General features: G+C 33.5%; 13 protein-coding genes and 3 long non-coding RNA genes across 24 annotated transcripts; 10 read left to right on the top strand and 6 right to left on the bottom strand.

Annotated features, from left to right (window-relative positions):
* The first annotated feature begins 17,882 nt into the window (after positions 1 to 17,882).
* Positions 17,883 to 62,432, top strand: LOC140047550 (kinesin-like protein KIF14). The gene is made up of 27 exons (XM_072092591.1): positions 17,883 to 18,163; positions 18,602 to 18,856; positions 20,976 to 21,063; positions 23,672 to 23,764; positions 26,431 to 26,483; positions 27,263 to 27,401; positions 27,721 to 27,837; positions 28,331 to 28,452; positions 31,468 to 31,640; positions 32,042 to 32,250; positions 32,412 to 32,596; positions 33,284 to 33,386; positions 33,908 to 34,053; positions 34,713 to 34,752; positions 35,492 to 35,566; positions 35,946 to 36,002; positions 36,365 to 36,560; positions 37,120 to 37,208; positions 37,485 to 37,631; positions 45,737 to 45,825; positions 46,090 to 46,172; positions 47,542 to 47,748; positions 51,566 to 51,759; positions 55,523 to 55,681; positions 56,340 to 56,471; positions 59,465 to 59,693; positions 59,957 to 62,432. The coding sequence occupies exons 1-27, from the start codon at positions 17,883 to 17,885 to the stop codon at positions 60,244 to 60,246; spliced, it is 3,951 nt and encodes a 1,316-aa protein (XP_071948692.1). The 3' UTR covers positions 60,247 to 62,432.
* A 1,411-nt stretch (positions 62,433 to 63,843) lies between these two features.
* LOC140048006 (N-lysine methyltransferase setd6-like) lies at positions 63,844 to 65,561 on the bottom strand. Its single transcript, XM_072093019.1, has one exon. The coding sequence runs from the start codon at positions 65,480 to 65,482 to the stop codon at positions 64,160 to 64,162; it is 1,323 nt and encodes a 440-aa protein (XP_071949120.1). The 5' UTR covers positions 65,483 to 65,561; the 3' UTR covers positions 63,844 to 64,159.
* A 405-nt stretch (positions 65,562 to 65,966) lies between these two features.
* LOC140046632 (folylpolyglutamate synthase, mitochondrial-like) lies at positions 65,967 to 103,977 on the top strand. Its single transcript, XM_072091326.1, has 12 exons — positions 65,967 to 66,098; positions 82,921 to 83,055; positions 83,520 to 83,638; positions 83,832 to 84,024; positions 85,019 to 85,080; positions 86,042 to 86,144; positions 87,575 to 87,652; positions 91,613 to 91,775; positions 92,378 to 92,500; positions 92,690 to 92,916; positions 101,394 to 101,463; positions 101,668 to 103,977. Exons 1-12 carry the CDS (start codon positions 66,000 to 66,002, stop codon positions 102,165 to 102,167), a joined length of 1,872 nt encoding a protein of 623 aa, XP_071947427.1. The 5' UTR covers positions 65,967 to 65,999; the 3' UTR covers positions 102,168 to 103,977.
* LOC140047982 (uncharacterized) lies at positions 71,292 to 71,799 on the top strand. Its single transcript, XR_011845010.1, has 3 exons — positions 71,292 to 71,308; positions 71,447 to 71,533; positions 71,753 to 71,799. It is a non-coding gene; the product is annotated as an uncharacterized lncRNA (long non-coding RNA).
* Positions 103,978 to 109,761: 5,784 nt separating the features above from the next.
* LOC140048005 (uncharacterized) lies at positions 109,762 to 111,384 on the top strand. Its single transcript, XR_011845027.1, has 3 exons — positions 109,762 to 109,861; positions 110,486 to 111,067; positions 111,229 to 111,384. It is a non-coding gene; the product is annotated as an uncharacterized lncRNA (long non-coding RNA).
* Positions 111,385 to 116,800: 5,416 nt separating this feature from the next.
* On the top strand, positions 116,801 to 131,681 carry LOC140046643 (RNA-binding protein RO60-like). 4 transcript variants are annotated; one of them, XM_072091343.1, is made up of 6 exons: positions 116,801 to 116,837; positions 124,078 to 124,701; positions 124,937 to 125,154; positions 127,564 to 127,848; positions 129,092 to 129,334; positions 129,545 to 131,681. In XM_072091343.1, the coding sequence occupies exons 2-6, from the start codon at positions 124,122 to 124,124 to the stop codon at positions 129,878 to 129,880; spliced, it is 1,662 nt and encodes a 553-aa protein (XP_071947444.1). In that variant the 5' UTR covers positions 116,801 to 116,837; positions 124,078 to 124,121; the 3' UTR covers positions 129,881 to 131,681. The 4 variants fall into 4 exon arrangements, with proteins under 4 accessions (XP_071947444.1, XP_071947440.1, XP_071947441.1 ...); XM_072091339.1 differs by lacking the exon at positions 116,801 to 116,837 and adding an exon at positions 116,855 to 116,965; XM_072091340.1 differs by lacking the exon at positions 116,801 to 116,837 and adding an exon at positions 116,873 to 116,978.
* Positions 131,682 to 131,814: 133 nt separating this feature from the next.
* LOC140046650 (serine/threonine-protein phosphatase 6 catalytic subunit) lies at positions 131,815 to 151,648 on the bottom strand. Its single transcript, XM_072091353.1, has 8 exons — positions 151,502 to 151,648; positions 140,853 to 140,948; positions 140,350 to 140,415; positions 139,793 to 139,934; positions 139,211 to 139,290; positions 136,054 to 136,171; positions 135,745 to 135,836; positions 131,815 to 134,638 (listed from the first exon to the last, which is right to left on the bottom strand). The coding sequence occupies exons 1-8, from the start codon at positions 151,577 to 151,579 to the stop codon at positions 134,390 to 134,392; spliced, it is 921 nt and encodes a 306-aa protein (XP_071947454.1). The 5' UTR covers positions 151,580 to 151,648; the 3' UTR covers positions 131,815 to 134,389.
* Positions 151,649 to 155,612: 3,964 nt separating this feature from the next.
* Positions 155,613 to 161,384, top strand: LOC140048004 (uncharacterized). Its single transcript, XR_011845026.1, has 3 exons — positions 155,613 to 155,821; positions 156,336 to 156,472; positions 160,560 to 161,384. It is a non-coding gene; the product is annotated as an uncharacterized lncRNA (long non-coding RNA).
* Positions 161,385 to 166,157: 4,773 nt separating this feature from the next.
* LOC140046639 (uncharacterized) lies at positions 166,158 to 173,704 on the top strand. The gene is made up of 4 exons (XM_072091333.1): positions 166,158 to 166,345; positions 168,430 to 169,977; positions 170,286 to 170,410; positions 170,525 to 173,704. Exons 2-4 carry the CDS (start codon positions 168,443 to 168,445, stop codon positions 172,687 to 172,689), a joined length of 3,825 nt encoding a protein of 1,274 aa, XP_071947434.1. The 5' UTR covers positions 166,158 to 166,345; positions 168,430 to 168,442; the 3' UTR covers positions 172,690 to 173,704.
* A 352-nt stretch (positions 173,705 to 174,056) lies between these two features.
* On the bottom strand, positions 174,057 to 234,167 carry LOC140046641 (transforming growth factor beta receptor type 3-like). 3 transcript variants are annotated; one of them, XM_072091336.1, is made up of 13 exons: positions 234,011 to 234,167; positions 228,380 to 228,715; positions 222,931 to 223,274; positions 205,834 to 206,002; positions 204,322 to 204,635; positions 192,183 to 192,354; positions 191,634 to 191,926; positions 188,343 to 188,537; positions 187,148 to 187,447; positions 185,988 to 186,120; positions 185,551 to 185,601; positions 178,670 to 178,774; positions 174,057 to 176,882 (listed from the first exon to the last, which is right to left on the bottom strand). In XM_072091336.1, exons 2-13 carry the CDS (start codon positions 228,450 to 228,452, stop codon positions 176,656 to 176,658), a joined length of 2,376 nt encoding a protein of 791 aa, XP_071947437.1. In that variant the 5' UTR covers positions 228,453 to 228,715; positions 234,011 to 234,167; the 3' UTR covers positions 174,057 to 176,655. The 3 variants fall into 3 exon arrangements, with proteins under 3 accessions (XP_071947437.1, XP_071947438.1, XP_071947439.1); XM_072091338.1 differs by lacking the exon at positions 174,057 to 176,882 and adding an exon at positions 176,896 to 177,436; XM_072091337.1 differs by lacking the exon at positions 185,551 to 185,601.
* A 21,649-nt stretch (positions 234,168 to 255,816) lies between these two features.
* Positions 255,817 to 285,601, bottom strand: LOC140046649 (proteasome subunit beta type-7-like). Its single transcript, XM_072091352.1, has 6 exons — positions 285,440 to 285,601; positions 277,302 to 277,383; positions 266,850 to 267,088; positions 264,211 to 264,385; positions 258,367 to 258,518; positions 255,817 to 257,125 (listed from the first exon to the last, which is right to left on the bottom strand). Exons 1-6 carry the CDS (start codon positions 285,502 to 285,504, stop codon positions 257,017 to 257,019), a joined length of 822 nt encoding a protein of 273 aa, XP_071947453.1. The 5' UTR covers positions 285,505 to 285,601; the 3' UTR covers positions 255,817 to 257,016.
* Positions 285,602 to 285,614: 13 nt separating this feature from the next.
* Positions 285,615 to 364,887, top strand: LOC140046640 (DENN domain-containing protein 1B-like). Of its 2 annotated transcripts, XM_072091334.1 has the most exons (20): positions 285,615 to 285,874; positions 302,261 to 302,325; positions 303,702 to 303,792; positions 304,638 to 304,751; positions 320,785 to 320,854; positions 321,235 to 321,330; positions 325,087 to 325,143; positions 330,481 to 330,542; positions 331,756 to 331,804; positions 332,754 to 332,900; positions 333,314 to 333,415; positions 333,498 to 333,620; positions 342,138 to 342,339; positions 344,116 to 344,192; positions 350,321 to 350,353; positions 353,134 to 353,202; positions 358,039 to 358,146; positions 359,509 to 359,609; positions 360,089 to 360,236; positions 360,553 to 364,887. In XM_072091334.1, the coding sequence occupies exons 1-20, from the start codon at positions 285,858 to 285,860 to the stop codon at positions 361,429 to 361,431; spliced, it is 2,610 nt and encodes an 869-aa protein (XP_071947435.1). In that variant the 5' UTR covers positions 285,615 to 285,857; the 3' UTR covers positions 361,432 to 364,887. The 2 variants fall into 2 exon arrangements, with proteins under 2 accessions (XP_071947435.1, XP_071947436.1); XM_072091335.1 differs by lacking the exon at positions 350,321 to 350,353.
* A 16,625-nt stretch (positions 364,888 to 381,512) lies between these two features.
* Positions 381,513 to 441,013, top strand: LOC140046624 (uncharacterized). Of its 3 annotated transcripts, none has more exons than XM_072091319.1 (11): positions 381,513 to 381,608; positions 425,339 to 426,014; positions 426,390 to 426,461; positions 428,298 to 428,431; positions 429,216 to 429,384; positions 432,665 to 432,775; positions 433,220 to 433,321; positions 433,859 to 434,525; positions 435,792 to 435,913; positions 439,806 to 439,881; positions 440,549 to 441,006. In XM_072091319.1, the coding sequence occupies exons 2-10, from the start codon at positions 425,364 to 425,366 to the stop codon at positions 439,863 to 439,865; spliced, it is 2,088 nt and encodes a 695-aa protein (XP_071947420.1). In that variant the 5' UTR covers positions 381,513 to 381,608; positions 425,339 to 425,363; the 3' UTR covers positions 439,866 to 439,881; positions 440,549 to 441,006. The 3 variants fall into 3 exon arrangements, with proteins under 3 accessions (XP_071947420.1, XP_071947419.1, XP_071947418.1); XM_072091317.1 differs by lacking the exon at positions 381,513 to 381,608 and adding an exon at positions 416,288 to 416,759 and having other exon boundaries at positions 440,549 to 441,013; XM_072091318.1 differs by lacking the exons at positions 381,513 to 381,608; positions 439,806 to 439,881; positions 440,549 to 441,006 and adding exons at positions 416,264 to 416,759; positions 436,455 to 437,072.
* A 12,132-nt stretch (positions 441,014 to 453,145) lies between these two features.
* Positions 453,146 to 457,298, bottom strand: LOC140047549 (uncharacterized). The gene is made up of 5 exons (XM_072092590.1): positions 457,198 to 457,298; positions 456,603 to 456,668; positions 454,289 to 455,016; positions 453,732 to 453,943; positions 453,146 to 453,599 (listed from the first exon to the last, which is right to left on the bottom strand). The coding sequence occupies exons 1-5, from the start codon at positions 457,296 to 457,298 to the stop codon at positions 453,429 to 453,431; spliced, it is 1,278 nt and encodes a 425-aa protein (XP_071948691.1). The 3' UTR covers positions 453,146 to 453,428.
* An 8,126-nt stretch (positions 457,299 to 465,424) lies between these two features.
* On the bottom strand, positions 465,425 to 509,523 carry LOC140046648 (queuine tRNA-ribosyltransferase catalytic subunit 1-like). Its single transcript, XM_072091351.1, has 8 exons — positions 509,269 to 509,523; positions 483,862 to 483,930; positions 482,868 to 483,085; positions 481,998 to 482,113; positions 477,324 to 477,462; positions 476,557 to 476,632; positions 467,112 to 467,306; positions 465,425 to 466,955 (listed from the first exon to the last, which is right to left on the bottom strand). Exons 1-8 carry the CDS (start codon positions 509,521 to 509,523, stop codon positions 466,806 to 466,808), a joined length of 1,218 nt encoding a protein of 405 aa, XP_071947452.1. The 3' UTR covers positions 465,425 to 466,805.
* Positions 509,524 to 511,186: 1,663 nt separating this feature from the next.
* Positions 511,187 to 511,654, top strand: LOC140047548 (uncharacterized). The gene has a single exon (XM_072092589.1). The coding sequence runs from the start codon at positions 511,187 to 511,189 to the stop codon at positions 511,652 to 511,654; it is 468 nt and encodes a 155-aa protein (XP_071948690.1).
* Positions 511,655 to 526,418: the final 14,764 nt, after the last annotated feature.

The raw sequence follows: 526,418 nt of genomic DNA, 5'->3' as shown, positions 1-526,418 counted from the left end.
CAGTCAACAAATAATAGCAAAATAATAAAACAGTACGAATAAACAAATTTGTTTGAACTCTAACTTTATTTTATAAACTCAAAAACACTTCATCCTCCCCCACTCCCGCTTTAATGTCATTTTGGCAATAGGCCTACGTTTTTTGTGACGCTATTAACTCCATGGATTACTATTACAGTAGAGGGTTATTAGTAGTATAGATTGACTAAGGTGGGTTACTATTAGAAGGGGGGTTACTATTCTCTAAATTAGAGTGTGGGTTAATATTAGAAGATTTACGGTAATTTCTTGGTAATCTAGCATTTTTTGTATACGATGATCATAGAATGCGCGTTTATACTCCAATGAACTGCGATAATGGGGTTTGCGATCTAGCCTTCCGATATAAAATTTGTGATTGTTCTAAGGCCAAAACATGTCCGCATGGTTTATGCAAACGTGTTTTGAGACACTTTCCTTTGGCGTTAAAATGAGTAGTCTTCTTTTCCACCTGCTTAAAGAGTGTTATATTAGCCTTCCCATCATAGTTTTCATTTTTCGTTGAAAGTGCCTTCGTTTTTCACGCTGTTGCTTTAGCCAGCTACATCATCCCCAGAGGACTACTCATTCAGAAGCTATATCAAGCAGCAAGTTATAGTTCTAGAGGCTGACGTTTTTGATAATTTGTAAACTAGAACGGGTCATGCTCAAATTACAAACCTCAAAGCACGTCTGGGGGAGAAGAAAGTCTATGAAAACATTTGCTGATAATCAGTATTATTGAGATGCATGTAGACGGTAATCTGTAAAATCTTGTTCAACTAAATAATGACTTTGTTCTTGCTGTCAATCTAGGCCAGTATTATAATAATTCACTGTCGACTATGACAGTGACATTTAAAAAAAAAAAGTATTTTTAAATCACAACGTCTTACATGTGTTTAGTGATATATTATTTGTAAAACATGACGATTATGAATTAATATTTCGTTACTGAATGGATAAAGAATATATTTAAAAATTGTTCCTCTTTGCACCCATCCTCTTCCCCATCCCTCAACCCTAATGTTACATACAAAACACAAATTGGGTTTGTTTAAATTTGACTTAAATAACTGGTGTCTGATTTTGTGACAAGTTTCTCTTTCGGAAGTAATTCCAAGGGTGCTAATTTTAGTTGACTACATAAATCTATTTAGGCCTATTCGTTCCTGTAAACTACATGTTTTATTTTCCTGCGTACGTTTGAATTCGCCAGTTTTTTTTACGCTGAAATTACTATGTATTCATGAACCATCTGAAGCCACGACCTATGGCTACTTATAACAAATTTATTGAAGCACAATTTTGTATTTTATTACATTTTTTATGATTACAGGTATCTATTCAATCACCTCATGAAATAAGAAATCCTTTGTGATTAAGGATCAAATGACCAATCATATACCGTAATGTACTATAAAACAAAATAAAACTAACATTTAACCAAATTGAATGTTTTCTCATACTGTTAATTATACGCAATGTAAACGAGCACATACGTCATTTAATCAGTTGACATAAGGTTAATTTCATCCTTTGACGTAAGGTCAGAGGTCAACATTTTAATATGCGTATTAGGTAGTTACCAAATAGATGCAAAGTTGTCCAATCTATGAGATTGATGGTTTTACAAGTAGGGCCCTAATCAAAATATTTGATCTGTAAAGTTTGTTATTTCATTATAATTTTTTTTTATTAATATAATTATAATACTGTAATTAATCAAATCGTACTTAAAATATTACGCTGACCATAAATAAAATAAATGGTTAAAGCAAAACTCAAAATTCATTTTGCAAAGATTAGTCAGAACATAGTTGTTGAGGCCTGCAATATTCATTTTGAGACAATAAACTATCTGATTTGATCTGCTTTATGTTCGCAATATTTGGTTGCGTCTTGTTTCGATATTCAAAACTGATAAAAAAAAACAACTCGTGAACTCAGATTGACTTGAATAGTGGATTTATTGTGTCCCAACTGGTTATCTCAAGTAGCCTTGTTCGAACTACGTATATATTAGAACATTTAACTTAGTACCGGTAACAAATGTATAATCTAAGCTATTGATAATTAAAATTAAAGTTCAGCTTATGATCAAAGTGTATACTTAAACTTACACTTTTCGACATCCAAAACTCAACTCAAATTAACATCGAAATGTTAAATATCACCTAAAAAAACACAAGAACGTTTATACATGTTAAATCATTCTAATATAACTAATACTTTTATAATCACGTTTAATACAATAAAATAGATTAACTAACCGATCGTTTCTTAAAATACTCTTAAACAACGGCATTAATTTGCTCAATTATTTCTCTTAATGTTTTCACGTTTTCTCAGAAAGGTATGCAGTCTTCTCACGTGTATTACTGCAAAATCACAACTTTGCAGAGGGCGTTAGTTCCTTTCTCTAACGAAACACGTCTAACAAATTTTACTATATTATTGGTTATAACTTTTTTCATCTCCATTGAAATCAGAACAGAGTGTGGGCCACTTCGATCTGCCTATGCCTCAGTGGATGAACTGCTATTCTCTGATTCTGATGAATAGTAGTGTATTACCCAAAAATGAATATTGTAGCTCTAATAAATTAAAATGCAACTATGTTGTGACATATCAAGGTCAGCGTAACATTTTAACATCATATATTTTAACAGTCATAATTTGTTATTTTACAGTATTATAATACATTACATTACATTTAAAATAATGCACACTAGAAAAAAAGAGAAATACCATAACTCCACTTATTGATCAAATAACGTGATTTACATTTATGACCATCGATCTCATAGTTTGGATAACTTTGCATTATTTAGTATATCACTTGTTAAAATTTTGACCTTTGACCTATGTCAACTGGTGTAATGATGAACCTGCTCTTTTGATTGTGTATGATTGATTGATGTCTTAACAGAATGATAAAACATCACATTTTGTCTTAAATTTTTAGTTTTTATTTGGTTTTATAGGCAAATGTTGTTATAATGATCAAGGTTTTTTTTTTCATGAGGTGATTGAATAGATACCATAAAAATAAAATACCATAATCATAAAAATGTACCAAATACCAAATTGTGCTTCAATAAATTTATTATAATACATATACTGTATATAATAATTATTATATAATATGTCAATTTTTAACTTTGACCCCTTATATCTCGAAACGCTTTCTGTCATGATCAATTACCTTCCATATTTGTAATCTACTGAAAATTCTGTTTTGAACAATTTAAGGTCAAATAAATGTCTCATGACCAGTAGTTATGGAGATAGAAGGTCAGGTCAAAGATCAATAAAATAATTCTTTTCACTTTAGTACAAACAAGTTCATAGGATCAAATATAAAGCAATTTGCATTTATTTGATTGTCTCCAAGATTATTAGTTACAGATAAGAAGACAAGATCAAAGGTCAAAATTCCAGAAATGGTAGTTGCAGCCATTTTTTTGACAAAATGTTGTGTTAGAGTGAATATATGTTGTGAATTTTAAAAAAAACACAAAAATGAACTAAACCTATAACACCAGCCATTACGAAGAAATAAGATATTTTTAATATAATATACTTCTTGTAAAAGCATATAAAGACCCTAATAATGGTTTAACTACGTTGTAACTGTGTAAATGAATAGTTGTCATATTGGCTGATAAGTATGATTTATCATACTGCGGTCCACCAGCCTTCTTTCTTCACTCACTATCCCAACAGCCACAATCAACAAACCTTAACTCCTCCCCTGGACAGTTCAAATGTAGTAACTTTTCCTAGTACAATTCCAATCATATAGGCTACTTTATTACGCCAGTATTTTCGCTCCTCCTCCTCCCCCTCCAATCCCAGTTACTGGGTGATGTGTTTAAGACGGTTACAGTACAAATTATGTTAGCAGCCAGGGGCGGACGCAGGGGTGTTGCCCCAGTTGCTTGGGCAACACCCTTAATTTCATACTAAATGGTTTTTTTCTGCAACTAAGTTTAGATCCCATTTTATTATATATATTAACCATTAACGTTATAGAAGTCTAAGGTTGGAAGAGTCTATAATATGTAAATTGACTGGCTGCAGCGTAAAATTAACCTTGCACAATTTTTTTGCTTAACATGCTCAGAATGAATTTCTGAATGTTTGGATTGCTTGTGTGCGTCATGAGAATATACAGTACGTGGAAAACCCCGTCATATGAGTCGTTGATTTGTCCGTAATTATTGCATTTTGCCGGGGATTCCCCATCATTTAAGTATTTCCGTAGTTACCCTATTTATCTTCATTTCCTATACGTCTGTAATATTGGGCCGAATTTCTGAAGTAATTACGGATGTTCCAAACTTTGAAATAACAGTGTTTAATTGCTTCTTTCTGCAAATTTCGATCATATTATTTTCTTTTCTGGAGTGTGGATTAAGCAACACTGCTGTACCGGTACAGTATACAGTAGTATAGTGGATAAATGAAAATGAATTTTGGAAATTGTTGTTTTACTGACTTATTTAGCATTTATTTAAAAATAATACAATTCAACGTTTTGCTCAATATTTATAGCAGCAGCTTCACATTTTTTGTCTAATCTAAAAATTATTAATTTGATAATAGGTTTAGTAATAAATGTGTATTAATTGATTACATTACCGGCATTACATTCGTCGGGGACTTTCTCTGACGTTCGCATTGAACGCAAAAAAGGTTATCCTTAGTCGCGTATGCGGGATAACTGCTGTTTACTATACTGTAGCCCGATAGAGAGTGTCATTTCCGGCCACCTAGAGGTGTTATTCACAAATTTCGCTACTCCAAACCCATAAGTCCTCAGTGGGCAGTTTAAAACATTCCCAAGTTTCTCCCAGCCCCTTCCCAGGGGGATAAAATTAAAATACTTTAACATTTTCCAACCACAATTCTGGTCAATTTGATAGCCCACTACCCCTAGCCTAAGAAAAATCCCCACTATCCCCTGAACCCGAACTCTCACACTCTATCTGTAGAGTCGGGAAAAAACGAGGAGGAGGAGTATGTTTTTATATAAATAAAGCATAGTGTAGTAACTGGAGGATACGTGAACAACTCTGTACGCTGGATATAGAATTACTGACCATAAGTGCAAGACCCTTCTATCTACCACGAGAATTTTCTCAAATTTTCCTTACCGTGTGCTACATACACCCAAATGCAAATATTGATAATGCGAGTGAGCTCCACAAATAATTCTAGGAGACTTCAACAAATGCACTTTGAAGGATATGCTACCTACTTATGAACAAGCAATCTCTGTAGAAACAAGAGGCAGTGCTACACTGGACTTATGCTACTGCAATGTGAAAAATGCATACACAAGCAAAATCTGTTCAAAACTTGGAAATTCTGATCATAACAATACATATTATGCCAAAAAAAATTAAAACAGTCAAAACCAGTAGTTATACAACAGCATTTGTGGAGTACAGAGGTGGTTGAAAAGTTGCGTGGCTGTCTAGCATGTACTGATTGGGATATTATGCTCGATGATGATGATACTCTTGATGTAAGTGTATCTACAATCTCAGCATACATATCCTTTTGTGTTGATATGGTTATACCCAAAGTAACAAAAAAGATGTATGCAAATGAAAAACCATGGATCTCTAACCAACTAAGGAAACTGTTACAAGATAAGCGTATAGCGCATAGAGGAAAAGATACTCCTAAAGTCAAAGAAATTCAAAAGGAAATAAACAAGTGTATAAACAAGGCCAACAGCCATTAAGTCGCGTGCTACAATGCATAGTGATACCGGACCGACAGACAGACCGACAGACCGACAGACAGACAGACAGACAGAGAGACCGACCGACCGACATAGTGAACTATACTGACCGAAATTACTGAACATGTTTAAAAATGTTGAAATGTTTAAAAACATTTATTTTTTTTTAATTTACACGTGCGTAGCCTGTCACTTTCGACGTGCTCGTATAACGTAATTTCGAGTTGAAAAGTAAGTCAAGAAAACAGAAATCGGGCAAAAAGAGTGCGCAATAACATTTAACGCGCAGTGCGCGCGCAAAAATATGCGCACTCATGGCAATTTTGTAAACGCTTAAAATTGCCTGAAATGTACTCTTATTTCATCGAAAATAAATTTTGAAAATGTTAAGCGCGCGTACGCATGCGTTACATGCGCTACGCACGTAATTGTATTGCCATATGATGATTTATGCCCTGAAATTTATGAGTACCAAATTTTATTTAATTGTGATTTATGGTTGTGAAGATATGATTACAAACGTGATTTCGTTAAATCGTGCGTAGACCGCGTCATTTTTTATTGCGCACCGTGAAAACATAACCACATTGATTCCTGGCCATAAGGAATATACTGTGAAAAATTGACCTAGCTAGATTAAACTGATATCAAGATAAGGTCAGAAAGCGATAAAACGCATAGTGATACCGGACCGACAGACAGACAGACAGACCGACAGACAGACCGACAGACAGACAGACAGACAGACCGACCGACCGACATAGTGAACTATAGAGTCGCTTCTACGCGACTAAAAATAGCAAACTGAAATACAAAAAAACACTAGAAAATAAATTTAAAGACAAAAATCCTAAAGCAGCATGGAAAGCAAATAAAACACTAACCGGCTACAAAGAAACCATATTGCGTGTACATGGAAGTGAGAACTTCGCTAATGACTTAAACAACTTTTTCTGTCGTTTTGAATCCAAGATATTAGTTACCAAAAATGAAAATGAAGACACAGTAATCCGCGAAAATGAGACTTCCTTAGTAAACAATGCAGTCATAAATGTAGTTGATGTGCGTAATGTATTCGCCAAAGTAAAGCCTGGTAAAAGTACTGGCTCTGATGGTGGAATTGGAAATCGTGTTATTAAATAATGCAACCAAGAGTTGGCACCGATATATACCAAACTTTTTAATGAGAGTTTAGCAAGTGGTACAGTGCCCAATCAATGGAAAACGGCCTGTATCTCACCAATTCCTAAGATAAAAAATCCCAAGGAACTTAATGACTAAAGGCCAATAGCTATCACATCCAATGTTGGTAAGTGCCTAGAAAAGATTGTACTCAGGCAGTTGCTTGATCAGACCAAATTTTTTCTCGATCCTCTCCAATTTGCCTATCAGAGTAATAGAAGTGTTGAAGATGCTGTGCTCTTCCACTTACACACAATATTTACCAACATTTAGATGTGCCTAAAGCATATGTAAGATGTTTGTATATAGATTTTTCTAGTGCTTTTAATACCGTTGAACCTGGTTCATTAGTACGCAAACTTAAAGAAATGAACGTAAACGACACATTGACTTCATGGATATATAATTTCTTAACAAAAAGGTTCCAGTATGTTAAACTAAACGGTATTTTATCTGATAAAAGAACTGTTAGCATTGGCACGCCACAAGGGTCTGTTATCTCCCCAATGTTGTTTTCACTGTTCACCAGCAGTTTCAGAGCCAATTCAAATGAATGTTGTATAGTAAAACATGCAGATGACACAGTCATCACTGGATACATTACTGGCAATGATGAAACAAGCTATAGACAACTAGGATGTGATTTTTATCACTGGTGCTGCAATAACAACCTGAAACTAAACATAAAGAAAACAAAAGAAATGCAAATTGATTTTAGGAAAATTAAAGAACCCTTAGAACTTCTGATTATAAATGAAAATGAGATTGAAGTAGTAAATGAGTACAAATATCTGGGTTGTATAATTGACAATAAGCTAAATTGGATAAATAATGTAAATAAAGCCACATGCAAAGCCAACCAAAGGATGTTTATATTAAGAAAAATGAAGTACCAAAAAATTGACAAAACTATACTTAAATTGTTTTATAACTCTGTAATTCTCAGTGTAATACTTTTTTGTAATGTTTGTTTTTATGGTAATACAATGCAAAAAGATAAAATTAAACTTAATCGAATAGGAAATAGAGCAATTAGACTAGGAGAGCACTTACCTGATGTTGAATCCTTGTATAAAGAAAATGTGTTAAAAAAAGTAAAAAGTATCATTGATGATGAAACACATCCTCTTCACAAACAATTTGCCCTCATGAATTCTGGCATAATTAGGCTATACGTGCACTTAATACCAAAACAAAACGGTTTAGGTGCTCGTTTGTACCTAAACTTTAATAATAAATTAAAGGATAATGTTAATGACACTAAAACATTATGGAAAACCATGAAAGACTTTTTACCCAATAAAAAGAAACAAACTAAAACAACTCTCAATGTAAACGGTAATGAAATAAACAATCCAACTGATATTGCTAATCATTTTAATAAATATTTTTGTTCAATTTCTAATGAACTTGCATCCCATTTTAATGACAACCAAAACGATATTACCGTTGAATCGTTATCACAATTTCAACAACGTTTCAACTTTAAAGATATTAATGGAAATGAAATTGAAGCTTTGTTGGAAAAGTTAGAAATTGGAAAAGCTACTGGAATTGATGGGATTTCCGCTAGGTTACTTAAAATTGCATCTTCACAAATTTCTCAAAGTCTTGCCTTTTTGTTTAACTGGTCATTAAGATCTGGTGTTATTCCAAGTGAATGGAAATGTGCTAAGGTTACTCCGCTTTATAAAGGAGGATGTAAACATGAACTTAACAACTACCGTCCAATATCTGTTATACCTATTGTTATGAAAGTTTTTGAAAGATGCATCCATAATCAAGTTATGAATCATATAAATGAGTTTAATTTATTATGTAAAAATCAATCTGGTTTTAGGTCGTTACATTCAACTTCTACTACACTGATAGATGTATGCAATTATATATATAAAAATATTGATAATGGCTTGGTAACTGGAGCAATTTTTCTTGACCTAAAAAAGGCGTTTGATACGGTAGACCACGATATTTTATTACGTAAATTATGCACCTTTGGAATGATAAACACTGAGCTTGCATGGTTCAGTAATTATTTAAAAAATCGCAAACAATTTGTTAATTTTAATGGAAAAAAATCTGAAATTTTAAATGTCAACTATGGGGTACCACAAGGCTCAATTCTTGGCCCTTTGTTGTTTATTTTATACATAAATGACTTACATGATAGTGTTGATGGGATTTGTAAAACAGTCCTCTATGCAGACGACACTGCGCTTTTTTATGCATGTAAATCAAATGAAGAGCTTACAACAGTTTTAACTGAACAGTTGGAAAATGTAAAACAATGGTTAGATAAACATAAATTAACTCTAAACATTGATAAAACCAAATACATGCTTTTTGGTACTCATGCACGTGTTAATAAAACAACAGATGAAACAGTAATTTTTGATAACATTCCGATTGAGAAAGTTGAAACGTTTAAATATTTGGGACTTACATTTGATGAACAACTCTCATGGAAAGTACATATTGATTCTATATGTGCAAAACTATCAAAAATTCTACATCTATTTTATAGATTGAAAAGTTTTACATCTCCTAAAATTATTAAAAGATTATACAATGCTCTATTTTTATCACATATTGACTATTGTTCAACAGTCTGGGGTACTGGTTCAAACGCCCATATTTTAAAATTGCAAAGGGTACAAAATAGAGCTGCACGATTAATACTAGGTGCTGATATTCGAACTCCTGTTAGACAAATGCATTATGATTTAGGTTGGCTAACAATTAAGACAAGAATTGAATATCATACAATTTGTACAATATTTAGATGTTTACAAGAATCTGTACCTTCATACTTATGTGATGTTTTGCAATATATTAGTAGTGTACACAATATTCAAACCAGAAACTATGAAAATAATCTGTTGTATTTGCCCAGATGTAACCTCGAAATATACAAACGTAGTTTTGTTTATTATGGAAGTTCACTCTGGAATGGCCTACCTTATGAATTAAGAAAACAAAACAATTATAACCGTTTTAAATCACTTGTTAAGATTCATTTATTGTTGCCGGTGGTCTAGGATGGTTCCAGTGAAATATATTTAAATATGGTATAAAAGTATAATAATAATGAGAACATGCATTGAAGTTTAGTTTTAGTTTAAGTTTTAGTTTAAGTTTAGTTTAAGTTGTTTTCAAATTTTGTTTAAATGTGCCGTAGGGCCCCTCGGAAGAGCAGTTTTATTTTATTACTGAGAGGGCTACCCTACTAAAAGAAAACGAAATAAATAAATAAATAAATAAATGCTATACACTTATATAACTCCAGAGTACAAAGATAAAGCGTAACCGCTTTTGTTTATTTTTATAGCTCACGCATGTATTTTTAATGCTTTTATATAAACTTTAAATCATCGTTAATGTGCAATATAATAATAAATCATATAATATAATTAAATAATAATAATATTTATCTAATTTTAACAATTTTTAGCCTCTTAACTTTTTGTGTGTGTTTTGTAAATTGTATGGGAGGGGGTGGGGGGGAGGGGGTAGTTCAAATTACACAGTAAAATCTCTATTCGTTTTGTACACAAATTTTGTAAATAGAGAGGCATTTTAAAAAGCTATGAAAACTAAACGGTGTGGTAAAAAATATTATCAGATGACTAAGTATATGTAATATAACTTGAATTTTACATTTCTGGTATTTTTATTCAACTTCATATTTTTATTTTCATGCTATAGCAAAAATTATCCACCATATATCCACCATCTTTTTTCACCTTCTAGGGAGTCATCAGATATGTTATTACATTAGGTTAACTACCTAACTACTGAAAAGGGGTCTTCCTGGTTTTTATGGCAGAATATTGCCAATTCAATTCAATTCAAGGAACATTTATTCACGTCCAAAAGACAAAAACAAAATGGCAAGTGATAAAACAAGAAAATGGACGAAGGCAAATCCCAAAAAGATTACAATCTTGTGACGGGATTGCCTTTACATATTTAAATTAACAGAAGAAAAAAATATAAATAAAGAAAATAAATTAATTAAACAATAAAGAAATACAAAATATATATAAAACCAGTAGATAAAAGTTGGAATAAAAAATAAAAAAAGAACAGAAAAAAGTACAGCTGCATGGCATATAGCGAATATGATGACAAATGAATAATAAAGATAGCAAGTCACGGAACATGGAAACAACGACCATATCAAACAGATCGATCAGTAATGAGACAAAGGGTAATTTTTAATGTTATTATTGAATGAATAGCGGTTAGCAGCACAGGAAATTGAGGGGGGTAAATTGTTAAACAATAGAGGTCCAGAATATCTAATGCTATGTTGAAAATAATTGGTGTTATGGTTAGGGATATATATGTTATTTCTTGTTCTAGTGTAATATTTATGAACGGTATTATTAGGAGCGAAAAGGTCGTTAAGATGGCAAGGGAGAAGTGAGTGAGTGGCCAAAAAAACAAAGACACCTTAATTTTGAACTAAATTAGAAAAGTAGGGCGCCCTCTCCGAGTCGAAATTTGACACAATTTGTCGACTGGCTGTCCCACTGTCTAGCCTTCGGCTTTACTATATTAGTTTGTGATCAAAGATCCTTACAGCTTAGAAAGTACTTTTGTTGTGATGCATTGAGAATAACAGCTAAATATACATTTATCAGCTAAATATACATTTATCAGGGTTCAGAGACGATTCGGCCCTGAGACGATTCGGCCCGGGACGATTCGGGCCACTTTTGGGCCGAAACGTCTCACTTTAGACCAAATTCATATTCATTTTTTTGGGTATTTATCAAGTTTTTAAAGGTGTTTAACAATCCGTATTTTATTGATATTGACAATTTTGATATAATATATATAATAAATTACTAAAAAAACGTAATTTTATATTCAATTTATTACTTCGAAAACCTTGTTTATTTCGTGCATTCGCCAAGCGGCCAACAGAGGGCGTAACTTGTTTACATCGTTCGCTTGACTAAAAATTGATCATTTTCGACAATTTTTTCAAAATGTTTGTTTTATTGCATCTTTATCCCTAGTAGTACTACCCCATATAGTCTCTCTGGAAATAACGTTTGGGGAAAAAGCTTATTTTGTGCTAATAAAATGCATATCAAAGCCGATAAATTTAAGTGTGCCGAATCGTCTCAGGGCCGAATCGTCCCGGGCCGAATAGTCCCGGGCCGAATCGTCCCAGGGCCGAATCGTCCCGGGCCGAATCGTCTCAGGGCCGAATCGTCTCGTTACCCATATCATAACGAGTTAGATGTTTGGGAAATATTCTGTACCAGAAACAATGACGAAAAAATGTTATATGTTCTGGGGACGGATACACGTCTTCCCCTCAGTAATAAATGTTCTATTATAATTATATTGTGTCTTGACAAATTTTAAAGTATACCTATATAACAAGGTCATGAAAAATATAAAACAAATCTTATACAAAACAATCTTATACAACTCGCAGATACTAGCATGTAATGTAATGTTCTGTTGCGGACAGTTTTTTTTATACTGACATCTTTTTATTTTGAGTTTTTAATATTTCTATTCTTAAATTTTGGTACAATATTTTTCAGTTATTTAATAACCATGGAGTAATTATACTCTATGGTTTTTACTGTACTCTACTTAAATTCTTTTCTTTTTAATTCATTGTATATTGCATATAGTGTGACGCATATAAGTAACGTACGACACGACAGCGATCGAGTCGGCGGTTGACTTGTATCTGTTTATTTTGATTTATTTGTATCTGTTGAATGTCTATCTGTATATAGAATAGAACGCCGTGTATGTGTAGTTTCGATAAAATTATTATTATTACTGTAAATTGAATACAGCGTTGCCAGCGATAAAATTTAAATTATGCCGTATCCTGTCTCAAATAATGCCAGATTGGGAAAAATAATGCCAGATCCCCAAAATGTGGCCCTAAACAGCGCCACCAACGGTTTTATGTCTAATAAACGTTTGTAAAACCCCAACTGACACAAAATAGGGCCTAAAATTGTATCCCCATGTCGTACAAAATTTATATTTTTAGTTTTGTGAGTAATAACTAATAATTCTAAATATCTGGGGTGCGAAAATGGTAATTGCAAATGACACCAACACCAACCCCCACCCCCCTCCCCCACCCAAAAAAAAAAAAACCTGTTACACAGCCATGGAAATTTATAATTTTTGAACTGAAATATGAGACCTGCTCGATGGCCGGGATCTTTGCACTTAATTTCAAATATGAAAGGATCTTAGCCCACCATAATTAGAAAATAGCAATTATAATTTAAAATAGGAAATAAAAAAAATTATTTTGAGTGTCTCCAGGACCTCAGCCCCACCATGGTTGATAAGAAAATTTGGAAAAAAATACCTACTCGATGGCCGGAAATGGCACTTAATTTAAAATATGAAATAAAAATATATTTATTAGAGTCTCCATGATCTTATCCCACCATAGTTCGAAAATGGCAATTATAATTTAAAATAGGAAATCAAAATATATATTAATTGTGTCTCCAAGACCTCAACCCCACCATGGTTGGGGCTGAGGTAAGAAAATATGAAAAAAATAGAGCTGCTCAATGGTCGGAAATGGCACTTAATTTCAAATATAAAATAAAAATATATTTATTAGTACCTCCAGGATCTTAGCCCATGATAGTTTTGAAAGTGTCAATTATAATTTAAAATAGGAAATAAAAATATATATTAAGTGTTTCCAGGACCTCAGCCCCACCATGGTTGGGGCTGAGGTAAAACAAATTGGAAAAATAGAGCTGCTAGATGGCCGGAAATATAATGGCACTTAATTTAAAATATGAAATCAAAATATATTTATTAGTGTCTCCATGATCTTAGCCCACCATAGTTCGAAAATGGCAATTATAATTTAAAATAGGAAATCAAAATATATATTAATTGTGTCTCCAGGACCTCAACCCCACCATGGTTGGGGCTGAGGTAAGAAAATATGAAAAAAATAGAGCTGCTCACTCAATGGCCGGAAATGGCACTTAATTTCAAATGTGAAATAAAAATATATTTATTAGTACCTCCAGGATCTTAGCCCATGATAGTTTTGAAAGTGCCAATTATAATTTAAAATAGGAAATAAAAATATATATTAAGTGTTTCCAGGACCTCAGCCCCACCATGGTTGGGGCTGAGGTAAAACAAATTGGAAAAATAGAGCTGCTAGATGGCCGGAAATTGCACTTAATTTTAAATAAAAATGTATAAGAATCCCTAGGACCTCGCCCCATCATGGTCACTGAGAGGTGAAGAACATTTTGAAATATAGGGTTGCTACGACGATGCAAATGGAACATAATTTGAAATATGGAAAACAAATTCTCTAGAAGAAATTCTTTTTAAAATTAGAGCTTCTAGTTACCGGAAATTGCCATTTTAAGGGTTGTGGTAGGGGTGTGGCCACTTATAATTATGAACTGAAAAAACAAAACCCCTTTCATAATGTTTTCGTTCAATTGTCTCTATATCTGGGGATCCAATAACCCGCATGGTCTCTGAAATAGAGCAACAATAATTGGCCAATAGCTAGATTTGTTGTGCTGCCTATATCGCACACACGGTAGTTTTCGAGCAGCCTTCCTATCCGAAGAGTCGATGAAGTCCGAAACGAAAGGATGGAAGAACTATTGTACGGAAAACCCGAACAGATCTGTTTTTTTACGATATGATATTGTGTAAGGTGATATGTATTAACAAAATATTTTATTTTTGTTCTGTGGTATATTATTTTTTTGGTTGTTCAAAAAACACAAAATTATGCCAGATTATGCTAAAAACGGCTAAATAATGCCGCGGCATTATGCCAGATGCCGTGGGCCTCCAAATAATGCCAAAAAGCATAATAATGCCAGAAATGGCAACTATGATTGAATATAGATTGCTCTGAGAGAGACACATGCGCACAACAACAAGGAGCGCCCGCACGCCGCACCGGCTATTTCAAAAATTCAATTGACACACGTCCACAGTACAAACACACAACAACAACAACACATACACAGCGGTCGTTTTTTTTCATCTCTCTCACGAATAGCCTAGGCAGGTGTGAGAGAAGCAGGTCTGTAAATTCATCAATTTAAAGGATTTATTTGTTACCTTTTCTGTGATTCGTAAAAGTACGTATTAGGCCTAATTCTAAGCTGTGGTATTCACGATATAGGCTAGGCCTAGCTCCCGCCTAGCCTAGCTAGCCTAGGCCTAGACCTAGTTACAAATTTGGAGTCGAAATAAATTTTAAAAGACAGGTGCGAAACGGGCGTAGGCCTAGCTTACATCCAGGCTAGGTCTACAGTAGACGTAGGGTAGGTCTAACAAGCTAAAGCTAAGACTATCATACAGAGAGTAGACCATGCACGAAATCGTACAAACTTTACTCAACATTTAGGCTACTTACAGAATCGTCCATTATGTTATTTATACGCCGTGGTTAGGATTCCGGCACCGGAACTCAACTGCCCACTGTTAGGGAATCCGACACGCTATTGCGCATGCCCAGAGCTCTGGGAAGTGAATTATAGCTTGCACTTTTTAGTGCCACACACGTCGTACCACCGAGAGTCGGAGTGTTAAATAGGGATTTACTGTAGCCCTAGATAGTCGTTGCGCGGGGGGAGCGAGCGATGGATGAAACTTGGCCTATGCCATACATGAATTAATAATTAAAATACGACTACGCCACGCGTTAAAATAATTATAATGATATTAATATGAATCAGTATCTATCTAAGAATCGTAATGCTGTTTTTAGCGTTGCGACCCTGACTTCCCGAACAGTTTTTTGACATCCACGCGGTGGCTGCCGTCAACAAATCAACTTGTGATTGCATGTTGTTATGTACAGTAAAATGCGTTATGAAAAATCATAAAACTAGTCATGTAATTATATAATTCATAATGATATGAAGTTTATATATGAATGAAGCAACCACTTTTTAATTACAAAATAAATAGGCCCACTGGTCACGTCTAACTGGTAGCCCTAGCCTAGATTAGTGGATCCCTTATTATAGTATTAGTAGGCACCTAGGCTAGTGTTCGCCGTGTGGCGCAGCTATGAAATGATCCATCATCGCTGTTGGCAAGTATAGAGTCGCCGATTACCTCGCTCTGGGCATGCGCAATAGCGTGTCGGATTCCCTAACGCTGGGCAGTTGAGTTCCGGTGCCGGAATCCTAACCACGGCGTTATTTATATTATTAATAATTATTATTATTAATAATTATTATTATAACTCGACTACTGTCTGTAGTTTTACTGAATAGATTTTATTGTGAATCGTTATCATGAGCTTGATCCAGTAACGAACACATGTAGGCAGCCTAGGCCTACTCATTACATTAATTGTGAATACATTTATCATGATCAATTGAATTATAGATTTTTAAAAGAATAAGATAATAATTATACAAAACATTTTATTATTTAATGCTCGTACAGTAGTTTAAGAAAGAATATTGATAATACTGTATTAGGGACAAGTAGTTGACGTACAATTGTACAATTTTGAGTTGTATTTTGTGCACACTACCATACACATTTTTGGAACTATACCCCATAAATGCTGCTCCTCATATGAAAATATTTGAGGGTTTCCTTCCCAATATACATTCTGAATGTGTCATTGTTGTCAACAAAAAAATTTACACGTGTAATAATCTCAGGTCACAATATATCGATCGGCAACACTCCCATCAGATAGGAAGCCCAGACGGTCACTTACGATGATATCGGTCGCGAGGTAATATTATTATAGTATTACATATAATTTAATCTTGGTCGAGATAAAATGATGTTATGATCTAGAATAATTTTTTCTTTGGTCAATGAATATTTATTATTGATAATTTTAATTGTTTTTATTTGGTATAATAATTTGTTTTTTCGTGCCGCGGCTTTATCAAGCTAATATTCCCAGAGGACATCTTATTCAGAAGCTATATCAAGCGGAAGCTATAGTTCTAGAGGCTGATAGTTTTGGAATATTGTAAATTCGGACGGGTCAAGCTTTAATTACAAACCCAAAAGCACATATGGGAGAAGAGAGTCTATGAAAACATTGGCTGATAATACAGTATTGAGATGCATGTAGACGGTAATCTGTAAAATCTTGTTCAATAATTAATGACTTTGTTCTTGTTGTCAACCTAGGCTGGTATTACTATTTTTGTCTTGTGTGGGTTCGTCCCACTTTTATTATAGTTCTCTGTTATAAATATAATAATATATGCACATTTATGTATTTCTCTTATTTATAAGGTACATTGCTAAAAAAATGCATATCTTTTGAACAGTATATACATAGGCTAAGATTATTTTGATGTTAAAAAGAAACCACATTTACATTTATTTAAAAAAATACAATTAGTTAAAATATGTCGATGGCAATAAAATGACGATAAAAATTGATTTAAAAAAAAACGTATTATGAAAAAGTGATTATTGTTGTTTTATTCTGTTCGTGTCCGTGTCTGGGTAGAGAGGCTAGGCTGGTATTACTGTACAATAATTCACTGTGTCAAATAAACCATACTGATGACTTCTATTTGACTGTCAATCTAGTCCGATATTATAATAATTCGCCCTCATATAATCATTAAATTACGATCAAAACAGTCCGTAGTAAAGTTTTTGTTTGTAAATAGGATACAATTTGTTCACACTTGAATGTCCCTTTATAGCACCTTTCGGTGTCACTGTCCATTTATCACTTGTTGACATCTAGGCTTGATGAAGTATATAATTATAGATTTATTGAAAGTAATTTACTAAAATGCGCATTTTCTTCAGAAGGTAGGAACATAATGGTCAAGCAAAGTATAAAATCTATTCACAAAAAAATATAAATAAAAAAATTTGAACAGTTGTTTTTTATTACCACACTGATTAATTTCAGGGTGTAATGGCTTCCAGTTTATCGCAGTCAAGAACTTCTAAGAGAGTGCTTCCACGCACACCTAGCAATGCCAAGGATAACGTATATCCATTTAACAGTCATTTCAGCACACCTGTTTCTACAAAATCTAAGAATAACCCTCAAGCACTCTTTGGTACACCTGAATGCTATAATTCTGTCACATTTGGCACACCTTTAAAACGAGAAGTCACATCAAACTCCAAACATACGGAAGAGGATGGCTTTAGTGTGACTGTAGCAGTAAGAGTTCGTCCGTTTAGCGAAAGGTAAATTAGTTATTAAAAAAAATAATATAATGTACATTACTGTCTGGTTAATAACTAATACGATAATAATAATATGCAATGATTTCCTTGTAACAAATGTGTGCTGTAAGATTTTTTTTTATTGAATTTGTTATGGACAAAAAACGATGTTCAATGGAAGAAGTGAAAGAGAAATGACCAACTCAAATTTTAAATGTCCAGAGTATGTTCTAGTGTTCTCCCCAGCAGGATTGAGCACAATGATCAAAATTTTGCAACAAACAACTTCTCCACTTTATGTGGTAATTAATAAAATAAGTTACAAAAACTCACTTTGAATTAACATTATCCATTATTCTCTTAGGGTTAATGGCAGTTTTCCAAATATGCAGAGCACTACTACTGTAGACTACCAAATATTGGTTTGTGTAATTATTACTCATTGTTATTATTTTACAGAGAAATTAAGAGTAGTACATCAACATGTGTTGTTTCTATGCAAGGAAATGAAACATTTGTTAAAACTAAATCAGCAAATGCTAGTAGGTTTTGCTATGATCATTGCTTTTGGTCATTTGACAAGAAAAATGGTGATTTTGCTGACCAGACACTAGTTTACAATAAACTTGGAAAGCCCCTTCTCATTAGTGCATTTGAAGGCTATAACACATGTCTTTTTGCTTATGGGCAAACAGGATCAGGAAAATCATACAGGTATGAGTTTTGTTCAATTCAATTCTGGTTTATTAAAACTATAAGGGGTATTGCAGAAAAATCTTAATTGTGCCAAATTTACATTATGATATAAAAAGTATAACAAAATATCAAATTCTATTTAAAAGTTCATTCAAATATAAAATATGTACAAATCTAAAAATAACAAATTTACATACAAACTAAAGATTACATTTACAGTAGAATATCACAAAAACAAAATTTGATTCCAGGCAAACATATTTAAAATAAAATAAAAAAGGTGAGACGATTATTAAAATCTAATTTGGTGGGTTTGCAGATTTAGTTCCTTAATAATACTTGGTACAGACAATTTTACAAAACGTTCAGTTTTGAAATGATACTGAGTGAGTTTAGCGTTCTTATTATTTCTATTGAGTTTAAAAGATGACGTAAGGTTTGCAAAGCATTTTGCAAAATCTAGTTAGTAATCACCCACGTTGTTGTTCAAGGCTTTCTAGTCTAAATATATCTAATGCAGAAATTGTACTGTTGGCCCAAAATGATCTTACATGCTTGCTTTTGAGTTCAATTTAAAGATGGATGCCAAACTGGAGAGGCATATCCAAGAATAGACTGATTCACAAGTTTAGGTTTGGGAAGGCCAAATTTAGAAAGATGAATAAGTATAAAAAGCGCACGGGAGGCCTTTGTGATCATAGCTTTAACGTGGGATGACCATTCGTTTAAGATCATCTTGTAAAAATTCACTATTACCGGTATCTAATATTATTATCAATAGAAACCGGTTCATGTTTGTATTGCATTGTTTTATTAGAAACTTCAGAAATTGTCATATCATCAACAAATTCCATCTTTATTCAGTATCTATAAGAGAATCATTAACCATAATTTTGAACGTCTACCTTCATGAAGTTGATTTCCATTCAGAAAGCAAATTTTGTTTAATTACCCTTTGGCGCGCCGTCTATTAGTGAGAAAATCACACACCCATGGGATAATCTTTTCTTATTCGTATAATTATCATCTTTTGTACAATAATAGTATGATCAATAAGGTCAAAATACCAGGTTTATCTAGATTAGAATACCAATGATGAGTAATTAGGTTATATGCATATCATGCATAAAACCTTATTAATTTTGTCAGAATCTTTATTTATTCTTCCTTAGCATTATTTTATCCGTCAATTAATTTCATCTAGCTAAACAGCTATTTGTTGATTTTTGTATATTCCTTATGGCCAAGAATCGATGTGATTATCTTTTCATGATACGCAAGCGGCAAAAATTATCCCACTTTTTTGTGGCACGGGGCCCACCAGCCAAAACCATTACGAAGATATAAGCTATTTGAATATTTTGGCCACCATCTTGTAAAGGCCCATAAAAGTCCCCCACAGGGTTACAGATTGGGCAACAACGTTTTACTCACTCATAGACTACCAACACCACTATTGGTTTGTGTAATTTAATATATGGAGTTATCCATGGTCTGTCACAACTACCTACTGTATCTTCAAATGCTTAGTGGGAAAATATTTAACATATCCATTACAGTATTTAAAATTTCTAACTTATCTACAAACAATATCAGGAGCATCATAAATAACAGATCAATGGATTGATGTTTAGCTATTTCCCATTTCCTTAAATAAGTCTCATAGTGGTCTTTTTTTTAATACACACAAAGAAGGACACAGTAGGTCAAAGGTCATAATGAACCAAAAATTATTTTTTAAATAAAGTAATAAATTTGTTTAAATCAAGCAAGATTTTAACTAGATTATCAACCATGAAAACACCACATTTTAATTTTATGTACAGTAGTAAAATTAAGCCTAATTTATTATTAATTTTAAAATAAAGGTTCGGAGGAAATTTTTATATTGGTTGGACTATAACACAATAAAAGCAATTGGTTAATACTAAAAAAAAAAGTGTAGGCCAGATATTTTAAAGATTGACTTTGTTTTGTGGTAATACAGATTAGATAAAGATATTTTTGCTTGAATAGTACCTACCAAACAAGTACGTACATATATCTCTACAAATCAAATAAAGTAAAGAATAATTTTTAACACCACCTTATATTATTTTTAGTGAATGTTATTTTTAAGTTTGTACATCTTTTTTAGTATTATGGGATATGGAAAAGAAAGGGGAATTGTTCCACAATTTACCGAAGATCTGTATGCTAGAATAGAGAATCCAGAAGAAGAACATGTAATGTACATTTTAAACTTCTACAAGCTTCTATAAAAAAATAATTAGTTTTATGTATTGTTTCATTGTAACTTAATTATACAATCTATTTAAAATATAAAAGTCAAGAAACATCTAGTCATTATGTATAACTTGTTTATGCAAATATCATCATAAATAAATTAATTATTAATTTATTATTTTTAAAAATAATACCAAATGATGGTGTTCCTCTAGAACAGCCTACATGCTAAACACTTTGACTGCCAAACACGAAGATCTTCGTGTTTGGAAACACAACGCTTGACTGCCAAACACGAAGATCTTTGTATTTCGCGTTTTTTTACGAAATCCGGGTAGATAGGTTAATTATTGGTATATACTATAAATATGGACACTATATTCGGTCTGGACCGTGAATATTTTACTATTTGAAAGTAACTAATCTGATTACGAACGACTGTCAAAATGATACCTGTCGAAATAACATACACCATTGCGCATCACAGTAGCGCGTAGATCGATGGCTTGGCGCATTGTGTATCGGTCGCGCTAGCTATGCCGCCGAACCATTACAAAGGTTTTTGTGGATTGTCATGTTTGTTTGTTATCTGAATAAAAAATAATGGAGTCATTTTCAATATGAAGTCTTTAATTTTATTATTGTATGTACGGCATATCCTAATTGTTTTGGTGTTTCAGTGTAAGTGACCGAGTTTCACGCAACAAACTTGTTTAGAAATGGTATGGATATTATCATCAGTTTACTAGCTAGGCTAGTAGTACTAGGCTAGCCTAGGCCTAGTCGTAAAACGGTTCTGGACCAACTTTAGGCCTGGTTAACTAGCCCTCGTGTCTTTACTATGTGGATTTTGGCGAAACATTGATATATTTATGATTTATAAAATGTAGTACATTTTTCGATAGTGATAACTTGTTTTTATAGACCTATCGGTGCCGTGTAAGTAACTTTTGCGTTGTTTGTTGATCTCACCGGGCGGTATTTTCATATTTTGATGTCTTGCACAAAATTGTGATTTATCTCGACTTTCTTGCGCGAAACTATGAAAAACTAAAAAAGTGGGTTCCTTTTATTTTACTATTACGATTTACATATTGCGATTTGAAAATCGTTCTTGGTACCATTGTAAAGCTAAAATCTTTATGATTATTTTAGTCTAAATTACATAAATCAGATCACATACATAGTTTCAATCAGCTTTAATAAAAACATCGAATTGGGCTAAAAACGCTGGCGGTGGCAGTTTCTAACTGGAAAAACCTCTGGCAGTCAAAGTGTTAAACTGTTCATTTAATTAATGGACAGTTGGTTTGTTCTCATTTTGAACTCTATCAAATCAGATCTTACCCAAATTAATACACCCATATCTGGTAAGTAGCCTAACTACTACCATTAGTATCTAGGTAATCCCCCTAGGTTGTCTCTCTCCCCGGTAGTCGTCGTCTTTGCACAAGAGTGTGTAACTAATAAATGGCTATGTAGTCTGTTTATGAGTTTACGCTCTAGCAAACACAGAATATCCATCACACTAACCGTGCTGTTTCACGCCCTGTTTCTTAAATTGATTCAACATAGGAGGAATAACCTTGACTTTTTATATTTTCACATTTAATATTATAGAATATTACATAGCCTATGTAAATACGCCAACGTGATTGGTTGAAACTGCATCACATGACTACCGCTGCGAGGATCGTAAATCGTATATATCCTCGAGAACGATGATATTGACTGAGTAATTTTTGCGTAATTATCGTGTCCCTGTCATTAATCATATAAATTCTCGAGTACGATGATATTGACTGTGTAATTTTCATGTGGCAACACTCGCGTTTGCCGATAAATAAACAAAAGTCATCTACTGGGTCTTGAACTCGCGATGAAATTGTCACTCCATCACAAGACAACGCTTCATGCGCTGCGCCACAGAACTTGCTGAAAGAAATGAATAACTAAACTATTTAAACTATGCATACATAGCGCCCTCATTTGTTATTAGTCCACCCTAGATGTGATGAAAGACCGTTTGTGATTGGTTAATACTCACAGTAGTAACCAGTACGCGCGCGAAGCACTGAACATCCGGTGATTCGGCTCGATCGAAGAAGACGAATTATTATTTATTTGGCCGACCTGATAATAATATTATTATTATTAATGTAGGCTTATTGATGGAAATTCTTCTGTTATTATTTAAACGACCTAGGCTAGTGAATATTTTATTGCCAAGGAATCATTAATTAGTAATTATCTGTATATTATTCTTCGAAAGGTAAGGTGTCTGGGCAGCTTGTTTACATACAATACAAAAAGGAGGCCTGGCCCTAGCCTTAAGCTACCCGACCCAGCAGATATTCTACTTGTTGTTGGCTATGTAATATAACAGATATCGCCTTTTATATCGGTAAAATATAAGATTAGACATCCCCTCGGGAATGATATTAAGTTCTTGGGAATTATATATTTCCTCGAACATAATATTATTCCCTTGGGGATGTCAAATCTTATATTTAACCTCTAAGCAGTCAATATCTGTATAATATAATTTTGAAATTTTAGTTCAAAATAGAAAAATGTCACTGAAATTACATTTCTGTATTTTTCCAGGTAAGCTATAATATTGAGATCAGTTTCTTTGAAATCTATAATGAAAAAATTCATGATCTTCTTGCCACTGCTTCAGACAAAGGTAGAAAATCTGTAAGTACACTTTACAAGTAGTTCATGTTTTCTCAATATTTGATGGGTCACAAATTGATTTCCGTTTTGCTGAATGTTTTATCACGTATAAACTCATTAGCCTGGTTCAAAGAGGTATTCTGAGTGCAATTTGTGATGAAAGTTGGCAACTTGTCTAAATATCTTTAGTGGGTCAAAATAAACCAGAAAAACGTTGTTGCCCAATTTGTCTTTTATGGGCCTTTCCAAGATTGCGGCTGAAATATTCAAATAGTGTATCTTTGTAATGGCTGGTGTTACAGGGTCATTTTGGTGTCAAATTATTCACAATATAATATTTATATTCAATCTAATACAACATTTTGTCCAAAAATGGCTGCAAATACTATTCCTGGCATTGTGACCTTTAACCTTGTCCTATCTCTGTAACTAATAATCTTGGAGACAAAAAATTAAATGCCTTAAGGCCTATATATTTGATATATTATAATGAACTTTTTTTGTCCAAAAGTGAAAAAAATGAAATATTTTTATTGACCTTTGACCCTGACCTTATATCTCATAACAACTAGTCAAAGAGACATGTATTTGATCTTAAATTATTCAGAACATATAATGACAAGTTCAGAGGTCAAATGGCAGAAATGGTATTTGCAGCCATTTTTGAACAAAATGTTGTATTAGTATATAAATATATATGTTGTGAATTATTTGACACTACATTGAAACCTGTAAAACCAGCCAAAACCATTACGAAGATATAAGCTATTTGAATATTGTGGCCACCATCTTGTAAAGGCCCATTATGACATCTTTTAACATGACTAGATCTATAAAACTGATTTTACATTTACAGTTTCTGCCCTCTGTGATGCACAATGGGAAACAGCTGTCCAATCATGTGTCATGTGTTTGGGTACATGTTGGTCACAATTGCCTTATTCAATAGTCTTTTTAAAAAATATTTATGGAAATGACTGAACTATTTTTCTTAAAGGACACCACTAGATGGCCTGAAAATGTTACTCTGACACGTAGAATTCATGATAAATGGCACCTCTAGTTCGCTGGAAATGACACTCCATTGCGCGCTAGCAAACAGCAAAACGATCATGGCTTATTTTTCCTGCCGGTAAACACGCACGACTAACAACAGATAGCTTTTTTTTTCGTTCAATGCGAACGTCAGACGAAGTCCCCGATGAAGGTACTTCCAATATGGTCAACATAAACGCTAATAAGGCCCAACAAAATTGTTGCCCTCCATGCTGGAGAATTGTTATGGGTGGAACAAAGTTTTTTTTTCCGTGTATCTTTTGCTATTTTTTAATTTGATTTATTAAAGATTCACGTTATTGTTATTCAATAGAGCGTCAAGAGGGTAACAATTTTAATTTGCGGGAAAATTCTATATCTAGAGACATATTGCAAAAACAAGCTGGACATACATACAAACATAAATTGCATGTTGTGTTGACCTCCTCACATCACATAGTGACAATATGCCTATTAAAGAATAATTGAGAGGATCCTTTAATTGTGTTTGCTTGAAAAAAAAATATTGAATAGCGTGCAATATAGACTAGCTTCTAAGTCTGCAAAAAATGCTGATAAGTGGTACGTACGGCATACATCCTCGTAGCAAGGCTAAGCGTAGGGTCGAAATTCATGTATTTAAACTTTGAAACTGTCACACAGGTATCGCAAAGCATAATTCCCATTCATGGGTTTTAATTCAACATAGTCAAAGCTTATAAAGATTCACAATTACAATGAAGAACAATGTTCTCCCATATGTTTATAATTACGTTTATTGTCCAGCACAATGTCCACAATCGCAATGGTTTCTTCGCTGTTTACCACAATCGCAATGGGTTCTTTGCCGTTTACCATAATCGCGATGAGTTTTTTGTCATTTACTACAATCACAATGAGTTCTTGGCCGTTTACTACAACCACGTGAAACCTCCCACACAGTTTTTTTTATATAATAATATTAATAATGAGCATCACTTCCGACAGCCCAGATAATAATCATGAGTCATGATCATCACCTAGGCTGTCGGAGCTACTAATCATTATTAATATTAAAGATCATTATCTGAGTCATCTAGCTGATAATCATTATTAAATCATTATGTAAAAACTAGTCACAGTATCTATACAATGTTTTGCTTGTTGTGCAAAATCTTTTTGTTTACGTTTTTTCCCCATCTCCTTAGAAGGCACGCATCTTGAGAAGCAATGTCGAAAATAGCACGCAAAAAGTTTGACATGCACCCTCTGTAGTAGTATGTGAAATGATCTATTTTTAGAAGTTTACTAGTGATATCACCTCATACTGCTCCTGATCGGCTTCCGGAAATTCTAATTATATCCGAAAGAACCACTACGCAATGACTCGCACTGTGTATACTACTCTGTGTAAACCTACACACAGATATGTCACATGATCAAAACTTCTGAAAAAGGGCACCTTTAAAGTTTAGGGGACGGGGTCTGGACCCCATGCAAATGAAACATTTTATGTTTTATATTATATTTATTGTAATGTTCAAGATGGGATGTACAACATACATCCTTTTTAAAAATAGTATCATGGGATATTACAACTAATAACACTGTATTAGAATTGCAAAATGTTTCTTTGATAAATTAAACATATTTTATTATTGCATGGTGTCAAGTTACGTGTTCGTGAGCATCCTACACTTGGTCCATATGTGGAGGGATTGTCAATGTAAGTATTTACATTATGATAAATGAAAATGAATAAATATAAACTACAACTAAAATACCACTCCAGCTGAAATCTTTCAGCTTTATTTGAATGCTATTTTATGTAATATTTTGAGACCTAACCTATCCTCATTTTTAGCTTTTCTGATGTTTTTTTCAACCTTTATCGTAGTCCGGCAGCGGTTTAACCTTGCAATATTTTCTATATTTTTTATGAATTTTGAAGAATGAAGAATTTTCATGCACACATGCTATACTTTAAATTATTCACAATGTATATGTTTATATTAGTTCTAATAGAAAAAAAATGTCTTTAATTGTTAGCAATTTTGACCTTTGACCTATTTTTGCCATATCTAATGGCAGGTTGGAGAGAATTAAAACTAGGTGCAAATTGTTCCCAAGATATATATTTAAAGATTTCATCATAGTTAAAAAATTATAATTCATTGAGGTATGTAATAATCTATCTGCACCAAAGTGGTTACTGCATAGTAAATACTTGGAGGAATCTTTCTTCAACATTTAGTCAGTTGTGTATGGCTCGGTGGTCTGTGCTCGTGTCTATAGCATTCAAGGTACCGAGATCGAGCCTCACCCTCGGAAACAAAACGAAACGAACGGAAGCATAGTGTTGCTTAGACTATTTCTAATATTTTCATTTACTATTTCAACTTTGCAAACATAGAATTGCACTGCAAATAGTTTTTGATTCTTTTTCCAATCTTGTGACAATACAAAAGTTGTTTGCAATACAGTATTATCTTCTAAACAATGTAGATATGTTGCTAAATCATTTGCTGATATTTGCGGTTGGATTGAACTTGGTAATAAACAGAGGGCAACAGCAAGTACAGGAATGAATGATAAGTCAAGCAGATCACATTCAGTGTTTACAATAATCATGACTAAAACTAAAGTAAGTTTTACCCTCGCTGACATTCAAATAAACTAAAAAATACAATACCTATTGCATGACTTGGTTGATTATGTCAGCAAAAAGAACATGTTCATTTTTTGGTTCACATTTTCCATATTTTTGTTGATATTAAAATAACAGTTTTTCTCATCCATAAGGATAGACAGATTAATCAACAATAAGTAAATGCTTTTAAAATGGCTTCTGGTGCTCTAAAATTAATTCTATGGCTAGTCAGCAGGGGATCCAGTCCAGTGTTTGATGTTTAGGGTCAGGATAAAATAAAATTAAAGGTGAAATAAATTTTTAAAATTTATAGATTGAAAACCTAGAAGGTGACGACCTGGTTCATCGTGTTACGAGTCGCATCAACTTGATTGATCTTGCTGGTAGTGAACGCTGCTCTTCAGCTGTTACAACAGGAGACAGACTTAAGGTAGTATTTGAAACATTCAATAACACTTCAACTTAAGCTAGTATATTCATTTTATGAATAAACATTGTATTTTTTTAATTTTTTACTACAGTAGAACCAGTAATTGGTCAGATGTTTGGCCAATGACGTAATTTTGTACTTTATACTAAGTATATTGAGAATTACCTGACTTGTGGTCTACATCATTTCCCCTTAGTAGTGTTAAAACATATATTGCCCCTCGTTTCATGTTAAGTGGTGTCTAAAAAGATACTGTACTAACCATTTGACTTAAAATATTTATGCCAACACATCAATTAAATTTACAAGCTAAATGCAACTACATTGATATTATTATTTATATTATTATTAGTATTAAAGAACCGAAACCTTTATTGACAAGTTAGTTGAGTATAATTACCCTCATTCAAACTTGTGTTTTACTTTTTCTATTTTAAACGATTTCAGTACTCGTAATATCACAATTTAAATTTGTTTTGTTCCAATTTTGTAGGAAGGAGCTAGCATTAACAAGTCCCTCTTGACCTTAGGAAAGGTCATAACAAATCTATGTGACAAATCTATGAACAAGAAGATGAAGACTTTTGTACCATACAGAGAAAGTGTTTTGACATGGTGAATACTCTTCATTCACATTATTGGCCAACCTCCAAGCAGAGCATGATTAGTGAAATATGATCATGTGCTTCAGCATTTGGATGTAGTGTTTAATTTTATAGTGGTGTTATCTGTCACGACTGCACACAAACTAATCAATAATTAATCAAGACTAGAATTTAATTCGTCACTTTGACGAATTATAGGTGATCATTTTTATCAGTTTACTGAAATTGATTTTTTGTTTTTTACATGCACGTACGTTAACATACGATCAGAAAATGTTGATTTATGCTATCCTATTATACGCTTATAGTGTTGAGTTGTGCCTATTATATGCCATATACAATATGTACAGTATATAATGTATATCTATATACAGTGTAGCATAGGTGAATTACGGGACGGGACATGTTCTAATTTTTTGGTATGATGGAATTATCAAAATAAACTTGAAGATGACAATTTCGAAAGATAATGAATTGAGCAAATAAATATAAGAATTGGAAGAGAATTTGGCACGTAGAAGCGCTATGCGCGCCCTTTGAAATTTTTATAAATTTGATGAAAAAACTACTTTTTAAATTCAACTGGCCATATCATAACGTCACAACATCCGAAAAGCTTAGTTTTCATAATCAATTATAATCAACAAGGTCACCTTCAATTCTGAAGAGCTGTAAGATATTCAAATTTTACGGCGAAGGTGAAATTACACGACCTACGTTATTCAAGTTTTTACGCGTTAGACGTCATCAAAATAAAAATAGTGGCAAGTCATGAGAAAGTCAATTAATTTAGCAAGCACATACTAAAATCTTTGCGAAAATCGGGCTCAAATAACAGAGATGCCCTCTATTGAATTTAATAACCTACAAAAAAAGATGAAAAATCCTAATTTTTAAATTGAAGTGGCCATTTGATGACGTCACAACATTTTGTCCGCCAAATGTGTGAATGAATTCATATCTACAATTCAATGGCTTCCAGAGTAAGTTAAAAAATTTTGGTGATTATTGACATTTAACTTTTTGAGATAATTGACACACAAAATCTGTACAGAAAGAAATAAATAATATTAAAGATTTCATACAATAACAATAGGTGATCATTTTATTCTAAATGATCACCTAATTAAAAACAAAGATTAGGACTTGTTCATCATTATTGTTTTAATTGCAAGAAATTGTGAATCTCTTTACAATATAATTTCATCTGGTTTCAAAATAATATTGAAAAGAAATTTAACTTTCAATAGACCAATTATCAAGTACTAACTTGCTACGTTTCGGATATTTTCAGTAGCCTTGGTCACATCAGGCGAGTGATGGCTCGAGCACCACACCGAGCCATGTTGAATGACAGAAGGTCATCACAAAGTAATTTGCCTGACCAAGGCTACTGAAAATAGATGAAACGTAGCAAGTGAGTACTTGATAATTGGTCTATTGAAAGTTAAATTTCTTATACAATGATCAAAATTTGTAAGGCTTTAGACATGCTGGAGTATTTATGTCACCCTGCATACACAAATTAGTAAAACTTGCTGGTATGCCAAATCAAATGTTTATGTATAGGACTAGTTCACATCTGCAACTTGTAACAAATTGTAACCAGGTTTGATCTCCAAACCTTGTGAAATCTCAGGAGAAAGCATAGTTGCACGTTATTTGATTACAATGATTGGTCAGTTTAATACCAGGGCTATACACACGTGCACAGTAACAATACAACTTGGGACATCTTGGAACAAAAACAGGCCTCAGAATGTTTCCACAAAATTGTATTCACACTATACAGGGGCAGATGCAGGGTGTTCACAGGGCAACACCCTTAATTTCATACTACAGTAGAACCTTCATTTTTATGTACGGTATGGAACCAAAAGGCATACATAAAACATAGGATTCGTAAAATCAAGGTTGACCTTAAATTGACCCCAAATAAGTAGATCATACTATAGCTAAAAGGCTGTCATGTTTACCTACTTTACTCGCAAAGTGATCACTAGCTTAGACTTATCTAGGCCAGGCAATCAGTATATTAATTTGGTTTAACACAAGTAGGTAAATTTATGAGTCCCTGCGGATAAACTTAAAACTGTCAATACAGTATTGCAATACTTTGACAATACTGTAAATATGTATTAACCATTTTTGGTCGCCATTTGACTCGCAAATTTCTTACTGCGAGTGTGGATACTGTTTGATATATAAACACATATACAAATAAACTTTATTACTGAGTGTGGGTAGCCACTACTGTTAGATATATAAATACATACAAATAAACTTGATTAATGACAGTTGCTATCAATGTTTGTATTAATAATTACCAATAATATAAACGTCATAGTGGTGTATCGTTACAAGTACTTTACTATTTCAATCGACTATAACAGGGACAGTTTTAACAAAGTATTAAATCGCAAATGTTTTACTGTATTTAGTGGTATATTATTTAAAGGCCTATAAAACATGAAAAACATATTTCGTTACTGTGTCGATAAAGAATATATTTAAAAATTGTTCCTCTTTGTACCTATCCTATTCCCCATCCCTCAACCCTAATGTTATATACAAAATACAAATTGGGTTTGTTTAAATGAGTCCAAATCAAAAATTTTGACTCATTTTGTGACAAGTTTATCTTTCAGAAGTAATTCCCAGGGTGCTAATTTTAGTTGACTACATAAATCATTGTGTCTATTTATTTGGGTCTGTAAACGACATAAATGTTTTATAGTCATGCAGTACATGCATTTTTTTTACGCTAAAATGACTGTGTATTCTAGATCCATCTGTGGGCACGTACCATCTAGTATTATACAACTTGTATAACATTGGTGAATTTGTGTTGTTTTCAAAACTACTGAAACTTGTTTTAAGATGTTGAACTTCATACAATCATAAAGAATCTCATTAGACATACTAGAAACGACTAGAATTTTTAAAATTAATATTTCTATTTATGTTTGGCAGGTAAATGACAAAAATTAAAAAAATTATAAATTTGTTTATATTTGTATACAAGGATGCTTAAAGATAGTTTGGGAGGCAATGCTAAAACAGCAATGATTGCAACAATCAGTCCTTCCAGTATTCACATTGAGGAAACTTTAAGCACACTACGATATGCCAAGCAAGCTAGATCTATTATAAATGCAGCAAAGGTGAATGAGGATCCAAATGCAAGGTTAATAAGAGGTATAGAAAAAATATATTTTTTTTTATTGGAGTATTTTAGTTTGGAGCATTAATATTATTTATTTCAACATCAGGCAAACAAAAAGAGTTTCATTTCAACTGTTGTTTCACTATGATGTTCAATACTTTTAGTAGCACATTTTCAATTATTATACCAATGTTCACTCTTCCCTGATTATACGGCTACATTATCATAATTTTTGTAAATAATAGGCCTACATAGTGAAAGCGCCTTTTCAAAACACACTAGCGTCTAGCACGTTACTCATCTAATATGAATCGGTTTACAAGGGCAATATAATTATGAAAGTTTATCCATCCTGTAAGTGGCGATTTTGATGTGTATGAAAACAAATTATCGTTTCTGCTGTTTGGACTTTATATTTTGAATTTTATTTTAGAGTTGCGTGCAGAAGTGGATAATCTTCGTAGATGTAGAAAGGGTTGTACAACATCAGATTCTGCCTACCACCAAAGTTTGGAGGAGATCAAGTTTTTAAAGGAGCAACTAAATGAGAGTGAACAACGAATGACAGATGCCACAAGAGCTTGGGAAACAAAATTACAGCAGAGTGAAAAAAGTAGGGAAAAGCAATCAAGAGGCCTAGAGGTATTATTACAACTTTATTTTTTTTTTTTTTTTGCTGTTCTTCTCTTTTACGAGAGTTAGCTAAATAAATTAAAATATAATTAAACACAAATTATTTTCCAAAATACTTTACATACTGTAATTCTGTTGCTGGAACTAGTTATTTCTTAATTTTTTGTCAGAAATCTGGAATATCTTTAAAAGTGGATAACAAACTACCGAATCTTGTAAATTTAAATGAAGACCCTCAGCTTTCAGAGGTCCTTCTCTACCTTTTAAAGGAAGGTCAAAGTACAGTTGGTCAGCATAGAAAGTCATCAACAAGTGATATACAACTTCAGGGGGCATTAGTAGCCTCAATGCACTGGTAAATATAATATATACTTTTCATGTACTACCAATATTATGAAACCACATAGCAGTTCTGAGTTCGTATTAGATTGCGCATAAAGCATAGGGCTTTTATGAGACAGGTGGCTATGTGCCCATCGACTAAAATGATTGGCACATAGCCACGTGGTGTGTTGTGAAAACAAAACATTGAGACACGATTTATTTGGCGATCTGGAATAGGAGCAGGTATGAAAGGTTGTTTAAGCTGTTGCAAATTTTTGAAAGAGCTAAGAGAACCTGAAAATGGGCTTCACTAAGGTGCAGGTCATTTACAAAATTTTAGACATTGTCTGTATAATAGGAGAATAAATTGAATTGTGAATTTTTATTTATGTATTTCGATATATAATCAGTGGCACACTTATATAATATAATAAAGTGTGTCATTTACTATTGACATGTCTAGAGACAGACTAAGCTTATGAGCAGTTGAAAATAATCATATGTGTCATGATTTAATAGTACTGTAGTATTCATTATATATACTGTACTACAGTACCCTACTATATTTTAGCACCAGCTAGCATATTATTAAACAGAGTAAATTCAGTCATCATTTCAACTGGTGTATATAAGTACCTCTTTTATTTTCATTTTTTTCCAAATATATAAAAAAAAATATATTTGTAAGTGTAATCAGTGCTTTTGTTTTTTTCTATAGCATATTTAATAACGTTGACAATATTGTAAGTGTTAGTTCAATGGCAGATGCTGATACATACCTAAATGGATCGTTAGTCACTTCACCTACTGTACTTCATCATGTAAGAACAATTTTTACTTAAAGATGTATTGTCTCCACAAACTTCAAGTTTATTAACTTCTGTAGATAAAAAAAACAAAAACCCATTTGCTTTAACAGGGTTTTTCTAATAACCCTTTTTTGTTCGATTACATTTTTGGTCAAAGTGAATATTACTATTAAATCTTTTAAAATTGCATTAAAAAAAAATTATTTTTTTATAGGGACATTATATCTTTAAATTATCCTCTTATTTTAGCTGTGTACATCAAAACACAATTTTTTGTAAATTTAATTTTTAAAATTGCTTTGCATTACATTATTTTAGTATAAATTATATTGTACTCGCAATAACGTGTGCTTCAATTTTATTGGCCTTTGGTATGACTTTTCAATACTCTTTTCAATAGTTTTAAGATGGTATTTTAATTGTTCTTTCTAAATTTGAACTTTTAGACGTATGTTTACAATGTTAGTAACAAATAAGAGAAAACAATTTTTTTTTAAACACATCTACTGTACACATGTTTTTCTAAATTGCAGGGTGATCGCATTGTAATTGGTGACCATTACTTCCGATTTAACCACCCTTTTGAGGTTACTAATTGCAGACAAAAGAATCGTAAATCATCAAAACAAAATGATTTTGAGTTTGCCCGGAATGAGTTAATTACAAAACAAGCTTCAAGGTATGACTGAATTGGTAAAACACAGGTTATTTTCATTCCTATTTTATGTTAATACAAATATGGACCTGTATTTTGAACAATGTTTATATTTTGCTCTATATGAAGATTATAAACCCTAATATCTCCTATTAAGGTTGCAAGAACCACATATACTGGACAACCATTAGTATTTGGATTATTATCAGTTGGATGGTGAGAATACTTCATGAGTTGAAGTGTCAAAGTTGAAAATAGAGCTGTCAATTTGTCATTGAATGAAATATTCTCTCCATTCAACGAATACAAAACATTAATTTTTTGTTTTACATACTTTTATTCAATTTATCATTGATATATACTAGGCCAGGAAGCTGGAAAAAAAAGGCATTGCTTCAACTTTATATGCGGGGTAGAACAGTTAATAGAGGCACGTACAACAAGTTGATACTCGAACTCGGATTAGTCAACAACGTTGCATGGCAAAAATTCTCAAATGTTTACAAAAAGCTGAAGATGCATTAATTATCACCATTAGATATCACTTTTCCGTTAGGTAGAGCTAATGCTGAATGACATGTGATGCAAAATTAACCAATTAAATTGGAAGGATACAATCAAGTGTGTTATAATATATTAATGTTGTGCATTGTGATATATGATAAATTTCTATTTGTTGTCAGATTAGAGAGCCAACAAGAAGCAAAGTTAAAAGAACATAAGGTATAGATATTCTGTAAATTTGGTTATGTTGTTGAATTTATTACTTTGCAAAATAGAATTTTGCTAAGTTATCGTCCTGAATGTTAACATGCTATGCTACAGGAAAATTGATCTATTGGTCACATCACAAAAGCTTCTTGTATTAAAATCTGACTTACCTGTATCCTCCATGCGATATATTAAATAGCATACCCTTTGTATTCTTTTAATATGGACCGGAATATCAAGTAGTGAGCCCTCTCTCTCCGAATATAGTTTTCTGATTTGTTTTTATTTAAATTTTGCCATTTGCCAAGAGCTATTAATATTTTTACAATTACCAAGCCTTGTTTATGAGGGGGACTCCAAAAACACCAGTTGTGACTAAATGAGTTTTGTATGCTGACTTATGATTAGGAAATTGATTAAAGGGTAACTTTGGGTTTAAAATTTCTTTTATTTATATTATCTTTTTTAGAAGCTTCAGAACAATCAATTTTACATAAGAAAATGACATTTTTAATACAAATATCAGGTCATTGAAAATCAATTAACAGTTTGTAGCATTCTTTCTGTTTTACCGCTGTCCAACAATTTGTGATATTTTTTTTATATTAATGATGACCGTATAAAAATCACACAACCTTGATGCTTGTCAACATCACTAAAATATTGTTTCTTTTGAATGCTATACAGTTATGTTATGTGTTTATAAAAATGTCATTGTACTGTATTCAACTCATTTATTTTTTTTAAATAGCAAGCTGCACAAAAAGAACTTGTGGAACAAAAAAAATATTATGAAGCCAGGTTGATTGCCTTATCTGCTGAATTGGTATAGTATTCATGTTTTTGTAAAATAAACTATTCCTTTAATTTGATTAGAATATTGTGTTTTCACACTCAATTTCACTATAGCAATACAATTATAGTCTCAGTGTACTTTGATGATAAAAAAACCCCCATCAAACGATCTTATGCAACAACCAACTAAGAGAACATAAAGTATGTATATAGTGATTCATCTCAATGGAAACATTGCACAAATTGCTAATGTATAAGAATTGCAAAATATGGCCAAAATGGCACTTGCGTTTCATAATTAATATTTATTGATAATATTATATTTAATTGTTATTCAAAAATCTCAATTGATAATAATACTGTATATATGAAAATAAACTTGTTTTAATGGTTGTCTTTTGTGGTATTAGGAAAAGCAAACCATGGATGCTAAAGATGAGATTACAAAGTTACAGAATCAAAAGAGTGTAAGTACGGAACAAATGTACAATAACTATAGTAACATCTACAGTACATACTGTGTTTTATAACACTGTATCTATTTTTATCGTATCCCATGTATTCAATTATGATTTGACAAAATAAAAGATAATCTTAGGTATGAAAGTACATTATTAGTGTCAAAATTTCCAACAAATGTTACTTGGCTTTCTTTTAGATTAAAATGAACGACTCAGCTAGATTCAAAGCTACCTGTAAATAAATACCTGCATTTTTTTATTCTCAGTTTTCTAGTCACAGCTACAACAGTGACTGTAGTTCCTTTTTTTGATAATGTATTGTACTCTAAACCAGTCAGTCTGAACACATCTTTTTGTATTGACAATAGGTTCTGGAAACTGAAATCTTAACCGATGGCAAGAGACTTATTCAGATGGAGCCAATCTCGAGAGAAAAACTAAGTCATTCACATGTAATAATGGAACTACAACAGGAAAAACTCAGAATGGAAAAAAGTATCCAGAGACTGCATAATTTAAAGCTACATCATAATGAAAAGAAGAAATCTATCGCTATATCATTAGGTAAATTTTAGTTAAAGATGTATTGTCCCCCTTAAAAAATAATTCTTAACGAAACATTTTTTGAATATGCCATTTTAATGTAACAGAATAATTATCCACTTTGACCAAAAATTGGATTGAAAAAAAATGTAATTATCTGAAAAAAATGGTCAAATTTGCTGCCAGCCAGTTGGTTTTTGGTTGAATTTAACCATTTATTTTGTCATTTTATAAGTGAAAACATTATTTGTTTTTTTTTTCTACGGAAGTGATTAACTTTATTAAAACTACAACATTTTTTACTAATTAGGGCGCAATTATAGAAAGATATTGGCATCTATAATAGTAATCATGGGTATTTGCATACCAGAGGCGGGAATGTTGTATTTAACTGGAAAATATCATAAAATATGTTTATCCAAATTATCGGGAGAAATGTACATACGATACCATACATACTGTATACCATAATTCAGTAATGCTTCTTGCTCTGTATGTATGTTTTACCAAAATAGCATTATTACATACTTTATAATCTTTTAATTCATTAATTGCAATTTGATTTTTTAATTCTTCATAGATCCTTATAATAGCAGACTGGATTTATTGCGTTTGTCTATTCATCTGCAGGAAGCAAATAAGATTAGCAAAACACTAAATAAACATACAGTAAGTAATAAAAATAGTACTGATGAGCAACATTGATAGTGTCCTTCCAGATTCTAGGCAGTAAAGTCACCAACCAGAAGTACCACAATTATACATACATGCCATTTCCAATAATGTCAAAAGCAGCACTGAAAATTATTATATTTTAGGCCATGAGTTTTTTTTATGTTGAAAACGATGATGATATAACCCTGAATCACCTAACATCAGAGGTACCTTATCCACAAGTCTCCAGTTCTTGTTTCTTTTACAGCAAGCATTTTTTTTCTATTGAAGGTTTTAAGTCGGCAGGATATCTGTGGCAATGACCTGAAACAACAAATGGTTAGGATACGTGTGAACAACACCAGACTGGGAATAGTCACTTACTGGAATCTGGATAAATTTGAAGAAAAACTTTTACAAATGAGAGAGCTTTTTCAGGTAATTTAGAAGAAAATCCTATCTTAAAAACCTGCTTCCAGTTTTAGTTTCAGAATGCACTCATCTAACTTGGCCAAAATAATCTGATCCAGCAAAATCTTGCCGGTTGATAGTAAGTGTATATTTAATTCATGCTGAACTTGTTATACGGCCATACAGCATTGAAACACCGGTTCTCGTCAGATCTCCGAAGTTAAGCAATGTAGGGCCAGGTTGTATTCTGGATAGGAGATTGTCTGGAATCACGGCGTCTGCTGTATACACTCTATTGAGTGGCGCTGTGCATCGGCGATGCTATGCTTTTTCAATCGCTCCTGTTTTAACTTCGTTTTTTAACCGTTTCGTGACTTTTTCATTGTTTGAATTAATAAATTATGTTTGGATTGGTGTTCCTGTAAGTATGGATGGCAGTTTTTATAGTTATGAGGGAGTTTTCGCAATCTTACGAAAACGGATACGTCACGCACACATATTCGTTTTTCGTAAGCCAGTAAAAATCTGTTTCGCATGGCAACGAAATATTGAGGGCGCCGTCCAAAATATGACTGCGGTAAATTTGAGCGAAGCGCAGGTACATGTTGCTTGGTACTTGGCTGCCTAGACCTAGCGTAACATCAAAGCGAGTGAGGACTTTAAAAACTGCTATTTATCAAAATTGACCTGGCATTTTAGTAAATTACTTTCAATAAAAGTATAATTATATTATAATCATGAATCATTCCTGATTCAAATGCAAAATGTGCAAAATAGATCAAAAACTATACTCGTTTTGTAGTTACGAATATGACTGGTGATATTCGTCAACATGAATACGCTTTACGAATATGAAATGGGGATCAGCTCAAAAGTTTCACAAATGTGCGACGTATCCATTTTCGTTATCGTATTCGTAAGGTTGCGAAATCTCCCTATTTCTGCCGTTTTAACCATCACGAAATCAACGAGTACGCCAAGCTACGACAGCAAATGGTTTCACCATGCAAATATTATTATAATAACAAATAATGAAAGATTTGTCCTGAGTAACCCACAAACCAATTATATTGATATTTAAGAGTGCTTGTAACCAAAAATCAGACATATTCGTAATTTAGTGGCAAGGGTCAAAATTTTGAATTGGCTCATATTTTGCACATTGGTAGACCTTGATTTAAGTAAACCTGATGTGTAGTTTGTTTGGTAAAATATCGCTTAGTTTTCGAGAAAATCGAATTTTGTTAATTTTTGGTGTATAATTTACATTAAGTTTAACAGCCTCTGGAAGCCAAACGTAGCTACCTAGCGTTTTAATATTTTACACTTATGTTAACTAGCATCTTGACAATAATTCAGTAAAGTTTCAAAAAATTTGATGAAATTCTAAGATTTTTACTAATTAATTACTAATTAGCATATATAAAACTCTTAAAAAGTAGGGTAAACACATACGCGTTTTTTTCATTTGCGACGAATTTTTTTTTAATAAAAAAATCATCAATCTAAAGTTTAGATACTAATATTTATGAATCAAGTAAAAAAAATGTGGGGAAACTATTTTGCGCTCCGCGCCAGAGCCACAAAGTTGTAAGAAATTCAAAGATTTTATCTGTCGGCAAGATCAATCAGATGTACCTATTGTTTTCTATTTACAGATTTAAGGTAAATTTTACTACGAGAAACAAACTTTAAAGGTAAACTGAAAGGTCCTGAATAATTTGGAATTACGTTTTCATATAAACACAAACTAAAAATAAATTTCTAGTAAAATTTAAACGACTAACCCATGATGAAATTAAGCAATTACTATCTAAGCTCAACATTATAACTCGCTTAGCTTCATCAAGCCTGTTATGTTTTCCACAAGGTGAATTTATTCGCGCGAATTGAAAATTGTTTGCATTATACGTGCGCATGCGCAGTTTAAACAAGTGTTCCATTGGGCGTGCGCGTATACGCGAAAATGTTTGATTTGTGCGAATAATTTCGCCTAATGGAAAACAGGCTTTACAACATAATGTTCATAATCTTCTCATATAGGGAGTTTTCGCACGAGCACGTTAACGCTATTTTCCAAGCTCCGCCCACTTTGTAAACAACTTGATCTGTGCGTGCGCAAGCATTACGAAAAACTTTAGTTACGTGCGTCGAGAACCTTATTTCTGAAAAATAAAATAGCGTCAATGAAAAACGTTGACCAAAACATGATTAAACATGCCTGGCTAGGCTTAGTCTCTAAACCCAAGGTATTCCATGATTTATTTTAATACTTGTACCGTATGTTGCATGCGCTACACATGTGTTGCGTTCTACACTTCCCGTCGAAGCGCAAAATCAAAACGAGCAAGTACGTTAACGCAAATGTTCGCTGAACTCTGTTGTTATGCAAATGAGTAGAATGGTGACAACCGTTAACGTTCATGTGCTCGTGCGAAATTTCCTAATAATTCGTAGCCTAAACAATAAATTATTGTTTTACCATAGTTTCACCCCTTCGCTTTATTACAAATTTACAGAACGCGACTTAAAATACTAACAATTTAGACAACAGAATCGTCCCACATATTAAATTGTTATTTTAAAGAATTCTCACAGACACAGTTTTACCTTCGTTGCTACCTTAATCAATCGAGCAACTGCACGTGGAAACCAGCTTTCCCAACAAATCAATGTATGACTTCTTGCGCTTTATGGTTATATCTGTGGTATCAAGTTCAAGAGAAGTACACATTTCTTGCAACATTGGAGAATCTGGAGAGTTTTTCTTGAGCTTTCAGTTCACAAATATTATGCCTTTCAAACATTATTGGATGCTGCAAGCCTATTGTGTCCAGTACGGTCTGCGACAAAAGTTGAATTTCTCTTTCTTTTTCCGTTTTTGAATCGTCTCCATTTTCATCATCTTTGTCATCATCATTATCATGAACGGCTGCATCTGTCCTCATTTTTTTAGCTAAGCGTGAGAAAAAACTTCAGCAATCTGCTGTGCTGTTAAAAATTCACTCTTGCTAAATAGATGTGAACCATCGCTGTGCCTGGCCGATCTCATCTCTTGTGGATCAGCTTTCTGTCCTGTCTGCTCTCCAGCGTCAAAAACATCAATAAGGTAGGTTTTCTGTGGAACAGAAAATCGGGTTTTTTTTGCAGAGGACTTTAGCGCCCAGCCCATTTGCAGGTCGGGGCCAATGTCAAACCGTGGCAAATTGTTGGTTCTTGTTGGTTCTGGATTTTTAGAAGTATCCTCTTCTAGTTGTGTTGCGTATAATTTCATTGCCCTGTCATATAGTGTTTCATGTTCTAGTGCGTTCTTGTGATTTTCATAATCTAAGTGTTTCTCTAGGGAAGAGTACCTCTGATATGACCTAATGCAACCTTGTTCGCGACAAAAGAACAGTTTGCTGGGGTGCCAGGACTTTCTTCACTTTCTATTTGGTCGTCGTCATTTATATCAGCTTGTTCTTCATGAGATGTCTTGGCTTGTATTCTTGCTTTTACTGTAATAAATGATACTTGATTTTGATCAGACGTTGTATCTTTGTTATGAATTAAATTGGGTAGTTTCGAAGGCACACAGAATTTACTCAAAAGTAGATTTTATCCTGCACCAATACCATACGCCATCCACACCTTCATGGACCTGCTTCCGTACTCTATGTTGTTGATGTGACTCACTGTTACATGCAAGGCACAAACAGAAGATAGGCAATACAAAGGATAAGTTATATAATCTAATCTACATTTTATTCTTCAAACAGAAAAGCAAAAGATAACAAAATCAATTAAAATGATTATAAAGATAAAGATTAATTAATAATATAAAATAATTATCAAAGTATAAGATGGTGGTAACACACAATCAAAATACATAAAGCAATTCAAGACTTACAAATATAGCTGAGCCCAAGGCTAATATAACGCTTTACTTCAGTTGTTCAAAACAGTCAAACAGACTTCTAGATACTTCAATAGACTTTAACAGCATTTAGTTTAGCTATGTCAGTATTCGTATTAGGACTGATTAAATATGGTTAATGTACCACTATTTATATTCTTATACAGGATGTATGGGGTGATTATAATGATCTCATCAAATAACTTAAAGATGATGAAATTGGTTTTAAGATGAAATTCAAATGACATCATCTTCTTAGTATGAAGTTGTTGTAACAATTTCCTTATATGGAACATCAAACTAGTGTCTCTGACAACTTGAGTTATGAGCAATCTCCTAGGTACAATTACTAACAACCTGGTTACTGAACTTTGGTCTAGTCTACAACCAATATAATATATACAGTACAATACTATGGTAAAGTGATAATAATATAATAGTATAAATGTATCTCCTAACACTCACGCCTTTCCATTTCCCTGCTGCACAAATAGTACCAGTAGGTAAAGCACAAACTATGACATTCACTCCAGGAATGCCTCCAAAGGACTCAATTGCTGCCTTCATCTGCTCTGGATTTTCAATATCTTTTCCTGAATTAAGATATTTATTCATGTGATTTTTTATATGGGCTGCCTTGCGGTCACATGCGCCCTTCCCTCCTTGAGGGTCCGAAAAATCAATACGTCGGATTTTGATCTTCGTTTCTTTCGCTATCTTTGGTAACGAGAGTAATGTTAGGGCAGAGTGGTAGCATCCTGCATTATCTTGATGCAGATACACAGAGTGTATATCGGGTGCAATAGATGGCAGCTGCCTCACCACATCGTCGGATGATTGTCACAACAGTAGTACTATCCTGACTGCAAGATTTAAAAATATGCACAAACGTAAGCATCTGTACCTCTCTATCTTTATTCTTTTTCGTCAAGACCGTTATGTGCCACGGAAGTCCATGCTTTCCAAACCAGTCTCTTTGACTTTGGCGGTATTTACGTGGTACAAACTTCATCGCCCAGTCTAAAACAATTAGGGCACAACCAGGATTCAAATCTAAAATAAAATATCATGTCGTGCAGCGTCTTGGTTAATGGATCTTAAGATATGCGCCTTCCACGTCTCGATGTCTTGGACTGACCGTGTAATTACGTACTCCAGGTCATCTTTTTCTTCAGAAGAGCAGCGCACTTCGTTTAAAGCTTCATGAATTTCAGACAAAGCTTCTGGAAATATACGACATCTGTCACATCTTGCATTGTGGTCATGATCACAGACAGTCTGGTAATAATTGTCTTCGCAAGAACTAAGAGCATACGCCCTACAATGATCGGCAACTTCAGAATGGTTAGAAATGTGAATCTGCAATAATATATAAAAGGAATTGGATAAAAAATGTAATTAGTCTTGAATGTTTCTTACATGCTTTACTGAGTAACATACAACGCGCTACTTTGCGTTTTTTTTATTATATTGTTTTTCTATTTATACTGTAGCAGTTATCAAGATATTTAAACAAGATTGTTATTATCTTTAAGTTTTTGGTTTTTTTGTTTGGCCCAAGTCAAACCCATTTCATAGCAATCTCCCAGCTTATCAACGATGTCATCGAAGGCTTTTCCACCATTGGCAGAGATATAATCAAGGATTTGCGTACAGAAGCAGAACAAACGCTGAGAACTCTACGCAATGTACTGTGGCTCATAGGTTGAAAATTCTTCTCTTGACAGTAACTCTCGTACTGAAGAATACATTGTTCTGGGATAAGATTACGCACAACATTTGGGATTTTTATAACTCTGTCTGTAGAAAGTTTTAGAGTTTTTTCTCCAAATGGCAAGTCTTGTATAACTTGAGAACTTGTTATAAAGGTAACAAAGTGGTCAATTTTCCCTGGCTGTACGCATACTCTAGTGTTCTTTAGAGGTTGAATTACAGAACCTCTACCATGTAACAATAAATGGTGTTTGGCCACGTTAAAACGGTATCTAGTCAAGTTAGGTATCCATTTCTGCAGTTCCTTGAAGTTAACCTTATCAACCATGATGGATAAAATCTAACGTCTTGTACTCCAGTGGTTAGTATGAAGATAGCATTCTGATAGAGCATCTAATAGAGAAGAATCGGTTCTTTCGTCAGCTTCTGTGGTTTTATCACTTCATAAGCCTTCAAGTAGAGTAGTCGACTGACCAGGTGCGATTTCTTCCAGGCACATAGAGACAACTTGACGAGCCTTGCGCATGTGGAAACGTTTAGTACGGTCTGAAACTTGCTCCAGCGGTGCAGATAAAGGATATCTAATTGGACTGACGTCCCTTGAATTGAGAAATGCATTTAATTTTTCTCTTGGTGTAGATTGAATTGATTCATCTTCTGAGGTAGTTGAAGCAAAAGTTGGATCACAAGATTGATATAGGCTCATTTGAGTATCCATAACATCACATGCCGGTGTTTGACAAGTTGGAGTGGCTAATGGCATGTAAAACAGGTAACAATGACTTCAGCATCTTACGGCAAGTTGAACAGATACCTGATAAAAAGCGTAAAAACATTTACTTACAGGTTTTTGTTTAACTTTTAAATTACATAAAATATATAAAAATTAAATTATATTTACCTGAACCAACTTGCAGGAAAGTTCCTGTTTTCTTTAATATTAGTTGCGAATCTTCTTTGCTAATACCCGTATCGCACTTGGGTCCCTTTCCCTTGCTTTGGATGTGATTAGAGAGATCAGGCGGCACTCTACATCTGTTGTTATTTCCTCGAGACCAACCTAAGCCAAGTTCCAATCGATGCAAGGGACAAACAGTCCAACTATGTATATCAGCGGGCAAGATAAACATGGCTGCTCGACTAAGAAGTAGGTCTACCTCACTATCGATGCCCGTAAACCTAAACATGTATCTGTGTGCAGCGATTTCCTTCTGGCATGCTTGTAAAGGTAGGACTTCAGTGCTCTGTTTGCGGTCTTTTCTATCAAATCCACAAGCTCCGCCAACAACCGATTTAAAAGAACATGAAATCTCCATCTTGTTTGAACTTAAAGCCATCAGACAATAATTATATATAAAAATTATTTTCAACACGTCTTTACATTGTAAGACATAAACTAAAATGGATAACAAATCAGTTCCGTTGTCAACGCCAATGAAGATATAGTTGTCTATCGAATATATGCAGTAAAGTGTTTTGTCTACTGTGGTTAATGTTTTGAAACATTCTCGTTGAGTAAGTTCGACAAACTAAAAAACGATAACAAGTTAAAACAAATGTGTTTTTCAGTTTTATCCTATAAACTATGAGAGGATGGAATAATTTATAATAATATGGTTTGACAAAGCATAAGCGAGTGATTTTTGGTTAGTAATTGAAATTTTACCAGAAACGTATTTTTAGTTTGTGTTTAAATTGCAACTTAATTCAAAAATATTCCAGGAACTTTCAGTTTATCTTTCAAGTTTGTTTCGCGTGATAAAAGTTTGGCTCAAAGCGACTTAGATTGCTAAATAGATAACAATAGGTACATCTGATTGATCTTGCCGACAGATAAAATCTTTGAATTTCTTACAACTTTGTTGCTCTGGCACGGAGCGCAAAATAGTTTCCCCGAATTTTTTTTACTTGATTCATAAATATTAGTATCTAAACTTTAGATTAATGATTTTTTTATTTAAAAAAAATTCGTCTTTAAGAGTTTTATATATGCTAATTAGTAATTAATTAGTAAAAATCTTAAAATTTCATCAAATTTTTTGAAACTTTACTAAAATATTGTCAAGTTAACGTAAGTGTAAAATATTAAAACGCTAGATTGCTACGTTTGGCTTCCAAAGGCTGTTAAACTTAATGTAAATTATACACCAAAAATTAACAAAATTGGCCGAAAATCGTTATTTTTTTATTTTCTCGAAAACTAAGCGATATTTTACCAAACAAACTACACATCAGGTTTACTTACATCAAGGTCTACCAATGTGCAAAATATGAGCCAATTCGAAATGTTGACCCTTGCCACCTAATGTTTGATTTTTAGTGACCGGCTCTCTTAAGAATACTAAATTCTAAATTCTTAGTAAATACTAAGACTAAATCTTTATTGATCTCAAGAAGTGTCTTCTAGGCATATATACAGCATGCTACTACCAGCAATCACCAACACTTCTAAACAAACCATATAATCTATTTTTATGAACTAATCCTGTTTTATTTAATCTTAATTGTAATGTGTTTGTTTCAGAGTGAAGATTCTAAAGAAGACATATTTTATGACCCAAATGATTGCTGGCAAAAGGACTGTATGTGTCTTAGTAACTCAATGTTACCAAGGTAAATATAACTAAAATAATTATCGCTAATTTTGATTGTGACAAAATTAATTGACATTATTAATCAAAACGGTTCCATCTTTCAAAGATATATTGATCTTAGTTTTCTAGATCTTACCATTGTAAATGTGAACTTTGACCAGTTGTATTTACAGCCTTTATGTAATAATAAGAAATCTTATTTCGAAGGGAATACATTAGTATTGAAAGTTGACATCAAACAAATCTTCATTATAGTGATATCCTTGATGTATTATTTTTCTAGTGAGACCAGCATATCATCTAATAATTCAATACCTAAATCAAGCCAGAGTACATTGTCATGTTCATCAATACCACTGATTTCAGGTAAAAATGTCTTGATCTTTAGGATTAGATTTATATAATGCGCTTTATACAGTACAATCTCAAACTTTTCATCTCTCCAGAGAGTCTGTTATTAGAGAGCTTTTGATTTGCGACAACTGATAATCACTAAGCTACGTCGCAATGTGTTAAAATAACTAAACTTAAAGCTGCTCACAAAAGCTATTATGCATCCCTGACTAAACACATGTAGAATCTACACAGTGTATGACCTACAGTACATTATTAAACCTGTATCAGAAATTCTTAGCATTTTAGCAACGACAAACCCACAACACTGACACTGGGTTATTTAAAGTGCATGTATACACTGGACACGCTCAATACTAACTCTCATTTTAAGATGTTAAAATATTTATTAAACCATTTTCTAGAGTTGGAATTTTGATCAACATTTACGTAAAATAAAGAATCTTTCTTAAGCCTGTTTTCCAGTTGACATGAGGTTTTGGCAAGTTTTCAAATCGTTAAAGTTGAGAATAAGTAATGGTAATCGGGTAATGATGATGTGTAGTGTTGCAAAACTATCCTAGCTACACACAGCCGGGCCCGCAAGAAACAGTTTTGGGTTCTTGATGCTGCAACTAACCTAGGGAATATATTGCTGATATCTTAATATATACTTAAATTAAAGTCCCATTTTCTACGTTTTTTAGATCTAATTTAAGGTCACAAACTACATTTAATGTAAAAATAAATACTATATGGTCCTTATTGAGATAAATTTTTTGTCTTTAAATGGTTCAAATGTGGCAATTCTAATAATTTTAGCGACTCGCTATAAACTTCAACATACATTGCACGCGGATTGATATTTTTGTTTTTCTTCTGTAATTCACCCACTTTTCGATCAATCGTGAGGCCAAAACAAATAGAAGACTAATTTGTATCAACAGAGTCTGGCAAAAACAGAAAGATAATTAATGCAGTAACTATACAATGTCAGGCTAGGCCTATAGCTAGCATACGATGTTTATATGGTACCGATGTTGGCCATCTAGGCCTACAAAACTAAGCCTAGCTATGCTAGGCCTAAAGACGGCCAACGAGAGGACATTCACCTTAAGCTACTTAGGTAGTGCATTGTTTCTCTCTTTTTCCATAAAACGTACATTTAAGACAAAGAATTACCTGGTTTAATGTTTTTTAATTGTAGGGAATTAATATTTCAGTCATCTGTCTGATTTACCCTTCTTGTGAAATCCTTGAATCAGGTTAACCATAGAGATATTATAAGGAACTATAATATCTCTATGGGTTAACTCAACGCAATTCATTGCAACTCCACATAGACTGGAAAACGGGCTTTAGGTGTGATATAGTTCAGTCACTATCTTTTTTATTATATTAGAATCACATGATGGAACTCTAAATTCTTCATCTCTTACTTATTTGTGCCGTGGTGCTCTTGGGAAAATTTTACATAAACTAGACAACTTCCAGATAAATGATTACAGTATTGCAGATGAGTTGCTACTGCAAATGCAAACCATCTTAACAGCCATCAATTGTGTTGAGATTTTTCAGAGAAAGAAGAATGATGCTTTTATTTTTTCAAGTAAGTTGAGTAACTATTTATATACATTTTACACCACTTTACTTATCCACAAATGGTTTAAATGTATCCTTTAATTTGAGTGGGACATGGCACGTGGTAGTGGAGTCTCGGGCGGATTGTAATATAAAGACCTAGGCTTAGACTAAAGACTAGGTTTAATGTAAGACCTCGAGAAAGTCTCAGTTAAGCTTACGCATTAAGCCTACTGCAAGTATTAACTGAGACTTTAATAGTTAAGAATTTCCAACAATCAAACTAGCCTATAGTTACTAACAATAGTGTCATACAAAAAATGAGATTATAAAGGGAAGTATTAGTGTGACGTGCGTAAATATGGGCCTCTAACTTTTACTGAAACTGAAAAAATTTAGTTAATTGAGGGATTTTCCCACAATAAAGATACTGTCAACAGCAAATTTTTTTAATCCACTGGTGGAGGTCCCCAATTTCAAATACCCACCTTCATTAATTATAGATATGCTAGGTGACTCCAGTGCATTTACTGGATTGGCGACCGAAGTTGAAAGAGCCATAGGTATGCATAATGAATTAATTTGTTTGAATATGCCTAGAGTTTAGTTATGATTAATTATTAATAGATCTTATCCTATACCCCTTTCACACCAAAAGCAAAACTCTGGAGACACTCCGGAGTTGACGCCCTGGTGTTTTGGTGTGAAAGGTAAAATCAAGCAACTCCGGAGTTTAAAACTGCGGGGTTAAACATTCTCCGGAGAGCGAACTGCGGGGACACTGGTGTTTTGGTGTGAAAGGTACCAACATCAAACTCCGGAGTTTTCAGATCAAAAGGTCATCCTCACACGATCACTCATTGCTAATAGTATTACTTCAAAATACTTTAAATATTTGCAAAAATACATAGCGGGTCTAGAAAATAATAAGTAGTATCAATAAAACATTAAATGAATTCTGAGACTTTTAAAAATATTATCAATTAAAATCATTCTAATGATCGTCGCTATGTAAACAAACAAAATAGAGGGCAACATTTACAATTTTATTTTATAAACCCCGGTGTTGCTAGAATGGTGTGAAAGGGGTATCTCTGGAGTTTCTCGATGTTTTGAATGGTCGTAAACCCCGGGGTGTCTCCGGAGATCCCTCCAGAGTTTTGGTGTGAAAGGGGTATTATAGTCTAGGCCTATTATGCTTACGGTAAATTTATATTATACAGTACCTATTTTTTTTCTCCAAAAGGCCTATATTGGTCTACGAACGTGATGCTCATAATTAGTTGGAATATTAATCGATCGATTTTCACAATTAATTGACAGTTCAACAGAATCTGAAAAAAATTTGTTGCTGAGGAGCAAACAATTAAACTGGAAAATACGCTCCTCACAACAAGTATGACATTGAATGTAAAACAATAATTTGTGATAATTTGTAGTTGAAATTATTATTTATTATGATTATGCTATTGTATATATAACAAATTTAATAATAATAATTAAAAATAATAACAACACTGTTAAACACTGACAAAAACGCCAATTAATAGTACTGTATTTCTAAACTCCAAGTATTTATTTGCATGTATTTCAAACAGGCCTGAATAGTAAATAATTTAATTAAGGCTATTTAACGTATACAGTATAAAATTTATTCCAAATATATATTGAACTTAAAAAAAGAAATCTATTAGGCAATTGCTCATTTTTTTCTGGGTCATTTTGGTCCCCAGGGTACTGAGCAACATCATTATCTGGGAGATGGAGATACATTATGCAAAACGATGGTTGCAGCCACCACAGAGCATGCTCGATTTAGTTGCATGTGATTTTCTTAATGCATATAATGAAAGCGTCTGCAAACCCTAATCATGAATAAATTATGTTTTGTAACATCAACCCTCTGTAGAACAACGCAGAAAATAACTTAGGAAAACCATAAACCATAAACATGTCCTCCAAGGACAACAAAATAAAACTGAAGTACTTCGAACAGTGAACAGTACACATATTTAAACCCCACTAAAACATGAGAATCAATTAGGGAGGGTTATATTTTGTCCTAAATCTTTGTGGGTGGGAATTGCTTCTCACCTCGAGAGGAGTCGTATCATCATGATTATACTTCCGTACCCTTGCATAGTCATTAGTTATACATCACCCTCTCTCGGCTCGAATCAATTGGCGGCTTTGAAGCTCCTCCAGTCACTGAAGAAGCGGTAGATGGGTTATGATAAAACCGGCTAAACATTGAAGAAGAGGCCCATCCTGCTGCCTCTAAAATATTATTCAATGAAACTCCCATCTTGTGGGAGTAGGAAGCTTCTCCTCGAGCGAGTTGAAGAAGCCCTAAATTGTTCAGTATTAACACCGGTCAAACCCAGAATTTCAACCATCCAACTACTTATTGTAGCTAACAAACATTTGTGTTTCCGACCCCCTGATTGTACTGGTGTGATTCACATAGAAATAGCTTGCACCGGACAAATACATGCATCCTTTAATCTCGAAGTCTTCATCAACTTTCTGTGCCCATTCATTGCCAAAAATGCAACGACCAGATTGAATTGTCAGTTTTCCATGTTTCAAATTTCTTTGTTATTAATGTCAATCTAATTAGTTTTGGCATATCGGCTGACTTAAAAAATGATCTACAGTAGGTTTTAATTTTTCCAAAATGTCACTTTTTTTTTTATTGGTCTAGGATGGGTTCTTTGTTCTCCCCAACATAACAGAATATCTTTGTTTTATGATGTATTTTTAGCCTCTTCATGTGGGTTAATTAACATTACAGAACCTCTTCGGGTTAAATTTCCTAATATCAAGGTCATTATCTATCAGAGTATTTCACCGATAAGGCATCCTCACTTTTTTGCTGGTATGACCCAGTTGGTGAATAGTCACTTAGAGATCCGACTACGTCTTCGTTGGCTAAAAAAGGTATCCTCCGACGAAGGGCTTCCCAAACGCTGTCTCTTACGAGGCATCTTAATTCTGTCTTTTGATCGACACTCAGATTCCGACCTAAGATCATATTATCTTGCAACATAGATTTTTAAAAATCCATTTCTTGCTGTTGCATAGCATTTAAGATTTCCAGTTGATTTGGTGAGAAATCAACTGTTGCTGAAGATTTAGGTCTAGAAGTTGTACATTGAAACTTCTCTTCTACTTTGAGCTATTTTTAATTTGTTCATTGTTGTCGGCTGACCATGACCCATATCAAGGTGGTGAGCCCTGACTGTGTACATGGTGACAGTGGAATCAGACACCCTCAAAGCTCTTTCGTAACCATGATGGTCTACTACATGGCGATCTTGGTTAGTGTTTATTGTGGCCTTGCTTGGATCATGTGATAGTCCTAAGCCTGCCTAGAGGAGGATTACAATGTAAGACCACAGCACTGATAGGCTTAGGCTTATATTTCATATTGCAATGGTCTTAACTCTAAGACCATCATTGCCAAGGGTTTCATCTTGGTCTTAAGTCTAAGACTTAAGACATTTATTGCAATCCGCCCCTGGGGTTGGTTGTTATCCTAAAATAATTATCTGGAATTTGTCCGCTTATATACAGTTGTGGGAATTGGCACACCTAAAGCTGTGTAATAGTAACGTGTGTAGTTGACCTAAAGATTACTACATCAGTACATGGTATCACCAAATCCACAGAATAATCTACTTTTTTGCTGCATTTATAACTACAATACAATCTTGCACATGAATGTCCATTGTAACATGACCACAGTGCTGATTTTGCTTGTTAAATGAGTTGATTAATTTAGATTAGGTAATTTTTTTATACATTACATGCCCATGTTAAATTCAAATTTTATTACAATATAGACGATGTTTCATGTTATGGAGATGTTGATACAAGTGTTATGCAAGCAACCCAAAGTTTTCAGTACCTGGGCACTTACGCCTTACAGTGGACAAAACAATTGGCTAGCCTTCAAGTAATTCTTGTGAGAGATTTATCAGACCAGTTAGTAGACTGTATTAAAAAGATGGTTAACGACTTCAGCAAGATGTTACAAGTTAGTTTTTTTTGTTTAAAATTTATTATTATTAAATATGATATTGACTAATAATAACGAGAAGCAAGCCATGATTCAATGTTTCAATCTTTATTTTGATCATCAAAGGCACACAATTATAACTACAGTACTATGCACAAGTATGTAAATGACATAATAATTAAAGAAATCAAAGCAAAGGTGACAGACATAAAGTAAAAGTCAGAAAACAATATTAGCTCTTTTGTTGTCCTCATCAAACCACAATTTAAAAGATTTGATTGGTTGACAGTATACTTTCCTTGAATGAATGAGCTGTTTAGTCCTGGATAGCTGAGAAGTGCATTTTAATACAGAAACTGGAAAATATCTTAATTTATGACCTAGGGGACAGATTTATCAAAGCCAAAAAAAGTGTAACTTAATTTTTGTTGGATTTATTGATAATACTAAGCAAATATATTTGCTTAAATGCATAACAACCAGAATGCACCCTCTCCTAGTATGGAGTGAAAATAAAAGATGAAGTGTTAGTGTGCCCACATAAGCAAAGATGCTGCCTTCTAGTGTTCAATTTTGTGCATGTGCCAAGAACATTTTTCTACCAAGACATTGCCAAGACATATTGATAAAGATTTATATAGCGCCATTCCAACAGTCATTACTCATGGCGCTGCAAAAAATATCAAAAAATGTAAGTTTTGAGAAGTGAGTTAAAAGTGCTCAATAATGATGTTTGTTTAATGTTCAAAGGTAGGTGGTTCCTGGGCCCAGCAATTTACTGAAAGTTCGATCTCCCCAACTCTCCCTATGTTTGCTCCTTGGAATATCCAGTAGCACTTATTTAAAGATGTATTGTCCCTTGAAACACAAAAAATGAAGGTCAAAATATTCTAAATTTAAATTGGCGATATCAAAGTAATATTAAAGTTTTTTACTTTAAGTCGAAAATTCGAGCCAAAAACAACAATTTTACGTAATTAACAGCTAAATTAATTTGATTACATTTCGTCTGGAAAATCGTCGCGAGCGAAAGTAAACAAAGATTTCAAACCATGAGTATACATTATGCATGATGTTAATTAGGATTGTTTACAACTCCTCACGGTTGAGAAGGTGTTTTCACACAGATCGCGAGGAAGTTTTATGATTATGCGTACAGAGTAGCCAAATAAGCGCGTTGCATTATGAGATATGTTTTGATCGAAAACTTTGACTGGAAGTCAAAGTTATTTTTTGAACAAAAAAAAACGTCTCTATTTCAGTTAAATGATTTTTTTTCTCGACTAATTTTTTGTGAAAGTTAATAACTATTATAATGCTTCAAAATGACCCACTTTTTTTCGAAATCTTTTTATTTTTATTTTTTTGGAATTTGACAAAGGGACAATACATCTTTAAGGGTTTTTGAAAGGATACTTGTTTTTACAAATATTTACAAAATTATCCAGCAAATAGACCCACCTGTGATACAAATAAGTTTAAAATAAATTAAATTGGTTTCCTGTGGTATAGTGTCTATATTCGTAAAGTAATATAAGTCTGTTAAATTGACAAAGGAAATCAAACCCATACAATATCACTGAGGTCATATGTACACATTGCCATAGGTCATATGTACACATTGCCATAGGTCATATGTACACATTGCCATAGGTCATATGTACACATTGCCATAGGTCATATGTACACATTGCCATAGGTCATATGTACACATTGCCATAGGTCATATGTACACATTGCCATAGGTCATATGTACACATTGCCATAGGTCATATGTACACATTGCCATAGGTCATATGTACACATTGCCATAGGTCATATGTACACATTGCCATAGGTCATATGTACACATTGCCATAGGTCATATGTACACATTGCCATAGGTCATATGTACACATTGCCATAGGTCATATGTACACATTGCCATAGGTCATATGTACACATTGCCATAGGTCATATGTACACATTGCCATAGGTCATATGTACACATTGCCATAGGTCATATGTACACATTGCCATAGGTCATATGTACACATTGCCATAGGTCATATGTACACATTGCCATAGGTCATATGTACACATTGCCATAGGTCTGCTGTTACTAGATGTATCACTGAGGTCATATGTACACATTGCCATAGGTCTGATGTACACATTGCCATAGGTCTGATGTACACATTGCCATAGGTCTGATGTTACTAGATGTTCACAGTTTTATCTATTTTGTGTATTTGAGAAATGCTATTTTTCACATAACAAATTCTATGGGATCTTTTAACATAAAGCAAATTTAGTAACTAGATGGTTCGCTCGCATACCATCTAGGGGTCCCCTCAGATGGTTCTCGAATACAATAGAACCCACAGGGTAGTGAGTGAGTGGCCGAGCGGTTAAGACAGTGGAACCGTCACGTAGCCATAACATCGGCAGGGGTTCGAGGCTCACTTACTCCATGGTTCTGGTGGTAGAACGAGTCTTCTCGGATAAGGACTATAAACCGTAGGTCCAGTGTACACAACTTGCTCGTGTGCACTTTAAAGAACCTAGTACGTCTTTCGAGACGAGTAGGGGGTTACCCGGTGTATTAGTACATCACAGCCACTGATCACCAACTGGGCCCTCTGGGAGATCAGTCTTTGACTGATGAGGTCACCCAGTATAAAGATAAAAAAAAACAAACAAAACAAAACAAACAAACAAACGGGGGAATTTTTGGGACACTAAACAAAAATGGAAGTGTCCCCTTAATTGGGGTATTCAGAAAGTCGATATAAAGTTTGCGGTACACCACGTGTATTAGTTCTGAAAAGAACTGTTGAGTTTCTCGACGTTTTGATCAATATACTTTGCTCGTCCTCAGGAGTGAGAATCCAGAAAATGCCAAGAAGGAACGGTAGCAATTAGTTCAGCATCTAGTATTCAGAAATAAAGATAAAAACGAATACTGGATACCATAAAGAACAAGTAATTGATGTAGACTCAGGAAATCAAGGAGAAATGGAAATTTAACTACAGGGATTGGGCAGCACGGGGTGGTGGTGATGGAACCTACGATAATCAGTTCAATGAATTTTCATTTATCGGTCATGGATCTAAAATTATCCGAAAGCCGCTCTTAGTGTTGATTAACACCCTACACTATTTCTAATCTAAGCATTTGTCGAAAATATTGCGCCCTCTATTTACTCAGGAATTTGAAGCAAATACAGATTGGAACGTTCCATTCATCGCAAATCAATACATTTGTATAAACGTATATTAAATCTATCAAAATAGTATTTTTTAAAGAAAATCAGCCTGTCTTCAACATTATGATGCTGTACTCGAGCTGTTCAACCGGTTTTCAGCTATTAAAAACCATTATCGTAGGAGGAGATAGGAAAATGCAAAGCATCTTCGTATTATTGTGTGCGGGTATTTTTAAAGATGGACATCCATTAGACAGTGAATACCACGATCAGAAAACACCCCTCCGGGGCAAATTGTTGAATCTAAAGTCGTTTTAATTGTCAATAACTAATTATCTAACTCAATTTAATTAGTAAACAAGGTTACATCAGGTGGATAAAATCAGTACCGAAAGTATGAACCAACTTTATATACCATCGAGTAAAAATTCTAGAAGTAAGGAGTGATTTTACCGAATTACCTTACATAAATTTATATATAGATAATATGCCAAAATGCAATATTGCATTGTAAAAACAGTACATACGTGTTAAATTAGAGAAAGTTAAAGCCTTAATAATACATTTTGCATTATTTTTGTTTGTATTGGCAGGGATGTGAGGGTGACATTGCTAGCATGATTACAGAATCCCATCAAGTGATATGTAAAGCTTTAAAGTTTACAGCCAGGATAATAGGAGAATTGGCTATTGCAACAGATACAGAATTGATAACACTTCATCCAAATAAAGAGATTACACAAAATCCAAAGGTAGGTTGTAGTAAACAGACCATGTGATAAGACTTACGTTTGAGAAATTTGTTTACAGTACTTGATGCAGTGCTCAATGTTTCAGGCATCAAAGGTTTTCAGCAAGCTAGCTTGTGTGCCGCGATTGTGGACCTAAAGCCCTGTTTGAGTCCCATTGAAATCTGTTTTTTTTTTTATAGTTGAGAGAGATTATTTAGAGGGTTAGATTCAATTTAGGAAAAATGTCACCTCCCGGCCAAGTTTCTTTTTACTAATTAACTTGCCATTATTTTTTCCATTTGAACAATGAGTGAGGGAGTGGAACCGTAATACCTTGGTTCTGGTGGGGTCTTTCATGTGCACTTTAAAGAACCTAGTACATCTTTTGAGATGAGTAGGGGTTACCCCGGTGTACTAGTATACACACAGCCACTGTCACACATCAAGAGGGCCTCTTGATTGTCAGCATACGCTGTTTCGGGTCACCCTCTATAAATAAGGTGTAATAAAAATAAATAAAACATAAAAATATATTGCGTGATGGGAAACCCACATAGATTGTGCAGTCTATAACTGGTTTGCTCTTAGGGTTATATCTTCAATTTGGACCGCTTTGTTAAATAGAACAGTCAATCTTTCAACTCAAGAAATATTAACCTGTATTTGATTGTTATATTAGATTGATTATACCCTTAAACAAGGTATCTTGGATGGAGCTGATGCCCTTGCAGACCGTACAATACAAGAGGGAATACAACTGGTTACCAACTGTGAACAGAATCTACAAACAGCAATGCAAAACACAAAAAAGGTAAGCTGATTTTATAAAGTTGGCATCTTTTGCAGGTAGAGGCAGTTCTGTCACTTATTTATAAAGAAAAACACAGTACTTTACATTTAATTGGCAGGATATCATGGTATCTTTTATTTCGAACATATAAAATTTGCAGCCATAGGCTAAATTGCTGCATCTTATTACAATAACATTACGATATTACATATAAAAATGACATCAATTATTATCAAAAACAGCAGTTTTACATTTTCTTATCATAAACATTTTTTGGTTTGCTCTCTTACAAGATCGATTATATGAGCATCCCATTTCAAGTTTTGTTTAATTTTAAACTAGAACGGGACTTCGAGAGTGCATACCTCCGCCTACTGTAAAATTCTCCTACATAAGATTTCACTTTGAGAAAAAAAATCTTTTTTTTTAATTGTTGTGTCTTAATGCTGTGTGTGATTATCCATCTTTTAAATCCAACTATTAACATGATGACGTCATCAAATTGACATATAAAAATAACTATTTTAAAAGATAATTATCTACATAATTACATTTAATGAAAATTTCAATTTCACATCTAGGGAGGACTAAAAATAAATGAGGGCGCTATGTATGCATAGTTTAGATGATTAATTTCTTCAAGCAAGTTCCGTGGCGCAGCGCATGAAGCGTTGTCTTGTGATGGAGTGACAATTTCATCACGAGTTCAAGACCCAGTAGATGACTTTTGTTTATTTATCGGCAAACGCGAGTGTTGCCACACGAAATTTACAGTCAATATCATCGTACTCTAGAATTTATATGATTAATGACAGGGACACGATAATTACGCGAAAAATACTCAGTCAATATCATCGTTCTCGAGGATATATACGATTTACGATCCTCGCAGCGGTAGTCATGTGATGCAGTTTCAACCAATCACGTTCGCGTATTTACATAGGCTATGTAATATAACAGATTAAAATATACTGTATATACTGCAAATTTTACATGAATTGGTATCTACAACTCATCAGCTTCCATAATAAAATTTTTTAAATAGTGGTAACCTGCCAGAAGAGCTATAACTGATTAAAAATAGGTATATTTTTTTAACAAATTTGCATTATATTACCTATTCTTTAGCATACAAAGTTTAATGTGTACATGCGTTGTTAATTTGCAATAAAAGTTTATCAAAATAATGTATGAAAAACAAAAATTAATTGCAAAAATCATTTTTCTATGCTTTCGTGCGCAAAACAATTTAGAAAACGTTGAAATGCTCAAAATAACCTGAAATGTACGCGAAATTCCCGTAATTTTTAGCTTAGCACGCCATATTTATCTTGTCAAAAGTTGCTCCATCTTATGAAATACACTTTCGTATAGTTTCATTGAAATATTAATTTATGTACAGAATTTATGAGCAACCATAAAATATCATAAAATCGCGCGTAACTTGCGCTGTGCGTGACTCTAATGTCATATAACAAAGTTTCTTGCATATCTACAGCTACAGGTCAATCTTATGACAAAGTTATACAATCTGATGTTGACGAGAATTAGAGATACGCTTGTAAGATGGTTGTTAGGTTTGTACAATTTAGGGTCGGGTTTAAGAATGATGCAATTATGCTCACTACGCCCTAATGGAGCCTTAATGGTTGGACTAATCAATTGATTTTACAAATTTGTTATAATTAAATCTAATGTTGTTTCACCTTTAGTAGGAGTTAATTCAACTTGTTTAACATTGTTACCAAGTAAAATAGTTCTTAAGTCATTTCTGTTGAAATCCCCTAACACAACAATTCCATCTTGCGGTTTGGTAGTCCGAATAAAGTCTAACAATGAAGCCAAATGATCAGTCAATAATGAACAATGTTCCGAATTTGGGGGTATGTATACTGCACATACAATAATATAAGGTGCACATCTAGGTAGTTGGTTGTGGTTGATAAGTAGCCATTGAACTTCTAGATTCTCTGGAACAATGATGTCGATGTGTTTCTTCACAATGATGTTTTCTTTCACATAGTAATTATACCACCGCCTTTTTTATGTTTTTATTAAAGTTATTGAAACCGTCAATATTAAACTTCGCAGGATTAGAATTTTTGGTGATCCAAGTTTCAGTCACTATAGCAATATCGGCCTACTCGGTCTTGATTGTTCCAGATAATTCGTCCATTTTGTTTAGCATCGAATATGGTTAGGTAAGAAACAAAATTGGTAAAAGAAGGCTTTTGAATGCTGTTTGGGTCTATAAGGCTGTGCATGAATTATAATGTACCTAGGCCTAGTCCTCGGTTTATATTTGCGCACAGTACCAGTGTTATGCCTATTCCTAGGCCTACAACTATTGTTGCTTACCTCAAGTTGGGTGTAACAGATAGTTGGAATAAGACATTTTTTGTTCTTGCCTGTGCAACAGCCTCTCCCTTTCAGAACTTCAATCGATTTAAAATCAATCCAAACATCGTCCAGTAGCCTTAAATTCTCCTTAGCAATAACTTTTCGGTGAGTCGCTCTCTCATAAATTTTGCGTTGTATGATAGAAAACACATTCTTCCTCCACCCTATTGTTTCAAAAATGCCTGGCTGGAATGCTAATACAAGGGTGACAGTCTTTGACCAATGCCTGCGTGTAGATGGTTTGGAATCAAACGGTAAACACAATAAATAAATACAGCACAGTACGTTAAAACTAGTATCACAAATCAACTTACAATAATAAAGTACATCAAAAGGTTTAGGAAAATCACAATATAAAACAGCAAAATTACAACTGAAGTGCTTAAACAAACAAATGTAATTAACAGAGCTCAACAAAATTCCGTGCTGCCTGCTTGGTGGCTGGCGCAATAATTGAAAAACCTGAAAGAATTAGAGATAGACACAAGTTTGTTTTTGCTTGGGTAAATGAGAATTGTTTTCTTTCTGTTGATAATTACTACACTCGCTCTGCTGCTTAGATAATTTACTATACAAAGCAGTCTTAAATATCTATAATTAACATTATTTTCTAGGTGGATTTGGTAAAATGCTGTTTACAGGTTCTTAAATCAGTACAACTTCTCTTCCTGAAAGTTCAAGATAGTCAATTTGAACTAGCATCTACCGTAGACATGGATGAATCAGCCCCAGATCAGTTCTACTGGAAAAGTTGCCATAGGGATCAGAATGTGGCAAAGTTTAGTGGTGCTCTATCAGGCTACATCAAAGACGTCTCAAAAATGACAATACAAACCCTCAATGGTAAATTGTTTAAAAAAAAATCATTGTTAAATTAAGTAGAGGTATACAGTAAGATATTAAATATAGTACCAAATAGAATATGAATGAAAAGAGAATAATGTTGATCTCAGTTTAATAGTAAATTAAATTTAATAATGAATTATACTAAACAATACACAGATTTTTAGTTTTTACATATTTGTATTAACAAAACATCCTGGTTGTATTGTTGAGTTTTAGTTACTTTTGTATTACTAAATATGGTTTTGAATTGTTATTTACAGGACAACACTATGACTTACAACAGCTGTGGATGATTGTTGATTGTGTACCAAAAGTATCACAACAATTAACGGAATCATCTGGCATGTTAGATCTGCTTCCGTCACAATCCATGATATCTATAAATATATCTTTACAATCCAATGTATCTCAACAATCTATGGCCTCTATAAAACCAACAAAGCCTCATGATCTGGTACTCATAGCCAATCAACAAGTTAAATCTGCATCCCTAGAAATGATGTCAGGTCTTGCAACAAGAATTGAATGTGACAGAGAAGAAAGTATATAAGTAAACCTACATCACAAACAGCACTCCAGAGATATTGCAGGGTTAATATGTCAACAACCAGATTCTTTACACTTATAGCCAAATCTTTGCAACCAAACAAAAATGTATAATTTATCTGAAAATACTACAATGTTAATTTTGGTCTAAATATGATCACAACTTAATGAAAAAAACATTTAAAATAAATTTGTTTTAAATGCTCTTTGAATTGTGAATTCTGACGACGTACTTGCCTATAACTTTTAGCTTCAAATCTATAGTGTAAATAAGTACATTTTGTAAACAAATGGCTTAGAGTTTAAAATAGATCAATGGCAGGTATTTAAGTTATGATCAATTGGATTGAACTTTATAAAATAAATTTTAATATATAAATATTATTGGCATACCGTAAATACCACATCTCTTTCTCATTCTTAGTAGGTTCTTAGCGCGAAAAAACATGCACTTTTTGATCCTATCCTGTCTTATGACATGAAATTTTTTTTTAAGTAACCCCAACCAAATTGTTATTATAAGTGGGTTTTGCTACTGTATATTTCAAAATGGCCACCATATTTTTTCTAATATCAGGTTATAGTACATTTTAAAGTACTTGGGATTTGTAATATTTTAGGGCTGTAGAATAATTGATATTATAGTAATAAGATAGGATATACTAAAATAAGTATTTATTGATTGTAGAGTATACCATTATCAGTTGGTATTTTAGCCAAGGGGCCTAACATTGCTACATGTTGCAATGTGGCCTGTAGTTTTTTTTTATCTTTCTGAAATTTGATTTGAAGCCCATCAGAATATGGATGTTAGTATAAACAAAATAGCCACTATTAAAAATATTAACATGCTGTATCGTTGTAATTAGTGGATATATAGATATAGATTTAATTTTGGTGTTAAATTGTTTACAATGTATATGTTTCTATTTGCTTTAATGCACCATTTTGTTTACTTTTTACCATATCTACATAACGAATGGTTGTGGTGAAGTGAAATTATGCACAATTTAATTCTATTCTTAACATGTATATTTATATTCTAACTAATTAAATATCTTGTTTGAAAATGACCAAAAGTAAAATTAATATTTTGTACCTTTTATTAGTTAATGTATCAGGGGAAAAATTTTACTCATGCAGTCCAATTTCTAAACCTTGCTTTAACGATTGACATTGCATTACTATTCTATTGACAATAACAACATATTGCATTGACAGGGATATTCTTTTTAGGCCTGACATTTTGAACGTATAAGTGCAATTTATACAGACATTTAGCTCATTTTTCTTCTTTCTCATATCAAGTTTGCCATTATTTCTATCATTAGCGTTTTTCGAGATGGCAACACTGTAATTTGCTTTATATAAATAATTTGCACATTCATTTTAGGCAAAAAATAAATCTCTACAGATATTTTAGTCACAATGGGAAATAGGGTCAAGGGTCAAATGTTTACATCTTTAGCATTCGTGAATGATTATATTTATATAGATACGGCTCTGAAAAAATCAACAACTGTAAATTCACCCCTTATTGTACTTGTACTACTAATTTGCATACTTTTGGAGGTGTGTGACAAAGGTGTGATTTTAGGAATTACAAAGTGGTCCTACGCTGGCTATTTGAATCTGTATCTGAGTCTTTGAGGTCAAAACAAAGTCTCAACAGACATTTTAGTCACTTTATGTATGCAAACATTGAGAAATGGGGTTGAGGGTTAAATGTTGTACTTCCGGTCTTCCGGTAAATTGTTTCATTAAAGCAAATATAAATATATACATTCTGAATAAATCTCTACAGATATTTTAGTCACAATGGGAAATAGGGTCAAGGGTCAAATGTTTACATCTTTAGCATTCGTGAATTATTATATTTATATAGATACGGCTCTGAAAAAATCAACAACTGTAAATTCACCCCTTATTTTATTTAACTTGTACTACTAATTTGCATACTTTTGGAGGTGTGTGACAAAGGTGTGATTTTAGGAATTACAAAGTGGTCCTACGCTGGCTATTTGAATCTGTATCTGAGTCTTTGAGGTCAAAACAAAGTCTCAACAGACATTTTAGTCACTTTATGTATGCAAACATTGAGAAATGGGGTTGAGGGTTAAATGTTGTACTTCCGGTCTTCCGGTAAATTGTTTCATTAAAGCAAATATAAATATATACATTCTGAATAAATCAGTGACAAAATCAACTCTCTCTGACAAGTAGTAGTTTTTGGGATAGTAACCCTGTAATTTTACCCTAATTTGCATATTTAAGCTAATTTGCATTATTGGAATGAGTGACAGAAGTGTGATGCTCAAATTTTGATCTCATCATGTGACCATTTAAAAAAAGAAAATGCATATGCAAAGCCGATAAATATAAGTGTGCCGAATTGTCTCAGGGCCGAATCGTCACGCTACCATATGATCCTACACCTATCTGTAATTCCCTCTTCCTAAATAACATCCAACCATGGAGGTTTATGGAACTTTTACTATTCAGCCCTTTACCATATGGTGAAAGAGCCATTTTAAACAGCTCTTTTATACCATTTTATACAGCGCTACCATTACATTCGGCACTTTTACCATTTGGCTCTTTAACCATTTTATACAGCTCTTTTACCAGTACGTTCGACACTTTTACCGAAAAGTTATTATAATAATTAATATAAGTGTAATAAATTATAGGTTACATCTTAAGGGCAGTTTTAATGTCAAGCACAGAAGAGGAAGACACGTTAAGATGAAAAGATTGAGCGAGTGAGAGTGAGTGAGGTACAGTAGAGTGAAGAAAACAAGTAGAACAACAAATAAATATGCCTAAAATTAAAAGATATTTCATTTTTATTGGTACACATTTTCCCCCAGACATGTAAAATAAAAAAAAATAATTTAAACTGGTTGGTTTGGGTATGGGTTGACCAGCACCTCCCACAACTGTAACCATCTGACATCGGGTCAAAGGAAAAAAATTAAAGCCAAGTCGAACTTGCCCATGCGACACATCAAGTCCGAGCCAGATTGTTGTTTTCACCAATAGGTGTTTTCAGCAATCAAAACTTGAGATTTTTCGATTCGGGTGAATATATTCGCCTTCAACGAAAGAGAGAAAATGTGTAAAATATAGAATATATTTGCCTGAATCGAAAAATCATCATTTTTGATTGGTTGCACAATATTTTTGACCCAACAAATTTGCCTAGTGGAAACAAACCTGCCTCGAACTCATGTACTTGCATGTACTTTTGTTGGGCAAGTTTCGACTATGCTCCATGTAATTTTTTTCATTTGACCCGATGTCATCGGTCATATTTGTTGAGACGTAAAAAGGCCGAAAGGTAAAAGCACCGAATGATGAAAGCACTGAACGTAATGGTAAAAGGGCCAAATAGCACTGAACGATGAAAGAGCCATATAAAATGGTAAAAGTGCCGAACGTAATGGTAAAAGTGCCGTATAAATTGGTGAAAGAGCCGAAGAAGGCGTTCCATAGAGGTTCCTCAAAGAAACATCAATTGGATTTACCTAGGTCGTCGGTTCTTGGTCTTGAAAGCTCCATATTAATAATTGAAGTTTAGACAAAATTGAACATTTGGCAATAACATTTTGATATTCCATTTATTTTACACATCAACATTAAATTTTTTTCTTTGAACATGATATGGATGCTAAAACATTGCATTTATAAGGAACCTAAATCTTGGTTTCCACCAGGAAGCAACGGAAGTGCAATGTGGTAATTTTGCCATTCACATGATCATCAAGATTTAAGCTCCCTTTCAGACATCTCCAGTAACATGATCATTTTTGTTTCATTCTAGATTAAATACAAATATACCTTACAATTCTACGATTGGTTTTTTTTTATAATTGATATACAGTACACTTATCTAGAACAATCTTACACAGAACAAATTATATTCCTATATTGAGAGAACTTAGCAAACTTTGCAACAATTTAATCTGTCCTTCTTTCACATAACCAACATAAACAAAACAGATTTTATTGTTTTGAAATTCAGCATCTTCATTTTGGATATTATGGTATCTTGCTAAACACTCTTTAGCTACAGAAGCTAAAAGGATTTTCCATAAGTTTGGTAGTTCCTTTAAGTGGTCAAAATCAAAATTGATATCCTCATCATCATCAGACATCCAACCATTGTTTCTTTTATAATTCTTAAATTCCTCTGCTGGCATAAAGAGAACTTTAAGGTTCAAGTTAATTTCATCTTCTGTTAATATGCCTTCATTTCCCACAACAAATGTTTCCTCTTTCCCAAGAAGCAACATCTTTTCATCTAATAGCTCTATTTTAACTTCTTTCATCAATTTAGCTTGATCAAACAAGTCGTCGGATGTGAACTCAACAACATCAAAGACATTATCGGATGGTTTTTCTGCAAAGCCATACATGTGGAGAAGCTGTGAATTGGAAAGCTCCCCATATGTGTTATACACTTCCTCTCCTGCATTGATTTTACAAGTTGTTACCATTCTAAGACAGTCTTGATCAAATTCTAAGCAAGCATTGTGTTTTGATACATGGTTTAATATGTCAGCCATTGGTACCATCATTGGGGGTGTTGGTGGTCTATCAACATCATTTGGTGGTTCTGTGAAGCTATATGACATAACAAATGCCACCATTTTCTTGTACAGTTCAAATGTATGTACATCCGTATTGAACATTGTTGAATGTTCTTTAAGAAATGGAAGAACAATTGTATCGAACTCGGTTGCAATATTTTCAAGATCACGATTAACTTCCTCATTGATACCTGTGCCTTTTAATTGTCCAAGTTGTTCAAACGACCAAAACATGGGCAAGTTATACACATGGTGATCAACACAGAGGTCTAAATATGATCGCCAAGAAGATTCTGAAAAAGTATATTCAAACATCAGTGTAATTAACAAGGGTACCCAACCGCTTTCACCTTTTAGCTTATCTTTATTTATTTCAATTGTTTCCGATATATGTGATGTTTTTGGATGAATAAGTAACTTTCTTGGTATCCTGAACAATTCTTCACCCTTGTCTAAGTCTGCAATAGCCATCATTCCCAATTCAGCCACTACATTCTCAGACCATGGAGTAACTTCATCTTCCGACCTTGCTGCTGCTTTCACACTAACTTTGCGATTCAGATTGAATCCATTTGTTTCACACCAGCTTATAAACGTTTCAAGACACGAATCTGCAGACATGCGTTGTTTTTTAGGATATGAAGCCATTTATAACACACCTCTTCTTTACGCAGCAAGACCAAATTTTTGTTGGAAACATGTGTTTTTTTAAAATTTACAGTGCCCCCCTCAACGTCGGATGCTGCAACATGTCGTATGTAAACCAATGATAATTGCCGGAAGGCAAACTACAATGTTATTGCAGTTCAAAAAGTGATTCTCCATGGAGAGGGAACCAACAAGATGGCGGCTGCAATCGACCAATCAGATGCCCTACGCAGTACGCACTGCACGCCTGAGCTGTTTTGAGCCTAACTGCCTGAGAACGATACGCAACGCGCAGCGCATGTTAAGCGTATAAACACATTTAAACGCATTTTGGAATCATTTTTCAGTCTGGAGTACGCCCTCTAGCCTTCGGCTTATTACATCTCTTTGATGACACATGTGGGCCGGGGGAACGCGAAAATAAAACAAAAAGGCAGTGAACCGAAGCAACAATAACTCTTCCCACCTACTCAGTACCAGTATTTATTACTTACTACGTTTTGAGATAAATTTTGTCATGCATGGACGAGGTTTTTGTCTGAAAAAGTGTCATAAGATTTTACAACGCCTATCTCGTAACAATAAAATGCTTTCAACGGAGCCGAATTCATATCAGGTTTGTGCTGCCTGTCTGTATCCCTGTGTGCCTACTCTACTAGCTAGCTAGGCCTATAGGGCCTGTAACGCCAAATGAAGTGACATTGCCAAATGAGGTTCGCGTGGCCTGTATCGCACAAGGCTAGGTCACTTAATTTGGCAGCAGGTTTCTGGCGAGCTAATCGTGTTATAAATATTGATATTACTTATTTCCAAATAAACACAAACTGAAAATTATTAACCGGACCATTTCTAACCTAATAACCTTTACTCATTGTATGAAATTAAACCATTGTAACTGAAACATACGACGAAAATTTACTATTTTAGTGTAAAACGTTAGGCACTGTTCATCGAAAAATCTAGAAAACTCGAAATGCATGATGGGAAGCCTACCGACCCCTTTCTAAGCAGCTGGAAAAGAAGACTACTCGTTTTAGCGCCAAAGGAAAGTGTCTGAAGTCACGTCTGCATGTTAATATGCGGACATGGTCTGGGACAATTTGCCTTTGGCGCTAAAGCGTTTAGTGTTTGAGTTATGGGACGCTATTGCTGCATTATTTTCTAGTAATATTTTGATTTGACGTTCCTTTCGTCGATACATTATTCCCGTTATTATTTTGTTCGGTTTTATGAATTTCTATGTTTATGTTTTCAAATTAAAATGATTATTCGTTGAATATGAATGTATCCTGTTATTCTACTGATTATTATATATATTTTTTTGTTTAACATTGCTTATACTATTTAATCAATTCCGTTTTTTTAATGTATATGACCAATGTTATTTAGGCCTATGTTTTTTATTTATAAGTTCTTTAGAAATATTAGTTACATGATCACATTTTTGTCACTTATTATACCTACAGTATAACACTATATTTCCTTTGATGTCTGAAACATTAAAACATAAATTCGCAATACTATGGCGAACCTAAGTCGCAAATTGTTAGTTGGATATTCGTTATAATTTCATCATCTCATTTGTTACACATGTGTGTGTGACCTATAATAAATAAATAAGGGATGGTAGGCCTAAAGGTCGGAAACATTTAGATAATGGAACCAAATTTTGCAATAAAGATGAGATATTGCCTTGTTCTCTCTTGTTATCAATCTTTTCATGTCACGTACCGTAATAGAATGTAACAGTTGAACATGCATATCACAAATAAATAATGGTACCTAATTAGTTCAGCATTTTCATCAAGTTTTAACAATATTTGATGTCGGAAACATTCCCAATAATAGAGACTAATTTTGCAATATGTTAGATATTTTATTCAGCTGGTACTTTTACATTTGAACATAAATTCGCAATAATGGATCATAATTGTGCAATGAAGTTGTCATCTCATTTGTTCATATTGATGTGAGAAACAGTTTGGATGGGAATGTGGTGAGCGAAATTCTAATCAAGCTAAATACTGTACATGATACAGTTATTTTAAGGTTGGGAACACAACGTGAATTCGCAAATAATTGAACGTAATTTTGCAATAAAGTCGTCATCTCGTTTGTTCATATTACGATGTGGGAAACAAGTTTGGATAAGAATGGGGTGGTGAGCGAAATTCTAAGTAAGTATTACTTCGAAGTCAGAAACAACCTTAAATTCGCAATAATGCAATGGAACCTAATTTTGCAATGAAGTCGGTCACCTTGTTTGTTCATACGATGTTGAAAACATGTTCGGAGGGGTGGACGAAATTCTAGGAAGCTAATACAGTTACCGTAGTTATAACACTAATTATTTTGAGGTCGGGAATATTAGAATTTATACTTAAATGGAACCTAATTTTGCAATGGAGATTGCATGCGTTATTTTCATCTCGATTGTTCGTTCCATCAATTCATACGTCGTACATAATATGGAACATGCATACACTTTTATACTTTGTGGGGTGATGAGAGTGGGATGCTCTGTAAGTTAATATTTTTTATTTATTGACATACAGTAATTTAATTAGTTATATCGATGAAATAGTAGATTAGGCCTATATTTACACATTTGCAGCCTTCACTATTTATAGAATAAATCAGCATTAAATAAGCCAGTGGGTAAATCTTTATGGAATTCTTTCAAAAGGAAAGCAATATGCTTAACATTGAATGTGAAAGATATAACAATAAAGAAACAAGTATAGAAAAATGGGTACCTGTAGCTTTAAGAAATACTATTATGTTAATATAAATTCTAATTTGCTCGTTTATCAGAAAAGGAATTCACTGTGATACGAGTTACAGGTGCTGCTGATCTGATTTAATTCGTTTATCTTGTAATAAATACATTGTATAATCCGGGTTGTAAAATTAAAACAAATAATTGAAAATCTCACAAATTCTTTATGTGTAAAATATTTTAAAACGAAGAACATTAATGAAAATAGGAGACAATACGGAATTCATAAATGTAAAAATGTTACTGATGAATTGTAACGACATTGGGAATTAACAAAGGTGTTAAATAATATGATTTTATGTAATGACATGAGATAATATATGAATGTGGATAAAAGTGGTGTTTGCGCCACAAAAGAGAAAAAAAAGCTATCGATGGAATGGTGGGTACGAAATCCATGATAATTTAGTTACTTATCTAAAATAAATTCAACGGGAACCTGATTTTACAAGAGGACCTCTTATATGAGTTTGCGAGGACTCCGTTTATAGAGGACATCTTAATATCTGTTCTAAAGACTCCTTAATATCAGTTCTAGAATTAACCTTAATTCAATTCAAATTGATCAGTTCTTTTCTAATGAAGAATCTGGGCAATTTACAATCAAGCAACAACACCACATAATTCTACGTGAATTCTGCTGTACGTGAGCTAGCCTTAATAATACCGCCTGATTACGGTATATAGGCCTACAGTATTAGCTTCAGAATAAATGACGATGCATTCTACAGATATTAAAACAAAATGAAAATATTAAATTGGCTTCGTCGAAATGTGGTACCTTGATAGACAGACCCCCAAGCAGACAGCCCACATTACTGTACAGACAATCTGCACTGCAGCACAATCTATTGGTTTTAACTATACACGCGGTGATTCATCTAAAAGCAGTAAAAACATTTTGGCACACAAGGCGTATCATATAATTTGCGGACCATGACCGAAGCACTTCCGCTTTGATCTATTCGACGAAAATCAAAAAAGGATAACTATTTTCTGCTTTATATTTAATTTAATGAAATATCTTGAATCTAATAACAGGCGTAACAACACAGAATACATATTGTAGTTTAATACTGGCTTAAATATGTTTGTTTTATATAAACTGTATTTTACAAAATTACAACAGAACTTCATTTTGCAATAGTACCAAATTTGGCACCTTAGACACCAAATTAAGTGCGGTACCTCATTTGGCAGTGGTACCTCATTTGGCGTGACAGGGCCGCCTAGCTAGTAGGATAGGCCTATATTATATAGCTAGGCCTAGGCTATGTATGTATGGCTAGGCCAACTAAATTACTATATTAACTAGGCCTATATAAGTATAGGTTACTTACTTACTATATATAAAAACTAAACCCTACAGTATAATCAAAATTAAAACATATTAATTAAATACTACTATACTATACTAGCCTATGTTATGCCTAGGCCTATCTGGATTTAAACACATTAAATTTTAGTACAATCGTATTCAAAATTAGAAAATCCTAAATACTACAATACAATCGGAATTAAAACATTTTAAACTACAATACAACTAAACTAAATACTACAGTAAAATCGAAATCAAAACATATTAAAAACTACGCCGTGGTTAGGATTCCGGCACCGGAACTCAACTGCCCAGCGTTATTCCCACGCTAGTTCGCATGCCCAGAGCGAGGTAATCGGCGACTCTATAGTTATCAACAGCGATGGATCATTTCATAGCCTGCGCCACGGCGAACTAGCCTAGATGCCTACTAATACGGGATCCACTAATAGTAAATACTAGGCTAGGGCTACCAGTTAGACGTGACCAGTGGACCTATTTATTTTGTAATTAAAAAGTAGTTGCTTCATTCATATATAAACTTCATATAATTATGAATTATATAATTATATGACTAGTTTTATGATTTTGGTATCAAATGAAAGCCCATAAAATATTCTATCCATTGCTACCCAACTTGTATTAAAAATCTGTAATTATGATGCTAATTTTGTTAAAAATGTGCATATTTCATTTGATACCATACAGTTTGTCCATTGGCATTTTAAAGAATAATTTAACCCGAAAATGTGTTTTTTTGTCATTTTTGGGTCAAAGGTCAGTGAAAGCATTTCCGGTCATTTTTTCGCTAAAAGTTGTGTTAGACCGAACCCGATTTTGGGAATGTTCGTCCCGGATAGCGAATTTGGTACACATTCCATTTTGTTCGTTGGGGTCAAATTATCCTATAACAGTTGAGATAAATGTATACAAATCTGACCCAGGTCCTAGACTAAAAGCGGCTTTGACAGTACCCGTCGAAATAGTTCGGTGTATGCGGAGATAACAGAAAAACTTACAGAAATGGGTTTTAAATTTACGTCAAAGCAGGTGATTAACAAATGCAAAAACCTACGGCGCCAATACACATCGGCTAAAGACGAAAACAACAAGTCTGGGAATCCACCTACCGACTGGGTTTTTTTCCCAGAAATGGATGATATTTTTGGAGATAGGCCAGTCAGTCAGTAAGCCTAAAGAAATCCGCTACACGATGGACGAACTGACTTTCATCGACCTGACATAACAGCTGGCAGTGAAGCATCAGCAGCAGGTATGCATTTATTCAGTCATGTTATATTTTATATTATATAAGCTAGAGTTTTCAAAAAGAGGTGTCCTAACAAAAACATATATATTTAATATTAGTAATATTTAATAGTCTGTCAAAAATAGATTAGATACTTAAAAAGTAGTTCATAAATTAATTTTAGGGATGCCAATTTTAACTGTCAATCTATTCATTTTATACGGACCTACGAAATTAGGAATGAATAACAGCAGGGAGATCATATTCAGAATCATATGCAAGCTCTTGGGATATTCAGCGATCATTCAAATGATAATTGTTTTTGTATTATTAAAAAACACAGGTCAAATATATACTAATCCTTTAATGCTCTAAATTTAGATTTTGAAGACATTGAAGAAAATGACAGCCTATTAGACTTTCTACAGGATGAGCAAAATAAACTACAACTTAACGTGGCCACGGAGGAATTTTTAGAAGGTAAGAGTAAAACATTTATATATGTTATAATGTTATGAATGATTATACTATTGATAATTAGTTGCATTTCTTCAACTTAACATGCAAAGCTTATATGAAAAATTAAAGGATTGGGTAAATCAATTGTTTTTTTTTAAGGTACTGCTGGTGCTTCAGGTGGTAATAAAAAGAGAAAGATGCCCAACACAACTGAGGCAAAGAGGCAGTCGCAAACTGTTGTGAAAAGTATGTACAGTATTATTTTTGTTAAAATATGGTTTCAAGTTTTATGTGAAGCAATAAAAAGAGTGCACGATTGCTATTATATAAAAAAAATGTTGGATTGTTGAGATTAAATTAGTTCTTGTTCTTTACTGACAAAAAACATATAAATATAAAAACAACCACAAAGTGGCGGGAATCATGAAGATATGAAAATATATCTAAAAATGTGTTTTTTTATAGGTAGAAAGAAAGCAAAAACAGAAGAAGTAGTGGCAGGGTTCTCCAATTCGTTGACGAAAATCAGTAAAGAATTTGGAGAGATCAATCACGCCAACCAGTTGCAACTACAACAGAACATGTTCACATATGAAGACAGAAAACAAAAAGAAGAGGATAAGGAAAAGCGGCGAGATGAGGAGAGAGCACATGAAAGGCAGATGCAAATGCTATCAATGTTTGACCAAATGTTTGCTGGAAGACAGCAGCCAGCACAGCCTCTGCATCCTGCACAACATCCTAAAGCTGGCCATTCAGGTTTCAGCCAACAAGACTGCAAGACTTGGTTACTCTGGTTGACGACGTACCCTCTCTTCACATCGACAGCTACTGTACACATCCACCCTCACCTCAAGAACATCAGCAGGGCACATTCCCCAATGCCTCCATCCATAAGCCTTGGTTGTAATCATCATACACTGCTATTTACTTTCATTATTATGCTGTGGATTGTTGTTTTGTTTTGTGCATGTATTTATGTTATATTGATTTTTTCACATTTACTTTTAGTTTCACATACAACATTATTTCTATGCAAAATTCATTCCAGAGCTGTATATAGTTTTCAGCTAAATCACATTTAATTTACCGTACAGTATATTTAATTGTGTTGAATATTGGATGCATGTTCAAAACTGACTTGAACCTGTTATTGTGTACTACTGTATTTATATACAAACAGAAAATCAATAAACTAGATAGATTGTTATGCAAACATAGTTTTTACTAAATCACCTTTAATTTACATATTTACAGTATTTGTTATTGTGTTGAATATTGGATGCATGTTCAAAACTAACTTGAACCTGTTATAGTGTACTACTGTATTTATATACAAACATAAAATCAATAAACTAGATAGACTATTATGCAAACATTTGTACCAATGCCGCTCTTATGTCATCTGCTGAAACTCCGCCTTGTGGATTGACTTCTTCATGTGGTTCAGGTTGTGGAAGGTCCTCGGGAATCTCCCATTCTGGGTTATAAATTTCTCCCTCGTCGATACACAAATTGTGTAAAATGCAGCAAGCCATCACCATGCATCCCACATTTTTAAGCGCACTGTCATTAATATTCTCCATCTCCCCTTCTACATGCCAAACGCCCTTTCAACTACCATCCTAGCTTTTGATAGTCTGTAATTAAAACTGTCTGTTCCCTTGTTATATTTTCGGTCACAGGCAAACCTTTCATTAACAATTTCATCAGAGGATATGCAGGGTCACCAAGAATCAATATCGGCACATACTTCATTTATGACTACTGTTCTCTATAATGAAGAAAAGCATAGACTTATTTAAATCAAATGCAAATTGTCTGATCTACCTTAAATCACATTCAACTGCTCTACATTATTAGTAAAAAACACATATTGTATAGTCAATCATTCAATATTATTAATTATTATTAAGTACTGTACTAACCCTCGGAAACAGTTGGCCGTCTACTCCTTTTTCGTACAATCCAGAATACGTAGAATACGAGCATCATGAACTTTACCGGGCCAACCAACATAGAGGTCTGTAAATCTGAAGAAAAAAGAAAAGCAATCTAATAACAAATTGAAGTTTCAGTTTTTCTTTGTTAACCTATTAATTTTAAAGGTAAGAATAATTTTTAAATAGTGTTATCGTTGATGGTTTCTGTTAGGCGCTGATCTGTTGGCCACACATGCACTACACCTTGCTACACCAAACAAATTTGCAATTGTTCGTAAATCACAACATGTTGCAAGTCTATATATGGTAATCGTCACACATTTTTTGTAGACATATTACGCCCAAACTTATTTGGTTTTCTACGAATTATTAGATCTAGGCGGTCACATAGGTAATTAAAAGTTGGTTTTGTCATTCTGAAATGTTCTCTCCATTGATTATTAACATCAATATGCCACCTACAGTCACTTCTAAAGACGTGCCCCAATCGGCAAAATCTTGGTGCTTCGACATACTCCTCTATTATCAAACGAAATTTTATTAACACGTTCACTGCCACGGCGTATTTATACGTCAAAAATTGCGTGTCGCTACTTGCCAAGACGTAATACTACGTCAAAATCGTAGCACTTTTGTATTGTATGTAGAATCGCTGGCAGTGGTGATTGGAACAGGAATTATCGCATGGCAGTTTATGAATGATGTACGTAAACGATAATCTAAAAATAAATGTCATATGTTTGTTTGTGTTTATTCCCTCATGCATTGAATATGGTTGATACGATGGCGCCCTCACACTCAATATAATCATCTCAAACATGTCATAAATTGCGCTAATAGTAAATAAAAATAATAAAGGATGAAATGATTCAGTGTGGTTTACTGTTTTTATCTCTCGATGATAGGTTTGACCGATTTTAGCGCGGAAAATCCCCGACGTATATTTACGTTCCTGGCAAAGTCAATAAAATTGTTGGACCATTGCCAGTGACGTATTTATACGTCTCAACGGTTTTTCCCGCCATCGTATTTTGAATGACATCATGATAGTCTGTGACCAGATGTTACACTTTCAAACTGTAATTTAATATGTAAACGGGACTTGGCACTGGGACAGAAATTACGGAAAATGCCTTGGCAGTCAATGTGTTAAAGCCATATACATCAGTTGTTGATGTGCTACCACAATGTCATCATTTAGGCCAGCAATCATCCTCCTACCACGTCTTACGCCTAGCCGGGTGGGGCCACCTCGTAGTAGTAGGCCTCTATCGTTTCCTACTCCAAACAGAATAAAAAATAACAGTGCAAAAATGGCATCTTCTTCCATAGTGTATAGATGAAACAATGAAACCCTTAAAATAACTTTTATTAATTTAAATGAACCAAGAACAAAATAAACAACAATGCAAACGTCAACGAATACAATAATGAAAATGGGAAAAACCGCGCGAATACATCGGACAGCGAGGTGACAATCATTGTTGACAACCCAGCCAATTCAAGCAAACGATTTGACCTTTTATCCTAGCATGCACTGCGTGTTGATGAAACTTCCGGTACAACAAGCTATCGTGATTTCTTGTCATAGTTGCCATTTCTGGCATTATTATGCTTTTTGGCATTATTTGGAGGCCCACGGCATCTGGCATAATGCCGCGGCATTATTTAGCCGTTTTTAGCATAATCTGGCATAATTTTGTGTTTTTTGAACAACCAAAAAAATAATATACCACAGAACAAAAATAAAATATTTTGTTAATACATATCACCTTACACAATATCATATATCGTACAAAACAGATCTGTTCGGGTTTTCCGTACAATAGTTCTTCCATCCTTTCGTTTCGGACTTAATCGACTCTTCGGATAGGAAGGCTGCTCGAAAACTACCGTGTGTGCGATATAGGCAGCACAACAAATCCGAAGAGGCTACCTATTGGCCAATTATGTTGCTCTATTTCAGAGACCATGCAGGTTATTGGATCCCCAGATATAGAGACAATTGAACGAAAACACATTATGAAAGGGGTTTTGTTTTTTCAGTTCATAAATAAGCAGCCAACCACACCCCTACCCCAACCCTTAAAATGGCAATTTCCGGTAACTAGAAGCTGTAATTTTAAAAAGAATTTCTTCTAGAGAATTTGTTTTCCATATTTCAAATTATGTTCCATTTGCATCGTCGTAGCAACCCTATATTTCCAAATGTTCTTCACCTCTCAGGGACCATGATGGGGCGAGGTCCTAGGGACTCTTATACATTTTTATTTAAAATTAAGTGCAATTTCCGGCCATCTAGCAGCTCTATTATTCCAATTTGTTTTACCTCAGCCCCAACCATGGTGGGGCTGAGGTCCTGGAAACACTTAATATATATTTTTATTTCCTATTTTAAATTATAATTGGCACTTTCAAAACTATCATGGGCTAAGATCCTGGAGGTACTAATAAATTTTATTTATTTTATATTTGAAATTAAGTGCCATTTCCGGCCATTGAGCAGCTCTATTTTTTCAAATTTTCTTACCTCAGCCCCAACCATGAGGTCCTGGAGACACAATTAATATATATTTTGATTTCTTATTTTAGATTATAATTGCCATTTTCGAACTATGGTGGGCTAAGATCATGGAGACACTAATAAATATATTTTTATTTCATATTTTAAATTAAGTGCCATTTCCGGCCATCGAGTAGCTGTATTTTTCCAAATTTTCTTATCAACCATGGTGGGGCTGAGGTCCTAGAGACACTCAAAATATTTTTTTTTATTTCCTATTTTAAATTATAATTTACATTTTCTAATTATGGTGGCTATAAGATCCTTTTATTTTTTAAATTAAGTGCAAAGATCCCGGCCATCGAGCAGCTCTCATATTTCAGCTCAAAAATTATAAATTTCCGTGGCTGTAACAGGTTTTTTTTTTTTTTAGGGTGGGGGTGGGGGTTGGTGTTGGTGTCATTTGCAATTACCATTTTCGCACCCCAGATATTTAGAATTATTAGTATACTCACAAAACTAAAAATATAAATTTTGTACGACATGGGGATACAATTTTAGGCCCTATTTTGTGTCAGTTGGGGTTTTACAAACGTTTATTAGACATACAACCGTTGGTGGCGCTGTTTAGGGCCACATTTTGGGGATCTGGCATTATTTTTCCCAATCTGGCATTATTTGAGACAGGATACGGCATAATTTAAATTTTATCGCTGGCAACGCTGTTTCTTGTATAACAGCAAACATTAAGGTGGGTTGACCTTGAACAACAAGCTAAAAATTAAAGCCGTGTTTAAATTTAGGGTGTTGTATAAACACGACCTTGTTCAATGAATAACGACTTTGTTCTTGCTGTCAACCTAGGCCGGTATTATAATAATTCACTGTCAAATAATCAAAACTTTATTTTGGCTATAATATAGGCTGGTACCGTCACAGTGCATATCGGCCGCCAGTCATTTCGGCCGCCGGTTATGGAACGCCTAAAATCATGAAACGGCAAAAAGGACAAAATATGTATTGTTCATTTCGGCCGCCACAATCGTCAATATTGTTAATAACGTATGGCACGCCTTAATTATAAAAAATGGTGTATACATGTGCCTATCGCCTGAATAGACGTGCTTCAAACAGCAAGCAGCAATCAACAAAAACGATCATACTTTTTGATTTGTATAGAGTTGCGCTATTTTACTATCATTCGCCGGCTTCTTCCTGAGCCCACAACCCCTCTAAATGTTTAAATATCAGTACCTCTTTGAGAATCGTGTCCACCTTTATTATCCATACATTATTCTCACATCTATCATCATTGTACATCATAGACCTATACTGTAGGGCTGGTAGATTGATTTATAACGGAATATTATCTATATATTTTATTATTATCCTAAACCATGCTCACGTCAGAGTGGCGGATATCGAATGCAAAAATCATCATCATGCATCAAATTCCTTTATTGCATAAACCTCATTGAGCTGGTATCCACTTGCAGGTTATAGAACGAGTTTCGTAATTAACTGTGATTAAAAAATACGCAATAGGCGCGTCTACTTGTTTAACTATTAAATTATTATTTATTTTCAAAACCTTAAACAACGGCATGCTAAAAGAACACATTACAATTCATTAAAACCTGTAAGATAAAATGGAAACACAAATTATTTATAAATAATGAGATAAATATTTATATTTACTGTACTTAAAAAATAACGATCGAGGTTTAAAAAAATGTCAAACAGTATTATTAGAAATTCCAATATTCAAAATTAACTAAAAACATAATGAACGTTTTCATTAAAAATGTATCTAATGCGCCATATACAAATTAGCGCGACCAAAATAAAACGCGACCGATATCAAACGTAACTAATAGGATAAAAAGCGTATCTAGCGGCGCTCCATACAATCAAATCAGTCTCCTGAATTATCACTATTTAATTTATTTACTGCCTATATCAGCTAAGTATAACTTATATTTTCTTCTCTGCATTGTTTTTAGTTGAACTTCCCGCTAAGGGTGCGGTTACTAGGCATGCACAGCTGGTTAGGCAAATAGTGATAGAGTTATTTGAGAGTGATACACTAACTAGCATAGTTGAAAACTGCTTCTCAAAGATGCTTAATTCTACTAAAATACAAGATTCTCTCAATAAATCGATTACGAGTATCATTGATGACAAACTTAGTCAGGTTGTTAATCAAACTACTGTAATACGTAGGATGGTGATTACGGCTCGGAGGAAGCTAAAGGGATCTGCCCTATCCATACAGGAAGACTTAACCCGTAAACGCATCGATCTGTTACGCAAAACAAGTGAGCATAGTAGGATATGGTCAGCATGGTCGGTAGATGGAAGAGTGTTTGCATTGATCCAAGTTAAAGGCCGTGATGTTGTGAAGCCAATTCGTTCTTTTGCTGATCTTGAAAACATTTAACTCTTATTTTACACATACATGGAACTGTTTTAGATCCATTTAATTTTTTCAAGAACATATTTTGTTTGCATAAACTCTTACTTTAAACTTTATTTACCTTACATTTAAAGTGTTTCCTCAACTTGTTTATTCATAATTTCTTTTTCTGAATTTCCTAATTCATTATTGAAATAATTGTTCTCGTTTATATTTCTACAACATTAATAAGACATTTTTTATATTTTTTTTTCAAGAAACAAAAAAAATAAAAAATGCGTAGGCACTTTTATCTCTATGGAGACTGATCTCTGGTATTTCCACTTGGTACATTTATTTTTCTCATTAACCTGTCCCCAGTTTATCTGGTTTTGTTTTTGTGTGTGTTGATTTGTACTTGTATATATGTCATTTTCTTCCCAAATGAACCCCTGTACCGAAACATTTCCTAACCAAGATCGATTAAATAATTTAATCTTCAACCCAGTTTTGATATTTAGTCTTTTCGGTACCCTGAAACTTAAAGTCTTCATTACTGTTTTTGTCCTGTTTCCGGTTCCCGTGTTGTCCTGTTTTTTGGGGGTTTTTTTTAGTTTCTATGGGCTGCCTTATACAAGCTTTGCTTTTTAGGAATGTTGCCCCTCTTATTTTAATAATTTTTACTGTTAATTTTTATTTTCTATGAAAGACAAGAGAAATAAATGTTACTTTGATTGATTGATTGATTCAAGCGTTTTATTTTGCACAGATTAAAAATACAAACAAGTACGCAGTACTTATGTTATGCCACCGAATTATTATGTTATGCCATGTTTCTTATTTTGTGAATATTATATATGTTAAAAGTGCCAGTAAAATGAGATCGATTTACTGTAGAATGAAGTAAAAATAAAGTAGACAAACGAAAATATAAACTGTTTTTTATTTATTATTATTATTATTTTACTCTAAAACACTGAATACATTAACACTAAAGAAAGACAAACAAATACGTACGGCACAAAGACAACAACCACGCGCGCAGCGGCAGGGGACTTCCCCTGCTAACTGCTATACAACTTACCGCACAGTTGTGAAACAACAAATCCGGAATTCGCGAATACGCAAAAAAACTCTCGTGCAAAAGAACACAAACATATTAAATCGAGCAACAAGTAGTAAGGTCTAGGCTAATAATTTATCTACAGTATTTGATTAGGGGTTAGGCCTAAATAAGGAAGCGCCTGTTTTTGTGGAATTCAGATTTTGGGGAATCTATCTAAGCCTTAGATAGGCCTAGTGTCCACAAGGCTAGGCCTGACGCAATCTATTGCTATTCATTTTGTAAGTGTTTTTTTGTTTTCACGAATAATAACGGCGACTCCCCGGTGGTACAAGGTTAGGCCTAGACCTGACGCAATTTGTTGTTATTTATTTTCATAATTCTTTATTTTTCGCTAAAATAACGACAAACCCCAGGGGTATACCCCGGGGGTTACACCCCCCCCCCCCCCCTCGGGAAATTTGCCGACCGGTACTCCAAAAAGCTAGTGACATCCCTGTCTACATTTCTAGAATTTGCTCCAAAAAAAAATTCATGGTTTACTTTAGAAAATATGACTGTTTTAAAAAAGACATAATTTTAACGAATTTTTTAACTTTTAACTACTTGTAAAACATGCCATTTTTAATCCATAGAAAGTTTGCCCATGATATGAGTTTAATTTCATCAAGTGTCAATACAAAATGACTTTTGGTTTATATGATCAATCATTGAATTTCATAAAATCGCACGTAAGTCACGTTGCGCAACTCTGACGTCTTTCAAAAATAGGTGCACAATTTCAGGTAAATGTCCATATGATGACAAAGTTATGTTCACAAGCAATAGGGGATATGTAGTCTGGGTTCCAGACGGAGTTTTGTCTTAATATTAGTAAAAAGATAAATATTTTGGCACATATGGCGTTTCATACGTATACTACTTGATTTTGGATACTCCGTCTGGGGAAACACGCACAAGTCACGTGGTTTGACACCAAGAATTCTTGGTGCATACGATTATCCGGTTGACTAGTTTCAGCTGCATGCGATACACTGTTTTAATATTCATATTTCAGAATTTCAAAGACTCAACAACTAAAATGATGCATATGCGTTATGTTACATTTAGACAATGTGTACTTGGGTACATTTATGAAAGTTTCTGAAGGCTAGAAATTATTTTATATGCCTAGTAGTCTGGTAAACATTTGATGGGATTTTTCCCAAGAACATGAAAACTCGTCTTGATAATGATAGGCTAGCTTCTCCGCAAATCAAACATTGAATGGATCATTTATTACGCGGAGATAATTTTGATTTAATTCCCACCCAGACCCTGTCCTGTTCTGTATGGTGGTGTAGCCCTGTTGTTGTGTGCCGCCGGTGGTGGTATGTTGGCCTACTTTATTGGCGTTTTATTTGGCAGGTCATACGTGCGAATTGAGTAGGACCTACGAAAGAGGCCTAGGCCAAGGACTAAACAATTAATAAACAAAACAACTTGGTATTACGATTTTATATTTCAACAGTCTCGATCGTACATTCAGCACTGTACGTACTCGATCTTTTTCATTTTGAAACAAAATGATCATTGGTTGATTCGAAATCCATATTTACATACCTCCCGCCCCATATAGCCAAATACGGTATGATAAACTACGTTATTCTTATCGGACGTTTGCGGTCTGCAAATCGATTTCTATACGTGTTTCACAAGTCTGTATTTTCAGACAAAAATCGCGGTCGAAATAAAAACAAATAAATAAATAAAAAAGATAATACAGACTTGGGGCAAGTCTAGGGGATATGCTGCGCACAAAAATCCTGGAAAGAAAGAAGAATAAAGATGAAAAAAAAAAGATATTTACAATAACAAGGGATAACCAACAAGTAAAATGATTTCTGTAAATGGTCAAATGCAAATAAAAATTACATAATGTATTGTTATGTTGCCTAAAAAAATGTTGTGTTCCCAAAGAAGATCTTGTAGCAGTACTGGCTACATCAGATCCACCTTTAAAATGCAGCCCAAGTATGGCATTCAGGAATAACTAATGTGCAGAGTTTATTCTATTGAAAAAATATAAAAGCGAACCCCTGCAAGTGTGAGGTCATGCAAATTTTCACATTTATAATTTTTTTCTACCGATTGTTAGCCATTTTAAATTAGTAGGTGCCGTGTATAATGATGACCTTAAATGGGACTGCTACGTTGACCAAATGATATAAAAAGCAAATAAAAAAATGTTTATGCTAAGAAAATTAAAAGAATTTAGTTTTAACAATGATTATTAAGTGTTTACTTGGGCTATATTCGCCCTATTTTAGAATATGCGGTTGGCTTTCTGTAAAACTTGATGTTTCGCTTGAAAGGGTGCAGAAACGTATCTGTAGGTTTATTCTTGCCAAAAACTATGATAACTACCAACAGGCACATTAAATTTATAGACCCTTTCTCAACGCAGGAGAAACCTGTGCATACGTTTTGCAAAAAAAATAAGCAAAAATAAATGTTTTAATCACTGGCTACCAAAATCAACAAATGTTTCATTAATGGAATAAAAGGAAAAATGAAATTCCTGTGGCAAAAACTGATCTACTTAATGAAATTATTAGAAAATAGTATTAAGTAAACAACTAAATATTGGGGCTCACCAATTGGAACCTATTTGTTTATTGACATATATTTTTATACATTTTTCCTTTGATAATTTGAATTGTCACTGTAATTTTTTATTCTCTTTTTTGTGTATAAAATATGTCAATTTACCATTTGTGCTGCATTTTTATATGTCATTGTTTTTTGTAATTTTTTAAATAAAGATACCGAGATATATAACCATAACCTTTGCTCAGATGTTAAAACATCTGAGCAAAGAATTAAATGTGTCAACAATTTTCCTACAAGAAATAACACAGCTCACAAGATGGTCCTTGAGACAGTGTGCAAGGACTACTTTCAGAAACTTAAAGACCCTTCCCATAGACTATCACCATCTTTTGCCAAAAGCACCTAAATCTAGATACAATTTAAGGCAAGTTAAAGAATGTTGCATTCCAACAGTAAAAATGGAAAGGATAAAAAAATGTCATTGTAAACTTCTTTTTCATAAGTGGTAGGCATAAGTATCCTTGCACAGTAGTATTTTTCCCTGACTTTTGTTTTGTTTGTTCTTTGATGTAAAGTTTTCCGTTTTGTTTAACACAATATTTTTTATATTTTCTTTTAATTATAATAATATATTTATTGTATAATTTAACAAATCCAAAATTTGCAATAAAAGTATTTTATCAGTACCTTAGAAATCTGTTAGAATCATTAGCCAAAAACAGCAGTCGTTATTCAAATAGTGCAATCCCATACTACCAGAATTTTAAATAACATAATTAATAGTCTGTACCTTGTGAACAGCAAACAACAACTTTTTTATAATTATTTGTTATATTTCATATGTTTTTAATAAGGTTTTTCTATATTTTTAATAAGGTTTTTCTATATTTTAAATTTGCAATAACTTGGTATAAAGTAGTAATGAAAATTCATGTTCAGTGATTTAGTAAACATTATATTTATTGTTATTTTATGTTTTCAACATTTTTTAGTGCATATTGATATACCTCTGCAAACATGAGGAAAACATTAAATGTAACCTACGATAGTGTTTGTATTCAAAATCTTGTTGGTTGGTATGGAATGTTTTATATTTGGTGAAATTGTAATCTAATTTTGTTTTGTACTATCCTGTAGGAAGCTGTATCTGCATTGAATACATTGCAGACAAATTCACAAGTTCTTGATAAAATACGTAAAGACAAGCAACCAGGTAGTCCCACCAACAACCTGCCAACTGTTGTCAATTTTCTTCAAAGGGCAGAAATGAGTGTAAGTGTACACAGGAAGATGCATGCCTAGACATTATCATATATTCTGTATTGGCTCAAACATTTACCATTTAGCAAATATAATTTGCCTTATTAGTATTACTCAAAACAGTTTTGGAGGCACTTCTGGCCATAGTTTTAACCAGAAAAAAAATTCTCAATGGGAAAGTATATTTGTATGAGTATTATTATAAAAAATGTTTTAAATAATTAGACTATTAATGATCCTTCTCCAAATTTGTCTCCACTTGTTTTGCTTTTGCTAAATGTAAAACCATTTGCCATTCTGTTATTATTTCAGTATTTTGTGAACATCTACCATACATACAATACAAATCTAAAAGAAATGCTCATCAATCTGTTTTGGAAAATGGCCATTTTTTATTATTCATATTATGATATTTGTTTACTATAATTATTCAAGTTATTGTACTGTTATGTAGTTTTATATGTTGTTTTGTACAGTTAGATGATCTAGACAAACTGAAGATAATTCATGTGAGCGGTACTAAAGGAAAAGGCTCTGTGTGTGCATTATGTGAAAGCATCCTACGTTCTTGTGGCTTTAAGACTGGCTTCTACAGGTGATTCATCACTATTATAGTCATTGATTTAGTTATGCTAAAAAGGTCAAGTTACCCAACCAAAAATGTGACACACCTTAAAGTTTTTTTAAATTTTTTTTGTAATTTGTATGTTTTCATAACTTTGTGAATACATATTATTTGTATGGTTAAATATTGAATCAATGAAAAGAATTTTACAATTGTCTTATAGTTCACCTCATTTAGTTGAAGTACGTGAAAGAATACGAATTAACGGTCAGCCAATATCTAAGCAGTCATTTGCAGACACTTTATTTACTGTTTATAATCGTCTGGTTGCAACCAAGGATCAGTGCAATGGTGAAATGCCTGCATATTTTCGATTTCTTACAATAATGGCATTTCATCTATTCTTACAAGAAAAGGTAATGTCATTGGAAAAAATTTATTCATACATATTACTGCGTTTTATTTTTTTTCCATCTGCCCCTTTGCATTGTTTAAGAAAAAATATTTAAAAAACAACATAATTTAGTGTTATAAGCGTCTTTTAATGTTGCTGAAAATGTGTGTAACTTGTTTCGGCCAAAATAAATGTAATTTAAAATCCTGTGTGTACTTTGAAGACATTAAATGGGCCCCAGGCTACGCTGATTCTTTTCCGGTGAATCAGCAGAATCTTTACCCTCCAAAATACAATGCAATTTCCAGGGAACTACAGGACTATGTTCCTAAAAATGTTCTAACCTCGGCTCCAACCAATGGTGTATGTGTGGCTAAAGTTTAAATTTTTTTAGCGGTCATAAGTGTGTGCATATGCGAGTAAATTTGTATTTATTACCTCTGCCAGAATGTGTGTGTTTGTTTGTTTCTTTGTTAGTTAGCAGAAGTATTCAAAAATGATTGCCTGATTTTCATAAGATTTTAATGGATGTTTTCATAGCTCTGCATGTCATAAAATGTTCAATATCAAGTTGACCACAGCATTACACGAAATGGAAGACATCTTTGATCAATGACACACAATGCTGTGCAGAGAAGCGTAACCAACAGAAATAACATAGCTAGATTTAAACAATACAAAATATATATTCGGTGGGAAATCTTAAATAGGAGAATTTATATAATAGTTGGGGAGCCAGAAAGGGTCCACCTGCACCCACTAGAAAACTATGTTTATGTTTTTTTGCTTAATATAATAATTATGTAACATTAAAATGGCATATTCAACGAAAAAAAAATGACATTATATCTTTAAAGCACTTCATTATCATTCTTGTCATATTGTATTTGTTTTAAATCTTGGAATGAAATATTGATGAATGAATGAATGACTTTGGTATTTTAATTAAGGTTAAATACCAAACATCTGAAAAAAGACCAGTGGAAAAATTGTTCTGTCCATGTTTGGCTTTATAGGTTGATGTTGCTATCATTGAAGTAGGATTGGGAGGAGCTTATGATTGCACTAATATTATTAAGTAAGTTTGCAATTCCACAACAGTGGCATGGCTTTACAATACATGTGACATGTATTGTAAAGCCAGGCCACATTGTTGACATTATTTGCCTAAAAAGTAATGAAATCTAGGGAATATAGAATTTATTTTAATGAATATGAATATTTTGGCAATGGACTGCAATGGTAAGTTTTGGTCTCATGCTTTAATAAATTGGTTGGTGTACAGTAGTGTTGCAGCTTACATTTTCATGGCGTTTACAATTGTGCAACATGACTTACCCGCGATTTTATGACTTTCACGTTTTTAACGTAGGGCGAAAACGAAATAACATTTTAAATTGAAACTTAGCAAAAATGTAATTTATATCATACGCTAACTTTCTGATGAAAACAAATGGCAAGTTCCACAGAAAGTTATGCGTGCATGAAATTTAAAATGCAAAAAATCAATTTCTAATCAACTTTCATGTCAAATTTGTACGTGCACAGTGTACACATAGCGTTAATTATATTTTCCAGCCTTTTTTAGTAGTGTTCACAAAAGAGCGCGCATTCATATTATACGTATCCAAATTTCTTAAAGATTCACAATCTGCTTAGATAATTCCCTTAAAAATTGCTGTCTTTGTGTTTTATTTTGTTGATGTCATCATGTTAAAAATTGGAATAAAATGCGGGTCCCGTTATTTTCACCTATGCTACACTGTATATATACTTAGACACAAAATAGAGAGCACACTAACAACATGTATGACGTGCACATGGCATTTGTCGTGTGGATAACCTAACTCGTCTATAGTGACAAGTTTAAATCTAGTTCATTTTATCTTTATAGAAGATGTTTGAATTCATCTGCTTTGCAGGTAAACAAATGCTGTATGCTGAAGAAAGTTGTTGATTCTCTGCAGTGCCCAATTAGCAGTATCACCATACACTTCACTTTTTGAAATTATTCAAAGATTATATATTTTTTTGTGTAGAAATCCTGTAGTTGTGGGAATAACAAGTCTAGGTTTGGATCATATCCGTGTTTTAGGAGATACCATTGGTAAAATTGCCTGGCAGAAGGCTGGCATTTGTAAGGTGAGTAAAGACATATAATAGTTGGGAAGCCAGAAAGGGTTCACCTGCACCCTCTAGCAAACTAAGTTAACAATGTTTTTTTGCTTATATCAATTTTTGCTGTTGGCCGAAAAAATGCTTGGTCAGTACAGGGGCCAAAAGGTCAATATGGTCAAAATTAAAACTTTGCGTAACTTGGTAAATACTAGGTGTAGTGAAATTACTTAAATTACTGTGAAACTTTATTGTTAACCATTGGTCAAGAAAATGGCCATATCAATATCTCAGCAACCACTAGTTAGAAAGTTATAATTTTAGTCTCAAATTACTCGGAATATATATACAGTATTTATATTTGCTCTAATACAACAGAAATAAAAAAAACATCTTATTTTGACATTTAACCTATAGCTGGTACAAACCTTTTTGTGCGTGGAGCACACTTACATTTTTAATAACTAGCGAATATTGTTTTGCTTAATATCAAAATATCTGTGACAGTCCTATTAGTAGATACATAACTCTATTCATTCTAATGAATAACATCACAGTTAAATCTCTCATCACCAATATCATTATTAATATTTAGTATTATAATTACAATCTAAACTAATTATATTATATTATTTATTTGTCCTCCTTTTTGTTTGAATCAATAACTTATAATAATTTATAGCTAATACAAATTAAGAAGATTACCATGACCTAAACATCATACTACTCAGTATATGTGATTTTAATTAAAACTAAAATTAAATATTAATAAGTTAACAATTCTAAAGAACTTAGGTTTGTTTTGGTCAGATGTTCCAGTGTTTCCTCCATTACAATAATGTTTGATGTTTGATAATATGTAAATTAGTTGCATAGTAATCTTTATTCACAAACCTATATTTAGGATACTAGTTTTAATTGAAATCACATGCGCACTGATATAGTATGATGGTTTACTATGCAATTTTCATTCATTTATTTGCTTTTTAAATTATTAGTAAATCCAAGAAAAAGGAGGAAATATTGTCCTTTCGGGTTATTATAACATAGTCATACTAGTAATGGTTTACTTTGATTTGTCTTTAGATTTTCATAATTTTAAACACAAGCAAGAAAGAAACTGACCTATGTGTATAATTCAAATATCTTTTTAAGGTTTTATACAATTGACTCCAAGTTGGAACTTTGATACGACTTTTACATAACTTAATTTCTGGCCAACTATAGGTCCATATTTTCAAGCAAAAGCAAAAAAACATTGCTAACTTAGTTTGCTAGAGGGTGCAAGTAATCCTTTTCTGGCTCTTAAACTATAAGTTATTATTTTAACCTGTTTAGTACTGAATGCCATTTTACATATAGCTAAAATATTAAAGCTAAACCTACAATTAATTTATAACACTTGGCATATTATTACAATAAAGAAATATAATCAATAGCAATTTTTTTTTCCAAAGCCAAATCATCCTGCCTTCACAGTGCCTCAACCTCAAGATGGAATGAATGTAATTTTCCAAAGGGCAAATGAACTTAAGGTTTGACTTAGTTTTTACATTTTAAAAACAGCATAATACTTTATAGCAAGTGGTGGATCATAAAACATTAAGGAAGACAATTAGGAAAAACAAAATAAATTTCATATTTTACTTGTTCTATTACTATTGCAAACATTTAACACACACAAACACGAAACGTTGGGAATTAATGTGTGTTGATACCAATACTAGTACAGTCAACTCTCCCAATACCGGACACCTTTGGGCCGGCCAAATAAGTCTGGTTTTCCGGAAAGTCTGGTATTCGGAATGTGTTTTTAATGGTAAATATAAATTGGGGACCTTTTGGTTCTCAAAAAATGTCTGGTATTGGGAGAGTTTATGGTTTTCAGAGAGTCCGGTATTGGGAGAGTTGACTGTATAATACTGTATGTTGAAGTTCGCCTGAGTTGTAAAACAAAGGTAAAGAAAGATGGGTACAAAAGGGGTATACAATCTGAACGTTACAGATTGACATTTCATAAGAATTTTCAATTAATATAAGTTTAAAAAATAAGTTTTTAAAATACATGCTAAAATGTCTGTCCGTAACATAAAAAATGTAATTAAGTTTTTACATGATCCTGTAAAACAGTATAAAATCACACACAATATATAGGCATTTTTTATGTCCATCCGTAGCAAAAGAAAATTTAATTAGGTCAACAAAAATAATAGGAGCTTCTACAAAAAAAAGTATATTTTCCTGTAAAAGTGTAACTACCAATGCTAATGAGATAATCATAATGTCATTTTAAAACTTTACACTTACAGGATCATATAACAACTTTTTACTATGTTGATGAATAGGCATTTTACCATGTTTTTTGTAGTTATATTTTTTTGTTATTATATTAAACCTAAATACAGTACAAGCAAACTCATTGTGTTATAGCACTCTGTATTAATATACAAATAATGAATGTTTATGAGTGTAATGGTACAAATAATGGCACGAGGTGAATGATGAAAGGTTATATCAACGAGGCAACGCCGAGTTGATATAACCTTTCATCATTCACCAAGTGCCATTATTTGTACCATTACACGAATACAAAACATTCATTATTTGTTTTATATAACATCTAAATAAATTCTAGTTATTTGAATCAAATAAAAGGTAGCCCTAGCCAAAGCTTACTACATTTCATTCACACACATTGATTAAAAACAGTAACATTTGGTTTTTAATAATTTTATATTAAATGCTATATTTATATGGATTTCGTAAAAACACCTACTTTTGTGTTAATTATGTCAACAAACGACCAAACAATCCTAGGCCTATCAAGGCTAAAACGCCTAGGCTAGGCCTAGCCTAATACTAGCATGACCTAGGCTAGACCTAGTAGCCTAGTACTAGCTTGGCTGAAAGGCAAAACTTCGACAGACAATTGGAACTTATCTAAGCTAATTATGGTTTTTCCAACAATTCCACGTCTTGTAGGGATGTCCCCATTAATTAATCAAAATCCTAAAAACGATCTAAAGCTAATTTAAATGCCTTTTTGAATGAAATTAGTACATAATGTCCAAATCGTACACAAATATCTGCTGCTGTTGCATATCTCGCGGTGGTGTTTACAAATGAAACTGAGACCAGACGACAGGTGGTGCTGTTGTATTTCACAGTACAGAGCCATATCATAGGATAATTTGTGTACTAGATTTTTTTTCATCCGCGAGACGTTTTTTTTTTCGTACACAAAAATGTTTCAAAAAGTACTATTAAACGATCGTTTAATAGTGCGTACTATTGCACGCCATGTGACCCACAATCGTCCAATCAAATGACAGGAATTTATTTAGGTGTTATATAATACTTTATATATTATTTTATATTATATAACACCTAAATAAATTCCTGTCATTTGATGGGACGATTGTGGGTCACATGGCGTGCAATAGTACGCACTATTAAAAAATGTTTAATAGTACTTTTTTGTATACGAAAAAAAAAATCTATTCTATATTTGGAGAAATGTACTAATTTAAATCAAAAGGGTATTTAAATTAACTTTAGATCATTTTTAGGATTTTTATTAATTAATGGGAGCATCTCTACAAGACGTGGAATCTTTCAAAAAATATAATTAGCCTAAGACCCCATTTACACTTTTGTTTGGGTCCAGGGCCGGTCCTGGGCCGGTTGCAAATATTTACCTTTTAGGCTGGCCCAGAGGGTTTACACTAGCGACGCAGATTACTGGTCGTAAATAATTTTATCGGAAGTACCATTGCATACTGGGATACGAAGTACAGTTTGTTTACATTTTTCTCTCTCGATCTCAACTTTCCGCACGAACCGACCGTCAAGCGGAGGAATACTTTATTGAAAAGAGTCACAGATGAGGATAATGAAGAGGAGGTTCTTTTTACAAAATATCTAACAACAACCTCATAAAAAGGTCAAACGTTGTTCACGGTTCACTGCGTAAGTTGGCCCAAAACTTAAAAGCCGCTCCTGAACCTACCTGGAGAGGTGGCCCAGATCTGCGTCCGGCCCAGGGCCGGCCTAACTTTTTGGAGTATTTACACTTATCAATTGCCGACCCAGGGCCGGCCTAAATCGTAAGTGTAAATGGGGTCTAGATGAGTTCCAGTTGCCTGTCGAAGTTTTCATTATATGGTAACATTTATTATAATCAAATAGAGTCGTATAATAATTGTGTTATAAAATATAATACAATATTGTGTGTATAAATGTATGTGGATGGGCGTTTATTAAATGATTGGGTGGAAGGGGGGCGGCGTTTATTAGATGTTTTGGAAGGGGGAGGAACGTCGATTATTAATCTAAGTGATGTTTTATTGGGTTTATTCAAATAAATAACATCCTAATTGGTATAATTGATACATTATTTAGTTTACACGTCTTTTGAAACTAACTTTTGCGACACAGTGGGCCGTTTCGGCCTAAGAAGGAAGACGCTTGAGACGGCTTGCAACATAACGGGACACAGATAGCCCACAGTTATTCCTGCCAGCCCATTCAACAACTCGGCTATCTGGGTTTCACTTAATTTCATACAAATGTCTTATCAGTTTTCCCGATGTAATTTTATATACTATTCCCCACAAGTATACTCCTATGCTTTATGAATATATTTCATTTGATCTTTATTATTTTGCAGTAAAATGTTTATTTTGCTAGATAATGTACGTTCACACACACGCTCCAAAAACCAAAAAAATTAATAAAATGACTATCGCCACCAAGTTGCAAGGCCATGACCCACCAAGTTGCAAGGCCATGACCCACCATGAACCCGGTAATTACTTCTACAGCGTTGGGATGAAAATCTACCGATGAAAACAGAAATTTTGTACATATTGTAAAATACGTGTACCTATTGATTGCCATGATTTCTTTCTGTTACTGCCAGACATATGCTGTAACAATTGTTTAAACAATATATTTACAGAAGAAAATACATATTCGGCAATTTATATTATGAAAGTGCACCAAATATGTTTTTGGAGCAAAAGTGTCTGTCCTTAATACACAACAGTGTGCATCTGTAACAATATAATTTTTGAATTATTTTAAAAACTAAAAAATTTTATTTTTTAATATTTGCTCGTATTTTACAACGACATGAGTAAATTTACTTTACCAATAACAATTTAAGGCCTTGCTTTCCTAGATAGAAATTGTACTGAAATCGTCTTGTCCGTCCGTACCGTTCATATTTTCGCTGTTTTATTTTTAGAAATTTTTTTTTTTGGAAATAGGGTATGTGCATACAAAACGTACAAAGAATTTAAACCTCCTATTAGAACATTTGTATCAACTGATAAATCAAATGTTTTGGAAAAGTGTCCGTACATCTGTAACATTGGATCTGTTATATCCAAATGCCTGCAGTCACATTTTCGTGCAAAAAAATCTAAATAGATACAATAATTACAATTTTATAACTTGCCTCATTTGTTATGTTTGGATTTGTTTTCTTTTAGGCTAATATTCATTGTTGCCCTAAAATAAGTGATTATGATTTCAAAGGAAGACCTTTGAAGTTAGGGCTGGCAGGCAAACATCAGCATGTTAATGCTTCACTGGCATTGCAGTTATGTAGAACATGGGTACAGGAAACACATCCAGACTTGATCAAATTTGAAGGTAATCAGTATTTTCTGTTTAAATGTAAATATTATTATTATTTGTGGCCTTTTAAATCACTTTATGTTTGTATGTTTTGTATACAAATGTAAACATACAGTTCAAATTAGGCATATACTGCAACTAATATCATTTTGTATTGGCACTATGGGAACATTTTATGAGTTAATAGTGCTTTAACATTTTAAATGAATATGAAAGTGTTTTAAGCAATATCATTTTATTGGCTCAACATGTAGATCAATCAGTTTTAAGCTTGCCATAGTCATTCTAAATGTTTTGGATGGACAACCCCGTCAAAACACCCTGGGGACAGTGTGAACATCTTAAAATGTTTATATAGTAGTTGCATCTACTGCAAGGAATATCATTTTAATCGCATTCTCACTCCTGGATGATCAATGTATATTAATCAAAACGCAACAGTTCTTTTAAGAAGTACACATATGGTGTACCACAAACTTATATTCCAACACATTTATTTTGCCATGCAAACCTTCAAACAATATATCATATCAGATGTTTCTTTACTTTGTTTGTAAAGTCTTGTAGTACAACATCTGTAATACATACACCACAACTACATATTATTTTATTTTTAGATGTAGAATTTGAACCAGAATGCAAGCGAACATGTGTGGACTCTGAAGACACTAGTGACACACCTAGGTCTTGGGGTATGCCTGTCATTCAGCCATTTGTTGTGCCACAAGTTTTCATGCAAGGTATGCGTGATAGTATGCATGTATTTTGTATGTATACTAAAACATTAATAATGAAATTGATAAGTGTTCTTCTATCTCTCTAGTACAATGCATCTTTTAAAAAAAAATTTAAAATTTATAGAGTAACTGACAAAAACAAAATTCTGATACAGAGTATCATTTACATTCTATTCATACTGGTTTTAATAGGTTTACAGGATTGTTATTGGGCTGGTCGTACTCAGACATTCAAGCGGGAAAATGCAACTTATTACCTTGATGGTGCACACACACCACGTAGCATCCAGGCATGTATTGATTGGTTCACAGAAGTGGCTGAAGATGAGGCTAATAACATTGATGGTTTAGTAGCTAAAGCACTTGTGTTTAATTCAACTGGAGATAGAAAAGACAGTGCATTAATTTCACCCTTGATGGTATTTTAACCTTTATTATTATTAATCTAATTGTGATTCACCAATACTTTATTAAGTAACCTGACAAAGCAAAGATAATTGTATTTCAGCAAGAATTACAATTACTGTGCACAATTACTATGGCAGAGGTCCTGTTAATTGAGAGAACAGGAATATAGTTTTTTATAAACTTCACACCATAGGTTATGGTACACACACAAAATATTTGTTTCCTAAAATCAGAGCAAATTTCAGACCATTTTGAGCATTTCATTTTCCCATTCCCATTACATATTTTGTGTTAACAGGCATTGTACTTCATTTTCAACTGAAGATTACTTCAAAATTTTCATTATTTTACAAAACTTTTACAGTAGCTTATAAATAAAACCCGGTCACTTAAGCTACATCATATATTTAGTTAAAGACCCATTCCCTACAATTTTTGACATTTTATAAAAATAATGCATATATATTATACATTAAAACCAGGTCATTCCTTGTCTTAAATTTACGTTTTATAGTAAATTTAAGATAAAAAGAGAGGAACAATGCACTAGTAGCTCGCGGTGAATGTCATCATGGATTGTCTTTAGTTTTGTAGGCTTAGCTGCTAGTAAACAGCAGTAACGTACGAATATTGCACACTAGCTAAGGCCTAGTCTGACGTTTTCTAGTTACTGCATTAATTGTCTTTCGGTTTTTGCCAGAATCTGTTAATACAAATTGCGGGAGTTAGGAGTCTTCCATTTGTTTTGGAATCATGATCGACCAAAAATTGGGTGAATTATTAAAGGAAAATGTAAAAATTTATCTGCATGCAATGCCTGTTGGGATTTATAGCGAGCCACTTAAATTATTAGAAATGACTTATTTTTCACATTTTTAACTGTTTAAAGAGGAGAAAAGTTATCGCAATATGACCATATCGTATTTACTGTTACATTAAATTTAGTGACAGGCTGAACATGAATGCGCTGATTCCCAAATCTATCTACAATATCTCGGCAGGTTGATCACCTTTCTGTATGACAAAGTGCTTGTCCCTCCCAGGTGTTGTTAGGAATGTCACAGGCTTTCATCCTTGTATCTCTTGTATAGAAGAGTGCCTTTGATATTTATTTATCCTCCATATGTATAAGGTGACCAGACAAGCGCAGTTGAGCCCTGATAAAGAAAGCTTTCACTCCCTCGATCTGACAGCGCTCTAGCACACCTGTTTTGGATACCCTATCATTCTGGAGGTGCCACAGACTTTTCGAAGCCACCGAAGGTGGAATTGGTCTAGCTTCTTTACATATCGCCAGTACCAAGTCCAACACAAAGATGGCAATCTTTGTGTTGAGTCGTATTCCATGGTCTGATGCAGTCTTCCAAAGGCAGCACTTGCTTTTCTAACCTGTGATTTTGTCTATACTGTGAAAGGAATCCACCCAAGTAGCAAAACTTCTACACAACTTTCAGTTGATCGTCACCTATCTTTATGACCGGTTCATGAGGTATGCTTCCTGGTTTTGGTTGGAACATATATATTTTTATACTGATGGCCATAACATTGGGCTGCTCTTGCAAAGTCATTCACAATGCTCTGTAGGTCATCCTCTGTGTATGATATTAGTGCACAATCATCTGCAAATAATAATTTACGCAGAAGTAGTGATGACACCTTAGAGCGGGCCTTTAGACGTCGACGGTTGAATATTATACCACCATCCATCATGAATCTGATCAGAACACCTTTGTTGCAGTTCTTGAAAGCATCAGGAAGCATTGCAGAAAAGATGACACTAAACAAAGTAGGGCCATGACACATCCTTGTTTGTTACCATTTGTCACAGGAATGAGTCTGACGGACTCCCACCGTATTCATGCCTTCATGGAATGAGCGGATGATTTTGGTCACTCATGGTGGGCATCCAATCATCAAGAGAAGTTTCCAAAGCCCATCACAGCTAACTGAAACGAAAGCTTTGATGAGATCAGCAAACACCATATACAGATCTAAGTTTTGTTCTCTGCATTTTTCTTTTATTTACCTAGCTGCAAACAACATGATAGCCTCTATCTGGCCTAAAACCACACTGAATTTCTGGGAGGGTATTATAAAGGTGAGTGGTAAAGGCAATTGATCACTCTGGCAAAAATCTTGCTGCCAATGGCTGAAGTTCTTTTTTCCTCATAGATGCATCAATCTCATCAAACCAGTCCTGGTTCCTTTTAGCAAAATTAATTGAGTCAGCTGAGGCCTGGAAGATCTTCCTAATGACTGGCTGGGTTTGCATAATCAGGGTTTTCTACATCCTGGAGGGCAGCTGAAATGTTATTTCTGAGAGTAGCTTGTTCCTCAGTTCCATCTACTGTAACTATTTATCATGCTTTTTGCTTGGCAATAATGTTGTTTTAAATTGAAGCAGATGGTGAACATGGTAAGAATGGCAAGTTGATGCTCTGGCACCACTTATAAACTTGAATGTTTAAAGATGTATTGTCCCTTTGACTAATACCAAAAAAAAAAAAAAAAAAAAAAAAAAAAAATAATAATAATATGGCCAATTTATATTTAGAATATTTTGACCTTTATTTTTTGTGTTTCAGGATCTTTAAGGGGGGCTTTGGACTGTACTGACTAAAATATGTTTCTACATAATTCTGGTGACGTATCTGAAGTTACTGAAACTGTTTGTGGTTATATAGAGTTTTGTAAAAATATGATTAGCCCACCCACGTTTGTTAAATCGTATGCCAATAGTAAACAGAAGAGAACAGCATTTAATAATTAACGTGTCATTCTTAAAGGTGAATTAGCCTACAAAAGAAAAATTGAACAAATTTATGAATAATGATTTCAGGTTTGGAATGGCATGCGATTGATGAGTGGGTTTGCTAATAGTAAAATAGATACACGCAACTTCTCTGAGGAGAAGGATGCGATCACACGGATGCTTAATGCTGGGGTCAGCTAGATAGTGTAACAACAAATGAGATCAAACTCATGTAAGGGTGCTGGTCCTGATAAATTGTGCTGACCAACTAAGTTACGTATTTATGAATATCTTTAATATTTCTTTTACTCAAACTATTTCCAACATATGGAAAACCTCTTGTATAGTTCCTATTCCAAAGAAATCAGTCATGAAATGCATGAATGACCTAAGGCCTATTGCGCTTATGCCATGAAAGTGTGTGAGAAAATTTTAATAAACCGGCTCTTGTTAAGGATTTTTTACCCAGTTAATCGTGGATCCTAAACATGCTAGTATCGAATCCCTTCTTGTAGAAATTCATGTGGCTTCAGTTGCAACACGGGCATCAGTTGTCTACAGACCCCCAAACTCGCCTGCGATATATTTTACTCATCTTGAGAGTTTCCTGGAAGACTATTGTGATTCCAAGGATTTTATCATGCTAGGCGATCTTAATGTGGATATGCTGAAACCACACACGAATAGAAACAGTCTCATGCATATCATGGACTTATTCAATCTGACACAGATTTTCCCGAATGCAACGCGTACGACCAGAGACTCTCAAACGTTAATTGATGTTATACTCACAACCAACAAGGAATTACACAACAACAATGCAACGTTGTCGTCGGACATAAGTGATCATGACTTTATTTTTACATCAATACGTATCAAACCCCCTAAGAATGAACATGATCAGCGGACCTTCAGGGACTTCCGAAATTTCAATGAGGATAACTTCATTAATGACCTGAAAAAACTACCTTGGAACATAATTCCTCAACTTGATGACGTGAACGTCTGTTTAAAAGTTCTTCACAATTTCCTTGGTGGAGTAATTAATGTCCATGCTCCAGAAAAAAACGAAACGTTTAAAAAAAAGTTTGCCCTTGTGGTTAAAAGGTCGTGATGACATATTGATTCTGATGTACGAACGTGATAGATTAAAGTCAAAGGCAAAACCAAACGGTCAAGCTGAATTATGGTTAAAAATTAAAAAATTAAGAAATCAGATTAATAAAATGTGTAGAAAGTCAAAAGTTAATTATTATAGGAACTTTTTAATTGAATCTGCAAATGACACCAGCAAGATGTGGAAAGGAATGAAACATTTGATCTCATCAAAGTCTAACTGGTTGCCATCTTCTGTTAGGATCAATGGTCATGCTTCTTGTAATGAAAATGAAATTAGTACTGCATATAATGATTAATTTGTAAATATAGCTACTCATCTTGACAATGCACTTATAATGTTGATCCATGTTCTTACTTACCTTTATTTGATTCTCAATTTGATTTTCAGAGGGTATCTTGTGAGTCTGTTCTGGAACAGCTTAGTCGATTGGACTGTGGAACGTCGCTTGGAGTAAATTGTTACCCTATCAAATTGCTCAAGTTGGCAGCCCCTGTTATTGCGCCTTCTGTGATATATCTGTAATCTTTCACTTTTATCTGGTATTTTTCCAAAGTTCCCATATACAAAAGTGGGGCCAAGGACGAACTCAACAATTATCGACCTATATCCGTTTTACCAATCCTCTCTAAAATCATCGAACGCGCTGCTCATATCCAACTCTATGACTATCTTACAGCACAGAACATTCTCTCAGATAACCAATCAGGCTTTAGGAAACACTTCTCTACCACTACAGCACTTACTAACACTTGTGACAACTGGCTCGATGCTATGAATGAGGGTCTCCTCACCGGGTCAGTTTTCATAGATTTAAGAAAAGCTTTTGACACGGTCAACCACAAGATCATGCTTAGAAAACTGACTCGGTGTGGTGTATCCTCATCTGGCATCGAGTGGTTCACATCATATCTAACTAACCGCACTCAAACAGTTAAATTCAAAAATACTTATTCTAATTTTGTAACCATAACACACGGTATACCTCAGGGGTCCATTCTTGGACCCTTGTTATTCACAATTTACATCAATGATTTTGCCACTGTTCTAGAACATGGCACTCTTGATCTTTATGCTGATGATTCCACCCTCTAATATTCGCACTCTAACATACATATCATTAACAGAAACATCAACTCTGACCTCTCACTAATTAACACATGGCTCACCTCTAACCGATTATCATTACACACTGACAAAACTGAGGCGATGTTAATTGGCGTCCCTCAGCGGCTCAAACACAAAACAATAGATGTATCGACTGCTGGACAACCGATCAAAGTAGTAACTAACCACAAACACTTAGGTGTGCACATTGACAATCAACTTAACTAGCATACCCATGTCAGTAAGTTGAGCTCTACACTTTCTTTCAAAATCCACACACTTGCACGAATTAGAAAATATCTTGACAAACGTACAGCACATTTATTTTACAACACATTAATTTTACCACACATTGACTACGGTGCTCTTCTCTGGAGCACCGGAAGTAAAACAAACATTAACAAGATTCAAAAACTTCAAAATCGTTGTTCTTCAAGCTCCGCCTCGCACCAGCACTCACATTCTTCTAACATCTCTACACATCATGAATGTGTCACAGAGGGTGCAGTACCAGGTAGGCTGCCTAGCTTTCAAAGCTATGAACAATATTGCCCCTCGATACATCACCCAACTATTATCCACTGTTCTGATACGCTCTATGAGGACTAGGGCTGCTTCCAGGGGCGACTTACTGGTACCCAAAGTAAAATTGAAATGTTTCCGGCGCTCTTTTATTTATTCTGCTTGTATTTTATATAATTTATTACCTTCTGTTTTAAAAGAATGTACCAATATTAACTCGTTTAAATTTAATTTTTAAAAACACATTAAATCGTAATTGTCTAATTGAACATTTTTTAGATAATTATTTTTTTAGATAATTATTTTTTTAGATAATTGTTTTAAATTTAAATGTATATAGTAGATTCGTATTAGTTAAGTATAGTTTTATATATTTTGTCATTTTTAAGAGGGCCCCTGGATATCAGCTGGAAGGGTTACCCTCTATAAATAAAGTTGAAATAAAATAAATAAAAAAGGTTTGCTAATGATACTGCATTGCTTGGGCAATCCTTACTATGTTCTACCAATCCATTATTTGTGGTGTATGGGCTTATTGTATTACAGCGGGGGGTAGTAACGCGTTGAAAGAAAGTAGGTAATTTAACTGGCTCTAGTCTGTGTTGAGTCTGTTCACACACATGTGGTGAGATTGTTTATGTGTATCCTAGATGATAATAGTCATCCACTTCATGATAGGCTGGTCTATTATTACCTAGAAGTGCTAGGATGCGACTGCCATACTCCCGCACCAATCGTTATCTTTATTCATTTGTCCCAATGAGCATCAAGTTTTTCAATATGAATCATATGAGATAATGCACAGTAATACATTGAAATAAGAAATGAAATGAAATAATAATAATAACGACGACGAAAATGATAAGATAATATAGCCCATTGTTATTGTTAAAAAAATTCATTTTTTCTGCTCATATTTTGTTCCTCACAGATCTCGAAAACGGCAATAGCAGTTATGTTGTAACTTGGCCAGCAGATGCACGTATATATGTAGTTGTGCAACATACTTTGGTTTAATGAAAATATGGTCGCGTAGTTAGGTTTTTTTAAATTCTTAGATTGACTATAAATTAGAAACCAATAGATATTTTTAAATACAACTTGACACACATATTCTTTATGTTGGTCATCTTCCTGTATCATCAGCATAATTTTGAACCTTGGTATTTTCGCGCGTATGCACGCTTTGAAATGCTCAAAATCAATTTCTAATCACGTTTCAGGACATTTTAAGCATTTCACATTTTTAAAAAAACTTTGCTTTGCACGCGCGCTTTGCGTACATGGCTCGTACGCAGCTTAGAAAGACCGTTTTTGCACTTGATTGTTGTTCTGTATACCTTTTGTGATAAGTTCCTTTAATTTTTGATGAATTATGAATGTAAAATTATGACACACATGCGCGTCAAACTTTAACAATCGTGCGCCTGAAAATGGGTAATTTTATGCAAATTTGTGTAAAAATATGCCTATTTTGAATCGATTATAGCTCTCCGGGATGGATGGTGACCCTCTATTTTTGTAACTTACATGTATTATAAGAGTAATGAGTTGTAGATATGAATTCAGGTAAAAATTTAGACCGTAAATATGTTATGTCATCATATGGCTATCTGAATTTTAAAAATTGGATTGTCTCTTTTGACACAATTCGTCTCATTCAATAGAGCGTATATCGCGTAAACTTTATCAATTTTCTTCCAATTTTCAGTTATGTTATTACTCAAAACATTCTCCTTCAGACATATGAACTTTATTTTTAATTTGAAAAGGTCATCATATTCAAACAATTAAATAAACGTAAGCGATGTAAAATAAAAATGCCAATACCAAAACAGCATACTGAACGATTGCATGCTGATTGTACAATTGTTGTAGTGCAGCCTATTGTAGACTATAAATACCATGTGCATGTTACAATGCGCAACGCGGTAGCCTAACTCGTCACCGTGACGAGTTCAAATCTAGTTGTATTTATGAGTGTTAGTATTGGGGTTTGTTTTTAAATGTATTTATTTGTACATATCTTCTCTTTATATGTATTGTTTTATAGTACTTTTTATAATAATCATTTCTATGTAAAGCTTCTGATATTGATATTTTTAAATATATACATATTTTAATTAACTCTGAGCAAATTAATTTCTCCTTTGGAGAATAATGTTTATTCAAATAAATACGGTACAGTATTTCATCACCTAAGTATATTTTTATATAGTTTATGTTTTGTGATATTTTTTTTTCTATAACTATTTTTATTGATGTTTGTATCACCTGTTTATATAAGTTCCCCTTGCTTGTCAGCATAATGTTGTTTAGGGTCACCAATGCTGTCTACCGTTTCGTTAATGTAGCTTTGGTGTGTTATAAATAGAAATTATATATTCAGCCAGTTTTGTATAGTTATACATTTAAAGATGTATTTTCCCTTGAAACACAAAAAAAAATGAATGTCAAAATATTCTAAATTTAAATTGGCCATATCAAAGTAATATTAAAATTATTCACTTTAAGTCGAAAATTTGAGCCAAAAACAACAAGTTTACGTAATTAACAGGTAAATTAGTTTGATTACATTTCATCTGGAAAATCGTCGCGAGCAAAAGTAAACAAAGATTTCAAACCACGAGTACGCATTATGCATGATGCTAATTAGGATTGTTTACAACTCGTCACGGTTGAGAAGGTGTTTTCACACAGATCGTTAGGAAGTTTTATGATTATGCATACAGATTAGCCAAACAAGCGCGTTGCATTATGAGATATGTTTTGATCAAAAACTTTGACTGGAAGTCAAAGTTATTTTTTGAACAAAAAACGTCTGTATTTCAGTTAAACAATTTTTTTTCGACTAATTTTTTGTGAAAGTTTATAACTATTATGATACTTCAAAATGACCTACTTTTTTTCGAAATCTTTTTTTAAATTTTTTTTTGGAATTAGTCAAAGGGACAATAGATCTTTAACTAAATATTTTTCTTTAATTTTAGACATGTAAATTTGATGCTGTTGCATTCTGTCCTAATATTGTCACTTCAGATACCTCAGGAAATTCAGCAGGTAATCCTTCATGTTTTGTGAAATCAATTATAAGTCAAAATATCTTGTTCAGGGATTCAAATTCAAACAACATTTAAATTAACCTGACAGTTTTAGTGCTTTCATCTTGTCGTTGTTGTCCACACACAAGATCTGAATGTTCCATATTTATTATGTAATTTGTTTTACTTTTTTTGTAAAACAGGGTAATTTTTCTTTTTACAGATCAAACAAATTATAATACTACCTTAAGCAAACAACTTTCCAGATGTCATGGTAACAATGCTATTTATGAGTCCTTGTTAAAAACAACAGATACAGTTTCACACTGTATTGGCAATTCAGGGGAGAAAAGGAGCAATGGGAATTCATTTCAACCACTAGATACACAGTTCCATGAAAAACACATTGATGTTACAAACACAGAGGTTGTAAAGAAACAACATGTAATGGACAGTAAAGAAGCATTTGTAAAAAATAATGCTGTGTTTCAATGTATTTCTAGTGCAATGTGGTGGTTAGTTGGCATTAAGGACAGTAAGTTGAAGCCATTACAAGATAGTCCTGCTGTTCCTATTAAGCTTGAGAATGCTGTACATGTCCAAGTACTTGTCACAGGGAGTTTACATCTTGTTGGGGGAGCTGTGAAGCTACTTGATCCAAATTTAACAACAATGCAAAATTTGGAAATAGCAAATGGCAATTCAGAACTTCAAAGAATTTGAACTAACTGAATTAATCAGCATATTTTATTGTGTATATTGTAATATATATACTGTACAATAATGATAATTTTTTTTTTATTTTCATTAAAATATGTGCACAGAAATTGGGTGTATAATATAACTTGATTGGCAATCCATCTTCAATGGGCTAAGTTTGTCTGATCTTGTTACAGAACAACACCAACAAAATCACTTTCAAAGTGGGTATCCGCATTAGTTATGCAACACAAAGGGGAACAAAGCCATATAGATGGCTGCAGTCGCGTGCTCATTAGTGTTTACCGACCGACCGACCAACCTACCAACTGACCGAAATTACTGAACATGTTTAAAAATGTTGAAATGTTTTAAAACATTTATATTTTTTTAATTTACACGTGCGTAGCCTGTCACTTTTGACGTGCTCGTATAACGTAATTTCGAGTTGAAAAGTAAGTCAAGAAAACAGAAATCGGGCAAAATGAGTGCGTAACAACATTTAACGCGCAGTGCGCGCGAAAAAATCTGCGCACTCATGGCAATTTTGTAAACGCTTAAAATTGCCTGAAACGTACTCTTATTTCATCGAAAATAAATTTTGAAAATTTTAAGCACGCGTACGAATGCGTTACATGCGCTACGCACGTAATTGTATTGCCATATGATGATTTATGGCCTGAAATTTATGAGTACCAAATTTTATTTAATTGTGATTCATGGTTGTGAAGATATGATTACAAACATGATTTCATTAAATCGTGCGTAGACCGCGTAATTTTTTATTGCTCACCGTGAAAACATAACCACATCGATTCCTGGCCATAAGGAATATACTGTGAAAAATTGGCTTAGCTAGATTAAACTGATATCAAGATAAGGCCAGAAAGCGATAAAACGCATAGTGATACCGGACCGACCGACAGAGTGAATTTTTAGTCGCGTCCACGCGACTAAAAATGATCTTAATCTTTGTGTTTTTAATAACACTTGATAGTTTGTTCCATGCACTTGTGGCAGTAGCGTAGAGGTACGGTCAATTGTTGTTGTGTCGTTGATCACAAATTTATTAAACATTTAAGTATGGTGTAGCAGTCAATCTTTAAATTAATAACTCTATCTTCAGCATTAAATAGATTTAATTTTCAAGCTCTTTTTGTCCTACATGATACTTTGACTTTTGATTTAGTATTATACAAAACCTTATTATTTTGCAAGATTTCTAATTTGCTTTTACATTTCTTTGCAGAATACCATATGAACATGCGTAGTCAAAATTATGTTGAATATAAGAGCAGAGCATAACAGTTTTCTAGCGTATTCATTAAGAAATTATGCTTTTATCCTACAAAATTTACAAATTTATTATTACATTATGTAAAAAAATATTTCATCCAATGTTTTCATTCCAGCTGTAACAATAAGTGAGATAACAAAGACAATTGCTGTTGATGTGTTTTAATGCATGGACCTATAATATAAGTCCTTGATTAAAGTATAAAGTTTAGTAACTAAAATACATTGCCTCATAAAATCATAAATGAAAGGTTATGTAAAGCCAGATCTGGATCAAAATACCTTGATTCAAATATATATTTATAAATACTTATGAATATGTAAAATATTTATATTTTAATTATTCAGTATATTACCTGGTGGTTTAGAATTTCTTCCAATGCCTATATACATAAATTTCTAAAGAGCATTGTAATTGTGTCATCTTTGAGTTGGGTTAGATTATGTTATGTTTATATCAATATTTCAATTTAATACATGTTTTTATTTATAAATCGCATATTTATTATTTTTATCCTTTTTATCATTTGATAATACCATTTCACTGGCTTTTTTAAAACCATATACAACTACAAAATATATTTTATTAAATAAAATATGTATTTTCAAAATGTTGCAATCATGAGAATGTTTGTGTTCAAATTTTTCTATCTTAGATTATTCTACCTATTGTGTTACAATAATATATGCATCCCCATACTGTCATTTTTATTTGATTATGGATGACATGGCGTGCGTCCATAGTACGCACTATTAAACGATATTCGTTAAATACTACTAATTTTTTTCCAATAAAATTAGAGTTAAGTGCAATGCATAACTTCATTGCAAATAAAATGTATTGCACTGAAGTGCAATGAATTCAACTTACGTTTAGGTAAATCATCATGGTAAAACAGCTTGCCATACGGCCACTTCCCTTAACGGCCGCACTTTCAAAAGCCTGTTTGTTCTTCTTATCTAGTTAGTGCATTTGGTGCCTACAGTGTATTCCGTTAATACTGTTAGGCTACAGTAAATCTTCTAATTGTAACCCTGGCTTATTATTCTTTGATTGTTTTTTAGGGTGGGTTACTATTAGAGTAGCGGGTTACTATTACTAATCTTAAATTAGGCACCTGAATATAGTAACCCACCCTAACTTTTTAGGTCAGCAACTCATAGCAAAATAATAAAACAGTACGAATAAACACATTTGTTTATTTTATAAACTCAAAAACACTCAATCCTCCCCCACTCCCGAGATCAACATGCATTATCTCCTTATTTTCAAAATACTGCTTCATCATAAACGTCTTCATAATGCCATTTTGTCAATAGTTTTTGTGACTCTAATAGGGTTACTATTAGAGTTATTATTATAGATAGACTTATAAGGTGGGTTACTATTAGAAGGGGGTTACTATTAGAAGATTTAAGGTGCGGCTTTATGACACAAAATAGGTACAATTCAGCACTGTACACATATTTAATTCATGTCATATGATGGCATAATAATTGTCGGCGGTCATATTTTAATGTATGTGCATGTTGCATTTGCGCGGATAACCCGAACTCGTCAGTAACGAGTTCAAATCTTTCTATCTTGTTCTTCTTTCGAATTTTGTGTCACGTATATCTTGTAACATCGTATAACTTTGTCAGAAGATTGACCTTAAACTGTAGATGTGCAGGAAACTTTGAATTTATATACAAAAAATTAGAATAACGGGACTTTCATCCCTATACAGTATATTTTAATATGAATTCAAAATAAAATTCTAAAATTTGTCTGAAAATAAATAATACTAATCCACCTGATCATAAACAATAAAATACAATTAGCTGGAGAATTTAGAGGTCCATTATTGCGTTAAGAACGCCGAAAAATATCATGCGTAGCGGTCACCTCCCGTAAGCGGCCACTTTTCCCGGTCCCCGTCAACTGTATCTTTACAAGATCGTAGTGGGTATTGCTCTGTTGCAATGCTAATGTTGTACTAACATAATACGAAGAGTTTAAAAACAGACAAAAGAACATTATCCACCATGTTGCTTAATCTAAAAATTCGATCTTTGATTCACTGCACTGTGTAGGTGAATTTAATTAACTTGGGTGCGTAAGAGTTAAGACCATGAATAAAATAAGTATTTTTAAGTGAAATACAATTGCACTGAAGTGAAATACAATTGCACTGAAGTCGAATTGACCACCGTAATGACACTTCATTTACGCTTCAGTGCAATTAAATTAATTAAAATTTGCATTTAAAGTCTAATTGCAATTCAGTGCAAATCATTTAAACTTAAGTCGAATGTATTGCACTTGAAGTTGAATGTGTTGTTAATTTAGAGGTAAATGATAAATCGGCTTGCTATACGACCGTGGGAGTAATTAGGCCTCATCAGGGGGCTTCCTCTCTGATGTTGCTGAGGTAATGCGACCTGGGCGACTTGACTAGCCTCCACTCAGATCCCCTTTAGCCAAGGTCTAAGAATGTTCGTTTGTTGACATAATTAACAATACAATAGGTGTGTTCGCCTAGGCCTACTTTTTATTTTTTTATTCAATCTGATTAAAAAAATAATGTCATTTGGTGAATTATGAAAGGTTGAAATATAACCTTTCATCATAAAGCAATACAAAATCTATAGCTTCCATGCTATCATTATTCACGTAATGGTATTATTACCATTCCACATAAACATTCGTTATTTGTATACCATTTTACTGTAGGCCTAATCGATTAAAAATCATGTTAAATATTGTAACACAGTACTGAATTGTGCACGACAGAATTAATGAACTATGTTTTTATGTACTTTTTATTAATTAACTTGGAAATACCTAGTCCCTTAATGGCAGATAATGGGTGGAGTTTAATTTACATCATTGCCTCTTTCCAATTTTCTGCGTCATAATGCCTACTTTCCTCTACACAAAATAAAAACGCACGGTTACTAGGCCTAATTGATTTAAAAGAAAAATATATTATTTCCAACTGCTGTTTATGACCACCGGCGCAGATATATATATTTTTAGTGAAGGATTGTCCCCCTCGCTTTTCGACAGCAAAATCATTAAATTGTTGAAATGAATAGAAGTAAGACTTCTATGATACGCATGACGTACCGTCGTATGTAGACCTAATTTCAGAAAATACAGTATCTAAAGAATAGATTTTGCGTGAATATAACCAGTGGCTTCCAGGGTTCGCCGCTTGGACCCCGACCGGGCGCCCTTGCTTCCCCTGGCCCCCAGCCTAATATTGCTCGCTTTGCATTTGCATTATTTAATTTTTATACGTCCCCCACTATTCAAAACGAATCTGCGCCGTTGTTTATGACACTTGTTTCCCCCAATAATCAGAATCTGACAATAATAAGTCTGAGACAAGTAGGTTTTTTCGTGATTTTCGGAAGGAAAGAAAATATCGTTTGTGAAATAAAACGCAGTCAACAGCAACTGAATCGGTTAATTTAATTAAACACTCCCATAATGAAAAAATGAAATATAAAATGTTACATTACGATCAAAGGATCATATTATTAAAATTGGATAAACCCAAAAGCAGGTGCGTGGGGTTGGCTGGGGTGCGAGAGTGGTGCGGCCGCAACCACTTCCCACCTCCCGACCCCAAACGGGCAAAAAGGTCTTTTTTAGGCCTAGGCCTAACATTTTAGGTATAAAGTGCAATTTATAAGCAGTGTTACAACCGTTAATGTAGAAAACGCCAGCTAATGTCGAAACAACCGTTAATGTAGAACAACCAACCGCTTATGTAGTAAAACCTCCAGCTTATGTAGAAACACCAACAGCTTATGTAGTAAATAAAAATCAACACCAGCTAATGTAGAAACAGTCAACAGCTTATGTAGTAACAAAAATTGCCTCCCAGCTTATGTAGTTACTATCGCCAGCTAATGTAGAAAATGTTATATATTTTACAAAAATGTCTCATTCATGTGCAAATGCATCGATCTTTACTTAGCTATCAGTCTTTCCACCTCTCGTAAGCAACCAACTTTCTAAAACGACCACACATCGTAAGCAACCATCTCTGTTAAGGGACCGCTTCTCATAATCGACCACGTCTCGTAAGGGATCACCTCCTCTCATAAGGGACCACTTCTCATAATCGACCACCTCTCGTAAACGACCACCTTTCTTAAGGACCACACCTCTCATAAGTGACCACCTCTTTTATGGGACCACGACCTCTTTCTCTCTATTAAAGGACCGCTTCTCATAATTGTCAGTGACGACTCTTTTAAAGGACCACCTCTCTTAACGACCCCACCTCTCGTAAATGACGACCTATTTTAAAGGACCACCACCTCTATTAAGGGACTGCTTCTCATAATCGACCATCTCCCATCACAATGACCTCTCGAAAGTGACCACCTCTATTGAACGACCACTGTCTCTGTTAAGGGACCGCTTCTCATCATTGAAGATTTAATAGAGATAAAGAGGTCGTGGTCCCTTAAAAGAAGTGGTCACTTACGAGAGGTGTGGTCGTTAAAAGAGGTGGTCGCTTACGAGAGGTGGTCGATTATGAAAAGCGGTTCCTTATGAGAGGCGGTGATCACTTACGAGAGGTGGTCGATTATAAGAAGCGGTCCCTTAATAGAAACGGTGGACGTTCAATAGAGGTGGTCACTTACCAGAGGTCGTTGTGACGGGAGATAGTCGATTATGAGAAGCGGTCCGTTAATGGTGAGACCATTTCGGAAGTTAAAACTTACAAATATTTAGGGGTTGAAATTGATAATGAACTTAAATTTGATGCAAATAGTAGGTGCATATACAATAAATTACAAAAACGTCTCTTCTTTCTACGCAAATTAAACTCTTTTAAGATTGACCGTACTATTTTACAACTTTTTTATACTTCTATCTTAAACAGTGTACTTAGTTTTTGCCTAATATGTTATTATGGTAATTCACGTTTTAAAGATAGACTTTTACTTAATAAAATAGTTAAACAAGGCAGTAGAATAGTAGGCTCTGAACAAATTCAACCTGAAGTTTTATATAAGGAATTAGTAATTAAAAAATTGAAAATTATTTTAAAAGACCACGCTCATCCTCTGCACTATAAATTTAACAAAAGTCAACGTTGTGACAGACTCCTTCAAAGAAAAATTAAAACAAATAGATATGGCAATTCATTCGTCCCTGCTGCTATACGATTATATAATGAATGATAATATCATTCATTATATAATCGTATAATCGTATTTTATGCGCTAGTTTTATTTTTTGTAGTATTTTAATCGACTTTTTAGGATTTTATATGTATATTTTGTATGGCTTTTTTTATCGTATTTTATATTTTATGTACTGTATCCATTTTATATTTGTATGTACTGTATTTTTGAAAAGGCCAACAGAGTTTCCCCATGGGGATAATAAAGTTTTAATTGAATTGAATTGAATTGAATAGGGAGAAAGAGGTCGTGGTCCCTTAAAAGAGGTGGTCATTTACGAGAGGTGTGGTCGCTTACGAAAGGTGGTCGATTATGAGAAGCGGTCCCTTATGAGAGGAGGTGATCCCTTACGAGACGTGGTCGATTATGAGAAGCGGTCCCTTAACAGAGATGGTAGCTTATTACGATGTGTGGTCATTTTAGAAAGTTGGTTGCTTACGAGAGGTGGAAAGACTGATAGCTAAGTAAAGATCGATGCATTTGCACATGAATTAGACATTTTTGTAAAATATATAACATTTTCTACATTAGCTGGCGATAGTAACTACATAAGCTGGGAGGCAATTTTCGTTACTAAATAAGCTGTTGACTGTTTCTACATTAGCTGGTGTTGATTTTTATTTACTACATAAGCTGTTGGTGTTTCTACATAAGCTGGAGGTTTTACTACATAAGCGGTGGATTGTTCTACATTAACGGTTGTTTCGACATTAGCTGGCGTTTTCTACATTAGCGGTTGTAACAAGCAGCTCTATTTTTCATTTTCTATTGCTATTGTTATTATTTTTATTAATTTTTTAGCTGTTATAATGATAATAATTCCTTCTTTTTATAAAGCGCTGATCGTTCTCACAACGCTTTATATGTCCATATCAGACAGCAACATTCAATGTTAACATAACGGATAGGTCTACATTTCACTGATGTAATCTCGAAATCATCTTTTGGATGTGTTGTAGATAAAAGTAGTAAGGAGAGAAAAATAAGAAATATAAGGTTTTTATCACTACAAATAGAAGTTGTACTTATACACAGGCTGCATAGTTGTCTTGCTGCAGAGGCGGAAGTTAATTTCCTTTATGTATTCCTATTTGATTACAGGTGCTAGTATTGGAAAGTGGTATTTTATTTCTCAGTTGACTTCAACAAACATGGTGTGGAGTAAAACTATAATAGGGATTTTATTAATTGCAATAATGACGATAGGTAATGCAGCACCATATAAACAGGTAGGCTCTTTAATTCTTCTTAGCTTATTTGACTTCCTGTGATTATTTATTGTAGCTACAAAGTACAAATGTTTTGTCCTAATTTATAAAAGAACCACAGAGGCTTGTGTATTTATTGTGCATAATGAGTAAAATGACCATGCGGAAGGGAGGGCGTCGTTACCGTAAACAAAGAGCCAACAATATCGGCATGAGTTCAAGACCAAACTGTAGGTCTAAGGTCTCGTGTACACAGCCCGTATGCACTTTAAAGAACACAGTTCAGATAAAGAGTTAAACAGCAGCGATGGACAGTTCAATTTACTATTGGCAATTCTTGGCCAAGTGGCTGAACATTTTTAAAAAGATTATTATGAATGCCTATTTCATCTCATCCCGCCAGCGGTAAATAATTATATATGAATCAATTCAGTTATGATTAATTCTATCAAATTAACCAAACGAACAGGCATTCATTTGTTATCCAAATGTTAATGCACAGTGCGAAATTAATCTTTTGAGTTTATTACTTCTCCACTGGGAGAAACATCTCACAAGATCTGTCCATTTCATTATAGGTTTTTGTACAATAAATACAACCAAGAATCAATGCATACTTACTACTACTAATTTTTTACAACTTAGGTTTTCAGAGATGTTTCGTTAAAGAAGGATAAGATATTACTGAAAGCCCTATTAAAAGCACGATCATCAAAACAGTCACATGCAGTTTCCCATGATAAGTTAGAAGACAGACGAGCAAAAGAATTACTTTCCATAAACACGTCACTACCTCAAGATGAATTAATTTCCGCAATGAAAATGAACGACCAGCAGATTTTGAGCGAAAAACTCACAAAAAAGAATTTACTCAAATTGAAATTGTCCAGTTTTGGCTGGTCCAGTTTTGACTGGTCCAGCTTTGACTGGTCCAGTTTTGACTGGTCCAGTTTTGACTGGTCCAGTTTGGATTGGTTCAGTTTTGACCGGTCCAGTTTTGACTGGTTCGACTTCGACTGGTCTCATGAAATAAATTGGTCTAGTTTCGACTGGTCCATTTCAGAATGGTCATTTGGTTGGTCTAGTAGTGACTCCCGTAGTGACCGGACGTTCAACCAGCCTGATTTCTCAGTTGACGATTCATCGACTATGAGCAAGTCGAGTTCGTTTGAACGGAATATACATCATGCAAAACAGCAGTAACAAAACAAAGTTTCAATTATCAAGGTAAATTGTTTACTTCGTAACGGTATCAAAAAGTGGGATGCCGGTGAGGCAAACCGATTGTCTATCAAGTAATTATGTTGTCAAGTCTTGTTCCTTATCGTATAATTTGTTTTATGCGTTATAACAAAACAAAGTAAAGTATTATTTTAATTGTTTTGCAGCAGGTGGCAAATTCGTGACAGCATACAGAGGTTGCATTAGTCTCCACCATAACGTGTTATGTGCATATCATCACGAGAAAATCCAACATTTAGCTGAAATTTCATATAGTGAAAATAAGGACAATTATATCATTCGAAATGATTCTGTAAATTTGTGTGTGACCTATTACATTAGGCCTATGCCTATCATAATATTGGTTATCATTGCCTTAAAACATTATACTTAAATAAATGCTGTTCGAAAATTGTATTAGATTTTTTAGGATAAATAAGGTTATCACGTGTAAGGCCCATTTACGTACACATAAACATGAAAATGAAATGAAAATAATTTCCACACGTCCAGTCAAATGACGACATAATCATAATTAGTAAGATCATTAGCGACTTTTAGATTTTCACATCGACTGATGTCGACTGCTACTCTGTTACGTCATTTTATGATATGCGCATGCGCTAGGCGACTGGCACGTCGACTGGCAAGTGTTAGTGGCATTTTGGCGTTCGGTCTAGACATGAGTACCAGTGAACGTATGACGTCCTAACACTGCAAAAGACTGTGTAGGCCTATAGGCCCACTAGCCTATGTAGCCTAAATACTGAAAATATTTACTCCAATTAAACATTGGACAAAAAATGACCGGAACCGCCATTTTTTACCCCTGACCTTGATATGCTATATTGGATGACGACTGACCGTAGAAATACAATTAATGGCTCGCAATATATATAAATTCATATTTTAGTATGATGAGTTGTGACAAAAGTGGAGGCCCTATTGAACTTGTATACAAAGCAATTCAGTGTCGCGACATTTATGTGTAGATGAAAGTTATACGGTGTTTGTATAAATACTGAAAATGTAGGCCTATATTATTATTATTGGCAAGTAGTCTTTTCTTATTCTTTTTTGGCATATTTCATATATTTTTTAAAATACAAAAAGCAAACAAAGTTGGAAACAATACACACAAAAAAAAAGCATAAAAAAATTTTCTTGAATCTTTCCAAAATTAATTTTAGATTGTAACAATGCGGTAACGTAGTTAGCAAGTATAAATAAATATTTGGACAACAAATAATAGAATTTAGCAAAGCGATATCGCCAAATCTAATAGTTCCATTTATAATTGGTTAATCGAATTTACTTGAGACCCATAAGGGGACTCACACATTGCAGGAGGAAAGTTTCGTTTTTTAAAATACATAATTTAATATGTGTGAGGTTTAAAGTACAAACACACAGGAACAGAGGATGAATGTTGCTGTAAGTGAGATGTGGCTGTAGCCCGGGCTGTAGATTTGCTTCTGATGAAGTGTCGGTAAGGTGTGTACTCCAAAAAGTGGATGTGAGGTGTGTCTGGCTCTTATGAAATTTGTATGGCACGCCAGGACGGGACATAACTATCTCAAGTTGACCTCGCTCGTGTTATGTAGACATCGCTCGTGTTGAGCCATATATGACGCCATTGACCATTCTATTTAATTATATTAAATTTGTAAATTTGGGATGGGACGTACCATCGAAAGAGATGAGTCCCCCAGTAAAATCCGGAATAAATTGAATTGAATATTCCCCTTGGAAAACTACCTCTCTCAACAACCAACACACAATGAACAACTAGAGTAACTAATCTCATGACACCTACATTTTAGTCTTTTCATTTAATTTCATTTATTTTGCTTTTTTAAATAATAATAAATTACATTTGACATGTAAGATACCGTTTAGAAATCTAGGAACACAGTTTACCAAGTTGCACCAGTCATCGAAAATCATATAAACATTTATTTTAACAGCCCCTTACTATCGATACAATTTGCCTGATTTTGTTCATTCTTTTTCTTTTCCATAGGAGCTTATGTCATGCTGTTTAATGACATTATGCATTTACTGCAAGTCCAGTAAATATATTGGTTTGACAGTTACCTACCCAGGGGTAGTTGTCCTAGGAAGTAACCTAGTTTCCCTATGAGTACGGGTAGTTGTTCTAGGAGGTAGTTGTTCTAGAAGGTAATTGTCCTATAGGGTAATTGTCCTAGGGGTAGTTGTCCTAGGGGTTAGTTGTCCTAGAGGGTAGTTGTCCTAGAAGGTAGTTGTCCTAGGGGGTAGTCCTAGAAAGTAGTTGTCCTAGGGGGTAATTGTCCTACGAGGGTAGTTGTCCGGGTGGTAGTTGTCCTAGACCCATCATATTTTATATATGGCTCTGATTGCCGCCATAAGTCAGGATGTATACAACGTTTTGTGACGCTCATACTAATCTAAGCATGGATCACCGGTAGTGTTCATGATAAATAAAATGTTATTAACTACATGCCTCCATTAAGTTAAATGTTGTTTGGATGTTTAATTGTTCGTTTCATGCAATTTTTTTTGTAAAAAAACGAATAACCAGCCGAATATGGGTAAAGCATGCATTCGCTCACCACCAGAATCATTCATCAACAACAGTCATCCTTCAAGCACAGGAACATAACACAAAAGTATGTGCAACATCAAAACAGTTCAAGACATGTACCAGTAGGCCTACATTAAAATCTCTTTACCATGCCTTCAACAAACACTACATTTAGCCAAAGTAATTGTACCTGGTCATTTTTGCGAGCACCTTCAACTTTTAATTATTGTGCGGCACAACATCTAACATCTAACGTACATGTAGCCCACTTCTTCAGACGCAACATGTCATCTATCTCTAGTTCCGAAAAACTCTTTGTTGTTGCTGTTCGGCCTTTCTTTGTGAACTAATTTAGCATGGTGGTAATAATTCTGTAGAAGTGAATGTACACTAGTTTGTTATTAACTATGTTTTATAAGATGTTTTATAATTGCAAAATATACTATACAATAATGGGACAATGGGCAGGATGGGACATGGCTGTATTTCGAAGGCAACAGAGTAGAGGAGGTTATGTCTACATACTTTATTACAGTCTTCATAATATACGTGTTGAGAAAATTTCAGCGAGAAAAAGCAAGTAATTCTTTAGTTTTTTAACAATAACTGATTTAGCGAACTACACAATTTTGGTCAGGTAAGTTTTAACCACCAACTGAAAGTCTTTAACTGGTCATTATATTCATTCAAAATTAATGTTTTTTTAGAAAGGCCCCCCCCCCCCGTCGGGGAAAGCTGGCCCCCCCGTCGGGGAGTATTGGCCATATTTGTCGGGGAGAAAAATATGATCATCAAGTGTACTACTATATATTTTAAGTAACTGCGGCATTCCATTTTTGACGTACGTACGATATACTGACAGCGAAGTAAACAGTATGATGTGGTACGCATTTGTCTGGCGGTGTCTCTTTGTACGAATCTTTCATGGCTCACTGCGGTATACGCGTCGACATATCTGGGCTGTATCATATTACATCCAGGGACCAAAATGTGTATTTTTCAGATTCCAGGCGAAAATTGAAAATTCATTTACAACTACGCATCGACGTACGTTCATACAGGGATAAAGGTACGAGTTATGTTTTCACGGTTGAGTTTACGAATTGTTTCAATTTACCAATAACCCTTGGTGTACCGCGTATATGTTCGCTGTCGATTAAAGGGGTTTGGGTGGGGGTTCGATTGGGAAAAGGAAGCGGTTGGCCCGAACCATAAAACAGGGTCTGGTCACGTTTCTTTTCGCGCATAAATCTCGATCTAGGGTAGGTGGGTGAATAGGGTGGCTAGCCACCTCCCTTAATTCTAAAGGGAAAAAAAAGATGCACCAAACCCGTGACCGTCGCTAGACGCGGATTCGACGCACTTGACTCTTTTAATTAAGAAGAGTAGGCTAGAGCTATAGTTGTGTAAATAGGCCTACATAGTGAGAGAACTATTTATGAATTCAAGAGTTTAAAAAGAAAACGCAATTTAAAATCTTCGGAAAATACCCACAACTGAGTTATTTTCAAAACACATGCACTCCCACTACCAGCATCACGTTGTCTTAGCTCGCTCCTCGTGTGAATGCTGACGTCATCACTCTCCAAAAATACACCATTTTCCGCCCTGGTCCGTGTGCAAGCGTTAGCGTGGACCTGTATATTTACACACCTGTACAGAGTAGAGTGTAATATTGTGAACTTTTTTCTCGCGTATGAATGTTTTTTATATAATGGTATGCAGTATAAACGATAAAAAAAACGATAAACATGATGTTCTTTTATTATTATTTCATAGGCATAACATAAACATGAAATGTCTTGTTCTATGTACACGGCCGAAAAAACGGCATTTTATTGATTTGTGTTATAGACACGGCGATTACGGCAATCATCATTGTATACGGTACTAAATTACATTGAGTTATTCACCCGGCTAGAGGGTATATATCTGAGGTTAACAGACCACAAAAGCACAGTCGTACACTAATCACATGCACTATCGAGGCATTTTCGGATCAAAGTTTATTATTAGTTCGTCGAAAAAGATCCGTATTAGAGTATTTAGGAAAGATTTATTTAGATTTACATTATTATGTGACATTGTTATTATATGTAATGGAAACAGTTGCTCTAGCCTATTAAACAGTGTGTAAGCATCTATTTTTCGCGCGTACGGCCCCTGTGGGGGAATTCGGCCCCCCCCGTCGGGGAATTCGGCCCCCTCGTCGGGGAAATCCTGGCGCCACCACTGGCTACAATGGAAATAAATAATTTCTGAAATAAAGAAATTGGAGACATGTTGGTACTCGCTCATGAGACAGATGATAAGAGGAGGATATAAATGTAAAGAAGCGAAGGTTACAGGGCACCAAGAGCAATCTACGGAAGATGGAATTTTCAGTCTCCTGTTTCAAATAAAGATGTTGAAAATATTGTCGGTGCAACTCCACTAAAAGACTATATACATGTTTACTACCTGAAGTAGCCTACATAGCCCATATCTGCCGAGAACCAAATAACTCATTAACAAAACGAATGCTCTTTGCACAAGCCCGAAAACCATACTATCGTGACCTTTGGATTAAATTAGGCAATCTCCTTTAGTGCGATCCTAGTCAAGTTATGAACCTATCCCAGTTAGGGAAGCCCTTCAACAGTCGGACCCAGCATATATTTGGATGCTAGAGAAGACTGCCTCTTGGATGCGACTGGCATCAGTGGGAGGAACGAAACTGTACTGTACTGGTGCAACTATAATCAGGGTACCTTGCGATCTCTCCAGGTATGTTACAATAATGGTTTAAGAATGTTGCCACAAAGGCCTCGACATTGCAGTGCCAGCCTTATGTTTACGGAATGTATAATTCCTTCTTTTTATGAATTCTTAAGAAAATCAATATAGGCCTATGGCCTGATGGGTAGACTAAATGCAAGCGAAAATGTTTTAGTCTCAACGATTATAAGCAACGTCTTATAGTTAAGTCAAGATGCTCTCCAGGTGGAATGCCATCCTGAGATGAGTAGTAGTAATTAGTCTTGTTTATTTTATTTCATGTAATTTTTACTTTCTATGGACCAGAGATTCCGAAATAAAAGATTGAATGAATGAATGAATAATATCTATTATCAAGTCTTCTTTAGTCTGTATACATCCGCCTTATGAGGGCGGGCATCAATCTCTGTTACAGATTTCTAATGTCAAAAATCGCGGATTACTCAATTACTGGTACGTACGTCGTATATAAAGGCCGCATAGTTATAATCTTCCCCCCACCCCCGACAAAATTAAAAGCACCATAAACACAACCAAAACCAACGGCTGCTGCTGGTGTACCGTTTGTAAATGCCTTCGAAGTAAGTAAAGAAAGTAAGAAATTAGGCTTTCGATTTTTTCTGATCATCCATTATTTCAATCGTAACTTGTAAGTCATGTGTGCTTAACTTAAACCGAGTTAGGTTAGGCCTCTGGAATGACAGATGATCGGGCTTATTCCAAGACGATCGGGTACAAACGCGTGTGGACATTCGGGCCCAACATAATTAGACGATCGGGTCCACGAAAACGAATTGGATTTATAATTGTTTTTTCTATGATCTGAGTTCGTGATACAAATGTAATAAACTATGTACTATGTAAAGAGTGTTCATGGTCTATACATACAAATATTAATGTTATTTTTAGGCCGCTGGAAATACATTAGGCCTAGCCTAGGCTAGCCAGCTGCCATGGAGGTATAAATAAATTTATTAAATATTTTATACCTCCATGGCCTAGCTAGGCCTACATCGTTCTCGTCAGAGGGATTTTTGTCAACGTTCATCTTTCACCACAGTATTTTAATTAAGTGAAATAAACCTTGAATGCAATAATGCTGTAGGCAGACAGGTAGCTATGCACGATCGATCGCGAAATATACGAGAGCAGCAGACCAAAAAACCTGCGGTAGACCTCGTTCTGATGCAAGGTGGATATCACGTGTGGATATGAACGAATTCGATCCAACTCGGCCCTAAACCGTCTCGGCCAAAGTCAAGTCGGCCCTAATTCAACTCGGCCCCACGTCAACTCGGCTTTACGCATAGAGATATTATAGTTCACTATAATATCTCTATGCTTTACGTCAACTCGGCCTCTAAAAACTATGGAACGCAAAAAGTGCTAATATAGTAGTTAATATTATAATGGCAGGATAAACGTCACAGAGTACGGTTGGACTAGGGCCTACATAATAGACAAAATAAAACGGAAAATTCAATATAAATTATAACACACTGGGCCTGATCGTTTTTCGTTTAATTGATAGGTAGTATTTATTTATATTGTTTGAAATAAATAAATATTTCTTCACATTTTGTATACAGGAATAACTGTCGAAGAAGACATTTTAATGAATAATATTTAAACAATATAATACTTCGGTCTACAACTGTATATATACATCAATATAAATACAATATGTATAACATTAAAATCATAACAAATCAAAGGGCAAGAATACAAATTGCATAAGCATTATGGGTATAGGTTACATGCACACACACCCAGACATTTTCAAATTGGCCTTACGGTTTTTTTGTATGACATTTTTATTTTCATTTCGTTTCTACTTCATAATTATTCAGTACACCATGGGAAGAGAGAAATTTGCTTCCATGGGGATGTGATTGTGATTTTATTGTATTAAATTATGGATTCATGGAATTTGTCATGGTGTGTGTTGTTACTATCATCGGGAATCTTGTGTCCCGTTTTGTAATATTATCTTTAATTAAACTGACAAGATGACCATATTGGTGAAGTGTCATTCTAAAAAGAATAATTTCTTCCTCACTATCATCCGATGACCATCCAGAAACGGCTGTCATTTTATTGTTTGCCCGTTGTCAAGGAATACGTCACAAAACGGAACAGGTGTGAATGTTTAAAACAGAACGGTGAACTGGCGCACGTCACGTTGAAAAAACAGAGCCGTCTTCCGTTCCACGAAACGGAACAGGTACGGACCGTGGGAATGCCCCTTTAGGTGATCAATTTTATTGAACAATACAGGGCGCGGTGGGTGTTAAAAAACAGATGAAAATGCTAAGGCTATATTATGTTGTTTAGGTTTTGCTTGACAAAATAAAAATACGCCATTTTTTCATGATGATTTCTTCAGTGTGTTTTAGATTAATTTTCCATACATAAAATGTATTCATTGGATTCTCCATTATTATCAAATCACAAAAGTAATAAAAACAATTTGAATAGCGCACAATTGCAATAGAACTTTAACATGACAGAACATTCCGAATTTGTTAACATAATCTCTTCGGTAGTTTGATTGACATCGTTATTGTACCCCGAAAAAATTAATTTGTGAAAGATTTTGTTACTGTAATATACCATTTTAATGTCACATATAGTTATTCACTTTGACCGTAACATATTGCTAATAATTTGAGAGAGAATATATACACAAAAAAAAAACAGTTTTATTTTACTGTATTAATCTAATAATATCTATATAATATATAGGCCTTCTAAGAATATTTCGATTATTTCTGGGAACATCCACGTTGTATCAAAAAATAGATCTAACAAACACATTACTGAGGGTTCTTACTGAGACTAACCAACCAACAATATAAATAAATACTAGGCGAAAAACGATCAGGCCCAGTGTGTTATAATTTACATTGAAATTTCCGTTTTATTTCGTCTATTATGTAGGCCTAACCGTACTATATCCTGCCATTGTAATAAATGAACTACTATATTAGCACTTTTTGCGTTCCATACTTTTTAGAGGCCGAGTTGACGGATGAGTTTTTGGCCGAGTTGACTTGAGGCCGAGTTGACGTAAGGCCGAGTTGACTTGGGGCCGACTTGACTTTGGCCGAGTTGACCTGCACCCGACTTAAACACACGCTCACCACCTGGACTAGAATACTTGGTTTCAGAATGAGGCTCAAAATACGGATTGATGGCGGTTCGCGACGATTAAGATACACACTTTATGTTGCGAAATCGTGCGATCACATACACAATGGTTTGTGCGTTCACGATCGACGGGAGGTGAGTCGGATTTTCATGAAAACAAAATTTGTACTTTTCTTATATTTACCCCTGTTTTTTCTTAACAATACACAAAGATGAACTTTTTGGGTGCGGGGCCAAAAATCGCGAGCGGGCGCTGATGAGAACCATGTAATGTATTTCTAGCGGCCTTAGTGAAGACCACAAGTTGATGGGCTGAGTTTGTTCAAATTCATGTAATGTAGAGCTAAAGCGTGCACATACAGATATAATCTCTTCTTTGGGACACCCTTATTCAATTCAGGGGACACTTTCCCATGGAACAAGTGGATATATTAAGAGACAGGGACACATTTAGGTGTTATTCAATGTTAAGACTATTGGTCGGGCCCAACGATTAAGACTATCGAGACCAATGCCTAAGACGGTTCAGCCCATCATAGAAATGATCGGGCCCATTTCTTTATGGGCATGATCGTCTTGTATGTTTGGCCCAATCATCCATAGCCCTGATCGTCGGTTTACCTGCTATTTCACTTTCGCACCTCAATATCTCATATTACGTAATTTCAGTTATATTGTCCATCTGAAAAAATAATTTTTTTAAATATTTTGTTGAATTCATTTTGACCAAAAATTTGATTGGAAAAAAAATTATTTACATGAGAAAATCATAATTTAAAGTAAAAATTAATGCTGTGGCTTTACGATAGGGATACTGAGAGTTGACTCCATTTTCATTACCACAAATAAATAGCACGCAAGATACTATGCAAGCAGTGCCATTGGCGCTGTGTTTTTATACATTGGTAAAGAGTTTTTTTTAGATCATTATTCTGAAAATAAATTAATTAAGAAAATATTTATTGGAGTGAATATTTATTTAACTATTCTATAGTATAAGATCAAGTATTTTTTATTCCATTTCAGTCAACCAAAAACGTGAATAATGTGGTTAAAAGATCATTATCGTCTGGTGTATATAGCTTTTGTTTACTACAAAAATCCTTGAATGAATGGCTCAATAACCTACCACTTTCAACCTAATTTTTGTAGTTGAGCCTCTTATGACCTCAAAATGTTTTTTATTCCTACACCAAGATAATATAGTTCCACATACCATGTGCTTGTTACTAAGAAAAATATTAATTTTAAGTGCTAAAAAAGAGTTTTATCATCCCGATATGAGTGTAATGTATTTGTGCTAATACATTGCACGCTTGTTTAATAAACTTTAGAACCCGTCAAGTTCTAAATCGGGACAGCCAAATCCCAAACTGTAATACTTTACATTCAAACCTCAGTGGGCGTCACGCGAACACAGACAGCAAAGAGTACACATAAACACTACAATGAGGCCTTTACGTTTAGAATATTTCATAGTAACAACCCATATACAGTACCCTGAAAAATATCCATTTTGTACATTTTTATATAATTTTTTTTAATTCTGAGGGGCTCATCATCGTAAGCTATTCAGACCTCTGTTTTTGACCGATCCCCTTGACTCGCGATTGAATAATTTAGGATTCTCGCCCTTTCATTAGTTGACGCGAATCAAATACACTGCAGAAGAATTTTCTTGCGTGTGTTTAACGTTGTCTCTCAGGACTGTCCAATTTACACAGGAAAATAATCTATTGAAATTCTTGAGATTAAATAAACACTACTTTTTAATTAATAAACATGTAATAATATTATATTTTATTGAATTTTATGTTGATATACAAAATATATTACTAAAAACCATAATTTTATGTAATTATTATATCGATAAATGACGTAGTTCATACAATTGCCGACTGATGGTGCAACTTGTTTACGCCGTTCATAGCTAAAAACTAATAATAAATTTTTTGGCTAAAAATTATAAATAATTTTCAACGATGTTTTAGACCATATATTTCAAAAACTACATACAAGTCAGATTTTCATATTTCTTTAATATAATTTTAATATTTCTATATCTTAAGGTGATATTATTGAATGAGTTGACTCTTTTAAATATCTTAGGGGTGATTTGAATTTGATCCGCAATTAAACTGGAATGATCATATAAACAAGGTATGCTCAAATGTTTAAAAACGTATTAGTTAAAATGACTACGACGCAGGTGGCATTCTCATTCATTAATGCTTGATAGCACTTTGCTAAGATATGTCATATTTTATGTAGAGATCTATAACAGTTTTAACTGCAACATCTAGAATGATATTTCCATGAAATTCTGGTCGGTGTCCATCATCATCAATTTGAAAGTCTTCTCACATATCTACTTCTTCGTTTAGGAAGGGTAAAGTTATTTCAGTCCGTTTCTCCATTTGTCACCTATATTCTCGGCAGCCTTTGCTCTTATTACTCAACCCTTCCTCTTATACTCTCTTTCAGTTTTTAAATACTTCTTTTGCTCCCTGATTCAGATTTGTTATTCTTTCTCTTTTCGTTTGATCTCTCGCTCTTTCACCTGATCACATTTTCCTTCCTCCTTCAAGAGTTGTCGATAATGCGCCATCTTTTCCTTAGGTGTTGATAGCATACAGTAATGTATAATTACTTAGCATAACTAGATAAATTCTGACATTCAGGTGAAAAGTGGGCAAATGTTACTGACTAATTAATAATCACCTATAAACAGTCACATGATGTATTAGATCAATAAGAATTAGTGTTGTTGTATTATTATTCAAATCACTATTATTTCCCTTATTGTTTTTTAAGGCGTCGCCAAAATCTACCATTCCCAGGAAGCTTGTCTTTTGTTATATATTTTGATTATTAATTATAAAGCATATTGAAATAAACTTTACTGTGAAAATGCTGGTTATAGCTTATTATACTGTATTAACATTGTCAAGAAGGTGCATGTTTCTTAAATTAAAAAAAAAATGTTGTATTTTGGAACAAAATCTCAAAGAATTTATTTATAGTTCTTTAATTCTAAAAAGAAATGACATATAAATTGGAATTCAGATGTCTGTTAGGATTTAAGTAAACCCCATATTGTTTCATTTTTTAAGTTTTATAAATATCATTATTTTAAATGGAAATATGTCTGTATATATCTCAACATTTTCACTTAAATATCCTGAAAGTACATAATATAACATTAGCTTTAGTTTGATATTAAACAGGTTAAGATTGCTAACAAGTTGAACATTGTAAAAATTTAAAAAAAATCTTGAAATGTTCATATTTTGCGTCATAGTTCATCACATTTTAAAAAGTGCACATCTATATTCTACATATAGTTAAAACTTTGTCTAATTGGAATCTGCCAAAAGTAGTTTTTAGCATCAAGCACAGTAAAAACCTTACAGTGTTCTATTGTACGCATGGAGTGGTGTGGCTGTTTTAAGGCTTTATTTAGATCATGGGGATCGATACATAATCTTATGTCATCAGTGTTTTTCTTTTTGGTTGCAACCATTGAAGAAACCCAATCGGTGGCTTCTTCTACTGGTGTTATGACACCAAGATCTGTCATTCTCTTAAACTTAGTTTTTACTTTTTCTTCTATGGGTTTGGTATTGGTATTTTAAAGGCAGTTTTCCTAATTTGCCATCAAACACTTCTGGAAACTTTGTAATCTTAGGAGCCTCAGAATTGGCTAGCTCATGTACAAAATCATCGTTGAGGTTCAGTTTCAGTGAGTCGTCAAGTCCTAGAAGGGGTAAGCAGTTTTCTTTCACTATGTAGAAACACTATTGTGTTTTATGTTTCACTAGCGACAGTTATTGGTAGGTTTATTTGTCCCATTGTATGAATAATTGTACCACCGAAAGCTCTTTGCAGCTTATTGTCCAATACCTTGTATCATGAGATATGGTAAGACAATACACTTTGCACCTGTGTCTAATTTTAAATTTACCTTATTGAGTGGGTCGATTTAAATTACTTGGTTAATTTGTTCCATTTCATAATCACACTCGTCAATTTCAGGCAATTGGCTGATTTATTGAACGTTTTTCTAACGCGAGTAGCTTGGACTGCCGATTTGCTGTTCTCCTTTGACATAGTAGATGACCAAATTTGACAAAATGACCATTCCTGTCACATTTTCTGCACCTGGCACCAAATGCCGTTTTTACTATAGATAGCCTTTTAGGCTTTCATTTAATTTGTGTTTAGTATATTGGTTTATAATTTAATATTATACACCTTTTTTACGAAACGAAAGACATTTTTGATTGATATCAAACAATGACAGTGTTTTAGGGGATTTCAGGATACCATGTTAAAGATATATTGTCCCCCAAAAATGATTTAGTTCTGTTGGTTATGTTTCCCTGCACTGCATTGTACAAGTACTGTAAAACCATGTTAATAAGCTGATATTGATAATGATACTATAACATACTGTAACACTTCTTATCACTTTATAGATTGTTATAAATATAAGCTACTTTAATGCACATGAATATTTGATTCAAACAATTTGCTTTTTCAGGTGTTTATTTCGTCATTCAAATCAATTAATTAGAGTATTGTGAAATGACGCAAGAGAGTGTGGAGCAAACACAAAAGTTGCACGATTCTCAAGTACAGAATTCGGCAGAAAGCTATGTATGGAATGTTAAAGATATTGACCGTCTTAGAAGATTTCTCTGTCTTGGATCTTCTCAAGGAACTTATTACGTACAAGAAGAAACACTTGGGGAAGAAAGTGTTACAGCTGTTGCTGATCTTGTAGCGTCTGGTAAAGGTTTGAATGTTGTTAAAGAAGTTGTGAAATACAGCGATGAGGGCAGAGTTTCAAAGCAAAACCCACTGTTAATTGTACTCGCATTATGTGCACGTTGTTCAGACTTAAAAACGAAAACTGCTGCTTATAAAGCTCTCTCAAAAGTATGTCGTATACCAACACATCTATTTAAATTTATTGACTATTGTGAACGTGTAAGTGGAGAGTCGAGCGGCTGGGGAAGAGCCCATCGACGTGCTGTTAAAGCCTGGTACCTAGACAAAGACCCTCGGAGGTTAGCTTACCTTGTAACAAAGTATAAAAAGCGAGATGGCTGGTCTCATAAAGATGTTCTTCGACTTTGTCATGTAAATCCTTCAGCCCAACAAGGTACAGTAACACCAACTTTAGTATTCCAGTAGATAGAGAGGTTTAGGGTCCTGTCTTGGGTATTAAAAGTGCTTGGCCTCAATCCGGTTGGTTCTTTCCAACTGTTCATCAAGTTGTGTTGATCACATTCTCAAACCTACTGTATGCATTGTTCTATTAATAGTAATTGTTACTCATTACTATAATATGCAGTATTTATAATAATAAACGTTAAATATTCAATTGTTTCTTTCAGGTGTTGATGCTGTATTTAAATACATATTCAAAGGAATTGCTGAAGTGAAAAAGCTTTACAATGATTGTGAGATCTCAGAAGTCAAGAAAGTTGTTGAGTTTTTAGAGGCAGTTGAGTGTGTTAGAAAATCTGAAGATGAGACACAAGTGGCAGTTCTTATTGAAGAAAACAAGCTGGTTCGAGAGCATATACCCACACAACTCCTAAAATCTGTACAGGTATAATAATAATTTGTCTTTAAATAATAGATGTGAAGTTATGTTGATCAATAAGATGAAAAGAAAAAAATTATTTCCAATTAAAAATAAATAATAAAATACTTGAAAGTGTAACGGAAAGTCACAATGTTTTCAGATTTCAAGTGGAATAAACACACTTCTCAAACTACAAGCAAATGTAATAAAATTGTTGGATTCATTATGAGACTGTATTTCCTAAATTAATTTAACTAGCCCGTACTCTGACAAATTATTTATAAAAAAAAAATTGTCAAGAATAAAACTATTTACGTCCATTGATTTTGAAGTATTACTTCCCTTGAAAGTATGCAAATTAGTAATACAACAGGTAAAGGTTGCCATATCTCTATCGGTCATTAGCGTACCTATTTTTTTTTGGTAGGGATCGATGACTCTTGCCTACTTTACCATTTGCATCTACGTCCTCTATGGCGAATAAGTAACTAGCTTTACGAATGTTGTAAAACTTGACCTACTCTATATCCATCAGATTTAATCTGTACAGATGCGTTTTACACGATTTTGCTTACCATGTTACTTTTGTATGGCTTATGACATGTGGTCATCTTACAAACATAGGTTACATACATTAAAATTACCCCCATTTTCAATAGATTTATTTTTATTAAATTTGTAGATTTTCTTATTGATGGTGGTTTGTTATCTACACCTGTTGCATGTAGAAGTGTTCAGATGACAAGTCCCATATAAATGCTTTTAATATTTCATTCCATTTTTATTTCATTTCTATGAGATGCTTCTCTATAATGATTGTAAATTTTTTCCAAATTTTCTTCTAAGTTTTTTTAAAACTATCCAAATATGTGTGCTGGGAAACTAGGCCATTAAAAAAATGTGCTCCAACTTTAGACGCAGAGTAAAACAGTTGATTTAGGAACACGATCAGTCAACGTCGCATGGAAAAAAGTTTTGAAATGTTTACAGAAATCTGCACCATTATTTAATTGTCATATCATTATCATAAATAAGCGCAGCATACAATTGTGGTACTTACCTGATTAAATGTTGAATACTGATTATCGCACATCTCTTTCTTGCTGGCGTGGGCTCATTCACTTGTTGTTTGCATGATTTTTGTTTTTAAAAAATGTAACGACACAAAATAAAATATCTTTACATGAAACTACATATAATACACATGTAACCAGTACTAATATTGTACACAATTTATAAGATGACGTCATTTGATTGGATTTTTAACAATACTATTTTTATAAAAGACAGCATACATGATTATTTTAGTTCTAGAATGAAAACTTTTCTAATTTCTTTTGTTATGTAAGAAAAATTTATGTTTATCTGTAGATAAACATAAATGTTATCGTCCTACCAACTGTAGTGTGTAGTAACCTTTAATTTACAGTAGTACTGCCCAAAACTGTATAAGCTAAAATATTAGATTAGATTGAATTTATATAAAAATAATAGCCTCTGTTTCAATTAAAGATTATTTTATGTTACATAGCCATAGTAAATACGTGAACGTGATTGGTTGAAATTGCATCACATGACTACCGCTGTGAGGATCGTAAATCATATATATCCTCACGTACGATGATATTGACTGAGTAATTTTCAAGTAATTATCGTGTCCCTGTCATTAAACAAATTCCAGCCAGTTCTCGAGTACGATGATATTGACTGTGTAATTTTCGTGTGGCAACACTCACGTTTGTCGATAAATAAACAAAAGTCATCTACTGGGACTTGAACTTCAACTTGAACACTCCATCACAAGACAACGCTTCATCCGCTACGCCACGGAACTTGCTTGAAGAAGTTAATCAATTAAACTATGCATACATAGCACCCTCATTTGTTATTAGTCCTCTCTAGATGGGATAAAAGACCGTTTGTGATTGATTAATAATAACAGTAGTAACTTGGTCTGCGCACAATGCACCGAACATCCGGTGATTCGGCCTACCTGATAATAATATTATTATTATTAATGTAGGCTTATTGGTGATCATTATTTAAACGACCTAGGCTAGTTAATATTTTATTGCCAAGGAATCATTAATTAGTAATTATCTGTATATTATTCTTCGCAAGGTAAGGTGTCTAGGCAGGCTTGTTTACATACAATACAAAAAGGAGGCCTATCCTAGCTACCCGACCCAGCAGATATTTTACTTGTTGTTGGCTATGTAATATAATCGCCTTTTATATCAGTAAAATATAAGATTTGACATCCCTCAGGAATTATATTATGTTCTCGGGGAATTATATATACAGTATATTCCCTCAAACATAATGTCATTCCCTCAGGGATGTCAAATCTTATATTTAACCTCTAAGCAGTCAGTATCTGTATTATATCGAAATGCTCAAGTTACTTTAATTAAAATGTATATTATGTATAAGGTATGGACAGCATTATTAAAGGACATGCCTATGACAGCAATGATACGTAATCTGGGAAGAATGACGGCTATTGGCATGTTTTCAGCCAATTCTGAAGAGGCATTAATTGTAATTGAGAAACTGAGGAATTTGGAATTGTTAAAAGAATCCAGACTCCATCCATTCATGGCGCTACTTGCCCTTAAAACATACAAAAGTGGAAAAGGTGAAAAGGGCAAGTTAACATGGCTACCAAATTCAAGGATTTTGGACGAATTGGAAACAGCCTTTTATCTTTCTTTTAAGGTAATCTAAAAACCTACTACAATTTAGCTGTTTTTTACAATACTGTTTGTATTTGTAACTATTTGTTTTTGAAAAATACCAAATAACATTCATTAGGCACCAGTCTATTAATATAGTATTTGTATTCAAATGTAACTTGTTTAGTATTTTTGTTACTGACAAAAATGACGTATTATTGTTAAATATTTTATAATGAAAAGTAGTGAACTAAAATAATTTTAAATTTGTAGAGTAATACTGTTAATAATTAGGCTAAAAAAATAGTTATGTTGGCATAATGCCAACAGACCCAAAAATCTAGTTTAGGTAAGCAGCCACTCAATTTTTTAATATGTTAAATCGTCTTGATTTTGGATAAAAATCTTTACTCCATGGGAAAACCAAGCCAATTCTTGATTATTTTTTTTCTTTAAAATAAATTTAAATGTCTAGGATAGAGTGTATTTTAAAGGTTGGTCGCATTACATTAACATAAGGTAGTTTTTTGCCTTACTGGGTCTAATACCTGTAAATAGCTGAAAAATGACTTGGGTATTGAAATTTGTTTACTGTTTTGTTCAAAATCTGCTTAGAGCTTTATGTTAAGAAGAATGTGACACTATATAAATAAATAGACTGACAATTACTTTTAAATCAATGGCAGTACACTATAATAGTGGTGCCGTCAAACTTGCAAACTTGCACTAAAATTAAAACATACAATTTAACAGAGATAGAACACACAGAGTAAATACAACAATGTAAAATTACATGGTAATGAAAAATAAGCACTTTATTTCACTATACAATCTGCTTATTGCAAACATCTTTCAACTTTGACCAATGACATTTCTTGAATCTTGAAAAGTATGTTTAATGTTATTTCATTAATGTGGAAATATTGCCTCACCTCAACACAGGTTTGGTGGTTTCTAGATTTAGCCGACAACACATTCAGTCACATCACTTAAAATGTACAGTACATTTTATTTTGTATAATATAAATAAGTTCAAAAGTGTTTTTGAATTTTCATACCAATTCAGCTCCCATAATTAATCTGACTTTGAATATAATCAATAATCATTGCTTCGGTTTTATGGAAATTTAGTGAAATGCATTTTGTATTGAATGAGAGTAGAGTAGTTTAATTTTCTGTAAATTTCTGGGGGTTAGATATTCGAGAATGTTTATACATGAGTGGTATATTACATCATTGATGCTCTCGTTCATTGATATTTGTACTATTTTTGTACAATTATTTAGGCAGTTGAACCCACTAAGAAGAGGTACATGCTTTCAATCGATGTCAGTGATTCAATGTCTTTTAGCGGTATCAATGGTTCAGCTAACATGACTGCTATTGAAGCTGCAGCTGCAATGATGATGGTAACAATGAAAACAGAGTTGAATTATGAAGTAATGGCATTCTCAAATGAGTTTATAGACATCAAAGATCAAGTACGATCTCATTCAAGATTAGATGAAGTCATTAAAACAATGAAGTCGGTAAGTATTTAACATTTCCCTAACTATCGGGAATCGCTACACTACTAAGTGCAAGTCACATACAGTAGGTGTAGTAGTTTCATTTCATTTCATTTATTTTGTCTTGAATATAAAAAAAACAAATAATAGAGAGTGACAGGATTTCCAAAAGTGAACTGAATCAAACTATCAAGTTTAGTTTAGTGTTCACATCTCATTGTTCTCTTAAAGATTGGTATGGGAAGCACGGATTGTGCACAACCGATGGAGTATGCGATGCTACACAACATTCCTGTAGATGTTTTCATCATTTATACAGACAGTGAAACATGTGTTGGTAATGTACATCCTTGCCAGGCTCTTCAAAACTACCGACACAAATTGTGTATGTTTAAGAATGACCCAACCCTGTTGAAAGCCAAGCTAATTGTGGTCGCAATGACATCCAATGGTTTCACGATCGCTGACCCTACTGACCCTGGGATGCTGGACATCGTCGGGTTCGATTCAAATGCTCCCACAATTATGAACGAGTTTGCTCTTGGTAATATATGCGGTGAAGATTAAAGTTTAGATACTGTTGTGTACATTTTAAATTTCTACAATGCAGTTTTATCCAGCATTTCAATTATGGCTGCAAAACAGTCTGAAGACATTTTTGTTTACAAGTATAGAATTTAGGCTAGTGCTAAAAAAGCAATATAGAAATACAAATTGACTACTATTATTGCAGATAATTCTGTACATTGTCAAACATTCTAGGAGAAGGCTAAGCTAATGCAATTTTATCAAGTTTATTACTTACATAGGTTCAATGATGTAGCCAATCAGACATGCACTCTGTGTGTAAATCGTATTGCAGAATAACGATCGCGCTAGTCTCGCTGCCCCAATTAAAAAAAAAAACACACACACGACTTGTGTATCTTGCTACACACATGTTTTGCTAAGCCTAGACTAGGCGGTAATTTGGTTGCCGAGAAGTGGTGCTTGCCGTGTTTTGCTGGCTTCTTTCTAGGCTAGGCCTAGGTGTATTCATCCAAAAAGGTAGGTGAAAATAGTTAGACCAATGCAAAAACAAATAATGCACAATTCTAAATTCGTACTCTCAATATAGTTGAACATGCACTCGGCTAGGCCTCATTTTAAATACCCTCTAGTGCACTCTGACTTGTGCATTATTTGTATATTAATACTGTAGTGCATTGTGAATGACATTTTGAAGCGAGTCTGTGATGTCAAATAAAATAAATTTTCGTATTTGGCCTGTTTAAAGCACTCTCAAATACTGTACATGTTATAAGACTCGCATTTTGTGTGCTATTGTGTGTTGTGAATGAATTTAATTTCTAAATACTGAATTACATTTAAATGACATTGTATTATAAAATGTAAAATGTACAGACTAATTGTATTTTACAAAGTTTCATGCCATCTAATTGTTTTTGTAACTGCACTATTTCAAAAATTTTCAAACTATTTCTTGCTGGCTGTTGTAGTGTTTACTGTGATGCTATTTATCATGAATTTTATGAGAATGTCATTTACCTAAATTTCGCTTCACCACAACCATGTGGCAGCAGTGGCTCGAATTTTTCATGTAAATCCAGTATGTTTATGGGGACTTATAATAATATAATGGCCTATGTAAACTAAGGGATCTCCAGGCTAATGAAAGACTGTAGTTTACAGTACAGTATATCAATAGATTAGAACATTTTTATTTTGCCAAATAATGTTACGGTGCTTTAATTTGTAATTAAATAACAATTTATGATGATGTATTTTCTTTCTATAGGTAAAGCTTGATTAGATGCAACACAAGGACATAAGCAGCAATGCAAGCAAATTGGTCAATCAAAAGCGATTGATTTAAACTGTCGCTTGTGGTTGGTAAATTTGTTTGCATTGCAGTTTACTTTATGTTTGGTCCTTGTGGTGACCAAGCTTAACAGTTGTATTGGAAATCTTGGTTTTAACATGTAGTATTTCAATAAAGATTACTTTAATGGAAAGATTATTATAATTATTGGGATATGTACATTATTTCTTAATGAACCTAGAATAACCTTATTCCACCTACATTTATAAAGAAAAACATATTTTAAATAAACACAAAGTTGTTTAGTACGCTACGGCCCTAAAATAAGTTCAAACATTGATGATAAAAAGGGATTGAAATGGCATATCTTTGGTTAATTATGAATCTCAATCAAATAAAGTTTGCATGGTGAAGAAAGTAAAATGCTTTTGATAATAGCATATCGTAATGAAACCTGTATTAAAAATACTGTAATAATACTTTAAAAATTTTTGTTAGGATTATTAATATTTTTCATTAACAATTATTAACTACTGTATAATTATTAGGAATGTTAGATGTTGCTTAGTAAAAGACATTTGTAAATATGAATAAATAAATAAATAAGTAAAAAATGTGGTTTTGGTTTTTAATATTTTTATGAAATATTTGTGTAAAGGAAAGTAGTAAAGCATTACATGACATCATGTGTTCTGGAATAGACAGTTTGGTTGTTATGCTACAACTAGTATCTTCTGGAATAATGATGTTTCTATCTTGAAAAGAAGCCTAGTTGGCTTGTATTATGTATATCTTTAATGTTAGCCATAACATTATCTAGTCTCAAATTCTTTTTTACCATCGAAACCCATTTGGAATATCAACATTTCTGTAAAACCTTATTAGACCAGCATAAGGATGCAGCCACACAAGCAGGAAATGGCCAAGCAATTTAGGCAGGGACACCATAGTTTCATTAGCTGACTACATCGTTCTGGTGGTAAAACAAGTCTTTTAGGATAAGGAGGTGGGTTGTCATGTTGTGCTAGTTCACAAGAGCGTGTGATAGAAGTCTGAATAATCAATAGCGCAAGGATTGGGTGGGGAGAGGAATTATTTATTGTAACTTTATTTCACACATCCCACTTATTAATTTTTATTTGAAAATATGGTGGCACTTTGTAAATATACATTTTACAGTATAAATAACACAGTTTATATCTTTCAATGCAAGCATATCTTATATATTTACATTTATGATAGACAAAATGTAAACAAATTGCTATCATACAATACAATAGTTTACTGTAACACTGGTACTGTATACATAAAATAACTAGTAATTTTGTTAAAGAAACTAGACCTGCAAATATATAACTCTATAAAAACATTAAACCAGGTCATTTCTTTTCTTCAATGTGTGTTCTAAGGTTAATTATGATAACAAGAGAAAAACGATGCACTACCTAAGTAGGTCGCGTCAAAAGTTATCTCATAGACGTTTCTACTAACATATGAAAATTGTATGCTAGTTATAGGCCAAGCCTGACATTTTCTAGTTGCTGAATTAATTCTCTTTCCTTTTTTGGAAGAATCCGTTTAATACTAATTGAGGAACACCTGGTATTTTCGCTGAAAAGTTACAGTTCTTTTGTTTGGAAATCCCAACACACGATGTATGTTGGGATTTCCGCTAAAATTATTAGTCAATTTATTTTTCACAATTTTAATGTAGTGGGTGACCTTTAATTAGGTAAAAAAACATAGGTCTAGTGTCTTTATTTCTTCTTTATTTTGACTGGATCAAAATATTATGATTGTCCTCCATGCTAATGATATCACCAAATCAAATCTTACTCAAATTATACAAATGACATAAATAAACCTATGTCTTTAGGCTCTAAAAAAAACACAGAAAATTATGTTGATAAAAAAATAAATACAAAATTGTTATTACTATGCGCTCAGTAGTAATGAGTGAATATTATGATCATTGCAAAAGGGTCAGTTACTAAATTCATTTGAGGCTACACTCGCATGGATTATTGGAATAACATTCATGACAAATGAACATACAGTAATATCTTAAATGTTGTATTTGCTTTACATAGAAATTAAATAAAATCATTTTAAGACACAAACTGCTTTCATAGAACAAATCATACACTAAATATGAATTAACATGCTTATTTACAATAGTAATACAATGGATTATTTTATATCAGTTAATAAATTGTAATAATAACAGTATAAATAAATAAATTACAGTATAAACTGCTTTCACATCACACCCGGAATCGCTCCAGTGTCCTGAGTAAATATCACAAGATTTGAGCGTGCTTTCACATCAGGCACGAATTCAGTTATTTGGTGTCAAGCAAGGTCATTCATGCTCACTGTTTACTGGTCAAAAGAAAAAAATCGTACAATTTTTAATGGCCTCTTGATCTATCTTTCTGAATTATGGATTAAAATCTATGATGTGAAAGCAGTTTTAATATCTGCCATGCTTGTTTGAGATTTTTAAATCAATTAAAGGATTCATAGAACAAGATAATTGAATGAATTGAAATAACATTGTCTATGTTTATTTTACAGTTGCTAAAAGAAAAATGATTGCAATAATGATAATTTCATGTTAAAGACACTTTCCCTGCGATTGTTGACATTTTGTAAAACTAATGCATATATTATGGTTAATTATGCCCAGCCTAGCTGGTAAACAACAAAGAAACATTATATGCTAGCTACAGACCTAGCCCGCCATTGTCTAGTTGCTAGCTACAGACCTAGCCCGCCATTGTCTAGTTGCTGAATTACTGTAATTGTCTTACTTTTTTGGCAGAATCTAATGACTCGATCGAAAGTGGATGAATCACAGAAACAAAACGAAAATATCAATCCGCATGCTGGTATTTATAGCCGGCTGTTCAAATTTCTAAACAATTATTGCAATAGGCACATATAGAAAGCAGTTTGTAAATTGGATTGCAAAAGTGTCCTTAAATCTGATGTTGGTTTCCATAAATTCTGTTGCATTTTGCAAATATTTTGATAGCCTTTTGATATTTGAGTAAACGGCTTAATTGAATGAAAGTTACTTTAGAACATTAAGTTTGCTATAGAACAATTTTGTATTCATTCGTTGAAAGCCTGACAATGAATATAAATAAGTTGTATACAGTACCAAACACAGAACGTGTTCCATTTATACAAGCCTGATTTTCACTTAACCTATCCCATAATACCTTTATCATAATTGCTTTTAAAAACTATTACAAAAAATAAGGAGTTGTGGTTCTTGTTGGTATAACCCTTTCATTGTCCGGTACAGCACGAAATAGTTTTGGTTCTTTACTATTGGTATCACGAAAGGCCATTATCGATGCTATATTGCCACATCGATAACAATAGTTGGGGGCGCTCCAAACTGTCACAAGCTTCTCGTCAAACATGTATTTGTAACCTTCATGAACAAGCTGATGTGCTCTACAGATTAACTTTAGATTGTTGATGTGGACAAACTAAAAAAAATTAAAAAAAGAAATCCACAAAGTAAAACATTTACATTATTTGTGTCTAAAAAGTTTAATTACTCAAGTACTCAAGTACCAAGTTTAATTACTCAATGTGCCAATCAAGTATATAATACATATTCTATAAGTAAAGCCTGTTTTCCAGTCGATATTGTGTTGAATAAATAACAATGATGATCATCGAGCCAAAAAGCTAATATTTACATATTTATATATTTGCTGTTTCTATCGAGCATTATTGGGACATGCATGCGCAGTCAGCTCCGTGGGAAAATTGCAAACATTTGGGTTCTTGATACTGCACTCTAGTCTGAGACATGTTTATGTTTATTAATAAAGACAAAAATTAAATTAAATTGCATTGGTATTCAAATTTAGTTTTACTTACACTTGTTATTTTGAAATATCTTAACTTAAAAGTATGCAAAGAAGGTGAAAAACATCATTGAATTGGAAGAATTATCAGCGCGTACACAAACTATAACATACTTTGTAAAACCATTTGATTGGTCAGTTTTAACAATCATATTGTGAAAGTTAAACTCTCTTCAACTTCAATGGTTGAAATTGACATAACTTAACATCCACTGGAAAAAATGCTTATAACATACCATCCTGATTTAAAATGATGACAAATATGTGCATAAAATTCAACATTACATTAAAGATATATTGTCCCTCTAAAAAAAATTTTGTTTAAATTTTTTTGTTGAATATGTTATTTTAATGTCACATAATAGTTATTCACTCTCACAAAAAATTGGGTCTGAAAAATTTTTATTTACCTGAGAAAAATGTAATTTAAAGCAAAAAATGGTCAAATTGTCTGGAAGACAATGAGTTTTTGAGTAATTTAACTGTTTATTTTGTCTTTTTATAGGTGAAATAATTTTTTTCCCCCATTTTTTTTCTTATGGAAGTGAACAACTTCATTAAAACTGCAAAATGGCCTATTCAAAGTCCGATTTTCAAAATCTTTATTTTTCATGATTTTGGGGGACAATACATCTTTAAGGTTACTTTGAAAGGCAAAGAAGAGAATACTAGATAATAAGAAAATAATGATGATGTGGTAGAGTGTTTATGTAACTGACCTCATTTGTGACCTTCGCCCCAAACAGCCATCCAGCTCCACGTGGACTAATTGCCCAGGTATCAACATCCTCAGGATCTGACCAAACAAGATGTAATTTTTATAAGTTAAAGAAAAATTAACTTGTGTGGTCTATTGTTTTTTTGTTATCAAAATACAACTTGGTCAAAAAGAGACAAAAGAACTATATGCTCAATCAAGTTTAATTATACTACAAAGTGAGGAAAAAATGCAAATTTTGATTTCAGATGTAAAATATTCTTTCTTAAACATTTTAACATAAAGAGTTGGTAACAATAACAAAGGATATCACAAAAAGCCCCTTTATGAGGAATTTCTTGAGCACGCTCTATGGTTCGTATTTGATCCAAAGTTTTTACATCAGGTGATAGTCCGCCATGAACACACAAAATCTGTTCATCGATAATCTGAAATGACAAATTAGAGTTTGAATAGTTTTCACTTTTTGTGATATCGCAACGTTAAATTGCAAAATGTTAACAATTTACAAGAAAAAGTACATTTCAATTACTGACAATGAACAAGTTGTATCATTGACAATCACACGAGTAAAATCCAGTTCAACTCTAGTGATATCGTTACAAAAAAAAAAGAAAAAACTTTTATTTTTGTTTGCATTGGTCAAATAGGCCTAACCTAGACTATTAATGTTCCAGAAATAGGCCTTGTATTATGTAAGGACGTCTAGACTAGGCCTACCATATATTTCAGTGTATAAGTCTAACTTTCGACAATTAAGGGTGCGCCTCGCTCATTGTTGGCTAGGGCTAAGGCTTTTAGGTAAGGCCTAGAAACGGCAACCTGTTCCTGCCTAGTTTTCAAGGCATTTTTGCATTAATGTTATACTATTTATGAGAAGATTTGTCAACGACTGATATTATTTCATTTATAAACGTAACGATTGGAATGGTATTATACACAAAGATTGCTGGCCCCCCGTGTGGTGGGTATAGGCCTATTGTTATTTTTGCAAAGTAGGCGCAATAATACTATAGTATTCTAAATTTATGTAGGCCGCCTACATTATAAAAATGATTTTAAGTGCAATTCTAATGTTAATTCCTGCATGATCTCTTTTCTTCTTCTTTCCAGCACGGTATAGGCAATATTTAAAAAAAGACTAAAGGATTAATTGTCTCGTTCTTTATTATTAGGTAAAGCCATGGTTGGGCATGTGCCTTTTATCCATTTGCATACAATAGGCAATGAATTTTTATGTATGTTTATGTTTTTTGTTGTGAATGGAAATAAAGAAACAAACAAACAAAATCCAACCAAAACCCTTTTACTATTTTTTTGCTTTAAATTACAGTTTTTCAGGTAAATAATTTTTTTTCAGATCCAATTTTTGGTAAAAGTAAATAACTATTATGCGACGTTAAAATGGCATATTCAACAACAAAATTGTAAAAAATTATTTTTCAGAGGGAAATACATCTTTTTTTTTAAATTTCATTTATTTATTTTCAAGTTTTCAAACTTACTAATACAAGATTATTATTATTAACAAAACAGATTTTTTTAAAATAGATAAATTAGGAAATGTAGTCGTTAATTATTGATTTCTTTTATAAGTGATTTTGAAGCTGGCTACTGATTTCTTTGATTTTAGATGAATTGGTACTTAAGATATAATAATAGAGTTTCTGGTAATTTGTGAGGGACGAAATTTTGAGTGAAAATTAGATGATGAAAAACGCATCAAGTGATAAAATGGATGGTTTGCTAAATAGGGAAGTGATATGAGTTGGAAGAGAGTTTTGGGATTGAAACATAAAGATAGTAGTTTGTATTTGATATCAAAAATATTTAGGACCTTTAGGTTATAAAATAACGCCTTAAGTGTGGTTCCCACTAGCGACGCAACGCAAGGACATAATGCAACGCAAGTGAATTGACCAATCACAAGCGATGGCTTATTCGCTTGTGATTGCTAACTGTCTATAACTTCGCTTGTCATTGGTTAAAACGCTTGCGTTGCGTTTACATCCTTGCGTTACGTTCTAGTGGGAACCAACTTTTAGAATGAGAGTTAAGACTAACCCTTAAACAGATGCAAATTACACTTTTTTGTAATTTAAATAAACCGTAAATATGAGTGGTTTCGAAGCTTGTCCAGGGGCATAAGTTTCCAAACTTTTTTAGTGAACCGGACCAGGCAATATTACAGTAAGAAATGTAGAAAGTACTAATGCATTGTAGAAAGTACTAATGCATTGTAGAAAGTACTAATGCATTGTATAAAATAAAGAGTATATTAATAGGAAGATAATGTTTCAATTACACCAATATTTCTTGACATTACATATATTATTAATGTGTGATTTCCATGACAATGTGGAGTCTATGGTTACTCCTAAAAATTTAGTTTCTTGAACTCGTGTAATTTCAGTGCGTCAACAACAATTTTGTGTTTTGAATGAGTTGATTTAGTATTTTTGCGTAAGAAGATTATGAAGTTGGTTTCGGAAATATTTAATGACAGTTTGTTGGGTTTAAACCAATTTGATACCGGTTTGAGTTCCAAATTTATTTGTTCAAAAAGAACATTAATATTTTGATGGGAATGAAGGATGTTCGAATCGCCGGCAAAGAGAATAAAATAAAGGCGTTTAGAAGAGTTTGGCAAATCAAACACATAGACAAACAAGAGGAGAGGGCCTAAGAGCACAACACAAATAATATTTGAATAGGTAGAGTCAAAAGAGGAGAATGTTGTGAATTGTTGACCTTTAAAAGTAACTTTTGATCAATTGTAGCGGAAGGCCATGGAGACACAATACTTACTCAGATCAAGGAAGACGCCAACTGTAAACTCATTTTTGCTTATGGAACTAAATACTCTGTCACAAAGGTCAACTAGTGCCAAATTAGTTTTTCTAAATCCATATTGGATTATGTTTGCCAAAATAAATAGTAAGTCTGTTAAAGAACTCTAGATAAATAACGATATTTTATTTTTTTTAGGGATGTGTCTTTAAACCCCTTTCAAAACTGTGGAGATACTCCGGAGTTGTTTTGGTGTAAAAGGTAAAATCACACAACTCTGGTGTTTAAAACAGCGGGGTTGAACAGCTGAACGTTCTCCAGAGGGTGAACTGTGGGAACACACCACTGTTTTGGTGTGAAAGGTACCAACATCAAACTCCATCCAAGTTTTATAAGTACTAGCCCAGGGTTCCTTTTTAGATTCCACACTTGTGATGGGCATCTTTTGTGTTTTTTTGTGGCAGGATTTTTTTTCTACTGGGAATCAAAACTAATCAAACTAAATTCCATTGACTGGAATACTGCTGATATAGGTTGATGTGATGCATTTTTCAAATCTCATTCTTCACATTGTATATCAAAAGTCAGGGTTGCGACTCAGCACTGCTTTTGACATGGCACATATTGTGGGAAACTCTAGTATACAAGATTGTGTACTGTAGAACTACAACACTTACTGCAGCTACTGTAAGAAGATCAAAAACTTTGGTGCAGTATCTCCATGCATTTGCATTTCCATATTTTGTCTGACATTCATCTACAAAATTAAAGTAATAAAGTACAATTAATTATTTTTATAATGGTACTATACAGTAAGTAAAGCCTCAGTGATATGATCAACAAACTTCTTTTTCTTCGATAAACCACCACCATACTATATTGTTGAAATTGGCCTAGTTTTTTTAAGGTTCCCCAGTAGAAAATTTATTTTGCTATTGAATACATAACACAACAGAAACTAAACGATTAAAAACATTGTATTTAACCTAAAAATTGTCCCAAGAATATTTAATACAATACAATTAAATTGTATTGTATTAAATATTCTTGGGACAATTTTATGTTTCTTCAAGTAATCAATAGTTGAAATTAACTCTTTTCACACACTTACAAAGAAAATCATAGTGTTGTCTATCATCTTGGTTATGTTGTTGTTGTTGTTTATTGTGGTTACAAATCCAACAAGCAGCCTACAAATGTAACTACCTATTATGTACTGTTTTGTAATATTCAAGAAATAAATTATATACAAAACTTACCATAAAAACCATAAACTTGTGTTATTTGACGACTTTCATGGTTACCCCTTAGAAGTGTGATTCTGTCAGGCCATTTGGCTTTGATTGTCAATAAACGAGTTAATGTTTCTAAACTGTAATATCCACGATCTACAAAGTCACCCTGAGAATACAGATACACAATTATTGAGACTTGAGATACAATAGATAATTTTTGAAAATTGATATTTATACACCTGGGTGGAGAGAGGCAAACGTAAGTAAAGTATCTTGCCTAAAAGGATACAAAAAATGCGGCGAGAGTTGGGTTCGAACCTCGATCTCACGATCAGTAGTCCAACACCCTGCGCCACACTGGTTTTCCACTTACCGTTACCACTCGTCTGTGTAAATTGGCCTTTGTAGAGTATTAGCTTACGACATTACTCTCAAGGTCAAATTATATTATAATCCGCAGAGAAAAAACTGATGTGTTCAAATACAGAGCAACTCCACTGATTTTTCATGGATAAAATTAACATACTCAAAAGTAAAGTTGTGTGTAAACCTATGTTTTTTAAACAGAATGTCAGACCTACCATGAATACATAATTAGTATCAGGAACCTGGCCACCTGTTCTGAATAATTCTTCTAAATCATAAAACTGAAAGTAAACATTGATCAAATTTGATATTTGTAAATTTTGTGTCTTTTAACGAATAATCTGCCACTTAAACAATCAGCGCACTTTGATCGATGATGCTGAAGAAGTGGAATTTCCCTGAGGTGAGAGACTAGATCGTGGAGTCACTGTACATTTTCGCTCGTTGGCAATTTATATTAATCTAATGATTCTATTACGTATGGAAAAAACAATATATAAAGCTCAGCTTCGTCATCTGGCGAATTATGCCTACTTTTGTTTTCGCCAAATGAGACTTTCAGGCGCCATTTGTGACTTTGAGAACGGCTAGCGTGCGTAGATACAGGTCAAACATCCTCTAGCAAAGGTTAACTGAACAAGCAAGCTACAGTACTACAATTGTTAGAGAACTTCAATAATGAGTGAGTGAGTATTTTGTGTAAAACAGACTTTTATACCTGTCCATGAATGTCACCACAAACTGTAACTGGTGTGCTAACTGGCTGCACATTGGACTCTTCCAGAAGCAGCTCACATACATGTTCACATAATTTCTACGAAAATAAAAAAAAAATCAGAATAAAATTGGGAATTTCTCAGGCATGTCTAAAGTCAATGGGTAACCAAATTGGCAAATAAATTTAAATAAAAACTTTAAAATATTTGTTTAAAAACTGTGAGTCTATGTGTTACTGTTTTTTTCTTTAGGTGTATTTTTTATTTCCATACATAAGCCATTATCTCTTTACATAGTTTTCTCTAAAAAACATTTTCATTTCGGTACACTTTGCATATTATTCTATTAACAGAGTAGAATATCGCTATTGTTATGTTGTTAATATTACATACTACTATAGGGCGTGCATGTCATTCATTTACTAAACTGTATTACATTTTTAAAACTATAAAAAGTGTTAAATATTGTTCATTATCAAAATTGAAAAAAAAACCTTTGCTTTGGCTTTCATAGCTGAAAATGAGTTAAAAAAAAACTCATGTTTTTATAAATATGAAACATTTTTTAACTCAAATGTATTTTATAATTATATAAAAATTTATTGCACAAAAAAAAAGTTGTTTTTGATATTGCCACAGAATATATATTATTATATCGATCAACCGATTCGAACAAAGGAACACAGCCAGACAAGTGTGTACTGGTGTAAAGATATAACAGTACACACTGTTTAAACATGAGAGCATAGTCAATAGATTGACTAGGGCCCTGTTTCTGCTGCCAACTAAATACCGTATATTATACGGTATTTTTTGAATACCGTATATATACGGTATATTTTTGGCAGCAGAAACTGCGCTCATAAAAAATATACCGTATTTTGTATACCGTATTTTCCCCACAAAATTTGTGGATAAAATACGGTATTTACAAATTTATACCGTATTTTTTGTACCCGTTTCTGCTGCCAATAAAAAATACCGTATTTTTTTTTTACATGACAAAAGGTTAACATTTGTGTTTTTATTTTCTGTCGCTGTCAGCTGCTTTACACACGTGTATAGATATATTCGGCGAAAATGTGGAGCGAAGACGTCACAGTTTTACTAAATAAATGTGTGTGGGGAAGCTAAAATGTCTGGCCAACTAAAAGGTAATAAAAGGGACAACCACATTTATAAAGACATTTCTAAAAAAATAAAGCAGGAGTATGGAATAGACTTGTCTCCAAAGCAAGTAAACTCAAAGCTGAAGAGCCTGCGAAAGTAGTACAACATTGTAAAATACAATAACTCGGGGAGGGAACGAATTAATTGTCCCCATTACGATGTTTTCTGTGCTCTCACAACATCTCTATCACTAGGGCTAGGCTGTTGAAAGTGAGACGTAAAATTTCCTTTATTGCGACTTTTAATTATCGATCAAATAAATGAATGGCAATTTGGGTAAAAAAGATGAAATTTAACACGACCACCCAAGAAGTATTGTTAGCAGAAACGGGGTACTAAAAAATACGGTATAAAAAATACCGTATTTTATACCGTATTTTTATACCGTATTTTGAGCAGTTGCAGCAGAAACAGGCCCTAGGATGACCATAACAACATGGTCCCTGTTACATGATAAGAATGCGAGTTGTTCTGTTTCAGGTTGTGTGTATCCAGGTAGGCCTTTAGAGCGGCACGCGCGTTTGCATTTTTTTGCCTCGCTGAACGTTGTGTATTAGCCTACACCGAAGAGGGGCCGCATGTTTTTTCGGTTCAATTTTCCCCTCGACCTGGTCGATAACTTTGACTCTAATAATATTTATAATGTTGATAAGTAAGGTGGTAGCCTGGTTGGTACATTGTAAGGTGGTAGCCTGGTTGGTACATTGTAAGGTGGTAGCCTGGTTGGTACATTGTAAGGTGGTAGCCTGGTTGGTACATTGTAAGGTGGTAGCCTGGTTGGTACATTGTAAGGTGGTAGCCTGGTTGGTACATTGTAAGGTGGTAGCCTGGTTGGTACATTGTAAGGTGGTAGCCTGGTTGGTACATTGTAAGGTGGTAGCCTGGTTGGTACATTGTAAGGTGGTAGCCTGGTTGGTACATTGTAAGGTGGTAGCCTGGTTGGTACATTGTAAGGTGGTAGCCTGGTTGGTACATTGTAAGGTGGTAGCCTGGTTGGTACATTGTAAGGTGGTAGCCTGGTTGCTACTTTGTAAGGTGGTAGCCTGGTTGCTACATTGTAAGGTGGTAGTCTGGTTGCTACATTGTAAGATGGTAGCCTGGTTGCTACATTGTAAGGTGGTAGCCTGGTTGCTACATTGTAAGGTGGTAGCCTGGTTGCTACATTGTAAGGTGGTAGCCTGGTTGGTACAGTAGGATACAGTAATTATTATTAATAATTTTATGTCTAGTACCAGGCTGGTCAGCGATATATTTCTTAACTTGAACTTCATTAAGTTGAAGTCAGAGAAATCGATTATTTAAAATAAATATTTTGTTTGTTTGTTGATAAGAACATCATCAAAATCGTAAATCAGTTCAGTTAAAATATAAGTAACTAGTAAGTATATTCATATTCATAATCATGTCTGATGCGATAAATATAGCTTTACGTCGCTAGCAGGATCTGCCAAACACACAATACGTCACAATGCTTTCAGGGGGAACTCCGCTGGTTTATTGAAATACTGTTCGCATCACTACACTAACCTAACGCTGTAGAAACGTATGTAAATCAGCTTGCATAAATAGAGCATTGTTGATCAACACGATTAACAAAGTTGAAACATTTGGGCACGCTCCCTTATTAAAGATAATTTTCACATTTACAAATCTTTGGCACAATATCAATAATAAACTAGATTTAATTCGTCACTATGACGAATTATAGTTATATGCATTGATTTTTACAAGAACCATTTTCAGGAATCTTTAATTATTTATAATTTATGAAAGATAGGATCTAGCAAATACAATAGCCGGTATCACAATCTGATCAAAGATCTCTCTGGGTATAATGTCATAAACCCCCTTTGTTATATAATAATAAAGATATAAGTTACATTTGTCCTAGATTTCATTATAAATCATGCGTATAATCTATACACTAAGAAATAAAATTGACAATACGGATATTCAAAAACTTATTTCCTTTTGTTTCCCAAGGTGAGACTCGATTTCGGTACCTTGAATGCTATAGACGCGAGCACAGACCACCAAGCCATACACAACTGACTAAAAGTTGAATAAGAAGTATTGTTTTTGCATTTAATTCTGAAAAGCTATAATAAACATAGGCATGTATTACAAAATTGGCTCTAAAGTTTTTAAGTTTGACATGTAGTGATTTCTCTTTCAGAGTTTATGAATATCGTCGTTTTTTGGCAACTTCAACGGACGATAACTTTTGAATTGATAATCCGATTTCTATCATTTAAATTGCAAATGTTTATTTTCTTTAAGTTCCTTTTGATTAACTGAAAGAAAAAGTACCATCATTAATTTGAATTTTTACATTGGGATACCTATTTCTAGGTTATAATGCGAAAAGGTTAACTTTTTGAGATACAATAACCTTGTTTGTTTTTTGTTTGTAATATTTATTGCAATCCATAATATACACAATACAACTAACTGCTGACTGAAGAATTTAAGAACCGATTTATGATCTATGATACCGACAACATTGACCTCCACAACGCAGACCAGACACTAGCCGAATTGACCAATGACTACGACAAGGAAATGACATTTCCAAGACCGACTTGAACTTAGACTGGGACGTGTGGAAGACCAACTGAAAGACACAAAGGACAAAAACAAACACTGCACCAACAGGTATCTGACATTATGGCAACACTTCAACAACAAACTACCATCAGACAACAGCAGCCATAAGCAGCACAAAACCAATAACCACCATTGAACAATGACCCCAATCAAATTCCACAGGACTTACACTTACAGCGACGACTACACAACTTTACCAACGACCGACTAAATATGGCATGACTATTGACAAAATACTACTTCACCAAGGAAGAAAGACGCAATTACAACACGTCAGAACGAAATGGCGCTGCTCGACTCAACACGACCAGAATTGACTTAATCGTCAAGACCGAAGTAACTTAGCTACTGTCCCTGTTGGAGAAATCGATCTCCGATTGAAGGAATGCCTTAAGTCTATTGATTCTGCACGCAGACAGATTAAATTTAAACAAAGACATCAACGAGAGTAGATTTGACTAATGTTTATAAAATTGTAAAATGTTTAAATTTTAACTATTTTTAAATATTTAATCTACGGTAAATGTTTATTTAATGTGCTTAACATAAAAATGTTTTAAATGTGCTTAAATTGTTTAATTTAACTTAATTAATAAATGTGATAAAATTCCAACTAAATGTTTATTTAACCTGTATTAATTTAAATTGAATTTTATATCACTCATTATTATATTTAGAAAAATATTTACAAAAAAGAAAAAAAAAGTTACAACTAGATTTGAACTCGTCACTTTGAGATGAAAATCTGACTTTTTTAATTCAACTGGCCATATGATGACGTCATGACATCAGATAGACAACATTTTTATAGAAATTCATACAATTCAACAGCTTCCATAATAAGTTTTAATCATGCGGGTCACTTTTCATTCTGAGGAGCTATAACACATTGAAATATACTGCATATGAAATTAAGTAGGTCACTTACAAATGTATACTTACAAAAAATAATATTTAATGAAAAGAAACAATACCCACACAGTTTTTTAACACAGTCACAATATATATTTTATGTTGTATTTCAGAAATACAACTATCTAACTGCCAATATAAATAATCGTACTAAAATACATATTACATTCTATGCAATGCAAAAAAAAGAAGTCAAATCTCACACTGGTTCAAAAGTTACAAATCATTTAAAGACGGGAACTTTTTGGGCATTTTTGAGACATTGGGACAAATTTTGGAGGGTGATAGCTAAAAAAAAAATGTCAAGGACTACCTTAAAAAAAATAGTCTTGTTCTTATTCTTATATTGCAAAATATAAAACATGAAAAACACGACATACAAAAAAAAAACAATAGAACCAACTGAGTGAGCTGGCATGGGACACAAAAGCGAACCTAATCACTATGACTTAAAGCCTGTGTTCCCCACTCACCCAGTTTCACAAGCAATGATTATACCATCTTAAAATATAATATATCAAGATTCCAAAGCTAAGTTTAAATCATTTAATAAATATAAAAAGTATTTTAAATTATATACATAGGCCTAATTATTATCGGAGAACAAATTTATTTTAAGTTTAGCAAGGAATGTAGGGAAATAATCCAATAGCAGGGAATCTTTCACTTCATCATGGATATCTTCCCACAGTCGCGGGAAGACATGGATAACTGAGCAATGCAAACAGTTTTACAATCAATAGAACCTATTAGTGTTTTACATACAAATGATGTTAAAAGATAGCTTCTTCGGCTCGATATACGGGGCCAATTGAGTTGTTTTAATCTAACATCATACTCCATATCTCCTCTTCTCTGTTTCAATGCTAGCCATGTGGCTCTACGTTGAACAGATTCGATCTTATCAATCAATTTTACTCTCTGGGGAAGCCATGCGGGAATCACATATTCGAGTATGGGAATGATAAGAGCTCGGTATCATGCAAATACAGCTGCTGACGAGGTGCCCCCAGCAATACTCGCAATATAACCAATCATCCTATTTGCCCTTGTTGCAGTAACATTTTGTACATGGTTATCCCAAGTCAAAGTATGATTAATGGTAACGCCAAGGTGAGAATGAGTATCCGATTGTATTGGGGAATCATTAAGGTAGTAATTTGGACGGTATGCCTTTTTAGATCTGGTGATGTATAGAATACAGGTTTTATTTGAATTTAATTGCATTTCTTTAAGTTGCACCATGTGGAGAGCGTATTTAGATCACGTTGAACTAATTAAAAGTTCATCATCAACACTGTGTACTGTATATCCCTATAAATGATCGTATCGTCGGCGAATAGGGCACAAGATGGTAGGTCATTGATAAATAAGTTAAATATTGTGGGTCCCAACACACTACCTTGGGGTATTCCAGATGTCACAGAGCGTGAGCTACTGAGAGATCCCTGGAATATAACCTTCTGAATTAGATTAGATAGAAAAGATTGGATCCATTTCCATATTTGACCTCTAATGTTAAACTGTGTAGCGAGTTTATTTAGGACAATTTGGTGGGGTAATTTATCAAAGGCTTTAGAGTAATCTAAAAATATAACATCAATTCTAGGTGGGCGTGGTTTGTCCAGCGACGATGCCCAATTATGGAGAAGGTTAGTTAGCTGCGTAACACATGAGCGGGATGGGAAAAACCCATGTTGGACGTCAGTGATAAGGCAATTTGAAGTAACATGTTCAAATATAGCAGACTGAATATATTTCTCAAGTATTTTACAACATATTGGTGTAAGTGATACTGGTCGATAATTTGAGATAGTTGCTTTGTTTCCAGTTTTGAAAACTGGAGTTACATGGGAAATACACCAGGAAGATGGTATTTTACCTTTCTTCAAAGTTAATTTAAATATATTATGAAGTGGCGGAGCTAACATATATGATGCCGTTTTAAGAATATACAGGTGTATGGCATCAGGACCAGGGGATTTATTAATATCAAGCTTATTTATTTTAAGCTGGATTAAATGTCATTGATATCGAAATCAACCGATGAAAGTTCAGGTATAGGGAAGGAACATATAGGAGGGTCTGTCGGAGAGGGTTTAGATACATGGAAGGAACATATAGGAGGGACTGTCGGAGAGGGTTTAGATACAGGGAAGGAACATATAGGAGGGTCTGTCGGAGAGGGTTTAGATACAGGGAAGGAACATATAGGAGGGTCTGTCGGAGAGGGTTTAGATACATTAAAAATAGATGCAAAGTGGTTATTAAAGCTATCTGCTATGACGGATGGAGTAGAACTAACGAATCCGTTAATGTCAAACGAGGTTGGGGCCGGTGAACGCTTGCGTTCACGGACAAAACACCAAAAGGCTTTCCGTGTTTTATCCCCCGTGAACAGTCGGTTCACATAATCATAATATGATTTATGGCATAATTGTTTTACATCATTACGGACTCGCTTAAACTCCTCCCATGCAAGTATAGTACCTTGGCGTTTAGCCTTCTGAAACAATGTACGTTTCTTTGCTATAACTTTCTTTATATCATCAGTAACCCAGGGGTGACGTTTCTTCATCTTCTTAGTACGACGTGGAACACAATCACGTATCACAGCATCATATATATCAAGAAACCCTTCCCATGAATCATCTACATTATTGTCAATGAAGATTCCCCATGGGGCTAGGTGAAAAAGTTGTAGAAGATGATCAACGTCAGTCTTAAGAAACTATTAATTAATTGTTTAGAATAAAATTTAGTTTTACAAATGTTTAAGGAAATAGCATGATGATCACTCTCAACTGGATTATCAATAATACAGAGCGATGATATTTGATCGGGCCTATTTGTAAATACCAAATCAATTGTGGTTTCAATTACATGGTTATTTGGGTTAGGCCTAGTGATACCATTAACTAATTGGATACAATCAAGTGAATCCATAGCATCATTGAATGATGGAGGGCTACAGTTTGGTTGATCCCAGTTTAAATTGAGATCACCAACAATAAATAAGCTATCAAACATTGGCAGCTCAGGTAGAAGTGAAACAAGAAAATCATTGCTAAAACTGTTCCAAAACGCTATAGGCACGTTTGGTGGACAATAACACGCAATGAATAACATTTTACAGTTATGAACAGTTACTGAAAAGCATATAACTTCGTATAGAATTGCAGAGTTGTAGTTCATTTGAACAGGAGCGAGATCGTCGCCACTAAAACGCCGCCTCCCTTCTTGTTAACTCTATCCTTCCGAATTATCTGGTACTGCGATGGAATGCCAAGTTGTGACAATAATATCAACCTCGTGGATGGCAAGATAGGCTGATAGTTTAATGGATTTATTGCGAATACTCCTACTGGCATTAAGTATTAGCGCTGATACCACCATTGCTATACAACACGTATCCACAATTCAATCAAATGGAATTCCAAGAATTCAGCAACCCAATGGTATATAAAATACCGATACAGTTAATGTTGAAATTGAAAATAGAAACATCAAAAAACGATTCATCTGATAAAATAACAGAAAAAGTTATCCACCAAAAGGCTTCGTCGGAAAATGTTAATCTGTGGTTGTTGTGGTTGTTGTGGTTGTGCCACAATTGCTATACAACACAAGCGTATCCACAATTCAATCAAATGGAATTCCAAGTATTCAGCAACCCATTGGTATATAAAATACCGATACAGTTAATGTTGAAATTGAAAAAAATTGAAACATCAATAAACGATTCACCCGATAAAATAACAGAAAAGTTATCCACCAAACTCGGTTGTATTTATGGGTTTGGCAAAAATAAGAACTTTCAAATTATTACCGTAGTTCCTCGGGTATAATCCCACCTCGGGTATAATCCCGCCCCCGACTTTACGATTACCTTCACACGCAAGCATATCCTCGGGCAAAGTCCCAGTGTATAATTTAACATTAGGCCAGAGGTGGGCCTAGGCCTACTGTAGCTAGCTAGGCCGACGTCAATTTCTCACCAAAAAAATAGAGTAATTTCTCTGAATTTGGCTGACTTAAAACTCATCAAACATTGTTAAGTTGAATACAACCTTAAGGCTAGCATGCCCCGATCGTCACGTTCTGTACATCCTTTCGCCGTCGTGTACATTCTTTCTTGTTGTTTACACTACTGTGCATGCTTGATTACCGTAAAAAAACACCGCCCTCTATATCGACCAGCTTGTGCAGATTAGAGTTTGTGTCACATGCAACAACATGCGATGGAGAACTCGTATGATCGAGTTCATGTCGATTTAGGAAGCTAGGCCTAGATCACATTTTAGGGTATTTTTTAAGTAGAAATCTCGGGGAAAATCTATACGGTAGGCATAGCACAGGTAAGAACAATTAGGCCGCCTAGGCCTAGATGGCCTGGCCGTCTAATTGCTAGGCCTACATCGGAATATAGCTTTTAGATAGCCTAAATCGTAGCTAGAAGAAATATCGTCATTTTCAGTTCATGCAGCGGGAAATCCCCGGGTATAGTCCCACCTCCCAAATTCGGGAAAATTTCACGTACAAGGGGGGTGGGATTATACCCGGGGAACTACGGTAATATAAAAGTTATAACCCTTCAAAAATGGTTCCATATATTTTTTGACCACTTTAACAGACCATAACTTTTTAATGAATAATCCGATTTCAATTGTTTAAATTGCAAAAGTTTATTTTCGCCAGTGTTGTGAAAGATATCAATTTTTTTTTTGCCAATTGACAACTCAAATGGCCATTTTTATGGAAAACGTGAATGGCTATGGTGTTTTTTTTCTGATGGACCAAAAAAACACCCAACCAATAATTTTCACCCAGTATAAAAACATCTTTTTATATTACATAGCCTATGTAAATACGTGAATGTGATTGGTTGAAACTGCATCACATGACTACCGCTGCGAGGATCGTAAATCGTATATATCCTCGAGTATGACGATATTGACTGTGTAATTTTCGTGTGGCAACACCAGCGTTTGGCGATAAATATACAAGAACATCTACTGGGACTTGAACTCGCAATGAATTGTCACTCCATCACAAAACACTTTATCCGATGTGCCACGCAACTTGCTTGAAGAAATTAATCCACTAAACTATTTAAACTATGCATACATAGCGCCCTCATTTGTTAATAGTCCTCCCTAGATGTGATGAAAGACCGTTTGTCACCTGTTACGCGCGGCGCAGCCTACCTGATATTAATATTATTATTATTATTAATGTAGGCTTATTGATGGAAATTCTTCTGTTAATTTAAACGACCTAGCCTAGGCCTAGGCCTAAGTGAATATTTTATTGCCAAGGTCAAGGAATCATTAATTAGTAATTATCTGTATATTATTCTTCGCAGGGTAAGGTGAATGCAATGCCCAACCAGGCTTATTACTAAAAGGAGGCCTAGCTACACCCGACCCTGCAGTTGTTGGTAATATAATATATTTATTATTATGTAATATAACAGATATCGCCTTTTAAATCGGTAAAATGTAAGATTTGACAACCCCTTGCTTGGGAATGATATATTGTTCAAGGGAATATTTCCTTTAACAAAATATCATTCCCTCAGCAGGGATGTCAAATCTTATATTTAACCTCTAATTAGTCTAAGCAGTCAATATCTGTATAATATTTTTCTTTTCAGAGAAACTATGGGGTAGTACATGTAGGGATAATAATATGAGGACGATGAGACATTTTATTAATATGTCTCATCATCCTCACAAATTGGGCCAGAATGACCACGTACAGCGGTTGGACTACTAAGCCGCTAGTATGGTTGTGGGACATGCATGAATTCAACACAAACACAGAACAAACAAGACGGGTGGCGGGGAGGCCTAGCATAATAAAAACAAGCTTCGACAGGAAGTAAGTAATTACACATCTGTTCGTGTATACTGTCTTCTTCAGCATATAAAATATACAAAATAACAAACTATTTACGTACTTTTAAATCATTTTCTGGAAGATATTTACATTCTTTTGCGAAAGTTATCCACCTCTCAACCGAACTCTGTTCAGCCATTTTTACCTAAAAAAAGATTACTACCGTTTATACGTACATATATACGTACACACACAAAGTACACCACCAAAGAATATATGAGTAATCTGCGATTTTTGCATTATAAATTTCTAACTGAGAGTGATGCCCGCCCTCATAAGGGCGGACGTATGATTTATTGTTTGAAGGTTTGCATGGTACGAAGCCCTAGAGGGGACATAATAATAATAATAATAATAAAATAAAATTAATATCACGTTCGTACATGTTATCTAATACGTACGTACGTTTTAATATTACGTACGTACGTAATATTAACACGTACGTAGGTACACTATTAGTACGTGTTATAGTAGGCCTACGTACTTACGTAATAATACGTACGTACGCATTATTAGTATTATTATGTAGCCTACGTAGGCCTACGTAATATTATTAAACACGTACGTACGTATTAAATAACACGTACGTACGTATTATATTATTATTATTATTATTATTATTAGTATTATTATTATTAGTATTATTATTATTATTATTATTATTATTATTATTATTATTATTATTATGTACGTAAGAGATAGGCCGCTATTAGTAGGCATGTTAAGGTGCATATTTTAGGCAAATCCTTCAAATTGTGATAACATTTTTAAACTTTGCACAGTTATTCATTAGGGTGTCAAAAATATGAAATGGAAGGGTTGCACAAAATTTGGTCAGGGGAAAGCCGCCATTTTGGATTTCGGTACATTTTCTGTAACAAATAACGTTCCATTATTATCTCAGTTGAATGAATGTTTGGTTTATATAGGCCTAAAACATTTTTAAAGTTTTAGGTTTTGAATCATTAAATAGCAGAGAAACATTAACATATCGAATATGTGATGCTTTTGCCAATGATTTTGGTCAAACCATGGATACATAGATTGCAGATATTCATCATAGTCAAAATGTAATGTTGTTCTATTTTATAATAATACAATCAAAAGATTGTCCCAAAGCACTGAACAGAAAGGAATTACAAAGAAAAAAGATGGGGTTTTAAGAGTGTTTTGAAAACTATGATAGAGGATGCATTTATAATAGGATCAGGAAGATTGTTTGTTTTTTGCTGTTGGCCGAATAAAAATTGGGATGCTTGGTCAGTACAGGTGTCCAAAGGTCAATATGTTCGAAGTTAAGACTTGGAAACTTTCTGATCACTGGTCAAAAAATTGGCCATTATGATTATCTCAGCAACCACTGGTCAGAAAGTGATAATTGTGATCTCAAATTACTCGCAAAGTACTGTATATGTTTATATTTGTTCTAATGTAATACAAATCATAAAACTGTCAATAAACCCCTAATTTTGACCTTTGACATATAGCCGGTACAAACATTTTTGGCTTAGAGCACACTTTTCATATCACAGAAATTGTTGGGCGGATATGGTCGTAGTTGGTGTCATAATATTCAGAAGATACATATTTATATTCACTTTAATGGACAACTTTTGCCAAAAATGACCGTGAAACTTTATTTTTTACCTGGTCAAGAAAATAGCCATATCAATATATCACCCAGTGGGCACAGAACATAATTTCAACGTTGAATCAACGTTGAAATATAGTTGATTTGTTGAAATCATGTTGTCAGCGTATTTCAAACGTTGAATCAACGTTGAAATAACATTTTTTCCCTAACTATTTTTTTTACGTTTAGTAATAAACATTGAATCAACGTTGAAATATCATTTTCTTTTTAACTAGTAATTTGTGTTAATTAATAAATGTTGATTTAACGTTGAATTAACATTGTTTTTCAAACAAATGTTTTACGTTAATTTATAAATGTTGATTCAACGTTGAAATAACATTGTATTTTTAACTAGAAATTTACGTTAATTTATCAATGTTGATCCAACGTTAAAATAACATTGTCCTTCTAACTAGTAATTTACGTTAATTTATCAATGTTTATTTAACGTTGAAATAACATTGTCTTTCTAACTAGTAATTTACGTTAATTTGTCAATGTTGATCCAACGTTGAAATAACATTGTATTTTTAACTAGAAATTTACGTTAATTTATCAATGTTGATCCAACGTTGAAATAATCTTGTATTTTTAACTAGAAATTTACGTTAATTTATAAATGTTGATTCAACGTTGAAATAACATTGTATTTTTAACTAGAAATTTACGTTAATTTATCAATGTTGATCCAACGTTAAAATAACATTGTCCTTCTAACTAGTAATTTACGTTAATTTATCAATGTTGATTTAACGTTGAAATAACATTGTCTTTCTAACTAGTAATTTACGTTAATTTGTCAATGTTGATCCAACGTTGAAATAACATTGTATTTTTAACTAGAAATTTACGTTAATTTATCAATGTTGATCCAACGTTGAAATAATCTTGTATTTTTAACTAGAAATTTACGTTAATTTATCGATGTTGATCCAACGTTGAAATAACATTGTATTTCTAACTAGAAATTTACGTTAATTTGTCAATGTTGATCCAACGTTGAAATAACATTGTATTTTTAACTAGAAATTTACGTTAATTTATCAATGTTGATCCAACGTTGAAATAATCTTGTATTTTTAACTAGAAATTTACGTTAATTTATCAATGTTGATCCAACGTTGAAATAACATTGTATTTCTAACTAGAAATTTACGTTTTATTATCAATGTTGATCCAACGTTCAAATAACATTGTCTTTCTAACTAGTAATTTACGTTAATTTATCAATGTTGATTTAACGTTGAAATAACATTGTCTTTCTAACTAGAAATTTACGTTAATTTATCAATGTTGATCCAACGTTGAAATAACATTGTATTTCTAACTAGAAATTTTCGTTTTATTATCAATGTTGATCCAACGTTGAAATAACATTGTATTTTTAACTAGAAATTTACGTTAATTTATTAATGTTAATCCAACGTTGAAATAACATTGTCTTTTTAACTAGTAATTTAAGTTAATTTATCATTGTTGATCCAACGTTGAAATAACATTGTCTTTCTAACTAGTAATTTACGTTAATTTATCAATTTTGATCCAACGTTAAAATCACATAGTATTTTTAACTAGAAATTTACGTTAATTTATCAATGTTGATCCAACGTTGAAATAACATTGTATTTTTAACTAGTAATTTACGTTAATTTATCAATGTTGATCCAACGTTGAAATAACATTGTATTTCTAACTAGTAATTTACGTTAATTTATCAATGTTGATCCAACGTTGAAATAACATTGTATTTTTAACTTGAAATTTACGTTAATTTATTAATGTTGATCCAACGTTGAAATAACATTGTCTTTCTAACTAGTAATTTACGTTAATTTATCAATGTTGATACAACGTTGAAATAACATTGTCTTTATATCTAGAAATTTACGTTAATTTATCAATGTTGATCCAACGTTGAAATAACATTGTATTTTTAACAAGAAATTTACATTAATTTATCAATGTTGATCCAACGTTGCAATAACATTGTATTTTTAACTAGAAATTTACGTTAATTTATCAATGTTGATCCAACGTTGAAATAACATTGTATTTTTAACAAGAAATTTACGTTAATTTATCAATGTTGCTCCAACGTTGAAATAACATTGTCTTTCTAACTAGTAATTGACGTTAATTTATCAATGTTGATCCAACGTTGAAATAACATTGTATTTCTAACTAATAATTTTTTTCAAACAATTATTATTTTTGTTTTTCAATGTTATTCCAACGTTATTTTAACGTTGAAATCCAGTTGCCATTTTCAAATGACATGTTTTCAACGTTGAAAAACTCTTGAAATTATGTTGTTTTTTCAAACAATTATTATTTTAAACGTTAAATTAAAGATAAATTCTATTTAATACTTAAATTTTGTAATACTAAGTGCGTTGCCATTGATGTTTCAACGTTAAATTAACATTAGATTTCAGTTGGCGGTTTATTTTATCATTCTTTATTGTAAAACAAATGATTATTGGTTATTTAGGAATTTTAGATTGGCAAATATTATTGTCTCTGTATAATACAAAAATGTTCTAGAAGTTGTGTTGAAAATTGAATGATCCTTTCATGCAAGATCAAATTTCATAAGATACGAGCTTGTCATTGGTTTAGTTTCGTTTTGATAAAATTTTTGAAACTGGTGTTAGTAATTTCAGTTACTTCGACGTAGGCTAGGCCTAAGTGGTGTGTAGAAAAAAAAGGCTCATCATTGAAATTGTCAAATAAGTATGTTTTGAGGTAGGAAAACAATCTTTTTTATTTGTAAGCTACTAATTTATAAGTTTTGAGCTTGACTATTTTACCCTTATCAATAGCTAGCCTCTAGTCTAGTAGGCCACACATGCATAGCTAGGCTATAGCCTGGTAGGCTAGGCCTAGAGGCTAGGCTAGTAGGCTAGGCAGGCTGCCAAACTGATGAACTGAATTCACTCACTAGGCCTAGTGGAAGCATTTATTATTATGCATGTCAAGGGCAAACATTTGCCTTGCCAAGGATAACTACAGTACTGTACTTATTATGGTTATAAAATGGTATGTATTAGGCCTTTAAGTTTTAGTTCAATACTTTCTTTATTTATCCAAAAGTATACATAAATATAACATTATAATAATATATAATTAGTTGGCCTAGCTAGCTTTCTGCTAGGCTGTCTACAGTAGCTGCTAATGCTATTATTAGTGTTAATATACAAACACATGCTGCTAGCCTAGGACGGCTATTTGTTAAACTTACTCGCTTTCTTTATTTCAGATTGTAGGCCTAGCTAAGGCCCTGGCCTATGCCTAGCTAGAGTACAAAATAATGAAGTACATGTAGGCCTATAATCTTTTCTATGTGAATCAAACGAGAAAAATCTAATGGATGATCAATATTTTTATATACAAAAGGTTGGTATTTATAGTTCTTAACTTTAATATTGAATTGAATAAATATTACGCCGTGGTTAGGATTCCGGCACCGCAACTCAACTTCCCATCGTTAGGGAATCCGACACGCTATTGCGCATGCCCAGAGCGAAGTAATTATAGCTTGCACTAGTGCCACAGACCGCGCACCACGTTACCCGAGAGTCGGAGTGTTAACTAGGGATGTACTGTGTAGCCAAAGATATCTTTGCTGTGGCCTAGTTAGTCGGCGCGCGGGGGAGAGAGCGATGGATGAAACTTGGTCTAGGCCATACATGAATTAATAATTACGCCACGCGTTAAAATAATTATTATGATATTGATAAGAATCAGCTTGCGTATTTCAAGAAATGTACGAAAATTAATAGCGTAGCGTTGCAACACCGACTTCTCCCGAACAGTTCTGTTTTTTTTTTTCACATCCGCACGGCGGCTGCTGTCAACAAATCAACTTGTATACTATTGCATGATGTTATGTACAGTATAAATGCGTTATATGAAATCTTTTATTTTGTACTTGAAAAATCATAAAAAATAAAACTAGTCATGCAATTATTATAATTCATAAATATATAAAGCTTATATATGAATGAAGCAAATTTAATTACGAAATAAATAGGCCCAATGGTCACATCTAGCTGGTAGGCCTACTAGTATTAGTAGGCATGTAGGCCGGCTAGTTTGCCGTGGCGCAGCTATTAAAATGATACATCGCTGTAAAGCTTGGTTCCCACTAGAACGTAACGCAAGGACGTAAACGCAACGCAAGCGTTTTAACCAATGACAAGCGAAGTTATAGACAGTTAGCAATCACAAGCGAATAAGCCATCGCTTGTGATTGGTCAATTTACTTGCGTTGCGTTACGTCCTTGTGTTGCGTCGCTAGTGGGAACCACGCTTTGGTCTGTTGTAGACAAAAATCGCCGATTACCTTGCTCTGGGCATGCGCAATAGGGTCATTCCATCTCAGTTCACCCAAAAAAAATGGAATTTTAAACCCTACCTCTTCCAATTTTGATGAAATTTGGTATATGGGTGATTCATAGCAATTAAAACCAAATTTTCAAATTTTAACCTTATCGGACCAACGGTTTTCGAGATATCGCAATTTCAATTTTCGGTTTTTACGCAAAAAAGCGCGCGGCCGCCACGTTTCAAAGAGCTGTATCTCGGGAACTATAGGTTCGATTTTAAAAACAAAGGTATTTTTGTAAAGGGGAGACCATAAGGAACCTAAATATACTAATTGTGTGTGTTTTATGTTAATTTTAAGTTGAATAAAACTTTGACATATATTTTGACCTTGAAATTGACCCCGTGGAACACGCCCAATTTGTTGGTGACTATCACGAAAAATGTAGCCCTACGTGTCAACTACAACATATAAAAAAATTGGAGGGGTTTTTTTCTTTGTTTCCATGAAATTACAATTTGAAGTTGACATACCTCTTCCTTTTAGTGTATTTTTGGTGTTGTTATACTTATACACAGTGTGAACACTAACTGTTAAGGTGTCTTATTGTTACGCTTTCTCATCAGGCCCACTTAAACAGTAGATATATTTTGATATGAGAAATACTGGGTAACTCACATACTTTTAAAATCAATTTTGACACATAGTTTAGTGTCCTTACTATGTTATTATGCACATTAACATATGCATAATAAGTGATTGCAGAGAACATACAACAGTTACTGTATATGCCTTTTTAAAGGTTGTCATCCCCTATAGAAAAACAAAACTACCAACCATGAAAAAAGTTCATTATTTCACAGATGGATGTGGCGGCCAATACAAAAACAAATATAACTTTATTAACCTTTGCCACCACCAGGAAGATTTTGGTTTAGACGCCGAGTGGAATTTTTTTGCTACATCACATGGCAAGACGTGCGTGTGATGGCATAGGTGGAACCGTTAAGAGGCTTGTCACTATGAGAAGCTTACAGCGTTTGACTGAATGTCATATTATCACATCTCTCAGTATGTTCGACTACTGTGTAATTTTTTATTTTTATTTTATGTCTTTAGGCAATGTGGCCAAGGATTACCAATAGTGAATTAATCACTGTCCTATCAGATAGGTGGTAATCCCCCTGATACAGGGGCTATTGTGTGAACCAGTTCACCGGGGTAACCCCCTACTCTTTTTCAAATAATGAACTGGGTTCTTTAAAGTACACACATGTTATAACTGTGTACACTGGACCTACGGTTTATAGTCCTTATCCGAGAAGACTTGTTCCACCACCAGAACTAGGAGCGAGTCGGCCTCGAACCCTTGCCGATGTTGTTGTTGGCTCTTTTAGGTACGGTAAACGGCGCCCCTGCCTTAACCGCTCGGCCATATGACTCGCTCATATGGACATTCCAGGCATCAACTTTTTTCATGAGGGAATAGATGAGGTATCTACTGTGGAAAAAGAAATAAAGCTGAGATTCAACCTCGCCCAGACCATCAAGGGTACATTACAATATCATCGCTTTGTTCCCGTTTCTCTGGCACAGATGCAGGTCTACAAACTTAGTACCCAGATAAACCCTCCGGATGTGGTAGTGATTCAAGAATCTTTCAGTGATGAAAATGAAATTGTTGCTGATACACAACCCACCATTATTAGACTTCAGAATTTTGTGTGCTGTAGTTATGATGGTGTCCCATGGATTGGTTTGGTGGTGGATGTCTCACTCTCAGAAGAGTTTGGGGATTTTCAAATTAAATTTATGCATCCTCATGGGTCAGCGAAAACCTTTTATTGGCCCTCCAAAGAAGACTGTTGTTGGATTCCTGAATCAAATGTACATTGTATTATAGCCTCTCCGTTTATAAAATCCTCTTCGACTAGGAATTACAGTATTTCCCAAAATGAGTAAAGGCCAGACATAGACAATTGTAACATTATAATAATATTTAGTTTGTAATAAAATTAATTTTGGAATACATCAAATTGACATTGAAGTAATGCATGGACAGACACCAAAAATACACTAAAAGGAAGAGGTATGTCAACTTCAAATTGTAATTTCATGGAAACAAAGAAAAAAACCCCTCCAATTTTTTTATATGTTGTAGTTGACACGTAGGGCTACATTTTTCATGATAGTCACCAACAAAACGGGCGTGTTCCACGGGGTCAATTTCAAGGTCAAAATATATGTCAAAGTTTTATTCAACTTAAAATTAACATAAAACACACACAATTAGTATATTTAGATTCCTTATGGTCTCCCCTTTACAAAAATACCTTTGCTTTTAAAATCGAACCTATAGTTCCCGAGATACAGCTCTTTGAAACGTGGCGGACGCGCCCTTTTTTGCGTAAAAACCGAAAATTGAAATTGCGATATCTTGAAAACCGTTGGTCCGATAAGGTTAAAATTTGAAATTTTGGCTTTAATTGCTATGAATCACCCATATACCAAATTTCATCAAAATTGGAAGAGGTAGGGTTTAACTCATTGGGTGATCTGAGATGGAATGACCCAATAGCGTGTCGGATTCCCTAACGCTGGGCAGTTGAGTTTCGGTGCCGGAATCCTAACCACGGCGTAAATATTAATACAGTGTTGCAATATTATTTGCATAAATTGAATTGATTGCATATGTTACGTGTAAGTGTGAAATGATGTTCTGAATTGAATTTTTGTTTATGTACAGTATGATTTTTTAACAATGTGTTAAAGATATAATTGAACTGAACAATTTTTTTAAAAATGTTTTGTTGAATATGCCGTCACTATAGAGTTGTTCACTTTGACCAAAAATTAGATTTTTAAAAATGCATTTGTACCTTAAAAGGGGGACAATTTAAACAAACAATTGGTTTTTGGTTAAATGTACTGTTTATTTTGTATTTTTGTTAAGTGAAATCTTTATTGTTTTTGTTTATTTTCTACGGCAAGTGAATATCTAAATTGTTAAAATTGCAAAATGGCAAGGTATTCAAAGTATGATTGTATTAATCTTCATTGTTCATGTTTTTTGGGGACAATAAATCTTTCAACAATTAATTTTTTACTGTATTATTTTTGTTTAAAACTACAGTAACTTGATTGAATTTGTTTCAGGTTTGGAAAAATAATATTGCCACACTTTTGGAAAGCATAGGACAATGTCAACACAGGAATCGAAGCAACTGTTTATTGACTAATCGGAACAATGCAATTACAGTATTGTGTTATTGCCATCATTTGGACTTCTGCAACATTAGCACAAGGCACCTGTGACGTGTGTTGTATTTATTGTATTTTACTGTAATCAGCCAATATTTATAGTTATTCAATCATGTTAGTTGGCAAACATATTAAAAACTGGTTATTTGTATATTTTTTATACTTAACATTGGTACCTGAGAACTGTCAGTGAGGATGTACATTATTTGATTGTTGCTTGGATTTTGCCTGATGATTTGATAACACCTGATTAAATGTTATTTTATGTTTTTATAGAAATTAAAGATTAGTAAGATATACAGTATTTATAAAATGTCTCTATTGATGGATTCTGCGACGTAACAGTACCTTTACTACTAACTACTTTAAAACCGTTGATTCAAATTGGATATAGTAATTCAACAAATCAAATTTCAACGTTAAATCTATGTTTAAATTTACGTTGATACAAATTTTCATTTTAACTTAATTATTACGTTGTTTCAACGTTAATAATTTCAACATTGAATCAACATTGATAATTTCAACGTAGACATTTTTACGTTGTTTCAACGTTGATAATCTATGTTGAATCAACGTTGACATTTTTGTTGAGGCAAACTTTCATTTTCAACCATTTTTTCAACGTTATTTCAACGTTACTTATTTTAACGTTGTTTCAACGTTGATAATTTCTATGTTGATTCAACGTTGACATTTACGTTGAGGCAAACTTTCATTTTCAACCATTTTTTCAACCTTATTTCAACGTTACCTATTTTAACGTTGTTTCAACGTTGATAATTTCTATGTTGATTCAACGTTGACATTTACGTTGAGGCAAACTTTCATTTTCAACCATTTTTTCAACGTTATTTCAACGTTACCTATTTTAACGTTGATTCAACGTTGATAATTTCTATGTTGATTCAACGTTGACATTTAAGTTGAGGCAAACTTTCATTTTCAACCATTTTTTCAACGTTATTTCAACGTTACTTATTTTAACGTTGTTTCAACGTTGATAATTTCTATGTTGATTCAACGTTGACATTTACGTTGAGGCAAACTTTCATTTTCAACCATTTTTTCAACGTTATTTCAACGTTACTTATTTTAACGTTGTTTCAACGTTGATAATTTCTATGTTGATTCAACGTTGACATTTACGTTGAGGCAAACTTTCATTTTCAACCACTTTTTCAACGTTATTTCAACGTTTGCAGATAACGTTGAATTAACGTTAATTCAACCAATTTTTGCCCACTGGGCAGCAACCACTAGACAGAAAGTTGTAATTTTAGTCTAAAATTACTCGCAAAATATATATTTATATTTGCTCTAATACAACAGAAATACACAAAATGTTAGAAAGACACCTTATTTTGAAATTAAACGTATAGCTGGTACAAACATTTTTGCGTGGAGCACACTTACATTTTTAATAACAGCGAATGTTGTCTTTGCTTAATATCCAAATACACTCATATTAATATCACCCTAATGAACAAGTGCCAAAAGACATATCATGACCACTGATCAAGAAAATGGCCATAGAAATATTTAGTAACCAGATCACAAAGTGATAGTTTTGGTGTCAAGATACTGTACTATGAATGAATAATATGTTTAACCGTTGCTCACGATACACCATACGGTAAGCTACTCCAGGCTCGTAAACTAGTTTTTTTATAGAGGGATTCGAATTTGATGAACCAACCAATTACCATTATCTATGTGTATTAAATTTCAAATACACCGCTCTGTCACGGATGATGGTTTTCAGTGGAAGAGGTGACGATTAGGAGGGATTCTCAACCTCAGTCCCCATCTTTGGGATTGAGTAAGGATATTTTGAAAATTGGACCTATAGTTGACCAGAAATTAAGTTATGCTTCAAACACATAGACTGCCCAAATCATTATGCTATAATACCAAATTTAAACTCTTGCAATATTTCACTTTAAAACTAGATTCCGTTTCTTGCTTCAAATCAAAGTGAACCGTTACTAGTATGACTATGTTATAATAATCCTATTTCAAAATTTTTGAATCACTCCTGGAAGGTGTTCAAGGAATGGAGAGGATGAGTCCAAGAGTATCAAAATAACCGAAATTGGAGGCCTACTGGAATGTCTTTAATTTCATTTAAAAACGGTCACAGAGGCTTTGTGGGTTGGGAGTAATGGGCCCATGTCAATATCCGGAATTTTTCTGGGATGGAAGGAGGTAAAACGCTCTGAGGTGAGTATTTCTTTCAGCACTGATAGAATGCCTACTGGCCATCTGGGTAACAGCAAACAATCGAATCACAACCACACATGCATGCTTTCGGTAACAACTTCATCTGGCTCTTTAGTTTACATACACATGTAACAAGTTCCAAACTGACAACTGGGTTAAGGGCTTCCAAACGACCCGATTTATTTAGGCCACATACTGATCTCTGCCTGATAGTTGGCCCGTATGTTCTGTGATGTCTGTATTCCCCATAGGTGAGTTTTTAAAATGTTAAGTGTTTCCCAATTTAAGGGAAATACAGTACTTAAATGTGTATTGAGTAAAGTGAAATACTTAATATTTAAGGGAAATATATCACTAGTGTTAATGGTATAGGGTCAATGAGTCTAGATGGAGGTAGCATTTCAAGACCCTCCAAAGAGTAATCTGTTTTTATACAGTTATCTGCTCAAGAGTACCATATATTTGGCAATTAAACTTTACTGTACACTGTACGTGCAAATTCTTAATCTTAATCAATTCCATTTACAAGGAGTGGATGTGTTACGAACGATTTCCAGTATGACTTCTTCCTATAACCAGCAAATATTGACGTGCTGCAACCTGTAAAGGCATGAAAGCTGATTAGATTATTCTTAATAGGTTTTCAACCACTTTATTGTTCACTATACCAGACATCGTCCATACTTTAGTACGGTTGCTATTGGAGTTACAAAGTACATATCATTATACATCAACCTTCATGTATAATTGCATAAGCATTTTTGTGATTGAATGAAAGAATGCCTGAAAACTTGTTTCTTCTCCAAACAGATGAATGTGACCTAAAACACATATGGTACAGATTAGTACATTGAAACTATCCTTTCAATCGTGTCACTGCTTTTAAACCCCCCCCCCCCCCCCCTTCGCGGGACGCGATTTTTTTTTTCGTACATAAGTTGGGGACCCCCTCATGAAACGTCACAAAATAAACATGAATAATTCATCAGTTAAATTTGTTGTTCCGTGTGCACCCAAGCGTATAGCAACAAGAAGTGATTACACAACTGCGATACGATACTTTCTACAGTAGGCCTAGGATTATAAGTCAATTCACGTGATTGCCTTCGCGCACTCTTCTTCACACAAAATGTGTCGAGTCGAGGCTAGTCAAGACAAAACCATGGAGGTATATATTTTTATACCTCCATGATTAAACTAAGTAGTAATTCATTGGACATAGCCCAAAGAAAGCTTAGAGCCACAAGAATAAAGAATGTGTATATAATTTGTGTACTGTATTTTTTTAATTCTGCTATTTTATTATCAAACAATATGCATGTACTCAAAGGAACTTTAAAAATTCCCGTATATGAACACATGAGATGGGAAGATTTGACCCACGAGAATAAAAAATGTATTTTTGTGTAATGTTTAATTTTGCTGACTTATTACTCGGATTGTGTCATACCAAAGATAACTATCTTTGGTCATAAACTTAACACACACACGTCACACACACCCCCACACAGCTACTACTAGAATAGACACACATGGGTTTAGAGACTAATAATTAGGCCTAATAGTATTAAAATAGAAACTATAATTTTAACACGTAATTCTTTAGTAATAAATTATATTAAAAACACCATAAACTAAAGGCTGATTATTTCGACAATCCACACAAAACGCCGCTATCTTCTATGAAATCGCACGCCGCAACAACAGCGGAGATAGGCCTAGAATCGTACCGCACTTGTGTGCTCACTTCTTGTTGCTATACGCTTGGGTGCACACGGAACAAGAAAATTTAACTGATGAATTATTCATGTTTATTTTGTGACGTTTCATGAGGGGGTCCCCAACTTATGTACGAAAAAAAAAATCGCCCCCGGGACAACCCCTTTCCAATGTATTGGTCAAATACAACAAAAATGACAAAATATCTAGGTAACGTGCATAAATACTTGCATAGTCACCAAATGTTTACAGCATCCTATAGTGCATGACCATTGTGTTTTGCATAGTCACCATGTTTACTGCATCCTATAGTGCATGACCATTGTGTTTTTAAAGTTTTCTTCTGGAACATCTCTGGGTAGGCCTATTTCAACGCCATCCATCAAGATAATTATGTCAAGTCAGATTTGGTTAAAGATATTAAAATTGGGCTATGATCATACACCAATGGTTGGTCAGCAGAATTTAATTTTTTTTGTTTTCATATACTTTATCGAAACCTATACTTTACATGCAATTAATGGAGACAAGTTCGACACTATTTGATCTGCATATCACGTGACTTTAATCCAAAGTTAAAATCAAAACCGGATCTTGAAAAGTTTTTATTTGATAAAACAAATTTTAATGGTGCCCGTCTTAAATTTCAAGCCCGTTTCAATACTCTACCTTTAAATTTTAAATTAACTTAATGGACCGTGGAGAATGATGGTCTCTGTTCATTATGTAACTCTGGAAATATAGAGGACATATCTCACTTTTTATTTAGTTGTGATGCATTACAATGTGTAAGAGAAGAACAGCTAAATATACTTAAACAAGACTTAATTTATCATAACGAGTTAGGTGTTTGGGAAACATTCTGCACCAGTAACAACGAAAAATGTTATATGTTCTGGGGGGAAGGATACACTTCCCCTCAGTAATAATGTTCTATTGTGTCTTGACAAATGTTTTAAAGTAGGCCTATACCTAACAAGATGGAAAATACGAAACAATCTTATACAACTCGTAGATAGCATGTAATGTTTTTGGTTTGTTGCGGTATAGACATCTTTTTATTTTGAGTTTTTAATATTACTATTTCTAAATTTTGGTACAATATTTTTCAGTTATTATTACTGTACTAGTTTAAAAAATCGTTTGTATTTCATTTCTTTTTAATTCATTGTATATTGTATAAGTGACGTAACGACTACGACAGCGATCGAGTCGGCGGTTGACTAGTTTTATTTTGTATCTGTTTGTTTTTATTATTTGTATCTGTTGAATGTCTATCTGTATAGAAACGCACCGTGTATGAACGGGTGCCACCACTGGTGCCACCGTTGTAAAGGTGTAGTTTCAATAAATTATTATTATTTCTCTTTATATATGGCTCTGTGGCTAGCAAACATGCAGCGCCACCTACCGCCGTGACGTCAACACCGCAAAACTCTATTTTTATCAACTTCCAAGAGTCATATTCTAATTATAGCCGGGTATTTCCGGATGATGAAAAAATATTCTTGTTGGAAATTTCGCACTAGCTTAGTTCGCTTATGCATCAATTCAACCATCAAGAATAATAACAGACAGTATTTCTATTTTGGTTAGTTTGTTTGTCAGTTAATGTTATTGTAATGACAATGAGGAAATTCAAATCATTCACGAGTTGTACCTCAAATTTCCAGTTACCAGATTTACCTGTCAACAAGGATTAAAGAAGGCATAGGCCTAGGCTATGAAATTGTTTATTCGTAAGTTTTTAAATGATTTTAGACTTCTGTGGAGCACAAATAAAATTGGTTAAATACTGTACAAAAACTGGTAGTAGATGCTGGCTGCTGTAAGCCATGGAGGGTCTAATCCGAATGTCGCAGTAACAGTTAAGCTTGAGGACCAGAATAAAATACCTTATTTTTAATAGGAGATGAGAAACTAGGTAGCAGGATTACTCTACTTGGGGAACAGGCATCTGCTTATTGCCCCTGAGAGGAGTGGTGCGCGAAAAATTGTAACTGCGAGAAAAAAAAACAAAACTTGAACCGTTGTAACAGGACTTCTGGGGTGCAAAGACAAAACTTTTCCCCGATTGCATGCTATATCTTAACAAAATAAAAGTTGTTTTTAATGCATTTTAATTTATTTTCTGAAATTCTATATGGTATACTCTATCAGAAAAACCGAAAAAAGATTTTACTATACTTTTTTCCCGCAAATGTGTATATTAACCGTTCTGCACCCAGGCAGATGTCGGAACCAATGTTAACACAGTCATTTAATACATGTGTAGTGTCAAAGGTCACAAATGGCACTTCTGGTCAATATTTGACAAAAAAGTTCATTAGGACAAATATATTCATATTCTGCTGAACACTATGTGCCAAATTTCAAGCTTTTAGGACCAGTACATATTGAGATACGACAACTTGAGGTCAAAGGTCAAATGGTCCAAAAATAGCATTTCCGGTCATTTTACGGCAAAATTTTTCATTAGAGCGAATATAAACATGCATATTGTGAACAATTTAAATTTTTCAAAATGAAGTCTCTATCATGAGTGGTTACAAAGATACAAGAGCCCAATCTTATAGGCGGCCATTTTGAAAACGCCCTCTAAAATACACTTTGCCACGATTTTGGGGAGGTGTATAGGAGCTATATTTTTTCTAAATTGGTTCATTTCACTAAATCCATAGTCAAAAAAAGGTATCCTAAAATTAGTCACGGATCTCATGAAAATGACTCCACTCACTATGTTGGATGCAACCATGTATATGGCCTTGTTTTTTTAATAGAGATGCTAGGTCCCCAAAATTGCACTTTATGGATAAAAACGAAATATATAATAAGATATTTGATAAAACAAATTTTAGAAAAATTTAGCTCAGCTGCTATTAAGTTTACAAGTTTTATTTAATTTAATTTGTAATATTTCATAAAATGAATATAAACATTGTATACCCCAGTAGTTTTTTTATCATCACAAATTTTGTTTCTAGGCTTTCAATTGAGTCACTTAAATTGGAGTGAAAGCGAGCAAGTGAGTTTCTTAAGATTTCAGACTTCAAGTTCAGTAGTTTTTTTGTTAAATTTACTGAGATTAATAGGCATATCCAAATCCTGGAATTTATTGAGATTTCAAATTAAGAGCAACATAATTATGTTCGATGGTACCAAATTGGCTGTGATTATTTACCATAACATCATGAATAGGGAGGTTTCGCAACCTTACGAATACGATAACGAAAACGGATACATCACACATTTGTAAAACTTTTGAGCTGATCCCCATTTTATATTCGTAAAGCGTATTCGTGTTGACGAGTATCACCAGTCATATTCGTAACTACAAAACGCGTATAGTTTTTGATCTATTTTGCACATTTTGCATTTGAATCAGGAACGATTCAGGATTATAATATAATTATATATTTATTGAAAGTAATTTACTAAAGTAATTTACTAAAATGCCAGGCGAATTTTGATAAATAGCAGTTTTTAAAGTCCTCACTCGCTTTGATGTTACGCTAGGCCTAGGCAGCCAACCACCAAGCAACACGTACATGCGCTTCGCTCAAATTTACCGTAGTCATATTTTGGACGGCGCCCTCAATATTTTGTTGCCATGCAAAACAGATTTTTACTGGCTTACAAAAACGAATATGTGTGCGTGACGTATCTGTTTTCGTTATCATATTCGTAAGATTGCGAAACCTCTCTAAAAATTAGTCATGGACATTTTTAAAAACGTAGGCCTACAGATAATGAGAGATCGGTGATGTAGACATAATAATATGCATAATATTACCAGTAACGCTGCAGATATTATCACTTTCAGAAATTAAAGCAAAATGGATAACAATGAGTACACAGTGGACAATACAATGTTCATTGGGCGAGAAAAGGAAACGCAACATTTACAAGAACTATTTTTCGATGCTGTATTGTCACCGAAATCAGAAATACGACGAGTGATAATAATTACAGGAGAACCAATGGTCGGCAAAACACGTCTATCAAAAGAAATTGGTAACCGACTGGTAAGTGATTTCCAACTTTTGGATAAGCAATTAGATGTGTATTGCATTAAACTACGTCAAGTAACAGATTTCAACAGAGTCCTTGTCAAGATATCTGCAGCATTAGGACTTCCACCGTGTTCTGAAAATGCACTTATAAAGCATTTCATGCGGCTCAAACGTCTTTGTCTACTGATTTTTGATTCGGCAGAACACTTGTCTGTTGATACATCTAATGAGTTGCAGACTCAATTTCTAGACTTTTGTACACGACTTGTCAATAACTCAAAAGTGTTGCTTCTAATAAACTCCAGGTTTAAATACAGGTTGCTGTCAATTCATGTTAATGTGTACCACCATCGTTTAAAACCATTAAGTATTGAAGATTCTATTAAGTTGTTAACATCTGTTGCGGAAAATGTTGTATTTGTAGATGGTATTGATAAGAAGATATCTAAATATTGCGCCGGAATTCCGCATGCTTTAGTAATCGCTGCAACTGAACTTAAAAATAATACATACACTCCACATGAACTCTTTGCGTTGCTAGAAGAGAATCGCTTGGAAACATTAAGTTCTGCCAATTACAGTGAAACAGAAAAGGTTTCGGTTGTCATTAAATCATCCGTCAACAAGTTAAAGTCAATAAGAAATGATTACATAAGGCTTTCCTATATTCCTTCTTCATTTACTGCTAAAGCAGTTGCTGACATTCTTGAATTAAGCAACGAAAAACCAGTAGTTTCTGCTAAACAACGTGTCTTAATTCCATTAACAACACGGTCCCTTGTTGCCAGAGATACATTAAATGATCGTTTCGATATTCATGACTTTTTAAGGGAATTTTTATCTAATGAATTATCTTTACTTTCGTCAGAACAGTCAATTGTCCTGCGCAATCGTTATTGTTCATTTTACGGAAAATTGCTTCAATCGTTGGCGCCAATCGTTGAAGAAGACTCGTGTAAAAAACTCCCACTATTTAGTATAGAGTTAATAAACATACAGAAACTTCTGCAAGAGGCAGCGCTGTGTCCTTCGGAAGACTACGATCTCTTTCTTGACGTTGCTTGCAAGGCAGAATATCTTATTATTAATTTTCTGCCAAGAAAAGAATCTGTTGAATTTTATGCGGCTTGTGTAAGAGCTGCTGAAAGCCGAAATCAGAAGAAACATCTCGGTGTAATGTTGTCATCCTATGGTCAAGCATTAAACTTCACTGCATCAAATTGGAAATTGGCACAAGAGCAGTACAAGAAGGCAGTTGACATTCTAGCTTCATATGGTGATACTGTTGACATGGCATGGTTGTTAAACCATATTGGGTGGAACTTGCTCATGCAAGGCTCTTCCAAAGTCGCTTTAAGGTAATAAACATTCTAAATGTTCAGTATATGTCTAATTAAGCTGTCATTCAAAAAGGCATTGTCATTGTTACAATATTTTTGTATTTATGGGGTGAACTATTTTTGCTGGGATGGCACGGATGTCATGGAACAAAAACAGGGATTTTTATTATCTAAATCACAATTTAAAAGCTTATACTGATTTTTAATATTAATTGTTTAGTTAATTGTTATGGATTAATTGGATGGAAGAAGAACCATTCGCCAATTATATATAAGATTTATATGTCCATTATAGTTTTTAAAACTCTATATTAAATAATCAATAGATATTTTAAAGATGCCGAAGAAACTTTGTTGAGAATGAGTGAAATTGAAAGAAAATTGGAAACCCGATGGGAGAGAATAATTGCAGCAGTCTGGTCGTGTATAGGAATTTCATATGTTGTTCTTGGTATGTAATTATGCTATTATGTTATGTATGTTATGTTATTGCTTTAAATCCCACTTTTTCTTTTAAAATACAGCATAACCTATATCATTTTGACTCAAATCTTTACTTTAACAGATTCACCCAAACGTGGTATTCGATATCATGAGAAGACTTTAAAGATGCGAAGAAAACTTTGGGGCGATCACCCGTCAATTGGAGGAACGTACAACAACATGAGTCTGGCCTATATGAGAATGGGAGACCAAAATAAAGCGATAGAATATTGTCAGAAAGGACTAGATACAAAGATGCGCTTTAATCACGAACCGGCTAACGACATCATAGTTTCGTTAAACAATGTTGCAATTAACACATGTTTTTATGAAGATAATCCCAATAAAGCTCACAGGCTGCTCAATCAGTCATTTGAAATGAGGGAATCTCTTGGTCTAAATCATGTGGACACAGCTCTCATAGCTAACAATCGGGGACGAGTATACGAATACCAGAAGAATTATAGTGAAGCAATGGTATGCTACCAACAAGCAGTCCACATTAGAGAAAAACTACAACCTCAGCACAAGTCTACAGCAAATTCATTATTTTATTTAGCTTCTTTAAAGCTGAAATTTAATCAATTAGAAGACGCACTTGAGTTATTCTACAAGTGCTATGAAATACGTAAAAGTGGAATTCCACAAAACACAGAGCTGGGTGAGATCATGGAGAGTCTTGGTACAGTTCACGAAAAACGAAATGAGTTTAGTGATGCACATAAATATTTCATGGAAGCACTTGAGGAGTTTAACCGATTAAAAGCATTTTTCGAAATTCAAGATAACGATAGCAAGGCAAAGGAAATGGGTAAAAATGTTGAAAGGATTCGCAGAAAACTACAAGATTTGCCATTTACAGCCATTAACAATCTTGATAGTGATGTAGATGAAAACAGTGACAATGAAAATGGTGGCGATGACAGTGTACAAGTATTTAATGGATCGTCAATTATTCAAGAAGGTCAAGTGAACCAGAGTCATTCTGATAGGAGGCAAATCAGAAGACCCAAAAACGAAGGAAAAAATGAACAAACTCAAGACGCTACTAAACTGAACTACTTTGTAAACACAAATGTCTGTAACACTGATACCGGAGAAAGCGACAGGGTTTTTAAAGGAAGTACTTTTCTACGTTCCATGAAGTTATGTTCACAAGATCTTGAAGAACGTCAACATAAAGATGGACCGCCAGGACAAGATACGATAATAGGGCCAATGACACCGGAATCTGCGTATGTATCTGGTGGTGTTTCTCTATCTAGTTTTTGTCAGTTACCTAAGGAAACGGAAGTGTCACTATATGCCATTAATGAAGGCTTCAATGAAGACCATCTGGATAGAATCATCAAAAACAAAATTCGACCGTTTTTAAACAGAGCAAAAGGAAAGAATCTAACTAGTATTGAAATAAAAATAAAATTTGATACAGAAGATACAACACAACTAGATAGTCATTCTGATTTGACAGCCAGATCTGCTGAAGAACGTATGGTTTTACATATAAATGAAAATGAGAAACCAGTCCAAATTCTTAAAATAGTGGAATCTACTACTCAAACATGCAATCCAACTTTACTACCCGATAATCAGGTAGAAGAAGAAGATTTACATGGTGTGGCAAAAAGCAATACACATACTCAACACAATCGGATCTATAGACAAGCGTGCATAGAGGAATGTCTTACAATGGCCACACCTATGTTACCTAGTGGACGTATCATGCGTCGGGAAGAATTTGAGCAAATAAAACAAGAAGCTATTGGTATACAAAATAATAATGAACATCTAGATTATAATTGTGAAAATGAAATTCAAAATAACTTGAATTACTGTTGTACCTCCAAGAGTCTTGGCAGTTCAAATAAGTCCACTTTAGACAGCATTCACATAAACGAAAAGTATAATTATTTTGTTAACAAAACTTCTACTGAAACAACTGATGCAAGCATAAAAGAATGCAACAAATGGTTTACAAAAACCTCAATTTGTCAAGGATCTGGTAAAATTATTTCCTTCGATGAATTCAAACATTTTCCAAGAAATCAGGCAGTATATTTCAATGATGATGTTCTGTTGCTTAGTGATAAACAACAACGGGATTCACAAATTGTTGTTGATATGATACTTGATAACACGTTTCCTCATTCTCCTACTTCTACTACCAACACTTATACTACTAGTAGTACTTTTGATACTACTTCTGATACTAGAAGTAAATCGTTCAACTTAAAGGGGAAACAGTAGTTTCTTTCAAAAAGCACTAACAATACTTAATTGATTTTACTTGATCTTGCTGTTTTGACAAAGAATAAGAAACAAACTTTAAGGTAATGACATGTTAAATAATAGACCGTCAATGGGTTAATTTATAATTCTTAAGTGAATATTAAGTTAATGTTAATAGTGATGTAGATGAAAATAGTGACAATGAAGCTGGCAACGACGATGTACTGTTTGATAGATCGTCATTTATTTATGAAGGTCAAGTGAACCAGAGTCATTCTGATAGGAGGCAAATCAGAAGACCCAAAAACGAAGCAATACTAAACTGAAATACTTTGTAAACACAAATGTCTGTAACAGATACCGGAGAAAGCGACAAGGTTTTAGAAGGAAGTATACTTCTACGATCCATGAAGTTATTTTCACTAGATCTTGAAGAATGTCAACATAAAGATGGACAGCCAGGACAAGATACGATAATAGGGCCAATGACACCGGAATCTGCGTATGTATCTGGTGTTTCTCTATTTAGTTTTTGTCAGTTACCTAAGGAAAGGAAAGTGTCATTAAATGCTTCAATGAAGACCATCTGGATAGAATCATCAATAACAATATGAGGCAGAAGATACACATTCACAAATACGTTATATATAATTATTGTTTTTAGATACCAATAAGATCAACTCAAATACAAAATAATCTGATAACGGAAATTTTCATTATATTATTGAACGTGGCTTATAAAATATTTTGGATTTACTGATGAAATGTATGATTGTTCATGTATATACTGCTTAGAAATATTTCAATTTGTTTATTTGATTAAACTATTGTGGTTGTTCTTAGAGGTTCAAGTGGATCTTCAAGCTGCTTGTAGAAAATTTCATAATAAAAATAAGAAAATAACAGATGCTTAATGTTTCGAAGTTGTAGCATACATAGAGATAGTTAGAATCGTTGCAATTTGAACAATTTTCACCAGATAATAAATATAAACATAATAGCATAATATATGATCTGAAGAAAAAATATTTTGGTCAAAGTTATACCCTTTTGATATTTGCTCTTCTAGCCTATTTTGTTCAAATACGGGATTTCTTTGGTGGTAATATAACAGTTTGACTCTACTTATTGTAAAAAAAACGAGAAACCGAACAGACCGAAGTATTCAGGACCTCAAACATAAAGAAGAAGAAGAAGAAGAAGAAGAAGAAGAAGAAGAAGAAGAAGAAGAATCAAAACATATCACTTCATCATCAGGATAACTGATAGTATTAAACAATTACTATTAATATGCAGTCAATAGTTACAGTGATCATCTTTGCTTAATTTGATATAAAGGTTTATTTACAATGAAGAATAAACACTACAAGTACAATTAGGCCTAGATACAATTAAAACAATGAATTATTCAAAACACAAATAGCATTTATACCAGAATAATAATTGAAAGAGAACAATACTTAAAATAAAAAACCCTACAGTACTACAGTACATCTGTATCCTAAATCAAATAATTGTACTGTACTTAAAATCTGGATATTGACCTTTATACATACACATAGTAATTCTTCAGCAATGAACAAATAATTATGGAGGTACCTCCATGAAATAACTGAGGTAATAAGGTCAACATTACTCAGGACTGTAATCCATGCTTTCATTGTAATAGTGGCCTCTATGTTTTTACACACCTTTACCATATAACCTAGAGTAACAAAACTCACAAAGAAAAATTGAATTGGGTTTCTAATTGATAATATATTTCAGAAAGTGATGTTCTTTTAAAAATAAATTTTAAAAAAAAAGCTTATTCATATCTATTTAAAAAATGATTAACTATTTAAGAGAAATTTTCTATGACAAATACTGACAGACTTTAGACAACTCCTTATGCATGACAATTGTGTTAGTATTTTGGATTTTATACTTCAAAATTATATTTTTTGAACAAAAACATATACTGTACAATTTATTACAAGCTTAACCCTAGAAGTCAAAGCTGAAACTCACCATGGTTACCGAGGTAGATTTTATGTTAAGTCCAAACTTTAAGCTTATTGACTGGTATCGGACAAAGGATTAACATTTGTTATATACATTGGCACTTCAGTTGGATAGGAATCATATGATTGAAACCTATTTGAAATAGCGCTATGCAAAACATGTCACAAAACAGCCAGTGTAATCAACCTCTGCAATTGTGATTTGATATTAACACATTTTTAAAAATTTGCTTGAATATAAATTGTTAAACCTACTTTTATATATAACTGTAGTACATGTCATTATGTAAACAAATATATGTTTTAAATAGCCAAGGTTGATTATTTAAGTAATTAAGTTTAACATTAATAATCACTACATACATATTGCTACTATGTTAGTCACAACAGATAAATACAGTACATGAATATAATGTAATGCATTCTCACATTGCTTTGTACAAAGGCTAACAAACATTTATTTGCCTTTAATTGCTAGAAATATATTGTACACTAATTTATTTTAGATAAACACATGAATCTAAAATATTTGATTTTATATTTTTTAATACCTGTAATGGGTTTACATGAAAAACCTATACCAAAAAATGATTTGCCGAGGCCTGAAGTTGGTATTAGAAATTTGAAAACTGATACAGTATATTTATTACACTTTACTCAAAACAAAGATAACAGGCAATACAAAATCATTTAACAATGCATAATTATGAAGATAGCAATCTACCAAATATGCCTACTGAAAAATAGCACAACTAGGCAATTATATTTTGAAAGTTTGGTGCAACAATTCTGGTTGTGGAGTTTCTGCTTATAGTATCTTGTCATCGGTATCACGAGAAACGCATCACATGCATTTAATAGATATTGAGGTAGAATCACCAACTACAAACTTTCCTGTTACATTTTAAATGACTTCTAAAGCCTTCCCAGATAGTAACCCTGAGCCTTTTCAATCTAAAGAGATATTTTCTACATTTTATAATACTATTTTCCATTGCTAATTGTCAGTTGGAAATGTTATCTACATTTTAAATAATCTTTGCAAGTATGTTTATTTGTTTTCAAAAATCATTTACAATATCATTGTGTATGCGACAATTATTGTTAAAATGTTTTCCATACTATATATATTATGCAATTTATGAAAAACATTAAATGCAATTAGATTCTGAAATGATCAAAATCCACATTGTGAACTGATAGTAACAATTAAATTATGCAAATATGTGCATTGAAAATCTACTTCTAGCCAATAGGCTTGGGTCTCTGTAAGTTTGATAGAACAAAATCCAAGGTGTATATACATGGCAGCACATATTAAATAACCCTGCCACAACAAAGTAATAAATAAATAAATGAAAAAAAAAAATTCCAAAAGTTTTACAATATTTACATTACTTCCTTTTATGACAGTCTTGATCAGACATATTTTTGAAATTTTCTATTTCTTAATATTACTACCCGTACAAATTTCACTTGATTATTAAATAGATGTTGCTATTTTTTAAATATCTATTTTAAATGAATTGATTAAAATCACCAACACCTGTCCAATTAAATACTGTATATTTTTTCATTCATTATCTGCATTAGTTAATAATTGAGGTGATTTTAAGGTGTAAACACTTTGTCAAAAACATAAGACTGCCACTTAAATCAGAGTATAATTATACATTTTATCCCTGATTTTATTGAATAATTCTATTATAAATATAAACACTCTTGCATTACAAGATTGTTCCAAAATGGTTCTTCCCAAGATAAAATAATTTCCTAATACAGTAATTACTAATAATATTTTGGTAACCATACTGCTTTAGCAAACATGTTGGTCATAATTTGTTTATCAGGTGCGAAGTGACGCAGTAGAAAATTTAATTTACTGTTCCTGAGAGTTAAACCTGAAATGTCCATTTAATAATTGTGTTGGTTTGGAGCACTAAGCTGCCTTTTTAGTGTATGTTACAACCACATGAGCATTTCAAACCATAGCTAGATCAGCACTGTTCATCATACCATTCATTGGAATTCCATTTGGGTTGATAGTTGGTCCAAATCCATTCATGTGCCCATGATTGCCTGCTGCTGCAGTATAACCATTAACACCACTGGTTGGTACCTGTCTGTAACCTGCATATCCATTTGATGTTGGTTGGTAGGGAGGTGGTTGGCTTGAAGATGACTGCTCTTGAGTTGTTCTTGGAATTGCTATAATAGTAAATTTTAATTTGAAATAAGGTTTATGTTGCTCAAACACAGAAAATTAAAAAATGTCAATGCCCAGCTTATTTTATACTACCGTAGTTTGATGTACGAGTCGCACTTTTAATGGGTAAATTTGGCCTGTAAATTGTGATTTCAGATTATTTGCTCACCTAATTCCTGAATCTAGCCTGTCTACCTAACTTCATTGTAATGTCTTGCCACCTAAACATTTTTTCCTGTCGACTTTTGTCTGGCCGATTCTTTAAACTCTTTCTTTATTATAGACATACAGTTGAATTGTTGACTTTAGCCTGGTCTTGACTCTTATTAGTGTTCGTTTAATTTACAATTTTTTACAACTGTTCAACATACAGTATAGGGTCTTTACTTGAAAGTTGAATTTATACATATAATAAATAAATACATTGAAGGATAAACAGACAAAGATTTTAGTTTAATTTTTAATCATCAACATATTTATCCAAAAGTTAAAAATAGAGAGTTGGCGGACAAACAGACAACCATGACATAACACACGTCTTAGATTTCCAATTTTCCTAAAAAACCAAAAAAAAAATACAAATATTTCTTTAAATTTTCTATCGTCTTATATTAGGGACTGCAATGTGTAATGAAAGCGCCAGTGGTCCTATGGTTAGTACAAGTGCATACATTTTTCTCATTCTCACAAATTTTCTAATCTTGATCTTTTCAAATTAATTATTAATCAATGTATTTATTTTTAGAAGTTGTTGGGTTTAATGTTTTAATGTGATTCACCTTAATTAATAACAAAAGAGGACCAATAAGAGATCCTTGTGCTTGTGTGGATTTTGGAAAAAAAAAATAAAATCCAAGTTCGATTTGAAAGATAGCTTTTGAAAAGAGGGACACCATGAACACCATAAGGCGTAATCTAAACATTATTCCAAACGGCAGAAGCGTGTTTGGAAAACAGCCTATCTTTGAACGCGTTTAGGACCTAATTAAAAGCCTTATGAATATTAATTAGCTAGCTATCCAGTCAAGCGATGTTTTGGAAACAAGCCCAAGCGTGTTCCAACATGTTTGTGCCCAAACACAGTTGCCATTGTTTTCAGAAACAGCCCAAACACGTTTGGCATTGTTTTATTTTGTTTTCTATCTGAAACGTGTTTGTGCCATTATTGAATCAGACCATTAGATCAGACACTTAATTCTTATGATGTGCAGAATTTTAGTTTTCTTCTCAAGCCTACAACCCAAGTATTTAATGTTGTTCTACACATTTAATCATCACTCCACAATAAATGGTAGAAATATAGGAGATTAAAATCTAGTTGTTAAAATTACAAACTAAAATTGTCCATATCTTGTGTGTAGGCTGCGACTAGGTTATGACAGATAAAAAAAACAACGTTCCTACCGTAGTACTACCGCTCGAGCTTCCAAGACGTACCGTGTGAAGCACATGTTTTTCCCAGCTCGATGCGTCAACAAACCCAATTTTCAATCAATTTTTACATAAATTAAATCAATTGTCTGTTTAAAATTAATTAAATTTATTTTATTCAAATTTCATGTGTGTTTCAGTATAGACCATTTTCACGATGTTGTTTACAAAATAATGCTTGACTCAAGCTTCCCAGGTACTGTGTGGAGCACATGTTGTTTTTGCCCTTTGACATTTTTTTATTTAATAGAATAATATTATTATTTACACAGGCAAAAGAGTGTTTGGTGTTCCTATGTAACGTATTAGTTCAAGGCATCGATACCAGAAATCTAAAAGGATAGTTTGTATACAATACCTGTATGCATATGAATATACCATATAGCAGCAACAAAGAATATTCCCATAAGAAATGCAGCAAATGCTATACCAACAACTTGAATAGTTGTCAAGCCATTTATCACTGTAAAGAGAACCACAAACAATAAGGCACACTTAAAATTTGACAAAATAAAATAAGCAAAAAGCTAAATAAAAATGATAAACACTTATAGCTCAATATATAAATGAGAAACTTTGAAAAATTATGATTTAATATTTCCTAGCGTATCACGACTTGCGTTGGATCATAAATCATCACCAATTGCAGTAAAAAATGTAACTGCTGTAGAATAATAAAAACTGGCCATAAGAAGCTTTGATCATGATAGGCTAGGCTTGCTTGGCTTGGCTAGGCTAGTCTAGCATGATCACTCAACTTCGGCATCATAACTTTGATTTGAATTTATTTGGAAAATCATCATAACAAATACATAAAAGTGATAACATTAACTACTGACATTACAGATGATACATTTATAGAAGATTTTTCAGGATAGCCCAAAAATCTTAGTAGCTTATTAGGTGATCATTTAGAATAAAATGATCAACCTTTTGTTATTGTATGAAATCTCTATTCTTTTTCTTCTTCTTTGTTTCTTTCTGTACACTTTATCTCAAAAAGTCACCAAAATTTCACAATATTTTTCAAATATTTTAACTTATTCCTAATAAGCTTTTCAGCATGTTCATTCATATGTGACATCATTTTGTGAAATCAAATTATCTCGTCATATACATATCAATCAAATTCACTATACATAAACTTCTGGTCAAGGAAAAAAAATAGAAAATGTATGCATACACAAGGTCATGTGTGTAAATTACTCGTTAAAAAATTAAAATACTTAAATTACATTTTTATCAATTTAGAGGGCGAATTAGGCCATTTGTGTTCAATGACTGCCCAAAAACATGTTAGGAAACGTAAAAAATAAGATTTCTTGTACAAATCGCATTCTACTAACCTTCTTTAGTACATTTACTGTATCTATATATAAATTTACGTAAGGGCAAAATTCGTGAGTTATTTCTAGAATGTTTACTCGATGGTATATAAAGTTGGTTCATACTTTCGGTACTGATTTTAACCACTTGATGTAACCCTGTTTACTAATTAAATTGAGTTCGATAATTAGTTATTGAAAATTAAAACAAATTTAGGTTCAACGATTTGCCCCAACTAGGGTTGTTTTCAGACCGTGGTATACACTGTCTAATGCATGTCCATCTTGAACAATACCCGCAGACGATAATACGAGGATGCTTCGCATTTTCCCATCTCCTCCTATGATAATTGTTTTTGATGGCTGAAAACCAGTTGAACAGCTCGAATACAGCATCATAATGTTGAAGACAGGCCGATTTTCTTTAAAAAATACTATTTTGATAGATTTAATATACGTTTATACAAATGTATTGATTGGCGATGAATGGAACATTCCAAATTATTTGGTTTAATAACGATGGAGGCATACCTTTATGGTATAACACAAGTAGGTAAATTTATGGACCCTTGGAGAATAAACATAAATAGTATTGCAATGCTATACAATACTGTAAATAGGTATTAACCACTTTTGATCGCAAATTTCTTATTGTGAGTGTTGGTACTGTTAGATATAATATAAACAAATATACAAATAAACATTATTACTGTGAGTGTGGGTAGCCCCTACTTTTAGATTATAAACACATAATAATATAATACTTTATTACCGACAGTTGCTTCTCAACGTTTGTATTAATAAATAATTACAACAAAATTATAAACATCGTAGTTGTGTATTGTTACATGTACTATTTCAATCGACTATGACAGTGACATTTTTAACAAAGTATTAAATCGGAAATGTTTTACTCTATTTAGTGGTATATTATTTATAGGCCTATAAAACTATTTCGTTACTGAGTGGATAAAGAATATATTAAAAAATTGTTCCTCTTTGTACCTATCCTCATCCCCAACCCTAATGTTAGATACAAAACACAAATTGGGTTTATTTAAATGAGTCAAAATAAAAAATTTGGACTCATTTCTCTCTTTCAGAAGTAATTCCCAGGGTGGTAGTAATTTTGGTTGACTACATAAATGTGTCTATTTATTCGTTTCTGTAAACGACGATGTATTATAGTCCTGTGGTACGTACATTTGAAATCGCCACTTTTTTTATGCTGAAATGTATTCGAGAACCATCTGTGGGCAAGACCTAGATGGTACGCAAGCGAAGCGAGCGTACAATCTAGTTTGATTTCATTCAGACTTAAAATAGTGCTATATGAGCACGTTAAAAATGACAAAATGCACACATAAATTGCACAAAAGTACCGAACTGACGCGGGTATAAGCCGAGGATCCAAAAATGCAGATCGTCAAAAACAGCACATGATGTACACTGTGTATTCCACCATGCGAGCGAGCGCCCTCACGTGTACGACGTTGCCTCTCTAATACACGAGGTGTAGAGTGTCGGAAAATTAAGCTTATAGTTCGTGTAATTTATCGTAGAATATCTTATTTTAAACATCAATTGAACAAGAATTTATCAAGCAGAAAAGCAAGTATACAATGTTCGTTAAATAGAAATGTACCAAAGAAATTTAATAAGCTTGTTTATGGCAGCCGATACCAAATAGTGGTTTTCCGTTTTGGCGACTTGTAGCGTCGTGTGTGAAGCGATCTTCGACCGCGATGGAGTGTAAACAAAACAGGACCGCTAGGCCTCATATGGCCTAGCGTATATTAGCCTAGCTTGGTTATGATCAAAGGTAGGTGTATTCGGTGTATGGACGTCGCCAAATACAAAATAATGTATTACGACACACACTGTAGATCTTCGAATTAATGGGTGGGTGAACCCGAGTGCCTAATTTTTCATGAAAATTAGTCAAAAGTCGGGGGTGGGCTTATACCCGAATATGGGCTTATACCCGCGTCAGTACGGTACTGAAAATTGTAAAAAATAGAGCCTTTTTAAAATTAAAATAACTCTTCAGAATGCATGTTGACACATTTGACATACAAAATATTGTTACGTCAACAAATGGCCACTTTTCTTTTGTCATAGATTATCACATTCAACCGAGCGTATCTTGTTTATTTGGACCAGATTTTTCCTCAAATTTTGACAAATTATCTTTCTCATGACTTGCCATTTCATTTTGACGACGACATCATGCCTAATTTCACCTACACTGTATATTTGAATATTTTTTACAGCTCTTCAGAATTAAAGGTTTCGGATGTTCCAAAAATCTTCAAGTTTATTTTATAACGTCATAATATCCAAAAATTAGAATATGATGTGGGTCCCGTAATTGCACCTATGCTACACTGTATATAGATATACAGTATATACTGTACATATTATATATGACACATAATAGACACAACTCAGCACTAGAAGCATATACAGTATGCATCAGGTCATAGGATGGCATAATCAATATTATAATCTAATCATATTTTAACGTATGTGCATGTTTTTTAAAATTTAATGTCAATAAAATTATAAAATCACCTATAATTCATAATATTGAGGAATCAAATTCTAGTTTCTATTGGGATCATCAATGTGTCATTCTGTGAATTTGCATTTCCAATCATCCATAACCGCTTGCCAGATATCAATCAAATTCATGACACAAACTTTGGGTCTAAGCACAAAAAACATACGCGCGAAAGTTGCATGTAACCACTCATCAAAATGCTCAAATTTGAACGTGTTTCTGGACATTTTGAGTGGTCAAAAATTTTGAACAGAATTAAACCAAAAGTCATTTTCAGGTTATAGGAAAAAAAAGATCTTTTCCCATCACAATAGGTTATCCACATAGATGACTATTTGAATAGTTAGAATATGCATCGCTGGGGTAGCACTAACATTTCATTTTGTTTAGCCATTTGGGAAAGTCAAAATGATTATTTATCTATTTTATGGTTTAATGGTTTAATAGTTTAATAGTTTTAAATTTATATAGCACAAAATACAAATAGTCTCTATGCTCTGTTTAGCACAAGTGTGAAAATGAAAATGTTGAGCCTAAGTAAACCAAATAAATTGATCAAGACAACAGAAAAAAAGTCAGAAAAATGCAAATGAACTAAAAAAAAACAAAACACACACATAAAACGAATCCCAATGGGTGTCGTCACCCAAAGAAAAGTTTGAGCGAATCATTTAATTTCGGACACTTTTTGTGTTCGTAAGCAGCTGTAGTTTTATTATTCTATAACCTATTTCATAATTAATATTTTATCATTATAATGTTTTAAATGTGCACCTCTCATGCACATTGTCACTTTCACATCCCATATCCAATATTGCGCTTTTATACCTAACATGCAAATTATTATTAAGGCAGACAAAACCGTGCGGAGCACGGGTTACTGCTATAAACCACAATTTAATTACAGAAGTAGCAAATAGCTAACAAATCTTCCACACAAAAAATTGTAAATATCAATCATTGAAATAAAAATAAAATGTAAATGAAGAAAAATGAACACACACAAACAAAACGATTCCAAATGGTGTTATTATATTGTTGAACATGAAAACAACTTTACAATTCGTGTTTCCGCAGCAATGTATTTTTCAATCGATTCATGTTAAACTTTTTTATTTTCACAAAGTCTGAACAGTCAAAAGTAAAGAATAAAGTTTCATATCCAGTATTGCTTTCATTTTTAGTCTACATATTTTAAAGTGAACGGATAGTGTATAACAAAATCAATGGCCGCCGTAAATACAGTAGTTCCAAATTTTATTCTTGATACAATTTGTTTTTATATATTTGTCAAAGTACTTTTATTAGAGTGCGCTTTTATTAGTTATCCGCTTAGTAGCGGATAACTTCTTGTAATCGTCCTGTTACTTTTTTTTTTTTTTTTTCTTATTTCTTTCTCCTCCATTTTTGTGCCTCACGTATCTCAAAAACTTGTAAACTAAACATTTCATAACTTTGTCAACATATGGGCATTTACGTGAAGTTGTGCACCTCCTATTTTTGAATGACGTCAGAGTTGCGCAACGTGACTTACGTGCGATTTTATGATTTTTTATGATTGATCATAGACTAAAAACCAAGCATAAATTTGTTTTGACACTTTGTGAAAATTTAAGTCATATCAAGGGCAAACTTTTTGTGGATTAAAAATGCCATGTTTTACAAGACGTTACGCGCGCACGCGCATTTCTCCTCTCTTTTTGTATCTCGCGTATCTCAAAAACGTGTAAACATAACATTTCATAACTTTGTCAACATATGGGCATTCACGTGAAGTTGTGCACCTCCTATTGTGAATGACGTCAGAAATGCGCAACGTGACTTACGCATGATTTTATGAATTTCGCGTATTTAACATAGATTTAAAACCATATAACAATTTAAATTGAAACTTAGCAAAATTTTAATTTATATCATGCGCTAACTTTCTGTGGAAAAAAAATTGCGTGTTTTACACAAAGTTACGCGCGCACGCGCATTTAAAATTCAAAATGCGCAAAATTAATTTTTAATCAACTTTCTACGCTGATTATGACATTTTGACCATGTCAAAATTTCCCACGTGCGCGAACAATTTTATGCGCGTGGTGCGCACGTAGCGCTAAAAGTATTTTTTTTTTATTGAATTATGTTTTTCCAGCCTTTTATAGTAATTTTACCAATTTTAAAACAATTTCGACTTACAATTACGTCATACGGGCACGTTGAATTGGATACTTTACGTGCGTTTTTGATGAAAAAGTTAAAAAATTTGTCAAAATTATGCCTTTTTTTAAACAGTCATAGATTCTAAACAACGAGGTGAACTTTTTTTTAATTACATATTCTGGAAGTTGATGAGTTGTAGAAATCGGATCATGAATCAATATGGCTAACCGGACATTGTGACGTCATCGTATGGCCACACGAATGTAAAATATAGGATTTTTGTCTCTTTCGTTATTGCTCATCATATTCAATGGAGCGCATTATGCCTATCTGTATTCCTTTTTCTCTGAGATTTTAATATTGTCTAGGTCAATCAACTATCTTACGCATGAGTTAAAAATATTTTAATTTTTATGACGTCACCATGCCTAAAAATTTTAATTAACAGCGTCATTAATTTCATCTTTACAGTAAATTTTAATCTGTTATAGCTCGTAAGAATAAAATGTGATAATCACGATTAAAACGTTTTCAGGAAGCTATGGGATTGTAGATACGAAATCATGTGAACTTTTCGCCAATCAGATGTTGTGACGTCATCATATGGCCAGTTAAATAAACAAAGTCATATTTTCATCTTTTGCGTCATAGTTCATTACATTTAAAAAAGCGCGCATTAATATTTCACGTATTCTAATTTCTTCTAAACGTTAATATGTTGTTGCTGAGATAATTTTCTTCCGAAATTACTACTGTACCTTCGCGTTTCCTTTTGAAAATTAAAATAAAATACGGGTCCCGTAATTTCACCTATTTTACACTGTTTGTGACATGTATACAGATTATACTGTGTATACTATATGACAGAAAATATACAGCATTCAGCACTAACAACATATCATATTCTTCAGTTCAGGTCATAATGACATAATCTTTTTCGGTGTGCAATGCAATATTCCAACGTATGACGTGCACGTGGCGTTTGTCGTGCGGATAACTAACTCGTCAAAGTGACGAGTTTCATGTCTAGTTATACTTGCCTATGCAAAGTATATAACTACATAGGGCAGAAAAAAACAGTGCGAAGCATTGGTTACTGCTACTGCTAATTGAGTTAAATATTCTTCTTCAATTAAAGATGTATGTTTGTGCTTAAAGCCCCTACTATACACAAAGTATTTCTTTCAGCAAAAGCCAACTTACCAAGAGTTGCAGGGCTCTCTGTAGGAGTCGTGACATCTTTTAACTCATTAGCTGAGAAATGAAATAGTTTCTAAAAATTACACATTAGCATTTGTCAGAAATATTACTAATTCATATTCTGCATTAATATTAATATTATTACAGGTATGGATAAAAATTAAACCACAACCACTGCAAACTTAGGTACTCTGGTAAGGTTGAGACCAACTAAATGGGGTCACCATTGAAATCTGCAGTGCTATTATTCTTATGACCTTTGAACTGTATATTCCTCTAACCTATGCTGTACAACTACAAAAACACTGCAGTTTTTACCTACATTCACACAGGTTGTTTTTCCCAATGATGGTAGTAAAAGATTTAAAATATAAAAAAATAAATATATACAGACTAAACTAATACAAACTCCATAATCAGTTATAACATATAATAATTACTTTTTTCATGCGTTTCTGATTTCAAATTTCCATGAATCAAGTTAGGTTCAAAATAAATCGAGTAAGTCTTCCCGAAGTCTTTCTCTACTGGTCCTTGTAAGGTACATGGCATGGTAGTCTTTCTGTTAGGACACTGTCAAAATATAATACATATGCAAGCTAATTGAATGTCATTTATTATGAAAAAATAACAATAATAATAATAATAATAGTAAAAGTTACCAGCTTATCAAAATTTAAGCTATTTAGGGTTTTTTTGTGTTATAAAAAACCATATTCAATGTTTTGTACTAGTTATAGACAGCATATCAATATTAATATTCAAACAATAAATTTGAAAATTCAATGTTGAATATGAAACTTGTTTGAATGTTTAACATAAGCTGAAGAATTTAAAAACTTTCCATCCTGCCAATAATTATTATTTTATTTTACTCCATAAACAAGGGTGTATCTATTGTAAAAAGTTGTATACTTCTCAAAAATAGATTAAAACATAAAAACAATGGAAACATTTTTTTAAATTATAATATGCATAGAACAGGGCTTAGCTATACTGTACTTAAAGGCCAGGTGCCGGCAAAAAATTTCTATTGATCATACATTCCAATAATTATCGATCTATAGTTTCCCCTATGTTTCATAATTTTTGGGATTTTATTTGTGTTACACGAGCTTGTTAAAAATAAGCACTTTCTTATCAGTGGAGGGATAGTTAAAATTACACAGTAAAATCTCTATTCTTTTATACACAAATTTTGTAAATAGAGAGGCATTTTAAAAAGCTATGAAAAATAAACGGTGTGGTAAAAAAAGTTATCAGATGACTAAATATAGGTAATATAACTTGAATATTACATTTCTGATATTTTTATTCAACTTCAGATTTTTATTTTCATGCTATAGCAAAAATTATCCACCGTATATCCACCATCTTTTTTCACCGTCTAGGGAGTCACCAGACATGTTATTACATTATGCTAACTACCTAACTACTGAAAACAAGTCTTCCTGGTTTGGCCAAATTTTGTATTCAAATACAAATGTATTCGTCTTGATTTCTGTTACAAATATTTGATTTATGTACAATTAACCAAATATTATATTTAAAATTCATGCCTGTACCTGAGCTTTAAGTGGAAAGTGAACAAATACAAAACCTGAGAATGCTTTTCTGTTTTGACTGGACTACAAATGGCAACCTTACAGGTGACCTCATACACCTCTGTTGATTCAACTATGCTCAATGAATTTATTGTTACTGTCTCATTCACTTCTCTAGTAATATCTACAAGGTCAGTGGGAGAACATCCATTCTCAATTATATAATAATCCTTCACATTTCCATTCAACGACGACACAGAGCAGCTTCGAACTGTTGCTAGAAGGTTAGAATCGCTGTTTGCAGTTGCCACACTAAACTGGAGTGCTACCTTAGGGCACTTTGGTCCTGTGCAAACCTACAACATACCAGATGTACTATGATTTTTATTTGCTAATTACAGCATTTATGCAACACGATATTATAGGTAACAATGATTAAATGTCATGTTCAATACTCACCAAATAGTGAATGTGGGGGTAAATAAATGTAATGCACTAATAATATTAAATAGGCCAGAAAAACCTAACATTTCTATTTATAAGGGAATTATACTAAATAAATATATAGAATAATTTAAAAAGTAATAAATAAATTATTTAAAAAATAATGATGATGAAAAAAAAGGTCATTGGCAGGAATTAAACTAGGATCTCAACTGTAAAATGCTGGATACATAACCATTACACCAAACTCGCATTAACATGGTTGTAGTGAAATTAGCCTAATCACAAATTTAAAAATTATATATATCTTCCGGAGAAATCTTATGCAGTAGAATTTTACATTAGGCGGAGGTATGCACTCTCAGAGTGCTGTTCTAGTTTACCGTGATTACTTATTTTGGTAAATAAAATTGTTCTGTCTTTGTATAAAATGTTTATTTGTTAAAAATTTAGTGCCCTAAGTTTTTGTAAGATCAAATAAATTTGAAAAACAAACATTTTTGTGAATGTGTAGTTACACACTGGTATATTATGTGTGCACTTGCACTGTTGTCGTTAAATTACAGATTATCGTTTTGTTCAAAGACATTTAATTTTACATGACAATATATTAAAACCGATTATAAATATATTTCAATATTAATATTTTTCCGATAATCAGATAAATTTACAAATATTGTGTTTTTCTAACACTCTCAAATTTAGCAGTTTTAAACTAAATTAGAAAAGTAGGGCGCCCCCTTTGAGTTGAAATTTGACACGATTTGTCGACTGGCTTTTCCACTGGTCTAGTTGAGATGTAATTACCTTGTAGATAATAGGGCCAGATGAATCTCGATAGCTTTCAGAAGATTTAGATAATCCACTAACAGGATAACGACATCGAACTTCAGAGATGGATGCACGATGTCCATCACTGTCATCTTCATCATCAGGAAGCGACCCAGAACCCAATTCTTCATTACCAGTATCGATTACTTTAGATTCTGGAGTGTAATGAACCTAAAAAAATGTAATTAAAACTAGAATTTAATTCGTCCCTTTGAATAAAAACATGCATGTACGTTATTAACATACAATTGAAAAATGATGAAGTATGCCATCCTATGACCTGATGCATTATACGCTTATAGTGCTGAGTAAAGAGAAAAAAATCTAAATTTTAAATTCAAGTGGCCATTTGATGACGTCATGTTCAATACTCACCAAATAGTGAATGTAGGAGGTAATAAAATGTAAATGTCAGGGAATAACCTGTGACTTGCAGCCGAACTTATCTGAATTGTGCACAGGTGTGGACAACATGCAAATGGCTTAATTCATGCTCTAAATTGATGAAAACGTAATTTTCAGCTTTTAAAATTTTTAACGCATGATTTCACGCACATGACCCTGTGTATGTGTACATTTTATTTGCTATTATTTTTAACCTACACCTGATGTTTACGTATAATGAATTTGATTGAAATTTTATGACGAGTTATGTACATATGATTACTAATGTAATTTCACAACATGGCGTATAATTGTGGATGAGTGATCACGCTGAATAGCTTATAAGGACTAAATTAAAAGGTTATTGTGAAATTTTTGTCATTTAACTTTTTGAGATAATTGTTACACCAAAATAGTGTACAGAAAGAACAATAATAATAATAAAGATTACATACAAAAACAATATTAATTATATATATTCTAAATGATCACCTAACTATTACAAAAACATCTTGATTGCATTGTAAAATTTATTTCATTATTTACACTCACATGATTGGAGAATGGTTGAAACACATTACAATTGTTGATGTTTCATAAAAATAATGCATATATATTATTTTAAAAACATTAAACCAGGTCATTCCTTGTCTTAAAGGAAAGGAACACCCTGGGCTAAATGTGCCACTGTGCTTATAGATAAATGTAATAAAAACATGATTACAATGGTTCAAGGTACAATAGTAAGCAATTTAGTTAAAAAATAGACTTTTAAACGACAAAATATCGGAAATTGAACAGCGCCATTTTGACAGGTTAAGAGCAATTATGTGACGTCAGATTAGGTGGACGCATTCAAGCAAATCCAAGCGCCCATCGTCTTAGTACAGTATTTCAATATGGAAGTGCGGGATATAACCATAAATAAAATCAATTAAATAGCCTAACATACCTAATATTTTCGGAATATGGCTTGGAGTTTTTATAATTCAAAAAATTTGGAACCAGAATATACAGAAAGAGAGTTAGTTTTGCGTCGTGCTGATGAGGAAAAAAGAAGAAAAGAAGAACATTCTCGAGCATAACAAGCCGTCGAAGAATGGTTTACTTTCGGCCAGTGTATCTGTACTGTATGCCTTACTAGGCCTAGAACTCGTGTTGAACGAAAATAAAGTAGACACTGCATCGTCAACCAACAGCCTCCGTTTCGAAGGTTTGCCAGTTAATTCCCCTACCAAATCCCGTTTGAAACAGCTAGGCAATAAAAGTAACAATAGATTAACAATAGCTGAAAGATTTACGAATTGGCTTGCAGAAGAAAAGATCGATCGAAGGTTTGTTTACCAAGCCAGCGCATGCTCATACCGTGTCATCGCCGTCCTGCATGACCGCATGTCGCGTTATTAGCCAATCATATTAGCGGATTCGCTTAGCCAATAGAAGCGCTGAATGCAACCGCGAATCTTAAAATTTTCGTCGGCCGTATCTGACGTCACAAACAGGCTGCCATGAGCACAAGATGGCGATTTTCAAATGTCTTGAAAACAGCTTTAAAATCCTGTTTACTAGAAAACTACAAATCCGATTTAAACATAAATTGTGCTGAATATTAAGTTGGTAGGGTTACTTTTATAATAGTTAGGTAAGATATTAGGGTGTTCCTTTCCTTTAAATGTACATTTAGTTTAGTTTAGGCTGACGTCTGTTGTGAACAACAATGTCAATTAGTTTTACATTCATCTGAATGAATGAAGAAATGATCTATTTTTTTATGACATTGCATTTTTGGTCTATTGGATAAATTTTAATGATTAATGTACAGTATATTTATTTTTTTATGCATATTGTAAATTTTTTTAAATTTTTTTTTTCTGTAATAAAACTTTTTATTATATGTACTACAATAATTTCAGACTTGTTCTGCTTTTTGTAATGTTTTTATATACCGGAATAAATAAATAAATAAATAAAAAAATGATGGATGAAACTATTGCCAGGACTGTTTAAAGCACATTTGACTGGTCCTAACAATAACATTGATCAAGGGCTTCTCTTGTCCAGCTTGACGAGAGGAGAGGCATGGGCCAATACGTCTGAGGGAGACACTAGATGCAGGGGATGCCATAAGAGTCAGCAGTGCCTTGGGACCCAAGCTCTACAGCACTCAATATTGCCAGATTGTCTCCCATCCAAGCTCTGACCAGGCCCCATGTTGCTTAACTTAATAATAATATGCTTTATTTAAACACGAAAACATGGCTCAAATTTGCTTTTCTGAAAGGCTGTGTATAAAAACAAAAAGTTTACAAACAAAAACCTTAACTACAATACATTATACTGAAATATAAATACTAATAAACAATCTTTACTACTATTTTTTATGTTCATTTATGCTTAAAAATAACTACCGTACTGAATAGATTAAAAATAAAACTGGGGAATATATAACGTTTCCATTAAAATAATAAACTTTATTTTTATATGGTTAATTAAGAGAAAAACATTGTACTACCCAAGTAGCTCATGTTAAATGTCTTTCCATTGATGGGGCTTAGGCCTAGCTTATTTACTTTTTAAAAGTCTGGCTGGTAAAAAACATATCATACACTTGCTTAGTCTTGTTGCTGAATTAATTTTATTTTTAGGCAGAATCCGTTAAAATAAATCGGGGAAGTTATGGTTCAGTTCTGTCATTTCCCTTCATGATATCGCACCAAATGTGGGTGCATCACATAATTTATAGCGGGCCGCTTAAATGATTAGAATTGACTTATTTTAAACATTTTTAAACGACAAAAAAGTATTCAATTTCATATAAAATACAGTTTGTGACCTTAAATTAGATTGAAAAAATGTATGGAAAGTGTCTTTAAACAAACCAACCTCATTAACATAAACTGTTTCTTTCTGTGAACTTTTGATCTGCATACCACACTTCCCTACATCAGACTTAAAAATCATGTGTGTATCATTCATGGTAGCATTGCAACCAGATTCACGTAAGTGGAAATCATTTGTAGACATGCTATACTTTCTAAGCGTGCTCAGTGAAACGGCGATGAGCATACTAGTAGAGTTGCACTGCGTATGTATGATATGTTCCAAAAAGTTGGTTCCTTTTAAGACAAATGATGAATCTTGAATCAAAAAGTTAGGTGGTCTTGGAACATCAGGTGCTAAAAAACAAGTTTTAAAAACTTACAATATACTTTTATGTTTTTAAAGTATGTAGGCAACATGTTTTCACCTTTGTCGATGACATGTTTTCACATTTGAGAGGTACATGTTTTCACCTTTGAGAGGTACATATTTTCACATCTGTGGTGACATGATTTCACCTGTGTGGAAAAAATGTTTTGTGGATATTTTCTCACCTTGTAGATGAGCTAACAAAATTGTAAATTAAATTTCAAAAACCACCATTGTTCTAACCTTCAAGAGTAACTTCAACTCTGTTAGCTGTGTGAACAACTAGATACTGAACAAGACCACCATACTGCTTCTCTAAATCTTGAATCAGATTTTCTTCAGAATGATCCAGAAATGTTAGATTTGTCCTCACACTTTCAAATACATCATCTTGACAATTAACCTTGCCATTACTCTATAAGCAATTATGTCAAAATACAATAAACATTTATACATAGTAAACATGTGTAATATGTCCCAAACGTAAGAAAATTGAAACAAAATTAGATGCTTACACACTGTTTAATAGGCTAGAGCAACTGTTTTGATCACATTTAAAGGGGGGTTCCGGGTTTAAAATGAATAGTAAAAAATGTAAAATATATTTGTTTGTCTCTTGAACGGTAAAAGTTTCAATTTATATAAGCGCCCAGTGAAGCAGAACGAAGGCTGTGAAATGAGGCCAGATTACAAGTGCAGCTACGGCAAAATCACACTGTGGTTACAGAATAGGAAATTCGTGAAATGGTCAATCTTCCGACGACTCGTTATCATTAACCATATCAATTACTTTTGTAAAATTATACTTATCTGATGTAATTTTAGTCGGTCTTCCCATTTATAAAGTCAATTTTCTATGAAAATCCATCAAAACAGTGAAAAATTAGATAAGTTTGCACTTTACGTTTGCCGATTTTCGCACTGACTTAGGGAAAGCCTTCAAAATCAATGAAGCGTAACGTATACATTCCTGCTGAGCGAGGAGAGCGAGACGACGATACACGTGCTCTCTCTGCCCATGCCTGGCATCGTCACGTGATAAGCAGATACAGTATACAATACCAAACTGGTCGGGTCGAGTATACCCCGTCTATAATCACAACATGAACGATGTACAGTATTTGATTGAAGGTCGACTCAACCTACCGGAATGGTATAGATAATATAGCTCGAATGAGAGAGTTGGAATATTTGCAAACATAAGTACAGTATTGCTAATTTTAACAAGTGTAGCCTATAGTAAAAGGCCTAGTAGTATCAATTCGCATAGGGTCTACTACACTAGCTAGCTCAATTTTTAACTGGGCCGGATCGGCTAGGCTAGGCCTCCTTCCTACTACCGGTCTACTTGCTTGATGCAGTATCCGCTTTTTTGGAGAGTAAACTAGGCCTACTTATTAGACGATCGGGACACCATACGTGCGGACGGCGATCGGACCTTGTTTTGCCTCAATATTTACAGCCGATTTTTGTAGAACGTTTTAGGTTTAGATTGTTTAGGAGTTTGGTTGATAGGATGGGTTTGGAATCCACTGAGTTTTGTTATTGATGGGCCAATCGTTTAGTAATAGGCTAGCTAGGCCCATGAATATTAATGGCCCCAATGTTTTAACGTAGCCATCGTGGCATGGAATCCCTAGTCAGAAATGGCTCTCACCCCGGCATGAATAAAATGATTTAGGCTAGGCCTAGCCTAGTACGTGAAGCCGATATACGATCTGTACTATTAATTCGAGGTATAAAAATAGTATAATTTATGACTCCGTAATCTGAACTAAATTTTGTATTTCATTAAATGTCAAATAAATATATGCTACTACTGTTATTATTACACTTTAGGCCTAGCTTAGCAAATCTACAAAAAATGTATTTCACAATGATCGGGTGGTCGTCGTTTGACAGAGGAGAGAGAGCACAACGTACAAGCTTGACGTCGCGAGTTTGTAATCCACTGATGACGTGATTTTGTGAATATCTCATGAATATTAATGAGCTTCCCCAAGCTGCTGAAAAACAGACTTTCCATGAATTTACCCTAAAATGTATATGAAATTTAATTTTTTCAATTTCTCGTTATTACTTCTTCATTCTGACATGTCTATATTGTTATAATATTTTTTATTTAATAAATAAACGATATTTAAAAGCAATTTTAAACCCAGAATCCCCCTTTAATAACCAATATTACATTATGTAAATTTAAATAAATTCTCCCTAAATACAGTACGGATCTTTTCGACAAACTAATAATAAACTTTGATCGAAAATTAACATTTGATCATGCGGTACTCCGAACTTAAAATGCCTCCGATATGGTGCACGTGTGTGGTCTGTTAACCTCAGATATACACCCTAAAGCCGGGTGAATAAGTCAATGTAATTTAGTTATTTAGTATCCAATTGGTTGCACTAATCGCTGTGTCTATAACACAAAATCAATAAAACTCCAAATACGCCACACACTTTCGGCCGTGTACATACAAGACATTTCATGTTTAATTCATGCCTATGAAATAATAAAAGAACACCATGTCTCTCGTTTATTTATTTTTTTTTCATTTATAGAGCATAACATTAAAAATAAAAATAAATAAATCATATCAGAAAAAAGTTCACAATATTATACACTGCACTCTGTAGAGGGGCATAAATGAAGAATACCACTATAAACACGTGCACACACGGTGGTTCAGGGCGATAATTAACTGAAAATGGCCTGGTGTATTATTCTGATGACGCACACACGGTGATCAAGGGCGATAATTAACTGAAAATGGCCCGGTGTATTATTCTGATGACGCACACACGGTGATCAAGGGCGATAATTAACTGAAAATGGCCCGGTGTATTATTCTGATGACGCACACACGGTGATCAAGGGCGATAATTAACTGAAAATGGCCCGGTGTATTATTCTGATGACGCACACACGGTGATCAAGGGCGATAATTAACTGAAAATGGCCCGGTGTATTATTCTGATGACGCACACACGGTGGTCCAGGGCGGTAATTAACTGAAAATGGCCCGGTGTATTATTCTGATGACGCACACACGGTGGTCCAGGGCGATAATTAACTGAAAATGGCCCGGTGTATTATTCTGATGACGCACACACGGTGGTCCAGGGCGATAATTAACTGAAAATGGCCTGGTGTATTATTATGATGACGCACACACGGTGGTCCAGGGCGATAATTAACTGAAAATGGCCCGGTGTATTATTCTGATGACGCACACACGGTAGTCCAGGGCGATAATTAACTGAAAATGGCCCGGTGTATTATTCTGATGACGCACACACTGTGGTCCAGGGCGATAATTAACTGAAAATGGCCCGGTGTATTATTATGATGACGCACACACGGTGGTCCAGGGCGATAATTAACTGAAAATGGTCCGGTGTATTATTCTGATGACGCACACACGGTGGTCCAGGGCGATAATTAACTGAAAATGGCTTGGTGTATTATTCTGACGACGTCAGCATTCACATGGGGGCAAGCTAGACAACAAGACACTGTTTTGAAAATAACTCGGTTGTGGGTATTTTCCGAAGATTTTAAATCGCTTTTTCTTTTTAAACTCTTAAATTCATAAAATTTGTTTTGTATAAAGTGTCTTCATTCCTGTTTTTAAATGCGTTTCATACAAGCGACAATGGTAAGCCTTATCCTAGGCCGCACACCCTGTTCATACGGGCTTGGATTTGCGGGTTGCAACTACAACATGGCCATTAGTGGTGGTAGTAACATTTGAGTCAAGTTATTCAAAGTTATTCTATGTTTCTCTCTTAAACAACAAAATTTAACTAATTTATATTAATTAATTGGAAATATATAAATGCTAATATAAATTGGTAGCGTAATTTTATGTATCTCCTCCGAAACAGCTGAATCACATAAATGTTTCTTGATGAGCCACATACGTTATTACAATGCTCAATTTTAAAAAAGGCAATAAATAACTACTAATTAATTAATTATTAATTAATAATTCCTTGGCAATAAAATATTTACTAGGTCTTGTCAATTAACAGAAGAAATTCCAATTTTTCAATCACAAACAGTCTTTCATCAACTATAGAGGGCAAATAACAAAATGAGGGCAAGTTTCATGGCGCGGCGTGTAAAACTTAGTCTCGTGATGATGACTTTTATTTATCGCCAAATGTGAGTGTTGCCACAGGCAAATTACACAGTCAATATCAAACTCCTCGAGAATTTACTGGATTTTATATGTTTAATGACAGGGACACGATAATCACACGAAAATTACTCAGTCAATATCATCGTACTCGAGGACATACGATCTATGATCCTCGCAGCAGTAGTCATGTGATGCAGTTTAAACCAATTACGTTCACATATGTACATAGGCTATGTAATATTATACATACAATGAATGTTTATGAGTGTAATGGTACAAATAATGGCATGAGGTGAATGATGAAAGGTTATATATCAACGAGGCGATAGCCAAGTTGATATTAACCTTTCATCATTCACCAAATGCCATTATTTGTACCATTACACGAATATAACATTCATTATTTGTTTTATATAACAATACATCTAAATAGATTCCTGTCATTTGAATCAAATAAGGTAAGGTAGCCCTAGCCAAAGGCCTACATTTCATTCACATTGATTAAAAAACAGTAACGTTTGGTTTTTAATATTATATTAAATGTTATATTTATATGGATTTTATAAACACACCTACTTTAGTGTTAATTATGTCAACAAACGACCAAACAATCTTAGGCCTAGCAAGGCTAAAACGCCTAGACTAGGCCTAGCCTAATACTAGCATGGCCTAGGCTAGACCTAGTAGCCTAGTACTAGCTTGGCTGAAAGGCAAAACTTCGACAGACAATTGGAACTTATCTAGGCTAATTATGGTTTTTCCAACAATTCCACGTCTTGTAGGGATGTCCCCATTAATTAATCAAAATCCTAAAAATGATCTAAAGCTAATTTAAATTCCTTTTTGAATGAAATTAGTACATATACTGTATGTCCAAATCGTACACAAATATCTGCTGCTGTTGCATATCTTGCGGTGGTGTTTACAAATGAAACTGAGACCAGAGGACATGTGGCGCTGTTGTATTTCACAGTACAGAGAGCCATATCATAGGGTAATTTGTGTACTAGATTTTTTTTCATCCGCGAAACGTTTTTTTTTTCGTACACAAATATTTAAAAGAGAAACGAAACTGAGGCCAGACGACAGGTGGCGCTGTTGTATTTCACAGTACAGAGTCATATCATAGGATAATTTGTGTACTAGATTTTTTTTCATCTGCGAGACGTTTTTTTTTTCGTACACAAAAATGTTTCAAAAAGTACTATTAAACGATCGTTTAATAGTGCGTACTATTGCACGCCATGTGACCCACAATCGTCCAATCAAATGACAGGAATTTATTTAGGTGTTATATAAAACCACATATTAAAGCAGAAAAAGACCATGCAGGTATACTGTAAATGCTAGTTTAATATTATTGTGACTCAGACTCAGACAGAGGGGTATCACTTTTGAAATATTAAAAAAATTCGAATAAGTAGTATGACTTTGATGGTAAATAAATCGTGTTCAATCTTAATTAATACTTACAAAATTTATATTGTTTGAAAGTACTTGTTTTAATCTATGTATAAGTGTGTTTATAATTAAAATTAACGAATTAGTTGCCGAGAAAATGCGATTTTAAAACGGTTCTAAAATCCCGTCGAGCCGATTTCCGCGCGTTGAAAACCTCATCGGAAAATCCCCATCAGTTTTCAAAACATGATCGCACGATTACCATTGGAGCTAGCGGATTAATTTTTGTTGTATGTTATCAGGCTTTAAATAAGCTTTAATTTGATACAAAAATCGTCTTCTATAAATAGGTTTTTCGTAACGAAAAGTCAATTTTTGTGACAAAAATCCAATTTTGATTCACCGTTTATGGAAAAATATTATGGATTTTGGTATTAAATTATAGCTAAATCTACATTGAAATCGATAAAACATAGTTTACAAACGTATTGTGCATGGTAATTGTGCGAACTACATTTTAAAATGGTGCATGAGGCGTAAATCCCGTTCAAAATTTTAAAGATCCAACCATTATAATCCGGTGAATATTGTAGTGAGTAAAATTTGTACTCTAAAATACGCGGGTGTTTGTTGTGGCGTTTTCCGTTAAATACATTAATGCACCCTATCAGCGAATGGTACGTTCCATATTTTGAACACGTCGTTTAGTTTTCCTCGCTCGAGTTCGACCGGCTCGACGCGAGATGTGTGACAGCAGCGATGTCGGAGATTGACATGTCCTTTTCCGTCGTAGAATATCTGGTTTTACACATTAATTTAACAACTTAAAATTGATGTAATGTGCGGAAGATTTATTATGCAAGTATACAATGCAAATGCGTTAGGTTAAAATGTACCGAGGAAATTTATTAAGCTAATTTACCAACGTTACATTTGACTCTGTATACGGCGGCCGAAAGTCATTAACTGCGACCGAAATACTTTAACGGGAGCGACTACTGATCGCGAGTAAGCCGTGACTTGGCCTAAACTTTAGCTCCGTATTTAAATTTAATAACGTAATAATACGAAAAGAAAACAATTTTTATAATGTTATATATACTATTCAGGTAAACAATTAATTGTTTTAATTAACATTGATTATTTTAAATGAGTTTATTTTGACCCATATTGTGCGTTTGCCTTAAAAGAGCATATCTTACTTAGCAGCCCGGCTTAGATTTGGTGTCATAATCATATGGGCCTAAAATCTTGTTTTACGTATTCAAAAGTTATATATAATAGTATTTATGATTGAAATTATAAATATAAAGTATATTAAAATATTCTAATAATTATACTTACCGAAAATTAGTGTAAAAGAAAGGAAACAGTACACACCGTTTTTAACATACTTTTTCATTTTTTTTTTTTATAATTTTAAATTTCACCATTAAAAAAATTTTTTTTTTCACATACACATCTAAAATATATTTATTAATGAAATATACACTACAGTTACAGATCATTGAAAAATTGCAGTTTTTTCATTTTTTAGGGAATTCCAGCAAAAATGGGCGTTAAATGCTTTCCTACCACTTTGCGGACCAATAATTTAAAAAATAGGTTTCGTTGAGGCTCCAAAAAAAATAGAGTTGTACAACTCTGTGATATCTATAGGTTTAACAAAATTCAAAACTTTTAACTAATTATTGTAAAAGTTATAACCTTTTAAAAATGCTTCCAATTTCAAAAAATCGTATATTTTTTTACCACTTTAAATAACCATAACTTTAGAACGGGTATTCGGATTTCAATCATTTAAATTGCAAAATGCTAATTACATTAAGTTCTTTATGGTTAACTGAAAGAAAATGTAAAAAAATTAATCTGAATTTTTTCATTGGGATACCTAATTACAAATTTTTTTTTTTTCATATACACATCTAAAATATATTTATTAATGAAATATACACTACATTCTAACAAGTACAACAAAAATTAAATGAATTAGTACAGTAGTTCAAAAGTTACAGATCATTGCAAAATTGCAGTTTTTTCATTTTTTTAGGGAATTCCAGCAAAAATGGGCGCTAAATGCCACTTTGCGGACCAATAATTTAAAAAATAGGTTTCGTTGAGGCTCCAAAAAAAATAGAGTTGTACAACTCTGTGATATCTATAGGTTTAACAAAATTCAAAACTTTTAACTAATTATTGTAAAAGTTATAACCTTTTAAAAATGCTTCCAATTTCAACTGCAAAAAACACCATTTTTAGGCAAAAAATCGTATATTTTTTTACCACTTTAAATAACCATAACTTTAGAACGGGTAATCGGATTTCAATCATTTAAATTGCAAAATTTACATTACATTAAGTTCTTTATGGTTAACTGAAAGAAAAAGTAAAAAAATTAATCTGAATTTTTTCATTGGGATACCTACTCAGACTGTTTAACACTTAATGAAGAAATAACTCCTCCTGTCTACACTACAATATGTTATTACAGTTGAACCTCCCTTAAGGGTCTTTCACACCTGTTCCGGCACGGCGCCGGAAAATCCAATCGAACGTCGATGTTTCGTTTTCACGCGGCTACGCGCATATCGATTGGCTCATAGCCGCGTGGAGAGTCATGAAAAAGAAACATTGATGTTCGATTCGCCGGACCGGAAGCGTGCCGGAACAGGTGTGAAAGACCCTTTAAGCAGCCACCCTCGGGACCGGAAGAAGTGTCCGCTAACGGGAGGTTCTGACAATAGAGGGCCAAAATCACGTATTATGGCTATGCATGATATTTTTAATAATAATAGCTATCTAGCAGATAATACACAAAATTCATATTTTATTGGATAGATATTATTAGGTATCCCAATGAAGCGGATTTTCGTTACCGCGATTTTAACACGTTCGTGAAATTTCAAAAAGTGACGTGTCTTTGAAGTTAAAAATATACTATTTCTTATATACACATGTGAATAAAAATTATATGTCTGGAAAGATCTTGTTTAAGGGATTATTTTCATATATTTTTAATCTATGTTTATTAAATATTTTAATAGAAAACGCGAGTTAAAAATGAGGTACAAAAGCCGGCGAGCCGAAATCCGCGCGCTAAAAATAACTTTGGAAAACACCTACCCATTTTCAAAACACGATCGCACGAGGTCCATAATAGGTGGTGGAGTAATTTTTGTTGCATGTTATCAGGCTTTAAATACTCTTTATTTTGCTATGTAAATCGGTTATTATTATTATGTACATCCGCCTCAAATGTCAATTTTAACGATAAAAATTGAATTTTTTAGTCTTTCTCATTATCAAAATTTGGCTAATTTAGTATTGAATTGAAGCTAATTTATATTTCTGTTTGATAAACCACATCGTTTTATTTGACTTTGCGTGGACCTCGTGCGAAGAGGCCAACAAGACCAACCACTGAAAAAAATAATCCCTACCAAAAATATCAGTGTTTACCATTTTTCTTACGGGGGGGATTCAGTTCTCCGCTTATTACTAAATTACCGTCGCCCAGACAATGTGCATGGTATGCATGTATTAGCACGTTAATTAATGATTGGATAACCCCTGCAGTGGACTGTTCCATTTTCTGAACTAGTCTTCGCCGCACACGAGGCATGTCGAAAAATGTCGCCTCTCATGGAATATTTGCTTCGAAACGTCAATTTTACCGATTTATTAAATTATTTAATAAGTGGAATATTTATAAATCTACTATATAAAGCAAGTACGTTAGGAAGAAATGTACCGAAGAAATTTAAGAAGCTTTGATTTTGCTATGCAGCGGCCGTAAGCCATTCTATGTAGGCGGCCGAAACGCGCTTTGGCCTGTGTTGCCGTTGTATGTCTACGCTGTTTCTAGGCCTAAATTTTATTCCGTATATTTCAATTCAAAGTGCAACTTTCGGTTAGAATAATCGAAAGGGAAATAAAATTAAACATTTTACAATTATACCATTGAGGTAATTACTTTGTTAAATAAAAAATTTCTTCCCGATATTTCTTAGTCTTAGGCAGAATTTAGCGCCAGGCTTTTATTTAGACCTTAGTCTTAGGGGCCTATATAACTTAACTTGTAGTAGGCGCGGCCGAGTCTACGTTCGGCCCGGCGCTCCAAATGGAATCGAACACATAATAAGCACGGGCTTAATTCTTATTTTTGGCGGTTCGAAAATCAATTAAAATAATATATGATTATAAATATAACTTTAAATACTAGAATTTAAAAAAAAATGTATACTTACGAAAAATAATATTTAATAAAAAGAAACAATACCCACACAGTTTTTTAACGCATTATTTTTTTTTTTCACATTTTAACATTTTTTAACAATATTTTATGTTGTATTTCAGAATTACCTACCTGTCAATATAAATAACCTTACTAAAATACATATTACATTTTATGCAATGCAAAAAAAAAGAAGTTAATTCACACATTGGTTCAAAAGTTATGAATCATTTAAAGACAGGAACTTTTTGGGCATTTTTGAGACATTGGGAAAATCACGCGTAAAAAGCCCTCGGACGAATTTTGGAGGGCGATATCTAAAAAAAAAAATGTCGAGGACACCCAAAAAAAAAAATTCTTGTACAACTCTGTTGTATCTATGGGTTTGGAAAAAATAAGAACTTTAAAATTATTAGTATAAAAGTTATAACCCTTCAAAAATGGGTTCAAATATAATTAGAAAAAGTGCCATTTTTCAAGCAAAAATCACTGTTTTTTGGGCACTTTAATGGACCATAACTTTTGAATGGATAATCCGATTTCAATCATTTAAATTGCAAAAGTTTATGTTCAGTAAGTTCCTTCTGATTAACTGAAAGAAAAAGTACCATCATTAATTTGAATTTTACATTGGGATACCTAATATTATGGTTCTTTCTAATAAAATTGCTTTTTTTTAAAGAATATCTGTACAAGATTGTTTGTACTGGACCAAAAAGATGGATTTTTAGCACAACATCAAAATCTTTTTTAGCGTGTACCATGTAATAACCTCAAGAAAAATATCAAGCTATAAAAATATTTTTGTCATTTTATCTCAGAAACTTACTTAGTATAAGGTAGAAGGGGTATGTAAGTTATCCGTCACTGACAACAAACCTTTTAAAAAGTTACAACCAGCTAAGTTTATGAAACCACATAAAATGTAGTATTTTGTGGGAAAAATGAAGATTGAGGGCGCTGTTCACACAAGTAAAAATACACTTTTTTGCCTGTATCTAATTAAGTTTTAGCCATAATAATTTGAAAATGGTCTTATTTGATAGATAATTAAACTTTCTTTATATCAAAAAAATAAAACTTTATATTAAATACACATACAGTAATTCTGATAAATTCATGTGAAGTGCTAAAAATCAGCTAATATAACAGTAACACAAACGCTGGTGATGTTAATAAATTACAAAGTTAGTGATCATAAATCAAATTCTTTAACATTTCTATAAAATGTTGTTATTATGCAACATATAAATGTACATTTTTCGAACAATTACACCAAAAAAAACCTTTTACGGCCAATAGTCTTTGAGATTATAGGAATGTGTACTACCAGTACAGGTCAAAGGTCAATAAGAAGATTTTGGATCATTTTCGTAAAAAAGTTCTTATTAGACTGAATAGAAACTTATACTTTCAGATTAATTTGAGCCCTATTTAAAGTTTGTCCAACTGTTAGTTACAGAGTTATATGATATGTAGGTCAAAGGTCAAAAATGCCAAAAATCATACTTCCGGCCATTTTTGGACAAACTTTTCCATTAGAAGGAATATTAATATGCATCTCCCAAATAATTTGACACTAAACCTATTTCATTTAATCTAAGCGTTGCAAAGATATGACCATTTTGTTTTCAATGGGTCAAAACATTCAAATTGAGGTCAGAGGTCAAATATGAAATTTGACAACATGGGTTTTTATAACCAGCATGAGTCAAATATTCATAAAACACAATGTTTACACTTTCCCCATGATCTGCACACGAAGGCACTTTTTTTGACATAGGGATCTGGACTAGTATTTTCCTGATATGATACTCAATGCATTATGGCATATGGCGGCATTAATATGAGTTTATTAAAGGATGTTGATGATACTCGGGGCACGAAATTTACTTTTTTTTCGACTAGCAAACTTTGCTAGTTGTAAAAAAATTTACTTACTAAATCCGTCTAGGCTACCCCCTCTATACTCATCAGTCATGGTCCACAGTTTATCACTCGCTGATGGTCGCTAAATTAATAGTTTGAAATTTTTTTTTTATGAATCTTTTGTCCATTGCTATGTAAATGAGTAATTGTTGTGATGTATCCGTTAAAATGTGCATGTCAGGACCTTGTGGTGTGCCGAGGAGACTTTCTTCTCGAGCGCGACAGGTCATCGTAAACAAAATTGGTAGAGTCCATTAAGTAGGGGGGTTTTCACTTCAACCATTGTGTAGGCAAAAAATATATTTAGTTTAATCCCTAAATTGATAATCGCGTATTCTGTAATCACGTGACTGATGATGTAATCCTCAGCGATGTACTAAATGCATGTGATTTAATGTGTTGGGAAAAAGGTTACTGTTTATAATACACATCGTTAACAACTGTGCTACCACATGATACACAGTGCTTTTCGCATATCCTTGATGTACAGCGTGTACATGGTTACCAAATTGGTTCCTATACTAGCATTGTCGACATATATAGCGATCTGTGGCTAGGCGTGTTGAATATGCGTTTAATATTGTATAAACAGACCCATGGATAAAACCTTTGTTCTCGCGGCAAAGCCAAAAAGAATATATGTAATTTAAACAATACAAAACTAAATTACCTGGATCGCAATACTTCCTGCGATTGAAGACCCACGAACCTCCCATATTACAGACGGATCATTTGACTTCAATATCAGTATAATATCATGTTGAAAAGTGTCTTGGCGAACAGTTCGCAGATTCACAGTAACTGTAGACGTTTCTTCTTCATGTTGTGTATGTTCAATAACATAAACTTCTTTATCAACCTGCTTCATATTTTGAGGCAGAATACAGCCTTCAATTGGTATTTCTTCCACAAACAATGCTGAGACTTCACTCTGTTTCCAATCATTTGATACAACACATGTACTATTTTGATCATCATGCATTTCTGTAGGATAATATGAGAACAATCAGTGAGTAATAAGAGTAAATATTAGTTAGTAGGGGGTGCACTAACATAACATTTTATTATTAAAAAATAGTTCATGATTTCATTTGCTACCCCATTGATCTTCCACTGATTTTTCATTTACAGTAATCATTATTTTTGGTGGCTTAACTTAGGATTAACTCAAAACAACTTCATTTTTAAGAGGCCTATTTGTATTTTTGTTTTGGTACTTCCATTCAATGTTTGATTTGATATCGAACATATTATACTGTTTGTTGTTTTTCCTCAGTTTCTAAACAGATTTATAAAAGAAATGTTGCATAATAGCATACTATGAAACTAAATATCTAATTCCAATGACATACCTCCAACTGTACATATACCCACATGCACTTACTGTACATATACCCACATGCACTTACTGTACATATACCCACATGCACTTACTGTACATATACCCACATGCACTTACTGTACATATACCCACATGCACTTACTGTATAAAAGAGAAACAACTACATAAAGTAAAATGAGCTAAATTTAAAACCACTGGTCACTTATATTATGGGGCATTGGATATTCAAGATCAATATTAAAGATACAAAGATATGGGGGTTTTTTTGTTTATTTAATACCATACCAAAATACTTCTTAAGACCAGATTTGATTTTTTTTTAAATTCTAAGGGTTGTACAGATATTAGAGAGGTTTCACATTGATCACCTAGGCATAGCTTAAAATTAGAACTTTAAAACTGTTATTTATCTTAAATGTTGTCAAATTATACTGTTTATATCATAATCAGAGTCAAGTCAAATAAATCTACTACATATTAAAAGTTATGCAAACTTTGACATACTAATTTGTAAAAAAAAGGCTAGGCCTAATGTTTCTCATTGCACAGATCAAACAGGCCCACATGCTGAGTCTTGAATTGTGTTTATAATGCTAGGCATAAATTTTAACACAAATATTTACTGTAGTATAAGAGTAAAAATGAATACATCGGGTTCATTTCGTTGATATTGGTGCCTGTGTATCGGGAACAAAAAAAAAGGCAGCTCAACACAAGTAGCTACAGTATAATAGTATTAATCTCTGTTCAAAAAAATTAGGTTCTTATACACAAATTATTACACTCTTAATTATTGTGGAAAACAAATTTCCAGGAAATAATTTAATATTAATGCTTCACCTTGCTTAACCATAATACTAATGTGATTAGCATTGGTAATCTTTGCATATGTAGCAATTGGATACTTTTTGTCAACCCATTCCAAAAGATCATCTTGATCAGCTGGTAGATCATCTACTGCTCTTACATCCAACTTGGCAGCAGAGTTGACTGTACTTTGTCTAGATACCTGTTAAAATTACACAGAAGGAAAACATTATTAGATTATTAGTTTGTAAGACATTTTGTTTTTCTTTTATTCATCCTTATATTTATTGTGTGAATAGATATTGTTTAAATTATAATTGAGCAGATTGGGCCTAGTTTCCTTGTTTTCCAGATGACATTGAGTTGCAACGAGTTGCATAGAGTTTTCAAAACGTTAAAGTTGAGAATAAAATGATGATCATCGAGCTGAAGCCGTCGTCAAGGTCATTTTCGACACTTTTGCGTATGCTTACATTTTCGGTTTCCACTTGTGATTATGTTCATCATACATTGTATTATATTGTCCTGTGTGACACTGTAGAAATTAACCAACGTAATGGCAGAGAATTATCTCGACATGATTTTCTTGGAATGTACTGTAGTAGTAGTAGTAGTAGTAGTAGTAGTGAAATGCATGCTAGTGAGTGGCTGAGCGGTTAGACAGTGTAACCGCAATACATATCCATAAAATCTGCAATGGTAGGGTTCAGGGCTCCATGGTTCTGGTGATAGAATGAGTCTCCTAGCATAAGGACTATCAATTGTAGGTCCAGCATACATAGCTCATGTACTAGGTTCTTGAAGTGCACGTTTTTCAAGACGTGTAGAGTGTAAACCCCGGTGTACACAAACATCCACTGTCAAACAGACACTCAAATAACTGGTTCCTCTGGGAGACCAGTCTTTGACTGAAGAGGTAATAAATTATTTCATAAACTGAATTATCGATTAAATTTTATGAACTTATAAACATTTTAAGGACTGATATGCTTTTCTTCAGTAGAGTACAGTAGTAGAGAACTGGTAAGTAGAAATTATCAATATTGGTTCGGAGGATGAATCAAAATATCGGGAGACTCCTGCCATTATTGAGTTATGCTATGCTATTTGCATGATAAAACTTACTTATCATTTTGAATACTTCTAAAAATCGAAATTGCAGGAACAAAACGAAAAGTCAGCTGTTAGTCCATGCAACACACTGCATATTGACCGATAATTTTATGGAGATGCTAATTAAATTTATTTCAGCAACAAGAAGTTCATATAGAGTATTTATGATTTACTTTAATTAAATGTTTTAATTAATTTTTGAATTGTATGATTTTTTGTACTGTATTTTTGTAAAAATAAATAGATAACATAAGTTTGATTGCGACCATAAAACATGTGTGCAAAGGCAAAGACGAAGTCTTCTTCGATCCTGAAGAGACATGAGGTTAAGTATAGAGAGGCGTAATAAGATAATAATTTAGATAGGTAAATGCTAATTGCTATCATGATTTTGAAATTTAATTATTAGATCTGTAAATGTTTTTAACTTTTTCAAGTTTGTCAATATAACGCATTGGGATGAATATTGAAGTAAAGCCCGACAAAGAGTGGAATAAAGAATGAAATTTGAGAACCCAGGGCTTAAAAAATGACACACTGAAAAATCAAGCTAAATTCTCACATGGAATAGTAGGCCTAGCTTCGCTCCAGTCTTGTGTTTTGAATATAGATGCTATCGACGGCCGATATACTGTAATGTTTTGTAGTATTTTTCACTAACTTTTACCAAGGTTTTTTCTCAAAATACGATATTTTTTTTTTTTATGAGCTTCTGTTAACTTGATACATTCAAATAACATTAAAAATGAATTTCTTGAAAATCAAAAATCCATTTCGAATCCAAAATCCATTTCAGGTCCAAAAAAAATTGAACTTGAATCTGCCTCTGACCTGTATCAACAATATATCTATTGAATTAAAAGGGATTCTGTAATACAGCTGTAATAAAATAAAATAAATAATTATTTGTATCATATAAAACATAAAAAAACAAGAAATATTTCTTTCAAAATCACCGCTCGACTTTTTGACGCAACAGTTTTAATTATTGTTTTGTTTATTGATATTCTAAATATAACAAATAATGATTTATTATCAATTATTTTTATTCAACAATCGGCAGTAAATATTTTGTGCAATGTAAATATCTGAAATGAGTCCTAAAAAAAGATACTGTACATATTCCGTGTTACTGTTAGAGGCATTACTACCTAAGGCTGTAGTGACGATAAAAGCAAGATTTTGTAGGGCTGGACGACTGTCTACATTAATTTATAGACTCTCTTCTTCCAGAAGTGCTTTGGGGTTTGCGCATGCCCAGTCCGAGTTTCCAAATTCCCATTTTTCAGCCGTAGTAGGTATAGCTTCCTAATGCTTCCGTCCCCTTGAATATAACTACCTAATAACGCGGATCGAAAATATACCAATCAGAATATAATTTGACTTTAACCACTGACTACAATACAGAGTAGAGTCATTGCACACTCACTGTAGCGCCACTACAGCAGTCATTTATTAATAAGATGATAATATTCTTGGCAACACTATCAATAACCTTCAATATATTATAATTACAATTACACTTAACAGAAAAATGTACACAAGCTGCTGTAGACAGGTTCCATTACTAAAAAAACTACCTAGAAAACGATTCAAGGGGCATTTTTGGGTAGTACTAGAAGCTGGGATTTAGGATATTTTGGTGGATGGTGGATCCCAAGCAAAATTCGGCCATCTAAGGGGCCGTCCAAAAAGTAATTTTCCGCGAGTTCCGCAATAACATACCCTATTACTTACTCAACCATGAAAGTGAACGTCTCTTGCGGTAATGAGGCAAAATCATTCAAGCTTGATTTTCTCGCAGAACTCATGAATATTAATTAATATCGCGAGACTCGCAGAAGCCTTACAATGTCGCGGAACTCACGGAAATATTGCCGATACTGGAGATGCGAGTGCCCTTCCCGAGTTTTACCACAATAAAAACCACTGAAGTAGATAGAAAATAATGTCAAGAAGATTTATTTACACGACGACTCGGACGAGACGCAAAACTATCGCCTGACTTTGTTGCAAGGGGATTTCCCTTGCTTGCAGAGACCTCCTTCCTGTGTTTACATTTGTTAACGTTGTCGCCACACTGCCACGCCGCTAGTCTAGTAAAAACAACTACCAAGGTAGATTTATTATAAAATGCTTGCTTGTTAAACAATGATAGTCCCCAGTGTACAGTACAGAAAGAAAATAATAAATCGCCATGTTTCAGAACGCACTCCTAGCCTATCCTCCCGCCGCCGCCGTCGATCCGATCGAGAACACACGCAATTCAATTAATTGGGAAAACAATTCCATTTGACGCACACGCACCCTCTGATAAGAAATTTCACACGGCGTGGTGTCGTTACATCCACTAAGAAGGATCGTTGGAAAAACAATTCCTTTTGACATACTGTACACGCACCCTCTGATAAGAAAATACCATGTGCGTTCCTGCATGGTGTAGTCCATTATACGTGTAAAATTAGGGGTGTCCACTTTTAGTATCAAAGTTAAACCTGCACCTCAACCAGGGCTGAGCGAACCCACTGTGCCCGACGCCCGGGACAAGTGTTTTTTACGGTCGGACAACCACATTTGACGTATCCTCTTGTCCGAGGACAAGCACTTTTGAAATTCAGGAAATTAAACTAAGAGCACAGAAACCATGTGCCAACACAGTTAGCCATGTGCATTAATAAAAATAGCAGGCTTCTTCAAAGCACATTAAACCCAGTGCATTTAATACATCACTGATTGGTCAATGACCTGAGTCACATCATTATAGATTACACGATTTTCTATTTGGGGAGGTAATTAAAACATTTTTGGACCATGAAGTGGTTGAGACATAGGTTAACTGGGTAATTAAAAAAATGCCCAGTTAAAAAGAACCCCCGTAATTAATGGACTCTACCAGGTATTGTTGATCAAAAATACCATGCTGTATACACGCGAGGATGTGGTAGGCCCAGTATTTTAATTTTTCTCTGTAAATCGTGCATGGAACGGACAATTGATAAAGTGGTTTCATAGGGAAAAGAATGTTTTTTATAAATTTACCTGTGAAATGCAACAAGCTATTTTATTTAGTGAATTGGATAATAACAAAAACATCCTCTCTCTGTCTGTTGTAGAGTAGGAGGCCTAACTTCTAGAGTAAGGATGGCCTGGGGCCTGGAGGTATTTTTCTCTCTCTCCATGGTGACTGTCTAAGGCCTAGTGTCTGGATGGCAAGCTTTAATTAGTATTGGGCCTAGCCAGACCTACATTAATTCGGTATTATTTGTTAACTAATTATGCCTGGACAAAATAACAATTATTTAAAAAAATAATTTTAATTATGCCTGGACAAAATAAAAATTATTAAAAAAAATAATTTAAATATACCTACTATCTATCTAGCTAGCCGGCATAGCTACAGTAGACAAAGATCAGTTCACATGTATGACTAGGCTATGATACCTTTGTATATAATAGACACCACAGTTTTTTTGGTAATTCAATTCTTTTATTTTTTATTTACTAACTATTATTTATTAATTAGGCCTACAGTACTCTACACACTGTTGTGTTAATAAAATAAAACCTAAAAATGACCGTTATTTTTATCAAAATATTGAGCAGGCTAAAAAAGTCTAGGCTAGGCCTATAAACTGCTGAATTTTAAATAGACAATAAACACTTGCGTGACATTTGTCGACACTTGTGTAATTTTTTGCCTATTGCGCAATAAAGAGGGACAAGTAAATTTTTTTCCTCGGACAAGTGAATTCCGTGCAGGTACTTGTCCGGGGACAAGTGAAAGAAATTGAAATTCCCTCACCTCTGACCTGACCTCAACCCGAAGATCGTTGGAAATATATTATATTTATATTTTATCGCACCCACCTCAATAATCCAGCTGACAGATCATCGAAAAATCTTGTTTAACAACGTCGTACACTAAATTAACGAACGCGTTTTTACCGAACTCAAGGAAATGGTATAGTCCACAATACATGTGCAGAAGGCTAAACGGAGAGAGAGAGGAGTCGGCGTCCGTCCGTGTTTTGAATTTATAAAAAAAAAGCTTCAGAAATCGAAACTCGGAAAATAACTATAATTTATATTCTACTACATAATGTGATTGGCTTGATTTTTACCGTGGTTAACACTCTGTGTATGAATAGTTTTAGTTAAGGCCTACAAATTGTTTTTGTATCATTTTCTCCGTTCTATCAGAGTAGTTTAAGTAGAACTAGGCCTAGTACTAGTCGTAGTCGGCCAACCTAGCTAGGCCTAAAATGTGCTATTCTGTACTATGATCTCATCTACCGTATTTTCCGGAGTATAGGTCGAGACTTTATGGGAAAATTTTAATTGCAAAATCGGGGGGTCGACTTATACTCCGACCATGCGATTTTTGAAAAAAATCAGGCCGAAAAAATATGTTCAAAAGCTGTCAGCTGTCAAGGCCCAGCAAGGTCAGTGGCCTATCATCAATCACTCACAGAAGTTTTCAATTTAATACCTACATTGTACAAAATAATACAACTCCAACAAGTACTGGTCAATAAAATATTAATATATCACAATGACTCATTTTGATATTAATATTACGCTTTTAAGATAATTAAGAATAAATAGTTTTCTTTATGCTTCTTATTCACTCTCGCGAAAACATCGTAACACACCACAGACGTCGGCGGAATGTCCATGCAGCATGTTTGTTATTGCGCGATATTTCCATCTATACACATGCGCAGTTTGTTTGTTTGTTCGTAATTACAATTACTGCGCATGTCTTCTATTCATAAAACAAATTCTCCTTAGTCGGGCGCGTGTACATTTACAGATAACGCGATTTACAACTACTCGCCTGTACAATTAATAAGCCTCCTAACGGAAAACTCGTTTTAATTTATTCGAGTGACGCGAAAAACATCGCTGATGGCAAGTAACGCTACATCGCTGTCATTTATTATAGGCTGGTGAAGACGGCGACGAAGTCGTCGTCATTACGTCCGTCCGATATTGATTAGGCCTACACTTTAATAATATAAACAAACAACCACATTTCATACATTTCTAGCCCTCTTTGAACTTTAAAGTAAGTTGTGTTATTAGCCGATTTTGGGGGTCGACTTATATTCAGGTCATACCAAAATCAACGATATTCTAGGCCAAAGTTGGGGGTCGACTTATACTTGGGGTCGACCTATACTCCGGAAAATACGGTATTTATTAGGCTACCCACGGAACTCGCGATATGTGGGCGGCAACATTTTTATTGTTTATATGAATCCCTAATTTGCATAATTAAAAATGGCAGCTATTTTTCATCTACCCTACAGTATATATATCTCAAATAATTAATTATGGTGTCAACAGTTTTAATATGTTTTTATATTCACTCTAATCAGTGGGAAAGCCACTTCGCGTTTTGACCGTTAAATCGTGTAAAATCGACTTACTTCCGCATTGACGATTTTGAAGCGCCACCTATCGTTGAAAACTGAAACCACGATTTTTCGTCGCCAAGCAAATAAGTGCTGTTTTATTTTAAGCTCTCATGAATATTTAAGAACCGCCCAACATTACCTATTATGGTAAAAGCATTTCCTAATAAGTATAATTGAATAACCAATCGGTTTTCTTCAAAGAAACCGAAGCTAATACAATACATTCGGCGACTGAAGTCGGGACTCGTGAAATTTATAAATGTGGTACGATTTGACTACTGTTTTGTTGTCCATTTTCTGAATAGTCGGAGGTGCATCCCAACAAATTAAAAAAATTGTAATCAATTGTTTTATCAAGAATAATATTAGTTTAATCGAGTATGATATATTTCTATCCTGTTCAAAATGTGTTGGTGTATTCTCAGGCCTCGAAAGGTAGGTACATTTTCTAGCTGTGAGCGTGGTGTCGGCAACGCGAGACACGTGTGTCAGTATAGGCGATAGCGAGACGTGTGTTGGTACTGTGTTGATGCTGTACTGATTACGAGTATCATTGGTCCTGGCCGGCCTAGTCTAGTGATCTGATCCCCCCCCCCCCCAAAAAAAATAATTTTTTTCAATCAGTATTAATATTATTATTTTATTTTTCATTTATTATTTGATTTATTAGGCTCAATAGATGCCTAGCTAGGCTACTAGTAGGCCTAGATTATATAAATAATAATAGTAAATACTGTAATTTAATTAAAAAAATACAGCTTCCATTTGCCTTACTTCTATGTCATCATATAATATTATAATTATATATACAACTAGACATTAACATTTTTTTTAAATAATATTTATTATTTTTTCTGACACTTTCAGGAATCGTTGATGATGCAGAGTTCTTTGTCTTTGTGACTTCAAACTGAGAGTGAAGTGGATAAAAAGATGACACCGGTACCTACCGACATTGTCATACCCAAACTATAATTTAATTATTTAAAACAAAATGTTGAATTACAAATATATGTATGTTGCAGAGGATTTAGATGACTTACAATACAAATATTTATGTTGAATGCAAACCTACTACACTATACTCTGTAAATTATGTTATTGTCATGTGGTAGACCTTAAAAATTGAATATTTATTGTATGTTAGGCCTATTTTATATTTTATTAATACTGTATTAGTTTAATATTACTATTAATTTATATTATACAGTACTAGGCCCCCCCCCCCCTAGGCCTAGTTTGTACATGTTTTTACCCCCAAAAAATGAATAAATAATTTGTTATTCAATCTAATTGCTTGTTTGTTCATCAATAACAAAACAATTGTAAGCAAGTATATAACAGTTCTTGTTAGCCGCTTATTTCAGGTCATATTATTAATATTAGCTAGGCCCGACGCGCCCGATCACAACGTCACTAAGTGACTTTGCGCCCCTGGAACAATCGCTCGCTAATAGGGCTAGGCCTCGGACTCGTATAAAAGCTATTATAATAGTTATGATAAATATTCCTTAACTAAAATGTTTACTGTGATAAATAAACAAGTAATAATATACGTTGTATTGGAATGTATTTATTTATATGAATTCTTATACGCGGACAATTATAAACATCGCGTATATCGTTCGCTATAAATAAATTCATAAACACGATGACGATGTGTTTACAAAATGGCGGTTTCGCTAGTTTTCGATGGAACAAATAGTGGTACCTTTAGTTTGAATAGTCGGAGCTGCATCCCAACCACCGAATTTTGTATCTTAATATCGTATTCTGTAGATTATTAATTTTTCTAACAGGGATTTTAAATTCAGGACTGTTCAATTTTTCTAAATATTTTATTTTAATGATTTTCTAGGGTACAATTTCGGAAAAAAGACATTGGTTGATTTTGCCGTTAAATTACAGATTATCGTTTTGTTCAAATACATTTAATTTTACATGACAATATATTAAAACCATTTATGAATTTATTTCACTAACAACATTTTTCCGATAATCAACTAAATTTACAAATATTGTGTTTTTCCAACACCCTAAAATTTAGCCATTTTGAACTAAATTAGAAAAGTAGGGCGCCCTCTCCGAGTCGAAATTTGACACGATTTGTCGAGTGGCTGTCCCACTGTAATGGCACATTTTGTCAGAAATAGGACTTGCATCCATCCATTTACCGTATATTTCGGTGTATAAGTCGCACCCCCTAACTGAGAGTAAAATATCGGTATTTTTTATATCGTCGATGTATAAGACGCACCTTATATTTCATTAAAACAATTTTTTATTAAATTGTAATCAATATATTGAGGGCGCACGTTTTCACGGACAATCGTATTCGATTAGTATCTATGTATCCGAGAAGTGTATACGCTAGGTCCATGCTATAATCAACTGGAGGATATCCTAGTCGAATACCGTACACCATGTGGCCGCCAAGAAGGGCTTGCGCTAACTAGGGGTACGGCAGTCGGCGATCGTGTGTATAACTATAAATAAATACATTCCAATCGTAAACGTTTACAAATGAAATTTTATCGGAGCGCCTAAAACAGCTCTATAATGAACAAATCTTTTCATCATATTTAGTATAACATCACGCTAAAATGCCTTGAAAACTAAGCAGAAGCAGGTTGCCGTTACGTTAGTACACTGTAGCTAGGCCTAGCCTACTCAGGCCTATGCCCTAGTAGGCTAGGCCTAGCCGCGCCAACAAGGTGAGGATTATGTACAATCTGTGTGGTGAGGCATTTATGTTCGGTGTATAAGACACACCCTTAATTTAGAGGTCAAATTTGCGTGTCAAAAGTGCGACTTATACACCGAAATATACGGTATCATCTCAGTAACAAATAATCACAAAGACACGAAATAGGGCTCAAATTGTTCAGAAACTATACATTCATATTTATTCTAATGACATGCTTTTACACAAAATGGCTGATTCTACAACTATTGACCCTTGGAGTAATCAGTAAAATTTCGTAACTCTGAAAATATTGGTCTTATGAAATTATTTTTTGTTTCTTGAAATTGTTTTAGTACGGTCACATATGTAAGGAAAACTAGCTCCAGCTCGATATTTTAGTGCCAAAATAGATTTTATTGGCTAACTTTGTTATTCTTGAGTTGCTGAATTCAAAAAAGTTAGGTGCCATTTTTTTCGACCACTCCTTCAGCCGCCATCTTGTATTTCAAAATGGCCGACATTCCACACTGAACTTTGTCATCCATGGTATCATCGGAAAGGGAATATAATACTGATCATTTTATCCCATTACATCCATATCAAAAAATGCATAGTTACATAGTTATTTAACAACAAAACAAGTCACGTGACCAAAAAGGTCAGAAGGTCAACATTTTAATTTTCTCAAACCCTTTACGGGTATTGCTAAACTGCGCAAACACTGCGCAAACAACAAAAAAAGCTGCGCAAACCTCCTTCAAAACAATTATTATTGATTAGAACACAACTAGAACTATATAGGGAGACAATTTATGAGAAAAAAAATTTGAAATTCCTTTAAGTTTGCCTTTTTTGGGTTAAAAACTTCAATTTTTGGAAAAATTACTGATTTCACAGCGCAAACAACAACAAAAAGCTGCGCAAACCTCCTTCAAACCAATTAATATTTATTAGAACACAACTAGAACTATATAGGGAGACAATTTATGGGGGAAAAAATTTGAAATTCCTTTAAGTTTGCCTTTTTTTTTGGGTGAAAAACTTCAATTTTTGGGAAAATTACTGATTTCACAGCGCAAACAACAACAAAAAGCTGCGCAAACCTCCTTCAAATCAATTAATATTTATTAAAACACAACTAGACCTATATAGGGAGACAATTTATGGGGAAAAAAATTTGAAATTCCTTTAAGTTTGCCTTTTTTTTGGGTGAAAAACTTCAATTTTTGGGAAAATTACTGATTTCACAGCGCAAAAAAAAAAAAAAGCTGCGCAAACCTCCTTTAAATCAATTAATATTGATTAAAACACAACTAGACCTATATAGGGAGACAATTTATGGGAAAACAAATTTGAAATTCCTTTAAGTTTGCTTTTTTTGGGTGAAAAACTTCAATTTTTGGGAAAATTACTGATTTCACAGCGCAAACAACAAAAAAAGCAGCGCAAACCTCCTTTAAATCTATTAATATTGAATTAAACACATAATTAAGTTTTATTTATAACTATATCCAGTGCAGCATGGTGTCTACGTTGTTTTTTTCAAACATGGTTTTCTGCCAATAGCATGGTTGCATGTTGTAAGCCTAGGCCTATATCTATATAAATTTACGTAAGGGCAAAATTCGGTAAATGGCGCCTTACTTTTAGAATTTTTACTCGATGGTACATAAAGTTGGTTCGTACTTTCTGTACTGATTTTAACCACCTGATTTAACCCTATTTACTAATTAAATTAAGTTAGATAATTAGTTATTGACGATTAAAACGAATTTAGGTTCAACGATTTGCCCCAAAGAGGGGTGTTTTTCGATCGTGGTATACACTGTCTAATGGATGTCCATCTTGGAAAATACCCGCCACAAAAATGTGAGGAGGCTTCGCATTTTCCTATCTCCTCCTACAATAATTGTTTTTAATAGCTGAAAACCGGTTGAACAGCTAGAGTACAGCATCATAATGTTAAAGACAGGCCGATTTTCTTTAAAAAATACTATTTTGGTAGATTTAATATACGATTATACAAATGTATTGATTTGCGATGAATGGAACATCTCAATCTCTCAGTCTGCCAAAGTTTGGTTTAACACAAGTAGGTAAATTTATGAGTCCTTGGTTTAACACATACAGTAGGTAAATATATGGGCCCTTTGAGAATAAACTTGCAATACTTTGACAATACTGTAAATACCTATTAACTATTTTTGGTCCTCATTTGAATCGAACATTTCTTACTGTGAATGTTCGTACTGTTAGATGTAATATAAAAATATATACAAATAAACTTTATTACTGAGATTGAGGTTAGGCTTCACTGTTAAGATATATAAACACATTATTATATACAAATAAACTTTATACTGACAGTTCCCTCTCAACGTTTGTATTAATTATTAATTAATAATTACCAATAATATAAACGTCGTAGTGGTGTATCGTGACATGTACTTTAATATTTCAATCGATTATGACAGTGACAGTTTTAACAAAGTATTAAATCGCAAATGTTTTACTGTATTTAGAGGTATATTATTTATAGGCCTATAAAACATGAACAAAATATTTCGTTACTGAGTGGATAAAGAATATATTTAAAAATTGTTCCTCTTTGTACCTATCCGCTTTCCCATCCCTCAAACCTAATGTTACATACAAAACACAAATTGGGTTTCTTTAAATGAGTCCAAATAAAAAATTTGGACTCTAAATTTGGACTCATTTTGTGATAAGTTTCTCCTTCGGAAGTAATTCCCAGGGTGCTAATTTTAGTTGACTACATAAATCATTGTGTCTATTTATTCGTTTCTGTAAACGACAATGTATTATATAATAGTACATTTGAAATCGCCAGTTTTGTTACGCTGAAATTACTGTGTATTCGAGAACCATCTGTGGGCACGACTAGATGGTACGCGAGCGAAGCGAGCGTACCATCATATAAAGTAAATCGATAAAAAAGTTGTTGCTTATTTAAATTAATTTATGTACACATTCAGTGGTGGATCTAGCGGGGGGAGTATGGGGCGTACGCCCCCCCCCCCTATTTTTTAAAGATTTTTTTTTTTTTTTTAAATTAAATAGATTTTAAAAACATGTATCGTTTTGACTGTTATCAATCACCGATGGTTTGCACATTTTCATAGTGAAAATAGTACGTCGGAGCACATCGTCAGCTTGATCGCATTCCACCAAGCATGTACAGTACGTCGACATCCTTTGTGTACTATCAATCTCTAGCGTTACCAATACCAATACAACGATCATTCACAGTTAAGTGTAAAAGGAGCAAGTTGATAAAAGCCACGTGGTGAGCTTGGTCGCGTTCCACTAAGAAGGTCGGCATCCTTTGTGATCGTCACTCCCGTATTGTAGAGTAGCGGTACCTCCGACGATCAATAGAGTTGATGAAGCCACATGGTCAGTGCTACTATACTACGCGCCCATTTATTAAGTACAATAAAAACAAAGGCTAGGACTGTATAGTGCCTTTGAAAATTATCCCGTTAGGCCTATATTTTATTAAAACGTAAACGTATTACTATTAAAATATTAACAATGCTGCAGCATTTCATGACCCTTGTTGTTTTATTTGCTTTTCCGTCGATGATTCTCATAAACAAATCGCGATGACAAAAGGTGTTTTGTTTTTTTCAAATCACTAAATATAAATGATGATCGAGCCGGACCGCTAATTATCGTTTAATATAAACCAGGCCGTTGAATATGCCGTGATTTTAATTGTCGAAAACATGATCGTCAGTCGATGGCTCGGAGTTTCGATAAATAATAAACGTGGTGGTAGAAAACACTCTCAGCAAGTTTGCTTCATTAATATGCATGAGACTCTGTGACGACCCGCTTTAACGTGACGTCATTTTACTTTAGCTGCATGCGAAGAAGTAGTCACCGCGATCGACCCGGCGCACGTGTAAGAAAATAATACCGGCCTAGGCTAGGACAAGTTTATGCTTATATAAAAGCTGAAAAACATCGTTGCGTTGTAAAAATTTAGATGTAAAGTACAGGCAAGTTGTTAGCTTGCTTTGGTACCCTAGGTAAGTATCAGCTGCATGTTCCACATGTCGTAATTTGCGAGCTTTAGAGTGTTTGGTAAATGACATATGAGGTGTTTGTAAATCGTTTTAAACGACTGACAATGCGCTAGAACTCCAAAATACTCCCCCTGGACCCCGACCGGGGGCCCTTGGCGGCCCCTTGGCCCCCAGCCAATGTTTGCTCGCTCACACCCCTATTTCAATATCCTGGATCCGCCCCTGCACATTCTTATATTATATATATTGGATATTTGTGTGACCATAAAGGCAGGATAGAAAACAGCTTATCTATTCTGTGTATAAGTAGTCGAATAATCTTCCACCGTTTCAGATGATAACATAATTTTATTGAATATAAATTAAATCGGTGGCATATTCTAATACTCATAAGATTACAAATACTAACAACAAACGGATATACAGTAATAGGATCATGCCCAAGAACAATAAAATAATAATAATTCGAAACGCACAGATTCCATCTCCTACTGGTGTGTGGTCGCACTTCACTCTTTAAAAAAACCCCACTGCGTTTTGATAAATATAAGTTATAACTGAGAAATGCAGTAAATGTAACAAAATTAAAATACAAATTTATAAAAGGGAATTCAATAACTGAAATCGTTACAATCCGGTATATATTTATAAAGTGTCTGTAGTTAAAAGATTTCGTTTTTCTCAAACTAATTTGAATATTATTGCTGGAAAGCGGATTTTGTTTCCCTTATTTCCGATAAGTTCTTAAAGTTAAGTTACCACAAACAAGTATAGTTTGATTAATTATTCTATGTGATTTTTAATAACAACGTATAGTTAGGATTTATAATTGCGATAATCACAAACCATACGTAAAAATCAAAGGGAACCTTTAGACGTTAAAAAAACCGAATTCGTTTCTTTACAATATGGATTGGTAGTTTGTAAAGGTAGTGAAGGCAGCAGTAGGACACTGACTTTTCTTTATTTCGTGTAAACTTTATTTGAGGAAAACAAATTACTAATTGATCTTAATTTTTTTTTTTTTTATTTTTAAGATTTTTTCACTGTACTGTATAATAATATCAAATGAAAACATTCTGTTTGCTGCTGCACTTCATCTGAAGTTCAAAGGGAAAGGCATGCCAATTAACATTGGCATTGTGCACAGTGGCTTTATATTGTGTGGTACCCGATTTGACAAAAATACAAATGATTTTGAACGCTACGCAAATGATACCATGACCCGTAGCATTTTTTTCTTTTTACGAAAAACAGAAATGTAAACTACTAAAAATAAAATAGATTCAGAATTTCTATCCAACGAAACAAAACAAAGATGTGACTTGACAACAGTTTATTTCACCTTTGTTCACGGACTATAGTTATTTTGATTTTAAATTAAATAACTCGGAAACTTGACATTGAAGTTAAGTGTAATCAAGTACCGTACGGTACTTATTTAGTATTAAGATAATATATAATATACTATAAAACATATAAATGGACAATAATAAAGTAGAATGAAAATCAAACAAACATTTGAATGAATTGTAAAACCAATAAGAAAAACCGTATTTATCTTACGAAGGAGACTACTTTTGTCATTGTTAAAATGAGTATAGCGATTTAATGAAATGTGACATGTTTCCAGAAACTATTCTCATCAGAAGAAGAACAGAAAACAACGCCTAAAGTACTTATATACCAATAGGACAGATTGTATGTAAATAAGAAAGTAATTAGCATGAAAAAACAAGAAACATTTAAAAACAATTTATTTACATAATTGGAAAATTATGACAATAAACAAAGTAAAATAGAATAGATATTAGTAAAACTGTATTCAGAATAAAAATATCTATCCAACGATACCAAACAGTACACTATTTTGGGGAAATTGCATTTTGACCTTTTGACCTTTATTGGTCACGTGATTTGTTTTATTTCGCAATAACTATGTAACTATACGTTTATTGATATGGGTGTAATGGAATAAAATAATCAGTATTACATTCCCTTTCCAATGATACCATGGATGACCAAGTTTAGTGTGGAACGTCGGCCATTTTGAAATACAAAATGGCGGCTGAAGGAGTGGTCGAAAAAAATGGCACCTAACCTTTTTTGGATTCAGCATCTCAAGAATAACAAAGTTAGCTAAAAAAATCTATTTTGGCACAAATATCGAGCTGGAAGACATAATAACCCGTACTATTTAGAACATGTGCGTTTCTATCTAGTCTAATGTCATATTTTGTCCAAGAATGGTCAATAGTATGGTTATTAAGCCCTAATTTGCATAGCCAAATCGCGATATGCTAATTGTTAAATTGCAGATGTATTAATTTAAAAAATACCTAATTTGCATATTCAAATTACTAAAATAGCGATTTCTTAAAACTAAAAGTTACAGTAGATGTTAAAACTGAGTTAAATATTATTATTAATTAAATAGTACCTTAAGTGTTGGTCTGAGATACTGTATTTTAAACTTTTTGATTTAAATACAAGTGAAACATTGGAATAACTTAATTTGCATATTCAAATTGTTCGTCCTCAAGATTTGTTGAGAAAGTAAATGGTTCAATTTCTGAGAACAATTTTAATTTTAATTTTACTATTGTCAAGACCAGTGAATTATAATAGGTTTTGTCTATTTTGTCAGAAAGGTAAAAGAGAGAGTTGAGTTGAGAGAAGCAAGCGAGCAATGTTTCTTTATGATAATTGCTATGGTATTGATTTACCTGTAATTTTAGCTAATTGTGTTGTTTAATTAATTATCTATATAAATTATATTTATTGATTCAATCCTGTTATGGGCGGCTTTGGTCGCTGTTGGATGAAGATGAAATAAAATAAATAAATAAATAAACTGTAAATGACGCAGCTGGAAAGAGATGTCAGCTCGGCGATGACATTATGGATCGAGTTTAATAAGTTTTACCACAGAAGTTACTCATAAGATATTATGGCATAAACAGTGTTATTGCCATTTCACTGATCAAGAAAGAATGAAATGATTAGAAAATAAGAGAAGACAACACGAGCTAGACGCATCATTCAAACCCACTTTAAGTTTTCTCAATACAACAGATTTCTCAAAATGCATACTAATTTTTGTCAAAAATATTCCTAAATCTTTGTCTACTCTAGCAAACTAGTTTGATTAAAAAGCGTGATGTGCCTAAATATGGTAGTGATATAACGTCATCATCACATATGTTGTGCCATCGGCTATTACCACCTGACGGGGCGGATAGAAATATCATTCTGTTCCATAAAAACGTATACCGGCAAGTAGCTCACAACGTCAAGGTTCTTAACGACGAGGCCGTTGAAAGTCAAGTCTTTACTGTCACGTGTAAAGGTGATGTTTGTCTCACCCATAACTTTTAACTGTGACGAACTATCAGCCTGGTGCGCTGATGATTACTAGGCTTAATCTTGACGCCGAGAAAACGTGTGGTTGACTCGCGAATTATGTTGCCAGTAGCAATAGTAATGTGAACAGTATTATAGCTGTAAAACGCTTCGAGATATGGTGATTGGCGGACCTGTATCCGAAGAGCTGATTGTGAACCAGAAGGATTCAATTTTAATCAGCATGATTAATTAATTTTTTTCAATCAAAGATGGAAACTATATGTTCTTGCATAAAAAAAATGAGGGGATAACATTTCTTGGTTACTGTATAAGGCTAATATATTAATGTCCCATATGTCACACTGAATTTGTTTATTTGGAAGAAAAAAAATTAATAGATAAAAAAATTATAACTTTACAGCTTTACTTTATTTGGACTAAGATGAATTTTGGATCACAAAACGATACAAGAGCTTGGACCTGCCATAAAACAGAAATTGTTTTGTGTACTTACCAATATTCTTGGTAGATTAAAAAGTGTTGATGTACGTATATTCCAGGTTACAGGATCGTCTGATCTAAGCACAAATACCAACTTTATTGTTGAAATGAAACTGCTAAATGGCATCTGATCAATGTTCAAAATAACTGATTGTTTATCAGAAATGCGATTAATTTTAGATCCTACTGATGTTAGACTCAAAACATATGCAACAACTGAGGTAGAGGGCTGATATGAAACAGAACAGCCAATGATGTCTGATACCGATACATGGTCATCATATGCTGCAACATTTGACTCTAGGGGTAATGGTGACAATGACCTAAGATAACAATGTTGAACATCAGCAGAACAACCTGAAACCAAATAAGAAAATACTGTACATAATCATACATGCCAACATCTGAAGTTAAAAAGTCAACAGTGCTCTCTATCTATTATGGAGTGGTAAGTGGTACAGTGTGTGATGTAACAAGTGGAGAATCTCCTTTCCATTCAGAAAAAACAAATTTATGACATCAGATGGCTTAAATATTGTAAATTTGCTTGTGTAAGCCTTTTTTGTTATATTTTAATGCAGAAAACAACACAAATACATCACAATTCAGTTTGTCTTAGTGTAACCCAGAGAAAATGGGGAAAACCGGGAGAACAATGTTCGGCCGTGAGACGAGTCTAAAATAATAAATACTGCAACATTTGGACGTGTAGACTACGTTAAGTAATGTTTAGTTTATTATGTAGTGAATTAATACTGTGAAGTAATAATAAATGTATTAAATATTAATTACTGTATTTTGTGTTAAAATGGGACATTTATTTTTATGAAAGAAGAACAAGTGTACATCCTATCGGCCAACATACGTTAAGGACGTTGGTCGTTGTCTGTTGTGTGAAATGGCCTCCGACTAGGCCTAGCTAAAAAGGTAGGTTTACCTATCGACAGTTTAATTTTAAATAAGTGGTACACCTACAGTAGCTTACTTTTAGGCCTAGTTAGTAGTAGTACTATATGATAATCCATAATGTGTACAAGCGTTAAATACAATGTACATGGCGTGAAAATGTGAAATAATGTCACTTTGTGAATAGTATTTCCCAAGTGGTATAGGTGACAGGATATTTCCTCGATAGGACAGTTTTTGCCGTGTAGCTGCTGTTTACCCACATATGTGTATCGCGCAGTACTACTCTACTGTCTGGACTATGTTTGTTTACTAGGCTATACCTAGTACTATGGGATAATATGGACTGTTTAAATACTGTAATATGTCAAAATAATAGCATACAAGTACAATAGTATTTTATTCCAACGGAAATCGAGACGGATCACCCCATTCATTCACCCAGTGTGGTTATATTCATGTGTGTATGATACGTTTTGTTTAACCTTTAATTTAGTGAAGTTGAATAAAGTCTTGCATATTTCCTTACCCTAAAACGTTAATAATAATAATTTATTTTTATTTATTTTAAACTAAAATGACATTTATTTAAATACTATCTAATTTATTATCGCGCATGACTAAAAAAACAAAACTACAAGATCAGGCAAGCACATGTTAATATGTGTCCTAGATCCTTCTCTCTCTGACTGCTCATGACGATGTTCTAAACGACCTGAGACAATTTGACCTTCCACCGATCCTCTGCTGCAGGTTGTTACAATAGCTAATATTATAGAGTTTGATGTACAATTTCAAGTCTGGATGATTTTTGTTTAAAAGAAACATACTGACGTACTGTATTAATTAATATAAATTAACTTGTAATTTTAGGCCTAGCCTACAAATAATGGAAGTTAGTCATAACGGTCCGTCATCAATGAATTGTGTACACTATTCTGGCCGGCGATTGTGAATGTACAGTCAGCAGTACAGTAGGCCTAGTTAATAAGACTTTTCGTGTCAAGCCTATGCTTTGAGAAGATTTTAATTGCTATTTTCTTTAGAAAAATTTGAATTCAGGTATTTTTAATGATGATGATATTATTGTATTGCCGAAACAATCGTATCATTTCTATTTATTCGAACTTTTCGTACCTGTAGCCTGCTTAGCCGTCGATGTACTGTACGTGTACACAGTTGAGTTTGGGGAATTCACACGCTGTTGATCACAACGTAGGCTATGAATGCTACGCGTAGGCTACGAATACTGCGCGTAGTCTATGCACTACGAATGCTACGCCACGCAACCACCACGCGTAAACTATGTTACCTACGCGTGCCAAAAGTTGCAGTAGTTTTTATCTGTACTGTAGTGGGGTAATATAAAAATGAAATACAACCTTAGGCTGGGGGTCAGGCGGCCGCCAAAGGCCCCCAGTCGAGGGAGCCCGGCTCTTTATAGGTTTTTTCAATTTTATAACAGTTTACAGATACCCTACTTCTTATTAATTTATGATATGTTGAAAGTTGTTTTTTTTTTCATTTAACGTTACTGCGAATTATAATGCGTATTGTGGAAATGAATGTAAAGTTGAAGAATAAACATTATACTGTATATTATTTTGTGTAGTTAGTTTTACAAACTAAATTTATTATGCAGGCTATTCCTTCCTTATTTGAATTCGTTGGACTTTGTTTTGAGCCGCGCCTTCTATTCAAACCTGTATTGTTTGATTTCTTATTTTGTTGTTTTTAGTCATTGTGCTTCGCTTTTTTTTCCGGACCTATCCAGCAAGGGTGTGGTACTGTAATACAGAGAAGGAAATTGTATTACAAATTATTAAAACAAAAAAAAAAATCTCATATTATATATTACGGAAGTAAATTAGAATACAGTAGTAAATTGGCACACTTACAAACATACTGTACAATGCAAATATTTTTATTCAGTGACAACATTATAAACATTAAACAACCTAGCTAGCTACTGTACTTTCAATTTAACGTCATGGAAAAAAAAAAAAATTCTAGATCGCCATTGAGCGTGTTTAAAAAAAATTTTTACATCATCATAATTACTGCTATGTGCGTTATAACACACATGGTGTTTTATACCAGCAGGAGTAATTCAGTACTCTGGGAGAAGCTCGAGTGGAAGTCGATGCGAACGCGAACGATGTCAGTCAGACTAGGCCTAGAAATAAAATGATTTTGTTTTATCATTATCAAACATCATCAAGTTTCACCACAGCCTAGATCGAGATAAATATCTATCAGTATACAGTATGTCGTAATACATATCTACAGTGTTTTAATGTAGGCCTAATAGTCTAGCGCATTGTTTGTACTGTAGCGATCATTGAAGCTCTGTGCAGGTAGTTGACAATGACATTGTTTATTTGACGAAACTGCGTCGGGGAAATTAGCAGCAAATTACATCCGTCTGAAAAGTGTTGGACACGTCAAAAAATTGGACGTATTTTGGACGCATTCTTGACAAATTCTTGATGCGTTGGACACATCAAAATTGGGGGGGCTCTTCTGGTCGGTACTGTATAGTAAATTCGTGCTTGGTTGAGAGCAAGATCAACATGGCTTCATGCCCGGTAGATCTTGTGAAACAAACCTTGCTACTCTTCTGTCTACCGTGTATGAAGCCATCAAAACTAAAAAGCAATGTGACATAATCTACACCGACTTTAGTAAAGCTTTTGATAAATTGTCCCACAACCTATTATTATTAAAACTTCATCAGTTTGGCATCAATGGTACTTTATTTTCATGGTTTAAAAGTTATCTTGGCGGTACGGGTAGGATGCAGAGAGTAGTAATTGATGGTGCCACTTCCAATTCTCTCCCAGTCATCTCAGGCGTGCCTCAAGGTTCCATTCTTGCCCCCCTGCTGTTCAATATATTTGTTAATGAAATACCAAATCTCTTTCAAAATTCCAACTGTCTTATGTTCGCTGACGACCTCAAGATTTACAAAATTATTACCACTACTGAGGACTCCGTTGCACTTCAGGCAGATCTGGAAAGACTCGGTACGTGGGTTTCCGACTGGAAAATGTCCCTGAAGTCCGAGAAATGCAAAGTCCTGTCTTGCTCTCTTAAGAAAAAACCTATTATTTTCGCTTACTCAGTTCAAGAAGAAGTCCTTGAAAGTGTAAACTCTTACCGGGACCACGGCATTTTCATCGACCGTAAACTGACATTTATTTCACACGTTGATCATGTTGTCAGAAAGGCCAATAGGCTGCTTGGGCTGATGTGGCGCAATTGCAAACATTTTTCTCCATACACCAAACGTGCGCTTTATCTTTCCCTCGTCCAACCATCTTTTAATTTCTGTTCAATTATTTACAATTCACTCTCTGCTTCTCAAGCCTCCAGAATTGATCGGACCCATAACAAGTTCTTGCGCTTTGTCGGCCCAGCAGCCAACCTGCCTCCTATTGTTTCCCAGACATCTAGGAGAGCAAGACAGGACTTGCACTTCCTGTATAAATGTCTTACTTCTAAGTTTGATTGTGATCTTGTTTCGTTGTTTTATTTTAATGTTCCTGTTCGTAATCTTCGTAGTAAACCCTTTCTTCACTATTCTCGTGTCAATGTTTGTAAAAATGGTATTTTCTGTAGACTCTCGTCATTGTACAATTCATGTCTTTTAAAAAATAATTCTTTAGATATTTTTAACTGTAATTTTTCTCAATTTAAATGTATTATCAATGAAATTATTTAAATTTTCTTTTTCATTTGTATATTTATATTGGCTCATATTTTATAGTTTAGTTTTTATTTTCAACCTGTTATTGGTGTTTTACACTGTTGGTTTGATATAAAGAATAAATAAAGTAGGGAAATTCCATTTTTGGCGATGTGCAATTGCACATTTTTTTTATATATTAAGTGTTTTGCCTATTAAACCAGTTAAATAGATACAATAATTCTTAAGGGTCAAATAATCTACAAACTCTGTGGTCATATATTGCCCAATCAAATGCTCTGTTTTCTTCAGTGTAAGTACGGACTTAACCAATGAGAAACTTTATTTATGAATAATTTAAAAAAGCAATACATACGAAACTAATCCAATTTTTGTTTGTTCATTAAATGTTGTTCATAATTGTGTGCGTATTTTATGTATAATTATTAATAAAGCGGCAAAGATTATTTAAATGCTCGAGAATTTGTAAAAACATCACCTTATTTTTTATTGTTGTGTGTAGTCAAAAACTATCCAGGGTATTTGTCTGAAACATCAGTGTGAATTACTTTCATGATTTGGTCACCGAGGTCTCGCATCACAAAATGTCCCTGCACGAATACATTTGTGAAACAATTTAAGATGGAGGATATTTCTATGATGGAAACAGTTGTTCTAGCCTATTAAACAGCAGTGTGTAATTTTTTTCAAAAATTTCCTTCTCCCAAACCCATCCCAGCTCGATGCTACGCACCTCGTTTGCCACTTTTGTGCCAAACCGCCCTCGTCTGATCCTATTCCGGCCAATGACTGGGCATAAGATGCATACAAATTAGACAAAAGAAATCAAATGAAAAAATGTACATACCTGGTATTAAAATAAAATGAAAAGATATACTCAAAATGAGCCACACCAAATGGTCTAAAAAATCTAACTTCATTGTTCAGTTAAAATCCATAAACAAAATAAATTCCAGGAAAAAGTTACAAATTAGTAACAAATAAACTGTTTCTTTTTCCTTCAAATGTTATCTCAGGACTATAAAATCTGTAATGAGGTAATAATCACTGATGGAAAAATGAACAGAAGCTTCGGTATTGGTCAATAAAGTTTCTATTTGCAGCATTATTATTGGTCCTCGAGGTGCAAAAAAATCCACTGGTCATATGGCATCCAACAATCATCCAAAGCAAATTAAAATACCTGGAAAATAAAAATGTATTACTATTCAATTAAATGGTTTAATAATTATTGAAATAATTTATTAAAAGTCCATAGTATTAATATAGAGACTCTACAGTACAGCTAATCAAAATCTAAATAAATTTGACCCCAATTTGACAGGGTTTGATATAAGTAGAGAGTATGTACTACTATAATAAGTTTTTTTTAATTTTAATCATCGCCAAACTGCAGTGCAATTTTTTTTCAGAGTTTTATGCTTTTGGCAAAATGTTAATGTAAGTTATATTTATATAGGCCCGAATAAACATTCGTAGGCCTACAAAATTACATACTGTAGTGCCTATAAATAATGATTTTTAAATCGGGAAAAAGTGAAAATCTATCTATCAAAGCAACAGTATGATTGCGACCGATATTAACAACATCATCTTCCTATATTGTCACCATTCGAACACAGATGACTATTCGGCCCAGTGCTAAGACAATGATGCCCAATGATCAGGACCACATTTTCTGTTCCTGATTATCTTGGGCCCCGATCATCCCCATGATCCAATCATCTGATTAAACCATTTGTATTATTATGTCTAACCATCCATCATGCAGATATACTCCAGTGCCTCTGCTATAGCTGAAGTAAAGGCTGATGTACAGTGCACTGGGAACGAATCAGCCCACTTGCAAGGTGGAACATCCCACTTTTATACCAATTAAATGGTATGTGTGATTTTTCTCTAAAAAAATTGGAATAATGAAGGGTTCATATCGAGAAAACATTTTTTTTTGGTAATTAAAATAAATATTTCTCAGAGAAAAAAGCATGGCATGTAGAACTATATTATCTTGGCGTAGGGAGACAAACAAATCCCAGGTCATGAGAGGCTCAACTACAAAAACAAGGTTGAATAGGGTAAGGTCACTGGACTGTTCGAAGGTTCTTGAGTAAACAATCTAGAACATATGGTCGTACACGCTAGATGACGATATTTTAACTACATTTTTTTTGTTTGGTTGGATGTAATATAAATAAAAAATAGTTGATCTGAATGGAATGATATATAAATAAACAAACACTTAAAAGAATTATGTTTACAGTTCAATTATTTTCAGAAAAATAATACAAAAAAGGTGTTTACCAATGGGCAAATAATCGCATCAACGACATAGCGTGCATGGTACGCGGAGTTGAATCGTAGAAATAACAATGGAGTCAACTCTCGGTAACCCTAATACTAATAGTAGTAATACCTACGCTCGCGCTAAGGTCAAATTTTCGTTCGCCAAAATGGCGAAAGGTTTTGAAAAACATTAGCCAAATTGAAAATCCTTTAGCCAAATTTAAAAAACCATAAAAATTCGAAAAAATGTTTATTAAATAAATAATGCATGTATTTTTTTTATATTTTATTTCTTTTACATTTATATTATTATTAGGTATCCCAATGAACCTGATTTTCGTTACCGGGATTTTAACACGTTCGTGAAATTTCAAAAAGTGACGTGTCTTTGAAGTTAAAAATATACTATTTCTTATGTACCCATGAGAATAAAAATTATATGCCTGGAAAGATCTTGTTTAAGGGATTATTTTTATATATTTATAATCTATGTTTATTAAATATTTTAATAGAAAACGCGAGTTAAAAATGAGGTACAAAAGCCGGCGAGCCGAAATCCGCGCGCTAAAAATAACTTTGGAAAACACCTACCCATTTTCGCACCCGATCGCACGAGGTTCATAATAGGTGGTGGAGTAATTTTTGTTGCATGTTATCAGGCTTTAAATACTCTCTATTTTGATATGTAAATCGGTTATTATTATTATGTACATCCCCCTCAAATGTCAATTTTAACGATAAAAATTGAATTTTTGAGTCTTTCTCATTATCAAAATCTGGCTAATTTAGTATTGAATTGAAGCTAATTTATATTTCTGTTTGATAAAACACATCGTTTTATTTGACTTTGCGTGGACCTCGTGCGAAGAGGCCAACAAGACCAACCCCTGAAAAAAATAATCCCTACCATAAATATCAGTGTTTACCATTTTCCTTACGGGGGATTCAGTTCTCCGCTTATTACTAAATTACCGTCGCCCAGGCAATGTGCATGGTATGCATGTATTAGCGCGTTAATTAATGATTGGATAACCCCCGCAGTGGACTGTTCCATTTTCTGAACTAGTCTTCGCCGCACACGAGGCATGTCGAAAAATGTCACCTCTCATCATGGAATATTTGCTTCGAAACGTCAATTTTACCGATTTATTAAATTATTTAATAATTGGAATATTTATCAATCTATTATATAAAACAAGAAATGTACCGCAGAAATTTAAGAAGCTTTGAATTTGCTATGCAGCGGCCGTAACCCATTCTATGTAGGCGGCCGAAACGCGCTTTGGCCATGGTTGCCGTTGCAGTATACGCTGTTTCTTAGCTATTCAATTTAAAGCGCAACTTTCGGTTAGAACAATCGAAAGGGAAATAAAATTAAACATGTTAACATTATACTATTGAGGTAATTACTGTACTTTGTTAAATTTAAAATTCCCCTTTTTAAATAACAGAACAGCCTCGTTTACAGAAGTATTCATCCACATGTTTCTGTTTACATTTTCTTCTCGAAGTTCATTTTCTACGTCGAAGAATAGGGACTTCCCCTTTTATTCGCTCATCATCACGTCGACGACGGCCGGCCACGAACCAATCACATTCACTGTGTGTCATTAAAACGTCATCGAGGCACGCTCTGCGCATGTTTAAATAGAACTAAAAAAATTAACACGGCGATCGTGACGTCGCCACATAAAATGCTGTTGTGGTAAAAAGTGTACCCGAGTCAGAAAGTACAGAAGTGTGGCGAATTCTCGCTCCCATAAGAAGTCACGCCGACCAGGCTAGGCCTAGGCTTGGAAATGTATTTTCGCCAATTTGGCGAACGAGGCAATAATTATTTTTGCCAAATGGAGACTCCCGTCGCCATTGGCGAATTGGCGAGCGGTTAGCGCTAGCGTACACAGACAGTGTTCACATACATCACATACTATAGGCTTACTACTAGGCTAGTACTAATTAATACGGTTATCAGACGATCGGGACCACGGACGATCGGGCCCACTTCAAGACGATCGGGCCCACTTCAAGACGATCGGGCCCAAATCGTGAGACGATCGGGCCCATCAAGGGTGAAAGACAATCGGGCCCAGAGACAATCGGGCCCAGAGACGATCGGGCTCAAAACATTCTCGGAAAATTTTAAAAAATAAATACGCTAATACAAACAACACAATATAACAATCAAAATCAATCACATTTATTCATAAATCGAGAGTATTGGTAAGAAATTCTTAAAACCAGTAGTGTTAATTAGGGGAAAATTATGATAAAATCATAAAAAATCTAATTTAATTAACATTTTTAATGAAAATCTTAATTACGCAAGAAAAGCACGTTGACACTAGCACTAGGAATGAAAAATGATGAAATGTGGCACATTATTTTATATAACACAAAAGACTATCGGGCCCAACGCTAAGACGATCAGGACCAACTGATAATAAGACGATCGGGCCTAACGTGGTTCTGAAAACACTGGACGATCGGGCCCAACTGGTATGACGATCGGGCCCAACGCTGAAGACGATCGGGACCATGTTTTCTTGGCCCGATCGTCCGTGGTGCCGAACGTCTGGCGCTAATGCAGTTTCGTACCCACCCCTTAAAATTACTCCAAATGATTTCAATACTTCATCTAGCCTACTCACGAGTTGTCTACAGCATTCAGCAAGCATAAAATGGTAAAATATCGATAATTTCTTATTTATAACTATTTTTAATCAATTAATAATTGAGCACCCTTCAGAAATCCATCGCCAGCTTAGCTTCGCGAAAATCATCGCTAGGCCTGCCGATGAAAGTACGGAGGCCTCATAGGGCATCGATCTATAGAGGACGCTGTTATATGATCATATTATGGCGATAATAAAATATTTTTTACATGTTCCTCGTGAAACAGATTTTAAGTTTTTTTCATAAAGAAATATTTTGTGTTTAATTATGTTGAATTCTATTTATTTTGAATGTTGTGTGTTATTGTCTTGTCAAATTATATTTTTTGTAAGGGTCCCTAATGATCAGCTTTGGCTGGATGGACCACCTCATAAAATATTGTTGAAATAAATTAATGAATAGACATGAAATGATGTATTCAGTGTCAGCAGAAGTAAAATAAATTCTAGTAATTGATGGAAAACATTTTTATTATAATTATTGTATTACTGTACATTACATTTCAATAAATTATATCTTTCTGTTTTTTAATTCTTTTTATTCATTTCATTTATTTATTTGACCTACAAACCATAATGTAAAATAAACTAAAACAGAGGAAAATTGGTCAGTACTTATATCTTCAAGAGTCAGCAGTTCCATATTTATCTTCTTTTCTGTGTGAAATTCTACTAGTAAAATGAAAGAACAAATTAAAAACATAACATAATTATGATGATACCCACAATGATGAATACAGCAATTGTATAGTATTTCTTTTCTTTATTAAAAATACGAAACGCATGTCGGAAATAATGAAAATTATAATTATTTGGTGCGTGCTTTAAACGTTAGTAACTACGCCCTCTATAGAACGCAACTGTTTACTCTATAGAGTTAATGTCCTGTGAGGCCTCCGTACTTTTATCGGCAGGCCTAGCGATGATTTTCGCGAAGCTAAGCTGGCGATGTATTTCCGAAGGGTGCTCAGTATTAATTGATTAAAAATAGTTTTAAATAAAAAATTATCGATTTTTTACAATTTTATGATTGCAGAATGTTGTAGACAACTCGTGAGTAGGTTGGATGAAGATTTTGAGTAATTTTAAGGGGTGGGTACGAAACTGCATTAGCGCCGAACGTCTGTTCCCCATTAATACTAGGGCATGGCAGCTAGTCTTCCTACCTAGGCCTAGTGTACAGAACAGTACATCATATATTAATTAGCTAGCCTAGCTAGGGCCTAGGCCTAGGTTGGCCTAGCTAGGCTAATATTAATACTAATATAATAGCCTAGTACTGTAATGTAATAGGAAACAGTAAACATTCAAAATATAAAAGTGCATTTATTTAATTGGATGTTCTTTCTTTCGTCACAGAGGTATTGTATGACCGTTTATAATAGGCGTATGATAGAGGCTTCCCATCTCAACGACAACAATAAAAAACGCCATGCCACACGACACCACCGCTGCGTGCTACGAAAACAACAATCAGTTTTGTAGCCTAACGTTTGAGCTCTGTAGAAAAAACGGTAACTTACTATTTCAATTCCATAAAGAGTTGAGATCAAATTATTAACCAGTTATGTTGATCAACAAATACCGAAGAACCTACTTAAATCCGGAAAGGAAAATAGTAGTTTAATTAGAGTAAATTCAATTGAATTTTTCAATTTCGCGACAGAGCCTTCGCTCACTACATAGACAGGTTCCATTTCTCAAAAAACGGCCTAGAAAACGAATCAAGAAGCATTTTTGGGTAGAAGCTGGGATCCACTTGATTTAGGATATTTCGACCTCGCTGATTACGAATATGGCGGATCCCAAGCGAAATTCGGCCATCTAAGCCCTTAATTTGCATAATTAAAAATGGCGGCCATTTTTTATAATTACCCTATATCTCGAGAACCACTAGTCACAGATAATTAATTTTGGTGTCAAAATGTTTTAAATATATGTTTTTATATTCACTTTAATGACACATTTTCTCAAAAAATTGATGCAAGTCGTATTTCTGACATTTTGACCTTTGACCTTGATTTATCGTATCTCAGTAACCAATAATCGGAGAGACACGAAATAGGGCTCAAATTGTTCAGAAACTATACATTCATATTTATTATAATGAAATATTTTTACAAAAAATGGCCGATTCTACAACTATTGACCTTTGAACTATTAGTCAAATATAATAATATAATAATAATATAACTTTGAAAATTGTGGTCTTATGAATTTTTTTTTCTTTTTAAATTGTTTAAAACATGTGTGTTTCTATCCAGTCTAATGGCATATTTTGTACAAGAATGGCCGATAGTATGGTTATTGACCTTTAAACTACAGCATAGGCCTACTGTATACTAAATATAATATAATTGCATAACTATGAAATTATTTATACACAATAATAATTAGTAAAATTATAAAATTCACTGCCATCAAATATGATGTGTTATGATTTATATAGATTTAAAAAGGAATTTGAATACGCAAGTTACATGTTTTGAAATTTGAAATTTGAAATTACCTGCCATCAATATGATGGAGTGTGCTTATAGATTTTCTAAAATGTGAACATGTCAGCTACATTTGGAAATTACCTGCCATCAATATGATGGATTATGATTATAGATTTAAATAAAAATTTGAACACGTAAGCTACATTAGAAAATTACCTGCTATCAATATGATGGATTATGATTATAGATTTAAAAAAGAATTTGAACACGTCAGCTACATTTGGAAATTTGGAAATTACCTGCCATCAATATGATGGATTATGATTATAGAATTAAAAAAGAATTTGAACACGTCAGCTACATTTGGAAATTGGGAAATTACCTGCCATCAATATGATGGATTATGATTATAGATTTTAAAAAGAATTTGAACACGTAAGCTACATTTGGAAATTTGGAAATTACCTGCCATCAATATGATGGATTATGATTGTATAGTACCTGCCATCAATATAATGGATTATGATTATAGATTTAAAAAAGAATTTGAACACGTAAGCTACATTTGAAAATTACTTGCCATCAATATGATGGATTATGATTGTATAGATTTAAAAGAAAATGTGAACACGTACGTAAGCTACATTTGGAATGAACATGTTAAGGGCATCAGTTAAGATCATTCATGCAAAGGTTTCCGTCATCTTTAGCGTTGTTACAGCGGCATAAAGCTGTACATGGTAGTTTTGACTTTTTGCACCTACATCTATTGGTTATGTATCGTGTCTTGCATCCACAATAAATCATCTCTAACGAAGCAGTAGGAATAGCTTCATTTTTCAGAAGCACTGGTTGAAGTTTACCATTAGATAGCTCCCAACCAAAATATGTTGGTGATGGCAAATGCTGGATTGGCGATACAGCTTTTTTCCATACGAGTGCTTGGAAGTGTGCTCTTTTTATATGTTGGTGCACTGCATCGCTTGTTGGAGGTAATGCCTTTTTTTTTAAAGCCTAACTTTATTGGTACTTTTAACTTGACCAACACCGTAAACGTAGCAAATGAATCTTTCCGATTTCATAATAACTTGGTCACTGATAGGTTTTCTCCCAGGTCTTTAATTAGTTCATACCTTTTTTTAATACTTCCCATGCCGATGCCTTTGAGTGACCACTTAGATATGAGCAGTGAAGAGTTAAATTACTGTATGTATGTATTAATGTAATTTAACTCTTCCCTGGATATGAGGTAGTATCGCATCCACTAATAGTGTGGAATGGAATCAGTGCTTTTGCAGAACCCTCGGGCAAGGCTTGAAAAATGTCTTTTATAGATACTTTCTTTTTTTGGATGTCCCTGTCATCATCCATTTGGATACCATGCTTTGGTAGTGAGACACTAGAATCACTAGTACGTCTGTATCCCTAGAAGCAACTACAACTGTGTCGTATCGGACATTGGCAGCATGACAAGTCTCGTGTCCGATTCTTCATGGTCTGACCAGAGACAACGTATTCGTGTACAATTTTGATGATTTAACAACTGATTCTTTCATAAATCCACCAGCTGTGACAATTTCTTTGTCTATAGGAGCTTGACGAATCAACTCCTCTGATAGAAATCGTGTCAGATCTGCATTATTATCTTGTAATGCCAACAAGTTTGACCAGCAATTTGGCAGCGGTATTTCACCACTTTCTATAATTCGACGAATTGGTCTCTGTGTTTTGGTTCATCTTTGTCTGGTGGTGTCCTTTATCGACAGTTTTAAGTTAGGCATGCCATGTTTAAATAAAAAAACAAAACCAGAGGCATTACCTCCAACAAGCGATGCAGTGCACCAGCATATAAAAAGAGCACACTTCCAAGCACTCGTATTGAAAAAAGCTGTATCGCCAATCCAGCATTTGCCATCACCAACATATTTTGGTTGGGAGCTATCTAATGGTAAACTTCAACCAGTGCTTCTGAAAAATGAAGCTATTCCTACTGCTTCGTTAGAGATAATTTATTGTGGATGCAAGACACGATGCATAACCATATAGATGTAGGTGCAAAAAGTCAAAACTACCATGTACAGCTTTAATATGCTACTGTAACAACGCTAAAGATGACGGAAACCTTTGCATGAATGATCAAAACTGATGCCCTTAACATGTTCATTCCAAATGTAGCTTACGTGTTCACTTTTCTTTCAAACCTATACAATTATAATCCATCATATTGATGGCAGGTAATTTCCAAATTTCCAAATGTGGCTGACGTGTTCAAATTCTTTTTTAATTCTATAATCATAATCCATCATATTGATGGCTGGTACTATACAATCATAATCCATCATATTGATGGCAGGTACTATACAATCATAATCCATCATATTGATGGCAGGTAATTTCCAAATGTAGCTGACGTGTTCAAATCCTTTTTTAAATCTATAATCATAATCCATCATATTGATGGCAGGTAATTTTCTAATGTAGCTTATGTGTTCAAATTCTTTTTTAAATCTATAATCATAATCCATCATATTGATGGCAGGTAATTTCCAAATGTAGCTGACATGTTCACATTTTTAAAAATCTATAATCATACTCCATCATATTGATGGCAGGTAATTTTAAATTTCAACAAATGTAACTTGCGTGTTCAATTTTTTTTTAAATCTATATAAATCATAACACATCATATTTGATGGCAGTGAATTTTATAATTTTACTAATTATTATTGAGTATAAATAATTTCATAGTTATGCAATTATATTATATTATATTCAGTATACAGTAGGCCTATGCTGTAGTTTAAAGGTCAATAACCATACTATCGGCCATTCTTGTACAAAATGTGCCATTAGACTGTATAGAAACACACATGTTTTAAACAATTTAAAAAGAAAAAAAAATTCATAAGACCACAATTTTCAAAGTTATATTATTATTATATTATTATATTTGACTAATAGTTCAAAGGTCAATAGTTGTAGAATCGGCCATATTTTGTAAAAACATTTCATTATAATAAATAAGAATGTATAGTTTCTGAACAATTTGAGCCCTATTTCGTGTCTCTCCGATTATTGGTTACTGAGATACGATAAATCAAGGTCAAAGGTCAAAATGTCAGAAATACGACTTGCATCAATTTGTTGAGAAAATGTGTCATTAAAGTGAATATAAAAACATATATTTAAAACATTTTGACACCAAAATTAATTATCTGTGACTAGTGGTTCTCGAGATATAGGGTAATTATAAAAAATGGCCGCCATTTTTAATTATGCAAATTAAGGGCTTAGATGGCCGAATTTCGCTTGGGATCCGCCATATTCGTAATCAGCGAGGTCGAAATATCCTAAATCAAGTGGATCCCAGCTTCTACCCAAAAATGCTTCTTACATCATATTTCAGAGGAAATAGAACTTGTCTAACACTTTCTGACCTGGTTTGTGTAATTCGCATAATAATAATGTGTGTGGGTGCGTGTACTGTGTGTGTGTGTGTATAGAGAGAGAGAGATGGACGTCGTACGTCCAATGAAATGGTGGTGGTGGTGGTTTGTTTAATACGCTACAACCTATGACGTCATCTTCCTACCAAAATAATAGGACACATTTTTGATCAATTTAAAAGATATTTTTCCTGAATGTCTTTTTCTTCAAACCACAGAAAAATAGTGAAACTTCTAAAATGACAAATGACAATTATTTTTTTGCTTTGTTGTTTTGTCTTTATGCCAAAGAAAAACAAATTTCCATTTTAAATTACAATTTCTTGAATCTTGAATCTTATATTACATTCTATAAGAGATTTTTCGTACAGTGAAACTAAACACAATTGCTACTTCAATTATAATTTTGTAGGCGGCCTGCGTTAATAGAACGTCTGCCATATGTAATATTAGGCGTAGGCATATTTTGAAAATTAAATCATTTTTAGGTTAAGGAGTCGCAGGCGTACACCATCTCTTTTCTTTCTCTTTTTGGTGAATTTATGATGAACTTATTTTAATTAGGCCTAGATGGACCACGACAATGTAAACCATAATTGAACGTTTTTAGGCGGGAGAACAGAGGCGGTTGTAAATTGTCAAAAAATAGAGCTGTTAGGTCCGGACCGGAACGGAAATGGCACTTTACATGACTCATGCCGATGTGAAACGAAATATTATAAAGTATTATAGGACCAACCCACCATGGCTGGGGTGGAGCTCAGAAAATTCGAAAAGGAAAGCAGCTGATCCATGGAATTACACTTATTAGTGAAAAGGGTCTAGTAAAACATGAAACGAAATAAGCACCCCGCCCGGCCCGCGGTGTCCAAAGTATTGAACAGAGTCAATGATAAACATATGTAAATGTGTGGTTTTACAACAGAGGAAACAAATTGTAATTTTATTTATGCAGTTCAATTTATAACTCTTGCTTTAACGATTGACATTGTATTACCATTGTAAAAGACCAAAAAAACATTTTGCATGACATAGATGATTCCTTTTGACCAGTCTGATTCACCATTGCCTATTTAATCTGCAAGAATGTTTACCTTCCTTATCCTAAAAGAAGTCTTAAATTACCAAAACATTCTGCTGGAGTGTCATGATCAGAAAAAGCATTGGCATAATAATTTCCCAACATGTTTTTCATCAATCATTAAAAAATACTACTGTGTCCATTCATAAAAATAATGATAGGAAGAAGGTCTATTTGCTAGTGACAAAAGAATGCGTGTTTACTGCTACAAAGCACTATAGCAGTACAAAAGAAATATACAAACAAGAAATATACTGTAGCTGTTGAGTAGAAATGCAAAATATGACTTTAAGAAGAAACTGCGGCTAAATTAATTTAAAACTAACTATGTACCAACTCAGATAGCTATGAAAGAAGAACGCTTCATTTATCACTTTGTGACAAAGTCAGAAACACTGAGTTTAAGACAAAAAAGCAAACTTATATATAGAAAAGGTCAAAGAAATTAAATGGAGATGAGCAGGACAATTAACAAGAGAAGACAATAGATGGATCAAGATGCTCAAAGAATGGCAACCAAGGAGAGGAAGATAAAAGAGAAGATGGAGAGATGAGAAGAAGACGAATTGCACATTACAAGAGAAAATGGAAATTGCTGGATGTGTGCAGTTCATGACGTGTAAGCCTTTGCAGTCCCACATCAAAGACTGAATAAAGTACAAGCATGTATGATATTGATTGGAATATTCTCAAATGAATAGTAGAATGTTTCTTAGAAGGAAGCAGTGTGTTGCAATCAAGGGAACATGATGTCATGGTCTAATGTCATACTGATACAGATAGCGAATAGGCAAGAACTTGGCAGTTGAAGTTAAAATGTCGCATTGTACACTCAATAGGATAGACAATTGGAATACAGGTTCACTAGGAACCTCGCTTTTGCTATGTGACCATGTGCCGCGTATGGTATATTTTAAATGACCATTCAGCAAAAGAACAGCGTTTTTAAAGCTGAGCGGGCATATCGGAAACACCCAACCATGGACAACCGTCAGCGATATCGTGATTTTATTTTTATTTATGAAAATGAACTAAAATCCTTTAACCTGGTTGCAGAAAAGGAAAATTCAACGTTTTACCAAACTAATCTCTATAGCCTCTGCTGATGCAAAGTCTGTTTTTTAAAATGTTTAACAAGAGTACTGTTACCTACCGTACTCAATATACCGATTCACTTCAAATATTGTGTAGGCGTTTTAGCGATATTTTTGTTGACAAAATTACATACAATTAAAAATAAAAAAATTTAAATTCTGATTTTTCATCATCGACATCTCTGCATTCAACGACACAACGGTTTTTACTTTTAATTCATTTTCTGTGTTTTCTTCATCTGAGATACATCAGCTATTTGTAGTTTATCTGTCTTGTTAAGGAGAATGCTGAAGCTCTGAGTGAGTGGCCGAGCGGTTAAGACAGTGGAACCGCAATTACGTAGCCATAACATCGGCATGGGTTCGAGGCTCACTCACTCCATGGTTCTGGTGGTAGAACGAGTCTTCTCGGATAAGGACTATAAACCGTAGGTCCAGTGTACACATCTAGCTCGTGTGCACTTTAAAGAACCTAGTACATCTTTCGAGACGAGTAGGGGGTTACCCCGGTGTATTAGTACATCACAGCCACTGATCACCAACTGGGCCCTCTGGGAGACCAGTCTTTGACTGAAGAGGTTACCCAGTATAAATATATATTTCAATTCAATTCTTCCATCTTTTATCAGCAATACTTTATTAGCTTCATTCCAGTTTCTTTAACAAATGCCATTATAACACCTATCCTCAAGAAATCAACTCAAAGACACTTTGAAGAACTACCGCCCGGTCTCAAACATTCCATCACTTTCAAAATTATTCGAGAAAGCTGCCTTATCTTGTAAATCTACTCAATGTAGACCAATATGATTTACAATGTTCCTTTCAGTCTGCCTATATAGTTACGGCTCTAGTACCGGGACTGCACTGCTGAAAGTCAAAATTACATTAGTCATGCAATCGATAACAGCAGTGTTCGACTATTGTCTTTACGTACTTCTTGGAACATCTAGCAAAGAAATCCAACATTTCAAGTCATTTACCAGGTCTGTTATAATAACGCATTTAGAAAGATTTTAGTGATAGTGCAATGTTTGTTGATAACCATGTTTCCTCCTTCTATGAGTACATTCGGAAATCAATTTTTTGTTTCAAAACAAAAATTGAAAAAAGCTGTAATACTTTAATAACATGTGTTTTTTCTCGAATTCTGAAAGATTCAAAGTTGCACAGAAAATGGATTGAACTTCTGTATAAATAATTTCATGTATACTTTTTTACGTATGTTAACTTGTTATCAGTATAGCCATTATAATGTTTTTTCACTCCAATTGAAAACCGACGGTTTTCCGACGGCATTATGTGCGACATGTGGTATAGATTTTTTTACTTACTTTACATTTATATTTTAGAATATTATTATGTGTTATGATATGGACTTTGTTCTAAAATAAAAGTGAATTGAATTGCATAATTATAACTAGAAAGCCACTCCGAGAGTGCATACCTCCGCCTATATATAGCTCTATATACCTCCGCCTATATATATACACACAAGAGGCAAAGAACATTAATTCTAAACCGCCCGGTGATATACTGAAATTTAATTAATTAATTTGAAACGATAAAGATGAGGAAATCTGTGAGAATGAGAAAAAGTCGCCCCAACCGAGACTCGAACTCGGACCGCCTGCTTGATATGCAGATGTCCTAACCATTAGACCACTGGGGCTTTCATGGTATTGTTCGAACTCGATTGGATAACAACTCTTTAACATTCTCGGCGTGGTACGGCGGAACAGCACTAGTCCTCAGTTGTACGCACGCGCAGCAGAGATCAAATTGATACGCCCTCATCTTTCAGTATTTTTATTCACGAGGCGGGATCTCCGAAGAGATACTTTTATATATATAAACACAAGAGGCAAAGAACATTAATTCTAAACCGCCCGGTGATATACTGAAATTTAATTAATTAATTTGAAACTGGCTTTTCAACCAAGCGCAATTTTCAATTCAATTTCTCCATGTCAGGCCCGTCGAATCGACACTGTTCAACGGAAGTTTGTTCGATTCCTGTCTTATAACTGTGTTAATTTTGCCTTTTCTATTGATTCTGTCAGCAATCGTCGAACGATATCTGATATGGTTTTTTTATATAATATTTTAAATTCTAAATATGACTGTTCATTAATTTCACTATTTAGTTTAAATGTTCCTGGTCGTACACGAAATAGACATTTATTGCATATTCCTTTTAGCCGTGTCGACTGTACTAAGAGGGGACTTTTTCATAGACTACCTTATACATTTAATAATCTAAATAGCAATCATATCGATATTTTTAATGATAGACTTGGTTATTTTAAGAGGACGATGATGTGTTCACTTCTTGAACAGTCTGCATAACCTGTTTTAATTGAAATTTTTTATGGCATGCCAATTTATGTTTTATATATATATATATTATATATTTTATCTGTATTTTATTGTTAACCGTTTTTGATGTTGTATTGTTTTATGTTTCAAACCTGTTAGTGGCGGTATTTATCGCTGTTGGTTTTGATTGAATAAAATAAAATAAAATAAAAATAAAAATAAAGATGAGGAAATCTGTGAGAATGAGGAAATCTGTGAGAATGAGAAAAAGTCGCCCCAACCGAGACTCGAACTCGGACCGCCTGCTTGATATGCAGATGTCCTAACCATGAGACCACTGGGGCTGAACTTTCATGGTATTGTTCGAACTCGATTGGATAACGATTCTTTAACATTCTCGGCGTGGTACGGCGGAACAGCACTAGTCCTCAGTTGTACGCACGCGCACCAGAGATCAAATTGATACGCCCTCATCTTTCAGTATTTTTATTCACGAGGCGGGATCTCCGAAGAGATACTTTTATATATATAAACACAAGAGGCAAAGAACATTAATTCTAAACCGCCCGGTGATATACTGAAATTTAATTAATTAATTTGAAACGATAAAGACGAGGAAATCTGTGAGAATGAGAAAAAGTCGCCCCAACCGAGACTCGAACTCGGACCGCCTGCTCGATATGCAGATGTCCTAACCATTAGACCACTGAGGCTTTCATGGTATTGTTCAAACTCGATTGGATAGCGACTCTTTAACATTCTCGGCGTGGTACGGTGGAACAGCACTAGTCCTCAGTTGTACGCACGCGCACCAGAGAATTTGTCTATCGAGTTTGAACAATACCATGAAAGCCTCAGTGGTCTAATGGTTAGGACATCTGCATCAAGCAGGCGGTTCGAGTGTCGGTTGGGGCGACTTTTTCTCATTCTCACAGATTTCCTCATCTTTATCGTTTCAAATTATATATATATATATATATATATATATATATATATATATATATATATATATATATATATATATATATATATATATATATATATATATATATAAATCCAAAGGCAAATTACTGAAAAAATGACAATGGTGTGGGTATCAGTGGCTGGATCTCAATGGAGATACGAAATAAAAGCGAAAAGCTAAATCAAAACGAGAAGTAAAACAGCCAGAAAAGTTAGCAGAGCTTTCGGGCAGCACTAGCCCTTCATCAGTGCAAGTGAAGGAATTTGGATAACGTCATAGTATAAAGCTGGCAAGTGCTGCCTGGGTGGACAGGAATAAAAGAAATATAACAAAGGGAGACAGGATGGAGTCTGAATAAGAGTAGAAAACAAAAAGAAGGTAGCTTGGTAGAGATATAAACAATTTTGGAATGAGTTAAAAAACAGCTTAAATGGTGGTTAATATTGAAACTTAAATTTTTGTAGTCAATGGAATAATTTTACCGATCTGGGAGCAGGGAGTTGTAAAATTATTATTTTACAACTCCCTGCTGGGAGTATGTTCCTAATGTTAAGTCCAAAAGGTTTTGTGATTTTAAGTTGTAATTCCCAGTGGTTTTCCTTGTCTTTGCGAGTTTTGTCACTCCGTTTGACATCGTGGTCTATTGCAATAACTCTGAAATTTGCAATCGAGTGACCAGCTGAATTAAAATGTTCGGCTACAGCTGATCAAGCTTTAATGTTTTGATAGCTGATCTGTGTTGTGTCATTCTCATACGGAGAGTGTTTTTTGTTTCTCCGACGTACTGTTTGCCACAAATATTACAGTATATGAGATAAATGACGTTTTTGGTTAGACAATTAATTGATTGTCTTATCCGAAAAATGCGGCCAGTTTGGTTACTCTTAAATTTTTCAGTAGAATCAACCAATGAACAAGTTTTGCAAGATTTGCCGCAAAGGTGACTGCCCAAATTTTGGCTGTCATGAGAGTTAATTTCACTCTTAAATTTGGATCTGACTAATATATCACGAAGGTTGGGAGGTCTACGAAATGCAATAATGGGTGGTTCCGGAAAAACAGTCCTGAGACGTTCTGTGGACTGTAGAATGGGCATATGTTTCTCAATAATAGCCCGTAATGGAGGCAACCATGGTGATAGGTTGTGACAATGGCACTGTGGTCGATTTTTTTTGGCTGAAGTGGTTTGTACGTCAGTGTTTGACATCGAGGAATATCTTTTGCTTTTATAGCAGTTTCGATGTATTCCTTCTTTTAATTTCTATTCCAGAGATGTTCGGTTAGTTCTTCGGTACGATTCTGAAATCTAAATCTGAAGACCAGATGCGTCTGATACGTGATGCTTGACTGTACGGTATGTTTTTAGTACAGTGTCGGGGATGACAACTGCTAGGGAGCAGGTACCGTACATATTTTTATCCGTGGGTTTACGGAATAGGTCAGTTTTGAGTGTTTCTATGGTCACTATAGTGTCCAAAAAACTAGTGGATTTGGTAGCTGTAAATTTGATAGTTGGGTGGGCTGAATTAATATTGAGAAGCAAAGATTCCAAATTATTTTCACCATAGGTCCAGATCATGAAGATGTCGTCAATGTATCTAAACCAAACAAGTGGTTTATTAGGTTGGAGGGACAGAAAATTGGCCTCAAATTGTCCCATAAATAAATTTGCAAAAGATGGCGCCATTTTTGTGCCCATCGCTGTGCCATGAATTTGAAGGTAATGATCATTTCCAAAAATAAAATTGTTGTTGGTTAAAATCAACATGACCAGTTCTCTCGTAAATGAGCTTTAGTAGGCGTTTTGCCTGGAATTTGTTTGTAATTTAAAATACATGCGTCGGCTCCTTCTTCGTGAGGGATATTATACAATGATGAAACATCTAATGTAGCCAGAACAGAATTGTTAGGTAAATTTTGAATTTGGTTAATTTTGCGGATAAAGTCCGTGGAGTCCTGAATGTATGAAGGGAGCTCAATCACATATAGTCTAAGTAAATCATCCACATATTCAGAAATTTTCTCTGTAGCAGTGCCATTGCCCGAAATAATGGGTCTACCAGGATTGCCTGCTTTGTGGATTTTAGGTAGGAAATAAAATCTGCCTGGGACTGGATTGACCTGTGCCAAATGAGGTCTAATCTTAGGATCGATGGAGTGTTTTTTTTACCATCACAAAAACAGATTTGGCCACCTTATCCGCAATTTCCGGGGTGGGATCCGTTGTAAGTTTACGATAATGAAGAGGATTGTTTAGCTGTCTTAAGCCCGGCGCACACTAGAGCTTTCGGCTGAGCCAACTGCCACGAGTAACACTTGGCTCACTGTGTGCGCCGGTGATTTCGTGAGGAATTGGCCACGCGTGCCGCTGAGGAAAATATCTATCGTGTTTAATATTTTTTGGCACGCGTGCCATTTTCCTCAAGTGTGCGCCGAACGTGAGCTTCCTGCTCACTAAAAAATGCCACTGCGCATGACATTTTCTGATTTATTATGATATTTCAGTGCGTGCCGTATAGCGTAGTAAGTAATTATCCAATCTGAAAATCGCGTACTGGAGGCGTTTAGTGTGCGTCCAATAGAACGCGATCACAGTTTGCGGCAATTTTTTTAGTGAGCCAAGTGTTACTCGTGCCAGTTGGCTCAGCCGAAAGCTCTAGTGTGCGCCGGGCTTTAAGGACTCCTCTTCATAAAATTTGATGTCCATAGCAACAGTGGCAGAACCTTTATCAGCGGGTTTAATGATGATATCATTACGCTGACGCAATTTGGCAATGGCCTGCCTCTCTTGTTTTGAGAGATTGTCACGTTTATCTGGACTCGGGACGTACTTTTGTACATCCTCCTCAATAGCCTGAATAAATGTTTCTATAGTTGGACAACGATTTTTAGGTGGATTCCAGGAACTATTAGGTTTAAATTTGTTAGCGTTGCCTTCGTTTTGCGTGGTGCTGCTGTCTGAATCAGCAAAATGTTCACGTAATAATCGTAATCTTCTGGAGAAAGACTCCATATCCAAAGATAGTTGTTGTGCGTCGACCTGCCTTGGTTTTGGGCAGAATTTAAGTCCTCGGGAAAGAAGTTTTTTCTCTCCTTCGGAAAGTCGACAATTAATTTCAACAACTGAATCAGAGGTGTTGCTCCGATTCTTGTTATAAGTCCGAACGAACATTCTGCAGGGTTTCCTAAAAGCCCTGAAATCATCCGAAGGTAGAGTCACTTGTGTTGAAATGACCAAGTCTGCAGGTAGACCAAATTTGTGATGTCCCCTTCGGGCCATTACCATTTATTGCTTATGGCAATCATTGGCGATAATCCTGAGTTTGTTTTGAAACTCGGATGCAGGAAGTTCTCTTTTTAACTTCTTAGTTCTAGAGTGAAATTCAACGTCGAACTCGGTGAGGATTTTGCGGCAATTGCCAATTTGAGTTCACAAGCATTTTTGTAAAGGACAGCGTTCCAACGAGAACGCATGCCATCATCTGCAAATCGAATACCAGATGCGACATAAAATTGAAGTCCTTTAGGGGCCGAATGTTTAGAACGATGTAAAAGAAAAGTATGTAAATGGTGACGATACCTGACACGTTTCTCGGACAGGCGACGTAATTTGGTAAAGTTATCTAGGGCTAGATAATATATATATAGGGCTAGATATATAAATCCAATGGCAAATTACTAAAAAATGACAATGCTGTGGGTATCAGTGGCTGGATCTCAATGGAGATACAAAATAAAAGCGAAAAGCTAAATCAAAACAAGAAGTAAAACAGCCATAAAAGTAGGCAGAGCTTTCGGGCAACATATATATATATATATATATATATATATATATATATATATATATATACCTGGCTCAGCCTATATATTGTGTCAGTTCTGCGGTAAATTTCATTTCGAAACCTGAGCTGCACTGACGAGATCTAATAAGATCGAAACAGACTATTAAATTTAAGAGTAACCAAACTGGCCGCATTTTTCGGATAAGACAACCAAACACGTCATTTATCTCATATACTGTAATATTTGTGGCAAACAGTACGTCGGAGAAACAAAAAACACTCTCCGTATGAGAATGACACAACACAGATCAGCTATCAAAACATTAAAGCTTGATCAACCTGTAGCCGAACATTTTAATTCAGCTGCTGGTCACTCGATTGCAAATTTCAGAGTTATTGCAATAGACCACGATGTCAAATGGAGCGACAAAACTCGCAAAGACAAGGAAAACCACTGGGAATTACAACTTAAAACCACAAAAACTTTTGGACTTAACATTAGGAACATACTCCCAGATCGGTAAAATTATTCCATTGACTACCAAAATTTAAGTTTCAATATTAACCACCATTTAAGATGTTTTTTAGTCTCATTCCAAAATTGTTTATATCTCTACCAAGCTACCTTCTTTGTTTTTTACTCTTTTTCAGACTCCACCCTGGCTCCCTTTGTTATATTTCTTTTATTCCTGTCCGCCCAGGCAGCACTTGACAGCTTTATACTATGACGTTATCCAAATTCCTTCACTTGCACTGATGGAGGGCTAGTGTGAGATCGAGATCCAGCCACTGATACCCACAGCATTGTGGGTATCAGTGGCTGGATCTCAATGGAGATATAAAAAAAAGCGAAAAGCTAAATCAAAACGATAAAGTAAACAGCCAGAAAAGTTAGCAGAGCTTGCGGGCAACACTAGCCCTTCATCAGTACAAGTGAGGAAATTTGGATAAAGTCATAGCATAAGAGTTGGCAAGTGCTGCCTGGGTGGACAGGAATAAAAGAAATATAACAATAGAAACAGCGTGTTGAATGGTGGGTGGAGACTGAATAAGAATAGAAAAAAAAGAAGGTAGCTTGGTAGAGATATAAACAATTTTGGAATGGAACTAAAAAAAGCTAAAATGGTGGTTAATATTGAAACTTAAATTTTGGTAGTCAATGGAATAATTTTACCGATCTGGGAGTATGTTCCTAAATATAGACTTTATATAGCCTAGATATATACTTTTTCTTATTCTCACAGATTTCCTCATCTTTATCGTTTCAAATTAATTAATTAAATTTCAGTATATCACCGGGCGGTTTAAAATTAATGTTCATTGCCTGATGTGTTTATATATATAAAAGTATCTCTTCGGAGATCCCGTCTCGTGAATAAAAATACTGAAATATGAGGGCGTATCAATTTGATCTCTGGTGCGCGTGCGTACAACTGAGGACTAGTGCTGTTCCGCCGTACCACGCCGAACGTTAAAGAGTCGCTATCCAATCGAGTTTGAACAATACCATGAAAGCCCCAGTGGTCTAATGGTTAGGACATCTGCATATCAAGCAGGCGGTTCGAGTATCGGTTGGGGCGACTTTTTCTCATTCTCACAGATTTCCTCATCTTTATCGTTTCACATTAATTAATTATATTTCAGTATATCACCGGGCGGTTTAGAATGTTCATTGCCGTGACTTTTGGAAAGTGCTTAAAGGAAATACGCGCAAAAATGACACTGTACAATGCCTAAAAATACCGGGCACTAATGAAATAACTTGTGACCGAAATAAAATGAACTATACCGTCTTAGAGTATTGGAGAACACTAGGAAAGATGAATAGAAATTTAAATTCCGAGTATGATAAAGATTATATAGAGACAGTCAATTTCGTTAATAACCTTAAAATAAATAATGACTGTAGGCATAATTTGCGACCTCCCTTATTATTTGTAATGAACTCCATTTTGAAATGATTGGTATTTTGACAACGTGCCTTATTTAAACATAACATTACAATGGCATAAAATGTATTATGAATCTTAACTAAGTAGGAAGTGTTTGATGTTTTGGCAGTGGAATTTGGAAGAGGTAACATGAAAAGTGTAGGCATCCCTTTGATTAGCTTTGATATTGTTTCTAAATAACACCTACACCCAAATTGCTATTCATAATAACACAATTGAATTAAAATTGATTGTCCAGCACTCCCACTTTACAATGGTAAAGTCCATTGTTGGGTGGCTTTTTACAGTGGTGGCTTTTTACAGAGGTGGCTTTTTTCCGATTTCCTAGGCAAAATGTTGAGGATAGCACTAAATCAATCGTTGACATTAAACTCACATTAGATATAGTGAAATCTGCTATCTACCAATCAAAAAACAACAAATCTGCTAGTTCTGACAATATATCTAATGAATTACTTAAAAACGGTGGGACGATTTTAAATAGATTAATTTTATCACTATTCAAAAAAATGGTGAGTCTTGAAAAAGTACCGTCGGAATGGAATAGTAGCATTTGTACCAATATATAAAAAGGGTGATAGAAGGGACCTAAATAACTTTAGAGGAATATCTTTAACATCTTGCGTTTCTAAAATATTCAATAGAGTTGTACATTACACAGTTTCCGACTTCTTAGAAGAAAACAATACCCTTTCAGAAGTTCAGGGAGGGTTTAGACCCCACCGAAGATGTGAAGACCACATTTTCACTCTTAAAAACATTGCTAGTTGCCGACTTGCTGAAGGCAAGAAGACTTACTTAGCATTCCTTGACATAAAAAAAGTATTTGATAGCGTATGGAGAGATGGATTGCTAATGGCAATATGGAATATTGGAGTTCGTGGTAGATTATGGAATATTATAAGTAGCTTGTACGACAATGTTAAGGGGCAAGTAAGATTTGGTGACATTGAAACACAGTCTTTTGATATAGAAGAAGGTGTTAAGCAAGAGTGTGTCCTTTCCCCAACCCTGTTTTGCATAATAATGAACGAACTCACTAAATTATTACGAGAACACGTGTTATAATTAGGTGTGCGCATACACGATATCTGCCTTGGTAGCCTTTTTTGGGCCGACGATATCGTACTTTTAGCAGATAGCGAAAAAGAACTCAATAAAATGTTAGATTTAGTATCCTTATTTGCTAAAAAATGGAAATTTAATTTTAATAGTGAAAAGTCAAATGTTTTGATAATAGGCCAGAATTTGAATAGCGAAAAACTTTGGAAATTGGGGGATACTTTTATATCTGAAGTTGAAACATCTAATCTAAAAGACAATTTCCACATCAATCAAGTTATTAAAAAGGGCAATAGGATCATTGCGTACATTAAATCTATTATAGATAGACTCAACAATTTTGATCGTGTTGTATATGGAGATATCCTTTGGAGAAGTATCGACCTTCCGACTATTAACTATGCTTGTGCTGTATGTGTTAATACAAATATTAAAAACATACAAAGGATTGAGTCTCTTCAATTACGTCAAATGGCGCGAACAATTCTTAAAGCGATAGAAGCACTGCAAAAGAGGCAATTTATGGCGATCTAGGTTGGCAACCAATTAAAGTAACTAAGGATATTTTTAAAGCAAAATATATAAGAAATGTTATGTGTATGGACATGTATCGTTGGCCAAAACTTATATTAAATACAATTATTAGACATAAGAATTTTAATTCAAGGTACCAATTTATTAATGAATTTGAAAACAATTGTGATTATATTAAGTTCGATTTCAATGCCATTCTTAATGATATATGTACAGGTACTGATATTGATATAAACTGGGTCAAGCCATTAGAAAATACAATTAAACAATCGTATTCTACTTTTTGGAAACAAGAAGTATTAAGAAAATCATCTTTGCTTGATTACTCTTTGATAAAAGAGTCACCTGGCCTAGAACCTTACCTACTGGATAAAACAGATTTTTATGGCTCAAGCTTAAAATTTAAACTTCGTTCAAACACTTTACCACTTGGAAAAATTACACATTGATAATCTAAATGACAAGTGTAAGGTTTGTGGGTCAGGTGAAGAAGATGTTAAACATTTCCTGTTTATTTGTAATAAGTTACATTGTATTAGAATGGAAGAATTACAAACACTTCAACGTAAACTTATTGCAATAAATTGTGTAGATACTTGGGTAAATTTTATTTCTGGTGACCTATCTATTAAGGTTCAATATGTCCTAGGAAGCACGTTATTCCATAAAAATAACTCTCACGACATTTATGCTGTATTTGACAGTTATTGTAAAATGTACACAAGCCGTGCTTGGAAATTAAGAAATGCAATTGTATTACAACTTTGAACTGTTTTATTAAAAAAAAAAGTGTTTTTCTTTTCCATTGCTGTTGCAAAATTAGTAGTTGTATTAGTGTAGTTTTAGTTTGTAAATAAGTTTTGTAATAGCGTCGAGTCAGATTTTATGTCATTATCTCAAATATGTTTTATTTTCGTTTCAGTTTTTATTTTTCATTGTTTTTGTATTGAATTTTGTAATTGGTATGGACGCACCATCTACGCATGTGTGCCACTGTTAAAAAAGTGTTGTTCCAAATAAATATTATTATTATTATTATTATTGTTATTATTATTATTATTAGTGTTATTATTATTATTATTATTAGTGTTATTATTATTATTATTATTATTATTATCATATATAATTGCGGATAAGGTGGCCAAATCTGTTTCTGTGATGGTAAAAACTCTCCATCGATCCTAAGATTGCATCTCATTTGGCAAATGTTAATCCAGTTCCAGGCAGATTTTATTTCCTACCTAAAATCCACAAAGTAGGCAATCCTGGTAGACCCTGGTAGACCGGGCAATGGCATTGCTACAGAGAACATTTCTGAATATGTTGATGATTTACTTAGACCATATGTGACTGATCTCTCCCTTCATTCAGGACTCCACGGACGCAAAATTAACCAAATTCAAAATTTAACTAATAATTCTGTTCTAGCTACATTAGGTGTTTCCGTATCCGGACAACTACCACCCGGACAAAGACCCCACTAGGACAACTACCACCCGGACAAAGACCCACTAGGACAACTACCACCCGGACAAAGACCCCACTAGGACAACTACCACCCGGACAAAGACCCCACTAGGACAACTACCACCCGGACAAAGACCCCACTAGGACAACTACCACCCGGACAAAGACCCCACTAGGACAACTACCACCCGGACAAAGACCCCACTAGGACAACTACCACCCGGACAAAGACCCACTAGGACAACTACCACCCGGACAAAGACCCACTAGGACAACTACCACCCGGACAAAGACCCCACTAGGACAACTACCACCCGGACAAAGACCCCACTAGGACAACTACCCCCTTAGGACAACTCCCACCCGGACAACTACCCTCTAGGAAAACAACACCCTCTGAAGAACCACGCCTATATCATGACACCTACACCTTATGTTATAATTACAATCTTGTAAAACTTCAAAACATAGGGAGAGAGATTGATCTTAAATGAAAGCTTTTGAATTTTTTAATATGCGTATCGTCAGCAGTTATTTTACATTAAATGAGAATCGATCAAATTATTAAAACGTATTCCAATCTTGAAAAGTAAAGGGGTGGGCTTATTTTATTCTTGTGTGACATGAAGATGCCGTATATAAATCTAGAAACATACAGTTTACCTAGCTGCACCAGTCAATCAAACTTTTTTTTTTTTCACTATTGTATAATTCATTTCCTTTTCTTTAAACTTATGAAAGCACCGTCATAAAACGTGTGCCGCTGTTCTAAAAGCGTCTGTTCAATAAAGTTATTATTATTATTATAAACAGTCTTTCATTTAAGATCAATCTCTCTCCATGTTTTGAAGTTCAGTAAGTTTTACAAGATCGTAATTATAACCTAAGGTGTAGGTGTGGTTGTTAGAGAGTGTATTTGTACTAGAGGGTAGTTGTAAGATAGTGGGACTGGAGCAGCCCCTTAATATCGATTAAATTCGCCCGATTTTGTTCTCTCTTTTCTTTTTTTCAAAACAAATGTTTTACCGTAAGAGCATGTCATGCTGTTTAATGACACACACCTACTACAAGTCCAGTAATAATGGAATATTGGTTTGGCTGTTACTACTTCATAGAAAAACTTTAATTGATTTGTTTTTTACATTTTCTCCCCACTCCTGAGAAAATAGGACAATAACCGTTTTTAGAACCTAAAGAATAATTATTTCCATGATGTTTTTATGACTTAAACATTTCTACTTATTTCATTTTATTCCAATTCGTATTCTACAGCAAAGAACCTCCTAATTTTACTTTAGATTAAAAACACTATTAATCAATTGATTACATAAGACGATTTGAAAATCAATCTCTCTCTCTCCCCCGTTTGACAGGTTCATACATTTCTTAGTCTTCCTATTATGAAAACATCATCGTTTTTCATCAAAAATAAATATCGCTACACTTATTACAAAATAGACTACAAATTTTACATACGTCGATATTTTAATAATTTCACGTCAAATATTGTTAAATGTATAGTGTGGTACAACGCCCTCGTAATTCACTCTTCACACACAATTTGATTTTGCAACACAATTGACACCAAAAGAAGCAGCTTGTTAATTTGGTTACTAATCGTAGTTGTCATTTGGGCCAATCCTAGTGGGTAGTTTTCCTAGGGGTAATTGTCCTAGAGGGTAGTTGCCCTAGGGGGTAGTTGTCCTAAGAGGTTAGTTGTCCTAAGAGGGTAGTTGCCCGGGGGCTAGTTTTCCTAGGAGGGTGAATGTCCAGGGGGTTATTGTCCGGGTGGTAGTTGTCCTAGATCCGATGTTTCATTGTTGTATACAGTACTAATATCCCCCACGAAGAAGGAGCCGACACATGTATTTTAAATTACAAACAAATTCCAAGCAAAACGCCTACTAAAGCTCATTTACGAGAACTGGTCATGTTGATTTTACAACAACAATTTTATTTTTGGAAATGACCATTACCTTCAAATTCATGGCACAGCGATGGGCACAAAAATGGCGCCATCTTTTGCAAATTCATTTAGGCCTATGGGACAATTTGAGGCCAATTTTCTGTCCCTCCAACCTAATAAACCACTTGTTTGGTTTAGATACATTGACGACATCTTCATGACCCATGGTGAAGATAATTTGGAATCTTTTCTTCTTCATATTAATTCAGCCCACCTAACTATCAAATTTACAGCTACTAAATCCACTATAGTGACCATAGAAAATGGTACTCAAAACTGACCTATTCCGTAAACCTACGGATAAAAATATGTGCCTGCTCCCTAGCAGTTGTCATCCCCGACACTTTACTAAAAACATACCGTATAGTCCAGCATTACGTATCCGACTGTTCTTCAGATCTAGATTTTCAGAATCGTACCGAAGAACTAACCGGACATCTCCGGAATAGAAATTACAAGAAGGAATACATCGAAACTGCTATAAAGAAAGCAAAAGATATTCCTCGATGTCAAACACTGACGTACAAACCATGTCAGCCAAATTCGACCAGAGTGCCATTGGTCACAACCTATCACCCTAGGTTGCCTCTATTCTGGGCTATTATTGAGAAACATATGCCCACTCGACTGTTTTTCCGGAAACTCCCATTTATTGCATTTTGTAGACCTCCCCAACCTTCGTGATATATGAGAATGATACAACACATATTAGCTATCAAAACATTAAAGCTTGATCATTAGTAGCCGAACATTTTAATTCAGGTGGTTATTGCAATAGACCACGATGTCAAAATGGAGCGACAAAACTCGCAAAGACAAAGAAAACCACCGGCAATTACTACTTAAAACCACGAAACCTTTTGGACTTAACATTAGGAATATACTCCCAGATCGGTAAAATTATTCCATTGAATACCAAAATTTGAGTTTCTATATAAACCACCATTTTAGCTTCACGCTTTTTTTTGTATCTCCATTGAGATCCAGTCACTGATACCCACAGCATTGTAATTTTTTCAGTAATTTGCCTTTGGATTTATATATATAAATGTATGCATCAGGTCATAGGCTGGCATACATCAAACTTTTTGCACTTATATTTTAACGTACGTGCATATTTCATTTGTGCGGATTTTGTTAATTAATGCCACGAAAAAAATAAACATAAAAACAAAATTTTTAAAGGAAATATGCTTCAAAACATGACATCATACGTAATAATACTTTAAAAATGGTTGTATATTTTGCATCCAATAAGATCGTCCACAATTGTGAACAATATAAAACCTGTACCTTTTTGACGTTTTGGTTTTGCTTAATCATGGAGGAGCTGTTAATTGTATTGCCCATCAGCAAACAGACAGGGTTCTGTATTTGGACTATTAACATTTTAAAATTGTACAGTACACTAGTGGCATACAACTGTGCTGATTTTCTGCACATTTGGTCAGGACTGGACGTGTAACCTCCCATTTATAGGATGGGTACTACAAGGGTAATTAGAAAACATATAACTGTTATTTGAAGGAGGCGGTTATTTGTTTGGGTGTAATTGGTAACATGTATAAACATGAATGTAAACATAAAAATAATACAATAAAATCAAAATGCTACAATGAAAGTCAATTAACAAAAAACTGCATAAAATTATCTGCAATACAGTAATGCTCTTTGAAATTGTTGAAAAATCTAATGTAGTTTTTCCTGTCCTGACCTTGATCTAAAAATTAGAATTTTGAACCAAACTTGTAAACACTTTACACCTACTGTCAAAATTTGAATAAAATCGGTCATTTTAAAAAGTTGTCTGAAAGAACCAGTAGACTGATTAGATTGGGTAAAACTAAAAGGTCCGTATGGTTTAAAACCAATGGTGGTAACATTCTGCAGCAGATAGGGGTTTTACAATTTGAGACATTGTTATGCTCTACACCTTTGAAATATTAAGAAATATTTTACAAACTGCGTTGCTGTTGTTGATTTTTACGTTTTGCGGCTGAATATAGCTATACTATACCTTTGATTTTGTTAAAGAACAACATTTGTAACAGGAGACATATAACTTTATTCATTTTAATGTATTATTAGTACAATATGTTGTCTTTCATATTATAATCATAAACGGTACACTTCATTTCCTCATTGTTGGTCAGTAAAGAAATTCTATTTCTATTTATTCAAATTCTAACTTGAGACTTGAGAAAATCTATTGTATTTGGAATAAATTCAGCTTACGTAAGTTGACAGAAAATCTGAAGTTTATGCCTTATCTCATATTGGAGTTCACAATGAAAATAAGAATGAAATGTTTTGTAAAAATAATCATTTTGCTGGCATATGAAACTAAATTTGAAGGTAGGTTTTACTGCTTGAACAACAGGCTCCATTAGTTAAAAAGGGCAGACTTTTTATGAATAAAAATCATGATGTTTCCATAGCTTCAACAGACTCAGTAACTTCCATGTTAAATTCCTGTACAGTTTTTGCAATGACTCTTGTTGTTCCCCGTTTATAACGATAGTTTCCTTGTCTGAGAATAAAAAAGCAAGGTCGTCATGGTAAGTAGGTTTAAAGAATAAAATGTACATATTATAAGATACAAATTTGTAATGCTTTAAAAAAAAAAAGACCACGGACTATTTACTACATAGCAGCTATTCATATTCTCCGAGTAAAGCGCAGGATTGTGTTTGTCCTTAGCATATTCTCCTCACCAATTTGACCTTCTGTCATGCTTCATTTTTTAATCAGATCTGAAAGTCTGACTTGCCTAAAAAATGTTGGCCTAAGACGACCTACGCTCATATTCTTAAACCGAAGTTCGACTTGAAAAAGTCCTAGTTACTTCAAATTCGATTCATAAAAGAAGTAATCCAAGTTTGCATTTCGACTTAATGAAGTCAAGGTTTTAGTCGAGTTTCACACGTCTGGGTAACAAAGGCTATACATTGGCCAATAACAAGAGAGTATTTTAGGAGCAGACGAAATTTTGCGCATTGATATCACTTTCTATTTTCTTACAAACTTTATATATTATTGAAATCTTATTTCAGAATATTCTTGTGTTACACAGTGGGCAACCACAACTTGTGACGCAAGGTTAGGCCGTTAACTGCATGTTTGAAAATGCTTTAGTGTAACGCCGTCCATAATTGTTCTACTCCATGTCGAATGGTTTAGGCCCTAGCTTATCCTCCCATTAAAAGTAGGCGAGTTGTAAAACAAATAATAGCCCTATATTCATGCAATGGTAGAAATAATTTCATTCAGTGAAAGAAGAAATGTTCTATTTCATTCTGCTTTTTTCTTATGAAAATATAACCTTTCATCTGTTACCGAATCAAATTATTTGTACCATTGCACTCCTAAACATTCACTAAGTATTTGTGTAATATAGGCGACAGCGACAAAATATTAACAAATTTATTATTAACACGACTTAAGCCAGAATAGACTAAAAGATAAATTGACATTGTTCAAATTTAATGAATTTTACAACAGCTCCTAGTTAATTTAACTGTGATAGAGAAAATTCTAAATAGATAATGAATAACCAACCAGAAACTGTCATTATTATTATTTGCTATGCTTATGCTAAGCATTCAAGTTTTTACAAATGGTGATTGGAGTTGCCAATTTGCGAAAAACGCGACAGATTTCCATTCGGAGGCCTACTTAATTGTACAGGAGAGTAGTTGGAAATCGCATTATCTCTAAATGCACAAGCGTCCAACTAAGGAGAATTAAAATTTTGTGAAAGTCTGAACATACCTGACACCTTTAATATTGGCCTCATCATATGGTCTTAGATAATCTACTTTATCCTTTTTGATGACACATAAATCAATGTTGGTTCCAGATCCAAGATCATTGAAGATACCTGCTGCTATAGCATCCCTCACCAGCTTTTTAGCATCCTCTTCCTAAATATTTTGAATAGTCTTATTTAGGGTTTACATGATTACAAAATAAACAAGCAAATTTCCTATTTAATTACCATATTTATTCGAAATAAACGCTCTCATTTGGAATAAACGACTCCCTCAAATTTATTTATTTTATTTAAGAATTAGACATTGTAGCTTTACACTGGTACCAAGAACGTTATTCAAATAACAATATCTGAATCCTTAAAGCTCAGGTACAGGCATGAATTTTAAATATAATATTTGGTTAATTGTACATAAATCAAATATTTGTAACAGAAATCAAGACGAAAAAACATGAATTTCCCTTAATATGGTCAAATACAAAATTTTGCAAAATTCTTCCATAAAAACCAGGAAGACCTTTTTTCAGTAGTTAGGTAGTTAACCTAATGTAATAACATGTCTGGTGACTCCCTAGATGGTGAAAAAAGATGGTGGATATTGTTTGCTATAGCATAAAAATCTGAAGTTGAATAAAAATATCAGAAATGTAATATTCAAGTTATATTACCTATATTTAGTCATCTGATAACATTTTTTACCACACTGTTTATTTTTCATAGATTTTTAAAATGCCTCTCTATTTACAAAATTTGTGTACAAAAGAATAGAGATTTTACTGTGTACTTTGAACTGATAAGAAAGTGCTTATTTTCAACAAGCTTGTGTAACACAAATAAAATCTCAAAAATTATGAAACATAGGGGAAACTATAGATAAAAAATTACTGGAATGTATGATCAATAGAAATGTTTTTCCCGCACCTGGCCTTTAAAGTAAAATGAAAATAACATTTTGTTTGGTATTGACAGAGAACATGATTTTTCATCCAATGAGATGTGTTTTAATATAGACATTCAATTTGTGTCTTTAAGGAGGGTACTGTGTCATCAAAACAATGTTATGCTAGGCATTATAGACCCTTGTTGAACACTATATATATCACATTTGTGCAAACAACCACATTTGTGCAAACATGGCACACACAAATGTACAAATCTGTAAAAATGTATAATCCAGTAATGTGCAAACATCCCGCCGTTAAATGTAAAAAAAAATCAGTTTTGACGTTAAATGTGCAAATAAAATTCTACAATGTGTAAATCATTTTTGTTCAACAAAAATGTTTTTTTTTCTAACAATGTTTTCAAAACAGATTATTTCAGCCTGTACTACAAATTTAGGTTGAAAAAAATGATTTGCACATTTGTAGAATTTCATTTGCACATTCAATGTCAAAGCTAATCGTTTTTACATTTAACGGCATAATGTTTGCACATTAGTGGATTATACATTTTTACAGATTTGATTTGATTATTCAATATTCAATAGATAAATATTCAATGTTTCCCACACATATGTGACCCGATCTGGCAAAACCCTACTTTTGTCGGAAATATTCATTTTTTATTTTTTTATACATTTGGATTATTTGAATCATAAGCTTTGCAATGGTGTTTATTTCATAAAAATTGAGTAAATATTTAAAAAGTTATTATATTTTAAAAACTTACAAATCATTCAATTAGTTTACGAGAAAATCGCGTTTGAAGTTTGCAATAATGAAATTCTTTTTGATACGCGCTGAAAACTCACTCCGTAGCAACGCGGTACTTTGGTCTAAGCCAAAATGACGTCATACCAGGAAGTGTATGCGATATAGCAGCAGCGTGGACACTATGGTCAATTTGACTGATTTCAGACGCCGTTTTAACCTATTTAGTCACTCGAATTAACTATTTTGCACTATTGAAAAGCAGCATTATATCTACCAAGCTAATGTTAACTGGTTTCGGAAGTGTTTACGATATCAACAACAAAAAACCAAGCAGACCAAGCTTGGCCTAGGCGCGCCTATTCAGATTTTCGCCGTCATCGCCTGAAAGATGGGTGTTCATCAGGCCGTGTATTGCAGCGGTGCATCAACAACACGGGGGCTAGCGTTAGCCTAGACAAGTTGGCCGCCTTGCAGTGTCACAGCTAATTGCAAGCCAACATTACATTGTATTGACGTTTACATTTGTTTTTGTTTATAACGTGGAAGATTCGCTGTGATGTTTGGGCTTGAATCCAATGATTTAAAAAAACAACTGGACAATAAATTAAATAATTAAGAGCCGATTGGATATATAAAATGTATAAATAAAACTATTGACAATAATATAAAGCTAAGCCCAGTAGTAGTAGGCCTACAACCATAATATTTAATAAAATTAGGCCTAGGGCCTACCCCAAAAAAGTATAGAAAATACAATTGAATTTATGACGTGAATTGTTTTTGACTTGTCTATTTTACTATGAAATAAACAAATACACACTACAGCTATTGCAGAACACTTTACTTTGAATTAAAATCGTTTTTATTCCAATTTACGACATGCTGTGTGTAAAATAAAAATAACCTTACAAAAATGTCAAAAACTTTTTATTTCCGCGCGTAGAGCGTATAACATCTAGCGCGTTGACCAATAACGTTTGTTATTGCGATGATGCGCCATAGCAACACACGCAGTTCGCTGTTCCAGAAACTTCGAAGAACCGAATTTTCTGAAATTATGTCATAGTAAATCAAAGTTTTCATTGGTTCCTTCTTTAACTCCACCCTAAAACTTCCATATTTGGAATGTCAAATGGATGAGCTTTATTTTGATGTGTGACCTTTCAACATTGTGCAGCGAACTGGCGATCAAAATGTCGTAAAACTCGGCAACTTTCAACTGAATTTACGCAAAATTTTAGCGTAGATCGTGAATAAATTGTTAGGCTTGAGGAAAATACATGTTTTTAAAACTCTCTTTTTTCATAATTTTAGTTAAATTTCGGGAGTTTAAATCAGGTAGACGTATTCTTAAATAGTGAAATATTTCGAAAATGCAAAAACATGTAATCTGCCAGGGTAGTCGATTTTGACGTATTTTGACTGATTACGTGAATTTTGAATTGCCGACAAAGAGAGGGTTTTGCCAGATCGGGTCACACATATTAAAAATACATAACATAATAATTATATAAACACTTGTGATAATTTTACAATAAAATTTAATGACAAAAAACAAGAAGATCGACATTTCGGAACCGCATGGAACCATTTTCAAGATCAAGTGATTGAATTTTACAAAAATAACAAACACCAAATGGTGACAGGAAATACTAATTGGTTAATTAACAAAGCAACATAATACAAGCCAAAACCAAAGCCATACAAGTTGTGACTTTAAATGGATTGAATCATTTTGTTTAAAGTTTTTTGTTAAAATAATAATATTATTTTGATGATTTGAAACAAACAAAATAGCTTTAATCCATTTAATTTAACGGCTTTGGTTGTGCGCTCCATGCACGCTCTACGCCGTATTTATGGCGTTATAACGCCCTAATTACGGCGTTATAATTCCTAATACGAGTAGGGCAAGGTATATTGTACTTGATAATAAAAGATATTGTATATTGAAGATATGACAAGGAGGTTTAGAAATTGAGTGACCCACACCTTTTATAACTTTATTATAGTTTGTCAAACCCACAGCTCTTGTTATCCTTTAAAGATGTATTGTCCCTTTGACTAAAAAAATTTGTAATATGTCGAAAAAAAAGTGGGTCATTTTGAAGTATCATAATAGTTATTAACTTTCACCAAAAATTAGTCGAAAAAAAAAATAATTTAACAGAAATTAACCGTTTTTTCCCCCAAAAATAACTTCCAGTCAAAGTTTTCGATCAAAACATATCTCATAAAGCAATGTGCCTGTTTGGCTACTCTGTATGCATAATCATAAAACTTTTTTGCGATCTGTGTGAAATCACCTTCTCAACCGCGACGAGTTGTAAACAATCCTAATTAGCATCATGCATAATGCATACTAATGGTTTGAAATCTTTGTTTACTTTCGCTCGTGACGATTTTCCAGACGAAATGTACTGTAATCAAATTAATTTACCTGTTAATTACGTAAACTTGTTTTTGGCTCGAATTTTCGACTTAAAGTGAATAACTTTAATATTTTTCCCGATCTTTGTGCTTACCGGATTTTAAATATTTTTTGTATAGTTTGTTTCGACTATCTATAGATTTTATCATGGCATTGGTAATCCAAGGTTTTCTTTCCCTACATATATTGCGCTATGCCGAATAGTTTTAATATGGGTGTTGTATAATTTTGTAAGTTTTTGTAAGCAAGGTCACTGGTCAGACCAGTCAGTGTTTACGAGGTCAGCATTTAATGCAGATATTGAGGATTTGTTAATTTGGTTTAAATAAACAAATTTAGTATTATCATAGGAAGGGTTAGAGTGGGGTGTTTTATGAGTATCCGAGTACATAATTCCAGGAGAAGTTAAATCAATAATATTATTACAAAACATGTTGTCAATTAATGTTAGCAGTTTTGGTTGTAACTTGGGTGGATCTATTAATTAAGGGATAAAAGGAATGTTATTTTCATTGTTGATCTGTAGTAAATGGGAAATTTGCTGATTAACAGAAGAGTGATTGTTCCATTTAGATGATACACAACACCAAGGATAATATTTTTGGGTTCCGCTTTGATTTCAATAAAAATTGATTCAGAGTTAATTGATATAAGTGAGCTCAAATGAGATCGATTAATGTATTGAAGTGTATGATCAAGGTATATGGTGACACCTCCACCAGTCTGGGATATTCTAGAAGAATGGAGTAGGGTATAGCCGGGAATGTTATACAAAGCCAAATTTGTTTTTTCAATATTAAAAAAGGTTTCGGTAAAGCAAAGGGCAAAGAAGTTATGGTTCAATGTGGAAATAAAATCAGTAACTTCAGAAAAGTGTTTGGATAAGCTTCTTACATTATGGTGATATAAGCTAAAAGAGAAATCAGATTTAGTAAATTTGGAGTTAAAACTGTCAATAAGTTCGTAATTAGACTGAACATTGTTATTAATAAGCGAGCCATCCTCGTCACAAGTGATACCAACTGAAACATCAAGTGGCTTGAGTTTCAAGGAAATTAATTTATTGAAATCGACTTTGTGATCTAAGGATAAAGAATTGAGCTTGTGAATGAATTTAGAATCACCAATTATGTTGTTATAAGGGAAATAAAGTATCAATACAATTATAACAGTTTTTAATGATAGAACAAGAAAGATGAGCAATATTGTCACTCGCGATACATTTGGTATGCATCCTCTACACACGTGTTACACAAAGAACATTCCATTATGGATTGTCAGTGCGAGTGGTGAGGTGAAGGAAACAATCAACCATCCGGTGTAGGTGTCTCTCAAAAAAGGGGGAAAAATTAATAACAAAAAAAGGTATAATTAAGCATCATAGGAAGAATCAAGTTATCAATGCAAAAAATAAATGCGCAGATTTGCACATTTGAGGGTGCCATGTTTGCACAAATGTGGTTGTTTGCACATTTGAGGGTGCCATGTTTGCACAAATGTGGTTGTTTGCACATTTGAGGGCAACATGTTTGCACAAATGTGGTTGTTTGCACATTTGAGGGTGCCATGTTTGCACAAATGTGGTTGTTTGCACATTTGAGGGCAACATGTTTGCACAAATGTGGTTGTTTGCACAAACGTGACTTTTGCACATTTCATAGCTCAACAACCCTTCAATTGATCTTGTATGATCATAGGGTATATATTATTTCTGTCAAATCAAGGTATCTGAATGAGCAATCATTAATGTAACTAACCTCCATATCAACCTGATATCGATCTTCAAATACGGACATAGCAGCTAATGATCCTGATCCCATAGTAACAAATGGTAATTTATTAGTTGAACCATGTGGATAAATACTATATAGATGTGGTCCATCAATATCAACACCGCCTAAAACCAATGCTGCACCTATATACCCTTGGTATCTACAAAGTTATTTAAGAAATGAAAAAAATGTAATATTATAACTATATACTCTATAATTATCAGTACTTGGCCGGAAATGACACTTCATAGCACTAGCAAACAGCAAAACGATCGTAGGGTACTTGATTGGAATGCAAATGTATTATATTATACAATCAAAAAATGCTGTTGCTGTTTGGAATGCTGGCATAACGAACAAACAGATTGATCAATTGGAAGCAATACAAAGGAGGGTACTTAGAATAATTCTTGGTATAAATTATATAAGCTATTATTTATAAGAAAATGCTCTCGGTGTATGTAATTTAGAAACCCTCGCTACTAGAAGAAAAAACCTATTTGTGGAAAAACCTATTATTATGTATTTTATCTAATGCCATTTTAATATAAGATATGTCTTTTAATGTGATAACTTTTTTATATGTGCAATATTTTGTAAAATTTTACACAATTTAGCCTTTGGCTACAAATGTAAATTTTCGTTTTATTGAATGAATAAACAATACACCTTTATGTGTTGATTTAGGGTGTCTAGAAAACTCAGATCTCAGATATCTGAGTTTTCTAGATCTAGAAAACTCAGATATCAATATCTGGGTTTTCTAGTTCCAAAATGGAACTAGAAAACTCATCCAAAAAAAAAAATCATCATTTGATTGGTTGGTAGGTCATTTGGATCATTCCATTATTAATCAGAAGGTAGGTCATTTGAAATAGGCCTACTAGAGTATTATTTATTATTATTGAAACTGGTTACTGTGTACATTTTCTTACTACTAGTTACCGTTAAAATGTAGGCTTAAAAATTAAGTATGTACGAGTTGGTGTGGGTACGAGTTGACCACTTCTAGCCTAGTACCCGGGCCAGGCCTACTCTTCGCGATACATCGCGAAAGCGCCCACACGTTGAGCCGTAAAATTTGCTTAGCTAGGCTCGGCCTAAATGCTAAGCCTACATTCTAAAAGGTGTATACTGTATTTATTTATGATTTAACATAGGCCGCTACTACAAGTTACAATAATATTATTAGTAAGAAAACGTATAATACTGTAGTATTTCAAACAAGCTACCCCCTGATAATAATGGAACGATCCATTTGATCTGGGTTTTCTAGTTCCATTTTGGAACTAGAAAACTCAGATATTGATATCTGAGTTTTCTAGATCTAGAAAAGTAAGATATCTGAGTTTTCTAGATCTAGAAAAGTCAGATATCTGAGTTTTCTAGATCTAGAAAACTCAGATATATCTGAGATCTGAGTTTTCTAGACACCCGTTGATTTACTGTGAAAGGGCCCGCATACAATAATAACAGCCCCAAGACTTTAAGTTGGCAAGGGAAAAATTATATTCTTCCCCGCTTTAGCAGAGATCAATGGATCTTAGGCTCTGCCTACACTATCAAACTAGTTTGACACAAAAAATGTGATGTGCCCAAATATGGTAGTGATATACCCAAATATGGTAGTGATATGACATCATCATGTCCATATGGGCACATTTTTTTGTCGCATAAAGTTTGATAGTGTAGATAGAGCTTTATTGTTGCAGTATGTACTGTCAAAGGTCAGAAAGTAGATTTCTGGGCATAACATGAGGTCAGGTCACTGAAATACAAGTGCAAGTCGGCCATTTTAAAAAAACAAATAATATTTTTGCCAAGAGCCATACTCAAATTACCCTAAAAAAATGTGTTGCCAACTTTGAGAATGACCTGCCGCTTGCATCGATTTAGAGGACTTTTTCCGGTTTTGTTTTGTAAATTTTAGTGTTAGGTTTTTATATTTTCATTAATTTTATTTTTGCATAACATATAGCTAGGGAGGCTAGGCTTAGGTTAGCAAGAGGTTAGGCCTTGGTGAAATTTATATTTTTAGAACTGCTGAAAGGTCATCAATTTTTTGCCGACCTTTTTTCTTAAAATTGGGGCTGATATATTCAAATCTATCTGCACAAAAGTGGTTACTGCATAGTAATACATGGAAAAATCTTTTTTCAAATTGTAGTCAGTTGTGTATGGCTCGGTGGTCTGTGCGTGTGTCTATAGCATTCAAGGTACCGAGATCGAAATAAGAATATTTTTCTATACAGTATATATATTTATATATTGTTCAATTTTATTTCTTAGTGTATAGATTATACACATGATTTATAATGAAATCTCTTACTTATGTCTTTATTATTATGTAACAAGGGTGGTTTATGACATTATACACAATAATCTTATCTTTCATATTAAATTCTGACATCATCAATAAATCTTTTAAAAATGGAATGCAATGGAACAAATCATTTTATTTGGTGAAAGATGGAAATTTGTCATCTATTTATACTCTGTGATATTTAGGTTAAGTGGATTAACTTAATAGAATAGAATCTACCAAAGACATGGATGCAAATTTATACTCAAGCATGAGATTATACTTGGTCGGTATGATACTAAGTATAAAAGAAAATGTTTACCTGAAAAGATACTGTTTTAGCATTCTATTGGCAGTAACCACTCTACCTTCCCTACCACTTGCCAATCTATGCAGCTCCAATTTGGAGGATATCATCTTAGTCGTTTCTTCTGTGTCTGCAGCTGTACCAGCACCACAGCAGTATATGTTTGGTGCAATGTAATGAATTTTGGAACAGTTCTTGTCTGCAACAACAGTGTCTTCTGTTGCCCTTGTGTCAGCTCCAAGAATGATTCCATCCTAATAATATAGTTACAAAGGAAAACAAGTTTGTAACTATGGGCCTAGTTCTGTTGAGCAGAACGGTTTTTTCTTACCAGCAGAAATGGTTCTTCACAAAAAAGAACCGATCTTAAAAACGATTTCAAAACCCCAATTAATGCCGGTCTCAATCGCAAAAAAAACGTTCTAAAACCGGTTTCTGTAGAGCAATTTTTAGCTGCAACATAATCACGGTCTCAATTTGACCCTAAATACTGAACTCTGCTGCACCGGGACGATTGCGGTCAACTCGCAGTCAAAACCCACGCGATAGCAAATAGCCTAGTCATTTTTATTTCTCTAGATAGTGATTATTTTACTAAAAAATATGAACTGATGCCATTAAAAGGTTTGTAATTAATATGTGGGGGGAAGAAAGACTCACATGTTTATAAGAAATTTGTAAAGCGTGTGAAAGCTAGACAAGTTCAACTTGACAATATTGGTGCAACGTACCTATACTTTAACCAAGGACCACAATAGCATTTCAGGCAATAATGACATGATTACCTGCCCCTATGACGAAATGGATGCAATTCTTGGGGATCGCGCAATGCGAAAAAAAGTAAACATGACCTCGATCGAATCGCGTTTCCGCCTAACGAACTGCATTGTGGTATATAATGACGTCATTCAAACGAACGCATATGGACAGAACCGGTTTTATTGAAGTGAAAATTGAGATGCAACGCGATCTTTATTTATAAACAACTGCCAAAACCGGTTTTCAAAAAAACCCCAAAAATTATTTTTTTAAATTTTTCAATAGAAACAGGCCCTGTAACGCCAAATGAAGTGAAATTGCCAAATTATGTTCGCGTGGTCTGTAATGCACAAGGCTAGGTCACTTAATTTGGCAGCACGTTCTGACGAGTTAATAATATTATTAAAATGCTGATACTGATAGTGATATTATTTATTTCAAAATAAACACATAGTGCAAATTGTAACACCAGAATATTTCTAAACCTAATAATCTTTCCTCAGAATTAAAAATCAAACTATTTAAAGTTATGAATGTACGTAAAACTCCAGTTTAATGTTACAAAAACGAATGCACTTCCGAGGAAAAATATATAATATATATATAAAAAACTTGACATGCATAATGGGATGACTAGAACTACCTTTTAGCAGCTGGAAAAAAGACTATTCGTCCTATAGTTACATTAACCTTTGACACTATAGAACGAATAGTCTTTTATATGCGGTGTCCAAATATGTTCATACTCCAAGATATTTGACATTATAATTGTGTAGTTGTGTTCGAATAAGTTTGTATTTTGTTTTTTATGTTTTGCCCTACTCTCACGTAACTTGTACTTTATAATAAGTTCATTGAGAACGCTTGCAAACATAAATTTGAACCGAACTAGCTTGTGCTGATGGCTAGTTGTTAGATATTCGAACCCAAGTAATTTTTAAAATCTGACCAACTGCCTGACGCGCAAACTTACGTATAGCGTTCCCATTGAACTGAGCTAGTGAGGGTGCTAGGCTGGTTGTCTTGGAGAAATATCATGGCGGCCTTCATGTATGCAGCGTGGTTGTGCCTTGCCCTTTAGTTTCAAGTTTGTTAAAGATATTATTTAGAAATTGTAGATTCGTAAAGGTTTTCTATTGAGCCACAAAACTTCGGTGAGCTTTGGAGTTATAATTATATTATCTTGTTATTGAATGTTAATGTTATTAGTTAAATTTTGTAAGCCTAGCTATTATAGTCCTAAATTAAAGCCTAGCCTATGACGGCGTGTTACTGTTGCTTACAGTACTGTGTTTCGCTAGTGCAGAGATTAGGGCCTAGTTGAGACGGGTCCATTTGATTATTGTATGTTGTTTGAATAATAATACTGTATAAGGAAATTGCTATACTTAGTGTATATTGTATTGATAAAGGACTTAGAATTGTTAATTAGTTGATGTTGCTAAAGCACGGGTGCTGCCCAAATGTTCATTGATTGATGTTTAATTATTGTTTTCTCATATTTAGTGAATCCCTCTCGAAACGAAGTGACAGCGATATTGTATGCATGTTAAGAGCAAGATAATCAGGATTAAAGTTATATTTTTTTTCTCTTAACCAAGTTTGTCCTGTTTGTTTGTATCATACTTGCAATTGATTCCGTTGGTGGCGCTCTATAGTTTTTAGAAATTACGAACTCTACATCACGTCTGCAGTAATCACATTTATTTCAATTATTCCCCTATTTTTATGAATTACATTTTTTTGTCTGTTTTTAATTATATGGTTTTAATCATTATTTTGAGATTTACGCCTCATGCACCATTTTAAAATGTAGTTCGCACAATTACCATGCACAATACGTTTGTAATCTATGTTTTATCGATTTCAATGTAGATTTAGCTATAATTTAATACCAAAATCCATAATATTTTTCCATAAACGGTGATTCAAAATTGACTTTTCGTTACGAAAAACCTATTTATAGTAGGTATCCTAATGAAGCAGATCTTCGCGATTTGAACACGTTCGTAAAATTTCAGAAAGTTTTAAAAAGTGACATGTCTTTTAAGTTAAAAATATACTATTTCTTATGTAGCCATGTGAATAAAATTTATATGTCTAGAAAGATCTTGTTTAAGAGTTCATTTAAATATATTTTTAATCTATGTTTGTTAAATATTTTAATAGAAAACGCGAGTTAAAAAGGAGGTACAAAAGCCGGCGAGCCGAAATCCGCGCGCTAAAAATAACTTCGGAAAACACCTACCCATTTTCAAAACACGATCGCTTGGCGGCCATAATAGGTGGTGGAGTAATTTTTGTTGCATGTTTTCAGGCTTTAAATACTCTTTATTTTGATATGTAAATTGGTTATTATTATTATTATTATGTACATCCGCCTCAAATGTAAAGTTTTATAAAGTTTTGAGTCTTTCTCATTATCAAAATCTGGCTAATTTAGTATTGAATTGAAGCTAATTTATATTTCTGTTTGATAAACTACATTGTTTTATTTGTCTTTGCGTGGTTGTCGCGCGACCAAGGCCAACAAGACCAACCACTTAAAAAAATAATCCCTATCGAAAATAAAAGTGTTTACCATTTTCCTTGCAGGGGGTTCAGTTCTCAGCTTATTACTAAATTACGGTCGCCCAGGCAATTTGCAGGGCATGCATGTATTAGCACGTTAAATTATGATTGGATATCCTGCAGTGGACTGTTTCATTTTCGAAACGTCAATTTTACCGATTTATAAAAGTATTTAATAAGTGGAGTATTTATCAAGCTACTATAAAAAGCAAGTACGTTAGGAATAAATGTACTGAAGGAATTTAAGAAGCTTTAAAGGGGGGTTCCGGGTTTAAAATGAATAGTAAAAAATGTAAAATATATTTGTTTGTCTCTTGAACGGTAAAAGTTTCAATTTATATAAGCGCCCAGTGAAGCAGAACGAAGGCTGTGAAATGAGGCCAGATTACAAGTGCAGCTACGGCAAAATCACACTGTGGTTACAGAATAGGAAATTCGTGAAATGGTCAATCTTCCGACGACTCGTTATCATTAACCATATCAATTACTTTTGTAAAATTATACTTATCTGATGTAATTTTAGTTGGTCTTCCCATTTATAAAGTCAATTTTCTATGAAAATAGGTATCCCAATGAAAGCGCACAGAGGGGTATCACTTTTGAAATATTGACGAAATTCGAAAAAGTAGTATGACTTTGATGTTAAATAAATCGTATTCAATCTTAATTAATACTTAAAAAATTTATATTGTTTGAAAGTACTTGTTTTAATCTATGTATAAGTGTGTTTATAATTGAAATTAATGAATTAGTTGCCGAGAAAATGCGATTTTAAAACGGTTCTAAAATCCCGTCGAGCCGATTTCCGCGCGTTGAAAACCTCATCGGGAAATCCCCATCAGTTTTCAAAACACGATCGCACGATTACCATTGGAGCTAGCGGATTAATTTTTGTTGTATGTTATCAGGCTTTAAATAAGCTTTAATTTGATACGAAAATCGTCTTCTATAAATAGGTTTTTCGTAACGAAAAGTCAATTTTTGTGACAAAAATCCAATTTTGATTCACCGTTTATGGAAAAATATTATGGATTTTGGTATTAAATTATAGCTAAATCTACATTGAAATCGATAAAACATAGTTTACAAACGTATTGTGCATGGTAATTGTGCGAACTACATTTTAAAATGGTGCATGAGGCGTAAATCCCGTTCAAAAATTTTAAAGATCCAACCATTATAATCCGGTGAATATTGTAGTGAGTAAAATATTGTACTCTAAAATACGCGCGTGTTTGTTGTGGCGTTTTCTGTTAAATACATTAATGCACCCTATCAGCGAATGGTACGTTCCATATTTTGAACACGTTGATTAGTTTTCCTCGCTCGAGTTCGACCGGCTCGACGCGAGATGTGTGACAGCAGCGATGTCGGAGATTGACATGTCCTTTTCCGTCGTAGAATATCTGGTTTTACACATTAATTTAACAACTTAAAATTGATGTAATGTGTGGAAGATTTATTATGCAAGTATACAATGCAAATGCGTTAGGTTAAAATGTACCGAGGAAATGTATTAAGCTAATTTACCAACGTTACATTTGACTCTGTATACGGCGGCCGAAAGTCATTAACTGCGACCGAAATACTTTAACGGGAGCGACTACTGATCGCGAGTAAGCCGTGACTTGGCCTAAACTTTAGCTCCGTATTTCAATTTAATAACGTAATAATACGAAAAGAAAACAATTTTTATAATGTTATATATACTATTCAGGTAAACAATTAATTGTTTTACTTAACATTGATTAGTTTAAATGAGTTTATTTTGACCCATATTGTGCGTTTGCCTTAAAGAGCATATCTTATTCTTACTTAGCAGCCCGGCTTAGATTTGGTGTCATAATCATATGGGCCTAAAATCTTGTTTTACGTATTCAAAAGTTATATATAATAGTATTTATGATTGAAATTATAAATATAAAGTATATTAAAATATTCTAATAATTATACTTACCGAAAATTAGTGTAAAAGAAAGTAAACAGTACACACCGTTTTTAACATACTTTTTCATTTTTTTTTTTTATAATTTTAAATTTCACCATTAAAAAAATTTTTTTTTTTCATATACACATCTAAAATATATTTATTAATGAAATATACACTACATTCTAACAAGTACAAAAAAAATTTCATGAATTAGTACAGTAGTTCAAAAGTTACAGATCATTGAAAAATTGCAGTTTTTTCATTTTTTAGGGAATTCCAGCAAAAATGGGCGTTAAATGCTTTCCTACCACTTTGCGGACCAATAATTTAAAAAATAGGTTTCGTTGAGGCTCCAAAAAAAATAGAGTTGTACAACTCTGTGATATCTATAGGTTTAACAAAATTCAAAACTTTTAACTAATTATCGTAAAAGTTATAACCTTTTAAAAATGCTTCCAATTTCAACTGCAAAAAACACCATTTTTAGGCAAAAAATCGTATATTTTTTTACCACTTTAAATAACCATAACTTTAGAACGGGTAATCGGATTTCAATCATTTAAATTGCAAAATGCTAATTACATTAAGTTCTTTATGGTTAACTGAAAGAAAATGTAAAAAAATTAATTTGAATTTTTTCATTGGGATACCTAATGAAAATCCATCAAAACAGTGAAAAATTAGATAAGTTTGCACTTTACGTTTGCCGATTTTCGCACTGACTTAGGGAAAGCCTTCAAAATCAATGAAGCGTAACGTATACATTCCTGCTGAGCGAGGAGAGCGAGACGACGATACACGTGCTCTCTCTGCCCATGCCTGGCATCGTCACGTGATAAGCAGATACAGTATACAATACCAAACTGGTCGGGTCGAGTATACCCCATCTATAATCACAACATGAACGATGTACAGTATTTGATTGAAGGTCGACTCAACCTACCGGAATGGTATAGATAATATCTGCTCGAATGAGAGAGTTGGAATATTTGTAAACATAAGTACAGTATTGCTAATTTTAACAAGTGTAGCCTAAGTAAAAGGCCTGGTAGTATCAATTCGCATAGGGTCTACTACACTAGCTAGCTCAATTTTTAACTGGGCCGGATCGGCTAGGCTAGGCTAGGTCTCCTTCCTACTACCGGTCTACTTGCTTGATGCAGTATCCGCTTTTTTGGAGAGTAAACTAGGCCTACTTATTAGACGATCGGGACACCATACGTGCGGACGGCGATCGGACCTTGTTTTGCCTCAATATTTACAGCCGATTTTTGTAGAACGTTTTAGGTTTAGATTGTTTAGGAGTTTGGTTGATAGGATGGGTTTGGAATCCACTGAGTTTTGTTATTTATGGGCCAATCGTTTAGTAATAGGCTAGCTAGGCCCATGAATGATGGCCCCAATGTTTTAACGTAGCCATCGTGGCATGGAATCCCTAGTCAGAAATGGCTCTCACCCCGGCATGAATAAAATGATTTAGGCTAGGCCTAGCCTAGTACGTGAAGCCGATATACGATCTGTACTATTAATTCGAGGTATAAAAATAGTATAATTTATGACTCCGTAATCTGTACTAAATTTTGTATTTCATTAGGCCTAAATGTCAAATAAATATATGCTACTACTGTTACAGTATTATTACACTTTAGGCCTAGCTTAGCAAATCTACAAAAAATGTATTTCACAATGATCGGGTGGTCGTCGTTTGACAGGAGAGAGAACACAACGTACAAGCTTGACGTCGCGAGTTTGGAATCCACTGATGACGTGATTTTGTGAATATCTCATGAATATTAATGAGCTTCCCTAAGCTGCTGAAAAACAGATTTTCCATGAATTTACCCTAAAATGTATATGAAATTTAATTTTTTTATTTTCTCGTTATTACTTCTTCATTCTGACATGTCTATATTGTTATAATATTTTTTATTTAATAAATAAACGATATTTAAAAGCAATTTTAAACCCAGAATCCCCCTTTAAATTTGCGATGCAGTGGCCGTAATCCATTCTATGTAGGCGGCCGAAATGCGCTTTGAAAAGAGTTGCCGTTATATGTATACGCTGTATCTTGGCCTAAACTTGATTCTGTATTTCAATTTAAAGTGCACCTTACTTAAACTACTCTGAGTGATAGAACGGAGAAAATGATACCAAAAAACAGTTTGTTTGTAGGCCCTACAACTATTCATACACAGGGTTTCAACCACGGTAAAATTCAAGCCAATGACATTATGTAGTAGAATATAAATTATAGTTATTTTCCGAGTTTCGATTTCTAAAGCTTTTTTTAATATAAACTTCAAAACACGGACGGACGCCGACCCCTCTCTCTCTCTCAGCTCTGCACATGTATTGTGGACTATACCATTTCTTTGAGGTCGGTAAAAACGCGTTCGTTAATTTAGTGTACGACGTTGTTAAACAAGATTAAATAGCAATAGATCGCGTCAGGCTTAGGCCTAGCCTTGCCTTGTAGACACTACGACCACTAAGGCCTAGCCAAGGCTTAGATAGATGCCCCAAAACCCAAAATCTGAATTCCACAAAAACGGGCGCTTCTTTATTTAGGCCTAATCCCTAATCAAATAATGTAGATAAATTATTAGCCTAGACCTTACTACTTGTTGCTCGATATAATGTTCGTGTTCTTTTGCGCGAGAGTTTTTTAGCGTATTCGCGAATTCTGGATTTTTTGTTTCACAACTGTGCGGCAAGCATGTAGTGCATGGCCGGCAAGAACAGAGACACGTGTTTATGGGTTAACTGAAGTTCAGCAACCTGAAGTTATCCCAGGGACGTGTAATCATTGTACCATGCTCGGCGATCATAAACGAACGAACTTGCCCGGTCTCACTGAACCATGCGCATGTTTTTTTTATTTTTTTTAATAGTTCGTAGAGTACAAAAATGTAAAACTAGTAACATAATATAATTAAAGCAGGGTGACAAAACATTCAGCAATTAAAAGAGATTTTGTTTGGGTCTATGTAGTTATACATTTTTAATTACTGCGTACTTGTTTGTATTTTTAATCTGTGCAAAATAAAACGCTTGAATGGTCGCTATGTGAACTTTAAACTTGTACACTGTGCTGTGTAGCACGTTGTTCGCCATGACTCACAAGCTGTAACAATGAATACCAGGGCAGGGTAGGCCTGGTATTGTGTTACAAATAAAGTAACGTACGTAACCACGGAAACATTTGCTGTAGTCTTTTGTCTTATCTATATGAGGCTAGCTTGTCTGTTATTAACGATGTGCTAGGTAAAATGTTTTAGTACGAATTTTAGTTAGGCCTAGGCCTAAGAAATATCGTAACGATTAATAAATAATAGTGGTGGTCGGCAGCCTGTAAATCCTGGTCGGAAATGTTGAGTGCTGGTCGGGGCCGACCAGCGCCGACCAGCGTGGTGACATCCCTGAACAAACAACAAAAAAGTTACTTACACGGCACCGATAGGCCTATAAAAACAAGTTATCACTATCGAAAAATGTATTACATTTTATAAATCATAAATCTTACATTAATGTTTCGCCAAAATCCACATAGTAAACCCACCAGGCCTAGTTAACCAGGCCTAAAGTTGGTCCGGATCCGTTTTACGACTAGGCCTAGGCTAGCCTAGCTAAAAACTGATGATAATATCCATACCATTTCTAAACAAGTTTGTTGCGTGAAACTCGGCCACTTACAGTGAAACACCAAAACAATTAGGGTATAATACAATAATAAAATGAATGACTTCATATTGAAAATGATTCCATTATTTTTTATTCAGATAGCAAACAAACATGCCAATCCACAAAAACCTTTGTAATGCTTCGGCGGCATAGCTAGCGCGCGACCGATACACAATGTGCCAAGCAATTGCTCTACACGCTACTGTGATGCGCGGTGTATGTTATTTCGACAGGTACCATTTTGACAGTCGTTCGTAACCAGATTAGTTACTTTCAAATAGTAAAATATTGACGGTCCAGACCGAACATAGTGTCCATACTTATATACCAATAATTAACCTATCTACCGGATTTCGTAAAAAAAAAAACGCGAAACACGAAGATCTTCGTGTTTGGCAGTCAAGCGTTGTTAAGTGTTAACAATGTTCATAATCGGATCGTAGTACTACAGTAAAACAAAAAAAAAAACACCGCCACAACAACCTCGTGCGATATACGATCTATTGTTCTTTGCTGCTGCAGATCATTAATTATGAGGGTGTTTAAAAAATGTGATAACTATTAAAAACGTCTCAACCACTGTGTAATCAAAGCGATTATTTAGTTAAAACTTGGATCTCTCCAAAATTGATAATCTTGCATTAAATCATTAAGCATGTTTTAAAATGATTTATCTTGGAGGACGGCCATTTTTAGTGTTAATCTGTGAGTTATAATACAATGTATTGTAAATCTTTATAAATATAGGATTTTTGTCTCTTTCGTCATAGCTTATTACATTTAATAGAACGAATCTTGCTTATTCGTATACATTTCCCCTGAGAGTTTAATTTGTCTAGGTCTATCAATTATCTTCGTCATCATGTCTAAAAATTTGAATAACGTGGGTCACTTATTTTCATCTTTACAGTAAATTTCAATCTGTTATAGCTCGTCAGAATAAAAAGTTATAATCATGATCAAAACGTTTTCTGGAAGCTATTGGATTGTATACGAATTCATGTGAACATTTTGCCAATCAGATGTTGTGATGTCATCAAATGGCCAGTTGAATTTAAAAAAAGTCGGATTTTCATCATTTACGTCATAGTTCATCACATTTAAAAGAGCGTGCATATATATTCTACGTATTCGAATCCCTTCAACATGTTAATATGTGTTTGCTCAGATTATTTTCTTGAAATTTAAAAAATTGGAATAAAAGGCGGGTCCCGTAATTTATACCTATGCTACACGGTACATAATATGTATACAGAATTTAGTGTACACTGTATAAAATAAGAGAGCATACACTAACATAATGGCATAATCTTTTTTATTGTGCGCAATATTCTAACGTATGATGTGCACATGGTTCGTCGGATAACTAAATTGTCAAAGTGACGAGTTCAGATCTAGTTAATTTTTTATGTTCTCTATCTGTCAAATTAATGAGAGTTACAAAATCTTGAACATTATTTTTGTTGTACATTTAGTAAAAATTGGTACATTTAGTAAAAATTGCTACATTTACAGTATTTTACCTTAAACACAACACCAGCAATTGTTGTGCCTGTTTTGGTAGCCTTTGGCGGTTTCGCCCCTTGCTTTTCCAAGAAGATATTTCTAAAGAAAAAAAAATAATATTAACAAGCAAGTTAAAGTAAACAAATTTTTCGTCCAAACCTGTCGCAATTTCTTATATAATTTCCTCAGAAAATCCCTGTTTAATGCACTTATTTAAAAACCCAGCAATGAGAAAAAGCTAAGTGCACATTAAATCAACTTTGCTAGCAGTTGAAATCCCAAATCAACCAGTAGCTCCAAGTTCATCATCTCTGATTTTGCTAACAATTGATTGATAGTTACATTGATGGGTTGAATGAAAATTCACAATTACGGCTGTATAAAAATGTGCCAAATATTTTTGGTTGAGAATCCCTCTTTTAATATTTTAGCATTTTAATGTTGGTGTCTAGAAAAATTTAGATCTCAGATATCTGGGTTTTCTAGATCTAGAAAACTCAGATTCAGATTATCAAATGGATCGTTCCATCATTAATCAGAGGGTAGCTTGTTTGAAATACTACAGTATTATACGTTTTCTTACTAATAATAATTATTGTTTGTTTGTTTGTTTTATTGGTTTTTCAACACATTTTAAAATAAAAAAAAAATTACAAAATACGAAAAAGATAGAAACATAGCTTAAAAATTACAATAAACATAAAAACATCACAAATGTGCAGATGGAGGTCAAAATAAGTTATGGAAAACTTTAAGTCATGACCACCAGTTAAAAAGGGTTTACCAGAAAGGATAAAAAATGTAAAAAAAATTAAGTAAAAAAAGTAAATAAATAAATAAAGTAGGTAATAGCAGTCCGGCTTACAATAAAAATACAGTAGCTAAGTGCTAAGACAATTGTACTAGTATTACTAAGATGAAAACAATTAAGCGAAGAAGAAAGGAAACAAGAACAAGAACAGGAGATTTAACTGCCATTATGCTGACTTTTTTAGGTTAGATTTGAACAAAGGTAGATTAGGTAGAGATTTTAATGAAGTACTTAATAAATTCCATAGTTTAGGACTATTATAAGGGAGCGTGCCCAAATGTTTTTACTCCGTTAATAGACTTTTAAATGCGTTAATAATATGCAAAACGTTAATGAGTTGGGCGGTCTGTACTCAGCAGAGCGTATCAGGGTTAATACTGTACAATGAAATTGAATTTACTATCTAACGCGTACAACGGAAGAACAACGTCCATTGTTTTCGTCCGTTAAACGCCGACCTAACAGATCGTTTTTATATTCGTTAAACGCTCATTTAACGGACCCTTGTACTAGGTATCCCAATGAAAAAATTCAGATTAATTTTTTTACATTTTCTTTCAGTTAACCATAAAGAACTTAATGTAATTAGCATTTTGCAATTTAAATGATTGAAATCCGATTACCCGTTCTAAAGTTATGGTTATTTAAAGTGGTAAAAAAATATACGATTTTTTGCCTAAAAATGGTGTTTTTTGCAGTTGAAATTGGAAGCATTTTTAAAAGGTTATAACTTTTACAATAATTAGTTAAAAGTTTTGAATTTTGTTAAACCTATAGATATCACAGAGTTGTACAACTCTATTTTTTTTGGAGCCTCAACGAAACCTATTTTTTAAATTATTGGTCCGCAAAGTGGTAGGAAAGCATTTAACGCCCATTTTTGCTGGAATTCCCTAAAAAATGAAAAAACTGCAATTTTTCAATGATCTGTAACTTTTGAACTACTGTACTAATTCATTTAATTTTTTTTGTACTTGTTAGAATGTAGTGTATATTTCATTAATAAATATATTTTAGATGTGTATATGAAAAAAAAAAATTTTTTTAATGGTGAAATTTAAAATTATAAAAAAAAAAATGAAAAAGTATGTTAAAAACGGTGTGTACTGTTTCCTTTCTTTTACACTAATTTTCGGTAAGTATAATTATTAGAATATTTTAATATACTTTATATTTATAATTTCAATCATAAATACTATTATATATAACTTTTGAATACGTAAAACAAGATTTTAGGCCCATATGATTATGACACCAAATCTAAGCTAAGTAAGATATGCTCTTTTAAGGCAAACGCACAATATGGGTAAAAAAAAACTCATTTAAAATAATCAATGTTAATTAAAACAATTAATTTTTTACCTGAATAGTATATATAACATTATAAAAATTGTTTTCTTTTCGTATTATTACGTTATTAAATTGAAATACGGAGCTAAAGTTTAGGCCAAGTCACGGCTTACTCGCGATCAGTAGTCGCTCCCGTTAAAGTATTTCGGTCGCAGTTAATGACTTTCGGCCGCCGTATACAGAGTCAAATGTAACGTTGGTAAATTAGCTTAATAAATTTCCTCGGTACATTTTAACCTAACGCATTTGCATTGTATACTTGCATAATAAATCTTCCGCACATTACATCAATTTTAAGTTGTTAAATTAATGTGTAAAACCAGATATTCTACGACGGAAAAGGACATGTCAATCTCCGACATCGCTGCTGTCACACATCTCGCGTCGAGCCGGTCGAACTCGAGCGAGGAAAACTAAACAACGTGTTCAAAATATGGAACGTACCATTCGCAGATAGGGTGCATTAATGTATTTAACGGAAAACGCCACAACAAACACGCGCGTATTTTAGAGTACAATATTTTACTCACTACAATATTCACCGGATTATAATGGTTGGATCTTTAAAATTTTGAACGGGATTTACGCCTCATGCACCATTTTAAAATGTAGTTCGCACAATTACCATGCACAATACGTTTGTAAACTATGTTTTATCGATTTCAATGTAGATTTAGCTATAATTTAATACCAAAATCCATAATATATTTCCATAAACGGTGAATCAAAATTGGATTTTTGTCACAAAAATTGACTTTTCGTTACGAAAAACCTATTTATAGAAGACGATTTTCGTATCAAATTAAAGCTTATTTAAAGCCTGATAACATACAACAAAAATTAATCCGCTAGCTCCAATGGTAATCGTGCGATCGTGTTTTGAAAACTGATGGGGATTTTCCGATGAGGTTTTCAACGCGCGGAAATCGGCTCGACGGGATTTTAGAACCGTTTTAAAATCGCATTTTCTCGGCAACTAATTCATTAATTTTAATTATAAACACACTTATACATAGATTAAAACAAGTACTTTCAAACAATATAAATTTTGTAAGTATTAATTAAGATTGAATACGATTTATTTAACATCAAAGTCATACTACTTTTTCGAATTTCGTCAATATTTCAAAAGTGATACCCCTCTGTGCGCTTTCATTGGGATACCTACTTGTACTGACAATATCACACCACACATTACAGAGTTCAATACAATAATATCTAATAATAATATGAAGATCGACGGCAATTGCTGTAGAAAGGGCCTTGAAACTGCAGATGGTGTTGTGGTAAACCGTCATTTCGACGGCAAAAAAAATGCTGTTAAAACAACCTTACCCAACATTAATTTATCAGCATCTACAATTCCACAATTTTTGTTGAACATTTTCAACTTATAGAACATTCCTATAATATACTAATTTTTTGTTTAGCATGCTTGACGTTAATTCCTTTTTTATTTTTTACCCCGTACACTTGACCGAAAAAAAAAAAAAAAATGGCGAAATTGTAAACACGGATAAAACCCCGACTGTCGTATCGATAGTATCAGCATGTATAGCCTTTATGGACGATGGTATGGACCAAACAATATAGAAACCGGTCGCCGTCTATCTAGAGCTAAAACATTTACTGACTGTAGCTGCCGCGCGAGTAGAAGGGTGTCCAAAAACAGAGGAGGAAACTTTGGGCGATATGACGTCACGTTATTAGCAAGCACATGGTTTTTTATCACCGCGAAGCGATGTACAACACGCACCACAGTGTTTTTGGCCAGCCTCCGTGATGCTGCTGCAAGGGTGTCATGTTTATTACAAAATACTAAAAAAACTGTGTACATTAACAATTATTGTATTACGTAAATCAATCATTACTTTAACTATCGCTGACCTCGAGTGTGTCCAAAAACAGAGGATGAAACTTTGGGCGATATGACGTCACGTTATTAGCAAGCACATGGTTTTTTATCACCGCGATGCGATGTACACACGCACCACGGTGTTTTTGGCAGCCTCCGTGATGCTGCTGCAAGGGTGTCATGTTTATTACAAAATACAAAAAAAAATGTGTACATTAACAATTATTGTATCTATTTAGGCCTAAATGGTGTAATAGGCAAAACACAAATACAGTATATAAAATAAATATATAAAAACAATGTGCAATTGCCTTCTTGCAGTAGGGAGGCGTCGCAAAAAAGGAAATTCCCCTACTTGCTCTCAACCAAGCGCGAATTTACTATTCAGTGCGTTGTTCCGTTAAACGCCGAGTTAACAGACGATACAGTAGATGACAGTATATAGAGTATGCATCATTCGAATACCCATCATTCCCGGAGTTTACTGAGTTTTTGTGTCCGTTAAACGCCGAGCTAACGGACGATAGTATTAAAATGACAGCATAATATAGAGTATAGCATCATTCCACAGGTTATATTACTGAGTTTTTGTGTCCGTTAAACGCCGAGCTAACGGACGATAGTAATAAATGACAGATAGAGTATAGCATCATTCCACAATTTACTGAGTTTTTGTGTCCGTTAAACGCCGAGCTAACGGACGATAGTATTAAATGACAGATAGAGTATAGCATCATTCCACAATTTACTGAGTTTTTGTGTCCGTTAAACGCCGAGTTTACGGACGATAGTATTGAATGACAGCTGCATATAGAGTATACCATCATTCCACAGTATACTGGGTTTTTGAGTCCGTTAAACGCTGAGCTAATGGACGATAGTATTGAATGACAGTATTATATAGCATCATATTCCACAGTTTTACTGAGTTTTTGAGTCCGTTAAATGCCGAGTTTACGGACGATAATATTAAATGACAGTAGGCCTATTACTGTATATAGAGTGTAGTATCATTCTACAGTTTACTGAGTTTTTGTGTCCGTTAAACGCCGACAGCATATAGAGTATAGCATCATTCCACAGTATACTCATGGAGCTATACAATTTTATAGCTCCATGGTATACTGTATTGAGTTTTTGTGTCCGTTAAACGCCGATCTAACGGCGGACGATAGTATTGAATTACAATAGAGTAGCATCATTCCACAATTTACTGAGTTTTTGTGTCCGTTAAACGCCGAGCTAACGGACGATAGTATTGAATGACAGCATATAGAGTATAGCATCATTCCACAGGTTACTGAGTTTTTGTGTCCGTTAAACGCCGATCTAACGGACGATAGTATTGAATTACAGTAGAGTAGCATCATTCCACAATGTACTGAGTTTTTGTGTCCGTTAAACGCCGATCTAACGGACGATAGTATTGAATGACAGCATACAGAGTATTATTCCACAGTACTGAGGTTTTATGTCATATATACAAATAACAATAAATCTGGGGAAAAGGCAGAATCCCAGAAAGATACAGGATCTTTGATTGCTTATGCAGATTGCAATCAGCACATTTTTTTCCGTGAGAAGAATTCCTGGCGTTAAATAAAGTGTACCTTTTCGAAATCCATGTTCTTCACAGTCTGAACTGATACAGTAAATCATTTTTAAAAATATTGTCTAAAGTGCAAATCTATATTTGATTGTTTAATCAATGAAATGTTATGGATAAGAGTTGAAACCGTCACAAAATGGCTCAGTCAAAGCAAAATTATTTAACAATTTTAATGAGAGGAGGAGCTTATCTTTCTAGGCTTTCTTTGTTATTAATTGTTTATAGTATGCAATCTAAACAATAGCTACGCGATTGTCTGGCGGTGTACTTTTAACGAATCGTTCATGGCCTAGCTCTCTGTAGTGTGGTATTCGCGTCAATATCATGTTACATTTTTTTTTTCAGGTGAAAGTCGGCTATTAGAAATTTAGACACGTGTCGTCCGACGTACCAGGCTAAAAAATACCATGAATCGGATCGTAAATAGTATGCTTAGACCTATATATTTTTATTTTACCGTGTAGGCCTAGGCCTATATATATTTTTATTTTACGGTAGGCCTAGGATACAGTATTATACATGATTATTTTAATAAATATAATTATATACGTTGTTTCAACGCGTTGTAACAACAATGACCGGATTTCACGCAACATACCATAACAAGGACTGTTAATAACATGTTGGAATCATCGTTACGCAACACTGAACAGCATGTCCGGCCTCCCGTTAATTACGCGTTAAACAATGGAGTGATAACAACAGCATAGTAGCTAGTAAAGGGAGGGCTTGATATGCCTCACTGAACAAAAATTATTTAAAAAATGGACTAAACGGATATTTTTTATGGTATATGGGTTGTTACTATGAAATATTCGAATCATAAAGGCCTAATATCGGGATAAAATTGTTTTTTTAGCAGTTAAAATTAATATTTTTCTTAGTAACAAGCACATGGTATGTGGAACTATATTATCTTGGTGTAGGAATAAAAAACATTTTGAGGTCATAAGAGGCTCAACTACAAAAATAAGGTTGAAATGGTAGGTCATTGAGCCTTCCGAGGGTTTTGTAGTAAACAAAAGCTATACGCGCTAGGCGATAACGATCTTTTAACCACTATATTCACATTTTTGGTTGAATGAAATGGAAATAAAAAATACTTGATCTTATAGAATAATAGGTAAATAAATATATACTCAAAATGATATATTTATAATTAATTTATTTTTAGAACAATTACCTAATAAAAAGTGTTTACCAAAGTAAAAAAACACCGCGTCAATGACATTGCGCGCATAGTAACGTGCGCGCTGTTTAATCGTGGTAATGAAAATGGAGTCAGCTCTCGGTATCCCTAAGGCTAATAATACTTAAAAACGCAGAGAATTCTCATCCCTGCTTTGTTTGTAACGGGACGGCTTTGCAATGCGGCGACTAGCATCCGGTCTAGAGCCTACCTATCTAGGCTATATATAGGCCCCTAGTACTGGCCTACTAGGCTAGTAGAGGGGCTAGTCTAGAGGGCTAGGCTAGGCCTACTACTGTACTACAAACACCTAAGCTAGGCCGGCGCTAGTTCCGTTTCGCACCTGTCGTTTATTTCGACTCAAAATTGGTTACGTAACTTTATCGTGAGTACCTCACCTTAGAATTAGGCCTCAAAAATACTTTTACGAAGGAGATCACACAAAAAGTAAAAAATAAATCCTTTAAATTGATGAATTTACAGACGTGTTTCTCGCACATCGGTTCGTGAATTTCGCATACTCCATCTTCAATGTTGTTGTTTCTATGGAGCGCCAAAAGAGCAATCATAATAGAGGGCTATATTTAATGCTTATTGGTGAAAATTACGTTCAATTTTATCATATTTTGTCAATGTCAATGCAACAAAAATATTACTGTTGATACTGTACATGGTTTTTGCAGGGGCTTTTAGGAATGAAAATCGACAAATTCATCATCATATTACATGTACTGTAGGGGTATGCCTTAATCTAAATAATATGCCTCTTAGTCTTACTCTTAGGCCTAGGGTTGGTTGCTATTTATTTGAAAACAGCAAATTATTAGCAGTAAAATGTTACAGCATTTTTATTGACAAAATATATTAAAATTAAACGTGTATTTCAATAATAAATGCATTAAAAGAAGACGCATTCCATTGAGGTTTTAACCATCTATTGTTGTTGCTCTTTTGGCACTCCATAGAAACGAAAATATTGAACTTCGAGTATGCTAAATTCGCGGCGAACGGTATGCGAGAAACATGTCTGTAAAACTAAAATCATCAATTTAAGGATTTATTTGTTACTTTTTATGTGATTCTTCTTCATAAAAGTACTTATGAGGCCCAATTTTAAGGTGTGGTATTCACAATAAGTTGCTTAACAATTTGGAGTCAAAAGGAAGTCGAAATAAAAACAGGTGCGAAACGGAACTAGCGCCGCTAGGCCTACTACTACTACTAGGCTAGACCTAGCCTACTACACCAGACTTCTAGGCCTACTACTACTACTAGCTAGCCAAGGCCTAGCCTAGGCTTAATGTCTCAGTTATAATAATATACAATTTCATCAAAATTAACCTCTTGCAATTTTCAAACACAAATCCTCCAGAATGTGGTGGAGTTACAAGCGATACAGTTGCCATGATGATCCGGTCGATGGTGATATGGCCTGGATGGTCGGATGGTCGGTTGGTGGTGGTGGTGGTGTGTGTGGACCGTGGTTGCAGGTGGTGATATAATTTTTGCTCTATCATCTGCTGCTGTATACAAACTACGGAACAGTGCTCATAAAAGTGAATTGAAATCGTGCCGATCCATTAAAATATCTTGCTGTTGCTATTAAAATGTTGATTAATTTAAACATAGAGGGCAGTAACTATACAAATGCAAAATGATAACTTTGCGGAAGTTGGTACGGTGGAAAGGCTTGACGTTTAAAAAGGAATTAGGCCTAGCCTAGGTACACAAAAAGGCCTACAAAGGCACATATTTCATTATGGGGTCACGTTTGAAGTAAGTAAATATAGGCCTAGCTAGGCCTTTAGGCCTATCTCTTATTCAATTATGTAGTTAATTTTTCTGCACAACAATTACAATTACATTAAATCATGACGTTAACTTGACAAGTGTGTTTTGCTCGCATCTCATCCGTTGTGAAGTTAAGTGTGTGTCACGTCTGTAGTTACCCTATCTATGCTATGTCTAGGCCTAGCCTGGTGTGTAAGTGTAGGTTGTCAGGCGATCGGGACCACGCAAAGAAAATGTGATCACAACACAATAATCTTCAGCGTTTGGGTCCGACCGTCTCATGTGTTGGCCTGTCACGACAAATATGATCCGGGGCCAAAATTGGTGCGGCCGGACCAGTTTTGGCTCTACTCTAATTAGTTGGCCAAAAGTAGTCTGCCATTGGCATTGGATTTCCAAAATCGGTCCGGGATTTTCTTTTGTCAATTTTATTAAAATTCTAGGCCTACGACTTGTTTTAAGTGGTTTTTGTCTAGAAAAAATATCCAATACTATAGTGAGTATTAGTTACAAGTTTAGATATCTCATTCAATAAATGCTCAAAATTAACATATTTTGCACAAAAACAAGACCTTGTCCAACAAGGGATTTCGTCCAAATTTCAGACTGTCCCACGTTCACGTGAATGTGTATGGGACGCCTATATTGCCTTTTTACACAATTCTTACACAATTCTTACACAGTGATATTATGAGCGCAATGAGCAACGTTTACGTTTGTTTAACAATATAGAAGATATATTTAGTGTCAATTATAGAAATAAGAAAGGAAAATTGTTTTTCCTGATTTTAAAACTATAGTAAATATACATAGATGGAAAAAATAAACAAAAAGGGTTAAAATATATATGGTTGCACAATTAATGAATCATAGGTCAAAGTTATACTGTATTACTATTAGCGTTATAAAATATATATTGTTCTTAATTTATTAGTAGGCTTAGAATGTACTGTGTAGTGTGTTATTTTTTATCAATATAGTGTGACGTCACAACGATAGAGGGCTCTGCATGGTTGCTAGCCAACCAAAAAATGCGTTCAGCGCTACTATGTTGATAAACAGTAAAGATCTGTATTTCTATCAAATTATGTATCTTAGCTTGGTTTTTTAAAACTTTTTTTAAGATGTATTGTTCCCCTGAAAAAAAATGTTTTAATTTTTATTTTTTTTTAATATGCCATGTCACATAATAATAGTTATTAACTTCGTCAAAAAATTGGATCAAAAAAAAAATTTGGTGATCGTCTCATGTGTTAGGAACCATGATATTCCTGATCGTTTCATTTGATAGGCCCGCAGGGCCTGATAGTTTTGTGTTTAATATGGTTAAATCGATCACGTTTTATTTTGTTTCCGATAAAAATCAACATCTGGTATTCGGTAAGGAGCGTCGCTGATACGCTTTGGCGGTTGTATGGTTCTGGTCAATATTTGTTACGTATAAAGGATGAAATGAACGTTTATTTAGGCCTAATGTATATAATGTTTGTTTTCAATTTATTTTACAGGTTGCAAGATGTTTGTGAATATGTGCTCTTTGAAAATCATTGTAAAAAATGTTGTTTTGGAAAAAAAAATCAGAAATTAATAGTTAAAATAGTTTATAATTAGTAATAGAGTATTTATTACCAATGAGATATTCTTTCTATGTCCACAATACAAGTGGACTAGAGTACGTGTTTTAGGGTTGGCCTTATAAACTAATATGTTGAGGAATAAATCTACTGTAGCGTATTGACACTATATATACTGTAATAATAAAAAGGTGGGCGATTTACCCACAAAAGTGTACATGCAGAGACAGAGACCATAATACATCATATCATCATATCAAACTGATTTTAAGTTTGGTGGGCAACTATTGACACTTTGATGTTTACACGCTACATTTATATTGTAGCGGTGAGTGGCCAAGCGGTTAAGACAGTGGAACCATAATACCTTGCCATATTATCATCGGCAAGGGTTCGAGTCTCACTCTCTCCATGGTTCTGGTGGTAAAATGAGTCTTCTCGGATAAGGACTATAAACCGTAAGTCCAGTGTACACATCTGGCTCATGTGCACTTTAAAGAACTTAGTACATCTTTTGAGACAAGTAGGGGGTTACTCCGCTGTACTACAGTAGTATACACACAGCCAATATCACTCATCAAGAGGGCCCCTTGATTGTCAGCATACGCTGTTTAGGTTCACCCTCTATTAATAAGGTGTAATAAAAAAATATATAATAAGGGGAATCCCCGTATTGTGACACGGTCAACAAAATCACATGCTGAAGAATACTCATCTCATACCAAATTAATCCAACCATTAACATTTGTTTTTAAATGATTACATTTAAACAATGTTAACATTTTGAATTTGGGCCCGATCGTCTTACAATGGGCCCGATCGTCCATGGTCCCGGTCGTCCATGGTCCCGGGCGTCTGTTCCCCGTAGGCCAAGGCCCCTAGTACGGTGAACAGGCGATCGGGCCAAGGACGATTGGGGCCATTATAGAGACGATCAGGCCCATTATTTTCTTATGTTTGACCAGATCGTTTTAGGCGTTGGGCCTAATAGTCTTAATTGTTGGGCCCGATAGTAATATAAACAGCATTTACGCTACCGCTTTTCCTTAACATTGAAACTAAGTCCCGACCAAATATGACGTCATAGCAATAGTAGGTCGAACGCCTGTGTTATAGAGTCGCGGATTGGCTAATTTAATTTTTTTAAATAGCATTTCGTAGCGCCTGGATTCCAGAAAATTGACCAATCAGATCGATAGAAAATTTGGATTCACAACACCTAGCTGACTATAAAAAATGTCTAGGGAAACCTCGCTTGTTGTTAGGGGAAGCGCTGAAATGGAAATTTTAGCATAGTAAGTTAAATTTATCATTATATCTTATTTATTTGAATAAAACATATTTTGTTGAATAGCCAGCTAACTTCATCATTTATCTAGGATCATATTGATATATAAAACATGATATTAATTAACAGTATATAAATAGCTTTATTACTAGCACCCGTCTACGCCCTTATTCAGCAAAACAGACTCAACGCAATAAAATGATTGTGCAACGCTTTGTGTTGGAGAGGTGCACACAGACAGGCACGGGTAACCTTCTTTTCACGGCATGTGGAATAAGAATGCTCTCTAGAGTTGTTAGACCTAGTATAGCCTAGCCTAAACCTGATAGATATGGTACGGTACCCTAACTATTCAAGTTTTTCTGTTTCCTAGCCGGCTTACTTGTACAATATTATTTTATAATATATAGGCCTAAGCCTAATTAATTGCTTTTCTAGACTAATGTAAGAATTTAATTTGTATCTTCTTCTCAATAATATTATAATAACATTTTTGTCTTTACATTTTTCAGATTGCTTCACGGACATCGACTACAATATACATGGTTCGACAGCCACGGATTTATTATTATAATAGGCATAAATAAATTATTGGAGTTACAAATAAATATATTCAAATATACTGTATTACATAAATCATTTAATCAGTTGTACTGTATTTTATAAGCTGGCAAATGTGCAACAAATGAATACAATTATAATATAATTGATATTTGTTGTGTTTGATTTTTGTTACTACTCAGTAATACTAATATTTGTAGGATATGTGGTTTAAATAATCAATTCAACTCATTTCATTTGCAAGTACAGTCTGTTGAATAATAAATATTATTAATGGAAACATAATAATATTATATCATAATAAACACTCTTGTCTAACTTTTTCTTGTCCTTGTTGGTTGGCTATTTTTATTTATCATCTGACTATTGCTGTAATTGTAAGGAAATAATTTCTCTCTGATCTACCTTAAGGCTAGTGTAAATCCGTAATTTAATTAAAAAGAAGGCTGGTCTCTTTGACCTACCATTAATTTAAGGCGAAACAAAGACTATAATAATTACAAAATATAAGCTCACATTATGAAAGTAAATTGTTTTTAATTCTAAAGATATGATTTATTTGTTTATAATTATGACAAAATTTGATAAAAAAAAAAGGTATTCAACTTGTCTCATAGATAGGCCTAAGGAATACACACACAGAGTAGTACTAGTCTAGTGACCTAGGGCTAGGAGGTTGACACACGCTGTAACGGTTTTGCTAAATAGTTGTGTGTATAAAACGTTCATGTGCACTGTGCTCGACCGGGTAGAAGCGCTCCTGATTGGGTAGTACAACCTGTCAATTAACGATTACACATGTACGCACTATGTTATTCTCGCTGGCGGCGGTACACAAAATATCCAAGTGTTAATAGTGCATCAGCTATGTTTGTTGGATTAGGGCAAGTTGAACCGCCATCAGAAAAACGTTATATGCTAACTTTCGCCGTTGCTCGTTTCTTTTTAATAGATGTATATTCAAAAGTTAATATCACGGTTTTTAGTATATTAAATATTACAATTAAGCCCCTTTCACACATAGCTGTAAGACGGTAATATTGCGGTAATTAGCCGGCTTCCGAAAAAATTGCAATATATTACCGTCACGGTCGTAAGCCTGATCTGTGTTAAACAGTCCACGATATAACGCCTGCTTATGCAGCGCGAAGCATTACAACAAACCAAGGTTAAATTCGGAAAATTTTCCTTGAGAAAGACTGGCAATTATTTTAGGCCTATTAATATTAAATTATTAGATTACTGTATCATTATATACAGTAATCTAATAATTTAACAATATATATATATATATATATATATATCCAAATTCCTTCACTTGCACTGATGAAGGGCTAGTGTTGCCCGAAAGCTCTGCTAACTTTTCTGGCTGTTTACTTTATCGTTTTGATTTAGCTTTTCGCTTTTTATTTTTGTATCTCCATAAACACAAGAGGCAAAGAACATTAATTCTAAACCGCCCGGTGATATACAATATATATATATATATATATATATATATAAATCCAAAGGCAAATTACTGAAAAAATGACAATGCTGTAGGTATCAGTGTCTGGATCTCAATGGAGATACACAAAAAAAAGCGAAAATCTAAATCAAAACGATAAGTAAAACAGTAACACACTACACACTAACCTAGACAAATATATATATTGTCTAGGTTAGTGTGTAAATAATACAATGGAAGAAGTACGACCAATAATATTATAAAGTAATGTTGGTCTAAAGATTATTTAACATGCTGTAACGTAAGGCTAGGCCCTAGTTCAATTCAATTCAATTCAATTAAAACTTTATTATCCCCATGGGGAAACTCTGTTGGCCTTTTCAAAAATACAGTACATACAAATATAAAATGGATACAGTACATAAAATATAAAATACGATAAAAAAAGCCATACAAAATATACATATAAAATCCTAAAAAGTCGATTAAAATACTACAAAAAATAAAGCTAGCGCATAAAATACGATTATACGATTATATAATGAATGATATTATCATTCATTATATAATCGTATAGCAGCAGGGACGAATGAATTGCCATATCTATTTGTTTTAATTTTTCTTTGAAGGAGTCTGTCACAACGTTGACTTTTGTTAAATTTATAGTGCAGAGGATGAGCGTGGTCTTTTAAAATAATTTTCAATTTTTTAATTACTAATTCCTTATATAAAACTTCAGGTTGAATTTGTTCAGAGCCTACTATTCTACTGCCTTGTTTAACTATTTTATTAAGTAAAAGTCTATCTTTAAAACGTGAATTACCATAATAACATATTAGGCAAAAACTAAGTACACTGTTTAAGATAGAAGTATAAAAAAGTTGTAAAATAGTACGGTCAATCTTAAAAGAGTTTAATTTGCGTAGAAAGAAGAGACGTTTTTGTAATTTATTGTATATGCACCTACTATTTGCATCAAATTTAAGTTCATTATCAATTTCAACCCCTAAATATTTGTAAGTTTTAACTTCCGAAATGGTCTCACCATTGATTTTGATCTTGGGAAGGTAGTTTATCTTCTTCCGAAAATCAAAAACCATCTCTTTAGTTTTATTTATATTTAGATCTAAAAAATTATCTTTACACCATTTGTGAAAAATATTAATACTGTCTAAGAAGCCTGTCATTGAATCATCTTTTGAATCCAGATAACCAATCAGAGCAGTGTCGTCTGCATATTTAATAATCTCAGTTTTTGTATTATTTGACTTACAATCATTTGTGTGTATTGTATACAATAAAGGTGACAACACACAACCTTGTGGAACACCCGTGTTAACTTTCAACAACGAGGACAACGTGTGATTAAGCTTAACACGCTGTTCTCTATAGTTAGCATAGTTCTAGTATAGCAGGAAACATCCTCCTGTGCGCGCGCCTCTAGTCTGGTCCTAGCTCATAAACAGCTTCTATTTGTAGGCCTAATAGATTTGTTTCTGTAGAATGGGCATCACGATTGGACAATTATTAGCACGGAGTAGGTAGGTAGGTAGGTAGGTAGGTTTTATGCAGCGTAAATAAAAACCAATAAAACAAAACAACGGACACTCAACAGCAGCAAACACATAATGTGCACGCGTGGCATGTTTCGTCAGCGGTACCTGCCTTTTTTTTTTCTAAAAAAGTGTGACCTCTTTTTTGTGAAGACAGTAATCTTTAAATATTGCGCCTTTCAATCTGTGGCTTTTCGCACAGAAAACCGTAAAATTATCGTATATTACCTTCTGTGAGAACGGGTCTAGACCGGCAATAACTCTGGCTTACTTATCGCGATATTGCCCCAGTTCTGTGTGAAAACGCCTTTAAAGAATAATAAAAATCTGACTTATAGTTTCCGAAATATAAGGTATAAAAATCGCCGAAATTGATCATGTTTTTTGAGTAAAATATTTTGTGTATTAAAATTGTAAAATTCAATAAAATATTATATTAAATGATTAGTAAATATAAAATATTTATTTTACCTCATTAGAATTATATTTTAATAATCACCCAAAAACCATTGTCTGACAGACAATTTAAGTATTTTTTTGCTTTAAATTACATTTTTTTCAGGTAAATAATTGTTTGTTTCGTGAATAACTATTTTTTGACAATAAAATGACACATTCAAAAACAAATTTGAAATAAAAAATATTTTTCAGGGGGAGAATATATCTTTAAAACTGTTACGTCAACAAGCGAGCGGCGTTAAGAAATATTTCTTGTTTAATTTTTAATTTAGAAGAGATTATTTAGAGAGTTAGGTTTTTATTATTTAGAAACAAGTTTTAATATTTAGGAACAAGTTTTAATATTTAGGAAACAGCACCCTCTATAATTACCGTACCTTTAGTTTTTAGAAGTATGGATACGGTTCCGTAGATATTTCAATGACTGTTTAGTGTTACATTTTTCATAAACATCGTTTAAATACCATTTAGTCGGCGATTTAGCCTGCCCCCTCGAAGACTAAAAAAAATCTATCAAAATCTGTCTCGATTTAGTCGAGGTTGGCCTGATTTAGTTGCCGATTTAGTTTGGTTTATGAATTAAAATGAAGTCATTTTTAAAGTTTTAGCTCGAACTACGACTAAAGTCCGGTTTAAGCATACAGGCGTATGACCACGTTTACATAAAGTTGAACATCACTCAGTCACCAAACTCGAACGCCGTAACAATTAAAAGCATTACCGCAAATTTGGTACTGAAACTGGTGCACATTTACCGCTGGTTGGTAGATCATCCTTAGTATTAACAATTTATTATTAATTAAGTGGTCACTATTAATTTTTTTATGTATTTTAGTAAAAGATACAGTATACAATAATTGACAAATTTTGTTGTATTCACTTACAACTATATTACATTTAACATTAATGATCTGACCTTTCACAGCAACAGCAAATTGGTACATCTATCCTATCTAATAATTTTAAATTATTTTTTGCAGATAAAGGAGGATCTTCAATAGAATAAAATGATACAAATTCTAGGCATTTATACGATTTTTACTAATAAAATTTAATGTAGGTAGAATATGAAAAAAACAAAATTCATGTAGCTAAAAATTTATATGAAACATTACCGTATTTAAATTTATTTGCATTAAAAGTAGTATTAAACCACTATATTACATAGCCTATGTAAATACGTGAACATGATTGGTTGAAACTGCATCACAGGACTACTGCTGCGAGGATCGTAAATTGTATATATCCTTGCGTATGATGATATTGACTGAGTAATTTCCCCGTCGTTATCGTGTCCCTGTTAAACATTAAACATATAAAATCCAGCAAATTCTCGAGTACGATGATATTGACTGTATTGATACTGCTGCGCTTCGGGAAATATATATTCCCTCGAACATAATATCATTCCCTTGGGGATGTCAAATCTTATATTTCACCTTTAAGCAGGCAATATCTGTATAATATAAAATGTTCAGCTTATTTAATTAATAATAATAATATACTGTACAAATTAACATAGGCCTAGCCTACAATACATTGGTAGAATTATAATGTAACTATAATTTTCTCTTTAAAATACTGATTTGAACGTCTTTATTAAAATCTAAGACTACAGTAAATATATAGACTTAACATATTAAATACTGTATGAATATTATTGAACCCATTATGTTACAGGCTTTTTAATGCTGGCTGATGTATGATTTTTATATTTTGTATTAGCTTACTATTATAGCTCCTCCTACATATAGTAGTTGCTCTTGAGGCTCAAGACGATCAAGTAGATACAGTAGTTTGGTACAAGTCATGATTTTGTGTTTTTTTGTTGTAATTTGCCTAGAAGTAGGCCTACAGTCTGAATATATAAGTAACTAGAGGGTACTCCGAGAGTACAAAACTCCGCCTACTGTAAAATTCCCCAACATAAAATGTCCCCGGAAAATAAATATATAAAAAAAAAATTGTTTTTATTAGAAATGTAAATAGGCTATCTGCACACTACTACAGAGTTGTGGATGAGAGTTTGGTGTAATGGTTATGTATCCAGCCTCTCACAGTTGAGATCGCTGGTTCAATTCCTGCAGAGGGTCTTATTTTTTTTATCATGCCATCCTTATTTTATTTTTTTTATTATTATTTTTTTTTTTGTGGACCTTGATCTTTGACCCTTCAAAATTTAAAAACAATTATATGATGAGTCATTGATCATTGTGACTAAGTTTGGTGAGAATCGGATAAAAACTGGTCTCTAGGCAGTAAAATAGTTTTTTGTTAGTTTGTGACCTTTCCCTCAAAATCGAACTCGTCCGAGCTTTTGGGGCATAGATCATTTTGGCCAAATTTGGCCAGATTCGGATGAAAACTGTGTCCTCCAGGCTGTTCACAGACACAACACACACAAACATACAGGGGTGAAAATATAACCTCCTTGGCAGAGGTAATAATAAATCAACGCCTGGTTCCAGAAGACGTCACAATTAGTCTTCAAAAACCTAGTAATGTATACTGTGTTTCAAATTCTTTCATCGTTTAAATATTGTGATTTAATTCTTGGGGTTTAAAAAAAATTTGGTTGGCCTAGAAAGAATAAATATTAATAATAAAAATATGTAATCAAATTAAGAAACAAAAACCGCTGTAGCATACACTACAAAGGTGTCTTATTGATGTTCCGATTACATTATTCATTAGAGGAATGCGCCGCATGCGCAATGACAAATGCACATACAACAATGTGGTACGTTTATAATAAATTATTACATAATAAGTCTTCAAATCACTCATTTTTTGTAAGACTTTCAACTATATATACAACTCTGATATTTTACTGCGATTTAAACCAAGGACCATGCAGCCAAAGATAGGACCACATTTGTGTAATGGATTTGATGACTACCTGGACTTTTTCCAACGAAGGAGTTTTATCCAACTGCCAAGGATTGGTCATACTGTCATGTCATACCAATGTACGTCTACTCGTAACTGTAAGTGTTCTCATCATTATTATCATTACATTTAAAAAGCGTTATTTAAATAATTATGTGCAATTATTTAGTCATTTTATGTACCATTATTCTGTTACTTATCGATAGAGGTTTTTCTTATCTATTGTATACTTTATGTCTTTATTATTACCTGCATTTTATGTGCAATTATTCAGTAATTGTATATACCATTTATTCAGTTACTCATCGATGTTAAATCCAAAATGTATTTAACGTATTTGTTTTTCATTCATGTTAGGTTCTGATGGATTAGTCTGGCGCTGTCATCATTGCCGCCGAAAAATTGCAATGAGGACGGGTACCTTTCTTGCTGAACAAAAGATAGCAATGGATGATTGGTTAAACCTTGTATACTACTAGGCAAGAGAAACTTCTGTTAAACATGTAAGTAAACGTCTTCAAAATGTTTGCCACTATCAGCCTGCAATTAAGTTACTGATTTGATGTTGTTGTCAAATTATGCTTCTGTCCACACACACACACAGTCAACATAGTTTTAAAAAAACCTTATAAAAACATCACAAGTGTACCTACATTAATATTTCATTCTCTTTCCTCCGTGGTACAACCAGATTGTCTCCTACTTTTAATGTTTTATTTCTTATGTTTTTGTTATAGAATGGACGTGGACGTGCACCAGAACGAGAAATGTGGGTATTTGGTCTAGGTGACAACAACCAAACCAGCTCGAGGATACCTTCAGTTTGTAGAAAACAGATCAGCGGCCACACTTCTGCCGATCATCAAAGATAAGATCCGACCATGCACCATCATCCATTCGGACATCCCTACAGACAAATTGCTACTATTCCTGGTATCACCAAACACCGCACGGCTAATCATTCCAGACATTTCGTGAATCCATTCGCAAAACGTAAAATCATATTGGAATCAATGAAATCAAAACTCAAGGCAACGAAAGGTGTAAAGAGAGAATGGTTGAGTGAGTACCTAGACGAGTTTATGTGGAGGAAAGAGTTTGGCAAAAATTTACTTTAAGGATTTGAAAACATAATCAACCACATTTCAGAAATTTATCCACAAGCTCAGTAACTTTAACTTAAAGACACTAGACCTATGGTTTTTTTACCGAAGTTAAGGTCACACACTACATTTTATGTAAAAATTTATATTATATGGACCTATTGTGATATTTTTTCATCTTTAAATGGTTAAAAATAAGTCGATTCTAATAATTTTAGCGGCTTGCGTGAAAGGGTAAACAAATAAAAGAACCTTAACTTTTTAGCAAAAATATCAGGTTGGATTCTGCCAAAAAAGGAAAGACAATTAATTTAGCCACGAGACAATGTCAGTCTAGGCCTAATAGCTAGCATACGATATTCATACGTTACCAGTCTTTATCAGCTAGGCCTACAATAAGCCTAATTGCTAGGCCTAGAAACGTCTACGAGAGAACTTTCGGCGGAAGCTACTTGAGTAGTGCATTGTTTTTCTCATTTTATCATAATTAAGACAAGAAATGACCGGTTTTAAAGTTATATTATATGCATTATTTTTGCAAAACGAAAAAATTGCAGGTCTAGTGTCTTTAACTGTAGTAATTTATTGTAAAAATTAAATTATGTAATTTAATAAAATAATAGATCAACATTTTTATATTGTGTTTGAATTGAATTTCTAAATAAAGGTACATTAAAGTTTGTTGTGTTTATATCGAAATCTGTAAATAAAACAAGTAAACAAAATAAATTATAACAAGAAATATTTCTTACAAAAAACACCAACCTACTGTAGGCCTGTTTTACCATTGTGTGACAGGTCGCTATTCTAATAGTTTTTGTTAATACTTTACTGAATTTATTATTTAGATAGATTTAGATATACAGTACAAGGCCTAGGCCCAGCAAAAGTTATTAAAATATGTTGCAGAACACCAGTTTTATTTCATTAGTAGGCCTACATTACATTTTATCAGTAAAAACCGTATAAATGCCTAGAATTTGTATCATTTTATTCTATTGATGATCCTCCTTTATCTGCTAAAATAATTAAAATTATATTATATGCATAGGCCCTAAAACATTTGCATTGTTGTTGAGGGATTTGGTTTGGATCAATTTCAGAACAGGATCAGGATTAAAGACAAATGTGGGGCGGTAGGCCGGGAACAAATCAACTGAAAGGAGAGCGCCCTCAATTTTATTCCTATTGATGTACAGTACCTGCACAAAGTACACATAACCACACCCCTAATTTATAACACAAAAACCAAATAAAAAACTCTGGAGCTAAAAAGATGTTATCAAGTACATGCTAACATAATATTTAATATTATTGTGATATTTAATTAATTTAATTGTACGATTTATACATTTTTAATATAAAAAACTGTCTGATTATGTTGTTTTCAAAACTAAAGATTGCCTTTTGTGATAAGTTTTTTTGTTGTTGACACGTTGTGACGAATGAATTTTTTTATTTGTTTTGAGGCGAAAACAAAGTCTGTACATACATTTTTGTTGCATTATATGCAAATATTGAGAAATAGGCTCGAGGGTCAAATGTCATACTTTCGATAATTTTTTCGTAAAATGTTTTATTAGAGCGAAACATAAATATGTACCTTCTGAATAAGGCGTTGAAAAAATCAACACTCTAGCATTAATGGTTTTCGGGATATGGGAAGACTGTATTTATATATGTATATGTATTTGCATATATTATGTAATTTGTACTACTAATTAGCATAATTTCGAGGTGCGTGACAAAGGCGTGATTTTAGGAATTACAAAGCGGTCACTTACTGACTATAGGAAACCTGTATTCGAGTCATTTGAATCCAAAACAAAGTCTCTACAGACATTTTAGTCGCATCATGTATGCAAACATTGATAAATGGGGTCGTAATTTCACCTATTTTACACTGTATGTAATATGTATACACGTGCACGTGGCGTTTGTGGTGCGGATAACTAACTCGTTAAAGTGACGAGTTCGTGTCTTTATTTCTTTCCCAGAATTTTTTTGCACATGTATCTCTAATTCTTGTCAACATAACATTTTCAGAAGATTTACCTTAAACTGTAGATGTGCAGGAAATTTTGTTTTATGACGTTGGAGTAAGTTACGCATGATTTTGTGAAATTTTATGGTTGCTCATAAATTCTGAGTGATATAATTATTTTTCAATGAAAGTGTATTTTATTATATGGACCAAATTTTGACATGATAAAAATGGCGTGCCACGCAAAAAATTATGCGAGTACACGTATTTGAAATTTCTAAATTCGCAAAATTAATTTTGCGTACATTTCAGGTCATTTTGAGCATTTCAAAATTTTCTAAATTGTTTGCGTTTTGCGCACGCACTTGTGTGCACAGCACATACAAAGCGTAGAAAAATGGTTTTTGCAATTGATTTTTTTTTTGCATTGCTACTTTTATCATGTCAAAAATAGCTCCATATTACGCCCAAAAAAACAAATATTGTGTTTGGCCAAGTCAGTAGGAAAAAGTTTTTTTTTCCCCAGACCAAAAATGTGTTGCTGGCAAAAAAATAAACAATTCTATAACATAGATAATACAAAAAGACCATATTTAAAACACTTTTCATAGCATTCTAGGCTCATGCTGGTTATAAACAAAAGTTTTAAAAAATGTTATCAAATAAAGGCTAGAGGCTTAGCGTGCATGCCGGAACGGGTGAATAAATAACAAGTTTGAACAAAAGAGCTTACGGAAAAAAAAAATGACGACCTTCATTTTCGTCAGTTTAGGGTTAATCTGGCGTGGCCAACATAACAATTTTTTGCCCTTATGAAATATACTTTTGTATTAAAAGTTTCATTAAATTTTTGTTCAGAATTTATAATCAACCATAAAATTTCATAACTTACGTTGCGCGGCTCAAACATCATAAATCAAATAATTCCTTTTCATTATTATGGTGTTTGTATCCTAAATTTAAAAATAACTGTAATCCAACCCTCTCACAAAGATTTACTTTAAAGGCAAATGTAGTTGCAGAAAGCTGTTGCCTAAAAATTCTAAAGGCCGTGCTCGGTTCAGTCATTACAAAAGTGAATCAATTTTACCAACTGAAGAAAGATGTTACAATCAAATAAAATGAAATAACAATGCCATAGGCCTATATCATTTCCAAACGTGCCACCCTCTTATGTTTTTCGCCAAGTATAAGTGGTGAGACCCATGAAAATAATATTGTTTAGTTTAATAGTAAAGTTATTTGTAGAAGTTCCATCCCGATTTGACCAGTGAAGTCCATAATCAAAATGTTATATACTACAGTATAACATATTTTGTACATTATGCAAGCTAATTGCTCAAACCATTCTAGATATCACAATTTTAATTAGGTTATATGCATGATATGCATATAACCTCTTGATTCTGTCAAAATCTTTATTTATTTATTTATTCTTTCCTTAGCACTATTTTGTCCGTGCATTATCTTGGCATCAGTTTAATCTAGCTAAGTCAAGTTTTCAGAGTATATTCCTCATTGCCAGGAATCGATGTGGTTATATTTTCACGATGCGTAATCAAAAATTACGCGGTCTACGCGCGATTTTACGAAATCACGTTTGTAATCATATCTTCACAAGCATGAATCACAATTAAACAAAATTTGGTACTCATAAATTTCAGGTCATATTTCATCATATGGCAATACAATTACGTGCGTAGCGCATATAACGCTTGCGTACGCGCGCTTAAAATGTTCAAAATTGTCAAAATTTATTTTCGATGAAATTAGAGTACGTTTCAGGCAATTTTAAGCGTTTAAAAAATTGCCATGAGTGCGCAGATTTTTGCACGCGCACTGCGCGTTATACGGTAATGCGCACTCTTTTTGTCCGATTTCGGTTGTACAACCTTTCTTTAATAATATCATCATATTTTATTCACTTTTCAACGCGTAATTGCCTTATACGAGCACGTCAAAAGTGACAGGCTACGCACGTGTAAGTTAACAAAATGGTGAAAATATGCTAAATTTTTAAATTAATATAGATCGTCAGAATGCTCGGGAACACATATTTTTTATTTAATTTTCTTGAAGTGTATGTATCTTATGTATGATTTATTATTAAACTAAGGGAACAAAAGTTGATTAAGCCATAATTAATTGCATATTAAATTAAAAAAAATTCATTTCGACAATCAAACAAATTATGACATTTTCTTAGGCCAAAATAACAAACTTAACATTAACTTTCTTCCTTCAAAAGTTCATATATTAAAGTTAAAAGTATATAGTTTGACAGTGCATCATTTTTGTACATTTTTAGAGATGTCATCATAGTAAAAAATTATAATTCATTGCGGTATGTAATAATCTATCTGCACCAAAGTGGTTACTGCATAGTAAATACACGGAGGAATTTTTCTACAATTTTTAGTCAGTTGTGTATGGCTCGGTGGTGTGTGCTCGTGTCTATGGCACTCAAGGTACCGAGATCGAGTCTCACCTTGGGAAACGAAATAAATTTTTTTTTTTATTATCCGTATTGTTTGTTCAAATTTATTTCTTAGTGTATATATTATACACATGATTTATAATGAAATCTAGATAAAAAATAACTTATGTCTTTATTATTATGTAACAGCAAATGTGGTTTATGACATTATACGCAGAGGGATCTTTGATCGGATTGTGATACCGGCTATTGTATTCGCGTTAGCAAGGTCCTATCATATATTATATATTATTTAAAGAATCTGAAAAAATCAATGAATCAAAATATCTTTTAAAAATAAATTATCTTTATTTTAATTATCAATGCATATAACCTATAATTCGTCATAGTGACGAATTAAATCTAGTTACATTTAATGTTGCTTAATGTATATTTTTGTTGAAAGCTGGTCTAGACCATGAATGAGCAAAATCTGCATAAATTACTACATGGTAACTTTGAATTAAAGAGCACTTGCAGTTGTACCGACCATGTTCTTATCGGTTTACACATCAATATAGTCATGTCAAAGAATGTAGCCTACTGTATTTTTATAATTTATAGTTTTTCCTTTATTAGCATGCTCAAATATATGACAACTAATAGTTTGATATTAAACAGATACCATTGTATTATTTATCTATAATATATAAATTCAACAATATCAATAAATGCATAAATAATAAAACTATGTATATGTACTGTACAATTACCAAAAATAGTCATCGTGTAAGTATCCAATCTGTCCGGACACACGTAGAGGCTGAATCCGTATTTTACTGTCAAGTCATGTGTTTTGTTTAGATTTGCCCTCATTTTTTTCAAATAAATAAACTGATAAAAGATTTAACTGAAGTAATTGAGAATTTAACAATAATTTTTGATGGTACGTTAATAAGTAGTTATTTTAAAATGTTTGTAATACTCTACTAACTTCACTTTACTGTTGTTTTACTATCTAAATTACAATCAATATAATCATGTGCCAACTACAGTACTTCATTTCCAATTACAGTTTAATTTCAATTTATTTTTAGGGAAAACCCCAAGCATATATTTGAATGCTTTTTTGAGGTAGCAGCTCCCAAGGATCAAGATTCAAGTAAGTTATTTTCTTTCTTTTTTTTTGTTTTTAAATATAAAAATATGCTACCACAAATTTCTTGTCAGCAATTGCTGGTTGACTGATTACAAATTATTGTTGACTAGCCATTGCTCGTCCAATATACTCTAGTAGCTATAAGATCAACTTTCGTATGCAATTTGAGGTCCAGAGAATTTGACTTCAGAAATTGGTTTAGGATAGTCAAACAATCATTTTTGGCTTGGTTACACATTTTGAAAATGTGGCGAAAGGGCAAAAGGTCAGGTCAAGGGTTATATGAACAAACACAAATAGATACTTGTATCTTGGTAACCACTGGTCGCAGCAAGTCAATTTTAGTCTCAAAATGTTGAAAAGGCATGGATTCATATTCAGTCTAATTGGACATTTTAGTCAAAAATGACCGGAAATGCCATTTCTGACCTTTGATCCACATACCAGGGCATCTTCATATCATCGGTACGATGTGGAGGCAGACGGATTCAGAGAGGATCAAACCGGCTTCTCCTCCCCATTGGCACTGGGGGAAGCGGTGGGTGGCAGCGGGTGAAAGGGGAAAATTAAAAATGTTGATAAGATTCAGACGAATCCCAAACCAGTCTCTTTGATACGCTCTTAATTTTTGGAAAGTGAGAGTACGTAACAGGTATCATCTTTCGTATACGCGAAATGGATTATCATTAAATGATTGGTTCTTACTCTAATTGAGATTATAATCGCGAATGCAATGCATTATGATATCCACGCAGTAATCCTGTGGGGAAAAAAAGAATGTCAAGAATAAAACCAGTGTAGGCTTTATAGCTTTGTTATCGTATTTTTTAACGGGCGCTAACGGTGTCTCGTAATTTCAGGCGCGCTTCGACGCATTAGCTGTACACAATAATACGACATGAGGTTGTTAAAAAAAGGATATAAAAGTCTAATTTTCTCGTAAAATTCCAGGTTTTGCAAGATGTAATATCAGAAAATGTTATTACTAATATATACACGTGGAAGGTTTATTAGATTTATGATTTGTAATTTTTTTTTTTTAAATCCCTTAAAAATGTATTTCATAATTCTTGTCTTTGTCTTGATTTGTGGGGGTAATCATGTTTGGTTTGTCTTTAAGATCAACAACATTTTCAGTTTGTATCCCTTATAGAAATTACATAAAATGAACAATAAAAAATCCAAAAAAGGACTAATATTCTGTTCTGACACGGATGTCACTAGCTTTTTTGAGTTCTATCTTGTTGTGGACTGTCCTATTTTAATAACTTCAAAGAAAATATTCTCCAAGATTTAGAGTGAACAGGCTTGGCGTGGTATTTTAAGAATACAAGATATATTTTCTGTTAAATACTATAATGAATGACATTTTTTTACAGAGCCAGAGATAGTTTCAATGTTTCCTTCAAGTTTTGATGATGAAGGTAGCAAGAAGGAGTTACCACGATTCTGTTTCCCATGTCATACAAGGTTGGTTGCTCAATATCTAATTTACTTTAAATGTTGCTATTTTAAAGATTCTAGACTACAGTATGTTTTTACATTATATTTTGTAATTTGATTTTCTTGTTTGGCTGCGGGTAAATTTCCATGGCGTTTATTTGAGGTGTGTTTATTCCAAATGATGTTCTATTGGGGGGTGGGGGGGGGGGGCATTTATTTGAGGAAGGAACTTATTAAAACCGGGGCGTTTATTCAAACAAATAGGTAAGCATTTTGACTAAAACAATATGTTCTTAAATAGTGTACATGGACTCTACCAATGTATTTTAATCCCTACCATGCCAAGTTACTACCTTTTTAAACGGAGACATTACAAAATATTAGATGGTTTATATCGAACAAAGGATTCGCCGAAAAATTATACACATTGAATAAAAATTTACCTAAGAAATGTTGTAAGCTATTTCAAACTTGTTTTAGCGATCAATCTACCACCAAATGATCAGCGTACTTTGATCAATGATGCGGAAGAAGTTGAATTTATCTGCGATGAGAGACTGGATCGTGGGTAAGGCGTCAGCTGTATTCATGCCTTCATTTTCGCTTGGTGGCAATTACATTTTTTGATCTAATTGCGTATGGACAAAAATAAAGCTCAGTTTTTTCATTTGAAATTATTTGTATATCTCACATAATATTTGCATAGCAAATAATTATTATTATTGTCGAAATCTTTTTTGGTTTTTTTAAACAAAAGTTGCGGATAACCCTTGTGAGTGTAAAGATCTTTTTATTTCAGAAAGATCCTAGCGCCACCGCTGGTAGTCATTCTATATACCATTCAACACTACTTTCTGCTTTCTGTCTTCTAGCTTTACTCCTGCAGGACAATTGTTCACATTTGTGTTGACAGATATTGACAGTAAACAACGTTTTGGATTCTGTCGTCATCCACCAGGAGCAAAAACTTGCCTCTGTATACTAAGGTAAAAAATTGTTTTTGCTGTGAACCTGTTAAACATAGAAACCCATAATATTACTGTAATATCATCTGTGTGAATCTTCAAGTTCTAGACTGGTAATGCCTGCTTTACCAAATTTGTTGTGAAAAGTGTAACACCAAATTAAGAGAAATTGCCAAATTAGGTTTGTATCACACAAGGCTATGTCACCTAATTTTGCAGCACGTTCTGACCAGTTAATAATATTAAAATGCTGATAATATTTGATTCCAAATAAACACAAAGTGCAAATGAAAACACCAGAGTAATTCTAACCTAATAATCTTTACTCATGATATAAAATCAAACCATTAAAAGTACAGTAATATAAGTAAGTTTAATGTTACAAAAACAAATGCACTTTCGATGAAAAATAAAGAAAACTTGACCTGTATGATGAAAGTCTGAAATTTTAGACTATTTGTTGTCCAAAGGTTATATCTTTAGAATATAAAACAGAAAAAAAAAGGTTTTAATTAATAAAAAATTGGAGGAGAAATTAAAATAAATTTACATTTAACAAAATAACTTATACCCAAATGAACTATTCAACTATACTCTACTAAAATCTTACAGTAGAAACATATTTGGACTCGACGTCTCAAAACAGGTCCACATTAGTTAAATGAAAATTCTAATCAAGCTGTTCTATTGGTACTGTATATAATGTTATGTAACATTAATTACCAATAGAACATAAATAAACAGTAATGGAACCTAATTTTACAATAAATTCATGTGTGTAATGCTATCTTTTGTTCTTGGTCATCTCATAAAATATTGTAGTTCAATACTAGCTTTTCTTTATAAACAGTACTTTAACAAAACTAGATTTGAACTCGTCACGGTGACAAGTTAGGCTATTGTGCAATGCATTGTAACATGCACATGCTATTTATTAAGTTTAGTCCACAGTAGGCTGCACTACAACGATTGTACGAACAGCATAGCATCGATCAAAAACACTGTTCAACAACCTGTTCAACAGTTGACGGTATTGACCTTGTAAACGGTTTAGTTGACGGTTAGTTTTTATTTTACACATGTTACATTTATTCAATTGTTTAAATATGATTACTTTTTCAAAATGAAAAATATTTTTCATAAGAGAATTGTTTGAGTAATAAAATATTGAAAAAAGGAAAAAACTTTTATGTGAAATGCGCTCGAAATGTAACAACCTTTGTTGAAAGAGATAAAAATCAAATTTTTCATATGGTGAATTCGTAACATACAGACGGTCAAAATTTTACATGAATTCATATACAACTCATTACCCTTTATAATAAATAAAAAAAATAGGGGGTCACCGTTGATTAAAAATAGGCATATTATTCCACGAATTTGCCTAAAGTTACCCATATTAAAGTGCACCATTTTAAAAACTTGATGTGCATGTGTTTGATTATTTCACATTCATAATTCATCAAAAATGAAAAGAATTTATCATAAAATGAGAAGAACAAAAATCAACGGTCTTTCTAAGCTGCGTACTAGCTGCGCGCACAACATGAACATTTTTGGAAAATGTGAATTTGGTTAGAAATTGATTTTGAGCATTTTAACTTTTAAGTGCACGTACGCAAAAAAAAAAAACAATCTTAAAAATGTTGCTGATGATACAGGAAAATGACCCTTGAAATGAAGCATAGTAGACTGGTGGAAATACCTAAAAAATAGTCTTTGTTGAGTCAAACAAATTGTAAAAGTTTGTTGAAATATGTTCAAAATATATAAGAGAATGATATATCCAAAATCTACCCTAATCTGCCCAGTATAAGTGGCCTAATTTGCATAAAATCAAAATGACTACCATTTGATAACTGGTTGGTTGGTTAGTACAACTTACATTTCCTAATAGCTGGGCAGATTATGGCCAAAAAGTCCTCTAGAAAAGGATGAGGTGGCAATGGAAGTACTACCGGCTAATTTTTATATTTTTTGAAAATATAGGTCTAGGGAAGGTCACAACTCAAAATTACCCAGAATTCCCTTGGGGGAACATGCCCAAATCATACAATCAAAATGGCCGCCATTTTTTACATTAAAATTTAGGTTTTTGGAGAATTTAACTTAAAAGTACTTTTCTCCAAAACTACTCACCAACAATCATTGAAACTTGCTAGAACCATACTATGGTATTGGAAAATGAATAAAACAATGAAAAAAATTAAAATATCCATTGCTATAGCAACTGTTGCTATGCATTTTTTTACATTACAGATTTTACACATAATTTTTCCATAAAAAAGCACAAAAGTTTTTTTTTCAAATTATATACAATAACTTTCTTAGCAATTTTTGAATTTAAACTATCTAATAGTATTGTTAAATATAGTTATGTAAAAAAATAATTCCAAAATTGTATAATTTTGTAACAAAATGCATTTTCATTTCCATAGCAACAACATAAAATTATACAAATTGTCCAGTTACTTTTCATTCCATAGGCAAAAATCATCTGATTTTGTTATTTATAAGAAATGCCAAATAGGTTATCTAATGAATATAATGTTAACTTTTTAGGTGTATGAAAAAATGTGTTTTATCACCATAGCAACCATTTCTATGTATATTATATTATCTCATTTTTACCTGAAATAAAAATATATAGAATTTGGAGCTTTGCATGTTATTTGCAGTTCGGAATAATTTTATGTTAAAAAGTTTGTATGGAGACTGTAAAATATTGTGATTAGGTAAAAACATCCAAACCAAGTATCAATACACCTTTTGCCTCCATAGCAACAAAGCAAATTTACCAGAATTGTGTTAATTTTGATTCTTTAAAAAAGAGCATAACCATCATATGTTGAGTTCTACTTATGCTAGAGACTTGATTTTGGTATCAACATTTTCACAATACTAATATTTCTATTAGCTGTAATGAAATATTTTCTCGATAGGTTGCCAGAAAAACAATTATTGCCAGAAAACTGGCTTTGTTGTGTAAAAATTTGACTTTTATCATACATTTTCCCCAAAACCATTTATTACTAATAATATATATTTTATACAAAAAAACAACTGTAGCTACAATAAATTAATCATAGCACATATTAAAAAATTTTTTTTTATAGGCCTACCATTCCATTTAAATAATTTACATTTAAAACAAATATTTCCCCAATTTTTCAATATAAACAAAAACTATTCAAAAGCTGTGACATGCTGGTAGGTTCTACTTATGCTTGACTTGATTTTGGTTGAAAAAAATGTTTTCCCTACACTGACATAACTTTATTTAACACGAAGTACATCAATACTCGGGTGGAACTCGAACCCATGTCCTTTAGATCAATAGCCTGGTGTTATAGACCATCAAGCTTATGCTGGTAATAGATTCGCATCTAATTAAATGATGCAGTGGGTACTTTGCCAAAAGACCGTACTAATAAGAACATTTGGTTTGATTCCTACCAGAGATTATTGTTCAATGTACATTATAATAGTAGTAATTATGTCGGATTTCACAGGAATATATATATATATATATATATATATATATTATTTGTGTGTCCTAATTCTGTGTGTGATTTTACTAATTTCGCTAAAAACATGTGTATGCAAATTTCAAATAACAATAGTTTCAGTTGACTAAAAATAGAACAGCAACAACAACAACAAAATTGGTGAAAATATTGTTTTTTTAACTACTGGTATCAAAAAACCTGTACATTAAATCAAATTATGTTTTGTTCTAAAATTACAAATTATAAATCTTGCCTCTTATACAAGGGTTTTTAGTTCTCGAAAAAATGACTACTCGCCAATGCCTTTAGAAAATGGACCCTGGCCCGGATTGCCCCAACATTTAATGGAGTGGTCCTTGACCATGTAATAAGATCTGATGTCTTGTTTTTGGTAATAATCTTGCAATTAACTTTTTGAGTTAATAAACAGAAAAACACACGCAATCTACTGTACCACAAATACTGTGGAATTACTTGCTAGAGTGTTTCTAAATTAGGTAAGAAAACTTACAGAATAAGCCAAACAAAATATCAAATTAACTTAACTCCCTGACTTTTGCTTATAAACGCCCACAATGTTTTAGTTTAAATAGGTATATTCAAAAGATGCCTATTTAAAAACAAAAAAATCGGTTCATTAATAACAATAAAAAGGTTTTAGAAGGACGTTCTCTTTTCTGTCGGTTACCATTATTGAAAATGCTTGACATTCGTAAAACTAAACCTACTCTGTTTCACAGTGTCTTAGATGATTAATAACATTTTAAAGTATATTGTTTATTGTTTGGTAGGGCCCTGATAGGGTGGAGGTGGGGAGGCGGAGTTCATTTGAGGGAGGTGCTTATTCGAGGGATATGTTAATTTTTTTTTTCTTATCATCAAATCTCCCTATGTAATTTTATAATACTATTCCCCACAATATATTCCGATTCTTTATGGCATATATTTAATTTGATCTTATTTTTTAACTACTGTACCTTCACACGCGCGGTCCGTTCCTAAAATAAACAAAAAACCGAAATGGCTATAGCCGCTATGGCCAACTTAAGCTCCAGTCCTACTATCGGTTTTTTCTTCAGTCTTCCAAAGGGACACTGTATTGATTGATGGAAAGTGCCTGTTTCCAGTCACCTTCAGGGTCAAATATATTATTTTTACTGCTACCTTGTGTATAAAAGAGAGAAAATAGTTGAAACCAGGTTGTTGCAAGGTGAATTCATCGTGAACCCGGAAATTACTTTGACCGCGAAGAATTGAAATTGAGTTGAAAATCTACTGTTGAAATCATACATTTTGTTAAAAAACTAATGTTATCAAATTTACATTTCACGGTACATCTGAGATAGATCAGGTATGTACCCAAGGCAGAGATACCGAAGTTTTTCCATTGTGCTCGCCTATGTCAGAATTAACCATAATTATGTGATAATTTAGAATAAAATGATCACCTATTGTTATTGTATAAAATCTTTATTATTGTTATTCTTAATATTTATTTCTTTCTGTACAGATTTTGTGTGTCAATTATCTCAAAAATTAAATGTCAATAATCACAAACATTTCAAAATATATTAAAAATAATTTAGTTTAGTCGTAGTTAGTTTTTCAGCGTGATCACTCATCCGTGACGTCATTTATACACCATTTTGTGAAATCACATTATCAATCATATCTCCATAATTCATTATCACAAGAAAATTCACTACACATAAACTTCAGGTCAATATTAGCAAATAAAAACTTGCGCGTTTCAAGGCAATGCGCGTGAAATTGCGCGTTAAAAATTTAGAGAGCTCAAAATTAAGTTTTGATCAATTTTAGAGAATGAATTAGGCCATTAGGCAAAAATTTGCGCGCGCGATACTTAAAAGGCGTAAAAAATACGATTCTAATCACCATCCTTAGTATATTCATAACATTTGAGCCAGTTCCGACTTAAAATAACGCTATACGAGCACGTTAAAAATGACAAAATGCGAAAAATAATTGCACAAAAGTGCTTAAAATTGTAAAAAATAAGGCAATTTTAAAATGAAAATATTTCTTCAGAATGCACGATGACCCCCAATTTTTTTAACTTATTCTTGAAGCCATTGTTGTAGATATGAATTCATGTACACATTTTATGTACAAAATGTTGTGACGTCATCAAATGGCCACTTGAATTTAAAATTAAGTTTTTTTTCTCTTTCGTCATATTTTATCACATTCAATAGAACGCATCTCTGTTATTTTGTGCCCGATTTTCGATCAAATTTTAGTATGTGATTGCTCAATTAATTGCCTTTCTCATGACTTGCCACTATTTTATTTTCGATGACATCATCACGCGTAAAAACTTAATAACGTAGGTTGTGTAATTTGACCTTCAGCGTATATTTAAATATCTCACATCTTTTCAGAATTAAAGGTGACCTTGTTGATTATAATTGATTATGAAAGCTGATGAAATGTAGATATAAATTCATATAAAAATTAAGTTTTTCGGATGCTGTGACGTTATGATATGGCCAGTTGAATTTAAAAAGTATTTTTTTCATCTTTTTCGTCAAATTTATAACAATTTCAAAGAGCGCGTACTGCGCATCTACATGCCAAATTTTCTTCCAAATCTTATATTTTGTTGCTCAATTCATTATCTTTTAAAATTGTCAACTTCAAGTTTATTTTGATAACGTCATCATACCAAAAAATTCAAACATAATGTGGGTCCCGTAATTTCACCTATGTTACACTGATATACAGTACAGAGCATAATCTATATTCTATTTGACACTAATAGGCACCAATCAGCACCATAAGCATTTATCCATCAGGTCATAGAAATGCATAAACCAATATTTTGCGGTAATATCTAATGTACATGCATGTTTCTTTAAAAATTAAGTATTAGTAAAATTTTGAAAATGATCACCTATAATTCGTCAAAGTGACGAATTAAATTCTAGTTTTTATATAGATACTATACTTCATTACCCCAAACACCAGAATCCCCTCCCAACACACCCCATACTGGGTGTGATGTGTACAAATTATGTTGAGTTAATACTCCCAATTCATAACCCCTATTATTTAAATGGAATGGTAGGCCTATAACATTTTTTTTGTTTTAAATATGTGCTATGATTAATTATTGTAGCTACAGTTGTTTTTTGTATAAAATATATATTATTAGTAATAAATGGTTTTGGGGAAAATGTATGATAAAAGTCAAATTTTTACACAACAAAGCCAGTTTTCTGGCAATAATTGTTTTTCTGGCAACCTATCGAGAAAATATTTCATTATAGGTAATAGAAATATTAGTATTGTGAAAATTTTGATACCAAAATCAAGTCTCTAGCATAAGTAGAACTCAACATATGATGGTTATGCTCTTTTTTAAAGAATCAAAATAAACACAATTCTGGTAAATTTGCTTTGTTGCTATGGAGACAAAAGGTGTATTGATACTTGGTTTCCATGTTTTTACCTAATCACAATATTTTACAGTCTCCATACAAACTTTTTAACATAAAATTATTCCGAACTGCAAATAATATGCAAAGCTCCAAATTCTATATATTTTATTTCAGGTAAAAATGAGGTAATCTAATATACATAGAAATGGTTGCTATGGTGATAAAACACATTTTTTCATACACCAAAAAAGTTAAATTTATATTCATTAGATAACCTATTTGGCATTTCTTATAAAAGACCAGTACCAGATGATTTTTGCCTATGAAATGAAAACTTAACTGGACAATTTATATAATTTTATGTTGTTGCTATGGAAATGAAAATGTATTTTGTTACAAAATTATACAATTTGGAATTATTTTTTTTAATAACTATATTTACCAATACTAGTAGATAGTTTAAATTCAAAAATTGCCAAAAAAAGTTATTGTATATTATTTGAAAAAAAAAAACTTTTGTGCTTTTTTATGGAAAAATTCTGTGTAAAATCTGTAATGTAAAAAAATGCATAGCAATGGTTGCTATAGCAATGGATATTTTAATTTTTTTCATTGTTTTATTCATTTTCCAATACCATATTATGGTTCTAGCAAGTTTCAATGATTGTTGGTGAGTAGTTTTGGAGAAAAGTACTTTTAAGATAAATTCTCCAAAAACCACAATTTTAATGTAAAAAATGGCGGCCATTTTGATTGTGCGATTTGGGCATGTTCCCCCAAGAGGATTCTGGGTAATTTTGAGTTGTGACCTTCCCTAGACCTATATTTTCAAAAAATATAAAAATTAGCCGGTAGTACTTCCATTGCCACCTCAACCAAAAAATAGCCTCTAATCTGCCCACCTATAATGTTAGGCCTAGCTAGAGCCATTCATGCATTAATTCAAGCTAAAAACTAGTGTGGGACATCAGACATTTTGGGATGCCAGGTTAGATATAAGAAATTACCAACATTACCCAAATAATTAGCTTATTTTGTTTATACATTGATAGACTAGTTAGTTGTAGTTGTACCAATAACTAATCATTAAGCAAATAAAGTCATTTTATCTATACGGTAATCTCAAATACATAAACAACTAGAAAGCCACTCCGAGAGGGCATACCTCTGCCTACTGTAAAATTCTCCTACATAAGATTTCTCCGGTAAAAAAAATATATATATGTATTTGTGTGTGTCTTAATGCTGTTTGTGATTTAGGCTAATTTCATTACAAGCATGTGTATGCGAGTTTGGTGTAATGGTTATGTAAACAAGCCTTTCAATTAACAATAGCTTCAGTTGACTAACAATAGAACAGCAACGCGAAAATCAAACGAGTGAATTTGAAAAGAAATAGGTTTTTTAAACTACTTGCATCAAAAAACGTGCACATTAAATCAAATTATGTTTTAAAATTACAAATCACAAATTATAACTCTTGCCTCTTGTTAAAAAATGAAGTTTTTTGGACAAGTAGTTCTCGAGAAAATGCAATTTCAGTTTACTTGTTACTTTAAGACTGCTCGCCGGCTTTTGAAAAATTCTGTCCTATCTTTTAACACTAGCAGGTCTAAAAAAGTATACTAAAAAGTGGTCCAGAATTGGGATTGTGGTCCCAAATGGTCCCAAAATTTAATGGAATGGTCCTTGACCACATATCTATCTGTCTATTCATTTTGGTAAAGATCTTGTAATTACTTTTTGAGTAATCCTGCTAACAAACAAACAAACAAATGAAAGCACTCAGAAACTGAGTGAAGTACTTGGCAAAATATATCCACTGACTCGGAGCATGTTGAAAGTTACATTTTTTTGCTTTAGGTATTAGCTTTACATTGTTAAAATCCTGCTGGGGTTAATAATTTGTTTAAATAATTTTTTGATACAAACAACTCTGGCATTGCAACAATGACCTTTCTAAAATCATGATTGACCAGAATAATGATCAAGGAGTGTCTTGAAGCTGTACCGATTTGCGGCGCCTCTGCCTTAACCCATGTAGTAAGCTTAACCGTTTGACCAGTCGACTAATGTTTTGGTCTATATCAAAGAATATGTCCATGTTAAAAGAAGATAGAATGCGTGCTATTTAATATATTGTACGGATGATAAGCTTTTGTGACAAACAATATATCAATTTATCTGAAAATCAATAGGCATGTTCTGTAAGTATATACCTATGTACAGAATGAAATAAGGAAGGACACACACTGGTACGTACTAAAAAAACTAATTATCAACTAACAATAGTATAATTTGAATAACAATAGTACAGCAACGCGAAAAACAAACGGGTGAATTTTAAAAGAAATAGGTTTTTTTAAAACTACTCGTATGAAAAAGCCGGTACATTGAATCAACTTTTGTTTTAAAATTACAAATCAAAAACTAGAATTTAATTCGTCACTTTGACGAATTATAGGTGATCATTTTTATCATTTTAATCAAATTAACATTTTTTAAACATGCATGTACGTTAACATACGATCGTTAAAAGTTGATGTACGCCATTCTATGACATGATGCATATACACTTATAGTGCTGAGTTCTACCTATTATGTGTCATACAATATGTACAGTATATACTGTATATCTATATACAGTGTAGCATAGGTGAAATTACGGGACTCATATCGTGTTCTAATTTTTTGGTATGATGGAATTTTCAAAATAAACTCGAAGATGACAATTTCGAAAGATAATGAATTGAGCAAATAAATATAAGGATTGGAAGAAAATTTGACACGTAGAAGCGCAATGCGCGGTCTTTGAAATTTGTATAACTTTGAATAAAGAAATTTAAAAACTACTTTTTAACTTCAACTGGCCATATGATAACATCACAACATCCGATAGGCTTAATTTTAATATGAATTCATATCTAAATTTCATCAGCTTTCATAATAAGTTATAATCTTCAAGGTCACCTTTAATTCTGAAGAGCTATAAGATATTCAAATGTATGGTGTAGCTGAAATTACACGACCTAGGTTATTCAAGTTTTTACGCGTGATGACGTCATCAAAATAAAAATGTTGACAACTCATTAGAAGAATAATTAATTGAGCAAGCACATACTAAAAGTTGTGCGAAAATCGGGCTCAAATAACGGAGATGCGCTCTATTGAATGTGATAACCCACACAAAAAGATAAAAGTTCCTAATTTTTTAATTCAAGTGGCCATTTGATGACGTCATACCATTTTGTACGTCTAATGTGTATATACATTTGTATCTACAACTTATTGGCTTCCATAATAAGTTAAAAAAATTGGGGGTCATCTGCCATTCTGAAGAGTTATATTCATTTTAAAAAGTCCTTATTTTTTACCATTTTTAGCACTTTTGTACAATTAGTGTGCGCATTTTGTCATTTTTAACGTGCTCGTATAGCGTTATTTTAAGTCGGAATGGACTCAAAATTGGTGAATGTATTAAGGATTGTGAGTAGAATGTGATTTATACATCAAATTTTATTTTTTACGCATTTTAAGAATCGTGCGCACAAAAACGCATTTTTGCGCAGTAATTTTTTGAAACGCGCAAATGGCCTAATTCATGCTCTAAATTGATCAAAACCTAATTTTGCACGTTTTAAATTTTTAACGCGCGATTTCACGTACATGACCTTGAAACGCGCAACTTTTTATTTGCTAATATTTTTACCCTTGACCTGAAGTTTACCTGTAGTGAATTTCATTAATATGTCATAATGAATTATGGAGATATGATTGATAATGTGATTTCACAAAATGGCGTATAAATGACGTCACGGATGAGTGATCACGCTGGAAAGCTCATTAGGATTAAGTTATATTATTTGAAAGATATTCTGAAATTTTGGTAATCATTGACATTAAACTTTTTGAGATAATTGTTACACAAAATAGTGTACAGAAACAATAAAAAGAAAAATAAAGATTTGATACAATAACAATAGGTGATCATTTTATTCTAAATGATCACCTAATTATAACTCTTGCCTCTTGTCCAAAAATGAGGTTTTTGGACAAGTAGTTCTCGAGAAAATGCAATTTCAGTTTACGTGTTACTTTAAAACTGCTCACCGGCTTTTGAAAATTGTCTCCTATCTTTTAACACTAGCCGGTCTGAAAATAATATCATTTTTTGTTATTTGTGAAGTTATTAATAAACCAATTTTGTTGATTTTCAATAGGCATGGTCTGAAAGTATATACCTATCTACACCAAAAAATTCAGAATGATAACTTGAAAACTGTAGGCGCTATCGTGCTAACAAACAAACAAACATACATACAAACATACAAAACAAAGTAAATACTATACTTGGCAAAATTCTTTTTGCCAAGTAACAAACAAACAAACACACGCTACCGATTACATATACCTCCTTGGCGGAGGTAAAATATTTGTGTTTATTTTGATTTATGTATTAAATTAATCATGATTATGTATTATTTATACTGTTGAACTATTGTATCTCTATACTGTTATCCAATTGTTTTTTAGTTTATTTACTATGTATAATATATATATTTCCCTTTTTTTCAACATTTTGTAAGTATTGTGTATTTACTACTGACCTATTATATCTGTATATTGATTTGCTCGTTATACAATTGTTTTAAAGTATTTATTCAAGTGTACAATTACTACTGTACATTGTATTAAATTTTTTTTCTTTGTAAGTAAATTATGTAAGTTTAATTGTCATTTCAATCAATCAATCAATAATAATAATTTATTTCTCAAATAAAAACAAAATACAGTTAACATTTTCTATAATAAATAATACCTTTTATATGTTGTTGTTTAATATATTTGTATGGACGCACCACCGAAAGGTGTGTGCCACTGATCCTAAAGTAAGTGATTAATAAAATACTAAATCAAGTCACTCATTCTTAATCTTAATATACAAGGCAGAATAGACTGGGCAAGTTTAATACTGAAAACCCCTAACTTCTAACAAATTCAGTAAACAAGGGGAGCTGTGTCTTTTTTACTAGCAAGTTAGGGTTAATTTTTAACTGACTAATCACAATCAATTCTCCCTCCATGTGGTTAACACAACCTCTATATAATACAATCTTCATCAGGAGGCCTGCTTTATTTTCGTAACAACAAAAAATGTTTACTACAAAATAAAAAACAGGAATTTGGCTGTACTATATTAAAAAAAAATAAATGCTGAGGTATGTTTTATTTATGGCTAATTTTGTAGAGCTGAGATCTAGGCCCATGCCTATAGAGTTCTGTGGTGCTGACGTCATGACGGTAGGTGGCGCTGCATGGACGGTAGGTTGCGCTGCATGGTTGCTAGCCAACCAAAAAATGCGTTCAACCTGCCTGAGGGACTTATTGAAATAGGCTTATTGAAGTAGTCATTTTAAAACTTAATAATTTTTAATAAAAACAAACTAAAATTTCAAAAGATCACTAAATATTTGTTTTTAATAATCTATTTATTCTTCAGCTACAGTTTAAGTTAAAAAAATCAAGCTAAGATACATAATTTGATAGAAACACAAATCTATAGTGGTTATCAACATATAGCGTTGAACGCATTTTTGGTTGTGCTAGCAACCATGCAGCGCCATCCAACGTGACGTCATAACGCAGAACTCTTTACAGTAGAAATAATGATGAAAACACATGGGTAAGAGCAAATGAATATGCAACTAGAAACAACCTGAATAATCGTACGCTATGGACACCTCATTTTTTTTCTCTGTGGTTTGTAATGTGACCTTGCTAGTAACGTTGTACGCTAAAACGGTTTAACACCATGGGTCTGAACATAGCCACAGAACCATCATCTACAAGACGTATGTACTTATTTTATATTTTTGATGAACCATTATCTACAAGTTCAAGTTATATAAGATAATCTAATGTAGACAGGAATAATAAATATTACATTGTACTGCATTACAGTAGAATCCTTATCTTATACCCACAGGATCTGATTCATATGGTCTCTAATCAGATCACATCTATTTCCTTTATTCAAGCTGAATTCCCGTACATTTTTAAAACTTAGACTTATGCCGGTGCTGATAGATCAATCCTACTGTTGTAATGCATACTTCTTAGTTATCCGCACCTTGGCCGATAACTCCTTGTGGTTGTATGAGATCATCATCAACATGTTTTATTTAATTATCCGCAACTTTTGTTGCCTTTTCTTCGTGACTATAAATTCAAAACTAACAACCTTTTTTAAATGAAAATGGACACGCGTATGCTTCATGTCAAGGGTCATCTTCCTTTCTAATCAACTTTTTACACATTTCAGGACATTTTAAGCATTTCACATTAAAAAAAAAACATTGCACACGCTTTTGCGCACTTCGCCTGTACGCAGATTAGAAAGACCATTTTTTTACTTGATTATTCTTTTTATGATACATTTCTTTCATTTTTGACACACATTCATTTCAAACTTTAAAAATCATGCTCTTGAAAATGGGTAATTTTATGCAAATTTGTGTAAAATTATGCCTAGGCCAAAAAAAAAAAATGATTGTGTTGGCCACGTTTTTGGTAAATCCCAAAAATTGGTAGGTCGTTTGGAAAAGGTTTTTTTTTTCAGACCAAAAATTTGTTGCCGACAAAAAAATAAACAATTTACACAAATGATACAAAAAGACTTTCAGACACTTTTCATAGCACCCTAGGCTCACGCTAGCTATAATATTGTTTCAACAAAAGTTTAAAAAAGGTTTATTAAATAAACGTAGGCCTAGCTTTTTTAGGCATCCTAACTAACTACCATTTTTTAAACCAAAAACTATCAAGATCGAAATAAACTATTTCCACGTTATATGGTACATTACTCTAGTTAAAATATTATATCAGATGAAAAATATTGAGTTTTATATTGTTTTATCCATACGTAATTATACTGGCATTAAAGATATGACATTAAAATGTAGGCCGTAATGAGCCATATTTTGCTTAGGCCTATTTCTTATCGAGGGAAAATTCCCCACCAGACCAGAGACATCAATCGATTGAGGAGTAGGCCTGGGCCTAGGCTAGAGGCATCGTGTGCATTTTTAATCTACTAGCAGTAACCGCACTGTCTTTTCTGCCTTAATATGTGGTTATACTTTGTATGGGCAAGTATAACAAAAGCGCACTCTGATAAAAGTACTTTGACAAATTATTAAAATAAATGTGTATCACAAATAAAATTTGGAACTACTGCCATTGATTTGTTATACACTATCCCCTTCACTTTAAAATATATGTAGGCTAAAAAAATTAAGCAATAAAGTGGATATGGAACTTTAGAGTTTACTTTTGACTGTTCAGACTTTACGAAAATAAAAGACGCTAAAGAAAAATTGTGCTGTGTGAATTAGATGTGAATAAGTAAGTAAGTATAAAATGTCAAATTATATTATTTTAGGTGTTTCTGTGGTGTATGAATTATTTGATACATTATAGATAAAATAACAAAGTGGACAAAAATCGAATGAAAAAGACAATGCCACGGAAATACCAATTGTTAAGTTTATTCATTTACATTTTATTTTTACTTCACTGGTTTTGATATTTGGCAATTTTTTTTTTGTATGGGAGATTTGTTAGCTATTTGCTACTTTTGTAATTAAATTGTGGTCTAGTAGTAACCCGTGCTCCGCACGGTTTGTCTAAGTATATGTGCACTTTTCCCGGCCCCATACAAATTATTTTTTTGGTAAGTTATCAATTAAGATGTGAAGTATTGGAATAATAATAATGCTTACAGACTCTGAAATCAACACAAAAAGTAGTTGAAATTAGATGATGTGCTCAGACACAAACTTTTACATTTTTGGTGAGGTTTTAAATCTTTTTTGCTAGTTTTGTAATTACATTGTGTAATAATCGTGTGTTAAATAATAGGTAATTTAATGCAAATTTGTGCAAAAATATACCTATTCATAGCTCTTCAGGATGGCTGGTTAACCCTATTTAAAAAAATTTATTATGGTGAGTTGTAGATATCAATTCATGTACAATTTATACCTACAGGATGTTCTGACGTCACCATATGGCCACTCAAATTTTTTAAATTGGTTTTGTTTCTCTTTTGTACTAGTTAAATCCCATTTAATAGAGCGCATCGCGCTAATGCGTTTCCCATTTTTCTTAGATTTTAATATGTTCTTGCTAAATCAATTCTATTTCACATGCGTTAACAAAATTTAAATTTTTATTATGTTTTATTGGTTTAATGGTTTTAAATTTATATAGCGCAAAATACAAATAGTCTCTATGCGCTCATGTTTAGTACAAGTGTGAAAATGAAAATGTTGATGTAAAATAAACCACGAAATAGCCTAAGAAAACTGAATACATTGACCAAGACAACGTCATCATATTAATAAATTATAATAATGTGAGTTACCTAATTTCATCTATATAATACAGTATATTTTAATCTGTTATAGCTCATTGAAATTAAAAGTGACCCGTGATTAAAACTTATTATGAAATCTGATGTCATGACGTCATCATATGGCCAGTTGAATTCAAAAAGTCACATTTTTATCTCTTTCGTAAAAGTTCATTGCGTTCAAATGAGAGCGCATCTCACTTTTACGTGCCCAAAATTCTTCAAATTTTGATTAATGTAATTATTTAGATACGGTAATTATCTTCTTAAATAGTTATCTTTATATGTCAATTTGATGACGTCATCGTGTTAATAATTGGATTTAAAAGATGGGTCTCGTAATTTCGTTCATGCTACATTGTATATTAGTATTCTGTAAATACTGTAATATGCTGTATGACACAAAATAGGTACAATTCAGCACTGTAAACATTATTTAATTCATGTCATAGGATGGCATAATAATTGTCGGCGTTCATATATTTTACCGTACGTGCATGTTGCATTTGCGCAGATAACTCGAACTCGTCAAAGTGATGAGTTCAAATCTAGTTTATAATTTAATTTTGTATTATCTATTTATAATGTCTGATGAATTTTTATGAAAAACAAAAACCATAATTTAAAAGAAAAAAAGCATTTTTACATCACATGTTTTGTTACAAATAGTCCCTGCTGAAAATATGAAGTGTGTTAGAATAAATCAAGTTTATAATATTTATATTTTCTAGTTACTTACCATGGTTTGAAATTTTCTACAAAATTTTGAATACTCTTGCTGAATTACATAATAAGGCAAAGGTTTGTTAGTTTATCTTGTTTATCTGATCAATTAATCAAAGTAGGATATTTTTTTCCCATTAAAATCATATTAACCTATTTTTTACAACCATCCTTTGCAAAGTGCAATGATGAAGATAGTATTAAAATTGAGTATCATTAACTTAAAAGTATTTCTATTTATCTATATTTTTTATATTTGATGCTTAATTCTTACAAAATACAATACAATATGAACAATTACCTCCTGTACATTGCAATGCTTTTTTCATTTTTTTTATATAGTTTTTCTTCTCACCAAAATGGCAAACCGAAAAAGCCGATGGGATATTAGTGACGTTATGTGCAATCGATATATTGATAATAAGATTAAAATATAAATATAAATTCTGTTTTTACAGGTGAATGATGTTAATTTAGTGCTTAAAGAATTGTATGAGTTGCATATACCAGCTCCAGAGCATGTGATTTCAATGGTAGAAGCCGACTATCTCCTGGTAAGGCAGTTTTTGTGTCTTTCAAACTGGCAAATAACACCTGTTTTTTACATTCTGAAATCAATAGCCATACAAATAGAGCACCAATTTTAAATTCTTATAATTTTCGTAACCAGTTTGCATGGTCCTAAACTTAATATTCTATAATCAGTTTTATACAGTATTACCATACTGACTTCAATGATATAAGTCCCCCTTCAGGTATAAGCCCACCTCCTACATTTGATTGTGAGAACTGACGCATACTACTACAGGTAGTGTAAACTTTTACAAAAGCTGACCTTCAATTCAATAGCACACTCAACTGTTGTTACTAGATGGTACGCGACCGAAGCGAGCGTACCATTTAGGTCAGGCCCACAAATGGTTCTCGAATACATAGTAATTTCAGCATAAAAAAATAAAACAATAATACATGTCGTTTACAGGAACAAATAAATAGACTTATAGATAGATTTATAGAGTCAACTAAAATTAGCACCCTGGAATTTACTTCCGAAAGAGAAAATTGTTTGAGTCAAATTCAAACAAACCTAATTTGTGTTTTGTATGTAACATAAGGGTTGAGGGATGGGGAAGAGGATAGGTCCAAAGAGAAACAATTTTTGAATATATTCTTTATTCATTCAGTAACGAAATATTAATTGTTTTCATGTTTTACAAATAATATACCACTAAACACAGTAAAACATTGCGATTTAAACTTTTACTGTCATAGTCGATTGAAATAGTAAAGATACACCACTATGACGTTTATATTTCTTGTTATTACAGTATTAATTAATACAAACGTTGAGAAGCAACTGTCAGTATTAATCAATTTTATTTATATATGTGATTATATAATGTAAAACAGTTTGAAAAAAACCTATTCGGGGTAAATCAATAAATAAATATCTAACTCAACTTAATTAGTAGGCCTAATGGTTTTCAATTGTTTCTTAGAGCAAATTCATACTTAAGTTGGTTCCTACCTACTGTACCAAAGTTGTTGTGCTGCTTTAGGGCATGTGATCCTTCGTACTGTAGGCATATCCTAATTTGTTTAGTAGTAGAGCCAGTTCATACGGTACTTAGTTATTTACACAGGTAAGTTAGTTCCACCCACCAAAGTTTGTGGTAACTGTGCTCATGAAAGCAACTAACTTAGGATAAATAACTATAATGCCTAAACGAAACCTTTGAAAGTTATGTGATCAGTGATACTGCGGTTTTGGTAAAAGCAATAGTAAAACAGTTTGAAAAACACCATGGGCAAATTTTCAATAAAAAATTATATAACTCAACTTAATTAGTAGGCCTAATGGTTTTCAATTGATGGTACAATTTAGTACGGAATGTATGAACCCACTTTCTAAAGCATTGAGATAAAGGTTACGCGCGATTTACCTAAATGTCCTTAATACGAATAATGTATGAATGAAACTAAATACGTCTTATAAAAACCTATGTTGTTAGTAAATGTATACATACGTGCTTGCTCTCAAATAATAATTAACTGGAAATTGTGAAAATGAACACAGAGCGATTGAATACAGTCAAACACAATGTAATCTGTAGCCAAATATAATTGCCATCATGAGAATTTTAAAATGAAAAATAAACTTTAGACTTGAATTATCTGTATTGCATGGTATCAGCCTGCTACATTTTATTATTTTATGATGGAGTGGTATCTTTATATTGATAAAATTTGTATCAAACATCGATTGTTTTCTTACAAAAATGTCTTGCAATATTATATATGTGTTGTACATCTACTGGTATTAGCTTAGGGCTGCAAATTAACTTTTTCAAATTTTATGATGGCTCATAATAATTTTTGGTAGCACCAACTGCATTCTTTGACAACTAACTCCCCTTCCCTCAACGGCGCAGATCCGTTTTTAATAGTGGGAGACCATATAAAAATGACCGAAGTGAGCAACCTTAGTCTGGAGACCAGGGGGCCGCCAAGGTCCCCCGGTTGGAGGAGCCCGGCTCTTTGAGCAATTTTTAGGTCGTTTCAATCAATTTCTGAGCAAATTCTGCCCAGAATAATGCAATTATTTTAGGTTACGCACATTTTAGGCACTGTTCCTGATGCGCCACGGGTTATATTCACACAAATCTATTCTTCTTACAGTACAGAAGGAAATTACTGCCTAGTATCTACGCGTAACCTTTTATAGCCTACGCATCGGTAGATCGTAGCCTATGAAGTATTGTTTGTAGCCTACAATGTATTGTTATTATAATTGTCTACGCGTCAATCGTAGGGTTAGTAAACACCATTGTCATCGCCTTTAGAAGCATGGACAATGCAAATCTGATGATGTACTTGAGCTATTCAACCGGTTTTCAGCTATTAAATGTGTATACCACTATCGGAAAACGCCCTTATTTGAGGCAAATCGTTGAACCTAAATTCGTTTTAATTGTCAATAACTATTTATCAAACTAAATTTAATCAGTAAACAGGTGGTTAAAATCAGTACCGAAAGTATGAACCAACTTTATATACCATCGAGTAAACATATGTAGTTGTGCAACAAACTTTGGTTTAATGAAAATATGGTCGCGTAGCATAACTACGCGTGATTTTCTGAAATTCTTAAATTTACTATAAATTGAAAACAGCCTTTTTCAAATGAAACGTGGACAAACGGATGCTTTATGTCAAGGGTCATCTTCCTGTATCATCAGCAAAATTTTGAACCTTTGTATTTTCAGGCGTATGCACACTTTGAAACTTAAAGTTAAAAATTCTCAAAATCAATTTCTAATCAACTTTCTACATATTTCAGGACATTTTAAGTATTTCACGTTTTACACAAAATGTTGCGTTGCGCACGCGCTTTTACCTACTTAGTTATCATGTAGCTTAGACAGACCGTTTTTGCACTTGATTGTTGTTCTGTATACCTTTTGGGATAAGTTCCTTTCATTTTTGATGAATTATGAATGTAAAATAATGACACACGTGCACGTCAAACTTAAAAAATCGTGCGCTTGAAAATGGGTAATTATATGCAAATTTGAATCATAATATGCCTATTTTCGATCGATTATTATCCGTATTCCATTTTCCCCCATATATTGTTATTGTCATTTTATATTACGTCATCATGTGCAAAAGCGTGAATAATTTTGGTCACTTATTTTCATCATTACAGTAAATTTCAATATGTGATAGCTCCTCAGAATGAAAAGTGATACTCATGATTAAAACATTTTCTAGAAGCTGTTGAATTGTAGATACAAATTCATGTACAAATTTTGCGCATCAGATGTTGTGACGTCATCATATGGCCAGTTAAATTATAAAAGTCGTATTTTCATATTTTGCGTCATAGTTCATGACATTTAAAAGAGGGCGCATCCATATTCTATGTATCCAAATTTCTTCAACACATTGATATGTTGTTGCTCAGATAATTGGATAAAATGGCCGGTCCCGTTAATTTCACCTAATCTGCACTGTATGTAGTATGTATACAGTATATAGTGTTTTCTGTATTACTTAGATGTGACACAAAATAAAGAATGAAAGAAAATTTTGTTAAGGTCACAATGGCATAATCGTTTTTGTGTGCGCAATATTCTAGCGTATGGCATGCACGTGGCGTTTCCGCGGCGGATAACCTAACTCGTCCATAGTGACGAGTTCAAATCTTGTTAATTTATAATATTGTGTAGTTTTATTCATTTGTTTGAATTCTAAACTTTTTTTAATACTGTTGTACATACCACTATCAAATTTTCTTTATGTTTTAGGATCTTCACACTTTAAAAGTTCCTGATCCAAATAGTCTACCAAAAGTACCAGAAAATGTAAGTAATGAATGAAAATTACAATTTTATATTTTTTACCATTATATAAATACAAATTAGATTTGAACTTGTCACTTTGGACGAGTTAAAGATAACATAAGGTAATAAGATTTATAAAGCGCACGTATCCACAAAGTGCTTAAGGCGCATATGAAAACCATGAAAAATAATTCTGTATTTGTTTCCTTTCCTAGACTATAGGGAGCAAATACCAAATGACATAAACGTTTCACAAACAGTATGCAGTATTTGAGTCTGCTCTAACAAAACACTTTATTTCATGTTATGTATTTATTTGTATTACAATTGTTTAATTTTCTTGTATACAGTTTTATCTTAATTGTTTGTATGGAGTGAGTGCAGAATCTGTTTGGGCTTTAAACCTATTCTCACTCCTGGTTATTTTTTCATTGGTGACCGAATAAATATTATTATTATCTTACCTGCTGGTTAACCCAGCTTTCATTTAATATACTGTAGACCTACGGTATAGGCTTTTCCCATAAGAAAGAACTCTATAGAATAAATTTATATCAGACTGTGTATAACAAATTCAATGTTTTTGTCCTGTAGCTGAATCAACATAATCAAAATTATAGAATATACAGCAAGGCCAAATCACAGTGTTCATTTTAATTCCGCTTTCATTTTCCAAATACTGTACCCTGCCAAAAACTCCACATTAAGCGTCACTAGTATCTAGTAGTAGTACAAATGGTTTATTCTGTGGAGAAAAAACTAAAGTTGCTTTAAATGGTTCACAATATCACCAGATATGGTGGATGGGCGTATATTTTTCTAAGTGATGTGTTATTAGGGAGGTATTGGGCGTTTATTCAAATAAATACCATCCTGATTGGTATAATTAATACATTATTTTGTTTAAACATCTTTTTAAACTAATTGCCACAACACTGTGGGCTGTTTCGGCCCAAGAAGGAAGACGTTTTAGACGGTTTGCAACTAGGGCAAGCCGAAGTATCCCAGGGTCCTAACGGGCGCACAGTATACATAAAGTCCTGGCAGCTTCTACTCAACAACTCGGCTATCGGGGTTTCACTCGATTTAAAAGAAAAGGTCTTATCAGTTGTCCCGATGTGATTTTATATACTATTCCCCACAACATACTCCGATGCTTTATGAATATATTTAATTTGATCTTTATTATTTGCAGTATAATATTTATTTTGTTAACTACTGTTAGTGTTAGTACCTATCTAATTAAACTATTTAGAAAAACAAATAATAATAATGTTTTTATTCGTGAAAATATGGTACAAATAATGTCATTCGTTGAATAATGAAAGGTTACCTTGTGCCAATATTTGTACCATTCAACTCATAAACATTTATTGTTTTTATAATATTATACTAGCATAGCAGTAACCTGTGCTCCTCAACGGTCTTTTTCCACCTTAATATAATAAAAGCGCACTCTAATAAAATAAACATCTAGAATGGCTATCGCCACCAATGGCCAAGTTGAAACCAGGAAGTTGCAAGTTGAACCTGTGAACTCACTGTGAACCCGGAAATTGCTTCTACCACGTAGAAAATCTACAGATGAAGTCAGAAATTTTGTTTCAAGAACCTTATTATATCTTCCTAAGATAAAAATATGGAACAATATCGTTTTAGTGAGAACTAATGTTATCAAATCTACGTTTCGCAGTACATCTGAGATAGATGAGGTAGGTATCCAAGGCGGATATTTGTCCCGAAGTTTTTTTATTTTGCTCCCTTATATCAGATATAAGCATAATTTATATATTGATACGGTCAAGTTTTGTTACATTTGGTAACATTATGTTAAACATGAAATTATAGTGCATGTTACTTTTGATGAGCGTCCGCATGGTTCTTATAATACAAGTTTGCATTTTTTTTGTGAGCTTTGAAGTAATGTGTACACAACACTAGTTCGCTAGCAAGGATCATTACATTCCTTGTGTATGCTTAAGTAGCACATTACTCCTGAGACTTCTCAGAAGTTAATTGTCTGTAGTAACTTACTTAATTCAAAGAGCGTCTTCACAGGCACAAACTGCTAGTTTAGAGGTCACATCCGACTTGTCTGAACTCAACTATCGAACAGCGGTCATTGGCTTCCATTATTTGATGGGGTCATTAGATATGATAAATGTTAATATAAGTTTGATTATTTTAGGGCCAGGTGCAGGTTTATCGATCTATATTTTCTCCTATGTTTCATAATGTTTTTAATTTTATTTGTTTATTCTATTTGGGGATAGTTCAAATTACACAGTAAAATCTCTATTCTTTTGTACACAAATGTTGTAAATAGAGAGGCATTTTTAAAATACTATGAAAGGTAAACGGTGTGGTAAAAAGATGCCTCAATATAAAGCTACGATCACACTACAGTCTCAAGCCTTGCGCAACTCACAGCGATTGAGATTTTTTAGTGTGACCGATCGATCCAGTCAACTCAACCCAGACGCGCTACCCAGATTGACCCTGGGTTGACTCTAGCGTGACTGGGATTGAAATTTTTTTTTTAATCTGGCCAATCACAGCCATCAACTCCCTGTTGTTGGGAATTTTAGTGGATGGATATCCACATGGCTTTTTTCGATTCGATTTTCAATTTCATTGGGTTTTGGTTGACTTTTTAGATAACACATGAAGATATCAAAGAGATTTGTGCATTAATTTTTCTTCTTGTAATCTGAGGTCCTTCGTAACTATCACCGGCACTTTGTACGCTGTGCATTGCCATCTAGTGATTGAATTGAAGACGAATCTAGAATCGGCTAGCTAGGTAGGATGCCGCCTCTGTCTGCGGCATGCCTAGACCAATATTAATATTATTCTTACGATCATTCGATTACATATATTTAATTTAAATCATCTACAATAACAACAAAATGCATAGGTCTAGTGAATTCTAGTTCAAATTTGAATCCGCGATATGTGTAAATAATAAGTATCACCGCTTAAAGCAAAAAATCAAAACTAGACCACAATGTAATTACAAAATAGCGAAAAAGATACCAATTAAACCTCACAAAAAAAAAATGTCTAAGTATAAAAAACCATTGACATTTTTAAAAATGTAAATGAACCAAAAAATACCACAAACCCAAATAAAACGAATCCAAAAGGGTGTCATGTTTCTACAAAATATTATCAATATATTATTATTAATATCAATTATTTGTGCAAGACTGTTTCATTTGTGTAAACTCAATTTATAGTAAAATTTTGGTAAAACGTTGAAATTAAGTTAAAATAGTGGTGGGCAAGTAAAAAATGATGAGGGCAACTAAAATGCTAAACCTACTTGCCCGAAGGGCAACCAAATATTTTAGGATTCTGCGAGCTCTGGCATCATTTAATTTTGACTGCCACAATGTGTACTTTTTGTGTTGATTCCAAAGTCCATAAGCAGCTGTAGTTTTATTATTCCAATCTTAATTACTTACCAATTCATATTCTATCATTTAAATGTTTTAATCTGCCGACGGATTGACAGACTTCATGCATGTCCCTCTCAACATGCACCCCAGATTAATATTCACATCGCATGAGTTCCATATCCAGTATTGCTTTCATTTTGTAGCTTATAGAAGTAAAGAAATACTTTGTGTATAACAAAATCAATGGCCATAAATAGTTCCGAATTTTATTCTTGACAATAATTCGTTAATGTCAGGGGCCGGGAAGAGTGCGTTTTTATTATACTTAGTTACCGTGCGGAGAACAGGTTAGACCACAATTTAATTATAAAAGTACTGCAGCAAATGGGTAACAAATCTCCCACACACAACAAATATCAAAACCATTAAACTAAAAAAAAATGTAAATGAAACAACACACACAAACAAAATGATTCCAAATAGTTTGATTGTTGAACATGAAAACAACTTTTAAGTTGTTAAAACATCCGCAGCAATGTTTTTTTATTCGATTTATGTCCACTTTTTTATTTTATCTAATATCAAATAATTAATACACCACGATAAAAACACCCAAAATAATATAGTTTGGCATTTTATACTTTCGTTAGTGTTTGTGCGAATCATCTAATTCACACAGCACAAATTTTCTTTAGCGTCTTTTATTTTCATAGTCTGAACAGTCAAAAGTAAAGTTCCATATCCAGTATTGCTTTTATTTTTTAGCTTACAGATATTTCAAAGTATAAAGGGCTAATGTATAACAAAATCAATGGCTGTAAATAGTTCCAAATTTTATTCTTGATACAATTTGTTTTCATTTAAAAGGTACTTTTATTAGAGTGCGCTTTTATTATATTAAGGTGGAAAAAGACTGTGAGGAGCACAGGTTACTGCTAGTATAATATTATACAAACAATAAATGTTTATGAGTTGAATGGTACAAATATTGGCACGAGGTAACCTTTCATTATTCAACGAATAACATTATTTATACCATATTTTCACAAATAAAAACATTCATTATTTGTTTTTCTAAATAGCTCAATAGTGTGTACTATTGCATGCTATTGTCCCCCAACAATCGTCCAATCAAATGACAGGAAATTATTTAATATGATTGAAGTGATTTTGTACTTTTCTCTCTTTAATTCATATGAATTTAGAATTGATAATAAGTTGTTTCCTGAGAACTTTGGACTTTGGATAAATCATTATAATGATTTATATAGACATTCATAATGATAAATACTGTCAATACATATGTGTATAATTATTCAATAGGAAAAATTTAATAAAAGAAATATTTCAAATATATATCTTTATTTATTAAAAAACATAATGAAACAGTAAAATACAGAAGCAATAGAGTGCAGAATTGTCATATTTACCTCCGTCACGTCAAGGAGTTTATGTAGTCAATCACATTGTTAGCAGGATTACTCAAAAAGTTATTGCCAGATCTTTACAAAATTGAAACATTTGAAAAAGATAGGTATGTTGTCAAGGACCACTCCATTAAGTTTTGGAGGAAAACTGGACCTGGATACCAATTCTGGACCACTTTTTAATATTTTCAGACCTACTGTTAAAAGGTAGGAGACATTTTTGAAAAGCTGAGGATCTGTTACTGAGCAGTCTTACCGTAATGGTTCATAGTAAAAAAAATCAAAATATAAAATATTATTAGGAATAATAAATAAAAAAAATAACGATGATGAAAAAATAAAGATCTTCAGCAGGAATTGAACCAGGGATCTCAACTGTGTAAGGATGGATATAAATCATAACACCAAACTTACATTCACAAGGTTGTAGTGCAATTAGCCTGTCACACTCAGTACTAAGACATTATGGCCACCTAACTATAAATAGAAACCAATTGTTTTTATTATGCTTTTTGTCATTGCTTCTACAGAGAAATATAACTGAATATTTCAACGCAATTGATCCAGTGATTATGATGCATATATTTGCGAGGTATAGTATTATTTTTTTATTAAGTTCAAGTTCAAGTTCAAGTTAAAATTTATTGTCAAATACAAAGTAAATGAAATTTGCCTTCCAAGGTTCAAATTACAATAAAAATAACAACAGTTAAAAACATACAATACTATACAATGGATAAGATAATATATAAGAAAATATGCTTATGTATAAAACATGGTAAAAATATAAATATTAAAATACTATATAAAGAATAAAATATAAAACGTCTCAAGTTATCTTTTAAATTGCTTGTTGTATTGCCTGATTGCACACGGAAGAAATGATTTATTCTGATGCTCAGTCTTCTTAAATGAAGGGATCATCCTTCTGGATCTACTGAATTTTATAAAGTTAAAAAGAGGATGAGACTAATCGTTATTATACATTTTAGTTTTTTCTCCATAACCTTATCGCATATATCATGGATAGATGGGACGTTTTCACCTATTACCTTCTTAGCCATTTTTATTATTCTCTGTAATTTATTTGAATTATTCTTAGATAAACTATTTAGCCATACAATACAGCAAAATGTTAATATGGACTGTATCATGATGGAATAGAGACAGCGCATCTCTGCCAATCTTAAAGTTTCTTAATTTCCTTAAGAAGTACAATTTTTGATTTGCCTTCGCATAGACTTTGGCAGTGTTGGCGTTCCATGACAGTTTTTCATCTATCCATACTCCTAAATATTTATGTTCACTAGTTGTGCAGACATCATTATCTTTGATATTTAAAGGTATCAGTTGCCTCTTAATTTTACGAATTTTTTTCCTTCGTTTTATTTACAATAATACAGTTCATATCACACCAGTTAATTATATTACTAACAATTCTATACGTGCTCTCATCATTGTTTACAATTAAGCCTGTGATACAGGTGTCATCAGCAAATTTAACTATTTGACATGATTCACTTCTAAGGTCAACAATGGAGATAACACGCATCCCTGTGGGGCACCGGTGTTTGAAACAATGATATCAGACAAAACATTATCAATTCTATTTTCAATACATCTTTAAATAACTTCTCAAAGCACTTTGTAATAATTCAATAAAAATGAAGTAATAATTAAATAGATTTTGTTAATTATTAATATTTTAATTCAATTTTTGGGCCACATCCTGTAGGTTTTTTGTTTTAAACTATTAGACAACACAAATATATGAGTTATAGTTTTATTCTTCTTCCAAACCATAGTTTATTGTATGAAAGAAGAGTTCTTATAACTTCAAAACGTTTAAGTTTGGTAAGTACTTCAGAACAATAGAACCTCGAAAAGAAGCCCATTTTTTAGATGGATTTCTTTTGAGATTACTTTTGCAAACTAAATGTAAGGAGCTGTCACAAAATTGTACATTAATTCATATCTGTAACTCATTAGCTTCCATAGTAAGTTAAATTGGGGTCATCGTTCATTCTGAGGGAGCTATTTAAGCTATTAATTGGCATATGCTATTTTTACACATTAAAATCGGCTTTAGACCGGGCAGGAGACTTTTAAACAGGGCGACCCAACCGGCACAATTACATTCCTCGGTATGTACTGCTCATGGAAGTTAATAATTGCCTACTTCTTTAAGGGGCCGTGTCAAAATTGCAATTAATGAGGTTGATACAGTCATCTTAAATGAAGCGTTGATTGCTAACGCAATTCACATAATGTTAAAAAATGTGTATGGTTTATACTTATAGCGGTGAATTTGAAAAACTATATTGTATCACAGTCTCTGTGTTGTTGTGACGGCTTCTTGTTCATTTGAAGTTATATCAAGCAGGAAGTTTTTATTCGTAGCAAATGTTGGAAAGGGGCATTAAGCAAAATATTTTTTCGATGGCACAATGGGTAGAGTAATGTCTTTTGATCTAGATATCGCAAGTTTGAAACCCAATATATGTAGCATTTTTATTCGTCTAGTAACTTCGGAATTACTTGGTCAATATAACAGTCCTTAAGATTTAACTTGATTTTGTATGTCAGGGGCACAAGAATCACACGAAAATTACTCAGTCTATTAACATGTTCTCGAGAAATATAACGTGTACTATTCTCAAAATGGTAGTCATGAGATGACATTTTGATCAATCACATTCACATATTCACAGGGGCTATGTATTATTTAAAGCATTATCACACGTCATGACAACATATTGTTAATAACTAATTGATTTGGTGTTTTTTTACTATTTTCAAATAGCTTACTGCCTGTATTCATGGTGCAGCTCAGTTGATATATCCTTTACATTGGCAACACATATTTATACCCGTTATGCCTCCACATTTACTGGATTACTGTTGCGCCCCAATGCCATACCTCATAGGGGTACATTCATCACTTATGCAGGTAAGCACCATTTTGTATTGATTTGATAATTGACTTTTGCATCTGGACATTGGTCTTATTTGGATTATCCTGCATTATGGCCAGAATTGTACTTCAATTTTGTAAAAAGGAATGTAAAAACCATTTCATTTTATTATACAAATAGTGAATGCAAAAAAAGAATTGTTTTATAATAAGCTACTGTTCTAATGTAAAGTTTTACTAAATTATTCTGCTGCTTTCATAGAAAACCAATGTCAATTATTAGGCAAGTCAAAAGTGCTTATATTTTAGATGTTGAGTTCAGTTATAGATAACTTTAGTAAAGTTAAAGTAAAACTGAATGGCACATTATAATTAAGAAATCAAATAGCAAGGTGTTTAAAAATAACCAATTTCTCATATTACTGTATGTTATCTTTTCTGAAATATAGAAAGTTAAAAAAATGCCTCTAGATGAGGTACTTGTACTTGATGCTGATATCAATGATTTTGAAAGTCCATACAATGATCTTGACAAATTACCATCGGATGTCGTAAGTACAATTTTGTAACTTTAATTTTGTAACTGCGCCTACATTATAGCCAAAAGAATTTACATACTATATTTTTTTTAAGGTAAACCAACTGAAACGAAATTTGAAAAACAATGCAACTCAACTTGGTGATGGCATAGCTCGCTCATTTATGAAGGCCCTGGTGCCAATCATTGGCAACTATAGGGCAGCAATAAAGCCAAAGGTATTGTTATTATTTATAACTGTTATTCTTTTTTAACACTCCTATTACTAAATAGTATGGACCATCAATTCTGCATTATTTCATTTTATATTTTTTTATTGTTATTTTATTTCATCCACCCTACAGTGACCAAACGTCGCCATTAACAGGGTTGAAAGTCATAAAATATAATATAATATATACAAGCAAAAATCAACAGATAACAAGACAACATTTAAATATTACTGACATTAAAAAAAACCTTGTGATGGAAACAAGCAAGTGAATAAAAAAAAATATCAACAGATCAACTTTACATAGTGAGTGGTATAACTCATAACAAACGATTAACAAAACCATTTTTAGTAATATTTACTCTCCCTCTTGATATAGAAAATAAAGGAAGATTATGCAATTGATATTGTGGAACATAAATAGGAAAGTACACTTCAAAATTACCATGAAAAATTGAGTTCATAGCCTTAAAAAGAAAAATTAAATCAAATAACTAAATTAATTAATTAGAACGTCTTTGCTAATAGTAATAGAACCAAATTTACGCACGTAAAATCGACAAAACTTGTTCTGTACACTTTGTAATCTAGAAAACTGGGCAAGAGAAATAGAGTTGAAAATAACACTGCAGAATTCAAGATTTGACCTAACTAAAAATTTGTAGAAAATAACTAATGCCTTTTTATCATTAATATGTCTGCAATGTCTCCAAAGAAAACCCAAAAGTCTATTGCACTTAGAGAGACAATAAAATCAATATGTTTACAAACGGTTAATGAACTATCTAAAAAGGTCTTTGTGAACAGACGTTCTTTCAAGTAAGATATTATTAAAATAAAAGTCAAAATAGATGGGTTTTTTCTTAAGAGTAAGACATTTATTTGCATTTAGAGTGTTGCACTAGTGAATGAGTCTGTCAACGTCTTCTTGTAACAACAACATTTCACTTACATAGCATTATATTTGTGACAGCGCTCAGCAAGCTGTGACCACCTCTCTGCTTTCTCTCTCTACCATTTTTTATTTCATTTTTATGGTATTTGCCGATTTTTTGGTTATCCGCATTTGGCGGATAACCCCTAATTTATTGTCACGATCTCTCTTCTTCTTTCATTCCCAAAGTTTTGTTTCAGCTGAATCTCTAATCCTTGTGAACATAAGATTGTATATCTTTGTCAGAAGATTGACCTCTAACTGTAGATGTGCAGGAAACTTCGTTTTATGACTTTAGAGTCGAACAGCATAAGTTATGCGCGATTTTATGAATTTCGCATATTTAACATAGATCCAAAATTTTAATTGAAACAAAAAGTGTAATTTATATCATGCACTAACTTTCTGTGAAAAAAAATGTTTCACAGAAAACGCACATGCGTTTACAATTTTATTTCATTTTTTTAATCAACTTTCTACGCGTTTCATGTCATTTTAAGCATTTAAAACTTTTAAACAATTTAAACTTAAAATCACATCATACAAGCACAAATTCGTCAAAACAATGCTTTTTTTTTACAGTCAGAGTTTCTAAACTACATGGTTTATTTTTATTACATACTCTGGTAGTAGATGAGTTGTAGATATGGGATCATGCATCAAGATGGCTAACCGGACATTGAGACGTCATCGTATGGCCACATTTAATAGAGCGCATCTCCACTTATCGTATTCCATTTTGCCCCATATTTTAATATGTCTAGGTCAATCAATGATATTTCGCATGATTTACCATTTAAAAAATTTTGAATGACGTCATCATGATCAAAAGCGTGAAACACTTGGGTAACATATTTTTATCCTTACAGTAAATTTCAATATGTTATAGCTCATAACCATTTTCCATCGAGTACAGTGAATTCCGCCCATACGCATTCAATGAGGGATGAAGAACATGTTTTGGATCCAGCTCTGGTTTAATTGCCAGCAGGACACCACCGCCACGAGTAGATCGATCTTTTCTTAGAATTACATGATAGGATGCCATCAGGTACTGTATCATCCAGCCAACTTTCTATGATTCCAACCAAACTTGGGTTTTTTTCTTTTTTTCTCCAAGCAGGCAAATTTGTTCCTCAAGCTCCGAGCATTTAGGCATAGTCCAGTAATACCTGGACCATTGCTTGCACTTGCATAAGAGTCATTGTCAGTAACAAGACCACCAATAGAGGAATTGGTTAGCGAGGAATCATTGCTAAAAAAAAAGAGTCATTCAGTCGCGGCAATGCACAAACATAACAGGTTCAGGTGTGATTTTTGTTTTTATAAAATCGACGAAAATTGTTTGGGGAAATCGAAACGTGAAAGCGTGAAACAATACCCGAAAATCACAGCAACAAAGCTGCTGGCGGTTCCAAAAAATGTTATGAGAACAAGCACCGCAGATATTGTTTGGACCGGTTGCATTAGTCCTACCTAACAGGTTGCTTGGTCGTTGTACCTCAGTAGAACCAGAAACTAGAACAGTACCAGGATTCGGATGAATGTCTTTGCATAATGGTAGAAGATCAGTCATTAGTGACTCTCCTAACTTTGGACATTCCATCTCTTGCTGGTTTTCATGTTTCACATTCACAAAAACTTCACATCAAATAAAGCTTCTGGTCCTGATGGTTTGAGTGTTTGCATGCTTAAACGCGCTTGTTTCAGAATTTGTTGGAAACAAGTTTTCCAACAAATTCTTAACATGGTTTTCTTCCTAGTCAATCCTGTACCACAGCCTGGTGTCAGCAACCACTGATTGGTTATGTGCAATTGATTCGAAAACGCCAACCGTTGACCTTATTACTTTGGATTTCAGTCGTGCGTTGATACCATATCCTACGATATTCTTCTCCGCAAATTATTGTTGACATTCAATATCAATGACACTGCGTTAAGCTGGATAACATCTTTTTTATCAAATCATATACAGCAGGTTGTATATAAAGGCAACTCTTTGGACTGGTTGGTGCTGTTAGGTGCGCCGCAATGGGTCTGTTTTGAGTCTGTTGCTTTTTGTCATGTATGCTAATGACCTTCATCAATACATTACATCAAGTATTATACAATACGCTGATGATGTGTTCATTTTTTTTTTAGTTAGCACTAAGGATTCAGACCCAAATATTCAAAAAGATCTAACGTCTATTAATTCATGGGCAAAAATTGCCTCAAACTGAATCCCAATAAAAGCAAATCTAAACACAGTTTAAAGCAACATTGTATAGATTTTTAACTTTTCATATTTTATAAACCAATATTTATGCAAATGTACATGATTTTTAAGATTTTACCTACTATATACATCCAAAGGCAAATTACTGAAAAAATGACAATGCTGTGGGTATCAGTGGCTGGATCTCAATGGAGATACAAAATGACAATGCTGTGGGTATCAGTGGCTCGATCTCAATGGAGATACAAATGACAATGCTGTGGGTATCAGTGGCTGGATCTCAATGGAGATACAAAATGACAATGCTGTGGGTATCAGTGGCTGGATCTCAATGGAGATACAAAATGACAATGCTGTGGGTATCAGTGGCTGGATCTCAATGGAGATACAAAATGACAATGCTGTTGGTATCAGTGGCTGGATCTCAATGGAGATACAAAATGACAATGCTGTTGGTATCCGTGGCTAGATCTCAATGGAGATACAAAATGACAATGCTGTGGGTATCAGTGGCTGGATCTCAATGGAGATACAAAATGACAATGTTGTGGGTATCAGTGGCTGGATCTCAATGGAAATACAAAATGACAATGCTGTGGGTATCAGTGGCTGGATCTCAATGGAGATACAAAATGACAATGCTGTGGGTATCAGTGGCTGGATCTCAATGGAGATACAAAATGACAATGCTGTGGGTATCAGTGGCTGGATCTCAATGGAGATACAAAATGACAATGCTGTGGGTATCAGTGGCTGGATCTCAATGGAGATACAAAATGACAATGCTGTGGGTATCAGTGGCTGGATCTCAATGGAGATACAAAATGACAATGCTGTTGGTATCAGTGGCTGGATCTCAATGGAGATACAAAATGACAATGCTGTTGGTATCCGTGGCTGGATCTCAATGGAGATACAAAATGACAATGCTGTGGGTATCAGTGGCTGGATCTCAATGGAGATACAAAATGACAATGATGTGGGTATCAGTGGCTGGATCTCAATGGAGATACAAAATGACAATGCTGTGGGTATCAGTGGCTGGATCTCAATGGAGATACAAAATGACAATGCTGTGGGTGTCAGTGGCTGGATCTCAATGGAGATACAAAATGACAATGCTGTTGGTATCAGTGGCTGGATCTCAATGGAGATACAAAATGACAATGCTGTGGGTATCAGTGGCTGGATCTCAATGGAGATACAAAATGACAATGCTGTTGGTATCAGTGGCTGGATCTCAATGGAGATACAAAATGACAATGCTGTGGGTATCAGTGGCTGGATCTCAATGGAGATACAAAATGACAATTCTGTGGGTATCAGTGGCTGGATCGCAATGGAGATACAAAATGACAATGCTGTGGGTATCAGTGGCTGGATCTCAATGGAGATACAAAATGACAATGCTGTTGGTATCAGTGGCTGGATCTCAATGGAGATACAAAATGACAATGCTGTGGGTATCAGTGGCTGGATCTCAATGGAGATACAAAATGACAATGCTGTGGGTATCAGTGGCTGGATCGCAATGGAGATACAAAATGACAATGCTGTGGTATCAGTGGCTGGATCTCAATGGAGATACAAAATGACAATGCTGTGGGTATCAGTGGCTGGATCTCAATGGAGATACAAAATGACAATGCTGTGGGTATCAGTGGCTGGATCTCAATGGAGATACAAAATGACAATGCTGTGGGTATCAGTGGCTGGATCTCAATGGAGATACAAAATGACAATGCTGTGGGTATCAGTGGCTGGATCTCAATAGAGATACAAAAAAAAAGCGAAAAGCTAAATCAAAACAATAAGTAAAACAGCCAGAAAACTTTGCAGAGCTTTCGGGCATCACTAGCCCTTCATCAGTGCAAAAAAAGATATACTATACAAATTCAGAAGATTACAACAAAATACACAAATATACATTAAAAGCTAGGTTAAGTATAATACATACAGATTAAAAGCTTTTATCATAAAATTATTAAAACTATTAAAAATACAAAAAGGAAAAAAAAGGAAAGTAATAGTAATCCATGGGGGTTAATATTAGAGTCACAAAAACTATTGCATTAAAATATTGCATTCACCATGGAAGTAAAGAGGAAAACGACCACAGTTTACCATTCCTTGACGTATGAGTAACCCGAGGGTATTCTGTCCCACAAAGTTTATTGCAAACCCACTCACACAGACAGATATTTACATAAGCGATCTTTCCACCATCTGTCAACGAAATAATCAGTTTGTAAAACTCTTATCAAAAGACCGCACACTATTAGCGACAAAAAGTGTCTTCGACAAGAAATACAACATGTCAACAAAGCATTGGAACAGGTTACAACAGGAAGGACTTCCAACAACAGCGATCCTGCAGAGTTCAGAAAGTCTGTATGTTTACCATATTTGGGACAGCTTTCTCATCGTATCCAGCGAGTACTACCCAATGCCGACATAAAAGTATTTCATACTGCAGTCAACAAGTTGTCACAAGGACAAACCATCTAAACACAGCATACATTGTGAAAACTGGACGTGACCTTCAAACCAGGCTCAAAGAACATCAAGGCCATGCCAGAAGAGGAGAGCAAGACAAATCATCAATAGTTATGCATTCTCACAAACAACAATACCGAGTTAATTGGAAAGATGCTGAACTAATTGCTACCGTTCCTTTTTGGCATTCCAGACGAACCAAGGAAGCTATTGAAATTTACAAACAAAAACACTGTTCATCAAGATATTGGATTTGTTATACGTAACATTTGGCTATCTCTATTCAACAAGAATAATAATAATAAAACTTTATTAATCACGGTAACACTTATTCATCTCAATAGTGTTTTTCGACAAGGAAGTAAGACATTATATACAAATCAAATTTAACAATTAAACAATTAACAACAAGAGTTTATCTTAATTTACACTTAAATTAGAATAAATTAGAATTTTACAATAGATTGTAAAAGCCAAATTTACAAAAGAATAAACATCAAAATGAACAGAGCCTAAGTCTATTTTTACTTAAATAATTAAACTTAATACTAAAGATATTAAATAAATTATTAGTAAGAATTTAACTAAAAACTGAAAATCTTAATATACACATTTACAATAATATTAAATTACAGTAAAACGAATTAGAATTTTAAAATTTGTAAAATCCAAATCATACAAAAGAGTGAACACCAAGATTAACATTAAAAAAGTAATTACTTACAAATATTAATGCTCCTGCATATTAACCTATTGAATTGAAAATCTTAAATACATTTCTGACATCATATAATTTGAATTATAGTATACTTAAGTAAAATGTAATTATACATTTTTAAATTATAATTTAAAATTAAAAGATGTTTTTACATTTTTAGTCGCGTGGAAGCGACTCTATAGTTCACTATGTCGGTCGGTTGGTCTGTCTGTCTGTCTGTCTGTCGGTCTGTCTGTCAGTCTGTCTGTCTGTCGGTCTGTCGGTCCGGTATCACTATGCGTTTTATCGCTTTCTGACCTTATCTTGATATCAGTTTAATCTAGCTAGGTCAATTTTTCACAGTATATTCCTTATGGCCAGGAATCAATGTGGTTATGTTTTCACGGTGCGCAATAAAAAATTACGCGGTCTACGCACAATTTAACGAAATCACGTTTGTAATCATATCTTCACAACCATGAATCACAATTAAATAAAATTTGGTACTCATAAATTTCAGGGCATAAATCATCATATGGCAATACAATTACGTGCGTAGCGCATGTAACGCATGCGTACGCGCGCTTAAAATTTTCAAAATTTGTTTTCGATGAAATAAGAGTACGTTTCAGGCAATTTTAAGCGTTTACAAAATTGCCATGAGTGCGCATATTTTTGCGCGCGCACTGCGCGTTAAATGTTATTGCGCACTCTTTTTGCCCGATTTCTGTTTTCTTGACTTACTTTTCAACTCGAAATTACGTTATACGAGCACGTCAAAAGTGAAAGGCTACGCACGTGTAAATTAAAAAAATATAAATGTTTTTAAACATTTCAACATTTTTAAACATGTTCAGTAATTTCGGTCAGTATAGTTCACTATGTCGGTCGGTCGGTCTGTCGGTCTGTCTGTCGGTCCGGTATCACTATGCATTGTAGCACGCGACTTAATGGCTGTTGGCCTTGTTTATGTCATCACTTAGTTCATTCCATAATTTAGCAGGCAGGCTCCGTTTTTTATAGTCCGTTTTAGGTTTAGGTAGCATTAGTTGATCTTGAGATCTTGTGTCATAATGATTTTCTTTGATATGAAATCAGTTTATTAGGTAAGTTGGTGCTAAATTATTGGTAATTTTTAACATAGTGATGGCTTCATTTATATACAAACGTTTCTCAAGATTATCAAAGTTAAGGCTGTGCAAGACTTTACTACCAGAATCACTTCTACTCTTCTTAGTTATTATTTTGGCAGCTCTGATTTGCATAACTTGAAGTTTGTGACTTTGTAGTTGGTTTGAGCATCCCCAGACAACATGGCAGTATTCAAAATAGGGAGCAAATAACTATTTGTACATTGTACATTGAGTATTTTTTGATAAAATAGAAGTCCTTGCAGTTCCTTACCTTTTACATAGTCAGTATGTTTATTCCATGAGAAATTATCATCAATAATCACACTAAGGTGTTCACAATGTTTAACACGATTTAGCTTTTGACCATCAATATTTACATTTAAATCATTAATTTTGTAATCTTCATCGACAGTAAACCATGCCATAGTTTCTGGCCAGTTTACATTCTTCTTCGAGTCAATGCTATTGTTTTTAGAGTCTCACTTTGCTTTTCACACCTATCAGAAACAATGCTCTTCAATAGCTAGTTTCCATTCACTATTGTTGATGAGAAACAATGCTCTTCTATGGCTAGTTTTAATCACTCCCAGTGTGGGAATGTGCTATTGTTTCTGGCTTTCACATCAGTCCCACCCTTTTCCACTTAGTTTCCTGAACTTTCTGCATTCTCACTCCTGAGTCAATTAAAGCATATTGATTGAAACGTCAAGAAACTTATTAAAATGTATTATTTATTATTATTATTATTAATATTAAATACGTCCAATCTCAGTACAGCAGAAAGAAAGTCGTGATATACCATCTCAGAGTGTTACTTGAGATTTAATTGTTTTGGTGGCACTGGGCTTGGCCTAAGAATTCAACCCTGTCTTAAATCCCTAAATGTACAATACACTTTTTCATAACTTAGTATATTCTTTATTTGTAAAATATTATTGTGTTTAAACACTTCAGACACAAGTGAAATATTGCATCATTGATGTACTCGTTTAATGCTGAAGAAATAAATAATGTGTAATTTTATACTAATTGATTTTGTTATTTAGGAAACCGATTGCAATAGCTTGGAATTTCAGAATGAGTTGTTTGTCAAGAGCAGCTCAAGTAGCATGCATCCATTCCTGGAAATGCTTCTACATTCTCAACACTTTCAAGAATTCATTGGTGATCGGCTAAGCAATTTAAATGCAGGAAAGGGTTACCAAGATATATTTGAAGATGAAATTCGTGCTGTCAATTCAGAAAAGGGTAGGTTTGTTGTATAAAAAGAATATATAAAACACACACAATTTGAATGACTTTAAAGATGTATTAGAGAGGTTTCACAACTCTACGATAACGAAAACGGATACGTCACGCACACATATTCGTTTTCGTAAGCCAGTAAAAATCTGGTTCGCATGGCAACGAAATATTGAGGGCGCCGTCCAAAATATGACTGTGGTAAATTTTAGCAAAGTGCAGGTACGTGTTTCTTAGCTGCCTAGGCCTAGCGTAACATCAAAGTGAATGAGGACTTTAAACACTGCTATTAATTAAAATTGACCTGGCATTTTAGTAAATTACTTTTAGTAAGATGAGATGAGATATATTTTGATAGAAAACTTTGACTGGAAGTCAAAGTAATTTTTTTAACCAAAAAAACGTCTGTATTTTATTTAAATAATTTTTTTTTCATCTCATTTTTGGTGAAAATTAATAACTATTATGATACTTCAAAATGACCCACTTTTTTTCGAAATCTTTTTTTTTTTTTTTTTTTTTTTGGAATTTGACAAAGGGACAATACATCTTTAATATAAAAATGTATCTTCCAAGCATTTTGACAAAAAAATTAAATAATAATGTCCATGCGTCTTCGAGATATGGTGATTAATGTTAGTTTTATAATAAGAAATAAACCAATTGAGATCAAAGGTCACAGAGGTCAAATTTAGATATTTCTAATTTTGATTTGGCATTTCAATACTATACTCTTAACAAACTGCTATACGTATTGAATAACAATATGCGAAGGAGCCCAGGTTCAAACCCATGACATTAGACCATTTTAGCGTATGACGCTAAAAGAATGTGTGTCTGCACAGTTTGGGATTAAAGTACGACCCTTGTAGCGTATTAGTCGAAAACGGTTGATAGTACCGTTTTAGCATACGACACTACTGTATTTCAACGTTGTATCCAATCAGAACGTTTCCTGTTATGACAAGAAACAAGGTTTGACCTAGGCTGTATCGTATCCTAACTAGACTACAAATACAATTGTTGAAAAAAAAAAAAGCTATGCTACAAACTACATGTGTCAACTGATACCATTATTTTTTCTTAGGGACTACCATCCCGTCCCCTTTTAGGCCTAACTAGAGCCATTCACGCATTCATTCAAGCTAAAAACTGAGAACACCCTAAACACTCCTAAAAATTCAATTTTGGAAAGATAAAGCTTTATAGCTATCCATCAATATAATTTTTAATAAAATACATATAGTTTTTATAGAGTTATGAACACTAATAGGCTTGTGATCAGAGTTGGCAGCCATTTTGGATGCCATCTTAAATTTGAGGATGACCGCATATTTGCAACAGTACAATTATTAGAGTGTAGGTTAACAAAAAAACTTGGTTTACTAAGTTTGTAGAGAGGTGGTACTGTGCTTATAAGCAAGCTTTTCATTCTTTAGTTTGTTGCAATAATTGTTTGCGTATGTTGCTGAAATTTAGTAAATTCTGTAGTGTTTCCTAGTTTTGGTGAATTTATTCATAAGTCTATAGTTTTTATGTTGCGTATAAACTTAAGGTATCTGATAATTAATTTGTGAAAACTTTTTAATTTCAAATTGTATGCCAACTGCTCTGGTATTTTACATCAGTTTTGTACTATTTCTATATTTTTTATACTACTATATGTTATTTATACTATATGCATTGCATTTGCGAAATAAAATTTTAAATATTCTTTATTTATATTCCATCAATATATGCAGCTACTTTGATTTGTTTTATGTATAATACCTTTTTTTGCAGAAAAAAATAAGGTGAAAGGAGCATTTAATAATATGAGGAATGACAGTAAGGCTCTAATGTCTAAAGTACAGAAGAAGGTAAGTGATGACATTAAATTTGTGTGACTTTTCACTAGTTTACTTTTGTGAATGACTTTTAATTTAGCTCTCCATGTTCACCATTTCCCCCAACCCCCTCCCTCACTTTCCAAGAAAATAAACACAGTTTGTGTATGGCCCATTAGAACTAATTTAGCCATGGCATTTTCACATTTTATTTAATATATCTGCAATCAACAGTTATAGTTATATCCATTTAAATTATCCATCCAGAAGCACAGCATTCAAGTATATATCTCTTTGCTTGTTGACAGAGACATTCTGCTTTTGTTATCTTTGGGGATGTCTAATTCCCTCTAACTATGCTTTAATATGAAACGCCGTTTACGCAACATTTCGATGATATGAATTTTATGACGCAATATGTGAATGAATTTCATCGATATGAATTGAATGACGAGCGATGAATTAAATGTTTTGAATGAAATGCTTTGAATTGAATGTTTTGATTTGAATGACATTTTTTGAATGAAATGTTTTAAATGAACTGAATTGAATGCTATGATTAGTCAAACTATTGGCGACATATGTCATTCCCACTGCGCCCTCTTGGTAGCTTGACCTCTCCGTTAGCTTTTTTTCCATACTAAATGGATCCAAGCCCATGGTCTGTTAGGATTCACTGTAAAGGATCATATTGATAACAGTAGGGAGAAAGAGGAGAAGAGGGTACCAAGGCTTAAGACGTTGAGAAAAAAATCGTGACCGGGAATGACTTACGCTACAGTACTATCCAATTCAATTCCTTCAAAACATTTCATTCAAAACATTACATATCGCGCGTCATTCAATTCATATCGATGCATTTCATTCACATATCTCGTCATAAAATTCATATCATCGAAATGTTGCGTAAACGGCATTCCTTTGAGCTTATTGACTACAATTAGTATTAGGACATGATGATGACGCCTATAATTGTTGCATTTGATAAATATTTTTATAAGCATGGGTTTAATGTTTAACATTTTCTAGAAATATTAACCCAGCTTGCATTGCATTTGTTTCTTGCATGTGTAGTTTTCAATGTAATGTTACTGCATGTTTTTTCTAAAAAAATAAAAATATAAGGTATTTACCATTGCAATGCTTTTATAACAAGTTTTGGTTTGTTTGCCAGTGTTCTGAACATTTTTTGCAATTTTTTTTTCAAGTTTGCATTTTTCGCAAACCATATCAATTTTATTCCGTAAATAAGCAACACGCGCACTGTACACCTTGAAACGCGGTCTAATTGTGCAAAAATCACACTTTTTCAGCATGTTTTTCTCCACTAATAATCATCGGATTTACCTGGTAAATGTGTAGTAGCTTCATATTATTTCATAAATCACGTCATTTTAATATGCGTTATCTTATCCAGTTTTTAATCACAATTTTGTTTAATTTAATCATGCAAAGAGCCACACACGGCTAATTTCTTTTGCATATTTAGTAGGCCAACAATTTCCGATTCCGACCCCTAAGATTTAATAACTCAAAGAGCCACACGGCTATTTTTTTTTGTTTTTGCATTGTAATTTTTACCCTTGGGATATACGAAAATACCATTGAGATATAAAAAATACATGTGAGCCAGCAGCAATTTTTCCCCAAGACAGTAACCAAACATCTACTATAACACTAAGATTTAAGCGCGTGAAAAGATGACTAATTCCACTTTAACAATACGAAAATACTCATGACAGCAACTTCTATCTCTAAGTTGACTCAGACAGTAGCTCATAGACAAGATTCATCATGTGAAGAGCTAACATGGCTAATTCTTATTTATTGGAACTGTACACATTTGGATACACTCATGACAGCTACAACTTTATCCTGTTAGCTTCTGAATTTTCTTGATTACAAAAGTACACTCACTTGAGTGAGTCAATTTGCAAGCACAAAATCACTTTAGTTAAATTCTAGTTTATTTTTGGTTTTTAAAAGGTATTCTGTATTTTGAAACCATTGATGTTTTAAAAATCTCGAAAAGAAGCACACTGGGCTTCTTTTCAAGATAATGGGATTCTTTTCGAGACTATTTGAATATCAAAAGAACAAAAGTTATTTATATCATACATTTATTTTACAGTTTAAAATGGTATTTTGATCACGATAAACAAAAAAACACTTCATTTCATTTAAACCATTTTCTTTCACTCTTGAAATGTCTAGTGAAGGTAACATTTAAAAAACTTAATATCATATGCCTGCACAGATCGTATTTGATGACAATAGGGAGTTTTCGCAACATTACGAATACGATAACAAAAACAGATACGTCACAAAACTTTTGAGCTGTTCCCAATTTCATATTCGTAAAGCGTATTCGTGTTGACGAATATCACCAGTCATATTCGTAACTACAAAATGAGTATAGTACTTGATATATTTAGCACATTTTGCATTTGAATTAGGAATGATTCATGATTATAATATAATTATACTTTTATTAAAAGTAATTTACTAAAGTAATTTACTAAAATGCCACGTCAATTTTGATAAATAGCAGTTTTTAAAGTCCTCACTCGCTTTGATGTTACGCTAGGCCTTGGCAGCCAAGCACCAAGCAACACGTACCTGTGCTTCGCTCAAATTACCGCAGTCATATTTTTGATGGCGCCCTCAATATTTCGTTTCCATGCGAAACAGATTTTTACTGACTTACAAAAAAACGAATACGTGTGCGTGACGTATCCGTTTTCGTTATCGTATTCGTAAGATTGCGAAAACTCCCTATAGTCTCTAAAACCCTGTCTTAATGGAATGCTACTTAATGGAATGCTACTTAATGGAATGCTACTTTGATAATCTAAATAGTTACACTTTATATTATATTAACCTTACAATATTCACGATTTTAACAATTATTACGGATTCTCCTTCTAACACATATCTATAATAATTACAGCTATAAACTGGTGTATTTTAAAAAAACTATCTTAAAATGTCATTGTTTCTAGATGCCTTTAGTCGAACTAGGATTGCTAATTTCTGTACGTACTTCCAAACAGCGTAATAACAGAAGTCATAAAATTTAACATTGTCCCACCAACAACTTGAGTATCCTGTTGAACGAAAGCACTCATTTTAGCATACGTTCTGGTGATTTCAACTATACCTATACAGTATATAAGAAGCCAATTAAAAGGATATTTTAAAATAATTGCATGCAATATATCAGATTTAAGGATTTGGAGCATTACATGACTTAAATGAGACACGGTAAACATCTTTTCTTGGCAAATTATATCAACATCTGACGACTCCTCGAAAATACAATGATGGATCGTCAAGTACGTCGGTCTTCTGTTAGATGATATACTCTATGTTGTACAATTAATATTTATATCCCGGTCAACTCATGACTTTGGACGTCTTGACCTCCGAGCTTGCTCAATTGTTTACCATGCAAAAATATCTTTTCTATAGCCAATGAATAATAGCGTTTTTCTTTAAACCTATTTTAATACCACAGAATACTAGAATTTATTTTCATCGACGTAGCAAACGCCAACTATGATATCATAACTCAAAAGCACTGATCGTAGTTTAGTCAGTGTCCAGGTTTAACATGCATAGGCCTACTGTAACATGCAATTTGAAAGAATAGTGCTTTTACTATCAACGAAATTGCTTTAGTTATTCCTCTATAACTTTAATTCCGCAAAATATCTATTTCACTGCCCCCTATGAGTATAACACACCCAAGAATCCGCATCCGCTGAATTTTGGATTAATAACGATGGGATGGTCACTTAAGTGTCTCAAAGGGGCATCGCTACCACTAAACATTGCCAGGAGAATATGAGCCGGGAAATGTTATATTTGATGTGATGCTCATAACTTATATGAAGAAAAATATGCGAATCTGATACAGATAGTTATGAAGTATCATATAATATGTAAGCAAACGATGGAATGATGATTGGACAAAGAAGAAGATGATGATAATTTAGTCATTGTTCCACACATTAAAACATTTAGGCATCTTATGTTTTTAAATGATTTATCTTGGAGGATGACGGCCATTTTTAGGGTTAATCTGTGACAGTTTAATAATTACCATATATCTATATTTACGGTAATTATTATAAGAGAAAAAAAACATAGACTACCAAAACCAAAATACATTACACTTTGTTCAAAATTAATATTCTGTCAATATTGCGAAATGATATATAAACATTATCCTAATTTTAAAACTGTAAAGAATTAGAGTAGTAGAGTATATTATATGTTCATATTTTTTGCTCGCAACTACGGTACAGAGGAGCTTGAGCATTGGTTACTTTATCGTATTTGGTCACATTTTTTGCAACATGTGGCAGTCCAATGATTACAATATCTTTAATCCTAATCCAACAGCATAAGCAAATGACCAGCCACTTGAAGGTACACTTATTACTTGTTTTATCATTGAGACATTTATCAGACATTTGAATTTGTAGATGACACTGGTAGCTAATTTTACTCAAGCTTTACAGTGCTTGTTAAGCATTCACAAACACATGATCATAGATGCATTGTAGTAGCTTATCATTAATTCAACAACCTGAATTTGATATAGTATGTATTACGATCTCAGTTTCAACCTTTCAGATAGGAGCTTTCCAATTTCTATGATTTGGACTCATCATTTGGCTGGCAATACATACATCAAATTATCTTTTTCAACCTGGCCAATTCTAGATCCAGACAATGTATTTGGACATGAATTTATAATTTGGCAAACAATAGCGTATATCAAAATAAAGGAAGTCTATAGTAATTTTCAATAAATTATTTTAACTATAAAATTAATGTTAAGGTCGTCTCAACCTAATTCTCTTTAAATGGCAAATGCTTAAATTAGAACCCTTATGTTCTAAGCTTATTTCTTGGACAAGAAAAATTTGGTCACATCAAATTGATATAACCAATTAGAAATAAGCCTAATTTCATTATTTTCTTTTTACGTTAACTGCATTACCTAACTTTAATTTTGAAATATTAAAAATGTTAAGTTCTTTAAATAAAAATTATGTTCTCTTGTTATGTTGATTTCATTCTAGTTCCAGAATAACATGACCCTGTATTGCACTTTTTTTATTATAAACCTTCAAAACATTCAAATTGCATGGCAAGAATGCTGCTTCATTGGTTTTTTTAAATTTCATTTACATTGCTTCTGCTTTTTTGAAAATTTATTTTTCTTCAGATTTCTTCAAATAGCGTAAAGGGAAACAGGGTATGTAGATATGTAATAGGTTCCAAACAATTCCACAAGCACTTTCTTACAAACATTGTCCATCTTAACATATATATATACTGTACACTTCAGCCCACGAAATTCAGAAAAAAGAAGGTCGGCAAAAAATTGCCGACCTTAAATTCGCCAAGGTCGGCAGTCTCGGCAGTTCTAAAAATAGAAAATTCACCCCAAGGCCTAAACCTCTTGCTAACCTAAAGGCCTAGCTATTAGGCCTAGCCTCCCTAGCTATATGTTATGCAAAAAGAACTAGCAAAATTAACTAAAATATAAAAACCTAACACTAAAATCTACAAGATAAATTCTATTTGATAATTAATTGCTGAACATCATGGTTCTGGAGCTAGCCGTACACAGAGCATGCTTGCTTGGCATAACAGGGTATTCCCCTACACAGGTCTGTTGCGCACCGGGCTGTGCCCAGCCAGCTTGGTTGATAGGAGAAAGCATGCAGCTCACACACAAAATGATGTAATGGTTGAGTGAATTCAGGGATCATCTTAATTCCATGGTTTGTTAACTAAACACAACATGGTGGTGAATATGCCTGTTAAAATTTCAATGATACGATCCCTTAAAGTACCATGTTGTTGCTAGGAGGCTTGAAAGGAGGGATCTAGCCTAGTTTCTAGGTCGGCAATCTCTTGCCGTCCTCTGACAATTTAAGGTCGGCAATAAGGTCGGCAATTGCCGATTGCCGACGTGAAATTCGTGGGCTGACACTTTTTGCTGCTTTCTTTTCTTTACTCTTTCTGCTTTTATTGTATTTTTAGCTGTTCATACAGTATATTTACTTTCTGTGTTATTAATCTATTTGTAACTCATTTTCAATTGTATTCTCACTGTCTTTCCTTTCACCACCTTCCATCAGGCTAATCCTGCAATGAAGCACATGGTTCAACAGGTAATAAACTTTTTTTCATAAATAATAACTTCAACATCAACCTTTGACATAACAACAAAATGACATTGAGTGTTGAGTGACCATATAAACACATTAGGCATAGAATATTAATTTTAACCGCTAGATGATATACTAAAATTGAGGAAATCTGTGAGAATAAAATAATGAAAGATGAGGGCGTATCAATTTGATCTCTGGTTTGCATGAGGGACTAGTGCTGTTCCGCCATACCAATTCCATGAAAGCCCCAGTGCTCTAATGGTTAGGACAACTGCATTTAAGCAGAAGGTCCGGGTTTAGTCTCGGTTGGGGCGACTTGTTCTAATTATCACAGATTTCCTCATCTTATTGTTTCAAATTAATTAATTAAATTTCAGTATATCACTGGGCGGTTTAAAATTGATGTTCTTTCCCTGTTGTGTTTATATATATAATGGTTAGAAAAGCTGCATATCAAGTAGACGGTCCGAGTTCGAGTCTTGGTTGGGGCAACTTTTTCTCATTCTTACAGATTTTCTCATCTTTATCGTTTCAAATTAATTAATAATATAACAGTATATCACCGGGCGGTTTTGAATTAATGAAATTTCTGACAAGTGTGTGTCTTTCCTTGATATTAGTTTATCTATTGATAAACCTGGTCTTTCTACATCCGTTCACTACAAAGATACTGACGCGCACGCTTATCTAAATTACAACTTTTCGCATCCTCCAGCTTGTAAGAATGCTATACCGTAATTCGCAACTTGTTAGATGATGATGACTTTAACGTAAAAGCATCTGAGATGATCGATTTTTTTAATGCATGCGAAAATCCATCTGACATTACCGTGAAATCTCTAAGAAAAGTTTGCCAGTTAACGCACGAGGACACATTACAACCTACAGATAATACAAATGCTTGTGACCGCATACCTCTAGTCCTCACGTATCATCCTATGAATAAGAAGGTTATTAACATTCTCCTCGATAACTTTTCGATTTTGACAGAAGATAACTCTGCTACAAAAGATATTTTTCAAGAACCACCCATGATAGCTTACAGAAACAAATTTGGCCACCTTATCCGCAATTTCCGGGGTGGGATCCGTTTACGATAATTAAGAGGATTGTTTAGCTGTCTTAAGGACTCCTCTTCATAAAATTTGATGTCCATAGCAACAGTGGCAGAACCTATCAGCGGGTTTAATGATGACATCATTACGCTGACGCAATTTGGCAATGGCCTGCCTCTCTTGTTTTGAGAAATTGTCACTTTTATCTGGACTGGGACGTAGTTTTGTACATCCTCTTCAATAGCCTGAATAAATGTTTCTAAAGCTAGACAACGATTTTTAGGTGGATTCCAGGAACTTTTTGGTTTAAATTTGCTAATGTTGCCTTTGTTTTGCGTGGTGCTGCTGTCTGAATCAGCAAAATATTCAAGTAATCGTAATTTTCTGGAGAAAGACTCCATGATCTAAAGATAATTGTGCGGCGAACTGCCTTGGTTTTGGGCAGAATTTAAGTCCTTGAAAAAGAAGTTTTTTCTCTCCTTCAGAAAGTCGACAATTAATTTCAACAACTAAATGAGAGGTGTTGCTCCGATTTTAGTTATAAGTCCGAACAAACCTTCTGCAGGGTTTCCTAAAAGCCCTAAAATCTTCCGAAGGTAGAGTCACTTGTGTTGAAATGACCAAGTCTGCAGGTAGACCAAATTTGTGATATCCCCTTCGGGCCATTACTTTTGATTGCTTATGGCAATCATTGGCGATAATCCTGAGTTAATTTTGAAACTGGATGCAGGAAGTTCTCTTTTCAACTTCTTAGTTCTAGAGTAAATTTCAACGTCAAACTCAGGGAGGATTTTGCGGCAATTGCCCATTTGGATCTCATTGAGTTGATAAGCATTTTTGTAAAGGACAGCGTTCCAAAAATATATGTATATTTTTGAAACGATAAAGATAAGGAAATCTGTGAGGAAACAGTGCTCATATTCGGAACATGATCTTATAATCGTGTCGAGCATAGCTCATCGGCGAAAGTTCCATATTTTTTAGTATGAAAAAATGTCTCTGGCGGGATTTGAACAAGCGACCTCTCGCTTACAGGGCGAGTATCAAGGCTGTGTTTAAGGGTTAATAAATACTAAACAGAAACAATATAAAATTACACCAATATAAACTGGCATTTAAATTTGCGTTTGGAATAATATAATGAACTTTACACACTAATTGCAATACTAATGGTATGATTTCAGACCAAACCAATGCTGTTACATACTGTACATTGTGGCATTTATCAAGTTTTTTAACATTATTGACCTGCAATTTAATAACATTTTTTATTGTTATTTCCATAATGTTGATATATTTTATTATATAAAAATAAATTACTAAAAAACAGAATTATATGCAATTGTTATTTCTAAAATATTTGTAACTCATGCATCTGCCAAAATCAACAATATTAAATTGAACCGAATAGCCTGCAGCTACCAACATTATTGGCCAGTTCACTTTATTATCTGTAGATTTAAGATCAGCAACAATCATATATGGTACAAAATCAGTGTTTTTGTGAAGGGTTGTAACAAAATAGGATACCATTCACATATTTAACAGTATGCATTCTTCTCATAATTATAATTGATAAATAAAAGGTCCACTAATCAAATACATATACAGACGTAAACATACTCAAAGCTATAACATGTGTGTATTTCATTGCTCACTTTAAAATACAATGTTACCTAATTGGCAGATGAACTTTAACACATTACTTTTTTCTTATTTCATAAGACTAAGGGTTTTGCAAAAACAGGTGTGAAAGAATTTAAGGGAATCACCACTAAACTCATTAAATCAAAGGTAAGTTTTATATAATAAATACAGCTTGTAACAACTGCTAATGTAGAAAACGCCAGATAATGTCGAAACTGTTAATGTAGAGTAATCCTCCAGCTAATTTAGAAACACCAACAGCTTATGTAGTAAATAAAAAATCAACACCAGCTAATGTAGAACGGTCAAGCAGTATCGGAAATTGACTCACAGCGAATGTAGTTACTATCATCAGCAAATGTAGAACCTATGTCTAAATCATGTGCAAATGCATCTCTTTACTAATAGCTATCAGACTGACCTTCAAAAAACGGCCATCTCGTAAGCGACCACCATCTCCCTTAAGAGACCATTTCTCATAATCGACCATCTCTTAAACGACCAATACCTTGTAATCAACCACCTCTCGGGACCGCTTCTTATAATCGACCACATCTCGTAAGCAACTACAGTACCACTCTTTATGACCACTGCCTCTCGTAAGTGACCACATTTTTAAAGGACCACCACCTATCGTTAGCAACCACCTCTTGTAAGGGTTCCAATAATTATCGATCTATAGTTTCCCCTATGTTTCATAATTTGTTTGTGATTTTATTTGTGTTACACGAGCTTGTTGAAAATAAGCACTTTCTTATCAGTGGGGGGATAGTTCAAATTACACAGTAAAATCTCTATTCTTTTGTACACAAATTTTGTAAATAGAGAGGCATTTTTAAAAGCTATGAAAAATAAACAATGTGGCAAAAAATGTTATCAGATGACTAAATATAGGTAATATAACTTGAATTTTATATTTCTGGTAATTCTACTTCAGATTTTTATTTTCATGCTATAGCAAAAATTATCCACCGTATATCCACCATCTTTTTTCACCTTCTAGGGAGTCACCAGACATGTTTTACATTAGTTTAAACTATACCCAACTACTGAAAAAAGTCTTTCTGTTTTTTTATGGCAGAATTTTGCCAAATTCTGTATTTGACCATATTAAGGGAAATTCATATTTTTTCGTCTTTATTTCTGTTACAAATATTTGATTTATGTACAATTAACCAGATATTATATTTAAAATTCATGCCTGTACCTGAGCTTTAAGGTAATTACTGATTGTCCTAATTCCTATCAAAAACAGTACTGTATAACTCATTAAGGGACACCTTCAGTACTGTATAACTCATTAAGGGACACCTTCAGTACTGTATAACTCATTAAGGGACACCTTCAGTACTGTATAACTCATTAAGGGACACCTTCAGTACTGTATAACTCATTAAGGGACACCTTCAGTACTGTATAACTCATTAAGGGACACCTTCAGTACTGTATAACTCATTAAGGGACACCTTCAGTACTGTATAACTCATTAAGGGACACCTTCAGTACTGTATAACTCATTAAGGGACACCTTCAGTACTGTATAACTCATTAAGGGACACCTTCAGTACTGTATAACTCATTAAGGGACACCTTCAGTACTGTATAACTCATTAAGGGACACCTTCAGTACTGTATAACTCATTAAGGGACACCTTCAGTACTGTATAACTCATTAAGGGACACCTTCAGTACTGTATAACTCATTAAGGGACACCTTCAGTACTGTATAACTCATTAAGGGACACCTTCAGTACTGTATAACTCATTAAGGGACACCTTCATAATCCAACAAAATGTCCCTATATTCTGTACCTGATTACTAAACCGATATTATTGTACTTTATAAATGGCAGACCACACATGCATACAGTACTCTTGTGCTTTATGTGAGAGAATTTAGAGCATTAATACTGTATCAATTATATGTATTTGTTTATGGTTTATTATCGGTATGCCAAATTTGTTTATGGTTTATTATCGGTATGCCAAATTTGTTTATGGTTTATTATCGGTATGCCAAATTTGTTAATGGTTTATTATCGATATGCCAAATTTGTTTATGGTTTATTATCGGTATGCCAAATTTGTTTATGGTTTATTATCGGTATGCCAAATTTGTTTAATGGTTTATTATCGGTATGCCAAATTTGTTTATGGTTTATTATCGTTATGCCAAATTTGTTTATGTTTTATTATCGGTATGCCAAATTTGTTTATGGTTTATTATCGGTATGCCAAATTTGTTTATGGTTTATTATCGGTATGCCAAATTTGTTTATGGTTTATTATCGGTATGCCAAATTTGTTTATGGTTTATTATCGGTATGCCAAATTTGTTTATGGTTTATTATCGGTATGCCAAATTTGTTTATGGTTTATTATCGGTATGCCAAATTTGTTTATGGTTTATTATCGGTATGCCAAATTTGTTTATGGTTTATTATCGTTATGCCAAATTTGTTTATGTTTTATTATCGGTATGCCAAATTTGTTTATGGTTTATTATCGGTATGCCAAATTTGTTTATGGTTTATTATCGGTATGCCAAATTTGTTTATGGTTTATTATCGGTATGCCAAATTTGTTTATGGTTTATTATCGGTATGCCAAATTTGTTTATGGTTTATTATCGGTATGCCAAATTTGTTTATGGTTTATTATCGGTATGCCAAATTTGTTTATGGTTTATTATCGATATGCCAAATTTGTTTATGGTTTATTATCGGTATGCCAAATTTGTTTATGGTTTATTATCGGTATGCCAAATTTGTTTATGGTTTATTATCGGTATGCCAAATTTGTTTATGGTTTATTATCGTTATGCCAAATTTGTTTATGGTTTATTATCGGTATGCCAAATTTGTTTAGGGTTTATTATCGGTATGCCAAATTTGTTTATGGTTTATTATCGGTATGCCAAATTTGTTTATGGTTTATTATCGGTATGCCAAATTTGTTTATGGTTTATTATCGGTATGCCAAATTTGTTTATGGTTTATTATCGGTATGCCAAATTTGTTTATGGTTTATTATCGGTATGCCAAATTTGTTTATGGTTTATTATCGTTATGCCAAATTTGTTTATGTTTTATTATCGGTATGCCAAATTTGTTTATGGTTTATTATCGGTATGCCAAATTTGTTTATGGTTTATTATCGGTATGCCAAATTTGTTTATGGTTTATTATCGGTATGCCAAATTTGTTTATGGTTTATTATCGGTATGCCAAATTTGTTTATGGTTTATTATCGGTATGCCAAATTTGTTTATGGTTTATTATCGGTATGCCAAATTTGTTTATGGTTTATTATCGGTATGCCAAATTTGTTTATGGTTTATTATCGGTATGCCAAATTTGTTTATGGTTTATTATCGGATGCCAAATTTGTTTATGGTTTATTATCGATATGCCAAATTTGTTTATGGTTTATTATCGGTATGCCAAATTTGTTTATGGTTTATTATCGGTATGCCAAATTTGTTTATGGTTTATTATCGGTATGCCAAATTTGTTTATGGTTTATTATCGGTATGCCAAATTTGTTTATGGTTTATTATCGTTATGCCAAATTTGTTTATGTTTTATTATCGGTATGCCAAATTTGTTTATGGTTTATTATCGGTATGCCAAATTTGTTTATGGTTTATTATCGGTATGCCAAATTTGTTTATGGTTTATTATCGGTATGCCAAATTTGTTTATGGTTTATTATCGGTATGCCAAATTTGTTTATGGTTTATTATCAGTATGCCAAATTTGTTTATGGTTTATTATCGGTATGCCAAATTTGTTTATGGTTTATTATCGGTATGCCAAATTTGTTTATGGTTTATTATCTGTATGCCAAATTTGTTTATGGTTTATTATCGTTATGCCAAATTTGTTTATGGTTTATTATCGGTATGCCAAATTTGTTTATGGTTTATTATCGGTATGCCAAATTTGTTTATGGTTTATTATCGGTATGCCAAATTTGTTTATGGTTTATTATCGGTATGCCAAATTTGTTTATGGTTTATTATCGGTATGCCAAATTTGTTTATGGTTTATTATCGGTATGCCAAATTTGTTTATGGTTTATTATCGGTATGCCAAATTTGTTTATGGTTTATTATTGGTATGCCTCTTTTTGAATTTCCTTTTGCATACCAAACCTTTCAACTATTATTCATATTCAATTTTTTCATGTTTTGTAAAACAATTTCATATAATATTTTAATTGTAATGAAAAATTACAGTTTTTAAAGCCTTTTTGCTAATTAAAATGATACTACTAATTTTCATTTTTTTGCAATACCTTTATTTCGATTTCTTTTTGGTTATTATTTGATTGTATTATTTTTCAATACATAATTTGTTTAATATTTAAACAAAATTGCAGCACAATAGTGCAGCAAAAAATATATATTTAGAACAAAGTAACAATATGGAAATTCTGCATATGTTTATATATAGTTGTTTGAAACGACTCGACAAAAAGAAGCATATTTTGTCAAGAAAAATGCAGTCAGTTTTCGAGGACCTTACCAATATAATAGAACTTTAATCAATAAAATATTCCAGTGGTTTGAATATCTGTCTTTGCTTCTTAGTGTGTTTACTTGCTTTTACTACAAATATAAATATTAAATACATATTTTGGTTTTACCACCACCACTATTTTGGCCACTCTTCACTCAGTTTTTTTAATTTGATGGCATTTTAATCAATTCATTTATTTGAATTTGTTTGGTGTGACCCAATAAGGGAAACCGCTGAAATCACTTGTAACAAACATTGAAATCACGTAACTAAACATGGCTAAAACAATCATTACACATTTCTTAATATAGGCCTATACAGTATAGGTTTTATATTATATTCCCCCACAAAAAGTACTAGGCGTGGCAGTAGCCCTTTGGTGCTGTATCCTACCAAATCTCCCCAACTCTCCTCCCTTTTTTTATATGCTTATGAATATACTGTTTATGTTTGATTTCAGGATGATTTAGATACAGGCTATTCTATTCAGCATCTTAAGATTTCAGGACCAATGCCTGCAAGAAGAAGTAACCCAAGTTCACCAACATCAAGTCCATATTTAAGAAGGGTGAGTTACAAAAACATAGTGTAGTCACAATAGCATGAAAAAGCAAATAAAGTTGATATTGAACAAATATTAATAAGTAAAAAACTAATCACTAATGCAGGATAATATATTATTTATTTAAGCAAGTTAATATGAAAATGCATACCCAACATCATACAAACTTATTGCCATTGACGGTAAATAATTATATAGAGTGTACCAATTTATTTGACTATTCAGTGCTAACTGTAGTTACATTTTGGGTACCGTATGCTCACCAGGAATACAATGAATTGTACAATGCAGTGTGTAAATAAATCTGTTTTGATTGATTTTTTCTTTCTTTCTCTTTTCTTTTTAAACAGACATAAAATATTTTTCTTTTTTAAAATGCTTTATCTAAATAAATTAATAAGAAACATATTCTATTAATATTGTTGTCATATTCATATAACACTTACAACAACAATACAATCAGCAGGTTATAATTTACAAAGATAAATTTAGAATATAATAGAATATATTCATTTCTCAGGCACAAAGGAAATGGGTTCTGTCCTCTAACACACAGGAATCACAAAAAACACATACTATTTTCTCTTGTAATATTCCTATGATCAAAAATAAAAATAAAAATTATCTTTATTGCAATCAATGTATATAAAAATATAGGATTTGATATTTACAATTCATATTAAAAACGAAAAAATATATAAAAGTTATGAATAAAAAAGTCAAAAACAATATATAACTAGAATTTAATTCGTCGCTTTGAAGAGTTATAGGTGATCATGTTTATAATTTTACGGATATTTAATTTTTTTTAAACATGCACGTATGTTAGGAAAATACAACTTGGGTTTATGAAGTAGGGTAAAACACGGTATTATTATTTATTGTATAACTGCAAAGTTTTTTGGGGGTTGACCTCGGCCCGTACTACACGCTAAAAAGATGTGGTCACATTTAGGGTGTTGTATAAACACAGCCATAGAGACCTTATAGAAACTACTAAAATAATCATTTCACGTAACAAAATTGATTCAAATAAATTTGTTATGATGACACAAGATACCTGACGACATAAATATCAAATTCATTGAAAACAGCTGTGTTCAGAACATAAGGATAAATTTTGTCTCTTAACAACCAATTGAAATGTGAAATAAATTACGTACCTATTGTGGAAGCTACTTATCTTCAAAATAAATCTAGATCGGCACTGTGAGTTTGATATTCATAGGCCCACAAATTTGTTTAGGGATTTACTGTAGAATGGGGAATAAAAGGGTAATATCTGTATCAAAACCCATTATTCTGTAAGTAAATAAATCATTGTATCTACCGTAGTTAATGTTAAATTTGTTGGTTTTTTTGGCTTAGTCTACCAAGCCCCACTATCCATCAGGGATGACCTCGCAACGACCCAGAACGGTTGCAATCACTCCAAAAGATCTGACACATAAGATTTCTGTTGGTGAAAAGTGAGTACATTTATTTTTCTCTTTCCTAGAACATAGAATATAAAATGTCTGGATTGTCTTAATTGATGATAATGACGGCGGATTTAGCAATTATGCAATGCACTTAACTGAAGAAATAAAATGGTTTTTGACTTTTATACATCTTCATTGATCCATGGATGCCAAGAGATGTAGAACAATATCGCTAAGCAACTTGTCGCTTCTTTTTCATTTTATGTTCTGCAATAATTTAAATGGCCTTGTAGTTTCTATACAGTCTGCATATGATGACGTTAGCATATTGTATTTATTTTTTTACTTTTTTTACAAATCAATGTAGTCACATTTGATAAATACAGTAAAATTATGAAGTTGTAATGATGTACAGTAATTATTCTTTACGACTGTAATTATAAAACAAAGCTTTTTAACAATAAATTTATTGTTTATAATCAAGGCATTTTGTTTATAAATAGAAAATGGTATTTTTATTCTCACAGAATTAAGTCTTACAAACCAATTGAATTTGACACTGATTTTAATGAGATTATGGATTGTGAACCACTATTTAGTAAGAAAGAGATGAATGCAATACTACAACGTGATAAAAACAGCACAGACTCAAGCTCTGAGAGCTCTTACACAGAAGTAAGTCAATTGATTATTTTTAAACTAAAACTTCTTCCGCATTTCGAGCATCGAGAAAGTTTTTTTTTTTTTTGTAAAATTTAATATTGAATGTAATTAAACAAAAATGAATATAATTTAATTTATATTAAGGAAAAATATTTTCCAAAAAGATGCACTAATTATTGTTAGTATCGACAATTGTCAACTTGGAGAGGCATTCACCTTGCAATGGGTTGAAAATGGCTAGCAATTATGATAGGATGAAAGAAATATGTCTGTTATATTGTTTTCTCATATTTATTGTTTTGTAAAATAATATTTACACATTTTCTAGGATGACAAGAAACTTTCTGGTTCTCCAATTCCAATGCCAAGAAAAAAAAAGTTAAACTCGAACAACTTAACAAGTGAATCATCCAAATCTACCACATTACTTGAACAGAGCATGTTGTCATCTCAACCTCCTGCTGCTCCTCCACGTCGACCTAAAAAATCTCCACATGCAAAATTACCGACAAGGAGTATGTCATCAAATTTCTCTCAAATAAATATAAATAAAAATGCATGTACATACGATTCATTAATTAATATATCAGATTTTAATTCATTGGATCCTGTTTCAAAGGAAATAACTCTACGTACATCAAAATCCGCAAACAAACTTACAGCATTTGCAGACAACTTTGCCGATTATAAATTTAGTAATGAAACTGGCACTAGCCCCATTTTTGCAAGCTCTACTGTTGCTAGCCCCACTACTGCTAGCCCAACTGCTGCTAGCCCAACTGCTACTGAAAATATGTTGCGTGAGATATTCAATGAAGCACAAAGAACTGGACCTTTAATGCCACCAGCAAGACAAAATGTGATGCGCCCAAATAACAGCAGTCCAAACTTGAATACATACACTGCTCCTTCCACTGAAACAAATCCATTTGGACAGAGTATAACAGTACCACAGTCAGCAAATTATTACAGTGAGCCTAATAGCCAGTATGTATCAAATATAATGAGCTCAGTCCATCAGCCATACTCTGGTCAGCCACAGTCTACTACTACTTTGTTATCGCTAGCTAATGGTCAAACAAATACTATATCAAACAGTACAAACCCATTTCAAACTTCACCAGCTAAAGAACAGCCAGATCCCTTTGCAGATCTAGTTTCTATACAGAAAAACTATGTTAGCTCTGCATGTGGAAAGTCCACATAAATTAGATAATAATTTGATTCCATCAATACATAAGAATTTGTATGTGAAATGTGAAAATTGTCTTTCAAATGAGGAAGAATATTGTATGCATATGTCTTAAAATTGATTTTGTGTTTGATTTAAAAATAATGATAAAATGTACATGATATATGGCATATCTTATTTTACTTGTAGTACTTATTCATCTCAAGCTATAAACAAATCATACTGTACTATTAGTTTGTATCTGGTGGTTTAGAAAATTAAACCTTTTTATTTTTAAAGACATAATTTATAAAAAATGAAGTATAACCTAAGGTATCTAGTATAATGAAGGTATTAATTATATATTATATGTATAGTTATTTGTTCATAGTTACAATATTCATAATTACCACACAAAAACTTTAGGAATGTTTTATAAATGGCAACATATAGTTACACTTGTCAGTTCACAATACTTAATCAATAAAACAATAACTCCCATCATTAAACCAAGGCAATCAAACAACAGAACGTTAAGCTCAACCAGATCACAATTTTTATCTCTATTTGCGACACAATCAGTCCCTGCCCCTAAATGCTTGAATGATTTTCGATTGACCAATTTTAATGTCAACATTGTAAACATAATTTCAATTCACGGAAAAAAAATGAAAAACTCAGAAGAACTGATAAAATAAAACTACAAGAAATATACATCAAATTGCATAAACGCCTACCAGATCAGCACACTGGAGTTGATCCCCACCTCTTTTCGAATAGTGTACCAAGTTGTTTAACATGCACTATATGTACACGGGACCAACCAACCAACCGAAGGACAAGGCAATGGGAGTAAAGCATCTTGCCTGAGGATACAATTAGTATGGTACAGATAGAACTCGAATCATATGCTAGTCCGATATTATTTTACCATCATTATAACCATTTAATCATTATAACATCCAATGCTAAAAGATAAATACTTTTATGAAATATAAATAAAATAGCAATAAAAACAATTAAACGTATGGTATACATAGCCTAGAATTCAACGACTTTGTATGAATTCGTCGAAGCCTAACCACAGATCAAAGTCTGTTGCAATAGCCTATCTTGGCAAGTCAAGCTCAGCCTCCTGTTGTAAGATTGCCTTGATTACTGTAAACCTATTGTAGTTTGTGTCAAATTTGAAAGTACTTATTTATACATACAAAATACTAGATGAACATTATGTGACTATGTAACATTGATGAAATCATTTTTTTGTACATTATGATTGGTTTTCGAACAATTACACTTTGATTTAAGATGAATGAAATACTGTAAGACTACACTATGATTTAAAGACGTATTTTCCTCCGAAAAAATTAATTATAAAACAAGCAAACAAAGACAAAATTAACTGTTAAATTCAACCAAAAACCGCAGACAATTTGACTCTTTTTTTGCTTTAAATTACAGTTTTTCTAGGTAAATATTTTTGTTTTCAATCCAATTTTTTGTCAAAGTGAATAACTATTGTGTGACATTAAAATGGCATATTCAACAAACAAATTTAACAATTTTTCAGAGGGACAGTATATCTTAAATTTTGCAATAATAATTTATTATTGTTTATTAGGTACTGTATTAGTTTATCCAAAACATCATAATCCAAGCCAAGAAATATTCTGTATGACAATGTTACTTTTTTACTACTTTTGTTTTTCTTTCAATATTTAAACCTGTGATCTGAATGATGGTGCATTTTGTTCACAATTAATGAGAGATACAAGTGATAAGGTAAATAAAATAAATGTATGTTAACAATTTAATTTGGGAAATATATTTTAATTCAACAATGCAACCATGTTAAGAGTTATTTTGTGATAGTAGCATAATACTTAAATTAAAATTTGAGAATATAAATGTGACACTACACAGAAAGCCAAAAGAACGAATGAATACAATTAACAATATAATATACTTATACTGTTGTGTATTTTTTAATATTATTTTGATTTCTGTTTTAAAATGCAGGTCATTTCTTTTCTGCAAGGTTTCATGAGAGAATAGAACAGTATAGAAAATGATTTCCTAAAACCTTGTATTGTATTGTGGACTGGAACTTTTGTACATAACCTGTATTTTAAATATAGATGGATTTATATATGGTGCATGAGTGAAAATTTATTAGAAATTTTAAATTTTGTTGTTATTTTTGCATTGTAGTACCAAGAGTAATTGTGTAGTATAATATAGTCATAGTTTATGGTTATTGGAGTTTGACATAACCATAAGTATTGTGATTCGGAGTTTTAATATTGTTTTGTTTGGTATAAAAATATCACGAGACTATAAAGGCTATAATTATTTGAGTAGCTATTTTTGTTCTTGTTGTATGTTTCAGCCAGCTGTTTGTTCTTGTTGTATGTTTCAGCCAGCTGTTTTCCACCATGTTTTTATTATAAAATACCAAATTTAAATCGCTGATGGATTAGATCTATGAATGATTCAGAAACTTACAGATTGTAATTGTTTTTGTAACATAATGTGTATAATAAAGAAACTAGACTTTGGTTGGGATAAAATATAAATATTACTCATGTTATAAACGCAAAATTTTTATTTAAAATCAAAAAAGTAAAACAAATATAGTAACATTTACTATACTTTTTATAGTATATATTGTATTTTTGTATAATTATCTAATTATGGCCATGGACCTTTTTTCTTAGATGCATTTGCATGTTAAATACCAATTTACTTATTTAATTATAAATAATTGTCCCCTTAATAGGAAGGGACACTGACCAAAACTTAATATGGATTTTTGCAGGAAAAAAACAAATATACCAAAATGAACAACTACAGTACAGTGATGTGAACTCAAGAAATTGAGAAAAATTTAAAATTCAGCAGGAAACATTGCACCAATAAAAAACTGTCAATAGAAAGTATTATAATAATTAATGTTTTTATTATTAACAATAAAATGAATAGAATTATTTGATATTGTCCCTTGATAGTGGTGTCCCTTGAGTAGGGGTTGGATGTAGAGTTAAAACATAATTGCCCTCGTTTTGGTTCTACTGTATATAACATATTCATTATCGATATTTGTTTTTCCAAGTAAAATTTAGCCGAGAACTGTATAAAACATTTATTCTTTTAATTTGTTTATTTTTGTTTATTTACACAATATTAATTATTAATATAATAATTATAAATTAAAAATGTACACATGCAGTGTTCATAACTTCTAATTATGATTTTAAACTGATTCAATGTCAGGTGGGTTTAAACTTATCTTCCAGGTATTTAGAGGAGGTTTTAATTAATTCCTTCCAATTTAATGGTATTGCAAAATAATCATACTGTATACTTGAATAAAATGGTAAACTACACTTGAATAGTAGACCTAGGTTTTGTTTCATTGCTTTGCAACATGCTAACATAAACAATATTACATAAGGCATATCTCATTTTTAAAACTACAGCATTTAAAAAAAAAAATAAGTAGGTCAAGTGTTATAACGTTCGTTAAAGCCAGTTAATTATTCGCCGTAGAGGGCGTAGATGCAAAAAAGTTCGCGGAACTGGGGTGGCAAATGGTAAAGTAGGTGAACGCCACTTTGCCGACAGACAGCAAAAAATTGCTTAAGAAAGTTCTCTTCTTAATAATAGATCCCGATCAGACCGGCTTTATGAAAGGGAGATACATCGGTGAAAACATCCGATTAGTTTTGGATATTATACATTACACAGATTGCGAAAAAATACCAGGTATGATTCTTGATTTGGATTTTGAAAAAAACCTTCGATAAAATTGAATGGAAATATTTAGATAAGGTTTTATCTTATTATAATTTTGGGAAGGATTTTAGAAAATGGATAAATGTGTTTTATACCGGCGCTTGTAGCTGTGTGATTAATAATGGTTATTCATCTAATTTTTTTAATCTATCAAGATGGCTCCGACAAGGATGCCCTCTGTCACCATACTTTTTTATATTGTGTGCCGAAATATTGTCTTCTCATGTTAGGCAATTCTGATAGAAATATGATCGCTTATATTTTTTATACATATTTACATTTGGGTGTAGAATCATATAAGTTGTGTATATATGGTGAACTGAAATCAAACTTATTAAAGATGTATTTAACCCCCCCCCCCCCCCTCTCCCCCCCCCCCCCCCCAAAAAAAAACCCCAAATGAAGATTTTTGCAATTTATAGTCTTCTTGTATTCTTAATGTAGGTTAATCACCAAATTGTTCAGGGGGACAATTTAATATACGCCGTGGTTAGGATTCCGGCACCGGAACTCAACTGCCCACCGTTAGGGAATCCGACACGCTATTGCGCATGCCCAGAGCTCTGGGAAGTGAATTATAGCTTGCACTAATAATAGTGCCACACCACGGAGAGTCGGAGTGTTATAGGGATTTACTGTAGCCTAGATAGTCGTTGCGCGAGCGAGAGAGCGATGGATGAAACTTGGCCTATGCCATACATGAATTAATAATTAAAATATGACTACGCCACGCGTTAAAATAATTATGATATTAATAAGTATCAGTATCTATCTAAGAATCGTAATGCTGTTTTTAGCGTTGCGACCCTGACTTCCCGAACAGTTTTTTCACATCCACGCGGTGGCTGCCGTCAACAAATCAACTTGTGATTGCATGTTGTATATGTACAGTATAATGCGTTATGAAAAATCATAAAACTAGTCATGTATTTATATAATTCATAATGATATGAATTTTATATATGAATGAAGCAACCACTTTTTAATTACAAAATAAATACTATAGGCCCACTGGTCACGTAGTCTAACTGGTAGCCCTAGCCTAGATTAGTGGATCCCATATTAGAAGGCATCTAGGCTAGTTCGCCGTGTGGCGCAGCTATGAAATAATCCATCGCTGTTGATAAGTATAGAGTCGCCGATTACCTCGCTCTGGGCATGCGCAATAGCGTGTCGGAATCCCTAACGTTGGGAAGTTGAGTTCCGGTGCCGGAATCCTAACCACGGCGTTTAATATATCTTTACTATCTTTATTTATCATAAATTGTTAATTGCAGAATTTGATTTTTATATTTATTTTGTGTGTGTGTGTTACGGGCTGCGTCGGTCCTGTTTTTGGTCATGAAATATGAAATAAATAAATATTTAAAAAATTAGTAGTTATATATATATAATCCAAAGGCAAATTACTGAAAAAATGACAATGCTGTGGGTATCAGTGGCTGGATCTCAATGGAGATACAAAAAAAAAGCGAAAAGCTAAATCAAAACGATAAAGTAAAACAGCCAGAAAAGTTAGCAGAGCTTTCGGGCAAGTGAAGGAATTTGGATAAAGTCATAAAATGCTGTCTGGGTGGACAGGAATAAAAGAAATATATATATGCATGTGTATCTAAATTTTATTAAGTTTTTAACACAACTTAAATTTTTAACTGATTTTTCAATTTTTTTAATGTTTTGTATTTTTTAAATATTTGTATTTCCATATAAATTTTTGTGTAAATCAACAATTTCATCCTTCGGGCTGCATATTTTTTACTATATACCTGAATAAACAAGAATATTTCTTACAAAAAACGCTGCTTGCTTATTGTTATTCAAAGGTCAAGTCTGAGGGTCACTTCATCAAGCCTAGATACTTCAAGTATCCTATTACAAACAAAAACTTCAATGGACGGTTTTGATAATAATTCAATGATTATCTGACAGTGAATTATAGTAATATCATGGGACTCATAAATACCAGAAATGCTTTGGGATTTGTCATTAGACTCTTTTCCCAGCCGTTTTTCGGATTCAACAGGTGGTACCTATAAATTATAGTCGAGTTTCCATTTTAACAAAAATGTCAAAGTGTAGTACTATACTGCTGCTTGATTTCATCTAATGAATGAATCATCTCGTGTGACGTAGCGGGCTAGAGCAGCAGCGTGAAAAAAAATAATGGTGAAAGAGTCAAAGTAATGGTAAAGGGCCGAATGGTGAATGAACCGAAGAAGGCAGCAACGGCGTTTCATAATCCCGCTGGTGTGTCGCGTCTCGTGTGGTGTGGCATGTGAGCTATATTGTGTAGTCGTTTTTTGATAACTGAGAACTATCAGTGTGTATCATCCTCGTACATAACTGTTTCTTAGTTGTAATAAAGATCACATTATTATAACATCTAGCATGTTATTATAATATATAAATTTATAGGTACCAATACTAATATTTTTATTTTCAAAAAAATTCGATAAGTATTTTAATAATACTAAAACAACATTCTTAATATAACAAATGATATGTAGTACTACTAAATCAATGTCTAATGCATAAAGGACTATGTACAGTATTATGATCAGTGTAGTTACAATTTGATAACTGAGCACGCATCTTTTAATATCTACCTCATCAATAATTAGCATTGATATCATATATCAGATTGTTGGATATGATCAGTGTAGTTACAATTTGATAACTGAGCACGCATCTTTTAATATCTACCTCATCAATAATTAGCATTGATATCATATATCAGATTGTTGGATATGATCAGTGTAGTCATAATTTGATAACTGAGCACGCATCTTTTAATATCTACCTCATCAATAATTATTATTAATAATCTATATCACATTGTTCGATATAATCAGTGTAGTCAAAATTTGATAACTGAGCACGCATCTTTTAATATCTACCTCATCAATAATTATTACTAATAATCTATATCACATTGTGCGATATGATCAGTGTAGTCAGAATTTGATAACTGAGCACGCATCTTTTAATATCTACCTCATCAATAATTATTATTAATAATCTATATCACATTGTTCGATATAATCAGTGTAGTCAAAATTTGATAACTGAGCACGCATCTTTTAATATCTACCTCATCAATAATTATTACTAATATATCACATTGTGCGATATGATCAGTGTAGTCAGAATTTGATAACTGAGCACGCATCTTTTAATATCTACCTCATCAATAATTATTATTAATATCTTATATCACATTGTTGGATATGATCAGTGTAGTCATAATTTGATAACTGAGCACGCATCTTTAAATGTTTACCTCATCAATAATTATTATTAATAATCTATAGCACATTGTTTGATATGATCATTGTAGTCATAATTTGATAACTGAGCACGCACCTTTTAATATCTACCTCATCAATAATTAATGTTAATAATCTAAATCACATTGTTGGATATGATCAGTGTAGTCATAATTTGATTACTGAGCACGCATCTTTTAATATCTACCTCATCAATAATTATTATTAATATCTTATATCACATTGTTGGATATGATCAGTGTAGTCATAATTTGATAACTGAGCACGCATCTTTAAATATCTACATCATCAATAATTATTAATAATAATCTATATCACATTTTGGGATATGATCAGTGTAGTCATAATTTGATAACTGAGCACGCATCTTTTAATATCTACCTCATCAATAATTATTATTAATATCTTATATCACATTGTTGGATATGATCAGTGTAGTCAGAATTTGATAACTGAGCACGCATCTTTAAATATCTTACCTCATCAATAATTATTATTAATAATCTATATCACATTGTTGGATATAATCAGTGTAGTCATAATTTGATAACTGAGCACGCATCTTTTAATATCTACCTCATCAATAATTATTATTAATAATCTATAGCACATTGTTTGATATGATCAGTGTAGTCATAATTTGATAACTGAGCACGCATCTTTAAATATCTACATCATCAATAATTATTAATAATAATCTATATCACATTTTTGGATATGATCAGTGTAGTCATAATTTGATAACTGAGCACGCATCTTTAAATATCCACCTAATCAATAATTATTAATAATATCATATATCACATTGTTCGATATGATCAGTGTAGTCAGAATTTGATAACTGAGCACGCATCTTTTAATATCTACCTCATCAATAATTATTATTAATATCTTATATCACATTGTTGGATATGATCAGTGTAGTCAGAATTTGATAACTGAGCACGCATCTTTTAATATCTACCTCATCAATAATTATTATTAATAATCTATAGCACATTGTTTGATATGATCAGTGTAGTCATAATTTGATAACTGAGCACGCATCTTTAAATATCTACCTCATCAATAATTATTATTAATAATCTATAGCACATTGTTTGATATGATCAGTGTAGTCAGAATTTGATAACTGAGCACGCATCTTTAAATATCTACATCATCAATAATTATTAATAATAATCTATATCACATTGTGGGATATGATCAGTGTAGTCATAATTTGATAACTGAGCACGCATCTTTTAATATCTACCTCATCAATAATTATTATTAATATCTTATATCACATTGTTGGATATGATCAGTGTAGTCAGAATTTGATAACTGAGCACGCATCTTTCAATATCTACCTCATCAATAATTGTTATTAATATCTTATATCACATTGTTGGATATGATCAGTGTAGTCAGAATTTGATAACTGAGCACGCATCTTTTAATATCTATTTCATCAATAATATTATTAATACTCTACATCACACTGTTGGATATAATCAGTGTAGTCATAATTTGATAACTGAGCACGCATCTTTAAATATCTACCTCATCAATAATTATTATTAATAATCTATGTCACATTGTTGGATATGATCTGTATATTCATAATTTGTTATAACGCATCTTTTAATATCTACCTAATCAATAATAATTATTAATATCTTATATCACATTGTTGGATATGATCAGTGTAGTCAGAATTTGATAACTGAGCACGCATCTTTTAATATCTACCTCATCAATAATTATTATTAATAATCTATAGCACATTGTTTGATATGATCAGTGTAGTCATAATTTGATAACTGAGCACGCATCTTTAAATATCTACCTCATCAATAATTATTATTAATAATCTATAGCACATTGTTTGATATGATCAGTGTAGTCAGAATTTGATAACTGAGCACGCATCTTTTAATATCTACCTCATCAATAATTATTATTAATAATCTATAGCACATTGTTTGATATGATCAGTGTAGTCATAATTTGATAACTGAGCACGCATCTTTTAATATCTACCTCATCAATGATTAATGTTAATAATCTAAATCACATTGTTGGATATGATCAGTGTAGTCATAATTTGATAACTGAGCACGCATCTTTAAATATCTACCTCATCAATAATTATTATTAATAATCTATATCACATTGTTGGATATAATCAGTGTAGTCATAATTTGATAACTGAGCACGCATCTTTAAATATCTACATCATCAATAATTATTAATAATAATCTATATCACATTTTGGGATATGATTAGTGTAGTCATAATTTGATAACTGAGCACGCATCTTTCAATATCTACATCATCAATAATTATTATTAATATCTTATATCACATTGTTTGATATGATCAGTGTAGTCATAATTTGATAACTGAGCACGCATCTTTAAATATCTACATCATCAATAATTATTAATAATAATCTATATCACATTGTGGGATATGATCAGTGTAGTCATAATTTGATAACTGAGCACGCATCTTTAAATATCTACCTCATCAATAATTATTATTAAGATCTTATATCACAATGTTGGATACGATTAGTGTAGTCAGAATTTGATAACTGAGCACGCATCTTTAAATATCTACATCATCAATAATTATTAATAATAATCTATATCACATTGTGGGATATGATCAGTGTAGTCATAATTTGATAACTGAGCACGCATCTTTTAATATCTACCTCATCAATAATTATTATTAATATCTTATATCACATTGTTGGATATGATCAGTGTAGTCAGAATTTGATAACTGAGCACGCATCTTTCAATATCTACCTCATCAATAATTGTTATTAATATCTTATATCACATTGTTGGATATGATCAGTGTAGTCAGAATTTGATAACTGAGCACGCATCTTTTAATATCTATTTCATCAATAATATTATTAATACTCTACATCACACTGTTGGATATAATCAGTGTAGTCATAATTTGATAACTGAGCACGCATCTTTAAATATCTACCTCATCAATAATTATTATTAATAATCTATGTCACATTGTTGGATATGATCTGTATATTCATAATTTGTTATAACGCATCTTTTAATATCTACCTAATCAATAATAATTATTAATACTTAATGTTGGATATGATCAGTGTGATTTTGTTAGATTTACTGTATACAAGAAATCGAGTCGATGGATTTTGAAAATGTGTTATTCTTTTGTTCCTAATTACCCTATTGATTTGTATCCGTTTGCTGTTTAAATTTATACTTTTAAGAACGCATCGTTTATGATGAACGTGTGCCGTTGTAAAAATAAAAATATTCCATATCTTTTTATGTTTGATATGTATTGTAGGGGCCATCATGAGACATGCTTTGGCTTCTATTGAGGGTCCCAGTTCTTCTTAACAGAATAAATGTGCAGTGAATGAATAATTTGATAAATGAGGACGTGTGTTTTAACATCGATCTATTCAGACCGTAATACTCTTCCAGAAATGATATGTTGCTATAATAGGCCTATGACAAATTTCCATTACATTAATAATTCAATTAAGATTTGAAATGTGTCAGAAATACTAAAGAAATCCAGTAATCTTATTGATTAATAATTATTTATACCATTTCTGATGAACGAACAGAAAACTAAACTTGCAGCCAATCAAAAAGCTGCTGTACTGTATAAGTAGGGAATTTTAAGTAGGAGTTGTTTTAAATGTCATTGGTCTCGGCTAATCAGTTATTGCCATTTGACTATGATAGGCATCTTTATTACCAAACAATATTAAAATGTAATGATTTCCTTCACTTTTTACAACCTAGTTTGTGTTTTAAAATGTCAATTTTGGATAAATTTACAGATTTTACTATTTAAACTGCGTAAACTTAATGCTAACTTTAAAAAAACACCCACAAACATCATCCAAACAACTTAATATTGATTATACCACTACAAGAACTATAAAAGAGGACAATTTATGAAATAATTTCATTGAAATAGCTCTAGGTTTGAATTTTTAGGGTAAAAGATGTCAATTTTGGATAAATTTACAGATTTTGCCATGTAAACTGTGCAAACTTTAAAAAAACACCCCACAAACATCATCCAAACCACTTAATATTGAGTATACCACTACTAGAACTATAAAAGAGGACAATTTATGAAATAATTTTATTGAAATAGCTCTAGGTTTGAATTTTTAGGGTAAAAAATGTCAATTTTGGATAAATTTACAGATTTTACCATGTAAACTGCGTAAACTTAATGCAAACTTTTAAAAAACACCCACAAACATCATCCAAACAACTTAATATTGATTATACCACTACTAGAACTATAAAAGAGGACAATTTATGAAATAATTTTATTGAAATAGCTCTGGTTTGAATTTTTAGGGTAAAAAATGTCAATTTTGGATAAATTTACAGATTTTGCCATGTAAACTGCGTAAACTTAATGCTAACTTAACAAAAACACCCCACAAACATCATTCAAACAACTTAATATTGATTATATCACTACTAGAACTGTAAAAGAAGAGAATTTTTGAAATCAATTTATTGAAATAGCTCTAAGTTTGACTTTTTAGGGTGAAAAATGTCAATTTTGGATAAATTTACAGATTTTACCATGTAAACTGCGTAAACTTAATGCTAACTTAACAAAAACACCCCACAAACATCATCCAAACAACTTAATATTGATTATACCACTACTAGAACTATAAAAGAGGACAATTTATGAAATCAATTTATTGAAATAGCTCTAAGTTTGACTTTTTAGGGTGAAAAATGTCAATTTTGGATAAATTTACAGATTTTACCATTTAAACAGCGTAAACTTAATGCAAACTTTAAAAAAACACCCACAAACATCATCCAAACCACTTAATATTGATTATACCACTACAAGAACTATAAAAGAGGACAATTTATGAAATAATTTTATTGAAATAGCTCTAGGTTTGAATTTTTAGGGTAAAAGATGTCAATTTTGGATAAATTTACAGATTTTGCCATGTAAACTGTGCAAACTTTAAAAAAACACCCCACAAACATCATCCAAACCACTTAATATTGAGTATACCACTACTAGAACTATAAAAGAGGACAATTTATGAAATAATTTTATTGAAATAGCTCTAGGTTTGAATTTTTAGGGTAAAAAATGTCAATTTTGGATAAATTTACAGATTTTGCCATGTAAACTGCATAAACTTAATGCTAACTTAACAAAAACACCCCACAAACATCATTCAAACAACTTAATATTGATTATATCACTACTAGAACTGTAAAAAAAGAGAATTTTTGAAATCAATTTATTGAAATAGCTCTAAGTTTGACTTTTTAGGGTGAAAAATGTCAATTTTGGATAAATTTACAGATTTTACCATGTAAACTGCGTAAACTTAATGCTAACTTAACAAAAACACCCCACAAACATCATCCAAACAACTTAATATTGATTATACCACTACTAGAACTATAAAAGAAGACAATTTATGAAATCAATTTATTGAAATAGCTCTAAGTTTGACTTTTTAGGGTGAAAAATGTAAATTTTGGATAAATTTACAGATTTTACCATTTAAACAGCGTAAACTTAATGCAAACTTTAAAAAAACACCCACAAACATCATCCAAACCACTTAATATTGATTATACCACTACAAGAACTATAAAAGAGGACAATTTATGAAATAATTTTATTGAAATAGCTCTAGGTTTGAATTTTTAGGGTAAAAGATGTCAATTTTGGATAAATTTACAGATTTTGCCATGTAAACTGTGCAAACTTTAAAAAAACACCCCACAAACATCATCCAAACCACTTAATATTGAGTATACCACTACTAGAACTATAAAAGAGGACAATTTATGAAATAATTTTATTGAAATAGCTCTAGGTTTGAATTTTTAGGGTAAAAAATGTCAATTTTGGATAAATTTACAGATTTTACCATGTAAACTGCGTAAACTTAATGCAAACTTTTAAAAAACACCCACAAACATCATCCAAACAACTTAATATTGATTATACCACTACTAGAACTATAAAAGAGGACAATTTATGAAATAATTTTATTGAAATAGCTCTGGTTTGAATTTTTAGGGTAAAAAATGTCAATTTTGGATAAATTTACAGATTTTGCCATGTAAACTGCGTAAACTTAATGCTAACTTAACAAAAACACCCCACAAACATCATTCAAACAACTTAATATTGATTATATCACTACTAGAACTGTAAAAAAAGAGAATTTTTGAAATCAATTTATTGAAATAGCTCTGAAGTTTGACTTTTTAGGGTGAAAAATGTCAATTTTGGATAAATTTACAGATTTTACCATTTAAACTGCGTAAACTTAATGCAAACTTTAAAAAAACACCCACAAACATCATCCAAACAACTTAATATTGATTATACCACTACAAGAACTATAAAAGAGGACAATTTATGAAATAATTTCATTGAAATAGCTCTAGGTTTGATTTTTTAGGGTGAAAAATGTAAACTTTGGATAAATTGACAGATTTTACCATGTAAACTGTGCAAACTTTAAAAAAAACACCCCACAAACATCATCCAAACAACTTAATATTGATTATACCACTACTAGAACTATAAAAGAGGACAATTTATGAAATCATTTTATTAAAATAGTTCTAGGTATAAATTGACACATTTTACCATGTAAACTGTGCAAACTTTTAAAAAACACCCCACAAACATCATCCAAACCACTTAATATTGATTATATCATTATTAGAACTATAAAAGAGGACAATTTATGAAATAATTTTATTGAAATGGCTCTAAGATTTTTTTAGGAGTGAAAAATGTCAATTTTGGATAATTGACAGATTTTACCATGTAAACTGCGTAAACTTAATTAAAAAATACCCCACAAACATCATTCAAACAATTGAATACTGATTATACCACTACTAGAACTATAAAAGAAGACAATTTATGAAATCATTTTATTAAAATAGTTCTAGGTTTGACATTTTTGGGGTGATTATGAAATAATTTTATTGAAATAGCTCTAGGAATAAATTGACACATTTTACCATGTAAACTGTGCAAACTTTTAAAAAACACCCCACAAACATCATCCAAACCACTTTGATTATATCATTATTAGAACCATAAAAAGAGGACAATTTATGAAATAATTTTATTGAAATGGCTCTAAGATTTTTTTAGGAGTGAAAAATGTCAATTTTGGATAATTGACAGATTTTACCATCTAAACTGCGTAAACTTAATTAAAAAATACCCCACAAACATCATTCAAACAATTGAATACTGATTATACCACTACTAGAAATATAAAAGAAGACAATTTATAAAATCATTTTATTATTAAATAGCTCTAGGTTTGACATTTTTGGGGTAAAAAACCACTTAATATTGATTATCACTAAAACTATAAAAGAAGACAACTTATGAAATGATTTTATTGAAATAGGTCAAAGTTTGACCTTTTGGATAAATTGAACTTTACAATGCAAAAAAGGCCATCTGCAATCATCCTTCAAACCACTTATTATATTAAGACAATATTAATATTTGAAGCAGATATAAAATGATGCATGCTCAGTTATCAAATGACTAGGCCTACACTGATCATATTTGATGGTATATAGACAATTAATATTAATTATTGTTGAGGTAGTTCAAACTATGATTACACTGATCATATCCAAAATTGTGATATAGAATATTATTAATAGTTATGGAAAAGATAGATATTAAAAAACTAAACAGATCATATCCAACAGTTTGATATAGATTATTAATATTAATTAATGATGATGCAGATATTAAAAGATTTTTGCTCAGTTATCAATTTATGACTACACTGATCATATCCAACTATGTGATATAGATTATTAATAATAATTATTGATGAAATAGATATTGAAAGATGCATGCTCAGTTATCAAATTATGACTACACTAATCATATCCAACATTGTGATATAGATTATTAATAATAATTATTGATGAGGTAGATATTAAAAGATGCATGCTCAGTTATCAAACTATGACTACACTGATCATATCCAACATTGTGATATAGGATATTATTAATAGTTATTGATAAGGTAGATATTAAAAAACCAAACAGATCATATCCAACAGTGTAATATAGATTATTAATATTAATTATTAATGAGGTAGATATTCTTCTTCTTTATTGTATCAAACAAAAACAATTTCAATACAAAAGGTAGCCAAGGTATAGCCAAAGCTAATCAAGCTTGGTACCTTTTATCTTAAACTAACTTAAGCTACGAAATTAACAAATGAATAACAGAACTTAAAAGAAAATAAAAATTTGATAACGTCAAAAACCAAACAAAAAATGTTGAATCTATATTATAAGTGAGAGAGTTTGTCTGTTTGTTTGTTTGTCTGTTTGTTCGTTATACAAAATTTTGTTACTGCACATAATCTTACATATGGGGTATCAAAATGACCGCAATTGTACCGGGAATGTTCTAAGCTATATTTCAACATCATCCGCCACCTAGGATCCAAGTTAGGGACCAAAATGTGGTCAAAACCCCCACTTTCGATGTTTGTTCGTTATAAAAATTTCTGTGTCTGCACGTAACCATACGTATGGGGTATCAAAATGATGGCAATTGTACCCGGAAGGTTTTAAACTACATTTAAAAAAATTCCCCCGACTCCTGGGGTTTTTGTGGAATGGGTGGGGGGGGGGGGGGTGGTTGTGTGGTGGTTTGTGATGTCATTTTTGCTAGGGCTCGGGGTTGTAGGCTATCGAATTGTAAAATTATACTACAAAAGTTTTACAGTATTTGAATTATCCTCAGCAAGGCGTTTGGGGAAATATAGATATAGATATACATATTTTATTCATTAAACAATATGACACCTATTCAATTACACATTTAGCAAAGTACTTTAACCATATCCAGCTATTTATTGGTCTCTTGGATTGCCTCATTACAGACATCCATACCTGTGTGAACATACACATGTTGTTTACTGTTACTGTGTTCAACTACATCACCAATCCTCCAAGGAAAAAAACGTACATTGTGGGAGAGTGGGGTTGGGAGATAGGGTTTGGGAGTTTGGTTTCAGGAGAGAGTGGGGATTTTGCTTACACCAGAATTGTGGTTGGAAACTTTTAAAGTATTTAATCATCCCTGGGAAGCGGATGGGAGTTTGGGGTGGGGATGTACATGTAGGCCTATCACCATGACCGAAACTGTATTTGGAATGTTTTAAACTACATTTGAAAACTGCCACTGAGGGATTATGGGTTGGGAGTGATAATATAAATTGTACTGGAACCGGCTTCAACAGATCACCCAGTGTATCTGGGGTGTGTTTTTTGTAGGGGGAGGAGGAGCGAAAATACTAGCGTAATGAAGTAGCCTATATGATTGGATTGTACTAGGAAAAGTTACTAAATTTGAACTGTCCAGGGGAGGAGTTAAGGTTTGTTGATAGTGGCTGGGGTGGTGAAAGGAGAAAGAAGGCTGGGTGCCCGCAGTATCTAAATTACAAATTTTAATTATCAGCCAATATGACACCTATTCATTTACACAATTTACAACGTACTACAACCATTATTAGACCCATCGTAGTTATGAATACTCCTCTCAATTCGAAGCTTAGGTTGAATTGAATTTGTCCATCACTGGGAAGATTTTGTTTTTAAGAAAGAGTATGGGGTGTTATTGAGGGGTGGATGTTGGTGAGTATAGACAGATACTGGCGTCGGGTGTTATGTACTGAGAAGGCTGTAAACTAATTTTGAAACCCGCCCTGGGGCGGGTATAATTGCTAGTAATAAATAAATAACATAACATAAAGTGCTGTATGTACTATGCTGTAATAAACAAAACCATATCAGTTCAATAGATAATATCTGATGAATTCACAATATATAAAACATTGTAAATTATAGATTATTCTTTTATATACTTAAATAAAAGTAATTCTAAAGATGTATGCTCAGTTATCAAATTATGACTACAATGATCATATCCAACAATGTGATATAAATTATTAATAATAATTATTGATGAAATAGATATTGAAAGATGCGTGCTCAGTTATCAAATTATGACTACACTGATCATATCCAACATTGTGATATAGGATATTATTAATAGTCATTGATAAGGTAGATATTAAAAGATGCATGCTCAGTTATCATATTATGACTACACTGATCATATTGAACAATGCAATATAGATTATTAATATTAATTATTGATGAGGTAGATATTAAAAGATGCATGCTCAGTTATCAAATTCTGACTACACTGATCATATCCAACAATGTGATATAGATTATTAATAATAATTATTGAAAGGTAGATATTAAAAGATGCGTGCTCAGTTATCAAATTATGACTACACTGATCATATCGAACAATGTGATATAGATTATTAATATTAATTATTGATGAGGTAGATATTAAAAGATGCGTGCTCAGTTATCAAATTCTGACTACACTGATCATTATCGAACAATGTGATATAAGATATTAATAATAATTATTGATGAGGTAGATATTAAAAGATGCGTGTTCAGTTATCAAATTCTGACTACACTGATCATATCCAACGTGATATAATATATTATTAATAGTTATTGATAAGGTATATATTAAAAAACTAAACAGATCATATCCAACAATGTGATATAGGTTATTAATATTAATTAATGATGATGTAGATATTAAAAGATTATTGCTCAGTTATCAGATTATGACTACACTGATCATAACCAACAATGTGATATAGATTATTAATAATAATTATTGATGAAATAGATATTGAAAGATGGGTGCTCAGTTATAAAATTATGACTACACTGATCATATCCAACATTGTGATATAGGATATTATTAATAGTTATTGATAAGGTATATTAAAAGATGCGTGCTGTTATTAAATTATGACTACACTGATCATATCGAACAATGTGATATAGATTATTAATATTAATTATTGATGAGGTAGATATTAAAAGATGCGTGCTCAGTTATCAAATTATGACTACAATGATCATATCCAACAATGTGATATAAATTATTAATAATAATTATTGATGAAGGAAATAGATATTGAAAGATGTGTGCTCAGTTATCAAATTATGACTACACTAATCATATCCAACATTGTGATATAGGATATTATTAATAGTCATTGATAAGGTATATATTAAAAGATGCGTGCTCAGTTATCAAATTCTGACTACACTGATCATATCGAACAATGTGATATATTATGATATTAATATTAATTATTGATGAGGTAGATATTAAAAGATGCGTGCTCAGTTATCAAATTATGACTAACACTGATCATATCCTACATTGTGATATAGGACATTATTAATAGTTATTGATAAGGTAGTTATTAAAAGATGTGTGCTCAGTTATCAAATTTTGACTACAAAGATCATATCCAACATTGTGATGTAGATTTATATTAATATTAATTATTGATGATGTAGATATTATAAGATGCATGCTAAGTTATCAAATTGTTACTACACGGATCATATTTGATATTGTGATTGATGATATATTCATATAAAGAGTGTACAATACTCACAGTATTTTTTAATCCATCCACATGAAGAAGAGACACAAGAAGAGTTGTTTGAAATTGTGAAGCCTCACAACCTTACTAATTGTGATGACATTTAATATAATATTACAGCCATACACAAACAGTAAGGTAGTTAGGGTCACTACAATCTATTAAAATAATTAACATTAATTTAACTGGAAACATTGTTAATTATCAGTTTGAGTTTGACTTTTGTCTCTTTTGTTGTAGAATTGAATCTCTGTTTATCCATTGCTTTCAACCTGAAAATAAACAGGCCTAATACCTTGGCATTAGCAATGAAATCAACTTACACACTGATGAATCTTAATACTCCTACCTACCTATCTAATATTTTATATAGATAGGCTGTCTATGACCCCCCAGCCTATCCCTAGCTAGGCCTATGCCTCTCTAGACCATTCTGCTGGCTAGCTAGCAAGGCCCTAGGCCTAGTCCTATAATTAATAGCACAGGTCTCATATAGATAGGCCTAGCTAGAGTGTTTAGACTGAGCCTGGTTATATGCCTATTTATTTAACTAGGACTAGGCAGGCCTAATCAGCCTAAACTAAGGCCTAATAAACTAGTCTAGGCCCTAACTAGAATACATAGAGCTAGCTAGTTAGGCAGCCTAGGCCTAGCTACTTATTAGCTAGTAAGTAGGCCTAGCTAGCTAGCCTACCAGTTCCCTAGTAGGGCCTAACCAGGTGGGCCTACTAGCCTAGCCTACTACTCTAGCTAGGCTAGATCTTTCTATTTCTAGGCCTAGCTAGACAAGGCTAGCCAGTAGGCCTAGTAGTACTAGGCCTACCTAGTTTTTAGGCCTAAACTATTAGCTAGAGTAGAGAGATGCTAGCCTAACTAGGCCTAGGCCCTAGCTAGCTAGCTAGGCCTAGACTAGGCTAGCCTATAGGCTATAGGCCTGCCCTCTACTAGCTAGGCCTAATCTGCCCTTTTTGGAGGCTAAAATATTGTCTGAAATAAGCTATGACCTACAAATATAGCTTAACTATCTGTTTAAGGGTGACACTGATGATGGGTAATCAATAAAATATGCTTCTAAATCTACCTTTTTGGCTTGCAATCATAATATCCAGTCTAGCCTAGGCCTAGGCCTGTACGGATCAGGTAGCGAAACGAACGAAGTGAGAGCAGAGAGCTGAGGAGGAGGAGGCCTCCTCCTCGGCCTAGGTTTCAGGCAGAAAAGAACATCTTGAGTTTGTGTAATTATATATCTATTTATAGTTATTTTAAAATATATCCCTAACATTTAAAAAATTATATATATTACTGACAATTAATTCTAAGAATGATACTCTATCTAATGATAAAATCAATTAAATGTATTTTTCGTACGAAATTAATTATATACGAGGATGGCATAAGTGATAGTTCTCTGTTATCAAAAAACAACTACATACTATACCTGGGCATGTGTGTGGCGTTTAAAAAATTGTAAATGGCGCATGTGGTTGTTGGTACTGTGTGTGTTGTAATTGTGTAAAGAAAGTTCAAGGCGACTGTAATTAAAGTAAGAAAACAATGCTTGATACGATAGAAACGAAGTTGTAATTTTATATGTATTATATTATTGTTAGGGTAGTAAAATTCATTAGATTTTTAACTTGAAATTTCCGATTCCTAGGAGGCACTAGGCTAGAGCCTAGCTAGGCTAGAGGCCTAGCTAGCCTACTACTAGGCCTACTAGACCTAGAGTAGGCTACTACTAGGAGTAGGCCTAGGTACCTAATGCCTAGGCCCTAGCAGCCTAGGATTACGGTCAATCTAAAATCGTCTATCATCATAGCAAATATTGCTAGGCCTATCTTACTGTATGTATTAAAAAATAGAAAATGATTTGTTTTTGTTTTAGTGAATGTATTGATTAGTGACCGAGATAATTTTCTTTGATAGGCTCTATTAATATGAATAATAATAATTTAATGAAATATTAATGCACTTGTCAATTGTATGACTCACTATACGACCCCCGGGAGAGGTGCGTCATGGGTGCGTCATTTACAAATAATTACTGACGCAGGGGTGCGTCAAAAAACCTAGATGGTACGTCACATCAATGAACAAGGTGTGTCAATGTCCATCACTTTACCACCCACCATATCATAAACAACATGGTCACAGTGCGTCAAAATGGGTGCGTCATGGTCACCTAAGGTAAGTCACCTTTTTGACGCACGGGTGCGTCATGGTATTCAAAAGTATGACGCACATCGGACAAATGACGCACCTCTCCCGGGGGTCGTATAGTGGGTCATACAATTGACAAGTGCATAATTTAATCTCTATTAAGCCAGCTGAAAACATTTCTTGCCTTTCAAAACTAAGTATAGGCCTATGTAGGGTTACCAAGAGTTGACTCCATTGTTATTGCCACGATTCAACTCCGCGTACGTTACCATGCGCGCTATGTCATTGACGCAATTATTCGCCCATTGGTAAACACATTTTTATGTAGTATTATTCTGAAAATAATTGAACTGTAAACATAATTCTTTTGAGTATTTATTTAAATATCATTCCATAAGATCAACTATTTTTTATCTTCATTACATTCAACCAAACATGTAAAAAATGTGGTTAAAATATCGTACTGTCTAGCGCGTACGACCATACGCGGTAGATTGTTTACTCAAAAACCTTCGAACGGTCCAGTGACCTTACCCTATTCAACCCTGTTTTTGTAGTTGAGCCTCTGTTGACCTGGGATTTGTTTGTTTTCCTACTGTACGCCAAGATAATATAGTTCCAGGGAATAATTTCGCCAGTGTAGCATAGCAAAAAGCTATACAAAACAACCTTATTGTTACACATTTCTAAAATTGTGTAGCAAAAAAGACAATACAAAACTATGTTTCTCGACTAAAAAATCAGTTTGATTAGCAATAATTGCTAAACAAAATTTTAAAATGAAATTTTTCCCTGAGTTCTACATGCCATGTGCTTTTTTCTCTGAGAAATATTTATTATACTGTACGATTGAAATCGTATAATGGGATTTTAAAATATGAGGCATGGCATCACAAAACGTAGTGTCGGAAATAATATTTTTTTCGATTTTTATATATTCGTAATCTATATTTAATAAGCTTTAAAATGAGCCATTGTTTATTAAAATTGGTTTATTATATGAAGAGTTATTAATGAAAACATACGAGTCACTTTCTAGCTCAGCAAATCTTCATTTTGAGAAAATCAACAATGAAGTAGCGACGCCGATTAGCTTGGCCTAGCCGCGACAAGACTCTGTCAAAACTCGCTATTTTCTTCTCAATGTAACGGCAAACTAGTTGAAAATATATCACTGTGTGGTACATAATATTATATTTTTTGTTATTTTTAAACAATATAATATGGATAAAAATAACAATTAACTTCCTAAATATTCACAAAATATTGAAACATTCATTCGAGAAACTACGATAGAAGCCATGCTGCTTATCGTAAACAAAAGCGTCAGCCACTCAGAGAGCGTAATTTATCTCTATAGCCAATCACAGTCAAGGATTCATAAATTCTTCTTGGAAAATTTAGCAACCTAACATTTTAATGAAACCAATTTTGGCTAGATTTAAAAAAATCACTTAGGTTGTTAAAAATTATGGTAGCTGATATATTTCCGAACAAATAGGTACCAAACATGACGTGATTCGGGTTAGTGGTTTGTTTACAAAAGCGCCGTAAAGAAAGTTGATTTTTACGTGAACAAAAATACAATTTTCTAATGATTTTCAATGGAAACAACTTAAATAATTTCAAAATACACATACTTGTGATATTTTTTTATGAACAATAGTTTGATATGTTAAAGGTGTTTATAGTAGGTATCCCAATGAAAGCGCACAGAGGGGTATCACTTTTGAAATATTGACGAAATTCGAAAAAGTAGTATGACTTTGATGTTAAATAAATCGTATTCAATCTTAATTAATACTTACAAAATTTATATTGTTTGAAAGTACTTGTTTTAATCTATGTATACGTGTGTTTATAATTAAAATTAATGAATTAGTTGCCGAGAAAATGCGATTTTAAAACGGTTCTAAAATCCCGTCGAGCCGATTTCCGCGCGTTGAAAACCTCATCGGAAAATCCCCATCAGTTTTCAAAACACGATCGCTCGATTACCATTGGAGCTAGCGGATTAATTTTTGTTGTATGTTATCAGGCTTTAAATAAGCTTTAATTTGATACGAAAATCGTCTTCTATAAATAGGTTTTTCGTAACGAAAAGTCAATTTTTGTGACAAAAATCCAATTTTGATTCACCGTTTATGGAAAAATATTATGGATTTTGGTATTAAATTATAGCTAAATCTACATTGAAATCGATAAAACATAGTTTACAAACGTATTGTGCATGGTACCGTAATTGTGCGAACTACATTTTAAAATGGTGCATGAGGCGTAAATCCCGTTCAAAATTTTAAAGATCCAACCATTATAATCCGGTGAATATTGTAGTGAGTAAAATATTGTACTCTAAAATACGCGCGTGTTTGTTGTGGCGTTTTCCGTTAAATACATTAATGCACCCTATCAGCGAATGGTACGTTCCATATTTTGAACACGTTGTTTAGTTTTCCTCGCTCGAGTTCGACCGGCTCGACGCGAGATGTGTGACAGCAGCGATGTCGGAGATTGACATGTCCTTTTCCGTCGTAGAATATCTGGTTTTACACATTAATTTAACAACTTAAAATTGATGTAATGTGCGGAAGATTTATTATGCAAGTATACAATGCAAATGCGTTAGGTTAAAATGTACCGAGGAAATTTATTAAGCTAATTTACCAACGTTACATTTGACTCTGTATACGGCGGCCGAAAGTCATTAACTGCGACCGAAATACTTTAACGGGAGCGACTACTGATCGCGAGTAAGCCGTGACTTGGCCTAAACTTTAGCTCCGTATTTCAATTTAATAACGTAATAATACGAAAAGAAAACAATTTTTATAATGTTATATATACTATTCAGGTAAACAATTAATTGTTTTAATTAACATTGATTATTTTAAATGAGTTTATTTTGACCCATATTGTGCGGTTGCCTTAAAAGAGCATATCTTACTTATTAGCAGCCCGGCTTAGATTTGGTGTCATAATCATATGGGCCTAAAATCTTGTTTTACGTATTCAAAAGTTATATATAATAGTATTTATGATTGAAATTATAAATATAAAGTATATTAAAATATTCTAATAATTATACTTACCGAAAATTAGTGTAAAAGAAAGGAAACAGTACACACCGTTTTTAACATACTTTTTCATTTTTTTTTTTATAATTTTAAATTTCACCATTAAAAAAAATTTTTTTTTTCATATACACATTTAAAATATATTTATTAATGAAATATACACTACATTCTAACAAGTACAAAAAAAATTAAATGAATTAGTACAGTAGTTCAAAAGTTACAGATCATTGAAAAATTGCGGTTTTTTCATTTTTTAGGGAATTCCAGCAAAAATGGGCGTTAAATGCTTTCCTACCACTTTGCGGACCAATAATTTAAAAAATAGGTTTCGTTGAGGCTCCAAAAAAAATAGAGTTGTACAACTCTGTGATATCTATAGGTTTAACAAAATTCAAAACTTTTAACTAATTATTGTGAAAGTTATAACCTTTTAAAAATGCTTCCAATTTCAACTGCAAAAAACACCATTTTTAGGCAAAAAATCGTATATTTTTTTACCACTTTAAATAACCATAACTTTAGAACGGGTAATCAAATTTCAATCATTTAAATTGCAAAATGCTAATTACATTAAGTTCTTTATGGTTAACTGAAAGAAAATGTAAAAAAATTAATCTGAATTTTTTCATTGGGATACCTATTTATAGTATCGTTTTTTATTGAAATTTTAAAATTGGTAGGTTAGGCCGTTTTTCACATTCTGAACTTCAACAGGGCTGCAAATTAATTTTTTTACTTGGTAGCACTATCAAATTTGTATGATGGCTCATAATAATTTTTTTAGTAGCACCTTTTCATCGACAACTAACCCCCTTCCCTCAAACCCCATATCAGCGCAGATCCGTTTTTAGTTTAGTGGGGGGGGGGGGGGGGTGTATAAAAATGAAATACAGTACAACCTTAGGCTGGGAGTCAGGGGGCCGCCAATGGCCCCGCTTTGGGGGGGGGGGGATTTTTGAGTAATTATAGGTTGTTTCAATCGATTTCTGAGCACATAAAAATTCAGCACTGAAGAATTCAATTAATTTGGGTTATGCACATTTAGGCACTGGTCCTGATGCGCCACTTATATTCACGCAAGATCTATTATTTTTACGGTACAGAAAGAAATTACTGCTTTGTATATACGCGTAACCTTTCGTAGCCTACGCGTAAATAGATCGTAGGTCATTGTTCGCTAAAGATATCCTGTAATTTCCAAAGTATTGTTCGTTGCCATGCCTACGATTTTATTCACGCAGAGAGAGTTTCGGCGGCCTACATGATTCAATCCTACCTTGGTTTAGCGAATTATAAAAACAACAACACCTTGGCTAGGACACCAACAAAATATATGCAAAATAAATATATATTCCATGTTAAGATTTAACATAGAGGCCTTTGTAAATTATTATTACGACAAAAGACCCGACCAGAATTTGGAGGGGAAAAACGTGCGAACCGTGGGAACAGTTTAGAGCTGTATTACGTTTCATGTGACGCAAAATTCAGGTACACTGTTTTGTAGCCATCCCCCTCGTACATGCTCGTACCGAGTAAAAAAAACTTGCGAGAGGTTTGCGGTGGTGGTAAAAAACAGTATCGCGTTTCATGACATGTGACCAAAAAACTAGGTCTGTATTAATTACGGTCTTCTGTCGGCAATCTTTTTGAGCGACCGATTGAACGTTCTGATACTATATTTAGAATGAATTGTTTACGATCTTTTTGTTTGCATGTTTCTGGATCGACTGGACGTTCGCTATATTATTTTTATTAGTTGGCATAGTTCATTGTGTTGGATCGTGTCTCTACGTTTACATTGTGGGAAATTTATATTCGCCGTTGAGAGTAAAAAAACACTCACGAATGAAACATTTACGAATAAAAACTATTATATTATATATTTCGTAGTAATGTACAAATTGGTCCTCCTCCGCCAGTCAAAAATACAGTACAGAAAGAAAATACTGCAACTTTACCTACGAAGTAGCTTCGTAGATAGAACGTAGGCTACATTGTTGGCTTCGTAACCTCGATAAACAACTTTCAATGAGCTACGTTCTGAACTTCGTATGGAGTTCGTAACCTAAATAAACAACCCTACGATGTTCTTAGTGAAGTACTGTAAAGTGTGAAATTAATGTGTTAAATTTAACTGGCGGAGGACAAAGTTGTAAATTAATAAAAAATAAATAATATTTTTTAATCGTAATCTTTTCCTTCGTGCGTGTTTACCTACTCAACGGCGAATAAAAATATAAATTTCCCACGATGTATAGCGTAGAGAGAGACACGATCCAACACAGGTGAACCGCAACGAACAGGCCAACTAATAAACATAATATAGCGAACGTCCAGTCCCATCCAGAAACGATGCCGAGAAAAAAAGATCGTAAACAATTCATTCTAAATATAGCATCAGGACGTTCAATCGGTCGCTCAAAAAGACTGCCGACAGAAGACCGTAATTAATACAGACCTAGTTTTTTTTTGGTCACATGGCATGAAACGCGATACTCTGCTTACCGCAATCTCTCACATGTTTTTTTTACTCAGTACGAGCACGAGAGGGTGGCTACCGTCTGACGACGATAAAACAGTAATTAAGATCGTGTACCTGGATTTTGTGTCACATGACATGAAACATAATACTCTCTCTAAACTGCTAAGCTCACATGTTTTTTCCCCTCCAAATTCTGGTCGGGCCTTTTTCTTTATACATGTCGTAATCATTTTAAAAGGCCTATTATGTAATATGTTAAATCTTAATATGGAATATATATTTATTTTGCATATATTTTGTTGGTGTCCTAGCCTAGGCCTAGGTGTCGTTGTTTTTATAATTCGCTAACCCAACAAGGTAGGAATAAATAATTTATAGTGTAGACCGCCGAAACAGGCTAGGCCTACCTAGCCTCGACTCTCTCTACATGAGCTGAGGTTCACCGGGCCGATGTCGTTTCGTTGGCGGATTTCCGTCCAAATTAGGATAACCAATGCGTAGGGCGGCTACAAAAATTGACCTACTACTGTATCTTTAGGTAGGATTTTAATTAGCAATCAATATATTGTTTGTTTGCATTGTCCATGCTTCTACGAACCACCCTACGATCGAGGCGTAGCCTAGATTTCATAACAATACATCGTAGGCCTAGGCTAAGAACAATACATCGTAGGCCTAGGCTAAGAACAATACATCGTAGGCTACGAACAATACATCGTAGGAGAGAACAATACATCGTAGGCTACGAACAATACATCGTAGGAGAGAACAATGACCTACGTTCTACCTACGATCTACCTACGAAAGCCTACGCGTAGATACGAAGCAGTAATTTCTTTCTGTACTGTAAGACATTAAATGATAATTTTCACACCTTGTTACTTGTTACTAAGAACATCGTTGTTTATTGAGGTTACTAACGAAGCCAAACAATGTAACCTAGCCAACAACGTAGCCTGTTTTATCTACGAAGCTACTTCGTAGGAAAAGTTGCGGTATTTTCTCTGATATATAATTTTCGATAATCAGAATCTGGATTAAAGTATTAAATCTACTGATAAACAATACTGCTGTTTAATCTATATAATGAATAGATATTATTATATATATCATTAATTACATTATTTATTAATCATGATATAACCCATTATACTGCCTAAAAAATGCTGATGGCTGCGCGGCAACAATCCTTTGTTTCTGCCGCGCCCGCCCTGGCTAACTTCTGTGTACGGCGGTACAATTGTTTTTATATTCCTTCTTTAAAACGGAGGTGATTTTCCACGAGGTTTGTGTCGTCCGCGCTTCACACTGTGCTGTGTGTTTGGTGTCCTTTTGTGTGATTGGGTAAGGCAGCATGCAATAAATGGACGAACTTCCAATCACAACGAGTGTAAAATGTTTAGGGGCTTTGTACGCTTGAATGAACCTGACTCCTTTGCTTGGCGGTGACTAGTGGAAACTCCTGAGCCTTCCGTAGTAGAGAGATTAAATTACAACAGTGTTTGAAATAGGGAAAACACACCTGACTTCAATTTGAAACAACTCGCACAAGCAGACGATCTTGTCGCGCTATGCGCGACCTATTCTGTTTCTTTAGTCGCAAACAGAAAAATTAGGTCGCAAATGCGACCAAATACCCCTTAATTTGCAGCCCTGTTCAAGGCTAAATATCTCAAAAGTTTGGGTTGCGACTCTGCGCCGCTTTTGTGATGCCAGGCCTCATATATAAAAATCGTGTTGTTTGTTCAAACAATATCATGACGTCACAATGGTTTGTATCATAACTATACTTTATACTCTCTACCCGATAATAAAATTGGGGTTGACGAAACTTCTGAAAAGTTACTTTGATTAAAAAAAAAAAATTGGGATGCTTGGTCAGTACAGGGGGCCAAGTACTGGGTGTATTGGAATATTTTTTGTTCACTCTAATGGGAAACTTTTGCCAAAAGTGAACAGAAACCCCTTTTCTGACCACTGGTCAAGAAATTGGCCATATGAATATCTCGCCAACTACTAATCAGAAAGTGATAATTGTGGTCTCAAATTACTCGCAAAGTACTGTATATGTTTATATTTTTATAATGTAATAAAAATCATAAAACTGTAAATAAATTTTGATCTTTTACATATAGCCAGCACAAATATTTTTGGCTTGGAGCACACTTTTCATATCTCAAAAATTGTTGGGTGGATGTGGTCGTAAAGATACATATTTCTATTCAATTTAATGGACAACTTTTGCCAAAAATGACAGTGAAACTTTATTTTTGACCATTTGGTCAAGAAAATAGCCATATCAATAACTCAGCAACCACTAGTCAGGAAAGTTATAACTTTAATCTCAAATTACTCACAATATATAAATATTTATATTTTCTCTAATACAACAGAAATACACAAAATGTTAAAAAACAACTTATTTTGACATTTAACCAATAGCTGGTACAAACATTTTTTCGTGGAGCACACTTACATTTAATAACTAGCGAATGTTGTCTTTGCTTAATATCAAAATACACTCATTGATATCACTCAACAAGTGCCAAGTGACATATCATGACCACTGATCAAGAAAATGACCATAGAAATATTTAGCAAACAGGTCACAAAGGCCTAGGATTGTTTGGTCGTTTGTTCACATAATTAAGACGTACTGTAGGTGCGTTTATAAAATCCATATAAATAATAATATTGAATATATAACTAGATTTGAACTCGTCACTTTGACGAGTTAGTTATCCGCACGTCATACGTTGGAATTTTGCACTCAGAAAAAGATTATGACATTATTACCTAAACTGAAGAATATGATAATTATGTTGTTAGTGCTGAATACTGTCAATTTTGTGTCATATAGTATATACAGTATAAACAGTATACAGTACAGAAAGAAATTACTGCTTCGTATCTACACGTAGGCTTTCGTAGGTAGAACGTAGGTCATTGTTCTCTCCTACGATGTATTGTTTGTAGCCTACGATGTATTGTTTGTAGCCTACGATAAAAAATAAACCTAGAATATATAATTTAGGATAAAAAATTTCAGTATAATAACATAACTAACATCATCTTTATCAAAATTATTTAAATTATATTTCAATAATTTCATGATATAAATGAAATAAATACCTATATTGGTAAATGAAAAAAATATGTATACATATAATTTATGTATATATATAGTATATACTATAAATCCAAAGGCAAATTACTGAAAAAAATGACAATGCTGTGGGTAGCAGTGGCTGGATCTCAATTGAGATACAAAAATAAAAAGCGAAAAGCTAAATCAAAACGATAAAGTAAACAGCCAGAAAAGTTAGCAGAGCTTTCGGGCAACACTAGCCCTTCATCAGTGCAAGTATATATATATATACATTATATATAGTATAGATTAAAGATTGCAATAATAAACAACAACTAATATTTTGTGATGATAATAAGCATATTAAACTAAGCAGTATAATATTTAGCTATATAATGATTCTTTAACTTTTTTCGGAAAGTAAATAATGATATTGACGTTTTGATATTTGGCGGGATATGATTCCACAAATTAGGACCTGATATAGTTATAAAAAATTTAGTTTTAGTAAGTCTAGCAAAAGGAATGTTTAAATGAGAAGTTCTTAAATTGTAATTGTGAAATTTGGTAAGTTTACAGAGCATATCAGTCATAGAAATAGGAAGTTGGTTTCTATATATAAATTTACGTAAGGGCAAAATTCGGTAAATCGCGCCTTACTTTTAGAATTTTTACTCGATGGTATTATAAAGTTGGTTTGTACTTTCGGTACTGATTTTAACCACCTGATGTAACCCTGTTTACTAATTAAATTAAGTTAGATAATTAGTTATTGACGATTAAAACGAATTTAGGTTCAACGATTTGCCCCAAATAGGGTGTTTTCCGATCGTGGTATACACTGTCTAATGGATGTCAATCTTGAAAAATACCCACCACAAAAATTCGAGGAGGCTTCGCATTTTCCTATCTCCTCCTACGATAATTGTTTTTAATAGCTGAAAATCGGTTGAACAGCTCGAGTACAGTATCATGATGTTGAAGACAGGCCGATTTTCTTTAAAAAATACTATTTTGATAGATTTAATATACGTTTATACAAATGTATTGATTTGCGATGAATGGAACATTCCAATCTCAGTGTCGTTCCACAAGTGTCTATTCCCTCAGGCGTCGTAAAGGAAAGTACTGTATACTCATAACAGAAATTCGATCCATTTTTTTTTCAATCTGTGCTGTAGAGGTTGGATATAATTTTTTTTAAACGGATAATGAGCTGGTGCTAGCGTTTTCAGTCGCCGTATATTATGTACAAATCTTTATTATTGCAGTTAAACCACCCATATCATCACCCTTCCCTCACTGGCATGAGTAGCGTTGTAAAGCCATAGTAGAGCCTGATAGGCCTACGGTGCATCATATGCCCTAAACGCAAAACAACTTTGGTGGGTAGGGTAGGAACCAACTTAAGTATGAATTGGCTCTAAGAAACAATTGAAAACCAACAATTGGTCTCATTTTGTGACAAGTTTCTCTTTCGGAAGTAATTCCCAGGGTGCTAATTAGGTTATATGCATGATATGCATATAACCTCTTGATTCTGTCAAAATCTTTATTTATTTATTTATTTATTTATTAGGTTATATGCATGATATGCATATAACCTCTTGATTCTGTCAAAATCTTTATTTATTTATTTATTTATTCTTTCCTTAGCACTATTTGTCCGTCAATTATCTTGATATCAGTTTCATCTAACTAAGTCAATTTTTCAGAGTACTGTATATTCCTTATGGCCAGGAATCGATGTGGTTATGTTTTCACGATGCGCAATCAAAAATTACGCGGTCTACGCGCGATTTAACGAAATCACGTTTGTAATCATATCTTCACAAGCATGAATCACAATTAAACAAAATTTGGTACTCATAAATTTCAGGTCATATTTCATCATATGGCAATACAATTACGTGTGTAGCGCATATAACGCTTGCGTACGCGCGCTTAAAATGTTCAAAATTGTCAAAATTTATTTTCAATGAAATTAGAGTACGTTTCAGGCAATTTTAAGCGTTTAAAAAATTGCCATGAGTGCGCAGATTTTTGCACGCGCACTGCGCGTTAAACGTTAATGCGCACTCTTTTTGCCCGATTTCTGTTTTACAATCTTTCTTTAATAATATCATCATATTTGATTCAGGTTTCAACTCGAAATTGCGTTATACGAGCACGTCAAAAGTGACTGGCTACGCACGTATAAGTTAACAAAATGGTGAAAATATGCTAAATTTTAAAATTAATATATATCGCCAGAATGCAGGGGAACACCTATTTTTTATTTCATTTTCTTGAAGTGTATGTATCATATGTATGATTTATTATCAAATAAAGAGAACAAAAGTTGATTAAGTCATCATTAATTGCATATTAAATTTAAAAAAAATAATTTCGACAATCAAACAAATTATGACATTTTCTTAGGCCAAAATAACAAACTTAACATTAACTTTCTTCCTTCAAAAATTCATATATTAAAGTTAAAAGTATGTAGTTTGACAGTGCATCATTTGTATACATTTTAAAGATGTCATCATAGTAAAAAATTATAATTCATTTCGGTATGTAATAATCTATTTGCATCAAAGTGGTTACTGCATAGTAAATACAAAGAGGAATTTTTCTACAACGTTTAGTCAGTTGTGTATGGCTCGATGGTCTGTGCTCGTGTCTATGGCATTCAAGGTACCGAGATCGAGTCTCACCTTGGGAAACGAAATAAGATTTTTTTTTTATTATCCGTATTGTTTGTTCAAATTTATTTCTTAGTGTATAGATTATACACATGATTTATAATGAAATCTAGATAAAAATTAACTTATGTCTTTATTATTATGTAACAACAAATGTGGTTTATGACATTATACGCATATGGATCTTTGATCGGATTGTGATACCGGCTATGGTGTTCGCGTTAGCAAGGTCCTATCATATATTATAAATAATTAAAGATTCTGAGAAAATCAATCAATCAATATATCTTTTAAAAATCAATTACTGTTAAGGTATTAACCACTTTTGATCGCAATTTGAATCGCAAATGTCTTACTGTGAGTGTTGGTACTGTTAGATGTAATATAAAAATATATACAAATAAACTTTATTACTGTGAGTGTGGGTAGGCCCTACTGTTAGATTATAAACATATAATATACAAATAAACATTCCAAATTATTTGGTTTAACCATAGAGGTATAGATTTAGATTTATGGGCCCCCTTGGAGAATAAACATAAATAGTATTGCAATGCTGTACAATACTGTTAAGGTATTAACCACTTTTGATCGCAATTTGAATCGCAAATTTCTTACTGTGAGTGTTGGTACTGTTAGATGTAATATAAAAATATATACAAATAAACTTTATTACTGTGAGTGTGGGTAGGTCCTACTGTTAGATTATAAACATATAATATACAAATAAATAAACGTTATTACTGACAGTTGCTTCTCAACGTTTGTATTAATTAATAATTTAAAAATATATAAACGTCGTAGTGGTGTATCGTTACATGTACTTTACTATTTCAATCGACTATGACAGTGAGAGTTTTAACAAAGTACCGTATTAAATCGTAAATGTTTTACTGTATTTAGTGGTATATTATTTATAGGCCTATAAAACATTAAAAACAATATTTCGTTACTGAGTGGATAAGAATATATTTTAAAATGTTTCCTCTTTGTACCTATCTTCTTCCCCCATCCCTCAACCCTTAATGTTACATACAAAACACAAATTGGGTTTGTTTAAATGAGTCCAAATAAAAAAATTTGTTTCTCTCTCTCGGAAGTAATTCCCAGGGTGCTAATTTTGGTTGACTACATAAATCATTGTGTATATTTATTCGTTTCTGTAAACGACAATGTATTATAGTCCTGCGGTACGTACATTTGAAATCTCCATTTTTTTCTCGCTGGAAATACTGTGTATTCGAGAACCATCTGTGGGCACGACCTAGATGGTACGCGAGCGTGCCATCTAGTAACCTATAATTCGTCATAGTGACGAATTAAATCTAGTTTTAGTTGAGTACATAAATCAGTGTCTATTTATTCGTTTCTGTAAACGACATGTATTATTGTACGTACATTTGAAATTGTCAGTTTTTTAACGCTGAAATTATTATGTATTCGAGAACCATCTGTGGGCACGACCATCTAGTTTAAAATAATTAAACATAAAACTGGCAACTTGAACATTGTGGATATCCGTTAATTTTAATATACCAAGACGTTTAAAAAGGGGTTCAGATGAGGTTCTATATGGTGAAAAAGTAATAATTCTAGCTGCACGTCTATATATAAATTTACGTAAGGGCAAAATTCGGTAAATCGTGCCTTACTTCTATAATTTTTACTCGATGGTATATAAAGTTGGTTCGTACTTTCGGTACTGATTTTAACCACCTGATGTAACCCTGTTTACTAATTAAATTAAGTTAGATAATAAGTTATTGACGGTTAAAACGAATTTAGGTTCCAAGATTTGCCCCAAATAGGGGTGTTTTCCGACCGTGGTATACACTGTATAATGGATGTCCGTCTTGAAAAATACCCGCCACAAAAATGCGAGGAGGCTTCGCATTTTCCTATCTCCTCCTACGATAATTGTTTTTAATAGCTGAAAACCGGTTGAACAGCTAGAGTACACCATCATAATGTTGAAGACAGGCCGATTTTCTTTAAAAAATACTATTTTGATAGATTTAATATACGATTATACAAATCTATTGATTTGCGATGAATGGAACATCCCAATCTCTCAGTCTGCCAGAGTTTGGTTTAACACAAGTACTGTAGGTAAATTTATGAGCCCTTGGTTTAACACATACGGTAGGTAAATATATGGGCCCTTTGAGAATAAACTTGCGAGATTGTGGATAGGCTCTACTGTTAGATATATAAACACATTATTATATACAAATAAACTTTATACTGACAGTTCTTTCTCAACGTTTGTATTAATTAATAATTACCAAATATAAACGTCGTAGTGGTGTATCGTGACATGGTACTTTAATATTTCAATCGATTATGACAGTGACAGTTTTAACTAAACTAAATAAAGAATGTTCTCTAATATAATTAGGAATCTCTTGCCATACACGGGGAAAATTAGTGTACAATGAATATTTAAAATAAATAAATAAATAAATAAAATAAAAAAAGTATTAAATCGCAAATGTTTTACTGTATTTAGAGGTATATTATTTATAGGCCTATAAAACATGAAAAAAATATTTCGTTACTGAGTGGATAAAGAATATATTTAACAATTGTTCCTCTTTGTACCTATCCGCTTTCCCATCCCTCAACCCTAATGTTACATACAAAACACAAATTGGGTTTCTTTAAATGAGTCCAAATCAAAAACTTGGACTCATTTTGTGATAAGTTTCTCCTTCGGAAGTAATTCCCAGGGTGCTAATTTTAGTTGACTACATAAATCATCGTGTCAATTTATTCGTTTCTGTAAACGACAATGTATAGGCCTATAGTCCTGCGGTACGTACATTTGAAATCACCAGTTTTGTTACGCTGAAATTACTGTGTATTCGAGAACCATCTGTGGGCACGACCTAGATGGTACGCGAGCGAAGCGAGCGTACCATCTAGTTTTTGTAATTTAGTTAATCTAGCAATATTAGAAGAGTAATCTGCAGCCCAAATAATGTTACAATACTGGAAATAAGGAAGTACAAGTGTGTTATAAAGAGAAATTAAAATATTTAGAGGGAAGAAGTGCTTAAGTCTGTTAATAATACTAATAGATCTTGATATTTTTTTCGAAACGTAATTTTGATGACTGGTCCATTTAAGGTTTTCATTAATATATACACCTAAAAAAAGTGTTTCAGTTTTACGTTCAATTTGAATTCCGTCAAGAAGTATATTTAGGTTATCAACTTTTAGTTTACGTTGAGAATTGTGAAAAATTAAATAATTTGTTTTAAGAGTATTAATAAGTAATTTGTTTGAAATAAACCAGTCACAAAATTTTGTTAATTCATCATTGAATGTAGTACAGTACAGGACAGAATTATTGCAAAAATCCCAACGCATTCAACACGTTGTCGTTGCGTTGTGTTTGCGTTGCGTTGAATGGCTTTCAACGTTTAGTTGTTTATTCAACGAAAGTCATTATCAGCATGTCAAGTAAACAATTAGTTATTTCAACGCTAGCTGCTGCAGCACTAGACTGGCCGATTGCACGCCTGAACGATCAGTAACAACAACAGGCAAAATACCTATCGGCAGTCACTACCAGATATTTTAATATAAATAAAATATATATGAAGCTTAGATATATTTTTAAGTATTGAACGGACAGTTACCAAATAAAACACACAGTGATATTTCCCAGTGTTTAGTGAAGGAAAACATCGAATAATAAGGTCGATGCCAAGTCTAACAGTTAACACTGTACTGTAGGCCTTCCGGGGGAAAACACGATCTCACGTCGTAAAATCAAACAACGTGGAAATTACTGACATCAACACACGAGGCCGCCACCCTGGTTTCCTCAAGAAAAACACCACGTGTGTTATGACGTATTTAACGATCGTTAATGACGACGAAGTAATTAATTTTATTCAGGCCTACATTTTTTAGCTGTTCGAGATTCAAGAGATAAAGTTAAAATATTGTTTCTCTATTTTGGTTTTTATTTTATAATTGTCCCATTGTTTGTTGTAATGTAATTTGAAAGAACTAAAAAATTTGACGTGTCCGAAACCCATGAACCAATTTAAATCTTTATAAATCGAACAACATTACATTTTTAAGTACAAAAAGCGTTTTGAATACGTTAACAATAGAGCGTGTTGAATGTGTTGAACCCGTTGACCGTTCATTGACGACGTTAAACAATTGAATCCCATAGCGTTGAACGCGTTGAAAACGTTGCGCGTTTTGAAAAGCATAACACTGTAAACTGATTAAAATGTTGGCTGTTCGCTCGCATATTCTCGCAACTCCCATCCCATTCATACCGTTTCAGGAGGAGGCCAATATATTAAGAAACAAAACAATAGTATGTTAAAGAGAAAACGCCTAAACCTCGCCTGTAATAATAGATTGTCTTGCATCAGAATAAAGTGGTTCTTTATTCTGAATTGTTTGGTTATTCAAATATTTGTGGGTTACACCTTGGCGTGAATAATATGGTATGGCACAGGTTTTGATTTTAAAGAAAACGCCTAACATTGCCTATTGTCATCAAATTGGTCATTCCTATTTCTTGGTTATTATATTTAACGCTTTTCTCTGCATGGGTTACGTTAGGCATCACAATAATTAATTTATAATATAATACATGATAATGATATATTTATGGATAATAATAAAACTAAACGATTTTTTCCCTTTTAATTACGCGTTATTTCATAATGAATGAACTCTTCACCTTTCGATCAGTTCGTCCCTCACGTCACGAAAAGCATGCGTGAAAAAGACGACGAACGACCATGCTGGATCGTTATGTTTGTGGTGTATTGTTGCCTTCCATGGCGGCGGGTGTAGGCTACGTTGTTTTTACGCTGTTTTTATAAATCGAGAAAAATGTAGTACAGTACTGCGAAGTTTTTAGTTTGGAAATAATTAATTACGATGTGACCTAGCCTCCAAGATTCACCGCCGCCTTAACTTTGGTATTTAATACTCCAGTTAATATAGGCACACAGTAATTAAGGACATGACCACTACTGCACTACTTTTAACTGCGATGGCAGACGCGGCTCATATACACACGGGGCCTACTCGTTAGTAGTAGGCCTAGCCTAGTGTAATATATTAAGCTAGGTTTCCGCGGAAAAATACACATTATGTTTGTTTTCTTAAATATTTGTAATACTGTATTTTATACTATTACTACTACTACTAATACACACTGGCAATCTGTAAATACCATACGAATCCGATTGTTCGTTATTTCAACGCAAACTCAACGCAACACATTGTGTTGGTTGAATAAACAGTTCAACGAACTCAACACTTTCAACGCCAACGGACAACGCAGTTTCAACGCGTTGTCAACACTTTAACAATGCGTTGAATGCGTTCAAAATCTGCAATAATTCTGTCCGGTACTGTAAATAATAAATCAATATTGGAATTAGAGTAAAATAAGGTGGAGATGCGCTCTATTAAATGTGAAGAGCTATGACAAAAGATACAAAAATCCTATATTTTATATTTGTGTGGCCATACGATGACGTCACAAGTCTGGTTAGCCCAGGGCTGAAAATTAACGGTCGCCCGGTCGCCAATGGCGACCTTTATTTGGTAAGGGCGAGTATTAATTTGGTGATGGTCGACCCGTCTGGCGACTTCCAGAAACTGCATCCACCTACCTTTTATAACCAATCTAGGCCTAGGCTAATAATATATAAGCTAAGTTATAAAGCTACAAGCCTAATAGCAGTCCCTTGTTTTTAAGGATCGCGAGCGAGATCGCACTCAACAACCTTCGAAAAGGAGAGCAATTAATCGCGCTCTATCTCCCAGTGCGAGGTGGTACACTACCAAGAAAGGGGATTCCCCTGCCTGCATTCAAGGGCGAGTTTACTTCATCGCCTCATAGTGCAACCAGTACGGTGTCATAGAAACACCTCCTTTACAGGAAGCACATGTCCCAACCAATAATTTTTCCTTTTATGCTTACTAAATGTTTTATGGAACGAGTTAATAAAATATATTTAATTTTAAAAGGAAACATTAATATAGGAGGCCTAAATATAATGTTTATTATTTAAAAACTTATTTGCTTTAATTATGTCATTTTGAAGATGGATTATTTCTTCGAAAGTTCTAACCAATTTTGGTCACTCAAATCCTCCTCAAAACACGTGCTGACGTGTGACGTCAGCATCTTCTAAAAGCTCTCTCAGCCCTCCCCTATATTATTATTGTGTGTGCGCCCATGTGTGACACATGTAAACACGATCAAATATCTTTCTTAATTATTTTAAAATGACACTTTGTAACTTATTATCAATATTTTAATGGCTGTTGCATTTTAGAATTGTATAATTTATGAATTGCAGGTAAATACTTTTCAAGTTTTCTGTCTGATTTCTAGGCCAACAAGCTAGGCTAGAAAAGCTACCTAGTAGCTAGAGGCTAAAGGCATAGTTGACCAGGACAGGATTTTCCAGGCTCCTGAAACCCAATCTACCCAGGCCATAAAAAAAAAAATTGGCTTGAGTTTTTTTACTGTAGAATAATACGATCCCCACAGAAAATATTGTGTGTGAAGGTGGATGTGGGGGATTTTAGGGGAGAGGTACAGTATACACTTGTTGTGCCCGGGGGGGGGGGGGGGGGGGGGGTGTTTATCCCCACCCCCGTCTGGCAAAAAAAAATTGTACAAAAAATTAATAAAGGCCAGCCATTTTTAATAAGGGCGACCATCCTTCAACTTCAACTGGCCCTGCTGGCCACTATGGTTTAAAGGTTAATTTTCAGCCCTGTTAGCCATATTAATGCATGATCCAATATCTACAACTCATCAACTTCCAGAATATGTAATAAAAATAACTTTCACCTTGTAGTTTAGAAACTACAAACTGGCATAATTTTGACTAAATTTTGATTTTTTTTCATTAAAAGCACGCGCAAATTGTCCAATTCTACATGCTCGTATGACGTCATTTAAAGTCGAAATTGTTTAAAGTTGGTAAAATTACTAGAAAAGGCTAGAACACTTTGTGCAAAACACGCAATTTTTTTCACACAGACAGCCCTCAAAATTAGCAAGAAAGTACGTCGGCAATAAATCGCCGGCACTGTACAATTAACGTCGGCATTTTTTTAAAGCGTTTATTTTAAGTAATAGGCAGGATTATTGCATGGTGGTGCTAGAGGTTTCAAGACGTTTTTATGCCTTACTATAAAGACTAAGAAGGAAGCCTTGCCTAGAATAAAGTGTAGTGATACAACAAATCATTGTTTAAATATTGAAAGATGTTATAAATGTTAATGCTATGTTGAGGAAAACTAAAATATACTTAAAGGGGGGTTCCGGGTTTAAAATGAATAGTAAAAAATGTAAAATATATTTGTTTGTCTCTTGAACGGTAAAAGTTTCAATTTATATAAGCGCCCAGTGAAGCAGAACGAAGGCTGTGAAATGAGGCCAGATTGCAAGTGCAGCTACGGCGATATGACACTGTGTTTACAGAATAGGAAATTCGGGAAATGGTCAATGTTCCGACGACTCGTTATCATTAACCATATTAATTACTTTTGTGAAATTATACTTATCTAATGTAATTTTAGTCGGTCTTCCCATTTATAAAGTCAATTTTCTATGAAAATTCATCAAAACAGTGAAAAATTAGATATGTTTGCACTTTACGTTTGCCGATTTTCGCACTGACTTAGGGAAAGCCTTCAAAATCAATGAAGCGTAACGTATGCATTCCTGCTGAGCGAGGAGAGCGAGACGACGATACACGTGCTCTACCTGCCCATGCCTGGCATGTCACGTGATAAGCAGATACAGTATACAATACCAAACTGGTCGGGTCGAGTATACCCCGTCTATAATCACAACATGAACGATGTACAGTACAGTATTTGGTTGAAGGTCGACTCGACCTACCGGAATGGTATAGATAATATAGCTCGAATGAGAGAGTTGGAATATTTGTAAACATAAGTATATTGCTAATTTTAACAAGCCTATAAATAATACTTTATTAAAAGGCCTGGTAGTATCAATTCGCATATAGGGTCTACTACACTAGCTAGCTCAATTTTTAACTGGGCCGAATCGGCTAGGTCTCCTTCCTACTACCTGGTCTACTTGCTTGATGCAGTATCTGCTTTTTGGAGAGTAAACTAGGCCTATTTTAGGCCTACTTTTAGACGATCGGGACACCATACGTGCGGACGGCGATCGTACCTTTTTTGCCTCAATATTTACAGCCGATTTTGTAGAATGTTTTAGGTTTAGATTGTTTAGGAGTTTGGTTGATAGGATATGTTTGGAATCCACCGAGTTTTATTATTATGGGCCAATCGTTTAGTAGGCTAGCTAGGCCCATGATGGGCCCCAATGTTTTAACGTAGCCATCGTGGCATGGAATCCCTAGTCAGAATGGCTCTCACCCATGAAAACAAATGATTTAGGCTAGGCCTAGCCTAGTACGTGAAGCCGATAATACGATCTGTACTATTCGAGGTATAAAAATAGTATATAATTTAAGACTCCGTAATCTTTACTAAATGTTGTATTTATGTCAAATAAATATATGCTACTACTGTTATTATTACACTTTAGGCCTAGCTTAGAAAATCTACAAAAAATGTATTTCACAATGATCGGGTGGTTGTCGTTTGTTGACAGGGGAGAGAGATTTGAAGTTAACAAACACAACGTACATGACGTTGCGAGTTTGGAATCCACTGATGACGTGATTTTGTGAATATCTCATGAATATTAATGAGCTTCCCTAAGCTGCTGAAAAACAGACTTTCCATGAATTTACCCTAAAATATATATGAAATTAATTTTTTTTAATTTCTCGTTATTACTTCTTCATTCTGACATGTCTATATTGTTATGATATTTTTTATTTAATAAATAAACGATATTTAAAAGCAATTTTAAACCCAGAATCCCCCTTTAATACTAGGCCTACCTATTAAAAATGTAACCATGATATTAATCGCTTGCCGGCGGCGATATTTTTTTACGCTCAACGAAACTGCCAGCTAGCTGTTTTCTGATTGGATGTTGATGTCACGTGAGATGTTCAAATCACTCACGCATGCAGTTCGCCTCAGTTAGGTAATTCCTCCTCGCACTCTCCGACCGGTTGCGACTCGCACTGCTCTAGGCTAGCAATTTACGTGTTGTAGGAATCGTACATTTCAATGGCTCGCTGCCTGAGAGCGCGCTGCCTGAGAGCGCGCTGCCTGAGACAACTACTAGCTCCTTGCACAACAGACAGAGGCTAATACGGAAACTTGTGAAGGGTTTCTTGAAAATATTTACTTTCTCTCGCCATGGAGTAATCTATTAATTAATTTAATTTCCATGGAGGAATTCGCCTCTCTCAATGTTTACGTTTCGTGTACGTTCCATGCATTAACTTCAATTTCACGTGGGAAAACATGATTTATGCGATGCGATAAGCAAGTCGCGCCGCGGTAATCTTTTTAGGGCCTTACTACCAGTCGACTCCGCCTAAGTCGAATCTAATGGGACCGGTATAAAAATTTGAGTTACGCGAACTTCGACTTACAGATTTGCAAAAAAAATGCTAGGCCTAGGTTCACCCACTAGCCGCACTATGGCTAGGCCTAGTGGACACTGCCCTGTCGCGATCGCGGCCCACGCGATGAGCCTTCTTGAATTGAGTTTGCTTAGCTAGCTAGCTAGGACTAATAAATGCTAAGCCTCTTTATCGGCAATAATAAACTGTATTTTCTTTTATGGTTTAAGCCCGAAACAATACAAAAACGTATAATAAATACATTTCGGTTCTTATTCGAAATCGGTATCCATTGTTTATTGCCATCTGTCTAGCACAAAATAAGTACCCACAAAACGCCGCTCAAGTTCTCAACTCTGAAAAACAACTCATACGCTATACACTAGCGCGAGTTGTAGGACGCCGCCTATACTAATACAACCTGCTTGAGAGAACCGATATGGTCCCACATTATCCTCTCTGTCGTTTGTTTATCGAATTACGTACGTTTCATCGGCTTTTTTAGCGCGTTGTTGCCGCGTAATTTGTGACTTCGACTTATACGATATAAATCACTAAAGAATGTGTGTATTCGGACTGCAAAAAGACGTCGACTTAGACGAATTTCGACTTAGAAAAATTCGACTTACAAATAAAAATTACACAGGAATGTATAGGAAAGAATTGGGACTTTCCTAAAAATTCGACTTTCGCGATTTTTCGACTTACGCGAATTCGACTGTATTTTATTCTTGGTCTACATATGGCGATGTTGTCGTTATGAAGGCCCTAAAAAGATTACCGCGGCGGCGGCTTATTGCATTGAAATGTACGATTCCTACAACATGTAAATTGCCAGCCTACTAGAGCAGTGCGAGTCGCAACCGGTCGGAGAGTGCGAGGAGGAATTACCTATACCATGGAATACCTCCATGCCTATACTGAGGCGAACTGCATGCGTGAGTGATTTGAACATCTCACGTGACATCAACATCCAATCAGAAAACAGTATTCTGGCTAGCTGGCAGTTTCGTTGCATGTTGAGCGGAATAAAATATCGCGGCCAGAAGCGAAAATTCTGACATGATGTGATCATGACGATGACACAAACCGTGGTGTGCAATGAAGCGTAACCAACAGCATTGTTTTGACTAGAGAGAGCTGCTGAGATAGAGCACGTGTGGTGTGGTACGATGATGTACGTCCGTGTAAAAGGTGTATTTGATCGTTACAATTGTGTAATAAAGTATCATAATAAACAAATTTGTTTTCGAAGAATACTGCTGTATTGTGTGTTAGTGTTCTGTCACTTACATTGATTTGATCAGCTAGGCCTCTAATATTAAGTAGCTTTTTAGCCTAGGCTTAGTTTAGGCCGGACTGACGCCGACATTTTTTTCGCCGGCGTTGCCGCCGCGTCGGCAATTGCCGAATGCCGGCGTTAATTTTGAGGGCTGCACAGAAAGTTAGCGCATGATATAAATTAAACTTTTGCAAAGTTTCAATTTATAATGTTATTTGGTTTTGACCTATGTTAAATACGCGAAATTCATAAAATCGCGCGTACTGTATATCCATTAACACAACCCATATCAACTAAACTCACTCCCATCAATTTCATATCATGGGCTAACATATAACATATTTATGTTCGCATGAGCGCCATCGTGTTAGCGTTCGCGCACGTACATTTAACACAGAGAGCTAGAAATGTGATTATAGTAACTCTATGGTAACACTACTTGTCTCACACATGGATGGAGAATAAAACCTGATCACGCCCTCATCGCGATAACAGTTGTTGAATTGCATGCTGCAATTTATTGGATTAAAGTTATTTCCATGGTACGTTTGTTCAGTTAATGAGTTATGGTGAACAAAATGAATTTTTACATTATATTTCACAGCAAAAGATAACACAATTATTTTCACACTTCATTGGATAGCAATGAGTCTTAACTAAGTTGTTATTGATTTGTGTTTGGATGAATTATTTACAACCCAGGTAGAAGGATGTCTCCCACCTTTACGTAAACATTTCTTTGAAAATATGGATAGTGAGTTTAAGCAAAATTAAGTTTAGAAGCCCTAGAAGTATTGTGTTAATTTTTGTATTTGTTCAACTGAAAAGTAATTGTTGAGTTATTCTGAACCTGCATTTGTTTTACTACAGACTGACCATGCATACTGTAGACATACTGCTCTATTATGTTTGCTGATAACAATTTAATTTCACATCTAAGTAGGTATCCCAATGAAAAAATTCAGATTAATTGTTTTACTTTTTCTTTCAGTTAACTATAAAGGACTTAATGTAATTAGCATTTTGTAATTTAAATGATTGAAATCCGATTACCCGTTCTAAAGTTATGGTTATTTAAAGTGGTAAAAAATATACGATTTTTTGCTTAAAAAATGGTGTTTTTTGCAGTAAAAATTGGAAGCATTTTTAAAAGGTTATAACTTTTACAATAATGAGTTAAAAGTTTTGAATTTTGTTAAACCTATAGATATCACAGAGTTTTTTTTGGAGCCTCAACGAAACCTATTTTAAAAATTATTGGTCCGCAAAGTTGGTCGGAAATTTTGCATTTTGCGCCCATTTTTGTTGAATTTCCCTAAAAAATTAAAAAAATGCAATTTTTTCAATGATCTGTAACTTTTGAACTACTGTACTAATTCATTTAATTTTTGTTTTACTTGTTAGAATGTAGTGTATATTTCATTACGGTAATAAATATATCAGAGATATGTGTAATATGAAACAATAATATTTTTTTAACGGTGAAATTTAAAATTATCCCCAAAAAAATGAAAAATTATGTTAAAAACTGTGTGTACTGTTTCCTTTCTTTCACACTAATTTTTGGTAAGTATGATTATTATATTATTTTAATGTACTTTATATTCATAATTTCAATCATAAATACTATTATATATAACTTTTGAATACGTAAAACAAGATTTTAGGCCCGTATGATTATGACACCAAATCTAAGCTAGGCTAAGATATGCTCTTTTAGGCAAACACACAATGGGTCAAAATAAACTCATTTAAAATAATCAATGTTAATTAAAACAATTAATTGTTTACCTGAATAGTATATATAACATTATAAACATGGTTTTCTTTTCGTATTTCTAACCGTAAGTATGTTATTAAATTGAAATACGGAGCTAAAGTTTAGGCCAAGTAACGGCTTACTCGCGATCAGCAGTAGCTCCCGTCAAAGTATTTCGGTCGCAGTTAATGACTTTCGACCGCCGTATACAGAGTCAAATGTAACGTTGGTAAATTAGCTTAATAAATGTCTTCGGTACATTTAAACCTAACGCATTTGCATTGTATACTTGCATAATAAATCTTCCGCACATTACACCAATTTAAAGTTGTTAAATTAATGTCTAAAATCAGATATTCTACAATGGAAAAGGACATGTCAAGCTCTGACATCGCTGCTGTCACACATCTCGCGTCGAGCCGGCCGAACTCGAGCGAGGAAAACTAAAACAACGTGTTGAAAATATGGAACGTACCATTCGCTGATAGGGTGCATTAATGTATTTAACGGAAAACACCACTACAATATTCACCGGATTATAATGGTTGAATCTATAAAATTCCGAACGGAATTTACGCCTCATGCACCAGTTTAAAAATGTAGATCGCTTGACGACCATAGGAAATACATTAATAAACGATGTTTTATCGAATAAAATAATGATTTCGCTTCAATTTATTACCGAATTCGATATTTTTTGATCATGCGCAATGGGTCAAAATACAACTTTTCTCACGAAAATTGATATTTCAGACTGATAAACCTGTCCGTACCAGCCGTTTTACGTATCAAATTAAAGCTTATTCAAAATCTGATAACATACAAAAGAAATCACTCCGCTAGCTCTGACGGCCATCAAGCGATCGTGTTTTGAAAACAGGCTAGGAGTTTTCCGAATATTTTTTATCGCGCGAAAATTTGCTGGTTTCCGTTTTAGACTAATTTTGAAATGATGTTTTCGCTGGAAATACTTGATCAATTTTAATAAATAACACATGTAAGTGAACAATAAAACACACTCTTTCAATATATTTAATTTGTATTAAAATACAATCAAAATTAGTGTAGTAATTTTAACATCAAAGTCATATCACTTTATAGAATTTCATGAATTTTTCAAAACTGTCACAACGAATCGCGCGTTCATTGGGATACCTAATCTAAGGGTCTCTTTCTGCTGCATAATGCAAATTAACCATTTAACCCAAATTCCTCTTTCACTTTTCTCAACAATGCTATTATATATCTGTGAATCTTTTCTATTGCCTGCCACCCTTCCCCGTACTTTCTCTTCTCCCCACAACTGAATAACATATCTTGTGATTTCATTCGTCCACACACATTTTCACTCCCTCGTTCAACTGTCAAAACCACGAGAAAAAAAACACTGGTACTGTACGCCACGGTATCTGACTCGGGGTCACAACTGTCAATCAAATAACCGTTATTTTGTGTTGCAGCTAAAAATTGCTCAGAGATAACCGGTTAAACGGCGTTCTACCAAATTGAATGGGTGTTTTTAACTATGTATTTTGCGCTGCCTTTTAACCGGTTACCACAAATTTGTCTTGTTTCTGCTCCAAAGAAAATGGAGTTAACATATTCATACCGATTTTAACCGGTTATTTTTATGCAGCTGACTAAAAATGGTTTACTTTCATGATTTTTAGTTAACGTTATATTCTGCTTAAGCCTCATTTACATTGTATTATCGAAAGGATTTACTGAGATAATGGATGATAAACATTCACATGTACAACGCAAGTATTATAGATACCCCTGAATGCGTTTTAAATGAAGTCGATAAAATTGTATTCGACTTTATTTGGAATAATAAAACAGAAAAGATAAAAAGATTAACATTAATCAATGATTATAAAAGTGGTGGAGTAAATGCTCCAGACTTCAGATCTCAAGTCAAGGCACTACAAATGTCATGGCTTAAAAGATTGTACAATGATGACACTTCAAAATGGAAGTGTTTACCTAAAATGTATTTTAACAAAGGTCCAAGAGAAGTTATTGAAAATATATCAAATGTAAAATATAAAGAAACACATTACAGTAGTATGCCTTTATTATATAAATCAATGTTAAAGTATTTAGCTGAATTCAATCAATATTCTGTTAAAATGTCACTTTCCTATGTTCTATGGTTTCACTAAATGTAACATTGAGGATTTTTTTAGGTTAACCACTGAATCTAGAACCAGAGGACACTTTTTGAAAATTAGTAAACCTCGTACTCACTTATACGGCAGAAATTGTTTACAAACTCTATTATCGACACATGGAACAACTTGCCTCAGGATGTAATAGAAGCTGCAAATGTTAATCAATTTAAAGTGGAGCTACACTCAGACTTTCTCAGCTTATATTATGTTTAAGTATGTTTAATTGAAAGTGATTACATAAAAAAAAACAAGGAAAATACGGAAATATTTTCCAAAAACTCATTTCTAAAAAAATCGGTCAGAAAATAGTGTTTTTTAATACATTACACTTTTTCAGTAACTTAGGGGTTATTAGTTTACAATATGTCGCGAAACGGGTTACACTTAGCAACTGACGCGTTTTAGTCGCTGGTGAACGCATGGGTGAAATGGGTCCCCTTTGGTAAATTATGTGTCGAAAAATGGGGAATCAATTTTATACACACAATTAATACGATTTGTTTAGGCCTTAGTAATATTTCCGATAAAAATGTCAATATAATTTACATGTATTGTAACCTCATGATTTGCACTGTACAACAACAGCATAATAATCTTATCAGATTGCTTATTAACTTTAACCTAGGCCTAGCTCAGGGCACTCAGCCTAGCTAGCCTTGAATTTTTGTCTAGGCCTATATGCATTTATGGGTTTGAAAATTCTTGGTCGTTTCACCCCATTTATCATTCCTGGGTTTTCTCGCACATTAAGAATTGTTAAACACAAAATCCTATACAGAACAAGAGTAGTAAAGTGTAGTAAAGCGATGAGGAAGCTTAGGCCTGACTGAAAAGCAAATATTCAGGCACCCTATCATGGCCCATATGGGTAGGCCGAGGTTGGGTGCCAGCAGAACAAACTTCACTGCTGAGAGTAAGCCTAGCTAGAGGCCAAGCAGCATCGGTACATACCTACACTCTAGTAGGCCTAGCTTTATTGAATATATAACCAGATCTTTCTTAAATCTCGTTAAATTTGACATTTTAGTAATAGTCTCATAATCACATTATTACACTGTGAAAAATAACATCGCGACAAAATAACAGATCGCCAGCTGCAGTAGTGTGATTGTGAAAAATGTCACGTGATCATACTCCCTAGCAAAATAAAAAACCAAATTGGACCCGAACGGGGGAAAGTGTCTATTTACGCAAAATTGCGCAATGTATACACGATAACAATACCAGAAATAGAAAGATCTGGAAAAATTACATAAAACTACATTTAAAATTTTTTTTTTTGTGAAGAAATTAATTTTTTAGGATTATTCAAATATACCCCCCTTTTGCATGTAAAAGAATAGGAAATTACAAGGTATCCCCCCCCCCCCAAAAAAAACGCAAAAAGGCGTGATTTTCAAGAAACTCGTACTCATTGAAAAAAATTTCAAAAAAATATGAAGTATGGGGGATGATATTTTTAAATAATAGTTGAAATGTATGAAAAATAGTAATTTTCTGGGTGGAGCTCCACTTTAAAAACCGACTAGAAAAGTTTTGGAAACACCACCCACTAAAGTTTTCTCCATATGATAGAACATGTAATAGAATATACCGGAGGGACACACAAGCATTGCTTTAGATGTCCAAGATCAAGGTAAATCAAGGTAAACAAATTATAGAACAACCTATATGGGGCAACAACTTGATAACACACAATGGTTTCTCACTCCTTTATAGGAATTGGATTAGATCTGGTATAACAAAGATGAAACATATTATAATTGATAACAGATTTATTAATACAAATGAATTACTATTTTTGTTAAATATCAAATCGAATTGGATTGCTGAATTGTCATGTCTACTAAAAGCAATACCACGAGAATGGAAAGATATAATCTCTTCAAAAATTGACACTGTAAAAGTTAACGAAGTTATATCAATACAGTATAGTAAAATGAGTTGTAAAAACATTCGTCTCTTTTTTATCAAAAAAAAATGTAAAGAACCAACCAAGAGTAAAACAAAGTGGGAAACACATTTTAATATAGAGAACGATTGGTCACTGACATGGAAAAGAAAATTAAATGATATTAAAGATAACAAACTTAAACAGCTAATGACCAAAAAAACAAATTGAAATTATTTATCAGCTCAGAATCTATGTTTAAACTAGATTTGAACTCGTCACTCTGATGAGTTTTGGGTTATCCACTTAAACACAACATGCTCATGTGTTAAAATATGAAGGCCAACAATTATGCCATCCTATGACATGAATTAAATATGTTTACAGTGCTGAAAAAAAAGCGAGATGCGCGCTATTTTAACTTTTTTTACGAAAGAGATGAAAATCAGACTTTTTGAATTCAACTGGCCATATGACGTTATGACATCGGATTGTCAACATCTTTATATGAATTCATATCTGCAATTCAATAGCTTTCATAATAAGTTTCCAAAATAATTGAACAAGCAGTTCATGATCAACTGTATAACTTTTTAACTGCTAATAATAAAATAAAACTGGGTTTAAAGAACTATTCTACTGACACTACCCTAATAGACGTGTCTGACTATATGCTTAATAATTTGAATGATGGTAAACAAACTAAAATGTTATGGAGTCAATAATAACTAGATTTGAACTCGTCACTTTGATTAATGATGACTTTATTTAATTAATTTTTCGCATTTTGAAATTTTAAACGTGGGTGCGCGCGTAATTTCGTGTGAAGCACGCAATTTTTTTTCCGCAGTCAGTTAGCGCAAGATATAAATTAAACTTTGTTAAGTTTCAATTTACGTTGTTATATGGTTTTCGATCTATGTTAAAAACGTGAAATTCATTTTAAACCCAGAATCCCCCTTTAAACTAAAATAAAGATTTAACTGATTCACTGTTGTTGTTGATTGTTATCGGTAGAATTGGCAACATTTTGGTCGTTTAATGTGTTTGTAATATTTACTGTTTCCTTCTTTTATTTCAGAATAAAGTCTGTAATATTTTGAGTAGGTCTGTTGTATTAAAGACCCCTTCCCTGCAAATTTGGACGTTTTTTGGAAAATAATACATATATATCACTTTAAAAACATTAAACCATGTCATTCCTTGTCTTAAATGTACGTTTTATGGTAAATTATGATAAAAAGTGAGAAACAATGCACTACCTAAGTAGCTCGCGGCGATCGACCTCTCGTGGACGGTCTTAGGCCTAGCCTAGCTAGGCTTAGTTTTGTAGGCCTAGCTGGTAAACATCGGTAACGTACGAACATCGTACGCTAGCTATATACCTAGCCTGACGTTTTATAGTTGCTGCATTAATTGTCTTTCTATTTTTGCCAGACTCCGTTGATACAAATTGGGGGAAACCCGGTATTTTCGCTGAAAAGTTAGGAGTCTTCCATTTGTTTTGGCCTCACGATTGATCGAAAAGTGGGCGAATTACAGGTGAAAAACAAAAATATCAATCCGCGCGCAATGCATTTTGGGATTTATAGCGGGCCGCTATAATTATTAGAATCGACTTATTTTTCACATTTTTAACCGTTTAAAGACGAAAAAAGTTATCGCAATAGGACCATATAGTATTATTTTTACATTAAATATAGTTTGTGATCTTAAATTAGATCTAAAAAACGTAGGGAAGGGGGCTTTAAGCATGTTTTTTGTTTTACTAACAATGTTCCTTAATTATTCTAACTAATTATTTGTATTAATATCGTAAATGATTGAACAACCGATCTGCCGATGTAGGATAATATGTCATAGTAATACAATATAACCAAAACATGCGATTTCCAAAACCCTCTGCAATACTCATCCGGCATTATTATCAGTGTTGATCCATCTTTTACGATATGTTGTTTATGATTTAATAACGAGTTAAAACAACACTTTGGAGTTTTTTTTGTATATTATTGAATAGCTTTCCATTGTTTTTATGACCAAGTTGAGTTTTATTAACTTGTTGAGGGTATTAAGCTATTGGTTTCCAGCTGATGAGTGCAATATGCACTCCTGCATAGACAATGCATGTTTCGTTTTATGCAGGAGATCCAATCAATAGCCACCTCCCTAACTGTAAGGATCGAAACAGCCATAACATCATCGATAATATTTCCAATTCAAATATTTGATAATTAATAATTTAATGTAAAAAGTAAATTTCGAACATTTTCTAAACAAATTAAAATGAAGATGATGATATGACTGTCCTGGGATAAACCCGTTTCAGTTTTAAAAGTGTTTTTCATTTAATTTTGTTTTCGCAATGACTCCTACAAAATATAATTATGTCTGTTTATAACGAAAAGAAAGCGCAATAGGGCCTACCTAGGCTGTATAAGTTACGTACGTCGTATGTGTTTTTTGTTTACCGTTTATAATTACATTTTTAAACAATAATCCTTCAAATTCTAAATAGCCTATAGGCCTATAACTTACCTTACAACATACTTTGTACCTTTATAATCATAAAATAATCTGATCATAAATGTTCTGATCATGTTATTTATAGTTTACCCATTAGTCTAGCCTAGCTTGTCTGTTCCTTCTTCATCCTCATTCACCTCAATTTTCCGAATTAGGCCTAGCCTAGAGATAGGAATAGGCCTACTACTAGTAGTACTTTTCAGATGCCTGTTTACTCATATCATATTAGTCCGAGTTCAAGTCCTTTTTTACACAAAAGCAATATTCATAATTATATTATTAAGTACCGTATGGTGGTGTATGATAAACATTTTAATAAATATATGCACAAAATAGTTTTCACATTGTGTCTGGGGAGACCAAAATAATAATAATATATAGACCTAGGCCTAGTAAAGCTTAGTATCAAAGACCTAGTATCAAATAGGCGGAGAGAGCCTACGTAGGATACGCACGGGGGCGGGTGTGGTAGGCTAGACTGATGAGGAAGGGGAGGGGGAGTCTGGCAAGGCAGGCTGCTGTATCTTTTTGACTTGCAATGCTACACAAATATGAGCTTCTAGGCCTATATTTCAACTAAAGGAGCTACTATGATAGGGTATAACAATAAGGTGTAATTAATAAATATTAATCACAACGAATAAATCTACAAATTTATCAAAAACACCTACGGTTTGAATGCGTTGTACGTCGCCACTAGCCGGCCGGCCTAGAATTGCTGTGGTCTGGTTACAAATTTAAATGAAGGCGGGAACAACGAGATGCGTAAATGTCACGCGCACGCAAGTTCCAATGGCGCGCTGTGTGCTATTTGCACAAGCACATTCAATTTATAATTATTTTATGATAATTAATTACAGGCCATACTAACGTGTCTAATTACAACTCCCTGGTGCGATGCTGTTACTCTGGAGTACTAATCTTAGGCCTATGTCAAATTAATACAAACAAAAATGTAATTTTAAGAGTTTGTAGTTAGGAAATCCCATTCCATAAAACAATGAATGCTTAAAGCTGTCGTCAAGACAACCACTTTCCCCTAGAACTTCCCACGCCTAAAGAGTGGAGTCAGTTTCTAAATATAGATATTGGTACCTGCTCTACAGTCTACACAAAGAGATGCCGACAATTAAAGCCGTCCGACACACCAGACCATGTGTCTGTGTCAATGAACTGAACGAGGAGACTGCTGAATTCTTTTCTATGTTGACACTTTGTCAGAGTTTTTACTTAGGAAATCCCATTCCATAAAACAATGAATGCTTAAAGCTGTCGTCAAGACAACCACTTTCCGCTAAAACTTCCCACGCCTAATAAGTGGCGTCAGTTTCTAAATATAGATCTTGGTACCTGCTCTATTGTCTACACAAAGAGATGCCGACAATTAAAGCCGTCCGACAAGCCAGACCACGTGACTGTGTCAATGAACTGAACCATTCTATGTTGACACTTTTAGGCTTATAATTAATATTCGAATAATTTTGCAGGAGGGGCGTTTACTCAACGAAAGCGTTAATTTTGTTGGTGTAATAACATGGTACATGTATAATCAAATAGCCCCTATGAAAAATTACAACACAATTAATATAGAAGTGACAAAACACAGTAAAACTTGTATCAATATGCTTAGTAAATTGTAGATGAATGAATTCTACTACTACAAATAGAAATGTGTTGTAATAGAATATTGTTGTTCCCTATCCAAATAAATACGGTAATATGAAAATAATTCTTTCTCCACTATAAAATACACATAATACACATTATATATATATATATATATATATATATATTTCTTTTATTCCTGTCCACCCAGGCAGCACTTGCCAGCTTTATACTATGACGTTATCCAAATTCCTTCACTTTTCTGGCTGTTTTACTTCTCCTTTTGATTTAGCTTTTTGCTTTTATTTTGTATCTCCATTGAGATCCAGCCACTGATACCTATACTAAGTTGCGGATAACCAAAAAAAAAAAAAATGATGAAACAGGACAGTTACAAGGAGTTATCCACTTTCAGCGGATAACTAATGAACTAGATTGGTTTATATCATATTTAAGAAACAGATCACAAGTTTTAAATATTAACTTCTCAATCAGATGTTATGAATATAAATATTGGTATACAACAGGGCTCTATTTTAGGTCCTCTATTTTTCATGTTTAACTCCTTACCAGATATTATGCTATGCAAATGTGTTACCATGGATGACACCACTATTCTTTGTAATTCTTCTGACCCAGTCACTATTCAATATGAGCTAAATGCCTAAACAAAGATGTTTGTGCCGGCTATATGTCAAAGGTCAAAATTAGGTGTTTATTGACAGTTTTATGATTTTTATTACATTGGACCAAATATAAACATATCACTTTCTGACCAGTGGTTGCTGAGATATTCATATGGCAAATTTCTTGACCAGTGGTCAGAAAAGGGGTTTCTGTCCACTTGTACAGTAGTAAATGTTGCCCACTAGAGTGAATAGAAGTATGGGTTTTCTGAGTAGTTTGTCACAAAAACTATTCCAATACACCCAGTAGTTACACCAAGTCTTAACCTTGACTATATTGACTTTTGGCCCCTATACTCCCAAGCATCCAAATTTTTTTTTTGCCAAGCAGCAAAAAAATTGATTTGTATTGATATCCATTATTTTATTTTTTGTAATGTTTAATTGTAAACAATAAAGGTTATTTGAGATTACAGACATCAACTAATATAAATAACTGTATAACATATGAATGTCAAATGGCTAGTCTTTATTTAAACCAAATGGTAACTAATCTGCATCCGTATCAAGTGGGCCAATGCCAAAAAAAAACGAAATGTTTCAAAACATATTAAATCAAGATTTCATAGTGTTTTCTTTAATATGTACCTAAAAATGGTTATATGAATCAGAATTTTTATAGCTATCGTATATGAATCATTTTTGCAAATTTTTAAACAATAATGTTGGCATATTTAAAAGATTTATTGACATTTTTCCATTTTCAAAAAAGATGTGACCTTTTATAATGTCTTTAATTACCACAATTTTATATCAAATTGTAGAGCAGAAAATACTCTATACATAGATACCAAGAATGAATGATTTGTTCAAGGAAACTGTTCTTATGGCTATTTGTATTACCCCCACCCCATAATTGGTAACAATTCTGAAATTAAATCATTTTTTAAAATCCATTAAAAACCTATCTCGGGGATGAGGATATTTGATGTTAATTCTATTTTTTAGTTCAGCGGATATATAGGTACGGTATATAAAAATTCCAAAAATGTGGGGAGGGAAGTATGCAGGGGGCCCTCCCAGCCCATGGACTAATATATATTTTGTTTTCTGGTGACATTTTACAGTAGGTGGATATACTGTATGCCGTTCTAGTTATGAATAGTCTTTTATTAGTATTTAAATGTATCATTGTGGAATAATACTTTGTGTACCAACTTACTGAAGTTATTTTATACTGAAAACAATAATTAAAATTGTGACTCCACCCACTGCACCTGTTATGCATCAGTGATTTCAAACACTCATCCACCACCAGTGTGTGAATAGCATGATCCCAATTTAGTAAATAAAATTAGTTACTTGTGACTAGTGCTTGAATGAAGTAGACATTTTAGGCCATGCCATATATTTATTATGTTGATTAGTTTAATATGAACATGGATGAAGTTATGGCGTCTATTCATTGTGCGATATCAAAGACAAATATGGAACAATTTCAGAAGGTATTGTCAACAACTTTACAGAATCAGCCAAGCATTGGGTTGAAAAATAATGTTGTTGGATTTTCAACATTAAAATGTACTTCAGTTCCTATTTCATCACCATCGTCGGTACTATCTAATCAAGGTCTCCAGTTGTCACTACCTAGCCCTGGAATTTTTGTTCTATCACCAAATGCTTTAGCCATTTCTTCTGTTAGTCTTCCTAAGTTACCATTACCTGCTTCAAATCTGACAACCAATGTTTGTATTCCGAGTGATAAATGTGCAGTTTTACCTCCAGCACTTTCCTCGGCAACAAAGTAAGTATTTATTTTACAGAAAATATTTAGAGCTAGGTATGATATTTTTTTTAAAATTAATTTCATATTTGTTCTGATTTTAAAGTAAAAGTAATTGTGGAGGAATGTACATAAATAGATTTACTGCAAAGTAAAATTATGTAGAGTAAACAACAACAATCCAAATAGCTCTATTCTTTTTTTTTTTGCAAAGACAGGTTTTCAATTTTTTTTTTTTTTGGTAAAATTGAGGGTGGGAGATGTATTTTTGCCATGATATGAATTGCCAACATTTTCTGTGCCGTTTCAAAGACATTATTATTGTTTAATTTTAATTATGGTATATAAAAATTACCTATAGTACATTTTAAATAATAATTTTGATTCCCCCTTTATAATGAATGCACTCAACACATGTCACTGTGTCGCATTATAGTTCACACAGGATTTTAGATTACATCGAGATCAAAACATTAGCCGCACATATCAATTCAATCAATTTGCAGCAAGATAAATACACAATAGACAATAAAAAAAAATCTGGTCGAAGTCCATCGCAATACTGTGTTGCCCTTTCTCATTCTTGAACATATCTAAGGGGATCGTTTAATATGTTTGACACTAATCTTTTCTCCAAAAATCTAATCAATTGGCTTCTTTCACCGGCACAAATATTTTTGGGGGATGGTTCCCCTTATTTTCAATGCAAAACCCCATAATGTTTTATATGTACTGTATTTTCTGTAATATTGATTAAGAGTGCAATTTCTAGCAATCTGGAGTCGTAGTTTTCTCATATTTTTTAAAACGATTATTATTTGGTGAATTAATACCAAAGTCAGTGTTGTTGATTATCATTTCCACCAGATTTTGATATTGTCTAGGTCAATCAATTATCTTTCACATGATTTACCATTTTTTAAATGTTTATCACGTCATCATGTTCAAAAGCGTAAATTACAGTAAATTTCAATATGTTATAGCTCCTCAGAATGAAAAGTGATACTCATGATTAAAACATTTTCTGGAAACTTTTGAATTGTAGTGAATTCATGTAGAAATTTTGCGCACCGGATGTTGGCCAGTTGAATAATAAAAGTTGTATTTATTTTTGCGTCATAGTTCATCACATATAAACAAGCTAGCATCTATATTCTACATATCCACATTTTTTTCAACACTTTAATATGTTGTTTCTCAGATAATCCCCTTCCAAATTTGTTATCTACATGTTTCAATTTGATGACGTCATCATGTTAAATTGCATTGAAAGGCAGGTCTTCAGGTAAACTTGTAGGCGATACCTGGATGAATTATATAATAATCGATCAATACAGGCTGCTTTGCGTATAATGGGTGATGTCGGTCATCCCCTAAATGATCAATTTATTCAATCCCGAAGTGGTGGGCTGTGTGTCCCTAAGACAAGAACAAACCGATCTTGTTACGCCTTTATAGCCAACGTCATACATTTGATAAACTCACGGCAAAAAAGATAGGAAACTGTAGTGTTAACGTATCATTGTGCAATTCTTCCTTTTTAATATTGTATTTTTAATAGTTTTAATAATTTTATGATAAAAGCTTTTAATCTGTATGTATTATACATAACCTAGCTTTTCATGTATTTTGTTGTAATCTTCTGAATTTGTATAGTATATCTTTTTTTCATTTTACATGCCAGTTTCAAATGTATTTCCATTTTATATTACTACTATGGACAATAAAATAATGTCAATATCAGTATTGTCACCTATGGTGCACTGTGTAGTATGTGTACTGTATATAGAGAGCACACTAACAACATTTTATTTCTTCAGGTCACAATGGCATAATCATTTTTCTGTGCACAATATTCTGCACGTGGCATTTGTGCCGCGGATAACCTAACTCGTCCATAGTGACAAGTTCAGGTGGTAGCGGGATGATTCGGCCCCGAAACAATTCGGCCCGGGACTATTCTACACTTAAATTTATCGGCTTTGATATGCATTTTATAAGCATAAACTTTATTTTCAGCGAGACTATGGGGTAGTACTACTAGAGATAAAGATGCAATAAAGCAAACATTTTGAAAACATTGTCGAAAATGATCATTTTTTAGTCACACGAACGATGTAAATAAGTTACGTCCTCTGTTGGCAAATGCACGAAATAAACAAGGTTTTCAAAATAATAAATTGAATATAAAATTACGTTTTTTTAGTAATTTATTATATATTATATCAACATTTTCAATAAATAAAAATACGGATTGTTAAACACCTTTAAAAAAAATGAATTTGATCTAAAGTGAGACATTTCGGCCCAAAAAGTGGGATGTTTCTTTATCTACAAATGTTCCTTAATCCATGGTAAGATAATAGAGGTTAGAAAGGAAGGAAGATGAAATATATTTTGTCCGCCACGACTAAGTTTTGAAGTAATTACTCATCTTTTGACACACTTGGCTCTATTCCATATGAACTTTTTGTAAATTGTTTTACGATTTCATTTGGTAAAATTACTGTAGATGCATTGTTGTTTGTTTGTTGTGTTTGTGCATACCACGATGTTAATGTCTAGTTTATTCATTAGTTATCCGCAACTTATTTTGCAGATAACCAGTTTTTCAAGCACCAACCAAGTTCTTATTTCTTTTGTAAATTTTTTTACTCTAAAATTTGTAAACGGAAGATTTTGTAAATTGTAACTTGTGCATGTAGCTTTTGTTATGATGTAAGAATTGCGCAACATAAGTTACCTAAATTTGAAATAAGGACACAAATGCACATCAAACTTTAAAAATCATCCTCAGGATGAACAGTGATGCCACACTCACCTCCTCCCTCCTCCCACACCCTCCATTTGTTAAATGAGGTGTAAATGCTTTGTATGTAAGCATAATGTATACTGCAAAGCCCTTGCAGACTCCCCATACATGCCGACATCTTAAATTAAGTATTTAGGTCAACAGCGCCCTCTATCTATTATCAAGAGTTAAGGAGTGCATTGTGTGATGTTACAAGCAGTTTCGCACGTTGGCTATGTTATAGGGAATCCCCTTCCATTCGGGAAAAGAAAAATTATGACCGTAGATGGATTACCAATGGACTTTTTATCATAAATAGAGATTGGAATTATAATTTTCATCATGGGATTACACTCTGTGGCCCTGTTTCTGCTGCCAATCCCAAATATACCGTATAAATGTACCGTATAAATAAACCGTATATGAAATTCGTGCACCGTTTCCGCTGCACATACTTCGTGGGTAGGCTGTAAAAAAGTTGGCTTTCATTACCCAAAATGCATTTCGTGAGACAGAAGTATGGATTGACCTAGAGTCTCGTGTAGTGAGGTTACATGACAAAAACAAAACAATGATGGTTTCTCAAAACGTCGTAGCATTGCTTTCTATTTTAAATCTAATGAGCAGAAGTGGCAACCAATTTACACCGCACAAACAATCTAGAAATGTAGAATGGGCATTGACTAGATTTATGCAAAGAAGACGACGGCGTTCGCCGATAACTTTGGCGTTATTAAGTCTACCACAAATTCTGCTTTTATTTTGTTTGAGATACTTTTGTAAATCTCGGTATCTCTTCTGTTACCATGCAGTCTCCCAAACCCCCCCCCCCCCCCCACAACCTTCGCTTCTCCCCACAATTGAATTGCAAAAATAGTTATTTCTTCAGTCCACAGTGATATTTTGATCTGTTGCTTGCTTATACACGTGTGTGTCAATGCAGCAGAAAAACCAAACAAACGCGTCACGCTCTGTTAGTTTTTGACCTCGTGTCATGGGCCGGGTCACATATACGGTATATTTTGAGTGCGGCAGAAACGGGGTACGAAATATACGGTATATTTTGGAATATACCGTATAATATCCACAAACGATGGGGATATTTATGCGGTATATATACCGCATATATATACGGTATATTTTTTATGAGACCCATTTCTGCTGCCAAAAAATATACCGTATATAAAATATACTGTATATATACGGTATATTTTTGGCAGCAGAAACGGGGCCTGTCAGTATACAGTAAATATTTTGTTTATACCCAGCAATATTTATATAACAATCGGCACAAATGGTTATTACTATACTTTGCAGATTATTAAGTTCCTTAATGTAAATCTAGTGCACTGAGCTGAGAATGATTAAATGCTTGGTTAGTTCAATTGTTTACTTAATAATAGTCACCTTTTCTTCGACACTTCATAAATATTTTTGTGACCACATACTGTAAACATAAAGGAAAGATTATGTACACAAATGATTTGGTATTTTGTACATGTCTACTTATCACAGGGAGCATTTTCGCTAGTGTAGAATTCATAAATGCTGCCCAAACTACCTTATTGCTACATATTCATAAAATTGTATAGCAAAAAATGTAATACAGTACAAAACTCTCGCCCGTATTCTTAAACCGGACTTTAGTCGTAGTTCGAGCTAAAACTAAAAAAATGACGTCATTTTAATTCATAAACCGAACTTCAACTAAATCACCGACTAAATCAGGCCAACCTCGACTAAATCGAGACGGATTTTGATCAATTTTTTTAGTCCTGGAGGGGGCAGACTAAATGGTCGACTAAATGGTTTTTAAACGATGTTTATAAAAAACGTAACAGTCATTGAGTTGTTATATTGGCCAGATATTGAAGAATGAAATATCTATATTTATATTAGCTTAATTAAATATACATTGGTATAAATTATAATAATGAAAATCATCTTTATTTACAACTGTATACAAATTACATTATTTTCTTCGCGCAAGTCCGACTTGAGCTACGTCACGCCATAGCGACAATGGGAGATGCGGCAATTCACCACGCGATGGAATGTTTAGGGGGCCTAGCGCTTTCTTGTCACGCTATGAAGTGCGTGGTTCGTGGCGATCATACTTTGTTGGGGGCCTAGAAAATATAAAAGTTACCGTACCGTCATGGTTCCTAAATATATTTTTAAGATTTTATTTGTTGTTAATCAAATATACTTCACTGTTAAATTAATACTGATATTGTTCTAATAATTAACGATTAAAATTATTTTTCATGTATATAGTCCTGATGCGTAAAAAGTGTTGTAAGAAATGGAAAGTGATATCAATGCGCAAAATTTTGTCTGCTCCTCAATACTCTCTTGTCATTGGCCAATGTATAGCCTTTGTTACCCAGACGTGTGCAACTCGACTAAAAGCTCGACTTCATTAAGTCGAACTGTAAACTTCGACTACTTCGTTTTTGAATCGAATTTGAAGTAATAGCTCGAACTACGACTTTTCCAAGTCGAACTTCGAACTACGACTAAAGTCCGGTTTAAGAATACGGGCGTATATTTCAACTACTAATTGATTGTCACACTCACAGGTCAATTATTACCACCGGCAAGGGATTATGTAGTCGATCACGTGTGTGTGTGTTTGTTACTTGGCAATTTTGCCAAGTTTAGTACTCTATTAGCATGAGCATATTAGCATTTTTCAGTGTAGATAGGTATATACTAAACAGACCATGCCTATTTTATTTTAGAAAATTGGTTTATTAATAACTTAACAAATAACAAAAATGTTATTATTTTTGGACCTGCTAGTGTTAAAATAGTCTTAAAGTAACAAGTAAACTAAACTGTATTAATTTCTATGACTGATCATAAATTTAGAACAAAAAAATATTTTTTAATGAAACTTTATAAAATTATAATTCATATCATGGGTCAAATTTATATAGAGTAAAAAAGGCTTGTTCACACGAAATTTCGCATTTAAAAATAAAAAATATGCACAATTAATTTCTAATCAATTTCGTGTACATTTCAGGTCCATTTCAGGTCATTTTGAGAATTTCAAAATTTGTTTGCGTTTTGCACACGCACTTGTGCGCACAGTTCGTACAAAGTGTAGAAAACTGGGTTTTGCAATTGATTTTTGTTTTGCGTACCTTCTGTAGTAGATTTCATTCATTTTGATGAACTTTAATTGAAAAATAACGATGCATGTGCACGTTAAACTTTAATAATAATAAATAAATAATAAAAATTGGTAAAAACAGCACACCTACAGCATCCCTGAATTTATTGAGGAGTGCAATTTGTGGCGCTATACCAAATACGAGATCTAATGGTAACAAGTCCAAGTCACAGAGACCCACTCAAGATTAAGCTGCGTCGTTGACCAGCGAAAGCTAGAGTAACAAACGTAAGTTTTACGATTTGACTTTGGATAATCCAAAAGAAAAGTTACTTGAATACTATACAGAGATCCAGATGAACCTTTTTACTAATCTAAATATTGTTTTGGATGTTTACTGTACAGTATGTTAAAAATATTTTCTGCATCAAATGCAATAAGTTCAAACCGACATTCGCACAATTAACCTTTTTATGCAGATATTTTAGTACAAATTTCTTCTTTTTTTTTTTCAGATATTAACATTGATTGAACAATAAGAGCAAGTAGTGAGAAATTGTAAATCAACACAAAATGTATCGTACAGTGGCAACATTCAAAAATCTATTACTATTACAAAATGTCTTACTATTGACACTTTGTAATGGATATGAGCGATCTTAGAAGACTATAGCTGCCGTAATTACTGCCACAATCAACACATTGATAACTAGTAGACAAATTGTCACAAAATATAATACAGGAATTCAATAAGATATACTGTATATATATTTTAATTAACTCCTCTTGCACTGTAATATTTACAGTAAAATTATGAAATATAAGTAAATTTGAAGAATTTATCCTGTGTACTGTAGTAGTATTTTTTATTTATTGAATGTTATGTTAAAGTCTGTCTAGTTTTCGTTATATATTGTATTTAAATAACCGTCTAGACCTACTTACCGACAAATAAACCGCTAAGCTTTATCATATAGTCATACGATCAGGGAAAACCCCTAGTCGCATCGTTGCATGTTTGTTGTGAGATCAGATCTCAAAAAGATGTTTTAGCTCTACGTGCGCACCGCGTGCATAAGAATTTGCGCGCACTTGGGAATTTTTGACATGCTTAAAATTACATGAAACGCGTAGAAAGTTGATTAGAAATTGATTTTTCGCATTATCAGTTTTTAAATGCGCGTGCGCGCATAACTTTCTGTGAAACATGCAATTTTTAATCCATAGAAAGTTGGCCCTTGATATGACTTAAATTTTCACCAAGTGTCCATACAAAATGACTTTTAGTTTATAATCTATGACCAATCATTGAATTTCATAAAATCGCACGTAACATACGATGCAGATTCTAAAGTCATATAACAAAGCTACAGCTACAGGTCAATCTTATGACAAAGTTATACAATCATATGTTGGCCAGAATTAGAGATACATGTGCATCAAAATTCGTGGAAAGAAAGAAGAAAATAGAAACTAGATTTGAACTCGTCACGTTGACGAGTTAGGCTATCGCCCAACGTATCGTAACACATACATGTTATTTATTATGCTTAGTCTACAATAGGCTGCACTAAAACGATTGTAACTAACAGCTGGAATAGATCAAAATCGTTCAATAAGTGTCAACAGTTGACGGTATTAGCATTGAAAACGGTTTAGTTGATGGTTATTTTTTATTTTACCACTCGCGTTTATTCATTTGTTTGAAAATTGTGACCTCAAATTTTAAAAAAAGTTCATACCGTAAGTCTAAAAAGGAATTGTTTTAGTAATAGAATATTGAAAATTGGAAGAAAATTGATAACGTTTACGCGGTATGCGCTCTATTGAATGTGACGGACTGTGTCGAAAGAGATAAAAATCCAAATTTTAAAATTTAGATGGCCATATGATGATGTCATAACATATTTATGATCTAAATTTCACATAAATTCATATCTACAACTCATTGCGCTTTATAATAAGTTAAAAAAAAATAGGGAGTCACCAGCCATCCTGAAGAGCTATAATCGATTCAAAATAGGCATATTTTTACACAAATTTGCATAAAATTAACCATTTTCAGGCGCACGATTTTTAAAGTTTGACGTGCACGTGTGTCATTATTTTATATTCATTACATTCATCTTAACTTTCAAAGCCCGCGTACGCGCGATTTGACCAAGGTTCAAAATTTTGCTGATGATACAGGAAGATGACCCCTGACATGAAGCATGTCAAGTGGTATTTAAAAATATCTATTGGTTTTCAATTTATAGTCAATCTAAGAATTTCAGAAAATCGCGCATAGTTACGCTACGCGACCATATTTTCCTTAACCCAAAGTTTGTTGCACAACTACATGTGCATCTGCTGGCCAAGTTACAACATAACTGATACCGCCGTTTTTTAGATCTGCTGCGCACAAAAAATGAGCAGAAACAATGAAATTTTTGACAACAACAATAAGCTATTTCTCTACAGAGAACGATAGCCTAAAAAAAGAGGAAAATAAATTTTTTTTCGAGAGAGAAATCTAATGTTGGAGAATTTTACAGTAGGCAGAGGTATGCACTCTCGGAGTGTCGTTGCTAATAGTTGCTAATAACTTTCCAAATTAAAATATTCTCTGACACCATAATAAGTTATTTCTTTTTTGGCCATAACTTTACTATTGTACTGTTACTGTATAATTTGTTTTAATTTCAGAAGTTTGGCAAATATTTTAGCAGAAATGCATAAACAGCAGCGTAGCAGTGGAAGAAGGTACAATGGCCAGGGAGGACGGCAACAGAATACTGGAAATATTCCATCGCTGTTGAACCTTAACCTTAATGCCAAGACTAGCATGAGCCAGACCACCTTAAAAAACCAATCCAACCACTATATGATGAATCAAAGTAGCTTGTTAAGTTCACCCTCTAGCAATCTGGGAGGCAGTCTAGGATTAGGAGGAAACTATGGGAGAAACACTGGAGGTGGAGACTTTGGTGGAAGCAGCTTTAGTAACAGTCTGGGAGGAGGAAACATTGGCAGAAGTAGTGATAGCATGTATAGTAGTGGCAATATGTGGCAATCGGATATTAGAAGTCATCAGTTTATGGGATCATCTCTACTCGGAAATCCTCCCATAATGTCTGGTGGAAACTATACTCGTGGTAGAGATATTACAGAAGATGACTTTGCTGCAAAGGTACGTCTTCAGCAGGCAATGCTTGCTCAAGAGAGTGGAAGTGGAGGAAGACGAACACAGATAGAACTCAATGATAGGCACCAGCAAAGAAGAAGAGGAAGCCGCAAAAGGACAAGTGATGAAATATACGATCCAACAAGACCTACAGATGACTTTGATGATTCCGAGCCAAATTGGAAAAGAGGTGCAAGGGTATGCAACATTTGACTCTCATTTCTGGCTATATTCAAAACATTTTCAACCTTATTACAACTTTTTCTATAAATTTGTTGTCAAACTGCTGGGTGTCCCCTAATATAGGAGCTCTACTGTCACTTTCAGAGAGGGAATTTACTTTTTTGATCCTCCATTACTAACACAGACCCTAAAGGCCCCTCCACAGGGGCGGTGGAAATTAGATTAGACATATTGTACCTCCCAATACAATTCATGTCATGTTAAAACCAATATCACAACTCCCATTTCTCCATGCGGGTGATTCAACTATAAAACCTTTCCAGTACAATTGTGGTCATTTGGATACGACATGAAATACGCTTTTGAAAAATAAATATTTTTGTATTATAGGATAACCAAAATATCTCAGCTACTGGACCATGGCGTTGTAATGTCTGTAATGTTGTCAGTAGTAATCTACAGGTATTTTTATGTATTTATTTTTGTGCACCATTTGAAAATACCCCGATTACAGGATATTTCTGATAATAGGCTTATTCAAGCCTCTTAAATAAGCTCAGTATTAGTTGAAATGTATCCACATGTGTCATTCCGTTTCTATATTGTGTATTGTTGATCATGCCATAGTTTGTGGAAGGTTAAAATGGATATGAAAGGATTTTAAAATTTAAAAAAAGTAACTTTCTATGAATCCTTTTAATATTAATAAACAACACACAAACAATTAGATTCAAATACCTAGTAGAACTTGAGAAATAAACAAATTAAATTTAAGTATAAAACCCCTGCAAAATGGCTGACCAACTAACATGCCTTAATTGTTATGAACATTCTATACGCACGTACACGAGATCAGCAAGTTTAATTTATAACACCCATTCAGTTGCTTGACGGTCATCATCATCAATACATTCGCCAATTTGGTTTGCTAAATTGTAGAAGACGACAAGAAAATAAAAGGTCGCGAAATAGTTAGAAATTTAAAATCGAGAACATTTAAGGAACGCAAACATTTTGGTACAGTTGGGGAATTCCCCTTTAGGATGAGGATTTAATCACCTATTAGTTGGTTCTACGCCGATAGTTTACTGTAGAACCTTTAATGCTGCCGAGGTCTTTTAGTTTCGCTTTACTTCAGTAGAGTTCTGAGTAAGATGGCAGGAAAAAGAAGGTACAACATTTCATTTATTAACTATGGATTGGCGATCACCACCAATCCGTACTCACATCCATGAGCTTGTAAATAAGAAACAAAGCTACCACACTGAGAATACGTTCCGTAGTTCCTTTTTGTTATTGATTGGTGAAAAACTAAAATGTTTTTAAAATAAAAAAGTGTTATCAGTCAAAGTAGACTACGACCGTTTTGCCAATAGCTTGCTATAGGAGTGTCACTCTCGGCCACCTAGAGGTGTCGTTTATTATGAATTTTACGTGTGAGAAAACCATTTCCAGCCATCTAGGGATGGCATCTATTATATTAATGCTACTAAATTTGTTGCATAATTTTACTTATCTCCTCCGAAACCACTGTATGAATAAACACTAATGTTTCTTGTTGGGTCGCACACTATAGGCTATCACTTTCCTGAATTTTAAGGATAAACACTAAAAAAAGGCAAAAAATAACAGTAATTTTATGTGTCAGCAGCCATGTTTCGAGAGTTGTTACGTCACATATCTATACTGTGCAACCTTCTCTGTTGTGTACCACAATGACCGTATTGACTGATCTCATTGTTGGAGTTTTAATTAATTACACGTATTCTTGGAACATAATGTATTTCGTAAATCACTGTTATCTCAGTGAGTAAAACGCCCTGGCCATTGTCAATGCCCAGTACAGTCAAGTTCGAATCAGCGAAATGTGTAAATAATAAGTATCACCCCTTTAAGCAACAAATCAAAACTATAGACCACAATTATAAAATAAAAATAAACACACACAAACAAAATGAATGAATATATATAGTTTGGTATTTTATACTATTGTTAGGGGCCTTGTCAAAATTCTATTACTTTGTGTAATGGGCTCTTTGGTAAAGACTGAGCAGAATTAATTATCTGCTTTTCAGATGTTGTAGGTTTTCTTTTTCATACTCCCTAATAGATCTCAAATTTTCTTGTCTCCTGCCTCATATCTTTATTTTTAACAAAGTTCTGTAAGTCGCACAAATAAAGGCGCTCTCCTGGCCACCACCTTCCAAACCCTCCCGAACAATAAATGTCCGGGGTGTTTATTTTCATAAATATGAATTAATATTGTTTATTTTTAAATATTTGTATTCTCATTTCTAGGATTATAAATTCCACATGGATAGTCAGAGCCATAGAAACGCCATTAATCAAATCAAGATGGTTGCCAACTTCCAAACCGATCAAGCAAAAGCTCGTATCCAGGCTCAACAACATCTACGCATGATTGAGGGAAAGTATGTTAATTTTTATATTAAACAATATCATATTGGCAATTGCCAAACCATTTTTTGATTGGCTTAATGAACATGTTAATATCAACAAAAGTATTTTCTGATTTAATTGAAATTTATTAGTTATTTTGTCCACAGTGTAAGTTTCAATGACTGTATAGAAAGTCAAATTTGTACCAAGCTAATTTAATTTATAAAATGATACTAAAGTCTATATATACAGTCTATTTCAGTGATGTTACTAACACAGTGTTACTGTAACACATAACTTTTTTTTTAATTGATGACGTATTATTTAAGGTCAGCACATTTTTTTTTATCCAATTATTTTTAATTATTACAATCTTTACTTAGAGTAAATTAAATACAAATTAATAGTTGAGGAATAGCTACTTACCAAAATATAGTTTCCAGAGTTCACATCTTGACATGTTAAAAATAACAGGATTTTTTCTTTGACAAAACAGCACTATCACTCATACAAATTATTTGGAAAATAGGCCTACTGTATAATTTTGTATTTCATCTGATTGGTTTAAATTAATGCAATTTTTTTTGACATGGCATTTTAAGTAGTATTGGTTAAATAATTGTGTTTGTAAGTAAATAATAGATTTTATTTATGTATTAGATGTTTAATATAAATCAAACACAGGCAATTGTACACATGTGCAGCAGCGTTTAAGTTGACACGCCCTCATCTTTCAGTATATTTATTCACAAAGTGGGATATCCCAAGATATACTTTTACAAAATAAATAAACTAATGTAAATGTGCATTTACCAGGGGTAAAGGAGGCACCATTGGCAGTAAGAATAGGGCAGTTCGTAAATTTAGCAGTGAAACAGGAGATAGAAGCAACACAGCAGCTCGTGGTGATCGTCATTTCTGTCGGGAATGCCAGATATTTTTTACTGGATCAACAATCAATCATCGTGAAACATCCAGCCATCAGGTATTTCATTCTAAAGTTAAAATTATTGTTTATTTTAAAAAAGATGTAATTATGTTTAATATAATTATATTTAATTATTTTTTCATAATTAGGGAGCATTTATTTGGTTATACATGTTACCATATTACATTAAAAAAATAAACACCAAACAAAAATAATTCCCCCTAAAAACACCAAACAATAAATGCCCTTTGGTGTTTTTTCGAATTAATATGGTCGCACCAAAGACCATTAGTGAATTTTAAAAACATTAATGGAAAAAGATTTGAAATGATCCTCTATGGTGTGACACACATTTAGGTAATTAAAATGTACTTTATTACCTTGCTGATCTATATTATTGGCAAAAACATTGTGCAATAAGTAATAATCATGTGGAAATATATTTCACATTGACATTACGCCTGGCAAAGAAGCACACACTATGCTCCCTCAAACCTCATGTTATTAGGAAATTGAGACCCATCTGGAAAATGTGTATTGAGCTCTAGTTCTGTCTATATTTCCATTAAAATTACAATACATTTTGAGACTTTTATTTATCTACATTACTTTATCTGTTCATATTTTGGATTTTGCTATGAGTTTTTACTAGGTTGATGACGAATTAAACAAACTTTAATTATTCTTCAATGTTCTTTAGCATTCAGACCTTCATTTTCTAAGCTCCTGAAAACGATCTAAGGAGAGCAAAAAATGTCACTCCTTAATTAAAAAGTACATTAATAGATATTTTCTACGACGATGAAAGAGGCACCAGTGAACTAGCAAACTTCTAATTATAGTAACAATGTTCGGTTGATTGACTAAAGATGCCGACAAAAAAAAACAAATATGTAAATATCAAGCTCCTTGAAAATTTAAGGAGTTTTTGAGTGCTCTCCTCTTATTTCTTGAAATGAAGGTCTGCATTGCCTAATATACCATTTGGTACCAATACTTTACCCTGTCAATTTGTTCCATTTTCTTTCTTTTCACTTTGACCTTTATTCAAACACGTATTTGAATAACAGACAAAAAAACAAACAGTAATATTGCCTGTTGTAGCATGTAGCTTGTGAAAAGTACATTTTATTTATTAAAGTAATTTATAGTACTGATTAAATGAACAGAAAAAAAACCAACTAGATTTGAAATCGTCACTACGGACGAGTTAGGTTATCCGCAGCTCAAACGCCACGTGCACTTCATACGTTACAATATTGCGCGCAGAAAAACGATTATGCCATTGAAAAAATGTTAGTGCGCTCTCTATTTTGCATCATGTCAAAGTATATACGGTATACACTATATTCTGTATACGTACTACATACAGTGCAGAATAGGTGAAAATAAGGGACCCTAGTTATTGACGCTTTTGGACATGATGACGTTATCACAATTTAAAAAATGGTAGATCATGCAAAAGATAATTGATTGGCCTAGACAATATAACAAAATTGGGGGAAATGGAATACGGATAAGTGGAGATGCGCTCTATTAAATGTGATGAGCTATGCGAAAGAGACAAAAATCCTATATTTTATATTCGAATATATATTTTTATTTTCACGAATTTTTGAACTTTTTCATCAAAAACGCGCGCAAATTGTTCAATTCGACATGCTCGTATGACGTAATTTTAAGTCGAAATTGATTGAAAATTGGTAAATTTACTAGAAAAGGCTGGAAAAACAAAAATCAAACAAAGAAAAGATGTTTTTGCGCTACGTGCGCACGCGCGCGTAAAAAAATGAAACGCGTAGAAAATTGATTAGAAATTAATTTTTCGCATTTTGAAATTTAAAACGCGCGTGCACGCGTAACTTTTTGTGAAACATGCCATTTTTAATCCATAGGAAGTTTGCGCATTATATGACTTAAACTTTCACCAAGTTTCAATACAAAGCGACTTTTAGTTTTTATTCTATGATCAATCATTGAAATTCACAAAATCGCGCGTAACTTACGCTGCGCGACTCGAAATTTGAAAAAAAAAGTTTCTTGCACATCTACAGCTACAGGGCAATCTTTTGACAAAGTTATACAATCATATGTTGGCCAGAATTAGAGATACGCTGCGAACAAAAATCGTGGAAAGAAAGAAGAACATAGAAAAAAAAAGATCCTGACAATAACAAGGGGTTATCCGCCAAGTGCGGATAACCAATAATTCATTATTGGATAAATGTAACTTTTCTATATCAATCAAAATGATTAAAATACCCGGATTTAGAGTTTTATTTTAATGATTGTCACTAATATAATAACAATTTTTTTAACCCTTGCAAGATAGCTGTCAATTTGATTCTCTCCACTTGAAATCAAAATGAGTCAACTTGGATTTAGTAAAGAGTTACGACAGATTAAAGTCACGTGATATGCAGATCAAATTGTGTCAAACATGTCTCCATTAATGCATGTAAAGTATAGGAGCAACAAAATATTTTCAACTTTTTCTAATATTTAAACAAATGTAATTGCAAATTTTACGGTGTTATTTCTATGTGCACAGCGTACAGAAGTACTTGCGGTAAAGAATATTGGGCGCGCGTGTGCTAGTACATTATAAAGTTCGATTGATTTTGGAACGAAACATCTCATAACTACGTCCTTATTAATAACAATTATGTAATATTTTCTATTCATAATGCATGCTTTGATGACTAAATGAAATAATAAAGTGTCATGGATATATTTGTTGATATGCTGAAAAGGGTATGAACAATATAAAAATAATCAAGGCAAATTATTACAAATGAAATGATGAACTAGTCTCTGAAATTTAATAACGTTGGTGGCGCAGTTTGTGTCAAAAACACACAGAGAGCCATATACGGTATAAAAAGAGAGGTGAATTTGTGTGTTTTTTGTATTGGTTCATGCTTTGATGTATCCTAACTTGCATGTAGGCCCTAGCATTTATTTATTTTTTTATTATAAAAAAAAATATATACGCTATATGTTACCAAGAATACCAATAAAATTAATTACTAAAATAAAAACGGAATCTAAGCGTTATTTCATAGACAACAAAATCTAAAAATAATTCATGAATTACAGGAGAATGCTATACAAAATAAACGCGCGCGCCTTCAGCGTGCAAATTCTTTGACACTAAAATGGCTTCTAATCTTCAAAGTCGAAACTCTTTATATATATGGCTCTGGATTTAGTCTTGTTACATTTTAAAGGATTGTGTAAATATTATATTTGATCTTTAAAACCACTTGTAAGATTTCTGTAAACAGATACTATATTTCACGAGCCACCAGTTGCACTCTTTACAATCTTCCTGTAGGATGCTAAGAGGCGTGTACAGCAGAGTCAAAGATATTGTAAGATATGTAATACTACATTCAAGGACAACGAAAAGTGCCAAGCTCATTGCAATTCTGAACGCCATAAGAAGGTATTTCCGTTAACCTCAACCTATTGATTTTTGTCTGCCTCTTCACAATTGATTACTTATATGTGATATAAGCACAGTAACTATAATATGTTTCAATCATTGACAAGTTAAGGTATAGTTGAGCTGTTTAGCTGTTCCCTTTTTTGGCCTAATATTAATAATAGTGTGCATTCACTTTTACTCCTGTGTTTATTTCTTTAAAATTATAACCTGATGATGTCATCCATCATCCATTATTACTGCTTATATTTTACCTGTAGAATCAAAACAAATTCTGCCATGTCAAGCTACAATGTTTATTATGTACCTATGTTCATTATTATCTATTATAATTTATAAAGATATTTCGATATTAAAATGTTAATCCTATTATCTGGATCTTTCAAGTTATGGCCTTTTTTATGTTCATCAATATTTTGTTTCTATATTGTCAATTCTAATTAGGAATGTGCGGAAAGGAAGCAGAATAGGGGCTCAGCAAAGTCTGAGGATTATGTCACCGTAGATGCCATTGGAATATTTGAAGAAGAGGTTGATGAGGGCTGTGTAAGATTATTTTTCTTCTGATTGGTCAGCTTTGCAAATATGATTGATCTTCACATCATTTTTTTGGCAGTAATTTCTTGGCAATAGGTCATATTGGGTGGAAATGTTTGCTCTTAATGGTCAGAAAAAAAGACGATGAGAATGGCGGTCAACTGTCTTTCACTTTATTTGGTATATCTATATATACAGTCAGTATTGTGGGAGCAAGTTTAGATGACCTTACATCACATGACCTTATTTTACACAAATTATGTTGAAAGAAGTTATTCAACATTTCACAAAAAGAATCAAACCAATTTTCTTTTGAATAATTGTTGGCAATTCTTTTAAATTTGTTAAGAACAAGTCTGAAATAGATAATTTCTTTATTCTTGTTAAACCCTGAACTTTGTTTGAACCACCATCCGGTTTTCTACAAATATTATTTTACTATATCTTTACTAATTGCACCAGTATTAGTACAATTAATGGGGTTTCTGTAATTTGTTTTGTATGTGTTATTTTCTAATGTAGACACATTCATTCTTCTTTGTTCAGGAGACCTCTGAAGATACAACAAAACAACAAGAATTGGGCAAAGATAAGCCAAATGGCACTAAAATAAACCCTAGCCCAGCAGAAGAGGTTTCTCAAAATGAGGTCAAATGTCCTACTGAAACCCCAGAGAAGCCTTCTGAGGAAACCAGTAATGATGCACCAACTGATATTGATACTGATATTCCATCTGAAGTTTCCCATACCGTTGTCTCCAAAATTGAAAAGATTGTTGACCAAGATGAGCCTCTTGATCCAGAAAGTGTTGATAGTGTCAATGAATGTAGCCAGGATTCTCTGAAATCTCCTGAACCAGAGCCATCTGTAGAACCTGAACCGTTGCCATCTAAGGCACCAGTGCCATCTGATGAACCTAAACCATTAACATCTGAAGCTACCAAACCAGAAGCTCCTTCAGAATTAAATAATTCTTCAGAAATAAATTCTTCTACTGCCTCTAAGATCCCTAAATCTATGTTTCCAGCATCCACAGCTTTGTGTAAACAAGAAACTGTCTCAACCACGGAGTCTGTGACTACTCCAGTATCAGCCCCTAAACCCCATCAAATCAAACGCCTTAAACAGACTCGAGAATCCATAAATGAAAGTCCTATTTGCTCTGAACCTGAGGATGAAGAATTAAGCGAGTATGACCCCAATACACCTGTTGGTAGGTTTCTTTACCTTCAACGTCTTTATTTCATTTCTAGTAATTGGTACTGTTGGTTACCTTTGTCAACTTCAAACCTACTCTTTAATTCTAAGTATTTTGGGTTTTTTTCAGTAACACTCAAATGTAGTTAATATTATTAATGTATGGGATTCTCTACATACTAATTTGCATATTTATTTAAGTTTCAAGTTTATTAAAAAAAAATAATCACAACTGGCAGTAGTAAAACTGAATTGCATGTGATGTAAAATTGATAAAATATTTAAAAAGGTGTATATAGATACAAAAAAATTAAAATTACAAGTGAAAAACACCAAAATACATAAGAAAAAAGTTGATTTTAAGACTGGTAAATAGGTTAATCACATTTTTTTTCTTCAGATTTCTTTCTTCTTGGAAACATTTTGTAGAATTGTTTATAATTGTTTGTACATTTAACAAATTTTTTACTTTTCAGTTGTTTACTTTACAAATTGTGTTAACATTCATTAATGAGTGCCCAGGGACAATCTGTAGTTTCATTCTCGCCCTACATTTTGGTTTATGTATGACTAAAGCTTGCCCAAGGTCTAGGGTTCAATCCTGATCTAGTACCAGGGTGGTAACTCTCAACTCTTTCAACTCGACTCCCTAAGCCTGAAATAAGACTTACTTAGTAAGCACGATATTATATACGAAAATATATATGTATACGAAATATTCCCTCAAGAAACATCAAGTGAGCTTGTACAATTCAACAATATTGGAGGAGATAATAATAATTTGCAACAAATTTAGTAGCATTAATATACAGATGATGGTCTATGACAAATATTTATATACATATTTTTTTTTTCATTTATTTTGTTTGTAAATAATTACCTTTTCTATTTTTGGTCTTTATCATTATCTTTTTTACTGTTAAACTTATTATCTTGTAGACCAATGTTTAAATTATTTGTCAGAGTAAGGTCAATCTAAGGCCTCATTTCACTAATTTATCATTTTCTTAAATCCTTGTGCATACTGTATTATTATTAGTTATGGAAAGATACGGATTTGCTCATTATTATACAATGGAAATGTGACCCATCTTCTGCTTTTTACTTTTTTGATAATCCAGTACTGTATTTTATAATATAATATAAAGTTATTACTTTTACATGATACAAACACAAAACTTAACATCTTTGAGATGGATCCAGAAGTTTGTTTACCTTATACTGCTTGAATCTAGTAAAGGGTTTCTTCATTGTATTTACAATTTCATTCTATTTGTTTCAGGCCAATGTTTTGTTGTGCCAGTATCTGGCTATTTTTGCAAGTTGTGCCACAAATTCTATCTCAAGAAGGCTGTTGCGAAGGTGACACACTGCAGTAGCCAGCCACATTTCAATGCTTTAAAAGTAAGACAGTATTGCTTGCACACATAACTTTTTTCTTTCAAAAACAGAACCAATTGTATTAGAATTCAGAATGTTTTTGTTGTAACACCATTACACACTGGTTCCCCAAGTAGTAAATTGATATACTATTGATCTGTGAAGTGAATCATTTCAAATAGTTAAATTTGTTGATGATATATGATGATGTATGAAGTTCATAATTTTAGTAAATTGGTATGATAGAAATTGCCTTATGTTTTTAATAAAAATAAAACATAAATGAAATGAATCTGAATCTTGGTATCAATATAAACAAAATTAAGAAAATTGTGTTTGACTTTCAGAAGTAAAAGATAGTACTGTAATGTCTGTACCACTAGTGAAAATCAAAAAAAATTGTTATGGAATTATGCTAAAGTGCAAAAGCAAACCAAGGATTGTACTTTTTGAGAAAATTCAAAAACTTTAAGATTATCTTACCTTTGTGATATAAGGAGGCTTTAGAGTATTTTTTTAGTCGTTGAGACTAACTCCTCTCAAATAATATATGTAATTGTTATAGGTATTCTTGAATGTATAAGGTGTTGTGCATAAAACAACGTGTGAGGGTAGTTTGTTCCAGAGCTTTATCACTCTGGATGGGAGATATTGAAAAAAAACCGCCTCGAGTTCTGCCTTTAAGTGAGAGCAAATCGAGAGTAGTAGTAGAGTAGCAGAGCAGAGATTCCATCAGGTAATGAGGGGACCTAACTTGAACAGCATATTCCATTAAAGGCCTCACAAAAGTTTTATAAAGCATCATTTTTATACTGTTAAAGTGCAGCTTCACCCAGAAAATTTCCATTTTTCTTAATTTTAACTTTTATTTAAAAATATCCTTCATACTTCATATTAATTGTTTTCAGCATGTACGATTTTCTTGAAAATCACGCCTTTTCGCAATTTGGGGGGATACCTTGTAGTAGGCGTGTTAAGGTGCTTATTTGAGGCAAATCCTTCAGATTGTGATAAGATGAACTTGGTATAGTTATTCATTGGTGTATCAAAAACACACAATGGAAGAGTTGCACAAAATTTGGTCAAGGGAAAGTCGAAAACAATCCTCACTAAACATGGGTATTCATGGTGTCATTGGAAAGAAAAATTAATACTGATCGTTTTATTCCATTATTACACCCCTATACAAAATTCATAGTTACATAGTTATTTAGCAATAAAACAAGTCACGTGACCAATAAAGGTAAAAAAGTCAACATCTAATTTGACCAAATACGTCCATACTGTTTGGTATCGTTGGATAGCTTTTTTTTGTTCTAAATACAGTTTTAACAATATCTGTCCAATTTTGTTAGTACTTTATTGGTCACGTGACTTGTTTTAATGCTAAATAACTGTAACTATGAATTTTTATATGGGTTTAATGGAATAAATTGATCAGTATCAAATTCTCTTTCCAATGAAACCACCGATCGATGGATGTTTCAGTGTGCAATGTTTCGGCCATTTTGAAATCCAAAATAGCTGCTTTTTTTTCTTTTTTTTTTTGCTTTTTTTTTTGGTGCAACCCTTCCATTCTATGTTTTTGATACCCTAATGAACAACTGTACCAAGTTTCAGAACGTTATCACAATTTGAAGGATTGGTTCATGAATTTCGTTGAGATACTCGGTCAGAGGCCTAAAAAATATGAAAGTTACCATACCATCATGGTTCCTATATACATAATTGTAGTTTCTGTTTGTTATTAATTAAAAATACTTTACTTAAATTGATACTGATCTTATTCCAATAATAAGCGTAAAATGCGAAAAAAGTTTTATTGTAACAAAATGGAAAGTGATATTAATGCGCAAAATTTTGTCTGCTCTTCAAATACTTTCTCATCATTGGCCAATTAGTAGCCTTTGTTACCTAGACTTGTGAAACTTGACTAAAAGCTGGACTGCAAACTTTGAACCATCCTATAACATGACCCCATACAATCCAATGTGATTAGTAAAGATGCACTATCTTTTTTTCACCAGGCTATGATATTTTTTGTATTATGTGGTTTAATAGCTTATCTAAAATTAAAAACAAATAAATTGCAGAGAATAATAAAAAAAATAGCTAAAAAGGTGGAGACGTCCCATCTGTTCAGCGTTTTTGTGAAAAGGCTATAGCGAAAAAACTAAAATGTATTTAATTAATGTCCCACCTCCCTTAAACTTTTTAAAAGTAAATCTAGTAGATTAATCCTTTCAATTAAGGGTATGTTCAGCAGGCCTTGTCTTTTAAGGCAAGCGAGTGCGATCACTCACCTAACACACTCCTAAACTGCCATTGAGGAGTGCCATTTACAACACGCCTAAATTTGGTAAAGTTCTGCACACCAAAATACAAACAGCACACCTACAGCACCTCTGAATGTATTGAGGAGTGCAAATTGTAGCACACCTATACGAAAGGCATACGGTAATCCGTGGCATTAAAATCCAAGGTGTTCAGACGCAACATTCCAATGCCTTGCGTTTAAAACACTCTGATCAGGTTAAAACAGAACTATATGTATACATTCTTGACAATGAATGAAAGTTTACATTTTAATATTGGTTTTTGTTATTTCTATTTATATAATGTTACTTTTAAATATACTGATTTGTTCTTATTACTTGTAGAATTTATTTTAATTCAAAATAATTTAAAACATAATTATTACATGGAAAATTATCTGATTAATTGATTTGATTTATGAAAATATTCTATCACTGACGCCAACTTGACTGTTCTTTAAAATTGAAAACCTAAAAATACATTTGACATAGCTATTTCACTGTCGTATACTAGAGTACAGGTATGTAGTTTCTGTCTGCTAATCGTGGTCGTGTCTTTTCATTGGTTAAGGTTAAAATCACTGATGCATCACTGGATTAGCGTTATTAAATCTACCCTCTCCTGCTTGGGTTAACACCACTGGCGCGATGTAACAGCTCCCTAACGCTAATCCGCGACTTGGTTCAGACACAAAAATATGTACGCCGCTTACATAACGCCACCGTAACGCCGTGAGTCTGAGTCCTAAGAAGACTGAGCGCCATGTGCAATTAGACTATTCAATAAGCAATTTAAATGATAAATGACAATAAATTTGAACTTGGCACATTCAATAAGAGTTATCAATTTCAAGTTATCAATATCATCATTTTGTTTTAAATTATTTTTTGAAGATAAAATGTTGGTGGTAATAATATTGATAACTTACTGTAACCCAGGCCTGCCAAAAAGTGGTAAGATTGAAACCTCACCAACTGTACTGGTGGCTACAACTCTGTATTAGCTGGAGTTTTCACGGGTCCTCCTAAATACCAAGCCCAACCAAGTCCTATCAATTAAAACCAAGCCCTTCCAAGTTCAATCAATTATAACCTACCAGTAGGATATATTTAGAGTGTTAATTGCATTTTCATCAATAAAATTATACTTTTAGAGCAATTTTGGCATAAAAAAAAATTATAGATAATTGATCAGCCTTTATTATTGACAATGCGTCAATAATGTGAACTAATAGACGTGGAGATATGACGGCGAATTTAATGTTGAATTGAGATGGGCTTGGTGGTTAGGAGGACCATGGAGAAAATGGAGAAATATTATTTCTCCATGGGAGGACCCAGTTTTATATTAGCAGTTGTAACAAGCCTTTATGTGTTTCACTATTATATCTACCATTACAAGTTATTAATAAAATAACATAGAAATTAAACTACCACAATCTTGACAAAACCCACATAACTGCATTACGTTTACCAGAATAGATGAACTGCAGATGAAATGTTTTGTCTGAAATGTAATAATAGGAAATGTATGCGAACTATAAACTAATTGATTAATTATCAGTATGTTCAATAATGTCTAAATATATTAACATTTTTAGATACATATTAATCAAAAGAAAAAAGAAAATAACCCAGTTGAAGTTAAGGAAGAAGTTTAAGCACAAACAAGTGATGGTAAAACAACTTTTTTAAACAACTTATAGTTTTTCGCTGGATTTATTTTGTAAATATTTGTTTGCAACTATATTATTTTGCATATTATTGGTATAGATAGGCTTACATTTTTTAACTTTTGAGCTGCATTTTGCTTTTTATAAACCAGAAAAAATAGAAAAATAATATACAAATATGCTTTGTCTAAACCCATGGGAAGTGGTGCCTTCTATTCACGGAGGTGTTTCAGCTCTGATGGCCTTGCTAATTCTGAGGCAAAGTCTAATGGCCCATATAGTTGTAACCAGAAACTTGACATAGGCAAAGTTTATTTCTTTTATATTATAGATGAACCACCTACTGTTCTAAATTCTTAATAATTTATCTGCCACTACCATCCTAAATTGAATATTGAAACACCAGCCATGCCATGTAAAAAGACGGTGCTTTGGAATGCCTATTATTTACATGGTCTAGGGTCTTGTACTTGCTGGAACAACATTTAAATGTCATTATTTTTAGGTTGCATTATACAGAAGGAAAAAGGTACTTCTAATTTCACAGACTTAAAAATATTCTAATCGGTAATCTGGCATTTTTTAACTTTATTATAAGTTTATTTCAAACAGAACACCATTTTGCTAAACGATGTATGAAATTAAAGCCACTAATTTGTTTTTATCTGTAGGAACACAGAAGGTAGATGTCTTACAAGATATACGGGTGTGTGTTTTGTGTTGTTGCTACTCAAGAAATGTGTATTGGAATCCATTTGAAAAATAACAAAATTAATGTTATTGGATTGTTTAGGTCTATCTAATAAGATTTAAAAACAATATTATAATAATTGTATTAATTTTCTATTGCTATAATTGAATGGTGTTATTTTTGACACAGCAAACTTGATCACGCTAATATTATTGAAGATAGACTACTGATTTAAATACCACATGACCAATGAATACAGACATTTTTATGTACTGTATTTTGATTTTTACAAACTTTTATTGTTGCATTTTAATTAAGTTTGTGCCTATGGCTTTTAACTCTATTTGTTGATTTGTTGCTATAGTACAATGCTTTTTTTAATAGTTTCTAATTGAATAAAAATTTAAATTGTAACCCTATTTCTGGTGCCGAAAAACTTTTTTTGTTAAAGATGATTGTATACTAGAAATATTTTTCCCAGTGGAGTTAAGGTTGGTATTCTCGCAAGTGGGCTAATTATTCCACAACTAAAATTAGATTTATATTACCGTATTTATTCGAATAAATATTCAGCTTTGAACAAACACCCCAACGCCAAAAACAATTAAAATAAACACTCACAGACGTTCATTTTATTCTTCAAATAAACGACTCGCCACACAAAATTTTATTATAACACATTTCAATTTAGTAGAATTTATAGACTTTACCAAGCAAAGCGTAATTTTCTCACTACTTACTTGGGTTGTATTTTTTCATATGTGTCTGTTTGTTGGTTTCATTTGATTTTTTCTCATTTCATTTTTCTTCATTTCATTTTTTTTTTTCATTTCATTTATATCGTTTTTTATAAATAATAAAAATCACAAGGTACAGAGCACTTTAGTGGGCAGACGTGATTGTCAAAAAGTGAAACAAAACACTATCAAGTGACTCGCCGATCCCCTAAAATGTAAAAATGAAATAAACTAAAACAGAAAAAGAACACAAATATATACAACAGTTTAAAATAACATTTCACATTTCAGTGAGTTGAGACAGGTATTTGAAGCAGGTTTTTCTTACGTGAATATATAAATGATGACAGGAAAAAAACTAGACTATCTTAAACATTTGGAGGCAAGTTATTGAACAGCCGTGGAAATGAATAAAAAATATTATAATGAGCAGAAATACTATGGACAAATACTACAGAATTTTAAAAAGTGTCACAAATTTTGAGTAATGTGCCCCTCTATTGAAATTTCAATTTTCTTGTATAAAATCTTAGGGATAAAAGTAATTCCCAAAACAACAAGGCCAACAGCCATTAAGTCGCGTGCTACAATGCATAGTGATACCGGACAAACAGACCGACCGACAGACAGACAGACCGACCGACATAGTGAACTATACTGACCGAAATTACTGAACATGTTTAAAAATGTTGAAATGTTTAAAAACATTTATATTTTTTTAATTTACACGTGCGTAGCCTATCACTTTCGACGTGCTCGTATAACGTAATTTCGAGTTGAAAAGTAAGTCAAGAAAACAGAAATCGGGCAAAAAGAATGAGCAATAATATTTAACGCGCAGTGCGCGCGCAAAAATATGCGCACTCATGGCAATTTTGTAAACGCTTAAAATTGCCTGAAATGTACTCTTATTTCATCGAAAATAAATTTTGAAAATTTTAAGCGCGCGTACGCATGCGTTACACACGTAATTGTATTGCCATATGATGATTTATGCCCTGAAATTTATTAGTACCAAATTTTATTTAATTGTGATTCATGGTTGTCGTTAAATCGTGCGTAGACGTACCGCGTAATTTTTTATTGCGCACCGTGAAAACATAACCACATCGATTCCTGGCCATAAGGAATATTCTGTGAAAAATTGACTTAGCTAGATTAAACTGATATCAAGATAAGGTCAGAAAGCGATAAAACGCATAGTGATACCGGACCGACAGACAGACAGACCAACCGACCGACCGACATAGTGAACTATAGAGTCGCTTCCACGCGACTAAAAATCTATTTGAAAGACACTGAAGACGGATTTCATAAGGAACAGTTAAATAATTATTTTGTAACGTGGGCCTAGGAAAACATAATCTGGTGACCCTACGCTGGTTTGTAAGGTCCTTCACATATTGCATGGATAAAAACACACATGCAGGAACTCTGTATTCCAGAACTGGACGAACCAGGGGCGCAGCCAGTGGGGGGGTCACGGGGGTCCTGACCCCCCCCCCCCCTTTTTTTTAGAAAAAATAAATAAAAACATGAGACAACAATACAGATCAAATCATCCTGGAGATACTGTGGAAGATTACTACCGAGCAGTATTACCAAATCAACTTCTTGATTACAAACCGAGTTAAAAACCCGTTTTTCTGCCGATAACAGGCCATGCTTTAAAATATTTGGCGTAGCACCCGAGTCTATAGTGAAGTGGTGTGAAGTGTAATGTTGAAGAAGTCTTCAAGGAACTTGAATTTGGTACGATGATCTGCCAAGACACGAACATCTTCATTCCGAGCTTCAGTGATGGAAGCGACTGTGTAAAAATAGCGGATCCAGATGTGTTCCCGAATGTGCGTGCACTTCTTCTAATCGCGTAGGCCTATGCCCGTAACGTCTGCTGAAGCTGAGCGGAGTTTTTCGACTTTATGGAGAACGAAAACCTTTTTGGGAAATCACATGTCTTATGAGCAGCTTTCGGGATTGTGCCTCATGAACATACACTTTAACATGAACATTAATACAGAGAATGTCATTCGCGAATTCTGTCTCCAAGCCAAGAAGAATGTTCCAAACTTATGTTTAAAGATGCATCACGCGATGTCAAGAGCGCCGTTATAGTAACTAACGTAAAATGTATGATAATAATTTAGAAGTTAGTTATTACAATTATGTATAAGCTATCACCTATACTATACATTCGAACAAAATAGGTATATTTTTAAACAAAATATTGATGTACTGGGTATGATAAGCGTCTCACATACATATACTTGCACAGTGTATGAACTCTAACCTTACGGTTCTCATTTAATAATATCACTCCCTCCATGCTATCATTCTAATTTCTTTTTTCAAACTTTTGCATCTCTACGTTCATTTCATGCAACTTTTGTATTGGAAAGGGAGGAATTCAAATAATTCCTCCTCTGAGTTTACAGCCTCTCTCTACACAAATCAACAAACAAGCAAGAAAAAAAGTGTTTGTCTGTGGCAGCCTGGAATATAAAAATATTCTGTAATGAAAATGAGAGTTGTTTTTTGTTTTCTTTGTTTCAGTTTATTAGTGTTAACATTGTCATACTTGTGTGTGCGTAAACCGATTCAAATGATCTAGATTGCCCTAGACCGCCAAAGCTTCCAGGGGGCTTCGCCCCCTGGACCCCAACCGGGGGCCCTTGGCGGCCCCCTGGCCCCCAGCCCATGGTTGCTCGCTTCGCTCGCAAAATACTCACATATTGGTTGACCCCCCCTTTAATACTTTGCTGGCTGCGCCCCTGCGAACGAGACTATTATGAAACCTATCTTCTTCGATGCTTTATTACTAGTTCGAAATACATGAAACCCTTGAACCCACAAATGTGAAAATAACCACAAATGTAAAAACGTATCACCCACAAATGTGAAAACAACCACAAATGTAAAAACGTATCACCCATAATGTGGAACAACCACAAATGTGAAAACGCATCACCTACAAATGTGAAAACAGCGCCCACATTAATGTGAAAACGATCATCGCCCACAAAGGTAAAAAAAAAAGACTTTCGCCCACAAATGTAAAAAAAAATCCAAATCAAATTTATTGCCAAACAATTTTGATCGAGTTAATGTTAATGTATTATTACGGGATTTATATACATTGTATTGAGTTGTTTCAATAATTGTGTGCTCACGATACGTCTGGGGTTTGATCATTGGTATGTCCATGTCATACGTAATAATCTCCTTCGTTTTCTGCGAAATGTCCCAGAACGATGTAAGGCATGTCTAATGAAAATTTGGACGAATAATACGTGTTGCTCCGTTTAATGTTGATTCAACAATTATCTGAATGTAAAATAATTCAGAAATAACTAGTAGTGTTAATTTCTCACCAAATGTAGGCCCTACCATTTCGTGACATGCGAGTAAGATAATTGTCGGGTGTTTCAGTTAAAAATTCGACCATTTATTGGAATTTCCAAGATGTGAAACACTTTCTAAGTAATGCACTACCTCACTTCTGAGTGTTTTGTGAGACATGAATAATCCCAGGTTTTGTAATTGATAACATTGAATTGGCATTTGCCATCTCCCGCTGGGTCGTAGTCAACGTTTAACCCAAATTCGTTGGGAATTTCATCAATTTTATTGTCGTGGATGATTATCTGATAAAATTTCTTTCGGAGCATTTTCCGGTTTTTTTTTCTCTCTCTCGCTCGCTCTCTCGTTGCCTATGAGTGCACAATGTATCTAAAGTTATATTGGACACTGATTTCCATTTTTAGTCGCGTGCAACGCGACTCTACAGCTCACGATGTCGGTCGGTTGGTAAACACTATCTTAAGCACGCGACTGTAGCCATGTATATGGCATTGTTTAACATTAGCTGCCGTAACAGGATGACAGAACTCCACCTTGTACATGTACGCTTTCAGTTTCCTTCCAATAATCTTTCCTGGACATATGGTCAATTTGTGTGTTACTCTAGACTTTTTAATTTTTTAATCGTAAAAGAATAGTGTCCCCACCTTTTGTAAATTGGTACTTTAAGTTTTCGCTCTTGATATTTACTTACTTACTTAAGTGTGGTTCTATCTGTCATGGTTGTTGAAAGCTCTTCTTATTTAAGTCCAGTGTCCTTAATTAGAGTGTCTAGGTTGTAGGACGCCCTGGGTTCCAATGTCCATGTTGTGGTCTCCATAGAATGAGGTTTGAGATGATTTCCTCTCTGCTTCGGAACCCCAGACCCCCCCCCCCCCAACCCAATCAAGGTGACTCCAAAATACTTGAATTCAAAAGTATCCGAGCCAATATTATACTCCTAGTTACCCCTCATTGTGCTCAAATTTAATACACAATCCAAGTCTTTTTGAAGAATACATACATCGTTAGGCAATCTAATTGCATGATATAAGAGGGTGTCATCAGCATACATTTTAACTGAAGAAGATAATAAAGCATTTAGGTCAATAACAAACAAATTATAAAGTATGGGTCCCAGCACCGAACCCTGTGGAACGGCAGATAGTAGAGGGGAGGAAGATGAAAACGCCCTTCTGAATACAAACTTTTGAGAAAGACCCAGAAGGAAAGAAGAAATCCATTGCAAAGTAGTCCCGCAGACACCGAAACTTTTGTTTTCAAAGCAATAATGTATGAGGTCAAACGCCTTACTCGAATCAAGGAAAACTGCGTCAATACGTGGATTATTTCGGAAGGGATTGTTGTACATGAACTGTAATTACGAAACCATGTTGATTGTCTATTTGGTTAGAATAACTAGACTTATATACAGGTATAATATTCGCACTTTTCCAGTTACTTGGAAGGGTTCCACATGCAAGTGAGGGAATAAACAGCTTGGCCAACGGCTCACTAATGTAGTAGGCAGCTGAACAAGCAAGCATTAAAGATGTAATGCCGTCCGGCCCAGGGGCTTTTCCAAATTTGAGCCCATTAATAAGCTGCAGAACCTCTTCTGCAGTGGTAGTCACCCCAGATATAAGCAAGGCCCCCAACATGCTCATTATATTCACAATTATTATCATCCGAACGCAATTCATGATCATTTTGTGAAAAATTGGAAATAAACAATTTTAAAAATCATTAAAAGAATTAGCAATACTTTTGGGGTTTAATATATTTAATTATATATTGTCCCCAAAATACATGACAAATGGAAATAATAAATCAGACTTTGAATAAGACCATTTTGCAATTTTAACCAAATATCCATTGTCTGACAGACAATTTTTAAATTAAAAGTATTTTTTGCTTTAAATTACATTTTTTTTCAGGTAAATAATCTTTTTTTTTTATCCAGTTTTGGTCAAAGTTAAAATTGAAATGGCATATTCAACAAAAAATTGAAAAAAAAAATTTAGGGTGACAATATAATTATCTTTAAATTACGTTTTTCGTGTAATTAATTTTTGTTAGGATCAAATTTCCAACTTGGTCAAAGAGAATAACAATTGGGCCTAGGCGCGGCTAAATGACATTTAATTTAAAATCAGTGGGAAATAGGCCTATATACTAACTAATTAATAATACCCATTTAACTCAATTCTTAAATGAGCCACTAAAGCATGCCTGTTCTTATTACGTTATGAACTAGGCTTATATGAATCTATCATAGCCTATATGATATGCTGTTTGTTATTGAAAAGCCTAATTATTAAATAGGTTTGGCCTACTTTGGTGTAGGCCTGACATATTCAATAAAAATTAAAATATTAAAAGTAATTACCTGTGATAAGAAATAATATTACCAGTTTTACGTTCATAAAGCGTTATCGTTTGGGTTTTTTTTTTTTTTAGTCGACTCTACAGCTCAATATGTCGGTCGGTCGGTCGGTAAACACTAATTTTTGAGCACGCGACTTCATCCATCCATCTAAATTATATGGCCTTTGGTTGGCTAGTCAGAGCCATATATAAAGAGTTACGATATTGGATTAAAGTCACGTCATATGGAGATCAAATTGTGTCAAACTTGTCTCCGTTAATGCATGTAAAGTATAGGAGCAACAACATTCTTTCAACTTTTTTTCTTATATTAAAAAAAATGTGATTGCACATTTTACGGTGAAATTTCTATGTGCACAGCGTACAGAAGTACTTGCGGTAAAGAATATTGCGCGCGCGTGCGCTAATACAGTTCGATTCATTGATTTTGGAAGGAAAATCCCATAATTACTAATAATTGAGTGGAGTTGTGGCTTGGTGGTTATGATGCTTGCCTACCACTCCAAGGGTCCTGGGTTCAAGTCCCGTCACATGTCAGGATTTTTTCTAAGGACCAAATTACTCCATTCCCAAGCTGGATGGATCACCCTCATTAAATATGGTTAAAAAAAAAAAATAACAATTATGTAATATTTTCAATTCATAATGCATGCTATGATGACTAAATAAAATAATATGATAAAGTATCGGGGATATATTAGTTAATATACTGAAAAGTGAACAATATTAAAATAATAATGGCAAATTATTATACAGAATTTTAAGATAGCTGATCTACTTCCTAAATATACTAAACCTAACCCTCTAAAATCTCTCTCAACTATTAAAAAAAACATGTTCTTGATAGACCTCTCCAGTGCAATAGGTTAAAGCCTTTACCATGACTAGACTAAACATTTCGGTTGGCAAACACTGTTTACACAAATTATTTAATCTCTCTCCATGATTATATAGCGCCATCTATAAGTCCCATATTATTTCATAATTATTCTAATGAATTATTCATGATTTCTGCCTTAGTCTCATAGAAAAAAAATAATGCGTATTCAACAACTCGGCTATCGGGGTTTCACTCAAAACAAAATACTCCGGTCCGAAAATAAACAAAATCTAAAACGGCTATCGACACCAACGGCCAACTTGAAACCAGGAAGTTGCAAGGTAAACCCGTAAACTCACCATGAACCCGGAAATTACTTCTACCGCGCACAGTTGAAAAACTAAAAATACACTCACCAAACATCAAACATGGTTTTCGTACTAATCGTTCTTGTTTAACACAATTGCTTGAATTTTTCCGCGATGTAGAAAATGCTCTCGCCGACAGACATCCCGTTGATGTTATATACCTGGACTGCCGTAAGGCCTTCGATACAGTTCCGCACATTAGGCTGAAAATTAAATTGCGAGCTTATGGCATTCAAGGTAATATTCTAAGTTGATAAGTGGATTTTTAGAAAATAGACGTCAATGTGTTTCAATCAAAGGTTCGGTTTCAAGTTGGTTACCTGTGTTCAGTGGCGTGCCTCAAGGCACAGTTATTGGTCCAGCTTTATTTTTAGTCTACATCAACGATCTACTTGATAATATTGAATCAGATGGTAAACTATTTGCAGACGATGCTAAGATTTATTGTAAGATTGATTCAGTTAACGACCGAGATGCCCTGCAGAATGATTTGAGTAAACTTGAGCAGTGGAGTAAGAAGTGGCTACTGGAGTTTAGTAAATCTAAATGTAAAGTAATGCACATTGGAAATCGCAATCCAAAACAAACTTATTCAATCGATGGTACAGTTCTTGATACAACCTCTGCTGAGAAAGACCTCGGAGTCTATGTAACGTCTGACTTTAAAGTGTCGACACAAGTTTCTAAAGTTGCAGCCAAAGCCAATTCAATTGTAGGCCGAATACGGAAATCCTTTACATATATGGATAAACAGATGTTCATGTCGCTTTATACTTCTCTTGTGCGTCCGGTTATGGAGTATGCAGTTCAAGCCTGGTCACCATATCTACAACAAGACATCAATAAACTTGAGAAAATCCAACAACGAGCAACAAAACTTGTACCAGAACTCAGAAACTTGCCCTATGAAGAGCGCAGGATACAGCTAGGTTTACCAACTTTACTGGAAAGAAGGGAACGCGGAGACCTCATCGAAGTTTTTAAATTTTTGAATGGTTACGAAAATATAGATCGCCACTCCTTTTTTAAATTAGCATCTGAAGTTGGTCCAAATATCACTCGAGGCTCAACTTTTAAATTAAAGAAACCTAGATGGAACTCAACTAAACGGAATAATTGTTTTGATACTAGAGTAATTAACAAGTGGAACTCGCTGCCCGAATCTGTTGTCAATAGCAAGAGTGTAAATTCATTCAAAAACAAACTTGACAAATACACACACATACACACATATGAGAGAAGAGGCTCCCTACGAGTTTAAAAAAACTCATTGCCTCTTAACTTTACTAAAGGTAAGAATTACTAAAGGTAAGAATAGGTATTAATTGATCTTTAATTTTTAGTTTGAAAGTACTGGTATTTAGTGGTATTTGTGAATTTTTGAACATCATACAACAGCACTTCTTTAGATTTATGTATAATAAAAATAATAGAGGCCCAATCAGGGAACCTTGAGGGACTCCACAAATAATAGGAAGAACATCAGAAAGGGTGTGTTTAAATTTAGTGCATTGCTTGCGGTTTGAAAGGTAGCTTTTGAATAAATTATATACAGGGCCACGTATTCCATAATTACGTAACTTATATAATAAAATATCGTGATCAATGTAGCACTGATATAGGACGGTAATTACTGGAATCAGATTTGTCACCAGTTTTAAAAATAGGAGTTACTTTAGCTAGTTTAAGGGTGTCAGGAAAGGTGCCATTTACAAAACAAAGATTGAAAATGTAGCAGAGGGGTTCAGAAATAAAAGGGATAAGTTGTTTAATAATAGACGGGTTAATATCATCAATGCCAGGTGCTTTACTATTTTTGAGGCCCATAACAATATCCATAATCTCAAAAACAGTCACAGGATTGAGAAATAAAGAATTTATGGAAGGCGGAGGGAGGTAATCCTTAAAATTTGCATTAGATGTGTCTATATTTTTGGCGAGGGTTGGTCCAATATTAACACAAAAATTATTAAAATGATTTGAAATTATGTTGGGATCATCCGTTAAGTTTCCTTCGCAATTTATATTTTTTAGACTATTTATAATTGTCCATGTTCTTTCTGCTGCTTAAACTTTTTTTCATAATAATCGCGTTTTGTTAATTTTATTAAAGAGTTAAGGGAGTTACGGAATTGCTTATATTCATTAATGTTTTTGTCATTCGGATAGCGGAAGGATTTGGAATACAGTTTTTGTTAAATTTTCTGTAGGTATGATTAGGGCTTACATAGTTTTTTTTTAGGACGGTTTGGTATATTTGATAAGGGTGTAATGTTAAAAATGGGCAAATGATCACTAATGTCACTATAGAAAAGTCCAGATAGACTTGATGATTCAATTTGATTAGATAATATGTTGTCAATGAATGTTGTTGACGTTCGGGTAATACGAGTTAGTCTATTGATTAAGGATAAAAGGCCACTGTACTAACTTGGATTCGTTAAAATAATTATTATTATTAAATTACCTATTTTAGCACACGATTTTAACGTGCAGGTGCGTCGTTATTTTGCATTTAAAGTTCATCAAAATGAATGAAATCTACTACAGAAGATATTGAAAACCCAAATAAATCGCAAAATAACATTTTTCTACGCTTTGTAAGACCTGTGCGCACAAGTACGTGCGCAAAACGCCAAAATATTTGAAATGTTCAAAATAACCTGTAATGTATGTAATCAATTTTGTGCATTTTAAAATTTTAAATACGCGTAATTTGTAGCATGCTATGCGTGTAGCCAAGTGCGGATAATCAACTAGATTTGAACTCGTTACTTTGACTATCCGCGCAAAGGCAAAATGCGTGTACGTTAAAATATGAAATAAATGTTTACAGTGATGAATTGCCTATTTTTGTGTCACACAGTAGTTAACTTTCGCCAATGAGCTATGCTCGACGCGATTATGAGATCATGTTCCGAATATGAGCACTGTTTCTATAATTTACAGTATGATTTATATATAATTTACACAGTGCTATACGCAACACAATTGATTTACATATATAAATATATATACAGTATTCCAGAATACACTGAATAAATTATACAGTGTAGCATAGAATCTTTTATTCTATTTTTTAACATGATGACGCCATCAAAATGAAACATGAAGATAACAATTTTAGAACATAATTATCTAAATAATTTAAATCATACAATTTTAAAAATTTTGGTCATGTAAAAGCAAGATGCGCCCTATTTTTAAACACGACAAACATTTAGGAAAGAGATGAAAATCTGACTTTTTTAATTCTAATTTTTAATTCAACTGACCATATATTTGTATATGAATTCATATCTACAATTCAACAGCTTTCATAATAAGATTTAATCATGTTGGTTACTTTTCATTCTGAGGAGCTATAACAGATTGAAATATAGGCCTACTGTGTCGATGAAATTAAGTAACTCACGTTTATTCAACATTTTTTATATTATGACGAAATTATGACTCATGTGAAAGAAAATTGATTGAGAAAGTAATATAAAAATCTATAGAATGGGGTACGCATTAGTATGAACCACAAGAAAGAATTACACGTGTTTTCAACGCTTTGTAACGAGCTGTGTGCGCAAGACGTGAAAAATGACTTGAAATATACGCGTAATTTTGAAATTTGAAATGCGTAATTTTTTACGTAGCATGCTTTTTTTTTTTAATCACATCACAAATTGCTTCATATCATGAAGTAGGCCTACACTTTTGTTTCAATGAAAAAATATTTTTAGTTCAGAAGTCATGATCAACATAAAATTTCATAAACATAAGCTGCGCGACTCTGACGTCATACCCCTATAACGAAGTTTCTTGCAAATCTACAGGTCAAGTCTTCTTCTTCTTCAAAGTTATACAATCTTATGTTGCCAAAAATTTGAGATACATATGCAACAGAATTCGTAGAAAGAAAGAAGAATAACAAAGAAGAAGATGAAAACAAAATCCTGACAATAACAAGGGTTATCCGCCAAGTGCGGATAACCCAAAAATAAACGCCTCCCTCTAATAAACGTCCCTTAAAAACTCTCCGAACATTAAACGCCCGGGCGTTTATTCGAATCAATACGGTATAATGTCATACCTTATTTTATTTCTGAGTGGCGGATCAATGAATTAAAAAAATGAATATTGTAAAGTAAAAGTAAGTGTTAATGAATCGTGTTGGTAATGTTTGGGCGAAATTTCTTGTCGGCTAAATTGTCTTGGCCAATTGTCTGTCGGCGAAATGGTTTTCAACGAAATGTCCTGTCCGAGTAATATCCTGACAAGCCTTCGTACCGTGACTGAGAAGAAGAGAAAAGGGGGAGAGAGAGAGAGAGAGTGGGGGAAAGACATATAGAAGAAAGACAAGGAAATCAAAAAATGGTTTATTGTATCAATACTTGACGTACCAAATAGCATTGAATGAAGACAACGTAGAATAGATTACATTAAAAAAACAATACACAGTGGTTGGGCGACATATCATTTTCGATAAATTCTGTACATGGACAACGTTATAAGTGTTTTGTGTGTGCATTTTTAACATGTCATTTAGTGTGATGATAAGTACAGAATTCTTTGTCCGTACACTAATTGATATGCCCATTGGTATGAATGTTGGTTGCATTTATTGTTTGTTATTGTATTGATTTGGCATGGTAAGGCGGATGTACGTGGATATCACAAAAGCACAACATTTATTGCACGTGCGTAGTGACTCTGGTGCCTGCAGTCACATTAGCCTACATTCGTGTCGTCAATAATGGCAAAAAGTATACATACAGGTATTATAATTGTAATAATTATTTTATTCAGATAAATGTTAGATCATTCGACTCTCTTTATAGATGAAAATTACAATAACGGTAATATATTTGCACTTTTATCTACGGTTTTAACACATTTTGATATTTTATTTATTATTTTGATTTGACTTGACTCATGTTATCCATTATAATATAATGCCAATTAATACTGACTAAAGTTTATTTATATTATTGTAATAAATTCCAAATTGAAAGCTATTTCACGTTTCATAATGCGTTCAGTACTGAAACTTGTGACGTCGTCGTCACAACTTGTGAACACGTTCGTTTCAACATCAGGGAGTTGCTAATTAACAACTCTGGTTTCAACGTTAAAAGTAGTATATTCTACATCGATAATATTCCTATCTTCGTGGACACAAAATGTTCTTTATAATTATCTTCTTTTTTTTAAAACTATTTACGCAACCGTCTTAGGTCCACGAGCATGCTTCTTGTGAGCATAAGCAAAATGTTGAGCGCCCATTGCTGAAATCAATGATAGTTCTCCTCCCATGACAACACCCAATATCACTTCGGCAAATGCTGGCATCGTTCCGATTCCATGAGTGCCTATTATTTCTAAACATGTCTGGAAAAGGAATGAAGTAGATGAAATTTGTAATGATTAATAACAATAATCATTATTTGTCTATTTCTGAGAGTCACAAGCACCGTTTTTCAATACTACAAACAATATAATATACTGTATATAAAATGTTACCTTCTGACTAGGTAGGGAAGTTCCACCTCCAATGGTACCGATCATAAGTGATGGTAGTGTACAGACCATTTTTAGATCACCATCAATTGTTTTCTTGTATTGTGTATATGCTTGGTGTGATTCGGCAACGCATGCTGGATCCTGTCCAGTAGCAATGAAAATGGCTGCTAGAGCGTTAGATGCTTGACAATTTAAAGCTGTAAAATAAAAAAAGGACAAATGATTTTCGTTGACATAAGATTAAGGGTCATCTATGGTAAAATATTAGAGTTATGTTAAAACAATTACCTTGTGATCCGGCGAATATATTGTCAATTTGATGCCAATTCAAATCCTGAATGATTTCCACTGTAAGAAAAAACTATAATATTAAAATTGTTTAATTCATATTACTCAAAATTAAACATGACAATAACAAGACTGAATTACTGTAACTTATTAATTTCTTTAAAAAAAAATGTTTTCCATGTAAAAACTGAAAGAGATCCTCTATCGTCATGATGACACAACTCGTTTCCTTGGACTATACAATATACTTTCGTCGTGCATTGTCTTACCAGATGTATGCATCCTCTTCTCAATTAGCTCTCTTGGAATCACTACCTCCCCAGTGACATATGATCCACGACCGTCTATTACGTTGGCCGAACCAGCTCGCTTGTCCAAGGAAAATCCACTGTCGATGTACCAAGCCGTCGGAGTAATTGGAGAGTTCTTCTGTATCCATTTACAGACAGGTTCTGTAGCAAACGTTACGATGTTTTGTCCAGATGCATCTCCACTTGAGTAACTCATTCGTGTGTGTACCGTACTTCCGTGGACATGACAGGTTGTTTTGTGCAGTTTACCATGACGTGTTGTCTTCTCTGCTATTTCTTTCATTCGCTTAAACGTGTCTGACTGGCTGTAAAATTCCTGGAACTTTGATGCATCATCAACACTGTTAAATTCATATAATGGTGCTCTGACAATTCTTTGACGAATAAAAGCAGCATTGATTCCACCTGCTTCATTGATAACTTTAGTGCCTCTATTGTATGATGCCACTAGTGCCCCTTCTGTCGTTGCCATGGGAACAGTATACGTGCCATTTGCGTGTTTTCCGTTGACTTTGATAGATACCACTCCTGTAGGTATTTTGACAGTACCGATGAAGTTTTCACAATTCTTTTCATATACTTCAGGACCGTAGTTATCTACAAGCTCATTGAGAGATGTTGATGTGCGTTTATGTTCATGCAATATACGAAACCCTTCATCCTTCCGACTTCCTTGAGTTGAATCCCTATAGAGTAAAATACATTACTTACGGTACTCATAGTAAAACTAATAAAACAGTACAAATAAACAAACTATATTTTATAAACTCAAAAACATTCAATCTTCACCCACTCCCCGAGATAAACATGCAAATTATCTCCTTATTTTCAAAATACGGCTGCATCATAAACAGCCAATCATTTTGTCAATAGTTTTTGTGACTCTAATAGTAACCCTGTTGAGCCGTGAAATGTGCAAAAAGTCACATTTGTGCAAACAACCACATTTGTGCAAACATGGCACCCTCAAATGTGCAAATCTGTAAAAATGTATAATCCACTAATGTGCATATATCCCGCCGTTAAATGTAAAAACGATTAGTTTTGACGTTGAATGTGCAAATGTCTAAAAATGTGCAAATGAAATTCTACAAATTTGCAAATCATTTTTTCTCAAACAAAATCGTTTATTAAAAATTATAACCTAATTCTAACAATGTTTTCAAGATATGGCATTACATATATTGTAGTACAGGCTGAAATAATCTGTTTTTGAAGAAAGAAAAAACACAATCCGAATGTCCGAATATGTCCGAGAATGTCCGTGGTCGCTGCTTCTCTGGAAATGATAACTTCCATACCGTTGAAATTTAAGTCCCTTGTAGTTGTTCTCTTATTTTAAACGAAATTTACAAAACATAATTGAGTTCATTAGATTTTATATTATTTTATTAATGTATTTCTGTTATGAGCGATAATTGAAATTTATGCAATTTGAAATTCATTGACGATTTTCTTGAGCACTATTCAAATTGCGCATGGTATTTTCAGCATTTGATAAAACCAAAGCTCATTAAAATATGTATACATTTATAAAAAATGCAGGTAAAAGAATAAAATTGCGCAAATATTTCTTGCGCAAATTCAAATGCGCAACGAAATCTTTGAGCTATTTTAAATCATGCATAACATTTACATTCGTTTAAGGATTATACCATATTCATATACCTACTTCATCTACATTATTTTCCTGTTAATTAATTTTGTTAAAGAAAATGATTTGCGTAAGAAAATCCTCACAATTAAAAATTACATAAACTGCGCATAACAGAAATACATTTTAAATAAATAATATAAAAAAGTTGTCTGTATTTTAAAGGAAATCTCCAGCAAGCAGCGAACACGTGTTACACATTTGCACATTTTAACGTCAAAACTAATCGTTTTTACATTTAACGGCGTGATTTTTGCACATTACTGGATTATACATTTTTACAAATTTGCACATTTGAGGGTGCATGTTTGGTGGTTGCACAAATGTGACTTTTTGCACACATTCACGGCTCAACAAACCCCTATGGGTTTATATTATAGTAGTGGGTTATTATTATAGATTGACTTATAAGGTGGTTACTAATAGAAAGGGGGGTTACTATTAGAGTGTGGGTTACTATTAGAAGATTTACGGTATAGGCCCTATACAGTTTCCCAAAAAAATGTATTATAACGTTTCATCCATTATCATATTAAACCAGAGGTAAAAATTAATATATCCCGAGACGCATTAGTTTTAGGTTATACATTTTGTTTGTGGCTACGGACGGAGGCCTACCTTGTTTGTGTTCCTTTCTCTTGAACTAGGGTCGACCTTGTTCTACTCTGTGTTGCAACTCCATTTCTAACAAGGATATCGAATAAGTCGAAGTTCATAAAGTTTATCAAAGAGTCAAAAAAATGAAAAATCTGGTATATATGATCTTCTCAACATATTGAATTTTTTTTCAAATTTCATATTTCATGGTATCAAAAACAAAACAAAAACCGGACCGGTAAGACACACCCACAAGCAAATTCTGCAACATATTGATTTGGCAACTTATAACATTATTGTTTAGCTTATAGTGACCAACTATATACATATCTATAAATAAACACAAGGTATAGATAACGTGCAAATCATTCCCTGTGAGCGTGACCATACGGTACCTGATTTGCCTTTAATAAAAAATACATTATCTAAAATAACGTTTACGGTATTTTATTTATTTATTGCTTAACTAATATAAATATTTTATGTGATTGAAAAATCAGTGACTGGAAGTACAGTATCTGTTTTAGAAGTAAAACCACTTTGTTGCCCAATTCGTTTCAAACAACTTTTACAAACTCTATACTTATTAAATAGACATACTTTAGGCCTATAATACCTTGTATTTGAAGTAGTGTTACTGACAGCTCGTTTGAATTGACACTTTACCACATCTTTGGTTTTCTGTAGCAGTCTTGTGCTGTAACGGATTGAGCTCATTCTGCTTGAAGAAACGTGACAACGCAACACTATCAAAGCTGATTTATTGCCGTAAATTGCCGAATGGGTATCGAAGAGCTAAAATGTTACTTATATAGCGTGTTCCTACAAAGCTCTACCTCAAATAAGATTGTTTTGTTTATTATTCAAGTTTGTATGCCCTATATAACGGCGTCCGTTATTGACGAATTAGGATTCTTCGACCAATCAGCTATTTATTCGCTGTCGGGACTCCGCCTATCCGAAAATGGTCGATCGTGTGGAGTTTCAATGCCACTTTCCGTTGGACATTTCTGATGAAAATGTGGGTTTCACTGTCGTCCCCTTTTTATTCATATACTTTTGGAACACCACTCCAGGTCAAATCACTTTATTGGGGAACCTTATGTGTTATGAAATAGGCCTATATTAACCGTTTTTAAAAAAAACATTTAAATAACTCCACTTGGCACTCTGCGTTACAATCGTAATAGCGTAGATATAGGCATAACAACATTATTACAGAAGAGAACACACACAAAAACAAGAAAAGAAATACAATATTAAAATAGATAATAAATGCTGTACATAATCAAATCAAATAATCAGAATCATAATAGTTACCCAGTTAATGATAGGCCATTGGAAATCGGTAAATTCGTGTATTCATGTCCTGTAGTATGCCATTTTTGTAATGACCTCATATCACAACGCTCGTCCTGCTTCAAATGAGATTTTTATTTTTTTTTCTTAAATTTTAATATTTTGTAATGAAGAGATAGGCATTGTAAAAATGGAGCTACTCTTGAATGAACTCGGAATTTGATTGGAATGATCTTTCTCTCTTTATAGCATACAGTACTATTGTAATATTTACTTAATATTTTATCCAATACAAAAATATGTTATTTTTCTAGTCATGTGATTGATTTTCTGTAGGCTACTAAGCTTTACCTTTTAAATATGAAATGAAAATCTGCTGTTAGAAAGATCAGTCTGACGGAAACTTGGTAAAATGTTAATGGTAAATTTGTTATAGGCCTAAATAAGGTATATAACTTTCATTTAAAATGTTCTTTTACAGTATACAATTGCTGTTTTTTTTATCATGCCTTCCAGTTTCAAATGTGTATTTTCTATAGTGTATTTCCATATGAACAACAAAGAGTATCATTAGGTCTATCAATCGGTCATTGGTAGTGGTAGCCGTTAGATTTCGAGAAATTAACTGCAGTAGGCCTTGGAACCATGGAGAAATCCATCCTATAACCAACTATACACATTTAATCGTCGTTTGGGTAATTATAAAAACATAGTATTGGCATAGAGTATCGTGATGATCAGTTCGATATAAATAACCACACGATTGATTAACAGTAATTTACTTAACAAGATAAAATATCGTAGGCCTATAGCTCTAAAATTAGATGAAATGCTATTGGTTACACATATTGGATATAGCAACAATGTAAATAACGGTTTCTAATTATAGACCACAGTATCGGTCACTGAGGTTAGTCATTTATATATTAATGGTCCAGTTTATCAACAAGGAGATAACACAGAGGGGTCATCAGCTGTTCAGAATACTGTCTAAATATGGGAGTGGGGTGATGGGTGTATAGATAACGGTGTAGGTATTTCATCACCTAAAACTACGGACTTTCGAACTTCCGACGATTCCGTTGCTCACGAGAAATGTATTGGTATAGTTGGAAAACAACTACGACGAACGTTTTTTTAGATAGTTGGTAGCCTCGGCTACATTATGTACCATTTTGATGTGATTTCCAATGGCTCAGTAGGTATAGGCCTACACACAATGCATTTGCATCTCAAATTCTGAATGCCTTGAATATATGTATATATTTTTTAATGTTAGGAACATGATTACAACGCATTTTGGTGGCTGCATGTGGAAGTCTCCTATAGTACAAAACATAATGAACTGAGTTTATTTGATTTCATATTATTTTAATTAATTAAATTTATTTCTGTTATGCGAGGAGGATTTTCTGCGCAAATTCAATCAATATTCAAATTGCGCAGAAAATTTGGAACATCGCATGTTATTTTCCGTATTTGATAAAACCAAAGCTCATATAAATCCGTATGCATTTACAAAAAAATACAGGTAAAAGAATAAAATGTTATTAAAATTGCGCAAAGATTTCCTTGCGCAATTTCAAATTAAACAATGTTGTGCAGATTCCATTGAGCAATGAAAATCTTTGCGCTATTTTAAATCACGCATTACATACATTCGCCTAATGAGTATACCATATGCATTATTTTCTTGTTAATTAATTAATGTTGTTAGAGAACATGATTTGCGCAAGAAAATCCTTAAAATTTCAAATTGCATTAAAATAAATTAAAAAGTTTAAATACAATAATATAAAATCAATTTTACTACAACCATGTGTATGTGAATTTGGTGTAATGGTTATGTAACCAGCCTTTCAACTAACAATGTTTCAGTTGACTCACAATAGAACAGCAACGACAACGCCACGTAACGGGTTAATTTGAATTGAAATAGGCCTAGGGTTTTAAAAATTACTCGTATAAAAAAACCTGTGCGTTAAATCAAATCAGCGTTACAACTCCCTGATCAAATTATGTTTTAAAATTACAAATCAAAAATTATAACTCTTGCCTCTTGTGCAAAAATGAAGTTGTTTGGACAAGTAGTTCTCGAGAATATGCAATTTCAGTTTACTTGTTACTTTAAGACTGCTCGCCGGCTTTTGAAAATTCTCTATCTTTTAACACTAGCAGGTCTGAAAATGTACTAACAAGGCCATATACATGGCTGCAGTCGGGTGCTCAAGTTAGGATAGTGTTTACCGACCAGAACCGACCGATCCAATTTAATGGAGTGGTCCTTCACCACATATCTATCTATATTTTCATTTTGGTAAAGATCGTGCAATAATTATTTGAGTATTTGAGACACACGATCGACTACATATAGCTTCTTGGCGGAGGTAAATAAGAGGATAACTATTAAGGGACTTCAATTTCAACGGTATGAAAGTTACCATCTCCAGCAAGCAGGGACCATGTGTCAGTCCTGCATCATTCGGACGCATTATTTTTTTCCTATTAGGTTAAGGCAGAAACTATAGACGACGTACATATCACATAACCATTAATGATGCATGTCTGAGCTCATGACGTCATACTTGCAAAACACACTGTCGATCTGAATATGCACGTTCGCAGTAGGTCACAGTTACTATGGAGAAATAACTTGTTTCTCTATGCAGTTACTGTACTCTTTTTTTCTCGATGTTGTTAAAAAAGACACTAGACCTGTAATTTTTGATGTTTTGTAAAAATAATGCATATAGTCCTATATAACTTTAACAACATTAAACCAGGTCATTTCTCGTCTTAAATGTGCGTTCTATTAATTATGACAAAAGAGAAAAACAATGTTTTCTGATTTTTTAAATGTTTTTTTTTGGGGGACAAAACAGATAAAGCCTTTTCTTGAAGTATTTGGTTACTTTAAAAACAGGGATTTATATTTAATTGTGATTTTGAATATTCATACTAATGTTTAAATAATTTATTTAAAATACTTTTAAAATTATTAATACAAATTCAGATGCAATTTTACCAGAGCATTCCTTTGAATAAAGGCCAACTAATTAGCTTTCTAATTAGCTATTCAGAAAGGATCGATCTGAATAGTGTAGCAATTTATAATTTTATTTTTGGTTATCCGCACTTGGCGCAGGGGTGGCGCCAGGATCTTTCCGACGCGGGGGCTAAATTCCCCGAGGGGGGGGGGGGATATGCTAAATTCCCCGACGGGGAGGGGGAGGATATGCTAAATTCCCCGACGGGGGGGGGGGGAATGCGAGTGAAGTGAGCATCACTTGGCTGGGGGTCAGGGGGCCGCCAAGGGCCCCTGGTGGGGGTACAGGGGGGGGGGGAGTCCCCGGAAGCAACACGTTATAGCGTAATTTGAGGCCGTTTTAATCAGATTTAGGGTAGCCAATTTTTTCAATTTTGTATGGTACATAAATAAAATACTGTGTGAAAAACACATTGCAAAAGGTCCGGTACGATGACTGTGTAAATCCATTCTTTCAAATTTAAAAATGAAGTTTTTAAAGTTCAATATACCTATCATAGAAAATATACGCGAACGTAAAACCTACCCACGGGCCAAGAGGTATATCGCTATAATCGCAGAGACGTAGGCAGGTTGCTGTCTGGGGGTGCGAAAATTGTAAATGCGCGAGATATCCATGGTCTGATCTGTAAGAAAATTTTGAAAAATAGAGCTGCTAGGTCCCCGGAAATTGCAATTATACATTGATATATAAAACGAAATTACAAGTCTATCCGAGAACAAGCCCACTGAGGTTGAGATGGAGCTAAGGACATACTGGATTATAGTATTTCGAAAAAAATAAACAAAATATATAAGGCCCTACCACTAGGGTGGAGCTGCTAAGAAAATTGTGAAAAATAGACCTGCTAGGTACCTGGAAATTTCACTTATATAGGCCCATATTGATAAATGAAACGAAATTATAAGTCTACAGAACCAGAGCTAAGAAAATTGTCAAAAGATAGAGCTGCTAGGTCCCTGCAAAACATTGAAATATGAAACGAAATTATAGGTCCAGCCCACCATGGTTGGGGTGGAGCTAAGAACATTCTGAAAAATAGAGTTGCTAGTTCCCGGAAATTTAACTTATTATACTTCGAAGCATAAAACAAGATATATACCGGTACGTCTCCAGAACCAGCCCTACCATGGATATAAAAAAAAATAGAAAAAAATAGAGCTCTCTAGCTTCAATGCACTGACTGTATATTGTACATCGAAATATGAAACAAAATGTACGGTAAGTATACATGACCAGCTCTATAATTGGGGACGGTTGAGCTAAGACAATTTTGAAAACTAGAAATGCAGGTCTTCAAAAATTACACCTATACTTTAAAAAAATTCAGACATAGAGGCCTAAACAAGTTACCCTTTTTACCTTTTATTTGGAGGGGAATGCGTCCACAAGCGTAGACCATTTTCCGTCGGGAAAATAAGTTTATTTCCCAGACGTGAATCTGGAATTTCGATGTACGAGCAGTTCATGACATACAGGACATTGGAAATGTAATAACTTAGCTATAATAAGATGTTGGCTAAACGAAAATGGCATGTTTTTTGTTTAGTAATGTAGGCCGAGCCTACAGTGAAAAACGTCTATTTCAGGTTCAGGTACCCCACGGTAATCGTAAATTAAACAAGGCCATATAGATGGCTGCAGTCGCGTGCTTAGTGTTTACCGACCGACCGACCGACCTACCAACTGACCGAAATTACTGAACATGTTTAAAAATGTTGAAATGTTTAAAAACAGTTATATTTTTTAATTTACACGTGCGTAGCCTGTCACTTTTGACGTGCTCGTATAACGTAATTTCGAGTTGAAAAGTAAGTCAAGAAAACAGAAATCGGGCAAAAAGAGTGCGCACGCAAAAATCTGCGCACTCATGGCAATTTTGTAAACGCTTAAAATTGCCTGAAACGTACTCTTATTTCGTTGAAAATAAATTTTGAAAATTTTAAGCACGCGTACGCATGCGTTACATGCGCTACGCACGTCATTGTATTGTCATATGATGATTTATGCCCTGAAATTTATGAGTACCAAATTTTATTTAATTGTGATTCATGGTTGTGAAGATATGATTACAAACGTGATTTCGTTAAATCGTGCGTAGACCGCGTAATTTTTTATTGCGCACCGTGAAAACATAACCACATCGATTCCTGGCCATATGGAATATACTGTGAAAAATTGACTTAGCTAGATTAAACTGATATCAAGATAAGGTCAGAAAGCGATAAAACGCATAGTGATACCGGACCGACAGACCGACATAGTGAACTATAGAGTTGCTTCCACGCGACTAAAAATTGAACATACGAACAATAAAATAGATCGCGAAGATAATTCGTACCCTTTTGCTGTCGATACACAGTACACGACGTAACGCGTCAGTAAACTTGAAACCTGGAAAGTAAACTACAGTACACATTCTGGTCCCTGGGTGGAACATGATATCACGCGTAAACCGCAATGGGCCGGGCCCAATGTTAAACGATTCGTACAAAGGGACACCGCCAGACAAGTGCATACCTATTGTTTACTAGCAATTATACCCGCCCCAGGGCGGGTTTCAAAATGAGTTTAAAGCCTTCTCAGTACATAACACCCGACGCCAGTATCTCCGTATACGCACCAACCTCCACCCCTTAATAACACCCCACACTCTTTCAGGGAACATTTTCGCCAGTGTAGCATTGCAAAAAGCTATACAAAACAACCTTATTGCTACACATTTTTAAAATTGTGTAGCAAAAAATACAATACAAAACTATGTTTCTCGACTGAAAAATCAGTTTGATTAGCAATATTGCTAAACAAAATTTTTAAATGAAATTTTTCCCTGTCTTTACAGTGAAGGACAAATTCAATTAAACTTTAGCTTCAAATTGAGAGGGCATACATAGCTATGATAGGCCTATGGCTTAAGTACGTTGTAAACTGTGTAAATGAGTAGGTGTCATATTGGCTGATAATTAAAATATATAATGTTGATACTGCGGTCCCCCGGCCTTCTTTCTCCTCTCACCAGTACAAATTATGTTAGCCATCACTTCCAACCCATAATCCCTCAGTGGCAGTTTTCAAATGTAGTTTTAAACATTCCCAGTTTCAGTCATGTATCTAATTTAGATACTGCGGTCCCCCAGCCTTCTTTCTCCTCTCACCACCAGCCACAATCAACAAACCTTAACTCCTCCCCTAGACAGTTAAAATATAGTAACTTTTCCTAGTACAATTCCAAGCATATAGGCTACTTCATTACGCCAGTATTTTCGCTCTTCCTCCTCCCCCTACAAACACACCCCAGATACACTGGGTGATGTGTTGAAGACTGTTCCAGTACAAATTATGTTTTTATCACTCCCAACCCATAATCCCTCAGTGGCAGTTTTCAAATGTAGTTTAAAACATTCCAAATACAGTTTCGGTCATGGTGATAGGCCTACATCCCCACCCCAAACTCCCAGCCGCTTTCCCAGGGATAATTAAATACTTTAACATTTCCAAACACAATTCTGGTCTAAGCAAAATCCCCACTATCCCCTGAACCCCAACTCCCAACCCCACTCTCCCACAATGGACGTTTTTTCCTTGGAGGCATGGTGTGTAGTTGTACACAGTAACAGTAAACAACGTGTGTATGTTCACACAGGAATGGATGTCTGTAATGAGACAATCCAAGAGACCGATACATAGCTGGATATGGTTAAAGTAGTTTGCTAAATGTGTAATTGAATAGGTGTCATATTGGTTAATGATTGAAATATGTATATTATCTATATCTATATTTCCCCAAACACTTTCCTGAGGATAATTGAAATACTGTAAAACCTTTGTAGTATAATTTACAATTCGATAGCCTACAACCCCGAGCCCTAGCAAATATGACATCACAAACCACCACACAACCACCCCCCCACCCCTCCAACAAAAACCCCAGGAGTTGGGGTAATTTTTTTAAATGTAGTTTAAAACCTTCCGGGTACAATTGCCATCATTTTGATACCCCATACGTATGGTTACGTGCAGAAACAGACATTTGTATAACGAACAAACATCGAAAGTGGGGGTTTTGACCACATTTTGGTCCCTAACTTGGATCCTAGGTGGCGGATGATGTTGAAATATAGCTTAGAACATTCTCGGTACAATTGCGGTCATTTTGATACCCCATATGTAAGATTATGTGCAGTAACAAAAATTTGTATAACGAACAAACAAACAGACAAACTCTCTCACTTATAATATAGATTAGATCGCTGGCAATAATGCATGCATAATAAAGTGTAATAGCCCTCCGACGTACTTAACAAAAATGGAACTTCGCGGTTTTCTAGTCGCTGAAGCTACGAAGTGAACGCGAATGATTTTTACTTTATATTATATTCCCCGACGAAAAGTACTCGCGTTCCCCGACGTGGGGGCTAGGCTCCCCGACGAGGGGGCTACAGCCCCCGTAGCCCCCCCCCCCACTGGCGCCACCACTGACTTGGCGGATAACCCCTTGTTATTGTCAGGATCTTTTTTTTTTCTATGATATTAGTTATTCGCTACAAGCGGATAACTCATTGTAATTCTCTTGTTTTTTTTTCTATGTTTTTCTTATTTCTTTCTTTCACTTTTTTGGCTTATGTATCTCTAAAATGTGATAACATAACATTTCATAACTTTGCCAACATATTATGAACATTTATTTTTTGACTCTGTAATCTATGGTCATAATTTATACCAGTGCAATACTCAAGTGACATGCAATGTCCATATCGTTGTCGGCATCACAAAGTGACACTAACCTAAAAATCTGGTATTTTTGAAAATTTTTTTTCTTCCATATTTTGATTATGTATATCAAACTATGTTTTCACAAAATCTAAACATTCAAATATCATTAATTAACTAATTACATTAATTAGACAATATAAAAAAAATATATTAGTCCAGATCCCTATGTATTTTCGTGTGCAGATCATGGGGAAAGTGTAAACATTGTGTTTTATGAATATTTGAATCATGCTGGTTGTAAAAACCCATGTTGTCAAATTTCTAAAATTCATCTTTGACCTCTGACCTCAACTTGAATTTTTTGACCCATTGAAAACAAAATCGTCATATCTTTGTAACGCTCAGATTAAATGAAATAATTTTAGTGTCAAATTATTTGGGAGACGCATATTAATATTCGTTCTAATGGAAAAGTTTGTCCAAAAATGGACTCCGTAACTAACAGTTGGACAAACTTTAAATAGGGCTCAAATTATTCTGAAGGTGTATGTTTCTATTCAGTCTAATAAGAACTTTTTCACGAAAATGACCCAAAATGTTCTTATTGACCTTTGACCTGTACAGGTAATACACATTCCTACAATCTCAAAAACTATTGGCCGTAAAAGGGTTAATGTGACATTAAAATGACACATTCAAAAGCAAATTTGAAGAGAGAGGGAGACAATATATTTTCAAAACTGTTACATCAACAAGCGAGCATTGATTTTGTAAGAAATATTTCTTGTTATGTATAAATCTATTTAAACATTATAATTAATCAAGTGATATCATATGCACACAAAAAAACAAAGCAGCACAGTTTAGCAATGACATCCGGAAGATCATTGATATAAAATAATGAAAAGAAGGTCTCAAAATAGATCCCTGAAGTTCATAACTCAGGAATGTTCGATTAGTAGTAATTTGCATCTATAACAAATTTTTCAAGTGACTCTTATTTTCTCATTTCCAGACAAGATATTTGAAAATTTTCAGACAATACTATCTGCTTAATAAATTTCAAATATTATTACTGGTATAGCAATGTCCATGTGTTATACCTACAAGGCCGCCTTCTCCAATGGGGGTGTACGTTTGTTTGACAACTGTAGGTGTATTATTGTCATAACAGTTCAACATTGACAGATAAGAGGGAATCCACAACCCAAGAAGGGTAGTTACTTGATGGGAACATCTTGCTCATAAATTGTTGAATAAATTCTGGAAAGGTGTCTTCTAAAATATTTCTCTGTATTGATTTCATCAAACGCATCTAAAAAAATAAAATTAATAATTTCAATAAAAGATGTCCCCCAAAAAATGAAAACTGAAGAATAATAAAAAAGACTTTGAATAGTATAATAGCAGTTTTAATAAAGTTATCACTTCTGTAGAAAAATAAAATCATGTGAAGTACTGAAGAACTGACCTGATATGCAATATTATGAACAGTAATAAGATGACATGCTACAGTTTCTTTGTTATTTATAGAGTAAAGGTAGGCTCTTGTGTGACGTTTACATGTTGAACATGAACATGTTTCATCGATTGGTCTCAAATCATTTGAAAATGTCTTGCTGCGAAGATTTAAACTTCCAGTATCAATTAAGGCAGATCCAAATCTCTGCCAATAAAAATAAAATATAGACATTTTGTGGATGATGTATATAAATGAACAGGCACAAAATAAAATTCTGAACTGGCCAGTGATATAGTGAACCTTTCATACCCTATAATTATGTAGGAAGATCGTAGGTCATTGTTTTGAAAGTTGCCTACTAATTATTGTTTGTAGGATTCATTGGTCATACGGTGGATTATAAGGTTAATTAACACAATTGTCATAACTTTTAGAAGCTTGGAAAATGTTGCAAATTCCACATAAACATTGTACTGTTCGCTAAGTAAAATCCTACCAGGCTAGTTCTCAATTGTCTGATGGGCAACAGAGATAAAATTGACGCACCCTCATCTTTCAGTAACTTATTATTATCTCAAAAGGCTCGGATTTACGGAATAAATAATAAATCGCTCAGTGATACTAAAATAATTTGAAACGATAAACATACGGAAATCTGTAAGAATGAGAAAAAGCTCCTAACTTGATATGGTATGGCATCATAGTAGTAGTTTTAAATTGTATGCATTGAGATCAAATTGATACGCCCTCATCTTTCAGTATAGTAATTCATGAAACAGATACATTTATATATATAAACATTTACAGACATTAGAAATTTTTTTTTCAAAATCTGGAAACTAGACCCCCAAGACCAGAGACCAAAAACCCAATACAAAAAGGGAGACCCCACTATACGAAAAGGGAGACCCTACACTATAAAAAAGGAGACCCAACTATACGAAAAGGGAGACTAAATATACGAAAAGGGAGACCCCACTATACGAAAAGGGAGACCCTACACTATAAAAAAGGAGACTTAAATATATGAAAAGGAAGACCCAACTATACGAAAAGGGAGACCCTACAAATAAAAAAGGAGACCCAACTATACGAAAAGGGAGACTAAATATACGAAAAGGGAGACCCAACTATATGAAAAAGGAGACTAAATATACAAAAAGGGAGACCCAACTATATGAAAAAGGAGACTAAATATACGAAAAGGGAGACCCAACTATATGAAAAAGGAGACTAAATATACGAAAAGGGAGACCCAACTATATGAAAAAGGAGACTAAATATACGAAAAGGAGACCCAACTATATGAAAAAGGAGACTAAATATACGAAAAGGGAGACCTAACTATATGAAAAAGGAGACTAAATATACGAAAAGGGAGACCCAACTATATGAAAAAGGAGACTAAATATACGAAAAGGGAGACCCAACTATATGAAAAAGGAGACTAAATATACGAAAAGGGAGACCCAACTATATGAAAAAGGAGACCTAAAACTATGAAAAGGGAGACCCAACTATACGGTATCAGTGTAGCTCTACACGGTGAATATGTGATACTGTTAACATACTTCACCCCCACTTTGTGCCACCCTTTGCATTATATGCCGATGTGCTCGCAATCCACTGGAAAAACATGCTTTTCAATTAAAAACAAAGATCAGACAAACAACTTATACAAAATATATAAGTCTCCAGAACCATCCCAACATGGTTGGAACTGAGCTAAGAAAATTGTGAAAAATAAAGTAGAGCTGTTACTAGGTCCACGGAAAATGCACTTATTATACTTCGAAATATGAAAGAAAATTTATAAGACCTCTATGGCAGGTCTTCATAAATTGCATTTGTACTTTGAAAATGTCAGGCCCAGAGGCCTGAAAAAGTGGACATTTTTGCAACAGGTGTGTATGCATACTGTATATAATATACCGCATGACCACACACACTGCATTTGAGTGTTTGATGGCGCGCCACACACAAACAAAGTGAACAACATAAACTTCATCCATCAGCAACCTACCAACAATAGCTGGTCTGTCTAGGCATAGTTCCGTAGGCTAGTCAATACTCATTATTTATTACAATTATTGTTATTATAGGTCAAAAAGAACAAAATGAAAGGAAAAGAAAGGCAGCTACTAAAAAATGTAAGTCTTTGGATTAGTGGATGATTAAGACTAACCGAGCTGAAATGGTGAATCGAATGAGTCACAAAAAGAAACACAGGCAGTGGAAGATGAGGAGCATGGCACTATGGCTAATAGTAGTACTAGCCCAGCTAGCATAGATCGTAGAGTAGAATGACAACAAGAGTACTGTATTCATAAATAATATTGGTGTAATAATAAATGATAATGTTACTATTGAAGAATTGAGCATTGCAATTGATGACCTCTATTCACTTTATTGTGAAATAACATGGCAAAGATATACGCAACAAAGCACGATACACTACATGTTATGCTCAAAATCCTTAATAAATTATGTAAATAAACTAATTATTGATGAGCATAGACAATTTAGTTTTGGGAGTGACCATTGTGTGTTATAACACTAAATAATCTTAACATAGTAATCAAGTAATCAAAAGTAATCACAATAAACCAATTTGGGACCAAGAACCAAGATTATTCCTTGTATCAAAAAAAAGTTGAAGAATAATTTAACGACTGGAATGTTAGTAATGAAACGAATATCAATACTACATGGGATTTGTGGAAGAAAAAAATTATCGAGGCAGCCACTGAAGGTATCGGAATTAGACATGTAAATAGTAAAAACAAACCATGGTTTGACAAAGAGATAGACGATGCCATCAAAAAAAGGAAAATTGCGTCGCGAGAACACAGAACATGGGTTAAAAATAATAAAATTACTACAGTATTAGGAACTGCACTGATAATAACAACACAAATAATACTTTGAATTATGATAATGGTGTTACATTATGGGAGCATTATACAGAGACACAGAAACATGTTAAGCAACTTGTTGCTCACAAAATCATAGAAAAACATGTTAACAAATCTATTGAAATTGCAAACAAAGGTGGTAAATTTACAGTAATTCAATGTAATCAAGAAACTTTGGTGAAAACATTGTCGAAAAAGAGAAATGAATGAGGTTTTAAAAGATTACTGGAACAATCTTGCAAAGCCAATATGAATCTTAATGATTGCTGTACTTACCTTTACAATTGTTTTGTTAATAATATTAGAAATCAAACAAAAACAAATTGTAAATATGATAAAGATGTTGACAAAAATTGTTTGTATGATGTTAAGATAGATTATGATATTCTAAACAAGGCTATCCTAATGGCAAAGAATAATAAGCCACCAGATCTAGATAATATAACAAATGAATTAATTAAGAATGGTGGCGACAAATTAATCAGATTTATATTAGACCTATTTTTACAAATAAAACTAGAACAAATGCCAAGTGAGTTGAACATTAGTGTAATTTTTTCTATTTACAAAAAAGGGGATCGCAATGATTTCAATAATTATCGAGGGATATCATTAACTTCTTGTATATCCAACATTTTTAATAGGATAGTTGCCAAAAAGATCTTTCTCTATCTTGAAGACAATGCTATTCTTTCGGAAGTCCAGGGAGGCTTTCGACCTTCGTATAGATGCAAAGATCATATCTTTGTTCTAAAGAGTATAGCAACTTGTTGCTTACAACAGGGTAAGCATACATACATGGCCTTCTTAAGACTTCCGAAAACCATTTTATAGTGTATGGAGAGCTGATGACATTGTATTATTAGCTAACAATGAACTGGAAATGAAAAGAATGGTAGACCTTGCAGGAAATTTGCTAAGGTATGGAAATTATGTTTTAACTTTGAAAAGTCAAATATACTGATAACTGGTAAACATGTTGATAAATGGAAATTAGGTAATAGCTTTATATCTGAAACTGAATCATATATATATATATATATATAATATCTCGGTGTACATATTTCTCGTAAATTAAATGACCACATACAAATTGAGAATGTTGTAAAAAAAAGATTATTAGCGTACGTTAAATCAATTATTTTTATTTTATTTTTTTAATTTTTATTTTATTCAGTCAAAACCAACAGCGATAAATACTGCCACTAACAGGTTTGAAACAAAAAACAATACAACATAAAAAACGGTTAACAATAAAATATAGATAAAAAAAAATATATATATATATAACATAGATCAGCATGCCATAAACAATTTCAATTTAAAATTTATATTAATCAAACAGGTTATGCAGGCTGTTCAAGAAGTGAACACATAATCGTCCTCTTAAAATAAGTCTATCATTAAAAATATCAATATGATTGCTATTTAGATTATTAAATGTATATGGTAGTCTATGAAAAATTCCCCTCTTAGTACAGTCGACATGGCTAAAAGGAATATGCAATAAATGTCTATTTCGTGTACGACCAGGGACATTTAAACTAAATAGTGAAATTACTGAACAGTCATATTTAGAATTTAAAATATTATATAAAAAAACCATATCAGATATCGTTCGACGATTGCTGACAGAATCAATGGAAAAGGCAAAATTAACACAGTTATAAGACAGGAATCGTACAAACTTCCGTTGAACAGTGTCGATTCGACGGGCCTGACATGGAGAAATTGAATTGAAAATTACGGAACAATATTCAAGGTGAGGACGTATAATAGATTTGTATAAAGATAAAAGTGCCCTGCCGTCGTTCATAAACCTACAATTTCTCCATATCAAGCCCATCATTCTATTAGCTTTTGACAACACATGATTAATATGTGAACAAAAATTTAATTTACTATCGATAAAAATACCTAAATCTTTCTGTACATAAACCATCTCAAGATCATGTCTATTCAAATTATAATTGAAGAGCACAGGCCTTTTTTTAAGTGTTATAGATAAATATTTGCATTTATTAGCATTAAGTTTTAGCCCCCACATCTCCGTCCATTCCACGAGACCCTCCAGATCCTCCTGAAGTGAAAAAGCATCCTGTGGAGTGGTAATCACTTTAAACAATTTCAGATCGTCAGCAAATAAAAGAGACTCGGAATGATTAAATTTTAAAGGAAGATCGTTGATAAATAAATTAAACAAAAGCGGGCCCAGGATCGAGCCCTGCGGAACGCCCGATAACACAGGGAGCCAATCAGATGTCTCTCCCCCAATGACAACACGCTGTTGTCTATTAGTTAAATAGCTTTTAAACCAACTTAAAAGTGAACCGGATAATCCAAATTTTGAAAGTTTAAAAATAAGCAAATCATGGGAAACGGAATCAAAAGCCTTACAGAAATCAATGTAAATCACATCGCACTGCTTCTTGCTGTTAATTGCATCGTATGATGTAGCAAGAAGCAGTGCAAGGTTGGTTTGACATGATCTGCCCGAGACAAATCCATGCTGCCTAGGACTTAAAGCATTAGCAACATGTGATGACAAACCATCATCCACAATGCGCTCAAAAATCTTAGACATAGTAGGCAATAACGAAATAGGACGATAGTTTTTTGGGACCACTCTTGTGAATTGGGACAATATTAGCGTGTTTCCAAGATGAAGGAAAAACACCAGAATTAATAGATAGCTAAAACAATTTGCAAAGCGGATGAGAGTGAGGAGGAGGCACCCTTTAAGACAACGTTACTAATCTGATCAATGCCAGTAGCTTTATTGATATCAATGTTACTAAGTGTCTTTTCCACAGAATGCTGATTCACAGACAGAGAACTCAAGTTATCCACCGCATAGTCAGGAAGACCTAGATAGTCCCGGGGAACGTCCGGAGAAGGCTCACTGAAAAAAGAATGAAAATAAGAATTAAATGTGGTAGCTTTATCATAATTAGACTGGAATGAAATGTTATCGTGACTCATGACAGAAGGAAGATTATTTGACTTGTATTTAGTTTTCATCCAGCTGTTAGTGACAATTTGCTTAGCCAAAGAGTACAAGTAATCTTTGTACTTTTTATTGCACATTTTTTTAAAGGACGCGCGAGCACATTTGAAATTACTTTGGGCTAACCGATTATTATGTTTTTTTCAGATATCTATAATACTTTTCTTTGAGTTGAAGCACACTTCTCAACTCATTGTCAAACATCGGAGGAAGCTTTCTGCGCTTTCTAATTTTAGAAAATCATTGACGGCAGCATTTAACAAATTATAAAACATATCCAAAGCCTCATTTAAATCACCTTCAAAATCAATTAAGACACTCCATGTACTCTAGTAGCTAGATCAACTTTCGTATGCACTTTGAGGTCCAGAGAATTTGACTTCAGAAATTGGTTTAGGGTGGTCAAACAATCATTTTTGGCTTGGTTACACATTTTGAAAATGTGGCGAAAGGTCAAAAGGTCAGGGTGAAAGGTCATAAGACCAAACACCAATATCTCCTTAAATCTCAACAACCACTGGTCACAGCGAAGTAATTTTGGTCTCAAATTGATCAGAAGGTATACATTTATATTCCGTCTAATGGAATATTTTAGTTAAAAATGACAGGAAAGGCCGTTTCTGACCTTTGACCCACAACCCAGGGCATGTATTTATCTCCGTAACTACTGGTCGTAGACACTTGAATTTGGTTTTAAATTGTTCAAAATATATATTTTGTTATTTGTTACACATTTTGAAAAAATGTTACAAAAGGTCAAAGGGTCAGGGTCAAGGGTTACATGAACAAATAAATAAAGGTACTTGTATCTCAGCAACCACAGGTCAGCAGCAAGTCAATTTTTGTCTCAAAATGTTCAGAAGGAATGCATTTATATTCCGTCTAATGGGGCATTTTAGTAAAATATGATCAGAAATGCCATTTCTGACCTTTGACCCACATACCAGGGCATCTTCATATCTCTGTAAGTACTGGTCGTAGAAACTTAAATTTGGTATCAAATTGTTCGAAATATACATATTTACATTCATTGTAATAGAAAATGTGGTTAAAAGATGAACAGAAAATACTATTACTAATGTTTCAAACAAAAAACATATCTCTACACAACTTATCCTTAGACAGTAATGTTATGCAATAAATTGTTTCAATTTCAAGTACTAGTTATTGGTGTCCACGAGAACATTTTGATATAAACGTCAAGCTCAACAGTTCTTTTCAGAATGCTAGAAGTAACTTGCCATGTGTATCAGATTAAACGCCCCGGGCATTTATTGTTCAAAAGGGTTTTTAGGGGGAGGGAGGCATCTTTATTTGAGGTATAATATGGTAATCTATAACTATGGTTGTTCAGTATGGTGCTCTTTAATAGATAGATAGCGTCTCCAGCTCCAAATGGTGCTTATATCTTAAAAACCCTTCGAAATACACCTTGTGCCGCCTTATATGGAGAGCTTGGTTATTCTCCAATTAACGAGATCCATAACGCTCTTCGTATGAAATACTTCCATAAAATTATAAAGATGGAAAACTATCGATGGCCAAAAATGAAATTTATTGGAATGCTACAACGTACATTGATAAAGCACGCATTTGCATTCCACCAAGCAGGTACGTCGACATCCTTTGTGTACTATTAATCTTTAGCGTTACTAACGATCACAGTTGAGTGTAAAAAGAGCAGGCCTAGTGGTGAGCTTGGTCACGTTCCACTAAGCAGGTCGGCATTGTTACTCTCGTATTGTAGAGTATTCGACGATCAATCGCAGTAAAAAAGAGTTGATAAAGCCGGTTTTCCGGTGTGCTACTATACTACGTGCCCATTTATTAAGTACAATAAAAACAAACGCTAGCCTCATTAATATTGAAATATTTGGTTTAAAAATAATTGTCGTCATTTTTAGACTTACTTAAACAAATTGTCATGACAAAAGAGTTGCAGCTTGTTATTTTTTGAGTTGAGAATAAATAACAGTAATGATCGAGCTGGACCTCTAATTTTTAAACGATTGTTTAAATCAGGCCGGTCACACACACGCAGCCGCGTCTCGGCGTGTAAGAAAATAATACCGAAAGTAATACTGAAAAAACATCGTCACGTTAACTAATTAAATTCAAAGTACAGGCAAGTTGTTAGCTTGCTTTGGTATAGCTGCATGTTCCACATGTCGTAATTTACGAGCTTTAGAGTGTGGAAAATGACAGTATAAGGTGTTTGTACATCGTTTTAAACAACTTAAAATGTGCTAAGAAGTCAAAAATTTCTGGACCTCGACCAGGGGCTCTTGGCGGCCCCTTGGCCTTCAGCCAATGTTTGCTCGCCCCCTATTTCAAAATCCTACATCCCCTCCTGATTGGAGAACATTGCCCATGGTATGAACGGCGAATCATGTGGAGTAGAGTTTTGAGAAGCCAGATGGGACCCAAAGAGTCACAGAGATGCGCCATCTTTATTGGTAAGTATCACATCTTTCGACTTCATCCTTCCAATCCTTACAATCTATCATTTTCTATCACATCTTGCTGGAATAACAATCAAACTACAAGGGCGTTTAGTTGATATTATTAAGGCATACAGTGAGGTTTCTGAAGCGAAATCTGTATACAGACAATTTCGGAATTGCGCATTGTATTTTCAGTATTTGAAAGCTCATGTATGTATATGTTACGCATACATTTATAAAAAATGCAAGTAAAAGAATAAAATATAAAATTACACAAAGTTGTGCTGTTTCAAAATGCGCATCGAAATCTTTGCGCTATTTTAAATCGCGCATAACATTTAATTTTGCCTAAGGATTATATCAATATCCATTCCTATCCATGTCTATATATTATTTTCTTGTAATATACTGATTTTTCTTTAAGAAAATGATTTGTACATTTTATTTTGCACAATAACGTCAAAACTGGTCGTTTTTGTGATGTTTGCACATTAGTGGATAATGAATTTTTACAGATTTCCACATTTGAGGAAGCCATCTTTGCACAAATATGGTTGTTTGCACATTTGAGGGCAACATGTTTGCACAAATGTGAATTTTTGCATATTTCATAGCTCAACATGGCCCCAACCTTATTTTAAAAAGTATAGTGAGTGAGTGGCCGAGCGGTTAAGACAGTGGAACCGTAATTACGTAGCCATAACATCGGCAGGGGTTCGAGGCTCACTCACTCCATGGTTCTGGTGGTAGAACGAGTCTTCGGTCCAGTGTACACATCTAGCTCGTGTGCACTTTAAAGAACCTAGTACATCTTTCGAGACGTGTAGGGGGTTACCCCAGTGTATTAGTACATCACAGTCACTGATCACCAACTGGGCCCTCTGGGAGACCAGTCTTTGACTGAAGAGGTTACCCAGTATAAATATATATTTCAATCAATTTTAATAATGTTAGTATGACAAATCCACTGAGAAAACCTTGACCTGCTTGGTATGGACCAGTCTAAATATACATATTAATATTATAATATTACTGTATACTGTAATGCATAAGGACAATTTCTCATGTTATTATTTACTTATACTCACAGCTGTTCTTGTTGGAAAGACACAGTCATACATATCTACTCCAAGGGCACAGCATACTACTAGGTCTACTGCATATCTAAGATGCAAAAATATTTAACATTTGCATATTACTGTATATAATTATTATATTATTGTAATGTAATTATACAGAACATAAAATATTCAACCAACTTATGAAGTTGTTTCAACGTTGATAAATTAAATGTTAAAACAACATTAATATTTCCAATGTTCAATCAACGTTGAAATTTATGCAAACTTTCATATTCAACTAAATTATTATGTTAATTGAATTGAATCAATGTTGATAATTTCAACATTAAAAATTATGCTGATGCAAACTTTCATATTTCAACGTTACTTATTTTACGTTGTTTCAACATTGACAATTTTTACGTTCAATCAACGTTTTTTTTATGTAAACTTTAATTTTTAACACTTTCGCAACGAAAGAATCGACTTTAAAATACATCAATGTAAATGATAATCATTTGTATAATTTTATGATTGGATTCAGTTTTCCGTCTGTTGCTGATAGATCAATCAATATTAATCAATAAAAGATTTTCAATGTCAGTGATAACTTTATAATAAATATTAAAGATCAAATGACTAATCTGTCAGTGTGAGGTGTTTGCCTAATGATTAAAATCAAAATGATACTGGATATTATCAAATAGTCTTCTTGTCACCAACTAGTCATCCATTCATAGAATTACTATAGTAGTGTGTACCTATATCTCTCTAATAGAACAGTGTATATTTACCCAACTCCCATCAAGTATCTTGGTTTGTTTTTAGGAAGGATATTTGTTGACACATTAACCATCTTCCAAAACTCATCTTTACTTTCTCCTCCACTCAATCCACCAATAGCAAAACCTGGTGTTCCACGCTTGATCATCTCTAAAAAATAACAAAACTAGGAAATAATTAGTTTTCACCTATGTATTGATACTATTCCCTTATAGTCAGGTCGCTTAGCACTTTTTTGTACACTATGTGACAAAAGCACCAAACTTGGCAGAAACCTTCTTTAACAATTCTAGAAGGGGTGCCCAAAAATTCGAACAATTTAATGGCATCATTTTGACCACGGCCATTTTAAATATATTATGTAGCTATGTAAAAATATAAAAAAAACTCTAAATTACATAAACTAGATTGTACGCTCGCGTACCATCTAGGTCGTGTCCACAGATGGTTCTCGAATACACAGTAATTTCAGCGTAAAAAATGTACCGTGTACCGCAGGACTATAGTACATTGTCGTTTACAGAAACGAATAAATAGACACGATGATTTATGCCTTGTCTTAAAAATGAGTCTAATTTTTTTATTTAAACTCATTTAAACAAACCCAATTTGTGTTTTGTATATAACATTAGAGTTGAGGGATGGGGAAGAGGATGGGAAGAACAATTTTTAAATATATTCTCTATCCACTCAGTAACGAAATATTGTTTTAAATGTTTTACAGGCCTATCAATAATATACCACTAAACACAGTAACACATTTACGATTTATACTACTTTTTTTAAAACTGTCCCTGTTATAGTCGATTGAAATAGTAAAGTACATGTAACGATACACCACTACGACGTTTATATTTTTTATAATTATTAATACAAACGTTAAGAAGCAACTGTCAGTAACCTACCCACAGTCACAGTAATACAAAAATGGTTAATACGTACAGTATTTACAATATTGTCAAAGTATTGCAATACTATATATAAGTTTTATTCTCCAAGGGCCCATAAATTTACCTACTTGTGTTAAACCAACTAAATTTACCTACAAACTGGGAGTCAGAGAGATTGGAATGTTCCATTTATCGCAAATCAATACATTTGTATAAACGTATACTAAATCTAGTATCAAAATAGTATATTTTTTAAAGAAAATCGGCCTGTCTTCAACATTATGATACTGTACTCGAGCTGTTCAACCGGTTTTCAGCCATTAAAAACAATTATCATAGGAGTAGATAGGAAAATGTGAAGCATCCTCGTATTATTGTGTGCAGGTATTTTTCAAGACGGACATCCATTAGACAGTGTATACCACGATCGCAAAACACCCCTATTTGGGGCAAATCGTTGAACCTAAATTCGTTTTAATCGTCAATAACTAATTATCTAACTAAATTTAATTAGTAAACAGGGTTACATAAGGTGGTTAAAATCAGTACCGAGATTCTAACCAACTGTATATACCATCAAGTTTGGTATCAAATTATAGCTTATGACAATCATGTACAACACCACTAAAATGAGAAAAATATAATTTCACAATATAATGACAAACTTATTTAATACCAGAGTATTTATTGTTGTGGCTTAAATGATGCTATTAAATTGTTCAAAATATATTTCACATATGCTTTTGTCGTTATACATGTCATAAGCTTTAATTTGAAACCAAACTTGACATGTTTATTGTAACTGCGGCCTCATTTGGCAACTTCTTTGAGTTGAGATAATACGTAAGAAAGAACACGGAAGGCTTGTAAATGGCCTAACCTATCCATTTTAAAATTTAAATAAAACACTATACTATAGAGAGCACCCTGCACATGTTTGTTAAAAGAACCAAAGATTGATTGCAAACTTTAAAAAAGCTAGCTACAATGACAATACCATAAATTTAGTTTGGTTTGTGCATGTTTTTACGATATAAAAAAACACATGACTCTTATTTATAACATTTTAAAATTTGTTGTCAGTCGCCTCATTTTTCTGGGAATTTAACTTGCTGTCGTCCACACCAGATTTTAGTAGCTTTTAAAATGTAAAATATATGCGGTCCAGAACGGATTTGATATTATTACTTCAAGAACAGGTTCGTAAATTACAGTTTGTATCAAAATATGCAATAATAAAAAGAAAACGATAGAATTTTGGTACAGAAAATGAGTGTAACAAAAAGCAGAAATATCTTTTTGGCAGTCAAAGTGTTAATTGACATGTTAAATTTAATTGTTTTATACTGTATTTTTAATATTGTTTGTTTCTTCTTACACAGTAAGTTATACATAGGGCCTTTGTTTGGGCATGTTTTTACCACTGATTTTAATAGAGGGTGCATTTTTCCAAACCTTCTCATTTACAAACTTTTTCATTTACAAACAGAAAAGAAGATATATATTATACAAATATCTGGGGCGGTCACAGGAATATTTTAAGGGGGTTGCCCAAGAGTACAGGGCTGTAGAAACCGATTATTTGCGACACAGGCCTGGACTACAACATTAATGGTTAATATATATGATGAAATGGGTTCTTAATTTTAATTTAGTGACAGAAAAAACATTTAGTATGAAATTAAGTGTGTTGTCGGGCAACTGGGACAACACCCCTGCATCCGCCACTGAATATGAAAGTTTTTGTGTTGAATAGGGAGAATATTTTCTCAGTCAAATATGACCAATAATATATGATGTTGAGTACAATGGTACAAATAATTTCAAGATAAAACAAATTTCGGAATAAAATTACTTGTTCCATTTTACGAATATAGAACTTATACAAAAAAATTTCAATATAAACATAAAGTCAACCTTCTCATTTACGAACCCCTTGGTCTGAGAGGAGTTCGTAAATGAGAAGGCCGACTGTATGTTTATATCAAAGATATTATAGCCGAAGGCTATATGGCAATCTTTTAATGTTATCGCAGTTCAAAAGTGATTCTCCATGGAGAGGGAACCAACAAGATGAAGTCATCATTAATTGCATATTAAATTTAAAAAAAATAATTTCGACAATCAAACAAATTATGACATTTTCTTAAGCCAAAATAACAAACTTAACATTAACTTTCTTCCTTCAAAAGTTCATATATTAAAGTTAAAAGTATATAGTTTGACAGTGCATCATTTGTTTACATTTTAAAGATGTCATCATAGTAAAAAATTATAATTCATTGCGGTATGTAATAATCTATTTGCACCAAAGTGGTTACTGCATAGTAAATACACGGAGGAATTTTTCTACAACTTTTAGTCAGTTGTGTATGGCTCGATGGTCTGTGCTCGTGTCTATGGCATTCAAGGTACCGAGATCGAGTCTCACCTTGGGAAATGAAATAAGATTTTTTTTTATTATCTGTATTGTTTGTTCAAATTTATTTCTTAGTGTATAGATTATACACATGATTTATAATGAAATCTAGATAAAAATTAACTTATGTCTTTATTATTATGTAACAACAAATGTGGTTTATGACATTATAAGCATATGGATCTTTGATCGGATTGTGATACCGGCTATGGTGTTCGCGTTAGCAAGGTCCTATCATATATTATAAATAACTAAAGATTCTGAGAAAATCAATCAATCAATATATCTTTTAAAAATCAATTATCTTTATTTAAATCAATGCATATAACCTATAGTGACGAATTAAATCTAGTTATATTTAATTATATAAAAACTTCACTGTGCTTTGAGTTGACAAGAATATGTGTTGTAATTTATGTGGTCTTAATGTATTATATTAGATTATAATTTTTTATATTAAATAATGTTTTTGAACAAATTTACCGCCGCCATCTTGTTGGTTCCCCTCCTGTTGGAATCACTTTTCAGTCTGGAGTGCGCCCTCTAGCCTTCGGCTTAATATCTTGATGGTTTATATTAACACTTTTTTTTGGCTCAAATGTCACAAAATGGAAATTCTGGTCATGTTTCAACAAAATGTTCAAAAAGGGTAAATATAAACATATGTGTGTACATTTTGAACATGTTGACCCATCAAGACTCTGTGATTTGCAGTTACATAGATATATATACACTGCATTGCACTGATGAAAGGCTAGTGTTGCCCGAAAGCTCTGCTAACTTTTCTGGCTGTTTTACTTTATCGTTTTGATTTAGCTTTTCGCTTTTTTTTTTGTATCTCCATTGAGATCCAGCCACTGATACCCACAGCATTGTCATTTTTTCAGTAATTTGCCTTTGGATTTATATATAAACATCATGCCATTTATGTTAAAGGTCACAAAATGGATTTTTTTTTTTTCAACAAAATGTTCAAAAAGGGTAAACATAAACGTATGTGTGTACATTTTGACACTAATATCAAGACTCTGTGATTTGCAATTACGTAGATATAAACGTCATGCCATTTATGTCAAAGGTCACAAAATGGAATTTCCGGTCATGTTTCAACAAAATGTTAAAAAAGTATCAATATAAACAATTTGACACCAAATACAGCTCTCTACGAAGTGGTTACAGATTTTCAAAACTTGTCGGCCATTTTTTTTAACATCAAATTTTGAACCTTTGCAGTATTCCGATTTGAGTAAACTTTTGATTTATGTTTTTTGAGACCATCTTTTTTATAATACATTAAAAACCCTTTCTTGCAATTTTGTTGTTGTTAGGCCAAATATTTTCATATTTTGACTAATTAAGAATATTACAAAATATACCTCTTGCACATTGCTTTCTCATTTTAATATCTAGACCACCTTGTACTATTGCAAACAAAGCTTGCTCTGATGGTCTCTTGTGAGCTGCGATACATCGGTCCAACCATCGTATAGACCTGAAAAGAAGATACTGTATATTATACAAATATCTGGGGCGGTCACAGGAATATTTTAAGGGGGTTGCCCAAGAGTACAGGGCTGTAGAAACCGATTATTTGCGCCACAGGCCTGGACTATAACATTAATGGTTAATATATATGATGAAATGGGATCTAAATTTTAATTTAGTGGCAGAAAAAACATTTAGTATGAAATTAAGGGTGTTGTCGGGCAACTGGGACAACACCCCTGCATCCGCCCCTGAATATGAAAGTTTTTGTGTTGAATGGGGCGAATATTTTCTCAGTCAAATATGATCAATAATATATGTTTTTGAGTACAATGGTACAAATAATTTCATGATAAAACAAATTTCATTCTTAACTGAATAAAATTACTTCCATTTTACGAATATAGAACTTATACAAATATTTTTGTCTGCACCTTTTGTGAACTTACATATATACTGAAATCAATGACTAGTACTGTTCTGCCTTACCACACTTAGAGTCAAATTTAAACAATACCATGAAAGACCCAGTGCATATCAAACAAAAGGTTCTGTTTTTTTTAATCTTTTCTGTGAGACTTTTTCTCATTCTCACAGATTTCCGTTTCAAAAAAAATTAATTTTTAATATATTACAAGGTGGTTTAGCTATTTCTGTGCCTGATTTATATATAAAAGACATGTTCGCCCGTGAGCTCAGCAGACTAGTTAAAAACCAATGGAACTTGAAACGTGTCCCACAACATTTGACTTTTGACAAACCTATGCATAGCTTCCTCTACCCGTGGGCCAGTAGTCAAAACATGAACTACATCATCTAGCTGCATCATAATATCTGCTCCTATACTATTCTGAATTTCCATTGATTTTTCTGGTGTAAGAAGCAATTCTTCATTTGTGTAAGGTGATCGAAACTTGACTCCTTCCTCTGTAATCACAGCAAGATCTAATAAGGACACCATTTGAAAGCCACCACTGTCCTGCAATGTCAAATCATAAAGTTAAAAACAATAAATTTATGAAACTGCAATCTGTGTCTGCTATATCGTGACTACTGTATGCAATACTATACAATTAGTTAAAAGTGTTAATTTTACTGTTTAATTAATTAATCATTTTCCTTTAAAGGCCAGGTGCGGGCTTAACATTTTTATTGATCATACATTCAAATAATTACCGATCTATAGCTTCCCCTATGTTTCATAATTTTTGGGATTTTATTTGTGTTACACAAGCTTGTTGAAAATAAGCTGTTTCTTATCAGTTCAAAGGCATTTCAAAAAGCAGATGACTAAATATAGGTAATATGTATAACTTGAATTTTAGTTTTTTGCTGTTTTTATTCAATTTCAGATTTTTATTTTCATGCTATAGCATTATCCCCCGTATATCCACCATCTTTTTTCACCTTCTAGGGAGTCACCAGACATGTCATTACATTAGGTTAAACTACATAATTACTGAAAAAAAAAAAGTCTTAAAAAGGTTTTTATGGCAGAACTTTGCCAAATTTTTTATTTGACCATTTTATGGGAAATTCATGTTTTTTCATCTTGATTTCTATTACAAATATTTGATTTATGTACAATTAACCAGATATCATATTTAAAATTCATGCCTGTACCGAGCTTTAAAAAAGTGTGTTCTATTCAATATAATACACAAAGTTTGAGAAAAACAATCTAAAATGTAAAAAATTGATTTCAAAAAGATTAAGACAGAAAGTAGAGTATAAATAGATAGATTATAAACTCACAGTTAAAAGTGCCCATTTCCAGTTCATAAAATTATGAAGACCATTTGCTTTATCCAGTAGTTTTGGACCCTGAAGAAACAAATGTTACAAATTAAAACACACTTGTAAGTGTATCTTTGCTATTTGATTTTGTATGACATTCCTTGCATTAATTCCCCTCATACAAGTCGTAAACATAGCCTCAAAAACTATTATTATCCTTACTAGACGCTTGCTTACACTCTCGTGCTCATGGATGGTTCTTATATATAGGCACTCCACACACAATACAGACATGATAGAATGTATGTAGTTGAATAATTATAATTTCACCGGGAGGGTTATAGAAAGTTACAAATGGGCAATTCCACGATTTTTTTTTGATTTTTTTAAATTTTCAAATTTTAGCAATCTTAACATGTTTGATATCAAACTAAAGCTAATGGGATATATTTTCAGGATAATTAAGCGGTAAAAAAAAATTATGAGATATATACGGACATATTTCCATTTAAAATAATGATATTTAGAAAACTTAAAAAATAAAACAATATGAGGTTTACTTAAATCCTATAAAACAGACAACTAAATCCCAATTTATACATGTCATTTCTTTTTAGAATTAAAGAATTAAATATATTATTTGAGATTTTGTTAACAAAAATTGAATTAATCAACGTAGAAATATTAAAGAGGGGCTAACATAATCATTAATAATTTTGTCGGGTTGTTACCAAAAAACAAATTTTTTTAAATTTAAGAACCATGTACCTTCTTGACAATTATAATATTTTCCAAACTATTAAAAATTATAGCTTTACATACACTCATAAGGTTATTTTTTTTAAAAACCTTATTTTTACATTTTTATATGATATTAAAAAGTGTCTGGTTGTTACTGAGCTGGTCACAGACTGACATGTCAATCTGTGACCAGTGTTATTACAGTAAGCTAAACTAGCATTTTTATAGTAAAATTTATTTCAATATGCTTTAAAATCAATAATCAAAATATATAGTATATAGTTTTAAAAAATGTAATCAATCAACATAGAAATATGTTGAGGAGACAACATAATCATTAATAATTTTGTCGGGTTGTTACCAAAAAACGACATTTTTTAAAATTTAAAAACCATGTACCTTCTTGACAATTATAATATTTTTCAAACTATTAAAAATTATAGCTTTACATACACTCATAAGGTTATTTTTTTTAAAAACCTTTTTTGTTACCGAGTTGGTCACAGACTGACATGTCAGTCTGTGACCAGTGTTATTACAGTACATTTTTATAGTAAAGTTTATTTCAATATGCTTTATAATCAATAATCAAAATATATAACAAAAGACAAGCTTCCTTGGAATGGTTTCTAATGATTTACTGCAAATACCCAACAAACATAATAAGACAATTACTATAGATTTTGACGACGCCTTATAGGTCAGTTTGTTACTATCGGTCTGTTACCAGACCCAAGTTTGTAAATTTTGATCCACCAACACCAAGAAGCAATTTAAAATAATTTTTTTTTAATCATTAATTCCTGATACATTATTTCACGTGATGAAAAAGTTTGATAATGCACCCTCTGTAGTATGTAAAAGGATCTATTTTTAGAAGTTTAACTAGAGATCGTTATGTCACCTCATAATGCTCTTTGATTGGCCAGCACATCGTCGGAAATTTCTATTTTCGTTTTTGCCGTATGTGTAGCCTACTCAGTCTGTGTACACTAACATACACACAAATGTCACACGATTAAAATATATTGAACCTCTAAAAAAAAGGGCACATTTAAAATTTAGGGGGGGCCCGGACCCTGTGGACCACCCCCTTGGATCCACCCTTGAGATGTGCAGTTATACTTTAGCATCAACATCCATTAGCCACCACGATTAGAAAGCACCCTATTAGGGGAAAACTCAACTTAATTAGTAAAAACAATGATTAAAATCAGTACCAACAAACTTTATATACCATAGAGTAAGTAACGCATGATTTACAGAATTTTTCGTACGTAAATTTACATATAGTCATCTCTCGAGCATCCAAAGGGGGACACCAGCAGAAAGCTGAACATCAGACGAGAGATGGCGTAATTCACCGAACCATGACGAATGACAGAACATCATGTCAACATCATTTGCGTGACCAAGGCTACTGAAAATAGCCGAAACGTAGCAAGTAAGTACTTGACAATTGGTTTAACAAAAAAGTTAACATTATTATTATTATTTTTTAAATATTAAGAATTATATATATTTTTTCAATAAAGTATATCAAAATATATATTTTTGTTATTGTATATTAATTATTCAGTAAAGTAACTAGTAGTGTTCACCATCATAATTTGTTAACTTCTTTCTAATTTATTTAACATTTATGTTATACCTTGCCTTCAGATATATAAATCAATTCAAAATGAGTTTTAAATACTAAAATAATAATAACATGGTAATTAATTACGCGAATTTCTGCTAATAACTTGACTGGCTGACTCAATTAGTGCTGTAGAAGGTGCGCGTTCCTCTGGCGTATTCGTCCCCACATTGCTTTATTGAAAACACAAACAATGTATTACAATGGAATAACACATAATGTATAACACACCCTATTACTAATAATAAAAACCAAGATTCGATAGTACTGTATGTAAATAATATATAAAGATTCGACAATACCGTACGTAAATTATTAATGCAATACTGTATAACGATTCGATAATATGTAAATAATATATAAAGATTCGACAATACCGTACATGAATTATTAATTCAATACTGTATGAAGATTCGATAGTACTGTATGTAAATAATATATAAAGATTCGACAGTACTGTCCGTAAATTATTAATGCATACTGAATATAGATTTGAGGAGATTATAGGAGAGTGCTCGAGAAACGTGGGTCAGTTCAAAGTTATTTTTTCCCTTTACTAGCAATATAAAGTATGTAAATAAGATATAAAAGTATGTATATTATGATGTAAACGTAAATTATTAATGATTCGATAGTATGTAAATATTAATAGAATATAAGATTCGATAGCATGTAAGTTAATATTAAAATACAAATAAAATATACATTGATTTATCGGCAGGCAAACTTAATTATTTAATATTAGGCCTATTAGTAGAAATATAAAGATTTGATAGTACTCAAATGATTTTTGGCTTTTATATTTATTGGTTTGACAGTACCCCTTAGCTGTAACTCAACTCGCCATAGGCCATGGCGTTGACAACAACAATCAAAGATTAAAGCGCACACAGCGTTCCATACAAATGACGATATTAAACTGGCGGCCGCTTCGATTATACTCCCCCTGCCTGGCCTAGGCCTATAATAACTGCAAGAAAATTCGTATTAGGACTAAATAATAAAACAAACAGACTAAAAAATTATCAACATCACAAAACTTTCGTGTGATATTTGATTGCACTGCAATAACATTGAAATGATCTATGCCCAGGCCTAAAACCACAATTACTTTAATTTTCACACACCTAGGTTTATCTGTGAAAAAATTTAAAAGAAGCTAATTTCAACTGATTTTGGTAAGTATGGGTATGGACAACTACCAAGAAAAAAGAATGGAAGATAGGGGCTGGGGAAAATTTTTTATCGGAGGTCAAAGTTCATTGACCGTTGCCAAATAGCTATAATTCTTGTATGAATCATATTTCGTCACCAGAATATGGTATCTAATTAAAATTGGTGTCAAAATGTGCAGAATTAAAAAAGGAATAACACTTAAAATAGAAGTCATATCTTTGGATCAAATCTTGACCACTAAAAATGAGGTCAAAGGTCAAAAAGTCAAATTTTCTACATAAAATGGCATATGATTGATATTTCAGCAACATATAATGGTATATTGATGTTAAAATATGCAGAAAAAAAAACAAACTTAAAAAATGAGGTCAAAGGTCAAAAGTATTTATTCTATCATGAACATGCTATTATTAGTGATTGTTTTTTTTAAATTAACAAAAATCCCCAAAACATTAACTTTGACTTATTGAGGCGTACATGGTGTCAAAACCCACAGAATAAATGACCCTAAACCAAGTCTTGACCACCAAATACAAGGTCAAGATAATGCTGATAATAACTTACAGTAACTATCACCAAAACAAAATAAATTAATAATTATAGTGCTTCCTCTTCATCGCTGTCAATTAGTTCTTCTGCATCTGTGTTATCCTTTCCATTCTCGCAATGTCCACTGCACACACCACATGCAGATACACACAACATGCCAGCGTTCATGCAGCTGCATCTCATGGTTTGGCATTGCCTTTCGCCTTTCTTGCAATTGCAGCAGATTCCTTTGAGAAGGTTGTCTGGCGCAATACCACAAGAAAGCATCTTAGGTTTAAGTTTTCTGTTGGAGTCTAATTCCCATCCTCTTCCCTTGGGTTCAAGGACCGAGGTGTTCAGATGCCTCCATATTCCAACTTGAAGATGAACACGCAGGCCATCAAAGTCTGCTTAAAGATACAAGTTAGTACAGTCGATAGGTCTATGATAGCAGAGCAAAATCAAAATATTAGTGTCCTGGGCGACAACAACAACTGGGGAATTAACACCTACGACCAAATCCATTGCAGATCTAACAATCAGTGTGTCACCATCATCCTTTGCTTGGCGTACAGTGATATGCTGTCTTGCCATCTCTGTAGATATCATCGTGATCAAGGCTCCTTTGTTCTTCTCATTTGCCAGGAATACCTCTCTATCACATGACACAGTCAGGTCCAGTGTGACACTCAAGTCCGGAGAAACCTTCTTTCCAGCCATCCGGCGTATATGCTCATGGTCTTTCATTGATGATTCTTCCCCGTAGCCATCAAACACGACGGTAGCACTATTGAATTTGTTGGCATTGCCTTTCGCCTTTCTTGCAATTGCAGCAGATTCCTTTGAGAAGGTTGTCTGGCGCAATACCACAAGAAAGCATCATCACGATGATATTGTAACGAAAATCCGCTCTCGGGTTTGTTCCCTTTTGGGGGGAAGGGTCTGCGGTACCGCGGCACACTCGAATGAAACAAAAAAAATCAATTACAATTTCTGGAGTGACCTCCTTTATTCTTCTTTGATTCCAAATTATTGGTAACAACCGATTATAATAATTAATTTAATTAGTTCTGCTATTACGCCGGATTTGAAACAACAGCGTAACCACCAGTAATGACGTAACCTCCAATAGTAGCGTAACCACCAACAACGGCGTAACCTCCAACATGCACGTAACCACCAACAATGGTGTAACCTCCAACAGCACGTAACAACCAACAATGGTGTAACCTCCACAGCAACGTAACCACCAACAATGGGTAACCTCCAACAGCACGTAACCACCAACAATGGTGTAACCTCCACAGCAACGTAACCACCAACAATGGTGTAACCTCCACAGCAACGTAACCACCAACAATGGTGTAACCTCCAACAGTGGTGTAACCTCCACAGCAACGTAACCACCAACAATGGTGTAACCTCCACAGCACGTAACCACCAACAATGGTGTAACCTCCAACCAGCAACGTACCCACCAACACAATGGTGTAACCTCCTACAGCACGTAACCACCAACAATGGCGTAACCACGTACCGGCTAACAGGGTAACCACCAGTAGTCTTAACCACTGGCTAATAGGTGTACCCACCAGCAAAGCAGTATCACAACCACAGGGTGTACCACGGGCTAACTGTATCTCAAGCAGTAACACAACCAGTAGGTGCAACCTCCGGCTCAGCTATCTCAAATAGTGATACAACCAGTACAGTAGGCGCAACCTTCGGCTCAATATGTCTCAAATAGTGATACAACCAGTACAGTAGGCGCAACCTCCGGCTCACTATGTCTCAAACAGCAGCTCAAGCGGTATGCTGTACCCTCCGGCTAACTTACTTGCTGTGTCTTAACTCTCCTTTTACTATTCAACTCCAATTTTCTCTTTCTTTCTAATCTTCTATACACTTTGTTTTTCAATTTCTCTAATGTCTCTACTTATTTTACACGTCTTCTCCCTGCTTCTCCGCTTTTCCAGCTCCAATCTCTCCCTCCTTTTTAACGCAGCTCGAGGTAACCCTCCATTGCCTTCCTTCTCAAATCCCTCTCAGCCCTTTTTCTCACGTCCGTTCTCTGCTTCTCCTCCTGCCTACTCTGCCTCCATCTGCCGCCCTCTATCTTTTCCTTCTACCCCAAAATCATTACATTATCTACAGAGATGGCAAGACAGCATATCACTGTACGCCAAGCAAAGGATGATGGTGACACACTGCTTGTTAGATCTGCAATGAATTTGGTCGTAGGTGCAGGCCTCGAATTTGGGGATTTTAGGGGCAAGGCCATTTGGCCTCCAGTTTTCATTGATTTTAGGGGCACCAAGGCCAAATGGGAGGGCACCAAGGCCATTTGTTTTAAATCGAAGGGGCACCAAGGCCAAAATTAAAAAATAACTAGGCCAAAATTAAAAAATAGCTTGTTTCCGGTTGAGGGTGGAATTAAAAAAAAAAAAAAAATTCTACCCGCAAAATGTTTTGGGGATTTCCCCCTATTCATCAGATTGCGTAGTAGTAGTAGGACTGTCTACAATACATCTTTTTGTATTTTATATAAATATTACGTGTATTTACGATCCATATAAATAATAAATAGGTACGATGGTCAGCGTTTATAGTTTACCGTCCTGTGTTGAATGTTTCGTTTAGTTTCAAATAATGCGATAAAAAGGCACGTGAAGCCAACCAAGGAACCCCAGAACAGGTATAAAGACCCTTACAACAGCAAGCTACTCAGCCTTACTTAGCTAGCAGTCGACGGAGAAAACATGATACCAAAACAATTTGTTTGTAGGCCTTACCTACAACTATTCATACACAGAGTGTTAACCACGGTAAAAATTAAGCCAATGACATTATGTAGTAGAATATAAATTATAGTTATTTTCCGAGTTTCGATTTCTGAAGCTTTTTTGTTAGTATAATCCATATTTATAAGAATTCAAAACACGGACGGACGTGCCGACCCCTTTCTCGCTCTTTGTGTTTAGCCGGCCTTCTGCACATGTATTGTGGACTATACCATTTCCTTGAGTTCGGTAAAAACGCGTTTGGTAATTTAGTGTACGACGTTGTTAAACAAGATTTTTTGATGATCTGTCTGCTGGATTATTGAGGTGGGTGCGATAAAATATAAATATGATATACCTCCAACGATCTTCGAGTTGAGGTGCAGGTTTAACTTTGGTGCTAAAAGTAAACACCCCTAATTTTACACGTATAATGGACTACACCATGCAGGAACGCACATGGTATTTTCTTATCAGAGGGTGCGTGTACGTCAACAGGAATTGCAGGGGTGAGGGAATTTCAATTTCTTTCACTTGTCCCCGGACAAGTACCTGCACGGAATTCACTTGTCCGAGAAAAAATTTTACTTGTCCCTCTTTATTGCGCAATAGGCAAAAAATTACACAAGTGTCGACAAATGTCACGCAAGTGTTTATTGTCGATTTAAAATTCAGCAGTTTATAGGCCTAGCCTAGACTTTTTTAGCCTGCTCAATATTTTGATAAAAATAACGGTCATTTTTAGGTTTTATTTTATTAACACAACAGTGTGTAGAGTACTGTAGGCCTAATTAATAAATAGTAGTTAGTAAATAAAAAATAAAAGAATTGAATTACCAAAAAAACTGTGGTGTCTATTATATACAAACGTATCATAGCCTAGTCATACATGTGAACTGATCTTTGCCTACTGTAGCTATGCCGGCTAGCTAGATAGTAGGTATATTTAAATTATTTTTTAAAATAATTTTTATTTTGTCCAGGCATAATTAAAATTATTTTTTTAAATAATTGTTATTTTGTCCAGGCATAATTAGTTAACAAATAATACCGAATTAATGTAGGTCTGGCTAGGCCCAATACTAATTAAAGCTTGCCATCCAGACACTAGGCCTTAGACAGTCACCATGGAGAGAGAGAAAAATACCTCCAGGCTCCAGGCCATCCTTACTCTAGAAGTTAGGCCTCCTACTCTACAACAGACAGAGAGAGGATGTTTTTGTTATTATCCAATTCACTAAATAAAATAGCTTGTTGCATTTCACAGGTAAATTTATAAAAAACATTCTTTTCCCTATGAAACCACTTTATCAATTGTCCGTTCCATGCACGATGTACAGAGAAAAATTAAAATACTGGGCCTACCACATCCTCGCGTGTATACAGCATGGTATTTTTGATCAACAATACCTGGTAGAGTCCATTAATTACGGGGGTTCTTTTTAACTGGGCATTTTTTTAATTACCCAGTTAACCTATGTCTCAACCACTGCATGGTCCAAAAATGTTTTAATTACCTCCCCAAATAGAAAATCGTGTAATCTATAATGATGTGACTCAGGTCATTGACCAATCAGTGATGTATTAAATGCACTGGGTTTAATGTGCTTTGAAGAAGCCTGCTATTTTTATTAATGCACATGGCTAACTGTGTTGGCACATGGTTTTCTGTGCTCTTAGTTTAATTTCCTGAATTTCAAAAGTGCTTGTCCTCGGACAAGAGGATACGTCAAATGTGGTTGTCCGACCGTAAAAAACACTTGTCCCGGGCGTCGGGCAAGTGGGTTCGCTCAGCCCTGAATTGTTTTTCCAACGATCCGATCCTTCGCGTATTACCAAAGAATATAAATAGGTAAAGAATCAACAGTACGCGCTGTTATACATAGAAGGATAGACGCTTATTCATGGACGCGTAAGAATCCAGCAGCCGAACGACGGCGGGCTCTAGATATGGTTCCCGTCTAATCCCACGTTTCGATGGATCGTGATGATCTGATGTGTTCTCGCGTCTGTGCTCTACTAATTTTGATATTATTAATATTTTGATAATCATTTTGATAAATAATCATCGTTTGCATTTTTATAGATATTTACAATAAAAGTTTTACCTTACCCACGCCTGAAGGTGGCGCACTTTTTCTAGCGAAAAAGAAATGCGCCACCTTCAGGCGTAGGCAAATAGTAACCCGGATGTGGTTTACACCGCCAACGGAACTGTTGTATCTTCTCCTTTTATTATCTTTGGTATTACGTACGGACGTCGTGTGTGAAATTTCTTATCAGAGGGTGCGTGTGCGTCAAATAGAATTGTTTTCCCAATGAATTGAAGAATTGCGTGTGTTTGACCGGATCGGCGGCGGGAGGATAGGCTAGGCTAGCTAGGAGTGCGTGTAATCGAAGGCGGCTAGCTCAATAAGGTTTATCGCAAATAGCGTGTGCGATGCATGATGGGAAGGATTTGGGAGCAAACGTCACAACGCGTACGTACGTGATTTGTTGTTTGCACGTACGCGTTGTGACGTTTGCTCCCAAACCCTTCCCATCATGCATTGTGCAAGCTATTTGCGATAAACAAAGAACTTATATAACACAAGAATTTCCTGTTCGTCCGAAGCGATTGCTATTCATTTTCGAGGGCATTGAGGCCAACTGGGAGGGCACCGACGGCACTGGCCGCGGTAAAATTTGAGGCCTGTAGGTGTCAATTCCCCAGTTGTTGTTGTCGCCCAGGACACTGATATTTTGATTTTGCTCTGCTATCATAGACCTATCGACTATCTTATATCTTAAAGCAGACTTTGATGGTCTTTACGACATCTCTACCATAGACATCTGTGACCGCGAGGAGTTCCTCTTCAAGTATGGCTGGTCTGGAAATGACACTGTTTCATGCATTCATGGACATACCAAATGTGCTATTTACAAATCCAAATTTCCTGCCAGTGTCATCACAACATTTACATGTACCACTTCACCTGTCTCACAAATTCGAACAGCCGAATCAAAGGCAATGCAGATCACATATGGCTGTGGGGATACTCCTCTTGAAAAGCCTCGCTATCTTAAGTTCAAGAAGCAAGCAGCCAAAGGAAAGATCGATCCTGACCGTCTACCACCAACGGAATATGCAACCGCTCAACATTCCCTGCGTGTTCATCTTCAAGTTAAGATATGGAGGCATCTGAACACCTCGGTTCTTGAACCCAAAGGAAGAGGATGGGAATTAGACTTCAACAGAAAACTTAAACCTAAGATGCTCTCTTGTGGTATTGCACCAGACAACCTTCTGCTGCAATTGCAAGGAAGGCGAAAGGCAATACCAAACCATGAGATGCAGTTGCATGAAAGCTGGCATGTCGTGTGTGTCTGCATGTGGTGTGTGCAGTGGACATTGCGAGAATGGAAAGGATAACACAGATGCAGAAGAACTAATTGACAGCGATGAAGAGGAAGCACTATAATTATTAATTAGTTATCCGCTTGGTAGAGCGTAAGCTGCGCACGGAGCATGAAAATCATGTGTTTTTCTCTTGAATTATGATTTTACAGCCTTTCCTAGTCAGTTTACAAAAGATTAACATCATTTCAAATTAAAATGACGTCATACGAACACGTTGATTTAGACCATTTGCGCGCATTTTAGTTGAAAAAGTAATAAAATATTGTCAAAATAATGCCAATTTTGAATCTATTATAGCTCTTCGGGATCATAGGTTACCCAAATTTTTTTAACATATTATGTAAGATGATAAATTGTAGATATGAATTCATGCAGAATTTTTACCTCTCGGATGTTATGACGTCATCGTATGGCCACACGAATGTAAAATATAGGATTTTTGTCTGTTTCGTTATTGCTCATCATATTCAACAGAGCGCATCGCGCTTATACGTATTCCATTTCCCCCAAGATTTTAATATTGTCTACGTTAATCAACTATCTTCCGTATGAGTTAAAAATATTTTAATTTTTATGACGTCATCATGTCTAAAAATGTAAATAACGTGGGTCACTTATTTTCATTTTTACAGTAAATTTCAATCTGTTATAGCTCGTCAGAATAAAAAGTGATAATCATGATTAAAACGTTTTCTGGACGCTATTGGAGTGTAGATACGAATTCATGTAAACATTTTGCCAATCAGATGTTGTGACGTCATCATATGGCCAGTTGAATAAAAAAAGTCGTATTTTCATATTTAAAAGGGTGCGCATCTATATTTTACGTATTCAAATTTCTTCTACACGTATGTTGTTCCTGAGATAATTTCCTTCTGAAATTGCTATCTAAGTGTTTCATTTTGATACCGTCGCCATGTTAAAAATTGGAATAAATGGCGGGTCCCGTAATTTCACCTATTCTACACTGTATGTAATATGTATACAGATTATACTGTTTGCACTGTATATACTATGACACAAAATTGACAGAATTCAGCACTAACAGCATATGATATTCTTCAGTTCTTGTCATAATGCCATAATCTTTATCTGTGTGCAATATTCCAACGTATGACGTGCATGTGGCGTTTGTCGTGGTGCGGATAACTAACTCGTCAAAGTGACGAGTTTCATGTCTAGTTAGTTATCCGCTTAGTAGCGGATAACTCCTTGTAATCGTCCTGTTTCATCATATTTTTTTTTTTTTTCCTGTATTATACTTCTTTCCTTCTGTCATTTTTGTGCGTCGCGTTTCTCTAAAACGTGTAAACAGAACATATCGTAACTTTGTCAACATATCGACATTTACGTGAACTTGTGCACCTCCTATTTTTGAATGACGTCAGAGTTGCTCAACGTGACTTACGCGCGATTTTATGAATTTCAATGATTGATCATAGACTAAAAACCAAACATAATTTTGTTTTGACACTTTGTGAAAATTTAAGTCACATCAAGCGCAAACTTTCTATGGATTAAAAATAGCATCTTTCAAAAAAAGTTACGCGAGCACGCGCGTTTAAAATTTTAGAGTGCGAAAAATCAACTTCTAATCAACTTTCTATGCGTTTCATGTCATTTTGAGCATGTCAAAAATTCCCACGCGCGCGAAACTTTTTACGCACGCGGTGCACAATGACTGCCTCTTTGTGATGGTTCTTAACCTCTTCAACAATTCTCCTCAGTGCAAGAATGTGCGTAGTTGTTGATCGTGCCTGACGAAAGCCATTCTGGTTGGGGCGTAAAACTTCATTAATCACAGGACGTATCCTATTTAAAATCAGGCGATTGTAGATCTTTGCAGCCAATTGTGATAATGAAATACCCCTGTAGTTATCTGGTTTTGAAAGATCACCTTTTTTCGGGATATGAACGAAATTCCCCATTCTGATGGCCTGTTTCCATCAAGAATTTGATTGCAGAAAGAAGTGAGAGCTTTCTGGGTGCCAGGTAATTTCCATATTTCGATGGGAAGACCGTCAGGTGCTTTGCCAGATTTCATCTGTTTGCACGCAATTGACACCTCAGCCTCGGAGAACCTCTCGGAGCTTATCTGGTGGTTAAGTTGAAGATTTTGCCGATATCCATGTCATCTACCACTGAAGTCTCCACCGATAGTAGTTTGTGGAAGTGAGTTTTCCATGCTAGAAGACGATCCTCTCCCATGATGCAGGCACTTTGAGATCTCTTCCCTGAGAGTTGTTTGACAAGTTGCCATGCAGATCTTAAGCTGTTGGTCGATGCTGGTTGATCGAAAAAAAATGACCAAAAAAACACATTTTCTGGTTAAATTATTCTTTAAAATGTCAATGGACACACTGTATGGTATAAAATGGAAGCATATACAATATGCTACCCATTGCTACCCAACTTGTATTGAAATTTTTAATTAGGAATATAACTTTATGGAAAATGTGCATAATTGACTTCAGTATTTAGAATTATTATTAATTTATCTTTATCAACTGGTACGACCTTTCCTGATGATTTGAAGTTGGGTCTAGTTACATTTATTTTAAAGAAACCTTTACTGGATCATACTTGCATGGCAAATTTTCGATCTATTTCTAATGTCGCTTTTTTATCTAATTGATCCTTGAGAACTGCGTTGCTTTAGATCTCATACATTTTCTTGACGACAATAATCTGTTCGACCCTCTTCAATCAGCATATAGAAAGCACCACAGTACAGAGTCAGCCATTCTCAAGGTGCATAATGATATTATTTTAGCTCTGAATAAAGGTAATTGTCTTTTTTCTGTGTACCTCGACCTGTCGGCAGCTTCTGATACCATGGACTATTCCATTCTTATTGCAAGACTTTCGTCTATTGGTATCTGTGGATCTGCTCTAAATTGGTTCAAGTCATTTGTCTTCTAGGAAGCAGCAGGTCCGGATTGGTAATGTCAAATCCACCTCTATCGACCTGAAATGCGGTGTTCCTCAAGGATCAATACTGGGTCCAGTATTGTTTTTAGTTTACATCTCGCCCATGAGTGATATCATTAAGAGACATTGTGTCCAATATCATGTGTACGCAGATGATACACAACTGTACATCAGCTTTAATCCAGCAGAGTTTAATGAGGCGAAATCGGTTATCGAAGCTTGTGTTGTTGATGTTCAGGATTGGCTAACTAAAAACATGCTCTTTTTAATCCTGGTAAAACCGAAATCTTATTTCTTCATTCAAAACACTTCAAGAAATTGGCCATTGCTAGAAACATCAATCACATCATCGTTGGAGGTTAGATATATCGGAGTTGTATTTGACTCGGCAACGATTATGTCCATACATATCAACAACATTAGTAAATCTGAAACCTACAGTACCACCTTCGTAACATAAGATCAATTCGCAAACACACTCCTCGCTTATTAAACTTGTCCATGCACTAATAACATCACGGTTAGACTACTGCAATGCCATTTTGTTTGGTCTACCAAATAAAGAACTTAATAAACTACAACTAAGTTTTTTCTTTTTTATACCAAATATTTCATTACAACGCTAGAATTATTTCACCTAAAATAAACTTACATTAATTTATACTCATTTTTGTCTAAATTTAATAAAATATGCATATTTTCCAAAAATAACATCACATAATTAAATACAAGTTGGGTAGCAATGGGTAGCATATTGTATATGCTTTCATTTGATACCATACAGTGTGTCCATTGACATTTTAAATATTTAACCCGAAAATGTGTTTTTTGGTCAAAGGTCAGTAAAAGCATTTCCGGTCATTTTTTTGGGTAAAAGTTGTGTTAGACCGAATATAAATATGTATATTCTGAACAATTTGACACCAAAAGCAAATCTGTATGACAAGTGGTTTTCGAGATATAAGAACCACACATTTCTAACCTTTGACCCCGATTTTGGGCATGTCCGCCCTAGATAACGAATTTGACACATATCCCATGTTGTTCCTTGGGGTCAAATTATCCTATAACAGTTGAGATATTCTCTCCTAAATTGAATGCATACAAATCTTACTCAGGTCCTACACTAGCAGTAGTTATTAATGAATAAAGGTCAATGACCTTTGACCCGACTATCTGACCAATGGCACAAGTAACCCAAAATTTGCAAAAACTTTATTTTGTTGTTTGACCACTAAAACATAGATGTACAAACCACATTTGTCTTTTTAAACCCAGGAGTTGAGGAGTTATGAGCCATCAAATGCCACAAAAAGGTGACTGACCTTTGACCCTCAATATCTCACTAACGCAGCAACTAGAAGGCTGCAAAAATTTTTTGGTAATTATTGACACCTAAAGCTACAAGAAAATACCAAAAGACCTTTTATTAGAATTTTTTCAAGGTCAAACCATATATAGCCTCTACTTAATTATATGAATCAAAATAATAGAAATTCATATTCTTCAGTTCAGGTCATAATGCCATAATCTTTTTCTGTGTGCAATATTCTAACATATGACGTGCACGTGGCGTTTGTCGTGCGGATAACTAACTCGTCAAAGTGACGAGTTACATGTCTAGTTTTTTTTCTGTATTCTTCTTTCTTTCTGTCATTTTTGTGTCTCGCGTAACTCAAAAACGTGTAAACATAACATTTCATAACTTTGTCAACATGTGGGCATTTACGTGAAATTGTGCACCTCCTATTTTGAATGACCTCAGAGTTGCGCAACATGACTTACGCGCGTTTTTACGAATTTCGCGTATTTAACATAGATCGAAAACCATATAACAATTTAGTATGAAACTTAACAAAAGTTTAAGTTATATCTTGCGCTAACTGACTATGGGGAAAAAATGGCATGTTTCACACGAAGTTACGCGGGCACGCGCGTTTAAAATTTCAAAATGCGAAAAATCAATTTCTAATCAACTTTCTACGCATTTCATGTCATTTTGAGCATGTAAAAAATTCCCACGCGCGCGCATTTTTTTACGCGCATGGTGCGAACGTAGTGTTGAAAACAATTTTTTTTGCGTGATTTATGTTTTTTCAGCCTTTTCTAGTAATTTTACCAACTTTTAAACAATTTCGACTTAAAATTACGTCATACGGGCACGTTGAATTGGATAATTTACGTGCGTTTTTGATGAAAAAGTTAAAAAATTTGTCAAAATTCGTCAAAATTATGCCTTTTTTTAAACAGTCATAGATTCTAAAGAACGAGGTGAACTTTTTTTTAATTACATATTCTGGAAGTTGATGAGTTGTAGATATCGTATCATGAATCAATATGGCTAACCGGACATTGTGACATCATCGTATGGCCACATGAATGTAAAATATAGGATTTTTGTCTCTTTTGTTATTGCTCATCATATTCAATGGAGCGCATCACACCTATCTGTATTCCGTTTTCTCCGAGATTTTAATATTGTCTAGGTCAATCACCTATCTTACGCATGAGTTAAAAATATTTTAATTTTTATGACGTCATCATGCCTAAAAATTATAATTAACAGGGTCATTAATTTCATTCTTACAGTAAATTTTAATCTGTTATAGCTTGTAAGAACAAAAAGTGATAATTATGATTAAAACGTTTTCTGGAAGCTATTGGACTGTAGATACGAATTAATGTGAACATTTTGCCAATCGGATGTTGTGAAGTCATCATATGGCCAGTTGAATAAAAAAAGTCGTATTTTCATATTTTGCGTCATAGTTCATCACATTTAAACGAGCACGCATCCATATTCTACGTATTCAAATTTCTTCTACACGTTAATATGTTGTTGGTGAGATAATGTCCTTCCGAAATTGCTATCTTAGTGTTTAATTTGAATACCGTCGCCATGTTAAAAATTGGAATAAACGGTGGGTCCCGTAATTCCACCTATTCTACACTGTATTTAATATGTATACAGATTATACTGTATATACTATATGACACAAAATAGACAGAATTCAGCACTAACAATACATGATATTCTTCAGTTCAGGTCATAATGCCATAATCTTTTTCTGTGTGCAATATTCCAACGTATGACGTGCACGTGGCGTTTCTCGTGCGGATAACTAACTCGTCAAAGTGACGAGTTTCATGTCTAGTTAGTTATCCGCACTTGGCGGATAACTCCTTGTGATTGTATAGGATCATCATTTTTTTTCTTTTTGGTTATCCGCAACTTTTTAAGTTGCGAATAACCCTTGTTATTGTAAATATCCTTTTTTTTTTCATCTTTATTAGTTATCCGCTTAGTAGCGGATAACTCCTTGTAATCGTCCTGTTTCAATTTTATATTATTCTTCTGTCTTTCTCCCTCACTTTTTGTGCAGAGCGTATCTCTAAAATGGGTAAACATAACATTTCATAAATTTGTCAACATATGGGCATTTACGTGAAGTTGTGCACCTCCTATTTTTGAATGACGTCAGAGTTGCGCAACGTGACTTACGCGCGATTTTATGATTTTTTATGATTGCTCATAGACTAAAAACCAAGCATAATTTTGTTTTGACACTTTGTGAAATTTTAAGTCATATCAAGCGCAAACTTTTTGTGGATTAAAAATGGCATGTTTTACAAGAAGTTACGCGCGCACGCGCATTTAAAATTTCAAAATGCGCAAAATTAATTTATAATCAACTTTCTACGCGTTTCATGTTGTTTTAAGCATGTCAAAAATTCCCACGCGTGCGCACATTTTTACGTGTGCGGTTGGCACGTAGCATTGAAAACGTATTTTTTCACGTGATTTATGTTTTTCCAGCCTTTTCTAGTAATTTTACCAAATTTTAAACAATTTCGACTTAAAGATACGTCATACGAGCACGTCGAATTGGACAATTTGCGCGCGTTTTTTATGAAAAGGTTAAAAAATTCGTTTAAAATATGCCTTTTTTTAAACAGTCGTAATTTCTAAACTAGACGGTCAAATTTTTGTGGATGACATATTCTAGAAGTAGATGAGTTGTAGATATCGGATCATGCATTAATATGGCTAACCGGACATTGTGACGTCATCGTATGGCCACGCGAATATGAAATTTAGGATTTTTGTATCTTTCGTCATAACTCCTCACATTTAATAGAGCGCATCTCCACTTATCCGTTTTCTATTTTCACCCCGATTTTGATATTGTCTAGGTCAATCAACTATCTTTAGCATGAGTTAAAAATATTTTAATTTTTATGACGTCATCATGCCTAAAAATTTAAATTACGAGTGGCATTAATTTCATCTTTACAGTAAATTTCAATCTGTTATAGCTCGTAAGAATAAAATGTGATAATCACGATTAAAACGTTTTCTTGAAGCTATTGGATTGTAGATACAAAATCATGTGAAAATTTTGACAATCAGATGTGGTGACGTCATCATATGGCCAGTTAAATAAAAAAAGTCGTATTTTCATATTTTGCGTCATAGTTCATTACATTTAAAAGATCGCGCATTAATATTTCACCTATTCAAATTTCTTCTACACGTTAATATGTTGTTGCTGAGATAATTTCCTTCCAAAATTGCTACCTTCGCGTTTCATTTTAAAACCATCAACATGTTAAAAATAGCGGGTCCCGTAATTTCCCCTATTCTACACTGTATGTGATATGTATACAGATTACACTGTGTATACTACCGTATATTTCGGTGTATAAGTCGCACCTGTGTATAAGACGCACCCCCAACTGAGAGTAAAATATCGGTATTTTTTATATCGTCGATGTATAAGACGCACCTTATATTTCATCAAAACAATGTTTTTTTAAATTGTAATCAATATTATTGTAATTATATATTTTGTTATATCTACAACGGCGTCCTTTATTTAGGTTTTTTCTTACCTAGGCTCGGCCGCGCCCAGCCTCAACAAGTTCTTTCTAACTTGTTATTCATGAGTTTCGCCGCAACATCGAGTGCATGACCGTGTGTGTAACACGCACGTGTGTGGGCTAGCCTCGCTCGATCATTTCGAGAGGGCGCACGTTTTCACGGACAATCGTATTCGATTAGTATCTATGTATCCGAGAAGTGTGTACGCTAGGTCCATGCTATAATCACCTGGAGAATATACTAGTCGAATACCGTACACCATGTGCCACCAAAAGAAGGGCTTGCGCTTGGGGTACGGCGATCGTGCGTATAACTACTGTATAAATAAATACTATTCCAATCGTACGACGTAAACGTTTACAAATGAAATTTTATCGGAGCGCCATAATGAACAAATCTTTTCATCATATTTAGTATAACATCATGCTAAAATGACTTGAAAACTAGGCCTAGGCAGAAGCAGGTTGCCGTTACGTTAGTTAGTTACTGTAGCTAGGCCTAGCCTACTCAGGCCTAGCAAACGAGGTGACGATAGCCTAGGCCTATGTACAATTTGTGTGGTGAGGCATTTATGTTCGGTGTATAAGACGCACCCTTAATTTAGAGGTCAAATTTGCGTGTCAAAAGTGCGACTTATACACCGAAATATACGGTATATATGAATCAAAATAATAGAATTCAGCAATAACAACATATCATAGTCTTCAGTTCAGGTCATAATGCCATAATCTTTTTCCGTGTGCAATATTCCAACGTATGACGTGCTCGTGGCGTTTGTCGTGCGGATAACTAACTCGTCAAAGTGACGAGTTTCATGTCTAGTTCTTCTTTCTTTCCCGGATTTTTGTGCGCAGCATATCCCCTATTGCTTGTTACTATATCATATATATAACTTTTTCATCATATGGACATTTACCTGAAGTTGTGCACCTCCATATTTTGAATGACGTCAGAGTTGCGCAACGTGACTTACGCGCGATTTTATGAATTTCAATGATTGGTCATAGATTATAAACCAAAAGTCACTTTGTTTTGACACTTAGTGAAAATTTAAGTCATATCAAGGGCAAACTTTCTATGGATTAAAAATGACATGTTTCACAAGAAGTTAAGCGCGCACGCGCATTTAAAGTTTCAAAATGCGCAAAATTAATTTCTAATCAACTTTCTACGCTGATCATGACATTTTGAGCATGTCAAAAATTCCCGCGCGCGCAAACAAATTTACGCGTATGGTGCGCACGGAGCATGAAAATCATGTTTTTTCTCTTGAATTATGATTTTCCAGCCTTTCCTAGTCATTTAAAAAAAGATTGACTTCATTTCAAATTAAAATGACGTCATACGAACACGTTGATTTAGACAATTTGCGCGCATTTTAGTTGAAAAAGTTACAAAATAATGTCAAAATTATGCCTACTTTGAATCTATTATAGCTCCTTAGGATCAACCGTTACCCCCAATTTTTTTAATTTAATATGTAAGCAGATATGTTGTAGCTATGAATTCATGCAGAATCTTTACCCCTCGGATGTTATGACGTCATCGTATGGCCACACGAATGTAAAATATTGGATTTTTGACTGTTTCGTTATTGCTCATTACATTAAATAGAGCGCATATCGCTTATACGTATTCCATTTCCTCATATATTTTAATACTGTCTAGGTCAATCAACTATCTTTCGCATGAATTAAAAATATTTTAATTTTTATGACGTCATCATGTCTAAAAATGTAAATAATGTGGGTCACTTATTTTTATCTTTACAGTAAATTTCAATCGGTTATAGCTCATCAGAATTATAAGTGATAATCATGATTAAAACGTTTTCTGGAAGCTATTGGATTGTAGATACGAATTTATGTGAATATTTTGCCAATCAGATGTTGTGATGTCATCATATGGCCAGTTAAATTCAAAAAGTCATATTTTCATCTCTTGCGTAAAAGTTCATTGCGTTTAAACGAGAGCGCATCTCACTTTCACGTGCCCAAAATTCTTAAAATTTGTATTAATGTAATTATTTAGATAATTATCTTCTAAAATTGTTATCTTTATATGCCAATTTGATGACGTCATCGTGTTAATAATTGGATTTAAAAGATGGGTCTCGTAATTTTGTCTATTCTACACTGTATATAACATACAGTGTATTCTGTAAACACTGTAATATGCTGTATGCTACAAAATAGGTACAATTCAGCACTGTAAACATTCTTAATTCATGTCATAGGATGGTATAATAATTGTCGAAGTTCATATAGTTTAAAGTATGTGCATGTTGCGTTTGCGCGGATAACCCGAACTCGTCAAAGTGACGAGTTCAAATCTAGTTTTTCTGTATTATTCTCATTTCTTTCCTTCCATTTTTGTGTAGAGCGTTTCTCTAACATGTGTAAATGTAACATTTAATAACTTTGTCAACATATGGGCATTTACGTGAAGTTGTGCACCTCCTATTTTTGAATGACGTCAGAGTTGCGCAACGTGACTTACGTGCGATTTTATGATTTTTTATGATTGATCATAGGCTAAAAACCAAGCATAAATTTGTTTTGACACTTTGTGAAAATTTAAGTCATATCAAGGGCAAACTTTTTGTGGATTAAAAATGGCATGTTTTACAAGACGTTACGCGGGCACGCGCATTTTTCCTCTGTTTTTGTGTCTCGCGTATCTCAAAAACGTGTAAACATAACATTTCATAACTTTGTCAACATATGGGCATTCACATGAAGTTGTGCACCTCCTATTGTGAATGACGTCAGAAATGCGCAACGTGACTTGCGCGCGATTTTATGAATTTCGCGTATTTAACATAGATTTAAAACCATATAACAATTTAAATTGAAACTTAGCAAAAGTTTAATTTATATCATGCGCTAACTTTCTGTGGAAAAAAAATTGCGTGTCTTACACAAAGTTACACGCGCACGCGCATTTAAAACTCAAAATGCGCAAAATTAATTTTTAATCAACTTTCTACGCTGAATATGACATTTTGAGCATATCAAAATTTCCTACGCGCGTGAACAATTTTATGCGCGTGGTGCGCACGTAGCGCTAAAAGTATTTTTTTTTTATTGAATTATGTTTTTCCAGCCTTTTATAGTAATTTTACCAATTTTAAAACAATTTCGACTTACAATTACGTCATACGGGCACGTTGAATTGGATACTTTACGTGCGTTTTTGATGAAAAAGTTCAAAAATTTGTCAAAATTATGCCTTTTTTTAAACAGTCATAGATTCTAAACTACATGGAGAACTTTTTTTTAATTACATATTCTGGAAGTTGATGAGTTGTAAATATCGGATCATGCATTAATATGGCTAACCGGACACTGTGACGTCATCGTATGGCCACGCGAATATAAAATATATGATTTTTGTCTCTTTTGTCATAGCTCATCACATTTAATAGAGCGCATCTCCACTTATTCGTTGTCCATTTTCACCCCGATTTTAATATATTCTAGGTCAATCAACTATCTTTTGCATGAATAAAAATTTTTTTAATTTTTTTAACGTCATCATGCCTAAAAATTTTAATTAATTTGGTCATTAATTTCATCTTTACAGTAAATTTTAATCTGTTATACCTCGTAAGAATAAAATGTGATAATCACGATTAAAACGTTTTCAGGAAGCTATTGTATTGTAGATACAAAATCATGTGTAAATTGTGCCAATCGAATGTTGTGACGTCATCATATGGCCAGTTAAATAAAAAAAGTCGTATTTTCATCTTTTGCATTATATTTCATTACATTTAAAAGAGCGCGCATCAATATTTCACATATTCAAATTTCTTCTACACGTTAATATGTTGTTGCTGAGATAATTTCATTCAGAAATTTGTACTTTTGCATTTCATTTTGAAACCGTCAAGATGTTAAAAATTACAATAAAATACGGGTCCCGTAATTTCACCTATTTTACACTGTTTGTGATATGTATACAGATTGTACTGTGTATACTATATGACAAAAAATAACAGAATTCAGAAATAACAACATATCATATTCTTTAGTTCAGGTCATAATGCCTTAATATTTTTCTGTGTGCAATATTCTAACGTATGACGTGCACGTGGCGTTTGTCGAGCGGATAACTAACTCGTCAAAGTGACGAGTTTCATGTCTAGTTCTTCTTTCCTTCCTTCCTTTTTGTGAGTCGCGTTTCTCTAAAATGTGTAAACATAACATTTCATAACTTTGACAGCATATGGGCATTTACGTGAAGTTGTGCACCTCCTATTTTTGAATGACGTCATAGTTGCGCAACGTGACTTACGCGCAATTTTATGAATTTCAATGGTTGAACATAGATTAAAAACCAAAAGTCATTTAGTATTGACACTTTGACAAAATTTAAGTCATACCAGGGGCAAACTTTCTACGGATTAAAAATGGCATGTTTCACAAGAAGTTACGCGCGCACACGCATTTAAAGTTTCAAAATGCGCAAAATTAATTTCTAATCAACTTTTTACGCGTTTCATGTCATTTTGAGCATGTCAAAAATTCCCACGGGCGCGCAATTTTTTACGCGTGCGGTGCACACGTAGCGTTAAAAACATATTTTTTCCTCTTGAATTATATTTTTCAAGCCTTTCCTAGTAATTTTGAAAACAATTTAGACCTTTTCAAGTTTAAATAACGCCATACGAACATGTTGAATTAGACAATTCGTACGCGTTTTTTATGAAAAAGCTTAAAAAATCATCAAAATAATGTCTTTTTTTAAACAGTCATAGTTTCTAAAGTAAACCATGAACCGTTTATTTTTATTACAAAATCTAGAAGTTGATGAGTTGTAGATATCGGATCATGCATCGATAAGGCTAAAAAAACATTGTGACGTAATCGTATGGCCACACGAATGTAAAATATAGGATTTTTGTCTCTTTTGTTATTGCTCATCACATTCAATGGAGCGCATCACGCTTATCTGTATTCCTTTTTCTCCTACATTTATATATTGTCTAGGTCAATCAACTTTCTTTAGCATCAGATAAAAATATTTTAATTTTTATAACGTCATCATGCCTAAAAATTTTAATTACGTGGGTCATTAATTTCATCTTTACAGTAAATTTTAATCTGTAATAGCTCGTAAGAATAAAATCTGATAATCACGATTAAAACGTTTTCTGGAAGCTATTGGATTGTAGATACGAAATCATGTGAACTTTTCGCCAATCGGATGTTGTGACGTCATCATATGGCCAGTTAAATAAAAAAAGTCGTACAGTATTTTCATATTTTGCGTCATAGTTCATTACATTTAAAAGAGCGCGCATTAATATTTCACGTATTAAAATTTCTTCTACACGTTAATATGTTGTTGCTGAGATAATTTCCTTCCGAAATTGCTACCGTCGCATTTTAAAACCGTCAACATGTTAAAAATTGCAATAAATAGCAGGTCCCGTAATTTCACCTATTCTACACTGTATGTGATTATACTGTGTATACTATATATGACACAAAATAACAGAATTCAGCAATAACAACATATCATATTCTTCAGTTCAGGTCATAATGCCATAATCTTTTTCTGTGTGCAATATCCCAACGTATGACGTGCACGTGGCGTTTGTCGTGCGGATAACTAACTCGTCAAAGTGACGAGTTTCATGTCTAGTTTATTTTGTTTTGGTGATAGTTACTGTAAGTTATTATCAGCATTATCTTAACCTTGTATTTGGTGGTCAAGACTTGGTTTAGGGTCATTGTCAAATTTAGTTTGACCCATTTATTCTGTGCGTTTTGACACCATGTACGCCTCAATATGTCAAAGTTAATGTTTTGGGGATTTTTGTTAATTTAAAAAAAAACAATCACTAATAATAGCATGTTCATAAATACTTTTGACCTTTGACCTCATTTTTTAAGTTGTTTGTTTTTGGTCCAAGTTTTCTTCCTTTTTTTTCTGCATATTTTAACATCAATCAATATACCATTATATGTTGCTGAAATATCAATTATATGCCATTTTATGTAGAAAATTTGACTTTTTGACCTCATTTTTAGTGGTCAAGATTTGATCCAAAGACATGACTTCTATTTTAAGTGTTATTCCTTTTTTAATTCTGCACATTTTGACACCAATTTTAATTAGATACCATATTCTAGTGACGAAATATGATTCATACAAGGATTTATAGCTATTTAGTAGTCTGGGCTCCAGACGGAGTTTTGTCTTAATATTAGTAAAAATATAAATATTTTTGCACATATGGCGTTTCATACGTGTATTACTTGAGTTTGGATACTCCGTCTGGGGAAACACGCACAAGTCACGTGGTTTGACACCAAGAATTCTTGGTGCATACGATTATCCGGTTGACTAGTTTCAGCTGCATGTGATTGGCTACTCACTCGTACACTGTTTTAATATTCATATTTCAGAATTTCAAAGACTCAACATCTAAGACGATGCGCATGCGCTATATTACGTTTAGACAATGTGCACTTTGGGTACATTGATGACAGTTTCTGAAAGCTAGAAATGATTTTATATGCCTAGTAGTCTGGTAAACATTTGATGGGATTTTTCCCAAGAACATGAAAACTCGTCTTGATATGATAGGCTAGCTTCTCCGCAAATCAAACATTGAATGGATCATTTATTATGCGGAGATAATTTAATTTATTTCCCACCCAGCCATACCCTGTCCTGTTCTGTGTGGTGGTGTAGCCCTGTTGTGTGCCGGTGTAGCCCTGTTGTGTGCCGGTCGGTGGTGGTATGTACTTTATTGGCGTTCTATTTGGCAGGTCATACGTACGAGTTGAGTATCCCTACGAAGGAGGCCTAGGCCAGGACTAAACAATTAATAAACAAAACAACTTGGCAACACGATTTTATATTTCAACAGTTGTTCAGTCTCGATCGTACATTCAGCACTGTACGTACTCTATCTTTTTCATTTTGAAACAAAATGATCATTGGTTGATTCGAAATCCATATTTACATACCGCCCGCCCCATATAGCCAAATACGGTATGATAACCTACGTCATTCTTATCGGATGTTTGCGGTCTCCAAATCGATTTCGATACGTGTTTCACAAGTCTGTATTTTCAGAGAAAAATCGCGGTCGAAATAAAAACAAATAAATATAAAAAAAAGACAATAAATACAGACTTGGGGCAAGTCTAGCTATTTAGCAACGGTCAATAACTTTGACCTCCGATAAAAAATTTTACCCAGCCCCTATCTTCCCTTCTATTTTTTTGGTAGTTGTCCATACCCATACCTACCAAAATCAGTTGAAATTAGCTTCTTTTAAATTTTTTCACAGATTTGCTCAATATATGGCTAATTTAGGAATACTAACCGGTCTCATCCCCAGATGATATGTGTTTCCAAGAATAATTTGACAATCGAGTTCCTCAAGCTGGCCCACCGTTAAACCTTTCATTGTTCCTTGAGTTCCTACGGGCATAAATACAGGTGTATCAACAGTTTGATGTGGAAGAGATAGTTTACATGTTCTCGCTTTAGTTGTACTACATTCAGCTAGAATTTGAAGAGATAAACATTTGGAAACACGTGTGGGTTTGGACGCCAATGAACTAATGGGGGCTGCCATTTTGACATTAATGTAGGTAGCGCCCTCTAAGATGTTTTTTAAATCAATGATATATATTATTTTATATAGCCGAAGGCTGGATGGTAAACTACAATGTTATCGCAGTTCAAAAAGTTATTCTTAAACAAGATGGTGGCCGCAATCGACCAATCAGATATGCCCTACGCAAAAGGCACTGATATACGCCTGTGTTAACCTGAGAGAAAAAACTTGAGAATTTACAGTACCAAATGGCTAAAATCATATTAAAAGCACCTAGAAATGTCGCCAATGAAGTATTATTAGGTGATTTAGGATGGCAATCCATTGAAACATTAAAAAACAAATTTAGAATAAGTTACTTTAATAGACTTAAGACGATGGAAGATTATAGGTGGCCACATTTATTATGTAAAGAACTTATGGAGGTTAGATTTTCAACAAGATGGAAATGGATTGAAAATGTTAAATGAATTTCGGAAAAGTGTAACTTAAATGACAAATTCAATATGGAACCTCAAGGTTATTGGTGCAAATCTTTTAAGAAAAATATTTCTGAATGATTAGTTTGAAAAGGCAAAAAACAAAAACGACATAACTGACTACGTTAAATATAAAAATACACCATATATGGAATTTACCTTTTAGATAGAATACATTTTAAAGGAGCGAACCTAAAATTCAAAGCAAGAACCAATAACTTAGATTTAGAAGGCAGAAAGCGATTATGGTCAGATTCCTACTCAGGCCATTGTCTCATTTGTAAAAGTATTTTAATAGAAACAATTGATCGTTTCTTGTTTGATTGTGTAAGTTTATCCTCTGTAAGAAATACTTGTTTACTGAATTGAAAAGTGACTTATGTACAATTTAATGAATATTATTGGGACATTTTTTTTAATGGTTCAACAGAATTTAAGCATCACTACTAGACGACATAATAAATTATATCAAGATAAATCAATTTGCTCCATTTTTGACAATAAAAGTAAATCATTTTTATTAAAGCTATGTCACATAGGACTGAAATATTTAAAAAACATTTACTGTTAATAAGTCAGTAGAATTTGTGTTGCTTTATATTATGTAATTGTGAACCATTAGTCGTCGGAACAGCACTAGTCCTCAGTTGTACCTATTAGGTACAACTGAGGACTAGTGCTTTTCCGACGAGAATGTTAAAGAGTCGCTATCCAATCGAGTTTGAACAAACCATGAAAGCCCTCTCACTGATTTCCTCATCTTTATCGTTTCAAATTATATACAAATCCAAAGGTAAATTACTGAAAAAATGACAAGTAAGAAAAGTAATATTATTTATTATGAGAAATGTGATATATTGTGTCTAATTTACTTTTGATATTGATTTTTAAAAAAAAAGAAGGACACTTTAGAAATTTATTTTGTTAGAAAAGGGAAGATGTCACATATGTTCTGTTAATATGCTAATTATATTTGTTTGTTATTTGCTAATTATGCAAACTACGTTACGCTCGGTGAATTAATAAAACAGTTGAATTAAAAGAACCGTGTTGACGAGTCACACTTGTAATATGGTGTCAGAATAGTGGAAATTCACTCAAAATGAAATCGTTGAAATTTAAGCCGCCTCCACCCTTTTATTTTGATGGTCGAAACAATCACACGTAAACCACTCCATTAAGCTAGTCCTAGAATACAACTAATGCTGCTCAAATTGATAAAGCATGAACTTGATGTTAAGTATGTTCCTGGAAAGTACATGTACATAGCTGATGCTCTCAGCAGAGCATATCCTGATAAGGTTGATCGTGATGCTCAACCCCTTGAACAGTTGAAATATAGGGTGCATAGTCTAGACGAAATAGGCCTATTGCCCATGAGTAAAGCAAGAATTGTAGAAGCAATACGAGCTACACGGGCAGATGTGGTACTCCAAACTCTAATTCTAACATGCAAAAACGGGTGGCCTAAACATAGATGGGGTGCACCGGAGCAAATTAGGCAGTATTGGCATCTTCGTGATGAGATACATGAAATTGATGGTCTTGTGTTTTTAGGTGAGAAGTTGATTGTTCCTAGCCAAATGAGAGCAGATATGCTGAATAAAATTCATGAAAGTCACCTTGGGATGGAGAAGTGTAAGGCGAGGGCCAGATCTATTATGTATTAGTGAGTGAGTGGCCGAGCGGTTAAGACAGTGGAACCGTAATTTAGTAGCCATAACATCGGCAAGGGTTCGAGGCTCACTCGCTCCATGGTTCTGGTGGTAGAACGAGTCTTCTCGGATAAGGACTATAAACCGTAGGTCCAGTGTACACTAGCTCATGCGCACTTTAAAGAACCTAGTACATCTTTCGAGACGAGTAGGGGGTTACTCCGGTGTACTAGTCCACACAAACACAGCCACTGTCACACACAGCCACTGTGCAAATTGGGACTGGGCCGTTTTAGAGGTGTTTACCACCTGTTGGTCCAGATCCTTCACTAACTGAGTTAGTGAGAAGTCGAATAAATAAAAATAAATAAATAAATAGTATTGGCCAGGTATGACCAATGATATAGAATCAGCAGTGTCAAGATGCCCTGTTTGTGTAAAGTTCATGCGTAGAAATCAACGGGAGCCGATGATTCCACATAAAGTTCCTATGAGACCATGGGCTAAGCTGGGCGCAGATATATTTACATTCGCTGTCAGAGATCATCTTATTGTAGTTGAATATTTTTCCAAGTACCCTGAAGTAGTTACACTCTTCTTTGTCAGATATTGAGTTTAATGTAGAAGATATTCATAAGCTGTTGTCTAACTTAGGGCCTGTTTCTATAGAGCAGAGAATACGGTTTTGAATACCGTTCTTTTCAAGAACCGTTTTTTCTTGCCAGCAGAAATGGGTCCCCACAAAAAACCACAAAAAAGAACCGATCTTAAAAACGGTTTCAAAAACCCCAATTGATTGCGGTCTCGATCGCAAAGAACCGTTCTGAAACCGGTTTCCGTGGAGCAAATTTTAGCTGCAACACAATCGCGGTCTCAATTTGACCCCAAAAATTGAACTCTCCAGTCTGCTGCACTGGGACGATTGCGGTCAACTCGCAGTCAAACCTTTATTTCTCTAGATAGTGAGTATTTTATTTAACTAAAAAATGTTGACCGATGCCATTACGAGGTTTGTAAAAAATATGTGAAGGGAAGAAGATGAGGGGACTTGTCGGGAGTCGGAAGAAAGACTCACGTAGGCCTAAGGCCTACATGTTTTTAAGAATATTGTAAAGCGTGTGAAAGCTAGACGAGTTCAACTTGACAATATCAGAGGCCAATCATAGTACCTATACTTTAACCAAGGACCACAATAACGTTTCAGGTAATAATTCCCCCTTCTATGATGAAATGGATGCTATTTCTTGGGGATCGCGCTATGCGAAAAAAAAGTAAACATGACCTCGATCCAATCACGCTTCCGCCTAACGAACTGCATTGTGGTGTATATAATGATGTCATTCATAACGAATGCACATGGACGGAACCGGTTTTATTGGAGTAAAAATTGAGCTGCAACGCGATCTTTATTTATAAACAACAGCCGAAACCGGTTTCCAAAAAACCGTTCTTTTTTTATTTTTCAATAGAAACAGGCCCTTAGTTATAGATCAGTCAGCTGGCCCTGATGGCTTTCACCCACGGGTTTTAATTGAATTAAAAAATTAAATCAAATTGTTTACCCTCTCAGTCTAATATTCACTAGATTATTCAATGATCAGAAGGTCCCTCTATCGTGGAAGGAGGCAATTGTAATACCTATATTTAAAAAAGGCAAAAAGGAGGACCCGGCTAACTACAGACCGGTTAGTTTAACGTCGGTCATAGGGAAAATGATGGAATGGATCATTAGGGATAAACTTGTAATGTATCTTGAGAGTAATGGTCTTTTGTGCAATGAGCAATTTGGATTCAGACAAGGTAGCGGATCATGTGCATTACAACTACTTGATGTCCTGAAGAGTTGAACTACTAACCTGGATAACTATGATAGCTTTGATTATGTATATTTAGACTATAAAAAGGCTTTTGATAGTGTGCCACACCAAAGGCTTTTAGTCAAATTGAAAGGTTTTGGTATTACGGGAAATCTACTAGGATGGTTCTCTAATTATTTGTCAAATAGAACACAACGAGTTAGTGTCAATGGTCAATTATCATCACAGGCTCCAGTATTAAGTGGAATTCCACAGGGTAGCGTTGTGGGCCAAATCTTATTTTCAATCGTCATTAACGATTTACCTGATGTTGTCGAGTCTAGTATTCGTTTATTTGCAGACGACACTAAGTTGTATAGAGTGGTCAATAACATTGAGGATGCGGATTTATTTCAGAGAGACATTGACAGTGCTTCCCATTGGTCTAATGTTTGGCAATTGCCATTTAATGACACTAAGTGTAAGGTATTTCATTATGGTCGTGATAATCCCAATTTCTTGTATTCAATGGCTGGTAATTTACTACATGAGGTAAAGCAGGAGAAAGGTCTAGGTGTTACCTTTGATCCTAGTTTAATATTTAATTTGCATGTAGCGGATATTTGTAAAAGAGCTAATAAGAAACTAGGAATGATTTATAGATCTTTTAAATTCTTGAATAAAGTCTATTGTCAGGCCAACGTTTGAATATTGTAATACTGTTAATAATCCTATTAGAAAACGAGATCAGGATGAAATAGAGAAGGTCCAGCAAAGAGCAACAAGATTGATTCCTAGGTACCGTAATATGCCTTATGAACAACGATTGAGAATTCTTGGTCTTCCTACCATGAGATATCGAAGGCAGAGAGCGGATATTATCCAAGTTTTTAGGATTGTAAAAGGTTTCGATCGTATTTCGATCAACACATTTTTTGAATTTGATCTAGAATCTCGGACCCGTGGACACCCATATAAACTCAAGTTTAAAAGCTCTCGTCTTAATATTAGGAGGGACACGTTTTCCAGGAGAGTTATTCTCTTATGGAATGCTCTGCCTACGGATGTAGTGTCATGTGCTACGGTGAACTTGTTCAAAGCAAAACTTAACGTCGCATGGTCCAACCACCCGTTGAAGTTTTCACCCTATATAGAATATGATTTTATTGCTAAGAGGGGCTTTTAAGCACTGAGTGCTTCGCCTCGATCCCGTAGACGAAAGTGTACGGGAAACAAGTAAACAAGTAAACAAGAAAGCTCTGCTAACTTTTCTGGCTGTTTTACTTTATCGTTTTGATTTAGCTTTTCGCTTTTTTTTGTATCTCCATTGAGATCCAGCCACTGATAACCACAGCATTGTCATTTGTTCAGTAATGCCTTTAAATTTATATATTTATATATATATATCCGGAAATTGCGGATAAGGTGGCCAAATCTGTTTCTGTGATGGTTAAAAAACACTCCATCGATCCTAAAATTGGACCTCATTTGGCACCAGGCAGATTTTATTTCCTACCTAAAATCCACAAAGCAGGCAATCCTGGTAGACCCATTATTTCGGGCAATGGCACTGCTACATAGAAAATTTCTGAATATGTGGATGATTTACTTAGAACATATGTGACTGATCTCCCTTCATACATTCAGGACTCCACGGACTTTATCCGCAAAATTAACCAAATTCAAAATTTACCTAACAATTCTGTTCTGGCTACATTAGATGTTTCATCATTGTATACTAATATCCCTCACGAAGAAGGATCCGACGCATGTATTTTAAATTACAAACAAATTCCAGGCAAAACGCCTACTAAAGCTCATTTACGAGAACTGGTCATGTTGATTTTAACCACCAACAATTTTATTTTTGGAAATGACTATTACCTTCAAATTCATGGCACAGCGATGGGCACAAAAATGGCGCAATCTTTTGCAAAAGTTATTTATGGGACAATTTGAGGCCAATTTTCTGTCCCTCCAACCAAATAAACCACTTGTTAGGTTATATGCATTATCATGCATATAACCTCTTGATTCTGTCAAAATCTTTATTGGTTATCCGCAACGAAGTTGCAGGATAACCTCTTGTGATTGTACGAAATCATCAACATCTTTTTCTTAATCTTCTTTCTTTCTGTATGATTTTTGTGTAACGCTTTTCTCTAAAACTTGCAAACATAACATTTTGTTAACTATGTTAACATTTTGACATTTATGTAACGTCGTCAAGCGAAGCTTTTCATGATGTTTACAATTGCGCAACGTGACGTACGCGCGATTTAACGATTTTCTCGTATTTAACATATGTCGAAAACCAAATAACATTTTAAAGTGAAACTTTGCAAAAGTTTAATTTATTTCATGCGCTAACTTTCTGTTGAAAAAAAATTGCGTGTTTTACACAAAGTTACGCGCGCACGCGCATTTAAATATTCAAAATGCGCAAAATTAATTTATAATCAACTTTCTACGCGTTTCATGTCGTTTTAAGCATGTCAAAAATTCCCACGCGTGCGCACATTTTTACGTGTGCGGTGCGCACGTAGCATTGAAAACGTATTTTTTTCGCGTGATTTATGTTTTTCCAGCCTTTTCTAATAATTTTACCAAATTTTAAACAATTTCGACTTAAAGATACGTCATACGAGCACGTCGAATTGGACAATTTGCGCGCGTTTTTAATGAAAAGGTTAAAAAATTCGTTTAAAATATGCCTTTTTTTAAACAGTCGTAATTTCTAAACTAGACGGTCAACTTTTTGTGGATGACATATTCTGGAAGTAGATGAGTTGTAGGTATCGGATCAGGTATTAATATGGCTAACCGGACATTGTGACGTCATCGTATAGCCACGCGAATATAAAATTTAGGATTTTTGTATCTTTCGTCATAGCTCATCACATTGAATAGAGCGCATCTCCACTTATTCGTTTTCCATTTTCACCCAGATTTTGATATTGTCTAGGTCAATCAACTATCTTTTGCATGAGTTAAAAATATTTTAATTTTTTTGACGTCATCATGCCTAAAAATTTAAATCACGTGTGGCATCAATTTCATCTTTACAGTAAATTTTAATCTGTTATAGCTCGTAAGAATAAAATGTGATAATCACGATTAAAACTTTTTCTGGAAGCTATTGGATTGTAGATACGAAATTATGTAAAAATGTTGCCCATCGGATGTTGTGACGTCATCATATGGCCAGTTAAATAAAAAAGGTCGTATTTTCATCTTTTGCGTCATAATTCATTACATTTAAAAGAGCGCTCATCAATATTTCACGTATTAAAATTTCTTCTACACGCTAATACGTTGTTGCTGAGATAATTTCCTTTCGGAATTGCTACCTTCGCGTTTCATTTTAAAACCGTCAACATGTTAAAAATTGCAATAAATAGCGGGTCCCGTAATTTCACCTATTCTACACTGTATGTCACTGTATGTGATATGGATACAGATTATACTGTGTATACTATATATGAATTTAAATAATAAAATTCAGCAATAACAACATATCATATTCTTCAGTTCAGGTCATAATGCCAACGTGAACACTTCCTTTTGTCCTCAACCTATCCCCTTAATGTTAATGTTGCACCACTTGCGCGGCGGATAACCAAACTCGTCAAAGTGACGAGTTACATGTCTAGTTGGTTATCCGCAACGAAGTTGCAGGATAACCTCTTGTGATTGTACGAAATCATCATCTTTTTATTTTTGGTTATCCGCAACGAAGTTGCAGGATAACCTCTTGTGATTGTACGAAATCATCATCATCATCATCATCATCATCAACTTTTTATTCTTCTTCTTTCTTTCTGTATGATTTTTGTGTAACGCTTTTCTCTAAAACTCGCAAACATAACATTTTGTTAACTATGTTAACATTTTGACATTTATGTAACGTCGTCAAGCGAAGCTTTTCATGATGTTTACAATTGCGCAACGTGACGTACGCGCGATTTAACGATTTTATCGTATTTAACATATGTCGAAAACCAAATAACATTTTAAAGTGAAACTTTGAAAAAGTTTAATTTATATCATGCGCTAAATTTCTGTTGAAAAAAAATTGCGTGTTTTACACAAAGTTACGCGCGCACGCACATTTAAAATTTCAAAATGCGCAAAATTTATTTATAATCAACTTTCTACGCGTTTCATGTCGTTTTAAGCATGTCAAAAATTCCCACGCGTGCGCACATTTCTACGTGTGCGGTGCGCACGTAGCATTGAAAACGTATTTTTTTCGCGTGATTTATGTTTTTCCAGCCTTTTCTAGTAATTTTACCAAATTTTAAACAATTTCGACTTAAAGATACGTCATACGAGCACGTCGAATTGGACAATTTGCGCGCGTTTTTTATGAAAAGGTTAAAAAATTCGTTTAAAATATGCCTTTTTTTAAACAGTCGTAATTTCTAAACTAGACGGTCAAATTTTTGTGGATGACATATTCTGGAAGTAGATGAGTTGTAGATATCGGATCAGGTATTAATATGGCTAACCGGACATTGTGACGTCATCGTATGGCCACGCGAATATAAAATTTAGTATTTTTGTATCTTTCGTCATAGCTCATCACATTGAATAGAGCGCATTTCCACTTATCCGTTTTCCATTTTCACCCCGATTTTGATATTGTCTAGGTCAATCAACTATCTTTCGCATGAGTTAAAAATATTTTAATTTTTTTGACGTCATCATGCCTAAAAATTTAAATCACGTGTGGCATCAATTTCATCTTTACAGAAAATTTTAATCTGTTATAGCTCGTAAGAATAAAATGTGATAATCACGATTAAAACTTTTTCTGTAAGCTATTGGATTGTAGATACGAAATTATGTAAAAATGTTGCCAATCGGATGTTGTGACGTCATCATATGGCCAGTTAAATGAAAAAGGTCGTATTTTCATCTTTTGCGTCATAATTCATTACATTTAAAAGAGCGCGCATCAATATTTCACGTATTCAAATTTCTTCTACACGCTAATACGTTGTTGCTGAGATAATTTCCTTTCGGAATTGCTACCTTCGCGTTTCATTTTAAAACCGTCAACATGTTAAAAATTGCAATAAATAGCGGGTCCCGTAATTTCACCTATTCTACACTGTATGTGATATGGATACAGGTTATACTGTGTATACTATATATGAATATAAATAATAAAATTCAGCAATAACAACATATCATATTCTTCAGTTCAGGTCATAATGCCGACGTGAACACTTCCTTTTGTCCTCAACCTATCCCCTTAAGTTAATGTTGCACCACTTGCGCTGCGGATAACCAAACTCGTCAAAGTGACGAGTTACATGTCTAGTTGGTTATCCGCCTCAAGCGGATAACCTTTGTTATTGTAGTGTTACTTTTTTTTTTTATTATTCTTCTTTCTTTCTCAGATTTTGTGTACGCGTTTTCTCTTGAACGTGTTAACATAACATTTTGTAACTTGGTCAACATATAGACAATTAACTGAAGATGTACTGCGAAGCTTTTTGACAATGTCAGATCCGCGTAGCGTAAGTTACGCGCGATTTTCTGAAAATCTTAAATCGGTCATAACTTCGAAACCGATAAATATTTTTTAACGAAATTTTCAGCCACGTTTTCTTCACATCAATGGCTAACTTTTTCGCTCTTCAGCAAATTTTTGAACTCTAGAAAGTCTGCGCGTAAACTGCGTTTGAAATTTTAAAATGCTCCTAATTTGTGCACGCTGTTTCTCTGTAACGCGTTAACATAACATTTTGTAACTTGTTCAACATATAGACATTTTACTGAAGTTGTCCAGCCAAGCTTTTTGACGATGTCAGAGCCGCGTAGCGTAAGTTACGCGTGATTTTCTGAAAATCTTAAATTGGTTATAACTTCGAAACAAATGAATATTTTTTAACGTCATTTTCAGCCACGTTTGCTTCACATCAATAGTTAACTTTTTTAACGCTATCGCAATTTGTAACATTAGAAAGTGCGCGCGTAAATGGCGTTTGAAATTTTAAAATGCTTCAAATCAATTTCTGATTAAATTAGAGCACGATTCAGGTCATTTTAAGCGTTTAAAAAATTGCCACTGGTGCGCACATTTTTACGCGCGCACGGCGCAGGGAACAGGTATGAGCATTTCTTTTACACGATTTGTGTTTTTAAATCTTCTGTTAACAATTTTACGTTATTTTATTCACTTTTCAACTTGAAATGGCGTTCTACGAGCACGTTAAACATGACAGGTTGCGCACGAAAACGTCAACAAATTGTGAAAATGTTCCAAAATATGTCTACTTTTAAAAATGACACAGTTCATCAGAATGCAAGGTTACCCCCATTTTTTATTTTAATTTCTTGCAGTGTATGAATCATAGGTCTGATTTATTATAGTGTTGAATGCTAAAACGTGTTTGATGGCTACATTATTTGCATATTAAATATAATTTTTGAAATATTTATCATCAAACAAACATAAACTTATTCAAAGAGCAAAACAATAAACATAACATTTATCTTTTTTCTTTACATGTTAATATATAAAACTTGAAAGTATGTACTTTCATAAAATATCAGCGTTTAAAATTTGTGAAGATTTCATCATAGTAAAATTTATGATTTAAGTTTGATATGTAATAATCAACTTGCATCGAGGGGGTTCACGACATACCGAATGAACGAGGACTCTTTCTTCGGATTTTCGTCAGCAGGTGGTCATATGGCTCGATGTGTAATGCAACCGACTTTGGTATCAGAGGTACCGGGTTCGAGTCCCGTCACGGGAAAACAATTAATTAAAAGGGTTTAGTTGGTTATTACACTGAGAGGGCAGTTTTAATTTTGAATAGCCTACTTTTTTTGGAAAAGTCATAACTTGGAAGTACTTGAATACGCAAGATACGCTTTGTTGCTGGCGGATAACCAAACTCGTCCTCAAGTGACGAGTTTAAGTTCTAGTTGGTTATCCGCAACGAAGTTGCAGGATAACCTCTTGTGATTGTACGAAATCATCATCATCTTTTTCTTAATCTTCTTTCTTTCTGTATGATTTTTGTGTAACGCTTTTCTCTAAAACTTGCAAACATAACATTTTGTTAACTATGTTAACATTTAGACATTTATGTAACGTCGTCAAGCGAAGCTTTTCATGATGTTTACAATCGCGCAACGTGACGTACGCGCGATTTAACGATTTTCTCGTATTTAACATATGTCGAAAACCAAATAACATTTTAAAGTGAAACTTTGCAAAAGTTTAATTTATATTATGCGCTAACTTTCTGTTGAAAAAAAATTGCGTGTTTTACACAAAGTTACGCGCGCACGCGCATTTAAAATTTCAAAATGCGCAAAATTAATTTATAATCAACTTTCTACGCGTTTCATGTCGTTTTAAGCATGTCAAAAATTCCCACACGTGCGCACATTTTTACGTGTGCGGTGCGCACGTAGCATTGAAAACGTATTTTTTTCGCGTGATTTATGTTTTTCCAGCCTTTTCTAGTAATTTTACCAAATTTTAAACAATTTCGACTTAAAGATACGTCATACGAGCACGTCGAATTGGACAATTTGCGCGCGTTTTTATGAAAAGGTTAAAAAATTCGTTTAAAAAATGCCTTTTTTTAAACAATCGTAATTTCTAAACTAGACGGTCAACTTTTTGTGGATGGGATATTCTGGAAGTAGATGAGTTGTAGATATCGGATCAGGTATTAATATGGCTAACCGGACATTGTGACGTCATCGTATGGCCACGCGAATATAAAATTTAGGATTTTTGTATCTTTTGTCATAGCTCATCACATTGAATAGAGCGCATATCCACTTATCCGTTTTCAATTTTCACCCCGATTTTGACATTGTCTAGGTCAATCAACTATCTTTCGCATGAGTTAAAAATATTTTAATTTTTTTGACGTCATCATGCCTAAAAATTAAAATCACGTGTGGCAGTAATTTCATCTTTACAGTAAATTTTAATCTGTTATAGCTCGTAAGAATAAAATGTGATAATCACGATTAAAACTTTTTCTGGAAGCTATTGGATTGTAGATACGAAATTATGTAAAAATGTTGCCAATTGGATGTTGTGACGTCATCATATGGCCAGTTAAATGAAAAAGGTCGTATTTTCATCTTTTGCGTCATAATTCATTACATTTAAAAGAGCGCGCATCAATATTTCACGTATTCAAATTTCTTCTACACGCTAATACGTTGTTGCTGAGATAATTTCCTTTCGGAATTGCTACCTTCGCGTTTCATTTTAAAACCGTCAACATGTTAAAAATTGCAATAAATAGCGGGTCCCGTAATTTCACCTATTCTACACTGTATGTGATATGGATACAGATTAGACTGTGTATACTATATATGAATTTAAATAATAAAATTCAGCAATAACAACATATCATATTCTTCAGTTCAGGTCATAATGCCAACGTGAACACTTCCTTTTGTCCTCAACCTATCCCCTTAATGTTAATGTTGCACCACTTGCGCGGCGGATAACCAAACTCGTCAAAGTGACGAGTTACATGTCTAGTTGGTTATCCGCAACGAAGTTGCAGGATAACCTCTTGTGATTGTACGAAATCATCATCATCATCATCATCAACTTTTTATTCTTCTTCTTTCTTTCTGTATGATTTTTGTGTAACGCTTTTCTCTAAAACTCGCAAACATAACATTTTGTTAACTATGTTAACATTTTGACATTTATGTAACGTCGTCAAGCGAAGCTTTTCATGATGTTTACAATTGCGCAACGTGACGTACGCGCGATTTAACGATTTTATCGTATTTAACATATGTCGAAAACCAAATAACATTTTAAAGTGAAACTTTGCAAAAGTTTAATTTATATCATGCGCTAAATTTCTGTTGAAACAAAATTGCGTGTTTTACACAAAGTTACGCGCGCACGCACATTTAAAATTTCAAAATGCGCAAAATTAATTTATAATCAACTTTCTACGCTTTTCATGTCGTTTTAAGCATGTCAAAAATTCCCACGCGTGCGCACATTTTTACGTGTGCGGTGCGCACGTAGCATTGAAAACGTATTTTTTTTTTGTGATTTATATTTTTCCAGCCTTTTCTAGTAATTTTACCAAATTTTAAACAATTTCGACTTAAAGATACGTCATACGAGCACGTCGAATTGGAAAATTTGCGCGCGTTTTTTAGGAAAAGGTTAAAAAATTCGTTTAAAATATGCCTTTTTTTAAACAGTCGTAACTTCTAAACTAGACGGTCAAATTTTTGTGGATGACATATTCTGGAAGTAGATGAGTTGTAGATATCGGATCAGGTATTAATATGGCTAACCGGACATTGTGACGTCATCGTATGGCCACGCGAATATAAAATTTAGGATTTTTGTATCTTTCGTCATAGCTCATCACATTGAATAGAGCGCATCTCCACTTATCCGTTTTCCATTTTCACCCCGATTTTGATATTGTCTAGGTCAATCAACTATCTTTCGCATGAGTTAAAAATATTTTAATTTTTTTGACGTCATCATGCCTAAAAATTTATATCACGTGTGGCATCAATTTCATCTTTACAGTAAATTTTAATCTGTTATAGCTCGTAAGAATAAAATGTGATAATCACGATTAAAACTTTTTCTGGAAGCTATTGGATTGTAGATACGAAATTATGTAAAAATGTTGCCAATCGGATGTTGTGACGTCATCATATGGCCAGTTAAATAAAAAAGGTCGTATTTTCATCTTTTGCGTCATAATTCATTACATTTAAAAGAGCGCGCATCAATATTTCACGTATTCAAATTTCTTCTACACGCTAATACGTTGTTGCTGAGATAATTTCCTTTCGGAATTGCTACCTTCGCGTTTCATTTTAAAACCGTCAACATGTTAAAAATTGCAATAAATAGCGGGTCCGTAATTTCACCTATTCTACACTGTATGTGATATGGATACAGATTATACTGTGTATACTATATATGAATTTAAATAATAAAATTCAGCAATAACAACATATCATATTCTTCAGTTCAGGTCATAATGCCAACGTGAACAGTTCCTTTTGTCCTCAACCTATCCCCTTAATGTTAATGTTGCACCACTTGCGCGGCGGATAACCAAACTCGTCAAAGTGACGAGTTACATGTCTAGTTCTTCTTTCTTTCTGTATGATTTTTGTGTAACGCTTTTCTCCAAAACTCGCAAACATAACATTTTGGTAACTATCTTAACATATTGACATTTACGTAACGTCGTCAAGCGAAGCTTTTCATGACGTTTACAATTGCGCAACGTGACTTACGCGCGATTTAACGATTTTGTCGTATTTAACATAGCTCGACAACCAAATACCATTTCAACTTGAAACTTTGCAAAAGTTTAATTTATATCATGCGCTAACTTTCTGTTGAAAAAAAATTGCGTGTTATACACAAAGTTACGCGTGCACGCGCATTTAAAATTTCAAAATGCGCAAAATTAATTTATAATCAACTTTCTACGCGTTTCATGTCGTTTTAAGCATGTCAAAAATTCCCAGGCGTGCGCACATTTTTACGTGTGCGGTGCGCACGTAGAATTGAAAACGTAATTTTTTCGCGTGATTTATGTTTTTTCAGCCTTTTCTAGTAATTTTACCAAATTTTAAACAATTTTGACTTAAAGATACGTCATACGAGCACGTCGAATTGGCCAATTTGCGCGCGTTTTTTATGAAAAGGTTAAAAAATTCGTTTAAAATATGACTTTTTTTAAACAGTCGTAATTTCTAAACTAGACGGTCAAATTTTTGTGGATGACATTTTCTAGAAGTAGATGAGTTGTAGATATCGGATCAGGTATTAATATGGCTAACCGGACATTGTGACGTCATCGTATGGCCACGCGAATATAAAATTTAGGATTTTTGTATCTTTCGTCATAGCTCATCACATTGAATAGAGCGCATCTCCACTTATCCGTTTTCCATTTTCACCCCGATTTTGATATTGTATAGGTCAATCAACTATCTTTCGCATGAGTTAAAAATATTTTAATTTTTTTGACGTCATCATGCCTAAAAATTTAAATCACGTGTGGCATCAATTTCATCTTTACAGTAAATTTTAATCTGTTATAGCTCGTAAGAATAAAATTTGATAATCACGATTAAAACTTTTTCTGAAAGCTATTGGATTGTAGATACGAAATTATGTAAAAATGTTGCCAATCGGATGTTGTGACGTCATCATATGGCCAGTTAAATAAAAAAGGTCGTATTTTCATCTTTTGCGTCATAATTCATTACATTTAAAAGAGCGCGCATCAATATTTCACGTATTCAAATTTCTTCTACACGCTAATACGTTGTGGCTGAGATAATTTCCTTTCGGAATTGCTACCTTCCCGTTTCATTTTAAAACCGTCAACATGTTAAAAATTGCAATAAATAGCGGGTCCCGTAAGTTCACATATTCTACACTGTATGTGATATGGATACAGATTATACTGTGTATACTATATATGAATTTATATATAGATAAAATTCAGCAATAACAACATATCATATTCTTCAGTTCAGGTCATAATGCCAACGTGAACACTTCCTTTTGTCCTCAACCTATCCCCTTAATGTTAATGTTGCACCACTTGCGCGGCGGATTACCAAACTCGTCAAAGTGACGAGTTACATGTCTAGTTGGTTATCCGCAACGAAGTTGCAGGATAACCTCTTGTGATTGTACGAAATCATTCTGTATGATTTTTGTGTAACGCTTTTCTCTAAAACTCGCAAACATAACATTTCGGTAACTATCTTAACATATTGACATTTACGTAACGTCGTCAAGCGAAGCTTTTCATGACGTTTACAATTGCGCAACGTGACTTACGCGCGATTTAACGATTTTGTCGTATTTAACATAGCTCGACAACCAAATAACATTTCAACTTGAAACTTTGCAAAAGTTTAATTTATATCATGCGCTAACTTTCTGTTGAAAAAAAATTGCGTGTTTTACACAAAGTTACGCGCGCACGCGCATTTAAAATTTCAAAATGCGCAAAATTAATTTATAATCAACTTTCTACGCGTTTCATGTCGTTTTAAGCATGTCAAAAATTCCCACGCGTGCGCACATTTTTACGTGTGCGGTGCGCACGTAGTATTGAAAACGTACTTTTTTCGCGTGATTTATATTTTTCCAGCCTTTTCTAGTAATTTTACCAAATTTTAAACAATTTCGACTTAAAGATACGTCATACGAGCACGTCGAATTGGACAATTTGCGCGCGTTTTTTATGAAAAGGTTAAAAAATTCGTTTAAAATATGCCTTTTTTTAAACAGTCGTAATTTCTAAACTAGACGGTCAACTTTTTGTGGATGGCATATTCTGGAAGTAGATGAGTTGTAGATATCGGATCAGGTATTAATATGGCTAACCGGACATTATGACGTCATCGTATGGCCATGCGAATATAAAATTTAGGATTTTTGTATCTTTCGTCATAGCTCATCACATTGAATAGAGCGCATCTCCACTTATCCGTTTTCCATTTTCACCCCGATTTTGATTTTGTCTAGGTCAATCAAGTATCTTTCGCATGAGTTAAAAATATTTTAATTTTTTTAACGTCATCATGCCTAAAAATTTAAATCACGTGTGGCATTAATTTCATCTTTACAGTAAATTTTAATCTGTTATAGCTCGTAAGAATAAAATGTGATAATCACGATTAAAATTTTTTCTGGAAGCTATTGGATTGTAGATACGAAATTATGTAAAAATGTTGCAAATCGGATGTTGTGACGTCATCATATGGCCAGTTAAATAAAAAAGGTCGTATTTTCATCTTTTGCGTCATAATTCATTACATTTAAAAGAGCGCGCATCAATATTTCACGTATTCAAATTTCTTCTACACGCTAATACGTTGTTGCTGAGATAATTTCCTTTCGGAATTGCTACTTTCGCGTTTCATTTTAAAACCGTCAACATGTTAAAAATTGCAAT

This window comes from Antedon mediterranea, chromosome 4 (assembly GCF_964355755.1).
Source record: "Antedon mediterranea chromosome 4, ecAntMedi1.1, whole genome shotgun sequence".
In the NCBI taxonomy this organism is placed as follows: Eukaryota; Metazoa; Echinodermata; class Crinoidea; order Comatulida; family Antedonidae; genus Antedon; species Antedon mediterranea.
The sequence above is the reverse complement of the archived record's forward strand: the minus strand, read 5'-3'. Positions and strand labels throughout refer to the sequence as shown.

What these genes read in the sequence shown, in the direction of transcription:
- LOC140047550 (XM_072092591.1), top strand. Translation starts at nt 17,883, where the DNA reads ATGGCTTCCAGTTTATCGCAGTCAAGAACTTCTAAGAGAGTGCTTCCA. An exon ending in CAGACAAAGGTAGAAAATCT is followed by an intron (nt 23,765 to 26,430) that starts GTAAGTACACTT and finishes CATGGTGTCAAG; the next exon opens with TTACGTGTTCGTGAGCATCC. An exon ending in AAATGCAAGGTTAATAAGAG is followed by an intron (nt 31,641 to 32,041) that starts GTATAGAAAAAA and finishes ATTTTATTTTAG; the next exon opens with AGTTGCGTGCAGAAGTGGAT.
- LOC140048006 (XM_072093019.1), bottom strand. Translation starts at nt 65,482, where the DNA reads ATGGCTTCATATCCTAAAAAACAACGCATGTCTGCAGATTCGTGTCTT.
- LOC140046632 (XM_072091326.1), top strand. Translation starts at nt 66,000, where the DNA reads ATGCATGGACGAGGTTTTTGTCTGAAAAAGTGTCATAAGATTTTACAA. An exon ending in AGAAGGCTGGCATTTGTAAG is followed by an intron (nt 86,145 to 87,574) that starts GTGAGTAAAGAC and finishes TTTTTTCCAAAG; the next exon opens with CCAAATCATCCTGCCTTCAC. An exon ending in GCCACAAGTTTTCATGCAAG is followed by an intron (nt 92,501 to 92,689) that starts GTATGCGTGATA and finishes TGGTTTTAATAG; the next exon opens with GTTTACAGGATTGTTATTGG.
- LOC140046643 (XM_072091343.1), top strand. Translation starts at nt 124,122, where the DNA reads ATGACGCAAGAGAGTGTGGAGCAAACACAAAAGTTGCACGATTCTCAA. An exon ending in AACTCCTAAAATCTGTACAG is followed by an intron (nt 125,155 to 127,563) that starts GTATAATAATAA and finishes ATTATGTATAAG; the next exon opens with GTATGGACAGCATTATTAAA. An exon ending in CCTTTTATCTTTCTTTTAAG is followed by an intron (nt 127,849 to 129,091) that starts GTAATCTAAAAA and finishes ACAATTATTTAG; the next exon opens with GCAGTTGAACCCACTAAGAA.
- LOC140046650 (XM_072091353.1), bottom strand. Translation starts at nt 151,579, where the DNA reads ATGGCTGAACAGAGTTCGGTTGAGAGGTGGATAACTTTCGCAAAAGAA. An exon ending in ATCTTCTTACAGTAGCTGCA is followed by an intron (nt 136,172 to 139,210) that starts GTAAGTGTTGTA and finishes TTGTCATTTCAG; the next exon opens with ATTATCGATGAACAGATTTT. An exon ending in TCATAAAGGGGCTTTTTGTG is followed by an intron (nt 135,837 to 136,053) that starts ATATCCTTTGTT and finishes TATAAAAATTAC; the next exon opens with ATCTTGTTTGGTCAGATCCT.
- LOC140046639 (XM_072091333.1), top strand. Translation starts at nt 168,443, where the DNA reads ATGGATAACAATGAGTACACAGTGGACAATACAATGTTCATTGGGCGA. An exon ending in TCTTCCAAAGTCGCTTTAAG is followed by an intron (nt 169,978 to 170,285) that starts GTAATAAACATT and finishes AATAATCAATAG; the next exon opens with ATATTTTAAAGATGCCGAAG. An exon ending in AATTTCATATGTTGTTCTTG is followed by an intron (nt 170,411 to 170,524) that starts GTATGTAATTAT and finishes TTACTTTAACAG; the next exon opens with ATTCACCCAAACGTGGTATT.
- LOC140046641 (XM_072091336.1), bottom strand. Translation starts at nt 228,452, where the DNA reads ATGAAGTTAGATTTTTTAGACCATTTGGTGTGGCTCATTTTGAGTATA. An exon ending in TAGTATTATGGTTAAGCAAG is followed by an intron (nt 204,636 to 205,833) that starts GTGAAGCATTAA and finishes ATTATCCTACAG; the next exon opens with AAATGCATGATGATCAAAAT. An exon ending in GTATATTCATATGCATACAG is followed by an intron (nt 176,883 to 178,669) that starts GTATTGTATACA and finishes TTACTATTATAG; the next exon opens with CAATTCCAAGAACAACTCAA.
- LOC140046649 (XM_072091352.1), bottom strand. Translation starts at nt 285,504, where the DNA reads ATGGCAACTGTATCGCTTGTAACTCCACCACATTCTGGAGGATTTGTG. An exon ending in CTAAAACAGTATCTTTTCAG is followed by an intron (nt 264,386 to 266,849) that starts GTAAACATTTTC and finishes ATAACTTTGTAG; the next exon opens with ATACCAAGGGTATATAGGTG. An exon ending in GCCAATATTAAAGGTGTCAG is followed by an intron (nt 257,126 to 258,366) that starts GTATGTTCAGAC and finishes TTTTATTCTCAG; the next exon opens with ACAAGGAAACTATCGTTATA.
- LOC140046640 (XM_072091334.1), top strand. An exon ending in TGCTGTCAATTCAGAAAAGG is followed by an intron (nt 342,340 to 344,115) that starts GTAGGTTTGTTG and finishes CTTTTTTTGCAG; the next exon opens with AAAAAAATAAGGTGAAAGGA. An exon ending in AAGATTTCTGTTGGTGAAAA is followed by an intron (nt 359,610 to 360,088) that starts GTGAGTACATTT and finishes TTATTCTCACAG; the next exon opens with AATTAAGTCTTACAAACCAA.
- LOC140046624 (XM_072091317.1), top strand. Translation starts at nt 416,389, where the DNA reads ATGAACATGGATGAAGTTATGGCGTCTATTCATTGTGCGATATCAAAG. An exon ending in GCACTTTCCTCGGCAACAAA is followed by an intron (nt 416,760 to 425,338) that starts GTAAGTATTTAT and finishes TTTTAATTTCAG; the next exon opens with AAGTTTGGCAAATATTTTAG. An exon ending in CACATTTCAATGCTTTAAAA is followed by an intron (nt 435,914 to 439,805) that starts GTAAGACAGTAT and finishes TAACATTTTTAG; the next exon opens with ATACATATTAATCAAAAGAA.
- LOC140047549 (XM_072092590.1), bottom strand. Translation starts at nt 457,298, where the DNA reads ATGAGCTCAATCCGTTACAGCACAAGACTGCTACAGAAAACCAAAGAT. An exon ending in GAGAAAGGAACACAAACAAG is followed by an intron (nt 455,017 to 456,602) that starts GTAGGCCTCCGT and finishes TTTACTCTATAG; the next exon opens with GGATTCAACTCAAGGAAGTC. An exon ending in GAAGAGGATGCATACATCTG is followed by an intron (nt 453,944 to 454,288) that starts GTAAGACAATGC and finishes ATCATTTGTCCT; the next exon opens with TTTTTTATTTTACAGCTTTA.
- LOC140046648 (XM_072091351.1), bottom strand. Translation starts at nt 509,523, where the DNA reads ATGGCAGCCCCCATTAGTTCATTGGCGTCCAAACCCACACGTGTTTCC. An exon ending in GTAGAGGAAGCTATGCATAG is followed by an intron (nt 482,114 to 482,867) that starts GTTTGTCAAAAG and finishes TCTTCTTTTCAG; the next exon opens with GTCTATACGATGGTTGGACC. An exon ending in AGATACTTGATGGGAGTTGG is followed by an intron (nt 476,633 to 477,323) that starts GTAAATATACAC and finishes TTTGCATCTTAG; the next exon opens with ATATGCAGTAGACCTAGTAG.
- LOC140047548 (XM_072092589.1), top strand. Translation starts at nt 511,187, where the DNA reads ATGCTGCTCAAATTGATAAAGCATGAACTTGATGTTAAGTATGTTCCT.